The sequence below is a fragment of the Pieris napi genome, chromosome 6, assembly GCF_905475465.1.
Source record: "Pieris napi chromosome 6, ilPieNapi1.2, whole genome shotgun sequence".
Taxonomy (NCBI): domain Eukaryota; kingdom Metazoa; phylum Arthropoda; class Insecta; order Lepidoptera; family Pieridae; genus Pieris; species Pieris napi.
In genome coordinates this window covers 10466010-10931154 of record NC_062239.1, presented here as the reverse complement: position 1 = coordinate 10931154, position 465145 = coordinate 10466010, and the positions used below count along the sequence as shown (strand labels likewise).

At 34.1% G+C, this 465145-nt stretch overlaps 26 protein-coding genes and 1 long non-coding RNA gene across 49 annotated transcripts; 11 read left to right on the top strand and 16 right to left on the bottom strand.

The window, feature by feature from the left end:
• Positions 1 to 2114: 2114 nt before the first annotated feature.
• LOC125050701 (beta-1,3-galactosyltransferase 5-like) lies at positions 2115 to 7818 on the bottom strand. The gene is made up of 6 exons (XM_047650707.1): positions 7407 to 7818; positions 6814 to 6988; positions 4610 to 4778; positions 3412 to 3631; positions 2637 to 2759; positions 2115 to 2434 (listed from the first exon to the last, which is right to left on the bottom strand). Exons 1-6 carry the CDS (start codon positions 7453 to 7455, stop codon positions 2130 to 2132), a joined length of 1041 nt encoding a protein of 346 aa, XP_047506663.1. The 5' UTR covers positions 7456 to 7818; the 3' UTR covers positions 2115 to 2129.
• Positions 7819 to 8169: 351 nt separating this feature from the next.
• Positions 8170 to 17168, bottom strand: LOC125050438 (syntaxin-16). Of its 5 annotated transcripts, XM_047650293.1 has the most exons (6): positions 16911 to 17168; positions 16561 to 16700; positions 16286 to 16458; positions 15781 to 16112; positions 9025 to 9121; positions 8170 to 8638 (listed from the first exon to the last, which is right to left on the bottom strand). In XM_047650293.1, exons 1-6 carry the CDS (start codon positions 16989 to 16991, stop codon positions 8535 to 8537), a joined length of 927 nt encoding a protein of 308 aa, XP_047506249.1. In that variant the 5' UTR covers positions 16992 to 17168; the 3' UTR covers positions 8170 to 8534. The 5 variants fall into 5 exon arrangements, with proteins under 5 accessions (XP_047506249.1, XP_047506251.1, XP_047506252.1 ...); XM_047650295.1 differs by lacking the exons at positions 8170 to 8638; positions 9025 to 9121 and adding an exon at positions 12233 to 12404; XM_047650296.1 differs by lacking the exons at positions 8170 to 8638; positions 9025 to 9121 and adding an exon at positions 12233 to 12401.
• Positions 9292 to 10237, bottom strand: LOC125050440 (replication stress response regulator SDE2). The gene has a single exon (XM_047650299.1). It carries the CDS (start codon positions 10075 to 10077, stop codon positions 9361 to 9363), a length of 717 nt encoding a protein of 238 aa, XP_047506255.1. The 5' UTR covers positions 10078 to 10237; the 3' UTR covers positions 9292 to 9360.
• LOC125050442 (ubiquitin-conjugating enzyme E2 C) lies at positions 13183 to 14112 on the top strand. The gene is made up of 2 exons (XM_047650301.1): positions 13183 to 13419; positions 13494 to 14112. The coding sequence occupies exons 1-2, from the start codon at positions 13319 to 13321 to the stop codon at positions 13921 to 13923; spliced, it is 531 nt and encodes a 176-aa protein (XP_047506257.1). The 5' UTR covers positions 13183 to 13318; the 3' UTR covers positions 13924 to 14112.
• Positions 17169 to 17335: 167 nt separating the features above from the next.
• On the top strand, positions 17336 to 19353 carry LOC125050435 (actin-related protein 8). The gene has a single exon (XM_047650289.1). It carries the CDS (start codon positions 17557 to 17559, stop codon positions 19240 to 19242), a length of 1686 nt encoding a protein of 561 aa, XP_047506245.1. The 5' UTR covers positions 17336 to 17556; the 3' UTR covers positions 19243 to 19353.
• On the bottom strand, positions 19349 to 21814 carry LOC125050437 (XK-related protein 6). The gene is made up of 5 exons (XM_047650291.1): positions 21420 to 21814; positions 20815 to 20934; positions 20461 to 20648; positions 20240 to 20392; positions 19349 to 20136 (listed from the first exon to the last, which is right to left on the bottom strand). The coding sequence occupies exons 1-5, from the start codon at positions 21674 to 21676 to the stop codon at positions 19676 to 19678; spliced, it is 1179 nt and encodes a 392-aa protein (XP_047506247.1). The 5' UTR covers positions 21677 to 21814; the 3' UTR covers positions 19349 to 19675.
• LOC125050439 lies at positions 21745 to 25014 on the bottom strand. The gene is made up of 6 exons (XM_047650298.1): positions 24906 to 25014; positions 24323 to 24586; positions 24061 to 24245; positions 23535 to 23692; positions 23341 to 23467; positions 21745 to 23271 (listed from the first exon to the last, which is right to left on the bottom strand). The coding sequence occupies exons 1-6, from the start codon at positions 24954 to 24956 to the stop codon at positions 23172 to 23174; spliced, it is 885 nt and encodes a 294-aa protein (XP_047506254.1). The 5' UTR covers positions 24957 to 25014; the 3' UTR covers positions 21745 to 23171.
• Positions 25015 to 25036: 22 nt separating this feature from the next.
• On the bottom strand, positions 25037 to 29118 carry LOC125050441 (vacuolar protein sorting-associated protein 28 homolog). The gene is made up of 7 exons (XM_047650300.1): positions 29001 to 29118; positions 28863 to 28923; positions 28523 to 28718; positions 27985 to 28086; positions 27444 to 27578; positions 26697 to 26826; positions 25037 to 25143 (listed from the first exon to the last, which is right to left on the bottom strand). Exons 1-6 carry the CDS (start codon positions 29005 to 29007, stop codon positions 26701 to 26703), a joined length of 627 nt encoding a protein of 208 aa, XP_047506256.1. The 5' UTR covers positions 29008 to 29118; the 3' UTR covers positions 25037 to 25143; positions 26697 to 26700.
• A 70-nt stretch (positions 29119 to 29188) lies between these two features.
• LOC125050436 lies at positions 29189 to 34732 on the bottom strand. The gene is made up of 2 exons (XM_047650290.1): positions 31348 to 34732; positions 29189 to 29309 (listed from the first exon to the last, which is right to left on the bottom strand). Exon 1 carries the CDS (start codon positions 34514 to 34516, stop codon positions 33089 to 33091), a length of 1428 nt encoding a protein of 475 aa, XP_047506246.1. The 5' UTR covers positions 34517 to 34732; the 3' UTR covers positions 29189 to 29309; positions 31348 to 33088.
• Positions 34733 to 36110: 1378 nt separating this feature from the next.
• LOC125050109 (protein 4.1 homolog) lies at positions 36111 to 102045 on the top strand. 6 transcript variants are annotated; one of them, XM_047649716.1, is made up of 19 exons: positions 36111 to 36428; positions 77243 to 77402; positions 78168 to 78315; positions 78981 to 79097; positions 79391 to 79574; positions 81473 to 81625; positions 82675 to 82860; positions 84253 to 84425; positions 87226 to 87326; positions 88735 to 88818; positions 89838 to 89931; positions 90064 to 90125; positions 90371 to 96025; positions 96160 to 96378; positions 96833 to 96925; positions 98439 to 98525; positions 99072 to 99215; positions 99851 to 99961; positions 100459 to 102045. In XM_047649716.1, the coding sequence occupies exons 2-19, from the start codon at positions 77265 to 77267 to the stop codon at positions 100528 to 100530; spliced, it is 7821 nt and encodes a 2606-aa protein (XP_047505672.1). In that variant the 5' UTR covers positions 36111 to 36428; positions 77243 to 77264; the 3' UTR covers positions 100531 to 102045. The 6 variants fall into 6 exon arrangements, with proteins under 6 accessions (XP_047505672.1, XP_047505674.1, XP_047505675.1 ...); XM_047649718.1 differs by lacking the exon at positions 96833 to 96925; XM_047649717.1 differs by lacking the exon at positions 88735 to 88818 and having other exon boundaries at positions 36112 to 36428.
• Positions 102046 to 103090: 1045 nt separating this feature from the next.
• Positions 103091 to 114232, bottom strand: LOC125050112 (myrosinase 1-like). The gene is made up of 11 exons (XM_047649724.1): positions 114108 to 114232; positions 113742 to 113848; positions 113282 to 113429; positions 112159 to 112325; positions 109570 to 109830; positions 108420 to 108508; positions 107278 to 107422; positions 105498 to 105658; positions 104674 to 104826; positions 103727 to 103818; positions 103091 to 103239 (listed from the first exon to the last, which is right to left on the bottom strand). Exons 1-11 carry the CDS (start codon positions 114125 to 114127, stop codon positions 103131 to 103133), a joined length of 1452 nt encoding a protein of 483 aa, XP_047505680.1. The 5' UTR covers positions 114128 to 114232; the 3' UTR covers positions 103091 to 103130.
• Positions 114233 to 118879: 4647 nt separating this feature from the next.
• On the bottom strand, positions 118880 to 129248 carry LOC125050114 (myrosinase 1-like). Its single transcript, XM_047649725.1, has 11 exons — positions 129150 to 129248; positions 128707 to 128813; positions 127663 to 127810; positions 126715 to 126881; positions 124705 to 124965; positions 123158 to 123246; positions 122616 to 122760; positions 121943 to 122097; positions 121061 to 121213; positions 120214 to 120305; positions 118880 to 119170 (listed from the first exon to the last, which is right to left on the bottom strand). The coding sequence occupies exons 1-11, from the start codon at positions 129167 to 129169 to the stop codon at positions 119062 to 119064; spliced, it is 1446 nt and encodes a 481-aa protein (XP_047505681.1). The 5' UTR covers positions 129170 to 129248; the 3' UTR covers positions 118880 to 119061.
• Positions 129249 to 133747: 4499 nt separating this feature from the next.
• On the bottom strand, positions 133748 to 145629 carry LOC125050115 (pancreatic triacylglycerol lipase-like). 3 transcript variants are annotated; one of them, XM_047649726.1, is made up of 10 exons: positions 145529 to 145590; positions 141738 to 141798; positions 141371 to 141394; positions 141022 to 141196; positions 140314 to 140410; positions 139021 to 139181; positions 138250 to 138372; positions 135919 to 136161; positions 135386 to 135566; positions 133748 to 134023 (listed from the first exon to the last, which is right to left on the bottom strand). In XM_047649726.1, the coding sequence occupies exons 2-10, from the start codon at positions 141789 to 141791 to the stop codon at positions 133876 to 133878; spliced, it is 1206 nt and encodes a 401-aa protein (XP_047505682.1). In that variant the 5' UTR covers positions 141792 to 141798; positions 145529 to 145590; the 3' UTR covers positions 133748 to 133875. The 3 variants fall into 3 exon arrangements, with proteins under 3 accessions (XP_047505682.1, XP_047505683.1, XP_047505684.1); XM_047649727.1 differs by lacking the exon at positions 141738 to 141798 and having other exon boundaries at positions 145529 to 145629; XM_047649728.1 differs by lacking the exon at positions 141738 to 141798 and having other exon boundaries at positions 145532 to 145608.
• Positions 145630 to 153759: 8130 nt separating this feature from the next.
• LOC125050110 (myrosinase 1-like) lies at positions 153760 to 165644 on the top strand. Its single transcript, XM_047649722.1, has 11 exons — positions 153760 to 153792; positions 157629 to 157732; positions 158309 to 158456; positions 160088 to 160254; positions 160779 to 161039; positions 161486 to 161574; positions 162438 to 162582; positions 163254 to 163411; positions 164134 to 164286; positions 164875 to 164966; positions 165333 to 165644. Exons 1-11 carry the CDS (start codon positions 153767 to 153769, stop codon positions 165454 to 165456), a joined length of 1467 nt encoding a protein of 488 aa, XP_047505678.1. The 5' UTR covers positions 153760 to 153766; the 3' UTR covers positions 165457 to 165644.
• A 3978-nt stretch (positions 165645 to 169622) lies between these two features.
• LOC125050111 (myrosinase 1-like) lies at positions 169623 to 190693 on the top strand. The gene is made up of 11 exons (XM_047649723.1): positions 169623 to 169717; positions 173686 to 173789; positions 174246 to 174393; positions 176028 to 176194; positions 176619 to 176879; positions 178235 to 178323; positions 179078 to 179222; positions 179584 to 179741; positions 180894 to 181046; positions 189549 to 189640; positions 190382 to 190693. The coding sequence occupies exons 1-11, from the start codon at positions 169692 to 169694 to the stop codon at positions 190503 to 190505; spliced, it is 1467 nt and encodes a 488-aa protein (XP_047505679.1). The 5' UTR covers positions 169623 to 169691; the 3' UTR covers positions 190506 to 190693.
• Positions 190694 to 192298: 1605 nt separating this feature from the next.
• LOC125050269 (myrosinase 1-like) lies at positions 192299 to 201366 on the top strand. Its single transcript, XM_047649995.1, has 11 exons — positions 192299 to 192324; positions 193389 to 193489; positions 193670 to 193817; positions 194630 to 194796; positions 196447 to 196707; positions 197488 to 197576; positions 197891 to 198035; positions 198692 to 198852; positions 199343 to 199495; positions 199880 to 199971; positions 201130 to 201366. The coding sequence occupies exons 1-11, from the start codon at positions 192299 to 192301 to the stop codon at positions 201245 to 201247; spliced, it is 1461 nt and encodes a 486-aa protein (XP_047505951.1). The 3' UTR covers positions 201248 to 201366.
• Positions 201367 to 204122: 2756 nt separating this feature from the next.
• Positions 204123 to 205634, bottom strand: LOC125050294. The gene is made up of 2 exons (XR_007117124.1): positions 205343 to 205634; positions 204123 to 204334 (listed from the first exon to the last, which is right to left on the bottom strand). It is a non-coding gene; the product is annotated as an uncharacterized LOC125050294 (long non-coding RNA).
• A 1687-nt stretch (positions 205635 to 207321) lies between these two features.
• Positions 207322 to 282758, top strand: LOC125050524. 6 transcript variants are annotated; one of them, XM_047650424.1, is made up of 33 exons: positions 207322 to 207454; positions 239491 to 239648; positions 241702 to 241804; positions 257688 to 257760; positions 257979 to 258085; positions 260038 to 260229; positions 261250 to 261426; positions 262970 to 263152; positions 263946 to 264125; positions 265086 to 265205; positions 265593 to 265704; positions 266205 to 266374; positions 267107 to 267198; positions 267700 to 267812; positions 268329 to 269234; positions 269488 to 269717; positions 269864 to 269977; positions 270710 to 270872; positions 271028 to 271107; positions 271301 to 271483; positions 271648 to 271771; positions 272127 to 272165; positions 272731 to 272912; positions 273130 to 273274; positions 274250 to 274368; positions 275065 to 275227; positions 275734 to 275894; positions 277070 to 277243; positions 277827 to 277913; positions 278649 to 278843; positions 279139 to 279309; positions 280073 to 280217; positions 281103 to 282758. In XM_047650424.1, the coding sequence occupies exons 1-33, from the start codon at positions 207400 to 207402 to the stop codon at positions 281392 to 281394; spliced, it is 5508 nt and encodes a 1835-aa protein (XP_047506380.1). In that variant the 5' UTR covers positions 207322 to 207399; the 3' UTR covers positions 281395 to 282758. The 6 variants fall into 6 exon arrangements, with proteins under 6 accessions (XP_047506380.1, XP_047506379.1, XP_047506381.1 ...); XM_047650423.1 differs by having other exon boundaries at positions 279139 to 279324; XM_047650425.1 differs by lacking the exon at positions 272127 to 272165 and having other exon boundaries at positions 279139 to 279324.
• Positions 282759 to 283192: 434 nt separating this feature from the next.
• On the top strand, positions 283193 to 367344 carry LOC125050069 (rhophilin-2). Of its 2 annotated transcripts, none has more exons than XM_047649644.1 (16): positions 283193 to 283386; positions 306819 to 307192; positions 349518 to 349634; positions 352926 to 353053; positions 355916 to 356069; positions 356667 to 356808; positions 356979 to 357070; positions 357968 to 358117; positions 359187 to 359345; positions 360222 to 360408; positions 362409 to 362529; positions 362886 to 363013; positions 364159 to 364343; positions 364646 to 364888; positions 366128 to 366280; positions 366437 to 367344. In XM_047649644.1, exons 2-16 carry the CDS (start codon positions 307079 to 307081, stop codon positions 366617 to 366619), a joined length of 2256 nt encoding a protein of 751 aa, XP_047505600.1. In that variant the 5' UTR covers positions 283193 to 283386; positions 306819 to 307078; the 3' UTR covers positions 366620 to 367344. The 2 variants fall into 2 exon arrangements, with proteins under 2 accessions (XP_047505600.1, XP_047505602.1); XM_047649646.1 differs by lacking the exons at positions 283193 to 283386; positions 306819 to 307192 and adding exons at positions 316330 to 316441; positions 319674 to 319767.
• Positions 367345 to 375314: 7970 nt separating this feature from the next.
• LOC125050614 (S-adenosylmethionine mitochondrial carrier protein-like) lies at positions 375315 to 379568 on the bottom strand. Its single transcript, XM_047650567.1, has 6 exons — positions 379280 to 379568; positions 378864 to 378984; positions 378552 to 378697; positions 378207 to 378305; positions 376215 to 376370; positions 375315 to 375855 (listed from the first exon to the last, which is right to left on the bottom strand). The coding sequence occupies exons 1-6, from the start codon at positions 379334 to 379336 to the stop codon at positions 375580 to 375582; spliced, it is 855 nt and encodes a 284-aa protein (XP_047506523.1). The 5' UTR covers positions 379337 to 379568; the 3' UTR covers positions 375315 to 375579.
• A 497-nt stretch (positions 379569 to 380065) lies between these two features.
• On the top strand, positions 380066 to 387977 carry LOC125050406 (cilia- and flagella-associated protein 45-like). Its single transcript, XM_047650250.1, has 12 exons — positions 380066 to 380265; positions 380586 to 380778; positions 381567 to 381771; positions 383078 to 383213; positions 383670 to 383805; positions 384334 to 384469; positions 384914 to 385092; positions 386228 to 386377; positions 386578 to 386682; positions 386776 to 386855; positions 387460 to 387556; positions 387832 to 387977. The coding sequence occupies exons 1-12, from the start codon at positions 380171 to 380173 to the stop codon at positions 387910 to 387912; spliced, it is 1593 nt and encodes a 530-aa protein (XP_047506206.1). The 5' UTR covers positions 380066 to 380170; the 3' UTR covers positions 387913 to 387977.
• A 1000-nt stretch (positions 387978 to 388977) lies between these two features.
• Positions 388978 to 397256, bottom strand: LOC125050456. 2 transcript variants are annotated; one of them, XM_047650331.1, is made up of 7 exons: positions 396986 to 397255; positions 396625 to 396749; positions 396250 to 396334; positions 394754 to 394813; positions 391072 to 391247; positions 390161 to 390264; positions 388978 to 389295 (listed from the first exon to the last, which is right to left on the bottom strand). In XM_047650331.1, the coding sequence occupies exons 1-7, from the start codon at positions 397065 to 397067 to the stop codon at positions 389097 to 389099; spliced, it is 831 nt and encodes a 276-aa protein (XP_047506287.1). In that variant the 5' UTR covers positions 397068 to 397255; the 3' UTR covers positions 388978 to 389096. The 2 variants fall into 2 exon arrangements, with proteins under 2 accessions (XP_047506287.1, XP_047506288.1); XM_047650332.1 differs by lacking the exon at positions 394754 to 394813 and having other exon boundaries at positions 396986 to 397256.
• A 554-nt stretch (positions 397257 to 397810) lies between these two features.
• On the top strand, positions 397811 to 406489 carry LOC125050455 (activin receptor type-1). Of its 4 annotated transcripts, none has more exons than XM_047650326.1 (12): positions 397811 to 397923; positions 398376 to 398490; positions 398608 to 398628; positions 398855 to 399040; positions 399527 to 399739; positions 400007 to 400104; positions 400761 to 400924; positions 402040 to 402225; positions 402834 to 402980; positions 404127 to 404308; positions 405174 to 405384; positions 406094 to 406489. In XM_047650326.1, exons 1-12 carry the CDS (start codon positions 397863 to 397865, stop codon positions 406244 to 406246), a joined length of 1737 nt encoding a protein of 578 aa, XP_047506282.1. In that variant the 5' UTR covers positions 397811 to 397862; the 3' UTR covers positions 406247 to 406489. The 4 variants fall into 4 exon arrangements, with proteins under 4 accessions (XP_047506282.1, XP_047506285.1, XP_047506283.1 ...); XM_047650327.1 differs by having other exon boundaries at positions 397826 to 397923; positions 398379 to 398490; XM_047650329.1 differs by lacking the exon at positions 398608 to 398628.
• Positions 406490 to 412456: 5967 nt separating this feature from the next.
• On the bottom strand, positions 412457 to 431803 carry LOC125050213 (tubulin beta chain-like). Its single transcript, XM_047649904.1, has 3 exons — positions 431645 to 431803; positions 415340 to 415448; positions 412457 to 413937 (listed from the first exon to the last, which is right to left on the bottom strand). The coding sequence occupies exons 1-3, from the start codon at positions 431699 to 431701 to the stop codon at positions 412730 to 412732; spliced, it is 1374 nt and encodes a 457-aa protein (XP_047505860.1). The 5' UTR covers positions 431702 to 431803; the 3' UTR covers positions 412457 to 412729.
• Positions 431804 to 441152: 9349 nt separating this feature from the next.
• Positions 441153 to 447027, top strand: LOC125050658 (uridine 5'-monophosphate synthase-like). 2 transcript variants are annotated; one of them, XM_047650636.1, is made up of 3 exons: positions 441153 to 441310; positions 444615 to 444758; positions 446439 to 447026. In XM_047650636.1, the coding sequence occupies exons 1-3, from the start codon at positions 441290 to 441292 to the stop codon at positions 446949 to 446951; spliced, it is 678 nt and encodes a 225-aa protein (XP_047506592.1). In that variant the 5' UTR covers positions 441153 to 441289; the 3' UTR covers positions 446952 to 447026. The 2 variants fall into 2 exon arrangements, with proteins under 2 accessions (XP_047506592.1, XP_047506593.1); XM_047650637.1 differs by having other exon boundaries at positions 441157 to 441306; positions 446439 to 447027.
• A 1511-nt stretch (positions 447028 to 448538) lies between these two features.
• On the bottom strand, positions 448539 to 451701 carry LOC125050680 (trypsin, alkaline C-like). The gene is made up of 4 exons (XM_047650671.1): positions 451623 to 451701; positions 449893 to 450064; positions 449023 to 449278; positions 448539 to 448882 (listed from the first exon to the last, which is right to left on the bottom strand). The coding sequence occupies exons 1-4, from the start codon at positions 451666 to 451668 to the stop codon at positions 448583 to 448585; spliced, it is 774 nt and encodes a 257-aa protein (XP_047506627.1). The 5' UTR covers positions 451669 to 451701; the 3' UTR covers positions 448539 to 448582.
• Positions 451702 to 458121: 6420 nt separating this feature from the next.
• LOC125050581 (trypsin CFT-1-like) lies at positions 458122 to 460530 on the bottom strand. Its single transcript, XM_047650511.1, has 4 exons — positions 460465 to 460530; positions 459465 to 459636; positions 458621 to 458876; positions 458122 to 458479 (listed from the first exon to the last, which is right to left on the bottom strand). The coding sequence occupies exons 1-4, from the start codon at positions 460508 to 460510 to the stop codon at positions 458180 to 458182; spliced, it is 774 nt and encodes a 257-aa protein (XP_047506467.1). The 5' UTR covers positions 460511 to 460530; the 3' UTR covers positions 458122 to 458179.
• Between the last annotated feature and the right edge of the window lie 4615 nt (positions 460531 to 465145).

The following is a 465145-nucleotide window of genomic DNA, read 5'->3' as shown; positions in this document are numbered from 1 at the left end:
AGTCCGTCCCTGTACCAAATGAATGAAATGCCAATACAATAGTAACTAACTTTAAAATAAGACGGGATCGTTAAATCGTTATCGCTGCACCTGACATTGTTATATCTGTTATTATACACCATGTAATGCCTTACTATGAAAAAGTTTAATACTTCAGCCTTACCCGTAAGCCTTTGAGGCATTGGTTTTGAAAAACGAAAATTAGTATTGACTATTGAGACAGTTTGCCAGACAACTCTAAGGAATTTAGCGGTGCCTGGGGGCATGGGCGGATCGTGAATTTGTGGGGCTCTGGGCTGTAAAGGCGGGAATAAGTTCTATGACCTTGTCTGCTTATTCGGGAGCGTTCAAGTATTACGTAACGTAACGTAAAGTTTTGGAGGGGGGGGGGGCTCCTTTTGTAAAACGTTACGATGCGTGGCGGGGATTGAATTACGCGTTATTGATAATATAATTTTCGACTTTACACCACATAATGGTAACTTTTAGGTATAAAGAGTCACTAGGTGGTCACGAAACGTTTTACTATACTTGGCTACAGTACTGTACTTGGTTACAGAAAAACGTTACGGCGCGTTACATGGGGGGGGTCAATAATCTCCAAACATTGCGTGACGTAATACTTGAACGCTCCCTTGTGACAAAAACTTTTCTTTTCAAATATTGCTATAGGACATTAGGTTAGTTTTTTTATTAGTGTTCTACTATCTGTATAGGGTCCTTTTAGGGTAAAAGCCTCCTCCATATATTTCCAATTCCAAAAGACTAGCGGGTAATAATGGATGTAGCTAAAGAGCTACATCCATTATTACCCGCTAGTTCTATTACGTCGTTTGCTTTTGTCGTCCTATACATCTCTTTACAGTAGAGCTAGTCCATTTTGTTGCTTGAAGTGTTATCAAATCAGCCAATTCAAGGATGAAATAGGGTATAATAGGAAAATTAAAACAAAGTAATTAATATAAAATATTTTTTGAAAATAAACTAAAATATAGTATTACAATAACAATAATAACTTAAGTAGAGTGTTAACGTTTGAAGCTGTCAACATAGTTCACAGTATGGCACAAAAATACTTTAGACTTATAATATACCTTGTAATAACGAAATGTCTTTCTTTAGAAAAAAATACAAAAAAACAAAATACAATCTATATACCCTGTAACTTAGAAAATCCGCTATTTTTATATATTTGGCACACAGAAGTATATCTTCTATGCTATTTCTTCTATTACTATATATATATTATTGTCATTTTGGCCCCCATTTGTGTATAAAAATCATTACGTCTAGTAACATTTTTCGATTTGTGAAGACTTTAAACACTAGCAAAAATATTCAAAATCATTGCAATAGTTTTGCTTTACATTTTTAGTATGAAAGCTTGTGTGTATCTATTTCGCTCCCATTTGTATATAAAAATCATTACGTGTTAGTAATATTTTTCGATTTGTGAAAACTCTAAACATAAACGAAAATATTCAAAATCTATGCAATAGTATTGTACGTACAACTTTAGTATGTAACATGTGTGTGTATCTATTGGGTCCCCATTTGTATATAAAAATCATTACGTGTTAGTAATATTTTTCGATTTGTGAAAACTCTAAACATAAACGAAAATATTCGAAATCTATGCAATAGTATTGTACGTACAACTTTAGTATGAAACTTGTGTATCTATTGGGTCCCCATTTGTATATAAAAATCATTACGTGTTAGTAATATTTTTCGATTTGTGAAAACTCTAAACATAAGCGATAATATTCAAAATCTATGCAATAGTATTGTACGTACAACTTTAGTATGAAACTTGTGTGTGTATCTACTGGGTCCCCATTTTTATATAAAAATCATTACGTGTTAGTAATATTTTTCGATTTGTGAAAACTCGAAACATAAACGAAAATATTCAATATCTATGCAATAGTATTGTACGTACAACTTTAGTATGAAACATGTGTGTGTATCTACTGGGTCCCCGTTTGTATATAAAAACATTACATACAAACAAAACATTACATTTTGAATTTGTTGTGTAATTTGTTTCAAAGAGTTTAAACGCTAGTGAAAATATTGAAATTCTTTGCAATAGATTTGTACGTATGAATATTATATGGGGTCGAAAATCACAATAACCACCATTCGCTATAATTCTCGTACGATTTACATAATTCGTTTTGGTTATCGCCACCCATTTTTATCACACACGATCCCCATTTAATTATATCACTGGGGATGAGACTGTGTATGGACGCCAGCCCCCAATAGAAACAGTCGATCGGTAACCAGGGTTTATAGGGGCTTAACTTACGATCATGGGTTAATGTAAAACCTAGTGTTTTGTTAGCAACTAAATATGTAAAATAAACATCTTCTAAGTTAATCATTGGCACTGAGTAGGCGGCGTGTAGCATTAGCTTTATATACTTAACTGAAAAAAAAGGAATTCGTTAATAATCCGTTTAATAATGCATTTTGAGAATGCATGCACAATGCACAATGAAGAATAATCTTCTGACTACTGATGATATTGAAGTCAATATCTATTGAAAGTATAGTAGGACCAGTTGATTCAATATATATTGAGACAGGTATCGCGATACCAAGAGCCTAAGGAGTTACCAAGAAATTACCATTTATTAAATAGCCCGTGCCAGATAAATAATGGGGCACGAAGTCATCTTGAAGCAGCCAGCGCGGGATGTGCCATTTACTATGAGTATCCCTGTGAAGATAGGTATTTGACTTCAGGTATCCTGGAAAAACAAAAGAATATTAAGTTGAGGAACAATACTTTTCTTTACTACTCGCATACATATAGTGTTTGTATGTGTTCAATGGTTGTTAGGTTTGGTATATTATAATCTTATATTATTATTAACTTTTATATTAAAGAATTTTTCTCAATATAAACCTCAGAGTTCAAGCCATAAATCAGATTTTAATTAACAAATAAAAAATAGGGGTTGATGGTAGAGGAGATGAAAATTAAGGGTTGTGTGTATTTTTGTACGCTGTATCATAACAAAATAAAAACATAAAAAAATATCAAAAAAATAAATATATCAAATAACACGCCAAAGTGATTTTGTCTCAAGCCTGTGTGTTTGTATTGTAATCTTAGTCGCAACCTTCATAACTGAAGGTCGTATTGGAGTTGCATATCTACCTCCATGCCCCCCCCCCCCCATCTTCGACAAGCCTAAGTGTGTGTCTGAAACACATATGTCGGAGAAATAGCGTTACTGTCATCTACCACTGTCATTATATATCACAGAGCTTATAAATTAACAACGTCAAAGTCAAATCCGCTCAAAATACTAGTATTGATTTACACCTCTGACTCATCACCGATCTGTCTCAATGATCAAGATGAAATCTTCAAAAACCCTAACTATTTCGGCTTACCTATCAGCACATTCTCAGCATTCTCCTCAACTATTTGTCTCAACTTCCACGGATTAACCAGGACATCATCATCAGTCTTGAACAGGAACTTGGATGAGGAGCATCTACTAATGGTCCATTCCAGCATGAGACCCGTTTTTATGGTGAGGTTCTGGTAGTGGTCTTTGAAATTGTATATTATGATGTCACTGTGCAGTTTTGCTTCTAAATAGTTGTCTACCTAAAAAGAGCTTTGATAAACAATTGTATACCCGTAAAAACTTGAATATATTTTTTATCACGTTTTTATTTCCAATGAGATCACGAGACATTCAATAGCAAATGGGGATTTATAGTAATGTGGAAGAAGGAAGGTCCCTCCAACCTAAAGGGAGGCTGCTCGACCAGTCTAACCGGTGACTGGCCCCAGTGGCTATTTTTTTGACGTGAAACTTCTTTAGGGCGCATGAGGGTAACATTTTTACAGAACGTCACGAAGATGTGCAGCGTTTTTGTCGAAAAGGGAGAGAGCGATTGAGACCGATTGAGAGCGAGTGAGAAGGGCGAATTACGTTATAGAAATTCTATTTTTAAAATTAAAATATCGTAAAGAGAATTTATGATTAATATTTTATGCAAAATAATTTATTAAAATCTCAAATGACGAATTGTAAATTAAAATGCCACGTGTTTTTATTACAGCCTTCTGTTCTGCAATCCGAACTTAAGTTGAGTATAAAAAGAACTGTTAGATACTTCCATGTCTATCGTATGGATTCGAAACGTGGATTTTCTGTAAGGCGCTAATAAAGAAAATTGGAGTAAACCAAAGGGCTATGGAGCGTTCAATTATTTGATTGAAAATTAAAAACAAAGTAAAAATCTGTGAAATACAAAGCCTTACAAACATAACAGACGTCACACACTCAAAAAAGTTGACTGATGGGTCAAAGGGACCCTGAGTTGGAACTTTTTGGACCCTTTTTTCTTCCCACTGGGCCAGTGGGAAGAAAAAAGAGAGGACTCCCAACAGAAACCCCGGAAGATGAAATAAAGGAGATAGCGGTGAAATATTGGAAAATAGTAGCGAAGGTGAAAAACTGACAGAGAAGACAACAATTCAGAGGAGGAGGAATAATCAATAAATACCTTGGTATAGTAGTCAAATATATATATTCATATGTATTCTGTGAAAATTTGAAAAAAAAAGTGCCCTCACCATTACATCATCCTCAGTATATCCATCAAGACCCATCACAAAGAGCGTAACTAAATGTTTGCCCCATGTGCTTCTAATTGCTTCCCGTTCTTCAAATCGACCTGGTGATGACGTAACTAAAACTAAAATGTCTCCACACGGGTCTTTGGACGGTTCGATTAGCACCGGACTGCAATTTAAAAAACATTGTCAAGTCAGTATCATTATTTCTAATAATAGATGATTTTGTTAAAAAATAAATTTTGCCTCCAGCAAACAAGCAGGCTCATCTGATGTTAAGTGATACCGCCGCCCGTGGACACTCAATGCCAGAGGGTTTGCGAGTGTGTTGTCAGCCTTTTAATAATTGGTACGCTCTTGATGACCCTAAGTTGAGTTGGTTCGGAAATACTGATCCCAAGAGAATGTAAGTGCGTGCTCCTATTTCACCATACCTCCTGCTGATAGAGGACAAATCTTTTTTTTTAATTATTATGTATTACTTAAGATGTCATGTGGAACATGGTGTAATGGTTGTAGCACCTTACAAACGTTGTGTAAAACAAAAACTTGGCGATTAAAAAGAGTGGCGGACAGTTTATTGCCAGTTCTTCTCTTCCGTTCTACACCCTTGATTCGAGAACTGGTAGTAAATGTAAAATTACAAGCATGTCGTATATATTGTTTTGACGTTCCTTTGTGTGTGTGTACAGTTTGTTACCTATATGAATAAATGATTTTCCTTTGACTTCAGTGGGTAGCCGGTGCCACATAGTGGTGACTGGTGCGCCGCAAAAACTGCCTTATATATGTATAACGCTTTGTTGAGGAACAGATTAATGATAACAATTATTATTATAAAGGACTGTAACTCAGCTACGAAATTATTTAAACTAATTAAAAAAAGCTCAATTACTTATTTTACCGTTTATTAAATGCCTTTAACAATTGATACCTATTAGTTGAGCTGAAAAGTCCGTTAGCCTACAAATTTTATTGAATTTTATTTGATTATTCAATACTATCTGGTGCCCGCGACCTCGTCTGCGCAGGATTCATATAAATGATGTCCAAATGATGAAGCGTGAAAGATATATTTTATCCACTTTAAATAGCAGAACTCAGAAGCGGTAAAAGTATCTGTTTTCATTTAGGAATCGATTTATTACTACCTAATTTTTATTGTAGTTATGGGTCACTATTTTGGCAATAATGGCTTACACATAAGACATAGATAGATACTGTCGCGTGCTTTTTTTGTAGGACTATTTAAGATAAACATTTCCATCATACATTACATATGTGTAACTCTAGCGATTTTAGCAGCGCACGCCAGAATAGCTTTGCAGATGGTAGATTATTTCCTACTTACTTGATATTTTGGACAATTCACACAATATCTTTATAAATTGTAGCCTATGTGTTATTCTGATGTATAAGTTATATTATTGTAAAGTTTTAATGAAATCCATTCAGTAGTTTTTACGTGAAAGAGTAACAAATATCCATCCATACTTACAAACTTTCGCGTTTATAATATTATTAGGAAAGTTGCCTTCGAGAGCGATACGACGATTATAGCGGTCATACAATTTTTCGATACCAATTATTTAGTACGATATGTCTTTAGCCTTATTATTACGATACGTCTTCGTATTTATCGCATTTATTGCATTATTTATCGATATTTATAAAAAAAACAAATATAATATAATAGTAAGCCATGCGAAAACTGTCCCGAGTTTTAGACTACTTTTTTTTAATTAATTACACAAAGGAACTCAATTGCTCGATAGTTAGGAATATACAGAAACCTGATCAGCTGTAAAATAATCCGTTTCACAGACACATGACCAAGTGAGTTTTTTAGTATAGGTAGGTATAATTCTTTCGCTATCGCGATAACAATTAGTAGCCTACTTCGTTGATGACTTCGGGGTAAGGAAGTGACGTAAATAACATTGTTTCATTCATAACAACTGAGTGTTTAATGATTATAAGAACTTTAGAATTACTGTTCGCCAGTGTGTCAATCAAAAGGACCTACGCACGAAAAACTTTTGAATAATATTATCGTCTGGTATTAGACATAAACTTGTTAAAAGCTCAATTTGAAGTTTGAATGATTACGAAATGTAGTGTGTTGAAACCCACCTTGTGTTGGGTAACTGTTTATTAGGCGTCGAACAATATACGTAAGAAACTAACCGCTATGGTATACTCACATATTATCGATATATTCCTTTAAATTTCTATTCCTTTGCAAATGGTACAAGTCTTCTTCGGCCACGGTAGTCAGTAACACGCTGGAGACTGTGTCGATCATAAGCCAGCACCACATGAGTGGCACGCATATAACAAACAAAAGAAACAACGCATATGGGCTGTTTCTTCTTGGTACTAAAAATTTGAACGTAAATAATATAACCATGTGCTTATTTTATGAATACTGTTAGAATGTAAGAAAAGCTGATACCTACTTATTATGCCTTCAATTTAAATAAATAGGTACTCTTTACCGAAATTCGAGGTAAAAGCACGTGTAGGTACTTAAAAACAGTATTAGATAAACTTACTTTTGGATTTAATCTCTATAACACAAACTAGATACTAAAATTCACATAGAGTAGTACTTTTTCGGCAGAAATTATGTTAAAAATAAAAATTATTTAGTTGAAGCTATCGCTCTTTCATTTAATTAATTAGTTTTATGTAATATTGAGGTATTGAACAGGTCGTATATATTACGGCATATTATATTAAGGTTTTAAGGCAATGAAAGCTAGGCTCATATATCAATAACTTATCAAAAACTTACCCAATCGGCTAATCCAGTTAAATCTCCTCATTTTTAGTTTGAAACACATTTCAGATCACATTTCACACAACTCACACCCTTTCGCGCTAAAAACCATCACGATTAAGCAATGACCACTCAACATAACGTTATCTGCATAATATCATCGATAACAAAAACTTCAAAACTTATCAGTAATATCAACGGGAGATAGCGAGCTCGAAAATCCTGTTCTTAACCGTTTATGTTGTGCTAGGAATATGATGTTAAGTCAAACCAAATGACACCTGTTGTCAGTAATTTCATTTAAAATCTTTTAGATTTAATAAAGGTTACATTAAATATCAATTGAAAACCTAATTTATTGTCATTAAAATCACGCACTGTTGTGAGTTAAGATATTAATTGCTTAATTTCTGAGTAACTGTCAATACTTAATTAATTATGACCGTTAATTTTCTTAAGTCTAATAATCGTGAAATATTTGTAATCTAATCGTTTAAAGAGTATTATAATTTTAATATCAAATTGACTTTCAAAAATGTGTTACTTGACATTTTAAAAATTCAATAATTAATGTCAATCATTATAATCAAAAAAAAATTATTTAAATATTAAACGAGACTTAAAAAATATAAGCAACTAAAAAATGTAGTTCGTTATTCTTAAGTATATTCATTAGTCTATGGTTGTGAATAATGTTAATTTTATAAATTGCAACATTTGTCTATAATTATATAAAGTTAAATTTTAATAAATAGTAACTATACATTAAAACAAAACATTTAAAAAAAATTGCTTTATTTTTTATTTCGGATTTTTCCAACTTTAGTATCCATTATTTCACATTGCTGGATATCTTTGGTAACAATACATATTGAGACATTTTAAAACAAAATCACACAGACACATTGAATATTTTTTTAAAGAAATTGCCAGAATATTTCTTAAAAGACAACCTAAGGAAATTAATACTTTTTAGTTGACTGAATAGAGTAGGTATTGTTACGGTAAAAATAAATACTTTTCTTTTTCATTTAAGTTTAAAGCTAAAGACTGGTTAATATTTAAAGTGAGAATTAGCGCAAATTATGACTTGCGTATGTCTTGTCTGTAAACATATAATTCTATCTTCAATGTTTTTTGAAATTATTTATCATCCGATGGCTGTTTCACCCAGAATCCCCAAGGAGCATGGCCATCATGTTTTGTTGGTCCTCTGTATACCTTGATTTGAACTCTAGGAACTTCGCCTGGAATTAATTATGAAAATTATTATTTTTCTGTAAAAAAAATTAAGATGCCAGAAGTTCCATACTTAAAAATACAAAAAATCTAAATTGTTGATATCAAACTATTTTGATTAAGGGAGATTAGAAAAAAAATTGATTAAATATCACTCCGAAGTTCAATTGATCTATAGCAATCACAAAACCTTATTATACTGTACTTATCTTATAGTAAAATTCAGAGTCATACCAAGGGCTAAGTCTTAACTCTGAATTTAGACAGACTGACTCGATTGACACTTAATGTAAATGTACCCATATACCACGAATATGATATACTTAAGTTGTACACATTGTTGTTGTTTTACTACAAGAAAAGATTCTGAGTTAGAGATAGATTAAACATTAACCTCTTCTATCCACTTCCTGGCCTTCATCATCAAATTCATATGGTCGGGCAGCAACTAATGCAATCAGCAAAACCATTATTACTACAATTGAAACTTTCTGAAATATAGTTATAAATTATAGGAAAAATTGTCACAGATTTAATTTTTTATCATTAATTATTTAATATAAAATGGTTTATCATAGTAAAGTTTCAACAGTTTATTCATTCCTATGGCCTTTTTTATTTTTGTTATTTCAATTCTATTAAGATAAATAAAGAACAGAGATGGTGCTGATTTTAATATATTAGAAAAGTCAAAAATTTTATACAATATTCTTAAGAAAAATGCCAGAATTTATGTTTTTAACACAGATTTATTACTAGTGTCTGTGGACACAGCTTCAATTTTATCATTGGTTGACTCTTTTTCACTTTCACTTTCACTTGATGATGAGCAATCTGATAACTCTGCATCAATCCACAACTTAGCTTTCTTCTTCTTCTGGAGTACTTCCTCGGATTTACGTTTTCTTTCACCTGAGGTTCCTGCTGCCTGCCACCCTGCATCAACAGCTGAACTCACACGTTCAGGTAACTCTTGACGCTCTTTCTCATAACTGGGATTCAAACTAACCTCAATCTTAGGCTCAGCAAGAAGTTTCTCAAGCTTTTTCTGTTTTCTTTCAATAGCCTCTCGTTCTCTTTCGTCTTGACCTTCTAGCCACTTTCTTAGACGCTTTTCTTCGTTGATATCACGTAATCGACGACCGGAAAGATCACGGCAAGCTTCACGATTTGTTGTTTTTTCGATTTGAGCGCCAATCGCCCTCAACATAGAACCAAATCCGCCTTTTCCTCCGATTAATCGTGTACATATTCTAACAATGTTTGATTCGTGGAGAACCACACCAGGATCGGCTAACTTTCCATTTATCGTTATGTATACATCGTTATAAGGAATTCCATATTGTTTAAAAATTGTTTGTTTTAGATCATGAATATTATTGCAAGGTGTTAGAGGTGTAATTATCTGGTTTTCGAAATAAATTTTAGCACTCATGTTTGAGACCATGAAAAAATAATAAACGATATGGCTACAAGTTTAGTCTTCGATGACTTGATTTCACTTTTCAATAGTATTCGTCGAGTTTTCAGTTCTCACATAAAATATGATTTAAAGAGAATAATAACATGAGTGATGACTGATGAGCGTAATTGCGTATATAGTTTAATTTTTAAGATATTAAATTCTACACTCCACAGACTTAATAGAATCAACTCTGAAGTTCAGACTTCAGACTTCAGAGTCTGAAGTCTGAGCTCGGGAAGTACGAGACTTAATATTATTATATGTGCCATAGACAAAAACAGACTTTAACTGGCACATATGGATTGATATTTGTACTTAGTGGCTCCTATTCACACTCGTCGAGAACTTTTTACCGGATACCTCGATTTTTTAAATGTTTCTGCGTTGTAAGTTTACCATGAACACATAGGTTAAACACATAAAATGTATAACTGCAACACTGTTTAGCAAGACCCTTTAACTAGGAGCCAAAATGACGGAACGTCGTTAGCCCGTGATTTGAAGTTTAATTATTTTTTAAGAAAGGAAAACAATTGCTAATTAAATAATGGTGTTTTTAACAGTAAACATACTCACTTTGAACAACATAATGATAATTATAGATGTTTATTTCAATTTAATAAATGTAAAATTAAAAAGCTACACGACGGGTAACAATCTTAAGCACTTATACTTTTAAAACAAGGCGAGAAACATCTTACAAAATTCTGGTAGCACGCTTTTATAGAATAGTAATCTATTTACGGTCTGTTAATTTCATGGATAATTGAGCATTGAATTCAGAAAAAAGTGAAAGTGAGAAATCACATTTTCTTTAGAGAATCTGGTTCGCTAACCGTACATAAACCTGACCCCGATATGAATGATAAAATAATTATTATGAATCTAAACGCCAATTATTTAGATGGAGAGAGTTTCTCGTCTCGAAGGTACGATTATCGAAAGAATATAAAAAAGTTTCTTCGTCTAGAAAAACATTCACATATCTCGCTCTTCCACTTTGGCGACAATTGCCTCGCAATGGAAAATTTATTGTGTCCGTGTAAAACAGAATTTCAAAAGCAATAATCGTATTTCGAGGTTTTGTGGCAGTTGCTTCTTTTTACCAAAAGTTCGATGTGTAAAAAGACGCAGGAAATTATCGCCTAGCGATAAATCACTGGCGAATCTCGTATATACGATACGATAATGCTATGGCGATTATTGCTGGTGATAGTCGCGAACGATTTCTCGCACCAATACGTGCTAGAAACTCTTTTCATCTAAATGGGCCTTAAGGAACAATAAACACAGTATCTGTATAATACCTATAGGTCGGTTATCGAAAGCTGGCGCGTTCACAGTACCTACTAATGCAATTTCACTATACAGCATGTTTAAAAATATGACTTTGTTCCAAGCTATATATTTTAGTCTACTCTGGTTTTAGTAAGGTTGGGTGGGTTGTAAATAAATAAAAATGTGTCAAATACATATAAATATTATGTGCATACGAGGGTGGATCCAAAAGTTCTAAGCCCGACCAAGAATGTAAAAGAGTAGTTTGTGTAAATAATTTTTCATTTTTCGACATAAGCTCCATCTAGCTTAACACACTTCACTTTTACTTCACTAAAAAAAATTTCAATACTCCTCTTAGAAACCCCAGTCGTATCTGATGTCAAATTAAATATAATATTTTTTCATTAAACTGTTTTTATTAAGATACTTAAAATAATTAAAAACATTGTGCACCATTTCACGAGATTGCCCTGGTAATGTTTGAAAAAAGATCAAAATAAACAGTAGCAAAAGAAAAACAATAACTGTCTCTTTTATACTCATAAGCTTGACCGAACGCGAGAGAGACGGACAGTCTTTTCATGATGTATTTGTGATTGTATTTCAGTTTGACATCACGTCTCGCGCTTATTCACAGACACTACACAAGTACAAAGTGTAAATGTGTTGAAGCCGCCAGCTTTAGATAACATACCTATACGTTATACGTTAAATCCGTCTGTCACAGATAATATTTTTATTTCTAATAAAGAGTATGTAGTAATAGTATAAATTACTTTCTTTGAGTACTAGGCGTAATTTGATAGATTGTGTAACTATTAGAAAAATATGCGTACATGAAATAACTTGTTTCATTCTTCTCGAACTGATAACATTTAATGTTGCTGCCATTCAGATCTCTACGCTCGCACAGAACTTTTAACCTCCCGACTCCCAGAACCAACATTGGGTTCCGTGAGCCTCTTCACAGGTGTGTTCTACCTTGGATTCTGCCACTAATGTCAACCCTTTTTCGCACTCCTCCACTGCTTCACATTTAAGAATAAGTTAAAACTATTAATTTCTTAAGCCTTGTATCTTCCTCGTTTATTATAGCTACTAGTTTTTTGTCGTTCTCCTAATTTATAAATTTTGTGCTGTCATGTTTTGCTTTGTATTATAGTTTTTATCAGTGGACCTTTTTGTGGATATGTCCAATGTGTTTATTTTATGTTTTAATTTTATTTTATTTTTACTGTTACATACAGTATCTGTTTAGTTTCCTTAATAAATAAATAAATAACAAAAAAAAGGGTGCGTGTATACTTATGTACGCGCGTAAGAAGTTATACTTCTTTGGCATTATTAAAAATAGTTTTTGATTGCATGCAAATAATTAATTACAATTAAATAATCAAAGACTGGAAAAGGAGTCATTATAGTCAATAAAGTTCAGTTTACATTTGAAAAATTAAATAAATAAATATTTATTATTATTCTTTTACATTAATCAAGTGTAACAAAAATTCTATTATTATTCGAATGTTGTTTTTAAATTATGTCCAATGCCGTAGCATCTTCCGTGGGCAACTTCATTCTGTTAATTTTTTGTCACGGTGCGCGCGCATCGTAAAATTTCACTCTCATCATTTTTTCATAACGCGCCTAAAGAAGTATAACTTCAAAATTGTATGTAAGAAGTATGTTGAAGACGTCTATAACAATTTTTTTTTTATACATAACATTATGACGATTTTGTAACACATAGACTAAGGATGCATTAATTGATTTTTGCATTGTTGTAGCTGTCTAGTGTCTATGGTTCCAATAAACCGCCATTATTTTCGTTGCACGACTGTCAAAAAGTGGTGTCCAATAAAATTGGAGCTTTTTAAAATTAAACAGGAAGTTGTCTCCTTGTAACAGCCGATTAGTGTTAAAGAATTTTGATTAAGATCGTATTATGGCTCAAAACATAAATCCACATTATGCATCGTCATCTAATCCTTCCAAACAAAACGAGGACACGATAAAATTGAAGGACAATCACGCTGTAAGCAAACGGTAAGTTTTGTTTAATTATGACGAGCTAAAGTCCTTTTCATCGATTATTTATACAAAGCCTATCTATTCCGTAGATTGCAAAAGGAACTCATGGAGTTGATGAGGTGTGCTGACAAAGGAATATCTGCATTTCCCGAAAGTGAAAACTTGTTCAAATGGATTGGTACAATTAACGGACCCTTAGATACCGTTTACGCTGGTCATAAGTATAAATTGGCACTCGAATTTCCCAATTCATACCCGTACGCCCCGCCGTTAGTTAAATTCATCACGCCTTGCTTTCACCCTAATGTTGACACTTGTGGATTAATATGTTTAGATATTTTAAAGGACAAATGGACAGCTTTGTATGACGTCCGCACGGTTTTACTCTCAATACAAAGTTTGTTAGCAGAACCAAACACTCAGAGTCCATTGAACCAGCAGGCATCGTGTTTATGGGCAAACCAGGGAGAATATAAGAAATATTTAGATGAATTTTACAACAAACATAAAGACTTATAGTTTTTTCCAATTTCATTATAGTTTGAGTGGTGCATGTTTGCTTGCAATGGAGAAACTAATTTCAGACCTGAGTGTGTGGCAAAATTATGTTAAAATTTAATTTATTTCAAACACCTATCTCGGGGTTAAAACAGCTGAATAATGTATATTGTAAATCACTGGCAATTATAATTCTTTAGTGCAATTTTAGATGATGTTTTTATTATATATCCTAATATCCCTTTCTATAAAATATAGGACTATTTAATCAGGGAGAAATTTACATAACAGCAAGCAATGTTAAAGTTAAAATGACAGTAGAGATTGCCTTTCATCTGTACTGCTTATAATCAAATTATATTATTAAAAGCATGTTGTATAACATAGAAATTAATCAAAACATTTCCTTAATTAAGCCAATTATCACATAAAATATGGCTTTATTGAGTTATCATTTTACACTAAGTTTTGCATTGTTTATTATAATATATATTTTTTATAACAAAAATATTTATAATAATCAGTATCATTTATTCATATTTTAGAACTGGAATGATTTTTATAATTACGTAAAATATTTAAATCAAAATCGGGGTCATATATTACACATCAGTAAGATTTCCTGTAATTCCAATGCTATCAATACATTTCTACATAGATTGCAGATACTTGTTATAAAATTATGTGATCCAGCTAGGTTTTGACAAAACATCTTGGTGGTCATAATTTTTAAGAATAGCAAACAGCAAATAATAATAGAATGTTTTGGAAAGTAATGATTATGTTAGTAATTTTATTTACACTTAACTATAATATATAAATATACAGCCTTACTTTAATATAAATAATTATTAGACTAGGTTTTATAACAGATTTCCACTTTAAAGGTTGTAATGGTACACAAACACAATTAAATTCACTTTATCTGAATTATTTTACAAACAGTTTATTGAAGTCTATTAGGGGGCGTCCATAAATTACGTGAGGTGTTTAAGGGGGGGAGGGGGTCGAGCCAAATCTCATTTAATCTTACGTTGGAGAGAGGGGGGGGTCTCGGCAAATATCACGCAATATTTTCGGATTGAAAAAAAAAAAATAGGAAAACGGTTGACCCTAAAAGCCATCTCTGCAACTTCCCGCTAACTCCATACCTAAACGCTCAACATTTCACTTATTTTGTTTCAGTCGAAAATAAAAGCACGAAGCAATTTTTTACAATAACAATCCAACGCGTTTACTTAAGAAACCCACATTTTGAAAAATCTCACGTGAGATTGGGGGATGGGGGAGGGGGTTGAATAAAATCTCACAACATCTCACCAGGGGGAGAGGGAGCTACAGAAAATTAAAAAAAACACCTCACGTAATTTATGGACGCCCCCTTATGAGACACTAACCTATGATTGCAAAGTATTAATTTTTTTCTAAAACAATTTACTATAACACAATTTTTAGGTGCTATGTATTTATTATTCAATTTTACTATTAACAACAATAGCTTTGATATAAATATATGTAATTATTAGAAAAAGCATTAATTGCTTAAGCAGCAAATTCAAACTTAAGCAATTATTACAAGAAAATATCCTTGTATTATTATCCTTTATTGTAAATAAAGTGTTAACTTTTAACTATAATTAATAATATAGTCATCATAATAGTTGTAACAGCCAATATTAATAAACAATGAATCTTTCTATTCTTACGCTGATATCGTTCTGCTTTTTGCAATTGTTTAAAACCCTCATGTACTTGTACTTGGGTTTGCTCAATATTATAATCTATTCGATCTAATATTGTACCCTGTTCATGTACCATATGAGCTAAATCTTTGAAAATATCATTTAAATCAACAATAGAGCGAACAATTTTATTTACCTCTTGTTCCCTTTCTGCAATCATTGTAGTGTTTTCTTCTTCCATGAGTAGCAATTGCTTTTGATGGTTCTCATCTTCATAATTTGAAGTACTAGGTAGAGAAAATAGTAAGTCTGTTTGATTGTTTGTAAGGCCTGGTGTTAAGTCATTATCATTTAAGCTAAGTTCTTCAAAGTTTGGTAAGTCAAAGTAGGCCTTTGATCGTTCTTCTCTTGATGTAAGAGACTTGAGATAGTTTGATTGTGCTGTTCGAAATATTATACTTAAATCCTGTAATGCTGTCACTAAAGCTAATACCACATTGTTTGCAAGTTTTTGTTCTGATTTGTTTCCTGAAAGATACCAGTTTCATCATAGTGATTATGCACACACAATATAATTTTTAAACATGGGTCAAATGGTCACAACTTTTTTAGTCAGTGTGAATGGAATGTATTCCAAGTACCGTTTAGTTGTATAAAAAACAATTGCTTTAAAGTAAAATCAAGTCTAGTTTAAAACTTACCATGACGAACCTGTGCTTTGATATTTGTGATTCTTGCATGAGCTTGTGTAAAGTGCTTGCCTATATCAGCAGCAAGTCTCTCAATGTGCTGCTGCTCTCCACTGTCATCTAAGGCTGGTCGTCGTATCTGTCGATCATGACGACTTTGTAGCTCAGATATTTTTGTTTTTAACCTGAAAAGTTACAGTAAAGAGTTTTAGTTATTAACCTTTTATGGAAAGTAAACAACAAAAGAGAAAATCAGAACAATTCCTACATAAGAACCATATACCAACCTTGATATAATATAATGCGCTTCCTCTAAGGAATCACTCCAGATTGGCGGATTAACTTCTATTCTCATATCTAGCCCGGCTTCTATATCATCTGATGTTGCTTTCATTAGCATAGCTCCTTCATGATCATTATCATATCCCTACAAAAAAATTACAATAGTAACTGCTTTCGAGATACAGGTACCTAATTAAACAACTATAATAGATCAAGCTAAATTTGAAAGGATTCACAACGAATTGAGTTTATTTATGAGGTTTCGATGATATAAAATTATTCTATAACTAACCGAAAGTACATTACTGCATTTATGATATTTTTAAAAGTTATCGTAAATTATTAATTTTATTACCGATTCTGAAAAGAGATTTCGGCTGTGAATAGCATTATTTCGCATTAATACAAACACCTCAGTTAAACTTCTAGACACCATTTTTGTAGTATATTTTGTACTGTAACAAAAGATCTACTAAAATATGTTATCGCATTATTTTTAGGCTGTTTTAATTCTCTTTCGTAATGTAATTTAAAATTGATTTAACAATAATACAACAGGAGTTCTAGATAGATAGGTATATTTTTGCAATGTTTGCAAAATGCAAAGTCAAAACTAGTATCGGAAAAGTCGCAAAGGACTGACAATTCGCAGCTGACACAACTGATACTAACTGACAGTGACGGTCAGAGTTCTGACTCATATTAGTAGACTGTCAGTAGTCATTAGTCAGTGTTCAATGTTCATCAATCATCAGTCATACCGCATACGTCTCAAACTTTTGAGCTTTGACAACACGCAGTACGCAGTACGCACACATATTGGTATAAATTTGACTATGATTAAATGTTTCATGTTTTCTATAAATATTATTGATTTGTGTGATATTAACCAGTGTCTTAAATAATAATAGGATTTTATGATCTCAAAATTTTATTCAGTATTGACCAGTTAGATAATAATTATCTATATTTCTGTTATTAGTGTTTTATCCCAAAACGTTATGAGTAGTGTACAAGACACCGGTCCTGAGACATTTCAACAATTTCCTTCGAATAGGATTATAGTTATTCATCCTGGTTCTTTCTACGTTCGTATAGGTAGAGCTTCGGATCTACTACCTGTAAGACAACTACACTGCATTGCAAGAAAACGTCGCCCTGAAGGTAAAATATACCGAGATTCTTTCGTTCCACCAAGTGTTCCTAAAACTAAAGAACTTATTGAAGAATTAGAAGAATGTCGCTTGCAAATATCTCATACTCTACAATCCTGCATGCAGTCAAATGGAGCAAGAAGATATGCTACGCCACCACAACAAATAGCTGCTTTCAATCGTAGATCATTACCTGAAGCTGTAAATGATGGTGAACCATGGCCTCAAGTTGAGTGTGATATTATAATAGGAGATTTAGTCCTTGATGTAGATCCAGAATTACCATATAATATACATTTTCCATATAAAAGAGGAGATTTTAACATACATTCTGAAGTAGGTGGTTCTATTTCATCAGTCTTAAATGATTTATATACAATTTGGAGCTCTATAATTGAATATAAATTAGGAATAGCACTCATTGAACTTGTGAAGTACCGTTGTGTTTTATTAATACCAGACATTTACAATAGAAGTCATTTAAAATATTTAATGTCACTTTTACTTAGAGATTTAGGTTTCGGTGACTGTTTTCTAGTCCAGGAAAGTGTTGGTGCCACATTTGGGGCAGGTATAGGATCAGCCTGTGTTGTGGATATTGGAGACCAAAAGACTGCAATCTCATGCGTTGAAGATGGCATTTCACACAAGACCACACGGTTACGTATGGATTATGGAGCTGGAGATGTCTGCCAAGCTTTATCATGGATGTTTCATAAAAGTGCATTTCCCTACAAAGATTGGAATGAAAATATACCTAGAGATGTTATTTTAATGAGGAATCTTTATCATGATTTTTGCCATGTAAATCTTGATGTTTGTGGGCCTCAAGAAAAAACATTTTTAGTAGACCATCCTGGTGACATTGTTAATAAATACACTTTACAAGTAGGTGATGAATGTATTATATCACCACTGGCACTCTTTTACACAGATTTATTAAAAATTACGGGATTAAAAACAACAAAAATTCAAAATCGTCAACCAAGTGACCCAGAAGATCCATTTGATGCTGAATTTTTAAGAGAAACAGGTAGAAAAAAGGAAGTAGTTGATCCATCTGTGGCTGAGCAACAAACAGAAACAGCAAATGAAGCTCAGCCTTCAACTAATACGGAAGAAGACATTGTTGTTGATACATTAGAAGGAGGACCAGGTGACATTGTCACTTTAGCTCCTGGTCAAGTTTTAAGCTTAGATGCAGCTATATTACAAAGTATAGACCGGTGTCCTAATGAAGAACTTAAAAGAAAAATGTACAGTAGTATTCTCATTATTGGAGGAGGTGTTAAAGTTCTTGGACTTAACCTATGGTTGCAAAATAGACTTGCGTTACAAATTCCATATGCATATAAAACTGAACAGTTAGAAATAGTAACATCACCTAAAGATATTGATCCTGCTAGTACCGTATGGAAAGGAGCAGCTGTGATGTCATGTTTAGAATCTGCTATTGAGCTGTGGATAAATCAGAGTGAATGGAACAAACACGGACTTAAGGTTTTGCGGGAAAGAGCACCATTTATTTGGTGAATATTTGACAAATATACTTGTTTTCTAATGTTAAAATTATAAAATGTTCTCTGTCTATCTGCAAATATGTATATATAAAGGCTGTTCTTTTAATAAAATGCAGATGTAAAATGTTTACTTTATTATATAGGGACTGTAAGTAAAATACAAAACTTCTTAAAACAATATATTTCAAAAAGTGTTACTAACGTTGGCAAAAAAGAGATTCAGAATATTTATTTTAAAGATATCTTAAATCTATTAAGTCTTTTATTCATTACAATAGTAAATTGAGTATGTTCTAATACTAAAAAAATATTTTTTATAAAAAATATATCACTAGTTCTTAATGGCATAAGTTCTCTTCATTTTTCTAATTTCATCTTACTAACAGTGAAAATATAACTTATTTGTAGAAATGCAATTTGTACTTTTTATTGATAAAATAATATTTTCAACTAACTTCCACATCATCACCTTTAAAAGAAACTGATAAAGTAACACTAACTTTTGGATGGAAGCATCCATAGTAAATCAACATAAAGACTAAACCTAACATGTATGGAATAATGCTTATAACTAGAACTGGATAAAAATATATTGATATTCTCATTTCTTCATCTACAAATAAAAACCATAATATACCACATATAACATTTTGTATTCCACATGTAGTGTAGTATAAGGCATATCTATATCTTGTGCGGCCTTCAACTGGTAAAATATATGTAAATAAGTATACTGCTCCTAATGCTAGAGAGAAAAAGAATTCAGCTAATTTATTTTGAGAGCAAAATGTTGATTGGTCAACTAATTGTAACCAAGTTGTCATGATGAGAATATGTACAGTGCAGGCAAGAACGGTCCAGTAAGGAAATAGGTAGGCTATTATTGATATTGATGTGATTCGGCTCACTGAAAATAATACGATTTGTAAAATTAATTAATCCCAACTCATTTTTATAATTAACTAGTGATTTTTAAATAAATTTTGTATCTTTTATATATTGTGACTTACATGTAACCAAGAAATGCCAGGCCACTTGTAACGCAGTGCCACACCACGTAATATTGTTTTTATTTTGCTGCGCATATCGCACGGCTCGCTGATAAGCTGCAAGACACCATCCCATGCCCACAATTGATGAGCAGATAGATAGCAGTTGGTGTACTGTGAATTGTACATTTTATTATTTTTATTTTACTAACAATTTTATTACTGTAAAATAACAAACTTACTAGCCAGCTGATCATACTGTCGCATCAGTAAACTGGTTTGTAAAACTTGCTGTGGGGCTGCTTCTAAAAAGCATTCAAATATTCGAAGTAATGCTGCATCTGAATCCTCTTTTAGCATTAAACTATAGTACATTCTCTGGGATGCCTGATCATGTTTATGGGCAGCTCGACGAGATTTGATTGCATAGCTGAAGAAAAAAGAGAAGTTAGAGAAGAGAGTTATACATACATTAATATTTTGTTTTATTAAATTTAGTTTATTTCAGTCCTTTCATGGATGAAACATTGCAATAACATATTAAACTCTGAGGTTTTCCTGCATTTCACATTGATTTTCAAAGTTATTTTACTTACATGAGAGCATCAGCAAATCGTAGAATAGGTGCCATTTGAAGTACTAGTATGAATATTCGAAGCCATTTTCTTTTTGTGAACTCATTACTTAATGAATCTTGCTGCTTGTCTTGGGAGTACCTATATATATATTACTAATTTTAATTATGTTCACCAAAATTACAATAATAATGGTTAATTGAACCAAGGAATTTTCTCAAATAATGTCTACTACTATGTGTTATCATTTCACTAATTAATGTAGTACATGTTCTTGTTAATTATTTCATATAAATTTATTATTAGTCATAATATATAGCAAAGTGGTTAGTAAACTTGCTGTGGTAACAAGATAGGCAACAAAGCAATGTATGTATTACAATATAAATATATAACTAACATCATTAAATTACTGGTTACTATGTTAAAAATCATGTTTTATTTTAGTTAGTTACAAAGAATGTATCAGTTATAGAGATTTTATCTTTTCAACATTATTTACAAATAACCTTTGCTACAAGTCATTAAATTTATTTTTAAGTATGAGTAGTACGTTGCAATTAAGGCTTCATTTGCCCCCTTTATTTGAACTCTGAGAAAATAAATTATGAATAGCAGGTACTTACATGCGAACAGAAACAGCTGTATTCACAAATGCCGGTAAAAGTATAAAAACCAAGGTCCAACCGAATTCCATCATCTTACGAGATAAGCAATACTGTACGGCAACATTTATGTCTAATCCTAAGTCTATAAAATGGCCCACAATGGCAACAACATACATGACGATATCAAGATATGTAATATTTATATTGTTCGGCATTCGATCGGGTTCGTCGTAGGAATATCCATTTTCAAGCATTTTACGTATTGCTTTAGGCATTTTGTTTCGGAATTTTTTATCATGCTATCATTGAAATAAATCACTTATCACACAAACGAAAACAAACCACAACACATTGTTTTGAAATTTTAGCTTTTGAAGTTTGAACTTTGAAGTAAGCGAGGCGTCACCATCAGGAAAAAACAGCAATGTAAACTGTCATCATTGTCGCACCTCTGACCTCACTTTAAACTTAAATGGAGATTCAGATGACTATATTATATAGAACTGAACTTTTAGTGATTGACGATTGTCGAGTTTGACTTTGTTGTAACTTAGGGTGAGATTCTGAAAACCGAATGACTCCTGAGTCCTGTATATTACGTAACGTTTAAATTAATCGTTAGAATAATGTAGACATTCTCACAATAGCTCTATTCTCAACACTGGTAAAAACATAATACAAAAATGATAATTATGAATAATTATCACAGATAAATAGTAGCCTCTAATAAGTTTCTTAAACTATTGCTTAGTGAAGCTTTAAAAAACAAACACTTTAATATAACAAGACTGGGATACCTCTTTATCTACAGTTTTATACACGTTATCTAATCTCATAAACTGAGAGTAAACATATAAATAATAAACTTAGGATAAATATTTTGATCCGTATCTATGCTGCCTGCATTGTTTAAATATTTTATGAAATAATGCTTGAGCAATTAAACTCAATGACCCACTTTAATAATCATAATCTTTTGCAAAGTTGCAGAATGGTTTTACTGATTCACAATTGTTACGATTTATCAAAGGCTTTTGATTGTGTCCATCACGAAATCCTTGTCAATAAACATCAACACTATTGCATTAGCGGAAAAGCTTACAGTATTCTGAGCGGTAAAATTCAAAAGATTAATGTAAATGGTCGTTCCATTTCCTCACTCGGATCGTCTGTTACTAGATAATGAATATACTACATAGGCATGGCATGACATGGGTGGATCATGAATTTGTGGGGATCTGGGCTATTACGGGGAAGTCCCCAAGAAAACCATGATCAATTATTTTATGAACATTTTTTATTTATCTGATCAACCTCACAGTCCCAGAACCGTCATGCTCCCCAATATTTCAAAATGTCATACATACATTTTGTAAAAAAAAGCGGTTTAAAAGAGCGACGGAGAATATTTGCCAGTTCTTTGTCCGTTACACGCCCTTGATTTAAGAACGGGCCGTAAATTTAAATTGAGAATACTTAACCTTTTTTACTGACGCTTATAAGTATACACTTTACAAAAACTTGCGCAGCAGTAAATAGTAATAGCTTGCCTCTGAAATTATTTGAAGACAAGGATAAGATTCAATAAAAAGACTTAGCGGTAAGTCTCGTCTCTTTTCTTATCGTAAGCCGTATAGCAATCATAATGAAGCAATTGTTTCCTTTCAACCAGGGCGATATATTTTGATTTTTAGTAGGTATGATATACTTACGAACCATATTGAATTAATATGATTCTATACGCGATATTAAAAGACGTTCTATACATGTTTATATGTAAAGAGCTTTAACGATATCATGTGATGAAATATTAGCAGAAAAAAGAGTCATATAAAGAGGCTCTTGTATGTTTTCATTTGCTGATTTCAACCTAAAATAATAATTTTATTTAAAATTGTCACATATCACTCACGAATCCCATATTATTCTTACTACTTACTTTGTCTTTAGGATATTAACGAAATTTCCCCATTTCTGGGGAAATAACGCCTGATAGCTGTTTCGCCACGTGTCTGTTGTAAAATCATACATTGAAGCGTTAACTACTTTTAAATATTCACAGTTTTCTGTAGAAAAAATTGAAGTAAGTGTCTATACGACTATTGAGTTTAAATAAATAAGAATGTACCAAACCTGAATAGGCATCGACAAGAAGTTGATCAAAGAAATTAGGAACAAACTGGTGGAGACACTCTTGCACCGCGTATAAAGTTGAATTAACGTCTTGTGCACACTGTTTTGTTTTAAACTCCACAACAGAAACTAGATCATTTTGCATAGTTTCATTTAACCTATCAAAAATACGTTTTCTCTTCATAAAATATTTAATATAGTACCTACTATTCAGTAGTTTATAATACTTGATGACGGCTCATTGGTCTAGTGGTTAGTACCCCTGACTGCGAATCCATGGGTCCCGGGTTCGATCCCCGGCTGAGACAAACATCGATGTGATGAGCATTTGGTGTTGTGCTTAGGGTCTTGGGTGTTTAAATATGTATTTATATGTCTATCTATCTATAATATGTATGTATATCCGTTGCCTAGTACCCATAACTAAGCTTAACCATTAAGCATAAGCTTCACCAGCTTAGCATGGGACTAGGTCAATTGGTGTGAATTGTCCAATCATATATTATATCATATCATATATACTTACAAAACAGCTTGATGAAGTATACAGTGAACTACAGCAACTTCATCGGGTAATTCATTGTGGCATAAATCGACTGTATCAAAATGTCTCACGTCTTCAAAATTTTTTATCAACACATAAAATTGGTTTCTTATGAATTTTATTTTCTCAACAGGTTCTATGAGACAGTGATCCACTATATCAATTATCTAACATGATCAAAATCTAATGAATTATTTAATGTTCTTTACAGTTAAACTTATTTAGCTTTTTTATTGATACCAACCTCTTCCATATGTATAATATAGTTTGAGAAATCGTGTAAAAATTTTACTTTATAAAATTTGACAACGGCACTTCTTAATTCTTTTGCCATTAAATCGTTTAACATTTCAACTAAGTCAAGGAACATATTCGTGGTATTTAATGATCTCTCTTTTAGCTGATCGTAATTATTTCTTCCTTGTATAAATAAAGTTTTGGCCATATGATACGATTCAGATACCAAATGAAACTTTTTGTCAAGGCTTTGAAATTGACTTGTTGCGTCCTGGGAAAATTCACGGTTCAAACTGTGGCAATACTGATTTTACTTCTATAGATTGTTAAGTGGAGAAACTGTCACCGTAAAATTGTAAACACCGTTAGATTGTAATCTATCTCGCGAGATTATAAACTGTCGAAAGATTGTGAACCTCAACGAACTGCTTACAATTTAACGTTAACAAAACCATTTTAAAGTTTTGATTATTAAGTTAATAATTACGTGAATATTCTTCAATATGTGCTCTCTTTAGAAATGCAAAAATATATTTAGGTATATTGAAAACTAATAGTAAGTACCTACTTCTTTAGGGATTTTTACTTACCTCTTTTATACATAAGAACAAAATAGAAAATATAATCAACTGGGCAGTCATGTTTGAAGAACATAAAATGCCTTATTTATTATTCTTATCGCATAAAAGTCGTAAACTAGAAAATTATTAAAAATGGCACATATATTGATTACATATAATATAAATGGTTTGTTGATGAAATCGTCACTTTTAATGAATAAAAAGTAGAATATTATTATTATATCCCCACTTCAAATTTTGTATAGATCTGAAACCAAAATAAAAAAAATATTAAGTAAAAAAAAAACAATATTAGGAGGAAATTTAATAGAAAACTTGCGTACAACTATAAATTGAGGATGTAAGCGGCACACAAATTTTATCTATTTGTGTGAATATTACAGAATTAATTAAAAACAATTTCTTTCTTCATGTCTTGTGATTTCGACTACAACATCCACGTCAACGGCAAATGCAAACACTAAATCCGTGAGCAGTTCTGGTGTGTCGAATAAGTGAAGCGTTACAATTATATGGCGAAAAAAAAGAAAATCCTGTCTTAAGGAACGCCTTGAAATTAAAACGGAACATCAAAAAAATTAAAAGGCTCGAAGATAAATTAATAAATATTGGTTGTTTGTAAAGTAGGTTTACGATCGAGATGTTTACGTGATAACGTCTTATTGGTGATATAAGTTTTTGGGAAGTAAGGAATTAATGAAGATAACAATTTTTTCAAATTTTAAATTACATCTATCGTTTTATTCACACTTTTGATGATAAATTTCGGGTGTAAAATGACAAGTTTACTTATTCGACTATGATATACATTTTTCTTCATACATTCACGGAATGACTGGCAGCGCTCGAGATGAGACGGGAGATCGATCCGTCTCTCTCTCGTTATACCTGCGATCGCGCTCGTGAGGTTTTGGTGTGACACAAGTTTCTGAACATGTCACCCGACTAAAACGATTTTAAAGACGTTACGTCACGTCAAAAAAAAATGTAGTAGGAAAATATCTGAACATTTGAACTTTTCCTTAACACACCCTTCCTTTTTTCTCTATCCTTCCCCTACTGATGGAAGATACCATCCACCTTCAAAATTATCAATTCACAATTTTATTACACTGACACACGTGAACTAAAATTAACTAAGAGTGCAGTACCGGGACAGGAAAGGAATGGTTCTTTTGTAAAACGTTCCGATGCGGGGCGGGGATTGAATTACGCGTGATTGTTAATATTATTTTCGACTTTCCAGTACTTTACACCACATAATGGCAACTTTTAGGTATAAAGAGACGCAGAAAGTTTGTCTTTATTTATTTATTTATAAAAGCTTGCCAACGCTTGGCACATTAATACATTGACAGAAGAAAAATAAAATATAGTTTCAATGTGTCAAGCACTTACTGGCAAACATAGCATACAAGAAGTAATAAAATTAATTAATCAAAACAAGCACTAAACGAAAATCGCTCTCAAAGTCTGAGGTGAGCAACTATGGATGTCCAGATCTAGCTCGTTTAACAGAATGCTCAATCTGGACATCGGTGAATTTCGGCAAAAACGCGTTCTCCAGAAAGGAGGGATTGTCTTCAGAGAGATGTAGGGCCTTGAAAGATCATAGGAAAGGAGAATCATAGTTTCATTTCATTGTTTCTTGTAATCAAGTGCTCAACATTTTCTCGAAAGGTTGTGGATTTCTTTTGGTTAGAAATGACAGACATACAAAATTATATCAAATATTGTAGAATATTTTGTAAACTGTTATATTTTTTATAAATAAGCAATTAAGATACTGGTCAGCCTTACTTAATTAATGTAGTGTTTTATTAAAGGCTCCCAACGACGTTTCGAGATCAAACACAAGTTGCCTCGCCTGAGCCTCAGATAGTTCATCAGACGCTGACATTGCAGATAACGTTTCTAGCCATTCATGTACCTGAAAGAAATTAAATTGGAATTGGGGAGCGTTCAAGTATTACGTAACGTGTTTTGGGAGTGGGGGGGGGGGTCCTTTTGTAAAACGTTACGATGCGGGGCGGGGATTAAATTACGCGTTATTGTTAATATTTTTTTCGACTTACACCACATAATAGTAACTAAAGAGTCACTAGGTGGTCACTAGGTGGTCACGAAACGTTTTACTATACTTGTTTACTGAAAAATGTTACTGCGAGTTACGTGGGGGGGGGGGGGGGGGGGGTTTGTCAATAATCTCCAAAAATTGCGTTACGTAATACTTGAACGCTCCCTTGAACTCAAACTAAAACGATCTCTTAAAATAAGGACCAATATAACTGCTGAATCGAGTTGGAGCTAAAATTTGCAACAAAATTGTTAATGTAATTTCATTACCAACATATATAATAATTTAATTAATAAATTTCTGCCTGTTGGTCAAACTTCCAAAGCTGAATGAAAAAATACCAAATTACATCCCATTTTATCAACAACCTAATTTCTGCAGAAACATCTTTAAGCAGCTTCTTTAGATTAATGTCTTCATTTATACATTCTGGCAAGAAGAATCCATCTGAATACATTTCAGAGATATACCTTAATTTTTCCAATAAAGTCCTCAGGAAGCATCGTCAGGCAGTCCATGGCATCTTTAAGTTCTCTTAACTCTGGCTGAATCATATCCATAGCTCTTAAATCCAGTCGTAACTTATCCATGAGTGTTATAAATAGCTAAAACACATTACAGTAGAAAAATTTAATGTTTAATGTATTCTTTTACTAAAATAAAAACAATGTGACACTTGGGGTTGACCCTGATTCCTTCACCGTTTCTTTGATAGATTTCTTAAGTAGGTGATTTTACTATGCCTGACAGCAAAACATTGTGTCTCAGAAGTTACCTTCACCATATGAGCATGCATTGCACCCATAGGTTAAAAATGTTGGTGCACAAATGCAATATAATTAGAAGCCATTAGTTTATCATGGTAGTTTGCACCTCCTATATTCTTAACCATGTTGGGTTGTCTATTTGTTATTTAAAATTGTATTATGTTCCAAAAAGGTAGTCCTTTTTGACCTCAATAAATGTAGATCTATGATACTATAACATAGGAGAGTCAAAGTTTATACTTACAGATACAATCTCAGCAATGTATTTATTAGTATTACCCTTATCATCTTTTATCAAGTTGGGTTTATTTTCTCTAATCCTCTCAAGAGCAGCAGGGCAGTCTAACTGTAAAACAATTATTACATGCTTGAAAGTTGGTTATTAGTTGCTTTGTTCAAACACTTGTTTGAAGTAAATTTTAATATTATATTTATATTAAAACTATATGTAAACAACATTAATGTTATGTGTATTATTTACTACTGTAACTATTATATAATGTATTTACTATATATTAAATCCTACAATTGTAATAAAAAAATTTAAGGTAATGAAAGGTGAGGTCTTTCAAAAAAGATTACAGTGTAAGTTTTTAAAGAGCAGATGATACACCAGTTATTAGTAATATAGATTAAAAAAAAAGAAATATATAAAAACATGTAAAGTTCTTAATATAATATGTATTGGATATTAAACCTTCCAAAGCAACCAAATATCCTGTTTTTATATAAATTACTTTATCGAAAAGACAAATTAATTTCATTGATAAGTGTATACATACCCTGAATTTGCTGACAAAACTCTCAATAGTGGGGAATTCATCACCCTGTACTTGCTTGAATGCAACACGGTATTGAACAAGAAGTCTACTACAAGCTGCTGTATACTCTTGTGCACGTACACAATCCCTCATATAAGCCTTCTCTAGATGTTGTAGTGTGCTCACTACAGCATACAACTCCGCCATGTTGTCATGCCTGGAATAATAAAAAAGTAAAATCATTCAAAACCTTCTTGATATTCACAATAATATATTTGTTAATGCACTCTTATCTTTTTGTTATAATGAAGTATAACAGTATAAATACACAATTATAAATAAATAACTTTTAAATACGTACTTTTCACGTTCCCGGGCATTTCTGTATAACTTTATTTCTTCATACAGCTCTGGTCTCGATTCTGAAAGTAGGCAAACGAAAATGTTTTGTTTTTTGTTGACGAGCAAGAAGATCAATAATATTTTGTATATTGCGAACCTTGCATGATTAATCTTCCTTAATTGAATCTTAGGTAGAAACCTCGTGTTATCCTTATTTATTAGTTACAAGTTCGGCCAAGGCAATAGGCATTAGGCATGAATTCTTTGTAGTGAATCACTGAAGTCTGAAACTATAAGACTATAAGTATAAACTATAAAGTAATGATCGATGAATTAAATTAAAAATACTTCACTTCACTTTATTTATAATGGCGACATCTGTGTAAATCACAATTCCGCCAATGTCACGTTCTAAGTCTTCACACAGTGAGGATAGATTTGATAATTTTGATAGATTTAATTTTATCTAAGCAGAGTTACCCAAAACAAAAATGACATCACAATAAATACAACACACACAGACATCTAATAATATATACAAGAGGTTAACATTTTACTACAAGGTATGAAGGGGAGAATCTTATTTATAACTTTAATTTATTAACAGAAATAAATTTCCCTAAAATTTTGACGATCGAGCTGGATGGGAGGGAAAGTAGGGAGTTAAGGTTACATGGACGAGGGAAATCTGGAGAAAGATAGTCAAATAACGAGTCATTAATTAAAGAACAGTTAAAAAATATATGGTCTGTCGAGCCCTCGTCCATACCACACTCACAGAGAGAACTGTCTTTAATTTTAATTTTGGCTAGATGAACAGGAGTACAAGCGTGCCCTATACGAAGACGGCAGATTATAGACGTGACCTTTTTGTTTAAAAACTTATATTTAAAAAACCACGGCGAAGAAGGGATAGAATACTGAATATTAGCATAGTGCCTGCCAGTTTTTTCTTTAGAAGATTGCCAATCAATAGTCCAGGATTTTAAAAGGTGGGAGTACGCAAGAGCTGATAGGTCGTGGGCCGAGATGTTGGGATGCTGACAAGATCCGCAGAAAATAGCACCTTTTGCACAAAAGTCAGCAGTTTCATTACCCGCTATACCACAATGACTAGGTATCCACAAAAGTACAATATGAATATCTTTTTTACTACACCTAAACAAAGCTTCTCTTATTTTTAGAATCGTATTATGTTTTTTTTTAGACCTGAATGGATTGGAAAGTATTGCCTGTAAACAGCTGCGAGAATCGGAAAAAATTGTAACTTTATTTAGGTTGTGGGACTCAGCATACAAAACCGCTTCTAGGATTGCAAAAGCTTCACCTGAAAAAACGGAGGTCAATGGAGGAAGTTTAAAGTTCAATACTGTTTTGAATGAAGGGACCCATACAGCCGCACCGATGCACTCATTATTGGGAATCTTGGAAGCATCAGTATACATCGGTAACCAACCCTGCCAGTCTTTTGAAATTTTTTCCAGAAAACAAGTGGAAGCTTGGGTGGATTTTTTTTCAATTCCAAAGTTTAAAATTATTTTAGGATCAAAAATGAGGGATTCATAACTATTTAAAAACAAGGGATTACTAGAGAAACTTTCAACAGGATTAGGAAGACGAGAAAGTTTATTAAAACTGTGTAACAGGCATGGAACATTACCTGTACTAGATGGCATCGTGAGATTAGATAAGCGACGTAATTTGGACAAGATGGAATGTGAAGAGTATTGAAGGACTTTGATGAAGAAGCGGTCACTTAAAAATTGTCTACGTAAATACAGGGGGGGGTCAACACATTCTATTTGGAGAGCATTGATGGGAGAGGATTTCATAGCACCAAGGATGATGCGTAAAGATTTCGATTGAATTTTGGAAATTTTATCAAGGGCTTGCTTGTTGCCAGGATCTAAAAGGAAGGTGCCATAATCAAAATGACTTCGTACCACAGCATTGTATAAAAGCTTTTGCGAGTAGGGGTGTGCTCCCCACCTCACACCAGATAATGAACGGAGAACATTAACACCTTTCTCACTTTTTTTAATCACATGGTTAAAATGAGGAACACCGTTTAACTTTGAGTCTAAAATAAGGCCTAAAAATTTTACTTGCTTACAACACGATACCAAGGACCCTTTATATGAAATGTTACACCGTGGAACCTTGTATTTTGTAGTAAACGTGACCGCCGAACATTTGGGCACAGAAATAGAGAGACCATGATCATTTAACCAATCACCCAAATAATCCAAAGCCGAATTTAGGCGTGATGATGCCTCTTCAATAGAATTTGATGAAAAGTATAAGGCTAAATCGTCCGCGTATTGAAGAATCTGACAGAAGGAATTCACAACAAGCTCCAGGTCATAGGTGTAAATGTTGTACAGAAGAGGACTCAAAACAGAACCTTGAGGTAAGCCCCTCCAAATAGATCTAGGAGACAGCTCCGTATTTTGAGATCTTATAATAATATAACGATTCGAAACTGCATTGCAAACAAAACGTACCAACTTCTCAGGAATACTCAGCTGAAGCATTTTTTGCCTGAGCACCGGAACCAGCACGTGGTCATACGCAGATGCGATATCCAAGAAAACACCCACCAGGAACTGTTTCTTTTTAAAAGCAATGCGAATGTCGGTCGTTATTATACTTAGGCTATCCATCGTACTTAAGCCTTTCCTGAAACCAAACTGGGATTTTGCAAAGATATTGTTACTTTCACAAAACCATTCTAAACGAAATTTAATCAAATGTTCCATAATTTTTAAAAGGGTAGAAGACAAAGCAATAGGTCTGTATGAAGAGAAATCTGATGGATCTTTGCCAGGTTTTAGAAGCGGAATGACGATTTGTCTGTTCCACGATTCAGGAATAATTCCAAGATCGAAAAAACAGTTTACTAAATCAAGAAAGTACCTCTTAGTGCCTAATGAAGAATTTATGAGGAATGAATAAGGGATTCCATCTTCTCCAGGGGAAGAGTCAGAGAGACCATTTAATGCTTTGTTAAGTTCTTCCAAGGAGAATTGACAATCTAGACTGTTTGAAGAGGGGATGTAAGAATTATACTTATAAGGAAGACAATCATAAAAAGGGACAGATGGAGGAGCCAATTTGTCGGCAAAGGAGGTAATCCAGCTAGACGGATCATTAAAAGGGACATCATAAGAATTGAGGGAACAACGGAATCTTCTGATCTGCCTCCAAACAACAGACGAAGGGGTACCAGGGCACATGCTCTCACAGAACTTATGCCAACCAAGACGTTTCTTATTATTAAGTAGTCTGCGAGCAGCTGCAGAAGCTTGTTGGTAGACTAAAAAATTTTCCAAGGTCATGCAAAGACTGTATGACCTTTCTGCCGTTTTTCTTTTTCGAATCATCTCAGTACATTCGGAATCCCACCAAGGAGGGGAAATTTTCCTTTGTGTAGAAGATTTGAGTGGAATATGTAAACTGGCAGATGAGGTGAGGGAGTTGACAAAATCATTGTATGAAGATAAGCAGTTTTCAGCAGAGACTACGGGGAGCGCAGCTATCTTAGAGTCAATAGAAGATGAAAAGTCTGACCAATTGGCCTGATTCAGTTTAAATTTTAAAAGAGGGGAAGGGCGAGTAACGTTCCTTAAATTGGTTGGGAGATCAATTAAAATGGGGAAGTGGTCACTCCCACAAGTGCTCTTAAAAACACGCCAGGATAGAAAAGGGAAAAGATCAGGAGAGCAAAGTGATAAATCCACTGCGTTAGCGGGATTCTGAGATGGAAGACTCCTTCTCGTAGGACAACCATTATTCAAGACACTTATGTTTATATCATCGAGTAAATCTAGTAGAAGGGACCCAAAAGAATCTGAGGAATGACAACCCCAAGAAACATGGTGGGCATTGAAATCACCCAACATGACAACAGGAGGAGGAACCGAAAGGATAATAGAACGTATATCAGAAATGAGGTCGATGTGGGGGTGGGGAATATAAACAGAAATAAACGAGATATTAAAAGCTCTCATAGCAACAGCATTAATACCATCACAATGAGGAAGAGATAATGAGTGGAAGGTGAGGGATCGGCTGACCAAAAAGGCACAGCCAGCATAGCCATCATCCCTGTCATCTCGGAGACATCGATACCCAGAAACCCTAAAGCGGGAACCCGGCAATAACCAAGTCTCCGAAATGGCTAGAATAGATGGAGCGAATTTATTGATAAGAAAGGTTAATTCTGATTTTTTACTGCGAACACTGTTACAGTTCCACTGAATTACTAAATTCGCCATTTTTGGTGACGAATGAGTGGAGCAAATTAATTTTTTGGGCAACGTGGGACGGTATGGGGATGTCATCATACTTGGATAGCATGTTACAAATGACTGCCCATAAGCAGTCGAGAAGATTTTCATTTGGGGATACTTCATTGTTTGTAAGGGAAGGGGAGCTTACGGCACAACCATTGGGTAAAGAGGAGGGAAAATTGGAAGTAATGGCCTCATGGGCCGCCTTATCAAAGGATTTTCCTGATGTAGGTCTAGAGCGAGGAGGGAGAAATATAGTTTTCCTGTAAGATGTAGTCTGAAGGGAATCTTGGGAAGGTAAAGTAATGGGCTGGGATAAAGAGGAGGGGGTTGTTTTAACAGAATCTGCAAAAGTTTTGCCACTGATAGGTCTAAACCGAGCCGATGCTTCGATATAAGAAATGTTCTCTTGAGACATACAACTCTTTATATTTTTTTGACGATTATGTTCAGGGCAAGCTTTGTTGGTCGCAAAGTGTGAGGCAGTACAAAATAAACATAATGACTCTGTTTCAGGGATATTACACTCATCACCAGAATGGGCTAGACTACATCGAAAACACCTAGGCTTCGATCGGCATTGTGACTTTACGTGACCAAATCTACAACAGTTAAGGCACTGAATTGTAGGGAGTTGGTACGTTTCAACGCGGAGGGAACTATGACAAGAGAATATTCTCTCAGGAAGGGATTGACCTTGAAAGGTTAGAACCACAGTTTGCGTTGGTATCCAATTAATTTGACCATCGGAGTTTGTCTTGCGGTTAAGGCGTCTGGCCTTGAGGACTATACCAGTACCTTCGGGAACTTCCAAAGTTTCGACAAATTCCTGCATCGACCAATCAGCTGGGACACCTCTCACAAGGCCCATACGGGAAACATTATAATTAGGAATCGTAACAGAATAGTTGCTGGAAGGTACAATGGGATTAGACACAAAATTATTAGCATCTAAGCCCGACTTAAACTCAACAGATATTCTATTACGTCCCACTCTCTTAACACCATCTCGAACAATGTTGGATATTTTATTTTTAACCAAGAAATGACCAAATTTAATTGGGCGGATTGATGTACCAGCGGATGGGTCAGATTCAGGGCAAGAAACATGGACTAAAAAAGGGCCCTTGTCATTGACAAGGTATGACTTGGGAGAGCCAGTGAGTGATGGATGGGAGTAAAATCCTGGGTTGACGTCATCAGCAGATGACCGGACATCAGTCATTGGTTTTTTGGAAGGTTCCACTAAACTTTCATGGACAGTATCGAGTCTGCGCTTGACACCAGGTTGGGGAAGCGGTGGGGTGGATAAATCCATTGATTCCACCGGAGAAGAGACCCTATCCGGAGGATCAGGGGGGTCTGGAGGGCGTTTCTCCATTATAGACTACCAAAAATATAACAAAGTAAAGGGAGAAATATAACAAATAAATAAAAATAACTTACGTAATTAGTTGATGTTATTAATTAACCACCACCAATAGGATAAGTCAACTTATATTCATTAAACTACGAGAAAAAATAGAAAATACTAAATAATGATATCCGAAACACGTGTAAACACTTATACCCGCAACGACGGAAAGCCAAATTAAAAATAATTCAATCAACTTAGGTTTACTTGACATTGACAATTTACAGGGCTGTGACTTGTGAGTAGTGCGTTTTCCAATTACAGCACTAGAGCGCATTATGCGGCATAATGCTCAACGTTGAATGTTCCAACTACAGCAACGCTTCGCACAATTGAGCATTCTTAAAACGAATGCTCTCGCGTGCTTCTCGCAATAAATACCAACACAGTGACAGAAAATTTACCAGTGTTTTTCTTTAAGTATTTATCGAAATTTTCGTTAGTAAATATTATTTATTGTTGAAAAATTTGTTTCGTCGTAGATTTTGAAAATAATTAAAGTTATTTCAAACTGCTAAAAAAATAATATAAGTATGGATTAAGGTATAAATAGTAACTTTTTTTATATTCCACATTTAATTCGGATCTGTAAACAAATTTATTTTACAGGATTATACACACAATAATGTAAACATTGCAATGGTTTTGAAAAAGTATATAAGTATTTTTTTTAGAAATCATTTAAAAAAAATTACTTAAAACGTAAATGATGTAAACTTCTTACATGAAACTAAATATTTTACTGTTAATTTAGCTTGTTAAAACCTTATATTCTTTAAAGGTTTTCTCTTATTTCAGTAAAAAAATGTTAATTATTTCATTAAATTATTTGATTATTAAAATAAGCGTAAAAAGTTTTCAACCAATTATTATTGTTAACCACATTATTTATACATTCATGAGGTTGCTAACTCTATTCAGAAAATTTTTTTTCAACACTGAGTTAGCGCACTCTGCTGATGCATTTGAAAACTAATTCACGTTCCAATTAAGCTTCAGCATTATGCGGCATTGTGCGGCACTGAGTCGCATAATGCTCTGTAATTGGAAAACGCAGTTTATAACCAGAAAGTACTTCTTCTAATCTACTATGAAAGTATTCTGTAGAACATGAAACTTAAAAGTCATTACCAGTACTATTAATTATTAAATTAATTGTATACTGTAAATCGACAGCAGGCATTGAATATTATTTTCCACATCGTATGAACGTGGTCAAACTTAGTTTATGCAATCGTTTGAAATAACAAAGATTTTCAAACGCTTCAAAATTAATATAATATGTAGGTGATTATACTATAAGCGTTGCTGCACGTGCAAAAACTCAGAAGCACATTCAGTCTTCAGAAGCACGTTTAGTCTTATTAGTATCGAGTAATATTAATAATTGCCTGTTAAAGGCCGATACTTTTAAACAAAAACGTTGTACTCCATTTGTTATGAACAAAGATTCACTAATAATGTAATGGCAACATTGTCGATGACGTAATTTACGAATATGGCGGGTGACGCGAGGAACGCTTCCCCTTCGTCCCGCTCGTTTCACTGCTCCCCTGCCCCTCGCCCCCTCCGCCATTCAGTATCTTCGGTTGGACGTTGTAAATGTCTCTTGTCTCGATTTATTTATTTGTGTTGAATGAAAACAATTACTGTGGTGTATTAATTTCTGTGACTTCACCAAAAAGCCATTAACTTTCAGTAATTGTGGTTGTGAAACAAAGGTGGATTCGTGGTTTTGTGTAAATACCAGTTCTCCCTTTGAAAATTGTGACCTACAACTCGTCTACAACTCATGTTTACGTGCTAAAATACGGTTGTGTAAAAAATTCGTGGTTTCCGGCTGTTTGTATCGTCTTAATGGGATCTTGTTGAACCACAGGTAAGTGAAATTGTAAAAAACCTGTTCGCGTTCATATTATAAACGGTCAAACGTTAATTTGCATAGACGCCGGAAAGGATACCGCTATCCTTGGTAACAGAATGTTATTGCGTAGTTTAGACAGAATTTTGACAGAATGTTGATACGTGAGCTCAAATTTTGTTTTGTGTTCTAATTGGAATCGAACATGTGGCTCAGGAGGTGGTTACGACTGGGCGCGGCAATGCCCTACTTTTCAGATTATCATGGGTCACTTGCCACATACATTTCTTTCATTCAATTTTGTTTGAATATAAATGTTTTTGTGTATATATATTTGATATATTATAAAGATAATTAACATTTTTGCCAGTTACAACAATTTAAGTAATCTGAATTAATTTGTACTCTGAATTAAACAACATGTTAATAAAAACCTTGTAGCCACATCACTTTAAAATAATTTTGTTCTGTTTATAAAATATGCTTAATTTAAAATACATATATTATGAATGTTAAAAAAATATTTAGGTAAGTAATTAAAATTTCTATTAATTATTATTTATTAATATTATTTCTATTAATAAATAAAAGTTATCAATGAATTACTTTTTCAAGTAAAAGTAAAACAAACAATTTAATAAAATTCTTTAAAAGATGTTTTAAAAAGCGCATAAAAATTAAGGTTAACTCAACCTCAACCTTTGCAACATGACATCACCGGCCAGATGTAATGGGCTTTATTGTGTCAAGCTCTATGACATCATGATATAAGGTCACAATTGATTTAAATGGCACCACTTCATTTAATTTACTTGGATAATGCTATAGTAGATTGTTGTGGCACTCACAATGAGCTCAACACCAAAATATATAATGTGTTTTGAAAGAAACAAACACATTTCTCACATAGTTTTATTGATTATAACTTTATAAAGGTAAATTTATAAAACTAATATGATATTAATATATTTATTTTGTTAGGTGACTAAAAAATTAATGTGTTAAACATATTGTTGTTGTTGTCCTGCAGATAATATTCTAGAAGAAGTATACTTAGTAATACTCTGTAATCTTTAAATACCTGACTCTCACATATGGTTGCTTCACTCATAAAATGTTAATAAACAACCATTAACAAAATAAACATTCTGGCCACCCACAGAGCATTCCATGCTAATTCTGATTAACATAAACTTTACTGTTAAATTGTACTGAGAATCAACAGATATGATCTGCTTATATTAACCTATTTGTTTAGATATGCTGAGTCTTTAAATACTTTGTGATATTTTTAAAGATTAGCATATCATTTATTTGTATTATTAATTAGTATTATAATCCTGACTTAACTCTTAATAATTTTCTTTGTTTACAAATGGTTACCAAGTGTGTATTGTGAATGTTATATATAGCAATTAGTACTATTCATTAGAGTCGTATTTGTTGTTAATTCTGTTTTGTGACCACCCCTATACTATAAAGATTAACCTTATGCAGTCATCTGAATGCACAACCATCTCAGACCAGTATGGCTACCTATCAGCTTCCCAAGTAGGTGGTCACGAAACGTTTTACTATTGGGTACAGGTAAATGTTACGGTGCGTTATGGGGGGAAGGGGGTTTCAAGAATCTCCAAAAATTGCGTGACGTAATACTTGAACGCTCCCTAACTCACAATATCTATTTAAGGAATAGATCCTGGGACTCTCAGCAAAATAATAACTGTTAGCTGTGGTAAGTGGTTAAACACTGAAAAAAGTCAATGAAGCATACTGACACTTCAATGTTGTTAATTATAATCCAGTCAGCTATAACTATCAAAACAAAATGCACCCTTATCTATATTGTTCCTATTATCTTGGAATGTCAGCAGATTAGTTGATCTCTTGATTAGTTTGTAATTTATGACTCATTTAAGATATACTATGTTATTTTCTTAATTTGGTTGCATACAATGCCGTTTTAGTTGGATACTCCCAAGACAATGTGAGACATAATCATTATTAACGTATGATGTCAAAAATCAGAGACCAGAATTAAAGAAAATTAAAACTTTAGGACCAAAAAAGTTAAAAGTTTATAAGGTACTGCAAAATTAAATAATTGTATGCAGAATTTAAATCATAAAATTGTTTTTGTGGTCACAATATATATCCTCACCAATTTGACAAAATACCAATTACAGCTTCAAGCCTAATTGCGTCTCACATTTCTTAATTAAAACCTTAACCAACTAATGAAACAATTGTTGAGTCAAGGTTAGCAAGTCTAGAAATTGTTTTTCTTTTGTGCAACATTTACCAACTATTTTATATTAAAAAATAAACATATGAGAGCTCATTGCGTTATGAATCCTGTGCTTTTGTTACTAATGCGCTTCGGTCAAGGATACTTTTAAACTTTTTTGCCTCATTAAGACTACAACAAGGTAATTTATTTCCCACACAAAACAATTATTTTATAAAAACATTATTGCTTTATATGCACTAGAAATAAAAACATTGCATAGTAATTACCATATTGTAGGTATTAAGTTTTCCCAGACTCACAATTCATGAAATCTTGAAATGCTGCACCGTTGCGAAATAAAAACAATGCCATAAAATCGAGATAACACAACGAGAAAAGTTGAGTCAGAAATTATTTTAACTAATGTTTTTATATTTGAGATGCATTCGTTACGCCCTGGCACAAGACCAAATGATTATTATTTAACTCACTTAAGAATTCTTTTATCGTCCAATGATAATAAAAGTGTTATTGACCACGCTTTGAAGTAATTTTAAATTTCAAGAGTTAGATTTTTTTTGTACAATTACTGATTTATACCTATCATATGAATATAACTTGCATACTGTGCATTACTAAAATCTATTATTATTATTCAGCGGTAGAGATAAAAGAATTGACAGTCAGAGGTATCGCTCAGCGCGAAAGATACAACTAGTAATTAATTAAACCTTTTTCAAATTTAAGAATAAAATGCTTTTATAAAATACATCGAAAATTTAGACAAAGTATTTAGCGACACCGTTAAAAGACTGTCGACAATAACCTATCAGAAAATATGACGAGATTCTTATATTGCGTGAGCTCACGACCAAAATCATGTTGGTATTGTCGCAATATGGACGAAACTATAAAATCGTCAAATTATTATACAATTCATAACCTGACTTATTGTGGGTTATAACGGTAAAGTGCAACTGAGTGGGAGGCGATTTTTGCTGTGTCAAAAAAAGCCTGTGTCGGAATTCGGTATTTTCGAGTTCAGGATAATGGTATTGCGTGGAAACAAAAATTTTGGTCATGAACTGATATTATTATTTTGTAATATTAACAGGACGAGTCAATATATAATAAGGTATCGAACAATAAGTATTAAAATGAAATATTATACATTTTTAAACGGCAGACTAGTTTCAATTATGCTAAGTACGTTTGTGAAATGTGTACAGATGGTTTAATTTGAAACACGTTAATCACTTATAAATTAGAAATCGATAAACATAATTGAATTTTAATTTCATAGTAGTTAAAATTAGCCGAACAATTTTGTCTGCTTCCGCTTTACGTTTTCTCTCTAAATACCCATTTAAAATATACTTACCCTTATTCATAAAAACTAAATTAGTCTGCACTGTTTTAACTAGAGTTAATTTATTTTCTGTCAAAATGTGTTTACGGTGTAGAAGAGACAGAACAGTACTTTAGTTAGAACGGTGCAAATGACTTATTTATTTCTTATGAATAAAGTGTTACTGTTTAAAGATATATGATATTTGATAAATTATTAATAAATTATTAATAAATTATTAATAAATTATATTTAATGCCCAACATTTTTTAAAAATTTTGAATGACAGGACATTTAAAGCATCTTAGGAGTTGGTTTTTATTCATTACTAGCTGGCCTGGCGAACATCGTATCGCCTAACAGTCGATTCTTTATTTTTTTAAATACTTATCTGCTATTCGGGACACCGGTCTAAGATAATAAAAGAAAGTTGATAAGACAACAAATACATTATGTCAAAAAATAAAAAATTACCTTCCCGGAACCCCTCCACTAACACTTGAACTTTATGTTATGGTATTAAAGTTCAAATTGACTTTTAAGTATTATTACGAATATTTTGTATGGGAATATAGAAAAGTGTTGTGTTTAGACTTTTTCACTCAATTTTTTTAATTTTTTTCTCCGTAAGAACCATCCTCGTACTTCAAGGAATATTATGTAAAAAAAATCAGACAAATCGGTCAAGCCGTTTTCATGTTATGTCGTGACAACGGAAAACGGGTTTCATTTTTATATATATAGATTTAACTAGGAATGAACTAGTAATGTTACAGTGGTTACATATCCGATAAAAATGGCGATAATTCACGTACCAATTCACTTTACATAGCTGTACTTTTTTGCTTAAATCACGAATTGGCAGTGCTTCCTTAAATCCTGTCTGAAACCCGTTCCGATTGAAAAGGTTCGACGGGTTTTTGTCGAATTTAAAATTGCGAACCGTTTTGGTATTGTACTTTTTGCTTTAGTCCGAATTTTTCAAAGTCAATAACATGGCGATTTATAGAAGTCAATACTTCGATGGCTGATAATTAAATGTTAATTAATACAACTTGTTGATAATTAATCTCGTCTTTAATCAATTTCAATTCAAAAAATGTTTTACTGACTAATTATTATAATCATTTTAATTTTGCAAACATTAATTGGAGTATCTTTAATTTTATTAGGCATAAGGCCGCCCGTTGCACTATTAAATTTTTTTAAATATTTAAATATGTATGTAAATACAATTTTAAGCATCTAAGGAAAACTAATCTAACACCCGTTGCATACTCATAAAAAATTATGTTAGTTTAAGAATGCTAAACAAAAGCTGGATAGCGCTAATATTATAGAGCTGAAGATTTTGTTAAAACGCGTTTTGTTAAAAGACTACGGATCCGGAAAGCTGTATGAACGGATTTTGGACGGTAGTTTAGCAATAGGTATGTATAATAATAATAACACTTTATTTACATCACAATAACACATAGCAAGAAAAATTAAATTAAACAAACGATGACAAATGTAAAGGCGGTCTTAATGCTAAAAGCAGTTTCTTCCAGACAACCCATAGACCCATAAACCATAGAAGGATTACAAAGGACGAGAGAGTTTTGGCGTACAGTTTAATGTAAATTTAAATATAGTTGAAGATGTCGCAAGAAATCTTGCCAAATACACGAAATCCATGCTAGAATATGCATTTTATTATTTTGACCCACTATTACCAGTAAACAAGTCCGTTAGCTTTCATACAAGCCCATATCTGGTGAGGAAATGTCTCTCAACGCTGACAACTTGCTGATAATTGATTTAGTGAATTGATTCTTGGAACCAATCCCTAGTTGGTTCATGAATGTTACTCGAATTAAGATAGGTTATCTTAATGTATATAAATTACGCGTCACATTGTTTGTCTGCTATGGACTCCTAAACTATTTAACCGATTTCAATCAAATTTGCACACCGTCTGTGGATCAAATTCCAACTTAAAAGCTTACATCTCAATTTATACCCGCAATATTATTTTATTGCAAATTATTTGTTTATTTTTTGACAGTCACAATTCTAACAGATGGCGCTGTGTTGAAAGTACCAACAAAAGCTACAATTTAATGGCATAGAAAATTAATTCAACATAATATTACTTATTAGCCATATTTATTGTATAGGCTAGATTGTAATTAATGTAAAGTCGCTCTCTTTTATGAACTTTACTGTAGAAAAAAAGGGAATAGTACATCCAGGGGAATTAAGAAAGGCCTGAAACGAAGAGTGGTCGCGTACGTAAACAATTACCAAAGCGCTTAATACAGTTGCATTTTATAGTATTATTGTACGAAGCAGGAAGCAGGTCTTAGTAACATTATTTTGATCTCCCACGCCGTTTAGGTCATTGTACTTAGTGTAGGCGTAACCTAGACGATCTAGACTGCTAGACTAACGTGTTTAAGGAACTGGCTTCTGCCCGTGACTTTGCATGGAATGCTTTTCCTTATTGATATGATGTCGCGTCATGATTCTACAGAGAAAAGATTCGAATGAAACGCTAAAGCATTCTTCATAATAAAAACAGTGATCTCTTTCCAGCACAGCGAGAACGCCGTTTGTCAGATAGAGAGGTTGAGTAACTGTAAAATGGTGTGACTGTAGTTTTTATTCGTGTTATATTCGCAGATATTAATTAGATTCTCGTAATAATGTCTCTAAGCTATGTGAGATTTACGTTAATTACGTTTATTTTATATAATTTAGTGAAGAACAATTACTAAAGTAAATCTCACATAAAGGCCGATTTACATTATCTTAGTGTTTAGGAGAGTGCTTTAGGATAGTACTTTAGTTGAAACATGTAAACGCTACTTGCTTTAGTAAACGCTACGCTAAAGAACTTGCCTTTCAAGTTGTACTAAAGCACTCTCCTAAACACTAAGATAATGTAAATCGGCCTTAAGAAATTATTCGTCACTAAAAGTAGGTACGCAAATTATTAAATAATATTACCTATTGTATGTAAATATTTCTTATTTCTAATTATTGGTTTTGTGTTACCAAGAAAAAGGCCAGCAAAATAACTTAAACATTAAAAGTAAAAAACAAACTAATTCATTAATTTATCGATTATTTATTGCGCCTTGCGTTAGTTCACACAGTCTCACCATTTAAAAAGCATTTACTCGTATTAAAGGGAGAAGTCGTTATTGAGGAAGACAGGCCTACGCTCAGCCAATGTAATTTGCGCGTGGGCGTCCGAAATTATGATTAAACTAGCATTACATCCTCTAGCATTGTCGTTTATTATATTAATAGACGTCAAGTTCATGTTAGCGTCTAACTCAGTTTTTTTTAATGGAGATTTTACTACATTTAATTGGTTATTAGAGTGTGGCTAATGAAAGAAGATACTTGAATTATTTGAAAACTTTCGGATGGCAACACAGAATGTCATTGAATTTCATAGTTAGTATCATTTATTGTCTCGATACTTCATGCAATTAGGTACTCATTTTTATTTCTATTATATATTTTTTTCAAATAGTTACAGGTATAATAGCCTAAACTTTTTTTTTATTTGATAGAATATTTCGTTTCTTTCGCAGGATTTGATTATTCGAATAAAGTTGTGTAAAGTAAATGATATAGTTTTCCATGTAATGCTAGTAATTTTAAGTATCAATAGTGAAAGACTAAATACGTGTAGTATTTAATTTCATAGAAATACAGTTACTATCAATGTAAAAAATAATAAAATTAAATCCAGTATCAAGTAAGTTTAATCCACAAAATATATCAAACTTTTAGGGATACCATACTCATTTTTTTTGAATTTGCCGCGCTTTTTCGTTATCTTCTTTCATTAGCCAGACTCTATTAATAATAATAGGAATAGGAAATAGAAGTGCTGTGTTTTCTGAGAATAGTTTTTTTTATTCTCATTTTATCGGAAGCTTTATGAAGGTAATAAAAGCGCGCAACAGTTATAATATTATGTCATCGTTACCACGAAGGCGTGAGGTCACGTAGCGTCATGATACAAAAATAGCGTATTGTGACCCTAAATGAAGTCGCCGATAACCTATGTACCATTCGACGATTAGATCATTATGACTCAGTAATGAATAATTGCATTGAAAATGGCATCAGAGCAAACTATACTATGTAGTACCTTAATACTTACGATTTCCGGTTTCACTAACGGAACCGCTTACTGTACGGGCCCTTAAGATGGATCGTCGGATGGTTTATATCGTAAATTTGTGTAGTACAAATATTTCTTAAGACGCTTGTGCAAAATAATAAACGTTTAAAGATTTGTATTTGTATAATCCCGTTCTATGTAAATAATCACCTACCATTTGAAAGCATTATACGGTAGTTATCAGTAATTTCTTGGAAGGTGATTCAATAGGTTTGTCACGGCGTAGCTATATTATAAACGGCGTGGTTGTTATATGCTGGCAGCCGTGTTGAATCCCTCGGTAGATAAAAGCAAGGCTTTAAATGTTTTGAATAACATGCGTTTTTCATGCTTCTAGAATATCGTCATACTAGGAAGTATTAAAATAACATAACAAAAAATCTAACATATTTTTATATCAAAAGTTTAAATCATTTATTCATTTAGGTATCACAATGTACACTTATGAACGTCAATAAAGAAATACATTTTAAATGCTTCTAATTTTACATTTACTGCCAGTTCTCAAATCAAGGGCGTAGAACGGACGAGAAAAACTGGCAATAATCTATACGCTACTCTTTTTAATCTCTAAGTTTCTTGTTTTATAAATATATATATACATGTATATTCTATATTATATCTGTGTTGACCTTTTGCTGATGCAACTGAATTAAGTTTAAATTGCTTGCGTTCTGAATTTTGTTCCTTTATCTAGCTGTCGCAGTGTTAACAAGTGACCTAACAACGCGAATAAAAGAATAGTAACCACGACAATAGCGGGCCCTAATTACTGACGTGTCAAGAGTTACTCGAGATTTGTGCTGACTCATGATGTCGTGAACAACGTTCATGATTTTTTAGACCAATAAAAACCTAAGATTTTTTCGACATTTATTTTTTATGTCAATTGTGGCGCTGGTCTATGGTCTGTTCTCAATGATCAATGTGTAGCTAATTCGCACATCTTTGGCATTCACATATATCTACGAAACATTTAATTTAAAATTATCTACTGAGCTTGTTAACTCGTATTTTATTTTTGAAGGTTATTTTTTAGGCATTGTATTTGAATTCATACGACTTGTGAGAAAATAGTTGGAAATCTGTGTATTGCGTCATAAAGGATTTATAGAATGTTAAGTGAATATTTATTTATTTATTTCCAACACACAAATGCATAAAAAAGAAGAACAATAAAAAACAATAACTAACTAAAATATATTATTAAAAGGAGTCCCTTTAGGCAAGGTTCCGAAGATACTGGCAGCGTTCCCCCTTTGAACAGCTAGACTAATTCTTTGTCCGAGGTAGCTGCCAGCTCTTCGGTCTCCTGTGATGTCGACTAACCTTTTTGATATCTCCTTAAAAAGCCTTATAGCACTAGGACCCCACGGACGAAGGGTCTCGACACCGAATGTTAGATACATTTCCTTCATGTAGGCTTTCTTGTTTTTTAAAAGCTGCCGTATCGTAGTCATAAAAGGTCCGAAAATACATACTCAAGCGTTAAGAAACCGTGCTTGATGTACTGATTTTTAATGCATTTATTTTTTGTCGAATAGTATAAGGCTGTATTATAAAGAGGTTAGTTTGTAGGAAGTAATCCCTGGAATTCCTTAACCGGTTTTGATATTCTTTCACTAGTAAAAAGCTACTTGCTCAGTGTTAAATCAGTGACAAATTTAATTGTATATAATACTTGTTATATTTTTATTTAATGCGAATATCGCGCGGACTGATACTTAAACTTAGATAACCATATTTTTTATAATTCAAGTATAATCACGTACTTTCTTGACTCAGAAACATTCAGAGATTACAACAATTACTTCGAGTCGTTGACCGTTGCTTGGGCTTAATCGGTGGCCGATCGGGCGGCAATTTAAGACAATCTACTCATCCGCTGACTATTTTAAGAACATTTATTAAGATCTTAGAGTATATACTTAGAAATTGTAAAATAATCTGTGATCATTCTTTACGCGTTGCAGTGATATAGTTCTTTAAACAATCGTAATTGACATAATCGATTATTTTCTGTTTTATTTCATATTCTAAGAAATGTTCACGTTACCCGGGGAGGCCTTATTGGGAAACGAAACACAGGAAGACCGCTCATGAGATGGGCGGATTACTAAAACGATTGGCTCGAGCTGGATGCAACTCACCATCGCAAAAACCAAGATAACTGGATATCCTTCGAGGAAGCCCTCACCACCTTCTAAGGGTTCATGAAAATAATTTTATAGATATAAAAAGGAAAAAAAATAATGTAATTTATTTTATTAAAGACATATACTACAATATATATAATAGGATTAAGTTTACTTTGTTCTTTTGCTAGAAATAAAAAGGCTTTTTTATTTTTTAAATTAATGTTAAATTGTATAGGAATATAATCATTTGTAATATATATATATATATTATATGTACATATATGAAAATCTTACTTCTAACCTATTTTACAGTCGATAGTCCCAAATAGGAAAATAATAAAAGGAAAGCGTGTAGACTTCTAGCATTTTTATTTGTAAATGATTAATTCTTAGGAGACCACCACCTATCTAGTTTACATGTATTCTTCGTATTTTGCTTTCGAATCTTTTCGTAACAATGGAAAGTAATATGAACTCTGCAGTTCCCGAACTCCGCCCAACTATTTACTTAGTCGAATGCTTATTGTGCAAAGTTTCAGAGCGCAGCCACCCCCTGTATTGTCGTGTTCCCTAACTCTACAATAATCCATGGTGTTTCTGATGATTTTTATTTCAAAATAAGGGATGTCACAGTCTACACCTAAATTTGTATTTTAAAGGATGTCAAATCCAGGACCTCCGGCGTTCAATAAAACCGTAAAATGATATTTTATCACATAATATTTTATGATTTTTTAAGATGTTGTCTCGTAGCAGACAAATGTAATGTCTTTTGTAATAATTTAATACAAATAAAGAGCGGACCGTATCTCCCTCCTCCTAGTTTCTTCTATCTATGTTTGCCATAGTCATTTTGTATGATAATTTGTTATTTTAAAAGAGTACGGACTTTTTCTCTCGGCCGGATAGTCGTCTTGCATACCAACACTCAATAAACATATACTGTTTGCTTGTCATAAATAGTAATACTACCGAATCTCGTAACCACCTTCGGGTTCAAAAGAACTGTCGTATACAATGTTGAGTATTAACTGTAGCCTTGTATAATGGGCTCTTGGTAAAGCAATAAAAATCGGCAGTATAACAACCATAATGTCTATGTTTCCGTCTGCACAGTGTTTACTTGCGTCTAGACTAAGTACTTGGGCATTGACTGCTCTGTTTTATGGCGGCTTCTTGGCTCCACTTCCTAAATAAAATACGAAGGGCTGAATTAGTGATGTTTGTTAGGCGATTTAGATGTGTAGAATGTTTATAAGGCGAATTTGAGGCATATATCAGCCTTTCTAAGTAAATAGTGGCGCTAATTATGAGCATTCTATTATTTTTTATAATATCTAGGGGAGATATCCTGAGACTTATATATAACATGATCGTCTAGAATAATAAAACATATCCTAAAATATTTAAGCAGTGTTGGCCTAGTGGCTTCAGCATGGGACTCTCATACGGTACGACCTCTGGTATGAGTCATACCAGAGGTCGTAGGTTCGATCCCCGGCTGTGCACCAATGGACTTTCTTTCTATGTGCGCATTTAACATTTGCTCGAACGGTGAAGGAAAACATAGTGAGGAAACCGACATGTCTTAGACCCAAAAAGTCGACGGCGTTTGTCAGACACTGGAGGCTGATCACCTACTTGCCTATTAGATTTAAAAATGATCATGAAACAGATTCAGAAATCTGAGGCGAAGACCTAAAGAGGTTGTAGCGCCACTGATTTATTTATTTTTTTATTCTAAAATATTTATAATAATAAATAAAACACTTTAATATTAGATTTATATGCATACTTAAGGAATAGAACTTAGCTACAGTTTAAGCCCATTTAGTTAATTAAACGAAGCATAAAACAGTAAAATATATTTTTGGTCATCCAAATGCATATTATGAATCATTATTTATTTATATTTTTTCAATGGAGATTCAACACTGAATTTCATTAGAGGCTCAGCTTTATATTACAACAACCCTTTTTGTACCATTCTTATTAGCGATGTACCATCTCATATTGGTGTGGTGACATCACCGTATGTTAATGCGGCCCAGACCGGTCCCTAGAGCAACGCCGAAAACCTGCTGCAATTACGACCAAGCCATAAACACGACCGCGAAAGCAGATTGACTCAAGTTCATGACATCACCGATGCGAATATACAAAATGTATAACTTTAACGGAAATTATTTTGCTTATTAAGAGAAAAAGAGTATTTTGTTAAGACCATTCGATATGGTTAAATGAAATATTAAAACAACTTTATCATGAGTTTAACAAATTAAAAACTTCTGTGTATTATTAAATGTGTTTCTCTGTAAAGGTGCTGTAAGGTTTTTCATATATTGTACGTGGTGAAACATAAAGTAAGGTTGCAGTATATTTCAATAGCCTGATCAGACGCAATAACTATCGCAACATAACCTTGCTTTGAACACGATGTAAAAGCTATAGATCTGTTTTATGCAAACTTAGAAAAGCTCGAAGGATGTATTACATTTAAACATAAAGGTAGAAAAACTTCTAAGGGAGAAAATCATTAATTTTAGCGTTATAGCTCTCCAATAAGAGATTAGGTTACTTAAGATCTTCAGGGCCAATCAAAGACGATTTCCAAATCAATAATACAATTGCGATACTTATATGCCAGGTGCGTGTAAACATATACCAGTAATGTAGGTGGCTAGTGTTATAAAATCCTGTGTCATATATGTAAGTATGTAATATGTAAGCTGTATTATATAGAGCGGACCGTATCTTTCTCCTTCTGGTTTCTTATATCTATGTTTGCCAGCCATTTTGTATGATGATTTGATATTTTAAAATAATACTGAGAGTTTTTTTTATCTCGGCCTACACCCTCTGTCTTCTTTGCTGATGAGTATATTCAATAAATTGTCTTTCGTGCTAATCTTCTTTTTTACGGGATGCAATCGATATTTCCACTGGTATATAGTAAATAAAATGTATATAATATGTCTATTACATTATGACCTTCCTACTGCTTTGGCATTGGCTATAGAATAGGTTTGTTGAATAGACCCGTGTCCCACGCATTTGTGATTAGGGCTAGTAGGTACTTGCATTATCTATCCATGGACGTGATGTATGTGATTTTGTCATTAAATGACGCAAGTCTGCATTTGCAGTATATCGCTAAATGACCTTAAATTGAGCACAAGTTTTCCTTAGTAAAACATGATATGATTTAAATAGCGTAATATATTGTCAGCGAGCGGTTATACGAAATTTAAAACAAAAATAGCTCATTGGGTAATTTTAATTAAATTTAATGGAATATGGTTTAGTTATTTTTCACTGTAATGAAAACCCTTATAACGTATTCCATTAAGATGTGAGCGTAGTGGCTTCAGCGTGCGACTGTTGTCCCTGAGGTTGTAGGTTGCAGGCTGTGCACCAATGGACTATCTATCTATCTGCACATTTAACACTCACTTATTCGGTGATAGAAAACATCGTGAGAAAACCGGCATGCCTTAGACCCGAATGTCAGCGTGTGTCAGGCACAGAAGGCTGATCACCTACTTACCTATATGGAAATATAATTGATCGTGTAACATATAGAGAAACATGAGAGCAGATCAGGCCCAGTTTTTTTTATTAAGATCATTACGGCAACGTCAGTTTTCGATAAGGAACGGATATCAAAGAGTGTTCAAGTGCAAAGGTTCGCTTCATAGTAAGCATTCTTTTGTCTGGTATGAAAGAAACTGACTACAAAACCACACTAATTAATATTAATGCAATGGAACCTGCGCCTAGGTACTCCATTTTAAAGTCAAATGACTATATTTAATGAGGGTTGCGCTGCTGCTTCTACTTTATATTACGAGTACTGGAAAAATCTGTTATTTTGTTCGAGTCAGACAGAACTCTAGTTAATTATTCTTCAGACTATCTCAATGAAGGTATTGTTTTTTTTTAATTTTACGTTACCATTGTATGTTACAGTGGATTCATGTTGACAATAATTACTGGGCACACCTGGGAGATTTCGCATGAGAGATTGTACGATGTATAGTTTATATGAAAGACATTTATTTGATTAAAGCATTCATAAAAAGAGGACATACAAATATGTACAATCATTTAATCAAAATGGCGTTACTCTGCTTTAAGTTGTTGTCACCAGAAATACTGATTTACATTCCCATATTTATTTTATTTAAATTGTGTAATAAATTATAATTCCCTTGTGAAATAGTGGATTTGGATCTAATATTTTTATTATTATACAACTAAGCGATTCTTAAGGCAATTTATGCCGCGCACCACCAATATGTGGAACCAGTTGCCCACTGAAAATTTTCTGAACCAATTCGACTTAGGGTCCTTCAAGAAAAGAGCGTACCAATTCTTAAAAGGCCGGCAGCGCGCTTGCGAGCCTTCTGGCAGTGCGAGTGTCCATGGGCGGCGGTATCACAATCAGGTGAGCCTCCTGCCAGCCTGCCTCCTGTAACATAAAATAATAATAATATACCAATAAAATATATTAAACTAATGAAATGTTACACAATATTAATATATGTACATAAATATTGAATAAAAAAATCTAAAAATAATTTTGGCGATGGTATTTTTTTAGTATAACTAATACTAAAAAAATAGATTCTTATAGATTTATACGTATAATAGCTGAAAAGTTTTACTGAGAGATTTTCTCAATAAGAACATAGTTTCACACAAAGGCGCTTACGTGACGAATCAATAGCTAACAATGGTGGTATAAAAACTTCGTTTTAATGCCCCTCTCATTATTTCAAAGTTTTTATGTTTCATGGAAATGTCATGACGAAGCCCCTATACACGACACGCGTGTAATAATGCAATCAAAACGCGAACATAACTGCACATTGATAATTCGATACAGGTACTTACCTACTTTTAAAGGTAGAATATATCTAAGAAATATATTTGACAAAAGCTTGCTAACGCTTGGCACATTGATGCATTGATTCTTAAGAAAAATAAAATACAAGATTTAATGTGACATGCACTTAAAGGCAAACATAAGAAATTCGAAGAAGAAAAATACATCGATCCCAAATTTAAAAAACTAAAGAAAAATTGATTTTAAAGTGTGTGGAGAGCAACCATGGATATGCATGAATGCTCAATTTGGATATCGGTGAGTTTTGGCCAGAACGCATTCTTCTGAAAGGAGGGACAAATGGGATGATGGGATGCCTGGGGAATCTAGAGGGTACACGAAATTTAAATTTAGTTAAAAGGTTGGCGATCAACCTTATTCTTAAACATCTTAAACGCTGACGATATTATATCCATTATTTTTTTACGATTCTTCAATGACAACAACATAAAGTGGCTGGCTCTAGCCTGGTTTGTTGGCAACTCTTTTTTTTTCGAGATGCCACTGGAGAAAAGTAGACGCCAAATTAATCTTTTGTAATCTCGAGCGATATCTGTATTAGTTTCAAGGTATCTTCCTTTTTTTAAACAGTTTGTAGAAACATCAGGGAACTAATTATTTTTAGTACGATAGTGCTCATAAGTAAGACTAAAGAAGTTTGTTCTGAATAAAATATTTTTATTTTATTATAGGCACACTGATACATTGGTTAAAGAACCACAATATACAATTTTTAATGTGACATGTACTAAAAGCAAACATGACACACGAAGAGATAATACAATTAAACAAAACAATTAAAATTAAAAATATCGATCTTAAAGTGTGAAGGGAGCAACTATGGATATCCAGACCTAGCTCGTTTATCAGAATGCTCAATCTGGACTTCGGTGAGCTCCATATTGATTTACATTGACAACTTTTGCAATATTTTAAAGTTAAATTAGGAGAATCGACGCACAGTAGAGCACAAAGCTGCAATGATTATATAGAAGTCGATTTTGAGGAAAGCTATTTATAGAATTATTGCGTGAGTATCGAAGCTACGCAGAACGCCTCTTTTTATCCTTTTAAAACAATACATTCTAAATCAGTATTTGCTATTTATGAAGATTGGTCGAAGTCGAAGGAGTTAAAAGAGGTGGTCACAATCTCTAAAACAAAGTTTATCTACATGAAATATGTATCCTATTTCACCATGCCTCCTGCTGATAGAGGGCAAATATTTGTTTTTAATTTATTTTAGTATTATTTATTACTTAAGATGTCATGTGGAACATGGTGTAATGGTTGCAGTTCTTTACAAACGTTGTGTAAAACAAAAACTTGGCGATTGAGTGGCGGAGAGTTTAATGCCAGTTCTTCTCTTCCGTTCTACGCCCTTTTTTTGAGAACTGGCAGTAATTGTAAAATTAGAAGCATTTCATATATATTTTTGACGTTCATAAGTGTACATTGTGTTACCTATATGAATTAATGATTTTGACTTTCACTATGGTTGTGTGGTTTCATAATAGCATAGTTTAGGTATAGGTTATTATTACCTTGTGGTTGTGGGCAAGTCACAAAGCTTAAACCGCGCTAGGTTAGCGTGTTCTTAATGGTTGGAGGTAGATTACACAACCTAGTTACTGCCTAATGTACAATAAATATTTTGACTTAAATGATAACTCCGTGAAAAATGTCTGCCAGATGGTACCGTAATGGCATTCCTCGCGATAAAGGGCTCTGCATACGCCAAGAATAATATCGGAATCATTATTTTTCGTATTTTTAATGAGGTATACTTGTAGAATGCCCCAGTTGTATTTGTTTAGACATTTTTGCATCACTTACCTACCCGTTTCTTATATTATGTTCTTATTACTAAACTAGCAAACTCGGCGAACTCCGTTTCGCCACCAGATGGCTTCGTTTTATGTAACATTTCGTTTGGTGATCCCGCTTTTCTGTTGAAATTTTTCCTGAATTTTCTTTGCTATAAACCTCACGGAGCCTGAGACCTTTCCAACGAATGCAAAACCGTGGAAATCGGTTCGTGCGTTCTGGAGTTATAGCGTCAGGAAGGAAAACCCGACTTATTTTTATATAGTATTTTTATATAGTAGATATTCCTATAGTTAAATTTGATCGTTCTTGTTATTGGAGCAGTGTTGGACTAGTGGCTTCAGCGTGCGATTCTCATCCCTGAGATCGTAGGTTCGACCCCGGCTGTGCCCCAATGGATTTTTTTTATTGCGCATTTTATCATTCGTTCGAACGGTGAAGGAAAACGTCGTGAGGAAACCGGCTTGCCTTAGACCCAAAAAGTCAACGGCTTGCGTCAGGCACAGAAGGCTGATCAGGTACTTGTCTATTAGATTGACAAACGATCATGAAACAGATACAGAAATCTAAGGCCCAGCCCTTAAAAGGTTGTAGTGCCACTGATTTATTGTTATTTATGTATGAATTATAAGATCACAGAGGTCGTATATATTTAAATAATGTTTAATATGTTTAAGGTTTACCTAAGTAATTGATAACCCGAAAATAGCCATAAATACAATTAACAAATCATATTTCAAATAATGACGTCGATTTTCAACGACTGCGTTTCGCTTATTACATTTACTTCCTGTCATTGTACACTCGTGTATGTAACGCCTAAACCGAGGTACCGTATAAATAACGCGGTCGGCGGTTTATTGCACAGTTTAGGGCGGTAACGTCACCGATTAAAATAGATAAGTACTCGCGTTTCATTATACTAATGATTTTGTTAATATTATGTTAGCAAGTGTATCTGGTAACGCGTGAGAGAGAGAGAGAGAGATGCTGTTGAAATATTAGTACTACACGTTTTCTGGAGCTATTAAAGGCGGGTAAAATTTAGTTATTGCAAGCTTTATGTTAATTGCAGGTCACTTATGCTTCATATACGAATTTAATATTTTTAATAATATTTCCCAAAATCAATTAAATGTCTGTACGTTTGATTTGCCAATGCGACTACAATGGGAAGCGTGAGTCTTTCTGCAGCGGAGTTTCATCATCGGTCGTCGAGGCAGATTACGAAATTCTACCCGTATCACCTCGACGTCCGCCGTTCCACAACTGAGCAAATTTAAATTCAAAAATCATATATTCATATTTAAAACAAAATGTACACTTATGAACGTCAAAAAATGTTGCGTTTTTCATGGCAGTTTTTGCCGCGCACCACCACTATGTGGACTGAACTATGCCCACTGAAGTATTTCCGAACAAATTCTTAAAAGGCCGGCAATGCATTCGCGAGCCCTCTGGCATTGAAAGTGTCCATGGGCGGCGGTATCACTTAACATCAGGTGAGCCTCCTTCGAGTTGGTCCCTGTTCTATAAAAAAAAGTGAGCTCACTCATCCTTATAAAAACACATTTAGCAAGGCCTTAACAATAATTTAACGTTCTAGTTATTATGGCTTTTCGATTCAGAGCATAAATAACTACAAAAGACAGCCTGCGTGTCTACCGCAGAACGATGAAGGTTGTGGACACCCAGGGGGAAATTACTACGATGTGGGCGCCAGGAGGATTTTGGTTTATCCTACCAAACGTATATGTGATAATGTTTACCACATAAACAAATAGTTAATTTATTAAATAAAAAAATTATACATATAAAATAGTGTAGCGCTCTGCACAATTGTACAAAAAGTTTTGGACGAAACAGTTCGTAGTCAACGTAAACTTTTTAGTTTGAAATCAGTTCAGAGCTAGTCCCTACTAATGAAATTCCACCAATTTCCGTTTTCGAATTAAGTCTGAGTGCTTCCGTTAGGCGTCCTCGCGACCTCATTTGTCATAACGGAGGCGTCTACGGAAAGTAACGTCATCTCGGGTAATAATTTAATTTGACTACTGATTTGGATATTAATAAGCCTTTGAAGCTATTACCACAAGTCGTATTGATATTCTCTTCAATACAGATATAGAATTCGTAACGAGTTAAGTAATTATTGATGAATTTACCAGAAATTTTTATTGTTACTTGGGGAAATGCATTAGGGCTACTCTACCCCGGCGCAACTGCGTAGTGCGGTAGAGTTATGTGGGACTCGCCATTTTGCATACCCCAAGGCGCCACCAACAATCTTATTCAAATATCAAAATTTGTTAAGAAAATCCTTCTAAGAACTTAAAAAGCTATATAGTATTGTTTCAATAAATAAATAGGAAATGAGTAAAATCGATGACAGTGTATTCTAATTAAAATTAATGAGCAACCAAGGGTTATCTCGTCACGGTGTGCGGTTTAACGAACCCATTATTTTAACTGATAACAACTAACATTGACATTTAAATAAATAAACATAGGAGACAATAGTGTATAGTAATATTTTAATACATATACAGAAGGATTAAAAACGTTTTCAATGTATCAATTTAAAATTCCCAACTTCGAGCATTATAAAAGGTTTTCTTACTTTATTAAGAAACTAACAATATAGTTATTATAACTTATTTTTATAATAAATTCAAGGTAAAATGCATACATTCTTACTGTAGTTATTGGTTTTAATTATATAATTCAAATAAAACACACACAATTTATTGTTATTATAGACGACTGATAACTTTGCAAAAAGCGTATCTAACAAGTAACAACCGTTCCATATTTAAATTGTGTCTGATAATAAATTATTATTTTGTTACAGGTACATATTTCATTACACATGGCACCTTGCACTCAATATGATTAAACCTCACCCTCTTGCGTTACAAATCAATAGACATAGCCGGTAAGTAGATAATAAAAAATAAAGATAAATCAGTGGCGATACAACCTCTTTAGGTCTTGGCCTCAGATTTCTGAATCTGTTTCATGATCATTTTTAAATCTAATAGGCAACTAAGTGATTAGCCTCCAGTGCCTGACACACGCCGTCGACTTTTTGGGTCAAAGACATTTCGGTTTCCTCACGATGTTTTCCTTCACCGTTCGAGCAAATGTTAAATGCGCACGAAAGAAAGTCCATTGGTGCACAGCCGGGGATCAAACCTGCGACCTAGGTATGAGAGTCGCACGTTAAAGTCACTAGGCTAACACTGCACTCACACTGACCCGTACACGATACTAGGTGTATATAAAAAAAGCTTTCTAAATACTAATGATTCAGAGTAGCATGGCCTGTGTATGTGATATTAAATTTTGGTCTGAAACAGCACCATCACTATACAAGAAAACTTTAATTGCGAAGATTGAAAATCCATTGGTACACGTGAATGGTTTGATTTGAAATGAAATGAAATGAAATAGTTTATTCTTGCAAGTAGGACTATATAAATCACTTTTACAATGTCTTCCTAAACTAGATGAAGTCGACATTTCCTAACTGACTGCCCTGAGAAGAAATGTCGAAACAAACTCGGGGGTCTTAGTCTCTTTTATAGTCCAGATAATACACACAACGCGTTATGCATTCAGAGTTGAGAGCGCAGTTTATTTATAAAGAACTAGTGGACCCCACAGACGTTGTCCTGCATGATTTCACAGAACCATTCCCAGATCCCCTTGAACACACACAAAAAATTTCATCAAAATCGGTCCAGTCGTTTGAGAGAAGTTCAGTGACATACACAGTCACAGAAGAATTATATATATAAAGATTATACTAAAGAAAGTTTTATTCTTTACTATAGGTTGAAAACAACCAGTCTGGAGTTTAAAAAATAAATAATTCATCTTCACGTTTGCATATCACTTACGGGCAAATAAGAGTGTCATTGTATGTAAGAGGCATTGTATTGCGTGGTAATTGGTGAAATTGTCCGAAACAATGGAGGCTTCGATATTATTGTTCTTTTATGACTTTTAAGTTGGTACAATAGTATTCGTATCGACAGACAGGTTTTAAATATTATGTGACTTACAATCTGAGAAATATTTTCAATATGTTGTTAGGTGAGATGCAAAAACGTGACTTAGCTATATAGATATAGATAAGCCTGGCTCCCGTCGTCAAAAATGTGTATTGGTTTTTCCACATACGGGTGTCATAGTTCGGTTAGTCTAGTTCTGAATCTCATCCTTAGAGGCTGAAAGAAGTAGAACTAGGCTAGAAGTTTCTTTTGTTATTTTCTTATAATTAATTGTTAAGCTATTGCATAGATTTTATCGCGGAACTTTGAGCGCGGGGACCGAATCAAGAAATTCCGTAACGAAAAAAAACCTAACACACGATGACGTAATATAGGTGCCGCAAATACGCGTTAGAGTGGGACAGAACGCATACTGCGCATTCCTATCTCTCTGACGAGATCGGTGACGTAGCGTTAAAGTGAAACAGACTATATAAGCGTTTCAGTCTGAATCTGGTAGAGTGGTAGATTGAAATAATATCAAAGAAAAAACTTGAATGAATATCAAAGAAAAACAAATACTGCATAAATAAAAAATAAATAAATAATTATAACTGCATATGTTGATAAAAATGCTATGCAATAGCTTTACCGCGGCAGTCCCCGAGTGCCATACTTTTACACTTTTTATAAGTTGGAGCCTATGCTATTGTAATGGTGGCAGATTTCTTACAAGCATCTTGTAAAACAAAACACTTTATTATAATTACTGGTGAAGTGTTCCTTGCCAGCACCTTGCCTTTCTTCCTACACTTAACTCTGTAAGTCCCAAAAGTGAAACTTGAATGTGTTGGTTGTGACATAATCACTGCGGATATTGAGAGAAGTACATCGAAATTGCATCCACGATAGTCCGATATTGTATAATGTTGCCATCGTCCGCGTCTAATACTAATAAATAAAATTGCGAATAATTAATTTATTTTAATCGGGAATAAATGTACATTACGTTCCCGATATTAATAATGTTTTGTTTTTATTTACTAACAATTTTTAAGACGATTAGAAACAGGTGAAATCTGGAACTTTAACAATGTTAGTGGCGACAAGCCAAGCAAGGTGAATGACCTCTTATCAGGTCCGTTCAGTCTACCTGTTGTATCGGAGCTAATTATACCTGACACGCTCCATCGATAGCCAAGTCGGAGCATTCTAGTTCAATAGGTGTAAACATTTACATATACTCGTAATAGCTATCCAAATACATTTATTTATGCGGGAATCATTTATATATGTTGCGATAAAGAATGTTTTAGCAGGTTTTAGCAGGCCCCTGAAATAAGTCTTATTATACATTTAATCCAACATTTTATGGGCTCGAATATTGACCATTCGTATTAAATTTCCAGTCTTTATTTCTAACCTATGTAAAGTGGGCCATAGACGGACCGCACAACATGCGGTCGCCGCACCGCGATCTGCAGTTTCCATACTAAATTCATATTCGCAATACACGGACCGCTCGAGCAGTTCCTGAGCAAACCGCATGTTGCAGTCGGTCTTGACTGCAACATGCGGTCCGTCTATGGCCCGGTTAAGAGCTCATCTATATAGTACTAGTTATGGAATACTATATGAATTATACGTCTATTTGTGGGAGTGTACCTACTAAGGATTTTCGTGTTCCCCATTTGTCTGTTTTGAAATTTACATATTGTGTCATTTTCTTATATAGGGTAGTTTAAAAGCAGTCTTGACCTTGTGGCTTCAGCGAAGCCGTAGATTTCGTAGATTAGAACCCCGGCTTTATCAATGGACTTTCTACGTTCGGATTTAATACTCGCTCGTCCTGCGACGCAAAATAGTTTGAGGAAACCGGCATGTCATAGACACACAAGTCGACGGCGTGTGTCAGCCACAGAAGGCTGATCACCTACTAGCCTATTACAAATGATCATGAAAACGATACAGAAATCTGAAATCTAAAAAGGTTGTAGCGTCACTGGTTTTTTTGTTTATTATGGAAAGAATAAATTAAATAAGTGTAAAGTGTACTATGCGAAAGACAAAATAAGCTTGATAAATTCAATTACTAGAATTCTCATTTAAAATTTATTAAACACCCACTTAGAAAAACAGATACAGAAATCTGATGCCCAGACCTAGGTTGTAGCGGCTTTTTTAAAATTTTGGAGTACCTACTAAGAAGAATAAACTATCGGTTTTGAGTTCTGTGCGACTTATTTTATTCCAATTAGTTCAATAAAAAACCTTCTATATAAATCTTTGGGCTGTAATAAATGACCTGTCATGACAGTTTGTTGAACTTTGTGTCAGGTGAGCCAGGTCAGTTGGGAGCTGGCAGCCGGATGCATGTGGTATCGATCTACGGATCCGTGTTTATAGGTCATCCGGGTTCTGGGTCAGATCAATTCAATACTGAGTTTGACGTTGTCCGTATTCTTTGTGCGTTAACAAGGACTTCAATATGTATTAAGAAATTGTAAAAAAAGTACTATTTTCTGACGCTCAGAAGAGCAAAAATAATTTTAAGTTATATTTCTTTTGGCGCGTGAGGGAAAAATGATGAGAGTATTTTTTTACGATGCGCGCGCACACCGTCACATAAAACCGACACCTTGAGGTTACCTATAGTCAACATTTTAGTTTAATCTAGTAAAAACTTTTTTCTATTGTCAGTGTCGTTTTTCTTGCTTATCAATATAAAGTTTATCTTGCTACACTAAAGAACTATAACTTCTAACGCGTGTACATTAAGCCGCATTTATATTTATCTGACGTGTTGTGTTGTGATGCTCTCTGTCGTGATGGCTACTGTTCACATTGATATGACGTGTTATGATGCATTATGACGGTTTTTTGTATCAGTTCCGTCTTGACTCCCAGAGAGTTCACACATTTGCAATGTTTTTTCAAGAATCATCCGATTCAGATTCAGATTTTGAAGAAGAGTTGGAATTATTGGCGTTGGCAACGCTTCTAACTAAACAAAGAAAAAGAAGAAGATATTGGATACATTCCATTTTGGATTATAAATCACTTTAAATTGTCTTACGTATTCAATTAGTTGCTCTTCGTCCATTTCTGACGCGTAATAACACAACACTGGCGCGTGCACACTGCACACTAGTCTGATGCGGTATGACGTCTCACGGCACCGCCCCCCGCACCTCACCCTTTCTGACGCGGACCGGGATCGCCTGTGACACGACACATCAGAAGCCGTCATAACACACCGCATTGAATAAATGTGAACGCTTCCATATTAAATGTATGAAACTGATACCGTTCTGATGCATCACAACACAACACGTCAGATAAATGTAAATGCGGCTTTACACACACGTTTTTTTAAAATACTTAATATACATGAGCTACGGTCGGAATCTTGCCAGTCCCCATTTTCCTTAATATAATGGCAATGACTACTCCAGAATTGCAAAAGTGCAGTTCCGTTTGAGGACCTCATTAACAGACACTCCAATTTAGGTTATGGGGTTCGAACAAAGGCAAAGGATGATTCAAGGGGGGTGTTTGATCGATGCGTAGGGAAAAATCAGAGCTTTTGTGGTGCGTGTGTGCTTCTAAAATATAGAGCAGCACGTCTACTTAAAATACATGTAGTTTTCAAAATATTATCAAGTCTGAGAATCGGATACTATCTATCTTTCAACCCCCTAAGAGATTAGGGGTTTCCACCTCAAAATTTTATTTTTTAGACACAAAAATACATACAACCCTTAATTTTCATGTAGCCTTAGAGATCAACCCCTATTTGTTATTATAATAGATAGTTATTTTTTTAGAACTAAAAAAAGTGTTTTCTATAAATAATATACAGTACAAAACGAAGTTTGCCGGGCTAGTTAGTAAATACAATTTTTTTCGTTAATATAATATATACCATATTTGAGTGGTTGACAAACAAAATTCACGGATAAAACTGATCCAGTAAAGCTAATTAGTGTAAAGTTTAATCGTAGTTGTGTATATCAGCAACGACCACGCAATATCCTGCGCCAGAAGGGGGTGGTTTTCCCGGGAAATGGGGGTGGGAGGGAGGTTGGGCGTCGCCATGCTTACATTTAGGGCTGTTTGTTTACTATAGAGTTGTTTTTGATAGCATAGGGTCGTTGAACTGACCAAGTTGATTTCTCTTTTCTGACCGATTTCAATAATTATTTCACTATTAGATAGCTCTGAGTATGTATTTTCAAAATATAGCAGAAGTCAGATGCTAGGAAAGGCTAGTACTTATAAAAAATGAGTTTAGTTAATTGCATTTTAAGTGTATAGTACTACATAATTTATTAGAACAGAGCGCTTTGCTAACTTAGCTTTCAGCCTAAAAGGTGTAGATAGTGCAATTCGCGAAGACGCGCCCCGCCAATTTTTGGTTGAGGGGATCGCGGGGTGCGGGGAGTTTGCTCCAAGCGTCAGTTGCGAACCGTCAGCTATTCATTGTAGTGTGCGTGTGTACTTATAACACTCAAACATTGACGGAAGCTTGCCCACATATTATATACTATAAGCGGTTAAAAGGAAAAGTGGGGCGCGTCTTCGTGGATTTCACTATCTGTAGTTTACGAATGGGTACATTTCCCTTTAATCTAATATATAAAATTCTCGTGTCGCGGTATTTGTGGTTAAACTCCTCCGAAACGGCTCGACCGATTCTCATGAAATTTTGTGTGCATATTGGGTATTTCTGAGAATCGGACAACATCTATTTTTCATCCCCCTAAATGTTGAGGGTAGTCCACCCCTAAATATTTTATTTTTATTTTTAGATATTTTTTTTCTGTTTTTATTTTTTTATTATACAGCATTAAAAAATACATACAACCCCTAACTTTCACCCCTCTACGATCAACCTCTATTTTTTTATTATAATTGATATACATGGCAAAAAGACGTTTGCCCGGTCACTTAGTGATTTATAAATTTCCAAAGATATGATATTTTGTTATATATTAATGTTGTTGTAAATGTATACCTATTATTGTGGGATCAATGGAGAGTGAAAAGCGTAATTGTGGTTATGGTGCGAATTACTATTTCGATATGAAATGTCATATGCCTTGTCTTCCTATAGTGGTCAGACGGTAATTTTAATATTTGCCAGACAGCTCCGCATTTTATGTTTTTAGATTTGTTAGATAATGCAATATGTAATGATCCAGTGCCTCTATAATTTATAGGTCTTGGCGTCTGACTACTTCATCTGTTTTATTGATTAATTTTGTATGTTAGGTACTTTATGAGATACTTCTGTGCCTTAAATGTAGATTTTTAGATGTAAGAGTAAGATTCTACGTTGAGATTTAGTGCTACGTGAGACTTCTGTACTAAAAAAAAAATGCGTCGTAAGAACGTGTTTAATTTCGCATGTTTTCTTCTTACAACACCAAAAAGACAATGTTGGCTATAATAGTGTATTCCTTGCTATTTTGTTTCTTCGCAAAAAATAATTTTCATTGTTATTGTAAATGACACTCAAAAAGAAAGTCTCTTGGCGTTTTTCACCAACGCAATTCCCCTACAAAAAGCACAGTCTAACCGCAAACACTTTCACCGCACTCTCGCTGGTTGTATAACGAATAATACAAAGAAAACCTCACAATACATTCCGTTAAACGGCGAAATGCGTGAGTTCAGCGCCGTTTTAACGGGCCGTTGTTTACTCTTAGGCGGTTTAAAGTCAGTCTAAAAGTCGGTCATTGCGTCCGTTGGCAGTGGTATTCTAAAGATTTAGTTGCGCAAGTTTGACAGAATTGTAATTTTTCATTTTAAGAATACAGTTGTATAGAAATAGTATCCGAGAAAGTCACGTAGATAAACGTTTTAGACCGAATAGATCGTAATTTTTTTTTTTAATTTATAAACGCGGCTTTTACTGTTACTTCCCTACACATTTTGTTTTGCCGTTGTGGTATATATTTCAACGGGAACTTACAGACACAAAATATTTTCTAATAAAAAAAATAGAGCTGTCCTGTATTTTTTTATTTTTTTTTATTTTTTTATAAGTCTTTATCTTGCAATCAGTCAGCTAGACTATGAGCAGATGTGTTGAGAGCTGTTAGGCGTTCAAAGCAAAATCTCCATCGAGACTGCTCCTCTCTTTCAACTGTGTCTATCAAGACTTAGGATTTGTCGCCTTTTAAGCCTATTTATTAGGTCCGGTATGGTTAGTTGCGTGGCAAGCTTGTTAGGATGCATTTCTAGCCTTTTTTTGTATTTCATACTCCAGGTCTTGATCTCCTCTTTGACAGTCCTGATTTTGAGGTGCTCATGAATTTCCGATGTTTTTATAAACCACGGACAGTTGGATATTTGTTTCAAAATGTAATTTTGAACCCTCTGTTTGATACTTATGTTAGAGTCACACGCCGAACCCCATAGTTGAATCCCGTATGTCCAAATTGGTTTCAAGAGCATTTCGTAGATGAGTAGCTTATTATCTACTGACAGTTTGGAATTTCTGCCAAGAAGCCAGTAGAGTCCTCTGTATTTCAGGTTGATTTCTTCTCTCTTCTTCTGTATGTGTTGTTTCCATACGAGTCTCCTATCAAGGTGTATTCCCAAGTATTTTACACAGTTTTCTTGCGGAAGTTGTTGATTGCACAGAGTTACTGGCGGACAGTCTCCTCTACGGAGAGTGAAGGTTACATGAACAGATTTTGTCACACTAGTTTTTATTCTCCACTTTGAAAGCCAGGTTTCAATTTCTTGCAATCCAGTCTGTAGGAAGTCTGAAGCTTCGATTGGGCTATTACTACATGCCAGTACAGCAGTATCGTCTGCGAATGTTGCTAATGTGACGTGTTCGCTTTGTGGTAAATCACATGTGTAAATGGTATATAAGACTGGGCCCAGGACAGACCCCTGCGGTACTCCAGCTTTGATTGAGTGAAATGGCGATGTACAATCTTCTTCTCTTACTTGAAATATTCTTTCTGTTAGATAAGATTTAATGATGGGGAAGAATGTACAGGGTAGAAGAGTTTTTACTTTATACAAGAGACCTTTGTGCCATACTCTATCAAACGCCTGCTGCACGTCTAGGAAGGCAGAGGAGCAGTACTCCTTTCTCTCTAGTGCCTTCCTTATTACAGAGCAGATTCTATGGACTTGTTCCACAGTGCCATGCTGCTGGCGAAAACCAAACTGGTGGTCCGGGATTATGGCTCTTTGATGAATCTCCTCCAATAATCTGTGCTGTAGGACTGACTCAAAAAGTTTTGAAGTTACGGTTAGCAGACTAATCGGCCTGTAAGAGCTAAGTTCGTTCACTGGCTTCCCTACTTTAGGTATCATAATTACTTGTGAGACTCTCCACAGCGATGGAAAGTGTCCAGTTCTTATTATGCCGTCCTGTATTTTTATAAAATTATTATTATTTCTATAGTATATAAAAATCAATCCCAATTTCTCTTGGCCACGGTATCACGCGTGAACGACTGGACCGATTTCGCTAATTCTTTTTTTTGTTGTGTTCTTATGAAAGAAAAAAATAAGAAAATTGCGCGGAAAATTAGAAAATTTAAAATACCTAATCACCATATTAAGTAATCCTGACTTTTGTTACGATAGATGCATAGCGCTTTTACAATTCAATATTCATAGTTAAGACAGGACAACGTCTGTCGGGTCCGCAAGTATATTACAAAAATTAATTCTTTATTACTAATAACGTTTTCGTAATATTTTAAGTATGAAAATTTACTTGTGCGTTCGGCACACAGTTCCTATATACCTATATACTAAATACGAGACGTAAGCTTTACGCTATAATTTACATAAACTCTCAACTGGGTGTGTTAGACCGAAGAGGTGTGGCTAGTAGCTAATCAACCGCAAGGTCGTATTGTCATGTTTATGGTGTTTGTGGTTAAAGTCACTTTTAGATGTTATTTATTGTATAGGACTTTGGAACAATTTATTTGGCAGTAGTAGAGCCTAGAGTTGATCTACTGACCTGTGCAACCATCAGTATTGCGGAGATACGTAATTCCAACTGGGATATGTACGATGTAAACGAAACTGGAATATTTATACAAAATAAGTTTGGGTCACCCCAATGCGGTAAGCTCGACAGATATTTTTAGGTATTCAATAGTTCATAGAATATATATACATATTTGTATATGTCTATGTGAGATTGAGCGCGCCCTATCTCTGCAAACTTCAGCGTTGTATTTCCCCCTCTGACATACAAACCAAAATATATATACAGTCAAACCCGTTTTCGACGACATCGTTCAGATCAACATACCGGTTATATTGACCAAAATCAAAGGTCCCGGCTGAATTCTATTGTATAAGGTTCTTAATAACAACGTCATCGGCTGTTACGACTATCGGTTTTTACAACCAAATATTTTGACTAGTTAATAGTCATACCACCACGTGAATGTCAACTTCTTGACAGGGCCTAGTGAGAAGATTGAAAAGGACAAAACCTTTTGAATTATTTATTTATTTATGCTTTATTACCTTATTCACAAACATACACATAACAAAAATACAAAAAAAACATGTTACAAAAGTTATAAGGCAACTGGCGGCCTTATCGCTAACAAGCGATTTCTTCCAGGAATTAGTGAATTGGTGTAAATACACGTTAAGGCCGATTTACATTATATTAGTGTTTAGGAGAGTGCTTTAGTACAACTTGAAAGGCAAGTTATTTAGTGCTTTAGTGCGTTGCGAATGAACGTTTACATTTCTTCCAGTAGAGTATCATTACAGCGCCACAATGAACGCGCAGCGACGTCGGCAAATACGCTCTATTCTACGCAAAATACTAACTGTTATGGAACAAATAGAAGACGAGATTTTATTCGAAATAAATAAACTAAATATAAATAATAAATAAAATAGCTTCTTTTAAGGCAGTGTTACATGCCGAATGCCTAGCCTGTTTGTTTTTGTATAAATTGTTTTTAACGTTCCACAAACATTCGTGAACAACATATTCAGACACAAATTTGATAGTTGTAACTTCCGACCATTTAGCCATCTTTAAAAATCAAAAAACACGCACGCGTTTCACGGCACTTATGCACTCTCCTAAAGATTTTACTAAATTACGTGTTTACATACAACGAGGCAAGATCTCGGGGGGTGCGCGGGAGCGGGAGGGGTATCACTTGAAACAAAAATAAAAAGCGATTCTATTTTGATTCAACTTGAAAGTCAAGTAGAACCGTACTAAAGCAAGTAGCGTTTACATGTTTCAACTAAAGTACTATCCTAAAGCACTCTCCTAAACACTAATATAATGTAAATCGGCCTTTAGTTTTAAGTGGTAAGTGAAACACAAGAACAAGAGTGTCTTTCTCTTATAAGGCACTGTTAGTAGTGTTATTGGACACTTAGTCAATTAGGTTAGACTTATCCATGATGTCTCAGTGAAGACACAATGTATTAAGTAAAATAGTATAATTGGTGTAAAGAATTGATTATAAGAATATAGTTACTGTCTGTTTCCACCTCGTAGTAGGTTGGATGGTTTTTAATTATTTGAATTTAATAATTTTTGCAAAATAATTCATTTTAGCTACCCAAATCGAAATATCTGAATAATTATCTAAATTTTTATTATAAGTCACTTAGATACTTTAGAAATTGTTTGTAAAATAATCGCAGAAGGCTAACAAGAATGTGATAATCACTGATTAGCTTGCTTTTTTATATTTTTCGCATTCGAATCGAATATATTTTGCCTTGTCTCTGGTTGCATTGATGTATTGTAAAATAAACAAATAACTAAGGGAATGGTTTCTCCGTGTTAAATTGAAAACGCGATAGCTTTTTCCTAATTATAAAAAATCTGGAAATTTAAATATTCAACAGCGGATTGTTCATGCGAGAATTTAATATATAAATTATATCAACTACAAAAACATCCAATTAAATTGCAGTTTTCCAGGGAAACTGAAAATTCCAAATAACATGTTCAACCGTCATTAAGGTGCGGTTCGCGTGAGGAGGCACGAAATATTACGAATTTTTAGCATGGGATAGGTATAAATAGCTGTTAAATTATAGTATTAGTTAAGTTCGTGAGCCTTTATATGTACTCAGAGTGGTTCATTAAAGTTAACAGTAATTAGAGCCATTTGTTGGCAACATAATTTAATATCTATGATTCGATTGATAGTTTCTTTTTGTTACCTGTAATTTTTCTTCATATACATTTGTCTATGGTTTTTACTTCCTTCCGCTTCCATTCGTGATTGTAAATTGTGCTCTAATAAAGTGGTGTGTTAATAACTGAAAAATAAGTGTTTTTTCTACGCCTGACCTCACCTGGAAACAATTAATATACAGTCCACGCTCTGCAGCTGGAATAACCGTGTGTGTTGGGTAACTATTTACACTAGTGCCCTACATAATGGTCCTTCGAGCCGGATATGAACCAGCGACCTATGGACTAGTTTTATTGATCTTAATAGGTTAACATTTATTTATTTACAACATATTAAAACAGGTTACATAAGTTATTAGGTAACAACTTTCGCATAGCAAGCGATTTCTTCCAGGCAACCCTAGTATGGAAATAAAATCTAAAAACAAAAGTTTCCTGTTATATTATATAGAAAAAGTTTAACCTAGAATAGCATAAAATTATTTTTCTACTTAAATGATTTAATATATTTTGTTCTTTGAAAAATACCACAAGACGTGTTTTCGCCATTGCGTAATGTTCGGTAAGCTATGAATAAATAATATGGCGTCGTCTGTGCATCGATCCGTCAACTGAGACGAGACGAAGTGACACCATAGCTGAAGGACTACACATAATATTTGTTGTCTTTTTCATAAATAAACACTAGTAACGAAATTAAAAAAAAAAGAAACTCTCCATCATTTATGTTTGTGCAGATTTGTCTCTACAGATAATACGTACATATTAAGAGATAATGCATTTTGCTAACCTAATTTAATATTTACGTATTTCGAGTCATATCAACCATAGACGCAACCGACATTTACTGGCCAATTTTAATTGATTCCAAATTTAATTTTGAATTAAAAAACGACTATCGCCCGAACCCAATAACCGATCTCAATCCATAATCAACCATCTGAGATAGTAATCTTAATCAATCAAAATTGTAACAAATGTGCCAATAACCAATCGACGGATTGTAATAGCCATCTGTCGATACAAGCTATCCATGGGAGGTCGTATCGGTGTCTGTGGATAGACCTTTGTATGAAAATGACAGTTGACGAAAGCTCGATTTCAACAGTTAATTATTTTAACAGATTTTAACTTACACCAGTTTTTTAAATACTTAAAAAAACTGTTTCTTATGTTTTAAACATATACATGTATATTTTGATGTTATTTGTACGGTTTAATTTACTTTATTTGGTTTACATTGATTATCAAATATGAGTGAAAACTCGGTAAAATGGAACGACAAAGAGCATTTTATCCGTCGCCAAAAATGGATAGTCTTCGTAGGGTTTGGTTATTGGGATGCAGATAGGAGATCGATCGACTGTCACGCTCTGATCTCAAACTGTTTTCAATCTGAGATTGAGGATTATTTATTGGGTTCGGGTGTATGTGTACGTGGTTTCTTTCTCTCGATATCTTCCGTGTATTGGCCACCAACATGTCATCTTTGACAGCATTTAATCAGAGAGTAATTTATGTAACGTGTTTTGCCCACATTTTCCGTTGTCTGTGACTACATGTCTCGACTGCTCAACGCATAGTATTTATTAATATACATGGCGGGTTGAATGTTTTATACACGCATCGCTTTTTAATCAAGGTCCCTTTTGTGTTCGCCGGAGTATAGGTGTGACGTGAAAACAAGTGACAGCTTTTGATGATGTTTTTAATAACGCTTGGGAACATTACAATCTTACTTCTTCCATAGAGAATGTTTAACTTTAAAATTAGAATAAAACCGTTTCCGCCAAAACGGATGTGAATAAAAAAACTTTTTTTATCGAGCCGAGTGTCAAAGTTGGAGTTATTTTTTTCCGTGCCTGCCAGGATTTTTCTCACTATGAGAGTTTATATTTGAAAATCGAACTCCAATGCCGATACAGTGGTATTAAAGTGTTGTAAACGTCAAGATTATGTACATAACAAATCATTATAATGCATACCGAGTATTCGACCGTGTGATGTATTGCGACCAGACGCTCTGAAATTTCGTCTAGATATACATAAACTATGATGTGTAGAATCTTTGAAACCACAGAAACTTACCGTAGTATTTGAGCTGCTCAAATTTTAGATGATAGCATATTTTATTAGTTTCCTGTTTATAATTTACCATATTTGATCAACGTCCGAGTTACGTTGACTAATTGATATAATTATAGTGCTAATAAGGAACTAAATTTGTTGGATTAGGACGCATATGCGTATGCGTGGTCTTTGAAATATGAACAACACAAATAAAAAGCGTTCAATTTTTTCAGTTGTATCTTTACACCACGTAGTATTTCGTGGGGACAACAATATCTGATATTTTCATACTGTATAGCTAGGCTCACAGTACCCCTTTTATGGTAGCCTTAGAAAAATCACACCACGTGAGGACGAACCACGGCCTGCTTCTCACTTCCTGTTAAATTTAAATTTAACTCCGACCGGGAATCGAACACGATACCGAGAGTTTTTTATCCCGGCTTTTTCTCTCGGCCTACACCCTCTGTCTTCTTTGCCGATGAGTAGGGATGCCTACCGATACAAATTTAATGACGTAGAATAAGTGATACATGTTTCTTAGATTCCATAATAAACATTTTTTTTTTAATTTTTATTTTATCGCAAGCACCACGGTAAAACTATATATAATTGCATTAATGTTTTAATATTAAAACATTACCATTGACCTGGTTCTAAACAGCGTGACGTAATGCGAACGTGCGAATCTGTTATAATAGTTATTATTAGTGCAAATGAGTCATTATGTTTTAATTATTATATTTAAGCTTAACAAATGACATCACGGGTTATAAACGGGCTAACTAGAGAAAACACGTTTATTTTTTTATATTGATAAATCAGCTTCAATTTACATGATGAGTACGCGACGAACTTTTAGTGCGAGGACCGGTTTATTTGGCAACCACTGTAGGAGCGATAATGGACACATTTTTGAGTCTTATATTATATGATTGAATTGTATATTTAATTGAAACCGAGCAGTGTGGGCCTGGTGGGTTAAGCATGCGAATCTCATTCCTGAGGAGGTAGATTCGAATCCTGGCTGTTGGACATAATATTATTATATTATTGCCAGTTCTTCTCTTCCATTCTACCCCCTTGATTTGGGAACTAGCAGTAAATGTAAAATTAGAAGCATTTAATGTATATTTCTTTTTTGACGTTCATAAGTGTACATTGAATTACCTATATGAATAAATGATTTTTTACTTTTCATAAAATCAATGTACTTTCTTTCTCGATCGTAGGATTAAAGAAAACGTTAAGGACACCGGCTTGCCTTAGACCCAAAAAGTAAAAGCCAGTGTGTGCCAGACACAGAAGACTTATCACCTACATTCCAAGAAATGACAATGACAAATGAGCATGAAACACATACAGAAATCTGAGGCCTAGAAGGTTTTGGTTACCTTATTTCCCTAACACGTGTGTAAGGGAAATTAGCTAGCCAGTTGTGTATGTAATGAAGAGTCTTAAACGGATATCATTTTAAGGTAGAGCTTAGAATTTTTTTAAATTTGTGGAAGCAGATAAATTTTGAGGTTGAAAACAGGTTTGAATGAGGCTTAGCATAGGAACAAAGATTGTAAGACAGAAAAACGATTAACGAGGTGTGCGAACAAATTTTATAATATAAAGTTCCAATGTACCTACAGCTAATATTTTTTTCTATCAAAACCTAGATTAATCGTTGTTATACATTACATTTTGATCTTATTAGCATAGTTGAAATTATTTCATGTTTATTTTATATTGAAATAATTATTTCTGTTTAAAAATGGCACCTTGTTCAACTTTATGATGGGTATAAACAATAGCGTGACGTCACGGCTTCACACTCGACTGATCTCGGAAGTGCATTCGTACTTGTGTATACAATGCACGTTTTTCTAAGTACATATAAAATTATTTTTATTTTATTATGGTGGATGTCAGAATCCCAAGGTCCTCACTGAGCTACAACCTGGTGTCAAGAGATAACCCGGTAGACCGATGCTGTGTTGGTGATGGAGGTGTCAAGGACCTTGATACTTGGTGTTTGAAGACGCAATAAGCACGAAATAGATTGCGATGGCGAAATATACTTGAGGAGGATAAGGTCCACAAGGGGCTGTATATGATAATCGTTGTAAATTTTATTTAGTGTTGGACAAGATAAAAGTATCCATAACCGACGAGTATGTATGGTGAATGTCAGGAGGTATGACAGCACAGTAGAAAGTTGGGATCCGTGGTCTCTGCCTCCCCTTCGGGTAAAAGGCGTCATGTAATAAATAAAATATTTATTTTTTTCAAATAGCCCAAATTTAATTTCGAATTCATTAAGATTTCAACAACGTATGTAAACGGCTAAACAATATTATTGGTATGGAATTGGCTCCCAAAGGAGGTCTTCCCAAAAAGAAAAGATACCTATTTAATATAGGAGGTTATTTCCTGAACCACAGACTTGTATGCCCAAAACAATATAGTGTTTTGGTATATATTTTTACATAAAATATACATGTAAAAAAGCTTAAATTGATGAGGAGTATTTAAATAATATATATATTCCCTTTGATGACGATCGCAGTAATAATTTATGTAATATAAATATAAACTAAACTGTGAACCAGTATCAATCATCTCTTGTATATTTTGGAAGAGATCCAGCACAGTTAATAGGTTTTATGTTATCACTAAACCTACATATCGATGCAACAGATAACTAATACAAATCGTTATTTAATATTTAGCTAGGGTTGCAACCTTTTATGCGGAAAATGGTCAAACCTCTTCAGACCTCTATACAACTTTTTTTTTTTTTTTTTTTTTTTTGATATCCGAGGTGGAAATGCATTTGCGCATCCCCTGAACAGGGGTATGTGGGACTCGACCCACGCCAAAATCTCTGCTATTCAGAGACTGGGTGAGCAATACCCACTAAAACCACCTCGAGTTGTTCCGACAAAGCCACGTTACAGAGGCTCCGGGGTCGCTGTCGCATTCTACCGGGACCTCAACGGCATGTTTCACTCAGAAACCTCTGGTGCAGTATACACTACATAGGAGGTAGGAGATGGGCATATCTTCTCCTATTTACTCCCCGTCTTCTACCCCTAGGATTCGTCCTAAAGCGCTCCCTCTCTCGTTCTGCTGTCTCCTTCTGTAGCATGACATGCTCACAGAAGGATACCACTGCATTCCATACCTCGTCACTGCCGACCATTTTTTGTACAACACAAGGCAAAGCAAGGTTATTACCCACCACAGAACTAAGATTATGACGTAACTGAGACCACTGCGGACAATCCTCCAACGTATGCTGTGCAGTATCATCATTTGCGCCACACTCCAAGCAGCTCGGTGTTGGTTCCCGCCGCACGATGTCATGCAAGTATCGCCCAAAACATCCATGTCCTGTCAACACCTGCACAAGACGAAAAGTAAGGGCACCACTTTTTCTATTTGCCCAGTCACTAAGTACAGGACGAATAGCCTCCACCGTTCTATGCCCCGCTGCTGGGTTAGCTAAGTCTTGGTACCATTTTTGCATAGTAGCTGATCGCGCCAAACGTCTTAAATTCTCGACTTCCTCAACACCAGGGTAAATACCTTCAGCCCTCGACTCCATCCGGTGATTGTATACTAAAGTGAGAGCCTCAGCCTCTAACTCCCAAGGTGGAGTGCCAGCCAATATACAACAAGCGGTAAAAGACACCGTTCGGTAACAACGGACTATTCTTCTTGCCACAACCCTTTGCGGCCTCCGTAGAAGGATTTTATTGGTTACAGTGAGCGAGTCTTGCCACACTGGGGCTCCGTAAAGTGCCATGCTTCGAATGATCCCACAGTAAAGCCTCCGACACCGTTCGTCAGGTCCACCTATATTTGGAAGCAGACGACTTAGTGCCCCTGCTGCACCAACTAGTCTCGAACCAAGGGCTTTAAAATGATCCTCAAACTTCCACCTACCATCAAGAATGAGCCCTAAATATTTCATATTACGACCAACCGACACTCTAACTTCATTAACAATAATTGATGCCCTAGAAGGCGGGACCTCTATACAACCCTGCGCCCTCCCTTTGTTTCGTTTTTATGTCTATGTTTGTTTTTTCTCGCGTGTAGTTTCCCTACATTTTACTTGAAATAAAGTTAAAACTATTTCCATAAAAAAAGAAGAAAAAAAACCAACCATGCGTATAATGCGATGATGAAGGTACCTGGAGCGCTAATATTTGAGATAATTTATATAGAGTTTGAGTCACAAAGCTAGAGGCAGACACAATTATGTGTTCATTAGTTTTAAGGTGATCAGCCTTCTCTATCTAACACGTCAGATTTTGTATGAAAGCCGTAAAAGTGAGGTATCGAACTACGGTAATAGAAAATCTTATGTCGTTTTGTGGTCGTCTTAGGTCTTTGGAGTGTGCTTGCTGCAAAAGTTTATTGCCTCAGCTCCTAACCAGGGATAAATCACTACATTTCTCATTAAGCAGGGTTTTAATGCCGCGATAATTAAATTAAGGGGTAATATCATCGCCAATTTAGTTTAGTTTATTTTTAAAAATCGCCTAGAATTTGAATGTTAACCGAAACTTTTGTGTAGGATATGGATAGATGCTCTTGCATATTGGAAAGAGTCAAATCAAGAGCCGCGCCGTAGCAATTGGCTATTTTTTTCAGTATTTGGGTGTAGCGGTCATGTTGTAGTAATCCAGCCAATTGCGACAATTAGGTCATGGTCCGATGATGACATGCGGTCGCCGATGTCCATGCCTCTATATTTAGGTCGGTCTATGCGGTCATCGAAATGGTGTTATTTTGTCTTATTAAAAGACGTTTAAGTATTATGGAGATTTTTTATTTAAAAATCACCTTGAACCTTGCAAACGCTGTCGCACTAAGGCTAAATTTCGATTGAGTTCCATCTTGTCATCTGTCTGTCATCATGATTATAGAATTTTTGACAGAGGGAGATCTTTCAAAATTCAAAAAATATTTATTCATATAGGTAACAAAAGGTAGACTTATGAACGTCAAAAAAAAAATATATATATATATATATATATATATATATATATGAAATGATTCTAATTTTACATTTACTGCCAGTTCTCAAATCATGGATGTAGAACGGAAGAGAAGAACAGGCAATAAACTCTCCACCACTCTTTTTAATCGCCAAGTGTTATGCTTATGTTGAACTAATTGTAACAAAGCTTTATTATGAGATAATAATCATTATTTTACTATGAGGAATAAGCAAGGGAAGCTATTCTTCTCTATGTAAATTTAAACAAATCTGGGTTCTAAAATAGGAAGGCATGAATTGATTATATACAAATTACACAGACCATTGTATACCAATTCGGTATGGACGAACTATGAATGACAATGGGCCAAACGGATGGACATACCTCAGTGTTTAGGATATTTGAATAAGCTTTACTATAATGCTACGCCAATTGAAGGTACATATTCAAAGTCAAATCAAAATAGGATTCATGTCAACAAGTAAGTGATAGATTACAAATCAAGGGAGTATAACGGATGTGGAAAGATTCTCCGCCACTCTTAATTGTATGATAAGTTATATGGTATATTTCTTACAAATTATGTACTAAGTAGGTTATAGTGTAGATAAGGATAAAACGTGTCGCAAGCCTAAACCACTATACTTATGAGATTTTGTTAGTTAAGCTGATGCTCTGGTCAAGTGTGCCTTAAATGTTAGACTATTATACCTGTTAACTATTCGGAAAAAATATATAATATAAATAAAAGACAATAAATCTAACCTAAGAAATTCAATGACATTCTGTGTTGCCATCCGAAAGTTTTCAAATAATTCAATTATCTTCTTTCATTAGCCAGACTCTAAATGAAAGACGCAAAAATGTTTGTATTTAATTAAACTGTTTTAATAAAAAAAAACATGTGTGTACTTATGTACACGCGTTACAAGTTATACTTCTTTGGCGTAACAAGATAAAAATCTTTTTAATTTTTTTATCACTCGCCTTATTCTACGTCTGTAGAAAAAACGACACTAGCAATAGAAAAAACTAAAATGTTGACTATAGCTAACTTCAGGGTGTCAGTTTTTGTGACGGAGTGCGCGCGCATCGTAAAAATTTACAATCATAATTTTTCCCTAACGCGCCTAAAAGAAGTATAACTTCAAAAATATTGACTTCAACATACTTAGAATAGTTTCAATTGGCAAGAATTTTAATTGACGATTCAATTATTGAGCATTAGACCATCATATGACTCATCAAATTGAAAACTCTATTGGACTATAAATTTTCATGTAGTATGAATCATGTTTCAATGTTTAACATTTGGCAAGACCGTGAACCATGGACCAAATTGAGATAAACTATAACAAATCAATATATGTTTTTTTTAGTATGATAAATAATACGTAACACGAGGCATCTATAAATCGAAGACTTTTGTTTCACCGTACGAGATCTTTTCTGTCACAATTTTATTCCTGTTTGATTACGTTGCGAGTGGGTTTTTACTTAAAATTTATATTTCCGTGTGTGGAGTTGTGGTGGTTAATTTTGTGTACAGTGTATTCTGTATTTTATTTATACGCCAGTAACAGTTAATCCGAATCGTATTAAAACGTTATTAATAAGTTACAGTCCGAAGCTATGCTTGCTGTAAACTAAACTTTGGGATAGTTTTTTAAGGGGAAAATATTACGCCATTTTTTTACGTATAAAGTTCACAAAAAGAGTGCGACTCCACATGGATTACAAGCGAGTCTATACAATAATTTTAGCTAATAAGTAATATTATGTTGACTTAATTTTCTACAATACTAATAAATAGCTTAAACTAAGGTAATGTTCATTAACACTCTTAGTGTTCTATAATGATTAGACTATGTTCGTGTGTCCGAGATACCGCACTTGCACTTATATTCTCTACACTAGGTTTTTTAAACGCCATATAAAAAGAATTTTATATATTAGGTACTAGCTGACCTGGCAAACGTCGTTTTGCCATGTATATCATTTATAATACAAAATAGGTGTTGATCGTAGAGGGGTGAAAATAAGGGGTTGTATGTATTGTTTAATGCTGTATCATAATAAAATATATAAAATTATCTAAAAATGAAAAGGAAAAAATTTGGGGTGGACTTAACATTTAGGGGGATGAAAAATAGATGTTGTCCGATTCTCAGACATACCCAATATGAACACAAAAGTTCATGAGAATCGGTCAAGCCGTTTCGGAGGAGTTTAACTACAAACACCGCAACACGAGAATTTTATATATTAGATTCTATTTGTTTTATAGCTTCACTGAACATAAAATTGTGATGTCAAATCTCCCATAGCTAGAGCTTATCGTGTGTATAATTTTAATCAATACGTCTCTCTGGTGAAGAGTTTATATTTTCTATAAATTTTTTACTAATAATTTTTTACGTTACGGAAAAGTAATAAGATCTCACGATGTGTCGAATCGATCCAATCATTATTTAACAAATTTTACATTTAAATACAGTTATTCGTAAAGTGGTTATCATATTTACCGCAATGCTATGGTAATTTTGAACCTAAACACGTTATTGGATATTTAGTAATAATTTTACGGTATTTTTGCCAGTGAGAGCTTGTATTGTCACGCCTTTTAGATTGTTATTTGCATATTATTTTATGAAAAATTATAATTGGCACTACTTAACAGGAAATTCAGTTATATTTCCACCCATTTAATACTATATTATGTAATACTAACATAAACTGTTGATACGTTTATTTCCTTTATCCTGTCTTTGATAAGCACAGCATATCTACAATCCTAAATAGCTTGAACTGAAATAATTATTGTATATTTTTATCTACCATCGGGATATATTAATTAAAGAGTCCCAACTATTTTCTATACATTTAGCAATATAAGGGATAAAATATTAAAAAGGTATGACGGAATCATGCTTAGAACCTTATAATAATATTATATTTTTGTAATTCCAGGTATTGAGAGAAGAGTGGCAAAATGCCGGAGGGAGTGACGAAAGACGGCAAAAATGGCAAGGAGGAGAAGAAGAAGGAATCTCCAAAGAAGCGGTCCGGCAACCTCGCCAGGGTCAAAGTGGAGATGCTAGATGGATCCGTCACGGAGCTCGAAGTTGATGTAAGTTATCTAAAGCGAACTGACTCATAATAATTGCGATATCAGTAGAGCGCGTAGGTTAAACTAAAGTTAAATTGTTTGACGCGAGTACTGTAACACAGTTAAATAAAACTTCCGTAACAGATTTTAAAGCGAGTTTATTACATTATTTTACTTTAAGGCGTTTGTGTCATCTCGCTGTGACTACGACTACGCATTTGAACCATGGAATGAAGAAATAAATTCGAGTTTAAATACAAATTATAAATTTTATTTAATAACTTACCTATGTATTGACGAAATACTTTAAGCGTCGGTCTAAGCAGCAACCTAGGTTGTGTAGAATTTGTATAAAAACTTATCAAATTCTGTCCAAATTGGTACACCTTCATCAATTTGAGAGAAATACTAAACTATATAAAATACTTATTTCAAATATGACTAATTAATAACATTTTAAGGAGCGTTCAAGTATTACGCCACGCAATTTTTGGAGATTATTGACACCCCCTCCCCCATTAAACGCGCCGTAACGTTTTTCTGTACCCAAGTATAGTAAAACGTTTCGTGACCACCTAGTGACTCTTTATACCTTAAAGTTACCATTTTGTTGTGTAAAGTACTGGAAAGTCGAAAATAATATTAAAAATAACGCGTAATTAAATCCCCGCCCCGCATCGTAACGTTTTACAGGACCCCCTCCCCCCCAAAATTCGTTACGTAATACTTGAACGATCCCTTACCTAACAATCGGTGTTTTTTAAATTTATAACTTTTTTATTTCAGAGAAAAGTCCGTGGACATGATCTCCTATCAAAGGTGTGTGACAGTCTTAACCTGGTGGAGAAGGACTATTTTGGGCTGCTGTATGAAGATCGTGGTGACTCCAGGACATGGGTCGACCTTGACAAACGCGTATCCAAGTTGTTTAAACGTATGTTCAGACAGTCTATACTTAGATTAATTGTCTTGTTCTGTTTAACTTTAAGCTTAGTCAATTTATTGCCGTTTTGTTATATGTATTATATATATACCTAGGCAACACTTAAAATGTTTAGAAAATGATAAATGGCTTAATGTAGAAAGTTGCCAATACTTTTATTGTTTTTACTAAAACGAAACTAACTAAATCTAAAATGATTTGCCGCCAATTCTCAAAAACAAATGACAAATACTATATTAGGTTACCAAAGGGTTCTAAAATTTAAATTCAAAAAAGTTTTCATTAGCAATGTTTGTAACTGGCCAGTTCTAAACATTTTCAGTGTTACCCACGTATATATGTTTATTATTTACTTACTTGACTATATCAGTAAAAGTTTCACTAGTCACAATCATGTACATTTTCTAAATAAACTGTACACAGTAGACTGCCGAAATTGTTTGAATGCTATATTGTATATTGTTGAGTAAACGGATTCTATACATGCGAAGAATGTTCCTGCTTCCTTTTAGTTCCGGATGTGGTGTTTCAGGTTTTCATATAAACATTGATCGTAACATTTCTAGTTAATCTTTGAAATTTTGTATTGTAAAAATCTTTTTCGATTTTTTACTTTATATGTTATAATATCTGTTAAATATTGAAATTAATTTCAGATGAGCCGTGGTACGTGCGTTTCACGGTGAAGTTCTACCCACCAGAGCCTGGACAACTCCAAGAGGAGTTGACTAGATATCAACTAGTGCTGGCCATTAGGAAAGATCTGTTAGATGGTATGTTTTATTTAAATGTAATGCGTTTATAACGTCGACAGACTTAAATTGCTAATCACCTAAAGAAGGTGAATTCACACTAATACTAATCGAATGTGTGGCAATAGTAATCAAAAAACCGCTAAGAACGGTTTGGTCCTACGAGCCGGAAACGACATGACATATGAATATTGTGGTATATTATCAAATGCTCCCAATTTGTAAGGTCAAACAACGTCCTCGTTGGTAATGGGTTACCAATACTAATTCTATTGATATTTTGCCGTATTTCAACTCATCTCAATATCTCTCAGGTCGTCTACCATGTTCTGCGGTGACTCACGCCCTCCTAGCGAGTTACCTACTTCAATCCGAGCGTGGAGATTACGAGGATAGCGAGGTAGGGGCTGGCCTATGCAAGCAGCTCAAGCTGGTTCCACCTGCCAGCTGTACACCCGATCTGGAAGAGAAGGTCGTTGAGTTACATAAAACACACAGGTAAGACTAAGTTAAAATTATTAATGACTGATTCTGTGCCTTTGATAGATAAGTGTTGTTAGTGCTATAGAAATTAATTTTTAATTTATCTGATATAATTTCAAATTAAAATAAAAAACATCACAAAAATCACGTTTGGAATTACTGGATGTTTAAAAATATTACACAATTGTTGAATATTATTAAATTAACACTTAAAATGGCAATTAAAATATCTGAAAGTGATCTGGGGGCCTAACATTAACTCTTATTGCGAGCCTATTGACAACCTACCACTGAGATGCATCGCTAATTCGTACCATGACATCGAAAAAACGAGACAGTTTATGTTCCCACGTGACCTTAGCGGTTATTAGATTTCGTTCGCTCAATTTGTATAATTTATTTACCGAATTTTGACAGTTGCACCTTCCAACTATGACAGAATAAGCGATTCTAAAAAAGTTACTTTTTGTTCAACTTTTTTGTATCGAAATGTCCAAATAATAGTTAAGAACCTATAAAATGTAATATGTATCTACTATGTCTTTGTTTCGGATATTTTTCGGTATTTTAGAAAGTGTGATTATAAATAAATTATTAAAATATCGACGGAGATGATTAACAAGACCGCAATGCCTTTCTACTGACTTCGTAGATATTGAGTTTATAATTTGCTATAGATTAACGACTTTTATTCGATGATTGAAGATTTTCAGTGTACCTATAAATAATTGCACAAACTGTTCAATAATATTCAATTAATTATTTAGGCATGTCCAACAAAAACATAATTCCCCAATATATCATATTTTATAATAAATAAGCATGCCATATCAGTAGTAGATATTTATTATAATTAAATTTTATTTGAATTAATTATATTTCCTCATTATGTTCATGAATTATATGATTATCCTCTGCTTTTTGTTGTTTAAAAAAACATAGGTATTTTTCAAATTTATAATGTGTAAATAATAAGCCATTTGAAAATATTACAATAACAGTATTTATTTAGTTAGGATGACTCCATCACGATAGAAAAAGGTGTCTTCAGGCAATGTTCAATTGAATATAAACATATATTCATATATTTCAATCTCAATTCAGCGAGTTTGTCAGGTTTCAGCTGTAAAGAAAATATAATTATTTATATTATATGAATTAGTTAACGTATTTAAACTAAATTTGTACAATTTGAAGGAAATAATTTTTATTATGATTTTCGAGTAATAAGTTGATTTGTAATATCTTTTGCAAAGAGTTTTATATCAGGAATTAACTTCGATATAAGTATTTATTTTTAATAAACAAATTTGTGAACAATTTATATTTATAAAACCGAATCAAAATTTGACGGAAACGTTTAAAAATAATAAGTGTCAACTATCATAGCACCAGAAAACTTTGTTTAAATATATCAAAATAATAGTTTTATATATATTAAGAAATAATAGCTTATTGTGATTGATGAATTATTGAAAATAATTTTATATTTTATTTATTTTTATAGAAACATCTGTTAAAGAAAGTTTGACAGTTAAATTTAAAAAAAAGTTCAAGGTAGGCCCCCAGGTCTCGGCAGCTGCTGTTACAAATGCATGGATTTACCTTTGATTATAAAATTTAAGTTGATTGGAATGAAGATACTTATTTATACAATAATTATTAGTACTAATAAACATATAACAATACAGTATAACAGTCTAATAAACTTTTTGACTAATCTTTGAATTATATTTTGAGTTTTTCCTTTAGTCGTAAATATTATATTTAAAAAGTTACAGTGTTTGTTACTATTAAGAACATTAACATAGATTGTATGTTGGAAATGTTCTCACGAATGTGAGAACATTTGATTTATATATGAGGAATTCTGAATAGAATTCCTGTCAAATTGTAATTACGACTATTTACAGAGGTCAAACCCCAGCCGAAGCCGAGCTGAACTACCTAGAGAACGCAAAGAAGTTGGCAATGTATGGAGTAGATTTGCACCCAGCGAAAGATTCTGAGAATGTTGATATTACCCTGGGTGTCTGCTCGTCCGGTCTCCTGGTGTATAGAGACAAGTGAGTAATAATATTATAGACACTTCATCAGAAACTTCTTCAGAGATATACTATATGATATATGATGAGATGCGCTATAACCTTAATCCTTGGCCTCAGATTGCGTCCATTTCTTTGATCATTTTTATATCAAAGACAAGTAAAAGGCCGGCAACGCACTCGCGAGCCCTCTGGCATTGAGAGTGTTCATATCACTTAACATCAGGTGAGCCTTCTGCCCGTTTGCCCCCTGTTCTATAAAAAAAAAGTAGTTAGATCTTTGGATTTATGACATGCCGGTTTTCTCACGATGTTTTCCTTCTAGTAAGTGTTAGATGTGCATATAGATAGAAATACTACTTAAGTAACTACGGCCTTAAGTATGAGAGTCGCACGCTGATGCCGCTGGGCCAACACTGCTTTTATTTTAATTTTAATATTTTATATATGATAAGCTTAAAATAAACAAACGAATAAACATTAAAATAATTTAAAAGTATTATATAGCTAACATTTTATTGGACTTTCCTAGATTGCAAATAGAGGAAAATAAATATTAAAATTGTATAAATTAGAATATTATACCATCGAGCATATAAAGGATAATTTTTCTTCTTCAATTAAAATATTAATATTCAAATATTAATCTATATATGTATAAGAAAAATGGTCTTCGTTTGAGGCTCCTTCACGACTAAACCACTGATCGTATCGACATGAAACTACTGCCATTCGATGCGAAATTTTTCCTAGATGGTTTATGGCTTTTAATTTCCAACGTTCCTTCATTTTTATTGCTGTTTAACTTTTATGAAAATTTATACATACGGACTTCACCGCGGAAACATTCGGGGAGGCTTCCTAGAACCTCAAAACGTCAACATCTGTTAAAAACTCGATTTTCGAAAATTTTCAAATTTCTTAGCGGGAAGTTAAAAAGAAGAATAATAAAAATATGAAAAAAATAATAAAATAATAATAATGAAACATAAAATTCTATTTATTTCCTATTTTTATTCCCCCAGCAAAGCGGGCGGGAAACGGCTAGTACTTAATAAAATAATTTACAGACTTCGTATCAATCGCTTCGCGTGGCCGAAGATTCTCAAGATCAGCTACAAACGCCACAACTTCTATGTGAAGTTGCGTCCGGGTGAATTCGAGCAATTCGAATCTACCGTCGGCTTCAAACTAGCCAACCATCGCGCTGCAAAGAAATTGTGGAAGACCTGCGTGGAACATCATACGTTCTTCAGGTGATTTATTAATACCTATATATAATTATATATAATTGAATAATTACGTGTCTTGCTTATACTAGTGGGCGAGACATGTTCTATACACGTCTTAAATAAATATATTTATTTATTTATTGGAAACTAAACAGATACATCACTATATAGAAAAAATAAAAATAAATGTAAACATAAAATAAATAGACATATTGGACATATCCTCGAAAAAAGTTTCACTAATAAAAAATACAATACAAAGTAAGACAAGGCAAAACATGACAGCAAAATTTGACACTAAACTAGCAGCTACAAAAACAAAAAAACAAGGACGACACAAAGCTTAAGATATTAAGAGTTTTAACTTATTCTTAAATGAAGTAGAGGAGTGCGAAAAGGGGTCGATGTTAGTGATGGAATCCAAGGTGGAACACATCTTGTGAAGAGGCTCACAAATTATAAAAAATAATATCTGTAAATGAGAATGCTTTAGTTCTCGAATCCACTAGAAAACACAAAAAAAGGACTGCTGTGTAGTAGTATTGTCTTTGATTAACATAACCCTTATTACACATTTAAAGAAAAACGCTTTTTACCGGATTGAAGTTATGTATTATTATAAATTTACAACTATTTGACATAATTTTAAATTTGTCCGACCACGGGTCCTAAAATCGGGTTTTTGCCAAAACCTCCATCTTTTAGTCGATACCAACTCCGGGGAAATAAATACAGATAATGCAACTTTCTCTGCAGCTGTGATACTTTTTGACATTCAACATCTTTTGTCTTCAGTCACCGTGACCACACACGCTGTAAAGCACGCGAAACGTCGGATAAATTTAAAATTATGTCAAATAGTTGTAAATTTATAATAATACATAACTTCAATCCGGTAAAAAGCTATTTTCTTTAAATGCTGTATAGTAGATAAATTACAATTAAGCACAGAAGATTTATATATATAAAGATTTCAGTTATTGCGTTCATTCTTGGGTTTATTAATGCATTGTGTACTGTCTACAATAAATTGATAGAACAAGTTCCGTTAAGTATGTATGTCTACAAAATTATGTTAAAACCCATTGGCATTTTTTAATACTTATAATTCTACTGTAATCTAGTCTATTTAGAACTTTACATGGGAAATGTCAGAGACATTTCTTTGTGTTTATTTGGTTTTTCAAGTTTAATGAATCCAACCTAGTAGGTACCTTAGATATGTTACTACCATGTCAAGCATGCATGGTAGCTATTACTTTAAATTTGCACAAATACCCTTAGTTTAGAATGCCCCATTCAAGTATATTAAGGTTTTTGGCAAATAGGTTGGTCAACATTACTTCATATACATATCGTTATTGTTAGTTGAGTATGACAGGTTAGATGCAGAAGATTTATGTATAATGTTTACAGGCTAACAAGCCCCGAGCCACCACCGCGCAGTACACTATTCCCGCGTTTCGGTTCACGGGTCAGCTTCCCTGGTCGCACGCACTACCAGTCAAGGAATGCCACACTGTCCCGTCCACCGCCCAACTTTGACAGATCCTTCTCCACTAGAGGGCTCACGTCGCGTAGTACTATGGGTGAGTACCATTTTCATATAACCCTGATTTTTCATAGGTTTTCCTTTTGACTTTAAGCACACATATTGGAGAGTCAGAAAGTGGATTAGACTTGATAGGATTTCGATTCGATTTCGTTCAGTTGTCCCACAAAATAATTTTTCATTAATGGAGAAATTTATTCTCTAATGTTTATCTATGCTATTATGAAAATTTTAATGATAATAATAAGTCATATAATGTACATTATAATGACACAAAACAGGAGATAAAATAAAATAAGATAGGATGTATATGGTTAGACGGCTGTGATATCTGTGATATCAATTATCTCTCTCTATGCGTTTTTGCGTTTTCTACAAAGGGTACAATGGATAGTGTTCTGAAGAGTTGGTTGGGTTGATTCCTCCTGTCTCGTTTCATCATCAAGCCGTATTAACTCCAGATCTCACCCGCATCACCTTGACGACGGAAAGCCTTCCACAGTCCGCTTCACTATGCATTTTCTTTTGCGAACTAGCGAACTGTAGAATACGACGAGAATAGATACGACCTCAAATTCTTTAAAAAGAGAGTATACTCCTCCCTCAAAGACCAGCAACACAACCACCTTAAATGGGTGTCAATGGGGTGCGATAACTTCGCTTTATGAGCGTCCCGTAGGCGTTTGCGTATCCCTAAAATATATTATGTAATACTTGCGGTAAGTACAGTGGCGTAACTATACCACCTGGGACCCGTGGCAAATTGTTTTGATGGGGCCCTATTAGTAAAAATCGATACGTTATACTCAGTTTAATTTTAATAAACTTCGAGATTTTCAGCGTATTCAATTACACGTTGTATATGTCCCACTAATGGCCATAGGCCTCCTCTCTTAGGCCAGAGGGAATGGTCTGTAGTCACCGCGCTAACCCAATGCGTATTGGAGACTTCACAGTCATCCATAGAACATAATATCTCTTGGGCTGCGGCCCTCTTGGGTCAGGGGCCCGTGGCATTTTGCCAGCTCTGCCACCCTATTGTTACGCTACTAGGTAACTACCTGTATTATATTCAGATCCTTTGATGAACGAATCGTAAATAAAAGCGAAATTATCGTTTAGACCGTTGCTGCAATTTTCAACACTAATTGGTATTGATCCCACCATTTAACCCATGACTGTTGATTTTCGCGCCAATTGAGCTGTCACCGCGCCAGACTGCATTGGACGGTGACACTAGCATCATAATTATATTTTTATCACTTATCTCATAAGTGAATCACTGTTTGAGGAAAATTTTCCTCAGTTTTATGTGCAATGATTATTTCTTAAGAATCTCTGAGTAAACACGATTGATGTATAGTGGAAATTAAGATTTGAACATTTTTACAGGTGCAAAATTCAATTGAAAGTAAATTTGTGTTAATTACATTTTACGATATGAAATTATTTATTAATTTGTACAAGTTAATATATTTTTCACAAACCCGATCAAAAATTGTGTAGTCTTATAAGTATAAGATTGTTATAAAAGGGTTGGGAAGTTGTTTTTACTTAAAACGGTCTAACAATAATTAACGCATAATCTTACTTATAACCAATAAACTTGTCTATGGTAAAATAATAAGACCCAATTAACTATGTTAGACAGATCTAACCGGCATTATGAACCTAGCTTATTACCAAAACCAGTGGCGCGCTTTGGTCTCAGATTTATGTATCTGTATTGTGGTCATTTCCAACTTTTAATGTATAAGGCCGTTTCACTATATTTCCTGTTAATGCACACATAGAAAAATACATTGGTGCAGTCGTGATTCAAACGCAAGACCTTAAAATTGAGAGACGCAGTCTTAATCTACTTTTTTTTTCGTGGGGAATTGCATTACGCATACCCTCCCGCGGCATGGTTGACCTGATGGAGAAGGGTTATGTGGGACTCGATATTGTGCATACCCACTAAAACCCCACGGCACCACCAGTAACAGCGTAGCCTCTTCCGCTGAGCCACGCGATCAACCGGTCTACGGCCACGAATGATGTGGAATGGACCTTGGACTCTCGAGCTACTACACTGCTCCATCTAGATTCTAGCCTATTGGTGTATGAAACAATGTTTATATAATGAATGCAGCTTTCAAAGCATAACATCATACAATACGTAGGATTTATTTTTGTACTATTACCGAGTCAGTGTGTCAGTCAAGAGACGTGAGTCGGTAAAGACGGTTCGATTTTGTATTCGATTTTAAGTTGATTGTGAAAATGGTGTTTGACGATTGTTGGAATCCTCGTTGTACATGTGAGTTGGGTTCTTATAACTTTTGTTACCAGTACTCAAAGTTAAAAATATTTAAGGGTGTTTAAACAATTAATCAATATTTATCATTTTGTCTATTAGGGGGCTAAAGTAGGTTTTCATTGCCCTATATCCTTAAAGAACGAAATTTCTTAGGTATATTTAGATGTATATGATTAAATTTTCGGATTGCAATGGCTAGGACTTAAAGTATTTTTGGTTTTAGAGAGGTTTATGTTTTATTGAATTTTTTGTAGTAAGTTTAGGTATAATTTATAGGTCTGATGATTAGTTTAAAACTTATATATTTAGCGGTTTTACGTCGTTATAGTTCGACAGTAATAATGACAGTTATTATGAAAATTAAATGTAAAATTAGGTCGCATAACTGCCTCGTTCTTAGGGTTTTGTTTAAAGACTAAAGTTACATACATAAGAGTTAAGCTTTTATGAATCAGACAGATAAAAGTAACCGACTTTATTTAAGGAAATGTTTATAGATTATTTTTAAGGACTTATGCATTAAAAATAATTTCAGCTCTCTCATCTGGTGCGAAAGAAGATTCGATGCCGCCAGATGCTGCGAAGAGACACACGATGCCACCTCAACCAGCACCAAGACCTGCCATCACGGACAAGGTATAGTTATAATATTCAAGATTTTATTATAAATAAAATTAGCTTTTACGAATAAAAATAACTAAATTTATAATGTAAGTTATTGAGTACTTGTACGTACAGTACAGAAAAGGATGGCAATATCGAAGTAGCCATATTTTATTGGGTATATAATATACTAGTTAATCAATAAAATAATATTAAATTAATTCAATTTACGAGTCTTACATTTTAACATATTTTAGAATAAAAAATATAAGTTGTATAGTTTTGTTTTTTATAGTGTCTTAGAGAATTGAACCATAATACATTTTTATCGTGCATGTTTCATTTACACATAATAGTTAACTCTTTTGATGTACTAAAACTTTAAAAACTAAATATTTGTTTTTGATGTTAATTTATTTATCTTGACAGTTAACTAATACGATAGTTAATGGGATTAAATTATCTTAATTAAGAACGTTTATGAGGTAAAAGGCATAAATACTATCAAAAGTAAATATAAATAACTTGAGATTCCGTTGTTAGACCTCGAATTATAGAAAGACAATAAGCGCGTTAAAAAAATGCAAATGCTCTAACGCATAGAAATCGTGACAAAGTGGGCGATAATAACATCGATGTCTATCTGATAATAAGAGTAAGAACTGTCATGCTCGAAGGAGGAGCTACCGGCAACGCATTCGCGAGCCCTTAATAATAATAATTTTATTGCAAGAATATGATACAAAAATGTGTAAAGTGGTACAATCGTAAGTTCGCATATTCTGCCACACACAATGGCGCGCAAATTTGTCTTTAAAGGAATTTTACATTATTAGTCATATGAATTGGTCAGTTCTTATATTATTTGTATCGTACATATTATACGCTATTAAAATACAGTGTCTCACGCAAATAATCATTTATTGTATAATACACCAAGTCGATTTTTAAAGACTGTAGTCTGAAGATCTTTTAATTCTTTTGGTAAATTATTGTAAACCATAATGGCCATACAAAAGGTGTTTTTCCTAAACAGTTCCAGATTTTGACACAGCCAATTTCTCCCCATGTCTACTGCTTACTTCTACTTTGGCACTGAGTGTCCATGGGCGGAATCACTTAACATCAGATGAGGCTCCTGACCCCTGTTCTATAAATATTAAAGGTTCATAGTACGTTTTTGTATGAAATGACTTCCTAGTTATGGGGAATAATGTGTATTAAAATCGATGACGTCGATAATTTATACTTGATATTTCTCTGGTACTGTATACGACTTTTCATAGACAGGCTCGGAAATTGCTTCTACCGAGAAGGTATTTATAAAAGCATTTATAAAAACTGAGTTTAGTTTAAATAAAGACTAAATAATAATATAGCGTCGAAATAATTTGGATGTTATATTATGTACATCAAAAGAGTAATTAAATACGGGACGCAGCTCCGACGGCGTTCAGGCGGTACTGTCAGCGCATCATCAGCGAGTTCTCTCGAGGGAGAATACTTTGCGGACAGAGGGGACAAGGTTCCATACATACATACATTCATTTAGTTATCGTAGTATTTAAAAGGAAGGTGACTTATGTATGTAACGTGAAATTTTGTATTGGTGAATTGTTTATATAAGTCATCTTTTTTGAACGATTTTAGAATTTACAGGCCCTGGAGTGTAGTGTTTTGTTAAGTTGTTCTGTGGGCTTTTATGATTATGTTTTTTTTTCTATTTACTCGTTATTTTACAATTATTCACCTTTCAATTTCAATCAAAAATAACTATAGTCTTAAAAAAATATTAAAGTGTTTTAAAAATCTTATTTAAGTATTAAGTTTTGGTAGATTTTTCAGTCTCAATTTAATGTTTTTAGAACTAAATAATATAAATAATATTTGCTACTATATGTAGTTTTATCGTGTTATTTTGCACTTTTATTTAGTCTATAAATTGTAAGTAGTATTTCTTATAATTTGTGTTTTGTGTGCTTTGACAAGTAGTTAGAAGAATTGCACTTTTTTAGTACCTTCATTAATTATTAAAATAATCATTAATTGTGGATTTTATTAAACAAAATGTTAAAAAAAAAACATCTGTCTATAATTTTAGTGTGGCTTTATTCTTTAAATGAATGAATTAAATAAACATCGTTAGAGCTTATAAATGACGGTAAAAGGTAATGGTTTTTAAAATTTGCGTGAAAGCTACATCTGAAACAAAACAGGGTTTTATGAATTTCTTAATGGAAGTACGATATATTAGTTAGTAAATGTGATTTTAAATTAGGGTAAGCTTGATAAGTAAGCAAATCTTTTAGCAGATTCTTTTAAGTAATTTACACCTTTATTGAAATTTTAACGAATTTCTGGTCTAATAAAAATACCATAAATTGGATAATAATTGCGATAGCTAAACTAATTTGTATGGAAATGGCTACGAAAATCACTGAGCTTATGTCATTCCCACAAAATTGGTTTGAACATATTTGAAAATATAATTAACGAAGGCAACAGATAGATGTTATTGTAAAAATGTTTTATTTTTAATTCCAGAAACCGCCGCCGGGTGCCGTTAAAGTAATGCCGACAGCGCCACCAGATAAAAAAGAAGAAAAGAAATTGGAATCAAAGAAACCAGCTGAAAACGGTAAATTTGGTGATTCAATCAGTGTTTGGATAGTTTTGTGAAAATGCATAATATTTTCAAATGCGTAATGTCGACTTTCATTTACTTTAATAATTAAGCGATTTTTATATTTGTTTTTATTTTATATTTCAGGTACAGATACCACCAGCGAGCCTGGTAATGCGAATAATCTTGAAACTTCGCCGAAAAAGAAGGTAATTACAAATGAGTTACACTAAATACTTGTTTTATACGTTTGAATGGTAGATTCACATTTCAAAACGCGAAATAGATATTTGTGGTGATTACAAATGTTGTAAATATTCTTGTTATTGTGCAAAGCATGGACGCATACAATGTTTAGTTTGCACTTGTTTGTAGAACAACACGAAGCAGTTATTTTTTTATTTATTAATTTTTGTTTTTTTGTTTCTCCTCACCCTCTTTCCTTACCAATCAGGGAGGATTTGGCTTATTCGCTAAAAAGGAAAAATCACCCAAGGAGGAGAAGTCTCCAAAAGAAAAGTCACCTAAAATCAAAGAGAAATCTCCTAAAGAAAAGTCTCCAAAAGACAAAGACAAGAAAATTAAAGATCCTAAAGCAAAGATTGCTGTGCTTAATACGTCCAACGATAGCTCTAACCTTGATAGTTCAGTCGATAAGAGTCCAAAGAAAGAAGATAAGCCGAGCTTTACTAAACCATACGAGTATACTGACACTGAGAAAAGTCCTACGCGTAAGCCGTTTATTCAAGGGGCATTTAGTTATGAAAGGGAACCAATATCTGATGAGAAACAGAGGGGTTTGGATGACAGTCAAAGCCCAGGCACAAGGAAAGCAGGATTAGCGTTCAATTATGCACCAGGAGAAGACAAGAGGGTCGCAGAGAGTGCAGAGAAACGTAAAACACCAGAGGATCCAAGTAAATTGAAGACGCCTGGTCTGGATTACGTGGAATCTGCGGGTCTCAAAGAAATAGCCAAGAAACCGAGGTCTAATGTTATTGACCCGACACTGGCTCTGCTCGAAGCGGAAAGAGCTCAACATGAAGTACCAGTTGCGGCCGCAGTCCCTGTTTCGGCTGCCAAGCTTGACAATGAAATTCAGGTTGTAATTATAACGGGTCGGTATAACGCCAAGACTAAAAAACTAGATGACGCTAATGGTACTGTTTTGGTAACTAAAGGTACAATAAATAAAGCCACAGGCAAAATAACAACTGAGAGCGAAGTTATTAATATGAAATCGGGTCAAGTAAGTTTTACGGATCCTGCCACCGGTAAGCAAGAGGTCAAGAACGGCCATGTAGATTCAAAGACCGGACACATTCTATTTACTTCAGGTGTTATTGATCCTAAAACAGGAAAGATGGATCCTACCTTAGCCCAACAGTATTGTTTCGTCGAAAAGGCCGAAGATAAAGTAGGTTCTAAACCCGGCAGAGAAGTTGACTTAGTCGTGATCACAGGAAAATATGACGGAAAACACAAAAAACTCGACGCAAGTCATGGACACGTAGAAGTGTCTAAAGCTATTGTTTCGCCAGATGGAATTGTAACTTCCAACTATGGTATTATAGATACAAGGACTGGAAAGATCGATTATAAAGACCCGAAAACAGGAAAACAAGATCCGAAACAGGCATATGTTGATAACAAAACTGGTAATCTTCTTGTTACCACGGGTATATTAGATCCCAAGTCAGGGAAAGTGGATTCATCTCTTGGCCAGCAATACAGCATTGTTGAAAAAGACGCGACTAAAGCAAACAGAGAAGTAAGACTAGTCGTCATCACAAGCAAGTATGATTTGAAGAATAAGAAGCTTGATCCTTCATTTGCTCATGTTGATTCCATTAAAGGAGTCCTCAGTGGTGCTGACGGTAAAATATATACCGAATACGGTGTTATTGATCCAAGGACCGGTAACATACAGGTGACCGATGCAAAAACCGGTAACCAAGAATTAAAACAAGCGCAGGTTGACCCTAAAACAGGTAATATCCTCCTGTTATCTGGAGTTGTAGATCCTAGAACAGGCAAATTAGATACTTCATTGGGACAACAATACAGTATCGTAGATAAACCCACAAGCACCTTTGCTACAATCCCTGGACGAGAAGTGCAAGTAGTTGCCATTACTGGCAAATACGACAGCAAGGCCAAGAAATTGGATAATCCTAATGGTTTTATTGAAACATCTCAAGCTATAATTAGCGACAAAGATGGAAAAGTGCACACAAACTTTGGAGTGCTAGATCCTAATTCTGGTAAAATCTATTTAACAGATCCTAAAACTGGCAAACGTGATTCAAAGCAAGCCACGATTGATGCAAAAACTGGCAGTTTTATTCTAACCTCGAGTGTTATAGATCCGAAAACTGGCAAAACGGATTCTTCGTTAGCGCAACAATTAACTGTTGTGGACAAAGATGCTCCTAAAGGCATACCAGAGCGATACATGAATTTAGTAATTATTACATCAAAGTATGATCCTAAAACTAAGAAACTTGACCTCACGAATGCTCGCGTTGACACAGTAGTTGGAAAACTAGGTGATGATGACAAAGTATACACTGATATCGGAGTCATTGATCCTGCTTCTGGTCAAATAACCACAACTGATCCAGTTACAGGCAAACAAGAAATAAAAAAATCTGTCCTCGATTCTAAAACGGGTAATATGTTGCTCACTTCAGGCGTTATTGATCCCAATACTAAATTAGTTGATCCTACGCTAGGGCAACAATATACACTTGTAAGTAAACCGAAAGATACTTTTGGATCTGTTCAAGGCAAAGAAATACAACTGGTAGTAATAACTAGCAAGTATGATCCTAAATATAAGAGATTAGATACACCTAATGGGCACGTTGAAACATCTCGAGGCGTTATTGCTGCTGATGGCAGAATTCATAGTAACTTTGGCATAATTGACCCGAAGACTGGTAAAATTGAACAAACAGATCCTTTAACTGGAAACTTAGAGGTTAGAAATGCTGTGGCTGATCCTAAAACCGGGAATCTTATATTAACTGGTAGTGTAGTGGATCCAAAATCCGGTAAGGTTGATACATCGCTTGCCCAACAATTCAGTATCATTGATAAAGATATTAAACCGGTAGAAAGAGAAATTCATCTTGTTATTATAACTACTAAATATGATCCACGAACGAAGAAGATTGATCCAACTCAAGCACAAATTGACACAATTTCAGGAACTGTCGGTGCTGATGGTAAAATACATACAGAATCATGCATTATCGACCCTGCTTCTGGTGAAATAACAATTAAAGATCTCAAGTCTGGCAAACAAGAAATTAAGAAAGCTCAGCTCGACCCGACCACCGGACATATGCTAATTACCAGTAATGTTGTTGACCCTAAGACGGGAAAAATTGATCCTAGCTTAGCACAACAATATAGTATTGTGAACAAACCTGTAGTACAGCACACCAAGCCTCCATCAAAGGGTGAAATAAGAATAGTCATTGTTACAAATAGGTTTGATCCAAAAACAAAATCTGTGGATGCTGGCACTGGAACAATAGATGCTTCTAAAGGTTTTGTAAGTGTTGAAGATGGAAAAATACATACTGATTTCGGTATCATTGATCCTAAATCAGGCCAAATTTTATACAAAGATCCAGTAACTGGCAAGCAAGACTTGAAGAAGGCGGAAGTTGATCCTAAAACGGGCACTATTACAGTTACAACGTCTGTTATTGATCCCAAAACGGGTAAAGTAGATCCTACATTTGCTCAACAATATACGATCATCGATAAACAGAATATTTTGGCTAAAGCAACGCCAGTATCTCAAAGAGGTAGTGTTTCTCCACCAAGGATTCCAACTCCTGTTAAAACACCCACCACTACTCCGGTGCAAACTCCTCTACAGTCTCCTGTTCGTCCATCTGCGCCAGTAATAAATCAATATCAAAAGGCGTCGCCTGTTCAAGGAGTTGCTCCGACCAAACCTACTACAGCGCCACCGGCACCACCTAAAAAGAAGATTGTAAAAATCATGGTGATATTTACAAGAGTTGACCCAAAGACAAAGAAACCAGATTTCTTCAATGCCGAGGTGGAACATTTAACTGGAGTTCTCGATCCCAGTGGCTTTATTGAAACTAAATACGGTGTAATTGATTCCAACAAAGGTAGTATAATTGTTACAGATCCCTCTGGACAAAAACAAACTAAAGATGGAACAATTCTTTCAGAAACGGGACAAATTTTCATAAATTCTGGTGCTATCGATCCTAAAACTGGTAAAATTGATCCCAATCTTGGAATGATCGTAAGTGTGGCTAAACAAGATGACCCTGTTGTTGACATAACAACTATAACCGGACCTTATGATCCGAAAACGGGTAAAGTTAAAATTGATGAAGGAATAGTAGAGCACACTAAAGGTAAGGTTGATGCTGAAACTGGCAACATCTCCACCAAATATGGTGTTATCGATCCATCAAATGGAGTCATCTTCGTATCTGATACAACTGGAACGCAGGACGCAAAATCTATAACTATAGATGAAAATAATGGACAGATAACTATTGTTGGAGTATTTGATCCTAAAACTGGTAAGGTTAATCCAAACCATGCGCAGTTACTTGTTGTCGGTAGCCATATTGATCCAGTTGTTGAAGTTACCTCCTTCGTCGGTAAACTTGATACTAAAAAAGGTGTTATTGAACCAAAGAACTCTCTTATTGAAAGCAGTACAGGTCAGATCAATCCTGACAATAATATAATAAATACTAAATATGGACAAATAGATCTGGTTAAAGGAACTGTTACTTATAACGATCCTAAGACTGGTAAATTCGAAAGTAAAGAGCTTAAAGTTGATCCTCTCACTGGACAGTTCTTGCTCCGAACAGGACAAATCAATCCTAAATCTGGTAAGCCCGATAAAGACATCGGCAGGTTAATGTGTCTGAGAATCATCCAAACTAAAGTCGATCCTGTTACTGGTAAACAAATCGTCTCGAACGATCCTAAAAACGTTAAAGTTGACCCGAAAACTAACCAGATTTGGATAGCTGGACCTAAAGACCCCAAAACTGGCGAAACTCTGTATACAGCTGGTCAAATTGACCCCAACACCGGCTATATTATTACTATCTATGGTAGATTAGACCCTAAAACAGGAACAATCTCTCGAGCAACAGATGTTGAAAAATCCCTCATCAAAGTCGACCCGGTTAATGGTCAGGTTTACACCGCTACTGGCGATGTCGATGACAATAACGAACCTTTGTACTCTGCCTCACAAGTTGATCCTGGAACTGGCGAAATTTACACTAAGTTAGGTAAAATCGATCCTAGAACAGGTAAACTGATAATCGTCAAAATCTATATTATTACTCAAAAGGATGATAAGGGCAGAGTCAAGGAAGTCGATCCGAAGGAATGCACTATCGATGAAACCACTGGCAGAATCATCACAACGAAGACTGTATATGTGTATCAGATAATTGATCCAATCACAGGAGAAACAATTGATGTCGATCCCGACGACCCAAGGCTGAAGGGAGCTAGAACGACTGTCACTCAAACTATGACCCTATCTGGCAAGATCGACCCTGTCACTGGAAGAATAAAGACGGAATATGGAGACATTGACCCAGACACGGGTGATATTGACCCGAGTACCGCAGTCCGAGATCCCGTTACCGGCCAATTGATATTACACTACTCGCAAATTGACCCGTCGCATTTCGAAGACAAGAGTGGAAACTACACGATCGAGAAGGAAACGCAAGACCTCCCAGCAAATATCGACATACAAACAGTAAACACGCACAAATTCTCTACCTTTGGCAAAGACGAAAGCCCCGCTCGAGGTGACGAGCCCAAGACATTCACTGAATACACGACAAGCGAGCACATACGACACCAAGGCTACGTGTCATCCTCAACCCCAGTCTCCTCTAAGATCCCGATTTCACAGCGCTCCAAAAAGACTCCAACACCACCTGTAGTCGTCAAGACAACTACCAAACAGCTTCTAACGAAGAACGAGGACGGCGTCACGCATAACGTCGAACAAGAGGTGGAGAATCTTGGCACGGGCGAAGTGACATTCTCGACTCACACAAACAAGGTTCGTGTTTAGATTTGTACAGCCTAACGGGCATCGAGACGCCATTTTTTTTCCTAATTTTGTGTTCATTTTTTATTTAACACGCTTTAGTGTTAGCTAGTTGTATATAGTAAGCATGCTAGTCTAACATTTAGGCGGACAACGTTGAGTCGATGGAGGGGCGAAGTCCTTACGTGACGGCGCGCGCCGTGACCACAAGGACGGCTATGACCCATCATGACCTGGACACCAAGGCGAAAACCCAGCAGATGGAAGAAAAAACGGTTGCTCATACGCTGACATCGTCAGCCACTCGCCAGGAGCAACGAGTAGTGACGCAACAAGTCAAAACCACTGTTACTACGGGCGATCAGGTAAACCTTTGGCAAATCATTCCCATTAGCACGTTTGGTTAATTTAAATTTTTGTTCGCATATGGCAGCTTTTGATTGCGCTGAGCTTATTTTTGACGATATTATTAAAATTTTAATGTAAACAGAAATAATTATTTATCACAGCAGTCATATAATGCACGTATTATGTTCTAATTTTATTTTTCTCTTCTTTCCAAATCCTTGGCCGTCCATAACTCGCATGGTGTGAACATCGCATTTGACCTAAATCGACGCCATCTTAAACGGAACATTGGATTGTTATAATTTATTCCATTTACCTAAAAAATACTAAAACGCCCCCTCTGGGTCAAATACTTTTTGTTAAAACGTACATAATCCTACCATGTTGGTACTCCATATCATTAAATGCACACTCATGTACTGAACACCACACAATGAACCACCATGCCATAACCACGGATCATGATAACAGTTGACTAGACACGGCTCTGAATCATCTCTGAGTAGCGGCGACTCAGGCACTCCCATAGACTTCGATGGCGGAGAAGGACATTACTATGTGACGGTATGTATACTAACGAAAAACATTGTTTCAGGTTCCTAATACTCATTACTATTAAGGTCTTAGAGTTTATACTAGGAAAAAATTAACACGAGGTACATTTAATGGAAATATTAATTTCTACTAGAGTCGAGTCAGAGAATCGTCATCGGTTTTGAGGATTTGCACTGCTAGTAGTAATATAATATTATAGTAGTTTAAAAAAAAAATAAAAAAAAATTTATAGTTGTTAGTTATTTATAGTTATGCCTTATATTATTTCTAGGAAACATTTTTTTAGTTTAATAAAAATAATTAACAACTATAATAAAAAATAGGGGTTGAACATTGTATGTATTTTTGTATGCTGTATCATAAAAAAATATAATACAAAAAAAATTGTCTAAAAAATAAAAATAAAATGTTGGGGTGGACAACCCTTATCACTTAGGGATATGAAAAATAGATAGTAGCCGATTCTCAGACCTACTGAAACTAAAATTTGATAAAAATCGGTCAAACCGTTTCGGAGGAGTATGGTTACTAACATTGTGACTCGAGAATTTTATATAAGTATAAGATTATGAAAAGTATTTTTGTGAATAAATGCAATGACGCGTAGCACATAACAATTATATTTGTAGGACGATGGTCAACAATCAGTGTTGGCGATTTTCATTGATTGGTATTCTATTGTTTAATATATTTATAATAATTAAAGGTTTGAGTTTGAAAATTGGATGTTATTTTATGAAAATACAATTTAGTTTGAGTTATGACCCTATGAGATTTGATACTGTTTATAATTTTGAGCAGGTATTATGTCAAGATTTGAAGGTAAAGTTTCATGTTTTGTGTGCATGACGTCGGCATGACGAGCATGTGATTTAGTATGTGTGTGTGGTCAAGTACCCCTTGATACAGAGTAGAAATTGTATTAGACAATTCACCTTAATGTTGTGCGTTAATTACGAATTAATATTACAGGTAGGTATATAAACTTTGTAAACGAGTAATAAAAGTATATTATAATTCTCTAAGCATGATTAAATAGCAAGAATATAGTTATTCAGCCATTCTTTCATAGCTAATTTAAATTAGGATATAGGAGTTTAAAATTGTTTAGTAGTTTATCGTAAATTATATAATTTACATTTATATATTCCACATGAACAGAACATTTCCTTAGCTGCTCAATGTATATAAGTATCTAAAAATCTTACATCGTCCAAACGCAATACACACCATTTATTTTATTATGCGCAATTTCGTTTGATTGTTATTAGTAATTGTTAAAATTCAATCAGAGATTATCATTCTATCGTTTTATATCTAGAGAATTGGTAGATATGTATCATAATTCTAATGTTTCTACTAGATGAACAGGCGTTTTTAATAAGCGAAGCTATACAATTCAATATATTATAGACGAAATGCTCAGTATATTAAAACAGATTTATTTAAATCTGGTAATATATTCTACTATAATAGTACTCCTATGATAATACTACTTTATTATTAATTATTATAATTTTAGGAGCCTGGCGCTTACCGCACTACTACAACTTCGACGGCGATGGGCAATGCTCCCTTCGGTAGCATGGTGCAAAGCGCTACCACTAAGGTAGGAATTAGGTCTATTATAAGAGAAGCAGTTGGGTTACCACTACTATTCAACAATGGCGGAACTTGTCAAAAGTACATGAATTAGGGAGATATACAGGGGCAATAATTTTTAACCTGAATATATATATTTTTTAATTTAGTGTGTTTTAATTTCATTGCTAACAGACAGGGGCCGTTCAAGATTTACTGTAATTTGTTTCCCTCCTCTTGTCACCAAAAGTAAACAAAGTTCTCAAAAATAATAGTACATAAACTTATTAGTTTTTTGTAGGAATTACAGCTGAATCATGTTATCATTTATGACATCACCTAAGATATTTTACCAATAAAATTTATCGGAAGTTCAATACAGACGTACAGTACAGTAAGACGCACGCAGTTTTTGTAGCCACGTGATCATTTCTTTGCCGATATTTAGTTCGAAATAACGTCCAAAAATCTTTTGAACCTCGCTAAAACGGACACAGTACGGTTGTACCTCAATAAATCATTATCAATGTTATGTTTCTTTGGCAGCGATATAATCATTGAGGTCGTATTACAGAGCAGCGTAGGCCCGCAAGTGACGTCTTTCTCGCAAAGCCCTGAGCCAACGGTAGAAGAAGAAGAAGCTGAACAACTGGCGGGCGAGGAAGTGGTCTCTTCACAAACTATCAGCTCCAAGACACGTACCGTTGAGACTATTACTGTGAGTATAGTAAAATATTTAATAGAATTAGTTGATAAAATATTTGTTAGTTCAGTTCTGAATTTGATGAATGCATCATTTGTGCTTTTTATTTTCAGTATAAACTCTGTATGACTGTAAATATTTACATTATAATTATTTTTTTAAATATAGTTTGATAGAAGACATTTAAAAAACAGTAGACATATTAATATTTTCTCGGTTAATACAAATAGAAATCAGTTTTCTCGTATCGCCCCTATACATTTGTGCCCAGAGTGCAAATTGACATTTTTAATAAAACAAAGGCCTACAAATATTATATACAAAATAATAGATGAAGAAACAGTCACAATTGCACATAAACGTGTAATCTGTGCGTAAGACACAGCAATATTTATAAGTATTATATTTTACTAGGCCCTTCATGGAAATTCTTTATGAATTATTATACATTTTTTGGGTTATATACAGGTTTTGTAATTTTTTTATAAAAGCTGTCGGCTACCTTAATATAATAAAAAACTAATCATAACCAGTATTTTCTTAAACGTACGAGATGATATTGAGTTATGACATGAATGATATTGTTGTTGTCACAAATCGATAATTTATGGATTACCATCAAAATTACAAGAAAATTAATTTTATTCCAGTACAAGACAGAGCGTAATGGAGTAGTGGAGACGCGAGTGGAACAGAAGATCACTATACAATCTGATGGCGATCCTATTGATCACGATCGGGCATTGGCTGAGGCTATTCAGGTAAACCAATATTTACCAACAAATTATATATTTAAACAAATATTCTGGTTTGTTTGCGTTATCTGTGCTTTATGACGTTATAGTGGAGCCAAAGTATCAAATCAGTTTTCTATTAACAATAAAATTGCTTTAAACGCTCCCTGTTCAAGTATTACGAAACGAATTTTGGGAGCCCCCCCCCCCTATTAGTAAAACGTTACGATACGGGGCGGGAATTGAATTACGCGTTATAATGGTAACTTTTAGGTATAAAGAGTCACTAGGTGGTCACGAAACGTTTTACTATACTTGGGTACAGAAAAACGTTATGGCGCGTTACATGGGGAGGGGGGTTAATTATCTCCTAAAATTGCGTGACGGAATACTTGAACGCTTCCTAATACCAAGGTACATCAGCGCTACGTATACAAATCAAAATATTATTAAAGAAGTTACAGAGTACGGTTACTGGATCTGACACATAAATTAGATTATATTATTTTTTTTTGTATTTTTAGGAAGCCACAGCGATGAACCCCGATATGACGGTCGAGAAAATTGAAATCCAACAACAGAGCACACAGCCTTAATCGTGCTCACTTACCGTCTAACATTAAAATAAGACTCGATTCTGTATATGGAGGGTAACATCACTGCGAATATTATTATAAGTTATTTATAATTATAATCGTTTATAATTGTAATTTTTTATTATATCGATGTTTCGAAAACGCACTATAGATTATGCGATTGTAAAAATACATTAAGGTTAATTTGCAGCATTTTTAACGATTTTTAAGCTTAGGCTAAGACGGAACCTCGGCATGTTGCCATTTAAGTGTTCGTGTTGATATTCAATTTGTCGATTTAGCTTTAAAATATCACACGAGTTAAACCACCGTTATTTAGTGATAATTTCTCTCTAAAACCTGACTAAAATCGATAAAACCATGACATCTGACAGTTTTGACAGTTGGCGTTGACGGATGTTTTGGCGGGAATCCGAGTCGAGAGCTAAAGTGTTTTAAGATATTTATAACATGTTGCTATTACTGTTTCTATATTACACCATTTAGGTGCTATTTAGGTATTAGATATTAAATTCTGTCTTGTGTGTTTCTCAAGTTTGGGTTAAGGGCTTGTGCGGGAGTAAATTACGAGGCGATATGGCGTGGACTCGCTATTCGAGTTTATCTACTAAAATTACATAGAATTATGTATTAACGTGACATTGGAATTGGATTGGATAGACTTGGATAGATCTGGCATAAACTAAAGACTGATGCCATAGATATTGTTTTAAATCTTACTTGTTTTTTACTCCATTCGGCTTATCGTTGTTTAGGATCACTACAGGCACAAATTTACAATACGACCAATGCAAGAGATTATTATGCATCACCATGTTGTTTATACAGGACATTCCAATATACCTGGGTTTCACAAATTAGTACCTAGATCACTTATTTTCAACCTGTTAAACTTTTATGTTCTGTGCCAGAATTCTTATCACCTTAACCAAAATGACAATTGACAGCTGTCATAGTTCACAGAACATAAGACTTTAACGGTTTTTAGCTGGTATTGTACAATTATTACTACTTGGTAAACGCTAGATATATGTTTTTTTCTATAATTAAGTCTATGTTACGCTGATTGTGAATCAGGTTTATACTTTTTTAATTTGACATTTTATTGTTTTGTGACGTCATAGGGTTGAAGTGTTGCCATAATAATTTTTAGTGGCGGCTCTGTGACAGGCACAGTACAGTCGAAGGGAAAACCATTGTTCATTATTTATAATTTATGACAAATTGATTTTGTGCCCCGTCCCGAACGATCTCTAAGAAAACATTGTATTTTATTTTTTTTGCAAAATGTGCAATTATTTTGAAATATGGAAATTTAAATAATACTTCTTTATATTAAATTAACAAAATAATATATTGTTTTAATAGTAATTTTCTGCTCGACTGTACATATTGTCAACTTGTGTTGTCTTATATTTATTGAAGATGTTTATTTTTCTAAGAGTCCCAACTCCGGATGATTTTATATTGAGATAAAGTAATATAATGAAAACAATAAAATATGCTTTGTTTTAATACGACTTTTATTTACACAAACTAACAAAAACCGTGTGAATTTATTTACTCACTTTTCAAACTTACAGATTCAGCTCTGAAATCACTTGTGAACTTATTTTACGATTTGGTGTTATATTTGGAACTAAAATTCGACAGTCAAATCACTTACGCCTGAAAAAATGGCAGGGATTCAATAATGCTATTATTGTTTGAAGAAGTGGGGCGAGAAAAGCAGAATGTAAGAGTCTGGAAGAGGCCTTTGTCGGGACTGGCAAAATTAACTATGTTTTTAATTTAAAGAAAAGTAAACGAAATAAAGACTATATTTTTAATATCACTATAGGCGTTTAATATGTATGGACCGAGTTGTCCTATGACAATTGACGTGAATAAATATAAGACGAAACGAGGCGTTTCGTTATGATTGGATAAGCATAACATCGTAACGCGTGTCAACGTGTTCATTATTAACAAATCACATTCAAACGGAATGCATAATTAAATTATGGCGAAATAATTTGAAAGGAATTGTGAACAGAAAAATAAAATATCATTAAATATTTGAAAACCACCGTGGTTAGTAGTAATCGTCACTTAAACTGTTCATAAATCGTGTACGACTGTTAAGCTACAATTAAATATTTTTGTACAAAACTAATACAGCGTCTGTTGTCGACATTTTGTTGCGCCTACAGAAATCTAAATAGCAAACGAAAAATTGTCTAACGAACATCGCTTTGAAACAATAATCTTGTAGACTTAATAAATCTTCTGTAACATAGCGTGGAAACTTTTTACGTATTTTTTGTTTGATCCGAATAAATTATGTTGATTTACCATAGTGAATAAATTATATCCGTTGTACACTTGACACTTACAAAAGCACTGTTCTATCTAATTTCATTATAGTTTAAATACAATTTGATTGAAAGAGATAGGACTATTTTAACTAAACCAGTGCAACCAGTTTTTATAAATAGGGTAATTCATTTAACACAAAAATTCAAAATGGATACGATATCCCGTCTGTAAAAATTTTTTGTTATATGTAATAAAAGGCGAATTATAAAACAAAATCTTTTAAATAATGATACTGATGTCTATCAAACTTCTCTTTTCTTTATTACATCTGCATAATAGTGCGCGGAGGCTCTAGGCGTGCGCTTGAGTGTCGGGTCGTTATAATCAACTTGGACAATACCAAATCTAGGCCTGGAAAGAGAAAAGTTTGTTAATTTGTCACAAAAAAGTTGCAATAACTTTCGTAAAAGAAAGATGTTTTCCATAAAAACAAAACATATAAGATTAGGACATGTTTCATATGTTTGTGAGTATTTGTATGCGGAGTGTAGTTTATTTGCTTACATTAGTATGTGGCGAAAGATCTCATGACATGCTGATAATTGAGCATTCTATGAATTAGCGTTATATGAATTAACATGTAATTAAAAAAGTTTTCACGGACAGAATTTTGTACTTGGTATGTGTTCTGTACCTTTGATGCGTTAGTTAGAAGCATTAACTAACATTTCTAACGACGACGTGGATATTTGGAATTATTACAATATTTATCAATGTCGATAATGATACATTGTAGCTCCTATGTTTTCAATTAACTTTTCCTTTAAAATCCGGTGAAATATCTGGTGTTTACTAAACTTTTAATGTACAGAAAGTAATAAATATTTAAAACACTTACTTATATCCACTGTTCCACTCAAAGTTATCAATAAGCGCCCACGCAGTGTAGGCCGTGACATTTACGCCATCTTCTGTTATAGACAGGAGAACCTGTGGGGGGTTTAGATTTTATTATCTTGGAATGCAAAATATAGCTGTCACCTGCGTTGAGACAGCAAGACAGCGAATGTAATACAATGGGAACACAAGGAAGATATTAAAACCACGAATAGCAGAATAATTTATTATGATGAATTACTTTAATGCCAAAATAAAAATGCTATAATATAGTTGTTATATGTATCAATGCCTCGTAATTTGTTTAATTTTTTCTGTGTATCCTCGTGTTGTTTAGAAACAACACACGTAGCTAAATATAGCTAGATTCTTCCACATTCTAAATAAGACTGAATAACAGAATGTTATACCTAATAGTTAATAACTGTCGGAGTAACCGAGTTTGTTGTTTGCTCCTTTTAATAAAGACTTATTATGTGTAATCTATATATATAAAAATGAAACCCGTTTTCCGTTGTCACCACATAACATGAAAACGGCTTGACCGATTTGTCTGATTCTTTTTTTATAATATTCCTTGAAGTACGAGGATGGTTCTTACGGAGAGAAAAATTAAAAAAAAATGAGTGAAAAAGTCTAAAAACAACTTTTCTATATTCCCATACAAAATATTCGTAATAATACTTAAAAGTCAATTTGAACTTTAATACCATAACATAAGAGTTCAAGTGTTAGTGGAGGGGTTCCGGGAAGGTAAATTTTTATTTTTGACATAATGTATTTGTTGTCTTATCAACTTTCTTTTTTTATCTTACTAGCTAGACCGGTGTCCCGAATAGCAGAATAAGTATTTTGAAAAAAATAAAGAATAGACTGTTAGGCGGTACGATGTTCGCCAGGCCAGCTAGTACATCATATTTTTTAAATATTCAAACAGAAATAACATACCTGCTTCAAATGATCCCTAATATACTGCACCCTCATGGTGTCATTGAGGGAAGGATCAGACGTCCCAAAACCATTCTCAAAGATTTTTATTTCTATATTCCCATAACGCTCCGTCAATGACTTCATAAGTCGACGGATTCCAGGGGGATAGCTCTGAAAAACTCTTATAGTTATGGTTATGAAAAACTTGTATTTTTTAGGGTTTTAAGTTTATTTCAAACTCAAACTCAAAATATCTTTATTCAAGTGGGTAACCAAGTACACTTTTGAATCGTCAAGTTAAATTAATCGTAAATTTACATTTACTACCAGTTCGCAAGTCAAGGGCGTAGAGCGGGTAAGAAGAACTGGCAAGAAACTTTCCGCCACTCTTTTTAATCGCCAAGTATTGTCATACAAATTGTTTGAACTGGAGCAAATCAATCCCAAGGATTAGGATCATTTAAGTAGTCCTCAAATTTATAAAAAGCTTTGTTGATTAATTTTCGTTTAACGAGGGCTTTGAATTTGTTGAATTTGACATATCTATGTGAATTTATATTGTATAACCCATATAAGTAAAAAAATAGAATTTTTGTAGATCTCGTTTCACAGGATATGATGTTTTCTTTCCGTACATCGACAGAAAGCAGGACCTACGAGCTCAGGAATGGGAATCACACACTGAAACCAGTAGGCCAACACTGCTTCAAAGGGAAGTAGAGCACGTGTTAAAGTAAGTTTTATTTATGTTTATAACACTGTTTTATTCTGGCGTATCACTTACAAATCTTATGCGGGTTATTAATTTCGATTTTTCCTACCTAATCATCTGTAATACGTACCGCGATCCAATCGTAACGCGGTAGCCAAGTAGAATCATATGAGAAAACCAGGCGAAGCTCCCGGCTTCCAAACAATGGCCAGACGAGAATCTGTTCATGGTGACTCGCTTCTCCAACGAGTCGGGAAGTATAGTAGTTAACACCAAAGAAGTCAGCTGAACCTGTATCACAATAAATAATTAAGTAACTGGAGCTACTTATGAGGGTTTGCAGGTACCAAAATTCAAAGTCTTTTGTTCAAGTAGTAATATCAATTATTATTTTACTCAGCCTATTTTTTAAAACCATTGAAACCACCAGGCCATCACGAATAGTGTTATCCCTGAGGTCGTAGGTTCTAACCCCGTCTGTCCACCTATGTACGCATTAAACACTCGCTTGGTGAAGGAAAATCGTGAGGAATGTGAACACAAGGCTGACCACCTTATTAGAAAAAAACTATTTTTCACGAAACATTAATCGGAGGCCCAGACCAGAAATAACATCTGTTTAGGTTTTTTTAGAAGGTTTTCAATACATCTGATACTATTGGCTAAATAATAACAACGAATTTAACTTTGTTGAAGTAAAACTTTTTTATCGGCGTTGGAAAAAAAATTACGTGACGTCGTCACATTTTTCCGTTACGCGCCATCTTTTTCTTGTCCTGCGATTTCGGATCCAGTTTATTGATTAGTTGCAAGTTTTGTTGTTTGTGAAGTTTGTCTACCTCTGAAAACTAACTTCAGGCTTATCGCAACGTGCTGTTATTTATATTGGATAATTTTTTTCACGTTATATTTAATTAATATTGCAGTATTATGTTTAGTTATAAGTATAAATTATGCTTTTAAATCATTATTATTTATGCCAAAAACCGTGTAGTGCGTTCATAAAATGTATAAAATTTATATTGAAAACAAAAATATATAATAACGATAACAATGATAGTAATAATTATATTATAATTAATGAAATTCTGTAATAATCTTAGTAGTAATAAGGTAGAATGAAATAATTATATTATTTATTATTGACGCGAATTGTGTTCTAGTGTTGTAATAGCGAATTGAGTGAGGGCCAGCGGCGAATCCCAAAAAAGTAACAAAATATATTTAAATTACTACAATAATTGAAACTTAACTTAATATGAAAATTGAATCGGCCCGATATGAAGTGCGTACACGTATCTATATTATAAACTTATCTAGTTGAGAATTGAACGGTCCGATGTGAGGTATCCGATCAAATCAAATGACTCATTGGTCTAGTGGTTACTACCACTTTAAATATGTATTTCTATGTCTGTCTATCTATAATATGTATGTATATCCGTTGCCTAGTAACCATGGTCTAGGTCAATTGGTGGGAATTGACTTAAAAAAAAAAATCTGTACCGTCGTGGTTACTGTTGCACACTCCCTCGAGAGGGGTGCGCTTTGGCCCGTTCGGGGCTCTGTTGGTATATGTTGTCCGCTTCCTTTTATAATGGTGTTGCGTCAGAGGGGTGCAGGTATTGCTTGGCAAAGGGAGTGCAATGGACGGAACAAGCGTCTTTATTGTTTGGCGATTAAAATTCACAGAAACTATTTTGTATCATTTAAAACGAGTGTCATACCCTGAATCGCGCTAACAATGTGTTTGCGACTGCTTCCTTTGGGCCTACCAGTCAGTGGTTCGACTGGTCAAAGATGCTTTTAGAGGAAGTACACAACTCCCTTTCTTCACAGGAAAACTTTGCGAGAAAGCGGCATGTCTTATAACCAAAAACATCATAGGAGAATTAGGTTTATTTACATACCTTTGACTAGATTTATTTCTTCTTCAGTGAGTGCAGGAAGTCTGGAACTTGAATAATTTTCAGCTCTACTATTTTTCGCTATAATAGACTCGATGTTGGGGGGCCACCCACCAACATCGGAGAATATCGGAAAGGTGTATAATTCCTGTAAAATCAATCGTTAAATTTATTCCCAATCTGTACTAATATTTAACTACCGTTATTTTAAGGATGTGTCGGTGTAGGGGGTAATCTCTGGATCTGATCCGAACCGAATTTGTTTTTTTTTTAACAAATAGAAAGCCACGATATTTGTGAGTGCCATAAATATTAACCCGATAAATGAAAATATAATATTATATCTATCGTCGTCTATTGTCGGATTTGCAAGGAAAACCGGAGAAAAAGCTAATATTTCATTGAGTTCTAGAGAAAAGTTGAAAAGCGCGAAAATGCCTACAAAATCAGCGGCAACGTTGCATAACTTTTAAATAATCTTAATATATATAAATTACGCGTCACGTTGTTTGTCCGCTATGGACTCCTAAACTACTTAACCGATTTTAATCAAATTTGCACACCATGTGCAGTTTGATCTAACTTAAATGATAGGATTATTTATTATGCTTTAAGCTTACATATTATACATAATTCTACTGTGGCACTGAACTCCTCTTCAACGGCTGGACCGATTTGAATGTTTTTTTTTGTATGCGTTTGTATGGAGCCCTGGATGGTTTAGATTCACAAATCAGCCCGGCAGATGGCGCTACAGTCGGTACTTTCATACTTTGTTTAATATTCTAATCGCTTGACAACATCATGCAGGACAACATCAGTCGGTCCGCTAGTAATAAATAAAAACAAGTCCTTCGCCGTGTCTATCTATCTGTGTGTTCGCGATAAACTCAAATACTGCACGAAACTTATTGCGGTTTTCACTTCTGGATTGATGAGGAAGGTTCAGGTGTATAATTTTTCAAGGTTATTTGGAATGTACAAGTGATTTAACAGAATAGTGAATAGTCGAAACGTGAAAACAGCTATAAGCCTAGTGCAAATCATTTTTATCTATATGTTAAATGCTCTCAAATCAATAATGCTGAACGAAGACATTAGTTTTTATAAAAAAAAAAAAAACGATTTATTTATTACAAACTTACGCCTAGGTCCCGTGCAAGCTGCGCATTTTTTTCCTGGCCAGGATTCTTAGCCTCATACCATACGAATTGGTTTGTCAAACCAACTTGCCCTGAAATTCAGTATACTAGTTTTGATGGCCGTATTTTTTATGTTACAGGTGGCAAACGGGCAGGAGGATCACCTGATGTTAAGTGATACCGCCGCCCATGGACACTCGCAACTGCCAGATGGCTCGCAAGCGCGGCAGCGCCTTTTAAGAATTGATACGCTCTTTTCTTGAAGGACCCTAAGTCGAATTGGTTCGGAAATACTTCAGTGGGCAGCTGGTTCAACATAGTGGTGGTGCGCGGCAGAAATTGCCTTAAAAACGCTCAGCCCTGCGATTCTGTAACTCACTTTTCGAACTCACACAGCGGTTTTCGCATCGGCGGTCGCTCTCAAATCAGTCGTGAAGCAGTCATTTTATGATTTGGCATTCTGAAAAGGTCGGAGCTTGTAGTTTATTGTTTATCAGAATGCCAAATCATAAAATGACTGCTTCACGACTGATTTGAGAGCGACCGCCGATGCAAAAACCTCTGTGTGAGTTCGAAAAGTGAGTTACAAAATCGCAGGGCAGTTGTGGAACGATACAAGGTCAAGGTGATTCGGATAGTATTTTGTATTCTGCCTTGACGTCTTGTAGAAAAGAAGTTTTATTTACAAATACACATGATTTGTTGTTAGGTCTAGTTCTAGTTAGGCTTTATGACATATAATTTATTGAAGTAATACTTCTTTAGGCGCGTTATGAAAAATTGATGAGAGTGAAATTTTACGATGCGCGCGTACCGTGACACAAAATTAACAGAATGAAGTTGCTCACGAAAGATGCAACGGCATTGGACATAACTTAAAAACAACATTCTAATAATAATAGACTTTATGTTACACTTGTAAACTGAACTTTATTGGCTATAATGACTTCTTTTCCAGTCTTTCATGAATTAATTGTAATTAATTATTTGCATGCAAGCAAAAACTATTTTTAATAATGCCAAAGAAGTATAACTTCTTACGCGCGTACATAAGTACACACACCCTTTTTATTTTATTTTATTTACACTTTGTTGCATTACAATATAAAAATTTAACATAATTACTAACATAAATTTTTTTTTACTACATTACCTTTATATTTATCTCTGAACTCCTTTTCATACAGTCTGTATGCCTTCGCATGACTCAGTAAAGCATTTTTAGCGCAAAGGTATTCTCCAATCCCAGGGCTGACTACCCCAGGTGCTAGTATCCCAGTCCCATAGCCCACATTACAGAAGCTCGTTGGTTCATTTATGGTGACCCAGGTCTTAACCCGATCTCCAAAAAGCGTGAACGCCACACGGGCATACTCTTGAAACCAATCCACTATTTCAATGTTGGTCCAGCCTCCTGAAATATTAATAATATTTTTGACGTGACAACGTCTTATAATTCGATGGAGCCGGCTGCACGCACGAAAAAACATGACTCATGCAGCGTTACCTCGCTCTGAGGCGTTCCCTTTAAAATTGATATAATTGTATTTATGCGTACAAATAAATGTAACTTGATCAATTCAATTGTGATTTCCATTTACCTCCTCTATATCCATACAAAATACCTATCAAACAAATAATTTTTTTTTTTTTTTGAAAAATGCAACCATCCGATCAATATTTTTTTATGACGTTGTCACGTTCAACTATCGTCAGTAAACCGACTTTACAGACAACCGATTTTTTTTAAAGTACCGGAGCTGGGCACAGATTATCAGCATCAGAATAATCACGAAATGCAACATTAAGCGCTTATTGTGGCTTACTTTATTTGTATTCTCATGGATAATAAAATAATTCATTATTATTTCAATTCAAATAATTAAAATACTTAAATTAACGAATGCTCTTTAACTGTTAAATTTGTTATCACAATAAAGTTTCCCGTAATAAACGTTTGTCTTAATTCGGTTTTAAGTCCTTTTAAAATAAATTGATGTAATTTTATATACCAATTCTGTATTAAAAATTAAAAAATGTGAACATAAAGTATTAACAAAAACTTATTTTTTTTTTATTTCATCACTAGAAATTTTATCCATTTTTAAGAATTAGAATTAGAATTCGGAGAAACTAATGGCTATTTCCTGAAATGTCGGTTAGTTAGGCTTTGCGGGGTTTTCATGGTCGGCGGTTATGACTTTATTTAAAGTGACTGCTCGTTTTCCTCCTGTCCCATAAAACAAATATTTATATTGAAAATGATAACTTCACATGTTCGATGGTAAATAGTTCGATGTGAAACAGTAAACAAACATAGAATTTAAAATTTAAAATAAGAATACTAAAATTTTAAGAATGAAATTAGACTAACTCGGCAAAGTTACGTCAAAGCTACTTTGTTTTTTAGATTTTCTGAGTTAAATTAAAATCTCTAAAATCAGAAGAGAGTACGCGTTTCTTTAAAAAGTAAGGCATTGTACGGGTGTTAAGTTTATTAACGTGAAACATAAATGTACAAATCATACATTACAGTATTATAATTGATCTGATATCACTGAATCGATTGTTTAGTAATTCAAAACGACTTAAAATCGATAGATTTTCTATTCCTTTGTTCATAACATGAAACCCATTTGAATATAACTAAACCTATAACAAATTTTTGGCAATCAAAGCAGAAAAGAAAAAAAAACATGGCGATTAAAAAGAGTGGCGGAGAGTTTATTGCCAGTTCTTCTCTTCCGTTCTACGCCCTTGATTTGAGAACTGGCACTAAATGTAAAATTAGAAGCTTACTTGTCAGTAAAGAAATACATATTAATATTTATTTCTTTACTGACAAGTCATAAGTGTACAATGTGTTACCCATATGATTAAATGATTTTTTTTTTAAAATATTTTGTATTTTGTTAAATAATTCTGACAATCTACATATTTTTGTAAACAATAGAATCACAACTACAGGTTCATAAGTGTGTCTAATTGGGAAATTATAAAAGGTTTTGTTCGAAAGTGTCCTACATACAAGTTCTCTTTATAATTAATTACATTTGAACCATTGCTTGCTAATGTTTTAGATACGGTTCTATTGTTTTACCATTACATAGTAGCTAACAATTTGATTCTTATTAGTAGCAGTACCTGAAGGGGAGAGATCTATTTTAATGTCGGGTTGTACATTCCAAATTCTATTCTAGATTTTTTTTTATGACTAGGCTCTTCCTGAGGAATAACCAATGTTGATTGGCTTATGTAAGTAGCTAATTTAGTGTCTAATTTGTGTGTAATTTGTTTTGTCAGTATATAGTTATTGATAAAGCATCTATTTATCCACAATACTTATTTTATTATTATGAGAATTAACTATTGTGATTGTAATTAAATTAATCACAAAATATGTTGCGCAAACCAATTCGAGTTTTTTTTATTCATGCCATGCCATGCGAGGAAGGTTTTTAAATCCTTAACGGTATATGTAAGATAGGTGTAATATTATGTATTAGGTTTATAAAACAATCGACTCTATGTAAACTCTCCAAGTAAACGAAGTTAAATAAAATTTACAACGAACAAATATTTTGTTTGTATTTACTAACTCTGCTATCATAACTATACAATTTCCTTTTTGTTGGTACTTCTTCTGTTTAATATCTATGGTTCGGACGTCTCCTGTAACACAGGTTTTTAAACTAGTACAAAAATAAGTAATTATTACTAATTAAATAATTCATATTCTTACCTAAATCTTGAAGATTTTGCGGCAAATCCCAGTGGTAGAGAGTGACAACCGGTTCGATTCCAACGCTAAGCAGACCGTTGATAAGATTGTTGTAATATGTTGTTCCATCTTTACTCACGTGATTAGAAAAACCCTCAGGCAGGAGTCGGGGCCATGATATTGAGAAACTGTGAATATGTTACCGCTATAAGTGGATGGTATGGACCGCAATATACCTTTCCCTCGCAATATACATACCTATTCATGAAAATATTATGTATGTATATATAAAAATAGTGATAAGTTTACTAGAATAGAACATACGCATAATATTTAATACTCGGAACAAACGCAGGCTGCAATTTCCCCGTACTATACTATCTAAAGTTAGTAATTATTTTTTGGGAAAAGGGATACTTTTCTTTAATAAAATCCCAGAAAGAAAAGCTGTGTAAAAAGATGCCTTTTTACCTACTATAAAGTTAACAATTATCTAGTTGATAAGAGGGCTTGGGACTAGTGCTAGATTGTCTACTTCTAATTAATTTGCGATATTTGTTTTAAAATAAGTGTTGTTTGCCTTAGTCATTTGTATGATGATTTGCTATGTTAAAAGAGTACCGAAAGTATTTTACGCCGGCTTTTTCTCTCGGCCTACACCCTCTATCTTCTTTGCCGATGAGTAGGCATGTCTACCGCCTCAAATTTAATGACGTGAAATAAGTGATACCTGTATTATATGTTCCATAATAAACATATTTTATTTTTTATTAAAAAAATGTCAAAGTGGCGAATTAACTTAATATTGATTTTTTAATTGGGGTTACTTTACATAATCGACATTCTTTCTTGCTTCTGACCCTCAGTGTCATGGGGAGATGAACCTACAATCTGCCAATAAAAAACACCCAAGTCTCAACATGTGCTGAAACAAGTTTAATCGGACGTGTAATGCATCTAATTTAAATAAAGGTCATCTCGATAGTCATATCAATTGTCATATTGATTTACGATAAATTAAGTAAAGAAACAACACAACAAATCAAGGACTCAAGGATTTTCCAACTCTACCTTTTCTTGAAGTCGTTTAAAATCCAGACATATTCGTCGTTCCGTAGAAATTTCTAACTTGCACAGTACATACCGATAAAAGTTGAGCCCCAAAGACTGGGCCAAAGCGATATCCTCCTTCCATAAATGGTAGGAGTCGCAAGCCACATCTCCATTAGAGTGGTCCGCGATAGCAGATGGGTTTTCATGGATGAAAACATCCCAGATACTTGGAGATTTATCTGTTAAAAAAAGAAGAGGAAGACGATGAAGATTTTAATATACACTTAAACGTAGACCCTTTGAAACGAAATAACGGCTTATTTCGTTTCAAAGACGGCTAACAAAGACAATTTTTGATTTATAATTCACGATAAAAATTTAAATGAAATTAAATTTATTTTTGATTTAAAGAAATCCTATTGATGATTATCTATGCATATCTATTTAAAGAAAATTGTTCGTTAGTTAATTCCTTATTTTATCCATCAACTGTCTTTCGTTAAAGCTAATTTATACTAAATATACCAACATTTTCTGGTTTTATTACTTACCACTCGCGTTCCAAGCGCCCTCCACCTGGTAAGCGGATGTGGCTGAGCCAAATTGAAACCCAGCTGGGAATTTTGAGGTTGCCTCGCACCACGTGACCAACACAGTCCTGAAGAATTGCAAATACGTCTTTTATACTATATATAACGTCTACGTGGCTTAATTGTAAAAGATCTGAGTTAGATTATCGGCGAAACAAAAGATTTCAGAAGAAAGACGAATATTAAATAATGTTCGATCGATATTTTAATTAAAAACCAAATGTATTTAAATACACAGTAATCATCTAAACGTAGCTGTATTTTTTCTAAATTTGTGATAAGTATTGTCATTATAATATTATCTTTATTACAATAACTGATTCTTACCAGACGACCAACCAGTACATATTCAAAAATAACAATAATTGCTTATTCGCTTTTTACTTATTTATTATGACAATGTCACACAATTTTATAGACATACTCAACCTAAAGCCTTATATAGAGTGGTTATAAAGAACAATTAAATTATTTTAAAGGATATTCAATCAATCCAAAAGAGATAGAGAATTTGTGAGGGTTTTTAATTAATTAAAGTGACGGAATGCCTTTTCTACGATGCCTATTTTATTTACAGAGATCGAATGAATATTTTTATATAATTTTTACTAATAATTTTACCAAACCGTAAAAGAAATAACAATGTTTAGTATGAAAACTTTCCATTTACATATTTTTTTTAATTTTAATTACTTTCAGAATTTATTACGTTTAGGTAATTAGTTGTATATATCAGCGAAATTGTTAATTTAAATTGTTGATAAGTATTCTAATTAGAATAGCAGATCCTCGTCTACTGCGCATTTATGATGACGGTTATTTTAAATCAAAATTGGTGCGCTCTAGCATCACAGGTACTCGCAAATTGCCTGAGAGTTGGGACAGAGTTTGCAACCCTCCACCTAATTTTTTATTTTGTGCTCATAACATAGCAGTCACAATTTTGCTCTGCGCCAAATGGTGGAAGAATAAGTAAGCCAGTAATACGTTTGTTTTAGTGGTCAGCCACCGAGCATTCTCATAGTAACCAATAAGGCTTTTGACCTTAATCATTGGAAAAACAGACAATAAAAAACAATATACTTTAAGAAGAAAGTCTTTGCCACGTGTATATTGCCATGTCTTTCTTACGGTAACCAATCATGGATATATGATTCGAAGACAAATAGAAAAATAACAACTTGTCAACGAGAGACGATTAGAAGTGTACAAATAAGAAAAAAATAAAATTTATTGATGCACTATGCACGGTGGGGTGGACTGACGAGCTTGAGCTTAAGGAGATAGGATTTGGAGAAAAATCTTACTCCTTAACTCAAAACAGAGAGAGATGGAGGCAATTAAAAAGAGGAGGCCTATACTCAATAAGAGAACGTTCAAGTACTACGTTACGAAATTTTTTAAGGTAACTGACTCCCCCCCATGTTACGTGCCGTAACGTTTTTCTGTACCCAATAGTAAAACGTTTCGTGACCACCCAGTGACTCTTTATAGCTAAAACCATTATGTGGTGTAAAGTACTGGAAAGTCGAAAATAATATTAACACTAACGCGTAATTCAATCCCCGCCCCGCATCGTAACGTTTTACAAAAGGACCCCCCCCTCCCAAAATTCGTTACGTAATACTAGAACGCTCCCTAAGACGTCCTTGAAAAAATAAATGTTTTAAGTATATATATATTTCGTAAATTTTTGAAGGAATAAATGAGGCTTAATTATTATTATTAACTACTGGCGGACCCGACAGACGTTGTCCTGCATGTTATTTCAATATATTTATATTAAACAAAGTATGATAGTAACGACTGTAGCGGCATCTGCTGGGCTGATTCAGAATCTAAACCAAACCGTCAAACGCATACAAAACATCGGTTGTCTGTAAAGTCGGTAACTTACTGACGGTAGTTGAACGTGACAACGTCATAAGAAATTACTGATGGAATGGTTGCATTTTTCACTTATAATACCACAAGAGCTTCAAAATTATCGGGTAATTCCCGATAGGTTCGTTGCAAACAATTAATATAGTCGTCATGACGACTTAGTCAGTTTGTTTGCAGGGAACCTTGAGGGAAATGCCCGATAATTTTGAAGCTCGTGTGGTATTCGGGGGATTATTTTTCCGACCCAAATGTCGGCCAATAGAATTGCACCATGAGACGAAATGTACAGTTAACAAATAAGAATTTCATAATGAATAAAACAACTACTTAATACTTTTCTTGAAGCAACGACCAGAGAAAATTTTCACAAAAAAATATCAGTATAATACCATGTAGGTTGTACCACGTGACGTCGAATGGTGCAATTCTATTGGCCGATATTTGGGTCGGAAAAATAATCAAAAGAAAATTTTAATTTTATTTGTTTGATAGATATTTTGTATGGATATAGAGAAGGAGGTAAATGGAAATCACAATTAAATTGATCAAGTTACATTTATTTATACGCATAAATACAATTATGTCAATTTTTTAACGAACAAACGCTGCCGTACGCGAGTCCGATTGTGCCTCTTTGTCGCTTGTTCCGCGCTCTCCCTTGCACTTCAAGCCTTGAATGGAACGCCTCAGAGCGAGGTAACGCCGCATGCGTCATGTTTTTTCGTGTGTGCAGCCGGCTCCATCGAATTATAAGACGGTGTCACGTCAAAAAATCATTCAAATCGGTCCAGCCGTCTAAGAGGAGTTCAGTGACATACACACGTTCAGCAGTATTATATATACATAAAGATATTATATACCTACATATTAGCTCATACAGCTTCTTCTTGTCACCCTTTCTAAAAGTTTTTGGTGTAGTGTGCTGATCTAGTTATAAGTAGGTATAGTCTATTACATATTTTACCTTTTTTAAATAAATTTATTGATTATTATGTTATATTTTATCAATATAATAACTTCGAGCGAAGAATTTGTTTTAAACGCTATTCATTTTTCTTACATCCTCTTCAATGTTATGTTATGTCAAACGCCATAAGGTTACATCAAAAAAGTATGAATTGTATGGTGGTTCTTGGTGGTGGTGTTCTTAAATTTTCAAATTTTCCGCGCAATTTTCATATTTTTTTCTATAGATAAGAACCTTCTCGTGACAATAACAAAAACAACAAAAAACGAATTAGCGAAATCGGTCCCGCCGTTCACGCGTGATGTCGTGACCAAGGGAAATAGGGATTCAATTTTATATATTATATAGGTATACTAGCAGACCGGCCAAGCGTTGCTAAAGTTTTTGTTATATTACATAGTAGCAAACTATTCAAGGGAAACGGTAGGAGAACACCAGTCATGGGGACCACCATGCACTTTTGGTGGTTATGCCATTAAATTGTAGCTTATGTGAAACGTTGGTACTTTCAACACAGCGCCATCTGTTAGAATTGTGACTATCAAATAATAAACAAATATTTTGCAATAAAATAATATTGCGGGTATAAATTGAGATGTAAGCTATCCTATCTTTTAAGTTGGATAAAACTACACACGGCAAATTTGATTGTTATCGGTTCGGTAGTTTAGGAGTCCATAGCGGACAAACAACGTGACACGTAATTTATATATATTAAGATATAGATATGCCTTATGTATTTTTGCACGTCTTGCTTTCCTTATCAAATTTTTTCCTTACAGTGGTTGCCTGGATCAGATCGAACAGCTTCGGACCTATGATCTAAGTCGCACGCTGAGGCCATCACTGTCCTTGCTCTTTTTTTATTGCTAAATTTAGCCTGCCTGGTCTTGTAAGGTATAGGTGCAAATTAAGGTAAATCACACCTAGCTAATAAACGCCCATTTGCTTTTTGTAATGATTGCCGACTTCTAATGATGTAAACACAGATGCAGAAAGGGAATTCCCTTCCTAAGCGACGACCGAACGACGTGCCTTCGACAACACACGTATAGATTCTTTTGTATTCAACTTCATACTCATGCACGTAATATATGATTTTAATTACATAATAATGGTTAGTAGTAATGAAATAGCAGCAGTTACAGGAGTGCGACAAGGTGTATGTCGTCACTTAAACTGTTCTTAATCTCTGTACGACTGGTAGACTACAATTAAATGGTTTTATACAAAACTAATGTAGCGTCTGTTGTCGACATTAAGTTGCGCCTACAGAAATCTTAATAGCAAACTGAAAATTGTATAATGAATATCGCTTCGAAACAATTAGTCCAGGAGGAATCGGCGCATGAGTATCGAAAACTATTCCACCTCAATTTTTTTATGCGATCCTCTTCAAATTGCCCTACTGATGATATAAATGCATGTTGCCATGGGGCAACCCGGTGCCATATTGTTTAAACCGAAATTGTTTAAACAATATTTTAATATTGAAAAAAAAATATTACTTATATTTGATTTATTTTTTTAATATATTTTTCATGGGTAAAAAGTACACAAATTTGAGATTTTAAGAACCTTTAAAAATTCATATCTCTAAAAATATTAACTTTATCGTGAAAAGTCATTGGACTTTTTTTATTCGTATTTCAATAAAGAATATAAAAAAAATTGTCCGGTTGAAAAATAACAATTCCTTGCAATTGTTTAAACAATTTCGGTTTAAACAATATGGCACCGGGTTGCCCCATGGCAACATGCATTTATATCATCAGTAGGGCAATTTGAAGAGGATCGCATAAAAAAATTGAGGTGGAATAGTTTTCGGTACTCATGCGCCGATTCCTCCTGGACTAAATAAACTTGTTGACGTAATGAATATTCTGCTTATTTTTTCAAACTCAAACCTTTATTGCATTCCTTGTGTACATAATTTATTACAATAATGAATAAGGACCTTGGCTAGGCACAGCAATGTCGTGAGAGGGCATGCTTTATTATAGTTCATTATATTCTTATACATTCCATTCATTTTTTGTTTTTTTCGAATAAATTATGCTGATAATGTGTTTAAGTGTGTTTTGTAACATCTGTTCCAATACCTTAATACTTCCAACTATACATTTAAGTAAAATATATACCTGACTAATTAATTCTATCCGTTGAACACTTATAAAAACACTGTTCTATCTATATTAATTAAAAAAAAATTACTAACACAGATAGAACTATTTTAATTAAAAACAGTAGTTTTTTATATACACTGTTATTCTCTAGCTTAACTATTCTGGGTTTTTAGTCGCCTCGAAATGGCAAAACATCAAAATGAATAGGATATTTGATATTGAGTCTGTATAAATTGTTTGTTATATTATGCAAAAAAATGCGAATTATTAAACAAAATCTTTTAAATAATCATATTCATGTCTATCAAACTTCTCTTTTCTTTATTACATCTGCATAATAGTACGCGGAGGCTCTAGGCGTGCGCTTGAGTGTCGGGTCGTTATAATCAACGTGGACGATGCCAAATCTAGACCTGTATGGAGAAAATTTTGTTAATTCATCACAAAGAATTTGCAATAACTTTAGTAAAGGAAATATTTTATCCATAAAAAAACAAAATCGATTAGGATATATGTTTGTGAGTATTTGTATATTTGGTTACATTATTACGTGGCCAAAGATCTCATGTATTGCATGTAATAAAGCGTTCTATGAATTAACATGTAATTAATTCAAATATCCTCGGACTGAATTCTGTATTTGAAGCGTTACTTTTCATTAATACTTTAAAGGACATGGATATTTGGAATTAGGATTCTGACAATATTTATACTTTTTATTATTATAACTGAATGACGGTAATGATCTAGTGAAGCTCCTACAACCATTTGCAATTAACCTTTCCGTTCAAATCTGTCTGTCCGTAAAAGTCTTTACTATAGCAAAAAAAGTAAAGTATACTTTAAATGCACTAAAATGTATTAAATATTAAAAAAAAAAAATGTGTGCGTGTACTAGGTGTACACACGTAAGAAGTGAAACTTCTTTAAGACCTTATTTTTCGAAAAATGATCTACTATATGAAACTTTACAGAAATTGGTTAAATAAAGTTAAATTAGATAAAGTTTAACAAAAGGCTTTTATTATCATAGACATGAATACAAATATGTACAATTATTTCATTTTAACTTATTACTGTACTACTATGTAGTACTAAGATTATTACAGAATTTCATTAATTGTAATAGTATTATTAGTATTACTATCATTGTTATCGTTATTATATATTTTTGTTACTAATGGCTTCGAATCTCTTCGGATCAACCGTGGTAGGGACAAGAAAAAGAACCGAAAAATGTGACAAATGTGTGTAAAATTTTTTCCAACGCCGATAAAGAAGTTTGACTTCAAAAAGCAACATGGCGCGTAACCTGCTACAAAATTTCTCCCATACGTCGATAAAGAAGTTTCACTTCAAAAGATGGCGCGTAACGGAAAAATGCGACGCGTAACGAAAAAATGTTACACTAATTTTTTTTCCAACCCCGATAAAGAAGTTTTACTTCAATACTTACTCATATCCACTGACCCACTCAAAGTTATCAATAAGAGCCCACACAGTGTAAGCCGTGACATTTACGCCATCTTCTCTTATAGACAGGAGAACCTGTTGGGGTTTTAGATGTTATTATCTTGGAATACAAAATATATCTGTCTCAAAGCAGGTGCGAATTTAACACAATTGGAATACAAGGAAGATTTTTAATTAGCAGAATCATTTATAATTATGATTACTTTAATGCAAAAATATACCAAAATATTTTTTTAATAATACTGTTGTATGCATCGCAATTTGTTTCAGTGTCTGTGTAACCTCGTGTTGTTTAGAAACAAAACACGTAGCAAAATATGGCCATTGTGTAATAAACCCTAAATGAGACTGAATAACAGAATGTTCTAATAGTTAATAACTGTCGGAGTAACCGAGTTTGTTGTTTGCTTCTTCTTCTTCGAAAATTAGCCATTATTTGTCGTAAAAAGTAAATGACAAAAATTGTTATGTGGGATATCCATAAGAGATAGACATAATATACCATCGCGGAGTTTTCTGTAGACCTTTTCAATGTGTACACTGTACATTATTTTGATAAACGTAGCCTGCGTTTGCAATATAAGCGGAAAATTTAATTATTTATGACATCACATTAGAAACCTCAAAAATAACAGTATTTCTCTACAATTTAATAAATGTTATTATACATATAAACATTCCTCTTCAATCACTCTATCTATTAAAAAACCTCATCAAAATCCGTTGCGTAGTTTTAAAGATTTATATATAGATTTTCATACATACTCATATAGGGACAGAGAAAACGACTTTGTTTTATCTATGTAGTGATTCAAATATAAATAATATACCTGCTCCAAGTGATCCCTAATATACTGCACCCTCATGGTGTCATTGAGTGAAGGATCAGACGTCCCAAAACCATTCTCAAGGATTTTTATTTCTATATTCCCATAACGCTCTGTCAATGACTTCATAACTCGACGGATTCCAGGGGGATAGCTCTGAAATGCACTCATGGTTATGGTTCTAAAAAACTTGTATTTATTTAGGTTTATTTTACATATCCATGTGCGTTAATATTGTATAACCCATATCTTACGTGTCATATATAAATTACGTGTCACGTTGTTTGTCCGCTATGGACTTCTAAACTACTGAACCGATTGCAATTAAATTTGCACACCGTGTGCGGTTTGATCTAACTTAAAAGATAGGATAGCTTACATCTCAATTTATACCCGCAATATTATTTTATTGCAAATTATTTGTTAATTATTTGATAGTCACAATTCTAACAGATGGCGCTGTGTTGAAAGTACCAACGTTTCACATAAGCTACAATTTAATGGCATAACCACGAATAAAGCATGGTGGTCTCCATGACTGGTGTTCTCCTACCGTTTCCCTTGAATAGTTTACTACTATGTAATATAACAAAAACCATAGCCACAGCAACGCTTGGCCGGTCTGCTAGTTAGAGAATAAATTTTTTTAAGATCTTATTTTGCAGGACGTGATGTTTTAATTCACGATACGCGCAATGCTAGACGGACCTACGAACTCAGGGACGTAAATCGCACGCTGAAACCACTAAGCCAACACTGTTCTCAAAAAGGAAATAGAACACGTGTTTTAGTAAGTTTTATTTATGTTTATAACACTGTTTTATTCTGGCCTATCAATTACAAATCTTGTGCGGGTTTTCCTACCAAATCATCTGTAATACATACCACAAGCCAATCGTAACGCGGTAGCCAAGTGGAATCATATGAGTAACCTAGGCCAAGCTCCTTGTTTTCTTCCCCTAGCTGGAAGAGAATATGTTCATTCGCTTCTTCAACGAGTCGGGAGCTATAGTAGTTAACACCACAGAAGTCAGCTGAACCTGATAATAATACAATTGATAAGTAACCGAATCGCGCTAACAGTTTTTCCGACTGCTAAGCTTATATACAACTCATTGGTCTAGTGGTTAGTACCCCTGACTGCGAAACCATGGGTCCCGGGTTCGATCCCCGGCTGAGACGACCATCGATGTGATGAGCATTTGGTTTTGTGCTTAGGTCTTGGGTGTTTAAATATGTATTTAAATGTCTATCTATCTATAATATGAATGTATATCCGTTGCCTAGTACCCATAACACAAGCTTCACCAGCTTAGCATGGGACTAGGTTAATTGGTGTGAATTGTCGTAAAAAAAAAAAAAACTTCTCGACCTCAGCATCTGGGGCCTTTTAGACTGGTCGAACATGATTTCAGAGGAAGCATATAACTTCATTTCTTCATAGGAAATCTTTATGAGGAAGAGGGGGTGTCTTAGAACCAGAAATCTACGTTTTCCTGAGAGGACTAGATATAACCGCATCGTTGTACTAACACTGAATGAAGGGTTTTATACCTACCTTTAACTAGATTTATTTCTTCTTCAGTGAAGGCAGGAAGCCTAGATCTTGAGAAATTTGCAGCTCTACTATTTTTGGCTATAATAGACTCGATATTGGGGGGCCATCCACCGATGTCGGAGAATATCGGAAAGGTGTATAATTGCTGTAAAATCAATCTATAAATATATTCCCAATCTGTATTAATATTATAAAGAATTTACTAACGTTATTTAAAGGATGATAACCGATTTTGTTTTTTTTTTACAAATAGAAAGCAACGATATTTGTTAGTGCTATAAATATTAAGGCGATAAATGAAAATACTTAATTGTGCTCGTCGAATTTTATAGAAAAGTTGAAGAGTGCGAAAATACGTACAAACTGACAATGTTGTTTTAAATTATAATAAATAAAAACAAGTCCTTCAACGCGTATCTCTCTGATAGCGATTGCACGGATTTTATTGCGCTTCTCACCAATTTCCGGATTGATTCATGAGAAAGTTTCAGGTGTATTTTTCAAGGTTATTTGGTATGTACAAGTTATCAGTACAAACTTACGCCAAATTCCCGTGCAAGCTGCGCATTTTGTTCCTGGCCGGGAGTCTTTGGCTCATACCAAACGTACTGGTTTGTCAAACCAACTTGCCCTGAAATTCAGAATACTAGTTTTGAATGCCGTATCTCCACTTCAGCGACACTCTTCCTACAGTTGTTCGTTCTATGTGCGAAATCAACTGTAGATATAGGCAAAGGCCGTTTGTCCACCACCGCCGTCACCGGGACGTCACCGACAACGAGATGACGGCGCCGATTTAGCGATACATACATTTAATATGGGCATGTGTCCACCGCACGCCCGTCACCCGAGCGCCGTCATCCCGGCCGCCGATATTTCGAGTAGTTCGGCGTTACCGCTAGAACTCGGCACGGTTTTATGACGGGTCGATGTGCCGGTTTGGTGATGACCAAATAGTACCACGTAGTTCGTGTTTTGGAGTGTGATGGCACCTTTATGTGGTTTTGATTATATCCAATAGGATATAATCAAAAATAGTCGTGGACATCCTATATTAGTTAAAAAACTTGCGTTCATACTGCCGCAACTAACGAAGTAGATAAAACGCTCCTGTGATGTATCGTCTACGTATTATAGCGGCGGAAGTGGATGAATCCAAAATTCTTTGTATCGACTACGCCTTCAAAGGTACAAAAGCAGAAGAAGCAATTGTCGCCGCTTGAAACAAGCCATCCTCCTTGTTTGTTTTATTTCTACTAAAAAGGAAAACGCGACTACCACGCACGACAAAGCTCTAGAACCGAGTCACTGATATATCGGCGCGGTGGACACACGATCGCCGTCACGTCATTTTAAACTCGAAATAATCTCGTTCTTGGTGACGTCCCGGTGACGGCGGCGGTGGACTAACGGCCAATCACAGTGAGAAAACCGGCAAATCCTTAAGGGATACGGGAAATACGAAAAATATCGAATTTAGGTAGAACTATTTTATTGTATGTTAAATTGCGATGAAGCAAATATACATGTATGACGAGGAATTGCTATCTTACAATAAAGAATATCTTTTTATTTGTTGTGTATACAAGTGTATTTATTAAATAGTCTAGAGCTTTCAGGAATTTTATAAATTTAAATAACACATGCTTAACATCTTTGCAAAAGAAGTTTTATTCACAACTACACATGTTTTGTTGTTAGGCTTTATGACATGAATACACACATCTTAATATATATAAATTACGCGTCACGTTGTTTGTCCGCTATGGACTCCTAAACTACCGAACCGATATCAATCAAATTTGCACGATAGCTTACATCTCAATTTATACCCGCATTATTCTTTTATTGCAAAATATTTGTTTATTATTTAACAGTCACAATTCAAACTGATGGCGCTTTGTTGAAAGTACCAACGTTTCACATAAGCTACGATTTAATGACATGACCACCAAAAAAGCATGGTGGTCCACATGACTGGTGTTCTCCTACCGTTTCCCTTGAATAGTTTGCTACTATGTAACGTTCAAATGTACTAAGCAACGCTTGGCCGGTCTGCTAGTAAAATTATATGTTTTTAATATATTACCTTTATATTTATCTCTGAACTCCTTATCATACAGTCTGTATGCCTTCGCATGACTCAGTAAAACATTTTTAGCGCATAGGTACCGTCCAATCCTAGTGACGTCTACCCTAGAAACTAGTAGCTCGCTGTCATACCCCATATCACAGAAGTTCGACGGTTCATTTACTGTAACCCAGGTCTTAACCCGATCTCCAAAAAGCGTGAACGCCACACGGGCATACTCTTCAAACCAATTCACTATCTCATTGTTGGTCCAGCCTCCTGAAAGATTTATGCAGACGAAATCACAATATGCAGACGACGAACATTAAGGGATATTTAATATCTATGGTACGTACACCTCCCGTAACACATGTATTTAAACTATGGTAGGGGAGCCCACAATGCTAAATGGGGATTTACTCGAGCGTCGTAGAGACCTATTGGGATGCAAAGCTTAGATAAAAAGAAGAAAAAAATGTTATATGATAAATTCCTTTTCATCGGTGGGGGAAGCGGCTATAGATAGTTAAATATGTAAAAAAAAACTGTTGCATGGACATCCTCGAGCGCGTCAGATATTGATAGCATCTATGCCCTACGTATTTTTAATAATGTACGTATGTTAATCTGATCGTTTGCATGATGCGGGTGGTTGTATTTAAGGGTTGAAAATGAAAAAAAAAAAAAAATTTATCGAGCGCGTCAGATTTTCTAAGGGAGTGTTAAGTGCACCAAAAAAAAGCTCTCATTCACTAATCTGACGATTTCGATGGGACGCAAACCCACGGCCATTTTCATAATATGCAAAAAAAAATCGCAATTTTGAAATACTCAAGCGCGTCAGATTAAGATATATGTGGTTCATCTTTATGTTCTAAACGTACTGTCTCATAATCTGACGATTATCTAGAGGGATTCGCCTGATCTGACATAAAATTTTTAGAAAAACGATTCACCGAAAGAGTCATTCCTGCAACTTCCCGCTACTTCCATTCCTGGGCGCTTAAAATTGATATTTTGAGCTCGCTGAGTTCAAAGAAATAACATGTCTATGCATTTGAGCTCTCCCAGCTCGAAAGTCTGATAGAATTTTCATAGAACACTATTTTTGGAATTTTCAAACCGCAATAACTTTTGAATGGATCAAACAATTTTCACGCGGTTGGCGGCATTCGACGCAGTTTTATCATCATCATAAGTAATTTTGCAATTTTAATTGATAGAACCACAAATTTCGGAGTAATCCCGAAAAAACACTTTTTCGGGTTTCTTTCGTTCACGATATCTCTCGAACTAATCAACCGCTTTTGACGAGCTTGGTGGCGATCGACGTGGTTTTTCAAGCTCAAAGGCGGATTAGTTTTTGAAGTTGATCAATAAAGAAACCACTTTTAAAAAAAATATTTCTTATTTTTTTAAGATTTTTCAAAATTTCTCAAAATCTATCGGTTCAAATTCACAGGAAATGTAATTTTGAGGGAAATATTTAGAACGCCGTTTAGTAGATTCCGATCGGTTAAAGGAAATGTAGGCATCACGCAGCTGCACGCATTTAACTTTATCTACGATTTTTTGTTATTTCGGCTTGCGGAAATCGTCAGATTATATATTTTTCATTATTCTTGAATTATTTCCTTCAAAATAAAAAAAAAATTAGCTACGCTCGAGAATGTCGAGATGACGGTTTTTTTTTACAACTTTGTTGCCCTCCCCTTTTTTTCCGTTACTCTCAAATTGTCAGATTAGTGGAATATACACTTTTTAGGATGTAATTAACTCACCCTACCTTAATCTGACGCGCTCGGGAATTTCTGATGGTCAATTTTTTTTTACTAATCTGATCCTGTCTCCTTCACGGGCGGCCTTATATATGGGCCTCATATTTTGTGGAGGTACTTAACCGGGTACAAGGTATCCCCCTATATATTAATCTGCCGCGCTTTAGTAAATCCCGAAATCCCCTCTTGGGCCCCCTACCATAGTACAAAAATAAGTAATTGTTACTAATTAAATAATTCATATTCTTACCTAAATCTTGAAGATTTTGCGGCAAATCCCAGTGGTAGAGGGTGACAACAGGCTCGATTCCAACGCCAAGCAGACCGTTGATAAGATTGTTGTAATATGTTGTTCCATCTTTACTCACGTTATTAGAAAAACCCTCGGGCAGGAGTCGGGGCCATGATATTGAGAAGCTGTGAACATATTACCACGATAAGTGGATGATATTTAATTCATGGTAAGAATTTCGTATTCCTTTACTATATAAAAAAGTGTAAAAGTGGCGAGATAATTTAACTTTCTTAAAAAAAAGTAAAAAAATCATTTAATCATGTAGGTAATGTACACTTATGACTTGTCAGTAAAGAATTACATATTCATGCTTCTAATTTTACATTTACTGCCAGTTCTCAAATCAAGGGCGTAGAACGGAAGAGAAGAACTGGCAATAAACTCTCCGCCACTCTTTTTAATCGCCATTTTTTTTACACAACGTTTGTAAGGAGCTGCAACCATTATTACACCATGTTCCACATACCATATCTAGTAATTAATAATAATAAAAAAAAGCAAAGACGTCCTCTATCAGCAGGAGGGTTGGTGAAATAGGAGCACGCACTTACATTCTTGATGGGTACTTTACAGAACCTGCGTTTATTTAAAACTTGACATTCTTTCTTGGGTTTTATTCTGCTTCTGACCGCCAGTGTCGTGGGGAAATTAACCTAAAATCTGGGTTAAATGCAAATAATAAAATACCCATGTGTCAACAACTGCTACGAGAAGTTTGGTGGAGAAACACAAACACAAAAATACTTACGAAATTGTGCACAGTTGCCTCCTCATCATAAGAGATAATACTCAAGTATTATCCGTTTCTTCCTTTTCTTGAAGTCGTTTAAAATCCAGACTGACTACATATCCGTCGTTCAGTAGAAAATTATTTGTTAAAAGTCTAACTTGCACAGTACATACCGATAAAAGTTGAGCCCCAAAGACCGGGCCAAAGCGATATCCTCCTTCCATAAATGGTAGGAGTCGCAAGCCACATCTCCATTAGTATGGTCCGCGATAGCAGATGGGTGTTCATGGACGAAAACATCCCAGATACTTGGAGATTTATCTGTTAAAAAGAGAAGAGGAAGATGATGAAGATTTTAATAAACTTAGACCCTTTGAAACGAAATAACGACTTATTTTATGAGCTCTGAGAGTCAGCCTCGGTACTCAGTGACTTTCAATAGCGACAGATCCCAACAGTTTTATATAATGCAAGGGCCTTGTGTGGTACAATTCTGATGCTATTGCTTTTGTGGGTACAATATGTTTGATATCAAGGCGGGGACACTTCGATTTCCATTTCTTATCAGCGTGTAAATAGAATCGTACTTTCTTCCTATTCTTCACAAATGAATTTTATTTAAATCACTTTGTAATTAGCGTTCGTGTGCGTAAGATCGGTTTTATATTTATTTGTATTGATTTTATTTATTATGGCACACATGTAATTTCATACAGATAAAAAAACAACACAAGAAGCACAACGTTACAAAATAGAAAAAAATCTAAGAAACAAGAAAAAATCAATGTAATAATACATTGATTTATAATTTACGATACTAATTCGTATGAAACAAAATATAATTTTGATCAAATATTCTTATTAATGCCTGATTATCTATGCATATCTAAAATTGTAATGGAAATTGTTTGTTAATTAATTCTTTATTTTATCATCTTTCGTTATTGCTAATATCTATACTAAACTAGCAAACTCGGCGAACTCCGTTACGCCACCAGATGGCTTCGTTTTATGTAACATTTCGTTTAGTGATCCCGGTTTTCTGTTGAAATTTTTCCTGAATTTTCTTTACTATAAACCTCACGGAGCCTGAGACCTTTCCAACGAATGCAAAACCGTGGAAATCGGTTCGTGCGTTCTGGAGTTATAGCGTCAGGAAGGAAAACCTGACTTATTTTTATATAGTAGATATATCAAAATTTTCTGATTTTACTCACCACTCGCGTTCCAAGCTCCCTCCACCTGATAAGCGGATGTGGCTGATCCAAATTGAAACCCAGCTGGGAATTTTGAGGCTGCCTCGCACCACGTGACCAATATGGTCCTAAAGAATACTATATATTATAATACCGCCTAAGTGGCATAATTGTAAAATTTGAAGATCTGGGTTTGATTGCGGGCGAAACAATAATTATTTCATGTAAGCACATAAGATTTAGGACAGTATCTTCAAATCACACACGTGGCAAGTGGATTCTTATTTTACAAAAACGAATAATAAATAATGTTTTAAGATAATGGAAACTATTCGTTAATTTAATAAAAACCTACCAGTAATGAGCTAAACGTAGCTGTATTTTTTTCTAAAATTGTGATAAGTAGTAAGTAAGTATATATAGTCATTATAATATTATTTTTATTAGAAAATCTATTTACTTACCAGACAACTAACCAATACATATTCAAAAATTACAATAACTTCCAATTCCCTTGTAACTAATTTATTATGACAACGTCACACAATTTTAGAGCTCAAGGCAAAGCCTTTGTAAAGAGTGTTTTTAAAGGACAATTTAATTATTTTATAAGAAATTCAAGAAATGCAAAATTAACTTTTAAAATTTGAGAGAGTATTTTTGGTCTAAGATCCCGATATACAACGACCTTCACCGAGATGCTTATTTAATGAAACGTATTTTATATTTAATTTAATATGTCAATAAATATAATCCATATGGGTTGCCTAGCAAATTTCAGTCCAGAGTATTTTAATTAATATTTAAATAAATTTTTTTTTAACTATTTCACCGGTATGATTATTAGATAAATTCTATACCAATCGAAAGTATGAAGCCCATAGAATATGCAAACGTTAGGTTGTTTTTAATCAATTAATTATTATGTGTATATTTTTATGTGACACTAAAGTATATATACATCTTTAGTAAAAAAGAAAGTTATAGTGATACATATATAATACTACCCTGATTAAAAATATTGATTGAAAAAAATTAAAAAAATTTACTACATGCAAATTATAAAAAAATATTTTTTTTTAAATATTAATTAAACATACTCTGGACTGAAATTTGCTAGGCAACCCATATGGATTATATTTATTGACATATTAAATAAAATATAAAATACGTTTCATTAAATAAGCATCTCGGTGAAGGTCGTTGTATAGCGGGATCTTATACTATTTTAATTTATTAAAGTGACGGAGTTCATGTTTCTACAATGCCTATTTTACAGAGATCTAATAAGTATTCTCGTATTGATTTAACTAATATTTTTACCAAACCGTAAAAGAAATAACAATGTTCAGTATGAGCATTTCCATTTACATATTTTTTTAAATTTTAATTACTTTCAGAATTTATTACGTTTAATTAGTTGTATATATCAGCGAAATTGTTCATTTAAATTGTTGATAAGTATTCTAATTAGAATACCCGAGAAATGAATAAGTTTATTATTATTAAAATGTATCAATAATTATTGATGATGAATAATTTTTTCAAAGATTTTACTCAATGCATGCAGCACAGATATGGGTCTAAAATTTGTAGGGTCAGAAGTGCTGCCCGTTTTGAATAAAGGTGTGATTTTACTTAGCTTCATCTGGTCTGGAAAGACTCCACAATCTATACATTCATTAAATATATAGCTAACTCAGCCCTGCGATTCTGTAACTCACTTTTCGAACTCACACAGCGGTTTTCGCATCGGCGGTCGCTCTCAAATCAGTCGTGAAGCAGTCATTTTATGATTTGGCATTCTGAAAAGGTGGGAGCTTGTAGTTTATTGTTTATTAGCCGCCAGTTGCCCTCCTTTTCATTGAATTATGTCAATTGTATATTTCTAATGCAGCGAAGTGTTAATAAATAAAATTAAACCATCGTCACTTCTATTCTTATAAAAAGAAACAGTACTAGGTTCAGCCTCAGATTTCTGTATCTTTTTCGTAATCATTTGTTAATTTTTAAAAGGCAGTGATCAGCCTTACAGCCTGTATGCGCACATAGACTGATGGTTCATTGATGCTCGAGGTTCAAACCTATGATCTAAGTCGCACGCTGAAGCCACTAGGCCATCACTGTCCTTGCTCTTTTTTTTATTACTAAATTTAGCCTGCCTGGTCTTGTAAGGAATAGTTGTAAACTAAGGTAAATCACACCTAGCTAATAAACGCTCATTTGTTTTTTGTCAGCTCCTTATGATGTAAACACAGATGCAGGTAGGGAATTTCCCTTTCTAACCCTTTCTAAGCGGTGCGAACGACCTGACGAAAGACGTGTGTGCCTTCGACAACAAATGTATTAATAAATAATTATATAAAACTACCTGATCGGGCAAACGTCGTTTTGCCAGGTATATCATTTATAATAAAAAAATAGGGGTTGATCGTAGAGGGGTGAAAATTAAGGGTTGTATGTATTTTTTAATGCTGTATCATAAAAAAATAGAAATTAAAAATTTTGTCTAAAAAATAAAAATAAAAATTTAGGGTTGGACTAACCCTAACATTTAGGGGGATGAAAAATAGATGTTGGCCGATTCTCATAGATACCGGATAAGCACAAAAAATTTCATCAAAATCGGTCAAGCCGTTTCGGAGGAGTATGGCAACGAAAATTGTGACACGAGAATTTTATGTATTAGATATGTCACAGCTCAGGCGAAGTACAACTTTATTGATTGTGTAATTTTTCAAAATAGTGAGAGTAGGTAGACCTATTACTTGAAGTAATCAAAAAAAAAATATTTTACTGTAAATATTTAAAATGGATACATACTTAAGACGTTTTTTACCAATGTTTAAGTATAAAAAAATCATCTCCCTTTATAATGTACCCAAGGAAACTAGAAAATCTTTTATCACGAAAAATTTCCATATCAATTGCTTTATTTAAATTTTCAAATATTCGAGTATGTAAATACAGATTATGTAAACAGTATTTTGCATTAATTTGTTATATATAAACAGTGCCGTAGCGTGTCTTTTCATACTATGATATTAAAAATAAAAAAGGTGCGTGTACTTATGTATGCGCGTAAGAAGTTATACTTCTTTGGCATTATTAAAAATAGTTTTTGATTGCATGCAAATAATTAATTACAATTAAATAATCAAAGACTGGAAAAGGAGTCATTATAGTCAATAAAGTTCAGTTAACATTTGAAAAATTAAATAAATAAATAAGTAAAATTGCTATGAAGATTTGGACTGGCGTCAATTATTTCACCTTATTCTGAGTGCCAACAGTACGTGCACAGTAACAGTGAGTGCACTAAAAACTCTATAAACGATGTTGTTGCCTTGTTCTAAAATAAATAACAAGTTTTTTATAGACCAGGGATGCCATGGTAATTTTTTTTCAGGCTAAGTCATATAGCAGATTTTGTTGGTAAAATCAATTTTATGAGCGTCCTATTTCCAACAAAGCCTTCCCTATAAGTCTTGGTCTCATCTGCATAAGAGAGGACCGTGCAAAATTTTAATATTCTCTTCATCCAGATGAAATTAGTATTCTGGCGTTAGACGGGAGTCTATTAATTGGAAGTGAAGTTTGAGAAATATTAGTTGAACGTAAGGAGAGGAGACTGGGGATGGTTGTGACATTTAAATATACAGTATTACATTTCGTATTGGTTGATTTAAAAAGGTTAATTATTAGGTTTAAATTTAAACAGCGATTTGGCATTCTGATAAACATCCCTCCTTATCAGAATGCTAAATCGTAAAATGACTGCTTTACGACTGATTTGAGCGCGACCGCCGCTGCGAAAACCGCTGTGTGAGTTCGTGAAGTGAGTTACAGAATTGCAAGGCTGGATTGAACAATACTGTTTAAATTTAAAATATTTTTTTTGAGAAAAACCAATCATCCAACGACTTGATTCCCCGGCAAAAATATAATCTGAAGGTTCACTGCGAACAAAATAGTCTCTATATTTGATTCGTAGGAAGAAAGGAAGGAACATTTACAGATACTCAGTAGTCACAAGAGTCTCTTTCTAGTATACAACTAAGCAAGCTTTCTTAGAACCCTTGGAAGCTACATTTTATTCTGCTTTTTGCTATCACTCTTGTTTCATGTGTACACAGTTTTGACATTTACATCTGCTAATTTGGAAAAAAAATCTTCAACATTAGATTTATTGGATGATGTTCCTCTGTTCAAGCTTGTAGCTTCTAGCGAACGTCTAGATAACGATGAGTTGCGGAAGAATGCCGCCAGCCAGTTAAGTGTATTAAAGGAGATATGAGACATTTCAAACTCTTTAGCGATGTCACGAACTTTTTTGGTTTCATCCTCTTAGAAATCTTCTGTCACAACCAGCCCCGGTCTCCCCTGTATCTATTTATTTATATAGCCTTTTCTGTACGCTGATGATCTCAAACAAGCAACCGCTATTAAAACGCAAGAAGATGCATCACACCTTCAAGAAGACGTAAACAGACTAGCAAAAATGGTGTGCCGATAATAAAGTGACACTAAATTATAATAAATGTCATCTCATAAAAATCGCTCGTAATCGTGGAGTCATAAAAACAATTACTAGACAATTACAATTAAAAGATTTAGATGTTCTAGACTCTTCTTCTCCCTCGCCCGATTGTGACAATTGACAATTGTTCCATGTGCCTCGTACGAACACGAATTGTCAGCGTAATTCGCAAATGTTTCGGTATAAGACAAATTATGAAGACATTGACATTTCGAAAGAGGATATGAGGAAATATTTTAAGAAGCGAGTAGACTTTGACGTTACTTAGCAGTAGTAAAACCATGTTTTCTTTAATATATTACGTTGTTTTGATGTTTTATTTCAGTTTTCTTTTTAATTTATCAATGTACTTAATTGACTTATGTTTTTGTTTAACAATGTAACTGTTTTGGCTTTGTGTCTAAGCTGTAAGATTACTTAAAAAATAAAACCACAGAAGACCGAAGAGCTGGCAGCTACCTCGGACAAAGAATTAGTCTAGCTATTCAAAGCACGCTGCCAATATCGTCGGAACTAAAGGGACTACGTTAAATAATATATTTTAGTAATAAAATTTTAAGGTTAGAACTATTGTTTTTTATATAGTTCAATTATATATAAATAAATTATTATTTATTCGATTGTCTACATATTGCGTTGTTCTTTTATCGTCATCCAAATAGATTGCCCAAATTCTTGACAATGCCCTCATTGTTAACGTAACGCGTTCCCTCCATTCCTAATCCGAAAGGGGACTCTCCTTTGGTTCGAAGGAAATATAAACCTTTGGTGCCAGGCTTCGTGGGATAACCCATGTAACTGTAAACAAATAAATACTGTTATATATTTGTGGTAGCACCAATTAAATTACAGATTTTGAACACCACCTTTTAAGCTCGTTAAAATCTGATTGATACTTTGGTTATTACTTGAATTATAAATTATTATTAAAGTTTTACAGGACATTTGTGTGACTGGCTAGTCTTATTTAGAGACCCAAGTTTAGTCTGTACTCTTAGTGATTGTAACTTTTGAATTCTTTATTGCAAACAAACAGGGCAGTGTTGGCCTAGTGGCTTCAGCGTGTGACTCTCATCCTTGAGGTTGTAGGTTCAATCCCCGGCTATGCAGCAATGGACTTTCTTTATATGTACGCATTTAACATTCGCTCGGTGGAGGTGAAAGGTGAACGGTGAAGGAAAATATCGCGAGGAAACCTTCGACACAAAAAATCAACGGCGTTTATTGATTTATTGATTGACAAATGATCTTGAAAAAGATACAGATATCTGAGACCCAGACTTAAAAAAGGTTGTAGCGCTACTGATTTTAATGCAAACGTTAAAAATCGATTTGCTTATTTCGTAAGGTTAAACTGGGACATGTTAGCAGCAATGAGGTTAAGGTGACTTATGATAAAGCAAATTGTGCAAGCTGTACCCATCTATCACCCCTTAATACACGATACCATATGTAAATTAATTAGACTAATTATAAAACTAATATTGTCTTTTTCAGTAGTGTTTTGGTTCGTAACTTTAAAAGTTACACGATTTGCTTGCATATATAATTATTAATATTAAAAAATTTAATTGTTCACTTAAGAAACGTAATAGGTTTTAGTAAAAAAATTCTAGGAAATTGTTACGGAAACACATTAAGTAGATTTTTAAAACATATAATGAAATGTGAAATAATTCCAAACAATTTTCCAATAGCCCCCCTTAAAAGTCAAATTGGGGTGTGGAGCGTGGGCCTCACGTTGGGAAACTCTGTGCTAGAGTATCAACTATGAGCAGAGCAGTGATGGCCTAGTGGATTGAGCGTGCGACTCTCAACCCTGAGGTCTTAGGTTCGATCGCCGGCTGTGCATCAATGGATTTTATTTCTATGTGCGCATTTAACAACGGCAAAGGAAAACATCGTAAGGAAACCGGCTTGTCTTATACTCAAAAAATCGATGGCGTCTGTCAGGCACAGGAGGCTGATGATCTACTTGCCTATAAGATTGACAAATGATCATGAAACAAATACAGAAATCTGAGGCCGTAGCGCCACTGATTTATTTTTATTAATATCTGAGCGGCCATATTGGAATATTTCCCGCCATAAAGCAGACTTTTGACAATACTCATTTTACAATACATAAAGCAGAGATATATGAAACTTTTTTCTACTTACACGACTTCTTTTTCGCATTCCCCTTTCTTAAACGCGTCCCAATCTTTACATTTGACAGCTGGAAATGCCTCAGGATTTATTATGGATTCTCCATACAAGGGTACACAGCGAGAATGCGAGCAAGATTGTAGTACGCAGTTTGGTTGCGTCAGTCCTTGATTTGGGAAGAAGTCTACATGACCTGAAAAAAAAAATCAGTATTCATTGTATTAATTATTGTAACAAGCATATCTATGTGGATAGTAAGTAAGGTTTCCATATAGAGGAAAGATGTGAGAAATTTTCGGTCGGTCTTGATTTGACTGAACTCCTATGAAACTTCTGGTATTGAACAGAATTTGGTCATTACATAATTACAGTCTAAGCCACAAAGAAACTGAAATAGTTAAAAGCTTGAATTCACCGTAATTGGAGCCGTATACAATATATATGGAGCCGTATACGTAGTGTCGTCTGAGGTTGGATTTTTACAACCATCTAAAAAGGACTAAAGGACAACATCATCTAAATGCTTTAGAGTAAATATAACTTACCTAACGGTTCCTTTATCCCAAACACACCAGAATCAGTATGAATGACGTCAACGAAATCAGCATCTGTGCTTTTCAATCTGACTTCCGGGTCGACGTGGCTAAAGCAAGGTCCGGCTGGATCCAAACCGGATATCCGGCCGATCTTTTTCCCTGTTATTTTTTCAAAGGTCTTTCCAGCGAAGCCTGATATGTGGGAACCGAGGCTGTGCCCGATTAAGTGGATGAGAGAGGGATCTTGACCATCTAGGACAGACAAGTTTATATTGATAGTTAAATAAATATTTATTAAACACAAAAACGCGCGCGGCCTCAAAATAATAAACGGCTCAAATATATTTCTTCCAACTTGGCCGTGGGATGCAAGTGAACAGGCGCTTATTAAAGATTTAAGTTGGCGTCTAGTACGGTGAGCCCAGAGCTGATGCTTTCCTCCCTCACCGAATAAGTAACCCAATATATCGAGGAAATGCTGACAGCCTTAAAGGTACACTGCCACAAGGATCACACTTTTTAAATTTGTTTAAATTTTCTATTTAGTAATTTTTAATTATTATTATATAATATACGTAGGTATATACGTTAGGAATATTGTTAGTTTTATTATATTATATATATATATATATATATATATATATTGTTAGATGATTGTGGTTTAAGTCTCGTTATTAAGTTAATAACGCGGCTTCATTTCTATGTACCAAACCAAAACGATTATTATTTTGCTATGAATCACCAGACAAAACATTTGTTTTTATTTTCCGACTCGAAACTCTTTGGTTTAATTGCCGTATTTTGTTGCAACCTTTTTACAAAGCTATGTTATTAACAAGTAATTATTTTATAATTACTATTACGCTATAATTGGTGCAATGTAAGTAATTTATTACAGTCCTAGTAAACTAATTAAATCATCTTCCGTCATAGTAAATCATCAAGGTAACCAAGATTTCTATTAAAATAACTTGACGTTTCCATAAAGCATAGAACTCGTAAAGCACTCATGGGCCAAAAGTATCAAGGAAATTATTTGAAACGTAAATGTGATAACATTATGTATCTATTCAATTTTGTATATGTTTTGTTTAGTCATGAGTTCTGCAAACCATTAAGTCCTTTTTTAAGTCAAAAACACCACAAGTTTTTTTTTTAACGGGTGCTTAGCTACTTTGTCTATATTGCCAGGAGAGAACCAAAGAGTCTCGACAAGTTGGTAATGGTAGGGAGGAGTGATAGCAGGAGTAGTCAGGGTCAATCGCCTACCCGTTGGTTTGACAAAATAAAGAGAATTTGGGTCTGAACATCCCTATGCACTAAGACAAGCTGAGGATAGAGTGGTGTGGAGACAGCAAGTCAACATATCACTTAGGACTTTTCAAGACAGGCGCAACAGTCATGAGTTGCAATAAATGAAGTGAAGATAGAAGACGTGTTTATTTTTAACTAATAGTATAATAGTAGTTATTTCAAAGTAAACCATAAGTCATACATACACATCCGACTCGAAGGACCGAATGTTCGGAAAAAATTCTAATAATTATCCAAGAAATATTATTTACTATTTTGATGTTTCTTTCACGTTTGCTAATAATTGTCTTAAATAAAATAAAAGTGATAGAATGTAATATCATTTCGCAAAGAATTCTTATTAAGGTTTGCGCATGCGCATCTGTCGCAGTCTACATTAAAGAAAACTCTAGAGTCGCCTTTATTAGATCATGTTTGAAATCTTCACATCCGGAATGGGACGTGCTTTTAATCGCAATGTTGTATTACGTAATATGTATGTGGTTTTCTGGTTATTTTCTGCAATTTATGTCATTAAGGCATTACTTTACTCGAGTTTATTAATCATCCTTGAATACTTTATTAATAAAATGATGTTATATATATATATATATATATATCATGTGAGCTTGTTTAATTTTTATTATACTCGTACCATAACGCTGAAGTTTTTTTACTTGGACTACTTTTTTACTTAAAAGATCAATATATTATATTTATTATTTATATATAAAGGCTTCCTAAATATAATAATAACTTCTTTATTTCACATTATCCATATGTAGTTTTAGTTAGCAACAATTCGGTCTTTTTGCTATGTATGGTATTGGTTAAAGAAAAGGAGATTTTTATAAATTATTTTATTTTTATTATGTGGTCTAAATTAATCAAAATTTCGTCTAGAGAATAACGTCGCTTTTTTGGCCTTCCGTCACACCAAGATTATTACGTTTGTATTTATTTAAAATGCTTTTTGTTGTCTTCTGCTATTTGTACGATAAAATATAGTTGCTGGGATTAACGGGGAGGTACAGTATCAGTACTTACGTTCAACCAATGCTGCTAAAACTTCAGCAAGCTTCTGACCAATAAACCGGACATATGTTGACGATCGAAGATACAGCCATCGAATTAATGGACTCCCATCTAACGCCAGAACACTGATTTCATCTAGAAGAACAGAATATTTAAATTCAGCACGTTCGTCACAAATGCTTACCCGTACAGATTATTCCATTGCGGTAACAATTTAAATTTACATCACATACGAAATAATACATACTCATAGAAAAAAAATGACACAATATTAAACAGTAATAGATTAAAATATTTACAAAAGACTAACTATTTCTCACAGTATAGGAACTAATTTTGTCTCAAATTTGGTACAGTTACTTTTTTTTAGTTCACTCAACGGACAATTTAAAACGTCTGTTTAACTATGCAGTATAGACTATATAGACATATAGATTTGTTTGTATTTCATAACTCGTAACATGTATTAATAGAGTTAAAGATAATATATTTTTCACAACTATGACAATATGAAACAAGATTTTAACGTAGTTTTATTTTGCTTCAAGCGTTTATCCGGTTCTTTCAATTTTGACGGCACAGTTCCAGCTTAGATCTAGTGACTGCACTATCTAGATGTGAATGAGTCAGGGGAAACGGTACAAGACTCTGATCTGATGTTAGGTGCTACTTCCACCTATGGGCACTCTGGATTGCAAGTGCGTTGCAAGAATCGTAACGCTTTTTCTTGAAGGACCGTAACTCCGTTAGTAATTTCTCGAATATCAATACTGTAAAACTTACGGCTCTGAAGGAAAGATCTGCTGATGTTAAAGAAGTTGTCACCCTGTGGTTTGTCGGTGAAGCCATGCGAGAAGATAATCAGTCGCTTATCAGGCTCGCTATTACGACTTTGCAATAACCAGCCTGCAGCGTCTGTTATATTTATTGTCGCTGTTTTAAATCTGCAATTTTAAATTGAATTGTTAAGCCCAACGACTGTACGCGGAGGTCAAATCTTTGCACTTTTTTCTCGATATCTTGTCCGGGCAAGGTACTGTGCCTGACAAATGTCGTCGATATATGCATTATGCATCTATGACGTAAGAGAAAGTATTTATTTGAGCATATTTTGCCTAAAAAAACAAAATGTTTATAAGTGACAACGTGGATCTATTAGAAATGATTCGGAGTTGAACTAAGGTAACACGACAAAGAGAACTCAAATCCTTGGTATATTCTGGCCCGAGAGAAACTCTTATCATCAGCAGTGGAAATGGGTGGTCCATACGCTCCGGAGAGATCTAAATCACATTGCAAAGCAAGCCTTGGCTGGAACCCTCAAGGCTAAAGGACACGTGGCCACCCAAAACAGACCTGAAAACGAAGCATTGCGGCGGCGAGGGAAGCTGGAATGACGTAGAGTGAAATTAAGAGATCTGCCCGGGCCCGATGAAGCTGGTTTTTTCTCTGGTCTCTTCCCAACTTGGGGGACATATGACTTTAATTCAAGTAAAGTCAACTCGAAGAAGAACTATAATTCTTGATGAAGATCCAATGTCTTATTCTTATTCTTCTAACAGGTGTCTCAAATGAAAGTTTACATTTATTTATTTAGCGTTATGTGAAAATGTTAGACGACTTTTTGGTGCTTGAAATTCAAAACTTTCCTGGCAATAGCCAAAGAACATGGTTCCACGTCTCTGCCACGAGTTCGTGAAATTTTCTCAGGCAAATTGGTCTCCAGGATAGGTTACATAAATCGGCCACGCAATCCTGATTTAACCCCTATGGATTTTTCATCTTTAGATCATCATGAAAATATAATATTACGCCAATAAGCCGACTTCTTTGGCGCAATTGAAAGAAAATTTCCGTCACGAAATGAGTGCGATGAATGAGTCCAGCGGGCTGCTATAAGTAATTTTACTGTTCGATTAAATAAGTGCCGCGAACGCGAGGGTTTATTTTTAAGAAATAAATTACCAAAATGTGTACTTTAATAATAAATAAACACTGTTTTTTAATCAATCAACTAAATATGAACTTCATTCTGAGACACCCTGTATAATTTATATTTAATCCTTGAAAACTTACCGATTATTATAAAACAGAGCTAGCTTGTTAAGGTCTGGTTCCTTTTCTCCTGTCAACTGTTCATATGAAACTCCAACCAGCCTCTTGACATGTTTACCTGTCAGGTTATAAACAATTGTGAAACGTGTTAATTCTGTGGTCGCTTGAAACAAGCAACAAGCGATCTAAATCTTCATACTAATAAAGCCTTTTAGGTATATTGAAGATTTCTCATAGTTTCTTATATCGTTAACTTACCTACTTTTCATATTATATGATTAAAAATGTTATGTCATGTCTTGAGACTACTTTCTTATGGTAGTACTAGACAACAGTTACCTACATTGAGTCAAATTAAGTTAAAATTTGAAATCGCTACTGAAGTATCGCGGTAAGAAAACTCCACCTTGCGTGAGCACGCAAAAGAGATACGTTATTTTTTATAAAAAATTTAAATTACATCTATCGTTTTATTCACACTTTTGATGATAAATTTCGGGTGTAAAATGACAAGTTTACTTATTCGACTATGATATACATTTTTCTTCATACATTCACGGAATGGCTGGCAGCGCTCGAGATGAGACGGGAGATCGGTCCGTCCCTCTCTCGTTATACCTGCGATCGCGCTCGTGAGGTTTTGGTGTGACACAAGTTTCTGAACATGTCACCCGACTAAAACGATTTTAAAGACGTTATCACGTCAAAATTAATTATATAAATTCTTACATTGTGAAGAGCCAACATATACGAGTGATTCTTCAATTGGATGCTTAGCAGCAGACACCTCCCTTCCTATTCCCTGCCCTATCAAATCCACGATGTTACTCCCCTGCTGCGCTGAAGACAGGGAAAGAGCTGTCAATACAAGTGACAGTGCGCTTCGGGAGTCCCATGAAGTTTTCTGTGAAAATATTTTAAATCAAAAATAAAAAAAAATACTGATGTTTTGCGCGCCAAATTAGGATGTATTTTATTCAGAAAAATAGCATAAAGACGTTCATTAAGAAATATAGATAACATTATATAATAAATAGCTTGGTATGTAAGGAATTTCAATATAATATCTAATACATACCATGTTTTTTAGTCCGCCACGCACCTGTAAAGTACATATTTCAAAATATCAATAATTATTCTCAAAAAACTAAAATCTAGAAGCACAAAATATGTAATAGTTATTTTATAGTGGATAAAACCTTAAGGCCGGCAACGCACCTCAAACCTCCTGTTGTTGTTGTCCATGGGCGAAGGTAAACACTTAATTTTAAGTGCTGCTCGTTTGCCCTTGTCCCATAAAACAAAATCTTAACACAAAAGTGCACACCGCCTCCAAACTCAGTGGTTAAAGCACACATCTTGGGTTTGGGTAAAAATTATTTTTGACCCTGGATTAACATTCGCAATAACATAAAGCATCGCACACATTGACACACACAACTTACGCCATCTTGGACATATCTATACCAGTTATACGCATCATCTTCGGTCAGCTCCATTGGAAGACTTAAAATAATAAATTTTTATTTAAATTAATCAAATATCAAAAAAAATTGTGTACAACAAATAAAACTTTTTCGGATTGTAAGGTGGCTAAAAGACTAATAGCCCGGTCATTTTAGACATAAAAATAGTGATCAAATAAAGAAAATTCCGACAAAGCCAAATCTTCGTAGAGACTTTAGGTTTACCACAAGGAATAAAGTGTCAAAAGTCCCCAACAGTCCCATGTGAGCTTAGGGACTTATTCGGGGCCCAAGGTCAAAATTTTAGGTTTTTTGGATTTTTCTCGAAAACGGTAAGTTTTATCGAAAAAGTACCTCAAAGCAAAGTTGTAGATCTTAAAATTCTCTATAAAAATGATCCCTATAATTTTTTCTCTAAGACCCACTATTTCCCAGATATTGCGCTTGTAAGAATCATGTTCTACATAGTATGCACACATATGCCACGCATATACATATTTAGGTACTCAAGCAAACAAAAATGCCTACTCGTGTCTCTTTTATGTATACATTATTAGTATAACCTGGGAAGGCGCAGCAACGGGCAAAAATATATTCTTCTAAAAGTTTATCAGCTTATCCAAAATGCCAAAACTTTATTTTATTTTTACATGCGATGACCGGATGCGATACTACGTCAGCAATGTTTAGAAGGGGCAAAAATTCAGTATTAAAATTAATTGAAAAAAATGATTTGATTGACTGCGCAAAAGTATTTACAGAAATTAATTCTTCACCTCAAATACTAATTACTAAAGGAATTCGGTTTCTTCTTGCGGTTTATGGAGCTCCAAAAAAAATTGATTGCATAGATACGTACAGATATTTAACATTTGTAAAAAATACACGAAACAAAAAGCAAGTACAGCTATCTTGTCTTCCTCCAACATCGGCATCTGCTAGTCAACATTTGTTTCGAGTATACTATCAAGTTCAGACATGGCAAGGCAATGAACTGAACCCTGATGACTGGGGTTGGAAATTGATAAATAATACTTTGGAACCGATTCGAACTTTACTGCCCCCTGCTCCAGAAAAACTTCTTAACACTATTTTTTGTAATTGCAAGAAAGGTGCCAAATGTGACTGTAAAAAAGTAGGGTTGCAGTGTTCTCCAGCGTGTACCAATTGCCAAGGTGTCACTTGCTCAAATGTTCAATTAAATACAAGAGAGGAAGATTCATGTGATTTTGATGAAGAGACAACTGATTCATCTTCATTTGAACAATTTCTAAGTGCTTATCAACTGGAAGGAGAAGAAGAAGAACAAGAAGAAATTGAAGAAAACATGATTGTTGAAGTTGAATATGAAGAGTATGAGTCAGATTAAAGTAATAAAAAAAAGTTAGAACGACAGTTAAACTCAGTAACCCATATCAATAATCTTCATACTATTAAATAATTATTGTTCCTGAAAATAACGTCAGAAAGGTTCGTGAAATAGGCCTACCGGGGATACCACGTTAAAAAACAACGCGCCGAGTACACTACCTCACAGGTGGTGAGGAAATGTGTGCATATTATGTAGAACGTGATTCTTACAAGCGCAATATCTGGGAAATAGTGGGTCTTAGAGAAAAAATAATTTTAAGATCTACAACTTTGCTCTAAGGTACTTTTCGATAAAACTTACCGTTTTCGAGAAAAATCCAAAAAACCTAAAATTTTGACCTTGGGCCCCAAATAATTCCCTAAGCTCACATGGGACTGATGGGGACTTTTGACACTTTATTCCTTGTGGTAAACCTAAGGTCTCTACGAAGATTTGGCTTTGTCGGAATTTTCTTTATTTCAATTGTCTAAAATGACCGGGCTATAAATGATAAATACATATTAATATAACTTTTTCATAATTCTTCTAAATACTACTACCGGTACCGTTCCTGGGTCATCGGGGTCCTTTAAATAATAGAACATTTTATTTTTCCTCAATAATAACCACTCGCGTACAACAATAAAATATAAACGAATTAATGAAAGGTTGATTGCTATAAAACTAATAAATGCAATGTAACCGTTGAAGAGAGTGCCTACGTCTGGCTATACTCTTTGAAATCGCCACTTAACAAACTAAGAAAGCCTGAGTGAGCAAAATGTACAGCCTCGGCTCGTACGCAACCTATTTTGACTACTAAATTTTTATTCTATATCGGTTTCACTATTCATAATTACACTATATTATAATAAAGTAATAAGCTTGGGTTCCTAAGTTTCTATATAGGATATATTTAAGACCTAGTGAACAAATCTATATGAGTAAACATATGTCTGAGTCGAGACTTCCATATGTAAAAATGCTTTGGGTTTGACATACGCGAAACGTAGTTTAGCCTTTAGTCCGACCATGAACCCTTCACTCTAAAGAACCAATACCGCTACAGCCTCAGATTTTTGTATATGTTTTCTTAAAGTAGGCCTTTTATGCCTGACGCAGATTCGATTCAGCCAGCCATTTGAGACCACCTTCCATTTTTGGGTCTAATGCGTCCCGATTACCTCACAATGTGTGAGATTACGAGCGAGTGTTAAATGCGCACCAGTCCAATGGTCCACAGCCGTGATTCGAACGCACGAAGGGGTAAAGGCAGACTTAAACCACTAGGCCAACTCTCCTTTTTTCTTTTGTTTCGGTGTTTAATTACCCTTACACAAGCTTTTGACAACGAAAGAGTTTCCTTTGATTGTCATTTGTCAAACGAAGAACAGATGTACAACGATCACAATCGATCTAAACTCTCCTCATTTTGTTTTTCGCTTTACATTATCAGTTATAGCAAATATCTACAGACTCACAACCTTTTACCAATTTAACACGAATACTACAAAATAGTATAAAAATATATTTTAATTTCATATAATTTACGGATAAATAGTTTAAGAATGCCCTACTTTTCGATTAATAAAAGTAACAAACACAAATTGTAAGTATCTTCTTCCTCTGATAACGATGTTTATAGCTCTTTAAAAGAAAGTAATGTTCTTGGTAAATTAGATCGTAAATACAGGTTCTAAAGTGTTATTATTAAAATTCAAAATCATTCATAAAGGTAACACAATGTACACATGAACGTCAAAAAAGAAATTTATATGAAATGCTTCTAATTTTTTAATATTGTCAACGGAGTTTTTTATACTTTTCACTTGAACTTCAGCAAAGTCTATTTAAGCAGAGGTATATCATTGTATGGACAATTTTAAACCACATTATGACGAAGTCTCGGTTCAAATTTGAAGGTCCAAATCTTATAGTAGGACAAATAGTCCACTTAAGGCGAGAAAAACCGAAACAAGTTTTATAAGTACTTATTCTTATAACTACTATAGTACTTATTCGGAAGGAAAAAATTGTAAGCGTATGCTCTTAAGAATTTATACATAAACAAAGTTCTATCATCTGTCGGTAATGTATCTGTAAAAGGACACTATACCGGATTTAAACGCATAACACTATTTTAAGACGCATGGTGAGTAGTTGACATTGAACATCGGTGTAATCGGTCATTACAAAATTTGATAAAAACTTACAAATAATTATTTAAAAATTTGTGTATTAATTTTATGTTGTTTGTAATCAAATCCACCCTAAATGTATCGATACAAAACGATAAAATACATCTTAAAATAAGTTGTTTTACAAAGAAATCAAGCGATATTTTGGGTATTTTATTAAAATTGTCACTGGCGTATGCCACTTTAGATAAGGAAAGTTTTAAAATATAAAAACTACTTACTATAACGTTCAACTGTCAAAGGTTAAAAAAAACAAGTCTACTTGCTAGCTAAGCACATTGAGAACAACTCGCACACTGAGGAATTGTTGGCAAAAACTCTAGTATTATACGCAAGACATCGTATTTAGGGTTCCGCGAGTCTTTAAGTATCTGTTTATTCATAACTAGCTTCCAGGCACAGGCTCAGCAGAAAGAGTAATTTTAAAGATTAACTTTAAAACTTTGTAACATTACTGTATGTTATAAATTTAATGTGCTTGAAAACCAATTAGGCTCACATTAAAATAAAACCGTCATTTTAATAATGAGAATAAAATTCTTAAAACATTCAGCCGTTAATTACACAGAGACGACGAAAACTTGGAGAAACTGATCGTGGTTGGTAACACAGAAGACAAAAGATCAGGTGGCCGTGCACCAACCAAATGATCAAGTGAAAGACTGAACGTGCTCAAGACTGAACACTGTAAAAAATAAGGCGAACAGAAGCCGGTTGAAACAGATGGTCCGTTCCAGATGTTTCCTTGCTCACCACGACCCTCAGACATGAGCTACCGACTGAGAGACAACCTCTCTCTCATCGGTCTAAATATATATATCTATATATTTAATCCAGAGGGAATCCTAGTGTGCGGGATAGTGCACTCTACTTTACCTAAGTATCCTGTATATTGTGTATAATAAAGTTTTTTCTTTCTTTCTGTTTATTTATATATAATAATTGTTATATTTAGTCAATTTAAATAAATAAAACCATAATTAATTTTTATTTAATTTTTTATTAAATATATATAAACTTTTCGAGTCGGGGGACTTTCTTTTATAATGTGGTGGTGTATGCAGCGACGAAAAATAATGCAAACGGCATGTTTCAGATATCCGGGGTCGTGACTTAAGACTCCTCTATGTTTTAAAAGTATTAGATACGAGATACTTAGCGCAAGTTTCGTCACTAAATCTATGGATTGGGGCGGAAAATCAGTGACGTGTGTCATCTAGAAAGACCTGAAATATATGCAGAAATCCAGGGGCCAATGTGTGGCTAATAAAGGGATACAGCTCCATAAATGATATGTAGGGAATGCAAAGTTAAAGAAAATTTGCTAATAGATCATAGTGTAGACGCCACCTTACTCGGAAACTAGCGAATATCATCCATTACAAGAAAGCTATTATGAAATAGATATAGCTTACTCCCTAAACATAAAAATCTTAGGGTTTCAAAGTCAAGGTCAAATCATTTATTTCAATTAGACCACCTAAAATGGCACCTTTGAACGTCAAATAAAATATAAAGAAGATTCTAGTTGCCCCTTCCAAAAGGTAGTTTCGTGTGGAGAAGAATGGGCAAGAAACTCCACACTTACCCTAAACTTACCCTAAGAACGCAAATATGCAGTGATATTTCGATAACATATGCTATTGTTAACAGAACAAATAACATTATTTGCTTAAGTTAAAGGTGATTGCTATCGATAAATTATGTATCACGATTTAGAAGGTCACAAATGATTTCTGAGATTTTAATTTCTTAGAAGTATCAAGGATTTATGTATGTATGACGTTACGTGTTAGTTGTACCTTAAGTGAACGAAAACATATTTATACCAACTTAGAAAATTTAAAAGAATAAATTATTTGCGATTTTTATGAGCCTTAATGGCGGTGGAGACTTCTGTATCGAGAGTGCATTGAAAATTTTAGCTTTTGTTTGACATTGACAATCATTTTAGTATAAGATCCCGCTATACAACGACCTTCACCGAGATGCTTATTTAATGAAACTTATTTTATATTTAATTTAATATGTCAATAAATATAATCCATATGGGTTGCCTAGCAAATTTCAGTCCAGAGTATGTTTAATTAATATTTAAAAAATTTTATAATTTGCATGTAGTACATTTTTTGAACTTTTTTCAATCAATATTTTTAATTAGGGTAGTATTATATATGTATCACTAAAACCTTCTTTTATACTAAAGATGTATATATACTTTAGTGTCACATAAATAATTAATTGATTAAAAACAACCTAACTTTTGCATATTCTATGGGCTTCATACTTTCGATTGGTATAGAATTTATCTAATAATCATACCGGTGAAATGTTTAAAAAAATATATTTTTTTTAAATTAATTAAAAATACTCTGGACTGAAATTTGCTAGGCAACCCATATGGATTATATTTATTGACATATTAAATTATATATAAAATAAGTTTCATTAAATAAGCATCTCGGTGAAGGTCGTTGTATAGCGGGATCTTAGACCATTTATATTATTGTCCGTAAATCTAACTTTAGAGGAAAGAAAAATAATGATTGCTATCGAAATGTATTTTTATTTTTAGAAGAAGGCTAAAACATTATTGTTTCTAGAGATTTTAATGCACACAATATATTGTTGGCACAAAACATAAGGTAAGATAAATAACGCCTGTTCAAATCTTCATGGCAATATTACTGTGACTATATTGCCAGGCTTTATACTACATATAGGGTGTATATGTCGCTAGTTGAGTTAATTATCCGTTCATTAACAGCATAGATTCTAAACGAAACAGCATCATTTAACTAGTGGCCTGAATAATATTTGCCATCTGATATTTGACGTTTCATTGCTTGCCTAGCCTGTGGACTGTTCATTTCAATTTAGTTACAGTTTGACTCATAGCAGAAGAAATTTCAATAAAAAGTGGATGGATAACCAGAATCCTTTCTAACGCGCAGTAACAAACGTGACTGAGTGTCTCAGAAAGGGTTTGTTACAAAGAGATCTTCACCTATGTTTGACTCGATTCATAACTGTCGACAAAACATGCCATCACCATTATCACCTAGAAATAACAGTCCTTTAATAGGAAGTGACTGTCATCAACTCCTAGGAAGTATAAGCCATCCGGTAAGATCGGCTATTTTTTTCTGAAACAGCCGAGGGGTGGTAATGATGGAATACCTATTCGGAGTCACTATTACGAGGATTTTGTAGTATATAATTATGTCACCGTAAAATTGTAAATACCGTTAGATTGTAATCTATCTCGCTATCTCGCTCGATTGTGAACTATTGTAAGATTGTGAACCTGTGTTTTACTGTGATATATACATAGCATAACCTTATTTAAGACTAATAAGTAAATCGATTATTAACATTAGAAAGTGTCCAATAACACTACTTACAGTCTCTATTAAAGGAAAGACACTCCGTTCTTGTTTACAATCTTTTTTTTCCAATAACCACTCACGCTAATTCATGATTCGAATGCTTTTGTCCTTTTCAATCTTCATACTAGGCCCGTGATGTCAAAGAGTTTAATAAAACGCATATTAATAATAAAATAATCCGCTATCTTGGGCTCAAATTGCATTTGTTTCAGAATATTTTTCTTTTATAGACAAGTACCTCCGGATGTTTGCCTTCACAACGATATATTTATTGCGTAGATATATTTATATATATATATTTTACCCTTTATGGAATATTATTCCAAAAAAATTTAGTTAAATGTCTATAATGTGAAAAAATTACCGTGGTTTCATAAAACCACATAATCCTTTTTTTAATTCGATTCTTCAAAATTAATATAAATCAATTCTTTATGTATTAATTTCAATAAATACACTGCAAATATTTTAAGTATTTTTTTCTAATATTTGGTAGCAATAGAAATGAGTGCAACAAGGGATTATCGACGCATCTGTCAGGTTCAAAGAACATTCGCCCTCTATTCGACTCCATGCCAAAACTGATACAAGTTAAGTGTCATAACAAAGCGATTTTGAAAATAGATTTATTTCGCGACTGAAAGGATCATTATAAGATTAACATTGATTATAGATTAAGATTATAATCTTGTCAATATTGATCAATGTCAATAAACAAAACAATTGTTACTTATCATAAAAAAGTGGCGGTACTAAGTTTTTAGATATGCTGGTTTCCTCACTATGCTAGTATCACCGTATGCTAGTGTTAAATGCGCACATAGTCACAAAGTCCATTGGTGCACAGCTGGGGTTGGCTATGACCTTAGAGATCAGAGTCATACGTTGAAGCCTGTGCCCAACACAGCTCACACATTTATCTAATCTAATTCTATAATAATAATAATAATAATCTTTATTTTCTTCTCTCACATATACATACAAGGTTATTATGATTAGACTAAGATGATAACATTAGGAAGTGTATGTAAGAGACTGGTCTCTGTAACAGGAGACCTGAGTGACAGATAACCAGCCTCTCCACCACACACGGAACACGTACAATCAGGTCAGGATACAATAGAAGAAAATAAGTTTTAGGTGCTAAAAGAAAACATTTTTTTTTTGACAATTCACACCAATTGACCTAGTCCCATGCTAAGCTGGTGAAGCTTGTGTTATGGGTACTAGGCAACGGATATACATACATACTATAGATAGATAGACATATAAATACATAGACATATAAATACATATTTAAACACCCAAGACTTAAGCACAACACCAAATGCTCATCACATCGATGTTCGTCTCAGCCGGGGATCGATTCGCATGCATTCCCATGGATTCGCAGTCAGGGGTACTAACCACTAGACCAATGAGTCGTCAAATCATTGCAAACGGAGTCGTAAAAATAAATTTGGTGTGTGTTTGTGTGTGTGTGTGTGTATGTGTCACTCTCTCTCTAAGTGTGTGTGTGCGTTGGTGGGTGTGTGTATATTTGTGGGGGAATGGGTGTGTTACAGAATGACAGTTATTAAATCTTATGTTTCATCATAACTCAACGTCTTCAGCCAAGTAGTAACCATTTCTTTACATTCATATTTACATAGAGGTAAATGTTTTTTTTTTTTTCATTTAATTTATGATACAAGTAACAGCCTAGGAAACCAAAGAATCTTGTCTAACTAATCTTAACTTGTCAAGACTTGTCTGTCTATGTCTAACTAATAAACCGATTTCAATAAATCTGTCAACATTGTTAAGCTATGGAATTCATTTCCTGTCTTTCCTTTCAATGCGTCGGGTTGTCTCTCTCCCTAAAGTATGGCGACGAGGCCGATGGCTGGCCTTGAACGGGTGCTACTTGTGGTGACTGGTCGAACTTGAATTCGTGTATGCGGTGATGTTAGTTATTTCAACTGTAGTTGCCTACTAGTTATGCCTACTGCTGATAGAGGACAAATCTTTGTTTTTAATTTTTTAAATTTTATATTATTAATTAACTATTAATTACTTAAGATCAAGTCATGAGGAACACGGTGTAATAGTTGCAGCTCCTTACAAACGTTGTATAAAACAAAAAACTTGGCGATTAAAAAGAGTGGCGGAGAGTTTATTGCCAGTTCTTCTCGTCACTTCTACGCCCTTGATTTGAGTACTGGCAGTAAGTGTTCTTTATTGACGTTCATAAGTGCATATTGTGTTACCTAAATAAATAAATGATTTTGACTTGACTTGACTTGTCTCTCTTCCTTTAAATCTCTGCTTTAGAAGCATTACCAGTCCTTATCGTATCCCTTACATGACTAAGAAATTATCGTGATTCATGTGTACTTTACATTAGCTATATCTGTTTTTACGTTATCTTTAAGTTTTTGTATATTATTTGTACAAGGACAAGTCAGTTCCTTTACCCAGCAATCATTAATACATTGGAGATTGACGCGTTGTAAATTTAATAATTGTTATTAAATTGTGATAAAAATTCATATATAATAATAAATAATAAAAATCACTTTATTTGACGAAAAAACATTTTGTACTTACATTCTAAAGGTACAATATGCAACGAATCGTTGTGTTTTCACTGTTAATTTTTTGTTTAACCTCGTACATAAAATAATTCTATGTGCACTAGCGATTAAACTAGGCCTAGCCTGTATCTTCCAGTGTCGTTTACAAATTGGTTAGGTTGTTTGTCATTAGATATTTATACGGGTTATATTTTTATTGTTTATAAAACTAAATGAGGGTAGAATCTAAAAAAAGTTGTTGCAATTGGTTAGACCGTAGTAAATGTGTCGAAGACAAAGATTTTTAAATCTTGTGGATGAGAAACTTGACATATATATATATATATATATATATATATATATATAAATTAGGTATTATTTAGTTGAAAGTATTGAATAATTTTGTTTTTTGTTTGTTTGATTTTGTAAAATTATGAACCTTTTTGTAGTAAAATGTATTATGTATGCCATCTCTGGCTATATTTTCAGTGTAACTGTTTATTATTATATATAATTTATGTTAGCTGTAGGATTACGAAATAAATAAATAAATAAATAAATATATGTCGTACTAATTTCTATTTTTTACTGATACGTGAGTCTCTTTCAACATATCTATTGTGTATAGAGACTAAACGTTTGTTCTCTTTATTTTACTGCTTTAATCTGACGAGGAATTGGTTATAAAGGAGCTGCCCTGCGATTCTGTAACTCACTCACTAGACTCACTCACTAAATAAACAATAAACTAGAAGCTCCCACCTTTCCACAATTCCAAATCATAAAATGACTGCTTCACGACTGATTTGAGAGCGACCGCCGATGCGAAAACCGCTGTGTGAGTTCGAAAAGTGAGTTACAGAATCGCAGGCCAGTTCTTACAAACAAACCAAAAAACATAGCGATTTAAAAGAGTGTGGTGAGGTTATTGCCAGTTCTTCGTCCGTTCCCTTGATTTGAAAACTGACAGTAAATGTAAATTTAGAAGGATACATTGACAGACATCATAAGTGTACCTACATCGTGTTTCCTATGTGAATAAATGATATTTTGATTTGATCGTTTGATTTATATTTAAAAAAGGGTGCGTGTACTTATGTACGCGCGTAAGAAGTTATACTTCTTTGGCTTTCTTTATTTTTTTTAAATATAATTAATTAATAATATTTAATATTTAGTATATTATTCAATTATTAATTAATATTAATAACAATTATTATTTATTATTTTATTATATTGTTACGAGCTAGGGGATCGGATAGAAACGCCGTAAATCTCTTCAAGGGTTTATTTCAATTAAATCTACGAGGAATTTGTTAACCATAATTTGTTAAGTTGTTGTATCGCATTTAAAACTGAACTAACTGGTCGCGATTCGGCTCGCTTATATATCCCTGGGAGCGATGTTCGAGAACTCTCTAGGCGGCGGCGCAACTGAGTAGCGATCGCACAAGTCACTTCTAGAACGTGCGTACTAGCTATCTCTTTCGCACATTGCTCCGTCCTTGTCGTACGGCGTTCTAGAGTGCTCGGTCTAGCTTCGAGAAGGTTCCGATCTTCCCTCTCTCTCGCATATCGTTCCGTCCTTGTCCCACACCTAGAAAATTCGTTCTAGAACATTCCTTCATCAAAGGGGTATAACCAGGCCTGAAAACGCCTGAAAACGGGTTTCCTGAAAAGTGTACCATTCGACTACACGTGTTCTGAAACGGCCTGAAAAAATGTTTCAGGCTCCTGAAAACTAAGGTAACATTATGTAAATTACTATTTTCTAATATGTGATTGACACTCTCCTGAAACGGTCAGAAATCACATTTCAGCCTGCTGAAAACTTCTCTAAGTAGTGGAAAAATCAAGAAACATTGCAGTCGACCCGTCTTCGTAACAATATTATTAATTCAATTTAATAACTTGGTATGTTTCATAACCTTTTAACTAAGTAACAATAGGTCTTTGTGAAAAAACATTGCTAAATTTCTTTGAAAAAAGAATTAAAACTCCTTTATTTGTTTAAAAGGTAAATGTCATTATGGTTATTCAAAATTCTTTGCTAACACTAACTTGCGCATATTCTATTTCTTTTTACTTGTAGATTGTCTTATTCCCATCTCGCTCGCGCACGCTATAATCACACTGACAACTTTGTGTCACGGTGCGCGCGCAATCGTAAAATTTCACTCTCATAAATTTTTCATAACGCGCCTAAAGAAGTATAACTTCAAAAAAAACATAATTTTAATGCATCCTGAAAATATTGTCTTGGCGAAAGAACAAAGTTTTGGTACACCAAAACGTCATGGGATCCATTCTCAAGAATACCTTTTCCAAATGTTCATACGTTCTGACGTGATCGAGTAATCCACACCCTATTATATATACCACGTATTTTTAAATATAATCTGTAAAAAATGTAAACAATTCCGTACAACAGATAGGGTATCTTACAATCTAAAGATAACATTTCCACCATGTATATATTTAATTAAGGCGGAAATGTGTAGTAATAGTACGGAAAATGTATCGATTAAGTGTGGTTCTCAGGTGAGTGAATAATTTTATTATCATTAACGTTTTAAAATAGAACACAAAAACAGAGTGTCTTCTTTAATGGACACTGTAAGTACTGTTATGGGGTACGCATTTGTTAAAGATCCTTATTAGTTAGAGCTCCTTATATGTATGTTAAATTATTTGACTTTATAAGTAATACTAAAGAAAATTAAAATAAATTTCAAAAGTTCGGTCCCTGTGGCAGTGTACCTTTAACGCTGGTAGCATTTCCTTGCGATACTTATTCGTTATTTAATCATTTCAAGTAAGGGTTAGATTGTAATGTCCACTAATGTCTCAGTGAACAGACAATTTTTGAAAAAAAAAAAACATAATGTCATATTGATTTTTGGGTCTAAGGGTGTGATTAAGAATGAAGGTCGACTGTGACTCCGTATGTCAAAATCTAATACATTAAGCCTCGATTTTGAGTGTTACCCTTGTATAAACGTTACCTCTCAATGCTTTTCGCTACCATGGGCAAATGGAAATAATGATTCATTGACGATGAAATGATTTCAATACTAATTCGACTGGTATAAACTAAGTCATGCCCGTTGTTACTGTCAATAATACAATTAGAAAATCCTCAAAAGAAACATTTCAGATGTATTATTTGATTGATTAAATTGTATACGTATTTTGTTTTAGTTACTATTATATTTTTTATATCTAATAAATCAAATTTAATCTTACATAATCGGTATAATCTTTATTATCTTCCCCTAGCTATTGAATCTTTACTCCTAAGTGTTTGATATCACTTTGCATTAAAAGTAAACAAAACCGTTTTGAAGGTTGGCATTTTTATATTTGAGGTTATTTTTAAGTAATACAAGAATTATATAGTATAATACATGCATTTGTATTTTAAAATTATTTTCTTGAATTTCTAATTAGATTGGACCATTTCCTGTCTATTTTCATAAACTTTATTGTTACAGTAAATAAACGTTAGCAAATAGCGCCTACGATTGGAATCTCTTCGGAGTACATGGCCTATCAATTTCCACTAGTGTCACTTGATCTGCTGGCTAAAAAATTAACCCCGAATGGTTTTACTATAGTTCTCTTCTGTATTTTCTTCACATCGTACACTATAGTATCGAAAAAGAATGTGATGTTTTTTCCTAGTGGGTTTAACATGCGACTCTTAAACCATCAGGTTGTTGGTTTGATACACGCCTGTGAATCAGATTATGTTAAAATCTAAAATATGTGTCAGGCATAGAAGGGTGATTCAGTGATCACCTACATCTACACCTACGTCAAAAAAATATTGGTTGTTTGTAAAGTAGGTTTACGATCGAGATGTTTACGTGATAACGTCTTATTGGTGATATAAGTTTTTGGGAAGTAAGGAATTAATGAAGATAACAATTTTTTCAAATTTTAAATTACATCTATCGTTTTATTCACACTTTTGATGATAAATTTCGGGTGTAAATGACAAGTGCTCGAGATGAGACGGGAGATCGGTCCGTCTCTCTCTCGTTATACCTGCGATCGCGCTCGTGAGGTTTTGGTGTGACACAAGTTTCTGAACATGTCACCCGACTAAAACGATTTTAAAGACGTTATCACGTCAAAAAAATCACTCAATCAATGTATAATGCAATATTCTCAAAATAGAAAATAACAATTAGAAAACTGATCAATTAAATTCTGTTAACATAATTTTCAACATATTCAACATACATTGAATACTTGTTTAATATATTTAATCGTCGTTTTAATCATAAATTGGGTATTTCGACAACGTTCGTAACTTTTTGTTCATTAGAAATTTGATCTTGTAATAATTTGTAGTATTTCCTAGCTTCCTGATAAACATATATCCATATCTGTTTACATTCTTCGTTACATTGTATGTGACTTTAAGCAAATGCTAGTGATTTGTAATTTACATTGCAATATAGAAAGATCAGGTAGGTGTTAGAAACACGTAGGTCGAGAACTAAAAAATAAATATAGGAAACACCATTAAAGGCGAATGCTACACGCTCGATATTTATCGTGATATTTGGATCGAAATCCAGAATCACGATGTGTAGTACAGGCGTATCACGTATCGTGATACGGATCGCTGGATTTCTAGAAATCTAAAAATCCACGATCTGTATCAATTATCGTCGATAAATATCGAGCGTCTAGTGTATGGTCGATATTTATCGCGTCACTATTAATGCTGCCAGCGATGGAAGAGGACGCGCATATATGGAGGCGGAATATTATAGAGAATTCATACTTGTATTAGAAACATTACCTATAAGTATGGGACACCTCTAATGCAAACTAGGCAAACTACAGAAAATAATTTAAAAAATAACAGATTTGAAACGATCTGGTGCTGCAGCGGAAAATTTTTACAATCCAAAGTCTTGGATATTGATATATATCAGCATATACTGATAATAATAATAATAATAATAATGGCAACGCAAGCTTTCTTAATATTGTTACTCATATTGTAACACGAAACGTACGAGTGTACTCAATGAAATTTACCGTCGTACTGACGCGATTCGTATCGAGTGTGTAGTATACTAAAAAAATACCAGATAAATATCTCGATAAATATCACGATAAATATCGAGCGTGTAGCATTCGCCAAAGACTCGTAATATACTTTATACTGGCAACATTTCCTCCTGTATCACGATATATGTATTCTGTGTAAAAAAAGCGCCAACCTCCACAGAGTTAGCGGTTTTAAGTGTATCACCTGCATGGATTTGCGGAATCTACTGTCTACCAGACGCCTAAATAGATCAGCGTTTGTGTACTTATAGTGCACATAAACATTATCATAAGTAGAAACAAAATCACTTTTTTAATAATATTACTTTCTTTTACGATGCATTACTTAACGCTGTGATGGAAAAATATATATGAGTACTTGGATAAATAAATATTTGCAATGAGAGAGGTAATAATTTATACAAATAAAACATGATTTTTTTTATTGATTATTTTTCCGACCCAAATATCGGCCAATAGAATTGCCCCATTCGACGTCACGTGGTACAACCTACATGGTATTATACTGATATTTTTTTGTGAAAATTTTCTCTGGTCGTTGCTTCAAGAAAAGTATTAAGTAGTTGTTTTATTCATTATGAAATTCTTATTTGTTAACTGTACATTTCGTCTCATGGTGCAATTCTATTGGCCGACATTTGGGTCGGAAAAATAATCCCCCGAATACCACACGAGCTTCAAAATTATCGGACATTTCCCTCAAGGTTCCCTGCAAACAAATATAGTCGTCATGACGACTTATAGTTGTCATGACGACTATATTAATAATAATATTATTTTCTTTTAAATAATAATATTATTTTCTTTTACGAATCATTACTTCACGCTGTCATGGAAAAATATATATGAGTACTTGGATAAATATTTGCAATGAGACATATATTTTTAATGAATAAGTAGGGGAGTTAAATAATTTCTACAAATTAAACATGTTTTTTTATTGATATAAGCTTGTCAACGCTCGCGCACACTGATACATTGGCAAAAGAACCACAATATACAATGTTTAATGTGACAAGCACTTATAGGCAAACATGACATACACGTAGAGATAATACAAATATTAAAAAAAAACTATTATAAAAACTAAACGAAAATCGATGTCAAAGTGTAAGGGGAGCAAGTGCAATCTGGACATCGGTGAGCTTTGACCAAAAGGCGTTCTTCGGAATGTTGGAATGTATACACAAATACGTTAAGAAATTCCGATGACAGATTCTGTTGGCATTTAGCGCATACCACATAGATATTAACTTTCGATTTATCATACAATTTTTATTTCAAAGTTTGCTGGCAGTAGCGTGTGTTGCGGAGCGAAAATTTCCGCCAGGATTCAAATTCGGGGCTGCAACAGCGGCCTATCAGGTGGAAGGTGCTTGGAATGTTAGTGGTAAGTATATTTCAATAAAATATAATCATTTTGTGTTTGGTAGAAAAAAAAAATTAAAAAAATCATTTAATCATATAGGTAACATAATCTACACTTATGACTCGTCAGTAAAGAAATACATATTAATTATTAATGCTTCTAACTTAACATTTACTGCCAGTTCTCAAATCAAGGGCGTAGAACAGAAGAGAAGCACTGGCAATAAACTCTCCGCCACTCTTTTTAATCGCCATTTTTTTTACACAACGTTTGTAAGGATCTGCAACCATTACACCATGTTCCACATGACATCTTAAGTAATTAATAATAATAACATAATTAAGAAAAACAAAGACTTGTCCTCTATCGACAGGAGGCATTGTAAAATAGGAGCACGCACTTACATTCTCGTGGGAACAACACGCAAACACATAAACAAATACAGGAGATTTTGTTGGTGATATATTTTCGACCTGTTTCTCTTTATTGACACATTATTCATCGTCAAAACTTGTCTAACACACAATTAGATCAAGAATATGCTGTACAAAACGCGTTTAATTTACTAACATCATGTATTTATGGTTTATTCTATAGACAAATCACCAAGTATATGGGACACATACACCCATGACAATCCAGATTTCATCGCCGACAAATCGAATGGTGATGTGGCCTGTGACTCGTATCGCCTGTGGGAAACAGATATAGCCGTAGCCAAGGACCTGGGCCTGCATTTTTACAGGTGAACTTTTACTTACGATATAAATTTAAAACATTGAGCAATGTTAGTCTATGAACTTAATTAATGTCAAGGCTTTCAGATTCCTAGAGAGGATTAACTTGCGTCTCTTCGTAACGATTTTTCTAAAAGATATCTCATTTGGTGTTCCTGGTAGTTTATTTACTTTAGTGGGTAATACAGGGTTATTGGTAATTCGACGTTTTCCCGTTAGGAGGTGATAGAGGTGAATGTTTGCGATAACTTCCATAAGAATTATGAAAAAGTGAATAATTTTTACGTAATCATGTTTTTTGACTTTTTTTCGAAAATGCATCAAACATAAAAATTATAAAAATTAAATGCCTAAACAAAAAAATGGTTATGAAACTTGTTCTAAATTTTTATTTCATTTACATTGGATATTGTTTTTATTTATTTTTATAGACATTAAGATTAGTTTCGCATGATGCCTTTGTGATATTTTGTTTAGATTTCTTTGAAATAAGTCGTTATTCATTGTTGGAGAACTAAGATAACGGTTGTCTTTGAAATAATATATATTTCACCATACTAACATGACCTGATTGATACTTTCATTTAAAAGTTATGCGATATCAAAGTATGAACGATATGAACTTACAGGAGTATAAAAGTATTGCTTCAACATAAAATACTAAACACACCCTAAAGCACGGAATTATATAAATAAAAAAATAAAATATATGAATGAAAAAAAAAAGAACAAAATGGTTTTACGCAGGTTGACGTAACATTTTACATAATCTTGAGTTGTCTAAATAACACTTATGGTACTTGAAAATGTACAGATAGTGCAACCCACGAAGACGCGCCCCACTATTCCTCCTAACCGTTTATGTGTGCAAGCTTCCGTCAATGTTTGAGTGTTGTCGGTACACACGCACACTACAATGAATAGCTGACGGTTCGCAACTGACGCTCGCAGCAAACTCCCCGCACCCCCCGCGAAACCAAAAATAGTTGGTGCCCGTCTTGGTGAATTGCACTATCTATACCTATCAAATGTTTAAGATATTCTTTGCCTCGTGCCATCAATTTTGATGATAAGTTAAGTAACACATGAAATATTTTTATCTATGCGAACGCCGATAAGTTCGATACACTTCAACGGAAAAAGTTTACATAAATACTGAAATGTCAATACTACAATGTGATAGCGGTTATTCATATAATACTATGATAACGATAAATATTATTTTTGCGCCATTTGGTAAACTTTTACATTGAATCACCGCTAAAAACTAAACCTACTCCAAATATCTGTCAACTGAAAAGGAAAAATATAAACTTAAATATACTGTACGTACTTATACGGTTATGTATCAGTATTTTGTTCTTAAAAATACCAAAAATAAATAGATCTAGTAAACCGACCCTAATAGCAATGGAATTCCTATTAAATTCGGCAAGGAGTCCCATTAAATCAGAACAGCTATTGAATAATTTATATCTTTAATAATGTATTATAATAATGTATATTTTTAATCTTTTATAGGCTCTTATAGAATGTATGATAGATATGTATGTATATACATTGTAATCTCTTAGAATCTTTACATTCTGAGGAAGTTTATATGTGTGTATTTGCAATACTCAAAAGCAGTGTTTTTTAGATTCTCAATATCGTGGCCCCGATTGCTACCCAACGGTTATTCCAATTATGTAAGCGAAGATGGGAAGCGATATTACAACAATTTGATAAACGGTCTTATTGAGAATGGGATTGAACCAGTTGTCACCTTATACCATTGGGACCTACCACAAAAATTGCAGGACTTGGGTAATTATAACATCAAGTATTTGTACTTTGGGTGAGGATCAGGTAAACTGAACAAAATATCGTTTATACTCATACTTCCTCCATACTTTAACTCTTTATAAAAGGGTGGATATAATAATAATAACCTACTTAAAAAATACGTAATTTCACCCACGTTCCACAACTGAGCGTTTTCTAAGGCAGTTTTTGCCGGGCACCACCACTATGTGGAACCAGCTGCCTACTGAAGTATTTCCGAAACAGTTCCACTTTGGGTTCAAGAAAAGAGCGTATCAATTCTTAATAGGCCGGCATCGCACTCGCGAGCCCTCTGGCATTGAGTGTCCATGTCACTGGACATCAGGTGAGCCTCCTGCCCGTTTGCCCCGTTCTATAAAAAAATATATTTGTGGTTAGTGGGTAACTTTTGGCCGAGGTCTTTTGGACGAAAAATCGATGCATCTGGGCTTGGTTTTGCCTATTATTAGAGACTATTGGAATATAAAGACTTTGGCTCATTATAGTGTATGTCTCTCTCTCTATAGGTGGTTGGACTAATCCTGAACTAGCAAGATTGTTTGAGGACTACGCGAAAGTCGCCTTCGGTCTTTTTGGAGATCGGGTCAAGACTTGGATAACCTTTAACGAGCCGGTTATCATCTGTGATCATGCTTATGAAGCTGGAGGAATAGCACCCGGCATCGCTCTACCTGGAATAGGAAATTATATATGTGCTAAGGTTGTGATGCTGGCTCACGCGAGAGCGTACAGGCTATACGATACGAAGTTTAGAGCGCAGTACCAGGGTAAGTGTAACAGTTACCTTATTGATAGAGAATCATGGCAAGCCTAATGCTTTAATTTATAAAAACTTAATCAATTCAATGTCAATCTTTTAACTCAAGTAGGTACTTGACGTCGCTTTCAGTTAAATAGTATTTAGTTAACACGGTAGTTAACAAGTATAATCGAATTAATGCAAGGTTTAAATTACACAATTTCTGTGGGGTTTAGTTTTCTATATTTTAGTAAAACTTTGGCAAATAAAATCGAATATGATATTGCATAAAAACGGACTCTTAATCAGATTATTTTATAACAACATGGCATCAAAAATCTGTGCAGAAAATCGGTTATTAAGCTTATTTATTTCGTCGTTCACGTTTTATATAGCTATTAAAGTGGCGTAAAAATTAAATCATAACATAATACTTTAAAAAGAAATAATAATTTTAGCATATATCTGTTTCAGGAAAGGTTGGTCTCACGAACCAACACCTCTGGTGTGAGCCAAAGAACTGTGACGAGGAAGAGAATGCAGAGCTTCTTCGGGACGTATTTGTGAGTATAAAAAAGGATTTATTTTTTACAGCTTAATAGGTAGAGAAAACTATGTTTACGGTTAAGGTAGAATTAATTATGAAATTCATTATATTCACTAGAAATAGCAGTAATAAATTATCATTTTAATTGAGTATATCTGGAAAATTTTACATTATGAGTAAAGACACTGAACACCCTCGGTATATAATAGAAAATTTTATGAAAAATTAGAATTTTTTAACGAATAAAGAGTAAAAAGCCTTAAAAATTTGTCTTTTGGTTTTAATTTTAACGGGTAGACAACTGTACTATTGGCAATATATGCTCTATCACTTTAGACGCTCTCGATTCAATACTTTATACATTCACTATCTTAAGCAACCTCTTCTAAATCTGTCTTATGTCCAAACCGAAATTATGCTTCTTGTGCAAACAGTACAATAATAATAATTTATTGCTAGAACATAATACAAAAATGTGTGAGGTGGTACAAGCGTAAGTTTGCACATTCTGCCACACACAATGGCGCGCTAATTTGTCTTTAAAGGAATTTTACATTAGTAGTCATATGAATTGGTAAATTCTTATATTATTTGAATCGTACATATCACATTATAGATTATTATTTTATATCAACCACAGTGTCTCACGCAAATAATCATTTATTGAATAATAAATTTTTTCTAAAAGTAATACACCAAGTCGATTTTTAAAACCCTGGTGGGAAGATCTTTTAATTCTTTTGTATTATTCAAGTACTTTCAAGTTCTGTAATCAGTATGTCAAATGGACGAGACTAGCTGCCCACGACACAGGGAATCCTAGTAAACTTTCTCCTTTTACTTTCACTTAATTTCTTTCTTGTTACATAAAACTTGCAGGCATTATTTGCTTATCCTATATACTCGAAGAATGGTGGGTGGCCTCCTAGTGTTGAGAAACTAATAGCTGAGAAAAGTGAAAAAGAAGGATACAGTCGATCCCGCTTGCCCACATTCACCCAGGAAGAAATTGAATTAATTAAAGGTAAGCAGAAAAGACATATTTAGTAGGAGAATCATAGTTTCGGAACCACAAGTAAGTACTAGGAGAGAAGAAGAGTAAAATAATTGTGTAAAGGCAGATATAATAAAGGAAGTAATGATAAATGAATGGAGGATTGATACAAGCGTGGATGGACAAAAATAATGTTTTTTTTTACTTTGTTATCAACGAAAAAATAGTGAAAGAGCTATTGCTCGGTGTATATGTTAACGTAAAATTGTAAATAACGTTAGATTGTAATCTATATCACGAGATTAAAAACTGTCAAAAGATTGTGAACTCAAGGTACTGCTTACAATTTAACGTATTATTATTCGGTAGATTATAATCTATCGAAGTGAAATCGTCAAATTGTGAAACGCACCTCGCGCGCTGATTGGTCGGCTTTATAGTAGACGGTATATAATGCCATCAAAAACATAACTTGTAAAAAAACACCAAGGCTCGCAACAAAGTACTTTTACCGTTCAGGTTTCCAATTTTATCCACTACAAAGTAGAGGGTCGAAAATGGATGGTACTGCCGTGCCGCTTTTTTGCCCTCATATATTATATGCCTATACTTCTTTTTGTTAAAGTGAAACTGGATATGGCTGTGAAGAAGAGAATATGAAAGTATAAATAAATAGTAATAAAAGTCATGTGTATTTACAGGTACATATGACTTTTATGGATTTAACTACTACACTTCGCGAATGGTTGGGACTGCTCAGCCAGGCCAAAAGCTCTCCTGGCCAGTGTCAGGCAGCTGGGAATTCGGTTTGGCATTTTCGACTGATCCTAGCTGGAAGCATGGTCATGCGTGGCTGATTGTAAGTATGATATATCTAGTAAGAATGTTTGTTTAAAAAAAACATGCGTGCACAAGTACGCGCGTTATAAGTTATGCTTCTTTGGCGTAATCATTTTCTTCGGGCACTTTAGAGGGACGTTTCCCTCTTCGAATTGCATTATTCTTGTCCATTGTAATGGTCACTTCCAATCGAAACGATATAATATGCACTAATCATGATATTTTACAATAAACAATATGTTTTTTATCACGGCTTTTCTCGTATAGAAATCATTATTTTGGTTTAAATAAACACGACTCGACACGACGTTTTAACACATATTCAGGGTGTCGGTTTTTTGACGGATCGTTAAAATTTACTCTCATAATTTTTCCCTAACATCTTCATAACAATATTATAATAACGCCGGACATGGTCACTTAAAATGCCATAGTCGCACTTTCCTAAGTCCGACAGAATGGACATATACATTCATATTTATAACTTTTATTTTGAAATTATTATTATATAAGTATATTTATTTTGTGACTGTTGTCATTACCTTTCAAAAACACATCGAGTATGGGTTATCAAAGATAACGGCATTAAATGTCGAGGTTTTAGAGGGTTTTGGGAAGAAATGTCGCCGCTTTAATACCGCCATTTCACGGATATGCCCGATGAAGTATGATGCTTTAATCATGCTGCATTCTCTTGTACTAGCAGAACTTTGTATCTACAATGTTAATTTCCTATTGCAGAGCTACCCTCCAGGTATTCGTCGGCAGTTGCATTGGCTGAAGCAGAAGTTCGGTGATATTGAATTCAAGATTCTGGAGAATGGGTACTCCACAACCGAACCCGTTATGTATGATGAGGGAAGAGTAAACTACTACAAGGACCATTTAGAACAGGTAAGTTCTTGTGGTTACGTAATGAAAACTCATTTCTTGCAACTTCTCTGTAATGAGCAGGTTTTGGTAAAATTAAAACAAAACAATTTGCCCAGTTCTAACGATTTAATAAAAAGATTAAATCTTTAAATGTTTGTCAATTCTTGTATATGTTTGGTCTAAGTGTCGCGCCATTTGCTTTGTTAACAATAAAAAAGTTTTAGGTAAATATGTGTTATATATAAAAAAATCTAATATATAAAATTCTCGTATCACGGTGTTTGTAATGAAACTCCTCTGAAATGGCTCAATCGATTTTAGTTAAATTTGTTTGCTTATCGGTTACGTTTGCGATTCGGACATCATCTATTTATCATCCCCCGAAATGTTAAGGGTGGTTTACCCCTAATTTTTGTTTTATTTTTGAGACAAAATTGTTTTGTCTGTTTTTTCGTGCTTGTAGCCGGTTCCATCGAATTATAAGATGTTGTCACGTCAAAAATCCACCGTATATTATTCTTCATGTATACTTTTTTACCTGCGGAGAATGCGAACGTCGAAATGAAATTACAGAATATAAATTAGCTTGACTACTTATTATGTTTTTAGGTGCTTCTTGCTATAAACGAGGATAAAATCAATGTTACGGCCTACACTGCGTGGTCCCTTATTGACAACTACGAGTGGACTAGTGGATACACGTAAGAAAATTGAACTATTTCTATAACTATTGAAACATTAAATAATATTTTTAGATTTTATTAACGCAATTCAGTTCCGAGAGATTTTTAGCATACAGGGATTTAAATTTAATTTAGATTCCAAATAGCTTTTGAATGTTTTGTCCTAATCACTTACATATAATTTTAAAAATAAAAGAGATTAATCATTAACTTCGAGTTAATTTATCTATGAGATGTCGTTTTCAACAATTTGTATGTTTTTCAACTTACTCCTTTTTACAAAGTGTATTTACATTGTATTTAGAGGTGAATCAGGGCTTTAGAACTCTGAAATAAATCTATTGCTATATACGAGTACGCTGCTAATTTTTAAATGTATTGCAGGTCAAGATTCGGCTTAGTGAACGTTGACTTTAACGACCCGAATCGCAAGCGCACCCCTAGAGCCTCCGCCCACTATTACGCGGCTGTGATAAAGAGTCACTCACTTGACCTTCCACATCATTAGTCGCGTCGATTTTCGAAATTCCTGTTTGACAAAATTATCACGTGACCTGAAATGGGACATTAGGTGTCTACATAGTATAAGACTGACTTTTAATTCTTTTGTCTCTGTACTAAGGTGAAATTGATGATAAATGATTTTACTTAATTAAATTATATCAATTGTTATATAATAAATAATTCTAAATTGTATTTATCGTTTTAATAACACACATAAAATCTATTTGTAAATAATAATAATTTGTAAAATCTCTGTTTAACCTATGCTTATAATGCAAATTGATTGCTTTTTAAGAACTATTGAAATATTCATAGGAAAATTCTATACGCAACATATGTAAATAATAGTTGCCTTGAAAGTGGTGTTTATGATGGATGAAAGAAAACTGCAAATGTTTATTACAAATAAAAGCAATCAAATTATTTACTATGTGATATTATTTTTTTTTATATATAAGTCTTTATCTTGCAATCAGTCACCTAGACTATGAGCAAAATCTCCATCGAGACTGCTCCTCTCTTTCAACCGTGTCTATCAAGACGTAGGATTTGTCGCCTTTTAAGCCTATTTATTAGGTCCGGTATGGTTAGTTGCGTGGCAAGCTTATTAGGATGCATTTCTAGCCTTTTTCTGTATTTCATACTCCAGGACTTGATCTCCTCTTTGACAGTTCTGATTTTGAGATGCTCATGAATCTCCGATGTTTTTATAAACCACGGACAGTTGGATATTTGTTTCAAGATGTAATTTTGAACCCTCTGTATGATACTTATGTTAGAGTCACACGCCGAACCCCATAGTTGAATCCCGTATGTCCAAATTGGTTTCAAGAGCATTTCGTAGATGAGTAGCTTGTTATCTACTGACAGTTTGGAATTTCTGCCAAGAAGCCAGTAGTCCTCTGTATTTCAGGTTGATTTCTTCTCTCTTCTTCTGTATGTGTTGTTTCCATACGAGTCTCCTATCAAGGTGTATTCCCAAGTATTTTACACAGTTTTCTTGCGGAAATTGTTGATTGCACAGAGTTACTGGCGGACAGTCTCCTCTACGGAGAGTGAAGGTTACATGAACAGATTTTGTCACAGTAGTTTTTATTCTCCACTTTAAAAGCCAGGTTTAAATTTCTTGCAATCCAGTCTGTAGGAAGGCTGAAGCTTCGATTGGGCTATTACTACATGCCAGTACAGCAGTATCCTCTGCGAATGTTGCTAATGTGACGTGTTCGCTTTGTGGTAAATCACATGTGTAAATGGTATATAAGACTGGGCCCAGGACAGACCCCTGCGGTACTCCAGCTTTGATTGAGTGAAATGGCGATGTACAATCTTCTTCTCTTACTTGAAATATTAGATAAGATAGATAAGATTTAATGATGGGGAAAAATGTACAGGGTAGAAGAGTTTTTACTTTGACTGACCTTTGTGCCATACTCTATGAAACGACTGCTGCACGTCTAGGAAGGCAGAGCAGCAGTACTCCTTTCTCTCTAGTGCCTTCCTTATTACAGAGCAGATTCTATGCACTTGTTCCACGGTGCCATGCTGCTGGCGAAAACCAAACTGGTGGTCCGGGATTATGGCTCTTTGATGAATGTCCTCCAATAATCTGTGCTGTAGGACTGACTCAAAAAGTTTTGAAGTTACGATTAGCAGACTAATCGGCCTGTACCTATGAGCTAAGTTCGTTCACTGGCTTCCCTACTTTAGGTATCATAATTACTTGTGAGACTCTCCACAGCCATGGAAAGTGTCCAGTTCTTATTATTCAATTAAATAATATGGTTAGAAAAACTATGCCTTTTTTGGGAAGTTCCTTCAAGACTTTTTTGTCTATTAAATCAAACCCGGGAGCCTTTTTGTCCTTCAATTTTGAGATTGTTGCCACGACTTCTTTCGGCGTTGTAGGCCTAATCGGCAAATCGAACTGGAAGTCTTGACTTAGGACCGTATCTATGAAGGAATCATCAGTGTCTGGGTCAGCTTCATTAGGCGTGAATACTTTTGCTAAGTGGACAGCGAAGGCGTCAGCTATTTCTTGTTTTGTCTTTGCCCAAGTGTTATTCTGCAACCGTAACGGTGGTTTGGGATCTATCGGTCTATTATAGTTCTTACAAGCTCGCCATAGAGAGTAGTTTGTAGCATTTGTTGCAGTTAAGGAATCTAGATAACATTCCATAGTTTTGTCCCTTGCATTTTTTATGGCAAGTTTAACATCCTTGACTGCTTTGTTAAGAGCTCTTTTATCTACTGAAAGCCTGCTAGTGTGCCATACTCTTCGCAGTCTTCTTTTGTACAGAATCATTTCTTTTATTTCAAACGATGTGATATTATAAATAAATAAAATAAAATAAAAATAAAAAAGCCTTTTATTTCTTGCTAAAAGATATACAAAATAACATAGGTTTACTAAAAAGAAAAAGAGAAATTAAAATTAAAAAAATTAAAAGTTAAAAATATACATTAGTGAGCATGATTAGATAGGTACTTTATTAATTTCTTTTCTTCAGGTGCTTTTATATTTATGCTAATACATTTACGTTTCTACTTTATAGCAGAGCGGGTAGATTGCCTCTGCACAAATTTGGTTCTGCACTGTTCTCGCACGCATCATGTTTCTTTTTTTTTTTTAGTTTTTCTCTTTAACTAGGGTTGCCTGGAAGAGATCGCTTATTAGCGATAAGGCCGCCCGTTGCATTCCTTTTAATTTTTATGTATTGTGTTTATTTTATTTGCAACGAAGTGTAAATAAATAAAAATAAAAATAAATAAATAAATCTATGTCTATGTCTTACTAATAAACCGATTTCAAAAAATCTGTCAGCATTGTAAAGCTATGGAATTAATTTCCTGTCCTTCCTTTCCATGCGTCGGGTTGTCTCTCTCCCTAAAATATGGCGAGGGGGTCGATGGCTGGCCATGCGTCATACTCGTAAACGGGTGCTACTTGTGGTGACTGGTCGAACTTGAATTCATGTATGCGGTGATGTTAGTTATTTCGACTATGTAGCGTGTTGTTCCCACGAGAATCTAAGTGCGTGCTCCTATTTCACCATGCATACTGCTGATAGAGGACAAATCTTTGTTTTTAATTTTTTAAATTGTATATTATTAATTAACTATTCATTACTTAAGATGTCATGAGGAACATGGTGTAATGGTTGCAGCTCCTTACAAACGTTGTGTAAAACCAAAAACTTGGCGATTAAAAAGAGTGGCGGAGAGTTTATTGCCAGTTCTTCTCGTCCGTTCTACGCCCTTGATTTGAGAACTGGCAGTAAATGTTCTTTATTGACGTTCATAAGTGCATATTGTGTTACCTAAATAAATAAATGATTTTGACTTGACTTGACTTGTCTCTCTTCCTTTAAATCTCTGCTTTAGAAGCATTACCAGTCCTTATCGTATCCCTTACATAATTAAGAAATTATCGTGATTCATGTGTCCTTTACATTAGCTTTATCTGTGTTTTCGTTATCTTTAAGTTTTTGTATATTATTTGTACAAGGACAAGTCAGTTCCTTTACCCAGCAATCATTAATACATTGGAGATTGACGCGTTGTGAATTTAATAATTGTTATTATATTGTGATAAAAATTCATATATGTCGTACTAATTTCTATTTTTTACTGATACGTGAGTCTCTTTCAACATATCTATTGTGTATAGAGACTTAACGTTTGTTCTCTTTATTTTACTGCTTTAATCTGACGAGGAATTGGTTATAAAGGAGCTGTTCTTACAAACAAACCAAAAAACATAGCGATTTAAAAGAGTGACGGAGAGGTTATTGCCAGTTCTTCGTCCGTTCCCTTGATTTGAAAACTGACAGTAAATTTAGAAGGAGACATCTTTTTTCTGACGTCATAAGTGTACATCGTGTTTTCTATGTGAATAAATGATATTTTGATTTGATCGTTTGATTTATATTTTAAAAAAACATAATTTTAATGCCTGAAAATATTGTATTGGTGAAAGAAATAAGTTTTGGAACAACAAAACGTCATGGGATCCGTTCTCAAGAATACCTTTTCCAAATGGTCATACATTCTGACGTGATCGAGTAATCCACACCCTTATATGATACATAATATACCACGTATTTTTAAATATAATCTGTTAAAAATTTAAACAATTCTGTACAACAGATAGGTAATCTTACAATCTAAAGATAACATTTCCACCATGTATAGTATATATTGAATTAAGGCGGAAATGTGTAGTTATTTATAGTAGGGAAAATGTATCGATTAAGTGTGGTTCTTAGGTGAGTGAATAATTTTATTATCATTAGTTTTTTTAAATTAGAACACAAGAACAGAGCGTCTTCTTTAATGGACACTGTAAGTACTGTTATGGGATACGTTTTTGTTAAAGATCCTTATTAGTCAGAGTTCCTTATAGGTTAAATTACTTATTAGTTTTAAGTTATGCTATTGTCGACTGATGTCTCAGTGAAGAGACTATTTATGAAAAAAAACATCATATAACATGACGTGTTATATCGATTTTTGGGTCTAAGGGTGTGATTAATGATGATAATGACTCCCGTATATCAAAATCCTTAACACGCTAAGCCTCATTTTTAAATCGTACCCTAAGACAAACGTTACCTCTCAATGTTCTTCGCTACCATGGGCAAATGGAAAGCATAATTTATTGACAGCAGCATTTCTATACTAATTCGACTAGAATAAACTGAGTCATGCCCGTTGTTACTGTCAATATTCAATAGATACAATGAGAAAATCCTCATAAGAAACATTTATTTCTCATGAATATTTCCCATTCGTTCGGTCATTTAAAAATTTACTTAAACTACAAACAAATTGAATGTATTTTTCTTTTAGTTACTATTATATTTTTTATATAAAAAAAATCAAATTTTATCTTATATCCCTCTTACATAATCTACTGTATAATCTTTATTATCTTCCCCTAGCTATTGAATCTTTACTCCTAAGTGTTTGATATCACTTTGCATTAAAGGTAATCACAAAATAACAAAACCGTTTTGAAGGTTCGCATTTTTATATTTGAGGTTATTTTTAAGTAATACAAGAATTATATAATATCTATATATAGTCTATAATAGATTACTGCCGTGTAATTCTTTCAAGGGGAAGGTGATTAAATTTTTAAAGTCAAGGTGCCTTCATAGCGTGGGCGAGTATTTAGACCATAAGTTTGACACCAATTCTAAATAACTTAACTTATTATTATGACATTATGTTGATGTTCTTATTATATGACATTATAAAAATTAATATGACATTTGCATGCCTATTTAGTATTTATACAGGGTGGCCAAAAAGTCGTGGATCAAACGCAAATAGGGGATAGATGAGGTCATCAGCGGCAAAAAATTGTTCTACGGGAGGTCTCTAAAGTCAACCCCTGTAGAGTTATGATTTATTTAGGTTTTATATGAAAATTGACTTTTTTTTACTAATTCTTATTAAAATTCGAAAAAATCTACATTCTGTATCTTTTTCATATTATCCACTAGATTGGTACTGATAAGTTCTTGCGTTAGACATACTATTTATAGTTGTTTATTGAGTGTATTGAAGATAATATTAAGTTATACGATATAAATTTTTTTCAAATCAAAACTTTTTGTTTATTTCGGACCCCACTGTGAAAAAAAATTACTCTACCGAAAAGTGACCCTGTATTACAAGTTTTGGCGCATTTAATATGGATTTTGAAAAGGTATTACACATGGCCATGAGTCGCTCTAATATCTTTCTAGGACGAAAAAACAACAACGATTCTCTTCTGTCTTTTCTTCACATCGTACACTATAGTATCGAAAAATAATGTGATGTTTTTTCCTAGTGGTTTAAACATGCGACTCTTAAACCATCAGGTTGTTGGTTTGATACACGCCTGTGCATCAGATTATGTAAACATCTAGAATATGTGTCAGGCATAGAAGGGTGATCAGTCATCACCTACATCGTGAAGATGTCAAAAAAAGAATCACACAATCAATGTATAATGTAATATTCTCAAAATAGGAATTTATAACAAATAAAAAACTGTTCAATTAAATTGTGTTCAATATTCAACATACATTGAATACTTGTTTCATATATTTAATCGTCGTTTTAATCATAAATTGGGTATTTCGACAACGTTCGTAACTTTTTGTTCATTAGAAATTTGATGTTGTAATAATTTGTAGTATTTCCTAGCTTCCTGATAAACATATATCCATATCTGTTTACATTCTTCGTTACATTGTATGTGACTTTAAGCAAATGCTAGTGATTTATAATTTACATTGCAATATAGAAAGATCAGGTAGGTGTTAGAAACACGTAGGTCGAGAACTAAAAAATAAATATAGGAAACACCATTAAAGGCGAATGCTACACGCTCGATATTTATCGTGATATTTGGATCGAAATCCAGAATCACGATGTGTAGTACAGGCGTATCACGTATCGTGATACGGATCGCTGGATTTCTAGAAATCTAAAAATCCACGATCTGTATCAATTATCGTCGATAAATATCGAGCGTCTAGTGTATGGTCGATATTTATCGCGTCACTATTAATGCTGCCAGCGATGGAAGAGGACGCGCATATATGGAGGCGGAATATTATAGAGAATTCATACTTGTATTAGAAACATTACCTATAAGTATGGGACACCTCTAATGCAAACTAGGCAAACTACAGAAAATAATTTAAAAAATAACAGATTTGAAACGATCTGGTGCTGCAGCGGAAAATTTTTACAATCCAAAGTCTTGGATATTGATATATATCAGCATATACTGATAATAATAATAATAATAATAATAATGGCAACGCAAGCTTTCTTAATATTGTTACTCATATTGTAACACGAAACGTACGAGTGTACTCAATGAAATTTACCGTCGTACTGACGCGATTCGTATCGAGTGTGTAGTATACTAAAAAAATACCAGATAAATATCTCGATAAATATCACGATAAATATCGAGCGTGTAGCATTCGCCAAAGACTCGTAATATACTTTATACTGGCAACATTTCCTCCTGTATCACGATATATGTATTCTGTGTAAAAAAAGCGCCAACCTCCACAGAGTTAGCGGTTTTAAGTGTATCACCTGCATGGATTTGCGGAATCTACTGTCTACCAGACGCCTAAATAGATCAGCGTTTGTGTACTTATAGTGCACATAAACATTATCATAAGTAGAAACAAAATCACTTTTTTAATAATATTACTTTCTTTTACGATGCATTACTTAACGCTGTGATGGAAAAATATATATGAGTACTTGGATAAATAAATATTTGCAATGAGAGAGGTAATAATTTATACAAATAAAACATGATTTTTTTTATTGATTATTTTTCCGACCCAAATATCGGCCAATAGAATTGCCCCATTCGACGTCACGTGGTACAACCTACATGGTATTATACTGATATTTTTTTGTGAAAATTTTCTCTGGTCGTTGCTTCAAGAAAAGTATTAAGTAGTTGTTTTATTCATTATGAAATTCTTATTTGTTAACTGTACATTTCGTCTCATGGTGCAATTCTATTGGCCGACATTTGGGTCGGAAAAATAATCCCCCGAATACCACACGAGCTTCAAAATTATCGGACATTTCCCTCAAGGTTCCCTGCAAACAAATATAGTCGTCATGACGACTTATAGTTGTCATGACGACTATATTAATAATAATATTATTTTCTTTTAAATAATAATATTATTTTCTTTTACGAATCATTACTTCACGCTGTCATGGAAAAATATATATGAGTACTTGGATAAATATTTGCAATGAGACATATATTTTTAATGAATAAGTAGGGGAGTTAAATAATTTCTACAAATTAAACATGTTTTTTTATTGATATAAGCTTGTCAACGCTCGCGCACACTGATACATTGGCAAAAGAACCACAATATACAATGTTTAATGTGACAAGCACTTATAGGCAAACATGACATACACGTAGAGATAATACAAATATTAAAAAAAAACAATTATAAAAACTAAACGAAAATCGATGTCAAAGTGTAAGGGGAGCAACTGTGGATGCTCGTTTATCAGAAGGGTCAATCTGGACATCGGTGAGCTTTGACCAAAAGGCGTTCTTCGGAATGTTGGAATGTATACACAAATACGTTAAGAAATTCCGATGACAGATTCTGTTGGCATTTAGCGCATACCACATAGATATTAACTTTCGATTTATCATACAATTTTTATTTCAAAGTTTGCTGGCAGTAGCGTGTGTTGCGGAGCGAAAATTTCCGCCAGGATTCAAATTCGGGGCTGCAACAGCGGCCTATCAGGTGGAAGGTGCCTGGAATGTTAGTGGTAAGTATATTTCAATAAAATATAATCATTTTGTGTTTTGTAGAAAAAAAAAAGTAAAAAAATCATTTAATCATATAGACCTAACATAATGTACACTTATGACTCGTCAGTAAAGAAATACATATTAATGCTTCTAATTTTACATTTACTGCCAGTTATCAAATCAAGGGCGTAGAACAGAAGAGAAGCACTGGCAATAAACTCTCCGCCACTCTTTTTAATCGCCATTTTTTTTACACAACGTTTGTAAGGAGCTGCAACCATTACACCATGTTCCACATGACATCTTAAGTAATTAATAATAATAACATAAATTGAAAAAAAAAACAAAGACTTGTCCTCTATCATCCACATTATTCATCGTCAAAACTTGTCTAACACACAATAAGATCAACAATGTGCTGTACAAAACGCGTTTAATTTACTAACATTATGTATTTATGGTTTATTCTATAGACAAATCACCAAGTATATGGGACACATACACCCATGACAATCCAGATTTTATCGCCGACAAATCGAATGGTGATGTGGCCTGTGACTCGTATCGCCTATGGGAAACAGATATAGCCGTAGCCAAGGACCTGGGCCTGCATTTTTACAGGTGAACTTTTACTTACGATATAAATTTAAAACATTGAGCAATGTTAGTCTATGAACTTAATTAATGTCAAGGCTTTCAGATTCCTAGAGAGGATTAACTTGCGTCTCTTCGTAACGATTTTTCTAAAAGATATCTCATTTGGTGTTCCTGGTAGTTTATTTACTTTAGTGGGTAATACAGGGTTATTGGTAATTCGACGTTTTCCCGTTAGGAGGTGATAGAGGTGAATGTTTGCGATAACTTCCATAAGAATTATGAAAAAGTGAATAATTTTTACGTAATCATGTTTTATGACTTTTTTTCGAAAATGCATCAAACATGAAAATTTTAAAAATTAAATGCCTAAACAAAAAAATGGTTATGAAACTTGTTCTAAATTTTTTACTTCATTTACATTGGATATTGTTTTTATTTATTTTTATAGACATTAAGATTAGTTTCGCATGATGCCTTTGTGATATTTTGTTTAGATTTCTTTGAAATAAGTCGTTATTCATTGTTGGAGAGCTAAGATAACGGTTGTCTTTGAAATAATATATATTTCACCATACTAACATGACCTGATTGATACTTTCATTTAAAAGTTATGCGATATCAAAGTATGAACGATATGAACTTACAGGAGTATAAAAGTATTGCTTCAACATAAAATACTAAACACACCCTAAAGCACGGAATTATATAAATAAAAAAATAAAATATATGAATGAAAAAAAAAGAACAAAATGGTTTTACGCAGGTTGACGTAACATTTTACATGATCTTAAGTTGTCTAAATAACACTTATGGTACTTGAAAATGTACAGATAGTGCAACCCACGAAGACGCGCCCCACTATTCCTCCTAACCGTTTATGTGTGCAAGCTTCCGTCAATGTTTGAGTGTTATCGGTACACACGCAAACTACAATAAATAGCTGACGGTTCGCAACTGACGCTCGCAGCAAACTCCCCGCACCCCCCGCGAAACCAAAAATAGTTGGTGCGCGTCTTCGTGAATTGCACTATCTATACCTATCAAATATTTAAGATATTTTTGCCTCGTGCCATCAATTATGATGATAAGTTAAGTAACACATGAAATATTTGTATCTATGCGAACGCCGATAAGTTCGATACACTTCAACGGAAAAAGTTTACATAAATACCGAAATGTCAATACTACAATCTGATAGTGGTTATATTATTCATACATTCCGATGATAACGATAAATATAATTTTTGCGTCATTTGGTAAACTTTTACATTGAATCACCGGTAAAAGTTAAAAAAAAACTAAACCTACTCCAAATATCTGTCAACTGAAAAGGAAAAATATAAACTTAAATATACTGTACGTACTTATACGGTTATGTATCAGTATTTTGTTCTTAAAAATACCAAAAATAAATAGATCTAGTAAACCGACCCTAATATCAATGGAATTCCTATTAAATTCGGCAAGGAGTCCCATTAAATCAGAACAGCTATTGAATAATTTATATCTTTAATAATGTATTATTTTTAATCTTTTATAGGCTCTTATAGAATGTATGATAGATATGTATGTAAATACATTGTAATCTCTTAGAATCTTTACATTCTGAGGAAGTTTATATTTGTGTAATCGCAATACTCAAAAGCAGTATTTTTTAGATTCTCAATATCGTGGCCCCGATTGCTACCCAACGGTTATTCCAATTATGTAAGCGAAGATGGGAAGCGATATTACAACAATTTGATAAACGGTCTTATTGAGAATGGGATTGAACCAGTTGTCACCTTATACCATTGGGACCTACCACAAAAATTGCAGGACTTGGGTAATTATAACATCAAGTATTAATACTTTGGGTGAGGATCAGGTAAACTGAACAAAATATCGTTTATACTCATACTTCCTCCATACTTTAACTCTTTATAAAAGGGTGGATATAATAAAAATAACCTACTTAAAAAATACGTCGACGTCCGTCGTTCCACAACTGAGCGTTTTCTAAGGCAGTTTTTGCCGAGCACCACCACTATGTGGAACCAGCTGCCTACTGAAGTATTTCCGAAACAATTCTTAATAGGCCGGCAACGCACTCGCGGTCCCTCTGGCATTGAGTGTCCATGTGACTTAACATCAGGTGAGCTTTTTTGGGCTAAAAAATCGATGCACCTTGTGTTGGCTTTGCCTATTATTAGAGACTATTGGAATATAAAGATATTGGCTTATTATAGAGTATGTCTCTCTGTCTTTAGGTGGTTGGACTAATCCTGAACTAGCAAGATTGTTTGAGGACTACGCGAAAGTCGCCTTCGGTCTTTTTGGAGATCGGGTCAAGACTTGGATAACCTTTAACGAGCCGGTTATTATCTGTGATGTTGCTTATGAAGCTGGAGAAATAGCACCCGGCATCGCTCTACCTGGAATAGGAAATTATATATGTGCTAAGGTTGTGATGCTGGCTCACGCGAGAGCGTACAGGCTATACGATACGAAGTTTAGAGCGCAGTACCAGGGTAAGTGAAACAGTTACCTTTTTGATAGAGAATCGTGGCAAGCCTAATTTATAAAAATTTAATCAATTTAATGTCAATCTTTTAACTGACGTACTACGGCGTCGCGTTCAGTTAAATAGTATTTAGTTAACACGGTAGTTAACAAGTATAATCGAATTAATGCAAGGTTTAAATTACACAATTTCTGTGGGGTTTAGTTTTCTATATTTTAGTAAAACTTTGGCAAATAAAATCGAATATGATATTGCATAAAAACGGACTCTTAACACGTTCACTGCGGCAAGTAAAATAATAATTTTTCTCAGGTGCGGCGGCGGGCCAAAATGCGCCCCCTATGATATTTCCGCCAGTGCGTGGCAGGTCTTTCTAGACCCAACAGCACTAGGATAGATTAAATTGCTATAACTTTGTGGAAACATAATGTATACACTTTTTTTTTATATTGTTAGAATGACCATGAACCCAACTTCCTTAGGTTTGATTCGCCCCGGGATCTGGCAAACAGGAAATGAGAAATAAAGCAGGAAAATCGGCAGGCCGATATCGACCTGAACCGCACTAGAATATATTTTTAGTAGTGATGGGACAGAGAAATATCGAAAATAAAACAGAATTATCGTAAAGGAACTGAAAAATGTATTTATTTACTTATGACGTATGCCTGTCTTGGAAACCGAAATACTTTTTATTTTTCTTAGTGGAAAATATTTCTTCACTGCTGTCACTATCACAGTCAATAACTGCAAGGCGAATTACTCTATTTTCCAAAATTTGTATTTTTCTTGTATTGCTTGCCATCGTTGATAATATCGAACGCTATGTTAGATCAGTTAGATAGCACAACACTAAATGGCCGGGCGCGCGCTCTGTGCGGTATCGGGTCGCCAGCTGCCTGTTGGGAGGGCGGGCCGAAATAGGCCCACTGCCGCATTCAGCTGATGCAAAGCAGCGTCAGTGCGTGGTAGGTCGATAAAAGCCTGCCGTTATGTTTTGATGGGGAAAACCTACAATTTTGACCGCAAGATGAAATATATATTTGTCCCTGTTGAATTTTTACAAACACCTGAGATAATCGTTACGCACCAGCGAGAGGGACATAGATTTCTTCGTCCGCACCAGCGGAAATACCGTGGCAGGCTGATATCGGCCTGTTACGCAGTGAACGTGTTAATCAAATTATTTTATAACAACATGGCATCAAAAATCTGTGCAGTAAATCGGTTATTAAGCTTATTTATTTCGTCGTTCACGTTTTATATTCTTACTGCATATCTATTGAAGCGGCGTGAAAAATTAAATGGTGACATTCTAAAACTTTAAAAAGAAATAATAATTTTAGCATATATCTGTTTCAGGAAAGATTGGTCTCACGAACCAACACTTCTGGTGTGAACCAAAGAACTCTGACGAGGAAGAGAATGCAGAGCTTATTCGGAACGTATTTGTGAGTACAAAAACATCAGGTAAATTTTATTATCAGATAAGTTCTAGATATGTATGTAATATACATTTAGGGGTGAAGACACTAATCACCCTCGGTATATAATCGAAAACTTTATGAAAAATTCGATTTTTTTACCGAATAAAGAGTAAACCTCTTAGAAATTTGTCGTTTGGTTTTAGTTCTAACTGGTAGACAATTACTGTACTAATATGCTCGATCACTTTAGACGCTCTCGATTCAAAACTATAAAGTTTGTATAAACATTCACTAACTAATTAAGCAACCTCTTCTAAATCTGTTCAAGTTACTTACTTTCTAGAAGAGACTAGCAGTGGCGTATCTATACCATCTGGGGCCCGTGACAAATTCTTTTTAGGGGACCCTTTCAGTAAATATAGTCACATCTCAAACTCAGTTTAATTTTAATAAACTTCGAGATTTTCAGCGTACTCAATTACACGTGGTATATGTCCCACTAATGGCCATAGGCCTCCTCTCTTAGGTGAGAGGGATTGGTCTGTAGTCCCCACGCTAGCCCAATGCGTATTGCAGCCTTCACATTCATCCATAGAACATAATATCTCTTGGGCAGAGACCCTCTTGGGTCGGGGGCCCGTGGCATTTTGCCAGCCCTGCCACCCTATTGTTACGCCACTGGAGATTAGTTGCACACGACACTGGTAATTCTAGTTTACATCTTTTTTATTATGTGTCAATTTCTCTTATTTTCTTTCTTGTTACACAAACCTTGCAGGCATTATATGCTTATCCTATATACTCGAAGACTGGTGGGTGGCCTCCTAGTGTTGAGAAACTAATAGCTGAGAAAAGTGAAAAAGAAGGATACAGTCGATCCCGCTTGCCCACATTCACCCAGGAAGAAATTGAATTAATTAAAGGTAAGCAGATAAGACATACTAAGTAGGTCAAATGGAAAATCATAGTTTCGGAACCACAAGTAATTACTAGGAGAGAAGGAGAGTAAAATAATTGTGTAAAGGCAGATATATCTAATAAAGGAAGTAATGATAAATGAATGGAGGATTGATACAAGCGTGCGTGAAAAAACAGTGCAAGACCTATTGCTCCGTGTATATAATGCCATCAAAAACATAACTTGTAAAAAAACACCAAGGCTCGCAACATAGTTCTTTTACCGCTCAGGTTTCCAATTTTATCCACTACAAAGTAGAGTGTCGAAAATGGATGGTACTGGTTAAAGTGATGTAAATGGCTGTGAAAAAGAGAATATATTTACAGGTACATATGACTTTTATGGACTCAATTACTACACTTCGCGAATGGTTGGGACGGCTCAGCCAGGCCAAAAGCTCTCCTGGCCAGTGTCAGGCAGCTGGGAATTCGGTTTGGCATTATCGACTGATCCTAGCTGGAATAATGGTCATGCGTGGCTGATTGTAAGTTTGATATATCTAGTGAGACATGTTTGTTTAAAAAAAAATGTGTGAACTTATGTACGCGCGTTAGAAGTTATGCTTCTTTGGCGTAATCATTTTTTTCGGGCACTTTAGAGGGACGTTTCCCTCGTCGAATTGCATTTTTCTTGTCTATTTTAATGGTCACTTCCAATCGAAACGATATAATATGCACCAATCATGATATTTTACAATGAACAATATGTTTTTTATCACGGCTTTTCTCGTATAGAAATCATTGTTTGGTTTAAATAAACACGACTCGACACGACGTTATCAGATATTCAGGGTGTCGGTTTTTTGTGACGGTGTGCGCGCATCCTAAAAATTTACTCTCATCATTTTTCCCTAACATCTTCGTAACAATATTATGATGACGCCGGACATGGTCACTTAAAATGCCATAGTCGCTTTATTCACTTATCTAAGTACGACATTAAATAAAAAATAAAATAAAATATGTTTATTATGGAACATAAGATACATGTATCACTTATTCCACGTCATTAAATTTGAATTTGTAGGCATCCCTACTCATCGGCAAAGAAGACAGAGGGTGTAGGCCGAGAGAAAAAGCCGGCGTAAAAAACTCTCGGTACTCTTTTAAAATATCAAATCATCAAACAACACTTATTTTAAAACAAATATCGCTAATTAATTAGAGGTAGCCTGTCTAGCACTAGTCCCAGGCCCTTTTATCAACTAGATAATCGTTGACTTTATAGTAAGCCTTTTTACACAGCTTTTCTTTAATACATTTCTTAAATTTATTGAAAGGCAGAGATAAAAGAGCCTCTGGGATTTTATTAAAGAAGAGTATCCCTTTCACCAAAAAAGAATTACTAACTTTATTATGGACATATACATTCATACTTATAACTTTTATTTTAAAATTGTTTATTTAAGTATATTTATTTTGTGACTGTTGTCATTACCTATCAACAAGACATCGATTATGGGTTATTGAAGATAACGGCATTAAATGTCGAGGTTTTAGAGGGTTTTGGGAAGAAATGTCGCCGCTTTAATACCGCCATTTCACGGATGTGCCCGATGAAGTATGATGCTTTAATCATGCTGCATTCTCTAGTTCTAGCAAAACGTTATATCTATGCATTTAATTTCTTATTGCAGAGCTACCCTCCAGGTATTCGTCGTCAGTTGCATTGGCTGAAGCAGAAGTTCGGTGATATTGAATTCAAGATTCTGGAGAATGGGTACTCCACAACCGAACCCGTTATGTATGATGAGGGAAGAGTAAACTACTACAAGGACCATTTGGAACAGGTAAGTTCGTGGTTACGTAATGAAAACTCATTTCTTGCAACTTCTCTGTAATGGGCAGGTTTACCTGCGGAGAATGCGAACTGTTACACCTTTATTCTGTTAGCCTTAGAGCTGACTTCATTCCCTCTTTCCAACTACGTAAACACTTTGCTTCCTATATAATAAACATCCCGCTCAAACCCAGTTAGTTGTTTCCTACTCCTAATTCAAGACGGTTGCTCCGAATTCAAAATTTGTTTTTTTAAAAAGCCTTATTCAAGTTCAGTTATAACAATTGGTGGCAGCGGTGGGATTTTAAATAATCCTCGGTTCGTCTCTAAAGTTACGCGTGTGAAAAAGTTTTAAAAGAAAGTGGAAAAAGTGCAAGTGCCCAGTATTATAAAAAGCAAACACCACTTCATCATTCAAACACGCAAGAAGAGGTATTATATACTCAAACTCTGGAGGTATCAGAAAAATTAAATCCTAAGAAAAGGAATATATAAATAATAAATATATATCTGCAAACAACTCAACCGTATTCAAGTGCCCTTGAAAGCTACAACAACCATATTATATCGATATCAACTCATCTCATCAACATCGAGAGCCGACAATCAGCTACAGCAACAACCACGACGGGATGTTTATATTATCCATCTTCAAGCTATTAAATACTCTGTAAGTCTTTGGTCACATTTATTTTAAATTGTTATTTTTCTATTTTTATTTTTTGTAAGTTCTGTGTTTATTATATTTTGTGTATACCTGTAGTAATATATAACGTAAAACATGGAAAGCCGAACACTAAGCCCGGGTGGTACCAAACCCGAAGTCTGCATAACTGACACAGAAGACGAAAACGCTCTTCTTCCTCCTTCTGGGCCTATCACCAGATCAAAAAAGAAACCTACAACTTTACAAAATAAACCCGAATTAGAGTTATCAATTCTTCTTAAATTCATTAAACCATTCGATGGTTCTAGAAATAAATTAAATTCATTCTTATCAAATTGCAATAATGCTTACGATTTAGCGTCAGAAAACCAAAAAGAAATTTTATTTAAATTCATCTTATGTCAATTAGAGGGAAAAGCAGAAACAGCATGTTCTATAAAAGAATTTTCGACCTGGCCCCAACTTAAAGAATTTCTTAAAACACAATTTAGCGAAAGAAAACACTATACACATTTACTCACAGACTTACAAGAATGTAAACAATTAACTAATGAACCCGTCAGCCAATATGCACTTAGAATAGAAACTTACCTTTCACAATTATTAACAGAGATATCGATTAACCATGGGCACAAGAATAGGGAAATGTATGGCAGAACCGCGGCAATGGAGGAATTAGCCCTCCATCACTTCCAATTGGGATTATCCCCTAGAATCTCCAACATCGTTAGATGTAAATCTCCGAAGTCGCTCAACGAAGCTATTAATATCGCTATTTCCGAAGAAAAAATTCAACAATTCCTATTCAAAACAAATCCTCATAAAGAAAAATTTATAAAAGTCTCAACTCATAAATCCGATCCTCCTACCTCTTCGAATTCTAAATCAAGTCTCTTCTGCAGATACTGTAAAAACTCAGGGCACACTCTAGAAAACTGCAGAAAAAGAGAATATAATAATAAACTCAAATCTCAAAATTCTAGGACACCTCAGCGTGTCCATCGTCTTATTCAACAGGACAACTCAAACTCCGACTCAAACGAGGGTTACGACACTGTCGATTACGATTCAGATTCAAAAAACGAGTAACCGTCTCGTCCCAGTGTCGTACGGGACATTCAATTCAAAAATCGACACCCTCAATTTCAATTACTAAATCCTCTGTATCCGTGCAGCAGAGTAAAACCTCTGACCTGCCAATTACTAAATCCTCTGTATCCGTGCAGCAGAGTAAAACCTCTGACCTGCCAATTACTAAATCCTCTGTATCCGTGCAGCAGAGTAAAACCTCTGACCTGCCAATTACTAAATCCTCTGTATCCGTGCAGCAGAGTAAAACCTCTGACCTGCCGACTTCTAAATCCTCTGTATCCGCGCAGCAGAGTAAAACCTCTGACCTGCCGACTTCTAAATCCTCTGTATTCGCGCAGCAGAGTAAAACCTCTGACCTGCCGACTTCTAAATCCTCTGTATCCGCGCAGGAGTGCATAACTAACCTGTCAAAGCCTACCAGATCCTATGAAATACTCAGTGACCCTTCAAAAACACTCTTACCCCATGTCTTGATCGACTCGTCAATATCTGATATTCCATTATCCCTTTTAGTAGACTCGGGATCATCGATAAGCCTTCTGAAAAACATATCAATTCTTAAACGGCCTCGAATCATTAAAGAGTCTATTCAAATAAAAGGAATTGATTCCTCAGACGAAGCGATTAACACAATCGGTCATTTTCAATTAAAATTTCTAAATTCCACATTAATTCATAAATTTCATATTGTAAACAATATCAATTTACCCTATGATGGTATTATAGGTTCCGATATGCTTAACGCCCTTGGTTGTAAGATAGATTACACTAAAGACTTACTTCACATAGGTAAAATTACAACCAAACTATTCTTCAATGAACCTGTCTATTTAATTCCGCCAAGATCCGAAACCATAGTCGAATGTTCTATCTCCAATCCTGAATTAAAAGAAGGATTAATTCTAGATCAAAAGATTTCCCCTAACCTATTGGTGGCTAACTGCATAGTCACTGTAAAGGAAAATAAAAGAATAAATGTGTCAGTCTTAAACATTTCTGAAGAACCTATAAACCTGAAATCGAACTTTAATCTTAACTTAATTCCTATAGACACTTATAAACCCGATAATCCTACGGTATTTATTAATCATATAAGTACAACTAAGTGTACTATTCAAAGGACTAAAGAAGTCTTAAATCAACTACGCATTTCACATTTAAATAGCGAAGAAAAAGAAGCTCTACTTCAATTATGTTCTAATTATTCAGATATATTCCATCTTCCTAATGAAAATCTCACTTATACTAATGCCATAAGACATGAGATAAAGACTACCACTGACGTCCCAATTCACACTAAAACGTATCGTTTTCCAGAAATCCATAAAGTCGAAGTTCGTAATCAAATCGACAAAATGTTAAAACAAAACATAATTGAACCTTCAAATTCACCTTGGTCCTCACCAATTTGGGTGGTACCCAAGAAACTAGATGCATCTAACGTTCAAAAATGGCGTGTCGTTATCGATTACCGTAAGTTGAATGATATCTCAATAGGCGACACGTATCCTATTCCTCAGATTGCAGAAATCCTTGACCAACTCGGATGTAGCAAATACTTCTCCACGTTAGATCTAGCATCAGGATTTCACCAACTCCAACTTAGAGAAGAAGATAAACCCAAAACAGCCTTCACAGTACCTGAAGGTCATTTCCAATTCTGTAGAATGCCATTCGGATTGAAAAATGCCCCAGCAACCTTCCAAAGGTTGATGAACTCGGTATTGTCTGGACTCCAAGGAGACAGATGCTTCGTTTATTTAGATGACGTAGTCTGCTACTCTCCTGATCTTAACATACATATAAAAAACCTAGAATCTATCTTCCAGAGAATGCGCGAATTCAATCTTAAACTACAACCCGACAAATGCGAATTTCTACGTCGCGAAGCCGGTTATTTAGGGCATATTATTTCCGAAGACGGTGTCAAACCAAATCCAGACAAGGTCAAAGCCGTAATTAAATTCCCGATTCCTAAAAATCCTAAAGATATAAAATCTTTTCTCGGCCTTGTTTCATATTATCGAAGATTTATCCCAGACTTTTCTAACATTGCAAAACCCCTTACTTCTCTCCTCAAAAAAGATCAAATCTTTTCATGGGAAAATCAACAACAACTAGCTTTCGAACTCCTTAAAGAAAAACTCACTTCAGCACCAGTCTTAAGCTATCCTGATTTCACAAAACCTTTTATTCTTACAACGGATGCATCTAATCATGCTCTCGGAGTAGTCCTCTCACAGGGACCAACAGGTCAGGAAAGACCTATCGCCTTCGCATCCCGTACACTTAACAAAAGCGAATCAAATTATAGCACAACTGAAAAAGAATTGTTAGCTATAATATTTGGCTGTAAAACATTCAGACCATATTTATATGGACAAAGATTCCAGATAGTCACAGACCATAGACCACTTAAGTGGCTATTTAACCACAAAGACCCTTCAAGTAAGCTGCAACGGTGGCGCCTCAAGCTCGAGGAATACGACTACGAGATCGTATATAAAAAGGGAAAGTTAAATTCCGCCGCCGACGCCTTATCTCGATATCCTGTAAATCCCATATTTCCAATAGAAAATCCTATTAGCATTCCAAATCCACAAGAAGCCACATTAGATTCAGGCCTGATGGATCTCCTCGTTACTCCACCATCATTTAATCCAGATGACGCTTTCATATCACCTATTCCTGTGGAAACCACATCACACCCTGAAATCCAAAGCGAAAACATACCTGATTCCCCTATTGACCCTCAAAGAGTCTTAGACGAATTCCTAAATCTGGAATCTCCACCAGATACAGATATCCCAACCATTCCCGAATTCCCTGAAATTCCTAACATCGATTCCCCTATGACACAGGATTCAGACCGAACTGAACCCTTAATTCAAGAACTATTTAATGGAAACTATTCGCAATTTTCTAAGTTAACAAAATCTAAAACTTTTGAGTCTAACGCTAAAATCATAGAGTCAAATACGTCTATACTTAAAAGCTCCGACAAAGTTATTATCATCCCGACCTCAATCGACCTAGACGAAAGCAATCCCTATGTCGAAGAACTACTTTCGGAATTACCCAATAAAGAGGAATTCCTAAATAAAGAAAGAACCCTTTATTCATTCATCCCATTAAATCTTCGCGATAAAATAATATATTTACTATTTACAAAAGTTCATCACTTTGACAATTCGTCATATGAAGATATTTATATTAGTTTAAAAACTTTACGTGATGAAATTATTTCTAAATCTTTCCAACAAATAAGTATCACAAACTTTAAAGATCCTTTCGAATCACATATATACACAAAACTGTATAATATAATTTTAATTCTATTTCATAATACAAATATCTTCATCACTATTCATAAAGATAGCCTCATTTTTCCATCACTTTCCGAAATAAAGAAAATCCTAAAGGAAAACCACGACATACCCATTGCAGGCCATTTAGGCACTATTCGCATGGTCAAACGCATCCAGGAAAAATATCACTGGAAAGGTATGCGTAGTGACATAGAAAACTATGTAAAATCCTGTAAGTCATGTCAGGAAAATAAAGCCTTGAGAAAACTAAATAGAGCACCGATGCAAATTACTACGTCTTCTACTATCCCTTTTCAACGCATCGCAATGGACATAGTAGGTCCCTTACCTGAATCAGGAACCGCGAAAGTAAAATTTATATTAACCCTACAAGATGACCTAACAAAGTTCTCCATTGCATACCCAATCCGTTCTACAACCGCTGAAGAAACAAGCGATTGTTTAATACATTTCATTACTCTCTTCGGTATACCTAAAAGTATTCTTACAGATCAAGGTACTAATTTTACATCAAACCTTTTCAAGAAAACGTGTGATTTCATGAAAATCAAACAACTTTGGTCAAGTCCCTATCACCCACAGACACAAGGCGCCCTAGAACGTAGCCATTCCACCTTAAAAGAATACCTAAAATCATTCGTCAACCAAGACCAAGATAATTGGCCTAGATATGTGTACACTGCCATAATGACTTATAACACATCCGTTCATTGTACAACTAATTACACCCCTTACGAACTTTTGTTCGGACAGAAACCTTTTATACCTGACTCAATTTATAATACAGAACCCGATAACACATACCCTGAATATCTCAAAATGCTAACGCATAGGTTAAAACATTCAAGACAAAAAGCCCTCGAAAATATCACTAAAGCAAAGGAAAAATCAAAACAATACTACGATTCCCATACAAGACCAATAACATACAAAGTAGGCGACTACGTCTATATAAAAAATCATCTACGACTCAGGAAAGCGCTTTCTCCTATATGGAAAGGCCCCTATAAAATAATAAAAATAAATGGTAGAAATAACCTCACTCTACTTATTAATAGGCGTCACGTCACACATCATTTTGACGAAGTGAAACTCGCTAATGTTTCACATGACTAACATAACATATTATTATAATTTTAATTAATAACTTAAGTACCTATTACTAATTTTATTTTATTATTCTTATTTCTTTAACAATGTAAAACACATATATTAAGATAATATTTTCATTACAGCGTATTGGCCTACGGAGAATTCATACACCCAATTACTCATAGCCCTGGACTGTATTTTGATCCAATTGGGAAACTAAACATAAACACTGGTTATTTAGATATTGTTTCACCTTTCGATATATCACATAGAACCGCACTTAGGAAATATAAATTCGATTCTAGTGACCGTTAAATACATCTGTCGACAACTCCAATTAGAAACAATAGACAACTTAGAGTGTCAAAACATATTAGAACCCTTAACAGTCAGATACAACGACCTAGTTAATGAGTTTTCCTCCATTTCCCATTTAACGGACAGTAACAGACGTAAGAGATCACCCTGGCTTGGTGGCATCGGATCCCTTGCTAAAATTGTTTTTGGCACATTAGATGAAGACGATGCTATCAAATATGATAACGCAATACGTAACAGTGAAAATAATGAAAAAAGGTTGGCCTCCTTAATAAAAGAAAACATATTAGTTACTAGTTCCACTATGTTTAAAGTTAATGAAACCTTATATAAAATTAAAATTAATGAAGCCAATCTTAATAATGCTATCAACGAATTTTCAGTACATATAAAAAATTTAAGTGTAATTTCCGATCAAATATTAGTAAAATCTAAAATTAATTCTATACTTAACAGCTTAGAAGCTTCCATGTTAACATTGTCATTTCAACTCTCCGACATTGTATACGCAATCATTCTTAGTAACCAAAACATCCTTCATCCGGCCGTCTTATCGCCGAAACAATTGTACTTAGAACTCGTTGACTATTATAAACATTTACCTGTAGATTATAGGTTCCCAGTAGAATTAGAATTAAACAACATGTACCCTTTAATGAATGTATCCGGTGTAACATGTTATAGTTTTAATAATAAAATTATGTTTATTCTAAGAGTTCCGTTAATATCTACAAATAGTTTTAATTTATATGAAACAATAGCATTACCAACGCCCTATAGCAATGTAAATCCAACCGCTTTTAGTTTTATTGTTCCAAGTTTCAAATATATCGCAGTGACCAAAGACAAGTCCGAATACTGTCATTTAGATACTCTTGATAATTGTAAACCTGTCAATATTAACAACTATATTTGTGATGTTATGAACACCTTTTCAGCTACTGAAAACCCGAGTTGTGAAACAGAAATACTATTAAACTTAATTAATAAACTCCCAGACCAATGTAAATCAGAATTCGTACATGGTACAATTGACATATGGAAAACTCTTACTAATAACAACTGGCTTTATATACAATCACATGTTAATAAATTATTCATCGAATGCGTAAATCAAAATGTAGTCGAAAAGAACCTACATGGTATTGGAATTGTCAATATCCCTAATAATTGTAAAGCACATAGTAAAAGTACAAAATTAATTCCCAAATTAAAAGTCTATTCTCTTAATACCACAACCTATCATATTCAATCGGACTTTAACATAATAAACGATACATGTTGTAACTTAGATAAGTTAAATAAGAAATTAAATAATGAGGCTCCTTCAAGATTATTAAGTATAAATCTAGATACTTACGCTAATGAGCTAAGATCAAAATCAAAAATAATATCAGCTACCGCTGATGAAATCATTAATCAACATTCAGTTTTAAAATACGAGACTCATTATTCAATTATATTCTATGTAGTATTAGGAATTATATTTTTGTACTGTATCTTTAGAATTTTTATTATAATAAAGAAATGCAACCGTTTCCCATTCAGATCCTCTCAATCAAATCCTGTTGAACTCCCCACTACTCAAGGTATCCCTGTTACCTCTTCCACATCTCAGGAATCTATAAAAACCCATCACTCTAATCCTGAAATTAATCAAATCCCAGCACCTAGTATCAGAAGACACTTATAAAATATATTTTTCCTAAACTTCGAATCTTAACCCCGAAGTTTAGTCTTACCCCAGGAGATGTTACACCTTTATTCTGTTAGCCTTAGAGCTGACTTCATTCCCTCTTTCCAACTACGTAAACACTTTGCTTCCTATATAATAAACATCCCGCTCAAACCCAGTTAGTTGTTTCCTACTCCTAATTCAAGACGGTTGCTCCGAATTCAAAATTTGTTTTTTTAAAAAGCCTTATTCAAGTTCAGTTATAACAGAACGTATTACTTCGAAATGAAATTACAGAAAGTTTATAAATTAGCTTGTCTACCCCTTATATGCTTTAAGGTGCTTCTTGCTATAAACGAGGATAAAATCAATGTTACGGCCTACACTGCGTGGTCCCTTATTGACAACTACGAGTGGACTAGTGGATACACGTAAGAAAATTGAACTATTTATTTTTATGCGATTCATTCACATTAAAATAATAATATTTTTAGATTTTATTAATGCAATTTAGTTTCGAGCGCTTTTTAGCAATCATGAAAAATATTTTGTTTAAATCAAATTTAGATTCCAAATAGCTTGGCTAGCTAAATGTGTCCTTATTACATATCTTAATATATAAAATTCTCGTGACACAATGTTCGTTCCCATACTCCTCAGAAACGGCTCGACCGATTCTTAAGAAATTTTTTATGCATATTCAGTGAGAATCGGCTACTATCTATCATCCTAAGTGATCAGCCTAAGTGATAAGGGGTGTCCACCCCAAAAAAATATTTTTATTTTTTTGGATAAATATTTATTTTTTTATTATGTGGCATTAAAAATACATACAACCCTAAATTTTCACCCCTCTATGATCAACCCCTATTTTTCAATTGTTAAATAAAAACTTATGACTTGAATTCTGAGGTTGTATGTAGATAAAAATTCATAGAAAAACCTAAAAAGGTAGGCTAAGTAAAATCACATTAAGGAGAAACAAAGTTTGCGGGGTAGTAATTTTATAACTAAAAGAGATCCACAAAAACACAAATCATTAACTTAGAGTTAATTTATCTATGAGATGTCGTTTTCAATAATTTGTACATTTTTCAACTTACTCCTTTTTACAAAGTGTATTTACTTTGTATTTAGTGGTGAATCAGGGCTAATTTTTTACTGTATTTCAGGTCGAGATTCGGCTTAGTGAACATTGATTTTAACGACCCGAATCGCAAGCGCACCCTTAGGGCCTCCGCCCACTATTACGCGGCTGTGATAAAGAGTCACTCACTTGACCTTCCACATCATTAGTCGCGTGGATTTTCGAAATTCCTGTTTGACAAAATTATCACGTGACCTGAAATGGAACATTGGGTGTCTACATAGTATAAGACTGACTTTTAATTCTTTTGTCTCTGTACTAAGCTGAAATTGATGATAAATGATTTTACTTAATTAAATTATACCAATTGTTATATAATAAATAATTCTAAATTGTATTTATCGTTTTAATAACACACATAAAATCCATTGTCTCTGTTTAACTTATGCTTATAATGCTATTTATAAACTATTGAAATATTTATACGAAAATTCTATACGTAACATGTAAATAAAAGTTGCCTAAAGTGGTATGTTATGATGGATTAATTAAAAATAACTGCAAATGGTTATTACAAATAAATGCATTCAAATTATTTATTATGTGATATTAGAAGTATCTCAAAAATTATAATCTAAGAACTCCCTCACATATAGAATACCGTACCTTTAAAAATCTCACCATTTTCCCTTTGAAAGAATAACATGGTAGTGTTCTGTAACCTCTGGATGGCGTAGCTGTTTTTTTAATTAATTAAAAAAACAGCTAAACAGCTTAAGCTTGGATCTGGGACCCAAGTCCTGCTGCTCATATAAGCGGAAACATTACATTAAAAAAAAATGGGTTTTTAAGACTTTATAGCAGTCGTGCAGGTAGATTGCCTCCCAGATGAAGAAAATATTTTCAATTTTTCCGTTAATTGTAAAAATAATTGAACACATAAGAATAGGTGCATACAAGTAATCGAATTCCATCAATGAACCTCAACAACCAGGATATACTGCCACTAAATATGATATTCTTTAAACTATTAAATTATAAAAAAAACAATTGAAAATCAATTATAGCTCCATTGTTTATGTTAAAAAATTACAACATAAATATAGGGTGTTCTGAGAGTTCGACTGGGGCTTACTAGCACATGGCGTCAACTTTAGGGTTTAAGGCATGGTGGTTTCCTCACGATGTCTTCTTACGGTGATCGTAAGCGAGTGTTATATGCGCACGTAGTCACATTGTCCTTTGGTACACAGCTGGGGTTAGCTACGACCTTAGGGATGAGAGTTATACGTTGATGCGACTAGGCCAACACTGCTCTCACATTTATCTAAACCCAGGGAAGACCCCCACCGAGAGCCCATACTGCAGGTTACTAGTTCGTTGGTAAAAGAAAATGTCTAGTGAAGCGGACTTCCAGCCATCAAGTTGATGGAAATTAAATCTCTATAATACGGCTTGTACGGAGATGAAACGAGGGTTCAACCCAAAAACTATTCAGAACTTTGTAGAATACGCATAGAGACATAATGTCTGCGTAGAGGGAGAGAATCAAGCCGATATTAATAGATTGGAAGTAGACGCGTTGTAAGTTAAATAATTAATTTGCTTCAGTTTAAAGAATTTGGATAACTTAGCGATTAAAAATAGTGCGGAAAGTTTCTTGCCAGTTCTTCTTGCCCTCGCCCTTGACTAGCGAACTGGTAGTACATGTAATTTAAAATTAATTTAACTTCTTTTCTGACGTTCATAAGTGTACTTGCTTAGCTATATGAATAAAGTTATTTTGGGTTTGAGTTCATTGCCAGTTCTTTTTCTGGTCTACGGCCGTGATTTGAGAACAGGCAGTTACCTATTGTAAATTTAGAAGCAATTTTTTTTACTGACGTCATAAGTGTAGATGCACCTTTTTGTAAACACAAAATATAAAATGAACACCATGTATAGGATTGCTTTTTTTAATAAAAATGAGTAAAGGCGGAAATGTGTAGTAATAGTACGGAAAATGTATCGATTGAGTGTGGTTCTCAGGTGAGTTTATAATTTTATTATTATTAGTGTTTAAAAGTAAAAAACAAGAACATAGTGTCTTCTATTATTGGGGACTGTTAGTTGTGTTAATGGACACTTTTATGTTAAAGATCCTTATTGGTTAGATATTCTTGCGTGTTGTTCCAACGAATGTAAGTGCGTGCTCCTATTTCACCATGCCTCCTGCTGATAGAGGACAAATATTTGTTTTTAATTTATTTTATTATTATTTATTACTCAAGATGTCATGTGGAACATGGTGTAATGGTTGCAGTCTCTTACAAACGTTGTGTAAAATTAGTATAGATTATATTTTTAATATCAAATGAGACGAATCTTATATTATCTACTATTGCATTAGCCGTGGTAATCACAAAATTAACAAAACCGTTTTGCAGTCTGAAATTGTTTTATTTAATGTTATTTTAAAGTTATTTTCTCGAGATGTCCTTATTTTATTAATAAATTCACATTTTATGTTTCTTAATAGATTGGACGCCATTTCCTGCTTAGTATCACATAGCTGACTTTATCGTTAATATAAAAGTTTATTTATTAATTGTCATGTACTATTTACAATAAATACTATATTATTATTCTATTCTATACTTATACTTTATTATAAGTATGTAGATTAAATCGGTATTACGTAACGTGGCAACTTAATAATAAATATATTACAAATAAAATGATATTAAAAAGTATTTCCTTACATTGTCTCAAAAGTCTTTAAGTGTATCGCCTCCATCGATATTCGGTATCTACTGTCTAACAGGCGTGTAAATAGATCTTTAATATTGTAACATCTTTAAGCGTTTGGGTACTTATAGAAAATATAATAGAAAAATAATAAACATTATCATAGAAACTAAATCAGATCAAAGTCACTTTCTTTTTCGATACATTTGTTAACGCAGTGATGGAAAGAGGTATTTTTTTTAATTAAACGTGTTGGAATGTTTACCGGAATATGTTAACAAATTCCCATAAGAGATTCCGTTGAAGGTTAGTGTATAGCACTCCCCGGGTAGTAAATTTTAATTTAACTCAATTTTTTTTCAAAGCTTGCTGGTAGCATGTGTTGCGGGTCGAAAATTTCCGCCAGGATTCAAATTCGGGGCAGCAACAGCGTCCTATCAGGTGGAAGGTGCCTGGAATGTTAGCGGTTAGTTCTACTATTCAATAAAATATAATAATTGTGTGTTTTATAGAAACAAAGGAGATATTTTTGTTGGTGATATATGTTCGACCTGTTTCTATTGTATAACACACAATTATATCAAGAATATGCTGTACAAAACGCATTTAATTTACTAACAGAATGTATTTATGGTTTATTCCATAGACAAATCACCAAGTATATGGGACACATTCACCCATGACAATCCAGATTTAATCGCCGACAAATCGAATGGTGATGTGGCCTGTGACTCGTACCGGCTGTGGGAAACAGATATAGGCCTAGCCAAGGACCTGGGTCTGGATTTTTACAGGTAAGAAAAAATAATTACGAAATATTATACAATAGATAATAAATACATAATACATTTTTTAATAATGTTTATTATCCTTCACCGTTAAATACTAACTTGATTAATACTTCCATTTAATATTATGCGAATTTATAAATTGTAAAGAAAATTTTCTGTCATAATTCTTTATTATTTATATATTATATGCATAGATAAAATATATTGTTTTAGTTCTTCCACAACTGAGCGATTTTTAAGGCTGTAGTATTTACGAACCAATTTGACTCAGGGTCTTAGAAGAAAAGAGCGTACCAATTCTTAAAAGGCCGGCATCGCACTCGAGAGCCCTCTGGCATTGAGAGTGTCCATTGGCGGCAGTATCACTTAACATCAGATGAGCCTCCTGCCGTGTTTTATAAAAATCAAGTTATGCCAATATATACGCGTAAATTACTTACATATTTTACAATACTTACATGTGTTTATGTATTTATTTATTAATTTCTTAAGTAGCATCTAAGCAGGCACAGCATGCACTATATGAAAACTGAAAACAACTGCAAACTGCGGCAACTGAAAAGTAAAAATATATGTATAATATTGAGAAATATTCAATAATTTATCGCTTCGATAACGTCATTATATATTTATTTTTTATTATTATATTATATATTTATTTTTATTAATACTATTAAAGACTTTTATAGAACGTGCAATGGCTACAATGTTTCACGTAAATAAATTGTGATCTCTTAGAATAATTACTCGTCACATTCTGAGGACATTATGTGTACCTATAGTATTCGCAATACTCAAAAGCCAGTATTTTTCAGATTCTCAATATCGTGGCCCCGATTACTACCCAACGGCCATTCCAATTACGTAAGCGAAGATGGGAAGCGATATTACAACAATTTGATAAACGGTCTTATTGAGAATGGAATTGAACCAGTTGTCACCTTATACCATTGGGACCTACCACAAAAACTGCAAGAATTTGGTAATTATAACATCAAGTATTTGTACCTTTGGTGAGGATCAGGAGGACCTGAACAAAATATCGTTTATACTCATAGTTCCTCCATACTTTACCTCTTTATAAAACTATAGATAAAGGGTATTTCAACAAGAAGTTTGTTTTTCAATTGTGGCAACACCGAGAACGTGATAGTTTTGACATTTAGTTTTTGGCGGTATTCGTAGCAGGTGCTTTGGCAATTATTACAATGAATTCAATTTCGCTCGAAAATCGCATTAAAATAATTCAAATCCACTATAAAAATGGTGGTTCTGTTAAAGTTACATTTCGTAAAATTCGTGATATTTTCGGCCAGCATAATCGTCCTTCTGAGACCGCTGTTAAGAATTTGGTCGCGAAATTTGAGTCGACAGGCTCGGTACAAAATGTGCCAACACCAACACGTGTTCGACCGGGTCGTTCAACAGAAAACATCGCCGCCGTGAGCCACAGTGTTGAAGAAGATCAAAATTTGTCAATTTCACGACGTTCTCAACAATTGGGGTTATCCAAAAGCACAACATGGCGAATTTTGCGAAAGGATTTGGCTTTGAAGCCTTACAAGATTCAACTGGTGCAGGAATTAAAGCTGATCGACCATTCAAATCGCCGCAGATTCGCTCAGTTCATTCAGGAACAACCTGCTGGTTTTTCTGAAAAAATCATTTTTTCAGACGAAGCCCATTTTCATTTGTCAGGGTACGTCAACAAGCAAAATTGTCGCATTTGGGCTTCTGAAAATCCTAAAGCAATTATTGAGAAGGCTTTGCATACTCAACGTGTTACTGTGTGGTGCACTATGTGGTCTGGAGGCGTGATTGGGCCGTTTTTTTTCGAAGATGAGGCTGGAAATGCGGTAACAGTCAATGGATCACGGTATCGCGAGATGTTAACCACTAAATTTTGGCCTATTATTGATGACATGGATATCACTGAAATGTGGTTTCAACAGGACGGTGCCACATGTCACACAGCCAATGAAACGATCAATTTATTGCAAACCAAATTTCCCGAGCGCATAATTTCGCGAAATTCAGCTGTTAAGTGGCCAGCCAGATCGTGTGATTTAACACCACTGGATTATTTTTTGTGGGGCTATGTTAAAGACAGAGTCTATACGGAGCCAATCGAATCGATTGCAGCCTTAAAACTCAAAATCCGTGATGTCATTAACGAAATAGACCCTCCATTTTGCCAAAAAGTGATTAAAAATTTTGATGAAAGAATCAACATCTGTCAGCGTGGTCGTGGTGGACATTTGCCAGATATCATTTTTCATTCATAATTGCCAAACTTTTCTCTTTGTAATACAATAAAAATTTTATTCATTTTCCTCTAAATTCTTTGTTTTATTTTGTTTTAGAAAACAAAGTTCTTGTTGAAAAACCCTTTATAATTGATAATAATTACCCACTTAAAAGACAGCTGTTAGATTAGTGGTTAATATACGGTTTTTGGCTGAGGTCTTACGTTCAAAGGAGTCCCACACAAATGGAGGTGCGACAACACTTGCTCCTACAGTGAAAGAAAACTTGCTACCTTGCACTTGGCTAGCTTTGCCTTTAATTGGAAACAATTGGGATATAAATACAATTGATTTTGGGTCAGTAAAGAATGTCTCTCTCTCTTCAGGTGGTTGGACAAATCCTGATCTAGCAAGTTCGTTTGAGGAATACGCGAATGTCGCCTTCAATCTTTTTGGAGATCGGGTCAAGACCTGGTTAACTTTTAACGAGCCAGTTAGCTTCTGTGAAGTATCGTATGAAGCTGGAAAAACTGCACCCGGCGTCGCTCTACCTGGAATAGGAAATTATATATGTGCTAAGGTTGTGATGCTGGCTCATGCGAGAGCTTACAGGCTATACGATACAAAGTTCAGGGCGAAGTATCGGGGTAAGTGAAACAGTTACCTGACTTATCTTTTTGAAAGTGAATCCTGGAAAGGTTACCCCCCCTAATTTATAAAAACTAAATCAATTTAATGTCACTCTACTCTTTTAACTCCATGCAATAGCATGCTGGTAAACATCAGAAAACGTCCAAATCTGTTTGATTTCTATGAGGTAGCAATTGACTAGATGTGTTACAGATAGAAGTCTGCAACAAATTTTTCCGTCGACTTTCACCTCTCACTTGTCATTGTATATTTGGTGTAGCAAAAGTTCCATGTTCTAGAGTAAAACAGCTAGTTCGCCGACCCCCAACTAGTAATCCGACTCTGCGCCCTCAGCTCACACTTTGTATAACAGCGTAAAGTTGCGGAAAATGTATTTACCCCTTCCCATAACTGTGTCCAGTTCGTGTTTCCACCACACCAACTACTTTCTATTTAAGATCATGTATATAATAAATAAATAAATTTAAAAAAATGTACACATGAAAACCCGAATGAATGCAAGGTTTACATAAAACAATTTCTGTGGGGTTTACTTTTCTATCTATATTTTAGAAAAAACTTTGGCAAATAAAATCAAATGTGATATTGTATGAATACGGACTTTTAATCAATTTTTTTTAATAACAAAATGGCCTCAAAGAGCTTATTTATTTCCTCGTTCACGTTTCATATTCTCACTGTATACTGTAACTATTAAAGTAACGTAACAAAATTGGGTACGTTTCTTAAATTTATAAAAACTTTTAAATAATAGCTTAATCATTTATTTGTTTCAGGAAAGGTTGGTCTCACGAACCAACACCTCTGGTTTGAACCAAAGAACTCTGGCGAAGAAGAGAACGCAGAGCTTATGCGGAACCTAATGGTAAGTATAAATAAAGGTATTCATTTTGTACAGCCTAATTGGTAATGTTTTCCACGAAATCTTGGAGATATTATCGAATACATTATTGTATATATAAAATGCAGTAATAAATTAATTGGATCAGGTCAATTTTACTATCATAATCATCATCAATGTCAAATCTGCATCACTGTCCACGATATACTGTGAGGGCTATTGCACTTCTCATTTTCCTTTACATATTTTTTATTATGTGTAATACAGTTTTTCTTAATTTATTTCTTGTTTACACATGGACCAATCTAATTCGGTCTTTTGATGTATAAAACTTTCAGGCATTATACTCTTATCCTATATACTCGAAGACTGGTGGGTGGCCTCCTAGTGTTGAGAAAAGAATCGCTGAGATAAGTGCAAAACAAGGATACAGTCGATCCCGCTTGCCCGAATTCACACAGGAAGAAATTGAATTTATTAAAGGTAAGAAGGAAATACTACGTAGGTCAGTATTTGGTGTCATCAAGACGATTACACCAGGTCTTGATAAAAACAAAATACGTTAGTATACAAAAAATACACATACATCGTGTGTCTACTTTTATAAAAATTCATAGTTCCGTGACCACAAGTACTAGGAGAGAAAAAGAGTAAAAGAATTGACGTAATGATACAAGCGTGGATGGACAAAAATTTGTTATAAACGAACGAATTTTGGGCAAAGTGAAAGATACCGACTTTATGAAAGACCGACAAGGAAAGGGTTATGGTTTTTATTTTAAGGTGTGGATATTTTAAGTGATTATTAGTTAATATACGATAAAATTACTATTTTTATAATGGGGCTAATTATAGACATAAATGAAATACGTAAAAAGGTTTTACTGAACTTTATTGAGAAATGTCAATCGCTCGTTTCAGAAATATGTGATACAGAGGCTGATGTATCACCGACTTTTACATACCTGGCTTTTGACATTAAAAAAAAAATAAAGTAGAGCAACTTGCGTGACGACTCTGGACTCCCCGCACCCCGCGTTCCCCTCAACCAAAAATTGGTGGGGCGCGACTTCGTGAATTGTACTATTTATAACTGATGTGTTTAGCTGTAATTCAGCAATAAGAGAATATTGTTTCAGGTACATATGACTTTTATGGTCTCAACTACTACACCTCGCGATTGGTTGAGACTGCTAAGCCTGGCGAAAAGCTCACCTGGTTTCCACTGACTGGCAGCTCGGAATTCGGTTTGGCATTAACAGCTGATCCTAGCTGGAAGGCTGGTCTTGCGTGGCTGGTTGTAAGTTTTATATATAAAATATGTTTTTAATAAAAAGTGCGTGCGTACAAAGTACACATGTCATAAGTGAAACTTCTTTGGCAAACTAATTTTTAAGTCTTGTTCATATGGGAGGGAAAAAGGAAGATATGATAGGAATTTAATGAATTTAATTGTCATTGAAATATTAAAAATGTCGTAAATTGAAACAAATTATTAATTTATTTCTTTGATAATAAAAACACGTGGCATTTTAATTTACAATTACTAATTAAGCTAGTTGGCTGCGAGTTGCGACATGTTTACCTTTCTCAAACACATCGATATCAATTGCGTTATTTATGAATATTTTTTTTAATTAATTTGGAAGTTTGGATTTTATTCAAGTAGAATTGTCGCCGCTTGAATACCTGAAGTATGAAGTATCATTGGACCTGGAGAGACCGTGGATCGTTTAAACTACTGCATGCTTAAGTAGAAGGTTGTATCATTTTTTTTAATTTTGTTGCAGAGCTACCCTCCAGGTTTTCGCCGTCTGTTGCTTTGGCTGAAGCAGCAGTTCGGTGATATCGAATTCAAGATTATGGAGAATGGGTACGCAACATCTGAACCCATTATGTATGATGAGGAAAGAGTAATGTACTACAGGGACCATTTGGAACAGGTAATTTCTTGCAACTTTTTAGTAATGGACTGGTACAGTTAAATAAGTGTTTTGATAGGCATACCAAATCTTTACCTGCGTAAGAGTAATAATGCGTCAAATCTATCTCTCGAAATGACCTCTTATCGTCGCTGAACCTCATATGTCCAGAGAACCAAACATTACAGGAAACGATAAAATTTTTTTTTTTATCAATGTTCTTATGTGTTTCTGCCATAGTTTTAAATGGTATAAAGGACTTATTTATTGATAACATAAATAAGTCCTTACTTCATGATTATACCGGTTAAATGACATAAGAGTCTAAGAATAAAAAATAATGTTTTTTTGACATACGAGGTTTTTTATATTTTTTTTTTATATTATGCATTTATATACTTTAAGGTGCTGCTTGCTATAAACGAGGATAAAGTCTTTGTAACGGCCTACACTGCGTGGTCCCTTATTGACAACTATGAGTGGACTAGTGGATACACGTAAGAAAATTAAACTTCTTTTTTCTGATTATTTAACATTTAAATAAAACTTCCGTAAGGCGCGAAAGATACAGAAAAGGCGTAAGGTGAAGGCGCGGCGCAGGCGTCTTGCCGCTTCAAAACGCGTCCTTGCCGCTTCACAACCTTACGCCTTTTCTGTGTGTTTCGCGCCTAACGGAGATTATTGTAATGCAACATACTTTTAAGCGTTGTTTAGCAACGCGACCAGGGAGTGAATATTATTTGAATTTAATGATTCATATTTAAGTTCTAAATAGCTTTTGAATGTCTGGTCCTTATCACTCACATATAAACAAGTAAGAGAGAGAAATATCCACAATCTTTGACATATAGTTAATTTATCTATGAGATGTCGTTTTCAACAATTTCACATACGATTTTGTATTTTTGTCGCTTAATTAACATAAAGACACGATCACACTAAAATTACCTTAGTAGCTTTAACTGTAGTGTATGTAGAAAGTCGAAAATTAAATTTGTATGATTATTTTTCCGACCCAAATATCGGCCAATAGAATTGCACCATTCGACGTCACGTGGTACAACCTACATGGTATTATACTGAAAATTTTTTGTGAAAATTTTCTCTGGTCGTTGCTTCAAGAAAAGTATTAAGTAGTTGTTTTATTCATTATGAAATTCTTATTTGTTAACTGTACATTTCGTCTCATGGTGCAATTCTATTGGCCGACATTTGGGTCGGAAAAATAATCCCCCGAATACCACACGAGCTTCAAAATTATCGGGCATTTCCGAATTTTGAAGCTCTTGTGGTATTATAAGTGAAAATTTGTCGACACGAACTGCTGTCATAGAGTCCGCGCCAACACTGAATGCAGATAGACGCGGCGCCACCGAATAGCGCGGCGTAGTAATATGTTGCTAGTGCTATTTTACCCCAATTAATACGAAATTCGCGAACTAGTCTCCAAGATTTGCTTCTAATGTTTTACCTTAAAACAAATAAAATAATGTTACACTGTAACGTCAAAATTTAGTTCCAGGGTTCCCGTCGGCAATGAGTGGTGGCGCGGACTATATGTTGTTCATTTCGTCAAATTGTATTGACTTTCTGGTGGTGTGGTAATAGAACTGACTAATCTAGTAAGACGACGATAAATTTGTACTGTATTTCAGGTCAAGATTCGGCTTAGTGAACGTTGACTTCAACGATCCGAATCGCAGGCGGACCCCTAGAGCCTCCGCCCACTATTACGCGGCTGTGATAAAGAGTCACTCACTTGACCTTTCATAGTCGGGTGGATATTTAAAATATTATAAGATCGTAACTTAAGATGTAACATTGGGTGTTGGTTGAAACTTATGGTAAATCATTTTACTAAATGAGTTAAATTATTTTAAAAAAATGTGCGTGCGTACAAAGTACAGTCAGAAGTGAAAATTCTTTGGCAAACAAATTTTTAAGTCTTGTTCATATACAAATCTAAAACTTTAGATTTCCGAGACTTAGAGGGAGGGAAAAGGGAAAATAGGTTAGGAATTTAATGGATTTAATTGTCATTAAAATATTAAGTGCCGAAAATTAATACAAAGTAGCATTTTAATTTGCAATTCGTCATTTCAGATTTCAATAAACTATTTAGCATAAAATATAAAATACTAATATGTCATATATTCTCTTTACATAAGGTAATTCGCCCTTCTCACTCTCTCTCAATCGGTCTCAATCGCTCTCTACCTTTGACAAAAACGCTGCACATCTTCGTGACGCTAATATTATTGTTATTGCGTTTCATCCGGAAAATTTTACCCTTATGTGCCTAAAGTTTCACTCCAAAAATAACGTGTGGTGGCGCTACAACCTTTTTTAGGTCTGGGCCTCAGATTTTGGTATCTGTTTCATGACCATTTGTCAATCTAATATGTAAGTAGGCGTTCAGCTTCCTGTGGCACATGCCGTCGACTTTTTGGGTCTAAGACAAGCCGGTTTCCTCCCGCTAATGTTAATGAGATAGAGAGAAAGTCCTTTGGTGTACAGCCGAGGATAGAACCTACGACCTCAGGGATGAGAGTCGCACGCTGAAGCCCCTAGGCCAACACTGCTGCATAACTATATCAACTATTATAAAATAAATAATTAATTATTTATATTGTTTTAATTAATTTCGTAATGTACACATAAAACCCATTGTCTTTGTTTTTATTACACCTCAACTGCATATTACTTAATTATGAAAATACTACATAAATCTTTCAAAGTGATATATATTATGTTGGATGATTTAAAAACTGCACAATCAGCCATATCAGCTGGCATACAAATGTCTAATTATAAATAAAAGGATTAAAGTTATTAATTATGTGATATTATAAGTTAGTATCTCGAAACTTATATTCCAAAAACTCCCTCACACAAAGAAGCACAATGCCTTTAAAGTTCTCATCATTTTCCATTTGAAAGCATTACGGTAGTGTGCTGTAACCTCTGGGAAGGTGATTAAATAGTTTGATAGCTGTTGGTACCCACAATCATGTTGGAACCCTCTGTAGTTGTGGATACATATTATACTTCCTTATTCATAAAGACTAACTCTGTGTAATACTGTTATAACTGAAGCTTTAAGTTTTCTTTTCATTACAGCGTAAGTATATTTTGATAAAGATGCGTAGATACAGTAGTAAAAATAGTTAAATAAAACCAGCATTACAACAAATGAACAGTACTACAGTAATAAATGAACATAAAAGTAATTAAACTTAATTTTAGAAGTGTAGAAAAAAAATAAAAAAAAGTTGAATATTTGTTTATAACAACTTGGTAAGTTAATAAACAATGGAATTGTTGATTAAAAAAAAAAATTTTTCTGTTACTTTATAGAGGACTGTCAATTATGATTTTTATAAAAAAAATTCTTAACTAATTATTTAAACAATAGAAAATTAAAAAAAACGATTATAAACAATTAAAAATTGTTATTCAGGAAATTTTTTTTTTTTAAAAGTCATAAAATATTTAATGTAATAAAGTTGTGTTAAATTTTTTTTAAAAAATATTGATTTAATCAATTTGTTTAAAAAAAATTTATCAACAAATGGCGGGAATTTTTTTTTTTGCAAATCAATAAATATCTTGTATTAATAAAAAAACGATTATATGATGATTTAGAAAAAAAAAAAAATTTTAACAACATTACATGGATTTTTAAGTTTTTGTTTAAGTAAAAAAATTGTTATAAACAAAGTATAAATATTTTTTTACTTTTATGGCACGATCTTGTTAAGTATGTATGTAAGAAAGGCTCTACGAAGCGAAATATTTTTACGACCATTATTTAAACATTTTTTTTCACTTACAATTAAGACGGTCGTTCGAGAAAATTTCGTTAGTTAACAATTATTTAACTTGTTGAAAAAATAACTTTAAGTAAAATTTTCAACGGGAATAAATTAATTATAGTATTCAGAACACACCATAATTTTTTCAAATTAAAAAAAAATATTCAATACCTTAAATAAATTAATTAATGTGCCGTACTCGCTTTTGACGCCACGCGCGAATCCTAAAAATGTCACGCGCAGACCTATTTTCAGCGTTAAATTAAAATTATAAATAATCGAGATAGAGTTCCGGGAGTTTTTATTGGAAATTTCCTCCTCTTTCAGAATCTTTATTTGAAATTTCTTAAATATCAATTTTTTATGTGCTAATACACAATAGCACATTTTTCTAGTCGTCATTCCGGATCCAATATCGCACATAATTTTAAGAGCAGTATCTCTATTTTGTTACATTTTCAACTTGTCGACTAGACTATTTTAGAGAGCAAGCATTAACTTTGTAAATATTGGCGCCTGCAAGAAATTTATGAGCAATCTATTACTTTAATTTTAATGTTAGGTTCGATTTGAGAACACATCTAGAACATAAGCGTTATTAATTATTTCTTTAGAAGGTACGGTTTTACAGGTTTTTAATCAAAACTTGATTCTTATTTTTTCGCATATGGTGATAACTTTTACTTCTTTCTTCTTCTAAACAACTTGAACTCCTTTAACTACGTTCTCTTGTTTACAGAATTTGGGAGAAAAGAAAAAGCAGCGTTTCAACTAAAATACTAATTTTAGTTAGCGTGATTTATAGGTCTTGGTAAGGTTTAAAATAAAATCAATTAAAAAAAACAAATTTTATTAAATCATCCTTGATTATAAAACTGATGTTGAGGATTCGTGTTATTAAAGATACCGCAAAAATTATTTGTCTCCAAATCACATTTCTCCTTTGTCACCGTGGACACCTCTTCTATGGTTGGCGAGTTTGTCGTTTCAAGGATTCTTGCACACACACACACGAACCACATGACTGTTAGCCTCAGCAACATTCCTAAAAGGTACAATGTTTAGCGTTAATAGGTTTGTATGTTCTGACGTCGTAAGGTAAAGTGACCTTAGGGCGACATTCAGAAACGAGACTTAGTTCACGTTGCTTGCCCTTAGTTTATTATAAGCAAGATACACATTACACACGTTTATAAGACGAAAAACTATTCACTTCGAAACCATTGGACCCTAAATTAAATGCTATTAGTATTGGTGCTTAGTTGGTGTGTTTGTAATTTAATATTTAGGAATATTTTTGATGAAGCAAGAAGTGACAAAGTTTCTTGTTTTGTTTATATGTAATATTATGTTCTTAGTTTAAATTTTGTATAATTAAGTTTTCTATCGTATAAGTATTACTGTAGGAATAGAAAATAAATAAATAAATTATGATGCGTAATACTGTTTATGAGAAATTGTTATTTTTAAACTTTGCCTATACTTTTTATACGTAAGAATCCAAAGTACTTTTGACAATAATCATTATTTTAGAGTCGCGGGTAATTTTTATTGTATTTTTCCTATTTTGATCAACTTTTGTTCCCCCAAGGTCAACTGCGTTATACAGGCACTTAAAATATTTTTTAAAATATGTAAAGAAGGAAGTAATCGTTGAAAGTTGTTTTAATAATCCATTATTAATTCCGTTTGAACAAGTTATCCAAATTAAATTTTACGTGTCCTTATTTCTCGTAATATAATATAATATATAATATGACGAGAATAATATATATAGGTGTATATATATATAATATATATATACATCTTGATAGAATATAGAAAAGTAACATTAAATTGTTTTATGAACAATTAATAAAATTATGTAGGTTATGTAGTTAGACAAGTCACTGTACGAACAAGAAAAACATCAGCAAGGCAATCATTAATTAAAAACACCAAACAGATACAAAATATTTTGATCATATATCTATCAAATATATTATGTCTGTAGACAATGACTTTTCTCTTACGAGTTAAATGAATTCTAAAGATATAGTTTTAAAATACGTACCATAAGAAACACAAATAACAACACAAGGCACAAACTTGAAACTACGTCGAATGTATGAGTCACGGCTTAGTCACTACATCATTGCATTATCAATTGTTTCCTGTACCAAAGTTTCATAGATTTATTTGGACAGAGGGACAATTGGCAAATGTCAACGAAAATTAATGATATCATAATTTCCGCCTAGTGTCTAACAAGACATTCTGGCGTGTCGGTTCTTGCTTGTTGAGCCAATCGCGTGATATGGACAGGAGTGGATTATATGTCTGAGTGCATTAAGAATGTTCACCTATGCTTATTGCTTGCAAAAAAAATACGACAAAAACAACACTACTTCCGACTTTTTATTAAATTGAGCGCCATCTACGCGTCACTTCAAATATGACTATGAATAATAAATGTTTGTAGCTTACTTCTATGTCCAATAGATGGCGTAATTATAAAATATGGAATAACAGCAAACAAAAAAATATGAAGTGGTAAACGAAATAAGTAATCACCTAATTTTTATGCTACCATAATGTTATAAAAAAAATGAAAAAATATTAGTCTATGAGAACACTGAGATAACTGCCACCTTGTGGCTGTTTAAAAATATGACGACACGCCATAAAACTAACTTCTGTGAAGTAAAGATATTTATTTTTTATATAAAATATTGTTATACTTATGCAGTATGCTTCTCAAATGATTTTTAAGTACAAGAAATTTTAAAAATAGGAATAGTTGGGTCACGATTTGCTACAAATTCAATTTGCGAAGATCTCTTAAACGTTAAACGAATACGCACTGAAGTATTTCCAAACCAATTCGACTTAGGGCTCTTGAAGAAAAGAGCCCTAAGTCGAAGAGTCGAAGTCGAAGAGTTAAACGGCGCCGTTTAGTTAAAAGGCTAGACTGTTAATTGAACGGCTAATTAAACTAGTTGGCTGCGACATCAACTGCGGTGAGCCTCTCTTGTTGTCTTTATATAACAACTAGCAGACCAGCCAAGAGTTGCTGTAGATAAGGTTTTTGTTATATACTATGTATAGTAGTAAACTATTCAAGGGAAACGGTAGGAGAAATTATGTGAAAGGTAGATAGCTTATGTGAAACGTTGGTACTTTTAACACAGCGCCATTTGTCAAAATTGTTTCAAAGATTAGACTACTAGACTAAGATATATATACTTAAGTTAAAGAAAATATAAAGTCACACTAGCCACCTTCATACTCCTTTGAAGTAGTTTCTCATATATACATATTTATAGTGAATACGATCTTAGTGGAACTAACTAACTGTCTTTTGCGCATCAATTTTCTATACAATTTCTTTAGTTTACATAATATATTTTCGAATAGTGTATGTACATGCGTTCGTTTAGTTCCAAATTGGCCCACAGAAAGTCGGTCAATTTTCCTTTAAAAATTGTATCATTTCTTTTATAATGTTAACTATTATACCTATTCCTTTGGTACAATATTAACTAATTATCGAAAACAGTGACCAAAACAGAATCATGCAAAGTCAAGTATTTTGTCTATTTTTTAATTCGCCGAGAATCAAATCCAGGCTTTCCAATGCCTGTCTGCAACAGCATGCAGGTGGTGGCAAGAACGTAGGTTACGTATATTCCAATTCTAAGCAGTCAGGTATTAGGACCGATTAAAATTATTACCGAATTTAAACGATGTCTTTAGAATGTTGGTTTTTGTTAGGGCTTCAGCAGTTTATGTTACTACAAGCATCTTTCAGCGTAGCAACTGGTCCACTAACATACATATACATATACATTTCTTCAAGATATTTAATAGACAAGATTTACTCTTTCTCGACACAATAACACAAAAATTTGTATTGTAACGATCTGCGATAATCTTTTAGTGAATTTCGATACCTAATCTTTCAATTTGATCTATTTTATTACAAATCACGGATAGGCTTAACATCGCCCGCCGTCTATACATTATATAACATTTTTCCCAGGGCTGGGAGAGAGGGGCCACTCGTCTATTCGCCGCCAACGCGTCCGCACGCGCGCCATGTTGTAAGCTTGTGTTCTGTGCACGAGAAAAATGTCAAAATACAAGTTTTTAATTGTTCTTCTATTCTCTGTGGTCCTGGTTGCTGGTGAGTTGTTATTTTTTATAGCAGTAAACGGTGTCTGTGATTGATTGCTTTACCCTTTCGCAGTTTATTTGTTATTCCTCCAGGACAACAATGTAGATAATTAATATTTTTACCTAGAAGCTCGAATATTTGGTTAAATGACAACAGATTTCCATAAAATCCATATTATTAACAAGTGTCGTTATTTTTGTATTTATTCCTTGCTTTATAGGTAAAGGTCATCGATATTTAATTCTCAATTGATCAGTGTTTGATTAAGTTACGTTTTATTTTATTTCTTATTTTTTTTACGAATTATCTCAAATAGCTGATTGTTTTTGGTATTTGAATAAGAAGAAAACTGCTTATTAGAAATGAAATTAGATTAATTTATTTTAAGATATACAAAGATATTTCCATTTTTTATAGCTTTATAAAAAGTAAACTCACATTTATATGAAATGACGTCGTTATTCCACGAAATGCTATAAATTAAAATATTTTTAACATTTTATTAATTATTTGAATTGACATTATTTTATCACAGTCAATATTTAACATTGTAAATTTGTCTAATACATTTTTAAATAAAACTATATGTACGAGGGAATCGCGGAATGTTTAAAACATATAAAATTACAATTCACCAGTATTATTATTTAATTCAAGAAGTTATAAAATAAATACTAAATAGTTATATACCGATAAACATTTCTCTTACATCTCGATGACTAAGAACAAAATAAAATAAATACTGTTTATAATTTTAATAAAATAAACACGTTTCGGTTAAAAATGTAACTTAGGAAGTTATACACATTAGAAGGTAAAACAAAAGACGAAACGAAGGCGCGTTTCTTATGATTGAAGTTACGTCTAAAAGGAGGCTTATATAGCAAGGATGAAATTCGAGTCTTTAACAGAAACACGAGCATCTGCTAGGAATAAGTTTTAAGAAAAGTATAGCTATTTTGAAGTCTCGCATTTTAATAGCTTCAAACTAACCGTAACCAGTTTTCCTTTAGTGTATTTCTTCGAAAAATAACTTATATTCTTTGTTAAGTATAAGTAGTTTCGTTAAATATAAAGCAGTTTCTTTTTAAACATGGAATGTGCGTTTGTTACGTAAATTTAAAATGTCCGTACTTTTTTGTAATTTACATTTAGATGATATAAATTTAAAAAACATAATAAGAATTTACCATAGATAAAGGTCAATAATATACTAGCCTCCCGCTCCGGCTATGTACGGGCAACCGTGACCCGTAAACTTAGAAAATTATATACATAAACCTTCTTGACGAATCATTGTAGATATTGGTGAAACCGCAGTAAATTCGTATTTGTTTTTGAGGTTTTCGCTAACAAGTAGGCAGATAGACGAGATGAAGGCGTTATTTCTATATAAAATATCGCTGCCGCTGACTTTTTTGTAGGCATTATCAGGCTCTACAACTTTTCTCTAGTACTCAATCATATATCTCTCATCGTTAAGTCACCGTTCGTAAGAAACGTTTTCGTTCGAGCGTTTTTTCTCTCACGTACTTGGCGAATCCGACTACCACGAAAAAGTCTTTTAATCGGGTTAAAATATAGCTTATCTAACAAATACAATGGCATTCTATTGGTAAGAGAATTTTTAAAACGGTTCAATAGATCAAGAGATTGTTTATGGATCAGGACGAACAACAGCTTTGAATGAAGGGTTGGCAGCACTTTGAATAAAGTAACCACCGCCTGCAACGACGAGGGTTAGCGGGTGTGTTGCTGACTTTTCAGGGAATGGTACGCTCTTTCTTAGTAGGCCACTAAGTCGTATCGGTTCGGAAATACCTCTACCGGAAACCCCTAACAAACTCCCAAACTTTACCTCTTCATATTCTATATTCTTGCATCTGTATAATAAATACATATTTTTAAGGCAAGAAGGCTTTTAGTGCCTGACACTGAGTGATTTTTAGCTTTATTTTGAGGTCAGTTTCCTTACAATATTTTCCTGTACGTAAGGTAACGGAGCATAAATTGTATATATATAAAAACATTTTGGTTGGCCGGCATTCAAACGCAATGAGAGTTGTATGCTTTTGGACAAAAAAAATGAATGCATGTTAAGTATGTCACTTTCTAATAAGTTTTTATTAACCTATATTTTAAAATGAAATGAGTATAATTGTATGAACTATGTTGTATGTTGAGGTGAAAATAGATTTACTATTTAACGAATAAAATTGTGGTGAATATTTACAGCTACGCCCTGCAATTGATACGGCGTAGCACTCTCGTAGATTTTTAGTTCGTAGCGCCGTTACAATGTAGCGTAAACTGTAAGAGCTACGATATCACCTCCTAGTTTTTCACATAGACACGATTTAAGTGCGACTTTCAACCCCGTGGTCCAATGGATATTTTTTACGATCATCAGCTTTTATTGTGAATCAAACCATTATTTATTCATATATATGACACAAGGTATGAACTTATTATCAATAAAAATAAAAACGGCCATGTTTATAAATGTAAATTTAATGACAGTTCTCAAGTCAAGAACGTCAAACAGACGAGAAGAACTGGCAATACCGTCACACTCCTTAATCTCTGAGTTTTTTCTTTTAAATATTAACTTTTGCAATCATCATGCATATTATTTAACACATGAATCGGAACCAATACTTTATATAATATTATATTATTCGCAATTGTTGGAAACATATTTCATATATGATTTTATTTCTCACTAATAGTTTAATATTCTAGACAATAATTAAATAGAGAAATAAAAAAATAATAAAGACACATACCTCACATTATGTTTTATTACTTTTGTATTTCAATTTAATTATTATAGTTTACAAATCGCAAACTCATACTATGCGATATACCATTCCTCAGTCCACGTCTAAAAAATTACAAAAGATATATTGTATAAAATAAATAAGTTATTTAAAAGATAAACATATATTGCACTATGAATAAATTCGGGATACGTAGGGAATAAAATACAAGTTAGAGTTAGAAGATACAAAATAAACTTATCCCGATTCTATCTAAACAAAGCCTGATTTCGGTCCAGTATTCGCTGTACTCTTATCATAGGGACGTTCTATTAACTTTACGGGTTATTTAAGCTTGATAAAATCATATGGTATATATGAAGAGGATACACTACGCATATATGTATATATTTGGTATATATATATTCGTTTCTATTTTTTTGATAGAACAGGGGGCAAATGGGGAGGCTCATCTGATGTTAAGTGATAACATGAAAACTCAATGCCAGAGGGCTCGCGAGTACGTTGCCTGTGTGCCTGTACTTTTAAGAATTGGACAAAATTGTAAGTGATATCATGGTTACTTTTGTTAGTTTACAGATTCTGTATCAAAACTTTCCAAATCGATAATTTTTAAGTATTATATTATATAGTATATATTATATATTATACTTGACTTTTTGACTTGACGTGAGATCTAGAACCGCCTTTTATTAAAACTGTTGTATTTTTTTTTCACATACTGCGGATGAATTCCATCATCACACGTTGAGGCAGAATGCGAAATTCTATCCTTTCCATCTCGACAACTGGTGTTCCATAACACAGCGATTTTTAAGGTAATTTCTTCTACGCACCACCTCTGCGGAACCAACTGCTAGACGTATTTTCGAACCAATCCGACTTAGGGGCTTTCAAGAAAAGAGCGTACCATTTCCTGAAGCTTTCCCATTGAAAGATTTCAGAGATTCACTTTATTTAGCGTGCCTGCTTGTTTACTTCCTGTCCCATAAAAAAACACATGCGGCAATATTCATTCAATTCAATTGTCATAAAACCAGTAGTCTAGAACAGTACAAATTATCGCGTGCAGAGTTTGTTCCTGCATAGTTTATTCAACACCGGAACTATGTATATCATTGCGTTGTCTTCGGAAACAATAATTAATGTCGTATTAGATTTATGTACTGCGTGCGTTGTAAGTGTATATATTATAATGACCGTGACTCACTTTTAAATACAAGTAGCTTTACAATTTTGACACGTAAAGTTTTTTTAATTGTATAATAAGACATTTTATGAATTAATTTTTTTTAAATTAATTTTTAAATTAATTATTAAATAAATAATTACTGCTGTCTCTTTTCAACACAATTTGACAGATAGTCGCTGCAATAGAATACTTTATTAAATATATATTTTTTTAAATTATTAATAATATAATTATTTTATAAATTTATTATATACAGCGGTGGGTATTGTTTTTTATTAATATCATTATTGCCACATGGCAATCAAATATCAATTACGTGTCCAACAATTCCGATTATTATAATAATACGTATAATATTGGTTCCGATTCCAATTACGCAAGCATAAAAAACATTTAATTTTGAAGATATTTTAAGTGGAGTATTAAAATCCATAGGTAGCATGCATGACACATTCACGTTACCTGAGTTCGATTCCTAGAAAAATAATTATTGATTTGGTTTAGTAGATAAAGAAGGATAATCTACTAACTTTAAAAGTATTAATGATTGTGCAGAAGTATGTCCTTTAGCTTCAGGACTTGAAACAATTTAATCATTATCCAGTAACTCTATCTTGGCCTTTCGTAGCAAATTTTCTCATTATAGTTAACTAGGTGATCAACCTTCTGTGCCTAATCTTCGACTTTCGGGTCTACGTTACTGCTCACATTGTGGTGTACATTAATTATTTCTACCATAATTCATCTTGATACTATATATTTGTATGTTACTTCCACAGTATTTCAGCATGCCTATTGCCTATAGAGGATAAACGTTTTTATTTTATAGTAATAATTAGTTACTTTAATAAATCATGCAACACGCGGTTGTGTATGTGTCTTTATTAATTTTTTATTACTCTATTTCAATTCCTAAGAAAATACCTGTAATTACGTATTACTAAATTGACTTTTAATCATAAAGAATTAAGGCTCTATAAACCTCCATTATTTAAGGGATCTTATAACACATTAACAAAGTGACATGAGACAAATGACAACAGGAGGTTTCTGAGAATTATAAGTAAAAGTGAAGCGTAAATTCAAATCTAATTAACATAATCACTTGGCCTTATAGTTGAATTATTAATTTGCTTGCTAAAAATTATAAAAATCGACCCACAAACTGTTATTTTATATTCGCTAAATCTTATAAATTTAAAGTACCATTAGACCCACCCAACCAAAGGCTCTTTTGTGATAGTAATATTCGAGAAAACACTTGTGTTTCACAAACTTTAAGTTTCGTAAGTTCTCCAACGTGTCCTTTGGGAGATGTTACATTAAGTATGCTACAAAAAAGTTCTTGATTTTATTTTCTTGAATATTTTTCGCAGAAAGGTCCAGTTTATGTACCTATAAAGCTGGACCGTTAATGAAAAATCCCATAACGCTGAACGGATAACAAAAACCTTTCTTAAGTTCAATTCTTATTTTGTTAATATTTGTTCTGTTTCGCTCCGTATTATACGATTTATCAGGTATTTTTACACGCTTTATATTAGCTTCACCTGTATGTATGTATGTATGTAACCGACTCCTTCGGACTCGATTTTGACCCACTTTTAACGGACAGATTTAATTCAAACTTTGCGCACCTGTCAAAGATCGATGGCAATGCAATAATCCGAAAAAAAAATAAAAAAAATTTAACTAAAAAATTAAAAATAAATAATAGTTAAAAAAAACTACAAAACACACTTTTAAAGCACATCAAACTAAAAAGTGAAAATAATTCCTAATTTAGGCTCTGTGCCATATTTTTCGACTATCGAGCAACCCACGCTTTTTCACAATAATACCAGTTTTTTTTGTTCATTACCATTTTCAGCCAAAATTAGGAATTATTTTTCACTTTTTAGTTTGATGTGCTTTAAAAGCGTGTTTTTTAGTTTTTTAAACTATTATTTATTGTGTCTTAAGCATAATATTTACTCTGTAGTTTCTGAAAATAAATAATCTTTGACTTAAAACTAAAAAAATGTGAGCCGTCACGGGACGCCTGGCAGATGTCGACATTATTTTGTAAAAGTAATATGCAGAAAAGAACAGATTGTGATAGGAACTAAATATGTCATAATGATAAAATAACTATTTAACTATTTATAAACGATAACTATTTAATGAATAAACATTTATATTTATTAAATACAAAAATTTACGAATTTATTTCAAATCGTGACTACTTAATTCGTTTAATCAGTGACTTCGAATTACACACACCGTACACACTACTGCATATAGACTGTATATATATACACCATCATATAGCGTAGTGACGCGTCGCCACGGAATGCGTCGCCACGCCAGAAATCGGTTTTACGTGCGGCTATAGATGTTTCACATCAAAAAGACACGAGTAAAAACCTCTTTACATTTTGTATCGTATGGGTAGTTTTAATATCGTATCGTACCTTTCAAAAACGGTAAATCAAACACTTTCAAAGTATTCAAAGACAATATAACCTTAACAGATATTCCCATAATCATTTTCGAAATGTAATTGCACAAATACCAACAATTCCACGCGGAATAGAAAATTACATTAATGGTGACAGATGAACCGGATGAACGTTGCCGGGTAACCGGGTATACACCAAGGAGTTATCCGGTTTAAGCCATGTTATACGTACGTGCGTGATAAATGACATTTCGAATTTCAATTTTAGAATTGGAATGTTAAATTGTGTTACTTAAAGCTAATTTGCTTCTAAATGTGTTGTTACCTTTTCTTACAATTTTCTCTTACAGGAATGAAAATTGTTATCTTTTAAATCTCACTTCCATTCAGACGACAATTCAATTTCGTTTTATCTCTTAAGTATAATTCCAATTCTTATACAATTTTAATGATTTGGGATGACAAAGTTAGGCTCGTCTATGTATATAATTAATAATATTGTTTATTAAAATGGATTTAATTTATATTTAAGCTGCTATATCGTCTCATAATTTTGAGTAGTTTTATTGTTATTTAGTGTATTTTGTGTTTTATCCTTTGCACTATCTTAGCGCCATTTAATTCTTATTACTTTTACTGTTATTTCATATTTTTAATATTTATGTACTATTTTTCTGATAAGTATCTAGCCCCAGTACAGTCAGCCAGCATCTCATGGCCATTTGGTGATGATGAAGCAATAGCGTATCTTCATCTTCAAGGGGCAGCTAAACTCTAGTGCAATTTTTTATTTGTATACTTCTGTTGCTGTGGTTTTTTACATAAAAATGTAATCTAAATCTTGGTATATCACATTTGAAAACAACTGTTGTTTGTATTAATATAGCAGTCTTGTTACGCACGACTAATGCATATATGTTAAGCTATCTCATAGCTGACTGAATATTTTGTTAGTTTTAATTTGGTAACAGATCACCACATTCATTTAGAAGACACAAGCTTCAAGTAGCTTTATATTACTGTGTTTTTCAATCTCGTGTCACTTAAAAATGAGGAGGCAAACGGGCAGGACGCTCACCTTGTTAAGTAATGCCATCGCCTACGGACACTCACATGGCCAGAAGGCTCGCAAGTGCGTTGCCAGCCTGATGATTTTATGGTTTGAGGTTTATACGTACGCATAAAACGCTCAATTACTCTAATTTGGGGTGTACTGTCAGTATAACTGATTAATTAATGCAGATTATTTTGAACAGCCTTACAAATCAACAATATTCATTGAACTACCCGATAAAGAAACACTCATATATAATAAACATAAAAAATTAAAAAGACAAAATAATTATCAAATAAGACAAAATTATAAGTACGACAGAGAACTTATGCTCGACGGACTAAACTCATTTCTTTTTCGTTGTGTTCGTTAGGTTCGTTGACAGAACGAGTTTTAAAATTTAAAGAACAAGCTCTAAAGCTTCCGGTCTGACATTAGTCCGACGGTTCTATTTTTGATACTGATTTCCGGTGAAATTTTTTTCATAATCGGTTGGGGCTATCAATTTTATTCAGTAAAATTCAAAACCGTAAACCACCAAAGGATTACTACTTCCCCCGTACATTTTAAATTGTTTTGAACCTCTTAAGTGTATAATTAACCTTTAAGTCTCACGAGATCATTACCTACTATGACAACTTTGATTTACAGCGACCCACTTTGCCCAGTTTTAATTGAAACATCAAAAATTTATCTGTGAGAGGCCTCTAGGGTTCTTATAATACTAGACAAATTGGGGTTGGTATTAATATTTCAAGTACTTAGTACTTGAATATGAAATTAGAGTAAGGGCTTGGCCGTGAAGCAATCAAAATTTGTCGGGCGGGCTAACTTTTATGAAAATTATTTACATACAAATATCTTATTATTATTTTACCCAAAATAAAGAAATGTATATTTTGGGTAAAATAATAATGCTTTATAGAAAAATAAAACAAAATTACATGGTCGCTAGTTCCCACAATAGGGATATCCCTTTGTTGTAGGTGAACAGGATTCTCTTCCGTGGTTCTCATATAGATTATAAAAATAAGAAAGTGCGTGCGTACAAAGCACACATGTCAGAAGTGAAACTTCTTTGGCAAACTAATTTTTAAGTCTTGTTCATATTTATACAAATCAATTTTTTTGATTTCCGAGACTTTAGGTCGATTTACATCAAACGAGCGAATTCTCATTCTATCCCCACTACATCATATTCTTCTAGTGTAAACAGGCGCAGAGCATTCTTTCGTTGTTCTTAGTGCGTTCGCAAAGATTCTATAGAATATTCTAAGAATGCTCGTTCGCTTGATGTAAACGGCGCAAGAGCGCGCGAACAGTTGCTTAGAGCGTTCTAGCGTGTTCGGACGTGCTCGCGCCACTGAGCGGTCTTTTCAAAGCGTTCTTGTGTTCTAGCGATTGTTTACGTATCTTATCGATTAAATTATGGATTGGTCTCAAGAAAAATGTTTATTTGATAGAAAATCGCAAAGTCACTGCTAGTTTGTCATATGCAGGAATCGAGTCTCTAAAATTCGTACTTGATTTTCGAATTTTTTCGATGGTCAGAGATAGTAAATGATCAAAATCCTCCAGCGCCATTCTACAAAAGTTTTGGAATTGTCCACTTTCTTCTTGTTTTCGCATATCCGTCATTGTTTCACCTACATTATCCAGTGTCCTTCGATGCATTAAATTTGTAACCCACCAACGTCTCTTCGTTCTTTTATTTTTGAGTTTTCGCGTCAAAATAATAAATGGAATATAAATCTCTGACAGCGATATCATTATTGCAGCACTTGCAATAATGATATCGCTGTCAGAGTCAGACATAACGAAGCACTACCAATACTAACCACAGAATTGACACGAATGAGCAAAGAACATTCGATCTAGCTTTTGTTTACACTAAAAGATGACGAAAGAATGCTCTTGTTCTAGCTCTAGCTCTATGTTCGTTTGATGTAAATCGATACCTCTAGCTTTCGTTTACACTAAAAGATTACGAAAGAATGCTCTTGTTCTAGCTCTAGCTCTATGTTCGTTTGATGTAAATCGACCTTTAGAGGAAGGGAAAAAGGAAGATATGTTAGGAATTTAATTGTCATTAGAATATTAAGTGTCGAAAATTTATATAAATTACATTTTTTTTTAAATTTATTTCTTCGATAATAAAAACACGTGGCATTTTAATTTACTATTAGTTATTTTAGATTTCAATAAATTATTTTGCATAAAATATAAAATACTAATAATTTCATAAATTCTCTTTACGAAATTTTAATTTTAAAAATAGAATTTCTATAAGGTAATTCGCCCTTCTCACACTCTCTCAATCGGTCTCTTCCTTTTCTTCGACAAAAACGCTGCACATCTTCGTGAGGTTCCGCAAAAATTTTACCCTCATCGCCTAAAAAGTTTCACTTCAAAAATAAAATAACATCATAAAAATACTATATCTTTTATAGGTGAGAATTTATGTACATTATTAGCATAACCCAATTACGACATAATCTATAGCAAGAATTCTGTGGGACAGAAGTCCAGAGTCCTGCTTTTATAATTAATACTTTTGATATGTATGTATTGTGAAAGTTTGACAATGTCCGTCAATCATTGTGGAGATTTTATTGCAGAAGAATGGGTGGTCGTAAGCAGTTCGTCTTTTTGGCGTTATGTTATAATCAAAAATCGTAATCGTAATATAATAAACGACTCAGTAACTCCTAAAAAGCAGATGCCACGTTTTAATCAGTGCCATTCAATTATTATACACCTGAGTACTATCGATTAAACGAACAAATAAACCCGGTTAAATACACTCGGATATAACCAAATACCCGGATAACCGGACAATGCAGTCTATCATGAATGTTGGAACAACGCCAACACTGCAATAAGGTAGATGTTTAATATAATTGAATTTGGGACGTAGCTGGCGATACCACGAATTGTTTTAGCGAAATGACCCGATTTTACCCGGGTATGCCAAGAAATTCACATAATAAAGAAAGTAGATAGTTTGGCAGTGCTCGTAGTAGGGGAAACATTCACGCTCGATTCACAGATTTTGCTTTTTCATGAACTGGAATTTGTACTTCTACCACGTAACAAAGTAATAGATGTCAGCGAAAAATCTCATGTTTGGGCAATCTTTAAGACGTTTCATACAAATGTTTGATTGAGCCGCTTTTGACTTTAGTTATCATAAAACTAAATAATTTATTTGTATTTTTGAGACCTTTTAACAAATATTACGTTTAAACATCAGGTAAAAGTATGTCAATAACTCAGATATCGTGGTTTAATCGTGAAACCATTTGTTAATGACGACGTCAATAGTAGATGAGTATTAAATAAATAAAAGAGTTTTTATTCATTATAACAATACATTACAATATGTAGAATTTGGTAACCCTTTTAAGTATTATGAAATAAAGACGAAATCGTCACACTCACCTCATATACGTATGCATATCCAGTATGTGAGGAACGATTCTTTTTGTTGCATGTGCATTTTACGTTTTAATAACGACATAAATTGAGTGTTTCAAAACATTTTTCTGTATCACATGTATCAAGGTTATATGCAGTACCTATCTGTAAAGCTTGAAGTAAATCAATTTTCGTTATATGTATTATAAATTTCCATTTAATTACGACAAGTCTAAGTATTGTTACCATTGCTATCTACGGGTATACATGGTGTTGATTCTTCTTCTTCAACAAACACTAAATAGTGGTTAAAACGTCACGATGAAGTTCCATGATTAACAGATCTGCACCTAATCAAAATCTGATAATAATAATAGCTTTTATATTCCGAAACTTTGTGATCTTTAATATATTATCATTACAGTATATCTCGGAGTTCGGAGTGCATCCACTGTTCTTCCTTTCAACTCTTCTCCAGTTGTAGCATGCTGTTAATAGTTCGTCCTCCCATCTATTGCGTTGTCGGCCTCTTATTCGTTTTCCGTCTCTAGGGTAGCATTCCGTCAATATTTTGCACCACATGAAAAAAAAAAATTTTACGATACTAAATATGTTTTAGGACGACCACACCCTATTTTAAAACGACGAAGTTTTTGTAAGGGTTGGGTTTGGAGGATAATTAACATTATCTCCCACAAAGGCCGGCCACGCACCCACTAAAAATGGGTGTCTATGGGCTGCGTAGACTGCCCTTTTTGGTCGTCCCGCAAGCTCGTTTGCCCCCCTATTATATAAAAAAAAAAAATTTTAAGAACTTTTTTTCTTGACCGTAGGAGAGTAGGTATAGTTTTAAGTGTTCAATAATTTAAAGTACATTTAAGGAAGGTGTCGTAACAAAAAATACCGCGAAACTTAATTAAACCGAATAAATTTTAATTAACGTATATTCCAATGACCTATTTACGGAACGTAAAATATTCGTCGTATGAAAATATTTATTGCTATAAATACAATTTTCGACATTGAGCTCGGAATTTTCAGATGAAAAACAGTGAAAAACGTAGTGTGAATAGGTATTCAGTTTGAGTGTGTGTAGAGGCTTTTGTATTATGTGGGTCAGGGAATTAAATTGTCTATGACTGAAATGCCGAAGGGTGGGACTGCGTAAAACCTTTTTTAGGGTAAAAAACAAAGAATTTTATTATGGTCTTGTTTTATATAATACACAAATGTTCAGCTAAGTCTCTTGAGACCATAATCCAAATGATAGTGTATAAAGAAATATATTTCGACTATTCGATATGGCCGTAAATAAAATATTTTAGAATGTAATTTTATTTAACAATACGTCTTTAAAGCGGCTTCAATGCGAAATTTATTTGTATCTATGATTGGATTTATTTAAAGAGAATAAAACTTTTTACAATTTATTCGTAGGCGAGGAATGAGTATAGTCATATTATATTCATTTCTTGGTAGGAAAATATAATGAGCAAAAATTTTAAAGAATATCTTCAAGTATTGAATCAAATACTATTTCAATGTTGTTGTTGTTGTATTTTTACATTACATTAAATGTACCAAGTAGGTTCTATGTAATACCATAGACAATTTTGTTATTATTTAGTTCAAACGTTACATACACCATTGCTGAATAATTATTATCATACAATTGTGATTTAAAATTAAATATAAATCTATGTCAATTCAGCAAATTTAAATAAATATTCAGATATCAAAATCCCAACTCCACTCGAGGTAGTGATCCATAAAAAAGCAATCTTCTATCGGAGCGTGAAATCTCTTCTTGAATTACGTTAAATCCGTACCAAATTTAAAACTTAACGGTAATTCGCTTTAAAAATTTTATCCGGGCGCACTGACCGAGTTATAGCAAGATACCCGGTCTGTTGCACTCGGTGTTGCCAGTGTTTTCTTGAAAAGTTAGATAAAATGCTCAAGAAAAGATTTTATTTTGTTAGATATGGAATAATCATTGTTCTTTAAATTACTACAACGTTTATTTCTTATACAGAATATAATTTTAGAAAACCCATTTTACATTTGTAAAAATGGTTGGTATCAGCAAACTTCAACTCCGTGTTTTATTTTTTTTCTAATTCCAGTAAAACTCATCATGATACCAGCATTTTGATCTTTAGTCTGGCAACATTGGTTCTTGGAGCGTTGCCAACCAAACGAGGTATAAATCTAATCCGGCTAACCGGTGCGCTGTGATGGATGCCCGGCACATTCTCACCCGGTTATCCGGGTCGTACGTCACGTTAAGTGTATGCGCAATTTATGGGTGTATACAGCTAAATATATTGGCATTACTTAGAGCACCTGAAAGGGTGAAAAGGGACTTGATATAGCAAACGCGTTTCACGTTCATAGGATTTCGATAGCCATAGTTTACTACGAAATTCGGTGGAGTTTTTGAATGGTTAATTCAATAATGGTTGAACTACACACATAAAGATTCGAAAGTTTTTATTGCACCCTTTTAGAAGTGAAACTTCTTTAGGCGCATGAGGGTAAATTTTTCACGGATGAAACGCAATAATAATAATATTAGCGTCACGAAGATGTGCAGCGTTTTTGTCGAAGAAAAAGGAGAGACCGATTGAGAGAGAGTGAGAAGGGTGAAATACCTTCTAGAAATTCTACTTTCAAAATTACAATAAAGTTAAGAGAATTTATGAAATATTAGTAATTTATTGAAATCTCAAATGACGAATTGTAAATTAAAATGCCACGTGTTTTTACTATTGAAGAAATAAATTTAATAATTTGTATTAATTTTCGACACTTTTAATATTTTAATGACCATTAAATTCCTAACATATCTTCCTTTCCCTCCCTCTAAGTCTCGGAAATCTAAAGTTTTAGATTTGGTTAAATATGAACGAGACTTTAAAATTAGTTTGCCAAAGAAGTTTCACTTCTGACATGTGTACTTTGTAGCCACGCACTTTTTTATGCTTATTATTATCCCGTCAAGACAACCATTATTTTATTATGGTTCTATTATATACAGATATATGTATATATTCGAAACAGTTCGGTAGTTTTTGAGTTCTGACTTGATCAGACTTAATTCTAAAATACTATCAGAGTGGCCTCACTTCGGTGTTAGGTGGCGATTTCTCTTTGACAAGTGTTATTTTGAAAGGAGTCTGCAGAGGGAGAGCGCAGAATAAGAACCCTTTTGACAGATGGAAGGGGGGGGGGGGAGAAGAAGATTCGCCTGTCTCCGGCTACCTATGGAGAATATCTCACCCGCATTTCCGGGTAGCAGGGTCCTGTCACAATGTATGGAGTTGTATGATTCAAGTACACCCCCGATACACCTGACACGGATCAGTGCACCTAATGATACTTCGGACTTTGAAGACATGCCATCATGAGTATCAAAGTTGTGCCTTAAGTTTCTCTCACGATCAGGCTCAGTACAAAATGAAGTAGAAGTTGAATCCTTTTTAGTTAGAGTATTTTCATACAAATGTTTTACTCATATGCAAACGATTCATATTTCGTCGTAGCTCAAACGCGAACCAATACAGACAATCGTGTATGTTGTCACTACTTCTCCATTTTTTATTCAAAAAAGGTAACAGTTGAAAAACTGTGATAAAAGTCGCTCTGACTTTTCCCATAAATCCGAATCGTATTGAGAATTCTCTTTGATTAATCTTGAGTAATTGTTCTTTTTATGGAATCGTAATTTTTGCTGGCATCGCCATTTATCTTATAAAATTATATTCAAATTAAATATTGGATTTAATTTTTTTGTAATTACTGTTAGAAAATTCCGTTATTACGAAAATTATATTGTTATTGAGAGTAGTCTGTAGAAGTCATGATTTTATAAAGCGTTATCGAGTAAAATAGATTGTAAAAAAAAATTTGGTTGTCATTAAAGTCGGTTTACGGACGATACTTTTGACTATATGCAATATTAAATAAAAAAACCGCTGTCCGATATATGTTATTCACTCACACAGACATTCATTGTGATTCCGGAAGGTTTAGGTGAATACTTTATTATAATTTTATGTAAATTTACTGAAATATGGAGATTATTGTTGAAGATGTCTAAGAAAATCTACCCAAACTACAGGCGTGCGCCTGTTAGAGCGCTTTTTCCCACGTACCAGCTACCTACTGAAATATAATTTTCGAACCAATTCGACTTAGGCTTCTTCAAGATAAAAGAGTATTTATTCCTAAAAGCCGGCATCGCTCTTGCGAGCCTTCTGGCAGTGTGAGTGTATCACTTAACATCAGATGAGCCCCCTGCTCGCTTGTTCTATGTGCTATAAAACAAAGGCGGGTGAAACTGCGGTCGAATGCTAAATATAAAATAGTTACTAGGCAATTAAGTAGGCGCCTGGTGGTACCGGTGACCCCAGCTGGTGCTTTCCTCGCTCAACGAATAAGTATCGCAATACAGCGAGGAAATTCTGCAAGCGTTAAAGGTACACTGCCACAGGGGCCACACTCTTTAAATTTGTTTTAATTTTCTATTTATTAATTTATAATTATTATTATACTGTATATTTGTGTGTTGGAATTATTATCCCAATTAAAAGGCAATTGTATTACTAGGACCAAATATCGTAATAATGAAAGCTTCTAACGGTAATTACAGAAACTTTAAATGTCATAGCATTTAATAAGTCTCGTTTACATAGAATCCTTAATGCAGCACAAAGTTTTCTCTAGAGAATATTTAAATTTCATATTGTACCTAACTTTAGGACGTAACCGCACAGTGTGTGAATATTCAGTAGGAAAATCCAAGTAAGCAAGTTTGATACCAAATAATTTCCACATTTTATAGTATCCGTCGTATTTTATAATTAATACTCAAATTTTACAGATTTTAAGATAAATGCGTCACAACCAAGCGCCTCGGCCAATCGTGCCTCTCTATCGCTTGTCTCGCGCTCTCGCTTGTTCGAAAATACTTCCTGATTTTTGGTTAAAAAACTGACATTATTTACTAATTTCATTCATTTTTTGTAACGCGAACGTCCACACAAATATCAATTCCCTTATTTCGATAAAATATTGTTGATAAGGAAACGCACACAGACAAATTGGGTGTGTAAGTGCGGAAACTGAGTCTACACTACAAGGGAGATAATCCAATTCCTAGAAATGAGAGATTCGGATTACGTCATCAATCACCACGATTGAAAAAGCCGCTAGCGGAAGTCATGCTCATAACTTTCCTAAGGCGATACTATTACCGAGGCATAAGAAATAAACTGCATTGATAATTTTGTTTATTCTCTATGGTACTGTTATGTATACGAAGTCGGGTTTGTTGGACAACTTATTACAGATGAACCTATTTTCGTGGTTTTGTTTTGTTATATTTATCTCCGTGCCAAAGACAAATACAAAAACCATCCAGAACAGTTACAGAATAACAATAAAAAACATTGGAATGTTACGAAAAAAATCCTATACAAAATGTTAATCGATAACTGTCATATTAGGTGGTATGAAGTTTTCATAGTCAGCTAGCTTTATATAAAAGTTACACCCAAATAAGTACTATCGGAGTTACTAAAATACTATTACGTCTCTTTCTGTCAAATTCTGTTAATATTATAAAGAAAAAGTGACATATGATTCTAGTTAAAACTAACTTAGTTTTTATAATCTTGTATTTCTTATTCCTACCTAAAAATGACAAAAAATAAACGGAAATAAAAATAAAAAGGAATAAACCGCTAAAATTAAGAGTATTTTCTCTAACTTTGATTTTGTTCCCTTTAGAATAGAGACTCTTGGGCCGTGAGGTTCAAGTTCAAGACACTAATGAAACATTTGGCGACGGGTAGATATTACCGGTGACCCCAGAGCTGGTGCTCTCGCTTACGCCTTTAGTACACCTACGCAATCGCATGCGGCAGCGAAACGACGAAAAAACTGTAAGTTGTATGGCAACGTTTCGCGTGTGTTTTGTCTCGCTCTAATATATAGCTAGATGAAATAGTTGCGTCCTTGTCGGTATTGTTTCGCAAGTAACTGCGAAATGGCTGTTACACAGACGCAGCCGTTTCGCTAGTGGAGTTTCGCATCGCAAGGCGTCACCATGCGTTCTGTCGGTGAGGACAAAATTTCGCACAATGGAAGCCGAAAATATTGAATTACTATTGAATTTGATTCGAAATTTTCCCGAATTGTATTTAGTTGGGCTACGATCTTCATGTGATTGAAGTTCTAAGCATAGCTTATTTTCTCCGAGTTTTCTTCGTTTCTGATTTATTTCATACACCCAGATTCTACGCTTTCTTTTTAATACCGACGCCAGCAACAACAATTCTTCCTCTTCAGAATCTGAAAGCGACGACTGGGACGACTCAGATGACATTCTGAAACGACGTCTGCACCTACAGCCCACGAAAGCTACAATGACATTTCCTTGCGAAAAAACTGCAGTGTACTAACGTTCCGCAGATATTTCGCTACCGCAATTATTTCGCAAAAACTCGCAGCCGCATACGAAATCGTAGGTGTACTAAAGGCGTTAATGCATCTCATGGCTGTGCTGTACCAATAGATTGCTTTCTTTCTATGTGTGCATTTAACGCTCCAGGTTTCAGAACCATAACCATAAATTAATATATTTTGTATAATAGCGTGGCATTTTTAGATCATTCTACTCTATAAGTTCCGTCTACTGTGGCCACATTAAGGTTTTTCTAGTTTCATTACAGTTTGCTGGCAACTTCATAAAGTTTCAGCTGCAATATTAACTCTGTAATGTTTTTATAGTGCCCGTGTTTTACACTGCTATCAAAACTTTTCTATTCTTCTTGCATTACTATTTTTAATGCTATTTAGTTTTGTTTTCACTTAAATGTGGAATATAGGTACTTAAAATAAATAAACCAGTGGCGCTACAACCTCTTTAGGTCCTGAATTGATTTTTGCAAGCGTTGTTTTTGTAATGTTACTTTGACGACCGTTTTGGAGGCTGATCACCTATTAGGTTTAAAAATGATCATGAAACAGATTCAGAAATCTGAGGACGTTGTAGCGCCACTGATATTTTTGAAGTTATACTTCTTTAGGCGCGTTATGAAAAATTTATGAGAGTGAAATTTTACGATGCGCGCGCACCGTGACACAAAATTATCAGTGTGAAGTTGCCCACGGAAGATGCTACGGCATTGGACATAATTTAAGAACAACATTCGCATAATAATAGAATTTATGTTACACTTAATGTAAGAGAATAATAATAAATATTTATTTATTTAATTTTTGAAATGTAAACTGAACTTTATCGACTATGACTCCTTTTCCAGTCTTTGATTATTTAATTGTAATTAATTATTTGCATGCAATCAAAAACTATTTTTAATAATGCCAAAGAAGTATAACTTCTTACGCGCGTACATAAGAACACGCACCCTTTTTATTTTTTACTATGTAGGCTTATAAACACGTGTCCAAAAACACTTTAAAAATATTCTAAAGTAATAAATTTGATAGTTTATATGTATACTAGCGCATCCGCACCGGCTTAGTGCGGGCAACCATACTCATGAATCATTATTGATATTGGCGTAAACCGCAATATTTCGTGCAATAGTTATTCAGTTTATCGCAAATATATAGACATTTGAAAAGACAGACGCGGCAAAATTGTTATGATATAAAAATTAAACATATACTATCGCTATTTTGTAAGCATTATCAACTTTATCTTGTCTCTAGTACGGTTAAGTCAGCGTTTGTAAAAAACTTTTTCGTTCGTTTTTTCTCCGACCACTTTAAAAACGTATTTCCTATTTTCGCTTTAATACTTATATTTTATTTTCAAATAACGTGGCTGAATAATTAAATAATTTCCAAACCGGTTCAGTAGATCCAGAGATTATCCCCTACAACCTCACAAACTCTTTATAATATATTTAAAAAAATGAAATACTATCTAATATTAGGAATTTATTTTATTTATTTATTGCATTTTCGGAAGATTTACAGTATTTTAACAGAAGGTAAATTATGATTACAATAAAATAAAGTCAGTACTAATTACAAATCTCCACCTATAGATAATCTATATATACCTTAAGGGGATAGGAGGAATAAAGTTAACATTTATGAATTTATAAAGAAGTTACATAGTGAAACAATTAAAGAGCTTTAGTAAATTAAAAAATTAAGTATGACTATTCTAATGAAAATTCTAATGGAAATACTAATGGAAATAGCTGGATGTGAGTGTGCGTCTCACAGAGTCAGTGGAAGAACAGAAAAGATCGATGTCAAACTGGGTTGAATATTGGTTGTAGGTCTGTGCACTTCGAATCATAAATGTATTTTTTCTATAGTTAGTAGTTAGTATTAAGTGGAGGAATCCATCAAGTTGTCTCTGTCTCCCTAAATTATGGCGAGGGGGCCGATGGTCATGCGTCATACTCGTGAACGGGTGCTACTTGTGGTGACTGGTCGGACTTGAATTCGTGTATGCGGTGATGTTAGTTATTTCGACTATGTATTTGTGTGTTGTTCCCACGAGAATGAAAGTGCGTACTCCTATTTCACCATGCCTCCTGCCTGACAGAGGACAAATTTGTGTTGTTTTTAATTTACTACTACTACTTAAGATACCATGTGGAGCATGGACTAGTGGTTGCAGCTCCTTACAAACATTGTGTAACACAAAAAAATTGACGATTAAAAAGAGTGGTGGAGAGTTTATTGCCAGGTCTTCTCTTCCGTTCTACGCCCTTGATTTGAGAACTGGCAATAAATCTAAAATTAGAAGCATTTAATGTAAATTTATTTTTTTTGACTGACTTCTATATTATGAGTAAGAAGTACTTTAAAATAACAATATATTTGTCGGATAGAAAGGTTACTTTGTCTCTAAATTACAACCCTGACCTTTTGTTCAACTGCCAGATACATCATAAAGTGCGTGTTGCTATAATCATAGTTAATTTAGCGCTGTTGTTATGATAGCAACATAAAGACTGTATAAAATACAGCACCTGTTCTATAATAAAACACAGTTCGATTCCCCCTTTTCGCAAGCAGTTAAAGGAATCAGGGCGATTAATCAGAACCGGTCCGAACAAACATTTATTTTCGTCGCAACAAAGGGACTACTGATTACACCATTACGAGCAATAGGTGATGTTTAATGGAAGTTGTTAGAGCATTGTAGATAATTTAGAAACAGTATTCTTAAATTGTAGTTACATATATGTAAACTTATACATCGGTATATTTATTTTAAATAATAATTTAGAAATCAAAACCATCAAATATATTTATAAGATACAATTTTTTTGCGTTCAGCGTAATGTCAATTTTTTTTAAAGACATTTCACACCAATTGACCTAGTCCCATGCTAAGCTGGTGAAGCTTGTGTTATGGGTACTAACTAAGCAACGGATATACATACATATTATAGATAGATAGACATATAAATACATATTTAAACAGCCAAGACCTAAGCACAACACCAAATGCTCATCACATCGATGTTCGTCTCAGCCGGGATCGAACCCGGGGCCCATGGTTTCGCAGTCAGGGGTACTAACCACTAGACCAATGAGTCGTCAAATACGTTCTATATTGAGGTTATATCTCTACTAAACCTGTCTTCGAATTAAAAAGTCGCGACGTGTCAGGAAAAAAGGGTGATAACTTGCCTATTTAAAGCACCAATTCATCACGAAACTTATTCAGACCTAGAAGTTTGTAGCTGGTCCTGATTTGCGGTGAATCGCATTGAATCAATGCGAATTCTGGATAAAATAGAAAAAAAAAGATTTGTGGTTGTTTAAAATTGACATTTTGTACAGAAAATGCCAAATTTTATTATATAGACAAACCTATATTACCTATTATTAACCTATATTTTTGTTCTTAAGATAAAGTACCGAATTTGACTCAAGTGGGGCTAATGCCTAAGGCTAAATAAAAAAAATCAGTGGCGCTACAACCTCTGTAGGTCGTGGCCTCAGATTTCTGTATCTGTTTCATGATCATTTAATCTAATAGGCAAGTAGGTGATCAGCCTTCAGTGCCTGACACACGCCGTCGACTTTGTGGGTCTAAGACATGCCGGTTTCCTCACGATGTTTTCCTTCACCGTTCGAGCAAATGTTAAATGCGCACATAGAAAGAAAGTCCATTGGTGCACAGCCGAGGATCGAATACGACCTCAGGTATGAGAGTCGCACGCTGAAGCCACTAGGCCAATACTGCTCGAAGGCTCAAGGCTAAATAAGGGCCGTAAAAAACGCCATCGTTGTCCTGTCTGAGAATTCATTAGAACCAATAACGAATCCGAGTATCAGCCAATGAACGAATGTTCGCGAAAACAGTACATACTTCTCCATCTCGACATTGTTTTGTAAAAAAATATTAAATTTTTAGTGTCAATACAGTAGATCCTCGTTAAGTCGAACCTCGATAAGTCAAAAACCTCCAAATCTCGAAAAAATGTTTTGTTCCCTTCACTTAAAACACCAAAACCTCCATTACTTGAAATCTTGACCCTCTGTTAATCGAAATAATCACCGAGTCCCTCCAAGCCATTTTGGTACATATTTTCACTCTATAACTCGAAAAATTAAATTTGACCTCTGTATCTCGAACATAGGAACGTTTTATTTTACAACCTTTACAACTTGATCATTTTGAATTTATTATCTCTTTTGTTCGAACAAAAATAAGTTACCGACTTTAAGAACTTGCCGACAATGTGAGTACACTATTGTTTCTTAGAAAACATTTTAGGAGTATACAATAATAAATTTATGACTCATGGAAACACGTGTTTGCTTGCTCTCAAAATTTATAAGAATAAACCTCAAACTCTTTATGTCGAATCAAAATCCGCCTGAGTCGAAATCCTCCATAAGTTGAAAACTCTATAACTCGAATTTTTTGGCGTCTCCCTTGATGTTCGACTTATAGAGGTTCTACTGTATATGGTTAATTATATTAGTAATAATAACAATCAAATATACAGTATTCACATTTTTTTTAACCTCCCCATCTTTTTTCTTTGTTTATATGAGACTAGTAGACTCGGCCAAGCGTTGCTGTGGCTAAGATTTTTGTTATATTACATAGTTGTAAACTATTCAAGAAAAACGGCAGGAGAACACCAATCCACCATGCGTTTTTGGTGGTAATGCCATTAAATTGTAGCTTATGTGAAACGTTGGTAATTATTTTGATAAGGATCAATACCTAGGTACGAATAAAGAGCCTTTTCTAGGGTTGGTATTTTAATAAAAAAAAATTAATAAAAGGACGCTTATTGTGACGTAACTATAAAAGATAGAGACATGCTGTCGTGACATTTTTTATAGATAGTGATGTGTCCTGAAAAAATTTAATACATCATTTTGTTCTATCATTAATATTTTTTTAATGAAACATAGCCTATGTCACTCGGGAATAGTTTAGCTTGCCAACGGTGAAAGAATTTTTGAAATCGGTCCAGTAGTTTCGGAGCCTATTCATTTCAAACAAACAAAAATCAAACCTTTCCTCTTTATAATATTAGTATAGATCTATAAGTGTAGTTTGAAACTTTTCAGTCTAAAAATGAACAGGTATGAGATTTTTCCATGGCAAAACTTGACCGACTTTAAAATGGAAAACAAAAGTGTAATATTCATTTGTGCATTTCAAGTTCCGTTTTCATTTTCCCCGGTTCGTTCATTGTTTTCATAATTATTTGCGAAAATCTGCATTTTCAAATGAAAACATGATTTAGTTCGGTATAAAACTACTTAATGAAGTTTTGACTTGCAATTTTTAACTCGACGCTCTTTCCGCTTCAATTTAGGTATTTCAATTTTATTTTTAAACGACTGTTTTAAGCATATAAATAATAAAAGTTAATTTGTAGTAATTTTTTTTGTAATCGTGTATTTTGTGCTGTTTTTTCGTAATAATAGGTAAATTTCTTGCATTCAACTTGTACTTACTATCCCTATTACTATAATAATAATTCGCTAATGTTTCGGGTTTTGACACAAATTATGAGGATATTGATATTTTCCACCTCACCGCAGAGGATGTGAAGAAATATTTGAAGAGGCGGAAAGACTTTGACTTTGTTTATCAGTAACAATTTAGTTTTTTCTTTGAAATATTAAGTAGTAATTGTCGTTTGTTTAATGTTAAATTTCATATTTTTTATTTTGTCTATTAATGTACTTACTTATGTTTTCTGTTTAATATATATTGTTTATCTATGTAATCTTTTTGGCTTTGTATATTCAAAGTCAAATCATTTATTTCAATTAGACCACCTAAAATGGCACCTTTGAACGTCAAATAAAATATAAAGAAGATTCTAGTTGCCCCTTCCAAAAGGTAGTTTCGTGTGGAGAAGAATGGGCAAGAAACTCCACACTTACTCTTTTAAAATAGGTTTACAATATTTTGTTTACATTAGTTAAATAATTATATGTGAAGATAATGTACTCTTATAATAAAACTACTGTACTAAAAAAGTTTGTATACATGTGCCTCACATATTTACAAATATCGAGACCGGAGAATATTATACATTAAATAGTAATAAAAATAATATAAAAAACACAATAAAACAGTGTGTGAGATAAAATAAAATAATTACATTAATTTGTAGTATTATAAATTAAAAAAAATAACAAAGAAAAAAGCAAAAAATCAGCAACCAATTTGATTTTGTCCAGGCTCTATGATTGTCCTATGGTCTAAGTGTTTTGTTTTATAATATGCATGTTAGCAGTAAGATTCATTAACGAAAATAAGCGCTAGCTCTGATTGACATACAGGAGTATTAGTATGAGCAGGTTCGCGCTGTCTTGTTTTTTTTTATAGAATAGGGGCAGGAGGCTCTCCTGGTGTGAAGTGATAACGCCGCCACCCATGTACATTCTCAATGAAATGATACGCTTTTTTTTGAAGGACTCCTTAGTCGTTAATTACATCCTTAGAGTTGAGACTCAGCCCATGACTTAGTTTCCTATATGTCAACATCGTATTTATTTTATTACCCTATTTACCGATTCACCATATTACAGTTGAAACCTAAAAACACTTCCACATTTATTCATAATATTTGCTTATTAACATAAGCTACTTTACTTCTTACAAAATATATGGTTACTTTGGCCATAAAATTTAAATGAATAGCCATTACATGTGGAAATATATTATCGCTATTATAAGAATCGGTTTCGTAACGCAGTCGGATGTCAAAAAACTAAACAATACATAATGATAATGTGTTATGTTCTGTGAGAATGTCATTCATTGATTTGATCTTGCTGGAAATGGCTGGTATATGACAATGCTCCTAGTTTAGGACTGATTAACTCGATTTGACTAAGCAAGCTAATAATAAATATAATAATAATAATAAAAACCGTTTTATTTCCAATCCTATCAAAAATAAATTTATAATATACAGCTTAGATTATTTTACATATTTATACATTTTTTTCTTTTGCTTGTTATCCTAAATCCTAGCTACCTTCTGTACCGTCGATCGGAACCCCTTCACGGGTAAAGGCCTCCTCCAGCTTTTTGCAACTGACTCTGTATATGGCTCTCTTTCTCCATTCGTTTCCTGCTACCGCTTCTATTTCATCTATCCACCTTTTATGGGCAAACTCTTCTCCTTCTTCCTCTTTGTCTTTTCCATACAGTTGACTTTAAAGTCCACCTTTTATCTGTGTATCTATATGCCCCGCCCATTGCCACTTCTGTTGGCATAGGGCACAAGCTAATAGATGTACTACAATTATTTTAATTTGTTTAAAGTAGCCAAACAGATCGGAAATAAAGGCTATTATTATATATAAATTTTGATGATTAAATGCATCTGTTCAGTAAATTGTATTTTAACATTTGAGATACAAAAAATAAAAGAGTATTTTAACAGGGTAGCTTTGTTTTCCTCTGGATTGTCAAGCCCTTGTCACAATCGAATGTAATCGATTATAACAAGTGTTATAGACCGTTGTTAACGCCATTGATATGTAAACGATTCGAACAATCGAAAATCGATTCAAACCCTAAACGGTTTACTCAATTTAATAATTAAAAGTCTTCATATGCACTATAACATTTTAAATTCTTAATATACAATCGTTTAAAATATGAATTTAAAACGTCAAAGCCTCAGAAAAAGTATGAATATATAAAACAATGCTATATGTAATATAAAACAATTTAGACGGCTCATTGGTCTAGTGGTTAGTACCCCTGACTGCGAATCCATGGGTCCCGGGTTCGATCCCCGGCTGAGACAAAACATCGATGTGATGAGCATTTGGTGTTGTGCTTAGGTCTTGGGTGTTTAAATATGTATTTATATGTCTATCTATCTATAATATGTATGTATATCCGTTGCCTAGTACTCATAACACAAGCTTCATCAGCATGGGACTAGGTCAATTGGTGTGAATTGTAAAAAAAAAAGCTTCTCAAAACAAAAGGAACATCTGGAAATAATAACATCATTTGTGTTAACCATTATTATTCAACTAAATTTAAATACTTATTTCCGAACCAATTCGCCTTAGGGTCCTCCAAGAAATGAGTCTACCAATTCTTAAAAGGCTGGCAACACACTCGCGAGCCCTCATCAGTGAGCTTCCTGCCCGTTTGCCCTGTTCTATCATATTCTTTTGAATTTGTATTCCAATCCTAAGTTTTAACTCTAACTATAAAAATGATCATGAACAAAAAAATATTCACCCTATTTTAAAACAATCATTTTTCCCAATCTTCAACAGTAAATTACAAAAACCTTAGTTCTATCGCATCAAACATAAAACATGTACCCTGTTGGCTATTTAAAGAAAAATAGCTCTTTTTCCCATTTGAGAGAGTCTACATTGAAGATCACTATTTTATCATTCAGAGCTCGTAATTCAAGTCTTTCCAGTGTTCTTCAAAAGATAATGTTAGTCGTAAAGCCACTGACACTTATCGTAGTTATCTCGTATTTTGTGTGTACTTGTGAACTCCAATGATGAAATGAATACTCCATGATGAAAACTTGCTGAGTTTCTTGCCCGTTCTTCTCAGAACAAGGCCTCCTGGTAGTTTTGCGAACGGATGGCGTAGTCCTGCTCTTTCGTGAATTTTGTAAACGTTGTTGACATTCATAAGCATGCTCTAAGAAGCATCTAAATTGAATAAACGTATTTTGATTTTGATTTTTTGATTGAAAACTCTAGAATGGTAGAATTCAATACCGCCGACCTTGGCTGACAATAATTGGAGACAGATGACATTGACATGTGTCAGGATAGCTAATAATATAACCTATCAATTATGTATTAACAATTTTTTTTATATTCTGAAACTAAACTAAGCTATGCTAAAGTATACGCTTTTGTTGTCGAAAAACTAATGGTCACCTGATAATAATAATAATATGCCTTTAATCATCCACATCTTATTGACATGTATTTAACAAAGTTAGACTCCAACTTTTTCCACCCTATTTTATTTTGTGCCACCGTCCAGTCCGTCGCCGTCGTAACCTTTTCCAGCTACCCTTTCGATCCCGTCGGCCCATCGCTCTATTGGTCTGCCCTTGTTCCTTTTTCCTTTTAGACCAGTACACCGAACGTAAACCTTAAAAGTCAGAAAAAGGCTAGAGCTGGTTAGGCAGTGCAATTCTCCTCCTAAGGTTGTGTAATCTGGCTGTGCAGCAAGTAATTCTTCTTTCTATGTGCGCTTATCGCTCGTTGGGTGAATAAACACAACAGCACATAAGCATAGTAGTATCACCTACGTGGATCAGTCTTTTGTGCCTATATGACGTAGCATAATTAGAAATCAAACACAAAAATCTGCCATGTGGAAATGTTTTTGGAATGATTGTCTCTTAAAATTATAAGTCCAATTCTGCCCAATAAACGAGCATATAATTTGAACCGTTCAGTTTAAAAGCTATTGTGATAATAGCATACCTGACAGTAATTTTATTGCTAAATTTATAAACAATTTCATTGCCACCAGCTCTTATTCTACAAAGTCGAACGGGTCACAAGCTACGGAATATGGAAAGAGCGCTCTCTTCAATTAAAACTTTATTAAGTTTTATATTGTTCATGTTATTGACTCATTTCTATGTATACTAGCATGACGTATGTGTGGGAGGTAACATACATAAGTTGTGGAATGAGTTATTTTTTTTAATGAAATAGGCTTATTTTTATAGAACAGAGGCCAAACGGAGACTCACCTGATGTTAAATTATACCGCCGCCCATAGACACTCTCAATGTCAGAGAGCTTGCGAGTGCGTTGCCGGCCTTTTAGGAATTGGTACGCTCTTTTCTTGAAGGATCCTGAGTCGAATTGGGCAGCTGGTTCCAAATAGTGGTGGTGCGTGGCATAAAAAAGGCTCAGTTGTGGATCAACAGACGTCGAGGTGATACGGGTGGAATTTCGTATTCTGCAACGACGTCCGTTCTCTTAGTTGTATGAGTAGTATTCTTCAAGAGTTATAGGTCGATGTTCAAGTGGTATATGCAAAGAAAATCTGACAACCGATTGATTAGTACTAGAGGTTATTCCATCCAACTTATACAGACTCTTATAAAATGTGTTTTAAAGATAGAACCGTGTTAGTATGGTTTAAAAAAATAATAACGATACTAAAGGAACCTTTTGCCTACGTAAGACATCTCAGTCATTATAAGTGATTTGAGAGACACCCATTTTTAGTGGATGCGTTGCCGGCTTTTGATGGAGGAGTGTACTCGAATTTTGAACATTTGGAGGTCGTATCTCTCTGGAAAGTTTCCACTGGGAGTCGATTCCACAGTTCGCTAGTTCGCAAAAGAAAATGCCTTGTGAAACTGACTGTGGAAGACTTCTAGCCATCAAGGTCATGTTGGTGAAATTTAGAATACATACGGCTCGGTGTTGAAATGAGGTAGGAAGGATCAACCCAAATAATTCTTTAGAACACTCATCGTAGTACACTTTATAGAACACGCAGTCTCTGCGTAGAGAGACGATATATAGTACAGAGATATGTTCCTAATATATAATACTCTTCAGTAATAAGGGTGTATTAATATATAGGATATTAGAGTAATTATATATCCAAGTTGATAGTTCAATCTCAGAGGCAATATTAGACAACTTACAGCTGGAGTGTTACCTAGATTAAACCGCACTGAACTTTATTGGCTACGTTGTATTTGATAGTAACTTCTTGTATATATCCTCAAACATAATTTGTGACATATGCCTATATAAATACGCCCTGTAGGAAAAATCTAACATTTAGTTATTGAAAATTATAAATAAAAATATTCTTTAAAAGTGCTACAAGGGTGATAAGTAGAAAAGGGTTCGCGAAGATGCTACGTAATATGCTACGTGCTACGAGCTACGACGATAAGCGATTAATACCAGGGCAGTTAAATAATAGTTTGGAAAATCCAAAAGTGCACGCCTCATAGCGGTCATTCACATTTAAAAAAAAATTCTAAAACAAAAACTCAAGTTTTTTAAAACAAAATAATACAAAAATAATAAAAATTAATGAAAATGAATTATTGAAAAAAAAACAATAATATAATAAAAAAATATATAGTGGCGCCATAACTCTAAGGTGAGGAAAATACATAGTCGTATTTTAGTTTTTTACAAATTATAATTAAACGACAGTACTTAGAATGCTAATATTAACTAGGAATCAGCCCAGGGTATAACTTGATATAATAAGAAAAAAAAGTATTCTGGTACGATAAATTTTTCGACCAATTTCTCTGCCACATACATGGATCCATAAACACAGACTGACGGACGTCCAAGAATGATTGATTTTAATGTTATTATTTACTATGTTAAACAAAATAATTGTTCATAAAAATACCATATGTGCTTGATAGATTATTTAACTCGATTTTAGTGCACTCATATTATCCTGTAAGTGTTATATTAGTGAGAAAAAACTCATTCAAGTTTCGAAAGACTGGGTTTTTTGACATGTCGAGAGTAGAGCACTGCTAGAGGCGTGCAAAACGCACTGTACATACCTCTGGGCGAGAGCTCCCCAGTACCAGCTCTTTCCACTTGACCGTATTCAACGAAGAGTATCAAATTCAAATTGTGGCGTCATCCCTTCGCCTTGCGCTGAGTGGTAGAGTATCTCTGCATCTTTTACGGCATTTACGTAGAGAGTGTTCAGAGGAGAAGTTCGGATTAATAGCTGAGTTCCATCACCCGGCTTTCGGGGTGAATACGAAACTCTATGTATTTCCGAACGTATGAACTTAGGGTCCTAAAGAAAAGAGCGTACTAATTCTTATTAGGCCTTCTTCAATTGTCAGTGTCCATGGGCGGTATCACTTCACATGAGCTGAGCCTCCTGCCCATTTGTCCCATGTTGAGTTGCTTGAATGATTGATCTAGAGTTTTTGTAGACCTGAAACTCAGACTGGTTATTGTGAGATGGTCAGACACCGCTAAGTTGTTTTGGGGCCAATCCAAGTTACCATAATCGTATTCTATACTCTCTGGTTTCTATTGTTTTTGGTATGATTATAGAGAAAGCTATTTTACAAATCTATGAACCTAAATAAATTTGGTGCTCATGATTCGAAAGTACGACCTCCGTGTTGCGGGTGGCAGTCACAAATCACTAGACCAAAACTGCTATATAAATGATGTAGCAACGGCTAATTATAAACAGAAAACTTATATACTTTTTGTCTCAAGGTTGGACTTGAGAGCCGCCTCAATCAGCCTTTATTACCTCGAGAGTTCTTTGTGAAGCATTTTTAAATTTTTCCTTAGTAAAGAGTACTCATTTCTCTTCATGTTTTACGTTCGAATAAACTCAAAATTGTTAGTATTATACCCTATTTGAACCTTTCTTATTAGGTCGTTTAATAAGATATATAAAAGATAATATAGGCTATCTCGCTCTTACAACTTAGTTACTAACATTGATGAAAATATTGGTATATTTTACAACATTCTTCCAACTTACCGTAACTTTGTTTATCATGCTTTTATTGAGGTTTATGTTTTCATTTAGTTTTAGTTATTATTATTACTTTTTTAGTTATTATTTTCAGGTTGCTTGTTTAAGTTTTTCCCTTGCTAGCTTGCTTATGATCTAATATAATTGATGTGTATGTGTGTAAAATTTGTGATGTCATATTTTCTTGTATAATTTTATGCGCACACATTGTTTTACAACTTATAAATAATATAAAATAAATAATAAAAAACTTATGTTCACGCGTTAGATATTATACTTCTTTGGCGTAACAACATAAAAAACTTTTCAAAGTTTTTATCTTTCGCCTTATTATACGTATGTAGAAAAAATTACACTAACAATAGAAAAAAGTTTACTCTCATAATTTTTCCCTCAACTTCAAACAAACTAAAATGTTGACTATAGCTAACTTCAGGGTGTCGGTTTTTTGTGGCAGTGTGCGCGCGCATCGTAAAAAATGATCAGAGTAATTTTTACGATGCGCGCGCAACCGGCATGTCTTTACCTAAAAAATTACGTCGTGTTTTATAAAATATTTGGCTTGTTATAGAATGTCGTGATTTCATTATTTACTTAAAAAGTAAAATAATCGTTAACTATATCATACATGTTAAATACTTTTACATTTTTAATTTTTTGGGAAACCTAAGAAATCTTCTTTTTTGGAACAAGGGAATTCTAAAATTCATCATTGACACAAGATAGCCTCTAATGATAATTATGTATATCTTAAAGTTATGTACGTAAACAAATACGAGTCGTAGTTTTCCTATCGAAGCCGAGAAGCGTGACGTTCGACTGTCTTCCGGGTAAAAGTTGTTCACACGAAGTGGACACGTTCATAAGCGGAGCGGGTAATGCGATAGTATCTGTAACTCCATGTCGCACATGCTATTAGATACTGTGTACCGCCTTCGTCGGCGTTATTATAATAAAATTATAATATGTTACATTAGAAAACCGTTGTGGTTTGTAGATAAAATGTAACCATAGTAGTCTTGTTTAGGAACGTGACAAATGCATAAAAGTTGATTTTCAACTTATTTTTTATGTTGTTTACGTTAGGCTGTCTAATAAATGACTGGGTTATTATTAAATTAATTGGGCTTGGTAAGCTTAGGTTGATCTTCTTGCTTAAATAACAGGTGCGTTAATGTGTATACACCATGCCTAAAAGTCCAACTATAAACAACGGTGGGTGGCAAAATATGACTTAGTATCTTAATATCGAAAAATAATCTAAAATATACATCGGAAGATAGTAAAGAAAAGTATCTACTTTTTACAGAAACGCACACCCATTGATACAAATAAACTACGTTTTGCTAAAACAGTACACATGTATGTTAATTACATTATTAGAAGTTTAAAAAAATCTTAAATCGCTATCGCTTCCGCTTCTATCGTACTAATTTTATAGTAACAATAGTTGCGTGTTGTCGATTGATACAGTTTTTGTATCGTACATGGCATTTTCATAACCCAATTATTCGTCTTCCTTTTTCGAGATTTTCATGGAATCTTAGCCGTTTTAAATTATAATAAAACAAACGAAACAGAACAAATCTGAAAGTATAATAAAACAAACGAAAAAGAGAAATTGTAATTTCAAAGAGTATCAAAAGATATTCTCTGATATGAAGTGATCTATTCTATCCCTATTGCATAAATGCTAAAATGAGTATCGACAGTCATTTCATTAAGTTTGATTCACTGTTACTATTTGATGGCAGTTAATTTTATACAGAATTGCTCCAAATTGATTTTAAACCCTTAAAATATATCTAACTTTTACAAAAACTGTGGAACTAAATTATCAAGCACCACGCTGTCCTTTTAATGTCTATTAACATAGTTATATATATTCTTGCAATGTTTAAAAAGCCCGAGAAACGACTACTGTGCGTTTAAAGACTACATAGCATATACAAAAAGGTTGAATCATTTAGGCTAAGGAGAGAAAAAAATCTGTGGCTGTGTTGTGTTGTGTGATGGTGTGTATAGCTGTGTATAGCTGTGTATATGGGGTGTGTTTGTGTGGTCGTGTCTTCTCTTACGCTTCGTAAGTTACGCCTCGAATATATGGTATATTGAAATTTACAACAAAAACCATTGCTTTCCAGTGTCCGCCCTCCCCAGTCCGACAACAGAAGAGGATGATGACGAGGACGACACTACCCCAAGCCGTGCTGACGCTGATGATGATGGAAGGGTTTACAAGAACCCTCGCAACTCGCCGTCCGCTCTGTGCCCTAGGGATGAGGAGCAGGCAACTCTGCTGGTAAGTAGAGTATATAGTATATATTCGAAATCTATTGAACTTGGAATAAACATTCAAGTAGACTATTAGGAAATCAGTAGGGTTCAATACTTTGTGTTTTCATAGATATAAAAATTTCAATAGAAGAAAATCCAATAAATTATTATCAGCGCTCGTACTCCGCAAATTCTATTATTGCAAGATATCTTGATATAGTCTGACTAATGAAAGAAGATAATTGAATTATTTGAAAACTTTCGGATGGCAACACAGAATGTCATTGAATTTCTTAGGTTAGTATGATTTATTGTGTTGATACTTCATGCAATTACTCATTTTTATTTCTATTATATATATATTCCGAATAGTTAACAGGTATAATAGCCTAAACTTTGTTTTATTGATTTTTTGGATTCTGAGTTTGATTATTCCGAATAAAGTTGTGATTTATAATAAGTTTTAGTTTTCCATGCAATGCTAGTCATTTTAAGTATCAATAGTAAAAGACTAAATACGTATAGTATTTAATTTCATAGAAATACAGTTACTATCAATGTAAAAAATAGTAAAATAAAATCAAGTATCAAGTAAGTTTAACCCACAAAATATATCAAAGTTACCATACTAAAAAAAATTGAATTTGCCGCGCTTTATCGTTATCTTCTTTCATTAGCCAGACTCTAGTTTTTACGATGACTGTAGCGCTGATGTCGTAAATTTACGATCATCAGGGGGAGCGTTCAAGAATTACCTTTTCCTAGTATCTCCTTTTGCAAAACGTTACGATGCGGGGCGGGGATAGAATTACGCGTTATTGTTAATATTATTTTCAACTTTCCAGTACTTTACACCACATAATATAAAGAGTCACTAGGTGGTCACGAAACGTTTTACGATACTTGGGTACAGTACTGTAACGTTAAAACGTTACGGCGCGTTACATGGGGGGGGTCCAATATTCTCCAAAAATTGCGTGACGTAATACTTGAACGCTCCCAGGAACAAAATGCCCATTTTAAAAATCACTGGAGGGATGTTCAAGAGTACTGGCGGTAGGCTGTATCTTCTATGAAATATTTTATCTAGCTTAGCTACCAGAATGCGGTTAGATTTTATTTTAAAAAACCTTTATTCCCAGTGGCATTACTCGAAAAATATCATCGCATGCCTTTGATGGTCGCAAAATAAAACAGTTTTGTTTCCTTTTATTTTAAATGCTTTTAAAATATTGTTGTTAATGTGTGTATGTTCTATATTTCTTTGTAAGAGAAGTAATAAAACTGGAGGCCTACTTATACTTATTCAAAAAAAAATAATCAGTCTAAACAAAAGCACTGTTAACTCGTTTCATTGTAGCGTTAACGCAATTTGACAGAAAGAGACGCATACTCTACTCGAATGCGTCTTTTTTATTTCACACACACATCTTTACGGTACTACTAATAAGATAGAACTACTCGATAATACCTACACCGATAATTCTACAATAATAATACAATTAATAAAATCATCTTATATAAATAATCTCTTGTGAACTCAGCCAGAGTACAAACAAATAGGTCTACTTCGAGAAAGAGAAATCTCATTAATTACGTGTTTCGCTCGCGCGAGCCGGGGTTCGTAACCAAGTTGGAGTGTGCGCGCACGTCCTATAGTTGTGATCTCAGAGTCTCGCTTGGGACCCTTAAACCAGTTCATTAAATCTTATTATTTATATTTGTTACTAGACAATAAGCAAACAAAACGTTTATTATTAAATCAGTATTCTTATAAACTTCTTAATATATATAAATTGCGTGTCACGTTGTTTGTCCGCTATGGACTCCTAAACAAACGAACCGATATCAATCAAATTAGCACACCGTGTGCAGTTTGATCTAACTTAAAAGATAGGATAGCTTATATCTTAATTAATTAAAAAAAAAAAAAAAAAGCATGGTGGTCCCCATGACTGGAGTTCTCCTACCATTACCCTTCAATAGTTTCCTACTATGTAATATAACAAACAAAAGAAGCCTCAGCCACTGCAACGCTTGGCCGAGTCTGCTAGTTTAATTATAAAATATCCTTTTAGGGGCAGAAATGTCTTCGCAAATGCTCATCAGATGAAGACTGTAAGAGCAAGAAGAAGAAGTGTTTGTGTGACGGCGCGTGTGGCATGTCCTGTATTAAGCCAGGTATGTATGGTAGAATATAGTTCATACAATACACTACACTTTATGAGCTGTGGATACAATATATAAGATTCCGTAACCTCCCAAAGCTTGCGGGCATTACTACGCTTGTTATATCGACCCGAAGCAATTATTTTATTTCCCAGGATTAGGTTACACGGAGGTGGTCAATCACTATGCACTATGTAATATATATGTCGCCGCCAACTAGCTTAATAAGCCGTTCAATTAACAGCCTAGCCTTTTAACTAAACAGCGCCGTTTAACTAGCGGCCTGAAAGATATTCAACCGTAGTGTTTGTAACAACATTTCATAAACTGGCTGGCTAATGCTTAGGCCATTCGTACGATAGAGTGACCCATGTGGCAGAAACAAAAGAGATGAAACAACTGACATAAAAAAAATTCTTTGAAAATTAAATTGCTTGAGTCAATCACAGTTAAATTCACAATATAATTGTCACTACACTCTTCCATTATACATGTTGTTTTTCATGAATCCTTGGAAAACACCATCCAAGTTGGGGTTTGCCGTCGCCATATCGACAGTTTGAAGAGTTCTGTTTCGAGTTAGAGAGTGGCAGAAAGTGGAACTTAATTTAAATTTACAGTCAACAGGCTAGGCAAGTAATAAAACGTCATCGATCCAAGTCATTTGCGTAGTTGTTTTATCAACTGGCTGAATATCTTAGCCGCTAGTTAATCGGCGCTGGTTAGTTAAGAGGCTAGGCTGTTGATTGAATGGCTAATTAAGGTAGGTGGCTGCGACATATATATATATATATATATATATATTCTAATTTCTACTTCGTCTTCCGGTGTACTTAATACAATAGCATTAGGCTAGAAATTATCGTAACTAGAAATGTTTATTAGCGGTAATACTATGTAGACGATTATATCAATCGACATCCAGGAAACGTGTAGACGAAGATTCTTATTACGTGAACAACTCGACCCCGATTCACGCGTGTACCGTGGAAACTAATCAATTGTTCCTTGTCAGAAACACAGGGACGGATTTGTTACGAATGAGGCCCTTGAAAGCCTTATTTATATTAATGCCTTTTTAATAATGGATGTTTAAAATAAAATAAAGATAATTCATTAATATACGTTATGCTAACGAACTGAATTCAATTAAATTATAGGGTTCTAATTAATAAATAACCTTAACATATAATACCTAAAATATATTATCAAAAGGAGTCCCTTTAGGCAAGGTTCCGAATATACTATTATTATAATTATGAATAATTATAGATAATTGAAAATGGAATGTATAAGTAACAAACATTGTTCCTTATAATATAGTTTTTGCTTTAAGTATACAAAATCATGAAGTAATTATAAAATTAAACGCAAAAAATTGTATATTTCTTACAAGTTTTACATTTAACATACAAAATAATAATAAAAAAACTTCTTGTTTTAAATAATTCACATTTCAATATTTCAACATCTCATTCTTTCTAGATATTTGTGTGCCCTTTTTTGGCAAAGTACTCCCACCATTTCTGTCTGCACTGTGTCACTCTCTGCCATGTACCACCTGCTGTTTCCTCAATCTGGTCTATCCATCTTCTAAATTGTCTATCTGTATTGCGTTTATTGTACCATAGCACCAGTTTAATACTTACATTTACTTACCTACAACTATATCTAAGACTTACTTTAAATACTTGATCAAAGAGAAGAGGAAATCAATCAGTGGCGCTACCACCTCTTTAGGTCTTGGCCTCAGATTTTTGAATCTGTTTCATGATCATTTTTCAATCTAATAGGCAAGTAGGTGATCAGTCTCCAGGGCCTGACACACGCCGTCGACTTTTTGGGTCTAAGGCATGTCGGTTTCCTCACGATGGTTTCCTTCACCGTTCGAGCAAATGTTAAATGCGCACATAGAAAGAAAGTCCATTGGTGCACAGCCGGGGATCGAACCTTCGACCTCAGGGATGAGAGTCGCACGCTGAAGCCACTAGGCCAACACTGCTCTAATTGCTTATTTTTTACGGCATTAAAAACAGCACGAGATTGTGGCATGGTGGGATAACGCATGTAACTTCAATACCTAAAGAACTTAGTATAACGTATCATTGTCTTTAATGGGATCCATAACTGTTTAATAACTATAATTTATCGTATAACACGTTCGATAAGCGGGCCTTACGCTGTTTGGCGGGGCCTATAACTTTGTAAATCCCTCTTAAAATTCTCTTACATACATTTTTCCAAGTTTTATTGAATCGTAAAGCTTCCTTAAGCTCAAGATTGTTACATAAAGAGCTTAACATGTAATGGATGAGGCTTCAGAATCGCTTGAGCTGTATTTTATTGACCTATGCCAGAGTAACGTCGATGTATCTCAAACGTGGTATGACATATATAACAAGTATTGACGGCTCATTGGTCTAGTGGTTAATACTCCTGACTGCGAATCCATGGGTACCGGGTTCGATCCCCAGCTGAGACGAACATCGATGTGATGAGCATTTGGTGTTGTGCTTAGGTCTTGGGTGTTTAAATATGTATTTATATGTCTATCTATATATAATATGTATGTATATCCGTTGCCTAGTACCCATAACACAAGCTTCACCAGCTTAGCATGGGACTAGGTCAATTGGTGTGAAAAAAAAAAGTATTATTATCAGAATTTATTCACTTTTCAATTATTAAATGGCTGGAAATTATCACACAGTTTGTTCTAACACAGGTAGTGTTTGACCTGTGGATACTGCGGGTATCCATTTGCTTCAGTTGTTACTTTCGTTAATTCATCTAGGATAGCCGTAAAAACCTACATATAATACCAAAAAATAGTTAAAACTTTAAATATAGAATAATTCATGAATTTGTGGCGCTACAACCTTTTTAGGTCTGGGCCTTAGATTTTTGTTTCTGTTTCATAATCAATTGTCAATCTAATAGGCAAGTAGGTGTTCCGCCTCCTGTGCCTGACACACGCCGTCGACTTTTTGGGTCCTCACGATGTTTTCCTTCACTGTTCGAGCGAATTTTAAATGCGCACATAAAAAGAAAGTCCATTGGCACAGCTGGGGTTCGAACCTTCGACCTCAGAGATGAGAGTCGCACGCTGAAGCCACTAGGCCAACACTGCTTTAGAATAAATATACAATATGTTTGTTATAGGTAAAGTAACCGATTTTGAATGTATTTATTCAGAGTCAGGTCAGGTCACGACCCCCATGACTTGCAACTGGATCCACCCATGGTTACTGTGTTATTTCCATTTAAAATAATCGTTGGTTATATATGTATGTCATAAATTAGTCTATAAAGTACAAGAACAAAGAGAAAATTTTCTTTTTATACGCTTTATATTAGCTTCACCTGTATGTATGTAACCGACTCCTTCGGACTCGATTTTGACCCACTTTTAACGGACAGATGTTATTCAAACTTTGCGCACCTGTCAAAGATCGATGACAATGCAATAATCCGAAAAAAAATAATGAAAAAATTTAACTCAAAAATAAAAAATAAATAATAGTTTAAAAAAACTAGAACACACGCTTTAAACTATTATTTACTATATTTTAAAATGCTTTTTTAAACCTTTTTATGGGACGGGAATCAATCAAGTATGGTAAAGTAGTTTTAAGTACGCAACGCTCGAAGATTCTCATTGGTTGCAAATGTAATCCCAGTGCTTACATAATAACAATAACGTATTAAATTCAGTTTGATTGATCTATGAAATAAATTGTCCCACGCTGTGTAACCCAAACACGTCGTACATTTCTGTTTCCTCACGATATTTACCTTTATTTTACGAGCAAAAAACAAAGATATAATCTTTGCATATATCCACTGGTGCACAACTGCGATTCGAACGCACAACCTCAAGGTTGAGAATCGCTTAACTAGGCTAACATAGGATTTCTGTGAAATAACTAACGGCTTTCAAAGCAAAGATTAGCTTGTAGAACGATGTCACGGACCACAGAGTGTAGAACCACTTGACCTTAGAAATGAAAAGCGATGCAACCACATTTACCTGTATGCGTGACCTTACTTGAAATGCTTCCAAATGAATACTTTTTATTCAGTTTATGTCGTGCGACTCATACCTGAGGTCGTAGGTTCGATCCCCGGCTGTGCACCAATGGACTTTCTTTCTATGTGCGCGTTTAACATTCGCTCGAACGGTGAAGGAAAACATCGTGAGGAAACCAGCTTGCCTTAGACCCTCTTTTTGACGGCGTGCCAAAAAGACACTGGAGGCTGATCATCTATTTGCCAATTAGATTAGCAAATGATCATGAAACAGATTCAGTAATCTGAGGCCCAGACCGGAAAAGGCCATTGATTTTTTTAAATATGTTTTTGGCGCTGAGTTTCATGATCAAGGCACAATACAAAATTCCACCTCTGTGTGTAACCAACTTCCACCACTATGTAAAACCATCAAGGAATTATCGTACCTATTGAACGTAGCGTTCTTCAAGAAAACAGCATGCTTGTAGCGCATTTACACCTTTTGGTAATGTATATGTCCATTTCCCGCTGTATCACTTAACGTTAGGTGATGCGCGCAACAAAAAATAATAACATCACGTCCATCAAGCCGTTTTGCGTCTTTAATTTGCGTTACGTTTTAATTACAAAAAATATTATTTGATTTTAATTACGCTTACATTGATAAAATAGTATTGTCATTAAAACATATTGTATTTAAAAGTCATACTAATATTATATTATAAAGTATCTAAGTTTGTAGGGCGTAATCTCTGTATATACAGATTATTTTACTAATAAAAAGCCTTGTAATTTGTGATTGTCATAGGCTATATATTAACGCAAAATTGGATAAACTTTCGGGTCACCCCGAGTCGTCAGTTATTTATTAACCCAAATCCGTCATATTACTGTTTCGATTGTGATTGGTCAAAAGTCTAATCATAGAGCCGATAGACCAATATTAGTCAAATGAAACGCGCCATCGTCTTTTGTTTTTTATTGTGATATATTTAAAAGATTTACTATGGAACGAAGTATGATCGGTATTAAGAAACAAGATAAGATACGAAACACAAGAAGTAAGACAAAAGTCACAGACATACTCACTAGAATAGATAGTTTGAAGTGAAGATGGACTGGGCACATGATACGTGATAAACAAGAAAAGTGGAGCAACATCATAACTGACTGGTATCCTAGAGATGGGAAAAGGAACAGAGGAAGACAAAGCAAGAGATGGGAAGACGAAATAAAATTAACAGCAGGTTCAAAATGGAGAAAGGTTGCAAGAGACAGAGTACAATGGAAATTGTTAGAGGAGGCCTTTGCCAAGAGGCACACTGAACTCAGAGATATTTTATAACTTAAAGATAAGAGTCAACCACAAAGTCAAAGAAACAGTTCAGGGTAAGAGGCTTATTATTATTATCTAAAAGATTTTAATGTAAACCAATTTGGGTCTGTTTCACAATGTACGGATAAGTTCTACATAAGTTCCAAATTAGCTATTTATTACTTATTGGTAGGATAAACACTATTGTTGCGTTTCACGACAGTCAGATAGCGCTATTCGTCACATAAAGTCCATCATAAGTTATGAGTCCGGTGAATGTCAAATAGCACAATTTATGTGTTGCATAGCTATTTGGTACTTTATCCATACATTGTGAAACAGACCCTTATTATAAATTGCTATTGGACTCTCTTGGCCTTTAATACCGTGGTTGTTACTATGAAGGGCAAACAAGTTATTACAATTAGAATAATAAATACATATAAATAAATAACCAATTCCGACTGTATTTATACAGAGTCAGGTCAGGTCATAACCCCCAAGACATGGCCCTGGATCCGCCCATGGTTTCTGTGTTATATCTATATAAAAATAATCATTGATATTTTTATGTATGGTATAAATTGGTTAGTCTATACAGTACAAGAACGAAAAAACTTATTTTCTTTAAAAAAATCTTGACGGGATACAATAGAGTAGGCAGGTTACGTCAAAAGTCAAAAATCATTTATTCATATAGGTAACACAATGTACACTTATGAACGTCAAAAAAGAAATATCGAAAAAGGCATAGAACGGAAGAGAAGAACTGGCAATAAACTCTCGAAGCTTTTCATTGCTCGCAAATCTAGTCCCAGTGTTTAATTAATAACGATAATAAAATATGCCACTAAATATTACAACATATGTACAATGCTGCGCTAAATATTAATATTTCTTAAGGTGTTCAAGTTAAGTATAAATTAAAGCGGTTTAATAGCCTGAGATATTACCAACGAAATATAATAAATAGCTTGAAAAGTAAGTGTGAAAATGTCGGGCTTATGCAGAGAAGCGCTCGCTCATGTAAAATTTAAAACCGTCAGTCCTCATGAATACTGTCTTAGTTTATAGATATAAAACGAAATAGCAAAGTTTACATAGGAGTACATTAGAAAATGTAATCCATAAAATACGAAACCATCAATAAAATATGGTTTTACTTATATTAAAACACAGATTTCTTACGTTTCTAAATCTATATATATACTAGCTGACCTGACAAACGTCGTTTCATTTCTAATAAAAAATAGGGGTTGATCGTAGAGGGGTGAAAATTAGGCGTTGTATGTATTTTTTAATGCTGTATCATAAAAAAATATCTAAAAATGAAAAATAAAAATTAAGTGTGAACTACCATTACCTTTAGGGGGATGAAAAATAGATGTTGTCCGATTCTCAGACATACCCAATATGCACACAAAATTTCATGAGAATCGGTCAAGCCGTTTCGGAGGAGTTTAACTACAAACACCGCGACACGAGAATTTTATATATTAGATAAATGTTATGTTGGTTTGTGTACGCTTAAAAACTCAAAAAGTTCTGCACCGATCGAGCTGAAATAGCATGATATATAATCCGCATCAAGGATTGTTTTTATCTATTTTTTTTGTTTTTTTCACAAGTATTGCAAAATTAAACTTATATGAAATGTTTTGTTTCTCATTTCTCAACCATTCAATCACAATTGACTACAGCGAAGCGTGGCAGGGAACAGCTAGTTATAAATATAAATGATTAAAATTTTAATCTACTTGAAGTCTGAACGACAATAACCTAACGTACGGAATGACACAACACAAACTAATTTAACTACTTTTTAATCAAAGAGAGTGACGCTTGTATTACATTAAACAATATTGAAAACTGGGACAAAATCCTAAACACTGTATATTTTAGGACATCATTTTATAATCGCGTGTGTAAAGCACAACGCCATCTGTTGTTCAATAAAAAAATGTAATAATGAATTCTAAAACTAATAAAGGAAAATATCCATGAAAATATCCATGAAACAAATGCCATCACAAAACTCATTAAAAGATGTATTAATTCATCAACCAAGTAATAAATTTCCTTCTATAATTTTAAATGCTACCTGTCGCCTGCAGGTTTTGAATTATTCATATTCATCTCGCTTTGTGTAAACAGCTCTGCCTCGGATGATACGATGAATAATATTCTAAAGATTCAATGATATTTCAAGTGGTTTGGAGAAATTGCCCAAATTCCGGTTGTAACGTTTGTGGATGTTTCGTTTACGAAGCGAATGTAAAGGAATACGAATTATCCGTTCCCTGACAAGTCTTGTAGTAGCAAATATGTCGAGCAAAGTCGATTTTGTTTTTATTTCAAATGGAATTTTAAAACAGCGAACGTATTTTTAGGTACTATTACTACACCTAGGTATAGCAATAGTACCTAAATAATAGTTAATTGAATAAATTGAAAATAATAAAATCTATTTATTAATTGAACTAAAAGGTTGAATTGTCTTCTGAATAATATAGTGGGTATTTGGTTAAATAGGTAGGAAAAAAGGTTTATTTATATAGAACCATTTTTATTATATTACTTTATTATTGAAGTCCAATTTACGATTAAATTAAGCGTAAATGGCAATTGATGCGTATAATTCAGCCTCTGGACCTCAGGGGAGTGTTTACTAATTATAATCATTTATATTCATATAACGTACGTATAACATGTAACGTAAGGGTCAGATTGAAGCTTAAAATGTAATTTTTTATTAACTGAACTTAGAATCATTCAAGAAAAGAGCGTACCAATCATTAAAAGGTCGGCTACGCACTCGTGAGCCCTCTGGTCTTGAAAGTGTCCATGAGTATCACTTAACAACAGGTGAGCCTCCTGCCCGTTTGCACCCTATTCTATAAAAATTAAAGCTTAAGGGACCAAACTTTCGAAATCACTGTATTGGCATCTCCATAAGATCTTGCCGAAAAAACACGTGTAAACTCACAATATTACAAATATCTTTGTGTGCTTTACGTTACGTTACTTACGTATTAATAGTTATAAAAATGTAAGAAATAACAATTTTAAATTTTCTATTAATAGTGTGAAATCACGCGTAAATTATTATTTACATTCTTTTATTATCAAACACTGAAACAAAGATAAAGACGTTTACAACGTAACTTTATTAATAAAATAAAATATTATATAATTAGGTCGCACTATGACAGTCAAGTTAAAAGTACCTTTGCACAATTTCATGATACATGTGTTCATTGGCCATATAGGTATGTGTCGTTCATTCCTATTTGGGCAATGAACACTTCCTACGGTACGATACGGTACGATGAATAAAGATTTATTTATTTACAAGAAACAAAATCCCTAATGCAACAAGAATGCATATTGCATATCCAATAAAAATTCACACACATCTAAACAAACATAAGAAATTAATTAGGAAAACAAGCTAAAAATATTTACGAACAGCAGAATTTTTGTCAGTTCACTCTACTAATAGGTGCGTTGACCTATGTAATTCGTTGACTAATGGCGTAACCTTTTTGAAGGTTAGCCCTAGCTGTGAGCTAGTGCCCATTAATGGCGGAGGGTTAGACACAAAATGGACGATTAAGAAAAATAATAAATGAACCGTTCATAGGCCAAAATTGTAAAAATGTAAAGGCCCTTAAGGGCAACAGCGAGATTCCGTGTAAAAAAGGCCAAAATTCACGTTAAATGCGGTGTTTTTTTTGTGAACTCCTTAACAAAAATACCTATACAATATACAGTCTTGTAATCCCATAAAAATATTAAATTTATTGCTTTCTATTCGAATATCTTTTTCAAAGGTTTTCTACTAGGGTCACGTAATGTAAGCCACTCCTATTGATGTGAATAAAGCTGTGAAATACAAGAGTTATTAACTGCCAGGCTCTTGGGTATGTAGGGCAGATAGATTTCGTAGGTTAAGCTACATTTCCAGCTGTCATAATTCTGATGGGTCACCGTTATTATGCTAATAAATTTATTTGTTTTTTATTATTATTATGTAATAGGAGGCAAATGGGCAGGAGGCTCACCTGATGTTAAGTGATACCATGGACACTCACACTGCCAGAAGGCTCGCAAGTGTGTTGCCGGCCTTTCAAGAATTTGTACGCTCTTTTCTTGAAGGACCCTAAGTCGAATTGGTTCTGAAATACTTCAGTGGGCAGCTGGTTCCACATAGTGGTGGTGCGCGGCAAAAACTGCCTTAGAAAACGCTCAGTTGCTAGCTATTCCTGTTTACTAGATAATCTTTTATACTAGATAATCGTTACAAACGAATTGATAATTTTCAAGTAAGTTAAAATACTCGAAACGTCGATAGTAAATTCTATGTACGTTAAATAAATAATATTTAAACGGGCAATACTTGGAAACTGAATTTTTCGCAAAGTTTACGACGCGGAGACAGGTCATAAAACATTACAACGTACACAAAGAGAAGGAAGCAATGGATTCACTGGAGTTCCGGAAGTGAAGCAAGTTCCGGAAGTTCTCGCCTCTAATGTATTGCGCATTAAATATTTCTCTATGTAAGAGTGGTAATATGGATTAACGGCTATATAAGGACAAAAGAATTTACAGGTAGTCGAGTTTTATTAAATAAAATCTACCAAAAAAACATCACCCAAAAAGTGACTATTTTTTAAATTAAATTCATACCATTATAGCATTAAATACCTACAGATCGCTGGCTGGGCTCTATACTGGGGAATTCCTGTGAAAGTCAAAATCATGTATTTATTTAGACACACAATGTACCCTTTTGAACGTCAATAAAGAAAATCATATTAAATGCTAAACGCTTCAAATTTTATACTTACTGCCAGTTCTTAAATCAAGGGCGTAGAACGGACGACGGATTCTTTTTAATCGCCAAGTTTTTTGTTTTACACAATGTTTGTAAGGAGCTGCAACCATTACACCATGTTCCACATGACATCTTAAGTAATTAATAATAATAAAATAAATTTAAAACAAAGATTTGTCCTCTATCAGCAGGAGGCATGGTGAAATAGGAGCACGCACTGACATTCTCGTGGGAACAACACGCAACTACATAGTTCGACCAGTCAGTACAAGTAGCACCCGTTCACGAGTATGACGCATGGCCAGCTATCGGCCTCCTCGCCATATTTTAGGGAGAGAGACTACCTTCAGACGTATAAATATTTAGTTCAAATACCAGTCAAAGAATTGAAAGAAAACGGAACCGCCAAAATCAGCTCCGCCAAAAACTACCGCCAAAAACTACCATACATAATAAAAAAATCTAAAACTATTAAAATCTAAATTAAATTCCAAAAGCAATCCACAATATTTTATCTGAGAGGTATGAATATATTATTAGCTGAAAATAGTAAACAATTATTTAGGAAAACTTCTCAGGTACAAAAAATACCAAGCACAATATAAAATCTAAATAAGAAAATCTAGGTTTATCTACGCTGTAATTAGGTCGTCCAGATAGCTTATATTATATCTCTAATTAGTTGTCAACGGCAGCTTCATTAGCGCTAACTAGCTACGCTCTGCGGGTTTGTTTGTGAATAATTTATACGCAACAATAAATTAACATAAGTGAGATTCTCTATGGAAAATAGAATAGCACCGAATAGCACCGAAAAGGCTTGATATGATAAATAATTGCGAATAAAACCTTCATCGTTACCTTAAAATCAATTCCAAAATGTTTATTACTCTTTACAGTTAATGTTTTTTTCATATTTTATAAAATAACCCAATGATTTATTTATTGATCGGTGACCCCAGAGCTGGTGCTTTTCTCGCTCAACGAATAAGTACCGCAATTTGGCGAGGAAATGCTGCCAGCATTAAAGGTACACAGGGACCAAACTTTTTACATTTGTTTTAATTACCTTTTTATTAAATTTTATTATTACTATGTAAAGGCTGTACAGGCTGTAATGAGCTGTAAAGTTTCTTAAGGCCAACAGCGAATTCCATACAAAAAAAACAATCTTTTAAATTTGGTTTAATGTTCTATTTAACAATTTTTAATTGTCATTATATAACTCAACTAAATTGTAAATTACAACTTAACTCTTGCTTGATATTTTTTTATAATTTTGATTGCCTGAACGAGATAGCTATAAGCCTCCCGCTGCAATACATAATTTCTTCTTTAAGTGTTTAGAAATAAATAATTACTGAACAAATAGTCGGTCCTTTAGAAGTTGGAGAATCAACACAAAGTTCGTATTTGAACTTCTTCAATATAAATACGTCTCTTGAAGTCTTGAAACTTGAAAGCTCGAGTTTACTTTAACTTGTAATGGACCAAGTGTCGTTGTCCAACTTACTCTCACGTACTAAGTTAGTAACTAAGTTTAAAATTCGAATGATTAATATCTATTTTATTAAATATAACTTCGATGGTTGGAATTGATTATTTTTGTGTTAGATAGTCCATTTGACAATCAATATAACAATGCTACGAATGAATTACTCAGAGTTACGCTAACCGGGACATAGTTAGTTCAAAGTAAATAACGTATATAAAATAAAAAGCCACAGCCAGCATTGGAATACTTGACGTTGACATATCGAACGACGTTCAGTTTCGCGGTCACTTGGAGGGAAAGGCTAAATTAGCCTCCAAAAAGCTTGGTGTGCTCAGCAAGGCGAGGCGGTACTTCACTCCGGGCCACCGCATGCAACTATATAAAGCGCAAATTCGGCCCCACATGGAGTACTGCTCTCACCTCTGGGCGGGGGCTCCCCAGTACCAGCTCCTTCCACTTGACCGTATTCAACGAAGAGCTGTTCGAATCGTCGACGACCAATCCCTCTCCGAGCGGCTTGATCCTTTGGCGTTGCGTAGAGATGTGGGGTCACCATTACCATGGAGAGTGTTCAGAGGAGTTCTATAAAAAAATATATTTATAGAACTTTAATTGTTAGGATGAAAAAACGACACCTAGGCCCTATGTAGTTGAAACTATCCGAGGTGGTTTTAGTAATAACTGCTCACCTGGCCACGCCGTGGCTTAAGTTGATACCCCACAAGTGTGCACCTCTCAATCCTGAGGTCGTATCACGCCTGTGAACCAAATACTTTTCTATCTATGCACTAAGACTTTAAAGTATGTAGAAATCGTTGCACTTTATCTCATTGTTGCCTATATCATAAATCCCGTACGAAATTCATGACTGTAACAGCGAGAAAGGCGAAAATCTCCGAAGTACTCAGATATCATCAAGATTCTCGCCTGAGTTGTTTATTTTCACTTATGCATCCATTTGCCTTCAAGGCATTTTGGATTTTCTTGTTGCAAATATTCAAACAGCAATCCATGATATTTTCTCAATACTCTCTCTTGCCACTCGTCTTAAATTTGCCGTGAGATACCAAAGTATACACGTGTTTCAAAGACTGCTATATAAACGTAACCCGTAACCCTTAAACAATAATTAATTTTAAAAAAAATACAAATAAAACCAACGGGATTGATTACCCAGATGTGGACAGGTCACGGTGGATTCTTGTCGTATACAAAGTGCTGCAGGAATACAGCTGAAGACTTGAAGAGACGGTGTTACATGTTCTAAAGGCCGATTTACACTATCTTAGTGTTTAGGAGAGTGCTTTAGGATAGTACTTTAGTTGAAACATGTAAACGGTACTTGCTTTACTAAACGCTACGCTAAAGAACTTGCCTTTCAAGTTGTACTAAAGCACTCTCCTAAACACTAAGATAATGTAAATCGGCCTTAACCGACGCGACTGTTCAATGTATGGATACGACAGTTGTAACAATGAACAAGCTATGGGCATAAAAGTAACAGAGACAAATTTAAAGGAAATAATATTCAATTAGCTTAAATGGCATCTCTTTGGGATTTGTTGTTTGGTCTTACAAAAAGTTGTTAAAAAGAAATAGGTAGTAGTGTTTAATCATTCGGGTTACCAATACCATTTACGTAAGCTATTTAATACCTCTGACGACTACATATTCGGGGAATTATCTAGAAAACATTAAAAAGAACCCTACCGAACCTTGGCGGTCCAGGCACACGACAGACCAAAACCTGCTGCGTAACAATGTATGTCAGACTATTTGATTGAGACAACCCATCAGTGTCAGAAAATCAATTTTAATCTGTGTTCCAACGGGAATTCGAACCTTAATTGTCAGTTCATTTAGGAAACCGCCCCCGAGGTCTTCGAACCTTATTTATCACATTAGGGAAATACGTGTCTATGTATATATAGGACTTTTAAGTTATATGCCATACTAACCAAAACCCAGCTTCGAAACTTAGCACTTCAAAAGAAACTTAGGTTTCAGTGTGATAAACGAAAATAATTACACGCAGTATAATAAATGGTGTATCAAAATTGTGAGATACAATACAAGGTGAAATTGATGTATGAACACCTGTCTGACGAAATAGTTTTATGATAAATGATGAAATGTTTGGAGAGAGATGGATGGTTAAAAATATTTGATATTGTTTCTGGCTTAGCTTAGCATATCCCTGTCTTCTTTACCGATGAGTAGTTAATAATTAATAATAATTAATAATTTAATGACGTGGAATAAGTGATACTTTTATCTTATTTTCCATAATAAACATATTTTAGTTTTGTTTTTTATTGGGTAGAATATATTATACCAAAACTAATTGTCAATAGTTATAATCCATATGTAAATAGTTTTCATATCTCCGATTTTTATTTTAAAAAATCTATAGTCGAATAGGTCGTTATTCCCAAGTGATAAGGGTGGCCAAAACAAAACTCTTGCAAATAACAAGGGTTATTTCTTGGACATTTTTATATTCTTAATTTCATTTGGCATTAAAAAACATATTTTGAAAAACCACCATTTTCAATAATTTACATGGCAGTTCAACGTTTGCCGATCAAATAAGTTTAGTTTACAAAAACGACTTTTGCATACCAATGTCTGTATGAGTTTAATCAGCACAACTGCTGGGAAATATTTGAACTGGCTGTGCCCCGCGGTTACACCCGTATTATTTCATTGTCTATGCGTTGCTAGATCAGGGGACTGTTTGACGTAATAATATTATTAATCCAATAGTTTCTGAGATTGGCGCGTATCAAACAATGGCTTTATAAATTTTAAATTAGTGTGTAATAGATCTGACCTATATGTCAAAACTAACGATTTCCGTCGGATTTTCGAATCAATGTCGCGGGGACTACGTTCGACGATCTTACGTTCCTTTTTGCACAAATGTCGTTCATTTTATCCGTAACAAGGTGTCGATGTGCATCTTTAAAATTAACATTCATATTGATGCTAAATCCATAAACATTAGAATGTTACTATATATAATTTCTATACAGTGATAACAATGCCGAAAATACCGTTCAATGAATAATGTTAAATTAAATTAATTTCGTTGCTCGCAGCGCGTTTTAATTAAACTTTTTCGCGGTTTCGACAATTTTGTACCACCCTTTTGTTTGCTATTTGAATAATTTTATGGTTTAACGTATATTCATCATAGCGATATAATACGTTGAATTTTAATGATACACGTGTAAAATACTGATTTAACTCTGTATAATTTATTGTATACCTGACACTATTTATGTAAATATTATCTTTCGGAACAATAACAATGAAGTGTTGATTTGTGTGGGCCCATTTTGGGTCTTTTTGATCGAACTACCTGTTGACTGTTTTGTGGTCAATTTACAGTTCTTGTGTTGTAGTATTTAAGCCGATCTTACGTTCCTTTTTTCAAAAATGTCGTTCATTTTATCCCTAACAAGGGGACCAGATGTGCATCTTTGAAACTAACATTCTTACTGACACTAAATCCATAAACATTATGGCCATAAACAATTTTTCGCTTGTGTTTCAGTTTATTTTGTTGATTAAATAAAAATATATTAATTTTTCTTCAGCTTTATTAGTTTTGACAGAAAGTAAAACAAATGAAAAGAGCTGCAAACAACGTTTTACTAATTTGTTTCTTTTTTTGAATTAATCTTATTAATTTCGTCAAAAACCAGCCAGATACAATTATAACAAATAAAATAAAGACTTTTCCTTAAATAATGAGGGCTATCATTTCCGCTCACAACTAAAATTGTGACGATGAAATTTCCCGACAGTGTACAAAATAGCGAGATTATATTGCAATATATTTATAATTATACATATATGGAGTTAATACTTTTATATCGTTATGTATAATTATCAAGCTTGTTCTCTGCATTCATAAATGGAAATAATGATCGATAATTTTCTATTTAATAGCCGTTAATATATATATACAATTATACATTTACCTATAGAGGTGAGTGATTACACATCATCTCTTAGCGAAAACTTTACAAGTCAAAGTCATAACTTATTTACAATAAGTAAAATATTGTACATTATTTCTTTAAATTAGTTTCAACTTTACAAACATAGAAAATAATATATAGTTTTTTATAATATTTGTGTCGAGCGTGGCTTCGCTTGGGCATAGCACTAAGAATTATATTTCGGTACTGTATCAACTAAAATTATGTCTTTAAATTTGTTACAGACCGTGAGTGTCCGGAGTTAGAACAACCGGAAATAGGGACGGTGACGCTATCAGGACGACTCTTTGGAGACAAGTTAGTTAATTATCCAATAAACCTTTATAAATTTTTTTTGCAAATGACCTGCTGGCTAGCAAGGGCACCTACCGCTGCCCATGGATACTTAAACTGCTAGTGCTGGCCTCTAGATTGCTATAAAAACGCCAGTCGAGTTATGTTACTTCGCGTTTAAAGGAGTTTTATGTAATTTTCTATTATTTTTTGTAGACTTTTTAATGTGTAATAATTTTCAGGGCGGTGTATTCGTGCCCCAGCGGCTACCACGTAGTTGGTCTGCAGAGTAGGAATTGTCAAGCCGACGGGAAATGGGCGGGACAGCCTCCCGCTTGTAAGGAGAATAGTAAGTATTTTTAGCTAAACTTTACTATCTAATAGCTGGTGACCGCGACTTCGTCTGCGCAAGATTTAAATAATATTTGATCAAATGATGTACCGTGAAAGACATATTTTAACTACTTTAAATACCAAAAGCGATAAAAGTATCTATTTTCACTTAGAAATCTATTTATTACTACCAAATGTTCATTTGAAATAAATTATCAATTTTTATTGTAGTTATGGTTCACTATATTGGCTTTACTTAGCTTGCCTTTTTTTGACTTACACATAAGATATAGATGTAAACTATGGCGGGCTTTTTTGTAGGAATATTTAAGATAAACATTTGCATCATACATTACATAATATGTGTAACTTTAGCGGTTTTGGCAGCGCTCTGTTCCTAGAGGTTTGAGATGTTGCAAGAAAGCGTCCATACATTTTTTATCTCCAACGCTATTTGGGGTTCTACGCTCCACTGAACATAATGGCTAAACTGTGGAATCGGCTGCAGGGCCCGAAAAATCTTGATATTTTTACAGGAAGGGCATTCTGTTATCACTTTTTTTAGGATTTCTTGCTATGATTTATAATTAAAGGTCTTTTTTTTAATATTTATTTTTGTTAACATTAATTGTTAGCATTATTGTATTATTAACATTATGTGCATAATGTTTATAAATTTTATTTTTTCATTCCTCTTTTCTGTTTTTGTTTTGTGTTTCTGTTGGCGCAGCTATATATAAATAAATTTCTCCCTGTTAGCAATCAGTTAACAAATAATTACTATTATTTCATATTTATTAATCGCTTATTAATAAATCTATAATTTAAACCTTTAATGAGACGAAATTAAATACCCGTTACAGTTAAAATCATTGTAAGGTTTAAAACCTAATTTTATTTTATCGGTTTGAGTAATTCACTTGTAAGCTGTGTAAAAAGTAACTTTACAGAGGATAATTAATAATTTCTCAAAATACGTAATCTTTTGATTCAACCCTAAATTTGACTCGATTACAATGCTTTATAAAGATATCAAAATATAATTATAGCGAGTTCTATATCAGGACTCGACAGACGATCGTGCGGTTAGGTACAGAGTATTAAATTATGTTCCTTTTGTTAGGAAATCTTGACAGCTTCCCAAGTTAAAGGTTGTACATATTTTCGGTATAGAAAATAATAACGAAACCGAAAATAAGTCAAATCGAACATTTGCGGGTTTTAAGTCTTTGTTTGCCATGATATTAGTACATATACGATGTGGGGTCACCGGTACTATCTACAAGATGCCAACTTCAATAAATTAGCATCTATGCACTTGAACCCCACGGCCCAAGAGTCTCTACTGCAAAGGGGAAAAAAAGTAGGATATATTTAGTTACTTCATTAAAATGTTTTGTCTCGTTTATCCTTCGCAAAACTACACGAGTGAAAAGAATTAGTCATCATCTTGCGCTTATTAAAGTGAAATATGTTAAAGTTGAGTTTTGTCTTGACTAATCAAAATTTTATGAATGAGTCTTCATGTCGCTTGTATAAATTTCCAAGTAAGCAAGTCGCTTGTAAATAAACACTTATTAAATTCAATTCCTTTACAAGTACAATTTAAATAAGAAACCGTATTGGATACTTTTTAGTGCGAGTCTATTTTACAATTTTAAAAGAAATTTAATAAAGATTAAATCCATTATTTTTAGAAGAGGGTAAACTTAACAAAATAGTGGTGTCTAAAATGAAACAAAATCATGTCGCTTGTATGTAAATAAACATTTAAAAAATTAAATTCCTTTACAATACAAGTACAATTCAAATAAGAAACCTTTTAAGTGACTTTTTAGTGGGATTTGGAGTCGATAATTGAAAAGGAATTTATTCGATTAAATTAATTACTTTTACGATCTTTACGATCTAACAAACGTCTAAGGTTATATCTATCTACATCACTATTGAGATTAAATAAAATTCCAGTCTATTGTCTCCAACCACCAACGATTCCTCACGCCCGTCACTCAGCACTGCCAGAGCAGGCAACCTTCGACCTGGACGCGACTGTTCAGTACAATTGTCATACTGGCTACGTCACCAACGGCTTTCCTAGAGCTAAATGCCTGGCTATTGACAGACAGGCATCATGGTATGGACCGGATATTACTTGTGAACGTAAGTTGGTGAATAACACCATTATTGTCCTATGTATATTATTCAATTCCATTCCATTCAAAAATCATTTAATCATATAGGTAACACAATGTTATGACCATTAATAGGCAACGATGGCAAAACGTCGTGATGCGCATCACATCTGCCCCTACTACTACAATTACTTCCTAGCGATCACGACCGCTCTGTCAAGAGTGCAACGGATAGGAAGAAGAACACAATGTACACTTATGAACGTCAAAAAAAAGAAATGTATATGAAATGCTTCTAACTTTACATTTAGTGCCAGTTTTCAAATCAAGGGCGTAGAACGGAAGAGAAGAACTGGCAATAAAACTGGCGTTTGTAAGGACCTGCAACTATTACACCATGTTCCACATGACATCTTAAGTAATTAATAATAATAACATAAATTAAAAACAAAGACTTGTCCTCTATCAGCAGGAGGCATGGTGAAATAGGAGCACGCACTTACATTCTCGTGGAAATAACACGCAAACACATAGTCGAAATAACTAATATCACCGCATACACGAATTCAAGTACGACCAGTCACCACAAGTAGCACCCGTTCACGAGTATGACGCATGGTCAGCCATCGGGCCCCTCGCCATATTTTAGGGATTATTAGCTGATTAACTTTTAAAAACCCTTTTCCCTGATTCACCTGTATAACGCAATAATTAGAAAAACATATATTCAGCCACATCACACAAAATTTAATTTCACATTCTTAACTATAAATTTAATTACGTAGTCTAATTAGTAGACTTGAATTAGCTTTTATTAGACTTTCAAAAGTCAAATCATTTATTTCAATTAGACCATCTAAAATGGCACTTTTGAACGTCAAAAAAAAATATAAAGAAGATTCTAGTTGCCCCTTCCATAAGGAAGTTTCGTGTGGAGAAGAATGGGCAAGAAACTCCACACTTACTCTTTTAAAATAGGTTTACAATATTTTGTTACATTTGTTAAATAATTATATTTCTATACGTAATTTATGTTTAAATTACACAGCCCGTTCTTGCGGTGAGCCTGGTGAAGTGCCCCATGGTTGGGTAACAGCCGACTGTCACACGTTCGGGTGTCGCGCTGTGGTGCAGTGTGGTCAGGGCTTTGAGCTCGTTGGAAAGGCGGAGCGTTACTGCCAAGCTGACGGAGCTTGGGCCCCGAAGGAGCTTCCTACGTGTGTTCGTAAGTGTTCCCGACACTTTCACAATGTTCTTTAGATAATTTGCATTTAGTGATGAGGCCAAACCGAGAAGTTTTTAATTATACCAAGTTACTTTTTATTAACCTAATTGCGAGACTATTGTTAACGGTTTGAAACTCTAGGTATTCTTGGTGAATGGAACAACGTTTATGCTCGGTGAATAGTGGTATTGTTCGACAAAATTATTTTATTTTTATCGATACAAACCTTTTCAGATGATGGATACAATAGATATTGTACATTAGAAATGAAATTAATAATATAAATGATGATTAAATCAACTAGTTATTTTTAGATTTCAATTATTTAGGGTGAAAATTCGGCTGGCTCATCACTAAACTTCTTTTCTATGGCATTGCTTCGTGACAATGTAGTTGCCGACTTGGACCTTTGGAATGTGCATGGTTTTAAAATCTTGTTCGGTGACTAGCAGCATGGCGCTTTCTCTTATCATGGCTATCATCAGCAATACCATTGTCATGACGCAATCTGGTACCCACTTTGTATTAGAGACTTGCTGCTTGCTTTGATTTGGTTGGCAATAATTAAAGCGTTTAAGAATTTTTAACGAATTTAATATTTATAAATTTTATGATAAAAAAGTAATCGTTTTTACAATTATTCTACTATTATTTCCAAAATCTATGTTTCTCGTAAAACATATTTTCGTCATCCAATACAAAGTGTGATATAATATATTGTGTTTATTAATAATTTTTAAACCTTCTTTTTTCTCCTTTCCTGCTGCTGAACAGAAGGAGAGAAGGGGACAGTTTGAATCATTACATATAGTAGTTGTTGAACCAATAGAAATGTTATCAGAATTAACGTAGTATCAGTATGGCCATGGTAAAAAAGATTTTTAACTGCCTCTCGCCTAGTAGATCGGTAGCCAAATATTGTATTAGAATAGTAGACAAATAAATTTTAAAACAACTATCCGTTTTTTATTTCTGCATGTTGCATGAGTTTCTTGTGACCGACTTCAAAAAATCTTTGCTATAGGGCGGTTTCAGGCTAGCGTATTTTTATGCGCGTATACGGTCGTTTCAGCATACGCGCTTCAAAAAACCAGACGCGCGTAAACTGACATATTTTATCGTGTTCGCTCGAACCGGTAGTGGCGTCGTGGATCAACATAGATTCTGACGCAGAAATATTGCAATTTGCGTTACTTATTGGCCGTCGACTGAGAAAGCGAAAAGGTGCTGGGTGTCATCGATGGTTGCATCAAGACAGAGAACCGGTCACTTTACTACACTCTACCCAGAACTGCGAAGTGATTCTAGTGGGTCACGCTTATAAGAGCTTAGAAGCGCGACAACGCTCGTACGAGTTGCGCGCGTGCCAAAGGCGAGCCTATACGTGCCTACATGCGCTTCCAAAGAGCTTATGTAAAAAGCGCTAGTCTTTAACCGCCCTTATTCGAATTTTCTCATTTAAAATTGGTTCTCGTTGTTTTGAAGTTGGTTTCTAAGTATAACGCCATCTTTCGGATGTTAATGCGACGCTGTCGCCATCTAGTGGTCACGCAGGTCCAGTGTCCTCCCCCTGAGGCTCCGAGGCATGGAAAGGCTGTGTACACCTCTTGCGCTTATAACTCGGTGGTATCTTATGAATGCAAGTATGGATACCGACTTGTTGGAGACGCTACGCGGCGTTGCGGCGCTGATAAGAAATGGTCGGGAACGCAGCCTCTATGCAAAGGTAAATTTACATATACATTGATAAACGGTCTATTATTAAATTTAACCAGGAGTTTGCCTGATAGAAGGCTATAGATACATATATAGGTTGGGAATTATACTATAATACCATTACGGAACCATTTTAGGAAATTAATACTGTATTATTGCATACCCTTATCCAAATAGACTGAACATTTTAATCTGAATTGTAAAGATATTGATCTGTCACTCGACCTGCAGCACTCATATTTCTCATAAACAGGACACGAATCTATTATTATACAAAGAATATATAATTCTATACGACACATAAACAGGACACGAATGGGTGATCTCTGATTTTAGCGCCTAAACTTTTGGCAGCGTGAGATTCTATGGGTGCAGTATCACCTAACATTAAGTGAGCATTTTGCCCGTTTGCTCGTTGCTGCCTGTATATACGCATCGCATATAGAATACACAATAATTTATCGATTATTATTTACTCTTGCAAAGAACATAAACTGTAAAATACGTCAAGTTCATCTAGTTGAAATATTACGCTATAGTTATTAAACATCGAATTTACAATTAAAATTATCTATTGTAAATGAAAAAAAATCAGTGGTGCTACAACCTGTTTAGGCCTAGGCCTCAGATTTCTAAATCTGTTCCATGATCATTTTTCAATTTAACAGACAGGTGATTAACCTCCAGTGCCTGACACACGCCGTCGACTTTTTGTGTCTAAGACATGTTTCCTCATGATGTTTTCCTTCACCGTCCGAGCGAATGTCACGATACTGCTAAGTCCAACATTTTTGTCCTTTCAGAAATTAATTGCGGTCATCCCGGTCAGCTATGGAACGGGTGGTTGGAGAATATATCGTCGGGGACCGGTCTGGGGGCTTCCATTATCTTCAGATGTCAGGATGGAATGAGGATGGAAGGCAATGGTTCTGCGATATGTCAGAGCGATGGTACTTGGAGTCATCCGTTGCCAATGTGCTTGGGTAAGTTTATTTGGACGCTGCTAAAGTATATAAAAGGAAACTTAATTCCGTAGCTTATGTGTTTTGATAATTATTTTCTTATATGGTAATTCTACTTTTTGGTCTATTACAATTTGTAATAGAGCAAAAACTGATAACTGAACTAGTAGCCGATTAAATTCCCTTAGTATAAAGTATAAATCAATTTATCTATTGATTAATTACCGTGAATGCACCACGGTAAAGCAACAATAAGCCTTAATAATATAAATTAATAAATTTATTTATGATTCTAAGTTTGTGTTTTGGATAAACTTATAAGCTAAACAATTATGTTACGCGGAAGAATAAAGACACAGGGAAGAAGTGGATATTCTTCGTTCCTTGAACTGGTTAGCCTTTATTTGTCCACATCTTATTTACAAATAATATACAAAAATAAATATATATACAATTTTATTAATCTTTGATGCGGCCCCCATCCGGGACAAAGCCTCCTCCAAGTTTACCATCCTATCCTTTCAATCTCGTCCGCCCATTTTTTTTGTGCCCTTGTTTCTTTGTTCTTTTGGGCCAGTCTCCATCTGAATCGGGCTACGTAACCTGCTCATTTCCATTTGAGTTGTAGGCAGTATCTATTATTATGGTTTCTCTGTGGATACTTTCACATTTCTGTTTGTCGCTTAGTTTAAATCCATACTTCTTTCAATCGCTCACTGGTACTAACGTATTTTGGCAAACCCATAAACATTACTAAATCTTAATTAATCAATGTTTGCTCTCGAAATTATGATTTACGGTGTGTAACGGTATATGTGTAAGAAAGACACTTGAAATGTTCAGAGACCGTATAGGTACCTTTCTGAAAACCTTTCTTATTGAATTTATATAACCATATCCTTGACAAATAAGTTATAATCGCTATTTGCAAAACAAAATCTTTGAATACTTTTCGTAAGTGCACCTTTGTTTAACTTTCAGCTCCCTGCGTAGTGCCGCATGTCTCTCAGGGTAGCGTCGTGCTGAAGGAAAATAAAACAAGTGCAAACGACACTCAGGAGCATACACAGATAGTTCGTAGCTCTACTATGGTCCAACATGGTTCGTATAGAATATTAATTTATATGTTCTAGTACGGTAAATATTCAGGAGCAGTTAGTATATATTGATAAACAAAAGCAAGTCTAGTAAAACAATTATTAAATCTATAGATGATAATCAAATAATAGTGGCTAAACATTCTGGTGACAACTTATGGTATTGTATAGTACACCTTCGACTTCTTGAGTCTAATGCATGCTGGTTTCCCTTACCGTCCGAGAAGAGGTAAATAGATAGAATCAGCGATGACTTGCAACCTGAAGCCACTAGGCCAACACAGCATTAGAATGTTTACGTTTCAGAACAGAGGTTGTAACTGTAACATATCTTTCAAAGGTTTACAGACTTACTTAAATAAAGATAAACTGAACATATATTTTATTCCAGGTGAAATAATCGTAGTAGAGTGCGAGAAAGACTACGAGTTTCCGTCTACTAACGCTGCGATCACCTGTAACAATGGAACTTGGACGCAGATACCACGTTGTCAACCAGCCAGGTATTTTTTTTTTTTGTTTTAATGTAGTAGGAGGCAAACGGGCAGGAGGCTTACCTGATGTTAAGTGATACCGCCGCCCATGGACACTCACAATGCCAGAAGGCTCGCAAGTGCGTTGCCGGCCTTTCAAGAATTGGTACGCTCTTTTCTTGAAGGACCCTAAGTCGTATTGGTTCGAAAATACTTCAGTGGGCAGCTGGTTCCACATAGTAGTGGTGCGCGGCAAAAACTGCCTTAGAAAACGCTCAGTTGTGGAACGACGGACGTCGAGGTGATACGGATGGTATTTTGTATTTTGCCTTGACGTCCGATGATGAAACTCTTAAATAGTTTGCCTTGAAGACGTAGTACTACTTATTACGGGCGCCACAGTTATTGTTTTGAAACACACAGAAGGTGAATTGCCTTTTGCTTCAATGGAATAGACGCCTAAAGGTCTGCCAAATTAAGTGCTACGTGACGGACAGTATTCAAACTAAACAATGTCATATATTTTCCAGGTGCAAGAAAATGCCAAAATTTCCCAGAAATGGTATGGTGATAGCTCCAAAAACTGAACACGGTATGAAGGCTCGATTCAGGTGTAAGGATGGATATGAGTTGAAGGGAAATCCCATTGTTGTCTGTTCGTTTGGGACTTGGAGCGGAGAGACGCCCAAATGTGAAGAGTGTGAGTACATGATTTCTTCTTTTCATGTGACAGCTGCTTACGGGTGTGTTTCCGGCCTTTGAGGGAATTGTACGCAATTTAACATTTTTTATTATTATTTATAAAATACGATATTTACGTGACATTTTTACGTTGATTTACGATTAGATATTTTATGTATGCTAATTATAGAGTATTGAGAAATTTCGTTTCTGCGCGTAAACACTAGGGGCGCAGTATTTTTCATATAAATGTTTTAGGCATAAGAGGTTAGTTCTGATTAAATTATGTTTGAACTTGAATGAACCTGATAATCAGTAGCTGTACCACAACTACTGATTATCTCTAAACACAATCGACTAGTAGTATTCACGTCTATCGCAAAGTGTTTATCTGTTGTGCTTTTTCTCCCATAAGATCGGATTTTTTTTTTAATAGAACAGGGGGCAAATGGGCAGGAGGCTCACCTGATGTTAAGTGATACCGCCGCCCATGGACACTCTCAATTCCAGAGGGCTCGCGAGTGCGTTGCCGGCCTTTTAAGAATTGGTACGCTCTTTTCTTGATGACCCTAAGTCGAATTGGTTCGGAAATACGTCAGTGGGCTGCTGGTTCCACATAGTGGTGGTGCGCGGCAAAAACTGGTGTGGAACGGCGGACGTCGAGGTGATACGGGTGGAATTTCGTATTTTGCCTCGGATTAGTATAACAAAACTGTTTTCCTTTTTATTCATCGCTTGAAATAAATTGCAGTGTTCTGCCCGTTTCCGGGTTACATAGAGAACGGAAAAGTACTTCTGGTTGGTAACATGGGATTGTACGACTATCGTCCATATGTGAAAAAGGTAAAATATAAATAAATTTCAATTCGGTAGGTTTTCTTATAGTAAGGGTTCGATGCAAAATCTCATTGGTAAATTCACTTTCAATTATTTTATTAGCTCTGGGCCTCAGATTTATGTATGTGTTTTATGATGATTTGTCTATCTAATAGGCAAGTAGGTGATCAGCCTTCTGTGCCTGACACACGCCGTTGAGTTTTTGGGTCTAAGGCAAGCCGGTTTCCTCACGATGTTTCACAACCATCGAGCGAATGTTAAACACGCACATAGAAACAAAGTCCATTGGTGCACAGCTGGGGATCGAACGTACGACCTCAGGGATGTGCGATGCACGCTAAGGCCCCTAGGCCAACACTGCACATATATTATGTAATTATAAGTTATAATTACGTAAATGAACGATCGATTTCAAGTAGACAAACTAAATTATATACAATTTTAAAACTTTTATATCTCCGAATTTGATGCAACGTTTATTTATCAACTTCTATCTATATATAACAGGTGGTCAACAACAAGCAGATAATGTATGAGTGTGACCGAGGTTATGTGCTATCTGAAGGTGCTCCTGGCGCCACCTGTGTGGGTGGACATTGGAGCCCTAGAGAATTACCATAGTAAGTTATATCAGACAAAACTAAAACTACTAATAAACTAAACTACTTCCATATCAATGTAATAAGTCTTAGTAATAAACTTCTCACTTTATGCTTGGTAATCGCTTGGTAAATTCTTCTTCTTCGTCTTGAAGTGCCTCTCCACTACTTAAGGTTGGCGGTCAGCTCGTCATACTCCTTCTTATTTTTCGCCAAGCGCATCAGCTGTTCTACGCTGGCCACTTCCTCCTTCTGCCAGCGCGTCTTTTCCCCTCGACCTTGCCCATCATGATTACTTGAAGAAGTCGGTACCGTTCGTGTCGACACACATGTCCCAAGTAACTTATCTTCTTCTTTTTAATGTGTGTTTTTTTTAAATAGTGTGTCGAATTAAAGGTAACATTCACACATATAATGTTTGGACATATTGAGAATTTCTTCATAGAATGTAACTACATTAATTACATAGAAATTATAGTGAGTTTTAACGTAAGACGCTGGTATAGCATATTAAAAGCTTTATAATATTTGTTTTAGTTGTACACTGTATAAACATCCACGTATTCGTTGGAGTCGAAGACGCAGATCTATCACTGACACTGAAGTACGTCACAGACGGTCAGCCTACCTCAGGCAGTACTATAACAACCTTCGCAAGAGTCTCGACACCTCACATGAAAACTTAGATCAGTTATACGAAAAATACAATCATGACACTGAAAAACCGACGCTACGACATGCGAATTTCAAAATGATGAAGAAGTTTGATTTAGACTTTGACGAAGATATGCTGGAGCCTCAAGGACCTGATGATGGAAACCTTCCAACAGCCATCTACACTGTTTATAATGTTCACGGCGAACCAATAGCACATAAGTTCTACTCCTACCAACCGGTTTACGAGCCTGAAGAAGACGAAATTGTACACGACGAAACACCAGACTACGGTGATTCTATGGAAACCGATGATTCTCAACTAACTATTCTTAAAGGGGGTTCTTTCCCTGATCATGAAGACACAAGTAATGAAATTTCAGAAAATATAAATAAACTCAAACATCAATATTTCGAAAGATATGTAGATAGACGACGCAAGAGATTTTTGAATGTTACTGACTCACCCGATCATAGTATTGAAATTGAATCAGGCACGGAACTTAAGACTAGGGAGAAACGAAATGTCAATTATGAAGAACATGATACGCAAAGTTATGTGAAACCTACGCAAGAGGTATCTAGTGAAATATCTGATTCTTTTCTGAAAGTAATTCCATTACAGACTCAAGCGATCTCGCCTAATGATATGAAAGGAGTTAGAGTAATACCATTGCAGCATAAGAGTACGAATTCCACGGAGTTTCTTAATATTTTGGATAAACGAGATAAGAGAACAAGTCGGAAAACAGATAGACTTAATCAGACCACAGCGACAGTGCCTAAAACGTAAGTTACTCTTAGATTGATTTAAAAATTCCTGGTTGATTTGTTTGATTTTAACATTTGAATGATCATATTATAATAGAATAATAATATGATGATTAAAATGTTTTAACAAGGTACACACGTTGTTATTTATTTCAACATTTGATAACCAATCTATGTGTAAAAAAAAATATAAATATCCTTGGAAATCTACAAACAATAAAAAATCAGAAATGTGGAAGTATTATCTGATAATGTTACTCATTTATTATAGTGGACGAGATGGCAAGGGCGGAAGAAATCGTCAGGCAGGATCTGAGAGTAAGTCAACTGAAGACGATGCCACAATCGAAACCAAAGAAAGTGAAGGAAATCAGAATGGCAATGAGAAAAATGGTAAAAAAGGGCGTCCTAAAAGTCCCTGTGACCCAATAGAGAGTGAACCGTATGTTAATATAGAGATAGTCAAGTATGGACGAGACCCTAACAATACATTTAGTTCTGGTAAGCTAACAGTTTTTAATACAAATTCTTAAAAAGACTTTGTGGCTTAGAGTTTATAAAATGCGTGTAGGCTTTTAAAACCTGGAGAGACAGACTGCAGTTTAAAGTATAACTAAAGTATTTCTTAGTTTACATATTTGTTTTAGGTACAATCGTAAGAGTGGCATGTGGAAAGGGCTATGGGCTGAACCTTGAGGCGAATGCAACTGCTAAATGTGTTAGAGGGAGATGGAAGCCGGAAAAGCCTGTGTGTGAAGTTCGTAAGTAAAAGAATATATTATATCAAAAAGGTGTACACGTGTTGACGATTTGCAATTTAGTATAGAGAGTAGCGACATTTATAATTTGCAGCTTCAACGCGATGACAAAATTTCCTGAATCACGCTATAAAATTAATTTCTCTTCCTCCTCAAGAGTATCAATAACTGTATACTCAACAATTTTCCCATGAAAAAATTTACATACAAACACTGAATTTAAAAAAAAAACATAACATATGTACTAAAATTCAGATTTTTATACTAACCAAAGTGTACCTTGTCACAGTGTTCAGAGGTACTGAAGAATTACACTATACACTAGCTGAAATATAAAAACAACACATTACAGATACTAATACATAAAATTTATAAGCGCCATTGTATTGTACTAATCGTTGTTCATTAGTAGTAAATTCTTGTAGTGTCTTTAATTCAATCTTAAAATAAGTAGGCATCAATTTTAAAAAAATGGTATAGAATTTGTTACGAAAGATAAAATGGTGTACTCCGTTTGATTGTCCAACATGTATCATGAGGGTCTTTCATGATCCGTTTCGTCTTTCGTTTTACATTTTCACCCCACTGGACCGTCTTTGTTGACATTCATTATTTATTCCTAGCATTACATTTCGAGTCATACAAATCTCTGTCTATCTAATCGATATAAGATTACTGAAACGAACTTCTTGTCCATGATGTATAAGAAGCTTTTATTTAATACCCTCTTTCCAGTACCATGCCACGTGCCCCCCACTGAGTATGGAATCTATACTATGTCTCCAAACGGGAACCTGGGCAGTCTTATCGCCGGCACCAATAGAGATGACGACAGAGAGCTCAATGAAACAGATCCAGTTCCTAATGGACAAATAATACATTTCTCCTGTGAATATGGGTAAGTATTTTGAAGCAGCTTAACTACTGGAATAAAGTCAGTTTTGACTACAAAATAATATTATGACAACATTTCAGGATCCTACAATAATTTTTTATATAGCAATTTATTACGTTATTGATTTTCACCTATTATAAAAAAATAACATTTTTCAGATATAACGTACAAGGACCGACGAACTTACGTTGTTGGCTTGGTGAATGGGCAGTTACCAGTATGCCTGAATGTGTGCCAGGTAGTTTGATTTTAAGGTCTAAATTTTAAAATCACCAATGTATTTCCTGTGTATGTCTTTACCTTTTCATCCAACCAGTGATAAAGATTTTCAGTTTAACAGACCATGTTCAGTTTGATGATCAGATTTTCAGTTTGATTTTCGTTGAGGAGACAAAATCGATGTTAATACTACATGATATTTATATTTACAGCGCCATGCGAACTGCCCCTACTAACGGGCGCGACATACGAGGCTGGTTATCGCGCAGGTCTAACAGTTGCGCACGCGTCATCTGTTGGCATATCCTGCGAGCCTGGACGTTCACCACCCGCAACACTCAACTGCCATCTGGGCAGACTACAGCCATCTGTTCATGAGTTTTGTAGACCGCAGTGTAAGTTTTCAAGTGAATTGTTTCAAAACTTATCTGCAGCGATGACATAAATGATATCGAAATAAAGTATATTTCTTACAGTAATTATAATAGTAACCTAATTCCCTGGTATATAGGATAATTTACGATTTAAAAATCAATTATTGAAATTCTTATAATTCCAGTAAATGTGACACGACCCTGGATAAAATCAAATTTCCAAAGTGGCTCTGATATTGTGAGAGGAGATATTTCAGAGTTGGAACCCGATTTGCAAGAAGGGGCAATACCCTGCGCCCCACCCGAGAGGTATAAAATCTCCTTGCTACAATACATGGACAAAATACACTTCAGGGCCCAAGAATCTCTCAATAATTTTAAAAAGTTTTAGCCTAGAACAATGTATGAAAGATTCTTCGGCGAGTTATTGTAAGACGCTTTCATTGTAGCTTTCGTGGTTTGTTTGATCCCAAAAAATTTAAGAATAATAATATTTGGAAATCCTCGCTCGCATTTCACCCGGTTAATTTGCGGACTTAATGCTAAGCAGAAGCAAATTGTGCTCACTTTTGGGTGCATTTTGCTTGGTCACAGCCCAAAGTTATGGGAAGACAAAAAATAATATTTTTGCAAAGTCTGCGTTTCTTATTTGCTGGCTGGAAAGACTGAAGGGAACACAGGCGTTCAGGGATGCGATGCCCTGGTGAGAGCCTTCTAGGTTCGGACTTTTGCTTTTATAACGTTTTTCATCTTTCTAATCATCAAATTCTAGATCATCAATAATTGGACGGAACATTGGTCCTAAGCTATTAAACGTAGAACTGTGTGCGTCAGATACCATAATTGTTAACTGCGTAACAATGTAGAATTGTTAATTCCTTCTTCCACAGAATTGTTATTCCCGTATCATGACTATCCTTTGTTTTTAATCACAAAGGTGTTTTGTCTAGAAATATATATCTCCGAAGAAGCAATGTTTGCCCCAAAAGTTGAAAAACATAGTTCTACGTTAGAGTTTTCATCTTCATCATCACCACCGGATCCGGTGATTATTCTCTATTCTTCGATTTTACTAGTTACGACCGTGAAATCCTCTGGTGGCAGGGCTTAGTTCAAATGTATCGGGAGTTTTTCGCTTTTTCCTTTCTGTCTTGGCCGAGCTTACATTATGTTGCAATTTTTTGCAAGTGTGTAGTGCATGCTTTACAAACTTTCTGGTCTCTACGTTGCACCTTGTAGTATACCATTAAAATTCCGTACTTTTGTAGGGTGCAAGGCACTTTGATATATAGAGATGGCTCTGACGTAAATGAGACATATGATATCACGGATACGTACCCTCATGGTGTGAAAATAACATTTAGTTGCATCGCATCTATAATGGGCGAAAAAACCACATGGAAAATTATATGCGAAAATGGAAATTGGGTTGGAAAGAGTTTTAATTGTGGTAAGAACATTTTCTCCTGCTTGAAATATTTAATACATCTTATCTAGTTGTACAAGTTGTTCATAATTAAATAGTACAAATTATAATCTGGCTATTTCTTGCAAAATTATAATCTTCTATCTTACATTGGATGGAAGTTCAAAAATTAAACAAACTTATATATTATACTGCTTTAAATGTTTATATACCAATAAAGCTAAATATATATACGTTTCAGACGAATTAGACGCTCAAAGCGAAGAACTAATAAGCAACAACACGTGCACTTTCCGTAATGAAGAACCTCATGTGGTGTCATTCTTTAATGATCTGCAGATAACTGAAACTGTTGAGTTTCCGCCCGGTGCTATTATTGTATCTAGGTAAGTAAGATCGGATTTACGAAGGCTAATGGTCCTTCAAGAAAAGAGCACACCATTTATTAAAAGATGGAAACGCGCGGTCCTGCTGGTAATGTGAAGGGCGGCGGTATTACTTAACATCAGATGAGTCTCCTACCCGTTTGCACCTTCTTCTATAAAATAATGATTTAATTAGAAATTATTAAAAGTCGCGTAGTTGACGTTCCTCATTTAATATTTTCCAGTTGTTAATATATAATTATATTTTAGATAAGATTTTGGAAAAACTATGGAAGTGTGAATTTTTTTTTGTTTGATTAAAGTTATAAGCAAGGTACTAGTAAACTATGTTTTGGCATTCATTGGTTGCAGATAGAAGATTAAACATCTTAGCGCCTTCAAATTTTCACTTAGCAATTTGTACCAATAAAGGTTCTGCTCTTATAAGAAATGCATTTCTGAATATATATTTAACACTAGCTGGCCTGGCGAACATCGTACCGCCTAACAGTCGATTCTTTATTTTTTTTTAATAACTTATTCTGCTATTCGGGACACCGGTCTAGTAAGATAAAAAATGAAAGTTAAGTTGTCAAAAAATCAAAATTTACCTTCCCGGAACCCCTCCACTAACATTTGAACTTTATGTTATGGTATTAAAGTTCAAATTGACTTTTAAGTATTATTACGAATATTTTGTATGGGAATATAGAAAAGTGTAGTTTGACTTTTTCACTCAATTTTATTAATTTTTCTCTCCGTAAGAACCATCCACGTACTTCAGGGAATATTATTTTTAAAAAATCAGACAAATCGGTCAAGCCGTTTTCATGTAATGTCGTGACAACGGAAAACGGGTTTCATTTTTATATATATAGATGATGAATTATTGAATTAATAAATATAGATACATTTTGTGCAAGTCAAATCAAAATGCTTGTGTGGCGGTCTGTATTTATGGTTTCTACAAACATTTAAATATTTTTCCCCTAACAGATGCAGTGACATTGGGAAGTATGCCTTGACAGGATCGCAGACCAGACGTTGTATTGGCGGGTCATGGGATGGAATCAAACCTACTTGCTTTGGGCTTAATCAAGAAAATGACTATGCTAGTAAGTTAATATTATAAAAAAAAAAATTGAATATAATTTTTATTTTAAAGTATTCATTTTTTAAATACTATATATTAAAGTAGGTATCAAGGTAAACAGATGAGGTATCGTAGATATAGAATCCATAGATATTGTCAACGTTATTTACCTTATAATATAGGTAATATTATCAGATCAGTGTTGGCCTAGTTGCTTCAGATGCGTGGCCTAGTTGTTTTCCTTCACTCTTACGGTAAAGGAAAAAATCGTGAGGAAACCGGCATGATACCAAAAAGTCGATGGCGTGTGTCAGGCACATGCGTCTGATCACCTACTTCCATATAAGACTAGATTAAGAAACAGATACAGAAATCTGAGCTTCAGACCTAAAAAGGTTGTAGTGCCACTGATTTATTTTATTGTTACCTATATTAAACACGTCCAGTAAAACGTCGATCCATTTCTCAGAAACTACTCGTTTTTTAAGTTGGGATATACCTAATTTAAATAAAAAGTACGTAGGATATACGACATAGATATAATATCATCTTGATATGACTTTTGGTTTCCGACATTTGTAGATAAACATACATAGACTTACGAAATTTAGCCGTGCTTCGAATACAAATCATCATTCTTAAATATAATAAAATGTTAATAAACTCCTCAAGATAAGACTTCTTCGGAAGTTGTACTACTGTAAACTATTATTTGCAGTGGAAAAGCCCCCAACAATACTTTTCCGTCATTCAAACGGACCCATAGCTCAGACAAATGATGGGAAGCTGTTGGTGTACCCGGGAACTGTGCTACACATGGAGTGTCTGTGGATGAGGAGGTTTGGAAACCCCAAATGGAATGTGACTCACTTTATCCCCGAGTAAGTTCAAATAGTAGGGTATAGCTATAGATGCCCTTTGTAGCTGGGTATTATAATTTTATTAATTCCTATTTGATAATTCATGTTGGACCATATGATGATCACGTTATTTATATTGGTAATTGAAGGGTACAGGGGAAGAAGGATCATAGTCAGTATTTTTCCAAACCAGAGTTGACAATGCCATATAGTAGTAAATTAAGAAAGCTATTGAATGGTGAAATCAAATAATTATTATTATTATCTAGTGAAGATGTTAAACATATAGCATGCTTGCCTAGCTATTCACTAAATGCTTAGTTATGATCGAAGATTTTATATACAAATATATATTTCATAGGTTTAAAATTAAATCAAGGTTTAAAAACATTACGTTATTTACCAATGCTGTGGTTGTTATATGGGTCATTATAAAAATACCATAACGTATGATTTAAGGGAGATAAAGACAAGTTGATAAGAAATTGATAAAGTTGAGAAACGTTAATAAAATAATGGTTTTCTAGTTCAGAGAGGAAATACACCGAGGGCTGGAGCACAGACCCAGGTCGAGATAGTCAGCTGGAATACCGTATAAGCATCATGAACGCGGAGAAGGAGGACTCGGGCATATACCGGTGCGAGACACCTGCGAGACAGAGTCATCAGGTCGAGATCATCGTGGAAGGTAGGTTTTGTGGCTCCTGTGGCTTTGATAAACGCAAGATTTTATACCAATTTCTATAACTTTGAACAGGCGTAGACAATGTCAACTTTATATTAGTGTAGTTATGTGCAGTGCCTTACTTATACAAAAAGGCTAAAATGGAAATGGGCCGGTCACATTGGCCGCATTTGTGATGGCAGATGGGTCAAAAATACCCTTACTTGGAAGGGTCCAGCGGGAAGAAGAAATAAAAGGTATAGCGGGAAAAAACTGGAAAATTGTCGCAACAAATAGGGATAAGTGGAAGAATCTGGAGGAGGCCGGCACTCCATCGGAGGTCGAGTACAAGTGTAAAACCTTAAAGACATGAGCTTACTGTAGTTTAGTGTACTCGAATAAAGGCTATTTTTATTTTTTATTTATTTATGTGCAGTTCAATGAATTAACCTAACCTAAAAGACTGATTTCAGAGAAGCTCACTTTAAAAGTAGCTTGTGTTCATTTCCAAGTTCCCATATATCTTTATACTAAAATAATTGAAAGCTTAGCGGCTTAAGTAAGCCGCGACTCACTCAAAATAAAAATCCCTAAGACAAATATTACATTGGTCAGAGCAGTATCTACTTGTTTCTAAGTTTTAAAACCACAGAGCGATCCCGTTTGATAATATGCTGTACCTAAAAAGAAATAGGGATGTTGTTGTCGGCCAGACCTTAAGGACTGACGTCGCCAGACGCTATATATATAATAAATTAAATAGGCTGCTTAATATCTACCCGCTCACCGTCTCAAATGTAAGGATACGACTAAAGGACTGGCTTATAAGCATACCTTGCGCAGTGTTAGAGATGCTTTTGAGACCTAACCTCACTTACTGACTTACTTACTCATTCACTCATGCACTTAGGCGTGTTGATAACAGTTGAAAAGTAAATAAAATAAAAGATGGAATTACATTATATTTAAATATATTTTAAGGAATTTATACTTAAGTTTGTTATGGAAGAGCTGGGAACCCTGACACAGATATTTCTTACTTAAAAGGGTTCCCAAATCTTACACATTGTAAGTACATATGTACTTAAAATGAATAAACAGTATTTATTTTTTTATTATAAGTCTGCTTGATATATTTGGGACTCGGACGTACGTCTGCATCAATCAGCTGTTCTAAAACTTACTATGGACCCTTTTAGATGTTCACTGTCCACCTCTACCCATACGAAGAGGTTTAGTTCCAAGCAGCCTCGACACTCAGCTGGGCAGTGAGATCACCTTCTCCTGCGCGAATGGGAATGCTCTACTTGGAGCTTCTACCTTGTTCTGTCGTGCTTCGGGCAATTGGAGTGCACCTTTACCTGTTTGTGAAAGTAAGTAGTTATTTTGATAGAGACAATACAATAAACATTATATATGCCCCGTCGTAAAAAAGTTATATTTAAAGGTTAGAAAATGGAGTATGTAATACAAAATAAAGTTATGCCGATAACTCACATAAATCTTCTACATTTTTTTAAATTTTTTTATATTTCATACAACGACGATAATTATTTGATTGTTTAAGCATTCACTGAATTTAACCTTATTTATTTTTCATTGACAACAGTTATATACGAAAATGGGGTAAACTAACTTTTGTTATAATTAATGACTATATCCATTATATATATACGGCATTTTTGGACTATCTGGACTTTCCAGATTAATTTACTGGCTGGGACAGTCAAATCAAATCAAATCAAAATTCGTTTATTCAATTTAGATGCTTCTTAGAGCATGCTTATGAATGTCAACAACGTTTACAAAATTCACGAAAGAGCAAGACTACGCCATCCGTTCGCAAAACTACCAGGAGGCCTTGTTCTGAGAGTTCAGTATAGCTAAGGATTATTTTTTTCATATAAAGATTAGGTTTCGTATAGGCTATGAAGCTTATCCCAGTACCTCTTTCAGCCTCTAATAGCAGAGTTCGCAAGCCAGATTTTGGCTACAACATGAAACGCGTTCGTCAGGAGGAAAGAACTATTTCCAAATATCGGGGTAATGTACTGTTGTGTATCTGAGTGGATCTATTCGTCTTCCCAGCACGCTTAACCTTCGGAACGTACCCTCAGAAATGGGATACACATAATAATAACCAACCTCTTTCACAAATATTGTTCCATGCACATCCTATCTCGTTACTAACTGATCTGTAAGGTAAATGTAGGTATTTTGTTTGCCGTACAATACAATATAAACCAAGGCATAAATTTGTTGTCAGAAATTCTGTAATCTATTCTTTGTCTATGTCTATGTCTTTAACTCTATATTATCTCATTTCACTTATTTATTATTGAATAGTGCTTTATTAATTAATCCATACAAAAATGGGTTAGTCAACATTTCTTAATGTGAATATTAGTTTTGTTTTACTAATACTACTACTTGTTGTAAAAATTTAAGTTAGTCCATACTAAGGGGCCATCCCCTTTTAGGATAAAAGCCTCCTCCATATTTTTCCATTTCTTTTTTTTCTCTGTACATTGTTCAGGTCTATTTGTCTTGTTTTGATGATCGTGGAGCGCCTTTTTATTTTTGTCGTGTTCTTCGTTTTTCATATGTAATGGGGGGTGGTGGTCGCTTTCCCCACGGGGACCAGCTGGATTGGGGATTTATCATCACATAGTATCTTCTTGTTACTATGGAAATGATAAAATACTAAAAAACTATTAATCGATTTTCTACAATAATTTATCTTTATTAAGAAGTAATCAAGCTCTAAAACATGTTCAGGTGTAGAATGTGGTGATGTGGTCCACGACACTCCAATAAATGATGGGGAAAGAAGACCTAGGGTGGCGGTGGTATCTCGAGGCGTTGGGGGTCGGGCAGCATTCTCATGTCCCCCTGGCTGGGCACTTAAAGGACCAACTGAGACCGTGTGCCTACCTGCTGCAGATTGGGCTAAACCTTTCCCGGTTTGTCGAGGTAAGTCACAACTTCTCGTTCAGTTTGTATTATGGTCCAAATGGCCAGACATTTTCTGAAACAGCCTTAAAAAAACAGCCTCCTGAAAACGAGGGCAACTTAATGTAAATTCCAATTTTCCGGTATTTGATACGCCTCTTTTGAAACGGTGTAAATGACGTTTCAGCTTGATGAAAAAGTCCCTAAGTTGTATTCATAGCAATATAACCTACTAATAATAATAATCTCGGTTTATAGATTTCAGCGTAGAGGTTATAAGTTATCATAAATCTAATCTTGTTTTATCTTATTCCAGAGGTATCCTGCCCAGCCCTTCCACCCCCTGCATCAGGATACGTCCTAGGTCGGGCTCCATACCGCGCTGGTGATGTCCTGCAATTCCACTGCAATCCAGAACACACCCTGCACGGCAGACCCATCCTGGTGTGCCAGGACAGCGGCAGGTGGAGTGACAAGCCCCCCACTTGTAAGTATAACGACAGTAAGTATTACTTGATGTTGGTAATTGATTACATTATGACTATTGACTAGTTGTTCATCTGGTACTAATGTTTTATGCAGAAGTTCGACGCCAATTCAGTACACAGAATTGTAGTTAAAAATTGTAATTTTTTTAACAACACTGAGCTTCTTGCTTCTTTCTTCGAATGAAAAAAAATATTTTAAATTTGACTGAGTAGTTAATTTTTGTTTCTTATTCAAATTATGTTTTTATTCCATATGTTTTAACTTCGCGTAAGTATACTTTAATAACATAAATTCACAATCATTTATTAATTTTGGTAACACAATGTATTATGTATGAACGTCAATAAAGATGCTTCTAATTTTACATTTACTGTCAGTTCTCAAATCAATGGCCAAGAACAGATGAGAAGAACTGTCTTTTGTTTTACACAATGTTTGTAAGGAGCTGAAACCATTACACCATGTTCCATATGACATCTTTAAGTAATTAATAATTAATTAATAATATAAAAAAAACAAAGATTTGTCCTCTATCAGCAGTAAGAATGATGATATAGGAGCACGCACTTACATTCTCGTGGGAACAACACGCAAATACATAGTCGAAATAACTAACATCACCGCATACACGAATTGAAGTCCGACCAATCACCACAGCTAGCACTCATTCACGAGTATGACGCATGGCTTGCCATCGGCCCCCATATTATATTTTAAACTCTTAGAAATAGTAGTTTTTAATCACGTTGATAATTTTACAGGTGCTCAAGCGTGCACGTATCCGGGAACGACAATATCCGGTCGAATGTCATCTGTCAAGTTCTACTATAAGATCGGGGAAACTGTCTCCTTTACGTGTGAACCTGGATATAGAATCAAGGGAGCGCCAATGTTAAGATGCCTGAAGTAAGTTAAATTATAATTGTACTATTGGAAATTCAAGCCGTATTCGATATGAACGACAATAAGTTCAAGTTTGCGGCTGAAAAGCTAAAGCATGCAAATACAGGGGTCTAGGCTCCGAATATGATTTTGTCCCATTCGGTGTCGATACCCTTGGTCCGTGGGGTCCAAGATCTATAAGGCTTTTTAAGGAAATTGCAAAAAGGTTAGTCGACATCACAGGAGACCGAAGAGCTGGCATCTACCTCGGACAAAGATTTAGTCTAGCTATTCAAAGGGGGAACGCTGCCAGTATCTTGAGAACCTTGCCTAAAGGGACTGCTTTTAATAATTTATTTTAGTTATTATATTTAAAGTTCATTATTGTTTTTTGTTATATTCATTTATGTTACCTATAAGGTTGGTACACACGAAAGATACATTTAACCCCAGTAATGTATGTTCCAGTTCCATATGTTAAAAACATAATATGTTAATGGTCATAAATTGCGCTAATTTTTGACTGTGAATCTTACCCAAAGACTGATATTGCAAGTAAAGAATATTATTAGTTAAATAGCGTTAAACCGTTGATGAAAACCTAAATAGAACAATCAAATATACAGTATTTACAGTTTTCTAGTAATTATTAATTATTAAAAATTAGTAAAAACATAGTTTAAAAGTTTGCTATACTTATTCGTTGACCGAGGAAAGCACCAGCTCTGGGGTCCATCTTTAATTAGCGGCTGTGCACTTGAAACCCACGGTCCAAAAGTCTCTACTCCTAAGGGAACAAAATCGAAGTTGAAGGAAATACTCAAATATTTGAGCCGTTTCTTATGAGTCTGACCCATGTAATATCTAGATGAAAACTTAAAAACTTATTCGTGACGCCTTCTTTTACAGAAATAGGAAATGGTCCAACGCCATCCCACTCTGCACACCAATATCAAACTTCACATCGTCAGATTCCATAGCTATGTTGAACAGTGACATTGACGCAATGCTGTCAGATGGCGCCATCTTGACCACAGACATATCTAAAATCGAAACGCCCGCCATTTTGTCCCCACAGAGTCTCAAAGCCGCCATGACACGAGTAGCTGCGACAAGGCTTTTACGTAGAGCACCGATAGAAACTGTTAAAAATAGAATTTATAGGGTAAACCGAATTCTACGGAGGGATACGGGAAGATAATTATTATTTCTGAGTAATTTTATTTAAACAAGACCGGTTATTGCCAAGTATTTTTAAGTTTCAAAACATCTTTACAAAAATACATACGGGGAATAAGAAAAGGAGCAAAATTTCTTCAGGGTTATCTTAGCCTGTACATTCGGTTAAGGCAAACGCTAAACAAACAAAATTTTAAACCATGATTAAACTATCCGAACGAACTAATAAAAAAAAAATCTTCGTTGATAAAAGTAACAGTGTACCCCCAAGCCCCAATTGTAACGGCCAGTTTCACATGATATGGTGTTTTAAGTAAATTATATAATCGCTTTTTAATATTAAACTTTTTGTATAAAGAAGTCCTAAAACACAAATTTATCATCAATTTATACTTTATTCAAAACCACTCAATGCGTCGTCCAACGAATTAATCATGAAATTACAAGTTCTACTGATTCCTACAAATCAATAATATTATTGTTATTATAATATTTAGTCAGAAATTACTTATTTAAAATATATTTATTAAATTAAATAGATTTTATTTTTCGTAGCGCTTTGAAAAACGTTTAAAGGTTAAAAAGGTTTACGATTAATAATTACAGCATTTTGACTGAAGTACTTGTATCTATGGTCACATTAAAAAAACCATATTTGCTATACGCGGTTTTTTAATTAACTATTTAAATATTTAGCGATCTTTTCGTAACAATTAAAATGTATATAAGCCAAAGAAATAGAATAGGTCATATCAATTATTACTGTACTTAATAATTTATATTCCTATACAATTTTAATAAGTAAATTGTAGTTATAAGTAGACGTAGACAATCAAAGAATAAAAATATTTAATTTTTTATATTAATATTTATTTAAAAATAGTGATTTGCTCAAATTTAAACTTTTATATTGTATATAACTCGGCTCAATATAATTTCTAGAATCTTCCATCATTACTAATTACAATAAAAAAGATAGTATTAATAAGAGTATCGTAACGTTCAAGAATTTTCCTAGTGACAAATACTGTATTTATAGTAAAGATTTTCTTTTATCTATGTAAATAGCCTGAACGCACAAACGTCAAATTTTACGTCAGTTTTAATTTCGAAAAAAAAATTGTGCATTCTATTTTTTGTTTTTAAAGTAAAGATATGTACTTGAATTGAGATTGAGCGAGCAAGTACGGAAAATCAACTGTTAAATACTTAAAATTGTCGGAGGTAATTTTTTCTTATATTAAATCTGATGTATGAGATTTAATCTCAATTTTAGCGTAAAAGGCATATCACTATACTTATTTATATTCAGGTATCTGGCAAGATATTTTTTCTTGTTAGTATAACTAATTATTGTACTAAATATTGTGAATAAATAATTAAGAAATATTTTGTGTTTTATTTATTATCAGATATTATTTATATATGAATTTTTGTTTGATTCGTTGTCATAAAAAAATAAATATTATTCAGTAATAATTAAACAAAACAATAAATAATACTATTCAGGTGGGTAATAATTACAGTAATTACTAATAACATCACCTTATAATATCTAGTGAAAAACGCACGCATTTTTGTCTAGAATGTGGTAGTCTACTTACCTGTCAATCAGTAATCTCATTCAGTGCAAGTGATAACGTATTTACTAGATATACATTGCGTTGTTTATTGATTACTACTAATGTATGTAACAGTCAGCCCGCAATGTATTAGTACTTATAAGAATATTACCTGTTCGGCGTTCGCGCACCGTTGCATTCAGAAATGTCAAACGTAAAATGGAATGCCTGCGACTATTTTATCTGCGCCTCGCTCCTCAGTTGAACGCGCGCCGCTGTTGTAGAGTTACGCGTCGCGCGCGCCATTTTTTACGAAAATTCGGTTGTATTTATTTTCCAAAGACGTTATAAATTATTGTCGCAGTGTTTCACAATTAATCCGATAAACTAATGTGTTAAGTTATTAGTGTTGTGTAAAAACTGATAAGTAAACCAAAAATGCTCCGATAAAGGTAGGTTAATCACAAAACTCATTGTAATAATTAAGATAATGTTAAGCTTCGAATGCACGTTTTTCTAGTTCTATGTCGGCAAATAGATGACGTACTTGTATAATAAGATAATAGTTTTACTGGTGTGCACGGTGCACCTACTTAGAGAACAATGCTGCAATTTAGTGTAGTTTTTGCTATGCTTTTCTAAGTGCACATTGCACGTTCAACGCTAATCACAAATTCTTTTCGTAGTCCCGTATTAATTGCCGGTCCCAAATGTTCATATTTTCTAATTAGATTTGTAACTAATGTTGAAACTGCTTCATAATAAATCCAATCGATTAGTAATAAGGTAAAGAATGTTTTGGATAAGTTTGAACCTGAAGCAGTAAAAATTCTAAAATTCCTTCCTCTAGAATTATAATAGAAGATTACGATGCATCGTTAACGTTACGCAAATATTCAAATTGATTTCAGATTTTGAGGATAATCAACAAAGCTTTTTGTAAACATGAACAATTTTTGTATGACTAGGCAGGTTCTTACCTGCCTAGTCATACAAAAAATATGTTTTAATCCCAATTTTCGATACCTTATTCTCATCCTTGGCAATAAAATAGGCGTAGCAGAAAAAGGAAAGGACAGGGTTAGTTTGGAAAAGCTGAAGGAGGTCTTTACCCGTGAAGGGGTTCCGACCACGGTACTGAAGGTAGCTAGGAAATAGGACATAAAGAATAACAAGAAAAATAATGTGTAGAATGTCAAAAATCTAAGCTGTTTATTATTTTTTGTAATGATTGGAAACTAAACGGGCTGTTATTATTATTCTCATAGTTATTAAAAAACCTTGAGAGAACCTTTATCGAGAGAGCCTACGAAACATTAGGCTTTCCAACCCGAAACAAAAAGTATTACAACGGCAATCAAACATATAATCAAGAGCTTCACCATTGAGCCACAACCTACCAGACACTTGTATGGCTTTTAAAATATTACTTTGGAACTGCAAATAGCAAACGCGATAATACTGGGATGTCCTAATTAGCATCTACCCTCTAACAAGTTTAACTTAATCCTTTTAGCTTCTTTGTATGCGGAGTTAAAAGAAATAGGAAATAAATACACCATATAAAGAGTTCTTGGTATACTATTTCCTATACGTGGTACCGTCTGAAAGAATTAGGGGAAACATAGATCAATAGAGAATTTGTATTGATTCATCAGATGAGTAATATGTATATAAAATAGTCTTTGAAATGAAGTGAAATTATATTACATAAATACTGAAATAATAAAACTAAATAATACTACTGTAGGTATTGAAAGATAGATTAATCTTACACTTGAAATTGGTATCGCTTAAAAACAATGTATTTCGCAATATAATTAATGAATAATAATTATTAATATTAAATTAGATTGTTTAGTGTGATTGCCAAGTCAATATATTTATTTAAAACCTATAAGATTTTTATTATCGATATGGTCACTATGAGATGTTGTTAGGTTAGCTAATTACGTGATAACTTAAGACAAGCGCCCTTAAGTAGAGACTGAATAAATTATCCGACTTGGTATTAACTTGGTATTACGTGGATCTCACAACTTTTTACTGTAGAAGAACTGAGTTGCGAAACTTATTATCTTTTTGATAACATTTGAGATACTTTATTTGATTTATGTGCAAAATGTATGACGCAAAGGTGTGTAAAAAAGAGTTTAAATATAGTAGAAGTAGAATAGAATTATAGTAATATTTTTTAACGAATTTCTAAGAAACTATGTGGAACCAGCTGCCCACTGAAGTATTTCCGAACCAATTCGACTTAGGGTCCTTCAAGAAAAGAGCGTACCAATTCTTGAAAGGCCGGCAACGCACTTGCGAGCCTTCTGGCATTGTGAGTGTCCATGGGCGGCGGTAACACTTAACATCAGGTGAGCCTCCTGCCCGTTTGCCTCCTAGATAAAAAAAAACACTAAAGGATTACGTGTACGTATTACCATACGATTTTTCTTTACAAAGATATGATATACTTCGGATATATATTTTAAACACTGCGAGATATTCTTCATTTACAAAGTGTATGTGGAATGTGTACAGTGGTTTTTTAACACTCATTTGTTTTGTTCTTGTTAATCTTTTACGGCTTCGCGCTTTCCTTGTTCACAAGGTATTAGCTTTCGATATCCTATACCGGTCTGAAATACTATGATGCATAATAAAATGTTACTCTACTACACCTTTATTTAAAATATAATCTAATGCGCATAACTTGGCAAGTTTTCGACGCATGAGGACAAAATTGAAGTATTGTAAGGTAACCAACTATTTTTTGTTCAAAAAGAGTACACTTTGCAAGTATTTCATAGGTGAAAAAATAAAAAGAAGAAAAAACTTTATTTATTTTAAAAACATATTTTTCTTCGGAGTGGTTTTTTTTGCTAAACGAGGATGTTCGTCTAATAATGTAGCTACATCCGCACGACATTCATTTTGCATATTAAAGTTGACTGAAGAAATTTTCGACTTCTCACTGCTTCAATAATCATTCTCTAGTGAAAATCCCATTCAACAGCAGCATTAGTGCCTGGACAACTAAAATAATCTATAAAATGCTTTAGAAATACAAATGAGTATAAAATTATACAAATGAGTACTCTCAGAGTACAGGATTTGATTGATTTGATTTGCGGTAAACAAGTACAAAACTCAGTTAATGAGTATAGTTGGTCACCTTAAGTATTGTAACAAGACCTGAATAAATTCATTTTTTTAAATTGAATTTTTCATCATAGATTGGGTAAATTTGTCTTTACGACTTTTATGTAGTACCCCAAGTAATATTAGAGGCGCATGGCATGGACAACTTAATTTTTTAAAACCGATAATATTACATGCACGATGTAAATAATATTGTCTCAGTACTGTGGGTCCCAGTTTTTTTTCTAAGTGGCGTTTGTGATCAGGTTTATTTTAGATTAAAGCCGCCGTAACGGAGCCGTGAATTAAGTTCGGAGGCGGTTGTTGTATGGATAAATTCTAGGGTTGCCTGGAAGAGATCGCTTATTAGCCATAAGGCCGCCCGTTGCATCCCTTATAATTTTTATGTATTGTGTTATTTGTGTTTCTTTTATTTTTATTGCAACGAAGTGTAAATAAATAAAAATATATTCAAATAAAACTTTGAAGCTGGGTTGTAACTCGCTTTTATTGTTTAAAACATGAGCTTATAACTAATATAAAGTTAGGGGTAGTGGGGTTGCGACGCTGGATTAACAAAAAATTAACTTGACTTATTTAAAGCGCTATCCACACATTTCCGGGAACTCGTCCCGGCCGTGTTCCGTCAGGGACGGGGAAAAAATCGGTTACGTACAAATTGTATGAACTTGTTCACACAGCTCCATGTCAGGCGGCGGTGTCACCACCGAGCGTGCTCCGGGATACTGACACGGCCGGGACGAGTTCCCGGAAATGTGTGGATAGCGCTTTACTGTCGCCGCACACGGGCCTCACGCCACAGCCACAAACGCCGCCACGAGAAGCTAGAAGCGGCTACAAAGGTAGCTGAAGCGCGCGACAGCCACTTGTGGCCGGTGGTCGACACTTGCGGTCGGTGGCTGCTACTTTTTTTAACCCTTGCCTGCAGTATCATAATGGACTCTGTCGAAGAAGGTTTAATTGCGCTACTTTTGATATAAAGACGTCGTCGTAGAAGGCGAAACCATAGTTATTGGATACACAGAAAGACATTAAATATCCCCTCACCACGACAGGTCGGTAATCGACAACCATTGAACTATACATGATGAAGCATTTGGCCTCAGTGAAAATATGATGAGGCCATATTCTGGAAAATACATATTTGGACTTAGACAAAAAAGTTTTCAATTATAGGTTAAGCCGTGCCAGACGTTGCATTGAGTGTACCTTCGGCGTACTAGCAAACAATTGGAGAATATTACATCGCCTATTAAACACTTCTGTTCATTTCTCAGAAGACATTGTGAAATCTTGTTGCATTTTGCACAATTTTATTCGCAAAAGGGATGGTTTCAATTTTCGTCACACTTTGAAAATAATGGGACTCGAAAATATACAAAATACAGGCTGGCTAGTAACACGAGATTTCTTCCCAGGCCTTCACTTTTTCTTCTCTATTACTAAAACTATCACTTTTTGAATCCCAAATCGCAGGACGGGATTGTATCTCTGATATAAATAATTCTATATCCATATTTATCTACCTATATGAAACACAGACTACGTGCGTGCGTTACCGTCGAGTTCAGGTTAACGGAGGTAAGGGAGAGAGGGGCGCGGAATCGCGCGAGTGGCGTGTGGCGGCTTTTTGTGTCGGCGTTTAGTGGCCGGTGCGAGCCACAAGAAGCAAGCTGCGACGATTTGTAGCGTGTGGCCGCCACCGGCGCCAACCGTGTGCGGCGAGTCCATAAAATGTATGAAAATTACAGGAAATATGCCAGTGGCGGCGTTTTGTGGTTGTGGCCGGTGGCCCATGTGCGGGGACCCTTAGAGTTCGTAAATCTAAGTGACAGTGACAGTTATTTGACATTATCGGAAATGGCTTCAAGTGCGATGATTGCTTACATTTAGATTTTTCTACTTATTTACTAAAATATATTATATTTAACTAACTATTGTTAGGTTACATAACTCGTGATTCGACAAATTTATCAAGGATCTTTTGGCGGTGCAAACAAGTGAGGTCGCAGACAATAGAAATATCGTTATATTTAAAAGCAAAACACACAATATTTATTAAATTACCTGTAAAAAATAATTGAATGTTGATGGCGATTTGAGGTGATTCACCTAAGTCGCAATTTGATTCGTCACGACCGACTTGCAATTAAACTGTTACCTTGAACCCATACTTAAAATTCAAAACATGTAACCAATCACCACAAGTTATGTATTATGGAGTAGAATCGTGCAAACTAAACGTTACCTAATTGTTATTATTCGTTTGCAATTGTAATTTTTTTTCCTTCAAAGACAATATTTATAATGGCTTATACATTATGCAAATTTTTCAGATAGCATTGTTATAAATATACTGGAAACTAACAGCTAAAATATCTACGGAAAAATTGTTTGTAAAAATGTATAAATTATCATCCAATATTGTCAATAAAATATTCTAAACAGACATTGGCGAACATTGTTGGCCTAGTGCTTTCAAGCGACTCCCATCCCTGGGTTCGTAGGTTCGATCCCAGAATGTGCACCAATTGACTCTCTCTGTGCGCATTTAGCACTCTCTCGTACGGTGAATATCGTGAAGAAACCGGCTTGCCTTAGACCCAAAAAGTCGACGATGTGTCAGGCACAGAAGACTGATCCTACAACGCCATTCAGTATTGCGGTATTCACAAAACCTTAAAACGATTAAGGCTTTATTAGGAAATGCCAAATAATTTCCATTTCATAAAATAAATAAGTTTGCCCTAATTGAAAATACTACAATATCTGTTACCATGTTACATTAATTTTTGGAATAATTGTTCTACCCGTTAAACATACCTACATCAGTATCGCTTAGTGCCTCAAATTTAAACCTGATGGTAGCGTACAAGTTACGGAGTAAGGAGAGAAAGATCATATCTTCACCTTCTTCCCCTCGCCTTTTCAGTCTCTTTCAGTGCCGCAGACATTTATCAGTATTTTACATATTACTAGCTGACCCGGCAAACGTTGTTTTGCCATTTATATTATTTCTAGGTAACATTTTTAGTTCCATAAAAATTACTATCTACACTATAATAAAAAATAGAGATTGATCGTAGAGGGGTGAAAATTAAGGGTTGTATGTATCTTTTAATGCCACATAATTAAAAATATTAAAAAAAACTATCCTAAAAATAAAAAATACATTTTTGGATGGACCACCCGTAACATTTAGGGGTTTGAAAGATAGATAGTAACCAATGCTCAGACTGACTATGCATAAACAAATTCATAAGAATCGGTCAAGCCATTTCGGAGGAGTATGGGAACATTTTGACACGAGAATTTTATATATTAGATTAGTTTATTTTTGATTTACTTATTTTGCTAAGTTGTAATAATACATTTAAAACAACAGCAATAATTAGATCTGTTCACGGTCGGCGCGTATCCTCGTGACGACCTTGCTTAAGTTTCCTCTTCTGTGAGACGTCTGAAGTCGCTCAACCATCACAAAAACTGTTTACTTAGCAGCCTGAACTCAAGTACATAAGCTACTTATTGCTTTATCTTCATTAATCTCCATGGAATAGAATTCATAACTTACTAGGTCGTTTTGGACTCAATCACTTTACGATTTCGTAACTGATGATACGGTTGGGGTATGATCAGGACCAGGATTCCTGGTCTGGAGGATATGGTCACGTTGTCAGTACATTTATCGTAATTTAAAGCGAAATTTTTGTGATATTTTCTAAAGGCCGATTTACATTATCTTAGTGTTTAGGAGAGTGCTTTAGGATAGTACTTTAGTTGAAACATGTAAACGCTATTTGCTTTAGTAAACGTTACGCTAAAGAACTTGCCTTTCAAGTTGTACTAAAGCACTCTCCTAAACACTAAGATAATGTAAATCGGCCATTAGATATTAATTTCGTATTTAAATATATTTAGCTTTTTTGTTAAGTTAAAGATAAAAAGGTAGAGGAGAAACTTCATTTAAATCAGTGTTTCTTAACCTGGGGCCCATATCCCACGAGGGGGCAATTTGCAAGTTACGGCCCCCTTAACTATCTATCTATCTATTCGAAAATTTATTATTTTTTAAAATAATCATTTGTAAAATGTGCTTAACTGTGTTTAGTTAACAATTTCCGAGTAATTTCTTTCTAAAAACTATGATTTAAGTTAAGTTAGTTCTCAAGTGAGCAATTAAATTTAAGATATTAAAAATTATGTAATTTACATAGTCATATGAATTTTAGTAAGGCTAAAGTGGGTGATTTCACAAAAAAGATTGGGACACTGGGACACTGGTCTATAGGAACTCTTGCCTTACAATGATTTGTTACGTATATATTTTTTTTTTAGACAATTCACACCAATTGACCTAGTCCCATGCTAAGCTGGTGAAGCTTGTGTTATGGGTACTAGGCAACGGATATACATACATATTATAGATAGATAGACATATAAATACATATTTAAACACCCAAGACCTAAGCACAACACCAAATGCTCATCACATCGATGTTTGTCTCAGCCGGGGATCGAACCCGGGACCCATGGATTCGCAGTCAGGGGTACTAACCACTAGACCAATGAGCCGTCAAATATATGAAATGCGCATATGACATTCATGTTTCACAGAATACTAGTGGTATTATTTTGTATATACGCCGTAATATTTTAGTATTTCACCGCATATATTGCAAAGTACAGTGTATTTATACGAGTAGGTATAGCACGGAAATGGTAATTTTACGGAGCACACAACATCGATTATTACAAAGTCAAGGTTAAGCATGTTTTTGCTATTTCCACAATAATGTAACATCTATTTACTGACTTAAACTAAATTTATTATTTCTGTTACGTCGAATGTGGTTTTGATAAATACGTGTCATAAATTAATTTTATCTAGATATTGTAAAATAAAATAAACAAAAGTTAAGTAAACATATTTTATTTGGTCATGACTATATTAGAAACATTATGTTATATTTAAAATAAATTCAAGTATATTTTGTCACAAATAAGTAATCAAAAGTGTAATCTACAATTTTATTTACATTTGTACATACACATAAATACATTTTTATTACATAAGACGTGTTTATATGGTTCTATGTAAGTTTTCACCGATTCTACTACAGTAATCCCCTCTATAACGCGATTTCCCCCATACAACGCGGTATTTTCCCCTATAACGCGGAGATTTCTCAAGTAACTTTGTACCTGTTTCAATGGTGTTGTTATAAAATTTAACTAAATGAATTTATTAAATCCGTGTTCCTTGTGTTTGAATTGTGCAAAACGGTTTTACGAGAATACTCCTACAACGCGATACCCTATAACGCGGTGGATTGGGCCCGCGTATTACTGTAGTTCATATCGTGTCTATAACATGGTAACTAGACTAAAGTAATACGTATAGCAACACTGTTGCAAACAAGGAATAAAAATATACTTTTCAATTACAAAAATAACAATAATAAATTGCAAAATGACTATCATTAAACCATTACAGGGCGTCATAAAAATTAACTGCTCACATGCTCACGATGTGTAGTTTAAAGTGTAACAATTTATTCTTGTATGGGAATTTATTTATACATAATTTAAAGTTGTATTTAATACGACTTCAGATTTTAGTATAAAATAACTAGCTGACCCGGCAAACATCGTTTTGCCATGTATATTATTTCTAGGAAACATGTTTTAGTTCAATAAAAATAACTATCAACTATAATAAAAAATAGGGGTTGATCGTAGAGGGGTGACCGAATTAGATGCTAAAAAATTCTTTAAATAACTTCCTTCCTAATAAAATCAGGTATCCTGCTATGGAATTTCTTACCAATAGATATCAGGCTCAGTATTTAAATTTATTTAAAAAGCTTTTTTTTGATCATTTTCGTAAGTAGCTAGTAGCTACTATATTTATTAATTATTGTGACTCAGTTAACCTTTTGATTGGCTTTTAAATTTTTGCTTATACATATTTTTATTTATTATTATTTTTATTTATTTTATTTTAGTTATACCTAGTTCCGTGTTATTTTGAGTTTTTTTTTGTTATCATTTATGTACTTCTTGTACTTTACCCTCTGTAGGTGTTTCTTTTTTATTGTTCCATATTAGGGTTGCCTGGAAGAAATCGCTTGTTAGCGATAAGACCGCCCGTTGCCTTATAACTGATGTAACCTGCTTTTTTTATGTTTTTATATGTATGTTTTTGTGTAAGGTATTAAAGAGTAAATATATAAAATAAGCCGCAAGTATTTATTTATAACTATGCCAATGCGATAGTTGTATAACTTAATTACCGTAACACCGCTTTTTCGAATTCGCTGTAAGAACATACAAAAATATTGATCGTTTCGGAGACAGTGTAAAGCACTCGTAACGACTTTGTTGACGGGCCTGATAAGGTGGGGGAGCTTGTAGTTTATTGTTTATCAGAATGCCAAATCATAAAATGACTGCTTCACGACTGATTTGAGAGCGGCCGCCGATGCGAAAACCGCTGTGTGAGTTCGAAAAGTGAGTTACAGAATCGCAGGGCTGCACTGGTGCCACAGATTCGTTCTGCTCTAGGGACAAATATCCTTTTCTTCCGCCGTCCCAAATAGCAGCGTACAAATAAACTGTTCTTGCAGAACACTAGAACTACTAATCACTCCCCGAAAATTTAACAACGTAAAAGCTAACTCTCGTCGGTAATAGAAATGTGTTCGTATATGACATGGGGCTATGGAAGTATGGATTATAATCAGGTATTTTCGATCAAGAGCCCATAGAAGTGCAGGAAGCTACCGTACGTGCTAGCGTCATACTTGTATAGGGATGTGATCCGATAAAAAATAGTACCCATTAAATAAGAGCAAAAATGTAACAAAGTATTTACAATATAACAATATTTTGTGTTTACACTATATTTAATAGTCCCTGTGCCCTTAGTGGCAACATTTCATAATAATATTGTTTGTGGCATAGTGATATTTCTATCTATATCTATATTTGGGAAGAATGGTTTACATTTCATGAGTAATGAAACAATCTTGCTATTTGAAGCTCATGTGGATAACAGCTGTCGGTGTCGGTGTCTTGTCTGTCGGTATCTTTAGTAAGTTTTTTTTAATTAATACCCATTGTTGCCATAAGTCTAAAGAATCAGAAATATCGCATCACATACACTGAATTTAATTTAATTATTACCAAAGTATTCAATTACTTTAACTTGATCATTATATTATACACATTGATTTGTTGACTACACGGGAATATAAACCGTGGCTATGAAAACTTAACCATAAAATGGTTTAAAATTTTTTTTTTTTTATACTATGGCAATAGTTTTTAAATGTTTGATACTGGTGCAAATAAAATACTAATTTATACGGTATTTGTTACCATGGCAACCATTTGTCAATAGCCAGTTACCATGGTTACAAGGACGGTAAATAATATAATGATAATGAAATTTCACTTGCCAACCCTATTCCCAATGTCCATACACGCATGACCGTCTGTCTCTATCGCACATGTCGTTACATCTCGCTCGCACATAACTGTCCAGTCACAGGTGATTGACTAGAACAATGGCTCGAAACAAAAAACGAATATTTTTTGAAATTGTTTAAATGCACTAAATGTGCAGGTGCCGTTATGAAAGTTAATTTTATCGTTAATGTATTATTAATATTTTCCTTATGAGTGTAAACATATTGCGAGAATCACTCACGGAACACACTTTTCTTGAAAGTTAGCCATTGTGTTGTGGGTAACAAACATCCGTACTTCAGAGTTTAAGGCATTAGTAGCAAAAAACTAAAACCAAAACTGTAGTATTCCCTATCTTTCTGTATGGAGTAGAAACATAGACTATCCTGGCACTAAGGCAAGAAAGACTTTGAGATGTGGTAGAAGCGAATATTTAGAATACCATGAACTGCGAAGCGCACCAATACATAGATCTTGACCCAACGAGCTCGCCTCTACAACGAATTATATCATATTTCGGCCATACAAGGCGATGAGAACTTGGAGAACCTGACCGACACAGAAGACAAAAGATTATGTGGCCGTTCACCAACCAGCTGGACCGATCAAGTTAAAGACTCGTCATCTTCATCGTACACTGTAGATATACACATAAGAGAAGCGCTTGTTCCAGATGTTTCCTTGCTGACCAGGACCCTCGGACAGGAGCTACCGACTGAAGAGAGTAAAAATTAACCCAATTAATTACAAGTTACATCGTACCCATTATAATCTCCCAGTATAATGGTATCAGCGTTGCCATACATATCGCGCGGGACAGGCTTTTTCCCGCTTTTTGGGGTTAACTCAATCGTCACTCAAGACACCACTGCCATGCACAGAAATGGCACCAGTTCTTTCAACAGTTACCAAAAAAAGATACCAGGAATATGTTTAAACTACATTCTTTCATATTAGGTATCGCAACATCAAACTGCTTCCCTGAATGCCATTTATCCCAGATAAATTATAATTGAATTGATATTTAGTTACTATGTCCCGCTTTCGACGAGAGATTCCCGCTTTTTTAATTCAAAAAGTTCCAAAATCCCGACTTGGCAATAAAAAAATCTGGCAACGCTGAATGGTATCTACTAAATTAGAAAACCAGTTCCGACTTAAGAAATATTTTTTGTGTTCGATACTCCATTCATCGATTCGATGAATCTATCTATCATGGGTTTAATGTAATCGATAGATCTAATAAATCATTTATTATTATAATAATCTTAATCTATAGTAGATTTAAAATTTGACACAAGATTAGCAAAAGAATGGAAGAGCTTTCGGGCACTTAAAGAAGTCATGAAAAATACGAATAAATATAATAATAATAGAAAATGAGCATGGTAATTAAACGAAATCTCTTCAATACTTATATATATTACCTGTACTAACATGTGGAACTCAAACTCGGGCGCCCACTAAAGCGCAGCATATAAAGCTACAGGTGTGTAAAAGATCGATGGAACGGTCTGACAGGGAAGAAAAGAATAGGCAAAATAAAAAATACAGCTTTAAGAAGAACAACTAAGGTAACAGATGTTACAATAAAAATAAGGTGGAAATGGGCAGGGCGCACATTGCAATAGGAACAGAAAAGAGGAGCAAAAAAGTACTAAACTGGTGCCCAAGGTACAGCAAACGAAAAAGAGGAAGACACTTAGAAGGTGAAAGACCAAATTAGAGAAACAGAAGGTGGTACATGGCAAAGAGTGGCACAGTGCGGAGAGGAATGGCGGGATATAGAGGAAGGCCTTTGGCAAAAAAGGGCACACAGATACCTAAAAGAATCGTGTTTTAGTGTAAAACTGTCTGAATTAAAAGGCTATTATTATTATTATTATTATATTTAAATTTGCTGTAACAAAACAATTGTCTAAGACTATGGTTGGGTCCATTCATTTTACCTAAACGCTATATACAAGTATTCATTAAGGTACTATTCAAGGACGACTTGAAAAAACAAAAGAATTCTAACACTTTATAGGACATTCCTTAAATTATTGAGTTAATAAAACATATAAGGAGTTATTAGGGTGCCCAGTGTTTATATCAATTCTTACATGAATGATGTAGAGTATTTTAATGTAATAACAAATATCTACGAGAACATAGAGGCGGATAAAAACACACGGAAAATCACGACACATTTACCATCCGTAATTTGAATATAGAAACTACGTTTTCATTCACCAATAAACAAGAATGCAGAGAATGTTTGATCAATAGATTGCGTCATGTACAATAGGGCTTACGTACTTACAACTGAATGAATTTAGTAGAGTTAGTACAACTTGATTGAAGATTTATTTAATTTCGTAAACATTTAAATAAATTTGAAATACAAAAGGTTTATAATCAATTGATAGTCCTGCCAATCTATACATTGCAAGCTACCAGAATTACCATCAAGCTGAATCTGAGTAAACTTATTCAAAACCTTTTGTTACGACCCATGGAAAAAAATTTACTCAAGGCCAAAGCTAAAAAAATAGTATATTTCATTACAAGTGCGGAAAGCCTGTCATTGCAAAGAGTTCCGACAAATGTCTACCCGAGCCGAGGCGCAGCCGAAGGTGAGGGTTGACAGTCGGAACAAGTTGCAATGATGGTTCCGCACGTGTACTGAACGACTATTTTTAATACAGTTGCGAAAAAATTATGCAATTTAATAAAATAATAAAAAAACAATAAACTCAACTCACTAATCATTTATTTCTTATACAAATTATTGTTCACATATACATTGGTACAGTTTTTTATACTAACTAGAGAAGTTTTAGGTTGCATATTTATTTACTGTTTGAGACAAACTTTTATTTATTTCGTATGATTTTTCATGTATATTTAATATATAATATAACAAACAACTAAATGCGCAAAGAACATTTTTGGAAAATTGCGCCAACCGTAAAAGAATATAAGCAGATTTTTTTTTCTTCACCCATTCTGGGTAGGCAAAGGGAACTATGCCCATAGAGCCAAGTCTTCAGTACAATTTTTTATTGATATGAAATGAAATTTAAGGAGATAACTCATTAGTTAGGTTAGATTTCATTTCATCATCATCAATGGAATCAAATCATTAAATCTTATATTAAACAAAGCAGTAGCTTCTTTTAAGAAATATTTGCATGAATCATAAAAATTTCTATGAATTTTTTTTAGTAAAAACTTCGTGGTTGGTTTTTTCTTTTTAATAGACATTATTTTGACAGTTGGGAAAGATAACGCACTAGTTCGGAAAAGGTAAAAAAAAAGCACGAGTGTGTAATAGCCCACATCCCGAACGCTATACGTCCCTGCAATACGCCACTTTTTGAGCAACTGTATTAAAAATGAGATTTTCGCGATTTTCTTCAAAACGGCAAGTTGTGCAAGCATAATCTCAAACAACAATTGTAGATCATAAAATTATCTATAAAAAATGTATCAATAATTTATTTCCAAGCTACGTTTCTGAGATAAAACGATTCAAATAGTTGTAAGCGTCATTTTATGCACACGTATCCACGCCACCTCTGAGGTAGTGTACTTAGCGCTACAACTAACTTACTTATATACGCTCCGGAGGGTTCCAAGTCACATTGCCAAGCAAGCCCTCGAGTGGAATCCTCAAGGCAAAAGGAAAATAGTGCCCGCCCAAAACAGACCTGGCAACGTATAATTGCAGAGGCGAAGGAAACTGGAATGGCGTGGCGTGAAATTATGAGAGCCGCCCAGGACCTATCAGGCTGGATTCTACGCTGGATGCCCTTTGCCCTACTTTGGGGACATAGGACTTTAAGAAGATGTCCATTCACTATTACTTACAAGAAACATAAAAGTTAATGGAAGTTATATTTACTATATACGTGACAGTTTTCGTCAACTCGATTCTATAGGGTTTTTCGAAAGGAATTTCTAATAGCCACCTGTCAGCTGATTGAACTACTTGATCTATTTCTATAAATTCTACATATACACATCTTTTATATTAATAGAGTATCGTTGCTTAATTTCTTCTTGTTTTGGCATACCTACCTACATAATAATATAACAAACCTACACAATAATTGATTGTTTTATAATTATTCAATTTTGCTTGCATTCGGCTCAAGGTTGCTTCGAAGGTTTCGATTTAGGGTTGCCATTTCTATTTTCTAATAAAAATGCTCACATTTGAAGTTATCTTGACAATGTTGTAACAATCGAATACTTAGTCAATTAATTATTATTAAATATGATTCTATTAAACTTTTTAAACCTAATTACAACATCGCCTAGTAGATTGTACCGGTGACCCCAGAGCTGGCTGGTTTTAATTATTTTTATTATTACTTTATAGGTTAAGAAAATTGTATATACTGTATTTTAAGGATAGTAGTTTATTAAATTAATTATATTCTTTATACCTAGAAAAGTTACAACATCGCCTTTTTATGATACCCATAACGGATAAATCCATCAGAATAATGATCCAACGGAATACGTATAATTTTAAATATCTAATCACGATATTTAAAATTATATCACAGAAACACTTGATACTTTCAACCCATATAAATGTATACGTGGTTTTGTTACGTTTTATATTTACGTCAAGGCTTTTCGTTTTAATGTCAAAATCGATAATGTCTTTGACAGCCCTACACTGTCATTGTCGGTAATGAGAGTCATGGCTTCACCCAAACAGAGGGTTACACAGGAAATTGGTTTTTGATACAGATAACAACGTATAACAAGGTCTAGACTTGTGATAAACACTTTCATTCAAATTGTGTTATGTATTTTATACCGCACCTATGTACAGTAATAGAGGGGATTATAACGCGTTTTTATATCACTATAACGCGTTTTAGTATAACGCGAAACGTCCCCCATATAACGCGGTAGTCACCCACTATAACGCGGAGATTGTTCAAGTTATAGTGTGAAATTTATAATGATTATTCAACAAAGTATATCTGTATTAATTGAAAAACTACTTCAGCTTGCGTAACGTGGGAAACGCATTAACAGGTTACAAACTATATCGAAATGTCAATAATTAAATGACATTACAGATAACATTCCGGTCGGGCATCGAACACGCGACCATTAGACACCGCTAGCGTCAGTTAGCTGGAACGAATCGTGCGCAGATACCGTTCCTACATCCAGTTATAGAACTGGATGCGACATTATCTAGGCATCCAAAATTTTATAGACATTTCTGATTAACTCCTTTAAGTTTGGTATGTCTTGTCCAACAACAATTGAGTTACTATGAAAACTAAAATATCGTAAAAATAGAATATTAATTTACTCGGAATCTTACGACACATCTGTGATGATTAAACCCTCTGATTAAAACTTGTGGAATATTATAACAACCACAACTTTAAATTGGGTACTTTATTAGTCTTCCGAAAAAGACATGGGGGAAAATTGGCAATCAAGGTTTATAATAATTTATCATAAACATTAAACGATCTTCCTACTAGAGTTTTTAAAAATCGACTTGGAAAAAAGTATTTTTCTATTAATGGTTCGTATGAAACTAAATAATTAATATTAATATGATAATGTAATAATATCTATCTATCTATCTATAACTCGATAATTCATAATGTAATTGTAGACAAACATAAACCTTTTAAGACAAATTTGCACGTCATTATATGTGGCAGAATATGCAAGTTTAGATTGTACCACCATCATATTTTTGTACCATATTCTTGCAAATAAATTATTATTATTATATATAATTGTATTGTATTACCCGCATTTCCAGTACTATAAATTCGTGTCTCCACGCGTCGAATATATGAATATATAATTCAAACTTCCTAAGATGGCGGCGTTATAATTTGTATGAGGCATTTATCAGTTTTACAGCGTTAAAAGCATGGTTTATACTCAACAAACACTTAATGTAAAAATAAAGATATTTAAATGTAAATTGGTAATATCGCTGCCGGAATGGGGTCACTTCTGCTATCTATCGAGGATCTGTCAATCGAGACACGGGAGAAATAGATAATAGTTATGTACCTAAACTTTAAAGTTAGATATAAATATTTTAGGCAATAATTAGAAGCGTGAACCAAATGTAAACAATCACCGTACACTTGAAGCTAATATTGAGCCGTTTAGTTTGATATTATAAATTGTATTTTAACATTCTCGTCTCCGATAATGTCGAATAACATAAGTGTCATTTAGATTTATGAACCCTTAGATAAGCCAAGTTTGTTCTCTACCCCTAATTATGTGTTAGTTTTAAGCTCATATTTTAAACCATTAAAGTCAGTTGTTACTCAGCTTCAAACAAAGAGTTTTATTTAAACATCTCCATGCAAAAACCTCCACCACACTTGATTCGAGTATAGTTTTATTTTGATGTGTCTGAGACAGTCAAGAGTGGCTTAGAGTTTATCGCCAGTTCTTCTCTTCCGTTCTACGCCCTTGATTTGAGAACTGGCGGTAAATGTAAAAATAGAAGCATTTCATATATATTTATTTTTTGACGCTCATAAGTGTACATTGTGTTACCTATATGAATAAATTATTTTGAATTTTGACTGATCACGTTGGTTGTCTATGACTATGCTCTTAACCAATCACAACTAAACGAAACTCGCCATTGTTTCGCTATTCATTCGTAATATAATTCACATGAACATACATCAATCATGTGTCAAATGTCATTATTATGTGTTACATACAATCTGTAGCAATCGGTAAAATATTTTTTAAAATAATTATCAACTAAATATCCAGGTGAGTTTAATAAAAATATTATTAGCAGTGTGGATTTTAAAGAGGAGGTAGTGACATGGATACGAAAGGTATTGCTAAAGTGGTTTGGCTATGATGAACGGAGGAAAGAAATCAACATATAGGATATACATTATACAAGGTAACCGAAGATGGTGAAATCTGGTTGGGTAGGCTTTGTCGTACATACCTGGACCAAATCCAGACAGTAATAGAGAAAAAAATCAGTGGCGCTACAACCTCTTTAAGTCTTGGCCTCAGATTTCTGAATCTGTTTCATGATCATTTTTAAATCTAATAGACAAGTAGGTGATCAGCCTCCAGTGACACACGCCGTCGACTTTTTGGGTCTAAGGCATGTCGGTTTCCTCACAATGTTTTCCTGCACAGTTCGAGCAAATGTTAAATGCGCACATAGAAAGAAAATCTATTGGTGCACAGCCGGGGATCGAACCTACGACCTCAGGTATGAGAGTCGCACGCTGAAGTCACTAGGCCAACACTGCTCAACACGGTAGTAGAGAAAAGACAAGTTAATAGTACCCATAAACTACGAGCATGGTGAATCTCATGAAAGTGGATGGATCGAGAGAGGTATGACATCTGTTTTTGCTTTTCTTAAAGCAGATTTTGCCGCGCACCACCACTATGTGGAACCAGCTGCCCACTGAAGAATTTCCGAACCAATTCGACTTAGGGTCCTTCAAGAAAAGAGCGTACCTATTCTTCAAAGCCCGGCAACGCACTTGCTAGGCTCCTGTCCGTTTGTCTATAACATAAAAAAATCCGTGGTCCAATTTATGTGATTGTGTAGTCCCTAAGCAAATAGACACAGACAGAAGTCGCGTTATTTATAACTACTTACTTAATAAATTGTAGTTAATATTTAGACCTAAAAAAAACAAAATTTCTAATTCAGTGTTAAAGGAAAATGAGACAAGCGGGAAAATTATTGTGCCTTGAGATGTCCTTTACCAAATTTGACGAAGGAAAATAAAACAATCAAAGGAAAATAGATCGTCCAGATTGCTACAAGGTTTTCTTTTACAGTTTAACGCAGTTGACTAAACTAAGACGCGTAAATAGGTTGTTTACGAGTTTATTAACAACAAAACTTCATATTATAATTATTTAAATAACACAAACGCACTGAAACACGAATTGGTTGAGACAGTGTTTTGTCTCACCGATATATTTATTTATTTATTTACACTTCATTGCTATAATACACATAATTATACATATAGAAAAAAACAAAAAGTAAGTAGGTTACATAAGTTATTAGGCAACGGGCGGCCTTATCGCTAACAAGCGATTTCTTCCAGGCAACCCTAAAATGGATCAATAGAAAACAAAGAAACACCTACAGAGGGTAAAGTACAAGAGATGCATAATTAATTAACAAAAAGATACTAAAAATAACATGCAACTATAACTAAAATTAAATTAAATAAAATCTAAAGAAAAAATATAAATAATAGTATGTATAAACAGACATGTAAAAGCTCAGCTTAAGGTTAATTGACTCACAATTAATATATAAATATATAAAGATATATTTGCTTACACGGCAGCGATAAAAACAAACCATTTAATAGCGATTTGAGGTTTATCGTATGTTTAGAAAAAGGAGTTAAAAGTTTAAATCGCTTACTAGCTGGTGGCTATACAAGATTGAAATAATATTTGTCCAAATGATGGAGCTTGAAAGACATATTTTATCTACTTTATTTTTATTTAGGAAACAATTAATAATTACCAAATGTATAAATTTCATTTGAAATAAATTTAATAATTTTTATAGTAGTTATGGTCCACTATTTTGGCTATATTGGATTACACATAAGACAGATATATACTGTGGCGGGCTTTTTGTAGGACTATTTAAGATTTAAAACATTTCCATCATACATATGTGTAACTTTAGCGGTTTTGGCAGCGCACGCCAGAATAGCTCGCAGATGGTAGATTTTTTTCTACTTACCTGATGTTTTGGACAATTCACTCATTTTTACATGAAACAGTAACAAACATCCATCCATACTTACTAACTTTCGCGTTTATAATATTAGTAGGATAGTTGAAAAAAATTATAATTAACCTATTGGTAGTAATAAAATTAGAAATTGTTGTAATTGGTTAATTTTGTATTTTTTTTTCTCCTCTCTCTATAACGAACATAATTGCTCGGTCCCTGGAAATTCGTTATAAAGAAGTTACACTGTAGTTTAGTTAGACCCACGGGATTTACCCTGTTTGATTTGCTTTAGTTTGTAAAACTTTTCTATGTGTATGTTTAAAGAACTTTATTTCTCATTACAAAAATTTATATTTTATTTACATGAGAAATTTAATATTATATACGAACGAGATACACGTCGCCATCAGCTAGCCCAATTTTAGTCTAATGGGCTCATTCTGGTCTCATCTTTAATGCCCTTTTGAACTGATTAATCACGCTAATGTTACGAACCTTAGACAGCAACTGATTAAACAATTGCACACCCTCATACCTAATAGATCTCTTTAAATAATTTGTGCGCGGCTGTGGCTTTTCTATCCATTGTATAATCTGCTATCCAGGTATTAACGCTAGAAATATATCGAAGCGGTATAATAAACGCTTCTATAATCCATTTATGCAAATGACAATACATGAAATATAATTGAATTGTACTAATGAGTTAATAACATTAAAACTCATTCCAACCTTGTGCAGGCTTTATGCTCAGCACGAATTGGAGCATGTTATGTTGTTAATTTATACATTCCGACATTTTAACTACTGTCTTATTTTATTCTAACAAAATATTCAGTAATCTAAAATAATTTCATCATCGAGGCAGAATACGAAATACCACTAATATCACCTCGAGGTCCGCCGTTCTATAACTGAGCGTTTTTAAGGCAGTTTTTGTGGAACCAGCTGCCTACTGAAGTATTTCCGAATCTTGAACTTGAAGTCATTTAAGACACGAGAGTAATAATTCTTAAAAGGTCGGCAACCCACTTGCGAGCCATCTGGCAATGTTTACCTGTTATTAAATAAAATGTTGGACTTGAGATGCTGTGTGTTGGACCTAACCAATGACAATCAATCGGCATACAACATTATATCTTTCGTATTCTAAACTGTCTGAAATGCGTAAAAAAGAGCCAATCTTAAAAGGCCGGCAACGCACTTGCGAGCCTTCTGGCAATGTGAGTATCCATGGGCTATCACTTAACATAAGGTAAGCTCCCCGTTGGCTGTTATAAAAAAAATGTTGACCGCTACAGTATGATGTTTATTTCCTTAAAATCCTTTTTATATTTGAACGGTGCAATTTCGATATAACTACTGAGTAATAGAATTAATATTACCTAGTTTAAACAGATAATACGCAGCAAGATGTTGTCTAAATAAAGTAACGGTATTCAAATTACACATTGTTAGTATAAGTCGATTACCGCATAGATTTCGTAAAGGTGTCTTTATTATCAACAATTCCATTCATCACCAGCTAAACATGCTTGTTTGTTCCTGCATTGTTAATGAACGACACGTTGATTGATACTTTGGTAAATATCCTTTAGGATATCCTGTGTGCTTTGAAACATTACATAACAAGGAAATCATACTATGAACTATACCATATACTATACACATACTATACATATACTATATTATATATTTTAAGTTTATACTTTACTATATACTATTTTTTTATTATTGCTATTTTGTGTGTTTATGTGTGTGTGTTTTTGTTTGTAATAAATGTAATGTCTATGTCTATGTCACTGTAAAATTGTAAACACCGTTAGATTGTAATCTATCTCGTGAGATAGTAAACTGTCGAAAGATTGTGGTTTGATAAGTAATGGTTAAATTAGGTTCAACTTTAAAATTAACAAATGAGAAAATAATCGATCCGATTAATTTACCGAGAATGTCACATCTCTTATAACCAATAGAAAAGTAGGAAATGGCCGTTTCACAATTTGACGGTTTCACTTCGATAGATTACAATCTACCGAATAATAATACGTTAAATTGTAAGCAGTACGCTGAGGTTCACAATCTTTCGACAGTTTATAATCTCGCGAGATAGATTACAATCTAACGGTTTTTACAATTTTACGTTAACATCTATACCACTGGAGTCTGGAAGCATAAAAAAGCAATTGATCGTTTTATCTCTATCACTCGCTTGTCACTTTGAAAAGCGATGAAAGTGACAAGTTTCTCGTTATAATTCGTTAATGTGATCGATATAATATAGACAAAAAAGTCACACACAGTTTTAACGTTCGTGTAGAGGTCTAAAGACATATTTGGTTGCAATTTCAGAGATACGACCTCCAAATGTTCAAAAAGCGAGCCTACTCCTCCCTCTAAGGCCGGAAACGCACCCACTAAAAATGGGTGTCTATGGGCTGCGTAGACTGCCCTTTTTGGTCGTCCCGCAAGCTCGTTTGCCCCTCTATTATATAAAAAAAAAAATAAAAAAAAATTGCGCCATGTGGTGAAATCGGCGACTTCAGCAAGTCTTAGCGAACCTAGCGCCACCAAATGGATTTTTTTTTTTTGGAGTTAATGGCCTGGTATCTAGACCTTTAGGCCACCACCAAATGGACAATCAAGTAAAATATAGATAATGACGAATGACTGTTCAACACTCGTTTTGACATACCAGAGTGATACTTAAGTCTCGGTCTTGAGCTTAGACTTAGTCGACAAGCCAAGAGAACGCAATTATTCAGGCTTGCGGTTCTAACAAAAAAATAAAATAATTAAATGTGCTAATGCTAATAAAGTTAAATATTGTTCGTTATTATAACTGTAAACAGGTGTTGGTTGCTCAAGTGATATCTAGATTTATCTTTTGTTTGATAATTTCACAATTATATCTAGGGCGTGAGTGATCTGATAAGAGCAAATGAAAAGTGATATTTTTTTAAATATAAATACATTATGGTTAACTTCTATTACATAAAACCAGAGAAAAGTGGGTTTTTATAAACGTAGAATCAAAATTACAATAAGTACATTTTTTATCTATATACGAATACCAGAATACGAAATTATAGTAAAGTGCCCAAACGGATTAATGTAAATTTTGACACAGTTAAAGCTTATACGGAGAAGTGCATAAGGCCATTTTTTATTATTAAATTAACATTTCACAGACTACTACTTGAATGAGACATTGACATATGTCTTTCACGGTTCCATAGACAACATTTATATTTTTAATCGCCATTAAGTATTAAGAAAGCCTTCGAAAAACAACTCTTACAATATTTGGAGTTAAATTAGATCGAATATTGTACTACTTAACGAAAACTACTTTTTTTTTGTTACAAATAGTTAAAATTATTAAGAACGATGTCTTAATTAAAAGGAGTTATTTATCATTATATGTATTCTTAATTTATGATTTGAATTAAATTTGTTTACTTGATTACTTTCAACTACAGTAACACTAAGAATGACACACACTTAATTACTCATGATAAGATTATCATGATCATGTACTGTTTATCATAGGTCTAGAGCCATACATTTGATTTTGATTACCCTTAATAGTAATTAAAAAGTTAAAAAAACATACACATTGAATTGTATACCTCCTCTATTCAGGGTGTTTTTTTTTTTTTTTTTTGTAATTAATAAATATATTTGTTTGTGAGAAAAAATGTTCACAACTTGGACTCTTTGCAAGCGGTTTGTTATGTAATGTTTTATTTGCAGGGGAAATGTAGGGAGTGCAAAACTTAAGGGAACTATATTAAAAAAGGGTGCGTGTACTTATGTACGCGCGTAAGAAGTTATACTTCTTTGGCATTATTAAAAATAGTTTTTGATTGCAAGCAAATAATCAATTACAATTAAATAATCAAATACTGGAAAAGGAGTCATTATAGTCAATAAAGTTCAGTTTATATTTGAAAAATTAAATAAATAAATATTTATTATTATTCGAATGTTGCTTTTAAATTATGTCCAATGCCGTAGCATCTTCCGTGGGCAACGTTATTCTGTTAATTTTGTGTCACGGTGCGCGCGGATCGTTAAATTTCACTCTCATCCATTTTTCATAACGCGCCTAAAGAAGTATAACTTCAAAAAATACAAAAATCTGACCAATCTATTTCTTAACTAACTGTACAGTGTACATACAAAGTAACTGTACCTATTTACTGGAAAATGAACAAAAGGCTATTCATAAACGCTGTAAAAGGTTGTAAAAATTATTACTTTTCATTCATCGCACAATGGCAGTGATATGAGGATAAATAAACTAACATTCGTCATTATCAGCTTTTTCTAAAATCTTAGTTAAATCCGTTAGATGCAAAGAACATATGACGCCAATGGAAACATTGTCTATATAAATATATTTTGTTTGTTTAATGATTAATCTAATCTTAAAACTCTGATTAACTCACCGTAAAAACTTAATTTAAAACACTTCATTTTTTGTTTCAGATCAGCGGATAACGGAGCGATATCAAAGTTTACGAGTTTTAGTGTCAGTGTTCTAAATTCAAGTTTCGTCGGCATTCGTGTTTTTTTCCAAAAAGTAATTTAAATCAATCCATTAGTCGTCTATTCTAAATTCAAAAACTACCTTGCGAGTGCCCTGAATTCTACAAGTTATCACTTCTAAATTCAAAATGTCGTAATTCGATCGTATTATACATCACGTTTTGGATTTATACATTTTTATGTGCGGTTGTGTATAATGTATGAGTATGGGTGAGCCAACTATACATAAGACTTGTGTGAGGGTGAACTCTGCTGATGAGGAATCGAGAGATGAGGTGGACCATGACTTACCAAAGAAGAACCCTTTTATACGGGTAAGTGCTTACTTTTATTTGTATGTATTTTAATTCATAATGACAATGTAGCAAGTCTTAAGCAATATTTCTATATAAATAAGATAGTAAGAAAGTAGTGTTCTTTTGATGCGCTTAATGTGAAGTGTCTTGGAACGGAGATAAATTATATTCTTTCAAGGTATTGTATATAAAACTTGACATCAATTAAAACTATTATATATATATACTATTAAAATACTTTTTTTTTTATCTATGGCATTTTAAATACTTTTTAGTCCATGGATAACTGATTTATAACTAATTATTACTTATGAAAACTTAATCAATCCAAATACGATATTTTAATTATACTTGGCAGATGCCAACGTGGAACTATGATGGAAATAAATAAAAACAGTTGAATAAGAATTTCGATAATAAGGTCAATAGTCGTCACATCATCGAGTAAAACATAAATAAAAAGTAAAAGAAGTTAGAGCAAGCCAACTAACAGTGAAACTTCCTTTTCCGCATCTAGTTTTTTCTTGTATGACCGGTATTTGTTCCTGTTTGAGAAAGTTTTCAAAATACGCGGAAAAATCAGTTACCTAACACAGGTTCCGGTGGTTAGTTGTCACTATGGTATTAGAAAGCGTTGCACACCAATAATTGGACTGAATGGAAGTCCTATAAAGCCTCAAACCCCTGTTGAAAACCATATAATGTTAGCGAATGACGCAAAGGTTATGCCACTGCGACTCATCCCTGAAGTCGGAGGTTCGAATTCCGCACTACACAGTAGCCTAGTACCAATTGACTTTCCTGTCTATGTACGCATTTAACACTTGGTCGAACGGTGAAGGAAAACATCGTGAGGAAGCTGGCTTGTCTTAGATCCTAAAAGCCGGCGGCGTGTCAGACAGAGAACGCTGATAACCTACTGGCCTATTAGAAAACAGTGATCACAAAACAGATACATCAATCTGAGACCGAAGTCTGAAGGTTTGTTGCGCCACTGGTTTTTTTTTGTTAATCAGGAATACTGTAGCATTCTAATGATTTTTATGAGATTCTTCATAAAAATTTAATAATTATAATTAATAATTTTTTGGCTCGTTAGGGAAAAATGATGAGAGTAAATTTTTACGATGCGCGATGTGATGCATACCGTCACAAAAAAACCGACACCCTGGATATCTGTTCAAACGTCGGTAAAACAGTCTGGGCCGCTAGTTGGCGCTTGCTCTGTTTTATTGACAAGTTGCATTGTCTGTCATGGTGTACTGTTTTTCAGAGTCGTGTTTATTTAAACCAAAATAATGATTTCTAAACGGGAAAACCCGTTCCAATGTGATAAAAAACATAGTGTTTATTGTAAACTATCATGATTAGTATATATTATATCGTTTCGATTGGACCATTAAAATGGACAAGAAAAATGCAATTCGAAGAGGGAAACGTCCCTCTAAAGTGCTCGAAGAAAATTATTACGCCAGAGAAGTATAACTTCTAACGCGTGTACATAAGTACACACACGTTTTTTTAAATTATTTTGTTTATAGATAGCGTTTAGTTTCGCGCCATTTGGAAGGGCTAAGTTAACACAAGAAGCTTCATGTGCAAAGTTAGATAAATATTTTATACTAGACTAGTGGACCCGACAGACTTTGTCCTGCATGATATTTCAAGCAATTAGTAAAGCAAAGTATGAAAGTACCGACTGCAGCGCCATCTGGCGGGCTGATTTGTGAATCTAAACCAATCTAAACCATTCCCAGATCCCCTTGAACACACACAAAAAATTTCATCAAAATCGGTCCAGTCGTTTGAGAGAAGTTCAGTGACATACACACTCACAGAAGACTATAAAGCACTAACCCGGCCCCTATACTGTTCGCACTATGAGAAGCGCCACCACATGGTACCAGCTGTCTGGGCCGGAAGCGCAAACATAACGTTCCTTAAAGCAGAAGCTTTTCAATAGCCCCGCGATTGTTGTTTGAACTCCCTGTCCCATTAAAAAGAACTTAAGTAATAAGATTATCGGTATAAAACATAGTGAATGTATAGCATTTGAACACAACAGACTGTGGGAGTAGACTTTCTAACACAATTGTATGTTGAGAGTGAATTTATTAACCTTAAATATGATCGAATGCGCGGAGAGTGTAACAAAACGAAAGAAATTCTGGCATTTATCGGCGTATTAAGTTAAGTAACAGTATCAGTTCCGTGAATCATGATGGGTTAAATACGTCGACGTCATATAATTTTAACGCTCGCAACTTTTCGCTGCAGTATAAAACATATGTTTTGTAAATTGTAATATACTTTTATTTTATTATTAAATACCGTGTGTTGGCTTAGTGCTACTGTGGGGTGCTCAAGCCTGACTTGTACCTTGGTTCAATAATCTGCAATCGACCCTTCATATCATGAGGATATTTCCCACGGCACGGCAGAGACGCCAAGCCTACCAGAGCTAGGTTTAGTAAATAAAGTCCCTTTTTAGGTCCTATGTATGAAAAAATAGAAAAAATCCTCGGCAATCTATCTCTTGATACTTCTACATTACCCAGTGACTCTTCAGCATACCTTAGACCCAAAAAGGCTGTTACCTATTTTTATTCAATAAAAGAATGCAATCTGAGGCCAGCCTTGCGATTCTGTAACTCACTTTTGTTATTATGATAAAATGTCTGCTTCACGACTGATTTGAGAGCGACCGCCGATGCGAAAACCGCTATGTGAGTTCGAAAAGTGAGTTACAGAATCGCAGGGCAGGTCAGGCTATTAAATAATATAATATGGGACTGCAAACTGGATGATATTATTATTATATCTATTTAAGTGTTTAAAAAAATTACCACAATTGTGAAATATTTTATAGGTCACTCTATTATTACACATAAAAATACAATTTTTTACGACTAAAATAACATACTATGTGTAATGACTAGTTAGCATTCATGTAGTAATTAGTCTGAAATAGGCTCGATAGCGAAGTATGCCTTTAAAAGGTTTAAATACATCAGATTTACTAGATGACCACGTAATTATCATTTATCATATATATATATATATATATATATATATATATACTAGCCGATCCGGCAAACGTCGTTTTGCCATGTATATCATTTATAATAAAAAAATAGGGGTTGATCGTAGAGGGTTGAAAATTAGGGGTTGTATGTATTTTTTAATTCTGTAACATAAAAAAAATAAAAATAAAATTTTATCTATAAATAAAAAAATAAAAATTAGGGGTGGACTACCCTTAACATCTGGCGGGCTGATTTGTGAATCTAAACCATTCCCAGATCCCCTTGAAGACACACAAAAAATTTCATCAAAATTGGTCCAGTCGTTTAGGAGGAGTTCAGTCACATACACACGCACACAAGAAATATATATTAAGATATAATCTTACACCTACTTTTAATAAACTTTGATTTTGTCCTGTTACATGAATATAAAACGAAAAATTAAACAAAAATAAAAACACATTACTAATTATTACGATACTAAGTATCATATTTTATTCCCATATAATATGTTGTAATTGGCTATAGTTATATTTTTCCTTTAATTACCGAGCATTGTTAACTTAAAAACCGACCAGTTTCCCACAAAAAATTATGTAATATTAATTATTATGTTCCGTCCTTAAATCTCAGCTACTCTTGAGGTTCTTGAACTCGCTCATTCATTCGTAAATTCATTTAAGTTGACCTCAATCGAGTTTTGCAAGCGCCAAGCCTACCTTAACGACACCACAGCAGACCGTCTAAAGTGCCACACTGATTTATTTAAAATACTACCATATTACTTTAAAATAGAGTTGCATTTTAGTTGAATGGCAAAATGACTTAATTTGATTGAGCACCTTAAATGAGGTTTAAGTATGTGTGATTTGCATTCCACTTGATTGCACCCTTTATGACAAATTGATGTCGTTTTGAGGGGTTTATGCAATTTTAAAAGCTCGCGGCATAGTTTGCGGCTTGGCTTGCGGAGAATCTTAATTTTAGTTAATGCAGTTGAAAAATGTATTATATTCAATTGATGATAAACAATATATTTGCATTGCTTGTGGCGGCGTCCATGCGTCGGGTTGTCTCTCTCCCTAAAATACGGCGAGGGGGCCGATGGCTGGCCATGCGTCATGCTCGTGAACGGGTGCTGCTTGTGGTGACTGGTCATACTTGAATTCGTGTATGCGGTGATGTTGGTTATTTCGACTATGTGTTTGCGTGTTGTTCCCACGAGAATGTAAGTGCGTGCTCCTATTTCACCATGCCTCCTGCTGATAGAGGACAAATCTTGGTTTTTAATTTATGTTATTATTATTAATTACTTAAAATGTCACATAGGACCTGGTGTAACGGGTGCAGCTCCTTACAAACATGTTTTCATTGTAAAACAAAAAATGGCGATTAAAAAGAGTGGCGGAGAGTTTATTGCCAGTTCTTCTCTCCCGTTCTACACCCTTGAGAACTGGCAGTAAATGTAAAATTAGAAGCATTAATATGTATTTCTTTACGGACAAGTCATAAGTGTACATTATGTTACCTATGTGATTAAATGTTTTTTTTTTATTTTTTATTTTACAACCGTACTTTTACGCATGTGTTTATGCATGGGATTTCTGACATTCTGCATCGTCCTATTAGGGATAACAGCCGCATGTATTAGACCAATGACATGTACCTACCATGACACATGCGGATATACATATATATATATATACATAGCTTAATAAAAAATAAAGACAATGCCTAGATAAGATTTATTTTCTAAGCTTAAGTTCCTATGAAGTACATAACATAATTTAATATTAATTGTGTTCTTGTTTATATGGAGCAGATTGGCCTACCTGATAGATGCTCGGCAAACGCCAATCTTATGAAACATCTCCTTTATGTTTTAAGTTAGTAATATATATTATATATATATAATAATATATAATATATATTATCTATATATATATAAAATTCTCGTGTCACAATATTAGTTCCCATACTCCTCCAAAACGGCTGGACCGATTCTTATGACATTTTTTATGCATCTTCAGTAAGTCTGAGAATCGGCTACTATCTATCTTTCAAACCCCTTAGTTATAAGGGTGGTCCACCCCAACATTTTATTTTTATTTTTTAGACAGTTTTTTTGTTTTTAATTTTATATGATCCAGCATACAAAAATACATACAAAGCTTAATCTTCACCCCCTATTTTTTATTTGTTAATTAAAAACTTATGACATATAGACAAAAATTTACAGAAAAACTTAAAAGTTTTCATTGCGTAATTTTCAACCAAAGAGTGGTGCAAAATGTTCCATGTTGGTATGTACTACACAGGTAGGCTAAGTAAAATCACATTAGGAGAAACGAAGTTCGCGGGAGCAGCTAGTAATATATAAAATAACTAGCAGACCGGCCAAGCGTTTGGCTTTGGTTTGGCCAAGTGGCTAAGGTTTTTGTTATATTACATATTAGTAAGGGAAACGGTACGAGAACACCAGTCATGGAGATCACCATGCTTTTTTGGTGGTTATGCCATTAAATTGTAGCTTGTGTGAAACGTTGGTACTTTCAACACAGCGCCATCTGTTAGAATTGTGACTATCAAATAATTATCAAATATTTTGCAACAAAATAATATTGCGGGTATAAATTGAGATGTAATATATCTTTTAAGTTGGATCAACGACACACGATGTGCAAATTTGATTTATATCGGTTCGGTAGTTTAGGAGTCCATAGCGGACAAACAACGTGACACGTAATTTATATATACTAAGATTAAGATAACAATATTACCGCTATTATTCAATAAATAGCGATAAGTCCCAATCGGAGGTTTAAGCTGTTAAATAAATGTTTCCTATCTAACAATCATGGTATCTGGATTATGATAATACAATGAAAAAATGCAGACATTAAAATTAATTTACCAGAAGTTCCACAGTTTCGCAATACCGAATCAAATTGTCTTGTAATCAAACCGTAAAGGGTCAAACATAAATGATGATTCGATCATTAACAATGATTAAACCGCAAACAAGCCTTGATCTTTTTATACATATAAGGCCGAACAGTAAAAAGTCTTCATAAGATCACCTGTGATTATTACTCAACTTCTCAACTCACCACAAAACATTTTTGTTAAAAATCAAAGATAAAAACAATTAGTTTTAAAAAATTCGTAATTTTGAAATTATTTTCGTTTTCAACATTTCAGAATAAGTTCCCATTTTAATTTTGTTCTTTCAAATTTTAACATTACGTTTCTTGATTTCCATAAATTTCTTTACGTCAATTATCCCAAATTTAAAGTCTACTTTTGGTTTAATAAAAGTTATGTACATACCACTTCTTAAACGACACCACCACGAGCCAAATAACATTATAATTGGTCATTGGAATCCACGTGAGCCTCCAAACCAATCTCTAACTTTACATGTGTTTCTATTTAAAATATACATATGAATAATAAAGCACCTTCGGATTTTTGAAGAATATATTATTACTAGCTGATCCGACAAACGTCATTTTGCCATGTATATCATTTATAATAACAAATAGGGGTTGATCGTGGAGGGGTGAAAATTAGGGGTTGTATGTATTTTTTAATGCTGTATCATAAAAAAATAAAATTTATCTGATAATTAAAAAATAATAATTTAGGGGTGGACTACCCTTAACATTTAAGGGAATGAAGAATAGATGTTGTCCGATTCTCAGACATACCCAATATGCACACAAAATTTCATGAGAATCGGTCAAGCCGTTTCGAAGGAGTTTAACTACAAACACCGCGACACGAGAATTTTATATATTAGATTGTTTACTTTTTTCAGTGTATTATTTTTTGTTTGTATATCCAAACGTCGATTGTAACTACAAAATCATTAGATAATCTCCTCTTGTTAAATCTCCTTAACGAAGAATAAATATGGAAATGTCATCACATTCTCATCTGCATTTAGGTCGTATGCCGAGGTCGTTAACTGTTAAAGTTAAGGTCCCTTGGTACCTAATACAACCTTTAGTATATAGAGATAGATTTGATAAAATTAAAACACCAAATCCGTTTTATCTATCTCTTAATAGAATCTTTAATCCTTTACAAGAGATAGTTCTATCTATAGTGTTATTTTTATTTATTAGCGTTCTTTACTATAAAGTATTTACGTTTAATGTTCTTGTATAAGCATTGGAATATAAAGAATAGTATTCTAGTATAAAAAAGCTTTACCAGTAGACAACCTAGTGGTGAGCTGGTACAAGACAACTGGCTGAACCAAAATTAGCAGTTTTTATTTTTTATTATATCTATATAATATTTATAATTACTCACTTAGCCAAATGGACAAACACACGCCTTTCACGAACAAATTATGAGAAACGCAACGCAAATAGAGAATATTACGCCTGACTTAAAATTGTAGCAATACGTGGGGATGCTATATTGTCAGTTAATAAATTATCGGCGCATATTTTTGTAACTTCGCGTGTATTATGAACTTTATTTAAAATATTTATCTTTTTATTTCGATTTATATTTAAACATCTTAATCATACATATAGTATATATATAATTGCCTTATAAAGGCATTAATAATCCAGTGTAAGGACAAAATATACAACAACTATTTTCGCCTTTTCGCTACTGAATCTAGATCCTGATTCATGTCATTTTCATTGCCTATATATGTTTAAATAATTGTATATCTTATGCAATTTTATACTTATTGCGATCACCTTAATTTTTTACCTTACAGTGGAAGAAATTGCTTGAAACCGATAAGGTCCTCCATATTATTTAATTATACTAATTGTTCTGATTTTTGAAATGTTGTACGTGAATAGAGCTTTTTCAAAACTGCGCCTTATTAGAACCATAATGCCATATTCTTTTTATGTGTTCACAATTGAGTTTGGTATTAAATCGCCATGTACTGTTAGTAATTAGTATGAGGGTACAAACCTCACTAGACTCCGTGTATCGGTCAGCCGCCTTCCGTGTTCTACTTAAGGCGCAGTTATGAAAAAGCTCTATTTACAGCTATTAACGTAAACATTATATTACATGATATATATGTCACCGTAAAATTGTAAACACCGTTAGATTGTAATCTATCTCGCGAGATTATAAACTGTCGAAAGATTGTGAACCTCAACGAACTGCTTACAATTTAACGTATTATTATTCGGTAGTTATATGAAATGGTTGGAAAGTAAAATTAATCTGTAATTGACCAAAGAAGTTTGAATGATAACTAAGTTAGTGTAGTACAATCTACCGAATAATAATACGTTAAATTGTAAGCAGTAAGCTGAGGTTCACAATCTTTCGACAGTTTATAATCTCGCGAGATAGATTACAATCTAACGGTGTTTACAATTTTACGTTAACATATATATTTTAAATTACCTAAAAACCAGTGTTGCTACAACCTTTTTAAGTCTGGGTCTCTGATTTCTGTATCTGTTTCATGAATATTTGTCAATCTGATAGGCAAGTAGGTGAACAGTACCTGACACACGCCGTCGCCTTTTTGCGTGTAAGGCAAGTCGGTTTTCTCACGATGTTTTCCTTCGCCGTACGAGCTAATGATGAAAACTATTGGTGCCATCTCATGCTGAGCCACTAGGCCAACACTGCTTCGAAAATTGACAGTTGATCCTCCGATGTAAAGATTTTTTCTTTTGAAAAGACAAATGTCCCCGATAAAATGCAGTTAGGAAGTTCGTAGGAATGTGTAAAAGTTATGTTAATAATTACTTGGTGAAATAAATGAACTACATTAACATTATTTGAACCAAGTTTGTTTTTATCAGCTTCCATAAATTATAAATAACATACACATTAATACTCATAGCCAAAGTTGGAATCATAATATTTATATACAAAAAGGTTCTAACATTTACCAAAGGAAAAACTCAATTAAGTTATTAAAACATTTAAATTCGGCGGTGTTGTTGTGGTGTGTATATTAATATATAATATAATATGTATTAGGTTTTAATTCAGAAATCAATTTGAGTTAGTTACGAATATCGACCACGCTTAAACTATTGCAAGAAAATCCCACATCGCATGAGACCCATCCGCTTACTTTTACCATACACTATGCCTTAACGCTACGGCCATATTTCGACTCTTGCGCACCACCGATCATTCCCGCGTGATCGCGAATCAAGTCGCACGTATCGATCTAATAAAAAAGTGAAGTGAGTTGTTGTGTTGTGTTTTGGTTAGAAAATTGTGGTTTGTGGTTAGTATTATTTAATGTAACTTATGAAAGGTGTCGCAGTATTTAACCTAATTTATAAACCTACTTTTTAAAATAATCTTTAGCTTTCCTTTTTTTTTTTTTAATGTTCAATATGTTTTATTGATTACAAATAAAATTACGTCCACGGAAGTTGTACTAAGTAATTTTTAGAAGTGGTGTCTGGACACAACTTAACATATTACAATATAAAAAATTGTTTTTCAAATATTTTCACTCTTATATTGCGACTTTAATTTTGTTTACATATAATATTATATTTCTCAATACATACTTTTACGATTGCATATAAGTTGAACACATTTTTTATAAATTACCTTTAAATATCATTTATAACATTATCTAATATATAAAATTCTCGTGTCGCGGTGTTTGTAGTTAAACTCCTCAGAAACGGCTTGACCGATTCTCATGAAATTTTGTGTGCATTAGGTATGTCTGAGAATCGGACAACATCTATTTTTCATCCCCCTAAATGTTAAGGGTAGTCCACCCCTAAATATTTTATTTTTATTTTTAGATATTTTTTCTGTTTTTTTTTGTGATACAGCATTAAAAATTACATACAACCCTTAACTTTCACCCCTCTACTATCAACCCCTATTTTTTTATTATAAATGATATACATGGCAAAACGACGTTTGCCGGATCAGCTAGTATTATATATATAAAGACGTAAAAAGACCAAACTCACTTTCCCCTGAAATAAGCGTGATGACAAAATTATTAACGAAATTTTCACACTTTGATAAAATTCATAAAATGATACACTTTCTACAATTATTTGGATTTTCACTTAATCTGTGTAAAATCAACTATAATATTAAGTTAATTAGTAATTAACTTGGTTTTAAGTGAAAATGCAATGATCTGTATCTTTGAGCATGTTTTGTGTTTTATATATATGTTAAGACTTAAATTAGAATAAGTTTGTTGATGTGGATATAAACTAGAATATAGGGTGCAATTTTTAACTTCACTTGAAATGTACCCAAGTTTTAGTTGTAATTATTGCGTAAATGTAAAATTTCCGTAGCAGGCATTGAATTAGATTAACGTTGAATAAAAATTTGAGTAAATATTTACAAAAAACGTTTTAAAAAAAAAAATTAAAAGTAACTAACATACAGAAATCGATTCGACCTGTTAACATATATCTTAAATCAAAATCAATTTTTACAAAGATTCTAAATAAAAAAAAACTATGCAAGTAAATATTTGAATACAGTTTAGTGATAAGTTAAATTCCTTTAAGTGAAATTTACTATCACGTATTAGGCTTTGTCTTTAGATAGCCCCACTCAATATACGTTTATTTTTATATTTATAGCAAATAAGCCGAATGCTAAGCAGATAGGAATTCTAAATAGAACACAATAAAACCCATATAAAATACATACAAAATAATAATTTTTACGCCGTTTATCGCAGTACGCTTATTCCGGGATAGGTAAAATTCTATCCTATCACCTATGCTACAGTACTTGCTTGGGTTAAATTGTCTGACCATAGATTAAAAATGTATTAGATTTTGACATACGGGATCCATAGTTCGCGTTACATTTCGTTTCTAATTACAATATTAGCACTTAGTTACTTACTCAACCAGTTTTAAAACAGTATCTGCTAATTTGTAGGAATTTCAGAATTTTTTACATCTATGGTTAGCTTAACCTGCAATTAAATCACTATTTTATTTCAAACCTTAAAATAAGTAAATAATAATAAATTTAAAAACACTTTATTTTCAACATTTATTTATTAAAGTTCAAAGTAATAAAGCATTTTCTACAGTATATGTTACAATCTATCTATTCTATACATGACAAAAACATTAATTTTACAAAAAACATATTACACTTCGAATTTTAGTTACTAGTAGAAGACTACAAAATAATTATTTTCTTAACAATATGGATAAGTTACCAAATAGGCTTTTAACAATGCTATTTTGATCAGCCCACTACCGAATATTTAACACTGAAAACACTTAATAAAGCTACGCATAATTTTTCCAATTGATTCTTAGTGCTTAAAGACATTGGACCTGTATCCTCTGTCACCATGACATGACATTTCGTAGAATCGCCGCAGGCACTCGTATCGTCGAAAACACTTTCATTTTGACATTTCTCTATTACATTGCCTAACTTTCATACTAGTGTAATGCATGTTTAACGGGTAACGCGGGTTAGCAGGCTCCGATTCGCCCATAAATATTACGAATATTTCCGGAGTAGTTATCGCCCGGGCCTGGTGGGACCCTTCAAGCCCACCAGATCTTAGTTTAAGCAAATAAAGTCCCTGTTTAGGAAAGGGGAGATCTGACACTTCCTTGCTGCCTAGCGTCTCGGCCACAGACCTGCCTGATCGCATGCGTGTAGGCTATTATGTAGGGAGTCCTATGTAAAGAAACAAATGCGCATTCTAATAGAATCAACCGTAAGTTGCTCATTAAATTCTCTCTAATATATAATTTAAACGACGCAACTGAGCTACGAATTTAAGCCCGATTAGTTAACTTAATTTATGAAAGTATGCAGTACCTTTTCAATTTCTATCTGTTTAGTAAATCATTACTAAATTGCTTAAGTAATCGATGACTTTTAAAGAACGAATACAGGTGTTATTACGACTGCTAAATTATTGAATTGTGCTTTGCAAATAGATAGTAGGGGCTTTAGTTAATTAAGACTTATAAATATGTATTTATTTATTTCCTTATCTTCTATTCATACAGTTATTTAATACTAATAGAAAATATAAAACCTTAACCTTTTTATAACAAATATATTGCATATTAGAATTGCCTCGAGAATTCAGCCAGAACTTAGTGAATAAAAAATTTAGTTAGTTAGTGAAAGAACTATAGTCTAACTAACTATAGAACTACTGTCAATCCTTAGTTCTTAACTTATTAACCTACGTTAACATTTACTAAAGCAATAATTTATACGTAAAGATTGTTAGGGTGTGTTTAAATCTAAGCGTCAGATCGGAATTTGCAAAGACTACATATTCGCTATAAACAAAAAAGAATAGAATGTGTTTCCAATAATCAAAAACTAATACATATATGCGTTTCAAATTGGCTGATCTCGGTATCGGTAAATATCGGGAGTGAAACTTTAGAGAATATAAAATAATTGTGCGTATAATCTAAGAAAATATTTTTTTGTGACACCTTTCATAGATTAAATTAAATTAATTATAGAACGGCGCATGAACCTTAAAGTTATAAATGCAGTGAAATGTGCGATTCCATAGTTAGCAATGAGAACATCATGAAGATATCATCTGTTATTATGGTAAGTGATCATTTAAACTATAGTTGGGATGAATATTTAATTATAAAGTTTTTGTCTACAGTCGCCACTACATTACATTCATTAAATTAAATAAATCAGTGGCGCTACAATATTTTTAGGTCTGGGCCTCAATTTCTGTATCTGTTTCATGATCATTTGTTAATCTAATAAGCACGTAGGTGATCAGCCTCCTGTGCCTGACGCACGCCGTCGACTTTTTGGGTCTAAGACAAGCCGGTTTCCTCACGATGTTTTCCTTCACCGTTCGAGCGAATGATAAATGCGCACATAGAAAGTCCATTGGTGCACAGCCGGGGATCGAACCTACGACCTCAGGGATGAGAGTCGCACGCTGAAGCCATTAGGCCAACACTGCTTAACTGCTCTGTTATTAAGTTCTTCGAAAAATTGGCACATGGACTCAACTTCTGGGTAATGCAAAGTGTATTTGAAGATTGAAAGAACGGAGGAGTGTTTTCTCGCCCGTTCTGATTTTTTATCCATAAGTAATAGGTTACGTACTGCTAAGAAAAGTATATTAATTTAACTCTCATGACCTACTGTGTGCCCAGGTAATAATAACCAACAAAATACTATCTCTTAAGCTATATTGTATGTATGTCTGAATCCCACAAACCAGTCCTGGTGACATTGCACGGCGTCCTGTTTCCTTCCCTGTGCTAAATAAATAGATTGCTGTCGTTGAACTGTGAACAGAGATCGAAAATGCGCTATGGAGTCGCAAATACGATAACTTTAAAAAGACTTTAGACATTCGTATTTAATAAAATAATTGATTGATTTATGAATTCAACGTTCTTATAATAAAAATCTAAAAAATATCTCTAAAAACTGGTTTAGATGAAATTTTATTTGATCGCATACTTCATCATGTCGTTTTTAACCTTTTGTGGTATGAAGGCTTCGTCGCTCCAGCGGAGATGACCGGGGTCTCGTACCTTCTTCATCACCCATTAGAAACGTGATCTATAGAAACGTCTGTGTCACAGAAGCTCAGGTTCCTAATGTATGAATGAAAAATAGGGTCTGTAAACTCCAGCTAGAAGGGACTCGGACCGGGAATCTCGTGTCTTCTACATCACTCGTAACAAGTCTATGTGTGTCTCTAAAAGTGTGACAACATTTGTGTGTCAAAGAAGCTCAGGCATGATAAAAATTCGGTTTATCTAGCAATATGACTTGATACACATCTGGACTGGACTAAATTGGACAATTGGACATGTCTTTAGTGTGAGTCTCCGATTAAATAACAGCTGATAATACAAATTAACTTGCCCAATACTTATTATTTCATAATAAAGAATTATGATGTAATTTATTAACCAGCACTATTTATCAAGCATGTTTTTTTCCAACGCTTACAAATAATTTATCAAAATTAAGCATTGCTCATCAATTTGCAAAAAAAATTGCAGAAACTGTCTCCACTCAACCTATGTGCCGGGTCGTCGCTCCGTATTGCATAATAACGTCTAGTCGGATCGATTTATTGCCTGGCCCCAGGAAAACTGGCCTGAGATTGCGATAATCTTTGCCGGAAATATATTACTTCTTACTACGATAAGTTAGACTTAAGACTTAAGTTTAAACTTAAGCTTTTACCTGCGATTTTAAACGTATATTTCACTTTTAACTTCATCTGGACATTTCTGGCTCAGCTTTATTGCTCAATATGAGCAACAATAGAGAACCATCATAGGAACCAGTTACCAATGACGTTTTCCGAACCAATTCGAGTTAGGGTCCTTCAAGAAATATACTTACCAATTCATAAAAGGCCGGCAACGCATTTGCGAGCCTTCTAGCAATGTAAGTGTCACGGCGATATCACTTAACATCAAGCCATTTTCTCCCTGTTATATGTAAAAAATATATTACTTCTTACTACGATATATAAGCTTTTACCTGCGATTTTAAACGTATATTTCACTTTTAAATTCATCTGGAGATTTCTGGCTTAGCTTTATTGCTCAATATGAACAAAAATAGAGATCCCCCATATGGAACCAGTTACCGTTACAGTTATTGACGTATTTCCGAACCAATTCGACTTAGGGTCCTTCAAAAAAAAGAGCGTACCAATTCTTAAAAGGCTGGCAACGCATTTGCGATTCTTCTGGCAATGTAAGTAACACGGCGATATCACTTAACATCAAGCCGTTTTCTTCCTGTTATATGTAAAAAATATATTACTTCTTACTACGATATAAGCTTTTACCTGCGATTTTAAACGTATATTTCACTTGTAAATTCATCTGGAGATTTTTGGCTTAGGTTTATTGCTCAATATGAGCAACAATAGAGAACCACCATATGGAACCAGTTACCGTTACAGTCATTGACGTATTTCCGAACCAATTCGACTTAGGGTCCTTCAAAAAAAAGAGCGTACCAATTCTTAAAAGGCTGGCAACGCATTTGCGATTCTTCTGGCAATGTAAGTAACACGGCGATATCACTTAACATCAAGCCGTTTTCTTCCTGTTATATGTAAAAAATATATTACTTCTTACTACGATATAAGCTTTTACCTGCGATTTTAAACGTATATTTCACTTGTAAATTCATCTGGAGATTTTTGGCTTAGGTTTATTGCTCAATATGAGCAACAATAGAGAACCACCATATGGAACCAGTTACCGTTACAGTCATTGACGTATTTCCGAACCAATTCGACTTAGGGTCCTTCAAAAAAAAGAGCGTACCAATTCTTAAAAGGCTGGCAACGCATTTGCGATTCTTCTGGCAATGTAAGTAACACGGCGATATCACTTAACATCAAGCCGTTTTCTTCCTGTTATATGTAAAAAATATATTACTTCTTACTACGATATAAGCTTTTACCTGCGATTTTAAACGTATATTTCACTTGTAAATTCATCTGGAGATTTTTGGCTTAGGTTTATTGCTCAATATGAGCAACAATAGAGAACCACCATATGGAACCAGTTACCGTTACAGTCATTGACGTATTTCCGAACCAATTCGACTTAGGGTCCTTCAAAAAAAAGAGCGTACCAATTCTTAAAAGGCTGGCAACGCATTTGCGATTCTTCTGGCAATGTAAGTAACACGGCGATATCACTTAACATCAAGCCGTTTTCTTCCTGTTATATGTAAAAAATATATTACTTCTTACTACGATATAAGCTTTTACCTGCGATTTTAAACGTATATTTCACTTGTAAATTCATCTGGAGATTTTTGGCTTAGGTTTATTGCTCAATATGAGCAACAATAGAGAACCACCATATGGAACCAGTTACCGTTACAGTCATTGACGTATTTCCGAACCAATTCGACTTAGGGTCCTTCAAAAAAAAGAGCGTGCCAATTCTTAAAAGGCCGGCAACGCACTTGCGATACTTCTGGCAATGTAAGTGTCACGGCGATATCACTTCATCATCAAGCCTCCTGCCCGTTTGCTCCCGATTTCCCATGCCCCAGAAAAGGGCTGTAGGTTTTTATGTCTTCTTTTTAATATATAAAATTTTATTAGTTTGTTTTTTTTGTTCCTGTTTAGTTTATTTTTCTCAACAACTATATGTAATACATGTATTTTTGCACTTCTTGCCTACCTTATGTAATTTAATACTTTTTTTTTTCCTTTTCTCACAGTGGTTGCCTGGAAGAGATCGCTAGAAAGCGATAAGGCCGCCAGTTTCTCTTCTTTTTATTTAATTATGTCAATAGTACTATATTTTTGTATATGCAACGAAGTGTTAATAAATAAAAAAATTTTAGTAATTAGTAATTTTTTTTAGTATAGAAACAATAGTTTCTATACCTACAAAAAAAAAATTTTTTTACAAATTACAAATATACAGTTACCTACTATATAAATTCAGAAAATATCAAAGCATCGCACGTGATTTATTAGAATAGTTATATAAATGTAAATATCGCGTAATGTATTCACGATTCTTACTCAAAAGATTATTTTGTTAGGAATTTAAAAATTGTTTCTTCACTAGGCCATTCTGCCTCTTACCTTTAAGTATGATTTCACAATTAAACATGAAGGTTGACCGCCGGATGAGCCTATGTCCAAATCTACTTAATTTATTACGTCTAAGTTAACAATAGAAAATGTTAATTGCACGGAATTAGGTTGTTTTGTGTTGTTGTGTGCACCAATGATTTTTTGTACGATAAAGGTAAATATCTTAGCTCCAAAAATCGACTAAGAACATGAAGACGGTTGACCACTTTTCTCTGCACTTCTCTCTGTAGGGGCATTGGTTTTTTTCATTATTAAAACAAACCGCATTTACCATGGAGAGTGGTCAGAGGAGTTGTTCGGATTAATACCTGCAGCTGAATTTCATCATCGGACGTCGAGACAGAATACGAAATTTCACCCGTATCACCTCGACGTCCGCCGTTCCACAACTGAGCGTTTTTCAAGACAGTTTTTGCCGCGCACTATGTGGAACCAGCTGCCCACTGAAGTATTTCCGAACCAATTCGACTTAGGGTCCTTCAAGAAAAGAGCGTACCTATTCTTGAAAGGCCGGCAACGCACTCACGAGCCCTCTGGCATTGAGAGTGTCCATGGGCGGCGGTATCACTTAACATCAGGTGAGCCTCCTGCCCGTTTGCCCCCGTTCTATTAAAAAAAAAATTAATTCTAAGTAACTTAAAATTCTGGTTTAATTTGAATTGACGAACGAACTTGTAGTGAAAAGTATTCATATCACCTTAAGGAAATTGTGATCTCACACAATCCTTTAAAATATGCGTATTTAGGCTCGCAATTGGTCTTAGATTTTTTTTTATTACATCTTGACATTTTGATTCTAAGGATAAATAAAAACTAAAATATTTTCAATAAATATTCTGTGGCAGAACTCATGCTTCTTTGCTCAACGAATTAAATACCATACTTCTCAAATTTACTTTAGTTTTATGTTTATCCAATTTTATTTATAAATATTACTAGGTTAAGAATTTATTGTATATAATAATTTTTGATCGAGTAAATATATGATTTTCAATTTTAAGACAGACACACACAGACACAGACACAGCTCCCCAAAAAAGTCAATTTTCATAATAATGCTTTAGAAAATAATTAATCTACACCCAAAATAATCAAATATTTGTATTGGTTTATAACGCGAGATCTGCGCATGCGCTGGGTGCGCTAAGGCCGGTTCTTTTGACACAAATTCAGATGTACCGTAACGAAATCTACTTCCGATGAGGCTCACGTCTTAACCAGTACAATGAGTGTTATAATCTACATTTAAGATCATTTTTATCGTCAATTTTTTGACATGATTTCGTACATTTAAGAGAAAATTATGAACATGTATGCACATTAGAAAATTGTGTTTTAAATAAATGGTAATACAAATTATTACTATCGCAACGTATTTTCAAACTATATTTTCGTTTTCCTTAAAAAAAATTATCTTCACAATATTTTACTCCCTCTTGCATTATGGCGTTATAAAAAGTAACCAGATCTATTACTATTTCGACGCCTAGTTAATAATGCAATATGTTTAAGGCCGGCAACGCATTTGCTTTTGCTCTCGTAATATAAGTAAGTATGTGTCATTATTATTTTTCTAATGACGTGCCTTTCGCACAGAAAACAAATAAAGTTAATATACGACACAAGAAGAAATATGTCTGCGCCATGCTCTATTGAGACTACAAACATATTAGACCAGTGCAGATAGCCTTCAAAATAAATAAAAAGTGAAAAAAATTACAGTAGGATGAAACCCATTAGAAAAGCAGGGGAATATGCTCAAAATGAAAGGAAAAATAAATTACGGTCGATCTGAGGTCGGGAAGGGGCGGGGGGGGGAGTTTTAAGGGTAAAAAACGGTTTATCTCGATTTCCGGCAAAACTAAAAGTCCTATCGAAGAAAGTTAAATGGCAAAGTTGTAGGTAATAAAAAGATCTAAAACTTTTGTATTTACACATTTTTCACATAACCTCAAAATTGGTGTGAAAAATTCAAAAAACTAAGTTTTTGGTTTTTTATTTTTATCTTTAACAAAAATTTATTTTTTTAAACGAAATTTGGTGAAAACTTACCTAATTATGTCCCAAATATACTGTAATTTATTTGATTAAAAATATTTATTTTTTCACCTTATTTTGAATTAATATCGAAAAAACACCCTAATTTTCAATCGAAAATTCTGACGTCAAAATTTCAGCTTTTTTCAAAAAGTTGGAGTGCTTTCAGTTCGTTGAAATCTCTACTTTCCTATGGTAAAAAAATATATATATATTACCATAGTAAATCTTCTCAGAAAATGCAAAACATCGTATGCAGTAACGCCCAGACCCGTCATACCCTTCCCTACTTCTCAAATGTGTAAATACAAAAGTTTTAGATCTTTTTATTACCTACAACTTTGCCATTTAACTTTCTTCGATAGGACTTTTAGTTTTGCCGGAAATCGAGATAAACCGTTTTTTACCCTTAAAACTCCCCCCCACCCCTTCCCGACCTCAGATCGACCGTAATTTATTTTTCCTTTCATTTTGAGCATATTCCCCTGCTTTTCTAATGGGTTTCATCCTACTGTAATTTTATTTCGTTTCAAAAATTATCGGCACTGGTCTATATCTATAAGTTGAGTAATATGTTCTCCCGTATAACGCGTTTTCGTATAACGCGACTTACGTCCCCCATATAACGGGGTATTTCCCGCTTATAACGCGGTTTCTTAAGTATTTTTGGAGTGTGAAATTTGTCAAGTCCATAATTTGTTTGCGTACCTTTACATCTGGTTATAAAGTTAAACTAAATAACTTAATTAAATTCGTGATCCTAGTTTTGAATTCTTCAAAAAAACGGTTTTTCGATATTAAAATAATTAGAATTAAATAAGCTAAGCTTCTCGATAAACTTACCTTTTCGTTTACCTCTTGATTGATTTCCTCAGCACATTATGTCAGCTCATAACATACATTTCCCAGCCATTTCCTTCATAATTATGTCACTAGATAACATCTTACGCCATAAGACATGTGTTTTTATGTTAATAGCTTGATAATTACCTGCGTTATTTTTTATGATACGTTTAATGGATATCGTATGAGCTGTGTTTCTCATATGGATTACGGATTCAGATACTATCAAAATTATTTAAGAAAATTATATGCAACTAATATTATATAGAGATATCTGTAATATTGTAACGAATAACTCAAAGACAAGACAAAACAAGACAATTTTAATTTTGTTTTTTTTTAAATGAGGTGAAAATGCGCTTACGCAGGCCCGCGCCATGGATGTCGAGCTTGACTCTGGGACTGTGGGGCTGGGGCTATTCAGAGGGTAACGAGTCCCCACTTAAACACACGCCCTTAAGATGGGGATCGCCAGGCATTCTACACAAGATCGTTATAATGCTTTTTTTTTTTTTTTTTTTTTTATACGAGGTGAAAATGCGCTAACGCAGACCCGCATCAAGCATGTCGAGCTTGAGGCGGGGACTGTGGGGCTGGGTCTACACTCAAAACCCTCTGCTATTCAGAGGGGTAGCGAGACCCCACCCACTAAAAACACCTCAGCCCTTCACATGCCCTTAATATGGGCCCTCGGGGTTCGCTAGGCATTCTACCCAAGGGACCCGGGAAGATCATTACAATGCTACATTATCCCAGAGTAACGAAGGCTATATTTATTTCCAAATATTTTAAAATTAAACGACCAGCCTGTGAAACCGGGCCTTAAACTTATAGGAGAAATAGCGATTTAAAATATTGTATAACAATCTTGTTTATAAATAAAGATTAGAGATAGTTGTTTAATCGTTTTTTAATGACACTTTTATCAGAAACAAATGCGCTTAATTGGCTATTTATATTTAAATTATAACGAAATTGTTATATAATATTAGGTTACGTAAATATCAATTTGTGATTTCAGATACATCTAAATAATTTCTTATATTTTCATTTCTTTCAAATAATAAAGAGTCATAATATATTAAAAATCGTATAGTCATCGGCAACATCTGTGTAATTTTTATTGAATATTTACTGCTCAAACTCACCTGTACATAAGTACCTGTACATGTAATATATTTAACTTATGTACAGGTGAGATTACATGTACATAAGTTGGGCGGGGCGTCGTATACCTACGGCATTAATCCTGTCCCAAATACATCAATAAATTTAAACGTGCATCACAAATAATGACTAAGCTTATTTAGGAAAACTTGATTTGTTCTGTTTTTGTCTGTTCTGATTTTGAATTTATAATTGTTGTTAATACACTTGAGAACTTGTGCATATATGAGTAAGTGCATATGTTTAAACATTAAGCCTAGAGCCACCTTCCATCAGTTTCAACACAAAGCACATTTTCCATCTTTGCTTGAGAAGGTTACCATTTACAATAAGTAATATAATGCCGGATAACATATTTCAAATATTGTATCAAGCATGACTTGGCAGGTGAACCTGGAGGCAAATGAGTTTTCGAATAAAACTACCATTTTAATTCGCAATATTAGTTTTATGTTTCATATTTATTATGGCTTATAAGATATAATTAAGTCCCTGAATACTTTAATTAATATAATCATATAGACACATAAAACTAATAATAAAATAATATACATTGATATAAATAACTAAACTTAACATAAACTAAAATATATCATTAAAAGGAGTCCCTTTAGGCAAGGTTCCGAAGATACTGGCAGCGTTCCCCCTTTGAATTGCTAGACTAATTCTTTGTCCGAGGTAGCTGCCAGATCTTCGGTCTCCTGTGATGTCGACTAACCTTTTTGAAATTTCTTTAAAAAGCCTTAAAGCGCTAGGACCCCACGGACCAAGGGTCTCGACACCGAATGGGACAAAATCATATTCTGAGCCCATATTGTATTTGAAGAACTGAATATATAAGTAAAGTCTTACTGACTTTAAAAGAAAAACATCAATCAACATCACATCACACAATACAATTAGATATACTTACCTAAGTGGTGTGATGCTATGAGCACAAAATAGAAGTAATGAAGGCTTTTGTAAGTTAACAAGGTAGATGTTATGAAATTCTTATATTGGTTGTACAGTGATTAGATCCACCTCGTAACGGTCTGGTAGATTTGCCTCGGAATTCGGTCCGCGAGACGCACGATCTGCTTTCTCTTTCTAAAGATAACCCCAAACTTTACTAGGCCAAGCCCTGTATCATATAGACCGGAAATATACAAAATTATTCTAAATTTAAATATGTATCAAGTTAATTTAGAAATAATTTAAACTTATTGTAATTACAGAGACGTAATGCGTAAGAATTGTTTGAAATTTATTTTAATATTTATAATGCGTCCAAACTTTGCTCATTACCTCTTTAACTAAAGTCGTTAATTAAACTATTTACAGAGAACCTTTTTAGTTACCTGCTCATAAAGTCTGTTCTATAGAGAGCTATCAAGAACGCCTTTGAATAGCCAACCAAATTTAATTATTTATTAGTTTAATTTAGAAAGAACAATAGTCACATCTTGCACATCCAACATGCTTTTTCCATGACAGTATATAAACACGAGATTTATTTCATCCTTTCGAGTGCTTAACAGTATTCAGCTACGCTAAAATCAATCAAAGTGTTTCCATTTTCGAAGTCGTTAATATTTTATAATAGTACTCGTGTAAAATGAAGAAAATATCAAATTACATTAACAAACCGTTCTATGGTAGCCTTTGGTTATAATTATATACTTACTAGCAGACCGGCCAAGCGTTGCTGTGGCTAAGGTTTTTGTTATATTACATAGTAGCAAACTATTCGAGGGAAACGGTAGGAGAACACCAGTCATGGGGACGACCATGCTTTTTTCGTGGTTATGACAATAAATTGTAGCTTATGTGAAACGTTGGTACTTTCAACACAGCGCCATCTGTTAGAATTGTGACTATCAAATAATAAACAAATATTTTGCAATAAAATAATAATGCGGGTATAAATTGAGATGTATCCCATCTTTTAAGTTGGATCAAACTACACACGGTGTGCAAATTTGATTGATATCGGTTCGGTAGTTTAGGAGTCCATAACGGACAAACAACGTGACACGTAATTTATATATATTAAGATTAAGTAGACTATGGAGTAATATTTATGAGTACTTAATGTTATAGCTATTATAATAACACACTGTCCGTATTTTGCGTAATAATGCTCTCGTTCTGTCCAACGCAATATTAATAACAGGGAAGCTATGAAGGAAATGTTTACGACATTTCATAGCGAAAGTCGGCTCTTGCAATACTGTTAATGTACCACGAGGATTTATATACACTTGTAACACTTGTTGGATTTATATACACTTGTAGTAATTATTATTTTAATATACAGTTTAGGTTGTAAGGAATTTGTGGAATTTGTTAAAAAATCCAGTGGCGCTAGAACCTTCAAAATCAGGGTCTAAGATTTCTGTTTGGTTATATTTAGTTTTTCTTACACAAGAAGAGAGCAGCCTTCTGTGCCTGACACACACCTTCCTACTGTACGAGCGAGTCTTGAATTCCCAAATTGACTTAATTTCATTGGTGAACAGCCGGGGGGAATCCTATGACCTCCAACCGAAACCTTTAGTCCAACCCTGCTAAATTCTTAATAAGAAACAAAAAACTACTATGGAACACATTAATATTCGTTTATTTTAAAATAAAACGAAGCAAAACAGAACCACGTCGAACTCTATAGTAAGACGCTAGTCTTTTACTGGTTTACTCTCCAGGTAATACCATGATGATAATGTGATCCTGAAATAAAATAACTTGTAAAATTTTACACACACTTACAGCTAAGGGCTTTTTCTTCTCCTTATTCTTCTATTATATTTATTAGTTCTAAAAAACATGCATGCTTAAAATATAAGAAAATATGACGTTACAAATTTCACGTACACTTTAATTAAATTAGAACATAGAAACTAAAAAAAAGAAAAAGACACAGGCTAACAGTTTTCTACTTTGGTCTTGTGTTCTCTACTTTCGGAAATCACTATTTGGTGAACATAATGTAAAAGATCCAATACATTACAATCTGTGTGAACCATGCCTAATAATGATTAATGGTTGTTTGACTGGACGTGATTACCACTACGTGTAACCAGCTGTCCACTGAAGTATTTCCGAACCTATTCGACTTAGGGTCCTTGAAGAAAAGAGCGTGCCAATTCTTAATAGGCCGGCAACGCATTTGCGAGCCTTCTCGCAATTACATAAAAAAAATCGTGAAAGTCATTTGAGGCCTAGTCGACAAAACACGGCAATTTTATGTGTTCTACATGTAATGTGGATATCCGATTGCTATTCGATTGTTACCGCACGCATTCGATTAGAAATCGGTGTTTCATAATCGCATCAATTATACAAATTTATAATATTGTTTTATATGTGCAAAGTATTCTGGATCTACATTTACAACTTAGACCACTTAGGGGAGCGTTCAAGTATTACGTAACGCAATTTTTGGAGATTATTGACCCCCCCCCCCCCCCCCCCATATAACTCGCCGTACCGTTTTCAGTACCCAAGTACAGTACTGTTCCCAAGTCTAGTAAAACGTTTCGTGACCACCTAGTGACTCTTTAGTTACTATTGTGTGGTGTTAGTAGAAAATAATATTAACAATAACGCGTAATTCAATCCCCGCATCGTAACGTTTTACAAAAGGACCCCCCCCTGCCAAAATTCGTTACGTAATACTTGAACGCTCCCTAGGTTAAGTTTATAGACAATCGAATATTAGTTGGTTTAGACTTTAGACGTATGGAGGGTGATCAAAGTCAAAGTCAAAATAACTTTGTTCATACAGGTAACAAAGTACGCTTATGAACGTCAGAAAATATGTTAAATTGATTCTAAATTTACATTTACTAACAGTTCGCAAGTCAGGGGCGTAGAGCGCGCAAGAAGAACTAGATTGAAACTCTCCGCAAGTCTTTTTTAATCGCCAAGTTTGGAGTCATACAAATTGTTTGTAAGGCAGAGCAGCTATAAATACTTATTTGTACTGGAGCAAATCAATGGCGAATGCTACACGCTCGATATTTATCGTGATATTTATCGTGATATTTATCTTGTATTTTTTTAGTATACTACACACTCGATACGAATCGCGTCAGTACGACGGTAAATTTCATTGAGTACACTCGTACGTTTCGTGTTACAATATGAGTAACAATATTAAGAAAGCTTGCGTTGCCATTATTATTATTATTATTATATGCTGATATATATCAATATCCAAGACTTTGAATTGTAAACATTTTCCGCTGCAGCACCAGATCGTTTCAAATCTGTTATTTTTTAAATTATTTTCTGTAGTTTGCCTAGTTTGCATTTGAGGTGTCCCATATGGCCGATTTACACGTATTAAGTTGACTAAAAATTTACTAAATATTAACTGAATTTTAAGTAACTTAACCCGTGTAAACAGTGAATTTAGTAAGAAGTTGCAAGTTAAAATTTAGTTGCAACTAAACAAGGTAGAATAGAATTTTGTCTATTTTTCGGTTAAGTTGGTGGGCGTGGCTAATCACTTGACACGTTTGGACAGGCAAAATTTAGTTAAATTTAAGTGAAAAGCATAAGCTGGCGGAGTCATTGCAAAGCTATGCTTTTGCTTTCGGCGCTGGAAGCTCAAAAACATATCCAAAACTATTTGTCCGATATGCGTATACAACAATTAATGAACAGTAGTAGAACCCCTTCGCCAATGAATAATAGTAGCCGTTTTACTCCTTCGCCTTCTTCAAATACGTATTACGTTGAGTCCCCAGAACCTTCACAATCATGTATTGGAGCATACAATACAGTAAATCCCCAATCAGGAAGAGAAAATCCTATAATATTTTGTTCTGTGGTCGTCCATCTTGAGCGAATAAATGAGTTTAACTAATTATTTAGTATTTTTACGTGTAAACGGTTACTTAAAATTAAGTCACTTGAAATTTAGTTAAGACTTGGCAACTTAATACGTGTAAATCAGCCTATACTTATAGGTAATGTTTCTAATACAAGTATGAATTCTCTATATTATTCCGCCTCCATATATGCGCGTCCTCTTCCATCGCTGGCAGAATAAATACTGACGCGATAAATATCGAGCAGAGACTAGACGCTCGATATTTATCGACGATAATTGATACGGATCGTGGATTTTTAGATTTCTAGAAATCCAGCGATCCGTATCACGTATCGTGATACGCCTATACTACACATCGTGATTCTGGATCACGATCCAAATATCACGATAAATATCGAGCGTGTAGCATTCGCCAATGAGAATTTAAATAATCGTCAAATTTATAAAAAGCTTTATTGATTAATTTACGTTTAACGAGAGTTTTAAATGCATGCCCAACGCAGTATAATTCCTTCAAGATGTCGGGATACGAAGTTTTAGGACACATTTGGAAATTCACTCACTGAGAAAACCCAAAAACTTCCCAGGAGAAAACTTACAAGATGCGCACATATTTTCTTGTTTGTAAAAAGTGTATAAAACTTAATTTTTAAACTAAACTCACGCTGTTTTGATAGAAAGATAGATTTATAATAATAATAATAATAGCCTTTATTTCCAAAACTTAACTATAATAGATTAGAACTTTCATTGATTTTGAATTGAAAAATCAACTTTTAACATTGCATAAAATACACTTTAACATTTAGGAATAATCATTTGCTTGTCAGGTTTTGGTTTGTCCACCGTAGTAACTAAATATTTACTAAACTAGGCCAAAATGTGTATAAATTATTAATTACTTTTCAAAATATATTAATAAAAGAACATATTAATATGTTTGAATTAACATAGATTTAAAAGGAGAAATATAATTACTTATATGAACTTATTGGACAAATTACCAAAAATCAAAGACGCCGTCGAATTGAGAACTATTAAAATCTGTCCAAATAACCAAATGAATTACAAAAAATATATTTTTCAACAAAAATTCCTTATATATTTTGTAATAAATATATAGAAGTTACAAATCATGTTTCAACATATAAAAGGTCAGTGAGCGAAATCGGAGCGTTTATATTAAAATATGTGTGCAATATAATATGTTGCGTGCATTAAATAGGAAATTTATTCGGTGTTAGGTTGAAGCTTATAAAAGCTTGAAGCTTATATAATAATTTTTCCTATAATAGCAAATGCGATAATTGATTTAATATCGAATGCTTTTAATGAAATCCTTTCCAAGAGCACTGTTAGATCTTATTTTAAGTGAATTAGTGTCTATTTAACTTTTTTTTTCCTTTCTTGGCCTGCACGGTTTGTGCGTCAGCCATGCAAAAAAGTTAGGAAGTGTGTTATTAGATTTATTTTATTGGATTAGAAGTTGGAGCGAAATTTGGAAAAGGATCAGATAAATTTATTGTATAAGCACATAATTTTATATTTTTATATTGTTATTAAAATCAACATTCGAATAATAATAGAATTTATGTTACACTTAATGTAAGAGAATAATAATAAATATTTATTTATTTAATTTTTCAAATGTAAACTGAACTTTATTGACTATAATGACTCCTTTTCCAGTCTTTGATTATTTAATTGTAATTAATTATTTGCATGCAATCAATAACTATTTTTAATAATGCCAAAGAAGTATAACTTCTTACGCGCGTACATAAGTACACGCACCCTTTTTTTTCTTTAGTGGCTTGTATTGACCTCTTTTAAGCCTCCTTTTCTTTTTTTCCGCTAATTTTTCTAAATGCATTGTTCATATCTAATTGTCTTGTTTTGTAAGATCGTACGTTGAACATATGTAATGGAGGGTGGTTTAACCATTAATGCTACATTAATACCTAAGTAACATAGGCTGTATTTATTCTAAATTAAAAAAAAAACAATGAACAGCTGTGCGACGCCGGTACAGGCCGTGTTAAATAAAGTATCCAAAAAACTTTACACGTTAATGTTATATTTATTGTTTTAACAATTAATTTATAACTCAGTCTTTTTTGTTAAAAATAAAATGTACTAAAGTAATAAAACTCCAAATAAAAATTTGAATACTATGTGCAATAAGAAAGCACTGCGCGGGCGCATGCATACAATTAGCGTAATACTTGTAATTAGAATTTGTAACTGGCGAAAGTTGTGAAATTGTAAGTCCGTACTTTCTAGTACTCAAGGGTGTAGCCTCGGAGCTTACTCTATAATCTGGTGACTAGTTTTGAACATTCAATAAGCAAGCTTTTACCATAAAGCTTTCTCTTGAACTTAACCTTCTCGGCCTTTATCAAGAGGTCTCAGTATTTTCCCTAATATATAAAAAATTCTGAACTTAAAACCTTAAAAATAGATTTTTAGAAGTCGTTCAGTCCGGCTGGTCTTAGAATTCATCCAGGTTGTGTATCTCTTCTTGAGGTGACTCTCAATTACTGAAGGTTGCCTATCAGGCTTGCGAATCGTGTCTGATCATGTGCAGCAACTTCTCTGCAGTCGTAACAACCCCACGGGTGGTAAGAACGTAAAAAAAAGAAGAAACGTACCTATCACAAACACTTTTTTCAGTTTCTTAACCATAAATAATGAGCTGTTGGAAGTAGCCCAACACGAGGCCCAAATGAAAGAGAATTTGTGTAAACTTTCAGTAAATATAGTATTATAACGACCTTTAATCACACTTTCAAATACATACGAAAATATATATGCACACACACATTCACACAAACTCCCGCATACTTAATGTTTTTTCTTTAAAATGATTTTCCATATCACTTATATTACTTTTGTTTTAAACATGTACCATGGAAAAACTGTAATCTAGTGTGGGGGGACTGTACTCTAAGAAGAGACAATTTTTCCAGCTACCCTTTTCATCTCGTCGGCCCATCGATCTATTGGTCTGCCCGAGTTCCTATTTCCTTTTGGGCCAGTCCATTCAGTTACTCTCTAAAACCATCTTTCATCCGTATATCGGGCTTATAAATTTAACGGATACTTAAATGATTCTAATCCTTGGGATTCTCAGTTCAAACAATTTGTATGGCTCAATACTTGGCGATGGCGGAAAGTTTCTTGCCAGTTCTTCTTACCCGCTACTACGCCTTTTTACTACACCCTTGACTTGCGAACAAATAAATGTAAATTTACAATTAATTTAACTTCTTTTGACGTTCATAAGTGTACTTGTTTACCTATATGAATATAGATATTTTGAGTTGAGTTGAGTACATGCCCTGCCCATCTCCTTTTAAGTTTTAGGGTATGTGGCTCAGCATCAATTATTTCCTCAACCATATTTTAAACAAACCTAAAGGAACTCCTTTTAATAGTATATTTTAGTTATTATATTATATTTCTAAGGTTATTAAGTATTACATTTATATTCTGTAGTTTGGTTGTCGCTATTTTATACTCCCTTAACGTCTTAAAATACTTGTGTGTGATTAGTTGTAACACTAGGGGTCTGTTTCACAATGTATGAATAAAGTACCAAATAGCTATGCAACACATAAATTATTTGGAAGATAAATTGTGCTATTTGACATTCATCGGACTCATAACTTATGATGTACCTTATGTGACGAATAGCGCTATCTGACAGTCGTGAAACGCAACAATAGTGTTTATCCTACCAATTGGCTAATTTGTAACTTACGGAGAACTTATCCGTACATTGTGAAACAGACCCTAAACCTACCGTATTTATAAATTGAAACTTGTGTTATAGTTATTTATTTGCGTGATATTTCTGTTTTTAAGTGAACAAAGTCTCGCGGGTTAATAAATATATGTTGTTTTCTCTTAAACTACATCTGCCATCTTTCTAACAAGTGCTCAGTAATTGGTAATTGGTGAGCAACATGTTTTACTAATAAGGGTTATAATTAAGTAGTAGTGAAAGGTACACCATTTTTGAACTCGATGTGAAACACAGATTTATAGACTATAAATAGAACAAGAATGTATTAAACTAAACAATTTTGTAATATAAATTGTAAAAGTACCTACGGGTTATAAATAAATAATAATAAAACACCGTACAATCTGCCATGTTTGAATAGGCCTTTTAAAATTTTAACGGCAACAAAATTGCGTGCCCTCTGGAATTATTAGTGTCTATGGACGGCACACATCACTTAACTTCAGAGCCCCTTGTTACATACAAAATAAATTTAAAAAAGGCTTGCAAATGTAATTAATAATCATAATGTCACAATAAAAACAGTTAAAGTAAAAATTGTTGTCAAATGTTATGATAACTCTGCCAAATTATAGAGCGACCTTGTCTTTATAAATCGAGTCACCATTCCCTTGAAAGCATTACATATACATATTCATATTGTATTAATAGTAATTTATTATTGATGAATGGGTTAGTAATGCATATGTAAGTTGGGGCATAGACATCATATCTACGCCTTTGAATATGACTAAATGAATGAAATAAACTCTGAATAAAGGCATACATACCCTATTATTATATATATGACGGTTGTTAGATTATTATTAGTTTAACTAAAATAACGCGCTACTTGTAGAGTTTAGAGAAACTAGCCCAATAGGAAATTGGCCCATACAAAACTTTATTAGCGTTTTATTAAGCAATTCACAACAATGGGTTTGTGCAAACGCAATGAAGACACCGCATTAAACTTCAACCGAGAAATTTTCTATCGTAAATAACTCGTAGTTTTGAGCACAATGGAATATAATAGGTTGTAAACCATTTCTTAAATGAATGAGTCCTGGCTCAGTGGTAATCATCAAAACTTATTTTGAGATTTAAGTCCTACACATATGAAGTTCCATATGGAATCATAAATCATAAGCAAGTACTCGTAGTTTGCTGTTCTAAGCTGATCGTAGATATTTTGGGTACTGGTTTTCTTATGATGTTTTCCTTCACCGATTTCACATAGGTAAGTCGCACGCAATTGTGTTTATTAAAACTTCGCTATTTTACATTTTTACCGCTTATCGGTAACAAGCGGATGATGAGGAAAAAGAACTAAAAGAAGATACTAAGGGTAAAGTGCATGAGTAAATCAAGAAAAATAAAATTACAACTAACACTGAAAAGTTACACAATCACCAAACTTAATCTTAAATACAAAAAACGAATAGCTAAAAAAAATCTTACGGTTTCATTACAATTCACAATGCAATACAAAATAATAAGAAATTACATGAAATACAACAGTAACGATTGAGCAGGATAGGATATGATGAAGTGTTTATGTAGAAGACACTTTTTATTTTTGTCTTAAGTCCTTAATAAGCCTGCAATGTAGCCCGAAAATTTTCAAACTGACATCAACACGGTTACCATAGACAAGTTTCTGCTTTTTCCATAAGTTTATCTATGAATTGCGACGTTGCCGTCTTGTCCATATGGCATAACAATAGTTATACCAACGTTGTTACGAGGTTATAAGTAAGAAATTATGATCTCCTTATTCTTAGCTTATTCTAAGCATTACTATTCCCAATATAAAGTTGGAATAAGTAAGTTTTTATTTGTACGAGTGTTATAGTCTCGGCACCAAGAACCTCCCGTTACCAAGAAAACATCTAATTTTAAGTTTTAATAGCCTTAAACGTGCATTGCCTATGTTCTGCCGTACACGGCACTAGTACTACAGTACTACACACTTTCTTACGTATACTACTTACGTACTAAACTACGTATGGTAATAAATAATAATTAACAACTTACGATTTCACGGATGTGCATCCGTCGCAAGTCACGAGCGTGGATTTTAATTAGTTCCATTGAAATGTTTGCACTGTTTTTATAAAAGCAAGTAAAATAAAAAAATACATATGTCTAAGAGATGTGATTTCGATATGGTATTGATCGTCATCCTGGAATGCGATGGTGCTAATCATAGAGAAAAGTTAACGATGCAAAGGTGTTCCCAGTAGGCTTCTGACCTTCTGGAAGGTGTTGACTTACAGGCGGATTTTTGTTATACAGTATTACGATTTATATTTATTTATTTACACTTCGTTGCAAATAAAAGAAGCACAATACATAAAAATTATAAGGGATGCAACGGGCGGCCTTATCGCTAATAAGCGATCTCTTCCAGGCAACCCTAGTTAAGAGAAAAACTAAAAAAAGAAACATGATGCGTGCGAGAAGTGCAGAATCCTTAATCTAAAGTAATACAAATTTTTTTTAATATTAATAACAAACTAAAAACTTAAAAGCTAATCTTACAAATACATGAACAGCGAATAGTGATGTAAAAGGAAACATAAGAATTATACAAGTCACGATTGATGAGGATTACACATTATATTATAATAATTGTTATTAATAATAAGAATATCTTTATGGCAGACGGTACAGTATATTCATTAATAAAGGTTAAGTAATATCTTAAAAGCTATGTTAGTTGAATTAGTAAGAACAAAAAGTACAAGAATACAAATTTGTATTCAGACGGTATTACCGTGTCTGTATTACAAATTTTAACAGTTACGTAGTTTAGTAACGTTTTAGTTTTTCATTTTATTTATTAAAAAGATTTACAGCTGATAACTAAATTAAATACTTTGTACGCCAATAAGAATCTTCAAATTTACTTGTATTGGAAATCTTTTATTGATATTGTAAGTAAGTCTATGAAATTCTTTAATTTGAAAAAAATACAGAATGTTTGTTGTAAACTTTATACGATTTAAGTGTATTTCTTACAATCATACAATAAAATGGTATATTTTATATACTCGTATAAAAAATACCAATTATTTAATGAAAATAGTTTTTATGTGAATTAAAAAAAAAACTTAAATTGACGAGTGAGATAAATGTTAGCAAATATATAGTTAAAACACACACAAAACTCAGTTCGAAACACACATATATCTTAATAGATCTCCTAGATAATATCTAGTTTTATAACTGTAATACTAGTTGTGTAGTAATATTTGTATGTACATAAGGGCTATTAATATTGTATCCCAAGAAGCATATAATTACATAACTTACCGTAATACGGAAACGCAATCAGAGGCATTCGCCACTAATTGTTCCACTCGGCTGTACCCGGGTATCGAACCTAGGGCAACATAACGGTGACGCTGACCGCGCTGGACGCAATTGTTATTTAAAATAACTGTACGTATACTAAGTTACAATACCTTAGCTGCTTGCGCTATACATAAACTAATATAAAAACACTAAAACAAATGATAAAAGTGGCAAAGTACCCATCAATAGTATATTTAAAATTTTATTTATACAAATTCGAAGGACATCTTCTACCGCATTTACCATAAAGAGAGTTCAGAGGAGTTCTTCGGATTAATACCTGCAGCTGAGTTTCATCATCGTCATTCCACAATTAAGCGTTTTTAAAGGCAGTTTTTGCCTTGCACTATGTGGAACCAGCTGCCCACTAAAGTATTTCCAATTTTCAAGAAAAGAGCGTACCAATTCTTAAAAGGCCGGCAACGCACTCGCCAGTCCTCTGGCATTGAGAGTGTCCATGTGTGGCGGTATCACTTAACATCAGGTGAGCTTTCTGCAGGTTTGCCCCCTGTTCTATTAAAAAAATCAAACAATTTATAAATGACCAGTTTTTATATTTTAACAATAATGTAAATTTACAATGATGCAGACTTCTTTCTGCCTCTTAGAACTGTAATATAAAGCACAATATAGTCCAGAAAATCGGTATTTCATTCCAAAATATTACGAGTTCTCTTAAATAAAAGATCACAGAATAACTTTCAACGTTCCACGCTAGACTCAACTTGAATTATGTTTATTAGGTATAAGCCGAAAATACAATCAATCAATATCTCTAATCCTCAAAGTTTAACTAAAAATACTTAATTTTTTACTTTTAAACCTTACGTAACACGTCTGTCATAAATAAATCATGTACCGATAGTTATTCTACTGTAGTAAACAGTCCATTGATTTTCTAAATAGTGAAAACATGTTGCCTTACTGCATTCCAATTGTAGGGTAAATAATATTGTATATAACTTTCCTATGTACAATGTATCTCAAAACAGCTCTTAAATTGTAAAGATGAAAAGTTTGTATGAAGAATCTAATATTGAGAGGAAGCCTTTAATTTAAAATCATGCTAGGAACGTATTAACACAGGTGAAACCCGCAAACAAAGAATTCGTAAAATCCCAATTATATTTTTATGTTAATCTAGCTGTTCCATGCCACGCTTCGCTATGGCACATTGTGATTAAATGGTTGAGAAATGAGACACAAAAGAGAACATTTCATATAAGTGTAATTTTGAATTACTTGTGGAAAAAAATAATGAAAAAAAAAACAAAAAAAAAATAGATAAAAACAATCCTTGATGCGGATTATATATCATGCTGAAATTTCAACTTTTTGATTTATTGAAGCGTACACAAACCAACATCAAATTTATATATATATTTTTTTTTAATATAATTGTGTGTTTGTGATTGGGAGAAGAAATTGTAATTTTTTTTTAAATGTCACAATTGTAATTGAAAAAAAAAACAATTGTTATTGAATTAAATAATAAACTTGTTATGGAAGAGCTGGGAATCCTGACATAGGTATTTTTTACTTAAAAGTTTTTTTTTAAATTGTTAATTTACTTATATTTATCATTCTTTATTCTTGTTTCCTTGTGTTCTATGATCTTTCTTTTTTTGTGTTTTGTAACTGTCGGTGCATAGACATTAATTATAAGTACGAAAGTGTTTCTGTAGTTTTCTTTTAAAGTTGTAATAGAAATATATATTCTTTAACCATAAGTAGGGATATTTTATTTCAATTATTAATACAGTATTATCACAACTCTAATGTTATATCACAGTATTTGAAGAACGATATATTGAAAGAGATGCCTTATGATTGGATTTGTGTAGTGCTTAGCATCTAATAACATCAATCTCTTTCATGTCGATAACATATTTTAATATTAAATCACATTAATTGAATATCAACTTGCGTATCATTATTAATTTGAAGATTTTATTTCTCATAAAATACAAAGTATCACTTACATGAGAAAACTTCTAATATATTCTTATGCAAAACTAGTTACAAATACTTTATTGTTCATTGAGAAAACACATCCAGTTAACTTCAATACGTGTTAAATAAAATCTAATACAGAATTTAATTAAAATAAATGGATACCATAAATAACATTAATTAAAAGTGTAATATTAATTTATCTTATATGATATCTTTATGGACAAGACTCGAATGTCTACGACGGCAAGACATGAATTAATTGAATAATAATATGTGTACCGTTATGTCATTTTGACGTGTGATATGTTGTCGATTTTCGCGCGTATTCCACATAACGGTATTTAACGAAAATTATTGTTAGGATTTTGTTCAATTATTATCATTCTAAATTAGGAATTTACTCGTAGACATCATAAAATACATAAATTTATTTAAAAAAAGGGTGCGTGTACTTATGTAGGCGCGTAAGAAGTTATACTTCTTTGGCATTATTAAAAATAGTTTTTGATTGCATGCAAATAATTATTTACAATTAAATAATCAAAGACTGGAAAAGGAGTCATTATAGTCAATAAAGTTCAGTTTACATTTGAAAAATTAAATAAATAAATATTTATTATTATTGTCTTACATTAAGTGTAACATAAAATCTATTACGTATTATTCGAATGTTGTTTTTGAAATTATGTCTAATGCCGTAGCATCTTCCGTGGGCAACTTCATTCTGTTAATTTTGTGTCACGGTGCGCATCGTAAAATTTCACTCTCATCAATTTTTCATAACGCGCCTAAAGAAGTATAACTTCAAAAACGTAGAACTATAGAGCTTTTTACTTCTCTTTTTAACAAGAATGTATAGTAATAAAATTTAATTACCGCAATTCATTAATCATTGCCACAATATATCAACTGTCAACTGTCATTATAAGTTTATGGCCACCCGCGTTACGCAAAAAGCAGTTAAATACCATAGGCAAGGTTTTAATTGGAGCAATTTTCACATTCCGTTCTTTTTCTGGCCATGACGATTTACCTTATTGCATCATATCAGTGAAAACAGTTTTAATTGCTTTTTCCAACACACATAAATGCCTATTACGTAATATATAAAAATACTGGGTTAAACAACCTAATATGAAATAAAGTAATGATTTTATATCGTACATACGTATTGTTATGAAATAATAAATAAATAAATCAGTGCCGCTACAACCTTTTTAGGTCTAGACCTCAGATTTCTGTATCTGTTTCATGATCATTTTTCAATCTAATTGGCAAGTATATATATAAAAATCTTTTAGTTTTAACCATAACTTTATCTTGTACGATTTTTAAGTCTGACATATGATCTACATATACATTGATATATGCGGTCGTAGATTTCTATACAGATAAACCTCTTTTGTTTTGAAATATCACTAGAACTGTATAGAACCTGTGACAATACCTCTCTGCCGGAAAATATTTAGAACGAAATTCTCCGATACCCCCGAGTCTCATTACAAAACAAAAGTTTTGAGAAATGATAGCGATCTCTTTGTCAACAGAATTGTTATGTGATCGACTACTGAACTAACACTTGACCGTTTTTATAATGTTTATTAGTATATCTCACTGGCGGTCGTGTTATATTGGTATGTATTCTAACAGAGTGTATAAAAAATAAGTATATAAAAGTTTGTAATTGTATTTAAAAATGAACTAAATTTAATTCATATCATTTATTTAAGAATAAAGTAGCAATGTTGTAACAGATTTATATATTGTTTATTTATGTATTTATATGGTTTCGCCATATAACACATTAAAGTCAAAATATTTATTTACAAAAACATATAACCAAATTTCAAATGACACCGTCTTTGTCGTAAATTTTTGGGACTAGGTCTACCCGTTTCCCGCAAGTGTTTAATGAGTACTATGCAGCAATGAACTCTTATTTTTATAAGAGTTCATTGCTGCCTTTTGGGAACCTCTTCTGGTTGTCGGATATAAGAGTGGTCGGAGGAACAGTCTATCTACGCTTAGAAGCTATGCCCGATAGACCCATTGACCGGATGTGGTCCTCCTGCACCCTGTAGTGCAATAAGTTCATGAAGGTTAACTTATTAACACGTAAAGAACTAAAAATAACCGTTGGAGAGTTCTGGAACTTATAACAATCACAAAAATCTTAATATATATATAAATTACGTGTCACGTTGTTTGTCCGCTATGGACTCCTAAACGAACCGATATCAATCAAATTTGCACGACGTGACTTGATCCAACTTAAAAGATAGGATAGCTTACATCTCAATTTATACCCGCAATATTATTTTATTGCAAATATTTGTTTATTATTTGATACAATTCTAACAGATAGCGCTGTGTTAAAAGTACCAACGTTTCACATAAGTTCTCCTACCCCCTTTACTACTATGTAATATAACAAAAACTTTAGCCACAGCAACGCTTGGCCGGTCTTCTAGTAATGTATAAAAAAATTGTTTACGCATATCAAGAAATGTAGCATATTATAACTGTTTTGATATGTAAAGACATCGATTCTTGTGAAACAGAGCCTTTAGCGTGTCCCTAACTGTGCGTGTCGTAAACGCCACGCTCCGAAAGTTAGATGCGTTTTGTAATTAATCAAACGACATTGATGCAATCAATGCATTGAAATGTATGTTAGAAGGACTGTTAAAAACTCGGTTTTCGTAAGTTTAATTTACATTACACGTTCTATATAATTCTATAATATATTCTACTAAATACGGAGTAATACTCATTTAAATACGCGTAATTAAACATAAATCACTTACAAAACTCGACATTTTAAGTGCTTAACAGAGCTGTTCAGCGAAAGTCTACTTTATTATTTGTTAAATAAATATAATATATATATATATATATATATATTTTTATAATCCTCAAGCAGGTGACGTCGTAATTAGCTTTAATAAAATAGTAATTATGTTAGTTATCTTAGCTTTGGATATCATGGCCTCCATTGCCAAAAGTTGTTTTTCTTTCTCTTTGCTCTTTTGCCTCCGTCAATTCCAGCCATTTAGGATCCGATTTATCTTTGTTACTGTATATTTGGATGATTTTGTTAATTAAATGCTAATATTTATTTGAAAAAAAATTAAATCCTTAAATAGAATTTAGAATTTATTAGAATTTTATGTAATCAGCACTGAAGCAGGTTTCCGATACTGCCGTGACAAAGATTTTAGTAGTTGAATATAAATTATACACATTGTTCTCTTATTCCGAATATCACAAAATCATATGAAGTAAAAGCATTACTAAGAGACGTTTATTGGAATATTTTTATATAAATGAATATAAAGTATTTCTAAAACAAACTGCATACCTAAGATTTTTAACATTAAAAATATTCGAACAATTTTAAAAGAACATTGCATTTTCTCTGTGGACGCCGAAAGTATTTGAAAGAACACTATGTAGAATAATGAGGTGTGAGTGATTGTATTACAATAAAACAATACAAAGCCCAGATAAAAGTTAACTATGTTCTAATTTATAACAAGAACACCAAAATTTTTATACAACCATTTAACCGATATACCAAACCATATCAATTACTACGATTGTGCGAATTTTTATAATTAAAAAATTACTGAAACGTTCTATGTCTGGGCCTCAGATTTCTATCTATTTCGTGATACACACGCACGTGATGACACACACCGTCGACTTTTTGGTCAAGTCAAGCCGGTTTCTTCACTATATCACCGTACGAGCGACTGTTAAATGCGCACATATACAGAAAGTCTATTGGTGTAAACCCGGGAATCGAACCTACGACGAAGCCACTAGGCCGACACAGAACATAACCGATTTAGCACAGTAAAAGTTCCTCAATCCTGTATGTATAAAGAAAAATAAAACACACACACACACTTAAACACAAGCTTAAAAATATAAAGGTAATAAAAAATTCAAAGTTGTGGTATTCAAATAAAACCAATTCAGCTCCAACCTCTAAGTTATAGCATCAGATTTCCGTATGTTTCGTGATCATTGGTTTTATGGCGTTATAGTGACAAACACAAATCTTTTAGTTTATACATCTAGATTACCTAAGATATAATATATTTGTTTCAAAATGATTAAATGGGTTCAAGGTGATTTTAACACCTCACGTTCCGTATGCTTACTTAATTAAAAAATAGCGGTATGTAACTCGCAACACCTAACATTTCAGTCGTAAAATTGCACGCAATTGTATACACCAAACTACAACAAACAATTATTTAAACTGTTATTATTACAATTAAAATGTTAATTATTAATTAATTTTAAATGTTAGACTTGCCATACATGGATCTTTTTAAAGTACGATTTTAGATCACAGCCCCTCCACAAATTGGTCGCTCGCTAACATTCTACTATGGATACATATATATATTATGTATGTATATTAATATATAAAAATCTCGTGTCACGGTGTTTGTAATTAAACTCCTCCGAAATGGCTCGACCGATTTTGGTGAAATTTTGTGTGCAAATGTTTTTTTATGTAATAGGAGGCTCACCTGATGTTAAGTGATACCGTCGCCCATGGACACTCACAATGCCAGAAGGCTCGCAAGTGCGTTGCCGGTCTTTTCAAGAATTGGTACGCTCTTTTCTTGAAGGACCCTAAGTCGAATTGGTTCGGAAATACTTCTGTGGGCAGCTGGTTCCACATAGTGGTGGTGCGCGGGAAAAACTGCCTTAGAAAACTCTCAGTTGTGGATCGACGGACGTCGAGGTGATACGGATGGTATTTTGTATTTTGCCTTGACGTCCGATGATGAAACTCAGCGAAAGTGCATATCGGTTAGGACTGCAAATTGGACAACATCTATTTTGTATTCCCCTAAATGTTAAGGGTGATCCACCCCTAAATTATTATTTTCTAATTTTGACACAATTTTTTTGTTTTTATTTTTTTACAATGTATCATAAAAAATTAATAACCCTTAACTTTCACCCCTCTACGATCTACCCCTATTTCTTATTATAGTAGATAATTATTTTTATTGAACTAAATTTTTTTTTCCTACAAATAATATACATGGCAAAACAACGTTTGCCGGGTCAGCTAGTGTGTTTATATTAATGCTTTCTTGTATTATATGTATATCTTTATAGATTTCGTGACTATAATAGTTACGTTACCAAGGCAATGCAATAAATTCATCTTAGACAGCGTACGCGCCTAACAGCATATTTAATGAATACCAAATGTAATATCCGACTTGAATATTAAGTGTTCATTGTTTTAAGCTTATGAAACTATAATATTTTAGGCCCTATTATGTAATTCACTATAAGTATTCATTTAGTTGGGTCATTGTACTACTGAATAAACAATTAGTTAAAATTTTAAAAGTACCCTCTTTATTCATAAGCTACTAAACTTTTGCAATCGAAAGTAATTATCTAAAATTGTACATGAAAAATTTACGAAAGGAAAAAAAACAATAAAAATTATTAAATACATTTAACTAAGGGAGCGTTCAAGTATTACGTAACGAAATTTTTGAAGATTATTGACCCCCCCCCCCCCATGTAACTCGCCGTAACGTTTTTCAGTACCCTAGTACAGTACTGTACTCGAGTATCGTAAAACGTTTCGTGACCACCTAGTGACTCTTTAGTTAGTATTATGTGGTGTAAGTAGACAATAATATTGACAATAACGCGTAATTCATCGTTCAATCAATTCCCCGCATCGTAACGTTTTGCAAAAGGACCCCCCCCCCCTCCCAAAATTCGTTACGTAATACTTGAACGCTCCCTAAGGTAATACCTAATTAGGTTTTTTTAGTGAGAAAGGGGTGTGCTCATGATGCATGTGACTGAGCGCTATGGATGTTCCTTTTAAGCATCATCCGCGATAGCTTAAACAACTGTCATGTTTCTCAACAAGTTATATGTCCGGGCTGCGCCATACTTAAGTGAAAATTGAGTTTATTATGTTAAGGAAGGCTGGAAGCGACGACTTTTTGGTCCAGTGGTTAGTACCACTGACTGCGAATCCATGGGTCCCGGGTTCGATCCCCGGCTGAGACGAACATCGATGTGATGAGCATTTGGTGTTGTGCTTAGGTTTTGGGTGTTTAAATATGTATTTATATGTCTATCTATCTATAATATGTATGTATATCCGTTGAATAGTACCCATAACACAAGCTTAACCAGCTTAGCAATTGTCTTTAAAAAAAAAACATGGTCCTAAATAGTTCAATGCTAAATTTTTGTTCCAAAAGATCAAAATCTATAATAAAATGCATGAAAATTAATAACATCTTAAAACTAAGAACGAAACCTGCATAATTGATCTAGACTCTAGAGACATCAAAAAGCATTGCACTTAAAAATACCTCATTTAATCAGGATAAACATATATAAACTGTATAATTAAGTTCCATGAATTGCGGTAAATATATAATAATAATAATTAAGCCTTTATTCCTTGAAACATTCATCCATCTTTACAAGACACACTTAAAATTGTATACAGATTTTTTTTTCAAGGATCTCTTCCAGAGTATAGGCCTCCTCAAAATGGCATCACTCTCTATCATTTTCCTCCCAATCTTCTCCACCAACTTCTAAACTCGTCAACCCGCCTCAGCCCTGGTGATTTTCCAACTTGTTACCCTGTTTGTCCATCTGACATTCATGCGAGTGGTGTTGCCATTTCTACTAAGTTTTGGCAGATATAATTATTTTGTATAATTTAATAAATATATAATAAACAGCAGAAACTATTTCAGCTTGTGCAAGCGCGATGACCGAAGAAACTTGCTTTGGTTTCTTTATTGTGTAAAGGTACCATACAAGTAAATATCGGTGTCGTGCTATCATAATACAGTGACCGATGTAGTGCACTGATCCACTTTCACTCCATACATTTTTCATTTATAACGAAATTGACCGGCGATAATGTACTTTACGAAAGTTTGAGTAACAATATCAATATATTTTTACCAAAACCTTAACAACACTCAAGTATTAATTATTTCCTTATTTTATACTCTTACAGTAACTTAATACTAATACAAAAGAAAACTTTTAAATATAAAAATTAAAACTTAGAACATAATATAAACAAAACAAAAAAACGCAAAACCTAAACCTTACAACTAACTCACGGCCGGTCCCGGTTTCGCACAGGTGGACATTTCTTTTTTAAACATTTTTTGGAGATATGTTATATAATATTGTGGAAATTTTTTTTGTTCTATCAACAATAGTTTTCGCAGCGCATGCGATGAAAGATATTTTATAAGCATTTTTTTAACCTTGGGTAACATTATTGTAGTTTTAATAAGATTCCGGATTTTTTCTTGCAATTAAATTATCCTATATTAATCAGAGATAATGTAGCATTCAAATCGTGAAAGAATTTTTAAAATCGGTGTAGTACTTTTTGAGACAATTAGATAACAAAAAAGATTTGTATGTAACATACTTACATACAAATCTTTTTTTTTTAATAATATTAGTATAGATTATAAATAATGCAATTCTTGTTAATTAAGCCAGTGTGCAAGTAAGTACCGTCTCACATGCAATAATATTCAGGGTGCGATGGTGGAAAAATTGCATGGAAAACCTATAAACCAGTTCTTATTCCGGAAAAGCGAACAGTCTAGCAAAATGTTCCATACAGCTAAATATTAAGGCGATAATAAAAAATGTCAATAGGTATAAAAGTATATTTTATCTAACTGCTGTTTCTCTCTTTCCAGGGTTCAGATCCCCGCGTTGCAACATGCCGCGGCCGGTTGCAGACCAGACGGTGTCAGCTCAACCAAGAGATAAATAAGGAGCTTAGACTTAGAGCTGGAGCTGAAAATTTGTTTAAGGTAAGCACTGAGCACTTCTTACTCATAAAAGCCCTAAAAGCCTTAATTAGTTCAAGATTATTTATAAGTATAGTGTAGTGTAATTTTTCGTCTTATTCTTTCAAATAGTGTTTACGCTGTAAATAAAAGAGACAGACAGACTTGAAAGCATATTACGATTTACAAAGTTACTAAGACATATTAAACAGCTTCTTGATATAGTACTTTTCATTGAGTTACAAATAAATAATATATGACAAAAAAGTATCAATTTTATTTTCACAAAAATTGCAAATGCAAATAAACACTAATATTTTATTGTTATTTCAATAATTGTGTTTGCAAAAAAAATTATGAAAATAATTATTATGTTATAATTTCTATGTTTTGTAATAATATAACAATTCTGACAACAGTATGCATGTACGTTTTAAAACTAATAAATAAAGTTAGTAACGGAATGGAAATGGAAATTAACTTCCAATATTGATAACAATCCCGAAGCATATGCATACGATCTTGTTCTCTGAATATTCGTTGCGTTGATGTTCTCACCTGAAGTCGGGTTTGCTATTGGGATTAACAAACCAACGCAGCATTGTCATGAGTTAGATAAAATAACGCCTGAGTAAAAACTTTTTATGAGAATATTAGTTTGGCGCGAAACATCTGTAGATAACAGTAGTCTATTACCACAGATCTCAACATCCATCTGCGTTTTACGAAATGAGGCTCTATGGTAGTATGAACTGTCAGACTTCTTTCGGGATTGATAGATTTAAAGGCAAGTTTTGTAATACAAAACAAAGAGTTTAATCTGAATAGCAATTTGATGAACAATAAATGGGACGGAACGAATCGATTGCACTTAAAGCAAGTTGCAACAAATCGCGGCAAGAAAAGTAATTACTGTGCATAATAGAGATTTAGTTCCATTCAAATAAACCAGTGCCGCTACAACGTTTTAGGTCTGGAACTCAGATTTCTGTCTCTAGATTTGTCAATCTAATAGGCAAGTAGATGATAAGTCTCCTGTGCTTGACACACGCCGTCGACTTTTTGGGTCAAAGACACGCCGGTTTCCTCACGATGTTTTCCTTCACCGAGCGAATGTTTAATGCGCACATAGAAAGAAAGTCCATTGGTGCACAGCCGGGGACCGAACCCATGACCTCATTTAGTTCCATTAGAACATTTTAACATTAAAGAGCCTTTTCTTTTCTTTTTATAACTGTACAGAACTCGTTAAACTCGCCTGCGACGTTACTCTGAAACTTCCAGTAGCGATCCCGAAGTTTTGTATGCAATTTCGATATATCAGATATATATTTCGATATTTAAAGTATCAGTATCCGTAACATTGAAGTTCTTATCTCAATTGTTATCACTATTGGAATACAGAGTTCCGGTGCTTGTTAGCTTTTTTTCTCAAAAACACACTAGTTTTAGGTGATTAATTATATTTTTAATTAGTCTATGTTATTATGTTTTCAATGGCCTTAGAGAATAGATAAGACAGAAAAACCTAACATTATTTTAGACCCTTTTTGTTACTGAAAATATGTGGAGGAAGGTAACTCGCCAGATATCACTATACAACAGACTTGCGATTCTGTAACTCACTTTTCGAACTCACACAGCGGTTTTCGGAGCGGCGGTCGCGCTCAAATCAGTCGTGAAGCAGTCACTTTATGATTTGGCATTCTGATAAAGAGGGACCGCTGTAAGAGTTCGAAAAGTGAGTTACAGAATCAAAGGCCCGACTACGATACTCAGAGAAGAGTTACTGACGCAGAGAGACAGATATTAGACCCAGTGTTGTCTTTGTCTTATAATATCCATTACACACAAATCCTTTGATGTAGTAAAATAGCTATCAAGAAACTCGGTGGTGACCCATACACAAGCTTCTTACACGTAAAGTGAGTCACTCCCAAGAGGTCTTGACAATGTCGTTTCCTGTTATAAACAATGGCGAGCCAACGAACCGTAGCGCCCTCTGGTCTCTGACCCCTGGCCTTGACAAAACGTCTTCATACTTGGTGAATAAAACACGCACGCCCCGCTGCGCAATATAAATTTGTTTATGTTTATGCGATATTATGCCTTTATAGGTAACGGAATGTACACTGAACTAAAAGGCCAGTAGATGTTTCGAAAATCAAGGGCGAAGAACGTAGAACAATAAACTTCATTACTCTATTAAATCGACAAGCTTTTGTTTTACAAATTGTTTGTAATGCTCCTTACCTCGTTACAACTAGCAATTAATATTCAACATTCATCCAATCAAAAGCTAAAAGAAATTTAGCTGTCTGTACTTTAATTAGTTTAATTTCATTCAACTCATTTCAACTGAGTTGCACGGTTGTACAAATATAGTGTTATATCTACTATTTTGATTAGTTTTTGGTTAAACCTCACTTGTCTTTTTTCCCTTTTCTATTAACCATCTATTTTTCATCCCCCTAAATGTTAAGGGTGGTCCCACGCCAAAATTGTTATTTTTAGGCAAAACTTTTTTTAATATTTTGTTATGATAAAACATACAAAAATACATACTACTTAATATTCACCGCTCTACGCACAGCCCCTATTTTTATTGTATATTAAAAACTTGAACATTGAGGTTTATATATAGAAAAAAAATCACAGAAAAACCTAAAAAGTTTTCATTCCAGAAAACCGAACAGTCTTTGAGGTAGCATAGCAAAATGTTCCATGTTGGTATGTACTAAAAAGGTACGCTAGGCGTTCAGGATAAACGAAGTTCGCAAGGGCAGTTAGTTATTAAATAAAATCATACACCAATTTATAATATTATTAACATAACGCGGTCGAATGTTTCTCAGCAATCGAGACTATCTCTTTCAACAAATTTTATTTTAATTTCGAGCATCACTTGGAGGATAGGACGGACTTTGGTATGGGATGCTACTTGTGCGGACAAGTTAGCCCCGTCTCACCTCCCTCGGTCAACCACAGAAGATGGCGCGACCGCAGAGCAGGCTGAAAATAATTAACGGTTCAAATATAAGAGTTTAATTAAAATAAATTAAAAGGCCGGCAACGCACTCGCGAGCCCTCTGGCATTCAGAGTGTCCATGGGCGGCGGTATCACTTAACATCAGGTGAGCCTCCTGCCCGTTCTATAAAAAAAAAATATTTTCTACTTATCAATTTTTTATTATTATTATACGAGTATTATTATTACTATAAAGGTTAAGTGCTGTATATGTGTGTTTAAAATAAATCGATTCACATTATTTTTCAGTTTCAAACCAATTTCTAATGTGCCATATTTCTTTTAAGGCTACCACAAATAGGAAACTGCGTGAGACGGTGGCCCTGGAGCTGAGTTTCGTCAATTCAAACCTCCAACTCCTCAAAGAGCAGCTTGCTGAACTGAACTCGTCAGTGGAATTGTATCAGAATGACAGGTGAGGTATTTTTTCTACAAGTTTTAATCTAATGTAGAGTACATACATACATCTGTGGCGCTACAACCTCCTTAGGTCTGGGCCTCAGATTTCTGAATCAGTTTCATGACCATTTTTAAATCTAATAGGCAAGTAGGTGATCAGCCTCCAGTGCCTGACACACGCCGTCGACCTTTTCGGTCTAATACATGTCGGTTTCCTCACGGTGTTTTCCTTCACCGTTCGAGCGAATGTTAAATGCGCACATAGAAAGAAAGTCCATTGGTGCACAGCCGGGGATCGAACCTACGACCTCAGGAATGAGAGTCGCACGCTGAAGTCACTAGGCCATCACTGCTCAATGTAGAATAAACCATATAAAAAACCTATGGCTACAACGTCTTAACTTTTGGCCTCTTTATCTGTTTCCTGGTATTTTTTTTTTATTAGACAACTTGGTGAGCAGCCTTCTTAATTTTATGTCTATGGTATACCTCATTTTTTTTTAATCGACGTACGAGCGAATGTTTGCGCTCATATAGAGAAAAGTTCATTGTTGCACAGCCGTTATCCGTGATAGCCGTTCGATAACGGCGCATATATTACGCATATATTTTTATACTAATAAAGTAGCTTACAATGTCCAAAAATATGAACAGGACAAAAAAAATGAAGTGTAAGTTGTACAACCTGTTCTTGGATCAACGGGATGCTTTAAATGATAGTGAATATTATTTTCAGTATTTACTATTCACGCATTAAAAAAATTAATACTAATTAATTAAATAATTGTCTATGCTTATAATACTGAAAAGAGAGTCTGACTAGTCTCTGGTCGAGTTACAACGAGTTTGTGGTGACTGGTCGTACTTCGTGTACGCGGTCATGTTAGTTATTTCGACTGTGTATTTGCGTGTTGTTCCCACAAGAATGTTAGTTCGTGCTCCTATTTCACCATGCCTCCTGCTGATAGAGGACAAATCTTTGTTTTTAATTTATTGTATTATTATTTATTACTTAAGATGTCACCTGGAACATGGTGTAATGGTTGCAGCTCCTTACAAACGTTGTATAGAACAAAAAACTTGGCGATTAAAAAGAGTGGCGGAGAGTTTATTGCCAGTTCTTCTCTTCCGTTCTACGCCCTTGATTTGATAAGTGAATAATTTTAAACCACTTTAAAAATAAATATTATTTTAAATAAATCTAGCGATTTCCTCAAGTCAGGAAATTGAATTTATGAAAACAATGTAGATTTAATTGCGTTCGATTGTCTATATTAACTTGTCTGCCAACTTAATGCCAGGCGATTTCCTAAAGAAGCCATAAAATTAAATAATACTAGTTCAATCATGTTTAAATTGCGGGATAATGATATAGTGCGCATGCGTATGCCTGTAATTGTACTTTTTTATAATTAATGTGTAATCACACTTATTTTTATTGAAATATAAGTACACAAAGCGGCAAGTTATAATTTGATCAGATCATTGACTTGATCGTTTTAATCGCAAAAAGTTTTCCAAGATTATTTTGTTATAAAGATTAATAATTTGTACAAAGATTTTTTCAATACTTATTTAATTGTCATGTATTCCTGGGATCATTTTTGGATTGTTTTTGCGAACTATTTACTCCTATTATAGTTAAATTTTAACTAAAATGAATAACATACATACATATCTTTAGTATCACATGTATGAAATTTAAAAACCCTTCTCTTCAGGTATGTTATGCATCTCCACAAAAGGAAATCACAAAAAGTGTTATGCCTAGGCCGTAATGAGCGTAGTTAGAAACGTCTAAATTGCGTTCAACCTCTGGTAATACCACATTTTCTTTGTGTGAACTTAAACGAGATTTAATTCGATAAAAGCTTTTTATAATTCCCGTGTGACTTTGTTAGTGTCATGTAAGATTTTTTTAAGAATATTATATTGGCTGTATAATCTTTATTTATATTTTAATGTCTGGTAAAATAGATTTTACATAAATAAAGACCAAAAATTCCATACCAATCCATTCGTAGTGGACCTATTGTTTATTTATATATTTAACAGTTTATTGATAGAATAGCATAAAAACAGCCTCAAAGGATTACACCATACGACGAACATTATGTGCTTACAAATACGCTAACAATTTGCTTATTGAGGTGTGTTTGGGAATGTGCAAGAAAAAGCATTTTAATAGATATAATATAAAGCAGTATATCTATAATCTTCATGGCCCAATGAAGTGAGATTTGTTTATTTGCTATACTTAGGTCTTGAAACGGACACGATTCCCGGACGAAAAAGTGTTTGAATAAATACTTGATTGTTGTTTTATATTAAAGCTTTTAATAGTACCTATATTTAAAAGTCTTTTAATTTAATATGCGTTTGTATTGTGGCACACATCACACGTTTCTATTAATTCACATTCATTTTCCTAGACAAATAAATAAATGAAAATTCGCCAAATTTTTTAATTTAATTAGATCAAATCTATTTAATATTCGAATTCAAGGCCTCACATAGTTTACAATAGAGTGCTAGCAGCCCTGAGATATAATGTTTAAATGTGCGTTGTAACTTCCTTATATATTGACGAAATATATTGTGAAGTCACCCATTATCAAAGAAGTAGGGCGAGATTTGTAGCGCCATCTATGAATAAATAATGGCAACTACATGTCTTCGATTGCGTTTGTCAATGTCGCAGTAAAATAGTTAAATCAGAGAGTTAATTGAATATCTAGACTTTTAATTAAATATCGATATTAATTAACTCTCTGATTTAACAACTTTACTGCGTCATCAACATGGCGTTATCCGTAACGCGAACGCGCGTTTTGTCTCTGTTATGTATTTGTGACTAAATTCTACTTTAACTTTCCAGCAAGGAGTGTGTAATGCCGATGATTCCCCTTGGTCTAAAGGAAACCAAGGAAGTTGACTTCCGGGAGCCGTTCAAGGACTTCATCCTGGAACATTATAGCGAGGATGCTGCCTTATACGAGGACCCCATATCGGACTTCATGGATATGAGACAGGTAAAGACCGACTGTAACTCGTTATTTCTCAATTTTATTAAAACTACATTTCTTCTACAACCAATGATTAATAGCGAATAGATAACAGAGTGGCATACTGAAAAATATCCAGACCAAATTGTCTATGAAATACTGGAAACAGAAACCACAGACGCCATTGAAAATTCATTCGATTGCAATGTTTTAAGCCTTTTTTTGTTTTAATGTTAGTTATGACATGAAATGAAAAAAGATGAAAGAATATTAAATACATTCCATTATTGACACAATGCTAACGTAATATAAAGTCAAAAGAAGCCAGCCATCACCTTGATGGCTTCACAAGAACCTGTCTTTCTAGACTCCAACTTTAAAATATGTGCATACTCCTTCCTCAAAGGCCGTCAACGCACCCACCGAAATGGGTGCGACTATGCGACGTCCGTCAGTCAGCCGTAGGCTCGTTTGCCCGCCTATTCTATTAAAAGCTACTCATATTATAAAATGACATTAATTCACTCCTGTCACGTGACTTAGTCTTTGCGATAAATGGTATTGGGGCACAAGACTGTGAGAAAGACTATGACAACAGCTTACATCTATTCGTATAATTTTCAGGCCATCCGAACTCCAGTACGATCAACAGCTGGCGTGGCTCTCCTCTTTAAATATTATAACCAACTATACTATATCGAGAGGCGATTCTTTCCACCCGATAGATCCCTTGGGGTCTATTTCGAATGGTTCGACTCATTGACAGGTACTTAATTATAATACAAATTTTAATAGGCTAATTCTGTATATTGCGTATACTGCCGAACCGATTTCAATATATTTAAATCATCACGAATTTATCAATTTAAGATTTCTTCGCATTGTAGCGAATAGAATTATAAATTTGTCGTTGATTATTTGTATTCTGTATTTCAGGAGTTCCTTCGTGTCAGAGGACTGTGGCGTTCGAAAAGGCCTGCGTTTTGTTTAACATTGCTGGCATATACACACAGATTGGAGCTAGACAGGTATTACAAAAAAACTTTTACGATATGCCCATACTTTTTTTTTTATAAAGACCAAAAATTTATACATGTCTTATCCATTCGTATTTCGTGAATATATAGTTTATTTATTGAAGAGTTTATTAATAATACACAGCTTTAAAAAAAAGTTAATATTTCTCGCAGATTTAAAGCGATTAATATTAGCCAGATATCACTATCATCGTCCGACATTTACATTTTATTTTCGATCAGAGAGCAACTGAACTCAACGATCGATGCGTTGGGCACTACTTAGTAACGTAAGTTACTAGCCAAAACGGATTACACTGTACCAATAATTTCTTGTTGAGGTGTGTGTGGGAGTGTATTAGTGTGTGTATGCGTTAATCTTAAAAATCCATTCGACTTGCTTATTTCGATAATATAAAATAAGTCCAGGCTCGCGTACTCTTTATATAGTTTTACAATACGTGTAAGAATTTTATTTAGAGAATAGTTTACAAACTATGCATGCTAGACCAAAATAGTCTAGTCTTATTGTACCTAAGTACCAATAACGGTAAAAAAACATTGAGCGTTGGGGGAGTGCTGCGGTATAATAGACTTCCACAAAATATAAAAAGTGCAGACAGCCTGGCTATATTTAAATTTAGACTAAAAGACCATCTCTTGAGTGATCCCAGTTACCTGCGTAAATGAAAGTCCACCCAAGTTCTACTTCGCTAATTGATCCTTGAAGCTCTTCAATGACCCACGACGTGATAAAAATTGTATCTTTAGTATATAACTTCTCATGTAAGTGACTATTGTCTGTTATGAGAATAAATGTCTTTAAACCTAAATAGGAAACAATATGATTTATTTTTAATTTACGTTTTATTAACGTCAATTATAACAATTTATGATTAATTTTAATAGGAACGCAACACATGCGCGGGTTTAGATGGCGCAGTTGACGCGTTACTCCGCGCGGCGGGTACCCTTCGATACATCCACGAGAACTTCACAAATGCACCATCTGTTGACCTAGCTGCGCACACATTGCTAGTATTGGGAACGCTTATGACTGTGAGTATTTAGAAAGATATTCAGCCGTAGCATGTTACAACATTTAATTAACTGGCTGGCTAATGCTTAGACCATTCGTTCGATAGAGTGACCAAATGACAGAAATATAAAACAAGATGAAACATATGACGACTCATTGGTCTAGTGGTTACTACCCCTGACAGCGAATCCATGAGTCCCGGGTTCGATCCCCGGCTGAGACGAACATCGATGTGATGAGCATTTGGTGTTGTGCTTAGGTCTTGGGTGTTTTAATATGTATTTATAAGTCTATCTATCTATAATATGTATGTATATCCGTTGCCTAGTACCCATAACACAAGTTTCACCAGCTTAGCATGGAACTAGGTCAATTAGTGTGAATTGTCTTTAAAAAAAAATTTACAAAAACAATCTTTAAAAATAAAATTGCTCGAGTCAGTCACAGCTAAATTCACGCTATTATTGTCACTACACTCTTCCATTATACTTATTGGTTCATTAAACTTCGGTAAGCACCATCAAAGTTGTGGTTTGCCGACGCCATATTGACATTTTGAAGAGTTTCGACGCTAGGCTAGCCTACTGCTAATTAAGCTAGTTGGCTTCGACATCCACATATAAAGAGAATGACTCCATTTTATTGCGTATAGGTACTTACTTTTTAGTCCAAATAAATTTATTTTAACATCCTTATAAATTACGCGTCACGTTGTTTGTCCGCTATGGACTCCTAAACTACTGAACCGATTTCAATCAAATTTCCACACTGTGTGCAGTTTGATCTAACTTACAAGATGGGATAGCTCAAATCTCCATTTATAACCGCAATATTATTGCAAATTATTTGAGTCACAATTCTAACAGATGGCGCTGTGAAAACGTACCAACGTTTCACATAAGCTACAAATTAATGGCATAACCAGCAAAAAAGCATGGTGGTCTCCATGACTGGTGTTCTTCTACCGTTTCCCTTGAATAGTTTACTACTATGTAATATAACAAAACCTTAACGCTTGGACGAGTCTACTAGTATTATAGTCTAGTCTAGTCTGTATAGTCTACATAGATTATATAAAATTATTTTCAGGCCCAAGCCCGCGAATGCCTCTTCGAGAAACTCCAACTACAGGCGCGTGAAGCGTGTCGTGGTCGAGATCGGGAATTGCGCGACGACACTGACATGTGCCTTGATCTTGCGCAAGAGAGCGCGCAACTCGCGCACACATATAATCAGTTGTATGAAAAGGTATTTAATTTGTTTGCATGTGTATACCTATGTATAACAAAATACGTCATTTGTTTTTCAATAGCCATTTGAAATTTTAAAGATAGTCTTTGACGTTCCCGTGCCCCAAATGAGTACAAAAAGCGTTCGTATGCTGTTTAGTAATGTTCCTGGGTCATCGGAGTGCTTTAAATAATAGAGGATATTATCTAAACTATATGATAACCACTCGCGTAGAACAACAGAATAAATGCGTAATAATTCAATGTTAATTGCCAGGAATCTAATGCTAAATTAATGTAATGTAAATATTGAAGTAACTGCCTGAATCTGGCTATACTCTCCGGACGTAACTCCGATGATTGATTTACTAAGAAAGTCTGAGTGAGCAAAATATGCCTTGACTCGTACACTTAATATGAAAAAAAAACGTTTGGCACTCGGGGGACATTTTTTATCAACTTATGCAATTATAATTATTTATTTATTTTTAATTCATGCAGTATTTTTTTTCTATTAATTCAATGTACCACTCTACCAGACTCATACTAACATGCCTATATAGTACGTCTCACTCTAACTCGTACTGGCTGCACCGGCCGCGCTTACGCTACGTCACCGATCTAGTCAGAGAGATGTGAATACGCAGTATCCGTTCTGTTCCACTCTAACGCACCTGCGCTACGTCACCGACACGCCAGACTGATGTGAGACGCAGTATTTGTGTCCCGCTCTAACGCGTATTGGCCGCACCTATATTACGTCATCGTGTGTTAGGTTTATTTTCGTTACGGAATTTCTTGATTCGGTCGCAAAATCTATGCAATAGCTTAAAGTTAAAGCATACAGTCTATCATATATATTTTTTCGCACACTATATAAAAAAATATTTTGCAGATGCAAACTGAAGGTGTGTTCAACTACGTGCCATACTCGTGGGTGTCCCTCGTTCACGTGAAGACTGAGTTCTACCGCGCTTTGGCACATCAGTACGCCGCTACCGGACTCCTACATACCACCAGCGTGATTCATGCGAGGGAGCGACTAGCCGCCATGTATGGTCCGCCTGATTGTAATCATAATGGTAAGGAAATTGGAGTTTTAAGGACTATCTGTGGGTTCGTTTGCGTAAATATTAGCGTGATGACATTGCAAAAAAATAAAAAAAATCTTTAACCTAACTAGCGATACAAAATGTACTTGCTTTCGCATATATTTAAATATCAATTTATTTTGACAATTTTCGGATGCAAAAGTCCCTTTCAGGAGTTACTACGTCTGCTTTGGTAGCGAGGAAGTTGCATGGATCTGGTTAGAGGAGCGCCTGATTTCTGAAGTTCTCATGTTATTTTCACACGTGTATATCTTATTTCTTACATTTTTTGTTTGAATGTTCGCTCTTTAACCGTAATGTTTAAGAGTATAAATTAATTAATTAAAGCAATAAATTCATAAAAACACCGTGATACAAGAATATATATGACAGATACTGATTTAATTAGACGTCTCAAATAAATTATCAAATTTAATTTAGTTTAATATAAATACAATGAATTAATTTTATTATAATGTTCTTTATAATGAAACAAACCTCTAATTGGTATTAAAATGTGAGCAGTCACGGGACGCCTGGCAGACGTGAAACATCGACATTATTTTGTAAAAGTAATATGCAGAAAAGAACAGATTGTGATAGGAACTAAATATGTCATAATGATAAAATAAAATTTTACGATTCTTTTTTCCAGATAACGATGACTTTTTATTGAATAAACATTTATTTTCATTAAATACAAAAATTTACGAATTTTTTTCAAATCGTGACTTAATTCGTTTAATCAGTGACTACGAAATACACACACCGTACATAATACTGCATATAGAAATAAAATTTTACGATTCTTTTTTCCAGATAACGATGACTTTTTATTGAATAAACATTTATTTTCATTAAATACAAAAATTTACGAATTTTTTTCAAATCGTGACTTAATTCGTTTAATCAGTGACTACGAAATACACACACCGTACATAATACTGCATATAGACTGTATATATACACGCTATATATACCATCATATAGCGTGGTGACGTGTCGCCACGGCATGCGTCGCCACGCCAGAAATCGGTTTTACGTGCGGCTATAGATGTTTCACATCAAAAAAATAAATAATGACGTCTTTGTATCATATCACCCCTTTGTATTAAATCATAAAATAACAGCCTAATAATTGTACCGTTACTCATCTGTCTCTTTTCATGACAGCGTTAACACAATTTGACAGAAAGAGACGAAAGAGTACTTTAATTACAAGAGAGCCATTTGACTATGATAATGAAGATGATAATATTATTCTTTCGTTCAAGAATGCACTCTAGAAAGAACCTCTGAGAACCATAAGTAATGTAATGTTTCATCAGTATAACACTCGAAACAGAACTAATTTGAATGTACGACCAACCAGCCTCCAGAAGATAAACCACTCCCTGTATGGAAATTGTATTCGTTTTTACATACTCCCAAGCGAAATTGGAGAATTATCACTAAATAAATTCAAAGCCCTCGTTAAACGTAAATTAATCAATAAAGATTTAATAAATTTTACAAATATTTAAATGGTGATAATCCTTGGGATTGATTTGCTCCAGTTCAAACAATTTGTATGACTCAAAACTAAACGATTAAAAAGAGTGGCGGAAAGTTTCTTGCCAGTTCTTCTTGACCGCTCTACGCCCTTGACTTGCGAACTGGTAGTATGTGTTAATTTACAATTAACTAGTGGACCCGACAGACGTTGTCCTGCATGATATTTCAAGCAATTAGTAAAGCAAAGTATGAAAGTACCGACTGCAGCGCCATCTGGCGGGCTGATTTGTGAATCTAAACCATTCCCAGATCCCCTTGAACACACACAAAAAATTTCATCAAAATCGGTCCAGTCGGTTGAGAGAAGTTCAGTGACATACACACTCACAGAAGAATTATATATATAAAGATTTAACTTCTTTTCTGACGTTCATAAGTGTACTTGTTTACCTATACGAATTAAGATATTTTGAGTTTGAGTTTGAGAATGGTTACAGGTTCGATTTCCCCTACGTTCAAGTACGACGAGGACTTGGACCATATGGCCTTAGGCCGTGCGCACTTGGCTGAAGCTCTAGCGTTATACGAGGAGGCTTTGAGGCTGCAGAGGATGTGTCGGTATGTATTTTTTTTTTTAAGACAATTCACACCAATTGAACTAGTCCCATGCTAAGCTGGTGAAGCTTGTGTTATGGGTACTAGGCAACGGATATACATACATATTATAGATAGATAGACATATAAATACATATTTAAACACCCAAGACCAAAGCACAACACCAAATGCTCATCACATCGATGTTCGTCTCAGCCGGGGATCGAACCCGGGACCCATGGATCAGGGGTCCCCCCCAGTCAGGGGTAGGTACTAACCACTAGACCAATGAGTCGTCCACTGTCCTAAAAAGATTTTACCTATGTTAAAATTACCTATATTTAGATTAGTTATATAACTGTTGTGATATTAATTTCAGTGAGTTACGTGGTAAAGAGGCATTGTCTCTGGTAGTTGGGGCCCATCGTGAGCGAGCGTCGCGGGACAAAGCTCAATTGGCCGACGAACCAGACTTCGCAGACCTTCTTGATGTACCCAATATACTGCGTGAGTTGATAGTATAGGATTAAAAAAATAGTGCACGTAAATTTATATGAACGTTTTTGTATTCTGTGTAGTTAAGGTAAATCTACTAAGCCATTATTTAAACTCAAACTCTTTATCATAGTGTAAATACCATTTAGAAAAAAGGGATGCTTTAAATAATAGAGGATTTTATTTATACTCTATATTAACCACTCGCATACAACAATAGAATATAAGCGAAATAATGAAACGTCAATTGCTATGTACCGAATGAATGCAATGTACCTGTTGAAGAGAGTGCCTACGAGATTTAGGAAATCTCTAATAGAACTAACATAGCCTGAGTGAGCAATATGTACAGCTTTGGTTCGTACAATTATAAACAACTTGTTACACAGGAATATAGTAGGACTATGTAAATAATAAGTGAATATAGAAAAGTTTAACTGTCCTTTAATAATAATAAATCGTTTATTTGCAAAGAAAGTGGTACATTCAGATTGATTATTTATAAAAAAAACCGCACAATTAGCCATATAAAATTAGGCATGCAAATGTCATATTACCATAATGTCATTTGGAAAGGATGCGCTCAATTGCAAACCAAATAGGAAAATAAGATCTCTTCTAACACAACATTTAGAAATTGGGCATGCGCATTCATTTTATTTGACTGATACCCGTGTTTCATTCCTAATTCTATGGACATAGAACGGTCTACTATAAAGCCAACCAATCAGGGACAATTTGACAATTTTTTTTTTCAGTTAACAATTTTAAGATTGTAATTTGACGGTTTCACTTCAATAGATTACAATCTACCGAATAATAATACGTTAAATTGTAAGAAGTACGTTGAGTTCACAATCTTTCGACAGTTTACAATCTCGCGAGATAGATTACAACCTAACAGTATTTACAATTTTACGGTGACATACAATGGTTGATATATGTTTAAATAAAATAGTCACATTGCACCGTTTTGACTAAAGTAATTAGTAACTCTGTCTCTTCTCCTCACAGCGAAAACGCAATTTGATAAAAAGAGACGATAGTAATATAGCTAAAAGTCTGCAATGCAATTTATTTATTTTTAATTTACGCAAAGAATAATGAAATCGCAAAATCTCTTTGAGCAACAAAAATCTAAAAATACTTTTTTCCAGCTTCATCTAAATTCCAATTGGCCCTGACGCCCCCGGACTTTGCCCAACACAGAGTAGAGGACCTATTTAAGACCCTCGGGCCTATAGCTGTCTTCTCAGCTAAGAGGCACTGGAGCGCACCAAGACTCGTTCAGTTGCAGAGAGATGGAGAAAGACGGAGGGAAAGAAGGAGTGATAGACCAAAGGTAACGAATGTAGCCTTACTGATTGTGGAACCCCTTGATGGGTCAAAGAGGAGATATTTATCAGTCTATTTTTGGTGGGTTCTCGTATGAAGGGACTACGGATACTTGGTTGCACTGCATTACGAAAACGTACTTATAAAATGGTTTTGGATCCTAAAAGGTCATTATAAAACGATATCCGATAGTTTTAGGGTAAAACAGTGAAATAGACCAAAAAAGCTTGCCTCCGACGTCCATCTATCAGACTGTTCTCATCCACTTATATTTGAGGTATAATATTACTGAAAATTCCTTCTTTTTAGCGAAAACCAAGCGACAAACGTGACCGTTCAGAAGACAACAGCACGTACTACGAAAAATACGACTACGAAGTGACGAAACAAAATGGCGTCTACATCAACTATGAGAGCCCCAAGGAGTATAAGAGGGACTTAAGAAGAGCCGCCAGCGAATACGATATGAATGAGGAAGAAGGATTCGGGTTTACTGTTAGAGGGGGGGCGCCAGTTGTCATAGCGGCTGTTGAACCTAACTCATTGGCTGATGTAAGTTAATTCTCTCTCTCTCTCTCTCTCTCTCTAATATGAAATATATATTCTGGCTTCTTTTTTCATTGGTTCTCAAGCTATAAAATAAATCAGTGGCGCTACAAGCTTTTTAGGGGTGGGACTCTCATTTCTGTAGCTTTTTCATGATCATTGGGTAATCTAATAGGCAAGTAGGTGATCATCCTCCTGTGCCTGACACACGCCGTCGACTTTTTGGGTCTAAGGCAAGCCGGTTTCCTTACGAGGTTTTCCTTCACCGTTCGAGTGTTAAATGCGCACATAGAAAGCAACTCCATTGGTGCACAGCCGGGGATCGAACCTACGACCTTAGGAATGAGAGTCGCACGCTGACACTGTTCGATCGACCTATGAGTATGTCATAACTCATAATACATATTTTCTAAGTAACCAGGAAAAATATGACATATAATAATTATTTCCGCCCAACGTGGAGTTATTACTGGAATATAGTTTAAATAGGAAGTTTAAGGAATTTGTTTGATTTTTTTACAATCTTTTTCAACTACTTTACAACTCGATTTAAAAAAACAAAACTTCATTAGATTTTCATTAAATTAATTACACGAGCATTAAACATTTTGTTAATACAAAATATGTACGAGGGATAAATCGTCAGAATTTGGAAATTAAATGTAAAAGACAATTTTTTTTTATCAAACATTCGCAACATTCTTGCGAAAGTCCATGCGATCTTTTGCATTCCTATCGGTGTTGCCAAACACTATGTGCTTTAAGGTAATAGTAATAGAAACCATAATTTAAAAAAAAACGTGTGGCACTCGGGGACTGCCGTGGTAAAGCTATTGCATAGTATTTTTTATCAACCTGCAATTATTATAATTATTTATTTATGCAGTATTTTTTTTCTTTGATATCAATTTCATTTTTTTTATATTAATTCAGTCTACCACTACCAGACTCAGACTAACAATCCTATATATACGTCACCAATCTCGTTAGAGAGATGTGGATACGCAGTATGCGTTCTGTCCCACTCTAACGCACCTGCGCTACGTCACCGATCAAGCCAGACCGATGTGAGACGCAGTATGCGTTCTCTCCCGCTCTAACGCGTATTGTACCATAGTATGTCAGGTTTATTTTCGTTACGGAATTACTTGATTCGGTCGCCGAGCTCAAATCCCGAGATAAAATCTAGGCAATAGCTTAAAATCTATTTATTTTTGATATTCTATAGTTGAATTGTTTTTACAGATGGCCGGTATGAGAGAGGGTGACTTTATAATATCTATCGGCGATACTGACGTGAAATGGTCAAGTCACGAGGCCGTGGTAGCATTAATACAACGCGCAGGACGGACGCTAACACTACGACTTGCTACGCCCATGGATAGTGGATCTAATAAGGTACAGATTACATATGCACTTATAGGTACCAAGAATAACTTATATATTTATTTCATATATTATAATTTATTTAATAAATTAATATATAACTTAACTAATCAATTGGTACTGTTTTTGAGTTGCTCAAGGGCGCTAATTTTATATTTAAATTTGCAGTCATCTCCTGAAACAAGTCGCCAATCTTCAACCCCAGGGTCAGTATCAGCGGCTTCCACGTCAAGTGGTTCCACTGGTGCCACAGCAAGATCATCCGCCCGAAGGATGCCCTCCTGGAATCCATTCCGCAGACATTCAGCGCGAGATCACGCACCAGCTCAAACCAACGTCATATTCAGATAGGTTGCTTATTATACCAAAACGTGTGTAATGTCAAACTTCAATGTCAAATGGTCATAACGAATAGAGACATGAAAGAGACAGCAATGGTAGACTTTAAGTTTATCCCTTTTTATGTAATACCATTATCGCTCTGTCTCTTTCTGTCTTGTTTTTGAAAGCATTGTTATGTCCATTATCTATACCGTTTTTAGATTCCAACTTGGTTCACTTAAGAAATATAACAGATACTACTACTAAGTAGTTTATTTAGTACTTTTACTAAAAATAATATCCTAAAAGACGCAGAAATTTATTTTTTTACAAAAATTTAAAATGTGTGAAAGTTGTTTGTAACCCTTCCAAATATAACATAGGTTAGTTGCAGAAATATATTCCGTCCATAATTATTTTGTTAACCCTGTCGGAGTAAACTAGTACTTAATTTTTAAAATGGCTATGATATTCCAAAGTATTTCCGAATTTAATATATATTTTAAAACTATTTATTGTTTTTTACGTTTTTAAGCCACTCTCCCGCCTTTTTTCATTTTCAACTGTCACTTCTTTGTCATTTAAGACGTGCACAGTTGCCGAAAAAACGATGTTTTATAAGGCAGACAATTTTAATGGACTATATATAACCTCTTTGTTAAAGCTTTTACTATTTTGTCTATTTAAAAACTTTATTTTATGTTCTGTTCCGTTTTTAACAATTTACACGTAGTGAAGCTGAGCATTCTCACAGATACAATATTCCTTTTTTTTTTTTTTTTTTTTTTTTAATATTATGGCAACAGCTTCAACTTTATGCCAGTTTCAAGTAAAAGGTTGGGAAACTACACGCGAAAAAAAATAAACAAAGACATCAGAAGGAAATAAAGGGATAAGCTGGTTAAAAATAAAATATGTACATAAACATATTACATCTTAATATTATTATAGATTATGAAAGAAGATAATACATTATAATACAATAAAGGATAAAGCAAAAGGCAGGAGATTTTAGTCGGAAACGGAACATGAAGTGATTGTAAAGAATTCAGAAAGGAGGTACGGTCATATTGGGAACAAGAAAAGAAAATATGGTCAAGGTCACCAATATCTTCTCCACACTCACAAATATTACTATCAATAATACGAAGCCTTGCTAAATGATGAGGTGTACAAACATGTCCTAAACGCATTCTGGAAATGATAGAAGTGACAGTTTTAGAACTTTTAATCTCAAAGAACCATGGTCTACTGGGGATCCTGGGTTGAATTTCAGCATAATGTTTGCCTTTGAACTTGCTGCTTCTCAACCAAACATCATTCCATGACTCCCAAAGATGGGTTTTCGGGAGAGCAGCTAAATCATGACAATAATTAATGTATGGGACTATGTCTCCATCCTTTATAGCTTCTTTAGCAAGCTCATCGGCTTTCTCGTTTCCTTTAATTCCACTGTGACTTGGAATCCATGCAAAGATAACGGTGTAATTTCTTTGAGAACATATTAAAAGCTTATCACGTATTTCGCAAATAATAGGATAACAAAGTTTCATTTGGAAAGGAAATTTTTCAAGAGATTGTAGTGCACTTTTTGAGTCTGAAAATATGATTGTACTTTTAGATTTTAATAAAATAACTAGTTCTAAAGCTTTTAAAAGAGCAAAACACTCTCCAGTAAAAACCGAGGATTCAGGAGGAAGTTTAATCTTTTGAATTATTTTATGTTGCCAATGAATTAGACCAACTCCAACACAATCATCAACAGAGATTTTAGAGGCATCTGTAAAAATATAATCCCAACCTTCCCAATTTTGTTCCTCAACGCTACTCATGAAACGAATATTTGTTTCCAGAATATCTTGCTTACGGACGCCTATATTATATCTTATATCCGGATCAAGAATTAAAGAATTGAATTGTGTCATAAATATGGGTAATGATGGAGATCGATGAATGCGGCTGTGTAATGTTAAAAATTTACGAAAGCTTATTATTAGACATGGTAATGATTTGTGACGCCAGTAACGGGATGTATAAATAATATTGTTCAATTCATGCAGCCTTCCATGTAGAGGGTGGTTAGAAAACTGCATAGATTTGAACAAGAATCGATCACTTAAAAATTGCCTTCTTAATTTTAAAGGAGGATCGCAGCATTCTACTTGTAAAGCATTGGATGGGCTTGATTTCATTACTCCTGTCACAATTCTCAAAGCTTTTGACTGAATGACATCAAGTTTTTTACTTCCCAAGACACTTCCTCCATCTAAGAGAAATGTGCCATAATCTAAAACAGATCTTATAAGCGCGTTATACACAAGTTTCATAGAAAACGCATGAGCACCCCACCATACACCTGAAAGGCATTTCATGATGTTAAGCAGCTGTGCACATTTCATAACAACATGTTCATAATGGGCAAGTCCAGACAATTTTGAATCCAATATAACTCCTAAAAATTTAATTTTTGTTTGGAGTGGCAAAGATTGACCATTGAAGGTCACATTTATTATAGGAGTTTTGCGTTTTTTGGAAAATACGACTATAGAACTTTTGGAAACTGATAGATCTAGGCCATTTTTAACTAACCAGATATTAAGACAATTAAGTGAACTAGACATGGAATTGCAAGCCTTAACCACAGATTTATCAACGGAATAAAAAAGAAGATCATCTGCATATTGTAGCACATTTATATGGGAATTTATAGATAATTCTAAATCATACGTGTAAATATTATATAAAAGTGGGCTTAGTACCGAACCTTGGGGAAGGCCTTTAAAAACTGTTCGCTTTAACTCGGTAATATTACCATCTTTCTGAACGATTAATGATATGTATCTGCATGATAGTAAATTGATGATAAAACGTATTAATAACGTAGGAACCTGTAGCTCTAATAATTTGCGTTGTAGAATAGAAATGTTCACATTATCATAGGCGGCAGAGATGTCCAAAAAGGCAGCAACAATATCTTCATCACGCGAAAAAGCTATGCGAATATCTGTGGTCAATATAGCTAAATTGTCTATTGTAGATTTTGACTTCCGAAAACCGTATTGACTATTGGCTATTAAATTATTGTTTTCTATAAACCATTCCAAACGATTCTTCACAAGATGTTCAGCAATTTTAGTTAAAACGGAGGACAACGCAATAGGTCTATATGAGGCAACATCATTGGTAGGTTTGTTAGGTTTTTTAATCGCTATAACTTCTTGAGACTTCCATGTTTCAGGAATATTACCTGTGACCATGACGGAGTTTATTAAATTTAAAAAATACATTAAGGCAGTATCACCAAGATGAGATAAAAATGAGTACATAATACCATCCTGACCAGGAGATGAATCTTTAACATGTGAAAGCACACCTTTCAATTCATGTAATGAAAAAGGAGAGTTTAAAGAGGAACTGTCATCTATCAAAGACGATTCCAAAGGAAAGTAGATCGATTCAGCAGCTGATGGAGGAGCTAATCTGTCTAAAAAGGCATTTGTTAAAAAAGGGGGAAGTGAAGACGATGATAAAGATTCTTTGAAAGCAGATCGAAAACGTTTAATACTTGTCCAAACTTCTGAAGGGCACGTAGAAGGAGATAAAGAAGTACAAAATTTTTTCCAGCCTGCCTGCTTTTTATCTCTGAGGAATTTACGTGTGGTACTAATAACTTCATTGAGAATATCTAAATTTTCATTGGACATGTCCTCAGCATAGACTCTCTCAGCTTCCTTTCTTCTGCTTACAGCAACCATACATTCTCTATCCCACCATGGAGGAAAAGGAATCTTTTTAGACGGATTTCGTTTGACAGAAAAAATCTGATCGGCAGATTCTATTAAACATGTAGCCAAAGCTTCAGAGGAATTGGTCTCACCACCGCTAACTAATTCAGGCAAATCATTTATTTTAGATTCGACAAGGATTTTAAATGCAAGCCAATCAGCATTATTTAATTTATATTTCACACGAGGTTGTCGTTTTTGATAAGGAGAGCGTCTAATAGGTGAGGATATGATAATCGGGAAATGATCACTGCCAAAAGTAGATGATGAAGTGTACCAAGAACGAGAAGAAGCAAGATCTGGAGTACAAATTGATAAGTCAACCGCGCTAAGCTTTTCATTAGGCTTTGTACGTCTGGTTGGTGAGCCAGTATTAAGTAAACACAAATTATGTAAATCTAATATTTCAACTAAACGTACACCATTGGAGTCAGTAGTGCCACAACCAAACATTTGGTGATGAGAGTTAAAGTCACCCAATAGAAGGAATGGACGACTAAGTGAAGAAAGTAAATTATTAACGCTATTGAGAATAACAAAAGAGGAACGAGCTAGGTAAATGGAAACTATAGAAATATTATCAATTTTTATGCCGACAATATTAATGGCATCATTAGAGATTAATGAAGAAAACGCTATTTCAGAAAAATTAATTGAGTTCCTGACAAGTAACGCTACGCCACCATGGCCATCAAATCTATCATCACGCAAGCAGGTATATCCTGGGATCCTTAATAGGTACCCTGGCTTCAACCACGTTTCAGATAACGCAACAACAACGGGAGAATGTTTATTTATCAAATATATCAAATCATGTTTCTTTGGAACAACACTCCTGCAATTCCATTGAATTATCTTGGAATCCATTATTTTTAATAACATTAACTGATTTAATTTTTTCATTAATAGAGGCAACGTGGGACGGTTTCAATAAGTTTGAGTTTATTAAACTAGTTAATAATGCTAGTATCATTTCTAATACATCAGATTTTTCTTCTTCTTTATTTTTGTGTCCAACCAGAGCACTGCCATTTTTAGGCTCTGGAACTTGGAAATCTTTTAAAACATTATAATGAGCAACACGATCATAACCATGTTGTGGTTTACGAGGAGAGCGAGGTTTTAAGAATATTGTCTTTTTATTTGAGGCATTAGTAGAATTATCACGAGATACAGACTTCGATGCGGAAGAATATACGGGTTTTGGTACTTCCGGAATTGTTGAACTTAATGCATCTGCGTATGAAGGCTTAATAGAAGAAAAATATTTACTGGCTTCGGCATAAGACATGCAGCTCTGAGCCATTTTAACTTTGATTTCTGTCTGTCTCACAAATTCTGGACATGACTTATCTATCGCTGAATGGGACCCTTCGACTTCACACATTACACAGTACAGAGGATCTTTATCTGACCTGTCACATGATACACCTGCATGTTGACCTCCACAGTTATAACATATTGGAGTCTTAGAACGACATTGAACTTTGGTATGACCATAACGGCAGCATTTATAGCATTGTATGGTAGGATAAATATATATTTCTACTGGAAGAGCATTATAACACATGAAAATCCTTTTTGGTAAAACTTGCCCATCAAATGTTAATACAACTGATTCAGAGGGTTTCCAAGAAACCGAGTCATTAATTTTTACCTTGCGATTCAAACGTCTTATTTTAAGTATTTTGCCGCAGCCTATAGGTACGGATACATTTTGTTGAACTTCCTCTACACTCCAATCTACAGGGACCCCGCGAACTAGACCCATTCTTGTTACGCTGAAAGTGGGAATGAAGGCTTTTAACTTTTTCGTTTCCAAAAGATTGCAGTTAAGAAAATTATTGGCGTCTTTATAATCGGAAAAGCCAACTACGCACCTGTTTCTTCCTATACGCTTTACACTTCCGGGAATAATATTATTAAATTTGTTCTGCTTTAAAAAATTGCCAAATGTTATTGGATGGAGAATAGTCCCATCGTCAGGTGAACTTTGAATACGTTGAACATGTATAAAATAAGGGGAAACATCGGTAGAAACATATTCAGCACGGCCAATCGAACGGGGGTCCGTATTGGTTACTGAAGTTGTGGTGTTGTTTAAATTTCCCGCGTTAGAGTCTTGAGAGATATTTGAATTTTCCGTGTAAGATGTTGATGGTCGAGAGGATGTGCTATGTGAATTATTATTATTTTGCAAGTGTGGAGATGACGTGGATTGAGATATAGGTTTTGAAGTAACCTTTTTAATTAAAATTGACTCATCTTCTACATTGCATAAGCTTTCGCACTGACAGTAATCACCGCTAGAACCACTACCTTTCTTTTTCTTAATTTTCGTACATTGGCGACAAAGGCGCAAATAACGTGTTCGTTTACGACTTCCTTCACCTGTTTGAGATGATACCGAACAATCGGTATCCATTTTGTCAAATTCATCTTGTGAACCAACAGATACATTTGATCCCACAGGGAGATTCAAGCCAACAAGGCCATCATCCCCCCGACCTAGATCGGGGGGCTTGTTCATACAATATTTACAGAAATTACAAAAACTTACCGACTACACGATGACACTATACACAAATATGATATAAAGATTACATATAATACAAAAATTAAAACTACCAGCTTATCCTCTGCGTTTTAACTAGTAAAATTAAATTAAATATTCAACACCGTGAAAAATACGTCTACCATGAACGAAGTTTCCCGCGCTTTTTACAATATTCCTTTATCATAATTTAATATAGAGTTTTTCATCTCTTTCTAGCAAATTGCGTTTACGCTGTGTTAAAAAGGGACAGTTGAACTCAATCAATGTATTAAAACTGAATGATTTTTGACAAGGAGAGTTCGTACTAATATGAAAATGCTCAGTCATAGTTTAGTCTATTACTGAAACGCCATCTATGGTTTAATTTTTTTTTTCTTAACCTAGTCCAGAGGATAAAAAAGTATTATTATTTGCACACTTATCTTTCTAATTGATTTTTAATAAGTTTTGGATGTGATCGATATTAAAGTTTTATTTTTGTAAAACATTGATCGCACCCAGAAGTCCCCTAAACCTAATTAGATGTAACAATTGAATGTATATTATGTAAAGTTAATGAGATGTATAAATTATCGTTTTAATATATGTATATGGAAAATAAATAATTTTTGTTTGAAAAATGGTCTTTGATTTTTAAATAGGTATATAGTTAGATTTGGGAAACTAGATTTTTATTTTAAAAATAGATAAATAGAATAGATAAGACAGATTATACAAATCTGCAAAAAACTAAATACCTATATACAGTTAATAGACTTAATACGGTTTAACCAATTACTACAAACGATGCACTTAATGGACTTAAGTTAATCGTAACAATATCGATATCATACATTGTAATTTGTACTATAATCCATGGGATACATTTGTTTTGTACCCGCTTTAGCCATTATGCCAGGTGCCATTTGACTTTACACTAATCTATATATATATCTATATATATATAATGAAAATGGTCTTCGTTTGAGGCTCAATCACGCCTAAACCACTGATCGTATCGACATGAAACTACCACCATTCGATGCGAAATTTTTCCTAGATGGTTTATGGCTATTTATTTATTAAATTCCAACGTTCCTTCATTTTATATTGCTGTTTTACTTTTATGAAAATTTATCCATACGGACTTCACCGCGGAAACATTCGGGGAGGCTTCCTAGAACCTCTAAACGTCAACATCTGTTAAAAACTCGATTTTCGAAGTATTTCAATTTTCTTAGCGGGAAGTTAAAAAGAAGAATAATAAAAATATGAAAAAAAATAAAATAATGAAACATAAAATTTATTTTAATTCGTCCAGCAAAGCGGGCGCGAAACGGCTAGTTAATTATATAAGACTCGAATAGTGTAAATACTGTGAAGTCTCTAGGTCTATTAAGAATAAAAACAGTATTAAAACAACAAAACAACTTTATTTGTATAAGTATTATCAACTACAGTATAACAAGGAAAACTAGGAACTACAGTTTGAATCATCACATATTCATATAACAATATTTGGTATTTAAAATACTCATATATATTAATTTTTTTACTTAAGTCATACTTAGCGCCGACTCCCTTTAAAACTATTTTCTCTTTCTCTTTTTTCTTACACTGGTTGGATGACAATTAGCGCTAATTACACTAGCAAATATTTCTTGTACTTTCTGTATACATAGTGTTACAATAAACTTCTTCATAAAACATAATTCGTGCAATTGGAGTTTTAATTTTACAAAATCAGATACAATCTATTAACTCTGGGCCTCAGATTCTGTAACTGTTTCGTGGTCATATTTTTCCTAACAGGCAGTAGGTAGCTATCTGTGCCAGATACACGACCAACTGTCGGCGACTTTTTAAGTCTGTCGGTGTCCTCAAGAAGTTTCCCGTACGAGCGACAACAGACAGAAAGTCCATTGGTGCACAGCCGGGGTGGCGACATGCACGCTGAAGCCACTAGGCCAACACGGCTACTTAATTTTAACATAAACATGACAGAAAGCGACAAATAAGTACTGTAAATAAGTGTCCAATTAGACGAATTTAGTTTACATAAATTAGGGGCCATCCATAAAGTACGTCACACGTTAATCGGGAGGGTATCACCGAAGTGTGACATCGTGTGACAAGGGACATGGGGGGTCAATACTTTTGTGACGTCACATGTTAAAATTTAAAATACTAAAACGCAAAGTTTGGATGTGAATTAAAAATTTACAAACTTGATCTATATTTACATTGAAATACAAAAAATATAAATATTTTTATCTTTAATTAATATAATTAATCGTTTATTATTTTCTAACTAGTCGTTTGTTTTTACGGTTTTATGAAATTTTGGACTTTATGTTGATTTTATTAGATTATTATTTAATAAAAATAAGTGAAAAATGAAAATACCTGTTTTCTCTCGATTATTTTTAAATACATACATAAATTTAAAAAATGTGTGACGTCACATCAGGAGGGGGGGTTATAAAAATGTGACAACCTGTGACACGGACGGGGGGAGGGGTTCAAAAGTCCTAAAATTCGTGTGACGTACTTTATGGATGGCCCCAAAGGGGTTATATACAATTATTATATACCTATATTTTTGTGCAATTAACATATTATACCCAGCTATACCCTCACTATAGAACTCACAAAATGAAAATCCAATGCTATCTATCAAAATGGCGCGTAAGAAACGATTTCGCTTCATCATAAGCGCCAAAAAACACAAAACCGCCAACCATGAACCCGGTGAAGCGCGGTGTTACACCCGCAAAGAGACCTCTAAACCCGTTCACAGAGTATATCTCTGATAACACCGGCTTTATTCTTAATTTGCGGGTTTCAGAGTAATTTTCAGCTAACATTATGCGGGTTTTAGCTAGGTCCAGTGGAGTTGTCGCGGCCGCGGCAACGCCCCCGGCCACGGAACCGCATAGGGCACTCTGAAAATTATTGTAAAGGTAAAAACTACTATACCGCCTGGTTTCTATATTCAGTATCTGTCGTAATTACTACGAGTCGTACGGACTTGTGACTAAAGACACATAGAAAAACTACACCAATTACGACTTAGTACGAATATAGAAGCTGGGAGTAAAACAATTTATGTTTTAGTCAGTGTAACTAAATAAATTGTTATAAAAAGACAATAAATTAAAAAGAAAATGTGATTACAATCATTCGATATTTGACCATGTTGTTCCACTGTTCTCTCTCTCTTATATGCAAAGAAGGCGGTATCTATGTTTTTATCACGAACACATATTTTATAAACAATAAAAAGTTATGTGTATGAAATTACCTGAAAACTGCTAATCTGTCCATCATTCTTGTCCTTTACCACAGACTTAAGAAACTCCCAAAGCGGAAACTGTATGAAACTGAAGGGCAAGTCCCTCAGTACAGTGGAAAAGAAGCCACGGTATAGACCATTACGAAAACCATCCGTTTGGAATGCCTAAATTAAAAAAAAAGTATTAAAAACTGTTTTTGAATTTACAAAAAAAAACTTTCCTCTATAATCTACATATTATAGATTAATTGCGCGCCCATACGCTTTCTAAAAAAAATGTATGCGTGTACTAGTGTAAGAAGTGAAACTTCTTTATGACCTTATTTTACGAAAAATTATCTACTATATGCAACTTTACAGAAATTGGTTAAATAAAGTTAACTTAGATAAAGTTTAAAAAAAGGTTTTTATTATCATAGACATAGATAGAATAGAATAAATAAATAGAATACAAATAATACAATTATTTCATTCTACCTTATTACTACTAAGATTATTACAGAATTTCATTAATAGTAATATATAATTATTACTATCATTGTTATCGTTATTATATATTTTTGTTTTTAATATAAATTTTATGAACGCACTACACGGTTTTTGACATTAATAATAATGATTTAAAAGCATAATTTCTATTTATCATAATACTGCAATATTAATTAAATATAACGTGAAAAAAATTATCCAATATAAATAACAGTACGTTGCGGTAAGCCTGAAGTTAGTTTTCAAAGTAGGCAAACTTCACAAACAACAAATCTTGCAACTAATCAATAAACTGGATCCGAAATCGCAGGTCAAGAAGATGGCGCGTAACGGAAAAATGTGACGACGTCACGTGATGTAATTTTTTTTCGCCGATAATAAAGTTACAATTCAAAAATCCGGACCCCATATGTCTGCTATTGACTGATATTTATTTTAATAGATATTTGTCTAAGACATATTTTCCTTTATTTATTTCCTATTACTAAATACATACAACAAACTGATATATTTTCCTTTTTAAAATCAGTTACAGAAATATTATAATTAAAACATTTGAGTTAATTAACAAGGTCAGAAGAACTTCTACCTTAATTAGAAATGTAAATAAACTGTTCCCTACTGCTTTAAAATATTCAAAATGTAAATTTACCTGACATTTAGATTTAAATAACTAACAATATAAAATTCCCTTATGTATTTAAGGTAATTTGTCCAACATTATGCAGGACTTTAAACATTACAAAATTCTTACAGTACTCTAGGACTCAACATCTATACACAATACTTACTCCACATGACCTATATATATTGTATATTGTTTAAAAAAAAATTGCCAACAGGGATTTCAATACCATCTTTAACATGCGAACACAGCTTAATAACTATTACTAACATAATACATAAAAACTATGAAGATATGATTAACCAAGGCAAGAAATGAATGATGTTCAATACAATGTTGGACATTGCTCTGTGAAAATCTAAGTAAGAGAGGTGGAAGGCAGACATAAGCTTAAAAAACAGAAAAATGTGCTTTGGTATGTTGCACTGAGTTATTTATAATGCTAATCAATAAAACTTCTTTTATCAGTCTTGTCTCTAAACACTTAGTTGTATACTATTTGTTCAGTAAATAACTTTCAAACACAAAGATGAAAGTGCTTTCTTTTTCTTTTTTTTTCAATGGCTCTGGCACGGTCTGTGCATTATTATTAATTAGGTTTTTTCATTAGCGTCAAGTATAAGATTTTTATAATTCGTGCTTTTTGCCTTAGAAATTCGACCATGTCCTCCATGTACGGTTTAGGCACTCGCCCGGTACCGCACAACCCTCCCAACGGCCGAGAACAAATTTAAATTAAATTAAAACTTGCCCTTGAACCGGGAATCGAACCCCGTATACCTAGCTGCCACTTAATAAGACCGCTAGGCTATGAGGCCCCTAATGAAAGTGCTTAAGAAAACTTTGGTTGTTACTTATCTCTATTTATTACTACATTACATAATTACCTTTACAAGAATTCTGATACTGCTCGTTTGTTCTTTTCCAACATAGGTCTGTTTTCTTTGTTTGGCTATTTCTGTAGGTACACGAAGTACACACGCCAACTGTAAGTTTAGATCTTTCATTAAAATTGAATAAACAAATCTTTGTCTTTCAAACTCGTCTATATCTTTACAGTATATAGAAGAGTTGAACAAATAGAGATCTGATATTTGCCACCTCAATATTAAAACAAGAAATACATGAGAAAATGTTATTTATAGTTTTTATTGTTGTGCTTCACTATAACAACCATATTCCATTTTGAAGAATGGGTGAGATTCTACTTAGTAGGACTAAGATCAACTTACCACTTCACCAACACTTGCTGCAAACATATGTACGAATGGTATGTACTGTGGTGTAACCATTGGTGTCATTAGAGACTTAGTTGCTTCATAAGACACAAAGAATAAGGCTGATGTTGGTACTGATGCAGATGCTACTGTCAAAAGACCTGAAAGATTATTTAGCATTTTTGTTAGGTGTGGTTATTAAGTGTGTTATATGGTTTCAAATTTTATGTTAATAATTGCTGGAAAACACAAGGCTTGCATGCGTTAAAAGTTTTGGTCTACAAACATATCTCCCTGAACTATATAATTTAAATTTCATTTGTTTACCTCTATAGACACCTTTGAAACCACCAGCTTTATAAAAGCCTTGCTGGCTTTGTAATCTTGTTTTTAAAGTATCCAAAGGATATAATGCAACATCAACTGATACTCCTGCTATTGCACCTGCCTAAAACAAATTGCTCTTTAATCACAGCTCAAGGTTTCAGTTTTCTATTATTCTGCTAATTATTAGTATACATCCAGGATTATATTTTATTTATTCATCAATCTTTTCATCTGTCCGCAAATATATTTCAATAATTATTATTTGTTACTCTATTAACATGAATGTTTACTTTATTTAAAATATTTTTTTAACATATATTTATTTAAGTTTTTGATAATGTTAAATGCAATAGAAACAGAAAAAGCACAGACAAAAAAAAATGTTGACTCAATATAGATATAAATAAGATACATACGAATAAAGGGACAGCATATGTTGTTAAAGTAGATTTCACTGCTTCACTTTCTTCCATGGTATATTCTGGGTATTTTTATAATTTATTTTCGCTTCCGCCGATAATTTGAATAACCTTAACCTAAACTACTAATCAACTAGAAAATTAAAAGAATTTTGGAACAATTAAAATTCACTATCTAACTGCCGCACTCATAATTATGCACATTATAAATAGTGAAACAATATATAAAATAAAAATATAATAGTCTCTTGTGTGTTCATTATAAATATTACTACTTCCTTCTTTTAGTTCTTGATAAATACTTTAACATTGATGTCAATTGTCAAATGTCAAGTAACAAGTTTGAAGCTTTTTTTTTGAGTTTATGACCTGGTATAGACCTTTAGGCCAAAGTTTGAAGCTATGAAATCAAAACCACAGTATACTAAAATCAAAGTCTTACCCACAGACTAGGTTAAAGAAGAAACTAGCAACCACTTAAGGCTCTACCCCTGGTTTTAGGTGTCATACTGCACAGTGCACACACAAGGTACTCCAGTTTTATAAACAAGAATCGAAAGAAAAACATTTATTTTATTTTTTTCTAAGCTAAAACAAACACACAAAAGTACTTAAGGGGACTTACGTTACGGGGAAACGAGCCGCTCGTTGCTCGCTGGTTTCCCCGTAACACGACGTACTGACTGCACGAATGTTCGCTGTGTAACGTGTTACATTACACCTCGTAACGTTGGTCAGTTCCCATCTTAAGACTGTTAATATGTAACGAACGTACAGATATCGTCAACTGCAATTCTATAATTATATACTATGTGCAGTTACCCGGCAACGGTTATTTGTTATAGTAGAGCATTTGTGATAAAGTTTATTTAATTTGTTATTTTCAAAATGCCGAAAATTCCACCCACAAAAAATCCTCACGAGGGAATCAAATATCATTCTATTAAAAAGGGCTCTGATCGCGGCTGTTATCAGCTACACAGGTCGGTATAAAAATATTTAAACCTACTTCTGCGTTATATTGTACCTGCATGCGGAGGGTTTAGTTATTAAATATATTTTAAATATAATTGATGTTTTAACCCTAACCCTACCTAAGTAACCTTTAACCCGAGATTGGTAAAAGGCCGATATTAATCAAATTAATTAATAAATTACCAACTCTGGCTGTATTTTTTTAAAATAAATTATTGCAAATGTGCCTTCGAACCAAAACTCCTCATTATTCATTCTCATTTGCGCCAGTATCATCTGTACGGTTGTATTTTATAATGCATATGTGTTAAAAAAAAATCTTGTTCAGGCCATCGGAATGCCGACTGAAATTCCCGATAACCGACCGACCCATACACAAATGCGAGCTGCCGAGACACGAGTACACATTAGTACCGCAGCTTGGCGGTTGGCGGAATTTGTTGGTGCCAAAGAATGAGCCCAACTTCTACCCAGCTGTTATGAGTAAGAATGACTATGAACGGCTGAAAAAGCTAGCTAAGGTATTTACGAATTCTTTATTAGTTTTCTTTGTGTGTGTTTCTTAACTGTGTGACAAAAAATAAAATTAGAGCTTTTGCATTTCATACAACGTAGGCTTCTCTCAGGTGGGTGAGACAATATCAAGAATCACATCAAGTTTTTTTGAAGTGAAACTTCTTTATCGGGGTTGAAAAAAAATTTTGTGTAACATTTTTTCGTTACGCGCCATCTTTTGAAGTGAAACTTCTTTATCGACGTATGGGAGAAATTTTGTAGCAGGTTACGCGCCATGTTGCTTTTTGAAGTCAATCTTCTTTATCGGCGTTGGAAAAAATTTTACACACATTTGTCACATTTTTCGGTTACGCGCCATCTTTTTCTTGTCCCTACCACAGTTGATCCGAAGCCATTAGTAACAAAAATATATAATAACGATAACAATGATAGTAATACTAATAATTCTATTACAATTAATGAAATTCTGTAATAATCTTAGAACTACATAGTAGTACAGTAATAAGTTAAAATGAAATAATTGTATTTGTATTCATGTCTATGATAATAAAAGCCTTTTGTGAAACTTTATCTAATTTAACTTTATTTAACCAATTTCTGTAAAGTTGCATATAATATGTAGTAGATCATTTTTCGAAAAATAAGGTCATAAAGAAGTTTCACTTCTTACGTGTGTACACCTAGTACACGCACACATTTTTTTTTTCTAATCTAGTTCTTACATCACTATCGATATCGATATAACTAGTCTTCTTGTATATATTCTCCTCTGTGATACGATCTTTTCTCATAGATCGTAACTCAAGAAGAACAGCTAGAAGCGATGCACGCGCAAGAGGCTGCGATTCAAAAAGCTGCCCACGAGTCTGAGGATCGTAAAAGACTGCTCAAAGAACAGTTACAGCCTCAGCCTGGAGCTGAAGCCTCTTCGGGCAGCGCTGAAGCTGCTGAATTGGAGGGACCTGATCAGACTGCTCATACCCTGTCTAGAGCGGAATGTGAGTAAAAACAGAAATTCTATTAAATAAAATTGGTTCCATTTATGAGGTACTAAAAAAATAGACGTTATTAGTTTGATCTGTATGTGATAGTATGTACATCAGTCACAAGTCACACCAAAATTGGTACAGTAGGTTTTTATACATGGGCGCAGTGATGTATTGGTAAAATAAGCAGTAAGGGAACGCATAGTGGGAGCAAATGAGCAGTGTTGGCCTAATGGCTTCAGCGAGTGACTTTCATACCTGATGATCGATCCCTGGCTGTGCACCAATGGACTTTCTTTCTATGCACATTTAACATTTGCTCGAACGGTGAAGAAAAATATCGTGAGGAAACCGACATGTCTTAGACCCAAAAAGTCGGCGTGTGTCAGGCACTGGAGGCTGATCACCTACTTGCCTATTAGCCGTAAAAATGATCAAGAAATTTGAGGCCAAGGCCTAAAGAGGTTGTAACGCCACTGATTTTGTTTTTTTATAGTGGGAGCAAAAAAAATGTCCTATTTTCAGCAAACTATTTTTTTCACATTCGCACTATTATTTAAGTTTATAGTTTAGTAGTATAGTATTATATAGTTATATATTAGTACCTATAGTTTATATGATTGAAAAGGGAAAAGACCCAAACCCCAAAAAGCAAGATAAATACTCTGTTAGTTAATATATATTTTTTTAATGTTTTTCAAATTTAAAATATAATTTTTATTTGAAATTAAAAAAAAACTACTAAAAAAGTACTGGAACGCGTTCCAGTACTTTTTTAGTAGTTTGATTAATATAGCTACCAATCAGGAAGAGTTCTTTTTGCCCGCAAGGACCTTTCCAGTTTATAATTCGACTTACCCCTTAACCTTACCTACTTGATTTTATTAGAAATATTTAATTTCTTTCTAGTTAAGGGAGCGTCCAAGTATTACGAATTTGAGAGGGGGGGTCCTTTTGTAAAACGTTACGATACAGGGCGGGGATTGAATTACGCCGTATTGTTAATATTATTTTCGACTTTCCAGTACTTTACACCACATAGTAACTATTAGGTATAAAGAGTCACGAAACGTTTTACTATACTTGGGTACAGTACTGTACTCGAGTACAGAAAAACGTTACGGCGCGTTACATGCGGGGGGGGGGGGGGGGTTCAATAATCTCCAAAAATTGCGTGACGTACCTAATACTTGAACGCTTCCTAACATGCTTTGCTCTATTCCTCTCTGACACCTTGATATTTTGATAATTACTTTGATGTTATGAGTCCCGGTTTGGTTTTGTATGTTAACATTGAAATAGGTTAATATTATTTCAGTGTTTCGTGCGGACAACATGCAAGGTCCGCGTTTATGTAATCGAATCATACTCGCGTCCAAGTGTCATGCGATACGAGATGCACAGATCAGTGAGAAGGATCTTATTAAGAAAGAGCTGGAAGGAGAAGAACGAAGGTTTATATGACTATTTAATTAACTTATTGGAGCTTGAATAAGTCTTGGGTAACATTTGTGTGACCCAGACATCTTTTCTTGATTCAACAAGGGCCTAGGAATTCGGCTGGTCACTTATAAATTACGAAGACGCGCCCCACTATTCCTCCTAACCGTTTAAAGTATTAGTATGCGTGCGAGCTTTTGTGTGTTATCGGTACACACGCACACTACAATAAATAGCTGACGGTTCGCATCTGACGCTCGGAGCAAACTCCCCGCACCCCGCGATACCCTCAACGAAAAATTGGTGGGGCACGTCTTCGTGAATTGCACTAGCTATACCTACATCTAAACGAAAAAATAAAATATTGTTGCAATTATCGCTATTTTTCGTATCTTAATTAATAAAGCCACAGAATAGGTATGGTAGGTAGGATTAATATGGATTTATATTTAATAATTAAAAGTTTTTAGATTGGACTCGATAATGGAGGAAAACCGTCAAGCGGCTGTCTCTCGCGCTGAATCTGAAGAGGATAGACGACACCACCTACGTTTACAGAATCTCGCTGCACTGAAGGAGCAAATCAAAGCTCATGAAACTGCGAAGGTCAGTTTTACTGTTGTCTGCATGCGGACCTCTTTTATTGATAAAATACATAAACGTCATGACATTTTTTTAATTAATTATTATACCCTCCTCTCGAGTCTCGCGGTTTTTAAGGTCATCGCGTTAAGCCTCCTCAACTTTATAATATTTGTATAGAATATTTACGAGAAAATCACGCATTTAAAATCATTCATCATATATCAAGATTCAGAGAGGTGTGCGCCAAGGTTGTATTTTATCACCTTTGCTATTTAACTTGTATGCCGATGCAATATTTTTAGAATTTAATAAATAATACCAGATTGAAGTGCGTTTTATTATCCCTATTAGACCCAACGTAAGAAAAGTGCACAAGTTTCTGAAAATACTTTGAAACGTTATAATCCATTTACTTTAATATAACACATTTATAAATAGTACTTGTAAACATACGAGTAAATAAAATTATGCACGACTTAGCGCCTATGTAACCTACCTAAAATAACAGATATTTTAACAATAACTAATCCACATGCGGTTTTTTTACAGATAATGGAGGCAGAACGAATAGAAGAGGAGAGTATCAGAGTCAATCAAGCAAACATAGCGATGCAAATTGAAGAGGCGCAGAAATTGAAGGAAAAACACGGTCGGCAGGCTAAATTGAAAGAAATTCTTGACCAAGGTATAATGTGTATTCTGAACTAATTATGTGTTAATTTAATAAGATTGTCCATTTAAAACATATGTAGCTATAGTGATAGAAGTTACTACTTAATTAAAACTTTTCAAAGCTCATTTAAAATAGACTTCATAAACACTTATTTTAAATATATTCCAAGGGCGTTTTCGAATCCATAATATTATTGTCTTTGGAAGAATTGTAAAACGAACGAACGAATTTACGAAACTACCATTGAAAGAAGGAGATTATATCCCAGAATAGCCAGTTTTTTTATTTTTTAACATCATAAATAGATTTAACGCAAATGCATTACACCAAAACCTTTTAAACTTTGCAATAACGAGGTTATAATTTAATATATAGAATTTACTCTCATGAAACAAACACAATAAGTGTTATATTAATCATAGATTGTTGTTATATATTTTGTGGATTTCTCCACAGGCAACGCTGAACTTTTATACTATAAACAAGTCCAAAATGAAGAAGAGAGAATAATGGATCTTCGTATTGCGAATTTCCTCAAACTGAAACAAGAGCGCGAAGCGAAGAACCGAGCTGAACAAGAGGCCATTAAAGCTGCTAAACAAAAAGGAATCGATCATATCGCTAAGGCTCAAAAGGTATAGTGACTGGCAATTCGTATGGGGATGGTTTGCGATGTTACTATTTTTACAGGAACGTGCATTATTTGTGCTGCAGAAGCGGGCTGTTCGGGGTATTTGTTGTTTCTCCGAGGGAGTCGGTACGGAATAAGTTTAAGGAATTAAATATTATGACACTATCTGGTCAATATATTCTTGAAGCCTTGTTGTATGTCCAAAAAAATATAAACGATTTTAAAACAAATGGTGACTTTCACCGGTATAATACGCGAAATAGAACTAATTTGAGTGTACGACCAACCAGGCTCCAAAAGATAAACCACTCCTTATATGGAAATTGTATTCGTTTTTACAACAAACTCCCAAGCGAAATTAGAGAATTATCACTAAATAAATTCAAAGCCCTCGTTAAACGAAAATTAATCAACAAAGCTTTTTATAAATTTGAGGACTGCTTAAATGATCCTAATGCTTGGGATTGAATTGCTCCAGTTCAAACAATTTGTATGACAATACTTGGCGATTAAAAAGAGTGGCGGAAAGTTTCTTGCCAGTTCTTCTTACCCGCTCTACGCCCTTGACTTGCGAACTGGTAGTAAATGTAAATTTACGATTTATTTAACTTGACGATTCAAAAGTGTACTTGGTTACCCATTTGAATAAAGATATTTTGAGTTTTAATTTTGAAAGAAAAGATCGGCCTTTCGTACACTCTCGTAACTATAATTTTTCAGGACAATCGGCTTATAGATCGGCAGTTCCCTTTTAGCGTTTTACGTATAGACATATTATACTTCATATAAGCGTACGATGGCTCGATCTGAACCACCGCCGTACTCTCGTAGTAAAACTCGAAGTGGAGTTGTAATTATTTCGTTTACTGGTCGAAGGTTTGTGATGGTCAAAACTTATTAACGTCCGTCCGGCACGACTGATATCTAACCAAGTACACAAATAATATCTTAAACTAAACTATACGCTGGTAAAAGGGACTGGCCGACCATTCCGCTACCTGCGCACCTTTTTTTTTCATTAATTTTTCTGAGGTTCGATAAAAAAGGCAACAAAAAACTTCGAATATGTGAACTGTATAATATGTGATATATGAAATGCCTTATAACTTGCTAAAATTTATTTTTATGATTTGGTATAGGCTGAACAAGAGTTGAAAGAAGAGTTAGAACGCATAAGAAACCTGAAGATTCAAGAGGATGTGGAAAGAGAATGCCGCCGGAAGGAGAGAGAGGCGGCTATTAAGAGGAACCGAGAGATGAAGAGACTGCATGAGGGGCGCATTCAACAGGTTAGTCGTCAGTGCGTAAATACGATATTTGAAGGGTGAATGTTAAACTCTGAGGTCCTCCGTTTTAAAACCGTCTGTTAATAATTGACGGAAATTACCTCTGTCTGACTTTCTACTGCAGATCATGAGAGAAAAAATGAACATGAAATACCGTACATATTATATGAATATATTATGCTTCTTATTAATATTATTTTCAGATAACCGATATACACAGACTGATTGCGCGTGAGATTGCAAAAGATGAGCAAAGTTTCAACAATGCCGCGAGACAGAATGAAGAGTTCATTAGAAAGGAAAAAGAGGTATAAAATGCCTGATATTATTTTTTGGTAATTCTTGAACTAAACTACAAATAAACAAAAGCATTTAGCTAAAAGTTATTCGATTTTGTGTAGCTGGACGATAAACGTAAAGCTCGCATCGAACAGCACAGGCAAGAAATAATGAAGCAAATTAATGACAAAGAAAGAGCTAGGTAAGAAGAAAATATAATAAATTCTATTCAAATGTTATCGTACTTCTGGCTAGGTACTACTTTCGATTATTTGACAAATAATATATTTTGAAGTTATACTTCTTTAAGCGCGTTATGAAAAATTTATGAGAGTGAAATTTTACGATGCGCGCGCACCGTGACACAAAATTAACAGAATGAAGTTGCCCACGGAAGATGCTACGGCATTGGACATAATTTAAAAACAACATTCGAATAATAATAGAATTTATGTTACAGTTAATGTAAGAGAATAATAATACATATTTATTTATTTAATTTCCCAAATGTAAACTGAACTTTATTTGCATGCAATCAAAAACTATTTTTAAAATATGCCAAAGAAGTATAACTTCTTACGCGCGTACATAAGTACACGCACCCTTTTTTTATTGCTGATAACCTAATAAGTCAAAAAAACATACATGTATCTACTTTTTTAATCGCACAAATTATTATTTATATGAATGTAACACATACATATTAAATTATTGCCTTTGGGCCTAATTTGTTATACCATGTGTACCTATACATAAATCTAAAACTATTCAAAAAGTTTTTAATTATATTTATGATATTTTTGCAGAGCTGATTTGCGAGAGAAGGTTCACAACGAAGGCGTGGCGCTACGTATGGAACAAGAGCAACAGGATAAATACGAGAGGAAGATCATCAAGCATAAGGTAAGAGTAGAAAAGAGTTACTGCAAACTTTATTTAAGTTTACTATTTTAAAAAAATTGTTAAAGAAGAATGGATAAAAATTTAATTTAATAAATAAGAATCTTTTACGAACATTATTATTATAGTGACCCAATCACGTGGAAAATTATTGTCTATACTTCACACTTTTCTACTAGAAATTCCTTATAGCTGACGGCTGACTGGTGTATATATGTGATATTTGTCTAATGCTACAGTAAAAAACATAAACAACTTATGTTATTTGGAAATTTCAGGTGGCCGAGATGAGGACACAGAAGGTTGCTGAGAAATATGTGAAAGAAGTAGAGCAGACACTCGGAAAATATGGATATTAATATTACCAACACTTAACGTCGATAGACTGAAATTGCTATTAAATTAAATCATCAATTTATCTGTGAACAGATTGTCAATGTTGCTATTTAGGCAGTATACGCCAATTCCATGTGTTGTAGTTATAGTTCCCAAAAACTATTATTGCTTAGTGAATAATGTTATGTTAACTCCTTTTTTGACTTACTTACTAGTACAAATATGTAGTACAAAGATGTTATAGTGATAGAGAAATCATACATTGGTGATTGATGATTATTATTGATAATTTTAAGTAATCTGAGAAATATGCTTGAAACTATGTAGTAAGAACCTCTTAAAATGCGCAGCAAGTCTGCTGAAAATTCAAATAATTTTATAATTTACATCTTTCTATTACAAAGAGAGAGATCCTACTTCTGGCAACACTGACAATCAAATGACATTTATTATTATTGTGGTATCCCCCATTCGAATTTCGAACGGTTTCATAGATAAGTTGATGGGGCTCTAGTTATATTTAGTTTTGCTTTAATCTTTAATAACGATATACGAAAAAGGTATTTGATGTACAACTAGTGTGATTTAAACCCATTTGGTATTATTTTTAGTAATATACGCTTTTTGAAAATTTCAATTTTTGGCACTTAAGTTTGAATAAATAGTGAAATGATACACATTTTGTATTTGTTATTTATTTACTACATAGAAATAATACAATAGCAATATTTACAGCAATTACAATATTTTGGAAAAATACAAAAGCAACAATCAGTCTGGTTTTTTTAACTAAATATTAACATAGAATAATAGAAGTAATAAGTGTAGATGGTTGGGAATTTATGGGCCTAATTTACATGGCTATAAATAAAAGAAAACATTTGACGTTTCAAAAATTAAAAAGCTCCTCAAAGGAGCTGTCAAAAATAAATAGCAGAAATTATAGAGCCAATATTATACTTGTTCCTAACAATATTAGCTATAAATTGAATTTGTAAAATATTAACATTTTCGGTTTTATTCAAAATATGTTGTGTTACCATTTTGTGCTTCCTTTCACATAAACAAGTCACAATCTTTATGTTGTCATATTAATATAAAATAAGTAGTTTATAAAATTAATTCAATAATCAAATTTCTTAAAGGCTTACTGACTTTGATATATCTTTGTAACGGTCACTATAATCACACTAACACTATCACTATTTCACTTCATGGCTTTTTCTCCGAGTTGAACAACCTTATCCAGGTTATCCTTGAGTGTCTTGAGCTGATGCAGGACATTATCATCCATGAGAGAGAATGGGATGTACGCCTGTGACTGTCGGAGCTGCTTTGGTTGTAGGGAAAGCATTGTACCATCTCGTAGTAGAATGTTGCAATTTGCTTTTTCATCAGGTTGCATTCTGAAATAGAACATTTTTCATGTACATTTGCTATAAGAATTGTTACCAGTCACCTATTTAACAAAATTAAATTAACACATGAACTTACTATAATAAACATTAATTCAAATACATCTTAATTAAATAATGCAAGTTCTGTGTACTGTGAGTTCCACGCTAAAACAGCTGTAGAGGTTTCAGTCAAATTACACAATGGACTTCATTTTCTTCAAGAAAAATAGTGATTTGTGTAAGGTTATTAGGTGGGTATTATTTTATATGTTATATAGATTAAAATACATTCTCTTTCGGTAGTACAGTGGTACATTCTTTTGGTAGCGTTTCGGCTCGCTTATATATGCCTGGGAACGATTTTCGAGAACTCTCTAGGCGGGAGCGCTACTGAGTAGCTATCGCACAATTCTAGAACGTGCGTACTCGCTATCTCTTTCGCACATTGCTCCGTCCTTGTCGTACGGTGTTCTAGTGTGCTTGGTCTAGCTTCGAGAAGGTTCCGATCTTCCCTCTCTCTCGCGTATCATACCGTCCTTGTCCCACACCTAGGAAATTCGTTCTAGAATATTCCTTCATCAAAGGGGTAAAACCAGGCCTGAAAACGGGTTTCCTGAAAAGTGTACCACTCGACTACACTTGTTCTGAAACGGCCTGAAAAAATGATTCAGCCTACTGAAAACTAGGGTAACATTCTGTAAATTTCAATTTTCTAATATGTGATCGAACCTCTCCTAAAACGGTCAGAAATCACATTTCAGCCTGCTGAAAACGTCTCTAACTAGTGGAAAAATCTAAAATCATTGCAGGTGACCCGTCTTCGTAACAATATTTTTATATCGGTATCTAACTTTAAAACAGAAATATTACTTACGCATAAGAACAGCTGGGCACCATAACAGGTGACCCAGACATCGAGAGTACCATCTCTCCTTGCCTCGGCTGACGTAATAATGTTAACGGTGCGTGAGGCGTCACCTGGAAAGATTAAAATTAAACAGGAGTATTAAGTCGTTGAATTATGACAAGGTAGAAATTCTTTCACAAAACAAACGCGGTCTGGTAGATAGTTATCAGTACACGCTAGAAACTCGTAAAGCCAGATAACCACAATCTCCGTCTTGCACGTTTTTTTCTATGCTTAAGACACAATAATATGTACTTTTTCTTTCTGTATACCTAATCACTGTCTTCACTTGATCCCGTGTCACTCGACAACATCGCAAATTCGCAACAAAACACTACCGCACGCAACCAGTTCAAAACTCCAACTGAACTCGCTCTCTGTGTAAACTGATTGTTCATTTACCATTTCTCATTTTCTGTTCAGCTCGCTCTGCTGATTCCTCTCTCTCATTTACCTTTAGCAGTGGAAATCAACAGACAAATCTCTTTGTTGGTGGAAATGTAAACCTATTTCATTTAAAAGGCGTCCGTCCCGCCTAACCATTTCCCGCTCATTACCCTTTCGCGGTGGAAACCCGGTTTTAGTTAATCCCTAAATAGTAAGTAAATTCGTGATTAATTTAACCATAAATGAAACTAATTTCGCCATTCTAAATTGTGGTGGTATCAGTGAGTGAGAAATTAAGTCAAAAATAAAAATAAAAAAGTACGTCGGGAGCCTATAATTAAAATAACGGCGTCAAAATATTAGGACCTTCATAGACAATCATTGCGGGCGAGATTGTATAAAGTACCTATATAATAAAGAGAGGTATGTCTGAATTGTAGTCTGCCTAGAAAATAAATAATTAATTTTAATAAATAATTTTTGTGACATACCTTAGGAGTTATAACAGGATAATTAACTGCAGCATTCCTATTCAAGGCCGGCGTGCGGTACACGCTTTTGCTACGCCGCCGTTGCGTTGTGGCACGTGCTGAGGGCTTTGCAACTGAACGGGCAGAGGCGTCAGCTGACCGAGAACGCCTTGTGGAACGAGTTGCTGAAGGTGTTACTGTAAATAATAATAGATACAGAACGTACACTTGACATTTATTTTTATTTATTTATTTATTCTATACATGATCCTAAATAGAAAGAAGTTGGCGTGGTGGAAACACAAACTGGACACAGTTTTTCCGTCCACCAGGTCGTCGAAAATATTTAAATAATTAACCTATTACACACTCAGGCCAGTGACATACTATACAATATAACACCCCCACCAATAAACCATAAAAATTGCACGAACAACATATACCAATTGAAACAATGACGCTCCACAGCCGATGCAAGAAACCTGTTCTTGACGAGAAATTCTCATTCGAATACAGGATGTGTAATGTGTATTCGAATTTACATACATATTCGAACATGAACTAAATGACGACGTCCTACTTTTAGTTATGCATAATTTGTAATTGTTTGACTTATAAAGTAATTTTTTAATTTAAATTTGATATTGTTTCCTGTTACATTAGCAGCATGTTACAGCAGTAAAAGATCTAACCATTTCATAAAACATATGATCTTAAATTAAATTATAATGATTCATGTGCACTTTTTATTATTAGATATTAATTTTTTTTCATGTGTCCTTTATTAGTTTGTTTTTTTGTTAATGTTTAGTTTCTTTTTCTCAACAACTATATTTAATACATGTATTTTTGCACTTCTTGCCTACCTTATGTAATTTAATACTTTTTGAAGTTATACTTCTTTAGGCGCGTTATGAAAATTTGATGAGAGTGAAATTTTACGATGCGCGCGCACCTATGACACAAAATTCGGAGTGTGATTATAGCGTGCGCAATCTACAAAAGAAATAGAATATAAGCTAACTTCACGCATATTCTATTTCTTAGCTTAGCAGCTTAACAAGAATTTTGAATATCCATGACAATTGACATCTGACATTGACATTTACCTTTTAAACAAATATAGGAGTTTGAATTATTGTTTAAAATAAAAGATTATCTATGTATCTAGTTATTTTCATTATACAAGTGCGAATTTTATATGTGCGTCTGAATTATAAGCAGAAGTGATTTAAATTTAATATCTAAATCAAAACTAATTAATATGATAAAATATTTGTGAAAAAACTGTGCCAACCTTCCTGAGTGCTTCAATACAATTGAGGTTAACTATCCGTAGGTATTATCGAGTATTATTGTTGATTAAAACTGAAACATGAACCATTATTCATTGCTTATGTTTATTGCGTTTGTTACAGCAACGTTTTAGAAATATTCTATATATCAATAATTGAGAACAAAGATTTAAGCACGAATACTAATAAGGAGAAAATGAAGGCTTGGAGCGATATAACAGAGAAGTAAACATTTTAATAAGTACCTGCATCTCAAAAAAATGACCACATTATTTAATCAAAACATGTAATTTTTCAGATTTAATCTAGCAAATATAAGGACAAGAGACAAAAAACAATTGATGAATCAGTGGAAGTGCACTAAATTGAATACAAAAAAAGAGTTGTCATCTTATCGCCGTGAAACATCTAAAACTGGAGGTGGAACAAAGCCACCATCACCTTCTCGAGACACAATGGATATGGCAGAGATGATACCGCAACGGTTTGAAGTAGATTTCAATGAATTTGATTGTGATGGTGTCGAGGTAGGAATGTTAATTATAAATATGATGTATGGTGATGTTCAAGGTTCAACCTTTCAAGCATAGGCATATGCTCACAACAGTACTTTATTCCCCTACAGGTAGTTAGAGATATTGTAATACCTCAAAACATCCATGTTGCACTTGTAGTACCGAAACTCTGTCCAGCCAGAAGTGAGCCCATTCCCACTTATAATGGACAGTGGGTATAATACACCTTAATACCTGAGTGCGAACCACCCACCATGATACTTAAATTAATAGATGTTATTTATATATTTCAGGATATTACAAATAAAATCATTTTGGAAACAATTGATATCCCAAAAGCCAACAATGACAAGGTAATAAATCAGTTTTGACATAACTTGAATACTAAAAAAGCCAAACAAAGGTGTGCACAACAGTGACAACATAACTTAACAATTTCATTATTTTGTAGGATTAAAGAAAGGTTAAAGAAAATCATGTCGAACTGAACAACAAGAATCCCCAAACAACTCCAAAGAAACCTACAAGGAAGACACCGGTATTATATTTAAATTATCTCTATCTCTAAATAGAATAAAAGAAAGTTGCTATCCAGGTCTGTAGCATGTTCTACAAATTATATTATTAACACATTTATATAATTATATTAATATAAATGTGTTAAAAAATTTATAATATGAATTATAAAAAAATTTAAGTTTTGCATGGACAGAGCTTAAATTAATATTCTCTTATTTGTTGCAGAAAGCAAGTAGTAGTTTTAGTTTTGGAGAAGCCTCGTAGATGCACAACCAAGTAATGATTAATTTAAAATTACAAACCGAAATTCTGATGAAGGCAGTCACTTAAAAATAAATAGTATAATGAAATAAAAATGTTTTAAAGATAAATAGTGTTTTATTTGTTTAATGTAAGAGAATAATAATAAATATTTATTTAATTAATTTTTCAAATGTAAACTGAACTTTATTGACTTTAATGACTCCGTTTCCAGTCTTTGATTATTTAATTGTAATTAATTATTTGCATGCAATCAAAAACTATTTTTAATAATGCCAAAGAAGTATAACTTCTTACGCGCGTACATAAGTACACGCACCCTTTTTTTTTTTTCTTTTCTCACAGTTGCCTGGAAGAGATCGCTCGAAAGCGATAAGGCCGCCAGTTGCTCTCCTTTTTACTTAATTATGTCAATTGTACTACATATATATAATAATATTAGCGTCACGAAGATGTGTAGCGTTTTTATCGAAGAAAAGGGAGAGAGCGATTGAGGCCGATTGAGAGAGAGTGAGAAGGGCGAATTATCTTATAGAAATTTTATTTTTAAAATTAAAATCTCGTAAAGAGAATTCATGAAATATTCGTATTTTATATTTTATGCAAAAAAAATTATTGGAATCTCAAATGACGAATTGTAAATTAAAATGCCACGTGTTTTTATTATCGAAGAAATAAATTTATAAATTGTATTCATTTTCGCAACTTTTAATATTTTAATGACGTAAGTCTCGGAAATCTAAAGTTTTAGATTTATTTTGTTTAAAATGAACAAGACTTCAAAATTAGTTTGTTTATATTTATACAAATGTGAACATGTGTACTTTGTACGCCCGCACACGCACTTTTATACAAATAAACGATTTATTTACTTATAAAGAAATCAGCCGTACCGCATCAACTAAACCATTTGTATATTTTCATTAAAGTATAGGCACAATATGACAGAACGAAACGAATGAGTAACGAAAAATGTTTCAATTTTATATCGTGATTTTTAACGTAGAAACCAAAGCTAATATAAAGAACCCTCAACCTTAAACCTCAATATTCTTGCAGTTAAAACCAATAAAGCATAGTTGCAGACTTGAGTGAAATAAAAAATGAACTTACTGAATGTTTTCTTAGCACGAAAATCCCCGGAGCCCTGGGATGAGTTCTCGGTGAGGTAGCCTGACCCAAAGCGTTAGTGGAAATTAATGGAATGATGTTAAGTAGTGCATGGCAAAATTATTAAGAATCATCCTAAATAGCGAATAATAAATTATTTAAATTTAAACATTCAGGACTGGTTGATTTTAGGATCACGCTATTACCCCACCAGCATACTAAGTAGCTTTTACAGAGTCAGTGATCGTCTGCACTCACATTACAGCGTCTTAAACGGCTGTAGGACAATGTTATACCTTGACCCAACAGTGCTGACGATTAGAGAGATACTAAAATCAGCCTTATGCATTGGAAGATTTCTTAATGACATTACATATAATGCCTGTAATATTTGAACAATATACTGGATAGTATATAAAAATTCTTGGCAAATAGTTAGTGTGATACTAAGGAAAAAAACTACTGATCATGAACCTGTATAAGGCTCAACAACGTTATACACATTCATAAAATAAAATTTGAAAACCAGTACAGTTCAAAAATATAGGCATGAAAATACAATGTATGGATAGCATTAACAGTATTTAATTGTGATTTAGAAAATAATTATATCCATATTATACATTATTATACTCTGTTCTTTAGTATCTTAAGTGTCAAATTATTGCCAAGACCTTATTTCGATTTATATGATAGTATTGCTGTAACATTTAATCAGAATGTATATGTAGTATTAATTGAGAAAAGTGTAACAGAATTTGAAATAAAATAATTGGAACAAAAGACTATAGAAAAAACTAAAAGTTATACTAGATTAGTGGACAAATGAAAGATGTACATACTAGAAAGGGAGCGTTCAAGTATTACGTAACGAATTTTGGGGGGAGGGGGGTTCTTTTGTACAACGTTACGATACGATGCGGGGCGGGGATTAAATTAAGCCGTTATTGTTAATATTATTTTCAACTTTCCAGTACTTTTACACTTTAATGGTAACTTTTAGGTATAAAGAGTCACTAGGTGGTCACGAAATGTTTTACTATACTTGGGTACAGAAAAACGTTACGGCGCGTTAAATGGGGGGGGGGGGGGCAATAAACTCCAAAAATTGCGTGACGTAATACTTGAATGCTCCCAAATGACTACACTACAAGATTAATTTAAGGTATATTTAATGATTAGTTATAGACAAAAATCTTAATCTACAAATACTACTTAAGAATTACTTTCTAAGAATTTAAACTTATATAAGTTATTATCATCTGTATAATAATATATAAAAGTTCTAGGCAAATATTTAGCTTGATACTTAAAAAGTGCTAAGGAAAACACGACTGATCATGAACCTGAATAAGGCTTAACAACGTTATACACATTCATAAAATAAAATTTGAATGTCTCGACTTTGCATCTTACACAAATAAAGCGTTGTAGGTATAAAATGAACAAATGCATATGAAATTGCTAAGTGTGTTTTAATATTGAATGAATATCCATACCATCATCATTTGATACAGCACGGCTCGATGCAGTCACTCTTGATGGTCGGGTGTTTGTGGGCTCCTTGAGAAGGAGTTCATTTTTCTAAAAAAGGTTTCATTCATATCAACATAGACAAAGATGAGATCATAACTTGATTGATTGGAAATTTAACATGGCCGTTAAAAGTAACATTTTCATGGTAGAAAAAAATTCAGAAAGGTATTTTTTGTAGGAGGAAAGCCTAATAACAGCTTTTGAATTACAAATTATCTGTGGGACACTATAAAGTATTTGTTCTGTAAAAAGGTTTCAATTTCATGTTACAACAAACAAACATGCATCTCAAATCTCAATTATTACTTAATTAATTATTCTTATATTAAAATACTAACCAATTGACCCACAGTCTTTTGCAAGTTAGTTTTAGTTATTGAGTCCAATAATATCTTGAAAGCAATCTCCACACTTGCAATTTGCATTTGAGCTTGCGAATCTACTTTCATCTGTAGATCATTCGCTGTAAACATAGGTATTAGTTATTACTTATTAGTAATCCCTCTAAAAGCACATGTTTATATATTGGTTTAAAGATTTTCCGTTTTTATATGGATATCGCCAATAAGGCACTGAATTGCAAATATGTACCAGTGGTATCATCCACACACCATGTATGGTAATTGCTATATAATACCACTGAAATATCATCAAAACACTCAAATTATCAACTAATAGAAATGTGTATAATAATATTACATAGTTTTTTTAATCTCTTGAGAGTATCATCACTATCGACATTTTCCTTCTGTTTCTTCACCGGTCGCTTCGTTCTGGGCATATTTATTAAAGTTCTGTCTATTCCGAATTTAAAACTGGTAAGGCAACAGGGCGACCGATGAACAAAGTCAGACGGTATCGATCTTATTTTAATAATCAAGTAACAAAACTTTTAAAATATATAACAACTGAACTTTAAAACAACTTTACTAAAAGCAACCGACATTTTTGAATCGAGTCATAGGGTATAGACTACTATAGACCATAGCTAATTGAGCACTCCAGAGTATTGGGATTTGGATTTAGAATAATATTATATAGAAATCTTATTCTCGAAGGAAGGAGTAGAGAGACTATTGAAATAATATAAAAAAAGGAGTAGATTAGAGAGTCAATATTATAATTTTAATACGTTTCGAACGTTCATCAATGTAAGTTAGATAATCAATTTAAGTCAGATAATCAATTCAAAGCCTTATTTAAAAAAAAAAAATTATGTTGAAAATAAAAAGGGCAAAATGATATTAATATAAAATAAATAATCATTTTATATTATTTATATTTTACAATAAATTGTTACTTTTGAAGAGTTTATTATAACAATAAAATATCGCAAGCCTTTAAATATCTATGTAATTTTTAAACCGATGTCTGGATGTTTTGCAACTTCCGCTTCCTTTTAAAATATTAATGGCGTAATTTTTATTTTTTTTCATAAATGATTCACTTATAAAATAAAATTTTGTTAAATAAATATACTAATTTTGTTTTTATTACGATTTTGATTTTTTGTAATTAATCATAATAATAAGAGGTTGATTTGATTACTTCAGAGCTTTGTTATGATGAGTAAAGAATGGCGGACGTTGTCATTGTAGCATATTTATACACATTTTTATTTATAAGTGCTGGTTATGGTGAGCTATTTTATTTATGAAATGTGTCATTTATTTTTCCAAAAACAACTTCAAATGCGCGTGGAAATTTTGTGCTTCTATTGCCTCGAAATTCGTGGGAAATGGGAATTGGGAACATCCGCGTCCTCCAGCATGTTTTATTATTGTTTTTCATTACGTCGTTCTAATATTTTTTCTTAAACTTCTAACTGAGACCTACATCCATCCCATAAAATTTGCGGTATTTAATTGAATTCATTTTAAAAATGCTTTGAGGAAGTACGAATATTTTTAAAGAAAATTTTGAATGTTATCGTATCATTAAAATGAACAATTAATTGTCTACAGTAATCTGTCGATAAAAATATTGAAATGGGACATTTTGACGATATGATATAGAAACTTAAATGTATTCATATCCTATGTATGTTTGCTACAATTGCCAAATGCTTTTAATTTGAAATTCTTTGCAGCAGGCCTCACAGGTTTGGATAATTTTGAGGATGACGGCCTTACGAACATACAAACCCAAGCAGACAATCTCCTGCTTGATGACACACTCGATAAAAAGATGGTGCACCACCCAAGGTAAAAAAAAATATATTCTGTAAATGTAAGGGTTTAATCACTCTATTAGTCTAAAACTTTTGGAAATTTTGTTAATATGAGCAAAAAGTAATGTTTCTTAATGCCCTTGCTGCTTAGGAGAAGAAAGTTTCAGAAGAGGTATGTAATTTTAGCTTTCTTATTATTATGATATAGTATAGTAATAAATGTTAATCATGTTAAACACAACTCTGAAAAGAAACATCATCATCACATTTAAAATTTATATCCAAGGTCTCACAGTTTACTTTCACATACAATATTAATTTCTGTGGTTTGTTAGGTAAGACACCTAAGGGTTGCTAGGTTTAATAATTATATCTATAATGTGTTAATATATCCACAGGTATAAATGCCACCAATGTGAATCACCAGACTGTGATGAGTCCACACAACAAGTATGTGGATCTGCACTTTATTGCTTCAAGTCAACTGTCAGAGCATCTGATGGTGAACTCCGATATAGTAGGGGCTGTTCTACAAGACGAGATCACTATCAATTCACCTGTCATACAAATCAACATTCACAAGGGTTCGTATACTGTCCATGTTTTAAAAATCATCAAACAATGTATACTTTGTTATGGCTAGAGGTAATATCATCTAAAGAATTCAAGTTTGTTGATGTATAGGTTTCTTTATCCCAGTAAAAAGTAATTGTTTTGAGCAAAAAACCATTTAAAGCTGATCTCTAAGTTGCTTTGACTTTTAACTTTGCTGAACAAATTTTTTCTATAACAAATTTAATATTAAAGTTGTTATATCAACTGATGTGATTAGACAACAATATGGATTATATGTTAAAAGTCTTCAAATGTTGTTTCTATCTTTAATGAGCTGGTACCTAGTATATAAGTTGGCCAGTGTCATAAAAAGTTGTTTTTAAGTTTTCGCTATAAGTATCCGCACAAGTTTTTCTATTACATAAATTCAGGCCAGGCTATGTCATTTGTAGACATATAAATTTAATCAGTATTGCATTGTTTTGCGGTGCGTGAATGACAAGTTACATTTGCAGGCCTCGCAAACGTCATGCTGGGCAGCTAAATATTACCTGTTGCCAAGGTGACATGTGCAATAACGGTAGCTTTCCTGAACTGTCACCTGCTGACACTGCAATTGAACCACTAACTACAAATACTTGGAAGCTATGGATCAGTGTGTTGGCTTCTGTGGTTATTGTCAGCGTTTTAGCCGTTATGGCTATACTTGTATTAAGGAGGACACACAGGTAACTATGCTTTCAGTACAGTTGTATGTAGGCTAATTGTCATCCATTGCCCGAGATAAGTGGTCTGATGCTGTCTGGAGTTCAATTCTGTGAGAAACAATAATTATTTTGGATTCATAAAATAAGCAATAAGTAAATAATCACCATTATTAGGATCTAAAACACAAGTCAGTCTACAACACAATCAGTTATGATTAAAATAATGAATAATATAAATGTTAATTACTGAAGAATTATTTTTAATATAGTGCTTGAAATTTATTTCAGATTACGAGTGCTTCAAGCAGCTCAGAAGCTAGGAAAAGATTTTAATTACTTTTCAAACAACACCTACAACATGCCGGTCACCAGTGCATTTTACGAAGGTATTACAGTTATAGCATATATTTTTTTTAAATAATTCACCATATATTGCTTGAACCTCAAATTAAATGGAAGGTCACATAATGCTGAATATTTTTCTCTCATTGTTGAATTTGCTAAAGAAAAATTATATGTAAGCTAAAGCAGTGGCCTTCGCTTATGCATAATTCAAGACTAGTTTAGTCCGAGGTGAATGATAATAATAAAAGAAGTTAATTTATAGAATTCAGTCAGGTAGAGTGCTGGTCAGTGACAAAGTTAAATCGCGTTGGTTGAAATGATATTAAATTCTTGCTATGTAATTAGTATAATATGTACACAGACTTATTTGTGGAATCTATTCTACATATTTGTTTTTGTTGTATAGTCTTCATGGAATATTCTAGAATGTCAATCAAAAGTAAATATCAGGAGCTGTCAAACCATTATTTCTCTATGAAACTTGACATATTTGACAGCACTAAAGACAAGATGGTGACAATGAATTTGAATATGGACCTTTGATTTTGTATCTTATAAATATATAAAAAATGTTTTATCTAATTTGGTTCATTCGGAAGTATGTTAGGTAACCATTAGTACACCAAAATGTATGTAACATAATATACTTTACCTAAAGTATCAAACTAAATTATAATCCACATGATATTCATTTAAGGTATGGAGGGTTCCACCAATGCAGTGAGAGCGGTAGCAGCTGGTGACTCCACGCTACGGGAATACTTAGAGACTTCCATGAGCAGTGGTTCAGGCTCCGGTCTGCCCTTGATGGTGCAGAGGACCCTGGCCAAGCAAGTAACGTTAATCGAGAGGATAGGAAAGGTATGTGGTATCTTGATAATAGTGTAATTATTGTCCTGAAGTTTGATGTGTAGGTACATTTCTGTAGGTTTCATTATTATGAATGCAATGTGCTTTCCAAACCGTAACAATTATTATTTTGCCTTCGACTTTGAGTATCAAATATTATTTAACCTAAGCTCTTATTCTCAATACATTCACATATTTATAAGGGAGCGTTCAAGTATTACGTAACGAATTTGGGGGGGGGGGTCCTTTTGTAAAACGTTACGATGCGGGGCGGGGATTGAATTTCGCGTTATTGTTTATATTATTTTTGACTTTCCAGTACTTTACACCACGTTATGGTAACTTTTAGGTATAAAGTCACTAGGTGGTCACGAAACGTTTGACAATAAAATACCTTGTGACATTTTAAAACTGATAATTTAAATGTTTTATTAAAAGTTCACTTAATAAACAAGCATATTACAAATTAGATGATTATATTCAAGATAAGAATGCTTGGAAACATGCTGGTCCTGCTCCATTGGACAATCATAGAGCCTGGACAAAATCAAATTGGTTGCTGATTTTTTGCTTTAACATATTTTTGTTATTTTTTTTTAATTTATAATGCTACAAATGTAATTATTTTATTGTATCTCACACACTGTTTTGTTGTGTTTTTTTAATATTTTTATTACTCTTTAACATGTATACTAACTTTTTTAGTATAGTAGTTTATTCTACGAGTACATTGTCTTCACATATAATTATTTAAGAAATGTAACAAAATATTGTAAACCTATTTTAAAAGAGTAAGTGTGGAGTTTCTTGCCCATTCTTTTCCACTCGAAACTACCTTTTGGAAGGGGCAACTAGAATCTTTTTTGTATTTTTTTTTGACGTTCAAAAGTGCCATTTTAGATGGTCTAATTGAAATAAATGATTTGACTTTGACTTTACTATACTTGGGTACAGAAAAACGTTACGGCGCGTTACATTGGGGTGTCAATAATCTCCAAAAATTGCGTGACCTAATACTTGAACGCTCCCGAATCTGTGATTTAAACCTAAAGTTCTTTTTACTATCTAAGTAAGTGTTATATCATTTTTTTAAATAAGTAAATATAATTTTTTTTAAATAATTCCAGGGTCGCTATGGCGAAGTATGGCGTGGCTCGTGGTACGCAGATAGTGTGGCTGTTAAGATCTTCTTCTCCCGGGATGAGGCCAGCTGGAGGAGAGAGACTGAGATATATAGCACTGTTCTGCTTCGACATGACAATATACTCGCTTATGTTGGAAGTGATATGACCAGCCGGAATAGTTGCACGCAGGTAACTTTTTTATATTAAATATTATATGGTCCTTAAATTGCTTACATTTCTTTAATCAATTTTATATACAAGGTGGTCAGCCTTCTGTGCCTGACATGTTGCAATGTAATCTGTCTATCTATCTATATATATATATATATATATATAAATGAATTGCTGTTCGTTAGTCTCGCTAAAACTCGAGAACGGCTGGACCGATTTGGCTAATTATGATCTTAAAATATTTGTGGAAGATCAGGGAAGGTTTAAACGATGGGAAACGTAAAAATAATTAAAGAAAAATACTAAAAACGACAATTGAATTTCCCAATACAGATTGTTCTTAGATGGGGAATTGGACGTCTTAAAAATTGTCACTTGGTTGTCATTTAAATATTTGTAGATTTTTTCAAAAATAAGTGTTTCATAGTATTAGTATGTAGTCTGCTGTATGAGGGCCTCTTTGGTCTGTTTTAAAAGTTTTGACACAAATATATGTTGGTGAAACAAAGTTCACGAGGTCATCTAGTTAGACATAAAAAGGTCCGTTGGTGCAGCTGTGATTCAAGTGACACCTCCTGGTTTAGCCAATACTACTCTCCATTGAAATTGCTGTATTTCTTTTCCAGCTCTGGTTGATAACTCACTTCCATCCATTGGGTTCACTATATGAGCATTTGAGTCGGACAACTCTAACCCGACATCAGATGATGGTCATCTGTTTGTCCATTGTTAATGGCTTACTGCATCTACATACAGATATACACGGCACACAGGTTTGTATATGATTTCATAATATTGAAAATTCATCAGTGAAATTCAGAGTCTAGAACTAAGCTTTAAATTTTTCACCTGAATGCATTGATATACAAAGAACCCAAGATGCACAGTCTCGAATAAAAGTAACGCTCGAAAGTGTCCCGAAACACTATTTCTGTCCCTTTCTATAACAGTATAATATGTTACAAGCATATATTATTGCAAAATCAACCTTAGGCGAATTGCTTAAAGTTGTTATTACAACGCAGTGTATACGTACTTAAAGCAATAAAATTTTACGACCGACCGTGGTCGGTAGAACAAGGTATTGAGTGGAGTCGAACATGACTTTTTTATTTACAACTATTTAACATAATTTTAAATTTATCCGACTTTTCGGGTGCTTTACAGCGTGCGTGGTCACGGTGACTAAAGACAAAAGGTGTTGGATGTTAAATAGTTGGAAATTTATAATAATACATAACTTTAATCCGGTTAAAAAGTTTTTTCTTTAAATTAAAAAAAAATGTTAAATTGGCTACCTCCTGACCTACACTTTATATAGCGTAAATATATTTGTCAAAAACTATACACAAAAAAGTTCAAAAGTACATAAATTTATTTATAAAAAAAAACACAAATAACGATCCACTTATTAGACGCGAGACTATTTGAAATGAGCGCACAATTTAGAATGTTGCGCTCATTTTTTGAGGACGTTTTTTAGACGTTGATTGTGCATCTTGGGTTTTTTATATATCAATGCCTGAATGTCAAAATCCTGTATGTTTTTGACATATGGAAGTCGTACTTAGCGCTTAGTTTTAAGTCTGAATTTTTAATTTATACCTTGTCCTTGAGTTTACTGATTATTATTATTAAAGCTTTATTAATTAATGCATGAAACAATTGGTTTGTTTACATTCCTTAGTTGTGTTAGTATAAATTTAAAAAAATTTAAATTAGATTTCTTTTTCTTTTTTAGTAGTCTAGTTTTTGTATGGCCCCTTTAGGGTAAAAGCCTCCTCCGTATTTTTCTTCTCTAGCTAGTTCTATTCTATTGAGATGATTACATTATTAATTAATAATGAACTTTAATTCTTGGGTAAAAAGTTTAATTCGGCCGGTAACCTATTGTAATTAATATAGCTTTTTTTTTTCAGGGCAAACCGGCGATTGCTCACCGCGATATAAAATCCAAGAATATCTTAGTTAAAGTTAATGGGGAGTGTTGTATCGCTGATCTAGGGTTGGCAGTCACCAGGCATCATGTCTCCGCAGGGTTAATGCACAATCCACGCCAAGGAACTAAGAGATATATGAGCCCTGAGATGCTGGATCAGAGGTGAGTTTCATTCATAATAATATAGAGGTACAGGCACCAAAAAAAATACTGAAGGGTTTGCTGGAAGAGTATATAAATTACATAAAAATTAATTTGATTGAAATCGATTAAGTAGTTTAGGAGTCCATAGCGGACAAACAACTTGACGCGTAATTTATATATATTAAGATATTGTAAAAATAGCCTAGAGATTGTAGAATTTTCTTGTATTTTATTGTATTATTATAGAAATAAAGTACATTGGTCAATTGGTGTGAATTTTCTAAAAAAAAAAAAAACATTGCTTTTTGTAATTCCAGCTGATTTCTATCAACATGGGGCTTGACCACTCACTGTTACTTTCTTCTATAATGTATATTTGCTTATCAGTCTCATGTTTTTGACTCTTTGGTAATCTGTAAGGCTTACTATACATTGGAATTATGTTTTCTCTTAATACAAATTATTTGTTTAATGGATCCGGAGTAATAAACTTACACACACTGCTACATCCTGTAAACCCAGCGTTTATAGGATTCATATCAAGAATATTTGTTAGAAAATCCATTATTTCTTTTAAAAAAATCCAATAAATAATATAATAATAATTGAGTTCAGTTTTTAAAATTGGAATATTGTTTAGTATCTATTGTTTTATTAAAAACCAAAAATATATCAACAAGATTAGTTTCAAACACGGAAAATTAAGCCTAACAAAATCAACGATTTGATTTTACGTATGGTGTTGTGCTAAGGGTGTACGATCCCAACTCAAGATTGGGTTTTGGGATCGCGTGGTTCAAAATTAATATCAAGATCGCTATAATCTGGTCCTTAGTCCTGAATAACTGAATACTTTATCCTTCAAGTACAATTTGTATTTTAGTATGAACCTCCAAAGCTTTGATTGCTACCGCAAATGCGATATATACGCGTTTGGCTTGGTACTTTGGGAGGTGGTGAGGCGGGTGTGTCCAGCTGCAGAGCATCGGCCGCCATTTTACGAGCTGGTGGGACACGATCCCAGCTTCGAAGATATGAGGAAGATTGTATGTGTGGAAGGAGCGAGGCCTGAACCTCCTGTGGATAGTAATCCGGTGAGTTTTATTTTTTGGGTAAATTTTAAACTATCATACTGATATCTGTTATGGGTTTTTAACATAAAATAAAACATATTAGGATATTTATAAAAGGGACCACAAACAAGTAAGCTAGCAAAATACAATAATTAAAATATATTAAACTAAATCTTATAATTAACTTAAATACATCAATGTGGGTACCAGGAGGATTTTGGTTTATCCCACCAAACCTATTATATGTGATAATGTTTACCACATAAATAAATAGTTAATTTATTATTCAATAAATGAATATCTAATTTGAGGGTATTTCCCAAAGTTAAAACAAAGAAAACATTTCAGATTGTTTCACAACCAAAATAAAACTAAACCAAAAAATAATACGTGTCTGATCTTTTGTTCCTACCCTCATCCTATTACATTTCTAAACCTGTCAAAAAAGATAGGAAATTTTTGACTGTGGTCAAGACCTGACTTTACAGAGATAATAAAGAGAGAAAAAGAAATAATTGTATAATATATTCTAGTAATAATATATAAAAAATAACGATTGAAAATGTTTAATCATATAAACTAGATTTTATTTAAAAGATTGAAAATCGAATAAAATAGATATTGTAAAAGCATAAAGAAAGAAAAGATCGTGCCAATTCTTAGAAGGCCGGCAACGCACTTGCGAGCCCTCTGGTAATGTGAGTCTCTATGTTCAATTAACTAATTTCAGACAATGGTCTTCATGGCGGCCATAATGCGGGAATGTTGGCATCAGAATGCGTCGGTTCGACTCCCGGCGTTAAGAATAAAGAAGACACTACTAAAGCTAGCGGCGAATGACATCGCGATACATTTGGACGAAGATAATGAGGTATCTGTGTAAGAATTAAAATTGGCTTTATTTTGTACATTTTCTCATAATATAAAAATGGTCTCTAAATGGAAGAAAACATGTTATAACTTTGGTTTTGCTCACTAGATGGCATTACTGTTGAGTGTTCCTTAAGGGTTTTGTGTATTTAGTAAGGAAATGTCAAATGTGAATGTTCGATTGACTTACCCTAATATTATTTAGGGAGCGTTCAAGTATTACGTCACGCAATTTTTGGAGATTATTGACTCCCCCCCCCCCCCCCCATGTAACGCGCCGTAAAGTTATTCTGTACCCAAGTATAGTTAAACGTTTCGTGATCACCTAGTGACTCTTTAAACCTAAAAGTTACCATTAAATGGTGTAAAGTACTGGAAAGTCGAAAATAATATTAACAATAACGCGTAATTCAATCCCCGCCCCGCATCGTAACGTTTTACAAAAAGAAACCCCCCCCTTCCCCCAAATTCGTTACGTAATATTTGAACGCTCCCTTAGACGTAAATGTAAAAAAAACGTCATGATTTAGGATGATGACGGTGGTGCCATCTGTTTTTTTACGTTATGATATCAAAAGTAAATTCTAAAAGTGCGACGATAGCAAAATGTACGTTTTTTGACCTTAAATTGACCATAAAAAGGCCTGTCAAAGACTATAGTTTTAAGTGACTGAGAAGCGAATACAAAATAAACTAATGTAATAAGCCGCCTTCATAGCTCATATATTTAAGTCATAAAAACCTATCTCTTATACGTAAACTGGTTTTGAGTATTGTCAAATTGTCTTACGCGAGTTAAATATTTAAACTTCTATTTACGTAATTAGAAAGCATTAAAAACAGTATATTCGCGTTTTACTGGAGATTTATTTAAATTGCATTTATAATAAAAATTTTGTTTATCTGATCTCATAACAATTCTTCAACTTTTATTATGAAATATTCAAAATAAATATTTCATTAAGATAATCAGCGTTCAAAATTAATCTATGTATAAATTCTACCTAATGTAAATTTACTTCAAATTTAACTTACTTTAGATAAAAAAAAATACATTAATTTTATTTGATCCACCGACGATGAATAGCGGTATCGATAACGAATTTTGTATGCAATTTCGATGCAGTTCTCACAATTCGTAATGTTTCACGTTGCGGTACAAAATCTATTTATTTCTAATAGAAAATACAAATTTAACATGAATATTACATATTATTTTTGTACCTTTATCGTTAACGGGTTAAACATGAAGATCCCGACTTCACGATCGACGCTTTTACTATTGAGTTTTTTTATTTATTATTGTTGATTAAACATTATAAAGTACAAAAACACCAAAAAACCACTAAGGGGTGGTGAAAGGCTACACCGCAGTACAAATTACTTTTAATTTCTTACAAACTAAAGAGAAAAAATCTCAATCCATACTAAAACAACGAAAACACTAATCAAACAGAGACAAAAACTGTTAATATCGTATACATGTAATATCTATGAATCGTACATTTATGGACCCAAGCAATAACCAGGTTGATCAAAAAATACCCTTACAATTTGTTATCAACAAGGCGCGGAACAATATATCATTTTACCAGCACTATTAACTTTACCGGTTTGTTAATAATTATATATAGAATTAAAACGCATATAATACGAGTATAATATTTTGAATTGACGCAACTTTTTTTGCCATGTATCACTACTATGTGGATCCAGCTACTCACTGAAGTTATTCCAAATCAATTCGACTTAGGGTCCTTCAAGAAAAGAGTATATCAACTTAGAAAAAAAAATTAAAAGAGTTTATTTGTGGAAATTGTACACTCGTGTAAATTGCGTAGTTTTAACAAAAGCACTCAAATCTATTTACATCACATTTAACACAATTTGACAAAGAATCTTTAGTTAAAGGAAGATAATCCTGATTTAGTTTGAATTATGGTTTTAATTTTGAAAAGTTTTAATTAAGAGATGGGTTAAGGGTTTAAAACGGCCATTCATTAGATAATAAATCAAAGTGCCGAGTAGTATTTTAAATTCATTACATATGTAAATACACATTGTATAGTGTAACATTTTGTAATATAACATTTTAATAGCTGATCCTACAGAATATAAAAAAAATATGTTAGTTTATTTTTTATTTATATTAAAATCTTCCAAAATACTTATGTCTGGATTACTGAATATTATTTCTGTGGGATCAGTTAATCGCGGATTTTTATTCCAATTCGGAATACGTAATTGTATAGTTGGTGCGAATTTTTCAATCGTAAATAGATAGTGATGAACTATTAAAATGTAAATAATTGGAACATTTTATGGTTTCATTAATGCTCTTAATTAAAAAAAATATAACTAGCTTGACGCGGATGTTAACTGTCATTATAGATAGTGCAATCCACGAAGACGCGCCCCACTATTCCTCCTAACCGTTTATAGTATATGTGTGCAAGCTTCCGTCAATGAGTGTTATCGGTACACACGCACACTACAATAAATAGCTGACGGTTCGCAACTGACGCTCGGAGCAAACTCCCCGCACCCCGCGATCCCCTCAACCTAAAATTGGCGGGGCGCGTCTTCGTGAATTGCACTATCTATAATTTATTGAAGAAGTGGGCGTGTTACTAGACTATTACTTTGTTACAAAGTTATTGTAAACTTCAGGTAATATTGTTCTAAAAATGCTCGGTGAATAGTTTCGAAAAGAATCGATATTGTGTTCCAAAAAAATAGACTCACAAATAATTATATTTATAACAAAATTGATATCCTGTAGTACTAGAGAGTCAAAAAAAGATAGACACTTTGGCAAACTTTTCTTAGAGATTTAATTTTTTTTTTTCAATTTCACCATACATAATTTTTGCGTAATATTTACGCAGAATACACAACGGAAACTGAATAAAGAATATTTATCCCTCAACGTACGAGCGAGTGTTGCGTTCTCAAAAAAAGTCCAAAGACGTGATTCGAACGTACGACCTCAGTGTTAGGGGTTGCATGCCAACACTGCTCAATATCACTTTTTTTATATTATGATTGAAAAATAGCACATAGAATAGTTTGTAAATTGTAATATACTTTGTAAATCTCATCGCAGCCTTATATAAGGTGCTAAAACATGTACTTTAATGTAAACAAGTGTTATTTAATGAATCTCGTGCACCTTCAGAATATATAAAAACCCGCTAAAATTTATATCCCTTCTAGATTAACAATTTACTTCAAACTAAATACAAAAATAAACGTAGAATTTCTGAAGGTGCAATTTGCTAACCACTTGTTAAATTAGCACTAAAATTGTTAGTTTTAATTGTTAAAAGTGTATCTTTATGCATTTAGTTTAAGCTAGTAATTATAAGAATTAAAAATTTGTTTCCTTTGAAAACCAATTCCAAAATTGAAAGTCATCTATATGAAGTTTAAAATCTGATTAAATTTAATAGTTAATATTTTAATTACATATATGTTTTTTTTTAATTAAAAGTGAAATTGGTTTTCGAAAAAAGTTTATCAGATTTAAATATTATGATGCCATATATGTTTCCGTATTTTATATTATCTTTTCCCTTGTCAAGATTAAATTATGCATTTTTGAGTATGCCATATTAGATCAATGTAAATGGAGTTCTCCGCCATAGACAATAATAAACCATAGATGATAAATTGATGTTATTAAAAACAAGTATATTTCCATTTGAATATGTTGTGTTCACATGTAAATATTTAGTTTACTTTTGCGTCGGATTATAAGAAATAAAATATTTGTCTATATTTTTTTTTTTTAAATCCTCATATAAAAAATATACTACATTATTACTATTTAATGTCTTTTTTATTCAGTGAATTAAGTTAAATATTTGTTTTTTCGAGTAGTGTTACTCTCTTCCCTGAGGACGTGGGTTCGATCCTCGGCTGTGCACCAATGGACTTTCGATTTAAGATTAGTTCGAACGGTGAAGGAAAGCTACGTGAAGAAACCGGCATGGCTTAGACCCAAAAATTCGCGTGACCCTAGTTCCCAAAGTAGTATATAGAAGCAAAGTCGACGACACAGGCCTATTGCGATTCTGTGTACGCTGGCGAACGTGTTTCAAATGTCCTTACACTAAGGGCTTTTTCACACGTACTACAACCACACCACGTGGCCGGGCGTATATTTTTTATTGAAAATGAATAGGACTATTCACACGTACCACATTTTGCAGTCGTTATCGACCGTGTGTGTGATATCGACCACATCGCAACTACAACGCGACCACCAGCGGTACTGCGAACTAGTGACGATTAACGACAGTGCGCGCCCGCCGCTTTTCCCTCGCCCGGTTCATTCATTCTGCATTCGACTAAGGTTGTAGTTTCCTCTTCGAATTCCAAGAGTTTGGTCAGTCACCTCCGGCTTTCATAGCGGAAACACGTTCCGCAACTGTGTCTGCACACGATGTAACCGCATCGCAAATACTGGCGACAATGCAACCACATCGACATTTTGTCGGTACCACAACGCAACTACAAAAAGCTGCAGCGACACTATTCACACGTAACCACTGCTTCACAGCATTTTGTCGTTGCGACGTGGTGTGGTTGTGGTACGTGTTAAAAAGCCCTAATGTTACCTAAATGCATTCCCCAAATGTCTTGTCATTGGCTGACATTTATCATGTCACGAGAAATTGATAAATCAGTCATTCAGTGTCAGGTAGATTATATTTGGATTTTCACAAAGAAAATGGTTTCGAGTCGAGTAGACGACGACACTCTTCTTCAAAAGTTAATCGCAGCTGGACCTGTTCTGGTTAAGTATTTTTCTAGTAACCCATCAAATCGTAAACAATATCTTAAATATGGACAATATATCTAGCAGCTATATCCTACAAGTTCTGGTATTAGCCAGGGTTCAAATCTAGGACCGTTGCTATTTCTGATTGCGATTAACGATCTTCCAGTCCTATTATTAGCCGACGACGTTAAGATTTTTAAAGAAATTCGGACAAACACCGACTGTCTATGTCACTGGAGATACTGCATTGGAGTGTATTAAATAAACTCCATTTTAACTATGACAAATGCGAAGCGATGACTTTTAGTGCCTCTTGGAATAAAATACTCTGCGACTATAGCATAGGATCTAAAGTTAGGCGCGTTGTAAGTCCGTGATCTGGGTGTTTTGTTTGTTCCAGATCTCTCGTTTGCGGAGAATATTCGGACTATTACAGATATCCTGATGGGCCTCTCCGACACTGCTACTAGGATGTTACTGGGTCCTCATTAGTCAGATCAATTCTCGAAACCAGCTGCGTCATATAAGTAATGATCTGTTATACCCCTAAGATGTAAGCTCCTAACATAATACTAAAGACAGTCATGTCATCATAACTGAAATGAGATAGATACTACTCCGGTTTGAAGTTATCAGTCTGTTTCGAGATATTATCCGGAACTGTTGTTTTATTCAATAATTCTAATTACGAGTCTTTTCATCCTGTATTTGTTATAACCATTCAAATCTTTATATATATAATTCTTCTGTGTGTATGTCACTGAACTTCTCTCAAACGACTGGACCGATTTTGATGAAATTTTTTCTGTGTGTTCAAGGGGATCTGGGAATGGTTTAGATTCACAAATCAGCCCGCCAGATGGCGCTGCAGTCGGTACTTTCATACTTTGCTTTACTAATTGTTTGAAATATCATGCAGGACAACGTCTGTCGGGTCCACTAGTAATTAAATAAAATTAATTAAAATAAGTTTTTTTTAAACTTAAATCTACGTGACTAATAATGTAAAATTCCTTAAGACAAATTTGCGCGCCATTGTGTGTGGCAGAATATTCGAACGATTTACGATTGTACCTTAACATTTTTGTTCCATATTCTTGCAATAAATAAATTATTATTATGACGGACTCGTATCGAAAGGTACACAAGGTACAGGGTACAAAGGAAGTTCCTTAGAACTTTATATAAAAGAAAGTACTTACTTTTACCCTACGAGTTTCTTAATTTAGGGGATGTTAGGGTATGACTCACTAGAACTTCGTAGGGAATCAGCGCAAATTAAATCCGGTTTAAGTTTAATGAATAACGAAACGAAAAGCGCATACTTCCCGGGAGATATTATGAGATTGTACGTTCCGGATACTCATCACCGCTGCCATTCCCCGCTTTCTCTCGTAGCATGATAGTTAAAATGTTGGACGTTACAATGAAACACGCTTTGATTTTAAAACTTTATTTATAAATTATATAAAAGCAAGACGATAAAATAATTTAAATGCACAAGTTGGTACGTTCGAATATCGAAATATTACATATTTAAATAATACTCCATTTAAAAAAAAAATTTGCACTTCGAGAACAAGTCACATGGCGATTGACAAGGCACAGTGCAATACTTAGACCGCTGAGAACACTTTGGTTTGAAAAGATAATCCTTAGCCTTAATATCTTTGAAAAATATATATTTTAAGTTCACCTCGGCTTACAGGATTAATCATGGTGTTCATCTTGAGCTAACTCCTCCAGATCTTCTTGGTCGAATTCTGTGTCATCCTCAGCGGTGGCTTCCTGATACTGTTGGTATTCTGATACCAGGTCATTGACGTTGCTTTCGGCTTCACTGAACTCCATCTCGTCCATACCCTCACCGGTGTACCAATGCAAGAAAGCCTTGCGCCTGAACATAGCAGTGAATTGCTCCGATATTCTCTTGAACAGCTCTTGGATTGCGGTCGTGTTTCCGATGAAAGTTGACGACATTTTCAGTCCTTTAGGAGGAATATCACACACTGCAGTCTTTACGTTGTTCGGAATCCACTCGACGAAGAAACTGCTGTTTTTATTTTGTATTGACAGCATTTGTTCGTCGACCTCCTTCATGGACATGCGGCCACGGAAAATGGCGGCGACCGTGAGGTAGCGGCCATGTCGTGGGTCGCAGGCGGCCATCATGTTCTTGGAATCGAACATCTGTTGGGTCAGCTCGGGTACGGTGAGGGCTCTGTATTGCTGGCTGCCGCGTGACGTGAGTGGTGCAAAGCCAGGCATGAAGAAGTGGAGACGAGGGAAGGGAACCATGTTCACGGCCAGCTTGCGGAGATCCGCATTCAGCTGACCTGGGAACCGCAGGCAGGTGGTCACGCCAGACATGGTGAGCGACACGAGATGGTTGAGGTCTCCATATGAGGGATTTGGGACTTTGAGGGTTCTGTAGCAAATATCGTATAGAGCTTCGTTGTCTATACAATATGTTTCATCAGTGTTCTCGACTAGTTGGTGGATGGAAAGGACTGCGTTGTACGGTTCTACTACTGTGTCTGATACTTTGGGCGAGGGGACAACTGAGTATGTGTTCATGATTCTGTCGGGGTATTCTTCTCTGATTTTGGAGATGAGAAGGGTACCCATACCGGATCCGGTACCACCACCGAGGGAGTGTGTGAGTTGGAACCCTTGAAGGCAGTCGCAGTTTTCGCACTCTTTGCGGACGACGTCTAAGACAGCGTCGACGAGCTCAGCGCCTTCTGTATAGTGACCCTTTGCCCAATTGTTGCCGGCGCCTGATTGGCCGAAGACGAAGTTGTCCGGGCGGAAAAGCTGACCGTATGCGCTGGAGCGGACGGCGTCCATGGTGCCTGGCTCCAGATCGAGGAGGACGGCGCGTGGGACGTACTTGCCGCCATTCGAGGCCGACGCACCTGTAGGTTATAATAATAAAAAAGTAAATATCTAGTGATTATTCAGAAAGTTTTCAATTTTGTGTTGTATGTGGCCGAAATATAACAAATATTGTGCATTTTATATCACTATACTTCCTTAAAAACATTGCTATATTTAAGCTGACAGGAAAAAGCTTAAGTTACATTCTATCCTCACAAAATACAACCAAAACCGGCAATTTATTCGAACAATTGACTCAAAACGCACCTAATTACTGCATTAGCCTACGGTAACGCTACTCTCAAGTAGAAAATTACCGAAATTTCTGTAGGAATTAGTCTAATTGTACCGTCTGAGTCAGTGTACTGTTAAGATGCCCGGTCGTTGACCTTGTTATCGTAATTAACGATTTATTACTGCGGGTGCTTTTATTGTTCAACTTACGAAGCGTACTGCTGACAATGTGGTTTATGTACTTCACTAAAAGGTTGCTAAGTAACTTTCGTTCAGTTCTAGCAATTATATTAGTGAGGCATCGAAATACATAGCAAAATGTGTATGTAAATAATTAATAGATACCCAGAAATAGGCTTGGCGTATGCCCTATAGTTAGCCAAGATATACCACCTCGCCCTCCATTTTTTTTAAATGTCAACATAAATTACTTAACGTATTTATGGTATTAAAACATAGAGCAATCCTAATATCCGCCAAGATTTGTATGGTGAAGTTAAATTAATTACAAGTCATTGTAAAACTTAATAAAAGATCAGTAACCATACAAAGAACCCATTTTTGATTAAACCTTTCATAACCTAGTTCGAAAGTTATCAGTTTGAATAAAAATCTCATTGCTAGAGGGCGCTACTATCGACTGGTGAGTATGAACGTCACGCCTGGCTGGCCATGGCTACAGTTAGGTCATTATGCACAACTCTAGCGTTCAAGAACTAAAATATATACTTATCTGTAATGAATAACTTTTCTATTTGAATCTTTCTTCAAAACAGTTAACAAAGCTAAATGTAATACAGACGCTATATGTTATGTAAATGTTTAACTACACTTTAAGGCTTTTTCAGTTTGAGGTCTTACGTCCCTAACAAAGAGCTAAGCTGCAGTAATTCGTAAGCTAAATACTTAATAATGATTCTAGGGATAAGTAAACTAATACGAATCTTAAATACAGCCTTGCGATTCTGTAACTCAATTTTCGAACTCACACAGCGGTTTTCGCATCGGCGGTCGATCTCAAATCTATTCGGTTACAGAATCGCAAGGCTGTAGACCGCTCGAACACACTCGGCGTATTATAGTTAAACGAAACTGTATTTAAACCTTATAAAAAAAAGGTTAATTAATTTTCGTTATAATAATTATATTTATAATGATCTATTTATATCACTTCCCGTGCTTATTCTATATAATTTGGATACTTACAAGTAGCCTCATTGTAGTAGACAGATAACCTCTCCAATTGCAGATCACTTGTGCCTTCGTAGACACCAGTAGTACTGATGCCGTGCTCCTCAGATATGATTTCCCAAAACTGCGAACAATGTTATACCATTAGGAAGGAAGGACAAACTGTTAAGGAAAACATATGTGCGTTTTGGAAAACAATAGTGTTATTGTAGACTGTGTTTGCACTGAATAAAACAGCAAAATTAACATATCTTTGAGCCTAATAATTGACGTCAATTATTTTCGTTTAGGATCACGATATAAAAGTTATTTCAAAGTATAAGAAATGGATAAGTTAGGGAGCGTTCAATAATTACGTAACGAAATTTAGGGGGGGGGGGTCCTATCGTAAAACATTACGATGCGGGGCTTTTCGACTTTCAAGTACTTTACAGCATATAATTGTAACTTTTAGGTATAAAGAGTCACTGGGTGGTCACGAAACGTTTTACTATTTGGTACAGAAAAACGTTATGGCGCGTTACATGGGGGGGGGGGCAATAATCTCGAAAAATTGCGTGACTTAATACTTGAACACTCCCTTTTAGTTACAATATAAAATGCATAAATACAATAATAAATAAATTTAAATAATTGGTGGCTTTAATTTGTTACAGAAAAACGCTAAAAATTTAGACCACTTACACAACTATTTGACATGGTATTACTAATTGAACGCATAATAGACTAATTAACAGAAAAATACTCCAATGTGTTATATGGTTTGTAACTCGTCTTTCAACAGAATTGCTCTAATTTTGTGCCTATATCAATTTATTTGAGCAAATACAATTAATCATTCTTCCGATTCAGACTTCAATATTAAGTATAGCATACGCGAATCTAAAAACGTTGGTGTGTGCAAATGAATCTATGTCTGTCAAAATCTTATGCTATTTACATTAGAAATCACACAGAAGCCCAGGTCTCACGAAAATCCAAGTGCATCCATTTTCTTCGGTAGAATGCGAGAGCGACCCTGGAGTCAGTAACGCGGCTTTGTAGGAACTCCTCGAGGTGATTTTAGTGGGTATTGCTCACCCAGTCCCTGAATACCAGAGATTGTGTTGGTCAGTACCACAAACCCCAACTATCGGGGTCAGGGGATGCGCAAACGCATTTCCACCTCTGATATAAAAGAGCGTTTCTATTTGTTTATTCGATGTAGTTCTTTCAATAAAGAATCGAGATTGCTATTGGGGGTTAATACAGACGCGGATCAAGTATAATTAGCACCAAGATCGTTCTTAGAATGTATAAACGCAAGATAAAATGATAGTTCAAACTATCTCACATTTTACTACACTAAAACATTAAACTGTTAGTAAAGAAATAACAAAAAAAAATCGTAAAGAAGTGTAGAAATAATACTAATTTAATTCTTCCTAAGCTGTTAGAAGTGAAAGATATTGATCCCATTAAAAATAACGTAATGTTTTACCAAAATAATGGAGATAAATCAAAATTAATTAAGAAAATGTGACATTTATTTCCTTTTTAATGTGGCTTTAAGAAGCCGGATTTCCTTCGAAACTTGATCATCCGGTGTCGCAGAGATTATGTTAAAACTTAATCTTATAAAACGTAGGCTAAGTACGGTATTTGTTACCATAGTTACAATTCTCTTGTATGGAAATATCGTAACAATGGTAACAAACGTGGTACCTTAAATAAGTTAAGACAAAAAGCAGACTCGCCTTTGTACTATATGCCGACATCGAATTGTATTTTAATTCGGTCATACAATGCGCAGAGGTCATGAGAACTTGGAGAAACTGATCGTGGTTGGTAATACAGAAGGCGAAAGACCACGTGGCCGTTCATCAACCAGGTGGACCGATGTGGAAGACTCATCGTCCTAACTATACACTGTCATAAGAGAAACGCTGGACAAATACCAGTGGGCACAAATAGTCCGCTTCATGTGCTTCATTCCTGGACGACGCTTAAACATTAGCTGCCGATTGAAGAGAGAGAGAATACCAAAAATAGTATTCAAATAAAGGGGGTATTTGAATACCAAAATAAATTGCCTAGTAGCAAGATTCAAAGTCCATAAAAGCAAAAATATATTTTTCGTATATAATAATATTATTTTATGGTAAAATTCTGTAATTGCATCATAAACAAATTGCTCGTGGAATTATTTTCCTTGAATTTCAATAATATAATTTCATTTTGCTGACAATATCAATAATAGCTGTGTGACATGAAAACAATTAGTTTTATAGCAAATGTAATTATTCACCTGTGTATCGTGTGTATTAATAAAAATCTTTCAACATACAGTAACCTGTACCTACAGCAGCTATGTAAAATAAAGTTACATCCTCATAACATACAGTATATAACCTTCTAGAAAAGCAATAGAAAAAAATATTTGATAAAGTCAAATATAATGAGTTTTTAATTACAAAATCTTAAATTTTTAACCGAATAACGAAATCGTCGTCGTGTATTTTTTTGTAAGTGGGTAATTGACTTTGGACTGAAAAGGCCTATTAGGATATCCCGTATATAAAAAGGAATTATCGTTTAAATTATTATTCAGAAGTATAATCTATTATTTATTTAGTTTAATTTTTTTTTATTAATTATTAAATTATTTTTATTATTACTATGTGGGTTGCGAAAATTTTAAATACTGTATATTTGATAGTTATGATTACTAATAAAACTTATACAGAAATATCGAATATATTTTTGTACATTGGTCGGCATTGTATATATATATATATAATGAAAATGGTCTTCGTTTGAGGCTCCTTCACGCCTAAACCACTGATCGTATCGACATGAAACTACTGCCATTCGATGCGAAATGCCTAGATGGTTTATGGCTATTTATTTATTAAATTCCAACGTTCCTTCATTTTTTTATTGCTGTTTTACTTTTATGAAAATTTATCCATACGGACTTCACCGCGGAAACATTCGGGGAGGCTTCCTAGAACCTCTAAACGTCAACATCTGTTAAAAACTCGATTTTCGAAATATTTCAATTTTCTTAGCGGGAAGTTAAAAAGAAGAATAATAAAAATATGAAAAAAAATAAAATAATGAAACATAAAATTTATTTTAATTCGTCCAGCAAAGCGGGCGCGAAACGGCTAGTTCTATATAAATGAATTTATTACATGCCATTATTTTGTGACGTAGATGAGTAATAAATATTGATTGTAAACAATCGCATGCACATAATTCGTGTGGACACATTGACCGCTTTAACTATTATAGATAGAAAGATAGGCTTTTGTTATCCTTCCTGTCCAACTAAATACAATGAAATACAGTTATTTTTAAACTGTAAACTTACTTTAAAGTTTAAACGTATGTGTTAGTACTTAACTATAAATTTTCAAGACAATGTTATGAAAACTGTATCGTAGCAATACAATTGTCAGAGTTCCCATAAATAAGTTAGGTTATACTGACATAAGTATTAGATTTTCAATAAGTTGTCGACACTGGGTTATTGGTTTGTTTCTGGTTAATTCCTGCAGCGGACCGAATAAAGATAGAAGCATTCGATATGTGGTATTGGAGGAGAATGTTGCGAATACCATGGAATAAACAAAGAACCAATAAGTCTATTCTAAACCAACTAAAGACGCCTCAAGACTCAACTGTCATTTAAAACGGGTGCTTAACTACTTTGTCCATATTGCCAGGAGAGAACCGAATAGTCTGGACAAACTGGTAATGGTAGGAGTGGTGGCAGGTGTAGTCGGAGTCCTACCCGTTGGTAGGCGATCGACCAAATTAAGACAATTATGGGTCTCAATATCCCTAATGCCATGACCAGCTGAGGATAGTGGTGTGGATGCAGCAAGACGCATCGGTTAGGGCTTTTCAAGACAGGCACGACCTTCAGTAATGAAGACTCTGAAGTTGATGCTTTGGATGGTGACGTAGCGAATAAAATTATCTAAAAACCCTTAAATTTTGCACGGTATCAAATTATTTAGCTCCGTCACTATATACTTTTTTCACTTATAAAATAAAGGCGTTTTATTTCAGATAGGAGCAATAAAATACATTTATTCTATGTAAAACTTTCATTCTTTGTGTTTACCCTTTTTTGGCAATAAAATGTCGACATATCTGCACTGAGCCACTCTGCTTCATCACTTATGCACTAGGGGAAAATTGTGTTGGTATTATTAGGTACCTCCTGTACTATTACTAAAGTAGATCAAGAATTGTCGATTGCTTTTATTCCAATTTTGACCAATTCGAAGATCTTAGGTTCACTTTATGGTGATTGGCAGGTCACTCACTCAAGACATTCTTAACTCTCGGCAGATAAGTGAATTAATTCCATTCAATCTTGATCAATTTATCGTCAATTGTGGTCTTATTGTAAGTCTCGAAGACTTTCATTTCATAACTTTCAATTCTTCAAATGAACAGTTTATAATAAAAAAACAAATATTTCAGTCGGATAACTTTAAAATTGTGACAGGATTTGTCTATTAATTTAAATAGTAGAGATTGCTTTTATTTTAATTGTAAAGTGTGACTTTTACTAGAATAATCAATAACGTAATAATAAAACCGATGCGTCATAAACAACCTAGACGTAGTGTCGCCTGCAGTTAGGGGGAAACCAACCACAGTAACTGTATACTGGCAATTCCGGGAAATATCGATCAAAAGTAGCCATACAATGTTACATTTCCTGAAGTATCATTAATTAATAGGGTCTTATTTAATAAAGGAAGGGGTAGTGCGTTTGGAATTGAGCAGTACACAATATTTTTTGACATTAATTCGCTGCTTTAAGGCGAATCTGCGAATCCTCCCCGTGTCTACCAAATCAAAGCAATTACATGGGAATCGAACCAACGTTCTCCTAGTTATACTGTCTACGTCCGTACGACGGAGGCGACAAGCATTTTGTAAAAATATAAATATATACATATTAAATTAATAAAAATAAAAAAAAATTCTAATCTATTATTAGACCCAGGTCAAAAACACGAAGGAGGTTATATAATACTTATTTTCTTTGTCCGTAGAGTGCGGCATTTTTTTATGGCTCTGGCACGATTTGTGCATTAGCCAGCGTCAAGTATGTATAGGATTTTTTTATAATTCGTCCTTCTTGTCTTTTTAGAAATTCGACAGTGTCCTCTATGTACGATTTAAGCACTCGCCCGGTACCGCACAACCCTCCCAAAGGCCGAGAACAAATTTAAATTAAATTAAAACTTGCCCTCGAACCGGGAATCGAACCCGGTACCCCTCACCTAGCTGCCACTAAATAAGACCGCTAGGCTATGAGGCCCCCAGGCGCTACCACTTACTAGCTCCCGTAAAAGACAACACCACAGATTATTATCAAATCGATTTAATAATACCTGCAAACTAGCTCCAGTTAGATAAAAGCAAAGATTATAAAAATATATTTAATAATAATAGCATGAAAGACACAGACATTCGCGTTTGAATTAGTAAGATAAAACTTTAAGTATGTGCAAATTAATATATCAACAACAATTAAGCGAATTATTAACTTTCATATAAGACAAATAATTTAGATTGACTGACAAGTTAGTAAAAGTATAATGCAACAATTTATACCTTGCGTGTGAGAGAATATTTAAATTCTCTACACGAATTACATTTTATAGAAAACAATTGTTTATTTAAACTTAAAAAACATAAATTATAAAGAAACAAAACAGAAAAATAAGCGAAACTTACGAATTTACGACACCTTTGTTTGAAAGTCTAAATAAACCATAATTTGTTTACAGGTTAAAGTTTTTCTTTGAAGTCTGTTATTTCATTACAACAATTATAGAAAAGGTTATATTATCTGAAACCTCCTTGTGTCATACTTTTAAAAAGTGAACGCATTCTTTGTTGAGCTTAAGTCCGGAAATCGTGCATTCTTTTAACAACTCAAACACGAATACAAAGCTCACAAATCCAAGTTATTTCTGTAAACCTCGGGAGACAGAAAAGCATTTCCTTTTTTGCCGGCGCCCGCCATCTTTATTCAAAATAGATTTTAGTTTTGTTGCATTGCGACTCGGCCATTCACTGCCTCTACAATTTATTTTTGATCTCGTCTTATTCATATCAGATTTTTACCCCCGGTTTCTTCTTTATTAAACCGAAAGATTATCGTCATTAATTTCTAATACTGTTTAATATTAGAAAGTGTTAACGAAAATAAATGAAAAGAAGTGCGTGCCTACAAAGTACATTCAGAAGTGAAACTACTTAGGCAGACTAATTCATTCATTTGTCTTGTTCATATTTATAAAAATCTAAAACTTTAGATTTTCGAGACTTGAGGTAGGGAAAAAGGAAGGTATGTTAGGAATTTAATGAATTTAATTGTCATTAAAATATTACAAGTGTCGAAAATTCATACAAATTATATGTAAATTTAATTTTTTAAATTTATTCCTTCTATAATAAAAACACGTGGCATTTTAATTTACAATTCGACTTTTGAGATTTCAATAAATTTAATAATAGAATTTCTATAATATAATTCGTCCCTCTCACTCTCTCTCAATGGGTCTCAACCTCTCTCTGCCGTTTATTATTATTGCATTTCATCCGTACAAACTTTACCCTCATGCGCCTAAATAAGTTTCACTTCAAATTGCATATCTTCTACAAAATAAGTACTAATATCTATCTTTCTCTCTCTTCAGTCGGTCGTGTCTAAGCGTCTGGTCTGCAAAGAAACATCTAGAGCGGACAATCTGTTTCCACAGGTTGTGCGCCAGCGCCTCTTTTATTACAGTATACAGTTTTGAGGACAATTGTGTCTTTCACTTGATCGGTCCATCTGGTTGGTGAACGGTCACGTGATCTTCTGTTTTACCAACCACGATCAGTTTCTTCAAGTTCTCATCGCCTCTGCGCATTGTATGGCCGAAATATGATATTATTCATTCTCTAGATATGATTATTAGAAGTAATAATTCGCTATTTTTTTTTTCGTGACAAAAAGGTTACATATGTTAGATACTACATGGGTAACAAGAAAAAATGGCAAATCATTATTTTAATTAAAAAAGGTTATTAAAATTTAAATCAGTTTTTTGCGGATTGTAATCTAAGTCTTTCGTTGCACTTTTTTGTCCTACTTCGTAACCAATTTAACCTTGTTTCAAAATGTATCGAGTTTCAATCTCTAGGAAGTGTATTTATTACATAACTTTGCAAGTCTGATACGCCTAACTTGCTTTGTTAATGAGAGGCTATGTCGTATGCGTAACAAACATAAGTGATCGCTATGGTCACGCCATGCTTCTATGGTGGGTAACGATCTCTCTACCACCAGGTAGACCCACCACTGGTTGCCCAAAAATCTTACTAGGGACCGCAGAACGAAATGCGCTCACGGATAAATCTTTAGAGGATTCGAATTTGAGGACAAAATATGTAAAAGGCAAGCTCACTTCATGTACTCATCATCATGTATTGCACTGGATTTTTTTTTAAGGTGGCAAACGGGAAACACCCGATTTTAAGTAAAACAGCCGCCCATGGACACATTGACAGAAGGCTCGCTAGTACGTTGCCTTTTAAGAATTGGTACGTTCTTTGGACTTTAATCTCTGGTAATTAGTACTACTATGATTTATCATAATACAGACAGTTTCACAGATGTTTACGAGCACGTATTAGGTTTAATATAATTTGCATAAATTTTATTGTAACACTACAAAAATGTGATTATAAAACTATATAAATACTTCGTAATTATGTATTTCAGTCTTAAGACTTTTAATCGCTCGGTCAACTGTGTTCTTTGCGTCATCGCCATCTGGCACTCTGTTTATATTACACTTCCTAAGGTAAAGCATATGTTTCTAATCATTCATTAGAGTTTAATGTAATTAGTCTTAGGGTGTTCCCGTCGATGAAACCTATTCAATTTTGTATAATACTATCGTAAAAGTTTCTCAAATTAAATATTTTAAATACTTAACAAAAAAAAAACATTCTAAAAACAAACGATTAAATATTTAGTGAATATATCAATGTACGTACAACTTTACATACGTATACCTAAAAGTATTCATTTCGATATAATATTTGATAGCCCGGTCAATTTAGACATTCGAAGTTACATAAAGTCCCAACAATGCCATTGAATATTTTTTTTTTCCTTACACGGGAGTGTTGGGTAACTTCTAGACATTGTTTATAATTATGTTTTGAACAATTTCACAGAAATTCAGCTTGTTGGGACTTTATGTAACTTCACTCTCATTTTTTGGTCTAAATTTACCGGACTATTGACATACGTTTCCAACTTGTAAAGGAATAATTTCCGTTCTCATGGAATCTGTGGTTAAAAAAACAAAGCCGGATATTGATCGCAACCACAGACTAATGCCAAGAAAAATTTAACTTCCTGCGGTAAGTACAAATTAGAAATATGTTTCATCATGAAAATACTATAGCACTTATAATAGCACTATAACATTATAGTAACATTGTAGCACAGTTTTCTACTTCAATATTATATACAACTTTCGCTATTAAAAGTAATTGGCATCGTATGTTTATTTTAAACATGAAGACTATTTAAAAACAAAGAGAACATAATGATAATTTACTAAACATACATTTATAACTCATAATAGAGATATTATTATAACAAACTTAAAATTTTTCTTTTTATCAACTTTACACAGATTCTAACATCACGTTGCGGAAGAATAAAGGCGGGTTGAACCACTGCGCGCCACATATTAAGGTATAATTTTATCTATTCGGTGCTACAAACCCCGTTTTGCAAATGATTTGGACCAATATTGAACTTACTATCGTTCTGGATTCGGTCTGTTCGGATTAGTACCGATGAAACTATATTTATAAAATACGTTATACGTTGGTCAAGCGTTGCTGTAGCTAAGGTTTTTGTTATATTACATAGTATCAAACTATTCAAGGGAAACGGTAGGAGAACACCAGTCATGGGGACCACCATGCTTTTTTGGTGGTTATGCCATTAAATTGTAGCTTATGTGAAACGTTGGTACTTTCAACACAGCGCCATTTGTTAGAATTGTGACAGTCAAAAAATGAACAAATATTTTGCAATCAAATCATATTGCGGGTATATATCTCAATAAATTGAGATGTAAGCTATCCTATCTTCTAAGTTGGATCAAACTACACACGGTGTGCAAATTTGATGATATCGATTGGGTAGTTTAGGAATCCATAGCGGACAAACAACGTGACACGTAATTTATATATATTAAGATATTAAGATAAAAGACCTAGGTGGCTAAAAAATTAAGTGAAACAAATGCAAATATGTGGCTGCTCTTTGCTCCATCTCGTGTTTAAACACCAAATAGTGTCTTATTTGTTGTCATAATATGGTTTTGTTAATAATAATAATGAATAGTACTGAATCTATCAAGCAAAACTGTGTTGATCAATTTTAGACGAACAGGGCAGCTTATTGCGTCTATAAGGCAGAAAAAATTCTATCTAGACAAAAAATTGTAGGAAATCTAGACAGTAACCATTACCGCGGTCACTGACCCTAAAGGCGGTTTAATAAGCGAGATTTATTATCATATAAATAGGTTTATTGTACTAAGATTTCGTAAATTGTAAGACAATTATAATTAGTATTTGATTAATGTACTGATTGAGTAAGGGGAGATTATTTTAAATCGTTTAAATATACGTAATATTTCTTCTATTATATTTCCGAACCAATTCGATTTAGGGTCCTTCAAGAAAAGAGCGTACCAGTCTTAAAAGGCCGGAAACGCACTTGCGTGCCTTCTGGTTATGGTATGGTCTGGTCCATGGGCGGCGGTATCACTTAACATCAGGTGAGCCTCCTGCCCGTTTGCATCCCATTACATTAAAAAAATAGCTTGCTTTTTGGACCTATACACTTTTAACAAGATTTTTTGTGAGTGTTTTCGTCATAGCTGTCAAAATTACATGTTTCTAGTATCCTTCAATCTACGCTGATGTAGTATGAATAGGATTAGGTCAAGTGGAGCAGTACAGCCCTGTGATTCTGTAACTCACTTCACGAACTCACACAGCGGTTTTCGCATCGGCGGTTTCTCTCAAATCAGTCGTGAAGCAGTCATTTTATGATTTGGCATTCGAAAAGGTGGGAGCTTGTACTTTATTGTTTATCAGAATTGAAATGATGTGGATGATTGAGGTGTTAAATGATTCGGATTTGCAGCGAATTGGACTTAGATTTTTTTAAAACTTTTTTAGTGCATTTTGGATAGATTAAATTTTTTCAAGAACTAAAACAGTTTCTTTTTAATTGCGTGAAAATATAATTAAATTTATCTTGTGCTTATTAAATATTATTGTATGTGTGTGTGTGTTTATGATGTATGCATTTTAACGTTGCACAATCCATTGTGTTAGCATGTCAGTCATGTTTAATTACAGTTAAATCCAATATAAATCCTAACATTCTAATCTACAAGTCAACATTCACTGGAACAATCGTATAATGATAAGGCCCTTTCTCCACTGCTCCGGTCCGGCGTAGGATACCGGAATGAGTCATGAGAAAAATATCGGAAGGCCGGATTGCGCTTCTCCACTATATCCGATCCGACAATAATCGATATATGTATATTTATCATGCAACACTTATATTAACTAAAACCCATATACTTTATTTTATTAATAAAACGTTCTAAATTCTAAATATTTTATTGCTCTGGCAAGTTTATTACTTTTTTTATATTGTCTATCTTAAAATATTATAATCTACTTAATAAATAGTTCACTATTAAATATAAAAATAAATAGCATCTTAATTTTGTTTAATGGTCCAGGTTATACAGATTCTTTCAAATTAAACAAACTATAAATAAACCTGTGAATAATAATTTACAACCTCTTGGATATACTTGGACCGATAAAACACCCCGTTACGATCTAGCTAGTTATCGGATCGTTAAAAATCAGATGACGGAGTAGTGTAGAAGTACGTAAGTACTGTTGTGAGTTTCTAAATCGGATCGGTAATTAACGTTTGCCGGACCGGAGCAGTGGAGAAACGGCCTAAAACAAAACGTGACTCGTTGGAGTTCTAGGAAGATTTGATTCACCATAGTTTGAAGTCATTTTTATCACAGTAAAACATTGGTACTATATTTTTTTAAAGGGCGTTGTTTTAAAATAGTATCGCTTAAACGATTATACGGATTTGATGAGATATAATTTATTATTATAAAAATATTTAAGGACTTAATTGAAGGAGAATATTTATTTGGTTAAGTCCTGTAATCCTTTTGTATGAGTAAATATTGTTTTGTCTATACTCCAAGTTTATTTGTAAATGCAAGCTATTTACAAATAAACTAAATTGCTTTCTGGCAGACTACTTACTTACTAGTTTAGTTAAGTCCACGATTGGCAGCCGTATCAGAGAGTACGATACAACCCTGCGATTCTGTAACTCACTTTTCGAACTCACACAGCGGTTTTCGCATCGGCGGTCGCTCTCAAATCAGTCGTGAAGCAGTCATTTTATGATTTGGCATTGATAGATATTTTTTTTTGTCTTTGGATTGTACAATAAAGTGCAGTCATTTGTAATTTAGTTTAAAAAAATCAGACAAAGAATTAGTATTTATAAATAACATACGGGTGTTAAATATAAATAAAAATAGCATAATTTTATTTTAACAAAAATGTACACACCCGGACTGTCAGTCACATTTAAAGAACACTTGTTGCACATGACGTGGACAAATGCATCGTGTTTATTTTTATTACAAACCGAGTGGGGTAAAGGAGACAGGAATATCCTAACGAAAATCCTTTCTTACAGACTAAACCGCTCCTTTCTTATGAATTTTTATAGAGGTAAACAAAGAAATCAAAGTTATGTTATGCTATGGTAGTATAAAACAACCCGATAATTATTCAAGGTTTCGACCACATAATATGAAGAAACTAATAAATTAAGAATGAAACCTTAATATAAATTCGTCTAGAACACTTAAAATATTTTAAGAACGCGAAAACGTAAGACAACTTTTGTCGAAAAACTCTAGCCTGCCCCCCATTTGGCAAATTAAAAAAAACAGCGGTTCAATGAATGATATGGCGATTTTCTAAATACGAAGTGCGTAGTATTATTGTATTTTTAAAGTGCCAAAATGGATTGAAAAACCGCTTAATGTTTTTTAGTCGTATCAGAGTAATTATGAGCTTCGATGAGGGTTCCATTGTTCTCGAACAAAGCTTGATTATAAAATAAAAAAGGGATAGGTACCCTAACTTAGGTCTTGCTATTGTCACTAAAGCCTCTATTCAGAGGATTTATAATATAGAGATGAGTTTTAAAGTCTAACAAATTTCAAAAACAGAATACAGAATGCGTATAAATCTTACGAAGAGCTTTTTTTAATAAAAATAATATGTATATGTCATTACCATAGCCTGCGTGAATTTCTATAAAGAATAAGCTTTGTCGCCGTACTGTTCCTAATATAAACAAATGTAGGAAAAATATGTAATTTAATTCCACTTTTCTGGCTAATCTAGATATCCATAACCGTATAGCTCTCTTTATGGCGCCAATTACAAATTAAGACGTCACTTATCCCCTTTTGGGCGGCGTTTTAAGGCCGGATGTTTGTCACGCGTCAAATATGGCCACCACCATCAGACTACAATGACAATTGACATATTCCACGCACGAACAGCTACTTCCATGCGTGAATCATGAACTCTAATGAATTTTTTAACGTTAGTTTAATTATTAATAGTTAATGCGTGTGTATTATTAGCTTTTTAGTAACTACTTAATTTATTATTTTGACCAATATGTAATGAAAATTATGTTGATAGAAATAGGTTATAATTAGGTATGTTATACATAATTTCAATTGTCAATTACTTACTATCGACAATTACAAAAGTACCAAAATTGTCTATTGTATTGTTGTATTGTAATATATTCGTATTGTATTTAAGTCCTATTAATCCAAAATATTTTTTCACAACTGAAACAAGTATATACTAAATTAAAAATATATTAACTTTTTTAAAATTATTTTACTATAAATACGACAATGATTTTGCTCACATATATTACGCCTATTATAGTCAATTAAATATCTTAAATTAGCAAACGTAAAACAAAAAGCCGCGAAATAATGGAACACTATGTACCTATAGAGATGTTCGAGTATGCACCTGGACATCACGTTTTTGCGATGTAATTCTTATTTCAAATTATTCTTTGTGTATATCATACAAAACATCTGCCATTGAAGACTTTCAATAGACAGAGAATTTTTTTATGTAGGGTTAGCATGTGGCCAGTATTTGTACTAAATTCAATTTAAAAATATAAAATTGTATGACTCCATCAACATAAATATAATATAAAGAGGAAAAAGTACTAGATCCGTTTTAAAAGTTAAAATCTCTAGAAAGATCTATACTCTATAGCGAGAGGTCTTGTTTCCGATAATGTCCAAAAAGGTCGACTTCACTTGTATTGAAGTGTCACTCAGATGTATTAAACTTAAATGAAATGAAATAGTTTATTCTTGCAAGTAGGACTATATAAATCACTTTTACAATGTCTTCCTAAACTAGATGAAGTCGACATTTCCTAACTGACTGCCCTGAGAAGAAATGTCGAAACAAACTCGGGGGTCTTAGTCTCTTTTATAGTCCAGATAATACAATAATAAATTAATAAATTGGTGTAAACAAATGCAGAGTATTTACTGGACTGGTCTTTGGAAGAAAGAACCAGATCGATCTGAGCAAGCCTGTGCCAGCAGACGGCAAGCATGCCCCGAATAGCTCATGCACCTCAACCATTTTTGAGGGAGCTGCACAACCCGGTACACAACAATACGCTTAGATGAGCCAAATGAGTTTTTTTAACGTCGCAACCCCACTACTCTTATTTTTATGTTACATATAAGCACATGTTTTACACAATCAGCTTCACACAAAGAGTTTTACTTAAACATCATTCAAAAACCGCCACCAAACTTAACTCGAGTTTATGTGAGAATTTATGGGCTCACCGTATACGTAACATTCAAATAAAACATACTTTATTACATTATTTACCTAACTCGACGCTTCGAGTGCTTGCATCAAACGATTGAAGATCGTGCCCGTTTGGGTCACCCGGTCTAAATATACGCCACATGATCTTAGAACACGTAAAATAGTTTTTGTCATCAAAACATTCGTTAAAAGCTATAAACAGATAAATCATTGTTGAATTTCCTGTTATATTTGGCCTTTGTGCATTCGTGTCAATCTCTCATATCAGACAGCTGACGGATTGATTCTCCGTATTATGAGCATTAACTAGTCCTTATTAGTTCTATGGTTCTATCTACATTTAAATAAATTCTAAGTGTTACTAATGCATATAAGTGTGTTTTTACCTCCCGCCCGCCGCCACTCAACGTTTTACTAAAAGATCCAACATCCTATTAACCTATTTATAATTTAATATAAAAATACAATTCAATCAATTTAAATGACGAAATTTAGTGAAGTGAAGTATAGTGACTCCAAAGTAATGAACATTTTCCAAATAAGTTGACTTTAAAGGTCTATTGTACCAGGTCATAGAAAAATTCTAAATTTAAAAGTAATGAAAGTTTTCCCAACTGACAGTTCTATTGTTAAAACCGAATTCTAGAACGCATTTGAAACCGTTAACGGCCACTCATAACAGTCACTTGACAGTTATCATAGTTGAACCGTGGGGCAATTACGTGTGTGAAAAATATATAGATAATAGAATTTTAATGAATAAAAAAATATATGTTTCTATTCAGAATAATTTATGAGAATAAATGTATAATTAAATTATTTTAATAATTAAGTCTAATTAGCTAGATTAATATAATGTAAGTAGTAAAAGGAAATTATTGAATAACTTTGTATGAAGATTGAAAGAAAATAAAGAGAAAAACCGACTCTCATAGCTATTTCCGGAATAAAAAACTCTTTGGTTAAAAATAGTTGTTTCTAATCTGTGCAAATTAATTCATCCGCAAATTCGAAATTCAAATATGCAATTGCTATCTAGACGTCAATAACCTTTAAAACACCTATTCTGATAAAAAACTGACTGCGAGAGTAAACGAGATGAAGATATGCACGTACCTACAACAATATACTTCCTTCTTTTTTCACAGTGCAGCTGTTCTATAGAACACAGTTGCCTATGCTATTTTTAGCCCAATCTTACGACTGCTAAACATATTACATTAATAATTTATTGATTTTTTTAATTGTGAACTATTATTGATCATACTAAACAGTTTTAAATATTTTACGTATGAAATTTTAGAATAATTTAACATTTATTCATAAAACGAAACTTCCTTTCTCGTTATCATAGATCGGGGCGATTGTAAAAGTAGAATCATTTTTAATAATTAGCTTTGAACCGAAAAAAATATTCAGCGTGAAAGTATGCCATGTTTCTGTGCTCTAATAAAAACTTAAAAGGCGTAGAATCACGCCTGTAACACTTTATTACTATAAAAGGAAAAAATTTAATAACTTTCTTTATTGCGTTCTTTCTCTAGGTTTCACTTTTACAATAAAAAGTCAGATCTACGAAGATAGTCATGATATTCATAAATTAGTGCAAACTAAATTCATACCCGCATTCTTTTATTGAAATTGCTAAAATTAAATTAGAATCGTAAATCAAGGAAACAATTTACAAAATGTATTTCACCAGAATGACACACCCGATAGATAAGAATATTAATATTATTGGAATATGTAGGTATATAGATAGGAAAAAAGTAACATACAGAGATAATAAACTAATGAATGAACGAGTTAGTTTTCAGACTTAAGTGTTAAATAAATTCAAATTTCGAATTGTTTAAAAATACGCCATGTTGATGACAAGATCAAATTATGTTTGTTTAAAATGCATATTTTTCCATGATGTAGGTGAAAAGAAATGTAATTTGATACGTTAAATGTATAAGGTATTACTGTATGAATATATATGTATCTAGGTATTGTTACTTAAACCTGAATCTAAAAGTACCCCTTTCAAACTTATAAATTCCAGAATACTCGTCATTAAAGAATTAAAAAAGAACGTTTGAATATTTAACACCTTTCATAGATCACAGAATTTACCATAAATAATAAATATACGTATACTTTTATTTATTGTTGCATTTTATTTCTAAATCACAGAAAATCATACGTTAAAATCCGTAGACACATGGTAATAACCAAAAATACCGTTTAAAAATTCAAAAATCCTACCTTTGAGCCGATTTGGTTCCCGCACTGTCCCGCCTGTAAATGCACTATTTCCCTCATATTTGTATAAAATATTAATTAATTATACTGTTACACAGCCTATCACGTGCCCGGCTGATGCTCAAATGTCGAATGAAGATGCAAGATCGCTTGAAACGCTGTGTGAATGGGAATGAACTACAATGACAACGTATGGGGTGAGAATGTTACCAGTGATGGAAACTGGCGGTTTTTCGGGAGTAAAATGGTTTTTATTATTATATATAATACAATTAAAATCATGGAATATAACATTTGAAAACCACTGTTATTTATATTAAAGTAACAATAGGCTTGCTAGGAGAACAAATGCATATAACAATAATTCTTCAACTTGTTTTTTGTTTTGCTTAACGTTGAGCTATGTAATTACAGATCGGGTAGTCCATTTATTAGCCGCAGTAGTAAACACTCAACCTTATCTCAGCAAAGACAAGTAGAAGAAGTACAGAGCCGTTTTTGTGTAATCTCGATTTTTTTCTTAATAAATTATAATATAATTTAGAAAATAATTGTTTGAAAGGTCTTTATATTATAATTTACGAATAAACGAAATAACTTTACAAAACAGAACTTAGGCCCGTATTTCGACATTTGACAGAGCTCAAGACGAGATTGTGACTTGAGATACGAATTAGAATACGAACATTAATCATTGTCCTACTGAGATATCTTTGTGATAATGTAAATTTAATACAGTTAATTTTATCATTTTTTATCCAAATAGCCTACAGTTCACCTTTGGTTTAATATAAAAAAGAAAGTCAGGGAAAATTATATAAATTCAATGGCAACCCCAAGTGAATCATCGCAAGTTCGCCGGCCGGCGGTCGCCATCAAATAACAATAGCATACAATTATTCAAGGACCATTTAAGTTCTTAGATATAAATTTGATAACGTGTTAATACAAAGAGAATTAAAAAATGTAACCACAGCTGTATGAACATGAAATATGTGTATGATTCCAGATCCATTGAGATCGTAGGTTTGAACTCCGGCTGTGCAAAAATACATTTTTTATGGAAATTTTAAAAATAACTTTGGGCCTAATATATTTAAATAATTATTTTATTTATTTATAATTTTTGATATATTAATTGATCTTTAGCGGATATAAACGTTAGCTGATTTCTGAACATTAATAAAAATGAATAGCAAAATATGTTTCTAAACTTAAAACTCGACGATGGACCACTTCGAGTAATTCCTCTGAGGAAGATTTTTATGTAGAGAAATAATTATAGTTTCCGGAAAGGCGACCAGTGTCTATGGTAACAAAATGTTCCTTATATTGGTATGAAGCTACTAAACAACTAGGCTAAGTAAAAACATATTAAGGCCTCTGTCTTCTTAATAAACATCTTTTTGGGCTTGAACAGACAGACCGTTGTGCAGAGGCTGTTTCAGCGTATCAGACACCCACGTTCTGAAATGCGTGGCTTCCCAACGAGCAGACATCCTTGTAGAAGTGAAGTAGCACCGTGAAGCCTGGCAAGGAAACTTCCGAGCTTCTGGATGGAGCTACGCTGGCTTAATTACCCGGGATTTAACGCACAACGAACCACATGTGCGTTTAAGTGCGAAACTGAGACCACACACACTATACCATCTATTTAAACTAACAAAATTCAAACATAATTCAACAATAAATACACTATAGAAAATTCGTCTCCTTTGCCAAGATGAAAATACAAGGCGTTTTTTTCTTTATACATAGGCATACAATACCGACTTCAATGATTTCCTGGAACTCACTAGTATCATCTAAGGATGAAAAGGAGGAAGAACCCTGGTTCTATGTAGTTGTTTTAGTATCTGTAGCAATAGTGTCTTTAACTATTTAGTACAAGGACTAAATATGGACATCCTATCTATACCTATTTTATTCGTATTATTTTATGTGTTTATAAATAATAAAAGATTTCCGTTACCCGACGGGCGAAGACCAGAAACAATTTCAAAAGGCAAATTTCAAAAATACTTTTAGTTAAAAAGCTTTATCTAATCTGTGCAATTAACTCCTTAATTTTTGGTCTACAGACTAAAAACATCGTAAATCTTAAAACATCCTATTTTGTTTGGATTACCATCTCAAAAACTAAGAAGCATGCTTAACATCTCGTAAACACACCATAAACTTAAATAGAAAATGAAAGTTAAAAATATAACCTCCAAAGGAGACGTTGGCTCGGCGCCAAAAATGTCAACGACCCCAGCTTCCCTAGGATTTAATAGTCTGGAAAACGTTTTCAAGCAAAACAATTTTATCGCAGTTGATTTCTGGGTAAATTAATTAGATCACGACTTTTTGGGTCCAGTATTATATAGCAGAAACTTATTGTATGAACATAATATACATGTATACAAATGAAGTTCGTCCTTCGTTTTTCATATAAAATGTATTTTTACTACATTTCCCAGATTTTTGAAGTTAACACTTTGAGCAACTATTACTAGACTTCTAGTACAATATTTAGTAGCTACTAAGCTACTAAATGTGCATGTAGATAATATCTAAACTTTTTAAAAGAAAAACTTTTCTTTTAAAAAGTTACTATACTAACTACTTCATACCTACTAACTAGTAGGGTAGGTAACATAGACAAAAATCTTATTTTTAATAGATATTGATTTGATTATAGTTTATAATATAGTTAATAGCCTTCGAAACTAATACAACGATCATACCATTTTTATAGTACGATTACTCTTAAGCCTCAAAATAGGCTTTAGTTTCGGTGATTACCTCTTGATCAGCGCAAAATTTCTATCCAGCGAGCATTCTTGAGGTCTAAGGACAGGAAATGTCTCTGGGGGCAAAATCTGGAGAATACGGTGAATGCGGAAGAAATGCGATGCCCGATTTAAAGCATTTTACCTTCGTTTTCATTGATTTGTAACACGGTGCAATATCTTCTTCAAACGGGGCCGTTGATTGCTAGTACGTACCTTCTCTAAAAGACATGAAGTCGAGACTGGCAGGACTAAAACTTCAACTGGGTTATTCCCAATATTAGCTGATAGTTGTCACATCCATTCAAAAGAGAAAAGGCCATTAAAATTACTGAAGATTGCATCCGCCTCATCGTAAAAAAGATGGGAGGTACCTATAATTTTTATTGAAGTTATACTTCTTTAGGCGCGTTATGAAAAATTGATGAGAGTGAAGTTGCCCACGGAAGATGCTACGGCGTTGGACATAATTTAAAAACAACATTCGAATAATAATAGAATTTATGTTACACTTAATGTAAGAGAATAACAATAAATAGGTATTTACATATTTATTTAATTTTTCAAATGTAAACTGAACTTTATTGACTATAATGACTCCTTTTCCAGTCTTTGATTATTTAATTGTAAATAATTATTTGCATGCAATCAAAAACTATTTTTAATAATGCCAAAGAAGTAACTTCTTACGCGCGTACATAAGTACACGCACCCATTTTTTAATGTATTGAAGCACATCAAGCAAGGATACTATGTAAATTAGGTATATCAATTCATTCGTACTTTTAGCGTAATATTTTTGGCGCAAATCTTTTTAAATTTTGTAATAAAATATAGATAGCCGCCAATAGGTTGTCATCCCGCATGACGTATAACCGATTCCCGGTGTTGGGAGATACTGATCACTTTTTATAGAACCAAATTCATGCCGTAAAAATAGTTAAACCTTTTTTTATTTATTGGTATAATTAAAAAAACTAACGGTTTACGACTTGATTAGCAGATTAATGGATCTTTCAACCGAATATTTGCGCACGCCGGTAACGTAAAATTAATATTAAAGATAACTTTTTGGAAAAAAACGTTTAGTATGCTTCTGCTAGACTGGATCCACACTATAACTAGTTCATTAAACAAAGTGTTCAATTCGCTACTTGTTTTCAAGGACTGAATGTGTTGACTTTTCATGTATCTATGTTTCCGTTTTTTCTTCATAAAATAAGCAATAATCAATGTTCTTCTCCTATGACGATAGACCTCCTCTTACCTCTAAAGTCTCGTCATTGCTCGTCTTCTACCTCGACGTTCTAGCACAAACTGGCCATCACTAACGTAGTTTTAAGTAGTATTAACGTAGCTTCTTTATTGGTGGACGGACAACGTAGTTCTAGTTTAGCTTAGCTTAGTTCACTAAGTTTAGTTTTCATTTAGTTTAGCCGGCGGTGGACGTTCGGCTTAAGGTTCGTAGTTCGTACGGTACTACTTGATCCAACTTCAAATAACCCAACTACCCTTAAAGTTTTTGTTGTACATTCGATTTGAGAGGAATTTCAAATATGCATTAAAAATACATTCAAGTAGAATAAAATAGCTTATTTCGAACTTGGAGTTTATACAGGGTGTCTCAAAAGGAAGTTAATATTAGTTGATAGATTTTAAAAAAAGTAAGTCGTGTATCAAAAAAGTGTTTATCCATTATTAAAGTAAACATTTTGGGAATTCATTTCTTAAAAATAATACCGTTTTGACGGTATTATTTTAAGTAGTCCCATGCGTTTGCGGCACTCATTTGACAATAAAACTACTTATGGCGACTTGGCAGGTAGACTCAGTGATGGCTGCCATTTCGTAACGGATATTTTCTTTTAATTGCGCCAGAGAAGTCGGTTGATTGGCGTAGACTTTAGATTTAAGATAACCCTATAAGTTAAAATCCATAGGGGTTAAATCAGGACTGCGTGGAGGCCAATTTATGTCACCTCTCCTGGAGATCAATTTGCCTGAGAAAATTTCACGAACTCGTGGCAGAGACGTATTGGACGTGTGTGACATTGCTCCGTCCTGCTGGAACCATGTTCTTTTGTGGCCAGGAAAGTTTTGAAGTTCGGGCACCATGAAGTCGTCTAATATTTTCACATAACGCTAAATAAATAAATGTAAACTTTGTTTTTTTTTTGTTTCTTTTGAGAAACCTGTTCTTTGGTTTAATTTGTTGGTTATTCGAGGCGAAAAAAAATGAAAACCTGCGTTTTTTAAACAAAAAAAAAATTTAAAAAACTATCCCCTAAAAATCCCCCTAAACAAACGTACCCCCTTAAATACCTGGATATCTTTATTTCCCTAATTTGGGGGAAATACCCTCAACTTGGCATTACTGAACATACATAAGTCTTGAGGAAATTTGGTTCAAACGAGAACGAACTTGTCACGACATGTATTGATAGCATGATCATGCTTTGTTACCGGTGCATTCAGCTGTTACCCATTGAAAGGCTTCAACTGTTTGAAAGATTTTATTAAAGTCTTATTGAATAATTGGAAAAAAAAATACTAACGATGTTTAAACCAGTGTGGACTGAAAAAGGCAAATTATGCATAAATGATTTTTAAAATGATTTACCAATAAAAATAACAGAATAGTATTTACAGTGATACAAATTCATCAGTTATATTAGAAGACTTATTTTTAAAGTAATTAACAGAATTTCCCAGAAACGTTTTTTCAGGTAACTTTATTTCGCATAATGTTATTTATGTTTCGTTAAACGGAATTCATCGATTATCAGTAAAGATGCTGTACTGAGCAACACAAGTTCCTCGGGTCGGAAGTCGTTTCTTCCAATATAGTCAAAGAAATAATTGCTCACATTCACTTTCCAGGTGATGGCCAGTAACACTCCGAGCTTCTGAGCTCCGGCTTCATCCTTGGCACTGCGTAGAGACTTCATTTGCACCTGCGAGTGCTAGGAGGAGTTGTTCGAATACCTGGAGTTTTCATTATCGGTCGTCGAGGTTAAATTTCGAAGGTAACCGCAGTTTATTTCCGAACAAATTCGACTTAGGGTCCTTCAAGAAAAGAGCGTACCAATTCTTAAAAGGCCGGCAACGCACTCGCGAGCCCTCTGGCATTGAGAGTGTCCAACTTAACATCAGGTGAGCCTCATCCTGCCCGTTTGCCCCCCGTTCTATAAAAAAAAAGTGCTATAACTGACTTGCTTGACTTACCGTCCTATACCCCCTGGATGGGGTGTGCGGTGTCTACTGAGTCACTGAGTCTTGAGCCTCGTATTTCACCCCAAAGTTTCCGGTTTACTTTGACTCATCTGCAACTTACCACGCCAGGTTTGCTTGGGACACGCTTCCGCTTTCCTTGCGGATTCCAATCAAGCGCCTGCTGTGGATGTCATTGAAATTTCTTCGGGGTGTATGGTCTATCCATTTCCACTTACGTTGCTTGATCTGCTAGTTAATCGGGGTTTTTCTGCAGCGCTCCCAAAGTTGCTCGTTAGAGATATTGTGCTATACCTGAGCTTTTCAAATATTTTCTTCCGACCTTAATTTAAATCTCTTCGGCGATTAATCTTAATTATTTGTTCCCATGATCAAATTTAAAATCAATCAACACTAAGGCTGATCTAAGCCGATTATAACTGGTTTAAGTTGCGAACCGTCTATAAATAAATTATCATTGGAATACTTAATAAGATATAATAAAGATTACTTGGACATTAATAATAAACGCAGCAATTAACATATGAGTATATTATTTACACATAAGGTAATTTATAGAATGGGACAAATATCGTGGTCGTAAAATAAAATAAAAAATAAACTATGTTTATTATGGAACATAAGATACAGGTATCACTTATTCACACACAATTGCGCACAAATTATTTAAAGAGTTATGTTAGTTATTAGGTATGAGGGTGTGCAATTGTTTAATCGGTTGCCGTCTAAGGTTCGTAACATTAGCGTGATTGATCAGTTCAAAAGGGCATTAAAGATACACATCAGAATGGGCCCATTAGACTAAAATTGGGCTAGCTGATGGCGACGTGTATCTCGTTCGTATATACTTAATAATTAATTTCTCATGTAAATAAAAAATAATTTTTGTAATGAGAAATAAAGTTCTTTAAACATAAAACATTATTCCACGTCATTAAATCGTAATCGGCAAAGAAGACAGAGGGTGTAGGCCGAGAGAAAAAGCCGGAGTAAAAAACTCTCGGTACTCTTTTAAAATAGCAAATCATCATACAAAATGACTATAGCAAACAACACTTATTTTAAAACAAATATCGCAAATACCCCTATCCCCCCAATGAGGTCATATCGTTACTGTGACAGACATAAAAGGAAGTTACCGCAGTCCTTCTTTTTCTTCTTTTAGTGAGTTGGCCGTCAGTCTCTTGAAGCGTGTCTTGTCCAATATCGATCCAACGTTTGCTACCATGATTACTTCCTTCTACCAACACGCCGTTTATCCTGGATTTTACCTATTATAAGTAGAAAGATCATGGCGCAACACGTGGCTCATGGATCTATTTTAGTGGGTTCGTTGTCGGCCTCTGAAGGAGTAAGCTCTGCCTTGCGATTCTGTAACTCACTTTTCGAACTCACACAGCGGTTTTCGCATCGGTGGTCGCTCGCAAATCAGTCGTGAAGCAGTCATTTTATGATTTGGCATTCTGATAAACAATAAACTACAAGCTCCCACCTTTTCAGAATGCCAAATCATAAAATGACTGCTTCACGACTGATTTGCGAGCGACCGCCGATGCGAAAACCGCTGTGTGAGTTCGAAAAGTGAATTACAGAATCGCAGGGCTGTTTGTAAATTTAAGTATTAATTGATGTATATCTACAGTACAACCTACTAGGTTACTGCTAAGTCATAGACGGTATAAATATAAGGATAAAATACTAGCATCCCAAAATCATTTGAGTGGTGACTGATCGAATTAGACGGGTGTTGCTATACTTGAGTACTTTAAGTTTTTAAATATATTTGTAACTAAGAACTCATTCGATTCACATTTCGTTTAGGTTCAATAATTGATTGAAACATTATTTATTCTTTACAAAACTATAACAGGTTTTCCCAACCTTTTTCAAGCACCAGTCTCTCACAATAATACGTATATATAGCATTAAGTTTATTGTCAAAAGAAAGATCTTAATGTACCATTTTGTTTGCAATTAAACGTTTTTTTTTATTATTATTATTACTATTTTTTAGCTGTGCTCCAGTGTCTTCTGTCTGTGCGTTTAACAGTCGCTTGAACAGTAAAGGGAAAACATATCTAGGAAAGCATGTCATAGACTCAAGAAGACGAAACAAATACAGAAATTTGTGTATAGCATGTAGTTACACGTTTATACTTTTGGTAAGAATTTCACTTTAACAAAATTTGATCTTGTTTCCGCTCTATTAATTTAAGTAACATTTAAATGCAATATAACCTCCATGGGAAATATTATTAAACATTTTTAGGTTTTCTGACGCAATAGATATAAAAGATAATGTTAGTCTTAAGTAACTGGTTTTTGCTTCGGTATCAAATGAACTGAAGAGACCCCATGATTTTTGAAATGAGGAGATTAAATCCTGGAATCTAGATTTTTCCAATGGAATCTCGCTGTTTGTCAGAAGGGCCTTGACAGCTCAACTCGCTTTTCCCGCGACTAGCGCAAGGGCGTCTCCTGCAGGACTTTGAATCGTCGCGGGACGGTCAATCGCTTGAAGGGGAGAACGGAAGCGCACTGGAGTGGGCGACGTACGTAGTAAAGCACCCTGTGATTCCCGATGAAAGCGGTATTTACTCTAGGTACTCTGACTATGATTTTGCTTTGCCGAGCGGCCGTTCATCTAGTTTTAAAAAGGTTATTCTTGATAAATCGTTTCTGTGACATGCATAATGCCTATCATCGATTTGCGAGCATAACGGTTTTGAGATGGCAGGAAAATAAGGCTGTACTGTAAATGATTAATGAAACAGTCAGATATCAAACTGGAATTTATTTTATAAAGTTCAGTAAATTAATTTTTCAAAGAAAATAAAACATAATAATTCCGTACACAATATAGATGCCTACTATCTATATAGAGTAAGTATGTATATTGTGTACGGAATTATGAAACACTGCAATTCATCAATTAGGTTTAGTATAAAAAATACACAACGATAACTTCCTCATTAGGATTTGTATAGGCGATTAAAAGCAAGATTCAGAATGTACTTGTTGACAGCTAGGCAGAGAGAGTATCGTGGGGTCGTATATGAAACGCGTTCTGTAATCGAACGTTCTGATCAGCCTTAGTGACGGAACGTTTTTATGTCGGGAAGTGGAAGGGCTCTGCTGTTGTCCTGCCTAGGGCGATTGTTGGTGGAGGCTTGGGGTTTTAGCATGTGTTTATGCAATGCATTTCGGTGTCAAAAAAAATCCTGAACATAAGAGTATATCTATATTGAGTGCCAATCATATGCGTGATCGTTTAAGCTAATGTAAACTGGTGTTTAATCAAATTACTTATTAATTGAATAATAATTACAAAGAAACGTTTTATGAATGTATGAAAAAATACAATATTGCACAATTATTTTCAATACCATAGTAAATTATGCAATTTAAAAAATCTGTTGAAATATTGTAAAAACAATAATGAAAATTTAATCTCATTTTATTCAACATGGTCACTCTATATTAATTTTATACCTACCACATTATAATACAGTTGTTTACTTTTCACAGACATTAACGTTTCTCGACGCATCTAGAACGCACAGATTTAATGACCACAAATGAATTAAAAAACCGCCAAAAGTGCCTTTATCGAATGTGATTGTGAATAAGTGAAGGGATTTTTATGCACGCAGAAAAAAGGCATGTAAGTGATTTCTCAATAAGATTTATAATGAAGGTCGTGTCTTCGTGGAAGCATTAGATTAAAAGAACTTCATAACGATCTCAATCAAAGATGCCAAAGATAATAGACTTTTAATTTGTTTTTTATTTAAATTTAGAAAAAGATGCAATGTATAGCTAATAAGTTATCGAAACCTAGACATTGCTTCTTTATTGGTGTAAGCTGTGGTAAACAATACAGCGTTCAAAATATATTATTTTCCATAGACAAGTTCAATCGTTTTCTAATTGCAGTATTTAAAATATTTGACGTAAAAACTCGTGCATTAGGTTCGATATTTCAAGTAGTTTACGTTACGGAAAATAAATTCGTTGGGTAACTTTGTCGTGTTCTCAAGGCCTATAAAAAATAGATGATTCAAATTATTAACTGTTTTTTCTCGGTTGTCAAGGACGGCGTAGATCACTGGATAATTATTTAAATTTAGACATTTTTAATTAATATAAATCGTACACATAATAACGTGATTCATTGTAAAAATAATCTGCACGCATTTTTAATTCTGTATGACTACAGCAAGTCAAGGAAGTTAACAGCGGAACTTTTTGGTTGAATTTACGCATAACCTACTGTTTGAAACTTAACAATAATATAGCTTATACATCAGAATTTGGCTGCCAGGACTGCGCCTGATATGTGTTCAAAGAACACATCATGCGGGACAGCGCCCGTAATACTCTCAAAAGAGCACCAAATCTATGTGTTATAGGTTACAATTTATAAAGATATTGTGTCAATTGTCCAAAATATCAAGTAAGTAGGGAAATTCTACCATCTGCGAGCTATTCTGGCGTGCGCTGCCAAAACCTCTAGAGTTACACATTGTATATAATGTATGATGGAAATGTTTATCTTAAATAGTCCTACGAAAAAGCCATTATAGCCAAAATAGTGAAACATAACTACTATAAAAATTGATAATTTATTTTAAATGCACATTTGGTAATAAGAAATCGATTCCTAAATGAAAATCGCTTTTGATATTAAAAGTACATAAAATGTGTGTTTCACACTACTTAATATATTATGTAAACAGTAAACAAATATTATTTTAAACCTGCGCAGACGAAGTCGCTTGTTTATAGATATATAGAACTTCTCCACCGTAGCCGCTGCGTTGGTGGTTAGATTGATCTTTTTAGGTTGGAGAAAGAGAACTTCCACATAATCATGTGTGTATATGTGTGTATATCAGTGTCAACGGTTATAACATTCATTCTAATTTGCGATATTTGTTTTAAAATAAGTGTTGTTTTATGATTTGCTATTTTAAAAGAGTACCGAGAGTTTTTTAAGCCGGCTTTTTCTCTCGGCCTACACCCTCTGTCTTCTTTGCCGATGAGTAGGGATGTCTACCTATTCACATTTAATGACGTAGAATAAGTGATACCTATATCTTATATTCCATAATAAACATATTTTGTTTTTGAGCCCCTATTGTTTTAAACAAATTGTACCACTTGCATAGTTCTGATCTTCAGTAAAGAGATGGGTAGACTTGGCAATAATCTTAAGGTACTTATTCAATTCATTCATTCCTTCCGTTTAATTAAATTGTTACTATTTTTTACATTAACCGTTTACATCTGCATTTTAATAGACAAAACCAGAATACAGTTGACATTTAATTATTTTGCATATATTTGAATATTATCTATATTAAGTATTATTTGACACATTTTTATGTGATATAAATATTTTAACCCAGTCTTTATCACTGTGGAAATGGATGATATGTGTATATTAATTTTATTGCGTTATTAGAATTTTTAGCGTTATTTGTCATTGTATGTATTCTCAACACAGTCAGAGTTTAATTATTGTAAACTCAAAAGGACAGGGTTTTCCAATATGTGTGTTTTCCTTAAAATGCAAAAGCCTTTAATTATTAATAGTGTAAAACAATTTATCGCACATATAATACGTTTGTACACAAACGTTTTAATTTTTTGTAGGAATCCTCGAAAATGCATTTCGTTTCCAAGCATAGGCACTGTGTAGGTAATATATTATGTAGAAAAGTAAACAATTACTGTTGACGTAATCACCAAATAAGAAAATAAAGCCCCCCCCCCCCCCCCCCGATAAGGAATACTAAGTTTAATACGCGGCGCAATGATTTTCAGTGTAGTTATTCTTCAAATCTCTTATTTACCTGTCTATCTAATTAACTCATTATTTCGAACTTTAGTCATGAGAATAATTCGCGTCTGAAACTAAACAAGTGACCACGTAATTCAGACATGAGTTCCCGACGAAAAGACCCGAAAGTCTAATATTTTGTGATGTCAAGTGCAGAAATCTCCAATGCCTTCTTAATTATATGCCTAATGCCAGCTTTACCGGTACTATTATACACTATATTTGTTATTACCAAAGATACAATATTGTACGAGCAGTAACACTTATAATATTTACCTTTTAACTGTCAAAAATCCTTGTACTAAACTGACCCACTGACCACAATCTTTCTTAATTATTTATATATAAGCCACTCATTAACTTAATAATAGTACACATAATATATTACTGAGGGCCAAAATAACTCGTTTAAATTACTGAAGGTAACTAGTTTCAATGATGATTTAACAATCTATTGCTATATACTCTTGACCTGAATGTACAAATATTATAGAAATGGTATAGAGGAAACAAATCGAAATAAATAAGAAACTTTATTATACATGGTACAAAAGTATATTATACATAGTAAAGTCGCGTTTCGTTTGTTTGTGATTGGTCAATAGCAGCTCGAACACGCGTTGACAGGCGACATATTACGTATATGCATAATATGTCCAATCACAATTGAACGATGTATTTCGAAAAACATACAATAACTTACTTACTTACTACCTCCCTGGTAGTTTCAGTTTAATATAAACGGATATTTTTTAAAAACAGTGATATTGTTTGGGTTTCCCCCCAAATTATGGAGTCTAGAGTGATTTTTAGGGGTGCATTTATTTAGGAGGTACTTTAATTTTTTTTTTTAATGCACGATTCTGTACAATTGATATTAAAGCCACGAACCCAACCAACAAACTAAACTCCAACCGTAGCTATAACTACAATATCAAAATGCTATAATACTCCAAGATCGAAAAAACAGCTATTTTATACTACTAGAATATATTTATTATTACCTCTTAAACTGAGTGAACTTTAAGGGTTTTCAATCGATATTTAGGGGCATTTCATAAGTTAGTTCTATGGGGAACATTCTTAGGGAATCACTGTGTATAAAGTTATAACTTCTTTGCAGAAGATGACTCGAGGTCTATCCACGCTAGCAGTGGAACTCTTCGATGCAGGCGCAGTAAGACTTGGTGATATAGAGGCGAAGCTGGGTCGACACACTCCTATATACTTCGACTTAAGAGTCATCGTTTCTCATCCTAGAATGATGGTTAGTGATCCTGCCAATTTATATTAGCCTAATAGAAGTCTTAGGGAGCGTTCAAGTATTACGTCACGCAATTTTTGGAGATTATTGATACCCCCCCCCCCCCATGTAACGCGCCGTAACGTTTTTCTGTACCTAGTGACTCTTTATACATAAAAGTTACCATTATGTGGTGTAAAGTACTGGAAAGTCGAAAATAATATTAACAATAACGCGTAATTCAATCCCCGCCCCGCATCGTAACGTTTTACAAAAGACCCCCCCCCCCTTCCAAAATTCGTTACGTAATACTTGAACGCGCCTTTAGTGGAAGTGTCCACCACTTGACTCTTAAGCGTCTAGCACAAGCAATAAATATCTTTTAAACATACGTAACCTTCTTATTTGTATTAAAAAAAATTTAAATGTATTCTACGTTTGAAAGTATATTAATATGCAAAGAATCACGCCTTCACGTGTTTGAAGTCTGTTTATTATAAAATTTAATACTTAATGTAACAAAATAGTAATCAATTAGAGCAGTTATTTGGGTGTATGGAAGCCCGAACATATGGTTCGAATCACATTTCAGAATCTGGAATGAAATTATCTGCCACCCTATGTTTTTTTTGTTTTACTTGTAAGAAGCTTCAATAATCCCACCATTCTTGTATTAATATTATTTACCTTTTTTCGAAAAAGAAATATTTTTAGTGGTAAATTTTTTTTTTATTTTATTTATTATTAAACGTACAGAAAACACCAAAAACCACAAAAGGGTTTAACCTTGGTGCCTGAAGGGCTATAAACTAAAGAGTTTAAAAGAAATAAAATTAATACATAAAACGAAACGAAAATATTGCAACACTTATAAAGAATATGTAATTAGTAAATTGTATAAAAATCAAAATTGTTTCACAATACTGTGCAAAGAAGTCGAAAAGTATATTTACGTAGATGATCTCATGAATATGTAATAAATCAGAGATTTATTAGTTTTGATAGATCATTAGTCAACGAGATAAAATAATTATTTTATTACATACAGAAGTTATCGAAGTGAGATAACGGGTAAAAGCATTCATTGCTTAAGAAATATTTTCTTTCAAATATAATTATTTGACAAAATGTTTACGATATTTATCGCGATTTCTGGCGTACTTTGAGGGACAGGTAATCAATCAGACAGATAAATGCGTTGCCAGCCTATGAAGATGTGGTTTTGGAAAGGCCGTATATCGTATTAGTTTGAAAGTTTACCGCTAAGCTGATTCGACTAAGATTTTTGAAAATTAGTAATTAAAGTCGAATAAAATATTTCTTTAGAATTAGTACACAATCTTTCTCAATTTTTTTTATCGCAGCCCATGTACACCCATTTAAGTGGTTGCAATGGCGGCCTTTGTGGGAGGAGTTTTTTTTTCAAGTTGGAGCTCGTTCTCCCGGGAGTCGATTCCACAGTTCGCTAGTTCGCAAAAGAAAATGTTTTGTGCAGCGGAAGACTTCCAGCCATGAAGATGAAGTAAATAGTAAATTTAGAATTAATTTAACATCTTTTCTGTTGACGTTCATAAGTATACTTGTTTACCAATATGAATAAAGTTATTTTGAGTTTGAAGGTTCTAGGAAAAACAATTGCACGGCGAATTGATACACGCGCTCGCTTTTTTGAAGTTGGCTCAAAAGAATAACTTACTTTTTCAGAACGCGGTATCCCAACAACTCCTCACTTTAGCATCAAATATTGAACACGACATCTTGTGTGGCGTGCCGTACGCTGCACTACCCTTTGCCGCCGTCATGTCAGTCACAGGAAACACACCAATGATAATGAAGAGAAAAGAAACAAAACTGTATGCGACCAAAAAGATTATAGAGGGCGTTTATAACAGACACCAGAAATGCCTCGTGGTTGAAGATGTAGTGACCTCTGGCGGGAGTTTACTTGAAACAGTGTCAACGCTACGCAACGAAGGTTTGAGCGTAGATCACGCTGTGGTAGTGCTGGACCGAGAACAAGGTGGCGCCAGTGTTCTGAAGGCGAATGGAGTTAATGTCCATGCACTTTTCACTATGACAGATCTTGTAACAATTTTGAGAAACGCCGAGAGAATTAACGACGAAACTGTTGAAATTGTTTCCGACCATATTAAAGAGTGTCAATTTGGATTAAAAGAACCATTGCAAAGAATAACCGGAGATGAAAACGGCCCGTAAAATATTGATTGATGATTCAAGAAGACTCGTATCACAATCATATTTCTTACGTTACGTTTGATAAAAAATATTTTATTTTATTATTATATAACTGTTTAATTATTTAATAATATAAATAGGTATTTATTTTTTGTAAGTACAAAAAATAAAAATGTTTTTACTAACTTGTTTTATTTTGTATTTAAATTTTTGGTTAATAAAATAAAAATTAATCAGTGGTGCTACCTTTTTAGCTCTGGGTCTCATATTATTGTCAATTTAATAGGCAAGTAGGCTCCTGTACCTGAAACACGCCGTCGACTTTTTGGGTCTAATGCAAGCCGGTTTTTTCTCGATGTTTTCCTTCACTGTTGGAGCGATTGTTAAAAGCGCACATAGAAAGAAAATTCAATGGTGCACAGCCGGGGATCGAGCCTACGACCTCAGGGATGAGAGTAGCATTTTCATTTTTTTACTTACTGACACATTTACTGTACAGACAGCATCTCAATCTGTAGATACACAGATATTTTTTTATTATTCTCGTACTTTCAATATAGAAGTCATACTGCGACCTCAATGTATATTCTGCAACGTTTTTTTAACTACTTAACTCTTTAGACTAGCGCCATTTAAGTTGTTAACAAACGAAAAAGAATTGTGTAGAAGAATTAATTTAAGTTCCTCAAAATTATTAAGAAGACCATTTCTTGCATTTCCCCACACAAGTTTCTCGAGTTCAATGTGTTTATAAAATTTTACCCATAACTACTAACTATCATTTATGGTTCGTTCAGTTTATGAACCAAAGGTCCTTGCATAATTGTAGTAGAAATGAGTTCAAATTTTTATACGACATACTAACAAATACAACAAAGTTGTTTTATTCTTTTGAACAATGAGAAGTTCGGCCTGAAGCTCTAATAATGTACTAAAAATACTTAGTACATAGCATTTTATGAAACAAGTGAGAATCTAAAGTAGAAGATGAAATGACAGCACTTGTTCGATCCACACACACCCCCGTGCGCTGGTGCCCTCTCGGTCGCGGTGTGAGCCAATGGACGCGAAATGGCGAAGCAATATGAACACCAGTGGAGTAACGATTTGTGTTTTGTGTTTATAGAATTTTAGCAAATGGAACCAATCATTTGGAATTCAAAAGTGGGATCGGATAAGCAAAACATTTTAATATACCTATACAGAAGTTTTAAACAGAAAACATAATTATTGGAACTTTTAGAGGCCTTGCCACAAATACTGGCGAGTCGAGGCGACACGAGCGCGCCGTCCACACTCAGCCCCCGCGAACCCTTGTGGAGAGTGTGAATGGGGGCTAACCCAACAGGCGTTGACAATCGACCAGAGTCCAGATGCGTCATGATAAGTCCATTTCATCAATCACAATCAAACGTCTCACGTCTTTCGCCTGACGTTTCTCACACGCTGTATATTGTCAAGTAAATTCACTTCACTGAACGACATAGTTGTGGATTTTAACCGTTTGTGTACGGTTTTTAATAATTTGCAATTGAAATTGAATTTGGATTTGGAAATGGACGAGTATCTCTTGGGATAGGTAGGATAAGCTAATAGATCAAAACAGTATCAAGCAAATAGTATAATTGTCAACTTTATAAATAGTTCTTAAATTAAGCGTTTGCCTGGATCCAACTTGTGTAACGGGACACGAGCGCATTAACACCTGGGAATCTTGGGTGGCCGCAGTCATAGTGGCCCCAAGAGCAGACACCAACAACGGCGTTGTTATGGATGAGTGCACCACCAGAGTCACCACCGCACTGGTTGCGGCCACCGACGTCCAAGATACCAACACACAACATGTTAGCGGTTACCTCGTGGTTGACTTCTCTGTAGCGGTTGATGCAAGTTTGAAGATTCACGGTGTACAGTTGTACCTCGCGGAGTTGGACTGATGAGGGTCCCCACGGCTAAAAATACACATTTATACATGATTCTTAACTTATAATAAAAGAATTTCAGATCATACAATAAATTTATACTAATAAAAACACAGTAGTTGATCGACAAACGTTATAATTTTCAGTACAGTCAGTTGTATTAAACTTACGGAGATCCATCCCCAGCCGATAGCCCAAACAGGTGCGTTGTCAGGAAGCCAGTAGTTGGAGCTGGCAATAGATGCTCTAGCCACATTGGCATTGAAGTTGAAAGCTGAGTTGGAGCGAATAACTGCCACGTCATTGTCCCATATCCTATGGTTGTACTGAGGGTGCATTATGATAGCGTTGGTGTGGTGCACTTCACCACCAACGTTACTGTTAGTTGAACCAACACGCATTTGCCATTGCCGTATAGTATCTCCGCTGAAAAAAGTTATTTTAATAATCGACCATGCGTCGGGTTGTTTCTCTTCCTAAAATATGGCGAAGGGGCCGATGGCTGGCCATGCGTTATACTCGTGAACGGGTGCTGCTTGTGATGACTGGTCGAACTTGAATACGTGTATGCGGATGTTAGTTATTTCGACTATGTATTTGCGTGTTGTTCCTACGAGAATGCTGCGTGCTCCTATTTCACGATGCCTACTGCTGATAGAGGACTTGAAATCTTTGTTTCTATTTTTTTTATTAATTAATTATTAAATCCTTAAGATGTCATGTGGAACATCGTGTACTAGTTGCTGCTTACAAACATTGTGTAAAACAAAAACTTAGCGATTAACAAGAGTGGCGGAGAGTTTATAGCCAGTTCTTCTCATCCGTTCTACGCCTTTGATTTGAGAACTGGCAGTAAATGTAAAATTAGAAGCATTTAGCTTTTAATATGTATTTCTTTATTGATGTTCATAAGTGTACATTGTGTTACCTAATTGAATAAATGATTTTGAATTGTGACTTTTTTTTACTTTGATACTTCTGGAAGAGATCACTTGTAAGCAACTATTGGACCGATGATGATAAAGATGGACACTACTTACAAGAAGCAATGGGCAGCGGATAGCACAGATCGGTTGTTTATGATGGTTCCGCCACAGGCCTGGTTGTGTACACCACCGCCGGTTCGCGAATACAACATTGCGACGGCATATGGGTATTTGCTTATGTTTGTCACCGAGCCACCCATTACCCTTTGGAAACGCGGCTGCACGGCTGTAAAGGAGTTAAACTATTTACTTCTGGATCTGGTATTTCTGATCCGTAGTAGTTTACACAGTATACCTCAATACACATATGTATTATATCTGTTACTGTGATAGTAGTCGGTCGTTGGTGTCACTAATATTATGTATCCTACTTGATGGTAAATCAACGTAAAAACATTTAATAAATCGATGAACGCCGCCTGCACGCACGAAAAAGCATGAGTCATGCTGTCCCGTTACGCTCATTTTACGCTTGCGCCGCATCTATATCTTTACCACTCGATTGGCCTATGCATCCTAGGATTCACTCCTTCTTTGTATTCATACAAAATATTGATAATTCAATAACAATTTTTCAATTTTATTCATAAAAGTATGCTATAATTCATCAATTTTTTATTATGACGTCGACGACCTTAAACTATCGTTCGTAAACGACTTTACAGACAACCAATTTTTAAGACTGCCAAGATATAATGACCCCCAAAAAGTTACCGAAGGTAGAGTTTATAGAGAGTAAATATTGAACGCTATTTTAGGGGAAATACCAAGAAATATAAAAAAATAATTCTAATTTATGATAAATGTAAAATAAAGCTGTTAACTATTTTAACGAAGAATTTTTGAACTGTTATGCACATTAAGGCGTGCAATAACCTAGTTTAGGTGACAACCACAGCCGTCGATGTCCCAAAAAACAATGTGGTGATTTCCTTGCAAAAATGTTCGATGGTAGAAGGTCACGTTTTGGTAATCGACTTTGGTCTAAAATCCTTGTATCTTGCCTTTGAATAAAGGTCTAGACGAGTAAGAGCGCGTGTGTTGCCGTGTAGTTTTGTAAGGCGCCAATTTCTTTTTTATTTAATAGGCGGCAATCGGGCATGAGGCTCATCTGATGTTAAGTGATACCACCGCCCATAGAAACTAACATTGCCAGAAGGCGCGCAAGTGCCTTGCCGGTCTTATTTTATTACAATTATTATAAATAACAATAATAATAATGTTAAGGGAACTTAAATCTATTTAAACGAATGATCACCAATAACTTTGTAATTAGATCAATATTATGGTTGTCTATATATAAAGCACGTAATATTAGTAAATTGAATACTATAACACAATTAATTTATTACCGAAAACTCAGAGAAAACCAAAATATTCGGTAACAAGCCTGTAAGTGAGTAGTCATTTGATTTTGACACATACGAGATTGGAAACCGTCAAGCCAACTTCAATTGATGCCGATATTAGTTTAAATTATAAGAATAATGTTTTATGTTATCCAATCGGCCTAAATTATGTTTTTGAGTGCAGTTTTTACGGGAATGTTATACTGAATCAATACACATTTAGTATGTAATTTTACATATTATATGAAAGACAAATAAGAGTATATAGGCTTTAAATTTGTGATTGAAATGCTTACATTACAAATACAATACATTACAATACAATTATGAAAACTTTACTTTATGGATGATTCATTGAAAGTAAATTTCTGATTATTTAATCCTGTTATCAAAGTAAATATAATTCAAATTTAATAGGAATAACTAATAACTTACCAGACACCGCGACCACGGCGAGGCTCAAAAGAATTAGAATCTTCATATTGTGTTACCAATTGTGTTAATAAAAATAACATTGGTCGCACTTTTATATAAAGATGGGCTTAATGATATCTAAAAAGAATTAGATCGGCTGGATTATTACAGATACGGGGTATACAGATACCCAGAACCATTAAACACGGTCAAGCGTAAGTTGTGTAAATTAAATTAAATTGTATCAAAGATTTTTTAATTTTTGCAGTGTTATGCACTACCACTTTGTGGTACTACCTGCCTAGAGGTATTTTCGAACCAATTCGATCTAAAACCGTTCAAGAAACAGCGGATCCTTCCTTTAAAGAGCGGCAACACTTAGTTGGCGCCCTGTCCTATAAAATCTCAATGTATCAAGTACAATAATTCAAATTTAAAACTCCTAAGAGTAGTTCGTGTGTGCATTTGAAATATTCTTTGACATTGGCTTTCATCATCATCACAATATTGAAATAGTGATTATTTTAATTTAAAAAAAGGTTTCCTACAAAAACAGTTTTTTAAGTATAGGTACTTAAGTTTTTTGTTTACATTTACGAAGGGCCATGTGATATTTTGTTAATATCACTTTTTAATTAACTTTTTCACAAAAATTTACCAACATGATATAATGTAATAATAAATCTATTATCTTTTTTAATGTGAGTGATAGCTCTAGATATAGGATCAACGCTTAGGGAAGTAATAAAATAAGGTATTTTTCAAAAGGAACGCTTTAATAGAAAAAATCGTCACAAAATCCTTAAGACTATTAAATCCTAGTGGGAGTGCCATGCTGTTGCCTTCGGGCTTCAGCTAAATGGGCAGGCACGACCGGGGCAGTACCACTGTCTCTTAGAAAACCGGCGTGAAGTGATGCAATAGCTTCGCCTTATTGTACTCGCGTTTCGTGCGGTGAGAGAGACTCCCGGAGCCCATCCCCCCCCCCCCCCCCCCCAAATGAAATATGAAGGTGCAGAAAAAAGAGAATCTACCCCAGGGGGGTACCACACGCGCTCGCGGTGGAGAATCCCCCTCTGGGCGTCCAACACCGGGACACTCAGCACCCGGTGGTGGACGCACAGGCTGCCCTTCGTATTCTGGGGGGGGCAATTCTGCGCTCAACAACAAAAACAGTTATCGTTCTCGGGGCAAACGGAGCAATTCAACAAAGGCACCCCCGTCCGCGCCCGCCGTGGACTTCACAAATGTAAGGGGGCTCAATTCCAATATCAACGCAGTCCACTACCATTTAGAGACTGCGAAGCCGGCCTTGCTCCTTCTTACCGAGACTCAGATTTCCTCCCCGGCTGATACTTCCTACCTCTCCTACCCGGGGTACAAATTGGAACATTCATTTGTGCCGCGGGCGGGAGTTTGCGTGTACGTCAGAGAGGATATCTGTTCTCGTCGCCTCGGGACGCTTGAAGGAAGGGACCTATCTAACCTCTGGCTGCGCGTAGACTGCGATGACCATCCGCGATTCTACGCATGCCTGTATAGGTCCCATAGCGGAAATACCGAAACTGACCGACTCATTAAGCACATCCAAATGGCTACAGATTCCCTGCTCGAAAGGGTTCCTATCGCTGAAATCCTGATACTTGGCGATTTTAACGCCCTCCATGCTGATTGGCTCGGCTCTGAAACCACCGATCACGCGGGAAGATCCTTTCACGACTTTGCTTTAGCCTACGACCCGACACAAATGGTCCCTGCGATTACGCGAATACCAGATGTGGATGGTCATAAACCCTCTTTGTTGGACCTTCTGCTGACTTCACATCCGGAGAACAATCAAGTATCTGTTGACCCGCCATTGGGTTCATCAGATCATTGTGTGGTCCGGAGTACTGTGCCATCTACGCGCCCCTCACGGCCCCGCTTAAGGGTTGTCGCCGTATTTGGCACTATAAGTCAGCAGATTGGGACGGGATGCGGTCTTTCTTTGCGTCCTACCCTTGGGGGCCTATGTGCTTTCGCCGGAAGCTCCAGATTCCGTCGCCGCCTCTGTCGCCGAAGTGGTTCTGCAGGGCATGGAACTCTTTATTCCATTTTCTGCGGTGCCGATCGGTAGCAAGTCTCAGCCCTGGTTTTAACGTTCTTGCAAGTCGGCCTCGCGTCGAAAGCGAGAATGCTTTAAGGCATGGGCGGAAGCGGCGAAATCTCGTGATGCCAATACCAGCGAACTTAAAACAGCATATAACTCAGCCTCCAGGTCCTTCAAACGGGAAATCACTAAGGCAAAGTCAGAGCACATTGCCAGATTTGGCGAGAGATTGGCCCAACTCCCTTCAGGGACTCGAGCCTTCTGGTCTCTCGCCAAAGCTGTCCAAAGGAATTTTGTCAGCCCGCCATTCCGCCACTGCACAGGGAGGATGACTCTCTGGCCCACATTGCGAAGGAGAAGGCCGACCTTTTGGGCTGTCTCTTCGCGTCCAACTCGACTTTGGATGACCGAGGCAGATCACCACCGACCATTTCGCGGTGTGATTCTTCGATGCCGGAAATCACATTCCAGCAACATGCTGTCCGCAAAGCACTATCTTCCTTGGACATTCATAAGTCGAGCGGGCCGGATGGTATCCCCCCCAATTGTGCTGCGTACTTGTGCTCCTGAGTTGGCTCCGGTCTTAACGCGCCTTTTCCGGTACCTGTACTCGCTCGGCACTGTCCCGAAGTGCTGGAAGACCGCTTCGATACATCCGATCCCAAAAAAAGGCGATCGCTCTGATCCGTCCAACTATCGCCCAATAGCTATAACCTCCTTGTTCTCCAATATAATGGAAACCATTATTAATAAGCAGCTCTTGAGGTATCTAGAGGGCCACCAGTTGATTAGCAATTCTCACTCAGTACGGCTTTCGTCGTGGTCGCTCAGCTGGTGACCTCCTTGTATACCTTACCCATAGGTGGGCAGAGGCAATTGAGTCCAAGGGGGAGGCGCTGGCGGTAAGTTTGGACATAGCGAAAGCCTTCGATCGGGTGTGGCACAGAGCACTGCTCTCGAAGCTTCCAGCCTATGGGCTTCCCGAGAAATTATGCGATTGGATCTCCAGCTTTCTGGCCAATCGGAGCATCAAGGTCGTCATCGACGGAGCATGTACAATGGAACAAGGCTGTGTTCTATCCCCGACCCTATTTCTTCTGAATATCAATGATATGTTGCAACATAGCAACATTCATTGCTATGCGGATGACAGCACTGGGGATATTCTTTACACTGGCCGGGCAGGTATTTCTCGGGCAGTTGTTGATGAGTACCGGAACAAACTTGTGTCTGAAGTCGAAACTCTACTACGTGGAGTCTCAGACTGGGGCAGACAAAACCTAGTCCAATTTAACCCCAAGAAGACACAAGTTTGCGCGTTTTCCGCTAAAAAAACACCCTTTATCGCGCACTCCTCTTTTCGAAAACACTCTTCTTAAAGCCACAGCCAGCATTGGAATACTTGGCGTTGACATATCGAACGACGTTCAGTTTCGCAGTCACTTGGAGGGAAAGGCTAAATTAGCCTCCAAAAAGCTTGGTGTGCTCAGCAAGGCGAGACGGTACTTCACTCCGGGCCACCGCATGCAACTATATAAAGCGCAAATTCGGCCCCACGTGGAGTACTGCTCTCACCTCTGGGCGGGGGCTCCCCAGTACCAGCTCCTTCCACTTGACCGTATACAACGCAGAGCGGTTCGAATCGTCGACGACCAATCCCTCTTGTTGCGTAGATCTCTACGCAATAATGCGGTAGAAGATGCAGAGTGTTCAGAGGAGTTGTTCGGATTAATACCTGCAGTTGAATTTCATCATCGAACGTCGAGACAGAATACGAAATTCCACCCGTATGACCTCGACGTCCGCCGTTCCACAACTGAGCGTTTTTCAAGGCAGTTTTTGCCGCGCACCACCACTATGTGGAACCAGCTGCCCACTGAAGTATTTCCGAACCAATTCGACTTAGTGTCCTTCAAGAAAAGAGCGTACCAATTCTTAAAAGGCCGGCAACGCACTCGCGAGCCCTCTGGCATTGAGAGTGTCCATGGGCGGCGGTATCACTTAACATCAGGTGAGCCTCCTGCCCGGATACCCCCCGTTCTATAATAAAAAAATATAAAAAAATTATCTCATTGCAATAAATTGATTAACTACCAATAAATTGATAATTTAACTAAATGATTAAAGTATTAGTTGCTGCTCAAAGCGACAATTATTTCATAACACATCAGTTCAGTTTCCATGATCAAGATGTCTCCGGTGTAGGTGGTGGTGAAATTTGATTGAAAAATCTTTGAATTAAAAATTTCTTTCATACTACTTTTTTAAACGGTTTTATTTAGCTCACCCCGTTTGTTTTATTCTTGGGTCAAATTTAGTAATTCAAATTTCACCCTCTTCCTGTCAACCGATTAATCTGAAATTTTGTATACACTTTGGATTTTGGTGACAATACAATAAACTAAATAAATAAAATAAAAATAACTAAATATTATATAATATATAAATATATATTATAGATATATATATATATATATAACATTATATTAAAAACTGTATCTATTTTATTAATTAAATATATATTATATTTATATTATACAATTGATTTATTTATATAAACTAACGGGCAAGGAACCTTGCAATAATGAAGCACTAAATGAATTAAACAGAATGCGAAATAAAAACTAAAAACTAGAAAATAAAAATAGGTAAAAAAACTTTTTAAGTTAAACGGTTTTATGTTAAACATACATTGCAATGTTTAAGATAAATGTACTAAAAACCAAAAAATAATAAAATAGATACAGTCGTGGGAATTATAAACATATGCATAGACTAGACTAAAATAAAACCGTAGGGCACGTCAATTGTCTACAAATGATCGACTTAATGTGTGATAGAAGAATCGTTTAATTCGTCGTTAAAATAGGCAGTTGGCCCGCAGACTTTTTTTTACATGCTATTCTTAATGGGCAGATCGATAGCCCCTATTTGCTGTCGTTAATTTCTTTTAAAATTCCTTCTCCATATGCGACAAGACACACAAAATTGTTCCATGTGCCTCGTATGAACTCGAATTACCTGCATAATTCACCAATGTTTCGGGTTTTATCTAACTATGACACTAATTATGAGGATATTGATATTTTCCACCTCACCAAAGAACATGTGAGAAAATATTTGAAGGGGCGGGAAGACTCGAATTTTATTTAGGTTGTATTTGGTATTATTTATTGTTTTAAATATTAAATTTCAGTTTTCTGTATATATTTTTGTCTATTGATGCGCTTATTTGTTTCGTTTTTCTTATATAATATTGTTTATCTATGTAATCTGTTTTGGCTTTTTGTACTGTATAAGTGTTTGTTTTGTAATATTATGTATGTTAGCTGTAAGATTACTTATAATTAAATAAATAAATAAATAAATACTTGGAACACCTCCAAGCTTTATGATTACGTTAAGCTATACTACGCCTGTTGTAATCATCGTATCACACACTACCGGAGGGTCGCATCGGACTTCCGAACCATCTCTATCTCGTTATATAAGGATATGAGTGTCTAGAAATTAAGAGTTACTATACACAATTGCAGAATATTTTCGACGCTAGTAATATATATATACTAAAATCGCTGCTATGTAAATATTCATTGTCAAGTCCCATTAAATATTTGGTTAAAAATATTAAAATAAATCAGTGGCGCTATATCCTTTTTAGGTCTGTCTCAGATTTCTGTCAATCTAATAAGCAAGTGGGTGATCTGCCTCCTGTGCCTTACACACGCCGTCGTCTTTCTGGGACTAAGACAAGCTGGTTTCCTTATCATGTTTTCCGTTCGTGCGAATGTTAAATGCGCATACATAGAAAGAAAATCCTAGGGGAGTGAACCTACGACCTCAGGGATGAGAGTCGCATGCTGAAGCCACTTAGCCAACGCGGCCAATTTTTTGGTTGCTGACACATTTACTGCTTTCACACTCAGAGATCATCTCAATGAGTTGATACACAGATATTATTTTATTATATATAGAAGTCATACACTTCTATATTGAAAATACGAAGATGTCACAAATATATCGCAACGAAGTTAAATTTTAAACTAATTAGACTACTAAACTGTTTAAACTAAGGCAAGATACCCGGCAATTCAAGTTGATAACAGCCAAACTTTAGCTATAAAGTGACCCCTAAAGAAGAAAAATTGTGTGGAAGAATTAATTTATTTTAGTTTTTCAAAAGAATTAATAAGATCAATTGTCGTGTTTCCCCACACAAGTTTTTCGAGTTAAATTTTCTTATAAAATGTTACCGAAACTACTAAGTACGAATTCGAAAATAATCTAAAGAATCTTTTCAGTTTAGTTTATGGACCAAAGGTCCTTGCATAATTTCTATGATTTTTAACAGTTAGTGTATTATTTTTAGTAAATTATTTGGAATATAATATCCCCAGGGATAGGTAGGATAAGCTAATAAGACCAACAAAGTATTCAGCATATAGTATAATTGTCAATAATTTACTTTGAAGTATAAATAGTTCTTAATTTAAGCGTTTGCCTGGATCCAACTTGTGTAACGGGACACGAGTGCATTAACACCTGGGTATCTTGGGTGGCCGCAGTCCACGTGGCCCCAAGAGCAGACACCAACAACGGCGTTGTTATGGATGAGTGGACCACCAGAGTCACCACTGCACTGGTCGCGGCCACCGACGTCCAAGATACCAACACACAACATGTTAGCGTTTACCACGTTGTGGATTTCTCTGTAGCGGTTGATGCAAGTTTGAAGATTCACGGTGTACAGTTGTACCTCTCGGAGTTGGATTGATGCGGGTCCCCACGGCTAAAAATACACATTTATACATGATTTTTAACTTATAATAAAAGAATTTTGGATCATACAATAAATTTATACTAATGCAAACACAGTAGTTGATCGACAAACGTTTTAATTTTCAGTACAGTCAGAATGTATTAAACTTACGGAGATCCATCCCCAGCCGATAGCAAAGACAGGTGCGTTGTCAGGAAGCCAGTAGTTAGAGCTGGCAATAGATCCTCTAGCCACATTGGCATTGAAGTTGAAAGCTGAGTCGGTACGAATAATTGCCACGTCATTGTCAATGATCCTACCATCGTACTGAGGATGGATTATGATGGCGTTGGTGTTGTGCACTACACCACCATTGTTACTGTTAGTTGAACCAACTCGCATACGCCATTGCCGTATAGTATCTCGGCTGAAAAAAGTTATTTTAATAATCGTCCATGCGTCGGGTTGTCTCGCTTCCTAAAATATGGCGAGAAGGCCGATGGCTGGCCATGCGTCATACTCGTGAACGGGTGCTAATTGTTGTGACTGGTCGAACTTGAATTCGTGTATGCGGTGATGTTAGTTATTTCGACTATGTATGACTGTGTGTTTTCCCACGAGAATGTAAGTGCGTGCTCCTATTTCACCATGCCTACTGTTGATAGAGGACAAATCTTTGTTTTTATTTTTTATTATTATTATTAATTAACTATTAATTGCTTAAAATGTCATGTGGTGTAATGGTTGCAGCTCCTTACAAATATTGTGTAAAACAAAAACTTGGCGATTAAAAAGAGTAGCGGAGAGTTCATTGCCAGTTTTTCAACGCCCTTGATTTGAGAACTGACAGTAAATGTAAAATTAGAAGCATTTAATATGTATTTCTTTATTGATGTTCATAAGTGTGCATTGTGTTACCTGAATAAATGATTATGAATTTGATTTTTTTTTTACTTTAATACTTTTGGAAGAGATCACTTGCACATCATCGGTCATAAAGATGGACACTACTTACACGTAGCAATGGGCAGCAGATAACACAGATCGGTTGTTAATGATGGTTCCACCACAGTTCTGGGTGTGTACACCACCGCCGGTTCGTGAATACAACATTGCGACGGCATATGGGTATTTGCTAATGGTTGTCACCGAGCCACCAACGATCCTTTGGAAACGCGGCTGCACGGCTGTAAAGGAGTTAAACTATTTACTTGTGGCTCAGGTATTTCTGATACGTAGTAGTTGATATCTACGTAGTAGTTGATACGGGTATATCTCAATACAAATATGTATAATATGTGTTACTTTAATAGTCGTCGGTCGTTGGTGTCACTAACATTATGTATCCCTCTAGATGGTAAATCAACATGACAACGTCTAATAAATCTATGAACGCCGCCTGCACGTACGAGAAAGCATGACTCATTGTCCCGTTACGCTCATTGTACGCACTACGCTTGCGTAGCATCTATCTATCTTCCACTCTATGCCTATGTTTCCGAGGATTCACTCCTTCTTTGTATCCATTCAAAATAGATATAATCAATCATATCCATGTAATATTAGTAAATTGAATACTATAACACAATTTATTAATTACCGAAAACTCAGAGAAAACCAAAATATTCGGTAACAAGCCTGTAAGTAAGTAGTCATTTGATTTTGACACATACGAGATTGGAAACCGTCAAGCCAACTTCAATTGATGCCGATATTAGTTTAAATTATGTTTTATGTTATCCAATCGGCCTAAATTATGTTTTTGAGTGCAGATTTTACGGGAATGTTATACTGAATCAATACACTAAAATATACTTCCGCAAGTTGTCAAACCACTGTTTAGTATGTAATTTTACATATTTGAAAGACAAATAAGAGTATATAGGCTTTAGATTTGTGATTGAAATGCTTACATTACAAATACATAACAATAATTATATATATAAAATGTAATACAATTATGAAAACTTTACTTTATAGATATTAAAATTTAATAGGAATAACTAATAACTTACCAGACACCGCGACCATGGCGAGGCTCAAAAGAATTAGAATCTTCATATTGGGTTACCAATTGTGTTAATAAAATAACATTGGTCGCACTTTTATATAAAGATGGGCTTAATGATATCTAAAAGGAATTAGATCGGCTGGATTAATACAGATACGGGGTATACAGATACACAGAACCATTAAACACGGTCAAGCGTAGGTTGTGTAAATTAAATTTAATTGTATAAAAGGTTTATTAATAGTTGCCGTGTTACGTACCACCACTTTGTGGAACTACCTGCCTAGAGGTATTTTCGAACCAATTCGACTTAAACCCCTTAAAGAAACAGCGTATCCTTCCTTAAAAGACCGGAAATACTTAATAGTTGGCGCCCTGTCCTATAAAATCTCATCGGCGTCGGGACGTGACGACCCCATCGCCCACTGGTGAAATAACCTGTGACAGAGGTTATTTCATCAGCGCAATCAGTCAACCCCTTCCTAGTGGGAGTGCCATGCTGTTGCCTTCGGGCTTCAGCCAAATGGGCAGGCACGACCGGGGCGGTACCACTGTCTCTCAGAAAACCGGCGTGAAGTGATGCAATAAGTTAGCCTTATTGTACTCACGTTTCGTGCGGTGAGACCAATTTCCGTACTACCTACTTGTAGTAAAATATTTGAAAAAATTATATTAAATCAACTGGTAAGTCATTTTAACGTAAACAAATTATTACATAATAATCAGTTCGGTTTTATCAAGGGTCGCTCGACAGCCGATGCCGGTGTTGAGTTATATAGATATATAGATAAGGCTTGGGAGGAGTCGCATGACGCTTTAGGTGTTTTCTGCGACTTATCCAAAGCATTTGATTATGTCCAACACGAGACCTTAATCGGGAAACTCCGCCACTATGGCATCAAGAATACCGCACTGAATCTTCTGACTTCCTATTAACACGGAAGAACTCAGAAGGTTGAAGTGAATGGTAAGAGGTCCTCTGGGTCGGCAGTAGATATGGGGGTACCACAGGGCTCAATTCTTGGCCCTTTCCTCTTTCTTGTTTATATAAATGATCTACCTTTCATGGTAGATAGATAGTTTTGTTTGCTGATGACACGTCCTTGATTTTTAAAATCAAATGACAAATAACAAATTTTGACGATGTGAACAATGCTCTGTCTTCGATCGTCCATTTGTTTAGTTTGAATAACCTTCTACTTAATGCAAAAAAGACAAAATGCATTAAATTTTGTTAAATTTGGTTAGAACAATTATAAACGGTGAGGAATTGAATCTGGATGATACAACTTTATTTCTCGGAATCACCATGGATACAAAACTTCAGTGGTCCCCTCATATTAACGGATTGGCGAAGAGAGTTCTGCAGCCTACGCGGTTAAAAAAATTCGCTCACTAACTGATGTCGATACAGCTAGACTTGTTTATTTTAGTTACTTTCATAGCTTAATGACTTATGGCTTATTATTATGGGGTCATGCTGCTGATGTCGAAACTATTTTCATCCTGCAGAAGAGGGCTATTCGTGCAATCTATAATTTAAAATGTAGGGAATCTCTTAGAGATAAATTCAAGGAAATTAATATACTTACCTTTCCCTCGCAATACATTTATGAAAATATTATGTATGTATATGTTAACGTAAAATTGTAAAAACCGTTAGATTGTAATCTATCTCGCGAGATTATAAACTGTCGAAAGATTGTGAACCTCAGCGTACTGCTTACAATTTAACGTATTATTATTCGGTAGATTGTAATCTATCGATGTGAAACCGTCAAATTGTGAAACGGCCATTTTCTACTTTTCTATTGGTTATAAGAGATGTGACATTCTCGTTTTTTATTGGTTATAAGTGATGTGACAATCTCTATAAATTAATCGAATCGATTATTTCCACATTTGTTAATTTTAAAGTGGAACCTAATTTAACCATTACTTGTCAAATGTACAGACATTACATTAACTTCATGTTTCAATTAGTGTAGGGTTCCGAATTTTTTTAAATTATTCAAAAATAAAAAATGGCCGTTTCACAATTTGACGGTTTCACTTCGATAGTTACAATCTAACGAATAATAATACGTTAAATTGTAAGCAGTACGCTGAGGTTCACAATCATTCGACAGTTTATAATCTCGCGAGATAGATTACAATCTAACGGTTTTTACAATTTTACGTTAACATATACAAAAATAGTGATAAGTTTACTAGAATAGAACATACGCATAATGTTAATACACGGAACAAACGCAGGCTGCAATTTCCCCGTACTAGACTATCTAAAGTTAGTAATTCTTTTTTGGGGAAAGGGATACTCTTCTTTAATAAAATCCCAGAGGCTCTTTTATCTCTGCCTTTCAATAAATTTAAGAAATGTATTAAAGAAAAGCTGTGTAAAAAGGCTTACTATAAAGTCAACGATTATCTAGTTGATAAAAGGGCCTAGGACTAGTGCTAGACAGGCTGCTTCTAATTAATTTGCGATATTTGTTTTAAAATAAGTGTTGTTGATGATTTGCTGTTTTAAAAGAGTACCGAGAGTTTTTTACCCCGGCTTTTTCTCTCGGCCTACACCCTTTGTCTTCTTTGCCGATGAGTAGGGATGCCTACAAATTCAAATTTAATGACGTGGAATAAGTGAAACATGTATCTTATGTTCCATAATAAACATATTATTTTTTTATTTTTTCATTGAGAGAGACTCCCGGAGCCCATTCCCCCCCACCCCTCTACAAGAAATATGAAGGTGCAGAAAAAACAGAATCTACCCCAGGGGGGTACCACACGCGCTCGCGGCGGAAATCTATTCTGCGCTCGATAAAAACAACATTAATCGTTCTTGGGGCAAACGGAGCAATTCAACAAAGGCACCCCCGTCCACACTCGCCGTGGACTTCACAAATGTTAGGGGGCTCAATTCCAACATCAACGCTATCCACTACCATTTAGAGACTGCGAAGCCGGCCTTGCTCTTTCTTACCGAGACTCAGATTACCCCCCCGGCTGATACTTCCTACCTCTCCTACCCGGGGTACAAATTGGAACATTCATTTGTGCCGCGGGCGGGAGTTTGCGTGTACGTCAGAGAGGATATCTGTTCTCGTCGCCTCGGGACGCTTGAAGGAAGGGACCTATCTAACCTCTGGCTGCGCGTAGACTGCGATGACCATCCGCGATTCTACGCATGCCTGTATAGGTCCCATAGCGGAAATACCGAGACTGACCGACTCATTGAGCACATCCAAATGGCTACAGGTTCCCTGCTCGAAAGGGTTCCTACCGCTGAAACCGTGATACTTGGCGATTTTAACGCCCACCATGCCGATTGGCTCGGCTCAGAAACCACCGATCATGCGGGAAGATCCTTTCACGACTTTGCTTACGACTTGACGCAAATGGTCCCTGCGATCACGCGAATACCAGATGTGGATGGTCATAAACCCTCTTTGTTGGACCTTCTGCTGACTTCACATCCGGAGAACTACCAAGTCTCTGTTGAACCGCTATTGGGTTCATCAGATCATTGTGTGGTCCGGAGCATTGTGCCGTTCACGCGCCCTCTTCGGCCTAGCTTCACGGGCTGTCACCGCGTGTGGCACTATAAGTCAGCAGATTGGGATGGGATGCGGTCTTTTTTTGCGTCCTACCCTTGGGGGCAGATTTGCTTTTCGTCGAGTACTCCAGATGCCGTCGCTGACTCTGTCGCCGAGGTGGTCCTGCAGGGTATGGAACTTTTTATTCCATTATCTGCGGTGCCGGTCGGTGGCAAGTCCCAGCCTTGGTTTAGGCGTTCTTGCAAAGCGGCTTTGCGCCGTAAGCGTGAATGCTTTAAAGCCTGGGCAGAAGCGGTGACATCCTGTGATGTGACTATCGGCGAACGTAAAATTGCATACAATTCATTTCAAGCGAGAAATCGCTAAAGCAAAGTCTGAGCACATTGCCAGATTTGGTGAGAAATTGGCCCACCTCCCTTCGGGAACTCGAGCCTTCTGGTCTCTTGCCAAAGCTGTCCAAGGGAATTTCTGTCAGCCCTCAATTCCACCACTGCTTAGGGAGGATGACTCACTGGCCCATACCGCGAAGGAGAAGGCCGATCTTCTAGGCTGTCTCTTTGCGTCGAACTCCACTTTGGATGATCAAGGGAAGGAACCACCGACATTATTGCGGTGTGATACTACGATGCCCGAAGTTATATTCCGGAAACGTGCTATCCGTAAAGCTTTGTCTTCCTTGGACAACCATAAGTCGAGTGGGCCTGATGGCATCCCCCCAATTGTGCTGCGTACTTGTGCTCCTGAGTTGGCTCCGGTCCTAACGCGCCTTTTCCGGTACCTTTACACGCTCGGCACTGTTCCGAAGTGCTGGAAGATCGTTTAGATACATCCGATCCCTAAAAAAGGCGATCGCTCAGATCCGTCCAACTATCGCCCAATTGCTATAACCTCCTTGTTCTCCAAAATAATGGAAACCATTATTAACAGCCAGCTCTTGAGGTATCTAGAGGGCCACCAGCTGATTAGCGATTCTCAGTACGGCTTTCGTCGTGGTCGCTCAGCTGGTGACCTCCTTGTATACCTTACTCATAGGTGGGCAGAGGCAATTGAGTCCAAGGGGGAGGCGCTGGCAGTAAGTTTGGACATAGCGAAAGCCTTCGATCGGGTGTGGCACAGAGCACTGCTCTC

What these genes read in the sequence shown, in the direction of transcription:
- LOC125050441 (XM_047650300.1), bottom strand. An exon ending in ACATTGCTGAGATTGTATCT is followed by an intron (nt 27,579 to 27,984) that starts GTAAGTATAAAC and finishes AATGTGTTTTAG; the next exon opens with CTATTTATAACACTCATGGA. An exon ending in ACTTTATTGGAAAAATTAAG is followed by an intron (nt 26,827 to 27,443) that starts GTATATCTCTGA and finishes AATTTCTTTCAG; the next exon opens with GTACATGAATGGCTAGAAAC.
- LOC125050456 (XM_047650331.1), bottom strand. Translation starts at nt 397,067, where the DNA reads ATGCCCAGAACGAAGCGACCGGTGAAGAAACAGAAGGAAAATGTCGAT. An exon ending in TCGTGCTAAGAAAACATTCA is followed by an intron (nt 391,248 to 394,753) that starts GTAAGTTCATTT and finishes TATTATTTACAG; the next exon opens with TAACACCTTCAGCAACTCGT. An exon ending in ATCCTGTTATAACTCCTAAG is followed by an intron (nt 390,265 to 391,071) that starts GTATGTCACAAA and finishes TAATCTTTCCAG; the next exon opens with GTGACGCCTCACGCACCGTT.
- LOC125050701 (XM_047650707.1), bottom strand. Translation starts at nt 7,455, where the DNA reads ATGTGTTTCAAACTAAAAATGAGGAGATTTAACTGGATTAGCCGATTG. An exon ending in AAGGAATATATCGATAATAT is followed by an intron (nt 4,779 to 6,813) that starts GTGAGTATACCA and finishes TTTAAATTGCAG; the next exon opens with TCCGGTGCTAATCGAACCGT. An exon ending in TGCTGAGAATGTGCTGATAG is followed by an intron (nt 2,760 to 3,411) that starts GTAAGCCGAAAT and finishes TTGTTTTTCCAG; the next exon opens with GATACCTGAAGTCAAATACC.
- LOC125050614 (XM_047650567.1), bottom strand. Translation starts at nt 379,336, where the DNA reads ATGGAAGAAAGTGAAGCAGTGAAATCTACTTTAACAACATATGCTGTC. An exon ending in TTTCAAAGGTGTCTATAGAG is followed by an intron (nt 378,698 to 378,863) that starts GTAAACAAATGA and finishes ATAATCTTTCAG; the next exon opens with GTCTTTTGACAGTAGCATCT. An exon ending in GACAGATTAGCAGTTTTCAG is followed by an intron (nt 375,856 to 376,214) that starts GTAATTTCATAC and finishes AATAATTTTCAG; the next exon opens with AGTGCCCTATGCGGTTCCGT.
- LOC125050406 (XM_047650250.1), top strand. Translation starts at nt 380,171, where the DNA reads ATGCCGAAAATTCCACCCACAAAAAATCCTCACGAGGGAATCAAATAT. An exon ending in CTGGAAGGAGAAGAACGAAG is followed by an intron (nt 383,214 to 383,669) that starts GTTTATATGACT and finishes AAAAGTTTTTAG; the next exon opens with ATTGGACTCGATAATGGAGG. An exon ending in ATATCGCTAAGGCTCAAAAG is followed by an intron (nt 385,093 to 386,227) that starts GTATAGTGACTG and finishes GATTTGGTATAG; the next exon opens with GCTGAACAAGAGTTGAAAGA.
- LOC125050111 (XM_047649723.1), top strand. Translation starts at nt 169,692, where the DNA reads ATGTATCGATTAAGTGTGGTTCTTAG. An exon ending in ACAAAAATTGCAGGACTTGG is followed by an intron (nt 176,195 to 176,618) that starts GTAATTATAACA and finishes CTCTGTCTTTAG; the next exon opens with GTGGTTGGACTAATCCTGAA. An exon ending in ACAAGGACCATTTGGAACAG is followed by an intron (nt 181,047 to 189,548) that starts GTAAGTTCGTGG and finishes ATATGCTTTAAG; the next exon opens with GTGCTTCTTGCTATAAACGA.
- LOC125050658 (XM_047650636.1), top strand. Translation starts at nt 441,290, where the DNA reads ATGCACGCAGAAAAAAGGCAT. An exon ending in TGCACGCAGAAAAAAGGCAT is followed by an intron (nt 441,311 to 444,614) that starts GTAAGTGATTTC and finishes ACTTCTTTGCAG; the next exon opens with AAGATGACTCGAGGTCTATC. An exon ending in TTTCTCATCCTAGAATGATG is followed by an intron (nt 444,759 to 446,438) that starts GTTAGTGATCCT and finishes TTACTTTTTCAG; the next exon opens with AACGCGGTATCCCAACAACT.
- LOC125050112 (XM_047649724.1), bottom strand. Translation starts at nt 114,127, where the DNA reads ATGTACTGGTTGGTCGTCTG. An exon ending in GGGCGCTTGGAACGCGAGTG is followed by an intron (nt 113,430 to 113,741) that starts GTAAGTAATAAA and finishes TTTTTTTAACAG; the next exon opens with ATAAATCTCCAAGTATCTGG. An exon ending in TTAGGGATCATTTGAAGCAG is followed by an intron (nt 103,819 to 104,673) that starts GTATGTTATTTC and finishes AACCCCCCACAG; the next exon opens with GTTCTCCTGTCTATAACAGA.
- LOC125050680 (XM_047650671.1), bottom strand. Translation starts at nt 451,668, where the DNA reads ATGAAGATTCTAATTCTTTTGAGCCTCGCCGTGGTCGCGGTGTCTG. An exon ending in CGCCGTGGTCGCGGTGTCTG is followed by an intron (nt 450,065 to 451,622) that starts GTAAGTTATTAG and finishes ACTCCTTTACAG; the next exon opens with CCGTGCAGCCGCGTTTCCAA. An exon ending in TCGGCTGGGGATGGATCTCC is followed by an intron (nt 448,883 to 449,022) that starts GTAAGTTTAATA and finishes GTGTATTTTTAG; the next exon opens with CCGTGGGGACCCTCATCAGT.
- LOC125050115 (XM_047649726.1), bottom strand. Translation starts at nt 141,791, where the DNA reads ATGGAGCTGACCGAAGATGATGCGTATAACTGGTATAGATATGTCCAA. An exon ending in ATATGTTGGCTCTTCACAAT is followed by an intron (nt 140,411 to 141,021) that starts GTAAGAATTTAT and finishes ATAACCTGACAG; the next exon opens with GTAAACATGTCAAGAGGCTG. An exon ending in CAGATCTTTCCTTCAGAGCC is followed by an intron (nt 138,373 to 139,020) that starts GTAAGTTTTACA and finishes CTGTTCTTCTAG; the next exon opens with ATGAAATCAGTGTTCTGGCG.
- LOC125050524 (XM_047650423.1), top strand. Translation starts at nt 207,400, where the DNA reads ATGTCAAAATACAAGTTTTTAATTGTTCTTCTATTCTCTGTGGTCCTG. An exon ending in GGACGACTCTTTGGAGACAA is followed by an intron (nt 257,761 to 257,978) that starts GTTAGTTAATTA and finishes AATAATTTTCAG; the next exon opens with GGCGGTGTATTCGTGCCCCA. An exon ending in AAAGCCTGTGTGTGAAGTTC is followed by an intron (nt 269,978 to 270,709) that starts GTAAGTAAAAGA and finishes CCCTCTTTCCAG; the next exon opens with TACCATGCCACGTGCCCCCC.
- LOC125050213 (XM_047649904.1), bottom strand. Translation starts at nt 431,701, where the DNA reads ATGAGGGAAATAGTGCATTTACAGGCGGGACAGTGCGGGAACCAAATC. An exon ending in GGAACCAAATCGGCTCAAAG is followed by an intron (nt 415,449 to 431,644) that starts GTAGGATTTTTG and finishes CATTGTTCGCAG; the next exon opens with TTTTGGGAAATCATATCTGA. An exon ending in CTACTACAATGAGGCTACTT is followed by an intron (nt 413,938 to 415,339) that starts GTAAGTATCCAA and finishes TATAACCTACAG; the next exon opens with GTGCGTCGGCCTCGAATGGC.
- LOC125050269 (XM_047649995.1), top strand. Translation starts at nt 192,299, where the DNA reads ATGTATCGATTGAGTGTGGTTCTCAG. An exon ending in ACAAAAACTGCAAGAATTTG is followed by an intron (nt 194,797 to 196,446) that starts GTAATTATAACA and finishes CTCTCTCTTCAG; the next exon opens with GTGGTTGGACAAATCCTGAT. An exon ending in AGCTTATGCGGAACCTAATG is followed by an intron (nt 197,577 to 197,890) that starts GTAAGTATAAAT and finishes TAAAACTTTCAG; the next exon opens with GCATTATACTCTTATCCTAT.
- LOC125050440 (XM_047650299.1), bottom strand. Translation starts at nt 10,077, where the DNA reads ATGGTCTCAAACATGAGTGCTAAAATTTATTTCGAAAACCAGATAATT.
- LOC125050069 (XM_047649644.1), top strand. Translation starts at nt 307,079, where the DNA reads ATGAGTATGGGTGAGCCAACTATACATAAGACTTGTGTGAGGGTGAAC. An exon ending in ATGGTTCGACTCATTGACAG is followed by an intron (nt 356,809 to 356,978) that starts GTACTTAATTAT and finishes TCTGTATTTCAG; the next exon opens with GAGTTCCTTCGTGTCAGAGG. An exon ending in TGATGTACCCAATATACTGC is followed by an intron (nt 363,014 to 364,158) that starts GTGAGTTGATAG and finishes ACTTTTTTCCAG; the next exon opens with CTTCATCTAAATTCCAATTG.
- LOC125050435 (XM_047650289.1), top strand. Translation starts at nt 17,557, where the DNA reads ATGAGTAGTGTACAAGACACCGGTCCTGAGACATTTCAACAATTTCCT.
- LOC125050455 (XM_047650326.1), top strand. Translation starts at nt 397,863, where the DNA reads ATGGCGGACGTTGTCATTGTAGCATATTTATACACATTTTTATTTATA. An exon ending in TAATCGAGAGGATAGGAAAG is followed by an intron (nt 400,925 to 402,039) that starts GTATGTGGTATC and finishes AAATAATTCCAG; the next exon opens with GGTCGCTATGGCGAAGTATG. An exon ending in CAGATATACACGGCACACAG is followed by an intron (nt 402,981 to 404,126) that starts GTTTGTATATGA and finishes TTTTTTTTTCAG; the next exon opens with GGCAAACCGGCGATTGCTCA.
- LOC125050109 (XM_047649716.1), top strand. Translation starts at nt 77,265, where the DNA reads ATGCCGGAGGGAGTGACGAAAGACGGCAAAAATGGCAAGGAGGAGAAG. An exon ending in TAGGAAAGATCTGTTAGATG is followed by an intron (nt 79,098 to 79,390) that starts GTATGTTTTATT and finishes AATATCTCTCAG; the next exon opens with GTCGTCTACCATGTTCTGCG. An exon ending in TTGCGGACAGAGGGGACAAG is followed by an intron (nt 88,819 to 89,837) that starts GTTCCATACATA and finishes TTTTAATTCCAG; the next exon opens with AAACCGCCGCCGGGTGCCGT.
- LOC125050114 (XM_047649725.1), bottom strand. Translation starts at nt 129,169, where the DNA reads ATGTATTGGTTAGTTGTCTG. An exon ending in GCAAAATCTTCAAGATTTAG is followed by an intron (nt 124,966 to 126,714) that starts GTAAGAATATGA and finishes TAAATCTTTCAG; the next exon opens with GAGGCTGGACCAACAATGAG. An exon ending in AGCTTGCACGGGAATTTGGC is followed by an intron (nt 122,761 to 123,157) that starts GTAAGTTTGTAC and finishes TTGATTTTACAG; the next exon opens with CAATTATACACCTTTCCGAT.
- LOC125050438 (XM_047650292.1), bottom strand. Translation starts at nt 16,991, where the DNA reads ATGGTGTCTAGAAGTTTAACTGAGGTGTTTGTATTAATGCGAAATAAT. An exon ending in GAAATCTCTTTTCAGAATCG is followed by an intron (nt 16,701 to 16,910) that starts GTAATAAAATTA and finishes ATTTTTTTGTAG; the next exon opens with GGATATGATAATGATCATGA. An exon ending in GCGCATTATATTATATCAAG is followed by an intron (nt 16,459 to 16,560) that starts GTTGGTATATGG and finishes GTAACTTTTCAG; the next exon opens with GTTAAAAACAAAAATATCTG.
- LOC125050110 (XM_047649722.1), top strand. Translation starts at nt 153,767, where the DNA reads ATGTATCGATTAAGTGTGGTTCTCAG. An exon ending in GTTTAGAGCGCAGTACCAGG is followed by an intron (nt 161,040 to 161,485) that starts GTAAGTGTAACA and finishes TATCTGTTTCAG; the next exon opens with GAAAGGTTGGTCTCACGAAC. An exon ending in ATGGTCATGCGTGGCTGATT is followed by an intron (nt 163,412 to 164,133) that starts GTAAGTATGATA and finishes TTCCTATTGCAG; the next exon opens with AGCTACCCTCCAGGTATTCG.
- LOC125050442 (XM_047650301.1), top strand. Translation starts at nt 13,319, where the DNA reads ATGGCTCAAAACATAAATCCACATTATGCATCGTCATCTAATCCTTCC. An exon ending in AATCACGCTGTAAGCAAACG is followed by an intron (nt 13,420 to 13,493) that starts GTAAGTTTTGTT and finishes TCTATTCCGTAG; the next exon opens with ATTGCAAAAGGAACTCATGG.
- LOC125050437 (XM_047650291.1), bottom strand. Translation starts at nt 21,676, where the DNA reads ATGCCTAAAGCAATACGTAAAATGCTTGAAAATGGATATTCCTACGAC. An exon ending in ACAGCTGTTTCTGTTCGCAT is followed by an intron (nt 20,935 to 21,419) that starts GTAAGTACCTGC and finishes ATATATATATAG; the next exon opens with GTACTCCCAAGACAAGCAGC. An exon ending in CTGGCATTTCTTGGTTACAT is followed by an intron (nt 20,137 to 20,239) that starts GTAAGTCACAAT and finishes TATTATTTTCAG; the next exon opens with TGAGCCGAATCACATCAATA.
- LOC125050436 (XM_047650290.1), bottom strand. Translation starts at nt 34,516, where the DNA reads ATGGAGAAACGCCCTCCAGACCCCCCTGATCCTCCGGATAGGGTCTCT.
- LOC125050581 (XM_047650511.1), bottom strand. Translation starts at nt 460,510, where the DNA reads ATGAAGATTCTAATTCTTTTGAGCCTCGCCATGGTCGCGGTGTCTG. An exon ending in CGCCATGGTCGCGGTGTCTG is followed by an intron (nt 459,637 to 460,464) that starts GTAAGTTATTAG and finishes ACTCCTTTACAG; the next exon opens with CCGTGCAGCCGCGTTTCCAA. An exon ending in TCGGCTGGGGATGGATCTCC is followed by an intron (nt 458,480 to 458,620) that starts GTAAGTTTAATA and finishes GTGTATTTTTAG; the next exon opens with CCGTGGGGACCCGCATCAAT.
- LOC125050439 (XM_047650298.1), bottom strand. Translation starts at nt 24,956, where the DNA reads ATGACTGCCCAGTTGATTATATTTTCTATTTTGTTCTTATGTATAAAA. An exon ending in ATATTATACATATGGAAGAG is followed by an intron (nt 24,246 to 24,322) that starts GTTGGTATCAAT and finishes TGATCATGTTAG; the next exon opens with ATAATTGATATAGTGGATCA. An exon ending in ATACTTCATCAAGCTGTTTT is followed by an intron (nt 23,693 to 24,060) that starts GTAAGTATATAT and finishes TATTTTTGATAG; the next exon opens with GTTAAATGAAACTATGCAAA.